The sequence below is a fragment of the Meles meles genome, chromosome 8 (assembly GCF_922984935.1).
Source record: "Meles meles chromosome 8, mMelMel3.1 paternal haplotype, whole genome shotgun sequence".
NCBI lineage: Eukaryota > Metazoa > Chordata > Mammalia > Carnivora > Mustelidae > Meles > Meles meles.
Window position 1 is genome coordinate 47,739,318 of NC_060073.1, and position 515,953 is coordinate 48,255,270.

Below are 515,953 nucleotides of genomic sequence, written 5' to 3' on the forward strand. Positions count from 1 at the left end.
TAAATAATCAGATATATAATCATAAATTTATATATTTATATATGAAATATATATAAATTATATATATGAAAGAGAGAAATAGGGGGATAAAATGTTCACAGTAGTGGAATTTGGGTAAAGGTGGTGTAAGGGTGTACTTTATACTTTACACATGGAAGTAATTTCCAAATGAAAAAGTGAGAGAAGGACAAACAATTTACTACTTTATTTTGCTCATAATTTTGTGGATCAGGAAAGGGTGTTCTGGGGTCTCTCATGCAGGTCTCTCAGAGGCCAGGAGCGACTGCCTTCAGGGGAAGGTTCGGCAGTGTTGGGTATCCAAGATGTCTCCCGAGGCTGGCCGTTGATGCTGGAGGTCTACTGGAGCTCAGCGGGACCTTTGACTTGTGTGCTTACATGTGGCCTTGTTAGCATGGGAGTCTTGGGGTAGCCAAACTTTCTACTTTGTTACTCGCCGAGTGAGAATCCTAAGAGAACAGGTGGAAGCTGCATGGCCTCTTCCCACCTAGCCTTGGAAGTTATATAGCATCTTTTCTGCTGTATTCTATCGGTTCCAAGGAAGTCACTAGGTAGTGTCCAAGAACTTGCCCTCATGTTCCAAAACTGCCATAGAAGCTTACTGCATGCCAGGCACTGTGTCTTATATGTGCCTTATAGGTATTAACTCATTTGATTTTTGTTGAAAAACAACAACAACAACAGCAACAAGACAACCTTTACGGTAAATAGCCTTACTGTCCTTAGGAAAGACAAAACTTGGGGTACAGAGTTTCAGTTCCCAACATTAGTGGAAGAGCTAGAATTTGAATCCAGATAGTTTGGCCCCAGAGTCTATGGCCTTATCTACTACCTGATACTACCTCTACATAGAGCTGTGATTCCTGCTACATTTGGTTAAACTGCCATACACAAATACACATAATCACTTAAAAAAAAGATTTCTTTATTTGAGAGAGAGAGAACTAGTGGGAGGGTTGGAGCAAAGAGAATAGAGAATGGCAAGCTGACTCCCCACTAAGCAGGGAGCCCAAGGTGGGGCTCGATCCCATGACCCTGAGATCAGGGCCTGAGCAGAAACCAAGAGTTGGAGGCTTAACCAATTACACCACACAGATGCCCTTTTATCCCTTTTGGCTCACAATCACTGGCATGCAAACTTCCCTAATACATTCCAAATCACGTGACATAATTCTTATCTTCTAAGCTCTGACTTTTGCACACGCACTTTCCTTTCTCTGGAATACCTTTCTTCTAATTATTCACCTGTCTGTATTATTTATTCTTCAGATCTTTTAGGAAGCCTTCCTTGACCACTCAACTCTCTGGGGAATGCTTCTGCTATGGGCACACGTGCTGCATGATGCTTAATAGTTACAGTGTTTATCATTATGCCTGATAATTTTGTCGTTGTCCTGGCTGTCTCCCCCACTGGACTGCAAGTTCTCTGAGGGCAGGGATGAGGCTTTGTTCAGGAGAGGATCTCTAGCACTGGATAAGTGACTGGTATGTACTGTGACCATAATTACAAACTAACCTCTCACTTACACTCCTCTAGACAATGACCACATATTTCTCACACATAATGCAGCCACTAGGATGCTCTCCTGACACATATGAAACCTGTCCCATTTACTCTCGTCCATGCACCCTCAATCACTGTGACATTCCCCATGCTCACTCAGTCACTGTCACGTTCCTCCCCTACCCTCCCCGCTGCAATCCATCACACACAAAACTACTGTGACACAGTTCTGATCCTCAATCACTGTCACACACTATTTTCACACAATCACGGTCACTATCTGTATTCTTAAAACAGGATATTTACTCTCCTACAAAAACTGAGTTAAGATGACAATAGCTCTATTTTCACAACGCCTTCACATACTGTATTTTTTCATCCACGGAATCCCTGACATTGCACAGTTATGGTCACACTCCGTCTACTGTCTTCCTCCCGCTTCCACTTGACACCCACTCCTCCTACACGCGCACGCGCGCGCGTACACGCGCGAACACACACACACACACACACTCACTCACTCACTCACTCACTGTCAAGGGATCGGAGGGGTCCGGTCGCGGGGGTCTGAGTCTCCCTCTGTCAGCGCCTGAATCTCACTCCCACACCTTACATCCTCACAGTCAGTCACGCGCTCCCTCAACTCACTCTCACTGTCGAGGGACCCCAGGGGCGGGTCCGCGGGGGTCTGAGCCGCCAGAGGTCAGCGCCGGAGCCTCAGCCCAGGCCAGCGCGGCCCCGCCCCGCCCCGCCCCCTCATGCATATGCAGCACATCAGCCTCGCAGCCCGGCCCCCAGACGGCCATTTGTAGCGGCGCTGGAGGCAGCGTTCGGTACGCGCTGCGGAGACGTGTGGAGGAGCGCGCGCCCCCCGGCCGCTGCCGCCCCTGGCCCCTGCGGTCCTCCCGCTCCTCCGCGCCTCGGGCGGGACCCGGCCAGCCCGGGCGCCGCGTTGCCGCCCGGAGCGGCCCTCCCGGCAGCTCCCGGCGCCCGGGACCCCCGCCCGCCGCTCGCCCGCAGCCCGCCGGCCGCACACGTCTCCGGAGCCGGGCCTAGGGCGGGCGGCGGCTCGGCGTGGCCGGGCGGGCTTGGCGGCGTCCCCATGGCCGCGGCCGGCTGGCGGGACGGCTCCGGCCAGGAGAAGTACCGGCTTGTGGTGGTCGGCGGAGGCGGCGTGGGCAAGTCGGCGCTCACCATCCAGTTCATCCAGGTGCCTGGAGCGGGCCTGCCGGGGGCGCCGGGGCGGCGGCGGGCGGGGGCTCGCGCTACCTGTGGCGGGGCGGCTGCCGCGACCCCGCCCCAGAGGCGCCGCGCGGGCTGGGGGCGAGTGGGGGGGGGCGGTGGTGCGGGCCGGGCTCTGCTCTCCTGCCCTGAGGCCGTGGCGCCGCGCTCCTGCCTGCCCGGCGCCCTGTTCGGCGTCCTGGGAGTCGGTCTTCTCAGGAATGTGTCCGGGAGGGCGGAGCTGGCAGGGTGGGAAGCGCAGATCCACCTTATCGCTCCGGTCGGGGCCGAGCCTCCCGGGAGGCTGCGCCGCCGCGCCGGGCTTCCTGCCCCGCGGCTGGGTCTCGGAGCGTCGGGTGCGGGGCTGCAGCCCCTCGCGCTGGGCTTTCAGCCGCCGCGGCCGCCTCCTACACCGTCGGTGCGATCGCGGTGGCAACTTGGCCGTGGCTCCGCGTGGTCTGCGGGTTTCTCCGCGCACGCTGAGCCCGGAGCTGCCCGCTTCGAGCTGTGTGTTTCTCTTTGTGTGTGTTTGTGCTTTTCTTTTAAGTAATCTCTTAGGTAATGTGTCCGGGTGGGAGTGTGTGATAATGCCCGAGGGAAATGGTGGCTTCGAGGAAGTTAAGAATGTTCTCCGATAGGGGTGAGACCATTTCCTAGGAATTCCTGGTGCCTTCCTGCTTCTCGCTTTGCCAAGGTGAAGTTTGGGATGGGCCAGGCTAGGAGATGACCGACCCGGGCGTGCCTTCCGTATCTGTTACAACTACCCACTCCTCCACTCCCAGCTTTCTCTGGTTGCTGGACGCGAAAGTCAGAGCTTGTGGTAAAGAAGAGGGCGGTGGAATCCTTCATTCTTAGGATTTGCTCTTTAAGAGGTTCGAGTGATCTTTTCGGGGATTTTGAAAATGAGAAACCCAGATGTCTCTCTGCTTTTGTCAACCTAAAAGGTGTGGTATATGCTGGGAGAGAACGAAGGTACCCCTTTATAACAGTAACAAAGATATTCTTACTATATCAAGAATACTGTTAAGATGCCTCGGTGAAGAATTGATTTCTGGTTTCCGTTTCATCCATCTGTTATCAGCTGGGATACCTGAATGGCTTGTTTCGTTTCACTTAACGTTTAGAGTGACATTAAAATACAGAGTACTGTTAACATAAATGTGATTGTTACCTTTCACGTTGACTAAATGAGCAATAATTGCTGTTAAAATATTTCAAGGGGTTAAAAACTACTGCTAAAACCTTTGTGTCCAGGAAGAGATGTTTATGTAATGAGCATTTACAGTATGCTCATTAAGTGGGTTTAAAAAAAAAAAAATCACACCGAGTAAGAGGTGAGATTGGTTTAAGTTTAGCAGGCTGCAGAATCAGGGATATTGTCTTGTTGCTATTTCGCTAGGGCCAAGAGAGATTTTACCTGATGGCAAAACAAAACAGTTTATAGCTTAACCTTCCTTTGGGGACTGTACTTGGGTGGCTGGCAGTGGTGGTGAGGAGTGAGAAAAGAATCCTGGGTTCCAGTATTAGTGAAGTGTCACCTGAAAGGTTAAACTACACATACTTAGGTCCTTTGTGGGGGAGGGACTGTCTGAATGTATTTAAATCTGTAAGGTATTTAATTAAGGTGTTGGAACCTTTTGTTTTTGGGAAATAGTTTTAGAAACTGTTAAGATAACAGTAATTGCTGTTTTAAAAAATGATTCTCTAGAATTCATTTGTTAAAGAAACACCTCCTTTATGAATAGTACTGCCCTAGATGGTATGAAAGAAGTAAATGAGCCGTGTATGGATGAGAAACACACGCATATGTATACATGGAGAAAAAGTGAGCTTTGAGTCAACGTAAGTGTTTATCTTGCTCTGTCATTTATTGGTTGTGAGAACACTGCCAGAATATTCAGCTTCCCTGAGTCCCCATTTAATCATCAGCAAAAGGGATGGGATCACACATTGTTTATTATCTTTTGAATTATGGGAATGTCCTTAGCACTGTTGTGTGTCACATAGTGTGTGCTCAGTTAATGATGGCTATTAGTGTAAGTGTCTATATATATAATTCTGTATCACATTTAAATGGAAAGGGAATTCAGAATTGGGGAAAAGTCAGTTTGGGAAGAATTGATAACAGTACTGTATAGGCTTGGTGGTAGGGAGAGAGTATGTGAGTATGGGGGAAGTTAAATGCTAGTTGGGAGAGAGAGAAGGCAGGCAAGGAGGGGAGTGGGAGAGGCAGATGAGCTGGAGCTAGTAAAAGGGAGCAGTAGTAGGCTTTGACTCTGAGGGGACTTTTGCACAGGTAGAAGCCAGTCCACCTGGATGGAGTCTCAACTCTGCCACTTGCTGCATGTATAATCTTAGATAAATTAGTTAATCTCTCAGTATCTCAATTTTCCCCATCTGTAATCTGGGGACATACACAGTACCACATACTCTTGTGGTGAAAATTAAATGAGTTGATCTATGTCAAGGGCTTAAAACAATGCCTACTGTATTAAAAGTCTACAGACATTATTGTTGTTATATTAATCTTATACTATGGAGCTAAAGTGACTATTTATCATCTACACTTAATAGAACCACTATTTATTGTCTGACTCTTGGGAAATTAAAATTCATTCTGCTGTGATTGTCTAGCAGTGAATTGGAGAGGAGATGGCAGGAGGATAATAATCTTAACAAGTGGAAGTCAGTTATTGTTGTAGGAGATCAGGATGACACAAATTGGTTTTATTTACTTTTTAAGTCTTTCGGAATGAGACTTTTTAGTGTTCAGTATATATTTTTCTCTTATATAATCTTGAGCAGAAAAAATATAGTAAATTGGGGAGTGGAGAATTTAAAAACGACTTTGTCTTTAGTCTTGACTTTCTTTACCCTTAGATGTACTGGGAGCTATGCATATGAAGAGCTGCAAAATAGGAAATTAAGGCAATAATTGCTTAATTGAGGTGCCTTTTCCTCTTTAAAAACGAATTTAGCAAATCATAAAGTGTCTGTATAAAAATGTAAAATATGTGGAGTTAATGTTTCTATTGTTCATAGTTTTTTGAAAAATATTTAAGTTTGGTTGGTAAATAGAATACCTAAATGATGAGTAAATTGTAGTTAGGAAATGATCTTAACATTGTACCAGGTGAAATGGAGAGTGTTTTGCATATCTGGATTCTAGGTCTCTCTACTCACCTGATGCTGGGGAATCTCTTAATCTCTCAGTCTTTTCAAGGCTTTAGTTTTATTTTTCTCCATAAAATGTTGAGTTTGGGTGGACAAATCTCTGTGCTTTTGAAATTCTAGGTTCTTATTTAGTTAACTAGCTATGTGTCTTTAGTCAAGTTTGTTGGGTTCTCTGAGTCTCCTCTGAAAAGGGAGACTAATAATAGTATCTTTACGGTTTGGAATAAATACAATAACATGGCAAATCATTCAGCACAGTACCATCTACAGAGTAAGTTAATAATAATTGTTACCTGGTTTTATTTGCTGGTATTATTATCTTGTTCTTCCAAAACAAAATTTGTAATTTCTTCATTTTTGCTTGACACATAATCTGGTCTCTTAAGGCTTTAGCACTCCCTACCCCCCATCCCAACCTCAGATTCCCCTCTTCACATTGTGTGGTCTTTAGGTGATAAATGTTGATCCCGTTTTGAGTTGGGGAAACTTCTTTTTATCAGTTGCAAGTTGATTTTTGGGAAATTTGGAGTAATTATTGGGGTTTTGGGTTAATGCTTTACCTGCTAACTCTCAGAAGAGAACACACGTGTTTTACAGAATTAGAGGAATTTCCCAGCTTCTAGGCTTTGTTTAGCATCCCGACTTTATTGAGCAGTGTGTCAGATTTTGAGGTGTGTAGGGGGTAGTTGATTGCTCACGTGTTGAGTTTTAGTCAGTCTCACAACCTGTTAGTCTGGACCTGACTCAGACCTTGCTTTTTACTCAGAGTTTGTCTTTCGCTGAATGCTTTTTCATTGACTTTTCCTGGGACAGAGATCCTAGAAGAGATTTCAGGACTCATGTATTATGTTATAGTTAACTGATCCACGCGTGAAGGGCATGAGTTTAGGTTCTGGAATTGGTGCTCTACTGCAGCATCTTGAAGACACTTTCTGCAGTTATAAGTCACTTAAAATAACTCCTGTCTGTGAATCTGAAACCATAGGCTTATCTTTTTGTGTGTATCTGTTGCTTTACATTTTCAGAGTAATTTACAAATCATTCTTAGTGTTGAAAAATAAGGCACCTCTCCTGATGGTGGTATTTATGGGAGATTATTTTAGTAACACCAGAGGTGGATCTGCTGATAGCTCCTGCGTAGAAGTGGTAGGCACACAAGGAAGAGGATGGCCACTTTTGTTAGAGGGGCAGCAGAGAAATTCTAACCTGAGGTCTCTTAAAACTCCTTATTCGTTCTAACATGTGTGCGTCTCTCTTTAATGGGATGGGGAAAGTTGCAGCGGTGTAGTGGGGACATTTCTGTTGAATAGGTCAAGAATCCTGTTTTAATGATATAATACCATTAGAAGGCAAAGTGATGATGACAGGCAGCTGCCTACTAGGATGAGATTTTTAATTCACTTGTGAGGCTGAAATGTGGGTCTTTGCAAACTTTGAAGTGAAAGTAGTTGTTAATTTAGTTAGGAATTAAACTGGTAACTTTAAAACGGGAGACTGGGTGGAAAGAGAGACTTTTTTTTCCCCCAAAGATTTTGTTTATTTATTTGATAGAGAGCACAAGCAGGGACAGTGGCAGAGGAAGAGGGAGAAGCAGGCTCCCCACTGAGCAAGGGAGCCCCGAATCGGGCTCCCTCCCAGGACCTCAGGATCATGACCTGAGGTGAAGGCAGAACTCAATCAACTGAGCCACACTGGTGCCGTGAAAGGAGATTTTTAAAAGTTTCTTTTAATTTTTACTTTTTTTTTTTTGGCAGGGGAAGGTCTAATTGAGGGAGAGAGAGAGAATCTCAAGCAGACCCTTCCTGAGCCTAGAGCCCATCACAGGGCTTGATCTCACAACCTTGAGATCATGCCCTAAGCCAAAATTAGGAATTGGGCACTTAACCGACTGAGCCACCTAGGAGCCCCTGAAGGTTCCATTTTCAAAGTAATTGATCATAAAATTGAAACAGATTTTCTGATGCTGTACAAAGATTTCTTCCTTCTTTTCTTTCCCTCCCTTCCTTCCTTCCTCCTTCCTTCAGAGGAAAGATAGAAGTGTCTTTAGAGTATTAGTTCTGTATGCCCTCCTTACTGAAAAGCTGTAGTGAATAAAACACTTTCACACTGTCAGTAGACATTGTGGAGTTAATAGTGAATCTTCTGGCAAGGCCTTGATCTTGAATTACTTTGGGCAGAGTTGCTGAGTCTGTGTTTGGGATTGAAACTTAGTTTAAAATAATGTCCTTGGTAGACCTTAGATTTATTTTTACTTTGTAAAGAGAAACAGCTCTCAGGCTTTTATGAAAAAGACAAAGATTTATATACTCACTTATTTTATATGTGGCTCTGAAAGAAAGAAATATAAGTTGTCTAAAATTAGGCTACTGGAGACATAGAACGAGTTCCTTGTCACCTTATAAATTATATTTTGTTTTTAGTGTTTTATAAAAGCAATGTGATTGTTCATTGGCTACATAGCATTAAATTATAGTTTAATTAAAAATATTACAGTCACAGAAATTGTTGTTTGTATATATTAGTAGTTTAATATTGCCCGCCAACTTATCTCATCGCCTCATATGATGATTTTTTTTTTTTTTTAGGAGAAAGAGCTTTGTATACAAGTAAGTACATGTTCAGTAGTTGAAGTATGGATATAAAAATCAAAGTAACATCCAATGTTGCTTAAAAAAAAAACAAAACTTTACTCAGATTTTCCAGATGCTAACATTTTACCACATTTGTTTTATATCTTCCCAATCTATGCTGTTTTTTAAAAAAATCATTTGAGTGTAAATTGAAGACAATGACCCCTTATTTTTAAGTCTCTCCATGTATATTTCCTAAATACAAGGTCATTTGCTTACATAAACATAGTGTATAACCAAAATCAGATATTAATATTTATATATTACTAAGCTAACATGCAGAGCTTTTTCAGATTTTGCCTCTTGTCCCAATAATGCCCTTTATAGCATAAGAAAATCTCTGATTATGCACAGCATTCTGTTTCCATGTCTTTAATTTGGAACAGTTTTTTAGTCTTTGTGTTTTAGGACATTGACATTTTTGAAGAGCGTAAAATTTGACTTATGCATTTTTGGGGGGCAGGAATAACACAGAAATAATGAGTTGTTCTTAGTGCACTGTATCAGGAGACATATAAGAGATGTAGATTTGACTGTATATGTGTTTACCTTTTGATTTAGTAATCCCAGATCTAGGAATTTACCCTGAAAATACACTTCCACGAGTATGAAAATACACATGTATGAGCTTACAGCGTTGTTTGAAATTTTAAAAATAAACAATTTACAGACTAGGAGAGGAATTGAATAAAATGTGGTACATTTACCCAGTGGAGCATTATGTACCTATTAAAAAAATAAGAAAGTTCTCTATGAACTGATAGGAAGTGCTTTCCAGGATAAATTGTTCAGTGAAAAAAAGTGCAAAAGTATCTACAGTATAATGTGCAGTGTAAGAAAGAAGGGGAAATAAGAAAGTAGGTATTTTCAGCACTGAGTGGATAAAGCAGAGATTAATGAGATTGGTTAGCCATAGGGAGTGGGTAGGAATGAGAGGGAAGGGGTAGAGAGAATGGGGTTGGTGACCTTTCTGAGGATACTTTGTGACTTTTGGAACCATGTTTAATGTTTCACATACTCAGTCCATGAACAGCAGACACCAGTACAATCAAGTGATGAAGAAAAAGGCCACCCTAAGGTGGAATACAAACAACTAAATGAACTGAACCTAATTTCAGATGAGTAACATAACCACACCAAAGGGGGAAAAAAACCCTAACTTTTGAACTTGGTGTTTGGACTATGTCCTCAGGATAAAGGCAGACAGTACTTAAAACAAACATTGAACTCTAGTTAATAGGCTGTGTGTGTGTGTGTCGCAGAGGTATGGGTTTTCAGTTCTGAAACTATTTTTTTTTTTAAGATTTTATTTATTTATTTGACAGAGAGAAAGATCACAAGTAGGCAGAGAGGCAGGGGCGGGGTGGGGGGGTGGGGGTGGTGGCGGGGAAGCAGGCTCCCTGCTGAGCAGAGAGCCTGATGCAGGGCTGGATCCCAGAACCCTGAGATCATGACCTGAGCCGAAGGCAGAGGCTTAAACCACTGAGCTACCCAGGTGCCCTGAAATGATTTTCTATACTAAGATTAAGCAAACAAGTAAATACATTTTCGAAAATGGGAGCCAACTTTCTCACTGTTTGTTCTCACTGTGGAAAGGTTAGCATCAACTCTGATGCTTGTTTGGAATTGAAGATACTGGCATAAATTCATGGTTTAAAAATTATAGATGCAGAACTAGATGCATATGAATACACATACATTATCATCTGTGCATCTTTTTTCCAGCTCTCTCTGCTAAGAGTGCCTAGAAACAGTGACTGGGGCACCTGGGTGGCTCAGTGGGTTAAGCCTCTGCCTTCAGCTGGTGTCATGATCTCGAGCACCGCATTGGACTCCCTGCTCGGTGGGGAGTCTGCTTCTCCTCTCTCTGCCTGTCTCTCTGCTTTCTTGTGATCTCTCTGTCAAATAAATAAAATCTAAAAAAAAGAAACAGTGACTCCCCATTAGCAGTGAAAATACTTAGTGCCACATCTTGGTTTCTCAATACCATTCTTTACTAACAGGAACCTTAGAGAAATGACTGATTCCAGAGCTAGGCCAGGGAAAAATAGAATATGAGCTCGGAGTATCATGTAGAGTCAGAAAGTAGGGAAGTGCTCAAAAAACAAAATGGTGGTGACATGTTAAAGAGACAGCCAACCCAGAAGACCCCCATTGGCTAATTCGGGGACAGTATAACAAAATAATTATAGTAATTGGTTACTGTCCATAAAGTAGGAGTCTGTGAATCCTTAGGGATAAATAAAAAAATGAAGGAGGAAAGGAAGTTCTTCCTTAAGAAATCTAATAAGCTCAAAGGTGATGGTGAATTAGGAAATCACTATTTGGCCATCATAACAATTGATTTGAGTCAGAATCATAAATAGATGTTAGAGCTAGTAGATTTTAGAGTAGCTGGATATTAATATAGTTTTAAAGTACCTGTCCATGAGATATTAGTATCAAGAGAAAATAGTAACCACAGTGGGGAAACCTGGCTTACATCACCTTGACCAAGTGATTGAAACCAACGCTTCTGATGTTGCTTTAGGTAATGATATTAAGCAGTTTGTTTATTCAGTTATGTTAACAAAATCTGGTTTTCATTATCAGTATAGCTAGGTGCTGAATGAAATTAAACCCAAAGAAACCAAGTTGAGACAAAAAGGGGACCAACTTTGTTTCTGTTTAAGGAGAAAGTTTCTGCCTAATTTTCTAGCCAGGTATCTTTTGAGAGAAAGGTTGACAAATTTATGTTGGGTGACTACTGATTTTGGCCATGATCTTTAGCATAATGACCTCTCTTTGCAGTAATCTTGTATTCATAGAATTTTTCCCCCTGTGCTCTGTGGTAGATTTAAATGGTAGTTCTCTTACTCGCTCGCTCTCTTTTTTATTACTCAGATTTACCTTAAAATCATTCATAATCTTGGGACACCTGGGTGGCTCAGTTGGTTAAGTGTCTGCCTTTGGTTCGGGTCATGATCTCAGGGTCCTGGGATGGAGTTCTGCATTGGGCTCCTTGCTCAGCAGGGAACCTGCTTTTCCCTTTGCCTGCTGATCCCCTTCCTTGTGCGCTCTGTCTGACAAATAAAAATCTTTAAAAAATTATTCATAATCTTAAACATTTAATTAAAAAAAACAGAATGATAGTGTTTTATTCCCAGTTATGGGAAATGAGGAATTTAGCATTGTTTGCACCCATCCCTTTCCCAAATTTCGTGTCCTTATTATTTAAAGATACCAATAGTGTGTGTTGCAGTGTTTTTAAAAGATTTTTTTTTTGCATTCTAATTTGCTATTATAATAGTAAATAATAATGGTATTAATCCCTTTCTTATGAAGGGTTATTGCTTTTATTTGCCTTTTGTATCATTCTGTTTTCAGTGTTTATAATAGACTTTATCAACAGTTTTTTTTTTTCAAGACTTTATTTTTTTGACAGAGAGAGATCACAAGTAGGCAGAGAGGCAGGCAGGGAGAGAGGGGGAAGCAGGCTCCTACTGAGCAGAGAGCCAGATGGGGGGCTGGATCCCAGAACCCTGAGATCATGACCTGAGCCAAAGGCAGAGGCTTTAACCCACTGAGCCATTCAGGTGCCCCATCAACAGTTAGTTTTTGTTTTGAATTGGGATTTAGAGAATACTTTCGAGTGCTTTTTACTGAAACAATACCTAAGATATTTACTTTTGCATGATAAGTGATGATTTGGCTGGATGTAAAATTATTGGGCCCCAACATTTTGTATTAAAATAATAGAGGCATATCTTTGTTTTCCATTTCTTTACCTTTATTTGGCTGACTGACCTCAAGTTTCCATTCTGCAGGAATAACTTATTTTTTACTTGCATACTTGTAACCTTCGTTCATCATTCGAAATGATTATGATTATTATGAGAAGAACTTTTTCTCTGTTCACTAGTTTTCCCTGGAAAATGATGAAACACTCTCAGGTCTGGGAAGGTTTTCTTTGCCATTTTTATTCATTTTCTCAGTCATCTTATGAAATACTATTTTTGCATTGATTCTCTGAAATCATACCATATTGTGTTAAGCTAATCAGCAAAAAGAATAAGATAGTCTCCATCTAGGAGAATTTGTTAAATTTGCCTTCTGTATCACTGATGAAATTTTCTGGATGTGAAATGTAATTACTGTCTCAAACCAATTTAATGCCCTTGATATCTCAGTCTGATATTAACCAATGGTAATATTCTCTCTCTCTCTTTTTTTTTTTTCCCTTAAGGCCACAAAACTATTTTCTAAAGTTTGTTACTGTTTAAGGAAACAACTTTTTCCAGGGGAAGAGTTTGTCCTTGTGTGGTAGAATATGCTTTTAAAAATGTAGCTGTTCTGGTGTTGGTGGTGAAAAACTGGCTGTTTTTCAGAATTGCCTTGGGAGACTTTGATTCCCAATCTTTTTTGATGCTGAAAGGCAGGCAGGTTGATATCAGGGAGTGATAATTTTTGGAGTATCAGCAGGATTTCAACTGATGTGAAATTCTGTTAAGCCCACTAAGGCATGCAGTTAATTTTGGGGTTTTCCTGAGAGGTATAATTTTGGAGAATTAGAGATGGTTAAAAGGGATAGTTTTCAAATTTATTTACCCTTCAAGGCTAAGCTTTCTGCTTTGAGCCACTGAAGAGGCTGGGGAGAGTCTGAGTGTGTGTGTGCGTACTGTAAAATGAAGATCAAGGCAGAGGTTTTTCTTGCTGTAGGTATAGAAATTGAAATGGCTTAGAAGAAAAAGAATCCTTTCTTTAACGTTAGCGTGTGCTTGTGTGTGTGTGTCTAGTCTGAAATATGCTTATTTTGTATTGTATTGTTTATAGATGTCTTTTTATGATTTCATACCTAAACTTTTTGTTTTTGCTTTTTAAATTAAAAAATTTTTCTCTTATTTTTAAAATTTAAATTCAATTAATATATAATGTATTATTAGTTTTAGAGATAGAGGTCAGTGATTTCTCAGTCTTATATAATACCCAGTGCTCATTATGTCATGTGCCCTCCTTAATGTCCAGCACTCAGCTACCCCATCCCCCCCCAGCAACTCTCAGTATTGTGCTTTTTAAAAAAAAATGAGATTGATTGCCATCTGTTTTTCACAATAGTGCTTTAGATAATTTATATGTTATAATGTATATTTTTGATAGTAATTGTAAAGAATTTTAGTGAGAGATTTTCCAAAATATTTGCAGTATCCTTAATGACTTGTGGAAAGGCAGTACAGGACTGATTTTGCATGCTTTCCTTTGATATGAAATCTTACACTTTTCATTTTTAGATACTTTTAATTTCAGTTTGGATATCTCCTTAATTTTTAAAGTAAATATTTGACGAAGGGTTGAGTAGATCCTTTTGTGGATTTCTAGCTTTTTTGGACTGTGGTCAAAGAATATGACCTGTAAATTCTGTTTTGGAATATTAAGGATTTTTAATGGCCAAACATACCATTAATTTTTGTAAATATTCCAAGAACATGAGAGAACAGTATTCATTTGTAGCTTGTAAAGTTTTATTCAAATCTATTAAAATGGAATTTATTATATTATTCAAATCTTCTCTCTCTTCCCTTTTTTCTTATCTAATCTGTGAAACTTTGAAATACATTTATTATAATATAATATCCCATAAAGACTGCATTTTATTTTTTTCTCATATTTCTTACCTTGCTTTATTTTGATGCTATGTCATTTGTATATAAAATGTTATTACTGAATCTTTCTTTTAAAATTAAATATTAAGGGGCGCCTGGGTGACTCAGTGGGTTAAAGCCTCATGCTTTGGACTCAGGTCATGATCCCAGGGTCCTGGGATCCAGCCTGCATCAGGCTCCCTGCCCAACAGGGAGCCTGCTTCCCTCTCTCTCTCTCTGCCTGTCTCTCTGCCTACTTGTGATCTCTGTCTGTCAAATAAATAAAATCTTTTAAAAAATTAAATATTAGAAATATTGAATTTAATATTTTTAAATATTAAAATTCAGTAGTATCTTGTGTGGAGTTTAACCTTGATTTTGATTCTGTGAAATTATGTTGCCATTTCTGCTTTTCTGTTTGTATGCATTTATTTCATTTATATTTTACATTTGTTTTTTGATCGTTTTCTGGTAAGCTTTTGAGAACAGTACTTAATGTGATCTTTAAAAGTCAGATTTGAGAGTCTTTGTCTTTTAGTAGGGAATTCAGCCCATTTACATTTATTGTATAATTTGATTATGTATTTATGAAATAATCTAGATAAATTTGTTTTTATACTTTTTATATTTTCTTAAAACTTTTTATGTAGGCTTAATTAAATTTGTTTTTATTCTTTTATTTCCCCTGCATTGAGAGTATAAATGTAGAGATTATTTTAAAACTAAAGGTTATTTCTGTGAAACTTACTCCTTTTGGTTGTTTTTGTCATAGTCGTATGCGGTCTATGAAATTAAACACCACAGCTGCCATGTTTTTGTTTTTTAAAAGGATTTCCTAGACCTGCAAAAATTCATGCTGCTTATTTGAGAAAAGACAGCTTGAGGTAGTGCAGAGAATCCTTTTTGTGAGTCAAGATTTATTTAGATCTTGGTTTAGCCACTATATGACTATGGTTTTGGTAGGGGATTTTATTTATTTATTTATTTTTAATTTAAAGATTTTATTTTATTTATTTATTTTTTTTTTATTAAAAGATTTTATTTATTTATTTGACAGAGAGAGAGATCACAAGTAGGCAGAGAGGCAGGCAGAGAGAGAGGAGGAAGCAGGCTCCCTGCAGAGCAGAGAGCCCGATGCGGGGCTCGATCCCAGGACCCTGAGATCATGACCTGAGCCAAAGGCAGCGGCTTAATCCACTGAGCCACCCAGGCGCCCCTAAAGATTTTATTTTTTTTGAGAGAGAGACTAAGCGAGTGAGCGAGAGAGAGAGAGAGAGCGCACGAGCGTGAGAGCACACACAAGCTTGGAGAGAAGCAGAGGGAGAAGCAGAGTCCCTGCTGACCAGGGAGCCTGACTCAGGGCTCAATCCCAGGGCCCAGAGATCATGACCTGAGCCGAAAGCAGATGCATAATGACTGAGCACACACCCCAGTAGAATATTATATAGATTTGGAATATTTTGCCTGAATGTTTGCCACTTAGTTGTATTTGTTTTGTACATTTTATATTTTATATTTTGAAAGTCATAGACCAGGAATACTTTTTACATAGAAATAATCATATAGCAAAATATTAATTAATATTTATTGTTAGTATTAGGTCTTAAACAAGATATAGTAAATAGTTGGGGGAAAAAAGGGGTTTTAAGAAAGATGAGTTGTATCTATTATGGTTACATAGTTGCTAATTACTGAAGAGGACAAAGTACCGAACTATTTTTCATTTTGGATTTCAGAGTTTCTGTGTAATTAAAAGATTATATATAGTCTGTGTACATTTTAATTGAATCTTGAGTTTTAGACATTTTAGTAGTTGATCCATAGCATTCAGTTTTATTGAAAATAGTCTTTGGAGAAGATAGTCCTATTTTAATTTCTTTGCGGAAATTCTGACTCAGGAAATGTAAAACAGCCTGAGGGTAAGGTCTTAAGATTTATTACTTTTGTCTTATTTCCTGGTGGGTTTTCTTTTAATGCCTTGTTTTTGATTAAATGATGACATGTGGTTGAGATTACAACAGTCAGCAATTTGTTAGCTAAAAGGAAAAGAATAGTAAGCAAGTAGTTGAGTCAAACTGCAAAAGAAGTTTTATGATAGCTACAACATTTTAGAAATCTTGCAGAAACGATACATAACCAGAAAATTTGTAATTTTTGTCCCTTTTGTCTCTGAAATTAAGGTGTGTCAGTAATGTAGGGAAATTGTCTTTATGTGTGTGTATGCATGTGTGCAAGCATATACAGGTGTGTATCTTACTCACTGCGAAAAGAATGAGTTTAAGTTTAGAGAAGGGTTCCTGGGTTTTTGGAATGAAAAAATAGAGATGAAATATAGAACAATGGACTAGGTCTGTGATAATATAATGACTTACAGATGCTTAAATGAATGGTTATAGTAGCTTAATCGAGTACTGCGTGAATTTATTGGCATAGAATATACTACGTGAATATACTGGCATAGAATTTCCTTGCCATACTTGTTTTGAATTAGCTGCTTTTAATTATCAAATAACTTAATCTTAACAGTTTTTATAATTGCTGCAGTGTTATATGGTCAAACACATCATTTGGTTGAAACTTAAGAATGGAGTAGAAATTGGTGAGATTACATATCAGTAATACAGATTTCATCAAATGTTGGGTCTTGGGATTATTTTCTTAACCATTGTAAAGTCTGATAGGTTCTGAGATCATAATTTTAGCAGGTGTTAAAATAGTATGGAAAATTTTGTTATAATGTTAGATTGTGAGTCTGAGTTTTAATTTTACATTTAAACACACTGATGTTTTGTATATTTTTTCTCGTTCCTTAGTTGCAAATTATGTATTTACTTAGATTTTTGTGTAGCAGTTTCAGGAAGGAGCCATTGGCTGAGCTGATTAGTCAAATGAAGTTGTCTGACATGGGTTACTTTAGTTTGTGGTTTAAGATGAACAGTACATGGTGCACAGCTGTCACTCCAACAGCTTTGTTCCAGCTGTCTCACTGGCCTGTCACAAAATACCCCACATTCCTTTTTTTTTTTTTTAATGGAACCCCTTGTAATATTCTATACTTTATTGCTTAAAATGGATCCTACTAATTACTTTAAGGACTTGCTCACTTTTATGCCTATCCATAGCTGTTTATTTAGAATGGTGCTAAAATGGATTATGAATAATAGATTTAAGCCTTGTCATATTTATAATTTTTTGTTAAAGTTGCAGTTGTGAAATATTTTTACAAGTAGTTAACATTGAAAAAAGCACCAAACTTAAATAATGTCCTCAAATACATAGTGGGTATTTAAATAATGAAATTGCTCTCATTTCTTATTTTAACCTTGAGTTTATATTAATAAGTTTCAGCAGAATTGTAAGGTGAAAAACCATAATATGGTTTATAAAACTTGTACTTACATAGGTAGAATTTAGTTTGTGGTTTTTTTTTTTTTTAACAATTTTATTTTTACCTAATCTCTACATCAACATGGGGTTCAAACTTAAAACCCTGAGAACAACAGTTGCATGCTCTTCCGACTGAGCCAGCCAGGTGCCCCTAGTTTGTGTTTTTGATAAAGTGGTTGGACTTGATTCAATTCATTTTACTGTCTTATACTATAACCAAATTATAATATGGTTTCAAGTTTTGTTTTGTTTTTAATAAGGAACAGGGACCTATGCAGAATATTTTGTATCGATAATGTCTGATGTATACTGAATATATTCTGTGTGTTAGATGTCATGCTGTAAACTTTACCAACATTGCCTCATTTAATGTTTATAGCTTATTGTTTCTTTTTTTCAATAGCTATGGAAACTGAGGCTCAGAAGTTAAATATGTTGCTCAGGATCCCACAATATGGCAAAGATGTGACTTGAAGCTATATTTTTGAGTGCAAAGCACCTATGGGTCCTAAGGGCTACACTATACTACCTTGTCCAAATAAAATACTTTTATTTGATTATTTACCTTAATAAGTCTTTGAGGTTTCCGCCCCCCCATTTTTAAAAAAAGGTTAGGTTCCTGAAGCACTCTCCATTTAATTGAAATTAGAAGAGCTGGGATTGAATAGGGAGTAAAATTTGGTTTAAAGTATCGCCTTGCTGCCCTTTCTGCTCCCCTGCCTCCTTGTGATCCATGTCCCATCACTTCTGTGCGTGCTGCCTTGACTGCTGCTCTCTCCAGACCTGGCAACCCCCAGGCACCTGTGCATACTTATTTGAAATTTCTGCTCTTACACAGCATATTATGTCTGGAGAAACACAGTCTCATCACACTTAGTCACAATCTGTGTGAAGTGCCACATCTTCGGAACCTCTGTCCTTTACCAAGTATGCCCTTTTATCTGACTCATTCTTAGTCATCTTTCTAGATGTGATTCAGGGTTCATCTCCAGCAAGCCTTTCCCTAGGGAATATCCAGAGTGGAGTAGGTGCCCCTCCCGTAGTATCCTGTATATTTTACTTCTGAGAGTAAGTTGTGGAAGTAATGTCCCTTTAGTGTTTTTCCTGAAGAACAAAAAAGAGTTTTTACAGCCTTACAGCCTTAGTACAGTTACCAAAATCAGGAACTTGTAGTACTATTATCTAACATATATTATTTAAGCTTAGTTCTTCCAGTAATATCCTTCCAACAAAAGAAAAATTTTTTTTTGGTCTAGGATCCAATCCAGGATTGCGCATTACACTTACTTTTCATGTTTTTTTAGTCTTAAAGTTATTTGTAAAATATTCCACAATTTGGGTTGTCTGATATTTTCTTATCATTAGAATCAAATTGTGTAGCTTTGGCAGAGATATAAAGGAAAAGTCTTCCTCTGGTACCTCATATTGGGGGGCATGTGTTGTCTGTTTTGCCCAATACTAGTGTGGAATCTGATTGCTTAGTTAATCACTGAAAAGTGATGGCTGTTCCCGTTGTGATTAATATATATCTTATTGGTAGAGATAGCAAGGCCAGGTTAATAACTAGTTATTTTTGAGCCTTTTTGAGGTTGTGTCTCTTTGTCATTGTTCACCTCTTGTCCTTTCTTCCTTCATCATTTCCTAACTTTCTTCTTCGTCTTTCTTCTTATACTTGCTGTCTCCATTTTATATTTTGTGACAAGAATGTTTTTTTAATCCCCTTTAAAAATGCTTGATTTATAATCACATTTGCTTTAGGGGCAGAAGCCCCCAGTTAAACTACATTTTATTTATTCAGTGAAAGGATCTATATTATATTTTGTTGGCCTTGGTTTCTTCATCTGTGAAGTGGAGATTCTGAAATAGATTAGATTATATCTAGGGTCCTTTGAGATTCTACAGGCCTTTGACACATGACTTTATAAGTTTTTAAAAAAATTTATTTAGGTGGTTTTATCTTGTTCCCTAAGATTTTTAAGAAGTTGTCTTCATACTTTTTTTTTTTTTTTTTTAGATTTTATTTATTTATTTGTCAGCCGGGAGACAGAACGGGTGCATAAGCAGGGGGAGTGGCAGGCAGAAGGAGAAGCGGGCTCCCCGCTGAGCAAGGGGCCTGATGGGGACTTGATCCCAGTAACCTGGGATCATGACCTGAGCGGAAAACAGACACTTAACTGATTGAGCCACCCAAGGTGTCCCCATACGTCTTTCTATACAGTATATAAATGTCTCATTGCTTTGGTTATAATAGAACTGCCCTTACTTTGATGGGTAAGCCCTTACTTTCATGATATTCTTCATACCTGCATTGATAATGGCTCTTCCCAAGCTGGAAGACAAGAATGTGATACTCTTTTTTCATGGGGTAGGGAACTCATTCCCACAATAGTTAATAAATAAATCCTGTCATTCTATGGAGTTTTCTAAATTGCTTAAAAAATAAGAAAAAACCTGTTTGGACTAATACTGTTCATTACATTTAAAAACATGATTTATGTGTAATTTTTTGGGAGGGTTTTATAGAGTTTCTAATTATTATATCATAATTTCTAAGGAAGTGAGAATCTTGATTCATTGTGGAATTTAGAACAAATTATTTAGTTGTAGAGGTTAATTTCATTATAAATATAAATTTCTATTATAAATAGACTGAGGGAGTTGTGTTATTTCAGCATTGTTAATACTTAAGTTCTGTAGTAAAAGCATTTAATGAATTATAAAGAATTACTTGGCCACATTTTAACTTTTTAAAATCATTCTCAAGAGTGTTTATAGTGCCTAGTAATATTTATGTTTTATGATGTTTTGCATTTGTGTAATACTTTCGTTTTCAGAGACTTTTTGTGTAAATGGTTTTCTTTCCTTTTTTTAAAAGATTTTATTTATTTATTTGACAGAGATCACAAGCAGGCAGAGAGGCAGGAGGAGAGAGGGCAGGAAGCAGGCTCCCTGCTTAGCAGAGAGCCCGATGTGGGACTCGATCCCAGGTCTCTGGGATCATGACCTGAGCCGAAGGCAGAGGCCTTAACCCTCCGAGCCACCCAGGCACCCCCATGGTTTTCTTTTAATACCAGCAACGACCCTTTATGATGGCAAGGTGGTGATCATGGTCATTGTTATTTCCATCCTATAGAAGAGGAGATGGAGGTTTGGGAGGGAGCAGTTTACCCAAGGTTCTCTAACCAAGTAAGCAGTGAAGCTGAGATTGGTTTTCCCAACTCCTAAAACACACCAGTCTTCTTACTACAGACTATGAATTGGAGCAAGAATCCCAACACCTATTAGAGGGGAACTGAAAGAAGTGATACATTCTCATTTCATAGATGAAATTCTCTTGCCTGACTGTTACCAGTATGAATGAGGGGGGGCACTGAATTTAGGGAGGAGGGAGAGGGAAAGAGTAAATGAGGTTTCATCAGACGCACACTTGATGACTTGATGGGTTTCTACTAAAACTTGATGAAGATCCTGTTGAAAGCTGGTGTGGGGACGGAGATTTGTAGTGCATCCTCGCTATGAACGTAGCTTCGGAAGGTCACGGTGTTTATTTCCTTTATGGATATATCACTGTTGAAATGCATGAGAATGACAAACCACAGATTTAGGTTCTGTATTGATTATCTCTTGGGGTAGGGGCGGGGAGGAGGGGGGAATATGATTGTCAAGGGACAGATAAAGTTCTAGAATTGTTGCTAATATTTTATTTCCTAACTTGGGAGGTAGGTATTCATATTCTTAATATTTTTTTCTTCATAAAACATTTTCTGAGTTATTTTATAGTTAATGAAGGACAATAATGTACTCTGAATTGACTTAAATATGTAGTCAAATGGAAACTTAGCTTTTCATTTGATGTTCAAGTTATCATGACTTGGTTGACAAGACACAGTGTGTTCTTTAGGGGTTTTCCTTCAGGGTGGGAAACCATTTTTTTTCCCCCTGGCCATTCAAACAGCAAATAAAAGTTGAGTACAGTTCTTATTACAATAAAATGTTCATATTTGAATTTGTGAACAAAACTGTTTTGTGTGGATGTGTTTGTATAAATGTGTTGTGATTTGCTTCTAAAAGTATTCTACACCATTTTTGAACATTTTCCAAAGCACTGCCTCTCATTGCATATTGGTTACAGGAACTGGTGATTAATTTTGCCTTACATTTCTTGTATGAAGAAGTGATACTTTAACTTTTCCCGTCAGAAATTCTTAATACTATTTGTAGATACACAGAATGATGGCTCACATAATGTGGTTTTAGGTAGGTGTGATTTAGGATTAAAAGATGATCTAGAGTATATATATACTAGACCTGTATTCTGTGCTATACTGATGACGTTTTTGGCTCATTCATAAAATGGATAACTTTTGGTCTGAGAACATGTTTCTTCAGGAGTTGATAATTTTAGGGGGGGTAGGATTATTTATTTTAAAAAATGTTTTACCCTTTTGGTGGCCTTGTGAATGAAAGGAATTTTATTTCTAAGTTTGGATGATCATGGGATTAGAAAAAATGCTCTTGGTGGTTATTCATCTAAAAAGCTTTGCCTTTATTTGGGTACTTGTGCTTTTTGGAGAGGTAAAATGGGAATGAGAAAAGACACTGTGTTTTCCAATGTGAAAGTATGTATTCTGAGATGTTGCTAATTCTCATAAGGAAATTGATTGAAAACATCATTTAACGGCACCTTTAAATTTATAGATTATAATGTGTGCTTAAGAGGAAGTGGGTGGGATGGGGTGGATAAGAGGTGGGAGGCTGGGGAAGGTGGAATTAATGTTCTTTTTTCTGAGTTTAGAGGTTTGAGTTATCCTTTTCTTTTTTTGGAGATTACCTACAAATGAATTCATGGTGTATGTTGGGGGTTTCATGGTGTTTTGTTGTTGTTGTTGTTGTTTTTGTTTTTATTTTTGGTAGATTCTGAGTGTCATCTAAGGACTAGACTCTTGAATGGTATTGATTTTTGAGAACTTGACAGTGTTTTTTCTTTTTCTTTTCTTTCTTTCTTTTCTTTTCTTTTTTTAAAGATTTTATGTATTTATATATTTGAGAGAGAGAGAGGGAGCACAAGCAGGGGGAGCAGCAGAGAACCCAGTGTGGGGCTCAATCCCAGAACCCTGGGATCATGACCTGAGACAAAGGCAGATGCTTAATGACTAAGCCACTCAGGCACCCCTGAGAAAGTGTTTTTCTTTTGGCATAGTTTAATTTTATAGGTTTTCTTTCTCTGGCGTCTCCTCAAAAACAGAGCCATTCTTCCATTCCAGTGGCAAGTGGAAGCTGTGGTCCATTAGGACTTTTGAAGTAAAATTTGGAAAATTTTCTACATGCAGGGTTTCCTTAAACTTTTTTGTACAAAGGACTCTTTTTGGCAGTCTGGTAAAATGTATGGACTCCTCAGAATACAGTTTTTAAAATATATAAAGTGTGTAGGTTTATAAAGGAAAGTGATTACATTTAAATCCAGTTATTGAAATACTAAAAACGAAAGTCTTCCTTTTAAACTCATGTTGAGTGTAAATGCTATTCTGATTTATCTGTTATATGAGATACCTGTGATTTCTGTTGGTGACAGCCACAGGTACTGCTATGGTGGTTGATTGAAGGAAATGTTGTATTTCAGTTAGAGGTTAGTACAAAAAATTTTTTTTCCCTCCATTCATGTTCTTGAATGAAGATTTAATCCCTGGAACCCTTTTTTAATGTAGTGAAAAAGTGTCAGGACTTAGAGCCAGATAATTATGAAATTGAATCTCATATTCACTACTTAGCTACTGTGTATTACTTTCTCAACTTTGAGCTTTAATTTCCTCATCAGTATAATGGAGATGATAATAGTACTTGTGGGATTTTAGCCTGCTGTACTTAGAACACCCACAAAAAACCTAAAAGCCCACAAGTACTATTACTATCTCCATCTACTATCATAGTGAATCGCTGTTGTCATTTTACCAGTTTGAGCGAAGTATTAAAACCTTTCTTCCCTTTATGTGTCTTTACTCTCCCTACCTTATAATTATTTTTGGTGCTTTATCTACGTACATATAGAACCACATTGAGTAGTATTATAATTTTGCTTCAACCGCCAAGCATACTTTAGAAAATTAAAGAGAAGGAAAGTCTGTCATACTTGTCCATATTTTTGCTGTGTCCATCCTTCCTTCCTTCCTAAGGTTCCTTCTTTTATTGTTTCCTTCCTGTTTAGAGAACCTCTTTGGCCATTCTTTTAGAGTAAGCCTTCTGGTAATAGAGTCTCTGTATTTGTTTTATCTTTATTCCTGAAGGCTATTTTTTTTTCCCCTGGATATAGGATTCTGAGTTGATAATTCTTTTTGCTTAGCACCCCAAAATTGCATCACATCTGGTTTCTATGGTTTCTGATGAGAAATCTGTAGTCATTCTAATTGTTTTTTCCTTATATGTAATATATTTTTATGTCATTGGCTCCCCCGCCCCCCGTCATTGTCTTTTTAAGACTTTCTTTTTAGTTTTTAGAAGTTTAATTATGTTGTATCTAGGTGTAGATTTCTTTGGGTTTTTTCCTTTTTAGGATTTGCTTAGCTGCTTGACTGCAGGTTTTTGTGTTGCCAAATTTGGGAAGTTTTCAGCTACTATTTCTTCAAGTATTTTCTCAGTTGCTCTCTCTTGGTATTCTGATAATGTAAATTTTAAATCTTTTGTTATAGTCCCTCTGGGCCTTAAGGTCCTATTCATTTTCTTGTATTCCAGTTTATTTCACTCAGTTTTTCAGATTGGGTAGTTTCTGCTGTTTTATCTCTCACTGCATTGAATATTTCTTCTTTCCTTCCATTTTGCTATTAGGCCATCCTTTGGACTTTTTATTTTGGTTATTCTATTTTCCAGCTTAAGTTCCCATTTTGTTCTTTAAAACATGTTTGTTTGCTGAGACTTTGATTTCTTTTCTGAGACTTTTTTTTTCATTTATTTCAAACATGTTTGAATATTCTAATCAATTTAATGTCTTTGTTGGATGATTCTAACATCTCTCATTGTGATATTGGTATCTTTTGATTATTTTTGTCTTTCTGTTTGAGATCTTCCTGGTTTTGGATTTTCTAATTGAAACCTTGAACATTTGCATACTTTGTTCTGAGGCTTTGGATCGTATTCAAACCATTTATTCTAGCTGACTTTTTTTATACTGCTGTGGCAGGAGAAGGAAGGTAGAGGTGCTGCCTCATTACTGCCAGGTAGAGATAGATGTCTACATTCTCCACGGAACCTCCACTGAAACCTGATGCTGGGGGACACTGTTTATTACTCCTGGCTGGGGTGGAAGTGCAGGCTTCCCCACATAATCTTCCTTCGATACTATTAGGGAAGAGTTCACGACATTGTTAAGCAAGAGTTCATTACTGGCTGCATGGGTGAAACCCCTGGCCCCCTGCTTGGCCTTCTCTGACACCATCCCACTGGGGTGTTTATAGCCTTGAGAATATAGTTCTGGATTCCCCACACGGATTTTGCAGGTGGGAGTGTGAGTGGGACTCCATTGGCTTTTTTTTTGTTTGTTTAAGAGAAAGAGCACGCATATGCGGAGGGCAGGGAGGGGGAGAGGAGAGATAAGCAGGCTCCATGTATGGAGCCTGACATGGGGCTCAATGTGGTGTTTGATCTAGGGTGGTGAGCCAAAATGACCTGAGCCAAAATCAAGAATCTGACGATTAATGGACTGAGCCGCCCAGGTGCCCCACACAGTGGTTTTTTTGTTTGTTTGTTTTTTTTTTGTTGTGGTGTTTGACTGGTTATTATCTAAAAGTTTTCCATCTTTCTGGGTTGCCCCTTTCATAGTCCCTTGGTCAGGAAAAACATGCATTTGTTGGGATTCTTTTTGTTTGCTCCTGTTGGCATTTCCAGGTTGGAGGCTTTTTCAAGTCAATTTCTGGCATTTTCAAGGTTAAAGAAAAAAAAAACCCACAAGGGACTCACCACAGTTTTGTTCCTTGATTTGCAAAGGATTAGCACCGCCTCCTCTTTAACTTTGAGTCTTCTTCCGTTTGTTTTTTTTTGTGTATAATGTCAAGTTTTACTTTTGCTTATCAGGAGGAATGGAGAAAGTTTGTGTACTCCATCTTCCCAGAAGGAAAAGTCCTCTTAAGTTTTTTTTTTTTGTTATGTTAAATAATGCTGTAATTAATATTTTCCTCCTGTGTTTTTATTCTGTTTTAAAAATTTCTCTTGACTTTATCAGCTTAACAATGGATTTATATTGTATTTATGCCTCTTGATTCACATTGCAAGTCATTATGCCATTCAGCTTGATTTTGTAATGAGTTCAGCTCTGTACCTGTTGTGTTTGAGATGCTTCAGGGGAGGCTGTGTGAAGGCATGTATTATCCATATTTATGACTGGAGGAGTAGTTTAGTAAAGAGATCTAGACAGAGAGAGATTTGGGAATATAAAGTAATAGACGATTGTTGAGGGTAACTTCTGTAGATGAGGCTTACCCATGTGGAGGAGAGGTCATCAGAGCTCAAGATGGAACTCTGGAAAAGAGGACAGGAGGAGGAATTGGAACAGAATGACTGAGGAGAATGCACTGGAGAACTAGAGACAAAAACCATGTTAGGTATTGCAGAAAGAGAGCTTCAAGAAATGTTTTTTGAGTGCTGAGTAGGGTCACGTCTTAGATAGGTTAAGTAATCTAAGCATGAAAATTCTAAGATTGGCAATGAATAGATCACAGAGGGCAATATTAGTGGAATGATAGGAATAGAAGCCAGACTACAGCGAATGGGAGGTTAAGAAAAATGTTGACGGAGGAGAAAGAAGGAAGGTAAAACGGGCGCCTGGGTGGCTCAGGCGTTAAGTGTCTGCCTTTGGCTCAGTCATGATCCCAGGGTCCTGGGACTGAGCCCTGCGTCAGGCTACCTGCTCAGTGCAGGCCTGCTTCTTACTCTCCCTCTCCTACTATCCCCGCTTGTGTTCCCTCTCTCGGTGTCACATAAATAAATCTTTTTTTTTTTTTTTTTTTTTTAAAGAAGGAAGGTAAAAACCTGGGGTGCATGTGTTTTAAAATTAAAAAAAAAAAAATTCTTATTTATATGCCAAAGAGGAAGAGCTAGTATCATAAGAAAATACACCAGAGAAAGGGCTGTTGATGGCAAGGACCTTTGAGAAAGTGGAAGATTGACTCTAGAGCACATACTGAAGCATCAGAAGTTGAGGAGGATAGTGTTACTTTTTTTCCTCCTAGAAGGGTGGAAAAGAGATATATTTATTTTATACGTAGTGTGATTTTGGATGCAGGAGACATTTTAGAAACAAGGGAAAGCTTGATGGGAGTCTCAGCTAGAAATAGGCAAAATAATCTAAATAATAATCTAGATACATAAAATGCTTTGCAGAAAATTTTTACCCAAATTGGTAATTTCATAGGTTACATTACAGGCATATCAGAATTGAATGTATTTTTTAAAATTTGCTGATACAGCAGTTCTGATATCTTAAAAATATCAATAGGTTGAGCAGTTAAAAAACAAAATACTGTGAATGATGTGCTCGCTTCGGCAGCACATATACAAAATACTGTGAATGTTTTAAATTACCTCTCACTGAGTAGCAAAAAGGTCTAAATAAAATAAGCCATTTTTAAATGATCAAATGACAAAGGTCAATAAAAGGTTACCTATTATAGGTAAAGGTATGGGGATGCAGATACTCTCTTACACTGTTCCTGAAGTTACAAATCCAAAAGCTGAATTAAGCATTCAATATCATAAACTTTGACCTAGTAGTTATTTTTCAAGGAATTTTTCCTGCTATAATAATTCCTGATATAAAACCACTATATGGTACAAAGATATATATATACAAAACTTAGGACAATGTGACTTAATGCTAAAGTTTTAGAAATGGTTTATGTGATCAGTAGTCAAGGTGGATTAACTAATGGCCCATGTTATTAAAATGAATTTTGAGACACTTTGGTAAGGAAGAAATGCTCATTAAATAGGGGAGGAGAGTAGATGATAAAAGCATATACAGTGCAACACACAAGTTTAATTATGTATGTGTATGGAAAGAAGGACTCAAGAGTAAACATTCCTGGATGATTTTAATTATTTTTGGTGTTTTTCTTTTCTGTGTCTGGGTTTTCTTCACTGCACTTAAAATATATCCTATAATGGGGAAAAACAACTTAAAACTTCAGTGCTGCTGAATGCACTCTTAAGGGAGTATAGTTGGTCTAGCCTTCTGGAGTAGAGTTTGTACTTTATCGATAGCCTAGCCTTCTTCTTTGGCTTGATAAGTATACCTCCAGGGATTTTTACTAAGGAAATGAGTAAGAACCATAAAGATCATTTTACAAAGATTTATTATGACATGATTTATAATAGTGACATGCTATAATTGTCCTAAATAGGCCAATGGTTAAAATGTAGTTCATTCTCTAGTGGATGTAAAGCAGATCAATGCAGCCTATGAAAAATGATTTTAAAAATCTATATGATGAAACAGGAAGTTGCTTATATTATAATTTACACAAAGAAAAAATATAAAGTGGTATGTCTTGTCCTGATTTTTCATCTTTAATAGAAAAAACAATGGGGAAAAAAAGAAAAATGGGAATAAAGACCCAAATCATGAGTTATTTTCTTCTTTATACGGTTCTAAGTTTTCTGTAGTGGTCATTTTATAATTAGAAAGTTGTAAATACATTTGCTGATTGTTAGAAAAAACCTCTGTATGTCTTTTACTTTAGTTAGTTTCTCTGTTACATGGTAAACACAGAATAGACTAAAATCAGGGTTTTTTTTTTTATCACTTAAAAGCTTAGAAAAACATCTCTCAACGTGGTACACTTCTTTTTCTATGATCAGATTTTCTTGTATTGTTACATCTTTTATAAGGGGATCTATGTCTTGGTTTCTGTTTTGCTCCAGTGATAATGTATGTGTGATTTTTTTTAAATTAAAAAACTAAGTGAAATATTCGTGAAAATTTCATTAAAAATACGATTTTTTTACCTTATTGTATGCAAAGATGTAAGTAATAAAAGGTATGTAAAACAAAAAGTAAAAGCTTCCTGCTACACCCATTCATTCCACTCCTGCTTGCCTTCTCATTCTCTGCTTGTAACCATACTGTATGATAAAATGCAACCATATTCAGTATATTAGGTGAGTTTTGACAAATCTGTATGTCAAAACTATGTAACCATTACCACAAGCAAGATATAGAATATCTTGTCACCCCAAGAAAGTCCCTTGTGTCCTTTCCTAATTAATAATCTCCAGAGGTAACCTCCGTATTGACTTGATCACTATGGTTTAATTTCACCTGTTTTGGACTTTATATCATGGAATTATACAGCATGCACTCTTTTGTACCTTGGGACTTTTTGGAGTTCATCCATGATATTGCTTGTTTTGGTAGTTCCTATTTGTTGCTTTGTAGTGTTCTATATTATGATATACTGCATTTTATTTGCCTGTTTCCTTGTTGATGGAACATTTGGGTTGTTACCAGTTTTTAGGAACTATGAATAAAGCTGCACTGAACATTCATATATATATTGGCATATGGATTCATATTTTCATTTCTCTTGGATTATAAACCATGTTGTGGATTATTAGGTCATATGTTTAACTTTGGAAAACAGTTTGGCAGTTTCTTATGAAATGGTTGGACCATTTTTTATTCCCACCAAAGATGTGTGGAGGTTCCAGTTATTTTGAGTCCTTGGTATTTTAGCCAGCACTTGGTATTTTAGCCAATCTGATGGATGTATAGTGGTATCTCACTGTGGTTTTAATTTGCTTTTCTCTGAGTGATGACATTGTACATCTTTTTAGGTGCACGTTGGCTATGTGACTGTTCATATCCTTTGTCTTTTTAAAAAATTGGGTTGCTTGTGTTACTGAGTTGCAGACTTACTACATTTGGAATACAAGTCCTTTGTCAGCTGTGTGTATTATAAATATTTTTTCCTTGTGTTTTTGTTTCTTCCTATTTATTATTTACTTTTGTTGAGATATAATTGAGATATAACTTTATGTTAGTTTCAAGGGTATAGTATAATGATACAGTATTTGCATATGCTGTGAAATAATCACTGTAGAAAGTCCAGTTAACATCTGTCTCCAGAAGATTTCTTCTCTTTTAATATTTACATCCTGTTTCTCTAGTTGTACTACTTGGGCCAGAATTTTTAAACTTTTAAAATAACAAAATAGTTAAGATCAAAATGAATGCAGTAGACGTCCTTGTTTGCTACTGCCTTTTTTCCCGCTGACCTCGTATGAAGTATAAATTTTTCGTTATGTTAAGTATTCTTACTTAACATATCCTATTAGTGTTTTTATTGAATGTTATTATTAGCAATATAATTTTATCAGATGCTTCTTTTGCATCTGTAGAAAAGGATCCTATTTGTTTTTGCTAAACCATTATTAGTGATATCCCTTGATGTTGAAGTGGTAAGAAATACCTAGGATATGCATTGCTTCAGTAGAGTGTATTAGTACACTGAGGAATTTTATATACTGTCGTTTCACTTGGTAAGCTTCTGGTTTATTTTATTAAATTGTATGGGTGTTGTTTTATTTCCATTTTCTGGATACATAAAACCTGTGGTCAAGATCATATTTGTCTTGTAGGATGAATGGGATGGTGTGTTCATCTTCACATTCTTTGGGAGTTTTAAATTTTGCATTTAAAAAAATCTGAATTTACCACTGTTGTCATTATTCCAGATACTCATTTTGTTCATAGTTTTTACTTAGACAGTGTTGTCCATTTTATCTTCTGTTAATTTAGTTTTTTATTTCTTGAAATAACATCTTTGTGTGTAATTATGTGTTTTTCTTTTTTTTAAATTTTGTGTAAAAATATTACCATAGTGAAGCTTCTCAGTTTTATTACATGGCTGTACATAGAGTATCTTATTTTTGGTACAGCCTCTTTCCCTTGAATATATATATTATCTGAACTTTTTTTTGAGGGCTACCACATGCCAATATACTGCCTCTTTTTCAGGGAATCTAAGATGTTGAAGCCATTCCTGCCCAGTGCTACTCATTTTAAATTTTCTAGAATGGTCCCCACCCTTGTCCCAAAGTGCCAGCTCTTAAACTGTCAGTGCTATCAATTGATAGATCTTTGTATTTATCCTTAATTTTTATGTTCTGTTTTCTTTTGGGTTTAATAGTTTTCTAAAATCTTCTATTTTATTACTTTGTTTTTCTCTTTTGATGAACACATTCAGAATTTTGATTTCACCTCTGAATACTGCATTAGTCATTTAGTATTTGTAGAAATCCCATTTTAATTTTGTGAATTAAAATTTTTTCTCATTTGAATTGTTTAGTATATTGTTGAAATTTAAGTTTTGGTTGATTTCTGCCTTTTTTGTTCTGTTTTTAGCATTGTGGCTAGGGATCTGGAATTTCTGGACATTGGAGAAGGTATATTTCTTGTCTTTGGTGCAGGTAGAGATCCAAGTGTTGAGGGGCCCAAAGCTTGTGTAGTTTTGGTGTCCCTCTTTAAGAGGGAATACAGAATTGTGTACACAGATGACTATTTGTTTAGAATGAGAAAAGAAGTCATTTGTATAACTGAAGGGCCTGGGGGGGGGGCAATCTTCATTCATTTTGTGGCAAATCTGCCTGTGCTTTAAAGTATAAAATTTGGTTTAGGTCCATTGAATCTTCATTATTCTTATGTGCTTTGTGTCCTACACTTTTGACTACATGCTGTAGATAATATTTTTTTTCAACTTTCGGTGCTTCAAATAGTTTTTGTGTTGATACTTTTTGTTGCCTAAGTAATACCGTTTACATTGTTGCGTATTGGCATTTAAAAATCTCTCTATACCTGTTGTCCAATAAATTTTACCATGTTTGATATTGATGTTTTCATACTTGTCTTCCTCTGTTGACTAAATTTGATGCATTTTTTCTCACTCTTTTGTTGTTTTATAACCACTGCATTGTTACATTTTATTTAAAAAGAAATCCTATTGAGTTTCTTTCGTAATAAAGCCACTTAATGTGATCATGATTAATAGTTGGGCTTCTTTGTATTTTTCCTTACTTGCTTTCTCATGTTTGACTTGTGTTTTAGTCCCTTCATTTTATGGTGACTTTTAAGGAGTGGCATTTATTTTCATTACCTGTAGTGTGGGTGGGGAGTAAGTCAAGCTTTCACCTTGAGGGTTTTTTTTTTTTTTCCCCTTCATTTCATGAGTTGTGGTTGTGGGCAAGAAGTATGTATGAAATCTATGAAGAGCTAGTTGGAAGACATTGAAAGTATGTAATGCACATTTTCTTTTTCCGTAAAGCATTTAGAGATTTGTTTAAGTAGGGGAGAATTTATGTCGTCTAGGTTTTATTGTATTGTCACAGTTCTAGTAGCAGTTTCACTGATGACTTCAGAATGAAATCAACTGAGAATTGATAATCAGTATTTTCCCGGAGTAAAATTTTAATCCTCGCAGCCTTCTGGGTTCTTTTAGACTGTGTGTGTATGTGTGTGCATGTGTGTGCATGTGCGCGCTACTGCAGACTTAGTTTCCTTCGTTTGTTAGTGCAAATTAAAAGGCAATTTTGGTAGTATTGATAAAAATGCTTCTGATGTGAATGTAATACTGCTTGCCTCTTGTAATGTTAGTAATGGCAAGTTGTATTTATTTTTTAAGCAGATAGGAAGGGCATGAAACTGGTTTTCCTCCGTGAGACTTTCTTCCCTGGTGGAATGAAAGTTAGAAAGTTGTAATGTTAGTAATGGCAAGTTGTATTTATTTTTTAAGCACATAGGAAGGGCATGAAACTGGTTTTCCTCCGTGGGACTTTCTTCCCTGGTGGAATGAAAGTTCTTAAACTCTGAAGAAGACAACTTCCTCTATTTTGCATTTTTGGGTGGTGGTTATAGCACTTGTTTTGAGGTTTGACCACCCTTTGTTCAGATATTTTTATTTTTACATACCACTTTGCGTACACTTAGTGGTGTTTTAACTATTATAACAGCTTGTATAATGAAATTCATACATGCATATTATATCTTAAAACTACTGTTGTTTTGACTTAATCTGTATTGACTGGTTTATTCTGTTTATGCTTCATCTGAGTTTTTTTCTTAAGCCAAGTGAATGCCTAGTTTTCCACACCTGAACAAAAAAGCCAAATCATACTCTTAATAGATTTGCAATGTGTGTTTTCTCTGCTCAACATGTAAATTATTTAAGATATGACATGAGTTTTAACTGCTTGATTGCTCTGTGTCCCTACCCTCCCTCCCCCAAACATGCCAGTTAGAGGGGTGGTCTTTTTTCTTTCTCTTTTCTTTCTTTCTTTTTTTTTAAATATTTTATTTTATTTATTTGTCAGAGAGAAGGAGAGAGAGAGAGAGCACACAGGCAGGCAGAGAGGCAGGCAGAGGTGGAGAGAGAAGCAGGCTCCCTGCCGAGCAAGGAGGCCATGCGGGACTCGATCCCAGGATCCTGGGATCGTGACCTGAGCTGAAGGCAGCGGCTTAACCCACTGAGCCACCCAGGCATCCCTCTTTCTCTTTTCTTAAAATGAAATTTGTATTTGCAGTTTGCATTCATTGCTCCACTGCTAGACACTAAAAATAAGTCTGGATGGTGCATGTTCAATGTCCATTCAAATGCTCAGGATCCCATAATAGTGTAATATTTAGTCTCTGTAGGTGGATAGGACTGATTGTTGGCCAAGAGCATCATCCATTGAGCACTGTTGTGCCAAGGACTGTGAAGAGAACGAACGGGAAAGACTGATGGAGAGCGCCCCACATTCAAGAGCAATAATGACTGCCTACTTTTTATGGAGCAACATGACAGAAGTTTGAAGTCACATACTAATAATGTAAGGGTTTGATTGCTCAGAGGATCTCAAACTGAAATTCAGGGCTCAGTTGGAATATGAAGTTCAGGTGAGGGCAGCAGTGGAAAGTAAGAAACAAGGTACAGAAGGGGCAGTTTTGGGGGGGGCAGCCAGTGTGCTGTAAACACAGGAGAGAACAGACATTTTGCCCTTGCTGGAAACTATATCCTAAATTGAACTGGAGCTCCCGATTTTGTTACGTGAGTGGGAGTAAAGGCTTAGGAGAACTTTTACCATTTCTTTCTCTCTGTCTGTCTGTCTATTTATTTATTTATTTATTACCACTGTTTAGCTTTCAGAAGTCTAAATTGCTAAACAAATTTCAGGATCAGTGAAACTTGATAATTAAAAATTAAAAATTAAGCAGCATGTAAAATAGTTAACAACTACATATTTCCTGGCACAGAAATTCAACGTACAAAATGCTAGAAATTATGTAATAACAGCAACATTTTATTTTATTTGTTTTTAGAAAAAGATTTTATTTATTTATTTGACAGAGAGAGAGACACAGTGACACAGAGAGAGCGCATGTGCATAGAAGCAGGGCGAGTGGCAGAGGGAGAAGCAGGCTCCCTGCTGAGCAGAGAGCCAGATGCCGATGCCGGGCTTGATCCCAGGACCCTGGGATCAATGGGACTCAATGACTGCGCCAGCCAGGTGCCCCTAACAGGAACATTTTGGAAACTATATAACCTAGTAGTTACTTGCAGATTTAAGCTGTTGCTCTTTCTTGTTTTGTGAGAAATAAAGCATCAGGCATATACACTGAGATTTTTGAGATTTGTACATATTCTCTCAAAGCCTTCGCTACTATTTTTGGGTTGTATGCCATGAGGTAATAAGGTCTTTTTTAGTGCTATTTAAGGAGGGAAAACCAAATTATGTTGGAGAGGATCTTGTATGTTAATGTTTCTCTGGATGCTTTTCTTTAATATTCCCAGACAGAAAGTCTTAAATTTGAGGAAATAGACTGAGAGAAGCCTGATGAGATTCTAAATTCCATCCTCCCTCAAAATGGGATCAGTTGCTGTTCTTTCTCCAACCCCTACTCCATTCCATATTGCACAGTAGTATTTCATGCAAAAAATTATTTTACAAATCTAATAGAAGATACAATGGAAGAAGAGACCATTGTACATATGGTCTCTTGTATGACAGCAAACAAAGTTTTTTTATACACTAAAAACATAGAAATTATCAGAAAACCTAAAAATGCTTTTGTGGTTCATATAGAAGACTTAAAGGAATAGAAAAGAACACTGTATGCTTGGATTTGAAATTGCAAGCTCTTAACTATGTCAATTCTAAAAGTTCATCTATAAACTTAATGGGCGTTCTAAAATTAAAAAAAAAAGCTAAAAGGACTAAAAAATACTCCAGTGGTTACCCTGTTGTCAAGTATTAGTATAAGTCATTTTGTAGATGAGTTAGATGAAGCTGAGAGAAATCAATAACCTCTCTAAGGTCACAGAGCTAGGAAGTGATGGAAGCAAGGCTTCACGACAAGGTGAGTTTGAGGGCTCAGACCTAAGAATAATATTTAGTAAGCACTTATATCATTAAGCATTACTATTCCAAGCAAAGCACTGTTTTTTCAATTAGGATAACGTCTTAATGTGTTTAGAAAATAAGACCGTGAGACTTTTCTAGAGAGGTTTTAGAGATAGTGCATGCTGTGTTTATAGATTTATAGGTCCTTTATAATTCCCTCCGCCCATTTTCATTTTTCTTGTCTACATAAGCAGTTGTTCCAGCACCTTTTATTGATTAGTCCATCTTTCCCCCATGATCTGCTCTTTTTTATACGTTGGATTTCATATACTTGGATTTTTTTTGGCCATCTATTCAGTTCTGTTAGTCTTTTTGCCTCTTCCTGTGTCAGTTCCATTCTGTCTTCATTTTGTAAATGGTTAGGATAAGCCTCACTGCTGTGTTCATTCAATAAAAATATCATTGAACAAATATTTGTGGCCAGGACTATGTACTAGGAACTGTGTAAGTTCTGGCAGAACAGCACTGAACAAAACAATTCTTAGGAGCTTACTCTTGTAAAGAATTTCTTGGGTATTTTTCCTTTTCATAAATTTTACAACCATCAGGTTTTTCTGGTTCTGTTGAGTTCAGTGACAATTCCAAAAGCTTTTCAATTTTATTTTTATTTATTTTAGAGATAGAGAGTGGGGGAAGGAGAGGAATAAGCAGACTCTGCGCTGAGTGCGGAGCCCAGTATGGGGCTGGATCCTAGGACCCTGAGATCACAAACCAAGAGTCAGATGCTCAGCCGACTAAGGCACCCAGGCACCCCAACTTTTTTATTTTAAATTGTATCATAATAAGGAAATTGACCTTTTTGACAATTCTGTCCATGAACATATGTATGTCAGGTCATATGTATCCACCCGTCTTAAGCCTTTATTTAAAGCTTTATAGTTTCTTTCCATAAAGGTCTAGAATATATTTGATTTACTCCTAGTTATCATATAATTGCTGTTGCTACTGTAAATGGTATCGTCTGTTTGACTTAAGTTTTATAATGGCTTATATGCAGAAATGGCCTTTTTGGGGAGGGAAGTCTAGGAGTTCTATAGATTTTGGTATCCAAACACCTTGTAGAACTCTCTTTCCAGAATATTATGTATATTTTGTAGGATTTTCTGTATTAATAAATATATCATCAAATAATTTTTCAACTCTTTTACTTACTGTGTTGGTTAGGACTTCCAAATTTAATGTTGTATAAACGTGGTAATGGTGGACATTCTTTTTTGTTCTTGATTTTAGAGTTTCACTGTTAAAAAAATTATTGCTGCAGGTTTTTAGTTCCCTTCTAGTCCCACTTGCTATGAATTTTTAAGATGTGACATTTTCTCCTGCTTTTCCTGTTATCTCTTATGATCATGTTATTTTCCCTTTAATCTGCTCATATGGTGAATTATAATTTCAAAAAAAAAGTCTATGTATCCTTGTATTCCTGGATTCCTGAAATACATTGGTCATAATGTATATTTTTGTTTATATACTCTTGGATTCTGTTTGCTAATATTTTATTTATGGACTTTTGGTTTTTTTGCATCTATATTTTAGTGAAGTTGGCCTGTAATTTTCATTTTTTCTAATGTCCTTGTCTGATTTTGATACCTTGGTTATACTGGCCTCATGAGTTGGGGAGTGTTTCCTCCTTTCCTGTTCTCTGAAAGAATCTGTGTAATACTGGAATTACCTGCTCCCTGAAAGCTTGGCAGAACTGGCTCTTACCACTTCTGGGCCTGATAGTATATGTGTAGCAAGGTTCTTTGTTTCCTAGTTTTTTCTTTCATATTGGTCCTGAGGCTATTCAGGCATTCTAGTTATGCTGTCCCCAAACATGGGTGAACTTAAATAGGAGTAGGGAGGAGTTATTGATAAGAAAACACAGGAAAGGCAGAACTTGAGGAATGAGTCTGTTTCAATTGGAGACTACACTTTGGGCCAGAAACAAGTTGGGGGTGGGTGGATGGGGAAGAATTTAAATCTGAGATTTTTGCTCATTAAGAAGAATCCCTTCAACCAGGCTGATGTGGGCATAGGTGAGCTAACGTGGTCTTAGGAAGTTGACAGCACCCCCCACTCTCCCTACTCCCACTTATGCCTGAGTGATGGAGCAAATGTGCACTAACAGAACACAAGACATGGCAGAAGTAAGAAACAGAATTAGGTTCCATCCCTGCCCCGTGTGGGGACTTGACGGATTTTGGCACTTTTTGATCATTCTTCAGAATGTAAGTGTGAAGAATAAGGGACTTCAGTGCCATCCTTGTAGAATTTCCTACCCCATTCCACCACCTTTCCATGAAGGAAAGTGTAGTGAGACAGTATGGAATTTGCTTCCAGTTAATCATACTAGCAGTAGAGGAAGTGAGATGGTATGCACATTACCCAGAGGTTTAAAAGTAGTGACCTGCCTTTAGTTCTTTTCAGTTTCTCTCTTATCGTTCTGTTACTATGAAGATTAACTTGTATTTTCACCATTTTCTCATATTTTATATCCTGTTTTTTTTTTCATAATTGCTTATAGGGTCTTGAAAAATAGATTTTGAAGTAAGATTTAAATTATTTTTTTTACTTTTGTCAATCCATGTTATTTTATATAAACACATTATATTTAGTGCCTTTCAGAAAAATTCCTTTTCTCTGCTTTTTATCTTCAACTATTCTTAGCTAATGTTTTTTCATGAGTTTTTCTGAAAGCAATAAAAAATTGATTAAGGCAAATCTCTGGGCCAACCTGAAGTTTAACTTTGGAGAGTAAGTATTAATGAGTTTTTACAGAAAAAAATTTTTCTTTGCCTTTGTTTATAGATTGAAATTAGTGACATGAGTAAGTCAGTGAGAGTTGCTAGATGAAGTCCACTTAAAATTTTTGACTTAATTTCCAGTCTTAGTGTCCTGTGACCTGACTTTAAGTAGACAGCTTGTGACTCTAGACAAGCATGCAGTCATTCTAGGTATATTGCTGCTTAAGAAAACGACTTTACAATATGTGTTAGAACATGGGAAAAAAAGATCTTGCTCTCTTGTGGTTTTACAGGGTGCCAGAGGTTTGGTTGCTTCTATGTTTCACTCAATTGCTTTCTGTTCAATGAGTAGGATCACCACCATGCCTCACAACTTTGCAGACTCACTGTAGAGGAAATAGCAAGAGGTAAAATGACCTCAAATGAATGTGGCTTTTTTGTGGGATGGAGTGAGTAGACAGTGCTACAACTAAATAAACAAATTATACAGGAAGACCTTAACTCATCTTTATGTTCGTTTTACACTGTGACTCCCTGCCCCCATCATTCATTGTTCTTTAAACATTTGTACAGTGTGTTTGTTGTAAATATATAACGTGATTACAGTTGAGTTGTTTAGTATTTTTACAGTCATTTCCCTAGTAAGCTCTTTCTTTTCCTCATTTGCGTGGACATTAATTGTGAGTGCCTTAAGGTAATAGATCTTAGACTCAGTGTTGGTTCATCTTGTCATGTTGGATTCTCTTTATCCTGCAAGTTCCTGTTGTTTTCATTACACAATCATTTTGTATTTGGAAAAATAAAACTGGTATTTGTATCTCTCTACCATAAGTCTTGGGTAGCATCATGACCTTTTATCAGTTCAGTATTGGGTGTGAGAGATTTTGGTAAGTTTAAAGGGGAAGGAGAAATCATTATGTATGGGTAAACTTGGAGTTATCTGTGCTCTTAGAAGGCAGAAGGGAATCTGGGTAGTTTTGTATCTGTGTTTATTGCAACGCCCATCATACATCCCCAGGAAACGCTCCTTTGCCTATTGGCCAGCTTATTATCAGTGTCAGGATTGACTGAGATGTATGGGGATGGTTTGAGGTCTGGACCTTTAACTCCATAAATACAGAGAAAATAGAAGCGATACATTTATTTTGTTTTCTGAAGGTAGCTCTCAGTGTAGTGTAGTGGTTTTGGGCACAGAATCGAGCCAGACTGCTTGGAATCAGTCTCTACCGCTTATTGCCTGTGGTTTTGGGCAAGTTACTTAATCTCTTCTGTCTCCTTTTCTTCACCTGTAAGATAGAGATAATAACAAGAGTGCTTACCTCCTTCATGGACTTGTTGTGAGGTTTCAGTAACTAATGTGTGTAAAGTATTTAGTCCCTGGCACATGGTAAATATAAATTCTGTAGAGGTATTGTTGCCAAGTCAAATACATGTGACTCAACATGTACCTGATGTACGTGTCCCTGAGGAGTTCAGTGTGTAAAACTCAGTTTTCCTGCAAGTTTGATTTATAGTTAAATTTGAATAGCCTCAGAAGTGGGGACTGAAAGAATCAGTAAGGTATCTGTATTTGGGTTACCTTTACTGTACACTGTCTGCCGTCCTCAGGAACTGTTTCTTTTGTCTTATCTGTTCCATGGCCGGGCTCTTTTGCAGTGACCACAGCAGGGAAACTTGTCTTGGGAGACTGGGTGAGGGGCACACATCCCCCGCCCCGGGTCCCCGCTAGGTACATGGGTCCTGCTGTGAAACAAGCATTTTTCTTCTCTTTTAAGAGCACCTAACGGAACAGATGCCATCTCATCCCTGAGCACTCTAATGTTCTAAGAAGTGAACGTCCAAAATGGGATTTATTAGGGTAGTGATTCATTCATTCAAGAAGTCTATCTCTAGGCCAGACTTCCTGCACAAAGCCTCTGCTTTAGAAGCATCTTCTTCTGAGTTACTATTTTTTTGTTATTTTATTGGTTTAAAATTGTCTGTCTTATTTGTAAATAGCTCTGTGATTATGAGACTGTGGGTTTTCACACCCTTCACAATAAATCAGATGTTTGTTTGAAAGGTAGAGTTGGCCTAGATGCCCTTTATCTTGCCCTAAAGTACTTGAATTATCAGTCTTGCAAAATCTAGATGGAATCTTAGTGTTAGAAGAAACTCTGGTTGTTTTCCATAAGTTAAGTAAGCTTTTACATGTGGGTGATTAGAAAAGTCTTATCTGGGACCATAATTAGTATTTTTCTGGAAATGACTGCCATGTACATTTAAAAAAATTTTTTTAAAAGATTTTATTTATGTATTTGACAGACAGAGATCACAAGTAGGCAGAGAGGCAGGCAGAGAGAGAGGAGGAAGCAGGGTCCGCTGAGCAGAGAGCCGGATGCGGGGCTCTATCCCAAGACCCTGGGATCGTGACCTGAGCCGAAGGCAGAGGCTTTTTTTTTTTTTTTTTAAGCTTTTTATTTGTTTATTTGACAGACAGATCACAAGTAGGCAGAGAGGCAGGCAGAGAGAGAGGAGGAGGAGGAGGCAGGCTCCTTGTTGGGATCATGACCTGAGCCAAAGGCAGAGGCTTTAACCACTGAGCCACCTGGTGCCCTGCCATGTACATTTTTAAAATAGACTTTACTTAAGAAAAGTTTTAAATTTATGGAAAAATTGAGAAGATAAAAACAAAGTCCCATGGGGTACCTGGGGTGGCTCAGTTGGTTAAGCACCTGCCTTCAGCTCAGGTCATGATCCCAGGATCCTGAGACTGAGATTTGCTTCTCCCTCTGCCTCTCCCCTCTGGCTTTTGCTTGCACTGGTGTGTCCTCTCTCTCAAAAATAAATAAAAAAAAATAAAACAAAGTTTCCATATGCCCAGCATCGAGTTTCCCTGTTACTAACCTCTGATATTTTATGGTACACTTGTTATAATTAATGAACCAATATTGACATTTTATTATTAGCTAAAATTCATACTTTATTCAGGTTTCTGTGGTACCTAGTACCTGTTTTCTGTTCTGGGATTCCATCTGGATACCACATTACATTTAGTTGTCACGTTTCCTTAGGCTCCTCTTTGCTGACTTTCTTTGTTTTTGGTGGCCCTGACCCTTTTGAGGAAAATTTATGAAGCATTTTGTAGAATGTCCCTCTATCAGAATTTGATGCTTTTCTTATGACTAGACTGGAGGTAAAGGTTTTTGGGAGGAAGAAAGAGAGGTAAAGTGCCATGCTCATCGCATCACATCACATCGCATCACATCACATCAAGGGTGTACATTGTCAGCATGATTCTTACTGTTGATGTTGAGCATGGTCACCTGGCTGAGGTGGTGTGTGTGGTTTCTCTACTAAAAAGCTCCTACCCTCTTTTCCTGCCATGTTCCATACTGTATTCTTTGGAAGGAAGTTACTATCTGCAGCCCACATGGAAAGAGTGGGGATGCTGTGTAATTTTGAGTAAACATATCTAAATGGTGGAACCATTTAAAAATGTCCCTAGAGGTAGTGAAATTTTTGTTTTCAACAAAAACACTGCTTAACCTGCATTTGGGAGATTTGGTTTGGCAAAAAATTTTCATTATCATTGTTTCAATCTTCACTGTTGTGTGGCAGCTATTGGATGTTCCTCTTTGCCTGCTTTTTGTGCCATTGCTATTTGATTACTTATTTTTGAAAAATAAAATGAAATGGAGATTATTCAAAAACTCTTGAATAAAATTTGTTAGTATTTTGATCTTTATCTATTGCTTTTTCTTCCTTAAAAATATTATTTCTAAAATTGAGGGCTTGCTTGATATGTAAATTATGATTAGAGACCAGAACAGTTTAGGACCCAAAATGATCAAGGGAAAGCACCTTGTCGGAAACCCCCATGACAATAGCCTCTCCTTGTAGTTCCCATTTGTGTGTTTCAATTATAAGGCTTATGTTAAAATTAGATCAGAATTTCCATTGTAAACTCTCAATTTCATAGTTGTGTAACTGCCATACAAACTTGATTGTAAACAAAGGCCTGTAATCATGGGCCTTATTTGAGCAATTAAGGTGAGAAATTGTGAGGACTAAATTTGATTCTAAAGGTGAGTATAAAATCTTTTTTCTTAAGATTTCGCAAAATTTCTACAATGGGGACATAGTTATTTTATAATTAAAAAACTAAAAATAATACAACTAATTTGATATTGAGAGTTTATTATTATATGAATTTATATGTATTTCTTTTTGGTAATTTTGATAATTTCTTTTTGATTACTTTCCTCAAACTTTAGAAACTTCGAACCATTAAAATCCATTTACCTTCTGTGACTCTCTGTGTGTGTGTGTTTTGACTAACAGCGGAAACTGTTACTTCGTGATCTATGTATATCTCTTTGTAATAAATTGTAATGCTGATACTGTGAAGGCAGCTCAATTTTTGAGTTCTAATAGTTTGTGAATAGAAAAAGATCTGTTTTATCCTCCATTTTTCTTGGGCTTATAAACTACATACAGAAAATTATTTGCAAGAAGGGAGAGTTCCAATTTTATAGGTGAATGTATTAGATTCCTAGGTCTTCTATAAAAATTACCACAAATGTTGTAGCTTTAAACAACAGAAATGTATTCTCTCACAGTTCAGGGGGCCAAAATCTTAAAGTCAGGTTAGTGATAGAGTTGATTTCTTTTGGAGGCTCTGAGGGAGAATCCCCTTCCATGCCTCTCTCCCAGCTTCTGGTGATTATTGGTAGCCCTTGGTCTTCCTTGGCTTGTGGACCCATCGCTCTGATCGGTCTTTGCCTTCATGTGGTCTTGCTCTCTGGGTCTTGTCTGTGTTTGTGTGTCTCAAATCATCTATCATCTACTCTTTTTTCTTATGAAGATAGAACCATTTGACTTAAGTCCAGGATGATCTATCTGGAGATCCTTAACTTAATTGTATCTGCAGAGACCCTATTTCCAAATAAGGTCACATCACAACTACCAGGGTGTTAGGAGTTAGGCATCTTTCTGGGTGCCACAGTTCCACCCACGGCAGTGAGTAAAACCTTTTCTTGAATTTGCTAATGAGCGCTGTAAAAGTATCTTACTGAAGGGAAGAATAGTATCTGACCTATGTACATAGAGATGTGATTCAAAATTTAGTTACATGTTTGTTTTCTCTTCGTGTGGTTTGCAATTGATGTGGCATTCTTGTACTGTGAAATTAGGCTGTGCGCATATAGACAAGCTATAATTTGGGACTTTGAATGGTGTGAGCAAAGTCTTAAATTCTATCAACACATGCCTTTTAACTCTTGACTTTTAAAATCTACATATTTGGGTATTTTTGTAAGATGGTTGTTTATATGCTTTTGATCTGAACCATGTTTATCTCCACTTAAAGGAGTTTAAGTTTATCCACCGATCTAGTCTGATTTGAAGGAGGGATTTCATAGAAAGAATTGCTGGGTGGATAAATGAGGTTAAACAATCAGAAGAAGAATAGTCTTTGGTGTGAGTAGACAGAGCCACTTTCTGAAAAGTGCTGGCCCATCCTTCTGGCATGTAGTTTGGAGAGAGCCTCTGGTGAGAGCATTCTCCTCCCACCTTGAGATGAAAGCTGTGAGAAATTTAGTTCTTTTATTAGGATAAGAGGTTCAGTTAGGCTCCCCCCTTCCCCCCTCCCCGCAAGTTCAGTCATGCTGTAGGTGCATGGCTACAGTATTTGGTAATGTAATTTTAAAAAACAAGCCCCTTCTTTTATCCATTCACTATCCACATGAGTCTGTTTTTTTTTTTTCCATTTTATTTATTTTTTCAGTGTAACAGTATTCATTCTTTTTGCACAACACCCAGTGCTCCATGCAAAACGTGCCCTCCCCATTACCCACCCCCTGTTCCCCCAACCTCCCACCCCTGACCCTTCAAAACCCTCAGGTTGTTTTTCAGAGTCCATAGTCTCTTATGGTTCGCCTCCCCTCCCCAATGTCCATAGCCCGCTCCCCCTCTCCCAATCCCACCTCCCCCCAGCAACCCCCAGTTTGTTTTGTGAGATTAAGAGTCATTTATGGTTTGTCTCCCTCCCAATCCCATCTTGTTTCATTTATTCTTCTCCTATCCCCCTACCCCCCCATGTTGCTTCTCCATGTCCTCATATCAGGGAGATCATATGATAGTTGTCTTTCTCCGATTGACTTATTTCACTAAGCATGATACGCTCTAGTTCCATCCACGTCGTCGCAAATGGCAAGATTTCATTTCTTTTGATGGCTGCATAGTATTCCATTGTGTATATATACCACATCTTCTTGATCCATTCATCTGTTGATGGACATCTAGGTTCTTTCCACATGAGTCTGTTTTGTTTTGTAGTACTTATTTCAAAAATTGTCATCTTGGGGCCTCCCGGGTAGCTCAGTCGGTTGAGCATCCAACTCTTGATTTCAGGTCATGATCTCAGGATTGTGAGTTCAAGCCTGCTTGGGATTCTCTCTCTCCCTCTGCCTCTCACCTCCCTCTCTCTCTCTCAAAAAATAAACTGTCATCTTTATTCTGCTTGCTACTAAGTTGTAAGCTCCACAAGCTCCAGGAGCATATCAGTTTTATTCTCACTTAGGACTGTACCAGCTCTATGCAGTAAATACTCAACACATTTGTTGAATGAATGAACTTAATAGACCATGGGTACTCTTCAGATCCATATTACAGTGTTAATAATCTTCATTTATATCTCTCTGTGAAATGATAAAGCACATTAAAAAATATATTGCTGAAATAACTTTCAAGTATAATTGACCTACATTTTCCTAAATATGTTTGAAGTGCTTTTACTTTTTTTTCCTCCTTGAATCAATAGAAATCTTTTGCCACAACATCTCAAAAGGGGTTGTAAGCAAAGTGTACATACACCCTGCTTTGATTGCCACTGTGGGGTGGTTCTTGGCTAATCCCAGTGAAAGGAAGTATCAGAAAGAAGACGTCTGTCCCTTGCATAGCAAGACTGGGAAAGGAAGGCAACTACCAGTATAGAATAAGATCAGAGCATCAAACTCTGCCATGCTTTTTATTTTATTTAGAATAAAATCCAAGTCCTTGACAAACCATAAGTGACTCTTAATCGCACAAAACAAACTGGGGGCTGCTGGGGGGAGGTGGAGTTGGGAGAGGGGGAGGGGGGTTATGGACATTGGGGAGGGTATGTGCTATGGTGAGTGCTGTGAAATGTGTAAACCTGGCGATTCACAGACCTGTACCCCTGGGGATAAAAATACATTATATGTTTATTAAAAAAAAAAAAAAAATCCAAGTCCTTAACCATGGCCTACAAGGCTTTGAATGCCTCTGTTAACTTTCTGAACTTATGTGTTGTTTTCCTTGTCATTCATTCTGTTGTAGGCACACTCGCCTCCTTGCTATTCCTCAGACATGTCACCCACTCTCTCAGCTTACTACCTTTAACATAGTTCTCTCTGCCTGCGGTGATCTTCCCCCATGTAACAGCATGGCTGACTCCTTCCACCGATCTGGGATTTTATTCTGAAATGTCACATTGCCAGTGAAGCCCTTTGCGGCTCTCTTTTGCAATATCACATTCTCCTTGCTGGTTCCTGCTGCTGTCAGCCCCCTTTATTTTCCTTTAGAGTTTCACATACCCTTTCCTATATCTGTTTTGCTTATTTATATGTTGATGGTCAACCTTCACAAACTGCCAGCCTGGTGAGAGCTGAGATCACATCCTCTGCTCTTGACACATCATAGTTGCTTGGTTAGCATTTGTACATTGAGTGGGTCAGTGAATGACCCTAAGCAAGGTTCATGTGGATTTTTTTTTTTTTTTTTGAGATTTTATTTGTCTATTTGGCAGAGAGAGGAAGAGAGAGAGCGAGAGCAGGCACAAACAGAAGGAGTGGCAGGGAGAGGGAGAGGCAGGCTTCTAGCCGAGCCGGGAGCCAGACACGGGGCTTGATTCTAGGACCCTGGGATCATGAACTGAGCCACTTAGGCAACCATCATGTGGAATTGTTTAAAAGTTTAATAAAACATGGACTGTGAAAATTACCAACCCCCTTTACTTCCAGTTTTGCTCCAACAGACCATTTATTCTCCATTCTGTGAGATAAGAAATGAAGACAAGTTTTAGGATATTTGTAGGTGGCAGTGGATAGAAGGAAAAGGAAATGAAAAGGGAAGTAACCAGCCAGGCCCTGGGGAGCAAAAGTTACAGCTGGAAGGAAGCAAGTTGGTCAGCTACCTGCTTTATGGGGCAGCCTTTGTTTCTAAGTTTGGAAAGGAAGAAAAACAGGTCTTATTTGATTGATTGATTGATTAAAAAATATTTTCTTTATTTGAGAGCAAGTGAGAAGGAGAGAGCACAAGCAGGGGGATCGGCAGAGGGAGAGGGAGAAGCTGACTCCTCCCTGAGCAGGGAGCCGGATCCGAGACTCGATCCCCGGACTCTGGGAGAATGACCTGCGCTGAAGGCAGATGCTTAACTGACTGAGCTACCTAGGTGCCCCAAGAGAACCAAAAATTTTTTTAAGAGAACCAAATTTTAAATGTCTGTTTTGGGCTAAGCTGTGTACTGGGTACTTGACAGTGTCATTTAATCTTTTTTTTTTTTTTTTTTAACAAGAAAGACAAATAGATTTTATTATAAGAGTGTACAGAAAGGCCACTGATACAGTTTCAGAGTCTCATTTTACCTAATCTTAAGAAACTCCTACTTAGCCAGTGTAAGTGTATCAAAGAAGAATATCCACAAATATCTGAACAGGTTATTAAAGTCCTCTCCCTTTTCCAGCTTCTTATCTGTGCTCACCAGAATGTCTACACATACTTCAACGATAATCTTTTTTTTTTAAAGTGTCATTTAATCTCCACAATATGAGATTATTTCTGTCAAATGAGAATCACTGTGGCCATCTGATAGGTCAGGAAACTGAGATTAAAGATTTATTTAAGAGAGTTAGGTAACCTTCCCAAGATTACATATCAGTTAAGTGAGATATCCAGGCCTGACAGACTCTAAAACCCGTGTTCTTTCTTATACTTCGTTTATAATACGTGAAGGGGGATTCATTCTCTCTCTACACACACGCATACACACGCATACACACACACACATATTTTACATTTCACGTAGTGGTGTAAAAACCTCAGAAAATATTTGACTCCTTGTAACAGACTTGTGAAGATAGCTAGAACCTCAGCTTCCCAGGTAATAGTACTTAGTGATGTGATTTGCTGCAAATTCTATAGCTAGAAACTAGTGGTAGCTAGAGCTGTAAGGAAACCTTCCTGGTTTTAAACCGTGATATTCTTTCTATTATACCACACACAAAGGAATTCTTGATAGCACCTACAAATCCTGTTTGACACAGTGTAGGAGCTAAATATGTCCTAATGAAATTAGAAAGCTGGAGTCTTAAAAGATCAGACAGAGCAAATTCCTCATTTACCCTAGGAGCCAAAAAGGAGGTTGACTCCTCCAGGGGCACTTACCTGGTTGTTGCAGAGCTGGGACTAGACTCCAGGCTTCTTCACACTCCTATGTGCTCAGCTTTTATTACTAAAGAGTTTGTGTTTAATCCATCTAGGTATTTCCCCTTGATTCACATGTTTCAGATTTCAAAACCAACAAAAAATTTCCCTCCCACTCCTGTCTCACAACTTCCAGGTCAGATTCTTCCCATAGGTAATGATACCTTCCAGAGATACTTTATGCGCAATAAAGCAAATAGGTAAACTGTGTTTATTTAACAACATATCTTGCAGATTCCTCTATATTATTAGTACATGAAGTTATTCTTTTCTTTAATAGCAGCATTCATATTGAATGAGTGCTTCATAATTTAAGCAGTCATTTACTGAAGGACATTTAAGTTGTTTCCAGTCTTTTAGATTAAAAAAATTCAATAATAAATGACCTTGTACATGTCATTTCTTATATGTACAGATGTATTGGTAGGATACATTTCTAGAAGTGAAATTGCTAGATCAAAGAGTATATGTTTCTTATATTACCATCCTTAGACCTTTATTCTTTTATATATGTGTATATAAAATGTGTATATATGTGTATATATGTTTTTTTAGGCCTTTATTCTTTTTTTTTTTTTTTTTTTTAGGCCTTTATTCTTAATGTAGAAATGGAGTGTTTTCATTTTGAATGAAAGACCTTTTAATTGCTTTTTCTATTTGGCAATAGCAGTTTATAATTTTGAAAATAAGTTACTTTAAGAGTGACAGAATTTATTTTTTAAACTGGTGCATGTTGTATGCTTTGATGTTAATATGACAGATTATAGAAGGTGTAATGGGAGCAGTATTGCTTTGGAGTCAGACCTGAATTTGGATCTGTGTTCTACCAGTCTACTGACTTGGTGACATTTGGCAGGTCATGTAACCGCTAAGCTTCAGTGATCAGTGATCTCATCTAGAGCAACAATACCAGCCTTACAGAATTGTTGTCTAGAGCTACTGTATTTCATTAATTCTAAGAAAAAATTTTCCTCTACATTCTAGTATCTTTGACATTGAGAGGTTCATAATCAAAGACATGCTGTAGTTGTTTTGGTGATCTTTTTTTTTTTTTTTTCTCTCCTTCCTTTCTTGGCACATGAATTAATGTTGGTCTTAAAATCAATGGCATCTTGGGGCGCCTGGGTGGCTCAGTGGGTTAAGCCTCTGCCTTCCGCTCAGGTCATGGTCTCAGGGTCCTGGGATTGAGCCCCGCGTCGGGCTCTCTGCTCAGCAGGGAGCCTGCTTCCTCCTCTCTCTCTCTCTCTGCCTGCCTCTCTGTGTACTTGTGATCTCTGTCTGTTAAATAAATAAAATCTTTTAAAAAAAAATCAATGGCATCTTACTGGATTTGATGAAGTAGGGTGATGCCACAAACTGGCACTGGGGAACTGTGCTAGGGCATGGTACAGGCAGAGGAAGTTCAGTGTGATGAGCAAAGCTTAGGCTTGTGGTGGGCTGGTTGGGTGTTAGTGGAGTGGGCATAATGTAAGTTTTGTTCTAGGCAGCAGTCAGCACAGCATAACCATCACAAAGTAAAAGGATAGTGTAGTTGGTGATAAAGCGCAAGGGCAGATATTACCTGCAAATCTGGGTATATAGAAATTGGAATTAAGGCAGATTGTTGGTGGGTAACAGGACTTAGGCCCAGGGTAGAGGTTAAGGAACTATGTGCTAATTCATAGCAGGAAGACTTTGAAGTAGTGGGGCTATGGGAAAAAATGTTGCAAATGATGCATGTACATCATACATATATATACATATATATCTAATATATATAAGAAAAGATTATATTGTCAGAAAGAGAGAGAGAGAGCGTGCACATGCATGCATGAGCAGGGGAAGCAGCAGGCAGAGGGAGAGGCAGGCTCCCCGCTGAGCAAGGAGCCCTATGCAGAATACGATCCCAGAACCCTGGGATCATGACCAGAGTTGAAGGCAGATGCTTAACTGACTGAGCCACCCAGGTGTCCCTGTATCTAGACTCTTAAACTGAACAGTAAAAAGACAGTGCAGTTTAAAAGGGGGCAAAGATTTGAACAGACATTTCTCCCAAGAAGGTCCACAAATGGCCAGTAAGTATGTGAAAAGATACTTAACATCCCATTACGGAAATATTAGTCAGAACTGCAAGGAGGGGCACCTGGGTGGCTCATTTGATAGAGCATATGAATCCTGATCTCAGGGTTATAAATTTGAGCCCCACATTGGGTGTAGAGGTTACAAAAAAATTATTAAAAGAATATAAGGAGATATTACTGTATATCCACTAGGATGACTAGAATCAAAAAGACACTTGTTCTGTGACAAGTATTGGTGAAGATACTAAGAAGTTAGAACCCTCAAACACTGCTGATGGGAATGTAAAATGGCACACCTACTTCGGAAGAGAGTTTGGCAGTTCTTCAAGTTAACAGTATGACCCAGCAATTCCAGAACTAGAAATGTACCCGAGAAAAGTGAAAACATATGTTCACCCAAAAGATTGTACATGAATGTTCATGGCAGCATCATTTATAATAGCCAAAATGTAAAAACAACTCCAATGTCCATTATCCAACGGACGGGTAAATATGGTATGATCTATCCATATGGCGACGCGCCACAGCAAAGGAATGAGAAGTGAAGTACTGATGTGTGCTGTGACGTGGGTGGATGTTGAAAACATATGCTAATAAGTAAAAGAGGCCACACACAAAAAGATTGGATTTATATGAAATGTCCTGAGCAGGCAGATAGGCAGAAAGTAGATTGTTGGTTTAGTGGCCCTAGAGTTGGGAGAGGATGGAGGGAAGGGAAATGCCTGCTGAAGGATGTGGGATTCCTTTTGGGGTTGATGAAAATGTTCTGGAATTAGAGCTTGATGACCGTTTCACGACCTTGTGAATTACTAAAAACTGTTGACCAGTGTACTTTAAATGGGTGAATTTTCTGGTATGTGAATTATATTCCAGTAATGCTCTTAAAAACAAAAAGTGGCCCTAGTTCTAGGAATGGCCTGGATTACGTATGTAGCAAATTATCTGTATAAGAAAAGAGTTAAGGGTAGAAGCAGCCCAATATAAGAGCTGGAATGCATGATGATTGGGAAAGTCCTGAGAAGAGGGAGGAGAGATGGTGATGTCTGGGTTGGGAATAAAACAGTAGCGGTTATCAGCTACTGTTACTGTCCTGCCAAGGTCAGATGAGTAAGAACTAACAATGCTGAAACTCTGACTGTGGATCTTGTAATGTTTGAAAATGCTTCCTGCCTAAATCCGTATTGGCCCCGAGGTCTTTGTGGTGGGGACCCCCATCACAGGGAGGATCCTGATATAGAGAGGAAAGGATACAGAAATAGGACCCAGGGGAGGCCTGAACAGTTGCGTGCCCCAGAGGTCAAGGACTGTCATCTTCATCGGAAATGTCCCACAGAGGCCAGTGTTAACATTGTTTAGGCAGGTTTGGTCCACATAAGGGTGGAGGTAAGGAAGGCTAACCTAACTAAGTTAATAGCTGTCAGGATGGAGAGGATAGGGTGGTTCTGGAAATTCCCTAGGAGACAGGTCTAGTCAAGGCAAGAACCCAAAGACACAATCAAGACCTGGTGTATTAAAAGGAATGTCATGGGATTTATTCAGATTTCCCATGGGGATAGTATGCGCTATTAATGTGTGCATACCATTCACAGGCTTATATGGCCTTCTGTGTATTACTTCTGTCTGTGTTTATTACTTCTGTCTGTGCCAATTGTCACTGTGCTTTAAGAAAATTAAGTCTTATCCTTAAAACTTCATTTAGACTTTGTACATTATCTTTCAAAATAAGATTGCAGTTACTGGAGGATGAGAGCAAATGAATACTAAGTTCAAGAAAGGAAAATAAGCTCTTTATGCTGCATGATAGAGGCCACTGGCTTACTATGGCTAGCTGGTTTCTAAATACTATGGCAGCTCTGAGGGAGGAGTGTGTAGTTGTGTAAGCAGTACCCGAGTTAGGCTTGTACCTACCGATGGTCTGTATATATATGAACAGTGGCTGTCGCCATGGCAGGGCCCTCAGTTCCCTTTATCAAAAATCACCTCACTAGTACTGTGAACTAAACATTTTTGTCCACCCAATAGGTTAGTTTTACAAGTTGTGATAGGGTTGGTGGAGGGAAGTGAAAGAAGAAAGAGGAAAACCTTTCTCTTCCCTTCTTTCCTTTTGAGCCTTGGGTTTGGAAGGATAAAAGCTTTGAACAGTAAGCTGACACTCCCTTAGGGGAGCTGACATCATGAAATGGTGGTTTACCTCCCTGAATAATTTTCCTTTCACAGAGTTTGAAGCTTTTCTTTTTCTTTTTGACCTGTGCTGAAAATGTTACTAAAGATTCATTTTGGTTTAGAATTTTGCTTTTTAAAGAGCAACCATCACTGGAAGGGTTGGAGTGAGCTCCTACTGCAGCGCGCTTAATTTGGACTGATCATTTTCCACCTCGTGTCTCTGGGTGAGCTCTAGCTCTCCTGAGGGGACTGTTAGGGTTAATTTGGAAGGAAGGTTAAAGGAAGGTTAAAGTGGAAAGTGGAAGGAACAGTGGGCAGATAGGTAAGTGGTTTTGTACCTAGAATGTTATCAGAGAGAAGCAAATGCTAGGATAAGAATGAGGTAGTGGAGAGTTAGGGCAGGATGGCGTAGCTAGGGTATCTAAGGGATGCCCCAAAGACAGGCTTTCCCTTCTTCTTGGTGTCGCTTCGGCCTGGCTCTCTACATTGGGAAAGGAAAGGAAATTCCCTCTCTGTCTCTTGGGCCAAATACCTCTGCTGTAGAGATTAGAATAGAACTCAGGTTAATATGGCTCAGGACTTATTTCAATGGTGGTCTGGCCTTACAGACCTAAACACAGATGAGACTAGTTTTTTCCCTGGGGAAATGAGCACCAACTAACTGACTTAGAAACAAACTTTTGAAATAGAAGCAGTTGATAAGTTGAGTTTGTACTGTACTTTTTCTTGTTGCATACCAGGCCCACTGATTTGCAACCAGGTACTTCACAGGAGGTGTGCACCCCTGAGACTGCACAGAAGTCACGTGAAAGGCACACGGTGGCTTTGGATAATCTGAGACAATTAGCCACATTGACTGAAGGCGAAGTTTTGTTAAAAAGAGACTAAAAGGATTACTGGACTTAGGGTACCTTTTATTCTGTTAGAGTCCTGGAGGATCCATTATGGGGATCTCCATAACTATAGTTGTTAGATGAAATGAAATACTAATTTCAGTCAGGAAGAACTGTCCTTGCCTGAAGGAATATCAGGCATGTTGGAAACGTTTGACATAACAATAATGGAGGGTGTTGCAGGGAACAAAGGTTCTCTGTGACTTGACAGCTGCTGTTAAAAAGTGACACCAGGAAGAGCCTGACTCTGGCCTCAGCTGCCTGAAGTTGCTACAGCCTTCTCTAGTGTTACCAGAGGAATTTGCACTGCTCTTGTGTTAGCAGATAGAGGCTACTGATGGATGGCCAGCCAGGTCCTCATTGTGCTCTGGGAAATCAATTTCTGACCTCTCACTACAATCTTCTGAATGACTGGCTTTCCTAATGGCCAGTATTTTGAGGTTCTAACTATGTACAGGGTACCTTGCTTAACTCAAAGAAGTTCTAAGAAGCATGAACTACGCTATGGATATATCAGATCTAGTTGGAAGTATGTAATAGGGCTTTAACTGGAACTCTAACCTATTTTATTTTCTCTTGAAGCTCAGAGGCTGAGAATAAAGCAGTGGTTACCAAGTTATCCTCCTATTTCAAGGACTTGCATGGAGGGTGGCCTTAAATTGGTTTTGCACATTTCACCCATACGTTATCTCCAGAAAGTAAAAGTGTGGAGACTTAAAGGGTTCTAAGACAAGGATGTTTTTGGAGAGAACTGTTAGTATGTGGTGTGTTCTGTGTCTTTCCCCACCTCCACACACAGCTTCTGGAGAGGAGGATACTTCTCTTAAGTCCCTTTCAGTGAAGCCAAATGATAGGGGAGGCTTTAGTAGAGTCATTCTGAAAACTTGATATGTATCCCCTGGTGTTTGGCAGAGCATAAGCAATAGTATGTGAATTTGTGAGTCCCTAGCAGAGCAGAAAAGAACAGGGCTACACAGTTAGGAATCTGCATTTCAGAAGACAGTAGTGTTTCCTTGAGCTTCTGGATGGAACCAGGTTAAAACCTTCTAAAGAGGGACACTGTGCATGACTGCCTGGAAGATGAGATGCTCTAATTTGCCACAGGTAGTAAAAGTAGAGCGCTGTACTCTGGTCTGACTTTCATCTCAGGCTCTTTCCACTCCACCGCACTGCCTCCCCAGAGGCCCTGCACGCTAGGACACCGTGGTGGGATGAAGCTGCATGAGCTCAGCAGACATTCCTAACCTGCTGAGAATCTGGCATCCACGGTGCTCACTGGCGACCCCAGCTCTTCCGTCCCTCTGGTCTGCTTTCTCGTGTCACCCCCCCCCCCCCAACTTCTCTCTGGAAGTTTTCTTTTTTCCCATGATCCTCCAGAATCCCATCTAAAGTGGGCACTGGGACATGCCCTCCTTAAATTACCCCTGCACTTATCCTTTCTGTTGAGAAATGGGCTTTAGAGATGTTAAATCAGTTGCCCCAAGGACTCAAAACAGCTAGAAAGTGGAAATGGCATCTGGGTTTGAATTTCAGGTTTCTCAGACTCTGGTGCCCATACACATCTTCTTTTCCTTGTGCTGCCTTCAGCAAAGGCTTTATAAGAAAATGAGCCCTTATGAAACCTCCTGTTTTGGTTTATTTTATCATGATTTTAAAAACATTATGCAAGTTTTGTGGATAGAATTAAGATTAGGAAAATAACTGACTTGAAATGGAAGGGAGCAAAGAACCACAGAATTCTGTATCTAGACTATTTCATGATGTGGATTCTGTATATAGTGTGCAGGAAGAAGGTTGAGCTGAACTAGATGTTAATAAAAGAAAGTCTGTCTTTCCTTTCTGTACCCCATGTTTTAAGAAGACTCCTGAGACTCTCCTGAGAATGGCACTATGCTTAGAAATGCCCTTTCATTTGTTTACAACTCCCCAGTGGCACCTTCGATCTAGCCTCCCGTCCTTTTTATATGCAAGGGCAGTAAACTTAACCAGTGTGCTGGATTTACAGAGTTTTCACAGATCTCCTGTAAATTACCCATCCCATTGTGTAGACCAGGCACCGCTCTGTGGCAGTGCTTGGGAACTACACTTTCACCGGTAGCAGGGGGTCAGGAGAAAGTGGGCTTTCACTCCTGCCCCCTAAATGCAGAAGTGGCCTCAGCTCATTCTCTTTCCTGTCCTTCCTCCTTCTTTTCTTCCTTAAGGCAGCTTCTTTGAATGGGAAGATAGTGAGCTGGCAGTTCTCTTAGGCTGAGCAGAATTCCTCTTGTGCAATCTAGTGGCGTATAATCAGGAATACTATTCCTGCCATCACAGCATAATGCTCTTGACATTATTAAGGGCTTCTGACAACCTTACCCAGACCAGATTTTATCAAGGGGAAATTGAGTCCTGTCTGAATGGAGGTAGCTTCCCTGATCCTAAACTTTTCTTCATAAATCTTAACAACCTTAAGGAGACTTATGTCCATTTGCCCTTCGTACTACCTGGAAGGCATCCTGCCCTTTGAAAGCAGGCATTCCCTTTGTTTTTGGCCAGGGTCCTCCTCCATGCATCCTTTCCTGTGATACCAAGAAAGGAAAGTACTTTCTCTCTGCTCTTCTTCCCCTTTCAGTGTGTTCTTTACTGCCTCCTGTTATGCGATACTGTGCCTACTATGTTTTTTTTTCTTGCTTTCTGCTATAGAATATCCTTTCTGGACTGTGGTTGGCAACTTCTTCAGTCTCAGGATGGAGACTGTTTTCTGGCAAATTGCTGGACTGTGTTTACTAGTGAATGTGTATATAGTTCCTGTACATGACTGCAGTCTTGAAGCCACCTAAATTTTGTTGCCTTCTGAACTAGCATGATATTGGCATTTCTTGCTGTTGTGGTTTCTTGGCCAGTGTAGTTCTACTCCCTGCTCTCCAAACCCCTAATCACAGCACTGGATGTAGTGTCACAAGCAGTGGGGCTCTGTGAACGTTGGGCCTTGTCCCCATGATGCTCTGTAAATACTTGTCAACCAAACTAATGAAACCAGGAGAGCAAGAGCAATTGGCTGAGGATTTCAAGTGGTGAAAAATAAGGCTTCTTATGGTGAACAGTATGGATCAAACTAGAGGCTTTGCATGCTGTGTAAAGAAAGCACTGAATCCTGTAAATAGCAGGGAACCATTAAATTTATGTATCTTATTGGGGTCTAATTTGTATGTATTACAGAAAATGTACACATCTTGTGTACAGCTTGACGAATTCTTACTTATGTGATTATCTGTGTAATACTGCTCAGATTCCAGGAAAAATCTCTAAAACCCCAGATAAGGAGATTTTATCTTGATTCACATTTTGGATGCCAAGTGCCATGGTTGGTCTGTAGTATAACGGGGATTGGAATTATTACAGCTGTTCCCAGGATTGAGAAGTCTTTATACTTGAATGAAAACACTAACTCATACCATCTAATTGTGTGACAAAAATAATACAGCGTGGTTAACGTTTTTTAATCATCAGCATGTCTCGGCCCTTTATAGACACTACTTGAAATTATCTGGCCCAGGAGGGTTTATTACTGTTCTGTTTTACAGATGTTAAAGGTTAGAAAGGTAAAGTAACTTGTCTCAGGTTCTACAGCTAGAAAGTAGCAGAGTTCGTATCAAATCTAGGACTGTCCATCACCAGAGACTGATTTCTTGTTGGTAATTTGCTGCCTTAAATATCTGGTACCTAGGTTTAAGTAACAGAAATGTTATGTCTTTGCAGTGGGAGCCGATGATTATATTTGCTAACTGCAATGAAGAATGCTCTTTTTTAGGCACATTCTAATCTGTGGCTTACAGGCATTATGAGAGAAGGGGGGTCTTGGATTCTGTGTCAGTCAGGCCCTGGAACATTGTTATTTGGATGGATTTTGATGAGGGAGAAAGATGCTTTCTGGCTTCCTAAAATTAATATATAGCAACAAAATGATGGTCCCTACAGACACATTTTGAAAGCAGGACACAATGAAGATGAAATATGGACCTAAATATCCAGAAACTCCAGCAATTAATTTGTCTTAAAAATGTCGGTGGAATAAGTTTGTGCCCGTATCAGTTAGCAAAGTGGCAAAATTCTTACAACATTAAGATTATGTTGGGGTGGGAGGGCACCTGGGTGGCTCAGTGGGTTAAGCCTCTGCTTTCAGCTCAGGTCATGATCTCAGGGTCCTGGGATTGAGCCCCACATCAGACTCTCTGCTCAGCAGGGAGCCTGTTTCCTCCTCTCTCTCTGCCTGCCTCTCTGCCTATTTGTGATCTCTCTCTCTGTCAAATAAATAAATAAAATCTAAAAAAAAAAAAAAGATTATGTTGGGGTACCTGGGTGCCTCAGCTGTTAAGTGTCTGCCTTTGGCTCGGGTCATGATCCTGTGGTCCTGGGATCGAGCCCCACATCAGGCTCCCTACTAGTGGGGAATCTCTTTCTCTCTCTGCCTGTTCCCCCTACTTGCGCTCTCTCTCTCACTGTCAAATAAATAAATAAAATCTTAAAAAAAAAAAAAAAAAGAGGCCAACTCGATTTCAGCTCAGGTCATGACCTAAGGGTCGTGAGCTCGAGCCCCCATGTCTTTGTATGGCTCTGTGCTGGATGTGGAGCCTGCTTGAGATTCTCTACCTCCCCATCTCTTTCCCTCTCTTAAAAAAAAAAGAGGGGGGTGGCGCCTGGGTGGCTCAGTGGGTCAAAGCCTTTGCCTTCAGCTCAGGTCATGATCTCAGGGTTCTGGGATCGAGTCCCGCATCGGGCTCTCTGCTCAACAGGGAGCCTGCTTCCTTCCTCTCTGCCTGTCTGCCTGCTTGTGATCTCTTTTCTCTCTGTGTCAAATAAATAAATAAAATCTTTAAAAAAAAAAAGATCATGTTTCAAGAGCTAATAGGGACAAAGAAAATGTGAAACTTCCATAGCCTCTAAAAGGAAAAATAATTTATTTTAATGGCCTCAAATTTGCTTAAACCCAGTAATCGTCTATATATGTTAATGTCTTAGTTCTGTCTCACAGTACAAAAAAAAAGTCACATCGAACGAATTTGTTATCATGCATAACTACAATATATTTAATATTTGTTCATTTTTTTCAGATAAAGTGAGAGGGGCAATGCAGGACATTTTAAATGCACATTTAGGCATAAACTGGGAGTATTCAATGAATTTCAGGTTTTACAAGATGAAAGCATGCCAGGACGTATCCGATTTCTGCCGAGAAACACGTTTCAGGAAACTAATCTTAAAAAGATATAAACAATATGGTTATCCGACTTGCTTGGGGGAAAGAGTTTTAAGTTGTTTTAAGTTGTTTAGAATAGTGTGTACAAAGATATTATTGCCAGTTGTATCACTTTTTGAAGAGATGTGGGTGCCAAAAAAGAAGTTCAGTATTGCTTTGGTATCTGTTAATTTTTAAGGATGGGGTGGTGATGGAGATGGTTTTCTACTCAAAGCTGCTCCTGTTGGTAAATGTTTCTTTTACACACTTTGTTTGAAAAATCATGCATTTCAGTGAAACCATCCAAAAGGGAATAGGATTATGGATACTGAATTCTGTGATTAAAGTCAATCCTAAAATATAAATAAAATGTGCAAAGTGTCCTTCAAACATAAAATTTATCAAGTCATAGTAGCAAGGAGATCAGTATCCTCTTCCCAGTTCCCCAACCAGGGGTTTCTTTACTGTCTTGTTCAGAGTGCCTACTTCTGAGTAGCTTTATGGTGTTTGTGATACATGCGGGGGGAGGGGGAAGGGTTGTCACTTAAGAATGCTGTGTCCCTGGAGCCAGCAGGTCCAGTTGCTAGGAAGCCTTGCCTGAAGAATGGCTGAATCCTTTTGGCTCTGGTTCTCAGCATCAAGCTGCCTTCCTCTAAGTCATTCCCTTGCGTTTGGTAATGAGCCAGTGGGAAAGTAGGCTTTGAGGAAGTCAGTGAAGAGGCGAGAGCATAGGAGATGCTCAGAACAAAAGAAGGATGATGTCAGTGTCCCAGTTAGTGCCCTTCTGTCAGAAGCGGGAATAAGTTCTCTCTCAGATTCTTATTTTTGCCATTGTTTTCTTTTTAAAACCTTTAAAGAAATTATGAAGTGTAATACACAAACTTTTAAACTGGCTCACTGAGATTCTTCCCTTCTTACACTGCTGCCTTAACTGTCCTTTCCTCTGGTGATGATTGGAGAAGATAACAGTTTGGAGGCTTTGCTAACCAAAGAAGGCAGAAATAGAAGTTGAGATGAAAAAAACCCACAAAAATATCAGTGAAAGAATAAGTTTGAGATCCCTACCAAAAAAAATTTCTGAAATCCCATTTCCTTATAATATACAAGGCAGCTGAATGGGGAGAAAGACAAGATGTGAGGAAAAAGCGGAGAAATGAACATGAGGCATGGAATCTTCCAGATCCCTATTTGTTGTTTCCCTTTATTTCAGACTGCTTTGTTCTCAGGACTGATGCTTACAACTGGGTTGCAAATAGACCTGGGTTATAACTGACTATTTTTTTAGTTTTGGAAGAACATGAGATCTAGATATATATTATCTTGGGTATATATAATTATGAAAAAATTATTGTATATAATTATGAAAAAACTAGTAGGTCTTTGGCAGTCTTCTTGCATATATGAGATAGGAAAATTCAGAGATATTTAGTACCTTTTCTCTACTTGGAAGCTGCTCTGAATAGATTTCATTGGGTGGGAAGCCAACATAGTGGGATAAACCTTAATACAATGCAGATATCATTGTTAACTCTGGATAAGCGGGATTTGATAAAGTTACACTGGTACTTGGGTAGGCAAGTAAACATAAATTTAAAACAAAGATTATTTTTCTTACAGTCGTATTTTGTAACGGATTATGACCCAACCATTGAAGATTCCTACACAAAGCAGTGTGTGATAGACGACAGAGCAGCCCGGCTAGATAGTAAGTGATCTGCCTTTATTTGATAGTTCGATAGCCTGTTTTTAAAAAGGAAGCTTGGGCATTTTGCTAGTTGCACACTACAATGGAAATATCATAGGTGGTGTTGAACACAAGCCCACCTCCTTCATTAGTTTTGATTGATGCATCAGCATTTTAGGATATTTAAATATTTCTCAGTAAATGTAATATAAAACAGTAATTGTGTTGGCCTTGTGCTGGTGAAATTAATCTTGTCATTGTAGCTTGTTGACGTATTTTGGGGAACATTCGGGAAAAAAAGTTTCAGCTCTTCTTGCTTTCCTGCAAATGTTAAAATGGGGGAAGTAAATATAGAAAAGATTGAATATTTGTTAACTTGCGCAGAATTTTTAGCACAGAGGCGGCAGCAGATAGGGTTTTGTGCTTGGTCATTCCTCCAGCTCTGCAGAAAAGATAGTCCTGTTCTTTTAGTTGACACGATTCTTTCATTTCCAGAGATCAAGAGGTACATTAGCACCTGCACTTTAAGTGTGGTGTTTGTGGGGAGTAGACCAAAATTTCTTTCGTGGATTTACAGGTATCTTTTTCAGTTCTTTTCATGGAGGAGATAAAACATTCAAGTGACTTCAGAGGTGATCTGACTCCATCTGCCTAGATGTATTTGGTATTTTTAACCTTGTAATTGGTATGCTAATGTATTCTAACTACAAAATCAACCCGTACTGATGAAGATGACTCAAGCTGTCTGCTGTGAGATATGTTGTTTCTAGTGTCAGGAATAGAGCACTGTGAGAATGCCATGTCTTTATTACACTACGTATGATGTGCTCTGAAGGACCCACATTAATTGGGCCTGCCCTTGTGGGGAAGCCATGTATGAGATGAAAACATGAACATGTTTTCATGTTTTACATGTGTTGTTTTCTCTTCTGCAGTTCTGGATACTGCAGGACAAGAAGAGTTCGGAGCTATGAGAGAACAGTATATGAGAACTGGCGAGGGTTTCCTGTTGGTCTTTTCAGTCACAGATCGAGGCAGGTTTGTACCAGTATTTAAATACAGATCTTCTGTTCATGCCTAGATCACTATTTTATTGAATTTGGACTTCTTGTTTTTAGAGAAAAAGATAAAGTAATGAGATACTAAATGGGGTGTGAGACTAGCCACCTTCTGATATTTGAGCAAATTGATTTGTCTGTTTCTGTTTTAGTTTCGAAGAAATCTATAAGTTTCAAAGACAGATTCTCAGAGTGAAGGATCGTGATGAGTTTCCAATGATTTTAATTGGTAATAAAGCAGATCTGGATCATCAAAGACAGGTGAGAAGGAATGTTGCTGCTGGGAATCCCATTGTTGATAATCATGAAAAGATGATGAATTGGTGAATAGATGTGTTTCATGAAACTACTGAAAGTGCCATGATCAGAAAACCGTGTGACCGAGGCACACTGGATCTGGGGAAATCAAATTCTTACATATATTTACACAGAACTTCGGTGGCCCCTGTAAACCTGTGAGTATTTGTACCAACTCCATTCACATGTTATAATTTCTTGGATAATCTCCAAAACTCTAATTCAGTTAGCTCATCTTAAAGTTACCCTTACTACAGTCCAAGTTTTTTCAGTGTTAATGCTAAATTACTTCAATTTAGAGAATAGTTTTGACCTGAATGACAATATTTGGGTTTTCCCTGAGTTCCATCAGTGACGGAATATTCTGTTCATTCTTTGCACTGGCAGGATCTAACACCAGTCACCTCTAAGGGAAGAAGATTTTTAGTATTTAGTTGTAGGCTAGATTATACTCACTTGTTTCTTTACCCACTTATTTCACATTTAATTTTTAAAATTTGGAGTATATATTGTCCACTCATATTTCTGTGGGCGAGCAGAACAAGGTCAGATGTAAATTAGTGCAGGCTCTCCTGTCACTTGGGGTTTCTTTTTGTGTCTTTATTTCATTTCAGGGTTTAGCCTCTAAATAATTACATCTGGAAATGTAATTGTTTAACTTGTTTCTTAATTTTTGCTGGTATTTAAATTGTCTTCTGTTTTTATATAGCTTTGTGTTACTTTTTAAGATTTTATTTGAAAAGTACAAACATCAGGAAAAATGAGTTGAGAACACCTCTGAGGACAGCCTTCCATTTTGTAGTTAACTGTAATTTAATACAAATCTTTGTGTGCTCTATTTGTAAAATTTTGTTGAAGGTATACCAGGTTTAAAATGTGGGCTTAAGAGAATATTATTGTTCCAATGCTAAGATTTAGAAATGTTTACTGGTGATATTTGATGTAGAATAAATTTTACTGGTAGGTCTTTTTAAAATCAGAATTATTATAAAGTTAAGGTGAAAAAAAATTTTTTTAAAGATTTAATTTATTTATTTGACAGACAGAGATCATGAGTAGACAGAGAGGCAGGCAGAGAGAGAGAGAGGAGGGGAATTAGGTTCCCCACTGAGCAGAGAGCCTGACGCGGGGCCCGATCCCAGGACTCTGGGATCATGACCTGAGCGGAAGGCAGAGGCCTTAACCCACTGAGCCACCCAGGTACCCCTAAGGTGAAAAAATTTGATCTTCACTTCAAACCAGTATAAACTTTTTGAAATAATTTAGAATATGGCATTGTTCACATCTTAAACCTTAAGAGTAGATTGTCTATTTTAGAATTTTTTTATTTTTAGGGTCATTTCCTTCAGGATTTCTGAACCTAACTATATTTATTAAAAGTTGCCAGTAGAATCTGTCTGCTGACAAGAGGCTCCCCTTCCTACCTCTTCTACCCCACTGCTGAGTGCTTTCTGCCCTGATGATGGGAAAGGTTTTTCTCACACCTTTCCATGGTTGTACGTAGCTCCAGTATTAGAATAGGTGGGAGGACTGGGGTGAGTTGGAGGTCTCCTGTAGGGTAGGTGGTGGTAGGTCAGGAAGTGTGGGGAAACCTATGTTCCCCAGACCAAACAGGGCCTGCCGTGATGGTCCTAGGGCAGAGGGTCCGTAGGAGCTACTTCTAAGTCATCTCTGTACTGAAGATGGCATGTTTGTGGCACAGTGTCCCATGTCTGCAGATCATCAACATATTATGGCACTTCGACTTTGTTTCACACTGTGGGCTTATAAAATTTTTTATCTAAGGTTTTTTCCTTTTTATAAGAAGAGTAAAGATTCTCAGAGTAAAATAAAAAACAAAGGTGATGAGAAGGAACAATGTAGGGAATGGTAAGTTTCATGTTTCCATCACCCTGAAGATAGCAGTTGGCCTGGAATAAGTTCTTCTATATTCATTTCTCTGCTTTAAACTGTATACACGATAAATTATGTATACCCTGAAAGCTCAAACGTGTGTATCCAAGGGAGAAGAGCAAGTAGCCGAGATCTGACTGCTTAATTTTCACTCATTCCTGTAGATTCTGCTCTCTGAAGGATAGGCACTGAGAAAAACTGGATTCCTGGCTTCTGCTTCATCTCCTCTTCACCCTTGCACTCAGGCACAGCTCCTGCACTTATGGGAGCCTTGTGTGCTGGCTGGCTGCAAATCTTACCACCCTTCCCTCATCCCATTCATTTCCCACTTGTTTGCATGATTCTTACTCACTTTCTTATTCTTAAACTGACAGTACTTTCTTCCCCTTCCTCACTCTCAGCTGATGATGAGTAATATTTTCCTATTTCACTGAGACATTTCTGCACATTTCCACCTCCACATGTACTAACCTAAGTGCACCTGTACCCCATCAATTCTGCCTTCCCCCATTTAGGTGGATAAACTGTTCACCTGTCTGTGCCTATCCTCTTTAGTAGGCACTGGGTCCCCTTCCAGTTTTTCCCATTTCTTTGCCGCATGATTGTTCCCACCAGCGTGGCTGTCCTCTTTTTTTGTTTTTGTTTTTGTTTTTAAAGATTTTATTTATTTATTTGGCAGAGAGAGATCACAAGTAGGCAGAGAGGCAGGCAGAGAGAGAGAGAGAGAGAGAGAGAGAGGGAAGCAGGCTCCCTGCTGAGCAGAGAGCCCGATGCGGGACTCGATCCCAGGACCCTGAGACCATGACCTGAGCCGAAGGCAGCGGCTTAACCCACTGAGCCACCCAGGCGCCCCAAAAGCTTGTTCTTAATCTCACGTTCTTCTCTGTGTACCTTTCTTTTGCTTCTTGTCACACAGAACTTGAGAGTGTTATCTACACTTGCTCTCTCTCCTCTCTTTCCTGCCATTCTTGCTTGCCCTGACCTCAGGCATGCAGTGCCTGAGTCAAGGTCACAATTTACGTAGATGTCAGTAACATTTGACACAGTTACTCACGCTCTCATTTTTGAAACACTGTGTTTATTTAGCTCTGGGACAGTGGAACCTTTGCCTTTCCCTTCTCCCTTTGCTGATCTTCCCTTCTCTCTCTCAGGTGTCTTAGGGCTCAAGTACACCCTCTTCTAAGTCTCTGGGTATATAAAGACCATAATGCTTCACTTCCCAGCCTTTGAGGGCCGTGCACAGCGCCTTTGAAATTGAGGTGCTATGCTAAAGGTTTTTTACCTTTGTAAAGTCTCTTCAGAAGTAAAGGTGTTATCCAGAATGTCTTGGCACCTTGCCTTGCTTTACCAACAGCCTGGACGGGCCACAGGGATCCCATAAAGATTTCTTTCCCCTGTTCAGAAATGCTTACTTTTTTGGTCATCGCCCCTAAAAAGTTCTTACTCAGTAACCAGTCTGACTTGCTAAGTTATTGACCCAGTTCATTGTTTTCTGCCTTTGTCTTAGACACAATCGTTTGTGGACTTTTTCTGGTTTCTAGCTAGATAACAAATGCCAGTTCTCCATGTTTTTGGAATCTGTGGGTCAGCCCTGGGCATTCATCCTACTGGTTCCTGAGATTCTGAACCCATCTGGGAAGGGAGATCAGTCAGAAGAGATTTTGGTTACTTTCTTCTGGCTTCTGTATCTCTAGATTTGGCTTCTTCCTTCCTTCCATCCATCCATCCATCCATCCATCCATCCAATATTTACTGAACCCTTTTTCTAGACACTAATGACAGAGCAACAGAAAGAACAAAGTCACTCAAGTTTACATTAAATAAAAAGAATTTGGTTAACGTTACCACGCACCTAGCCCCTTAGAGATACTTTGATCATTGTGTTTATCCTTTCAGAGATATAGGAAGAAAACATAAGTAAATGACTTGTTTGTGCTTACTAAAATGTTAAAGTAGGCAGATATGATAGCACACTGAATCTGAAATTTAATACAGCAGTATGTGGGCTTGGATTGTTGACTTGGTGATATCTCTAGTTTCAGGTTCCTTGTCCTTGACTCAGCCCTGTGTAGAAACAGACTGTTTTGCTTTTTTGTTGTTGTTGTTGTTTTTTTTTTTGTTGTTTTGTTTTTACTTTGTCTTCTCCCCCAGCTTACCTTAGCTTCCCCATCTCCTTTCCCCCTTGTTAGGTGCTAGTGGCTTACTATTAATGTGAGAAGGGAACCCATCATACTTATAATAATACCTAAGTGTACTAACCCCCACTCCGTTTGTTAGTACCTTGACCATAGTATGCCCCTGTAAGCCTCCTAGGAAAAAGACATCGATGGAACCCCCAGTGGTATTAAGGGTCTCTTCATGCCTTATCTGTTTGTACCTTGTCTGCGTCTAATAAAAGATTTGTAAATCATTGAGTGTAAGCAGCCTGAGGGCTTCTCAGTTTTCACCATTTAGTTTTGTTCATGCTTTGTCCTTAGTACATACAACAAAGGTAAGTACTCAGTAGATATTTGCTGAATGAATGATTCAAGGCATCAGTGAATCAAACCATGTATTAATTTGATGATTCTTTCTATACAATCAGTATTTTTGAAAATAAAACAAAAGCACATTTTGCTTCTTCAGACTTAGGTTATTTATTAACTAGACACATCTTTGTGAGCATTGCAAATGTTTTGGTCTATTCCTACTAAACTCAGTTTAATAAAATTGTTCCCATCATTCTTATCTTGCTGTTCTCTATTTGGAAATACATAGTACTAGATAAACTCATTATGGTGGATGTCTTCTAATACTTATTTGTGCCTTTGAAGTGAAACCACTGGAGGTCCCCAAATGCAGATCTGTGGTTTTTTCTATCAGATTCACCTTTTTTGTTTAAAACAAAACATTTTTGGGTAGTGCTGACCTACCAAGTTAAAATATCCAGGAGATAAACTTTAGTATTTGGTACCTTTATAAAATTCTCTGGGTTGGGGAACCTCTAGGAAATCCTTATTTGTGTGGCTTTCTATCTACACACGCAGTATTCTTTGTTCCCTGCAATATTCTTTTTGTGCATTTTTGTTTGCTTTGGTGGTAGCAATGTTATTTCTGTTTCTTAGTTAATATAATGCTACACCAGTGAGCTCAAGAGCAGCTTTGTATGTGGTTAGAGATTCCTTGACCAGAAATGTGTGTACAAACTCTGCTGACCTCGATTCCTAGGAGACAGTGATGGGAGACCATGCTTTAAAAATGAATGAAGCACGTAAATAATCTTAGCAGTGGAATTATTTTATCATCTCTGTCATTAATTACTTTTTCTTATTATGTATAGATAGGTCATTTGCCATTCTCTGTAGCTGATTTACATTATAAAGGAGGGATGGGGCAAGGTACCTTTTGGAAGAATAAATGAGCAGAAAGACAAATAGCAGAATTCTTAAGGACATGTATTTCCCTTTCCCAATCAAAGTCATATTAATAAAGTAATTCTTGATTGACTTGTCTCAAATACTAATTTTTATTTTTTTTTCCTATATGTTTTCATTTACTTACTTGATTGGTTGTACTCTTATCTACCTAACATATGTCTTTTTATTAGTTAATGACTATGTACTCTTTTGGGCTCTGAGCGTACAGAGACAAATAATGCCTTACTCCCTAGCTACAAGGGATGTGATGTAGGGATAGTGGGAGAGCGAACCTGAGAATTGGAGTGTAGTTATGTTTAGGGGTTTTGTCACTGGTCACTGTAGGGTATGATGGGAACTCCAGGGCATTGTTCATGGACACTAAGGGGGAAGTTAATGATTGCTTAAGTCTTGAAGTGTTATTAAGGAACAAACTAAGAGTATAGAGTTTGGAGTGAAGGGGTAGCATCCCAGGAAGAAGGAAGAGAATTTGTGACAACACAGAGGTATTTTTGTGGGAAGCATTTCCCATGTCAATTTAAAAAAGGAATTTGCTTTTTAAATTGGCTTCTGTAAAGCTTTCTTTTCTTACTTGGCTTCCTTACTTGTTAATTGCTTGCTTGATTTGATTGATTTATATTTCAAAACCATAGGCCTAATGGTATATAAGCTATTTTGAAGAGAGGCAGGAAAGTGTAAAATTTAGAAAAACTCAGGTATACCAGTGCTGTGCAGAACCTGCTGCCCTTTTGGAGCACAACAAGTTTGTCCACTATTATGAAGTAATTATTAGGTGTACGTGTTAATATAATAAACTAATGATACTGCATTGAGGTTGCCGAATTTTGGAAATAGAATGTTACACTGGAAGAACAAACTACCTTAAAAGACTAAAGGGAACAATACCTTGAGCTCAAATAGGGCTAGGAATAATTCCTATTCTAGTTAGCCAGAGTGAGAAACCTTGTAGTTCTTGGGTTATTGGGTAGTGTACTCAGATGGATTTTGTTGCAATAGTAGGGCAGAATTAGCCCTGGATGAAATCTATGTATGTAACAAAAAAGATCACACTTTCCAAATAAGTGCATCCCAGAAGAAATCTCCAGAACATTTATGGGAATATAAACTTTCTAGAACCCAATAGATAAAAGTTAAGTACCCAAACATCCACTTAAAAATAACCAAGAAAGAAGCAGGAAAATATGACTCACAGTAAGGAGGAAAAGCAAAGAATAGAAACAGACCCAGAAATGACACAGATGGTAGAATTAGTGTACAGACACCTTAAACATTTCTTAAGACTATGTTCCATATGTTCAAGAAGCTAGAGAAAACACTGAAAATTGAATATGGTAGGTAGAGACATGGAAGATGGAGAAAGATCAAAATTGGACTTACAGAAATTAAAACTACAATGTCTGAGATGAAAAATACCCTGGCTGGGATTAAAAGCCAGAAGTAATAGCTGAAAAATTTCCAAACTTGAAGAAAACTGTGAAACACATGAATCTAAGAAGCTCAGCAAACCCTGAGCATAAGAAATACGAGGAAAATTACAACAGGACACACACGTTTTAATGACATTGTTTAAAACCACTGATACAGAGAAAATCTGAAAGATAACCAGAGGAAAAGAAAACTATTAACACAGGAACAAAGCTAAAGATGGCAACAGTCATCATGGTTTCTCATGGGCAGTGATACAAGGGAGAGGAAGGTAGTGGCACAACATCTTTCAAGTATTGAAAGAAAAAAATCATCTAGAATTAAATGGCCACTAAAAATGTTTTTAAAAAATGAAGGTGAAATAAAGACTTTGCCCAGATCTACAAAAGGGAGAGGATTCATTACCAGCAGACCTGCATTACAAGAAATGAAAAGAAGGAAAATTATACCAAACGGCAATCTGAATCTATACAAAAAAAAATGAAGAGCACCAGAAATGATAGTCGTGTGGGCAAATATAAATTACTTTTATTGTTATTTAAATCTCTTTAAAATATAATTGGATATTTAAAGCAAAAATAGTAACTGCCTATTATGAGGTAAAAGGTAATAAAATGCAGAAGGAAGAAACGTACTATTGTAATAAGATTGTTACATGATACTTGGATTGGTGTAAAGCATTTGAATTAGACCGTGATGAGTGAAAAATGTGTATCATAAACTCTAAAGCAGTCCTTAAAACCATTTAATCCATAGTTCATTAGCTAACAAAGGAGAGAAAATGGAATCCTAAGAGCAATACAGTTAACCCAGAAAAAGGGTTAGCTCAAAGAACAAATAGGGTGAATAGGAAAGAAAATTCAAGATGACTCCATGGTATCCGTAATCATATTAGCAGTAAACAATATGAGAACCTAAATTTAAAAGGCAGACATCATCAAATTGGATGAAAAAATGAGACACTACAAGAAATCTACTTTTAGTGTAAAGGTGCGAATAGGTTAGAAGTGAAGGGTGGGATAAGATATAGCATGCTGATCCTAATGGAAAGCATGTTGAAATGCAACATAAGTATCAGCCTAAGGCCATTTCAGAGCAAAGAAGATGACCAGGAGTAACGAGAATTGTTTCATAATGAAGAAGATCTTAATTCATTAAGAGAACATGACAATCCTAAACATTCATATACTGAATAATTCTTCAACTTCAAAATTCTTGTTTTTTTTTTTTTTTAAAGATTTATTTATTTATTTATTTATTTATTTGACAGCGAGAGACAGGAGATCACAAGTAGGCAGAGAGGCAGGCAGAGAGAGAGAGAGGGAAGCAGGCTCCCCGCGGAGCAGAGAGCCCGATGCGGGACTCGATCCCAGGACCCCGAGACCATGCCCCGAGCCGAAGGCAGCGGCTCTGAGAAAGTGAGAGAGTGCCTACAAGCAAGGGGAGCACCAGGCGGATGGAGAGGGAGAGGCAGGCTCCTCACTGAGCAGGGAGCAGGATGCAGGCCTTGATCCTGAGCCCCAGGACCCTGGGATCATGACCTGAGCCGAAGGCAGAAACTTAACAACCGACTGAGCCACCCAGGTGCCCTACAACTTCAAAATTCCTAAAGCAAACATTAAAAGAACTGCAACAAGTAATTGACATACTCATAGTCAGAATTTTTAACACTGCTCTAAGTAGTTAAGTAGAAAATCAGTAAGGATTTTGGCGACTTGAATAACATTATCAAATAAATTACTCTGACATTTAGTGAATGCTCCACCCAACTACAGTGGAATACACATTATTTTGAAATGAGAACAAGTCTCAGTAAGTTTAAAAGGACTCTAGTCAGACCAGGTATGTTCCTTGACCCTGGTGGAATTACCTTGGAAATCAGCAGAAACCTATCTAGGAAACCTCTAAATATGGAGAAAACAACAAACTTAACTCACCCTTGGTACAAAGACGTGATCAAAAGGAAAATTATTTAATAAAGTATTATGAACCAAATTATAATTAAAACAACGTATCAAAATTTGGGATGCTACCAAAGAAGAAAATAGAAATTTATAGTATTAAGTGGTTATTATTAGAAAAGAAAAAGGCTCCATTCAAAGCCAAATTTCTACCTTAAACTAGAAGAAAAAAGCAAATTAAAACCATAGTAATTAAGGAAGGGAAATATAAAAGAATGGAAATCAATGAAATTGAAGATAAAAAATCCATAGAAAGATAAATCTGGTTTTTAGAAGTTTAGTCAAAGTGACAAATCTAGCCAGAATGACCAGGTAAAAAAGGAGCAAAGCACAGATTACCAATGTTAGTAATGGAAGAGATTCCATCACTTCAGATCTTACAGATACTGAAAATAAAATAAATACTATATAAAGAAACACTGTGCTATAAAGAAATACCATACTATAAAGAAACTTTATATCAATAAATTCAGCAAGTTAGATGATATAGTCATATTTCTTAAAATACAACCAAAATTCAAGAAAAAAAACTATCAAAATTCAAGAAAAAAAAATAGATAACCCAAATAGTGCTGTATCTATAAAATAAATTCAACTGGTTATAAAAACCTTCCCTCAGAGAAAATCCCAGGCCCAGGTGGATTTGCTGGTGAATTACGCCAAACTGGTTTTGCTGAAAGTGTTCCAGAAATTGATGATGAGAGGATTCTTTCCAACTCCTCATACGAAGCCAACAGTACGCTGATACCAAAGCCAGACCAAGATGTAAGAGTACTATAGTCCAATAATCCTTGTGAACGCAGATGTAAGAAATTCTTAAAATTCTAGCAAATAGAATCTAACAGTACGTATAGAAGAGGACAGTGCACCATTACTTAAGTGGGGTTTATTCCAGAAATGCAGTGTTAACTTAGCAGGCAAAAATGAATCAACACAGTTCACCATGTTAATAGACTAATGTGGAAAAATCATGATCTCAGTAGGTGAAGAAAAAAAAAATTGAGAAATGTAACATCCTGTTGAAAACTCTTTACAGATGGAATAGCAGGAACTTTGTTCACATGATAAAGGGCATGTGCAGTGAAGCCCTACACCATTCAGTGTGCTTCATGGGGAAGGACTGAATGCTGTTGGCATGGCTCTGAATGTGCTAGGCTGGGAGGTCTGGCCAGAAAAAGAAACGAAAGGCATCCACAATAGAGAAGAGGCAATAAAACCGACCTTTGTCGCAAACGACATGATCCTGTAGAAAAGCCTATGGAATTTATTTATTTATTTATTTATTTATTTATTTATTTATTTATTTATTTTTTCCTATGGAATTTATGAAAGAGCACCCAGATAATTGAGTTTAACATAGTTCCAGGGTATAACATAAATACACAAGTCATGATCCTATTTTTGTAGAGATGAAGGTACCTCACTGAAAAAAGACCAGAAGGGGTGCCTGGGTGGCTCAGTGGGTTAAGCCTCTGCCTTCGGCTCAGGTCACGATCTCAGGGTCCTGGGATCGAGCCCCGCATCAGGCTCTCTGCTCAGCAGGGAGCCTGCTTCCTCCTCTCTACCTGCCTCTCTGCCTGCCTGTGATCTCTGTCTGTCAAATAAATAAAATAAAAAAAAAAAAAAAAACAAACCAGAAAAATGTGGTTCTCTGTGGGAGATAGGTTCTTGAGTCCACCCTCTTCCCCAGTCTGCAGTTTCTAACGTCTCTGCGAGTGTTTACTTCTGTGGTAATGACAACAATAAAAGTCACTGTTTTGGAAAAATAGTTTTCAGCCACACTATATAAATGTGATGCAGTTTAGCAGTTTTTGGTAAATGTCATGACTTTCAGCCTTTTACGCTGAAAACATACAGGGCATTACAGTCATTTTATGTTTCTTATTCTGCCCTACCATTTTAGGATGTTCGTTCTGCCACCCTTCACATCCTAGTGTAAGGAAGACATTGTGATCATAATCATTGCTCATTTTTTTCATGTATTTACTAAGCATATCCTGTGTACCGGCTACTGGGGAATGCAGAGATGAGGAAGACCCACGGCCTCTCAAGGCTTCCGTCCTCTCCGTCCTCACCTCTTTATTATTTTCTCTCTTGGCTTCTCGTATAAGCTTTTCTAGACTTCTTGTAGTGCCCGGAACTTGGAAAGTGCAGCCCCCCTGGCTCTTACACCTGCCCTTTTTTTTGTCAGGGATACTTTCTTACCCCACCCCACTTCTCTCCCTACTCTTGATTTAGTTCTTACTTTAAATGTCATTCCTCAGGGAATCGTTCCCTGATCTGCCCAGCAGGGTTGTAGAGTCTGCCAGCACCTTGTACTTTTCCTTCCCAGAACTTATCACCATTGTATTTAATACTTGCCGAGTGACCACCAGACTGAGATCTTGTTGTCTGGTAATATTTTCATCAGTGAGTTGTTTTTCAGAGATCGGCTCCGGTACATATTGAACTTGTGAGTCTCTGTTTATCTTACGAAAAAGCAGCTCGGCTTGTTGGCTGGATTAGCAGCGCAATGCATGGCCAAGGATTAGATGGAGCAGATCTGATTTTTAATTCTGGACCTCAAATGCAACTCTTGGGATTTCAGGTAACACAGGAGGAAGGACAGCAGTTGGCACGACAGCTGAAGGTAACGTACATGGAGGCATCAGCCAAGATGAGGATGAACGTAGATCAAGCTTTCCACGAACTTGTCCGGGTTATAAGGTACGCGAGACACATCTTGGAAGTTTGTTTTAATTTATGGGATTTAACAGCTAATCACACTGTGCTTTTGAAAACCATAAGCTGAGAAAGAAATTGCCGCTCAGTGTTTAAGAAGGGAAGCTATATGTAGAAGTGCTTCTGTGCTGGGCGTTGACACCCATGGCGTGTTACAGATTTTCATTAAGAACATACTGTATACTAGATACTTCCTACATATAAAACCAAATTTAATTATATTGAAGGAGAGAGTACACGTAGAGATTTGGGGAAGAATCTGTGCCGCTTCCAGAGATATCCGTAGCGTGAAGATAGGGAGGACAATAGCTGACATTTGAGTGGAAATCTCTGCCGGACACTGTGCCTCATACTTCATGGGTATCACTACACTGAATGTTCACCACAACCCAGTAAGCTAAATACTTTGATCTGTCCTCGCTTTTGGATGGGAAAGCAGGTACATCAAGGTGAGTTAACTTGCTCAGAGTTTTGGCGTTAAACGGCAGGGCTGGGACGCAAATCCGTATCTCTCATTCCAGAGCCTGTGCTGTCTTCAGCTTTGCTCCGTCCCCACATCTTCCCAGGCAGACAGTGAGCCACGTGCTGGAGAGCCAGGCCTCCCATTCGTGGGGTGAAGTGTGACATCTCAGATAATCAAGGGGCTTTCTGTCTGCTGGCCTAAAAGGCCCCTGTGGTTCAGAAAGTGTTAATGGTTCCAGGAAGCTTGAGGTAATGGGTGAGGTCACCTGGAGTTGGTTTCTGTGTGAGAAAGATTGAGTTGCTTTATAGTGGGAGGGGTTTAATTTGATTATTTTTAGCCTTGGTGGCTTGCCCTCTACTTCACCCTGGGCTCTCTAAGTCTGCTAGTCTCTGTCTGACAGGTATGTGGAGTGAGCTGGGGTTAATTGTGAGTCTGAGGGGAATCAGTATCTGCGCTATGGGCTTCCTGGGCTTTTTTTAGCCCTTTGCATGGGCATTCTCTTTGTAGGGAAAAAGAAGTAAGGTTTATAGTTTTTTATTTCTTAGTAGTTTGTTAAAAGTACGAGTTCCATTTTTAAATGAGTACAGTGTTTGTTTTGTTAAGAAGAGTTCTGGAGGTGGATGGTGGTGATGGTTGTACCACATTGTGAATATATTTAATATTGTTGAACCGAATGCTTAAACATGGGTAAGATGTTAAATTTTGTTATGTGTATTTTAACATGGTTTTGTGTGCACACAAATCAGTGCCTTCTTAATGTCACTTTTACTGCCTTTTGAAATATTTGGCCCTGGGTTTTGATCCTTAGAATCTATATCCATATCCATCGTCAGTCTGGAGTGAGGAGTGGGTAGAGGAAGCTTTTTAAAAAAATGTTTAATTTTATTTTTACTTTTAGTAGGCTCCCTGGCCAGCGTGGGGCTTGAACTACGACCCCGAGATCAAGAGTCTCTACCTACTGAGCCAACCATGTGCCCCTAGAGGAGCCTTTTTTATGCTAGGCACTGATAGGCCTTTAACATAACAGGAGCTTCTTAGATCCTCATAGCAACTGTGGAAAGTAGAGTTTATTATTGCCTTCTAAAAAACGGAGGCTCCATAGACATTAGCTGATTTGTCTAATGCTGACTTGTGGCTAGTAAGTGGCAGAACAGGCATAGGAACTGCGTACCTCGTACTTTATATTCTTTTGTTTTCCCCCGTACTTTATATTCTACGCTAGCAGTGGATGCTTATTCTTTCTTTATTTTTAAAAATATTCTATTTGAGAGAGAGAGAGTGAGCAGGACAGAGGGAGAGAGAATCTGAAGCTGGCTTCATGCTACACTCAGAGCCAGACTTGGGGCTTGACCCATGACCTAGAGATCACGAGCTGAGATGAAACCAAGAGTCGGATGCTTAACTGACTAAGCCACCCAGGTGTTCTTAAGTATACCTTATAGTCATGAAATTTCAAATTGGGAAGGGAACTTAGAGGTCACTGAGTTCAGTGTATCAGTCTGATTCAGGACTCACCTATCAGTGAAACTCAGCTCTGCTTATGCTGGTATTGAAATATTTGTGCTCTTTTTCCCCCTCAAAGATTTGCTTTGATTCCCTAGTTGAAATTCAGCATTGAGAAGCATAAGCACATAAGCTAGCCTTGTCCAAAAATAATATATTTGTAGTATTACCAGCAAGACAATTATATGTAGATTTTTCTGTCTTACAGGAAATTTCAAGAGCAGGAATGTCCTCCTTCACCAGAACCAACACGGAAAGAAAAAGACAAGAAAGGCTGCCATTGTGTCATTTTCTAAGAATCCCTTGAATTGTAGCTACCAACTGCCAGGAAAAGCCCTCATCTTTCTCCTTTTCTCTTTATGGTTTACATCACATCATGTTGGTACCTTTCTAGCCTTAGGCAAATGATCACCGTGGTAGCCTTAGACCAAGAAGCTGGCTAATCCTTTCTTGTGAAGCTAATCCTATGGTCATTTCAAGACAGAGTTAAAGGAAACACTAAGGCTGCTTCAAAGATTATCTGATTCCTTAAAAATACTGATCTATATACACAGACACATTCTTTTTTAAGGGCTTACATTTTAATAGGGATGAATCAGTTTTGGAACCTATGCTGTTTGCCAAGCTGAAGTCATAGGTTGTGAAATAACTTTTAACTTCTGAAATCATATTTCCTATTATTACTCTAAATAAAAAAGTGAGGAGTTTTTTTAAAATGTGAATTTTTGCCTATCTCTAAAACTTTTAATGTCAACTTTAGTTAACCTTAAATACACTGAATTGAATCCACAAAAGTGAGACATCTCAGACCTTTACTGATGCTACAGCCTTTGTTTTCCCGTGGCCAAAATACCAAAATGCCTATGTATTGTATTTATACATTAGAAACTGCGTATGAAGCCTTTTTAAGTGCTCCGCTCCTAAAGATGGTAATAATGTTCTATGTGGCCAAATATTTGGACTTATTCTGAACTTAGGCATTTCAATGTTCTTGGTTTTTTAAGTTAACTCTTTTCACAGCCATGTCAAGAGTAAAAATAAATCATTTCTGTCTGTCTTCCTTTTCAAGTATTTGTGGATAAGGGATTCAAAAAAACTAAAACTGTTTTTGTTTGTAATATAAAATATGGAATTGATCTTTCCAAGGTCAGAGATGATTAATGTTTTTGCTATATACTTTTATACATTATTTTCTTATCAAACTAGTTAACAAGTATTTTTATATGTTTGTAAGCAAATATGCTTTCACAGCATACCTTGTGTATATGTAAAGATAAGTATTTAATTCTCACTGTTCACTTTTAACTGACAAAGAAAAAAGAGAAAACTACGGAAACTGTGGTAGAACTTTACTTGCCCTTCTGGTCCTGGTCCTGGTGGCGCCCACCTCTGGCCAGTCACGTATCTGCTCGAGAAAACTTCTCCATAGATGACAACAGGATGAGACTCAAGTCACTTTTGAGACACCGTACTAGGTATTGGCTGTTGTATCAAGTAGTAAGTGTAAAACTTTTAATTGACAATTAGTATAACTGTGGATGGCTTCTGATTTTGTTTTTAATTCTGTGGATTGTGTTTAAACAATTCAAAAGTATGTTCCTGATTGTGAGATACTAAGTGGTATTGCACAGTTGTCACTTTATTAAATGTGAACAACAGTCCCATGAAGTTGATAAAGCATACCCTTGTATAGCTTCAGGTGCTAGAATTAAAATTGATCTGTTATCACAAGATAAGGTTTGATGACTTGTTATTTGGGTGGTTTCTTGGAGGAATGAGAGTATCGGAAGAAACACTTTAGTAGCTAGTTCTGTGCCTTTTTCCAACAGTGCCTTAGGGTTTGCGTCTAAAAATCAGGATTGGTTATTTAGTAGGTGAATTTGAAGTGAAATGGCTTGGTGTTCTTAGGGATTTCCTGAATATTTTCTGGAGTTGGCATTTCTTAAACTTTTTCTGTGAAGTGCCCCTGACAGAAACCCCATCTCTGAAGGAGAGGAGGGTGAATACATACACATATACTCCTCTGAAGAAGCCTAGAACAGTGGAAGCACAGTGCACACATTTATTTGAATGCTCGTTAAAATCACTGCCCAGGAAGGTACTGGAGTTACCCTGTGGGTTTTGACACTCTAGTGCTATCACACATCCTTGTTAGGACTTCAGTTGGGAACGTTTTTTGTTTATCATAGGTAACTTCAAAGAAAAAGAGATTGTCCATGTAATAGGTAGATTGAATGGGAAACCTTTAATTTTATTCTGAATAGATGATTTATAGCAAAGCAGTTTGAACGTTAAATTTTATCAGTTTACTTTTCTTTTCTCTTTGGGCTTCATTTTGGATACTTTTTATTGCTACATCTTCAATTTCCCTAACCTTTTCTTCTTCCGTTGTTTCATCTGCTGTTAATCACATTTAATGAATTTTTCATTTGAGACTTCGTGTTCTTTTTTCTTCCGTAGAAGTTCTGTTTTGGTTTTTTTTGTTTTTGTTTTTTATATCTTCCATCTCTCTCACTGTGCTCAGGTGTTTCTCTTACCCAGTCCCTTCCAGCGGAGTACCCAGGGAATTGAGTCTAATAATGTCTTATCTGTCTGTGGTGTGCAGTGAATTAACTTCTCTTCAGCGTATCTGGGTTGGTTCTAGCTGTGTACCATCCTTGGGAGAATTGAGAAAGGCTGCTTTGAATATTTGAACATGGTTATAATGGCCGTTTTAAAGTCCTTATCTTTATAATTTTTGGATCTATTTCTGTTGACTGGTTTTTCTCTAGTTATGGGTCACATGCTTCTGGGTTTTTTGTTGTTGTTTTGTTTTTTTTGTTTTTGCGTGTCTAGTAAGTTTTAATTGGATGCTGGACGTTGTATGTTATTTGTTACTGGTTGCCTAGATTTTGTTGTCTTCATCTAAAGTTGTTGTGTCCCGTTCCCCCCCACTCCCTCCACCCCCCCACCCCCCCCCCCACCCCCCGTAGTTCATTTACTTGTAGTTCAGTTTCTTTCAAGGCTTGCTTTTAAACTTCACACAGTCTCAAGTATCTTCCCTCACCGCAGGATGGTTTAGCTTTCCTACTAAGGTGTGGCCTTCTTAGTGTCTCTGCTGAATGCCCTTTCTAATCAGTGAGGACTCTCCAGTTTGGCTAATGGGAACCAAACAATTCCCAGTCCATGTGAGCTCTGGGGGACCATTCTATCCATAGCTCCTGGATCATCCTTTGCCCAGCCTCTGGAGTTCATCCTATATATGGATATCTTAATATCTAGGAAAGATTGTGACCCTAGGCATATTTTTGGAGTTCTTTTTTCTGTGTAGCTCTCTCCCCTCCACAACTTTGCCCTGCAACTTTCTGCTGCCTCAAACTCCCAATGTCTGGGACAGATCTCCAGTATGTCTTTTCGGCTTAGGGAAACATTTATGCTCTGCTTGGAATCCCTTATCCACTCTGCAGTCAGGGCAATCTTAAGGCTTACCTTTTTGTTTCTCTCCCATCAGAGGTGGTAGTCCTGTGCTGTCTGGTGTATATAATGGTGAAAATAGGTGTTTCACATACTAATTCCAGTTTTCTGGTTGTCTACCGTAGGAAGGTAAATCTGCTTCCTGCTACTTCTCTCTTGGAAGCTGAAGTCTCTCCCATTTGAAATGTCATACAATCAGAGGTGCCTTGTAGCCCTCTTATTTTATGATTTGAAATCTTATTTGTTTGTTTTTAACAAAGAATGGCCAGTCTTGGGGCATGAATAATCCTTGTCTGTATGACCCATTTTTTTTCTCTATAGCTGCGGGACTTGGGGAAAAAAATTTTTTTTAAAGGACCGTATGGCAAATTAAATTTCATCTTGGGTTTTTTGGGTTATATGGTCTACGTCCCAGCTCCCCAGCTCTGCCATTGTATCACCAAAGCCACCATAAACAGTGTATAAATGAATGAATGTGTCTGTGTTCCAATAAAACTTTATGTGGGGACACTGAAATTTGATTTCATACCGTTTTCATGTCATAAAATGTTAATCTCCTTTTGAATTTTAAAAAAATTCATTTAAAATTGTAAAAACTGTTCTGTACAAAAACAGATGGCAGATTGGATTTGATCTGTGGGCCATGGTTTGCCAGTCTTGCTCTAGAGCACATTTGAGATCACAGTCCCAACTTTAGAATCTCTTCTCTTTATAGATGTGAAAATTCTTTCACACAGTATTTCCTGAATTGAGAGTCATGAATTTCTGTCCTAGGAATTTCATCTCTATGTTATTTGTTTAGGGATTTACAGTATTTCAGGGTTGGACGTTATGCCTTATATCTTACACTGATGAGTACTCTAAATTTGGGGCTTCAAAATTTTAACATATAAATTGGTCCCTTTATCATTTGACTTTCAGAATTTGCTGTAATAAGGTTCTATATACATCAGATCTCCGTTGTTCCTCTTCTGACTTTTCATCGCTACCAGTTTTAATTTATTTCTTTTCCCTTTCCTGTACGTAAATGACCTCATTCAATAGCCAGCTGGCAGATAAATAGGATAGGTGATAATAAAGTGGTTATTTTCAGTATCACTTGACCACTTAAGAGTATTTAACCAGTAACTGCATATAAAGCATCAAGGAGCTTTTTAGAAAAAAGTCATTTTAACTTGAATGGATGTCTTTGTGCAGGACTTCATTAGGTGTTCTGGGAAATGGATAAACGTGGAACGTTTCCTTCCTACAAACTTTGGTATCTAGTGGAGGACGACTGCAAATGAGAAGATGAGTGCCAGGGCAATAGTTAAAGGAGAGTGAGAAGCATGCACAAGGCTGCTGGTCCTGCAGATGGTACTGTCCCTTCTAGAAAAGCTGAGGGAGCATCTTAGAAGCGGTGCTTTAGCCAGAGCATTATGGATTGGTGGGGTCTCAGATGGGGAGAAGAGAAGAGAGGGGATGGGAAGGAAGGCTGGGGAAAAGCCTGGGGAAAAGACATAGAGTTGTCAGAATGCAGGGAGTATTCTGGGCTTGGAACCTTAATCTAAAATGATTCTAAGTGCAATGAGAAAAAATAATGATAAAGTAGACCAGGCTTGGGTTGTGGAGAGCCTTAAATAGGATGGCCCTTCTGTACGTAATGGGGAACTGCCAAGGATTCTGAACAGGGAGTGCCTGGATCTAATCTAGCAGTATGGATGACAGACAGCATGGCTCTGAGGAAGGGTGGTCAGGTAGGAGGTTGTTAGAGTCATGGACTGTCTCTTTCCAGTTTGTTCTGCCACCCACATTATTGCAATGGTCTTTGAAGTAGTCTTTTTATTTGCATTTTACCCCCACAAAGCTGTTCTGTAAATACAGCTAAAGGGATCTTTTTTAAGGCCATAAATTAAATGTTACGGTACTGCTTAAAAATCTGTCATCACCTCATTGCACTTGGACTAATACCCAGATTCCTTCCCATAGTGTACAAAGCAAGCTTCTTGCAGGATCTGTCCTTTCCTTGCTTCTCACACTCAGGCTGATGTGCTCTCTTAAACCCTGTTGCATGCCAGAGTTTCCCAGACCATTGATTGACTTGACTGTTCCAGTTAGGTGTTTTATCCTTTCGCTTTTAATTTAGACCAGCCCCCTGTAACACCACATTGCCCTGTATTTACTTAGGGGCACATCACAGATGAGGAGTTTATCTGTCTTGTCTGATCTGTACTTGAGTGTCATAGTCTCTGTGAGGGCAGGAGTACATCTGTGTTTACTGCTTTACCCACATTGCCTGGCATGTGCAGAAAAACCATTTGATGAATGGTTAAGGCACACAGGCAGCTCTCTAGTGGCAGAAATACATGGTGATTGTGGCAGGTACATGCAGGGTGAGTCCAGGAGGCATTCGGGAATGTGGATTGGAGCTCCAAAGAAGAGGCTAGGACTGCAAGTGCAGGTTGGGAATTTATCTATTTTGATCTGGTGATTAAAGAGGTGGGAGTTGGGGGGCGCCTGGGTGGCTCAGTGGGTTAAAGCCTCTGCCTTTCGCTCAGGTCATGATCCCAGGGTCCTGGGATCGAACCCCGCATCGGGCTCTCTGCTTGGCAGGGAGTCTGCTTCCTCCTCTCTCTCTCTCTCTCTGCCTGCCTCTCTCCCTAGTTGTGATCTCTATCTGTCAAATAAATAAAATAAAATCTTGAAAAAAAAAAAAAAAAAGAGGTGGGAGTTGCTTGAAGTAGAGTTTATTTGAGGGAAGATTCAAGGGTAAAACTTTTGGGGAAGACGAACATTTGGGAATAAAACAGTAAAAGTCTGCACAAAGCCAAGAGAAGCAGCTGGAAACTAGAGAGACCCAGGAGATTAGTGTCAAAGAAGCCAAGGGGGTGGTCAGAAGGTGTGAGTACTGTACGGACATTGGGGTGGGGTGTGGTGGGGAGTAAGAGGCAGCAGAGATTGTGTAGATGTTGCTGAGGACTTTGAAAGTTTTATGTCATCTGGTTGTGGGAACCAGATTATAGTGGGTTGTGGTGTGATTGGAGGACAAGGAAGTGGAGGAAATGTGGGCTACCGTTCTGAGAAATTCTGTGGCAAAATCAGAGGGCGATGGGGCAATTATCCTGCTTGCATACGGTTGGATGTTAGAGGAGTAAGAAGAGCCAGGGCCTGGTCTTTAATCCTAGATAAGTAGCTTTAAGGTCTGCAAGTAGGTATTGCTGGTAGACACGGATGCTCTGGAGACATCCAGAGGCTGACAGTTTGTGGGGCGGGGTCGGGTGGGGGGATCCCTTTCTGCCTGGGGAGTGTGAGCGTCGTGCAGTTCCGCACTCCTGAGACTGTCTCGGGAACAGCCAGTTTGAAAACTTGTTCCTTCCCACTGCGGGGGAATGATACTTTTGCTAAATGTTAACTTAAAAAATCCAACTCTTGGGCGCCTGGGTGGCTCAGTGGGTTAAGCCTCTGCCTTCAGCTCAGGTCATGATCTCAGGGTCCTGGGATCGAGTCCCGCATCGGGCTCTCTGCTCGGCAGGGAGCCTGCTTCCTCCTCTCTCTCTCTCTCTCTCTCTCTCTCTCTGCCTGCCTCTCTGCCTACTTGTGATCTCTCTCTGTCAAATAAATAAATAAAAATCTTTAAAAAAAAAAAAATCCAACTCTTAGAAAAAATAATCATACTCTTGGATATTGTGGCAATGTCAAATGAATGACTATAAAAGTTTCTGAACACTCGTTTTCAATTTTTGTATCTCATTGTAGGCTGGTGACGGTTGGTGGAGGGTCGCAGGCTGCACGTCTCTGCGTAGCACCAATGTAGTGAGTAAGGGAGCAGGAGATTGAGGTATTTTTCACAAGTGCTCCTTCTGACTTCCTTAGGCTCGTGAATTCCAGGGGAAGATCACAGTAGGAAATGCTTGCCTCCTAAAAACACAGACTCAACTTTTTTTTAAACAGGAAAAATCCAAATTTTACTTTTATAAAGGTCTTATAAAGGAGCCAGTAGTCTTGAATAAGATGTTTGCCCTCTTCCCTTCTGCTAATACTTGGAATCATTGGAAGTAAAAGAAAACTGTTCGAAGACATAATAGTTAAAATATGAGAACCGTTAACTGACATATGAGAAATCCTTGAATATGAGAACCATTACCAGTCAGTTCTGAGGGCAGGAAGTGGTTAAGAACATGTTCTGAATTTCATGAGAATTTAGAGCAATATGAGAAAATGTTAATGAATGCTATCTTATGTTCAACATTGTAAATGTTAAATGAAAAATCTGAAATTGCATTTTGGTCTGATGAGAGCTGGGTTGAAAGTATTGCATGAATACTTTGTCAGGACATTTCCAGTTAGAAGTGACAGATGCAAGTCAGGCCAGCTTCAACACAAAGTGGGCATTTACTGGTTTCTGAAGAAGTGAGGGGCTGGTGAGGTGAGACTGGCATCCAGGGACTCCTCCATCGGCGTGCCGTCACGACTCGTTCTTAGGATGAGAACTGGCTAAACCGGGGAGATGGGGTGGAGAAGTTCTCTAGTGTGAGCCCGCCTGTGTCAGAGCCGGAGCCAGAAAATGGGAAGTACCTGGCTTCCGCTCTCATGGCTCCTCAGGACCACAGCAGTGGTTTGAACGTGGGTTCCCTGTGCTCAGCCACGGCAGGACTTCTGCCTCTCTTCCCCACTGAGTGTATAAAACTTTCCAAACCCACAGGGATCTAAAGCAGGGATGCTGTTATTTAAATCTGACATTTTGGTACAGATCTTTTGCTCACAGATTTCAGAGGATTCAGATTGAAGAATTATCTTCATGCTCATTAGCATTCAGTTGCTATTTATAGTTTTACAGCATCTCCTTTTCAAAAGAGACTAATTTATTTCACTCATTCTCCCTACTTTGGGCGATATGAAGAATGACATCAATCACTGTATTGTTAAAATTAATAGCACCAAATAACCAAAGAGTGGGATGAATGTGTCTTCCTTGATTCTCTGTTGTAATTAGGATTAAACATGTATGTTTACTCTTACTTGGACAGTAGTGTCCATTTCTTAAGGGTGTATTTAACTCTGGGGGGAAAAAGGGACATACAGTCCTGGTACACTGTAATATTTAGCTCCTTTAATCTCTTGCCTGAAACATGTGGGCTGTTAGGTCACAGAGATTATTTGATATAATTATTGTGTATTGACATTTTAGCCACAGATTTGACCTGGACTAAGTTTCTGGAGAATTATAGTCTTGTGAGCATGTGTAAGAAGTATACAGACTCCTGAGTATGCCTAAGACATGTTTAATACACAAAGTTTAAATTGTAAGCACAGCACGATATCTTTAATTTTTTTTTTTTCAGTTCTGGGTCTGAAGAAGCCCAGGGTTTATTCTCTTTTATTACAATAGATTTCCTTCAATTAATGCAGTGGCAAGGAAGGTGGCAGGTGAGTGACCCCCATTGTCTGCCTGCGGATTAGATCTCTAAGCTTACTGTCCTTTTAAAATGTGAATGTAAATTGGGTTGCAACTGGTTTGCCATTGATGATATATACAACAATTGTAGCTCCCCTTTATGTGGCGGTTCTTACTGGGTGTCTTATGAGCAGTTTATTATCTCAAGTGGAATTTGAAACATTTCATTATTGTAGTAAAAAAAAGTCTTTATTTCCAAAAGGATTGGTTAGCCAGGAAAACTATAAACTACCTAACCCAAGACTTTGGTAAGAAAGAAATTTGATGCTTCTTATAAATTCCCCCTTGCAAAAGAAATAACACTTATGTAACAAGAAACAGGTTACCCATTCTCAGCCATTAACCAGTTACCTGGTTTTAAGTCTCCACAATTAGGACTTAAGATGTATCCTATAGAGACCTGATAAGAACACGAGACACTAGGGTGGCTTGTCCTTAGACTTATATGGGAATCACTGATGTGTGGAACTTTGATTTTCATGGGTTAAAAATAAGTATGCCGGGCATAATGTTGTACAAGTGGGCAGATTCTGTATTGAGACTTTCTGTCCAAATTAAACCTCTTATTTCTTTATATTATGCTCCTTTGTGGGGCAAGATAATTCATTTAAAGATTACAAAGATAATATTGGAAACAACTCAAAGTTCCAGAAGACTCCGGGATGTGGTAATAATGGTCCCTCTCCAGCGAGGGAGCAGAAATTGTTCTTTTGCTGAATATGAATCAGTGGGCTAACTGAAAAAGGCCCAACCTTCTGAACACTTAATAGTTTGAAAACACGGAAGACAGACCCAAATGAATTTTTTATTGAAGATTCAGGGCTATATCATATATATGTGGTGTTTGGAAATATCCTGATGTGTTTAATGCAAATTCTTAAAGTAGTGTACTCAAGACACTGAATGCATCTCATCCATGGTACATATTTGGACTAAGCGTAATGATAAACCTGCAACAGAAATGAAAGTTTTAACAATAAACGAGTGAGTAAAAACGGCTGCTGTACTCAGCTCAGTAAAAATGTCTTCTTACATGAATTGTTGATAGTGAGAATCCCTGAATTTGATGCTTAGGTGTGCTCAGAAGGGGAAAACCATGGCGTTGGAGGACCAGAGCCCTGGTGTGGAAAGCCCAGGTAAAGTTTGGCTTTCCCCCGATTCTCCTACCCAGCCCAATTCTGTACTATTCCTTTCTCCCTCGATTTCTGCCTTGTTTCGTCTCTGAAGTACTTTTTCTTTCTACATCTAAAACTTTAGGCTTAAAACAAACTCTTCAAAGTATAGACAGTATTTTTGTTCAAACAGTGGCTTGGTGGGATGGGGGCAGACACTGTTACCTAAAAAAAAAGGCTAGGTGTGTGTCCGAAGACATTAAAAGCTCAGGCTGGGGACTGCTAGAGAGGCCACTTTTTCTGCCTTGTTTCTAGTAAGGATGAGGTCAGAAGGTTTAGAAGGCTGGCTTCCCGGGAGAATTGTGACACAGAGAAGAAGAAAGCTAGGGAAAAATACCTTCTAGACTTAGTACCTTTTACCTCAGGTATAATAACTGGCGACCTTACATTCCAGTAAAGCAGCCATCATTTCCTTTCTCTGGGATATCAGGAACCAACATTAGAAGGGGAGATAAATGTATTCAGAACTTCAGAATTTCTGGAAGAAAAGCCACCCTCTATCAGTGCTCTTCATGTCTACCAGCTGTTTTCCCCACGAGGAGACTCAACAAAGGACCTAAAGTTCCACTAAATGAAAGGACATGGGCAGACAAGAGGTTCCTACATGAGCAAGCAGGCTGAAGGCAAGAAGGAGAGGCATCTGTGCTCTCTGTCTGAGCAGGACAGCTTCCTCCCTGCTGTACCCCGAGACCGAGATCTGGGAGTCCCTTCCAGCCCCAGCTGCCTCCCTATGGAGGAGGCCAGGCTTCTGTGTGCCCCCCAGGTGGGACACATTTCTGTCTAGGACAGGGGGGCTGGCACTTCTCACTTCTGTGCTGGAGGAGGGCCAGCTGGGGAGGAGGGCGCCCCAGGCAGCCTGTGCCTACCAAGCTGTGGACAGAAAGGATGGCCCCGGACTCCGCAAGACTACTGGGCGAACCGGACTGCAGAAATGAACACTAGCATATACAATTTAAATTGCCTTAAACAACAAGCAGACACTCCAGCCATTGGCAACTGTACGAATCTAGGGTGCAGCCCTGGACCACTAATACCCGGGCTAACAAGGGTGCACATTGCACGCTCTGATCTCCTTCTTGTCTTTGCAGCTGCTAAACTGAGAGCTTTTGAATCTCTTCTTGACGGTCATGTAGCGTTCCTGGATGCCGCCGCCACACAGTTTAGTGCATTCCGACCAGGCTGTCCACGGGCGCATCCTGCAGCCTGGAAGCACGGGAAAGCCCAGTTAGGGCAGCAGACATTGGGAGACCCCACCGAATGCTGAACTCCAGTACACAGCTGTCAGGCTGAAGGGTCTAGGCTTCCCTGCTCTTGAATGAAATGATAGGTTGAGTTTAACAATGGCTTGAATGCTTATTAGAGAATTTCTGCCCCTCTGACAGCCAGCCAGAAATGACCGATTCTGCTTTGTAGCATTTCATCAAGGGCAGGAGTCCACATCTCCACCTCCAGAATCTAGGCTGGGCTGTAGGATTTGTTTTGGCCAATGGGACAGGAGCAAACAGGGCTTGGACAAAAGCTGCTGGGAACACTTCCGCCACCATGTAAGCAAGCTGGCTAAACTACTGGAGAGGCCATGTGGAGAGGCTCCAGCCAGCCCTGTGGTGGCCCCAGAAGTGTAGGTGAGGCTGGTCTACACCTTCCAGCTCCATTGAACCTCCAGCTGACTGGCGCTTCATGGGTCTCACCAAGACCTCAAAAGACTGTCTGGCTGAGCCACGCCAAGTCCCTGCCCAAGAATCACAGTAGTGATTATTTTGGGGCAGTTTATGGCTGCAGTTAACCACTTCCTCCTAACGCTTTGCTCCCCATGTACTCGGCCTCCTATAAACTCAGGTATAATTTCTTACTGCCTCTACACAGGTAAATATGGCTGCCTTAAAGAAAACTTCCCTGGGGCACCTGGTCAGTTAAGTGTCCGACTCTTCATTTCGGCCTAGGTCATGATCTCAGGGTCATGAGATGGAGTCCTGTGTCGGGGCTCTAGGCTCATGGGGCTTCGGCTTGAGCTGCTTTCTGTACTGCACCCCTGCCTTCCCGCTTGCTGGTGTTTGTGCTCTTTCTCTCTAAAACAAAAACCCCCCTCTCTGACTCCCAGAGGTTAGGTTAGATCTTTTGGAAAAAATGTTCCCGTGGCCCTCTGTGTTACTCTTGTATAATCAAGCACGGTTATGATTATCCGTCCAATACTATGCTAAGTTTCATGAAGACTATGGCACAGCGCCTGCTTGGCACATGGTTGGGCTTAATGAACGTCTGTTGAGTGACTGACTGACTATACTGTCCAACAGACACCACTCAGATACGTGCACAGCTCCTTAAGAGAAAGGTGGGGAACTATTGGTGAGCATTTCATGACCTGCATTTTTCTCTTTGTCCTAGCTAGAGGTGAAATGTCTTAAGAGAAAAAGGGTTAACTTGAGCTGTGCCTTTTGAAATAGAAACTCCATACCCATTAACCTTTAACTTTACATGGTACCTTCCTCACCCACTCCAGGGAATCTAAACACCATCGATTGTCCGTACCCAGGAATAAACCATGAGTCTTTCCAACTCAGTATCTCATCTGATTGCTAATGATACTGCAGTCCTTGCCTGTGGACCAGCTTATTCAACAGTGAAGCCCCAGGCTGGCTTTTATCTTTTTCTGTTTTTCAAATGCTGGGGTAGGGGACACATTTTCTTGGGCTACAAATAGAACTAGCCTTTGTTCCTGTGCTTGCCACCTCCAGACCACTCAACACAGGTCTGTTAAAGTCCCTCTTGCATAAAACAGCCTGCAGAATCAAGTCTTAAATCCTCAGCAGGCCACTGGACTTTTTATGGTCTGGTCTCCCCCCTTCGCTACCCCCACCCCAGCCTGTTTTTCTGCCTCTTCCCTTGGGCTCTGCTCCACTGCCTCTGTTTCATCGACTGTCTCGTGCTCTTTGGCACTTCTGTGCCTTTGCAAGTACTGTTCCTGCTGCTTGGGAGGCAAGCTCCTGTCAGTTTTTTGAGACCCACCCGCATTTCCCCTGCTTTGACAGGGCCCTGAATTCCAGCCTCCCGTTCAGGAGCAGTACCTGGGAACGGCTCGCCATCGGACTCCTCCCGCAGCTGCTCGCTCCTCCGGCTCTCTCGGGCCTCCCTCCAGCGCAGCTTCTGGATGGATGGATTTTTCAGGCATTTCCGGACACGGCACTTTTTTCGCTGTACAGTCTCTGGGCAGGGTGCACCTCCAAACTGAGGCTCCATTTGGATCACCCGGGTTCGAATCATGTGGCCTTTCCCACAGGACTTGTTACATTCTGACCATTGGGACCACTCGGTGAGCTCACAGTCGATGGCTGGCAAGACACAGAGGGGCATGAGTGTAGCTCACTCCCGTCTGAAACATAAGGCCACTTAACACCTTACTTTGAACATCTCAATCCAAGCCTGTGAGAAATGCAAAGGTGCTGATAAAAAAGACTCCTAGAGGTGGACTGACTTCCTCCAGCCTGTGTGGTTGGTAAGCAGCAGAGGCAGGCTTGGTGCTCAGGCCTTAATCAACATGCTGTGCCGACAGGACAAAATGTTTTGGATGGAACTTGGGAGATATGTTCAGAGCCTCTTGCCCTGCCCTGTATCTGGAATATTGTCAAATCAGCCTCTAGTGGCATAGAATGGCCTCTCACAGTCCCAGGGACTTGGATTTTCACAGGGAAGGCACAGCTCACTGGTGTGGTCTTGCACAGCTAGACCCCAAAGGACCAGAAACCAAGGCTACAGTGACTTTTGCTCTAGGACCCTATAGCTTGTCTTGTTAGACATCATCTGTGCAAAAACCATAGGAGCCAGAATTGGGGAATTCAGTAGAGAAGGGGAGTGAGAACAAGTGGTGTCTTATGTTTTACCAGGGTTACAGGCTCTAGCAAATTTACTAAGTCAGGATCTCACAGATGTAGAGGGAGAAAACCCAACAGTTGGATTCTCAGGCCTCCTCTCTAAGGAGGCCAAGAATTTTGGACTCCTCACAGGCTTTGCAGAGGACAGATCCAGGCTGGATCTAGGAAGAACTCATTTTGGTCAGTAGTTTTGGGCCTTTATCCCTGGGAGCTCAGGCAGCTTTCTTATTTGTGAAATGTGGATAATGATATTTTTGCCATTAGGTTGTGAGGATTAGGTGAAATAATACTTCCAGCCCGGTTTCTGGTGCACAGTAAATGTTCATCTTTCTTCTCCATTCAGTGAACCCTGTGACTATATGGTTACAGGGGTAGCTATCTCGGTCAGGAGTTTGGGAGCCCTAGCTCTGGTGAGCTGGGTTGAACACAGGGTCAGTCTTAGTTGTTAAAAGCCACAGGCTCAGTTAGTTTAATGGTCTGGGTGTTCTCCACCCATGACCGCATCTGGCCAGAACAGCGCAGGAACTGTAATGTGGAACACTGAGGCCTATGCTTGTCAGGTCTAGTGCTTGACACGTTCTGCCAGTTATGTGGTTTAATTCACAGAGCAACCTAGGAAGTGTGTCCCGCGGTTTTACAGACAAGGAACAGGGATGCTGAGTCATCCACTGAAGGTTGCGCAGCCTGTAAAGGGACAAGGCTGGGACATGAACCCCGGCAGGCAGCCTGAGTAGTAACAAGGAAGACAGAGCAAGAAAAACCAAGTGTGTTTCAGAGGAAGCCAGAAAACAGATCCTAGTGTGTTTGACTTTCTACCTCCTAAAAGAGAAATGGGCGCTCTCTCCTTGGAGGTTAGTACCTGCGAAATACAGCTCATCACAAGGGTGGGGGTTGGGGGGAGTTGGGGTCAGGCATCGAGTCTTTCATGATTTGTCTTGGCAACTGCAAATGTATAGGAGTCACTGATTTAATATCCACCCTCTGGTCATGGGTAAATGGTCCCAGGGAGAAGGAAGAGAAGTAAAAAACATGGAAAACTCATGGATCAGACAGTTCTGAGGGTTTGGGGGGGGGGGGCGGCGGCGGCGCAGACAGGAAGACAGGCCCTATGTGATAAGGCATCTTGAGCCTATGCTAAGTGTTCAGCATGTAGTTTGGGTGTTTTGTAGCCGGTAGTGGGATCCCCTCTTGCTGCTGAGGAGACTGAGAGTTCACCAGCTTTGCTAACACAGAGACCCAAAGCCCATGCTCTTTCTCCCCAGCAGACAGCTGTACTATAGGACCTGGCAGGAGGACCCCCCACCCAGCGCTGGGTAACAGGAAAACGGGGTGGGGTGGGGGGCACCAGGAGCCCCAGGACTTACGGCATTCGGGCAGCATGCACTTTTCCACCTGCTCCAGCTCCTCATTGCAGTCCCCAAGTTCGGCCAGAGACTTGAGCATCCGCTGGCGGGTCCGCATGCCCTTCCCACAGGTCACGCTGCAGTCACTCCACTCAGACCATGGGGACAACAAGCAGGGGATGGTATCTAGGCCAAGATCCAGGTTTGCCTCTGAGAACAGGCTCCTTTTACCTTCTCTGCTCTCCTTGTCCCCCCATCCCCTATCCCCCACTCCGGCCCCTGGAGTCTAGTGAAAGGGACCGAGGGCTTCAGATGCCCCAAGGGACCCCACACAGCAGGAAGTGGCTCAGCAGACTACGGCTGTTGTCACTCCTGCATCTCCCCTGGGGGTCAGGACAGCAGAAGTAACTCTAATATGAATACCGAAGTCCCCGCCTGAAACAGAACCCACTCCCTAAGAACCATGCAATACAGTTTTGAACACTTACTAAAATCTTCGAATGTCTGGACGCTTGTGTACATATGTATGCTTGTGTACGGATGTGTGGGCCTGTGCATATTTTTGCATAAAGCTGGGGTTGTAATGGTTCATGAGGCCAGGCAAGGCCAATGCAGAACAAGAGTGGGGACCTATGACCTGGGGACTCGATGTCTGATCCCTCGCCTGCACCCAAGGTACTCTGGCGTCCTGTACAACACAGCTGCAGGTGGATGCTTTCCGGAGGCCACCAATTTGCCATCTCAGCGTTGCTCACAGTGTTCCTCAAGGGAGGCCCCTCTCTTTGGGTCTGCTTGATGGACAGAGGACCCTGTTTTCTCCCAGCACCCACCCAGCCTCCGGTCTTACTGCTGGAGAGGTAGTAAGGGTGCTGGGATCCTCCACATCAGTCCCAGCCCCACACCCACTCACGACACTCGGGCATCATGCACTTCTCCGCCTGGGATGTCTCGGCCTTGCACATGGAGCCGTCCGCCGGGCTCATCTTGACCATGCGGTGCCGCTTCTTCATGCCCATCCCGCAGGTGGCGCTGCACTCATCCCACTCGCCCCACTCGGTCATCAGGCAGCTGCTGGGAGCTGGGAGGCCAGCCCTGTTGGGGTGGTGTCTGCGGCCTCAGCCACCGCCCTCGCCCTCCCCGCACTCGCTGGGCGCCCCTACTCACAGCATTCCTCGTTGACTGTGCACTTCTCTGTCTCCTCGGTGGGCAGCGTGCACACAGAGCCGTCCTCAGGGAACTGCTTCACATACCTCTCCCGGGACCGCATGCCCATGCCGCAGGAGATGCTGCAGGGTGACCAGGTGATCCACTCGGACATGGTGCAGGTGGAGCCGTCTGCAACACAGGAGCAGATGCTGCGGGCCTGTGCACCCAGCTCCCTGGGACAGGGAGCGGGAAGCAACTGGCCAGCTTTCCCATCACCTGTTCTTGCCTCTTCTGTCCAAGACTAATTCACCATACAATCATGGGTTTGTTTTTGGGGTTTCTGTCCTGTTCCGCTAATCTATAGGTCTATTTTTGCGCTAGTACATGGTCTTGAAGGGGAAATACAGTCTCTTCAATAAATGGCGTTGGGAAAGTTGGACAGCTACATGCAAAACAAGGGAACTGAACCCTTATCTTACACCATGACAAACTCAAAATGCATAAGAGACCTAAATGTGAGACCTGAGAGCACAAAATCCTAAAAAGGAGCACAGGCAGTAGTTTCTGATAATTGCTATAGCAACATTTTTCTTGAGAGGTCTCCTGAGGCAAGAATTAAAAGCAAAAGTAAACGATTGGGATTACATCAACTTCTGCACAGCAAAGGAAACAACAAAATAAAAAGGCAGTTTATAGAATTGGGAGAAAATATTTGCAAATGACCTGTTAAAAGGTTACTATCCAAAATATAGAAGTAACTTAAAAAACTCAACACCCCCAAAATAATCCAGTTAGCAAATGGGCAGAAGACACGAACAGACATGTCTCCAAAGGTGACCAACAGATAGCCAACAGACACATGAAAAGATGCCTGACATCACTCATCAGGGAAAAGCAAATCACGACTACAGTGAGCTATTAACCTCACACCTGTCAGAATGGCTAAAGTAAAAAACAGAAGGAGCAAGTGCTGACAAGGATTTGGAGGAACAGGGATGCCCCATGGACTGTTGGGATTGCAAACTGATGTAGCCACTGTGGAAGACAGTATAGGGGCTCCTGAAAAAGAACGATCGTATGATCCAGTAATCATACTACTGGGTATTTACCCAAATTAGAAAAAAAAAAAAACTAATTTGAAAGGATATGTGCACTCCTCTATGAATTGTAGTGTTTACAATAGCCAAATTCGGGAAGCAACCCAAGTGCCCATCACTTGGTGAATGGATGAAGAAGATATGTGTTTCATGGAATATTTTTCAGCCATAAGAATGAAACCTTGCCAGTTGCAGCAACAGGGATGGAATGGGGAGTAGAATGCCAAACAAAATAAATCAGACAAATCCCAGAGGATTTCCCTTAATGTGGAATTTCAGAAACAAAAATAAAGGAAAGGGGCGCCTGGGTGGCTCAGTGGATTAAGCCACTGCCTTCGGCTCAGGTCATGATCTCAGAGTCCTGGGATCGAGCCCCGCATCGGGCTCTCTGCTCCGCAGGGAGCCTGCTTCCTCCTCTTTCTCTGCCTGCTTCTCTGCCTACTTGTGATCTCTCTCTCTGTCAAATAAATAAAATCTTTAAAAAAAAATAAAGGAAAAAAGAAGTCTTACTTGGTTTGTTTCTTAACTATGGAGAAATGGACAGTCACCAGAGGGGAAGGGGGCGGGGACAGGTGAAATAGGTGAAGGGGACTAAGAGTACAGTTATCACAATGAACACTGTGTAACGTACAGAATTACTGAATCACTGTCTTGTACAACTGAAACTAATATAACACTGTGTGTTAAATATTTTGGAATTAAACCTAAAAAGAAAAAGAAACAGGATAGCTACTCAAGGGGAGTCAGGCAGTTGATGGACAGGAACTGAAAAGGTACACATCTTGAAACCAGGAGTTCTCTAAGAAGGCATGCCGTCCAGGTACATAGGGGCACTTAGGATTCGAGCAAATTTGAAAGCTGCTTGGATAGGTAAAGGAATGTTTTGTTGTACATAAAGTAAAATTTAAGATAAGTCATAATCTAAAGTTACATGGCTGCATGGTCTAGGATTATCCTACATCTAAGACCATTAAATAAAATGAAAAATTCACTTCCTCTGTCACAAACTACATTTTAAATACACAGTAGCCATGTGTGATGAGTGGCCACTATTCTGGCCAGTACAGATACACAACTTGCCCATCACAGAAACTTCTACTGGACAGTGCTAGAAAGATATTAATATATATTCTGAGATACAGGGTAATAAGCTTTTTTGCTCTGAGGAACCAGAGATTTTTTTTTTTTTTTTAGTTGTCTAAAGCTGCCAGTTCCCAGTCTAGAAAAATTAATGAGAATTTGGTTACTGAGGGTGAAGATTGTGACTGGCCTTTGGACACAGGGACCTGAGGATGGACACAGGATGGATTTATACCCAAACAGTTGATTATGCTTAGTGACCCGAGACCGCTCACTGCCTCTATGGAGGCTGGTTATAATGGGGGAATAAATGGTGGGGGACGAGGGCATGTCTGTGTGAGCTAGAGAAGGGGATATAACCAGCCTGCTGTGTTCATATCTTGGAGACGTGTATATGGCTTTGCTCCCATCACTACGTGTTAGCAAAGGCCATGATCGTATGGTAGACACTCTGGAGGTTGGTGGAAAAGATCATCAAAGCTCTCAGCATGGCTTGGTAGTCCTGTTTCCAAGTAGTGGTAGGGTGCCACTCCTGGTGGAAACACAGAGGTGAGCAGGTAGGTGTGCATGTGTGCCTGCCTGCTTAGTTCTTTTTTTTTTTTTTTTTTTTTTTAAGATTTTTTTTATTTGTCAGAGAGAGAGTGAGCACAGGCAGACAGAGTGGCAGGCTGCCTGCTTAGTTCTTAAAAAAAAAAAAAAAGGCAATGAAGTCTTCCATTTGTCCATTTATTCCTATCAATAAAGATTTACTGAATGCTCTGAATGCTTCATGGTATGCTCTTAAGTTAAAAAGATGTGTAAGGGGGGGCGCCTGGGTGGCTCAGTGGGTTAAGTTGCTGCCTTTGGCTCAGGTCATGGTCTCAGGGTCCTGGGATCGAGTCCCGCATCGGGCTCTCTGCTCAGCAGAGAGCCTGCTTCTCTCTCTCTCTCTGCCTGCCTCTCTGTCTACTTGTGATCTCTGTCAAATAAATAAATAAAATCTTAAAAAAAAAAAAAAAAGATGTGTAAGGGGCGCCTGGGTGGCTCAGTGGATTGAGCTGCTGCCTTCGGCTCAGGTCATGATCTCAGGGTCCTGGGATCGAGCCCCGCATCGGGCTCTCTGCTCTGCAGGGAGCCTGCTTCCTCCTCTCTCTCTGCCTGCCTCTCTGCCTACTTGTGACCTCTCTCTCTGTCAAATAAATAAATAAAATCTTTAAAAAAAAAAAAAAGATGTGTAAGAGCTGGATTATGTTCCATTTTAGAAAGAGATGGGCACAATAATTCCAGGTATGGAAAGCAGGACAACAAAGGTAAGTCCAGGGAATTGAGTAGAGAGGGGGAAAAATGCACTCCTGCACTCCTTCTTGGAGTATGGGAGATTTCACACAAAAGGACACATCTGAGTATACTTTTGTTGGGTAACGGGTATCTGCACTTAAGGTGATGGGGAAGCTTATGCAAACACCTCTGTATAGAGAGTGCATGTACATGGTAGTAGGAGGTGAAGCCAGAAAGGACTGAGTGTGAGTCCAGCCTGCCCATGTCCGTGACTGTCACTTGCACATGGGTGATGCCTAGGCATGCTTATTTAACCTACGGATAGTGCTGGTGGTCTGTGTAGTTAAGAAATCCCCATTGGAACCACACGTTAGACCCAGAGACAAGGATAACGAAAGGCAGCACGCACTACCCAATGAGAACATTATGTTCCAGTGTAATAATGGTTATGGGAACAGGGCTTGACTAGCCACAGCCCAGGCTTTCCAGAACCTGGTAAGAAAGACGTTACCCCGGGAAGGCAGAATATGGTCCCCACCCACCTGAGTACATACTCACAGGTAGACCTTGCTCTGAAGAAGCTCCACTCCTCCTGATTTCAAAACTTAACTACAAAGCTACAGGAAGCAAAACTCAGTGGTGCTGGTGTTAAGAACAGACATACAGGCCAATGGACTAGAATAGAGAGTGAGGCTAGAAACAAAGTCTCATGTCAATGGGCAAATGATTTGACAAGGGTGCCAAGACCATTCAGTAGAGAAAGGACAGTCTCTTCAACAGATGGTACTGGGAAATTTGGATCTCTACCTATTAAAGAATGAGATTAGACTCTTACCTAAAATCATAGTCAAAAATTACCTTGAAATGGACCAAAGACCTAAACAGAACTAGTACCATAAAGCTCTTAGGAGAAAACACAGGGCAAAACCGTCATGACATTAAGTTTAGCAACAGTTTCTTGGTACAGGACACCCAAGGTACAGGCAACCAAAGAAAGAGCCAAACCAGATTTCAGGAAAATTCAAAACTTGTACAAAAGGACAGTCAAGAGGGAACAGGTAACCTAAAGAAGGAGAGAACATATTTCCAAATCCTGAAACTGCTAAGGGATTAATACCCAGAATACATGGAGATAGAAAGGTTCGCTCCCCTCCGAAGGGCCTTACCAAAGGCAGGAACGGCAATAGACCACTGTGGGAGTATTTAAGACCATCCCCGGGAAGGGCCAGAGGGTGAATGACCTGCGGTGGGAGAAGCTTCCTTCAATTATCCTCGGCTTGGAAGTGGTTTTCTTCCTGCCATAAACCAGCCCCAATTCTGCCTCCCTTCCTGTTGCCTTATGGCACCTCTGAGACAGTTAAGATCAAAGTCCCGAGAGAGTCTAGATCTGTCCAGGTGGGGAGTGGGGCCATGCCCTGGGAAGCAGGCGGCTGACCTCAGCACGGCAGGCAGCTCGGTGCCGTTCTAAAGCTTGAGCCATCACCACTGCAGTGGTGCGAGCTCCCAACTCAAGTCTGATTTTTGAGCAGTAGCAGACAGAAAATTCTTGCAATTAGCCCAGCGGTCCTGAGAAAAGAAGTAGGTGCTCTCACTCAGGTGGAAGGGAGACACGAAGGTCCTTGAATGACACAGAATCAGGGCGATGGGTTCAATGGTGGCCAACTTGTTCCCGGTTCCTTCAGAAGACGCTGGAGTGAAGGGGAAGCAGGCGCGCTTTATAGTTCCAGATTTGTCATACGATGTTTGCTAGCTCTTTAGTGACTGGTAGGTCACTGATTCCATGCTGGGAGGGAGTTGGGTGGATGATATCAAGAATTCTTCTGATGTTCTAAGACATACAGGTTTTTAGAGCCCCTGAGACATTGTTGGAGCTGGGGGGGGTCTTCCCTAGTGGTCCCCACTGGCCATGACAGGCAGGTTCCTGGTGCCCTCCTAGAGACACTGATCAGGTCCAAGGGGCCAGCAGAGGCAGGTAGCCCCAACCTTCCTCGGGCTCTGTCGCCACTGGCGCCCCCGGGGCTGCACGCTTACCTTCATCACTGCAGCCTGGGCCCATGCAGGGCTGGAAGTCCTGGGTGTCCGGGCAGGGGACACTGAGGTCCAGCTGTGCCTTCAGCATGCGCTGCCGCATCCTCTTGCCTTTGTCGCAGGTGGAGGAGCTGCAGGCGGACCATGGGGACCAGTTGGAGTAGATGCAGGTTTCGGGGGTGTCATCTGGAATGAATACATGACAGGTTTTCCCCTGGGAGCCCATGGACACTGGGGCTGGCCCTCTCCCCCACACAAGCTCATGTGGGGGTAAGGAGATCCCTGCCACATAACTGGCCTTAGCAAACCTGGGTACTCACTGTTGGGGTAGAAGCTGCTACTCTCTTGCCTTGAAGAATTCTAATTTGATCATTGCAATAATATCTAAACAACAGGAATACGTGAAGGGCTTTTCATTTCTAGTCCCTTCTTCCCAAGGACCCTGTAATGGGTCACCTCAGGGCAGCCCGCATTCCCTGAACACTTACGACACGCCAACAGCATTCTAGAACCTTCCATGTTTCAGCCCATTGGATTCTTACAACTTTCAACAAGGCAGGTTTGGTGATCATCCCCATTTTACAGGGAGGACAATGTGGTGGGATGGGAGCTTCTTGCTCAAGGCCCCAGAAAGAGCCCTAGTTTTGTGACTCTAGATCCCATGAGGAAACAGGCTCCACCCTCAACTCTGCCCCTCCCCCAAGGGTAGGATCCCTTTCTTCACTAGGAAGTGGATGCATCCACGCCAGGCACACAGGCTGGTGTGCAAAGCCGAGCACGCTGGGGATACCATGACACCCCTCCAAAGGCCCGATACCTGGACACATATTCTATCCCACTTACACCAACTCCCTTCTACTCTGTGCCCAGTCCTGGCCTTATTTTGGATGATCTTCCATGCAGAAGTCCTCAAAGAAAAGACCACTACATACCTTCATCTTTCTCTTCTGGAGCCAAATCTGCTACAATATCATCGACATTATCAGGCACAATGTTGCATTGTTCCCCCTGCGAAAGAAGGGCTCACATTAAAGAATGGCATGTGTGGGGGAAGGAGGGAGTCATAAAATTGGATTCTCACCCCATGTACAAATCCCAGGCCACGGTGGAGTTCTGAGCCAACTTTTACCATTGGACTGAAAGAGAAATGGCAAGAACGCCACAGCTTCCCCCTTCCTGACCCGTGGCAGGTATTAGTAATTAACTGTGGAACTCACAATAAAACCTAATTGTCTGGATCGAATCATTCAGTTGAGAACGACCTTACCCTTAGGTTTATTTTGCTCATTTACACCTTGTGAATAATTCACATGTTTAGAAACCTTGGGGGAGGGCGCCTGGGTGGCTCAGTGGGTTAAAGCTACTGCCTTCGGCTCGGGTCATGATCCCAGGGTCCTGGGATTGAGCCCCACATCGGGCTCTCTGCTCAGCAGGGAGCCTGCTTCCTCCTCCCTCTGTCTCTGCCTGCCTCTCTGCCTACTTGTGATCTCTATCTGTTAAATAAATAAATAAAATCTTTAAAAAAAACAAACAAAAAAACCTTAGGAGGTCCAGGAGTTCTAGATTCTGGAATATGCCAGGGACCCCACGATTCTTGAGCAGAAAGGGGTATAGTCTGCTTACACTCCTGGTGGGAAGGGTCTGTACCAGGGTGCGTTCTACGCCATTACCTTCCGGGCGATTCTCTCGATGACAACTCTGGCCACTTGAGTGATGGACCCGCCCTCTGGATCGTAAAAAGGACTCTGAGGATGGTCCAGACTGGTCAGGGGCCGGATTTTCTCCTGGGGAATTGTGGGCTTGTTGGGTGACTGTGGGGGAATGGGGGTAGAACACAGAAACAGAGTATGGGAAACAAAGGAGTTAAAAACCACAAAAGCAATTGGATTGTAACAGGATCAGAACAAAAGCGGTGATGGAGATTTCACAACAGGTGTAACCACTATGGCTGTTGATGCAGTTCCATCCCTGCTATGCACCGTGCAAGGAAATCGGTGACCTGTGCTCTCAGATCTCCCAGGTACACAAGATTCCATCCTGATGAAGACAAGGTTTCAGAGAGGTCATCCCAGCCAGGAGACAGCTGACCCAGGCTGGCCTGAATCCCAAAGCTCTTTCTACTAGACCAGGCATTGGCAAACGAGTCCATAGAGCATCAGACGGTAAACATTTCAAGACTCGGTGGGCCCTCCTGGGTCGGCTACCACGACTCCACTCAGCTGTTATAGTGAGAAAGCAGCCCCCGACAACATGTAATTAGGGTGGCTAGGTTTGAATTTATGACTCAGGCGGTAGTCCTGATTTGACCCACAAATCATAGCTCTTCAGTGTCCCTTCTAGATGGTCCTGCCACTGGTTTTCTCAGAGCTTCACATTTCCATGCAGTTGGCGTGCTGCCCACAGCTGAAGAATTTTAACATTCAGGACAGAATCCAAACTCCTTAACCTGGCTGGCTGTCTGGAAACTTCCAGAATCTGGCCTAGTCTAATGTATGGACATCAACTTTGGTTCCCCATTTTCACCTCTTCTCTTGCCCTGTGCTTACCTCGGAACTGCTCTCTGACCCCTCCCGTGGCCTCATGGCCAGCTGTGGGTCACACTGTATGTGATACGTGAGGGTGAGCCGATGCTGGCCTGCCTGACCGCCCTGTGTGTCATCTACATCCTTTACTCGAGACCCCCACAGCGCAGGGCCAGGCGAAGAGGAAGCACCGGGAAGGGTCACCCGTCACCACCGCAGAGCTCACCCACCTCATAGGTCACCCCGCTGTCAGTGCCTGCGTCCCAGGGGATCAGGTCCTGCACCACCTTCTGGACCCAGCCACACTCCTTGGTGCACAGATCCTCCGCAGACAGGCCCACGTTCCAGTCGGGGCTGGGGCCCATCATGGTCAGGAAGGACATCAGGTGGCGTGTCCTGTCCACAGAAAACTCGGCCGAGGGTGCAGCTCTCCTGGAAACCAAACACATTACATCAGGGGCTCTGGGGGCGCACACCCTGAGGGACGTCCGGCCAGGCCACGGCTAAGGGAGGAGAGGATGGAAAGAAGATGGATTCTCAGTCTTCCACAGATCTCTGCCTTTGACCACGACTGGCTGACACCCTTTACTGTCCTGAGCCCCTCCGCTGGCCACAGGTGGAGACAATCACCTGCTCTCCCCCCATCTGGTTCCAGTGCGTTCGGAGCACTTGCTGTTCTCTAGATGCTGCTTGTTCAGCTGTTTGCTGTCTGCTCTCACCGGATGGGAGCCCTGGGAAAGCACGGCTCTTGTCGGACTTACTCGGGGCTTGGTTTCCAGTGCCTACAGCGGTGCCTGGTGCAGAGCAGGTGCTGAGTCCAAGTGTCTGAATAAATGGCTGAGCAACGATCTTGGGTTACGGTAACTGAACTCGAGCTCATCCGCCTGATGCCCAGCAAAGACAATCACACAGACACGAGGTAGGCAGCCAGGAGAAGGTTCAAGAGGCCTCCAGATGGGGAGATGGGAGGGCAAGCCTCAAATCCACCTCCCTGAGGAGGAAATTCAGGGAACTCTGAAGGCAAATGAGAAATGTCTGGGTTCAAAAGTTGCAGCTGAGTTTCCTAATCTGCAGCTGCGATCAGTCCCCTTACCCCTTTGGTTACAGGTTCCAGTCCCCACTGTCCTTTGATCATTCCTCAGCCTTGAGGGAATGGGGATGACCCTCCGATTAACTCTCCAGTTACTTGCTGCTGAGATGGGGTGAGGACCAGAGTTAGAAGGATGGGAACTTTCTGCCCGCCTTAGAAAGATTCTTCAGTCCCAGGTAGAAACCTGGCATTCTGCAGGACTGAGATTTGTGTACTTTGGTTATGAGCGCTCAGACTCTGTTCTCCCAAGAGCCTCTGGGGAGATTGGTTGGAACCAGGCTGCTTGCACACCGCTGTTTCCTCAGACTGGCTCTCCTGACCCAGACAATCAGTCTTCCCAGGGGTGGCTGTGCCACAGGGTGCTCCATGCCGGGTCCCCCTTGTAGACAGGCTGCAGGGAACCTGTGGGTTCCCCTAACTCGAGCATGAGGAACACATGGTTCCTTCCCTCCAGGCTCACTGCAGAATGGATGGTCAGGAGCATTCCACAAGGTCCTGGGCAAGGGGGCTGGAGCTGGCCCTCCACGTGCTCACTCTGCAGGTCCTAGGGGACCCCAAGTCTCTGGAATTCCTGGGGCATAAGGGCACATCTCTGGGGGCACATCCGCCTGCTGACAGTGAACCTGCCCACTCAGTGTGCCTGATCATATCCAACTGCCTAATGGGAGCCCCGCCCACAACTCTTAAGTCATGAGTAACTGTAACATAGAGGCTTAAATCACGCCCACTCAGGGGCGGGGGGCGGGCACTCCTACCGAGAACAGAGAAGCCAACACACCTTTTTCCCAAGTGAGTTTCCTAGCGTATCTTTGCCACAGTCCTTTTCTGTCTTTCCAGCCTGTTGGGGGCTCCAGGAAGCATGTGTTGCCATCAACTGCCCAAGGTGTCGGGCACACCTGTGTGACTTTGACCACATACGCTGCTCCGTGGTCATCTCATGGTCGTCGGAATTGTTAGAAGCAATCCAAACCTTGGAAGGATTTTGCTTGGAAGGGTTTTGACAACTTCTGAGGCCTTCTGGGAAGGGCGAGGGAAAGCTTCAGCCCAACTGGTAAAGGTCTCTGTAAATATTGGCAAGTCTTGAAAATTACCTGTTGTTTTTGGCCTCACGGTAAACTACCTGCCAGTCTTCTCCAGGCTCAGAGCCTTAAACTTTATAAGACGTTTGACAAAGTCTTAAGGTGTTGGTTTCCTCCCCGTTTTGGACAAATTTTGCAATGGAGAGAAGATGAACTTATCTGACTTTCCATAAACACAGGCAGAAGTTTTGTATTTAATGCTTTTAATTCTAAACACAAGTCCATTTTAATTAAACTAGTAACCTTAAGTTAGTTTTAATACTGTAGTTTAATACAGTATTTTAATACTGAATATTTTCCAAGATCATGTGAAAAAACGCTTGGGTTAGTTTCTGTCTTTGAGTTTTAGAATGTCCAATTCTAAGAAGCACTTACTTTTTTTTTTTTTTAAAAGATTTTATTTATTCATTTGACAGAGAGAGAGATCACAAGTAGGCAGAGAGGCAGGCAGAGAGAGAGGAAGGGAAGCAGGCTCCCTGCGGAGCAGAGAGCCCGATGCGGGGCTCGATCCCAGGACCCTGAGATCATGACCTGAGCCGAAGGCAGCGGCTTAATCCACTGAGCCACCCAGGCGCCCCAGAAGCACTTACTTTTTAATGGGCTAAATAGAACTCTCATACAGATTAATCTTAGCAACACCATGCAGACTTAGAGAAACTAGCTCCACTTAGGACACGTATGAACACGCACAAATAAACACACATAAACAAAATGCAAACAGGATGTTAAAGGCCCAATTCCCAGATCTTTTTACAACACAAATCTAACTGCAAGGTGGTGCAATGTGTACCATTGTACATTGTACATTGTGTCCATTGGTTGGTCATTTTTCTTGAGACTCTAGCGAATACTGTGGCCAAGCAGTGTTGAAAAAAAAAAAAAAAGATTGCCCCATTTTGGAGAATAGAGCTGCATATGGGGCTCAAACAGTCACTTCCCCATTTTTCACTTAGAACGCAGCCGGTGTTATTCAAAGATCCCAAAGCTGCCCCAACAAACAAACCAAATGAGGCCTACAGTATGGCCTCCAAGTCTTTTCCTCCACAAAATTCTAGGCTTCACCGATTGAATCAGATGGCTTCCTACCTTCTAGCACCTTCCTAAAAGAGCTTCAAAGGCCGAACCCAAGCGTTCACTAGTCACCCTTGTCTTAAGAAAAAGAAGCAAAATCCTCTAATTGGAGGCAGCTGAGAGAAGAAAGTCAAGAAAGCCAAACCAACAGGGAGGAAGAAGTAAGCTTCTGTACCACCGCACAGGACATACCAAAGCCCTTTGTCCAAACCAGACCCCAAGCTGCCGAAGGTCGGTGGGGCCCTGAGGATAGGCCCCAGGACAAAGAGCGGAGGCAACCGCCCTGACGGTCAGCAGGCTCCCATCACCAGTGTGGGGGGTCAACAAACCAGGGACACAAATCTCCTGCCAGCTTGCCACGATTGTATGCAAACCCAAGGTCATCCGCCCAATGCTCAGCAAGGACCACTGGTCCAGACACAGGTAAGGATTTATGCGACAGGCAGCCAAGCGAGGAGACCGGAGGCCAGACCTCAGATCCACTTCCTCCAAGAAGCAGAGTCAGGGAAATTTAAAGGCAACGGAAAAAGGTCTGGGTAAAAAGAGCTGCTGCTGGAGCTTCCTGGTCTGCCGCCGAGGGCGGTCCCATTAACCCCCGGCCAGCGGCACGGTGTGCCCAGTTCTGTTGCATGTGAGGCGAACTTTACAAATAACGGCTGACCAGTGCCCCAAGCCCCTTCTCAGGCCTTCTCACTGAATCCTCAGAACAGACCCGAGAGAAAATGATTGACACCAGCTGATGGATGAGGAAACCCAGGCTCAGGGGGTTGTTTCTGTAATGGGCCCAACGTCACAAAGTTAAATGGCAGATGGAGACTGTGACCCAAGACAATATTAGCTCAAGAGAGTAGCTTTTCATTATTCATTTCAAATTCCTTCTCCCTGCCCCCTTTTCACTCTGTTGTGCCTCGGAGGAGGCGTCTCCGAGGCCTGCTGCCTCCACGGTCCTCACGGGGCTGCCCCCAGCAAGGCCCTGCCCTGGTCCCAGAGCTCCCCCAGGGCCTCCCATGCTTCCCGGGCCCCATCCTCCAGGTGGTAAGCAGGGACGCAGCAAGAGCAGCACAGACCTTTGCCTGACGCCCCCCAAGCCACAAGAGGGGATCGTCTTCAACCTCTACCTCCAGCTGCTAAGAAGAGCTCTTGCTTGTGGCCGGGGCTGGGTGAGATCGGAGGTGGTGGCCCCCCAGGGGGCTGGGGGAGAAAGTGTTTACTCACTCAGCATACGCTTGGTGCTGGGCCCTAGTTATTCTGTGCCCCTCCCCCTGGCCATGACACTCCCGTGGGGTTAGAATTATGATCCCGTTTTGCAGAGAAGAAAGCAAGCATATAAAGGTTAATGGACCTAGAGACCAGCTGGTAGGGGCTGTGTAGAGGCAGCCCCACCTGACTCCACACCCCCAGGCTGCTAATCGTGGGGAATCCTTGGCTGGAGCCCAGCTCATCTGTTCCGTCCAGCTGGCAGCCGGTGCACCTCGGCTGCTCGGGAGTCCCTGTGTGCCTCTCTGGAGACCAGCTGCTTCTGGCTGCCCTCACCTGTTCCCCAAAGCAATGACACCACACCTGCTTAGGCCTCCCAAGAACTGGACCCCTTGGGCTCTGGCAGGCCAGAGGGGGTCAAACAACGATCAGAGAGGGACGAAGCCTGGGTGTGAGTCCTGGCACGCTACCTCTTACAGCTGTGTATCCTTGGACAAATGACCAAAGCATTCTGTGCCTCAGTGTCCCAGTCTGTGAAATGGGGACCTGCCTATGGCTATGCCAAAGGCTTAGTGTGTGTCAAGAGAGAACTTGCATGCAGAACTTAGCCCAGTGACTGGCCCTTGAGCTATAAGAACTCTATTGAGGGGAGCAGTGTAGGGTCATACAGGGCTCAGGAAAAAGAGGGAAGGAGAGGGAGGCCTTCCTGAAACGAATTTACCTCGTAGCCCACTACCAGGCTGGGTTCTGGCACATGAGCGCCGGAAGAGCCTGAGCCCCGGCTTTGGGGTCTGCAGCTCAGCAAGGCTCAGTGTCGTCTTCGTCTCCAGCCTCTTGCCTCCCCCTGCGCCCGGTGCCCTGGCCAGGCCAGCCACGGTGTGGGTCCCACAAGCACTTGCTCTGCTGGGGTCGCCTGTCTTCAGGGGCGCACACGGAGTGGTCCCCGGGCAAATTACCACGCCCTGCCCCAGGTTTACTGCATCAGAGACTCTGGGGGTGGGACCTAGCCTTCCAGATCAACAACCCCTCCAGCTGATCCGAAGGCATCTCAGACTTGAGAACCGTCGCTCTGCTCATTGTGCAAGCCTTGGATCGTGAGCCACCTCATCCTGGAGCCCCTCTGATGCCCCTGACCGGGGCCAGCTGTGCCCGGGGTCCGTGTTTCCACCACTCTGAAAGTCTCTGCAGCCACACCCCAATGATTGCCATCGTTCTGTCACCATGTGGTCATCCCCGTGCAGATGGAGAGCTCCCCGAGGACAGGAACCCCTAGTCCCCCCGTCCCCCGAGGGCCGGCTGGACAGGGCAGTGTGTGAGGACCCGAGTTCCAGGACCACCGCCGGCTCTAGGTCTTGGCAGGAGGTCGCTCACTGGCTTCAGGTCTGACCCCACCTGCAGGGATGCTGTGGGGCTCCAAGGGGATGCTTTTTCCTGGGGCTAATGTCCCACACCTACATCGTCTGCTGTGTAGACAGTCACGAATTGGGGGCTTTCATCTTCTCTTCCAAGGTGTGTGTTTACTGGCTCCTCGTGAGTGGTTTTCACAGCTTCTTTAAGGACCTGGCTTTTACGAGAAGGGCGGTCTGGGTCGCTGCGGGGTTGCTCACCCAGCAGCTAACATGTGGGTAAGGGCCCATCTTCTTGTCCATGCAAAGCAAAGAGCGTGGACGTCTCCACGGGCTGTTGAAGGCCCCAGCCCTTCTCGGCTTGGCCCCCTGGGGGTCCGGCAGTGCCGTGGCTGTGGCTGTGGCCAGTGGACTTCCTCTTCCCCTGCCATAGACACCAACCTCTCCACCCGTTACCTTCCCCTCTCCCTGGGCAGGTGGCTTTGAGTCAGGTTAGTCCCTTGTATCCTGTAAACCGTGAGTGACCCTACTCACCACAACAACCTAAGAAGCAAAGACATCCACTGGTGGGGAAACAGAAGCAAGCCAGACCCCACACGCCATCCTGATACTCTGCTCAGCTGGTAGAAGTGACCATCCGAGAACCTCCTGGGTTCACAAGGGACCATGCAAACTGTTCTCTGCAGGTGCATCTGGGCCAACTCTAAGGTCTCCAGACCTTGATGAGTTTTAAAGGAGAGGAAACTTGGGGCAACCAACCCCTGCACAAAATGCCTGACCTGAGGCTGGGCAATAGGGCAAATCTGAATCTGTCGGGACGTGGGAGCAGCGTCAGCAGTTTCCTTGCATCTCCAGGTGTGCTCTGCGCCTTTTTCTTCCCCTTGACTGGGAAGTTTGTCCCCTGACCCCCAGCTCACATAATACGTCCTGGAGGAAGCATTTCCTGACCTCTCCTCAAATCCTTTAGGACCCCTGGTGCGCTTTCCCAGAGCGTGCGGAGCTCACTCTTTGCTTGGAGTTTCTTGTTGAATTTCCGTCTTGCCCATTAGGTTCCAATAGAGTAGAGATGATTTTTGTCTTGCGTATTACAGCTATATCCCAGAGCTGGCTCAGAACTTGGCATGCAGTGGGATCTCCTCAAATATTTGTTTTCAGTAAATTACTTCATTTAGGAGATGAATATGGAACTCTTGTACTTCCTTTGACCTTCAAATTTAATTTAAAAATCACCTCAAAGTATTCATTACTTCTACAATAAAAATGCTATTTAAAATGATGAAATGGATAAAAATATATGTGAGTTTTCTTTGGGAAACGTGAGGTATGACTGGAGTTCTTTAATTTGTCCAAACTATAATAAAAATTCACATTCCTGCTTGCTTATATGCAATGTTTCCCCCTATATGACATTTTGTTAATTTAGTTTTATTTTCCTATTCTGTGACTTAAATTTTTTTTAAAAAAGATTTTAATTATTTGAGAGAGTGAGTGTGAGAGAAAGAGAGCACAAGCAGGGGGAGGGTAAGGGAGAAACAGATTTCCCACTGCACAGAGAGCCTGATGTGGGGCTCAATCCCAGGACCCCAGGACCATGACCTGAGTCCAAGGTAGACGCTTAACCAACTGAGCCACCCAGGCACGCCTGGGATTTAAATTTTTATCGATTTTCTAGCACAGAGAGTTTATCTGGGCATACCATATAACAGTGTATTATAAATCATGATAAGTGATGTCATATTCAGGACAAGAAAGAAATAGAAATGAGTGGCAGAGATTGGAGATCCCAGAAACTTTAGATAAGGTGTTACACAAAACAGACTTCTCACAGTAGGGGGAAAAGGAAAGACAGTGCAACAGAGGGGTTGGGCTTACTTAACTGCAGTTTAAAAATACAGGATTCCCATCTAGTCTCATACACCAAAATAAATAAATAAATAAATAAATAAATAAATAAATAAATAATCCAGAGCTAAGTAGAAAGCAATCAGATTATAGGAAAAAAGTCAAGTTTACCGATCTGTTGGAGAAATGTTAATTTTTTTCAGCTTTGAAACAATAAAGCAATCACAAAAGTAACTAATTGAATTGTATACACCAACTAAAGACATCTGCGTAATGAAACAACAGTGCTGAATTAGAAAGAAAAATAGCACATTGGCCAAAACGTCTCCACGCGGTGTGACTGACAAATGTGACCATCTGTAGTAGACAAAGAGGGAATCCACAACTGCAAGAAAAATGCCACGGTCTCAGCAGATAAGGGAAAGCTACAAACAGACAGTCCGCACCACAAAAACGGGAAAGGAAGAGCAAATAAAGACATGAGGAAGTGTCTCGACTTCTCACATTCAGAGAGCAGCGTGGGGTGCAGGGAAGACCAGAGGGTATTGGAAGAGGCCGCTGGATCTGAATCTGGGTTCAGCCCCTTGCTATCTGTGGGCCGCGGGCTTTTAACCCCAGCATGCTTTGCAGTTATTAGGGCTGCAAAACGGGAGCCTCGTCACACCCATCCGATGGCTCTGCATGAGCAAACTGCTTCTCATCGTGACCCGCACAGCACAGGACTTGGCAAATGTTGATTTTCTACTCGTTCAGCTTTTCCAAACAAAACTTTTGAAAAACACCATAAAAGAAAAAGAGGCAGCAAAGGATTGTTATGCTCCTTTAAGGAATTATTATCTCCTTTGAAATTTCAGAGCCAAACTGGGGTGAGTCGGGTCACTGGTGAGACTCAAGTCGCTGGTAATTCAGGTCACTCATAGGCTGAGTTGTGTGTCCTCTGTATTTCAAATAATCCCCAAGAAAGAGCTTTTGAAGTTGCAGAAACTCCGCGAAACCACTAGAGGACGCCAGAGCCACGCGTGAGGCTGAAGCACTCCTCCCCCCCCCCCCCTTTCCCCCGCTGGTGGGTGGAGGCAGGTTTGAGTGAGGTTTCCTGCCTCCGAAAGCTGCTGGTGGTAACCTGGAGGCATGTAGGACTCCGGTCCTTCTGGCCCGTTCTATCTGCTGCCTGCTCCTCCAGTCAGCCACCTGCCTTCTCTGAAATCCTGAGGGCATCCACAGACCTGCGCAAGGGCTCCAGGAGGCAGGGAGGACCCTGCAACTTTCAGCCCCGATGCGAGAGAGAGAGAGATAGAGAGAGAGAGAGAGAGAGAGAGAGAGAGATGGCTCTGTCCTTGCGGGGAGAGCCCTGGCTTTGGGGGATTTGCGGGACACAGACCCTCCAGAGGCAGGATTTCTGGAGAGGCTGACGTGTCTCTGGTCCACCCTCCCCTCCGCTGTTGGGAACCCATGGACGGTTGTCTTATCAAATATTAATTAAACAGAGTGGCTGGGAATCACGAAGGGCCCTGCCGTCCCTTACAAGATTCATTACGAGAATAAAAAATTATTTTTAAAAAAGTTCCAGTAATTCCTAGGATCCAGATGAAGCCGGAGGAACTGGGTGGTGGGAATTCAGAATCGATTTGCGGGAAACCTGGCCATTTTCTGCTCAGGCGCCAGAGGAACTAGTGAAGGATGTGCGTTTTGCTCAGCATCTGTCTTTTCTGTCTCTACCTGCGCTCGGGGCTGACAAGCCACAGCTTGATTTATTGAGCTAAACAAGTCAGCAGCTAATTTGTTCGTTCATGGCTGTTCTTTGAGAAATGGTCCTGGGGAAAAAGATGAAGATCATTGAAAAGCAAGTCAGTTTCCCAGGGCAGGACCTCACAAAGTAGGTCACCCCGGCTTTCCACTGGCCCAAGGGAGGCTAGAATCCCATTAACCTCGATCCTGTGGGCTCAGCGAGGGGGCGTGGGGCAGAGCTGTTACTGCAAAACAAAACTTGGCTGCTGCGGAGGCTTCCTAATTTGATTTCCTAATGCGATTTGGAAGAGGGAAGGGGAGACTGGGGTATGGGTAAAGCAAAGGAAAATTCCTTTCTCTTAACAAGCTGGTAGCACTAGGCAGAGGGGGTTTGGGTGTTTGGGAGGTCTGATGTTTGCCATTGATTAATTCTGTTCCACGGGGGTCTCAGGAAGTCTGGGGGAATGGGGAAGGGTGGGAAGGTGTCCCCAAGTATTTTGTGTCTCCCCCCCCCCAACTTTTCAGAAAGTCTCTCTCATCTTGAAAAAGAAGGCAAAAACAAATCAACTGCATGGACCCTTTCGTCTCCTGAGAGCTGCCGCTCGCTCAGTGTCTCTCCATTCCCAGCCAACTGCACGGAAGCCTCGTCTGTACACACGGACTCCGTAAACTCCCTTTCTGTTCACAGTCCACCCTGCTCGGGGCCGCCCGTCGTCGCTCAGCCGGAAGGATTCTCAATAAGTCACTGCTTTTCTTCATGTGGATCCAGCCAGCCAGCAATTTGCAGCCCCCGTCCTACTTGACCTCTCGGCCGCACTGGGCACAGCTTTCTTCCCTTGGCTCCCCTGATACCGAGCTGCCTTCCCCCATCGGTTTGCTACTGATTTTCTGTTTCCTTCCTTCGCAGGCAGGTCCTCCTCAGCGTTAAATGCTGTTGTTCCTTGGGACTTAGCCTTAAACCTTGGACTTATTCTCTCCCATCCGTGACCTTGGCGTTGATTGTCTTCTACTCCTTGATGGCTCCCGATTTTATGTGTCAGTGCAGGGTGTCCCTGAGCTTCAGAGCTTTGTAGTTAACCGTCAGCACCTCCGATGGGATCACGTGAAGGCATCTCTAACACAGCACACCCAGAACTGAGCTCAGGGTCCTTCCCACCGAACTTCATGTACTCTTCTAAACCTTGTAAGAGGCCCTGCCAACTTACTGACCTAGATCTCTCTGCCTCTTTCACCCTCCTTAGGAAACCTATCACTGCAGCCTGTGGGGCTCGACTCCTATGCATCTCTGAGATCTCTGTACCCCTCCCAACTCCCCTCCCCTGCACCATCCTTGTCAAGGTCCCTGAATTAGCAAATTCTCCTCACTGGTCTTGCTTCCTCCTTCCTTAACCTTTCCATGTTGGAGCCAGAGTGTTGTTACTGTTCTGATTTTTTTTTTCTTTTTTGAAATGCACATCTGATCGTGTTGCCATCCTCCTTAAAACCCTTCAATGATTTCCCATTACTCTTCATGTGAAAATAAAAATCCCTACTGTTGGATATGGCTTGGCACCCCACCAAGTTCACCTGTGATCTCTGGACCTAGTTACACCACAGCAATTTAGTACCTCAAGTATGCCGATCCCTCCTCAGGGTCGTGACACATGATGGTCTCTCCAGACTTTCTAGAATGTTCTCCTCTAGCTTTGCTTCTTTACCTAGTCAACTCCCATTGATTCCTTACCTCTTAGGTCAATTGCCGTGCCTTAAGGAAGCTTTCTCTGGCCTTCAGGCTGGGTCCGGGTCCCCTTCACACACCCTCATGGCACTCTGTTATCCTTACTTTGCACACACATCACGTTTGTCATCATCTGGTTAAGGTCTCTCCCTCACCAGACTGCGAGTGCAGGAGAAACTCTGCTGTATTCCTAAGCACCTTTGAAGTACTTCCCTTTAGAGGCCCACCATGAGTGCTTGTTGAGGCCATAAAATGTTTTGGTCAGCCCCGACGAAGGACGCGAGGTAAGTGAAAGTCAAGAGTCTGTTTTGTTTTGGGGCAGGAGTCAGAGTGTTTGGTTGTGGTCACCATGTTCATCTCATTCTGGCCCGAAGTGTGACGGACACATACACCGTATGTCTCGATTGACTGAAAAATGGACGCTGAGTGAGCTGTCACTTAATTGGAGGGACTCTGTTAGAAGTGAAGGCCACAGGTGGCAGAGGCAGCTGGAGATGGTTGGGAGGCCAGCTCCTCTGCTGGTGGAGATGCACACAGAGGCTGCACCTGCCTCGGAGCCTCGGTCTTGTCTGCGAAGTGAGGCTCAAAATCCCTACCTCATGGGGTACGTATGAGGACGAAGTGGGACAAGGAACAGAAGTGCCCAGCAGGGTTCCTGGCACATAGTAGGTGCTCAAGACAAAAAGGTCAGCTCTCGGCTTTCTTCTTTTTCTCTCTTCCCTTCCTCTCTCTTTCTGGAAGCACCTTGTTTTGTCATTGATGCCTTCCTAAACCCAGGCTCCTTAAGGGAAAACTGGACTCAGAGTCCCTTAGTGATGTCAACATCGCCATCTACAAACTCTGGCCCAGATGGCCCCAAGCCCTCCCTGGCTTCGAGCCCCTGCCTGCTTTGAGGGCTAGAGGGGAGGACTCCCTCACATACAGCTTATGGGGGCTGGGAGCAGCTGGGGAGAGCCTGAGCAAACAGGATTCATGGTTGGACTTTTCTTTCTGCTTGATGATAGTTACGTGGAGGCTCAGGGCCTCTGTGAAGTCACAGCCGTGTTTTTTGGTGGGACAGGCCAGGGACAGACAGATGCCCACCTACCATGGGAGAGCTAGGGTGGCAGGGCCTGTCTTTGTGGCTTCTCCTTTCAGGGAGAGGCACTTCCAGGGCTTGGCAGGTTTTCAGCCACTCTGGGCCCAGTTTCCTCTGAGGAGATCGCAGCAAGCTAGACCAGGACTCCATGCAGCCAGCCCTAGGTCAGCTGTCCAAGTGTGGGCCTCAGAACTGCCCAGATCTGGGCCTCTCCAGGGCGAGAAGCATCCTTCCAGACTCTGCCCTGTGACGCCTCCTGAACAAGGCCTTTGTGACCTCTTCCCAAGCCTCGGCTGGCTTGCGCCCCATCTCTGGTGTCCTGGAACCACTGATAGCTTCATCATAACATTTATCCTCTTGGATCGTCCACGGCTACCATGATGAGGTCATAGTCTACCTAGTCCGTATATGTGGTCCCACCTGAACGTGTGCAAAGGGCAGCTCTGGAATGGGGGCACTCTGCTTTTTGTTCATCTCCCCCCGCCCCATGCCCCCGCTGGGCATGCCACAGGGCGGGGCTGGTACAGGGCTGGCACATTGTGGGGAGCGAACTGCTGATTGGCCGAATGGTTAAAGAGGTGACCACCGGGCGCCTGGCACGGCACGATTCCTGCTCCCAGCGGGTCCCACCACTCCTGCTACCTCACCCCATGCTTCCCTTCCTATCACGCCGAGTTTGCCGCCGAGCAGAATCTCAGCATTGCCCGTGTTGTCGCTGTCTCCGTCAATACCACCATTAACGGATACAGACTACTCCAGAGACTGGCTGGCCGAGCCTTGCTTCGCAAACCATTTTACGGGGCTGGCGGGAACTCAGCTCCCAATCTAGCATCCTCAGGGGATGGGCGAAACCAGAGCCCGCTCAAGGAACTGGATGGGACTCAGCGAGCCTGAGCGAGGTGTGGAGTAGGGAGGAGCGAGACCTGAGCCCTGAGGAAAAAGAGGCAAGGGCTGGGGTGTTTGGCCCCCCATGGCCTCACAAAGGGATCCTGGGGACTAAGAGAGGTCATGGCGGGATTCTGAGGAGAGCAGGACACAATCAGATTTGGATTCTTAGAAGATCACTCCAGGACAGCGTAATGGAAGAGGGAAGGGTTGAAGCAGTCCAGGTGAGAAAACATGGTGGTCGGAACTCAGAGTGGGAGAAGGGTCAGAGGAGACTGATGTGTGTGGATACGAAGAAGGCAGGATCCATGGGACTTCGTGATGGGGTCCATTTTGGATTTGATGAGTTTGAGGTCCATGTACGCCCTCTACAGAGAGGTGTCCAAGAAACCGGTGGATGGTTGATCTGTCTACTTACCTATGTACATGTCTGCCTAGTTACCTACAAAGCTACTTTGGGGAGTAGTCCTTGGGAGGGCCATGAGCACAGCCTTGCTCACCAAAATGCAAGGGAGGATGCAATCCTCAAGAGACAGAGTAGACAGAACAGAGATGGGGACTGAGAAGGGAACTTGGGGTAAATCTGGCTTTCCGTGAGGGGGCCTGGCCTCAAGTAAGTACCCTGTGTGCAAAGGCCTGAGCCGAGAGCATGAGTGGACACAGAACGGTTAATCGTCGTGTCTGGTTCTGTGGTAGTAGAGCCATGGGGGGAAAACGGAGACCAAGCCTGTTTTCCTGATGGACAGGGGCAGGTCTGGGATCTCACACACGGGCAGTGAACTGCACACGCTCGTGTGCCTGAGAGGTGGTGCTGACCTCGCCGGCAGGCGGCGGCCAGGGGCTGGCGGCTCTGAGTGCGAGGCTAGGCCAGGGCTGGCCGTGGCCGGGGTCTGCTTGCTACTTACACGTTGAGAGGCTGCCAGGCCGGCCACTGCGCTTTGGCTTTGATGACAGTGAGGACCTCATCACTCTGCAAAAAAAAGGACCAGAGATACTCAGTGAGGAGAGCCAGGCACCTGGGCCAAGAGAGGTTTGACTTGGAGACGCTGTCCGCTCCCTTACCTGCTGCCGAGGCTTCCCCATCCCCGGAAGCCACCCCTCCCCCACCCAGGAAAGCCCCGCAGCCTCGGCCATCCCAGGGGATGGGGGTGGTGCACACGCATGGGTCCCCTGAGCCCCACTTTGGTTTCCAGCTCCGTCTGCCCCCCGCCACGGTAGCCAGAGCTCTGACCTGGACTTGGCTCCAGATGGCCAGATTTCTACAGTGGCCAGCCTGGAGCGCAGGTCCCGTGCTCTGCAGTCAGGCACTGGCTACACGAGGAGCTGCAGTGTGGCCAACACCCGCTCCGGAGGCCTGTCCTTCCCGGGGCCTCTCCTGCTGCTGAGACCTGCACGCGTGACCAGACTCCCTTGGACAAGGAAGTCAGAACAGAGTCTGGGGCCAACCCTCCTTCCCCCCTCATGCCCCTCATATTATTCTGCTCTGTTTTGTTCTGGACAGCGTATGGCATGGGCATTTAAAATGATTTTTTTTTTTTAAGGAAGAATTTTATAATTAGCATTTTTGAAGGAAAGCATTAAGGCATCACTGAGGGGCAAAAATCAGAACTTTGTTGATCTTGCTTAACTTTGCAGTTTGGGTTTTTATTTTCAATTACACATCGGGGCACAGGAATAGCATAAACCTTTTCCAGGCTGAAGACTTCCACAGGCCCAGATGTGGCTTTGGCTAGGGACCTTCCCTGGAGGGGATTCAGCTGGTCCTGGATCTCCCCTTCCCCTGGTGGGGCCCAGCAGTGCTCAGACACACCACTGTCCGCTGTGTCCAGAAAAACCTGAAACGTCACCAGCTGAGGAAGCAAGAACTTTGTTGCCGACCGAACAGGTCCCTGAGTTCCAGGCTGTGGGCGGGGGGCAGGAGCTTGCTTGGCTGGCTCAGAGCTCTGCCCTTGTCCTTACAGCCATGCCTGGCATAAGTGCCTAGAACATACTTAGGGTGAACTGGTGAACTTCTCATTGGTGGGGACCATGCCCAGAAAATCCCACAGCCCCGAGGAAACTGGAAGGAGGTCAGAGGTGTCCCCAGGCTCAGGCGCAAAGATTATGAAAAGGCTTCTGGGCCCGGAGCCCCTCACCTGCAGCCCATGGTGGCGGGTGCGGGGAGGCCTTTAAGAGGACGGGAGCTCAGCCAGATCCAGCTTGGCTTGGACACCCACAGAGGGTTTTGGGGACAAGCTGGCAGAGGCAGCAGCCTCTTCTTGAGCTCAGGCTTCCCGGACCGTTCCCTCTTTTGGTGAGGGGAAGAATCTTTGGATGCAAAGACACCCCCACAATCACGGGGCTGCAAGGACAGCATTTCTCTGTCCCAACTGAGTGGTTTACACGGCTCGCGAGACTGGTTCATTGGTTGGGAACACATCCCTCACTCATTTCTTTTGTTTGTTTGTTTATTTAAAGATTTTATTTATTTATTTGACACAGAGAGAGAGAGCGTGACCCCAAGTAGGCAGAGAGACAGGCAGAGGGGGAGTGGGGGAAGAAGGCTCCCTGCTGAGCAGAGAGCCCGATGCGGGGCTCGATCCCAGGATCCTGAGATCATGACCTGAGCCGATGGCAGAGGCTTAACCGACTGAGCCACCCAGGTGCCCCTCCCTCACTCATTTCTAATAAATATCTGGGGAAGGGTGGAGAGAGGCTGTCCGGCATGACATCATGTGTGAGACACAAGGCAGGCGAGAGGTCTCCCGTAACCCAGTTCCCTGTATCATCTCATCTGTCCCGTGGCCCACGCTGAGCCCTGCCTTTGACCCTAGAAGCCTGCTCCTCCTCCAGCATGCCTCCATTTCCCCATCTCCCATCCCTCCCAGAGTTCAGGCTCCAAGCCCAAGCCCAAGCTCATGGTCTGCAAAGTCCTGTGAGCCCTTCCACAGCCTCCACACTTTCTTCCTTCCCCCCAAGTACACCCTCCACACCGCTGCAAATCCCACCGTCTCCATTCCCTGCCTCGGCCCTTCAGCGGCTGCCCACCACTTCCATGATAACATCTTGATTCCGAGTCTCGGACACAGCTTTCATCATCCAGCTCTGGCGTACTTTGTTTTCCTTCGATTTTACAGATACGGAATATTGCATAAGCAGAAGTGTACACGCTTACTGTAGACAAATTTAGCACCACAGAAGCACACAGTGTGAACGTGGACCACATTCCACCCGAACAGCTCCCCTGCCTTCTGCCTCCTTCTCCAGAATGTTGCAGTTTGGTGTGTATCGTTCCAGACCTTTTACTATGCGTGTGCAACTGTGTGAGTGTGTGTGTGTGCACGCGCGCATCAGAACTCTCCCCACAAAAACGCATCATACTGAATATCTTATTCTGCACCATGATTTAAAATTTTTTCCTTAATATATCATGGGAAACTTCCCATGGCAGTAGACACTGCATCACAGCAATCTTTGGGCTGCTTTTCCGTGTTTCAGATCTTCTAGTTACGGTAAACCAAGTCAAGATGCAGCAAAGAGACATCCAAGCTGGGAGATCCAAGTCATGAGATATTGTCTGATGACCATCCCTCCCTTTGCCCTTGAAGAAATAACTTTATTAAGAAGTAAAACCAATGTGGGTGGAGGTCAGATGGCCACCGAGTCAGCTAGCCCTGCAGGTTTCCCTTGCATTGCATTGAAATCTCGGTTTTCAAGCCCCAACTAAGGACATATTGATTCTACTTTTGCAGTATATAATGCAACAAAAGTTGGTCGGGCGCTCCGTTAGTGTTTATTTACAGCGATGAAATTCTACCTATAATTTTGAGAGCGATGGAGGCTCCAAGGGTGGTGCATGCACGTGGGTGGGCCTTAGGACAGCTTCTCGCTGTGAACTGTTCTGTCCAGCAGTGGCATGCCAACTGCACGGGCAACAGCTTTGTCGTCACGAGTCTGGGATCATCTGCATTATTCACTCAACTAAGAAAGCAGGAGCATTATGGAAAATGTACTTAAACTAAAAATTTGTGAAGCCTCCGAGTTCTCTGGCAGAACCCAAGTTCTGCAGGGTTGGAGAGTGCCTGGCTTGCCTGTTCGTGGCCGTTTCCCATGCGACGGATACTCAGCAAATTGTTGAAAAAGCGAAGCGTTCGATGTATAGTGGAATTCCATAGCGCGGACGTTCTGTAATTTACTTCGCCAGCCTTACTGGTGGATGTTTGTTTCCACACACCATACTATGGTGAACACTCGCATATGTATTTATTTACAGACCCAAGGCTTCCTGTGTTACGGATTGCCAGGAACCGTTAAAAGAGGAAGCAAATGTATCATTTTGGTAGCACCTACCAAATTGTGCTCCAAAAATCTGTACCAATTTACAGCCCCCGCAAGAATGTATAGGTGCCCATGTTGCCACAACTTTGGGCACCCTGAGTACTATCAAACATTTTAGTATTTACTCAGCCAGCCCGTGGGAGACGAGTGCGTTTGAGAGCATAAGCCCTAGAATCACGCCTGAGTTCAAATAGAGACTGCGCTGTTAGCTAGCGCTGTGTCCTCTGGTGAGTCCCTTGACTTCTCTTAGCTTTCTCACCTGTGAAATGGGATTTAAAAAGAGTCTCAGTCCTGGGGCTCCCAGGCGACTTGGTCGGTGAAGCAGCCGGCTCTTGGTTTTGGCTCAGGTTGCCACCTCAGGGTGGTGAGATGGAGCCCCGTGTCAGGCTCTGCGTTCAGTGGGGGCTCTGCTGAGATTCCAGCTTTCCCTCTCCCTCTGCCCCTGCTCCCTCCCTAAAATAAATACATCTTAAAAACAAAAATAAAAAGAATCTCTACTACATGAGGTTGTTGTGGGACTAAATGACATAATTCACAGCATGTGCTAATACAGTGCCCGAATAAGCATATATTAGCTACTCTTCTTACTCTCATTTACATTCTCAAGCTGGTGGGAGAATCAGCTTGCGATGCTTGAGTACAGATTGTGAAACACACAGTTGCATCTCCAGACCCACCAAGCCTCGGGAGAACACTCCCTCACTTAAAGCCAGGCTCTGAGTCTCAGGGAGCATATGATAGAGGTTTATGTAGCTGGGGCCGCTGGGGGGCTGGGGGGGTGGGGCTGGGCATTTTCCATTCTGAAGAATGAAGGACTTAAAGTCAGAGTAAGCAAGCCACACTTTCGACTTAAATGAAAAGCTGTTTTAACAAGCCTCTGAGGCACAGAAAGGATCTTTCAAGAATCCTTAGAGCCCTTCTACATCTCCCCTAGGACTCTTTTCAAACCAAGTATTTCAGGGTATTCACAGTTCATGCCTCTTCTGGATGACATTAGCACTTTTCCAGAGATATGCCAATTAAAATTAAAAGCCCCAAAGAAACCACAGGTCACTCGTGTCCATCTTCACGGGGATGAGTTCTTTTGTCCTGCTTTTGGTAAAAATACTGTGAAGATGTTATAGCCGTACTCAGACTTCAGAGCCCCTGACACCAACTGGGAATCACACAGCTCCCAAGGGGCCACAGGCTGAGGTCAGATCTGGAGGAAGGAGGGTCATGTTGCAGGGGGAAAGCACGCCGGGGACAGGTTGGAGGTGGAAATCATATTGGTATTAGGAAGACAGCAAATCTGAGCAGAGCTGAGAGTAAGAATGTGGATCTGAAGGACTGGGTAGAGGCTGGTGTCAGAACCAATCCTGCCCAACATTGACCCTCCCATGGAGGGTGATGCTGGAGGGCTCTGGGCACCTCAGTCATACCCACAGTGAAGGGCCAGGGTCCGTCACCTCCTCCCCGCCTTGTTCCTCACCTCCTCTCTGCCCTGTGTGCCTACGCCTGCCTGAACCTTCACCTCCCCGTCCTGAACCACAACCTCTTTCCTCATCCTAATGTCCCTTTTGCTGCCGGTGGCAACGAGCACGTCCTGCCCTAGCCCTATGGTCTGGGGGTCAGCCCGGACAACCTGCCTCCTCCCCACAGGAAGAGAAACGGGGTGCAGTCCATAATCACGGAGGGCAACTGATCAAAGCAAGTAGAAAAGACAACAGTAACGACACTGATCTATTGTGTGGATGTGCTGGGCATCTTGCCGATTACCCTCATAGAGCATTTTATTGAATCCTTACAACGCATTTGCAAGGTAGGCAGGGTGATACTTTTGATCCTCAGAAACACACCTATTTGGCCAAATTACAGAGCTAGAGTTCAACCTCGGTCTGACTCTGGAGACCACACTGGTCACCCTGTGAAGCCAGGCAGAGCGGAGCTGGGAGGCTGAGCTGAGATGCAGAAAGGCCAGGCTCTCGCGGAAGGTCGGGCACCCTGTCCACCGGCGTCTCTGCTGGCCCCGGGGCATGTCCTAGCTCACTCTGAGTTCTGAACGTTACAGCCACACTCGGACGGTGTTCACGACACCGGCAGTGTTAATGCTGCCCTGAGAACTGGTTCTGATGCAGAGCAGGGGAGGGCCCGGGTTCCTGGGCTGGAGAGCAGCTGCTCCCGAAGGGGGGAAATCCAACGGTATGAAAGACACACACAGTGATCCGCGTGCTCGCACAGACAGCCCCACCCCCCAAGCTTGCCTTTCCTTGCACTCATCAGCTTGTTTCTTAGGGAAATCTTTGGGAATAGCTATCATCTCATTTTGTAGACCAAGAAACGGAGATTCAGAGAAGTCACGTGACTTGGTGAAGCCCACCCAGGAACCACAGTTCCAATACAGATGCGTCTGACTCCAAAATTCCTGCTTTTTTCACTTTGCCTGTTCTTTCTCTCCATCTTGTGCTCGTCCCTCTCCCATTTTGTTCATTTTTCAGCAAGAGCATTGCTGCCCCTGACAGACAGTTTTCCCCAGACAACTGGTGCTTTGAGCATAGGGTCACCCAGATCCCTCTGTGAGGGCAGCGCCAGGGATCTTAGGTAAAGTATCTCTGGTGAACGGTGCTCGGGTCTACCGTTTGCTTCTATCCTTTCCCAGGATTCCCACTTACCACCCACAAAAAACATCAACCCTGATGGCTTCCATGTCTGAAGGGAACTCTTCGTCTCTTGGTGGGTGTCTTGGTGATGAGCAGCAGGAAATGAGCCATTTTATGAGGTGATAAAGCAGCTATAAGCATCTTTAAAATCAATTGTGCCCAACGTCATAGTTTCCTATCGTTTCAACAGGCTCTGGGTTTATTGGGTTATAAATAAAAACAGATAGTTCCTACTGGTGGTGCTCTCTGGCTTGCCTGTGGTCTCCTGAGGTCCGCACAGCAGAACTCTGAGGTAGGCAGGCAAAGGGTTCCCATTTTTCAGATGAAGTGACTGAGATGTCTCCTTCCTCTCATACTGCTCTGGTCAAGGTCACTGATGACCTCACCGCTGCCCAGGGTCAGTGACGAGCTCTTAGCTTCCATGACCTCCTCAGCAGCAGTGGACACAGCTGGTCCCTCCCCCTGCTTTGAAGCTCTTTGTACCTGGCTCTGGCACCTCTGTCTCTTCTCACCTCACCGCCCGTTCCTTCTCAGTCTGCTCTGCTGACCCCTCTCCAACCACCAGGGTTCAAGCCCCTGACCCTCTTCCATGTTGCCTAACCGTTTCAGCTTGTCTTATGCCTCCAAACACCATTACATCTACACTGACGATGCCTGAAGTTTAATCGTCTACCGTGTATGTCACCTGTTTAACGTCTTCATCTGGATGTCAAATCGGTGTGTCAAATCGGTGTGTGAACATCTCTGAAACCAAACTTGTGACCTTCCTCTCCCCAGCCTGGCCGGCCCCGTCCTCCCCAGCCCATTCAGTGGCAATACCGCCCCTTGTTACCTCACTAACTCTATCTCTTAGGACTCTGTCCCTCGCTCTGTTTGGTTTGGTCGTTCGGGACATCTCATGTGTCCTCGGACAATCCGGCCACACTTAGCAATTGCTGTTCCCTGGGTCGGGAACGCCGTCCTCCAGGTATCATAGCATCGTTTCCTTGCTTCCTCCAGGTGTTTGCTCAAATGCCACCTTCTCCTGGGGTCTTCCCGGACACCACTATTAAAACTAGAAATACTGGGGGGCGCCGGGGTGACTCAGTTGGTAAGCGACCCACAGTTGGTTTTGGCTCAGGTCGTGATCTCAGGGTCATGAGATCGAGGCCAGTGTCAGTCTCTGCACTGGGCATGGAGTCTGCTTGGTGTTCTCCCTGTCCCTCTGCTCCACTCCCCCTTCTCCCACTTATGTGAGTTTGGTCTTTCTCTTTCTTTTTTTAAGGAATTAAAAAAAAAATAGCAGTCCCCTGCTGGCTCCTCAACCAGGCATATACCCATCATTTTATCTGATTGTGTTTGCTTCATCACATTGGTCACTGTCCAATATATTGTGGACTTTGTTTATTCACTTTTTAAAAGAGATTTATTTATTTATTATTAAAGATTTTATTTATTTGACAGACAGAGATCACAAGCAGGCAGAGAGGCAGGCAGAGAGAGAGAGAGGAGGAGCCAAGCAGAAAGCCCGATGGGGGGGCTCGATCCCAGGACCCTGGGATCATGACCCGAGCCAAAGGCACAGGCTTTAGCCCACTGAGCCACCCAGGCGCTCCGATTTATTTATTTTTTGAGAGAGAAGAGGGAGGGGCAGAGGAAGAGAATCCTATAAGCAGACTCCCGCGGAGCACAGAGCCCAATATGGGGCTCCAACTCATGACTCTGAGATCATGACCTGAGCTGAAACTGAGAGTTGGAGGCTTAACTGACTGAACCACCTGGGCACTCCCTCCCTTTTTTTTTTTTTTTGAAAGAGAGCATGTGCACAAGCAGGGAGCAGGGGGTGGAGCAGAGAGAGAGGGAGAGAGTCTCAAGCAGGCACCACACTCAGTGAGGAGTTGGACGTGGGGCTTAATCTCACGACCCTGAGACCATGACCTGAGCGGAGACGAAGATCTGTCGCTTACCCGACTGAGCACCCCCAGGCGCCCCTGCTTATTTACTTTTTATGGTCTACCGCTCCCTGCTAGAATAGGGGTGCCCCTGCGGGCAAGAGCTTTCCTCTGTTTTGCTCCCTGCTGTACCATTAGTACTTAGGACCATGCTTGGAATGTGCTCAAACAGTATTGTTGAATGGATGAGAGGCTGTGAATAGAAGGGCCGGTGTTCTCCGAGGCTCTGTCCACCAGCAGTCTGTCGGCCCAGCCCTGGGACGGGAGGCTCAGGGATCTCAGCATGGGGCTGGTGGGCACGGGCACGGGCACAGGAACGGGCAGGGCAGGGGAGAGTGCCAGCCAGATGGCTCTTGCTGGAACTGCCTGAACTCAAGGGAGAGGGAAGGGCCAGGATAGGGAGCCGCATTAGGAACGGTGGTCAGAGCTCACAAACCCTAGTCGGCCACCGGTGGTCACCCAGCTACCCGGGCTGGCCATGACTAAGGGCCCGTAGGGAGCCTCACCCCCGGGCAGCTGCTGCCATCACAAGGCACTGTCTGAGCCGCTATTTCAAAGCCAGAGAAGGTATGTGAAGCCCATTTAGAGATCCCCAAGAAGATGATGTGGTTGCACAGAAGCATTTCAAATTCAATTTCTTTTGAGTTCTTTTCAAACGCAGCCTGTAATTCCGATGGGAAAATTGCATAATGGCCGTAGATAACAATTTTCCCGTGAGACGGTTTTGTGAAAGCAGCTGGGCATTTCTGAAGCCAGAGGGGAAAGGCCCATCAGAGGCGCCCCTGGGTCCACCCCACTGCCCCTCCTCGCTCGCTCACCTGACTCGGGCAGGTGGAGCATGCTGGGGAAGGGCATCACCCCGTGACCTGAGAGAGAGTGCCTTCCTTCTGTGTGCTTCTATTAGCCGCAAGCATCGATTTAGCTTGTTCTTTGGTGACCGAAGTGTCAATCGCGGGTTTAACCTCATTTTCCGGACTTTTTCATTTTGTCCTTTGTAATGCTCATGAAAGTCTGCCCCAGAGAGCAGAGGGAGCTGGGGAGGTCGCTGGGGCATGTCTGTCTGTCCATCCCACTGGCCCCTCTCTCCACCTGCTCTTCCCACGCCCTCTATCCCACCTTCGACCCAGTCCCCAGCCATCCGAAAAAACTAAGTGCCAGGGCCAGAGCAGAGAAGCTGAAAAGGGGCCAGGCCAGGCGAGACTGACGTCACACGCGAGAGGGGACATTCAGCAGAAGCTGTCTGCTTTTCAACAGGCAGGGGCCCCTAGGAAGCCAGGTCAGGTCGGGCTGAAGGTGCCTGTGACACGACCTGGAAAAGCAGCACCCCAGCCCTCCACAGCACAGCGCTGGACGCCCCTTGCCCCTCTTCCTGCCTTCCCCACCCTCCTACTCTGCCTTCCTCTGAGGACAGCTCAGTCCAGGTCTGGTCCCAGAAGCCAGTGGGAGAGCAGGGCTGGGGACTGTGTCCTCCCTGTGCCCCCAGCATCTGCTTGGGTTGGAGGAGGTGTGCAGGGGACGATTAAGGGATGAATAAGGGGTGAGTTAATTAAAAGATTAATTACTGACAAGCTAGAGGAAGCCTCTGGCCCATGCAGCCCTCCCAGGGGTCCTAGGGCACTTCTTAGGAGTGCTGCCAGACTGGGATGTCGCCGAAGGGTCTGCAAACAGGAGAGTATGACTTGATCAATAGGCTCAGAGGGCTCTGCTGATGGCTGCGGGAGAGTAAATGCTGGTGGGGCACAGGGAGGGGTGGCAGGGGGCAGCAGGGGGCAGGCAGGGGGCAGGCAGGGGCATCAGGCCAGGAGAGAGCGATAGGAGCGGAGGACAGAGTGGAAGCAAGGCATTATTTTAAAGGGAGACACAGAAGGACTTGCTGATGGATGGGGGTTGTAAAACAAAGAGGGGTCAAGGATGACTCCAAGGGGAGGTGTCTTGTCAGCAGTTGGATATATGAGGCTGGAGTTCAAGGGACAAGTCCAGGCTTTAGATATAAATTTGAAAGGCATCAGCATATAGGTGGTAGTTAAAGGTACACGACAGAGAACCTGGGAAGTAGGCAGGGAGAGAGAAGAGGGTGGGATGGCAAAGGCCTAACTCGGGACCGCCAGTGAGGCGGGAGGACACTAGGTTCTGCCCCAGGGCCTCTTCAAAGCTCTTCTGTTGTCCCCACTGTCCCCTTGCTGTCCCAACTGCCCTCTCTGCCCCAGGGAGGCAGGCCCAGCTACCTGCTCACTGCTGCCACCCCTGCCTCGCTGGTCACTGCTGAAATTGCAATTGAAGCGTGTTTAGGAAAGACAAGCGGGCAAGACCACACAGCCAGAGCGGGCCCAGGCAGCTCTTTGCAGGAGTCTGCTGTGCGGGGTGGCGAGAAAACTGGTGGTAGCAGTAAGGACATGTGATTATTCTTTAAAAGATGAGTGACATTACGACTCGTTTGTATGTGGAAGTGTATAATCTAATACAGAAAGAGAAAGGGCTGTTGTAGGAGAGAGGGGGGTGCACCTGCACGAGTGGGGTCCTTGATAAGATGAGAAGAAGCCAGATCCAGACCCGAGATGGAGGGGTGGCCTTCCAGCCAGAGCAAGAGGAGGGAAGAGCAAGACGCGGTGGCGTAGCTACTGATGGCGGAGGTTATGGGCATTGCAATGAGGGGATAGGCAGCAGATCCTGGGGGAGCCCGCACCCTCTGCCAGGCTCCACTGCGGGGCCTGGAGACGAGCGACACCAATCCCTGCCTCAGTGAGTTTGCCTTCCCTGCACGGTGAGCAGTCACAGGACGCCACATTTTGATGGACTCTCAAAATAGCAAAGCAGGGGAGGGTGTGTGAGGGAGGGCCAGGCTTGCAGAGGTGGGGATGTGAGGACGGCTTCACTGACAAAGCCACTCAAGTATTTTTTTTTTAAAGATTTTATTTATTTATTTGAGAGAGAGAGAGAGAGAGCAAGAGAGAGCATGAGTAGAGGTGAGGTGAGACAGAGGGACAGGAAGGAGCAGAGTCCGCTGAGCAGGGAGCCCGATGTGGGGCTCCATCCCAGGACCCCGGGATTATGATCTGAGCTGAAGGCAGATGCTTAACGACTGAGCCACTCAGGCGCCCCAACCGTACCATTTATTTGCACAATAGTGGCTAGATTATTATACAAATAGATGAGTACACAAACTGCACCCTGTTTTTTATAATTTAATATACTTCAGAGATGATCTCGTTTGTGATATAGCTCCTTTAGTGATGACTCCGAAGACCACAGAGCAGGAGTGGCCGGGTGGTGCATTGATTTCAGGGTCATGAGATCGAGCCCCGCATCGGCCCCGTGCTCAGAAAGTCTGTGTAAGTCTCTCTCTCCTCCCTCTCCACCTGCCCACATGCTCTGCTCTCTCTCTTTTTCTCTAAAATAAATAAATATAATTTGAAAAAAAAAAAGACCATAGAACAAAGTGAAAAAAAGAAAAAGCAAAAGCATATATGTGTGTGTTTTTACATTGGTCTGCGGTCTTTGGGTTCATTATCAAAAGAGCTGTATCACTAATGAGATGATCTCTAAAATATCCTACACTGAATGAGAAAGCAAGGTAGAAACTTCAGGTACTGTCCTGTGAGCCTGTTTTGCTGGGTCCTTAAACATAATAACATTTCACTTCATCAGCTCCCTTCATCCACGGATTTCCATAAAAAGCTTTCAAATTATTAAGTAATGAAGCTCCAAATGACCTGGTCGGCAGGAGAAAGAGGCGTGCCTTAAGGTCCTGAGAACGTTAGCATCAAATAAGATTCCAGAAAGGCTGCTTTCTTCAATAGTGCTATTTAAATGCAAAGGAACAGCTTCAGTAAGCTATAAAAGCTTAACCCTTCTCATACCTGAGACCCAACCCCCATCATGTCCTCACAGAGGTTGGGGACAGACTGCAGAGGTAACAGGAGACATTGTGCCCTGCGGGGACACTCAAGGGGTGTCCTTCCGGGAAGGTAAGAGGCTGACCTCTGCCAGGCTTTCCCTGGTAATGGACGTTTCCCTGGCCATGAAAACCAGCTTCTAGTTCTGACTGTGGCACCGGGGACCAGGAATTAAAGACCAGAGTGGTGGGATAAGTCAGACCCACGTTCCAATCTTGGCTCAGCCACTGACATGTTGTGTAAATTTGGGAAAGTCGCTCATCTTCTCTGAGAGGATCCCTCATGCATAAAACACGGGTTGTTGAGCTCTTTTTATGGGTCAGACTGTGCTGGGCACGGGGCACAGGGCAGTGGACAAGACAACAAAGTCCCCGCTCTTGCAGGCATGTCCTCTAGTAGATTAATCATAGTATGTGAGGGTTGAGGGAGATGGTGTAAGTAAAGGGCCAGGAGAATGGTAATATTACTTGGTTCCTCAGTGCACATGTCTCCAAGCCCCTTCCTTCTGTGTGATGGTCCACTTGTGGGCACTTATCCCTATCCTCTCAAGCAACTCCTCCTTTGAAAGGCCTAATATTTTGAGTAGAAATGTGTGTATTTAAGGTGTACAACACCATGGTTTGCTATGGAGATACAGGCCTGCCTTGGAGAAAGCGTGGGTTCAGTTCCAGCCCACCCCCAAAAAGCCAGTATCACAATAAGGGGAGTCAAATGAGTTTGTGCCTTCCCAGTGCCTATAAAAGTTATGTTTTTCATAACTCTGAAGTCTGGTAAGGGTGCAAGAGAATTATGTCTAAAAAAACAACGTGCGTCATCAAAAAATACTTTATTGCCAAAAAATGCTAGCCGGCATCTGGGCTTTTGGAGAGTCACAACCACTGATCAACGCAACAAATATAATTGCAGTGAAAAAGTTTGATGAGAATTACTAAAAAGTTACTGGGGAAAACAATGACCCCAAAATTGGCAGAAATGACCAAGATGAGACACAGAGACACAAAGTGAGCAAATGTCGTTGGAAAAGTGATGCCAAAGATTTGTTCAATGCAGGGTTGCTGCAAACCTTCCATTGGGGGTGGGGGCGGGCAGGGAAGCAGTATCTGGGAAGGACAGTAAAGTCAAGGGCAATAAAATGAGGTGTACAGCTCATAGAAACATGGTCGCTCAGGCTCATCAACATATTCATTTCTTCACATAGTTGCCTTTTTGTTTTTTGTGGTGAGAGTGCTAGAAATCTACTTTCTTAGCAAATTTCCAGTATACAATAGTTTATTTCTTTTTATTTTTTAAAGATTTATTTATTTGAGAGAGAGAGAGAGGCCAGTGTGGGGAGGAGCAGAGGCAGAGGGAGAGAGAGAATCTCAAGCAGAATTCCTGCTGAGGGCGGTGCCTGATGTGGGGCTTGATCCCATGACCCTGAGATCATGACCTGAGCTAAAATCAAGAGTCAGATGCTTAACCCACTGAGTCACCCAGCACCCCCAATACAGTATTTTAGACTGTAGTCATGGTGCTGTACATTAGATCTCTAGACTTATTCACCCTATGTAACTATAACTTTGTACCTTGTGCCCAACATCTTCCATTCCTCCATCTCTCTGCCCTGGTGATGCCTTCTTGTTACCCCCGGATCCCCTCTCTCCATTACCTCTACCATGTTGCATTATTATTATTTGCATGAGTATTTGCTCACTTATGTGTCTTTCCCACCAGAAGGTATCCAGCAAAGCTCCCATCACACAATAGGTGCGTAATCAAATATACTGAATGTCCAGTAAATGAAAGTTTTTATTCTCCCCCAATATTCTCTTTATTCGAGGGTTCTTTAGTCTAGCAGTGCCAGGCAATTCCAGCAGCCAGGATGTGTTTGTGTTTATACCCTACTGCTGCTCTGTACAACTTGACTGGGGACCGTGATGCTCTCTGCCTAGAGCCCCCTTCTCCAGCAGCTGGGAAAACTGCAAACACGTGGCCCTCAGTTGTCAGGTCTTTTGCCAGACTGCATTGGCCAGATAAAACTGGCTCGTGTGATGTTGGCAGAGGCCCTCTTTGGGCATGCAGTGCAGCTCAGCCTCTCCTCCTGCCCATTCCTGCCTGCCTCCCTTCCCCCATCCCCTCACCATCCAGGTGTGGTTCCCAGGCGCGGTCCCTAACTTCACGCATGCCAATCTGGACTCCATGGGCTGCCCAGAGAGCCCGGCTGCTACAGTTAGTGGAAAAGGAGAAGCAGAGTCAGCACATCAGTGAATAGCACATCAATTACACTCTCTACCGGTAAAGACAGGTAAAGCCCAAATGATGGGTGTGCCATAGGTGGTCGGGGCGGGGGAGTTTGGCCGAGGGACCCCGATATACAGACACAGTCAACTCCGAAGGACCCTGTCAGGGCAGCCAGCCTCCAATCTGGATCGTGAGACATTCATTTCAACAAAACAGCATCACCCACCACGTTCAAGCAATGTTCCTAATTAGCATTTTAAAAGGTTTGTGGTTCATATTAATATGATTATCCTTATTTTGCTTTTATGGTCATAGGAGAGCTATAAGCATAAAGAGTTAATATCCAGTTATCTTTGCACACATTTAAATAATATGATAATGAAAATAATTACAACTCAACCCTAGGGGTTTGTGAGCTTACATATGCCCCTTAAAAAAGGTCCGTACATTACTTGGGTTTTGGAATATTCTAATTTTGCAAAAGCACGGTATGAAGTACTTTGGTCTTAGAGGCTCTGTGGTTTAACTCTGCAACCTTGGATACATTACTTAATTCTTTGAGCCTCAAATTTCTCATGCCGTACGTAGAGTGGTCTAATGAGAAGAACTACCTTCCAGGCTTGCAGCAAGATCTAAATAAGATAGAAAGGAATGCAGAATGCTTGCACAGTTCCTGACACATAGTAGGTGCTCAGTAAACGGCAGCAGGCAGGAGAGGCCCAAGAGGAGAGAATCTACCTTTCTCTAGGCCCTTGTCAAACCCAGCCTGGAGAAGTCCTGCTGTCTGCAACCATCCTGGAAAGATGGCAGGAGGATGGAGTTTTAGGTAGATTATTTCCGGCGGGGAGTCAGAGTTCCTTTTGCTTCAAAGTACAAACAAGCAAGCAAGCCAACATGACAGCCCCAAGGCACTCGAAAGCGAAAGGTTAAAAATAGAAAACTCAAAAGAGCTAAGACCTAAATTCAATTTCAGAGAATTTTACACTTAAGGACCATTCGGTAAATATTCCCAAGGTAGGCTGAACAATGAACAATGTTCCCCACCCCCAAGATATCCATGCTCTAATCCCTTGAACCTGTAAGTGTTACCTTATAACCAGAAGGACTTCAAAGATGTGATTAAATTAAGGATCTTGAGATGGGGGGCTATCCTGGATTATTCATGGGGCCTGCAATAGAAGTGTCCTTGTAAGAAGGAGGTACAGGTTTGACGACAGAAGACAAGAAGGCAATGTGAGGATGGAAGCAGAGATTGGAGCAATGTGGCCACAGGTCACGGAATGCCAGCAGCCGCTGACATTCTGGAAGAGGTAGAGAGCCTTCTGGAGCCTCCCGAAGGAATCAGCCTGGCTCTCACCGTGATATCAGCCCTGTAAGGCTCATTCTGGAGTTCTGATCTGCCCAAGTATAAGAGATTAAACTTACCTTATCTTAAGATACTTAATCTGTGGTAATTTGTTGTAACAGCAAGAGGAACTAATACGATCCCTATGGGCCCTCCTTGCCCTTTGAATGAGTGGGTCTATGAGGTAACCAAGACCAGTCGTCAGAAGGGAGGAGTGGAGGAAACAGCACCGAGTCTGAAGGCCCGATCAGAGGCCGGATTCTCTGTCCTCTGTCCTCTAAGCCAATCGATTAGCTTCTTGGAGCCTCCTTGTCTCCATCTCTACAATGAGACTTGCGTTAACTTGTAAGCTTCTTGTGAGGATCACAAGCCAAGACACTTGACGGACCACAAAACTATGTGAACTCTTTTCATTATTATTATTGTTACTTAAAAAAATGAAACAAAAAACTCAAGTTGAAGATAATAGTCAAGAAGCTACCTCTTAGAAGACAGCCTAATGGTACATAAAATGTCTATCTGAGGCGACTCCATAAACATGGGACCTAGGCATGACCATTCAATGTTTTGGAGCATGGAGCTGAAAAATTTCAGTTCTTAGATCTCTGTCTGCAGTTCTCACTGAATTTCACTAAACTTCACCCAGGATCCACTTGTAATTCCTTATTTTTATAACCCACACTGAGATCTTATTGTCACTTGGACTTCTCTTTGAGCAGATGTTTGTTTTCTTTAAAAAGAGAACACCAACAAGCCCATCACCTCTAACAGTTTTCCTGTCCTTGAAACTTCCTGAAGTAAGAATCATGGAAAGAAGCTGTGCTTGAAGCGATCACAATAAAAACGACTATTATTTTGCAAACTCAAGACTGTCCACAGGTCTCTGGTGTCTTCATTGGCACAGTCTTTCAAAGCAAAAGGAAGAAAATAAACACCTTTAGAGTTTGAGTTGGATCCTCTCATCAGTTGCTTCCCCCATTTGTAATTCAATTGAGCATTTCCCTACTCAGGTAGTAAGGAAAGAATTGCTCTTTTGATTGAAGCTACGTGTAGTTTTGTTTCTTTAGAAAACATTTTTATGATGGATTTTTCTCTTATTACAAAAATATGTTTATTGTAGAACATTCAGAAAATTGGGAAAGGCAGAAAGAGTGATATAGAGACAACCTGTAATCCCACCACCCGCAGCTCACCGCTGTTACTGTTTCCATTTTAGACCGAAAAAGCATACTTTAGTGTGCCTGAGTGGGACATTTGTGGAAGCACCAAAGCAGCGAATTCCAAGGCTATCAGGAGCCTGGATTCTCTCTTCCTCTACGTGGTCAGGACCTCACCTACGTGAGGGAGCAGAGCTGCCCGGAAGTCTGGGAAATCACAGGCCACGGCTTCCGTTGGTGGCTCTCAGAGGTCACCCCACTGCGCTGCCCTCGTCCTGTGAGTACCTGGGCCTCCTAATTCCTTCCTGCCTCCAGGGCTCCTCTCCTGCTCCCACTCCAGTCCCTCACGGGGACCTTTCTAGGGCATACATTGGACCAGCTCCCTCCGCTTCTTGACTTTCTTCCTTTGGCTCTAGGGATACCGTTGCCATTTTTTAGCACGGAATGCAGAGTTCATGCTTTGGCTCTGCCTGCTCTTCCAGCTTCGTATCCCCTCCCCCACAAGCACCCTCAATCCCCGTCACTGTCCTCTTCATCCTCCTCACCCAATTGGCCACCCAGGATTGGCTGTGGTCTATGTGTTCAGTACGACCTTAGCTCATGTCTACACCGACAGTCCCATAAGGTGAGGTTTATGGATGAGGCTCAAAAGAAACCCAACGATTCACTCCCCTGCATGTGGCTAATAAGCAAAGGAGCCCAGAGCCTAAGTTCAGTGTCCTCTGATGTCAAAGCATCCGCATTCAAGTACCTGCTTCCCTACTGAACTACTTGAAGTTTCTTGAACCAGAAATGCTTTTTTCAAGCTATTATATCTTTGCATCTCCCCAAGGTGACTCTTAGCCCTTTCTCATCCACCTAATGCCTCCTGGTCCTTTAGAATGCTGCTCAAGCTTTGGCTTAGTGTAGCTGCCCCTCTTCTGTGCACCCAAGGTGTTGACCTTGGTCATGGGACCCACCTCGGAACTGCAGTTATCCTTTTACAGGCACGCATCCATGTACTACCCCACAGCTGTGAGTCCCTCAAAGGGAGAACTGTGTCTCATTCACCTCTATTTCCTGCTTTCCCACTGTCTAGCACAGGATTTGGGAGATAATAAATACATGTTTGTTTAATAAACAAGTGAATGGGCAGCAGCTCCTAGAGATTTTGACCGATCCAAACTTGATTTGCTTATAATGTTCCTGCCAGAAGTAGCTCAGAGAAGTAAGGAAAATGAAACCCAGAATTCTTCACCACCAGATCCCTTGCCAGGCTGCAGCCCCGTGAAAGAGCCCATCATTTGTAACTAACGCCGATCCGCAGTGGTGCAGAGGGAGCTGGGCGCCCTGACCTTTCCTTGTTGTGTTTAACTCTTGTCACTCAGTCATTTTGTCATCAGGATAAGGTCCAGGGGCAGGTGAAGGGTGAGAGACTGTGCCACCCCAGAATACGCCTCTTTGGCACAAAGATTATTTTGAGAAACTGCAGACACAGGAGAAGCACTGAAAATAGAATAAAAGTTACCCTTTTGCAAAGGAAAATTACATTTAGAGAGGGGCCCTGGACCAGCAAGAGAGCTATTACTAGAGATCGCATTTTCATCTGAGAGACTTATCTGCATTGTGGGGCAAATTTTATCATATATTTCCTCTTCTCGCCTTCCCATGATTGCCTTCCTTAGCTTTGAAGCCCCAGACCCTTATCCCTTCCCCTAGCTCAGGATGGTATATAAGCCTCGATTGCCTGACTGCCTTTTGAGGGATTCCCGTATGTATGTAATTAATTTTTCCCTCTTGTTAATCTTTCTTTTATTACAGGGGTGGGTGGGGAATGTCTTAATCAAGAACCTAAATGGGTAAGGGAAAATTATTTTCCTCCCCTACACAGGCTACCTGGCTTTGGAAATTCCTGAGAGGCAAAGAATAGAGGCAGGAGGGAAAAATCTATTTCCAGTGAACTACATCTGGGGAGTGGGGAGACAGGGGGCTTGGGGGTCAGGGATGAGGGCGGGAGGTGCAAGAGGGGAGAGAGGACTGGGGGGTCTTCCGGCCAGCTTCACGCTCAGAAAAGCCTCAAATGAGAATATGGCGTGATTCCAGAGGTCACAGAGATACACCAAACAGGACTGAATGAAGAAAGGCTTCTGAACAACCCTGAACATGTCCTGCTCCTGACCAACCCCATCGCCGATGAAGTATAAATGAATATTTTTATAATTCTTGTAAATGATCTTGAGATTAGCACAATCTTATTGCCTTAGATTTTCTGTTTACAGCATTACCCTGATTTTGTCAATCCTGTTACAGCCTTCCCCCCACTGGTTAATAGGTTGAAGACCTTAAAAAAAAAAATGGGGATAACTTGACTTCTGAGGAGCCCTGGCTGTGTTGTGGGATCTGAGATCCCTGCTCCTTGAGCCGAAGCTGGTCAGTTCTCTGGAAATAATGGAGGGGTAGGTGGGACAGCGGCGTGGTGGGGCTGACCGATTGGCTCATGAGAGCTGGTTAGACACACCTCTGTCCAGCTCTGTTCAGGGATATCATGTTAGTAGCTTGCAACTGGCTATCTATGCCATAGGCAGACCCTACCTATCAGGGATTTTCTTATTTCTTTTCCTCTTTTTTTTTTTTTTTTGAGGCTGATGGTTAAACATTTACTAGCCGATCACGTGGGCAGTGGGAGAGGGGATGGCATTTAAGCTGGAGGCCGATGGTATTTTTTGTCCTCACGATGGTGAACATGAGGGAGGGGGACTTACTACGGTCACCTGATGTCAAGATGTAGGGAACACCCAGGTTCATGGGGGTGGGGAGCCCTGAGTGCCCAGGGCTCCCCAAACGGGCTGTGCTTCAGAGCCAGATGAAGACCTGTGAAGTCCACTGACATTCCGGTCACACCTTGGAGCTACTGAATTAGAATCTCTGGGTGGGACGCAGGAACCTGTCATTTAAAAAATGTTTGGAAAACGGTTCAGGTCAATGGAACCTTTGTCATGTGACTCCAGGTATTAAGATGCCTGGAGAAGAAGATGAGGAGGTGGGGCCTAGGAGGTCACAGATTTCCCAAACAGGCCCCCTGCCTCTTCACAGGAGGCCTCTGTCACCTGTCGTGGCTTGACAGGATCTGGGTTACGACGGAGGCAGTGGTACAAGACCTAAATGAGAAACAGGCTTTAAAACGTGACATTGGGGGCGCCTGGGTGGCTCAGTGGTTTAAGCCTCTGCCTTCGGCTCAGGTCATGATCTCAGGGTCCTGGGATCGAGGCCCGCATCGGGCTCTCTGCTCCGCAGGGAGCCTGCTTCCTCCTCTCTCTCTCTGCCTGCCTCTCTGCCTACTTGTGATCTCTCTCTCTGTCAAATAAATAAATAAAATCTTTAAAAAAAAATAAAAAAATAAAAAAATAAAATGTGACATTGGGAAAAGGTGTGGCTTGAAAACATGTTTTTGGATTTAGGTAAAGCTTTATCAGACATACTTCTCTGATTTGGACTTATTAGCCTACTGCATCCCCTGCCTCTGAGTTCCCGACTCCACAGGACAAGGAAATATCTTCTGGGGCCCACATGACTCCAGCACCCTAACAGCAGGACGTGGTCCCAGTAAAAACTGGGCCCAGTAAAAACTGCTTGGTTTGGAGAAGACAGTGAACTCAGGGCCAAAATCTTCAGCGAAGCCTGGGAGTTACCAGAAGGCTGGAAGGTGGCAGCGACCAGGAGGACAGAGGCTGGGTGGGTGGGTGTGAGGAGCCTCAAGGGAGCACGGTTCTTCCTGTGAGACGAGGGGAGAGGAAGTCATGGAGATGAAGTAGAACCTCACCGTTCCTTTTGCTTTGAGTTGTATAGTATATGGGAGAACAAAAGCCCTTTGTTTGGGAGGATGGGAAGGGGATGCGGAAACCAGGTTTTTTGAGAAGAGGTGGGAAGAGAGCTGTGTGATGGGGCAGGGAGGTATGGGAGCTTTGCATGATACATTAGGCCACCCAGACATTTCCCAACGCCCAGAAGTGCAACGAGTCCACCTAGAGTGGGGATCTGGCTATCACCACCACGGTTGTCTGGCTCCATGTGACTTATGTGCCCTTTGCATAATTTATCACACTGCATTATAATATTTTAAAGATATCTTTATATACTAAGTCCAAATTCCAAGTGTAAGGAGAACAACTTAGACCTTAAAATAAGACAGGCCTTGGTCTGAATTCAGATTCTTTCGTTTTCTAGTTGTGAGGCCTTGGGCAAGTCATTTTACCAGTCTGACCCTCAGTTTCTTCAGGTATAAAATGGGTAGAGTAACTCTACCCACCTCGTGGGTTTTAGTGAAGAATAAATTAGATGTTGTTTGGAAACACCCCCTATGTTATCAGAGATATAATATGTTCTCCATAAGCCTTGACCCTCCCTCCTTGACCAAATCTTAATGATCTGTCACCACTCATGGTTCTGTGAAGATAAACAAAATATATTGGTTGAATGAATGAATGAATGAATGAGCTGGTTAAAGAAATCAATGTGTAAGCAAATTCACGAATTAATGAATGAATGCTAATTTTCAGAAATATACGGTTGAGGAAACTCATGGCACTCTGCCTTGGCTGAAAGGACTTCTCAAACATGTAGCCCAGGCCAGGTCCTCTGTCCTATTTCAAGGTCAGAGCTATTCCTTTGTTCTGACCTTGGCATAATGAGCCATGAAAAGCTTGGGCTTTTTTTCTATTTTAATCCTTCCGTCTATTTAATGGGCTATATTTCCTCTGGAAACTGTGGGGTGAACATCACCAAGATAATGGGTAATAACATTAACATTATCACCACTGGCATGATCCAGATATTATTCAATTAAAGTAATAACTCCTAATGCAGGATGAATTGTTTTTATCTTAAGAATCCAATTCAGCCATCAGCTCACCATCATATTCAAATGACAGAAATTACCTTTCAGTCCTAGATCTGTAATGTGATGTTGAAATGATTTCTAGTTATATTTTAGGATGCTATATTACAGACATTTTTAAGGTCAGAGTGTACAGAGCTTGTCGTGTTTTCACTTTCTATCACCAGGCAATTTGAAATCCTTTTCAAATGAATAATGAACAGAAATTAGAAGTTTCAGGAGCAAAATCACTTCAAAGGAGTGCTTAAACAACCTAAAAATCCTCCATACTGAGACCAGAAAAGAAGAGACTCGGGTTGTTATTTAACTTTAACACTGGCCCTCTATAGACAGAGATAGGGAAGAAACACCCCCTTCCCACAGTCGAATTCAAGAGCTTTGTCACCTGGGACGTTGGCTGATCCATGTCCAGAGTAGAGTCATCTCCTTTTTTGACCAGGACCTTGACCTTGGTGGTGTGTGTCAGGAGGGTCAGTCAGAGGGCTAGCTCATGCTACCCAGACTCTCAAGATAGAGAAGAGCTGATCAGTGGTGAGAAATATGAAAGGGACATGGCACAGCCTCCTTGGGTAGCAAAGCCTTCTGAGAAGCAATCGTCTTAACTGAATGCTGCCTGGGAAGCACAGAGTTCAAGAGAGGGGGCAGAGCTGAATGGCTTTGGTGGACAGAGTCACAGAAGCTATCTTAGTCAATGCATTTACCTCCATTATGGGGACAGATCCACCTCATAGTTCAAAACCATCATGTCTGTGGGACATGGTATCTACTCCTAGACCTTAACCACCTCTTTCTCTTTGACCACCATCTTTCCAGAGGCCATGCAGGCCACTCCTTTCTATCTGCGCCTTCCTTCAGACAGGCTACAACACACTACAAATAGGTGGCAGTTTTACCACACAAATGTGACTGTAGGACACCCCCTCGTCGCGATGGCGGGACTCTGGCCATCTCCCACTCATCGCCAGATCTCAGGACCATCTCTATGTGTGGTTTAACTCAGACCCTTCAATACCAAATCTTCCTCCTCCAACTCCTAGAGGGTGCCTGCTCTCCTCTTTATGGGGGCCCCCTCCCCATAGCCCAATACCTGTCTACACTCTCACTTAGAGAGAGGGAGTCTCACTTAGGATAGCTAGCTCCTGAACTTAACTGTCAACGTTTTCTAGCAGAGGATGAATTCCCTGCTGCTTTTCAATAAAGTTGAATGTGACCGCAGCAGGTAGGCGCACTGCAGTGAGAATGAAATAGGAGAAGTCCCATAAATTAACGTGTGGAAGAAGAAATTTATATTTATTCTGGTTCTTCCGAGTGAGCTAGCCGAATGGCTTCTGGCTTAGGTGGCAGTGGGAGGGGGACAGGCTGGGGAGCAGCACGGCTTTCTGTACCCACCCACCATGAAAAGACCCGGAAGGCAGCGATAATCCACGGAAAGCCCCAGAACAGGGCCAAATCTTCTTCAGTTAAGGCTGCGCTCAGCTCCCATCTATCCCACTGAGTGCTTTGTTCCTTTTCCACGGCCCAGAGCAGAATTCAGTCCTCCACTGTTCAGGATTCACCAAAAAGAAAAGTGATTCCACCCAAACCGTCAACAGACAGAGTTGATTTCAACTTCGCCTGCCACTGGGAAAACAATTATGGCAGAGCAAAGAAATGGATACTTGCGGTTTCCTTTTTCTAGGCGGTTCCTAATGTGGTTCTGATCTGCCCTGAGAGCCTGTCACACAGCCTTCCTCGTGGCACTGAACTGAGCCGAAGGCTGGAGGTGGCATGGCTCCAGCAACATTTCCCAGGTCCTTGGGCGATCCCAGGGCCTATCTGTCACCAGGCCAGAGATACACTGGCTGCAAACACCCACCCGCCACCTGAGAGCTCCTGGAACAGATGCCCCTGTGATATCCGGAACTGACACCTCACGCATTCACCACCCATTTATTCGGTGTCCTCCATGTGGACCAGGCGCCGGGAACACAGAGATGATTAAGACATGGTTCTTGCCCTCAAGGAGCTCCTATTTCATCAAGGGGACAGGCGGAACACACAGTGACAAATCAGGGAGATATGGGTGTTAGGGCTGCTCTGAGAAGGAGCTCTTCACTCTTTCTGGAGCGGCTGAGTCTCTGAACGTATTTTTTTTTTTTTTTTAAGATTTTATTTATTTCACAGATCACAAGTGGGCAGAGAGGCAGGCAGAGAGAGAGAGGAGGAAGCAGGCTCCCCGCCGAGCAGAGAGCCCGATGCGGGGCTCGATCCCAGGATTCTGGGATCATGACCTGAGCCAAAAGCAGAGGCCAACCCCTGAGCCACCCAGGTGCCCTCTCTGAACGCATTTTACAAACTGCCTGACACACAGGAGGCAGACCTTCTGGGAAAGGAAGAGAGGACCTGGGAGGGAGGAGGGCAGAAGGTCTCTGGCTTTCCCTTTCATCTCCTTGTAAGGAATCGTTCTGAGAGCCACGCGTGGCATGAGTCAGTAAGACTCTGGGGCCATCAGCAGACAGGACAGAAGAGGGCATGTCTGCATTTGTTTCTGCGCAAACTATTAGCTGTCGTGTCAGGTGGATGTGAACATCACAGGCCCTATTTCTTGGACACTTTGGCTGGGGGTCTGCGAACTTGCATGCGCGTCAGAATCACCAGGCAGGCTTGTGAAAGCAGAGTATTGGGACCCCACCCCCCCACCCATCGGCCCCAGGTTCTGATTCAGTGGAGTGGGGGTGGGGCCTGAGGAGAATGTTCGTTTCTAACAAGTTCCCACTGACCTAGACACTGTCTGCCACATAGTAAGGGTTCAATACATGATGGTATTTATGGTATTGGGCACTGTGCTTTTTAAAAAAAAAATTAAATTAGCCAACATATAGTACATCATTAATTTCAGATGTAGTGTTCAATAATTTAATCAGTTGCATTTAACACGCAGGGCTCATCACATCACATGTCCTCCTTAATGCCCATCACCCAATTACCCCATCCCCTGCTTCGCTCCCCTCCAGCAAACCTCGGTTTGTTTCCTATAGTTAAGAGTCTCTCATGGTTTTTCTCTCTCTCTGATGACTTCCCATTCAGTTTCCCCTTCCTTCCCCTATGATCCCCTGAGCTGTTTCTGATGAGTAATATTCCATTGTATATATAAACCACATCTTTATCCATTCATCTGTCAATGGGCATCTAGGCTCTTTCCACGGTTTGGCTATACTAGACATTGCTGCTATGGACATGGGGGTACACATGCCCCTTCACATCATTACATTTTTATCTTTAGGGTAAATACCAAGTAGTGCAATTGCTGGGTCATAGGGTAGCTCTATTTTTAACTTCTTAAGGTACCTCCATACTGTTTTCCTGAGTGGGTGCACCAGCTTGCATAAACCAGCTAACTTAACACTCATAACAGCATGATATGGTGGGGAGTCTTACTATTGCCCTTATTTTATTTTTTTATGAGTTTTTTTTTTTAAGATTTTATTTATTTAACACAAAGAGATACAGTGAGAGAAGGAACAGAAGCAGGGGGAGTGGGAGAGGGAGAAGCAGGCTTCCTGCTGAGCAGGTAGCCTGATGCAGGGCTCCATCCCGGGAACCCAGGATCATGACCTGAGCGGAAGGCAGATGCTTAACAACTGAATCACTCAGGTGCCCCATTACTGCCCTTATTTTAGACATAAGCAGATGTAAATAGAGAGATCCCGGTATTTTGCCCAGGGTCACAGAGCTTGTAAGTGGCAGAAATGATATTTTAAACAAGTCTTTTGAGTAGAAAAAAATTCATGTTTTTTCTGTCACTCCATTCTGCCTTTCAGGAAAGAAGTATTTTTTTCTTTCTTCTTTTAAATACAGAAGCTAAAGAGATTCAACCATAAACAAGTGAAGTCTAGAATCATAATACTCTCACTCCATTTCAAGTATGTCCTTAAATATATTATTACAATTATCCCTCCAGAGCCAGTGGAAAGACCATTTATTTCTTGAAAACAGTTGTGAAAATATATGAGAGCATAAGCTGGCTGTGCCCTGAGCCCAAAGAGCCTCCTAAGCCAATAGCCATCAATCCTTTTTTTTTCTTAAGTAATAGAACACATTTTGTTAAGCAGAAGTATACTCAGAACCCTGATATATAAAGCAGACAGGAATAGGGCTGCTTTTAGACTTCTAAAACAAATGCTGGTGCTGGAAGGACTGGATGGTGAGCATTTCCGGGTGGAGAGGGAGAGCTGTCCCCATAGAAGCACCAGCTCTGATTTTTTTTTTTTAAGATTTTATTTATTCGACCGAGAGATCACAAGTAGGCAGAGAGGCAGGCAGGGGTGCGGGGGGGAGCAGGCTCCCCGCTGAGCAGAGAGCCCGATGCGGGGCTCAATCCCAGGACCCCGAGATCATGACCTGAGCTGAAGGCAGAGGCTCAACCTGCTGAGCCACTCAGGTACGCCACCAGCTCTGATCCAAGCAAGACCCAGTCGACCAGCTCTGGTGGGACGCAAAAGTAGCTCAGTGAGTTTCTCAGGACCAGGAAGAAGGCTGAAGAAATCCCAGAGAACACCCATGACACCTGCCACCTTCTCCTAGGAAGTGAGGTGAGGTTGCTTGCTTGTCAGGCCTTCTTTATTTTTAACACTAGTTAGATCTGCTGTACACTGTATACCCATTCAGCGAACTACCGAGCGCTCGAGCATTCCTTTTCAACGAATTCTTTTTGGTCTTTGTGAAGTCTGGAGTGAGATGCTGCATTGGATATGTCTAAGGAGAAGGACCCCACCAAGTGAACCCAACTGATAATTATCCTTAGTACTTAGTGAGGGGTTCAAGCAAGGAACCACTCCTAATAGGGGGTGACCTGCACATTGCTTCTGCGTGGGTGAGTGGCCCCACTCTTAGAGGTATATTCAGAGTACTTGTGATTCACTACCCGGCCCTGGATGTGAAGAGATTATGTGATTCATAAACCACCCCTAGATACCAGCTTCACTCTTTAAAGCCGAAACTCATCCGCTGCTGTCTATTTTTCAGCTGTCAAGAGAGACCAAGAAGTAGTTGTCTCTTGGTCCCCCTCTTCCCATCTTCCATTTGGTAATAACCTGTAGTCAGGTGTGACCATGGGACCAAAATTTAGCCAATGTGATACACACAGAAGAAATGTGTGTAACTTTTGGATCACCTTATTTAAGAAAGCTGTCCGCTGTCTGTTTTCATGACCCCTTCCTGCTGCTTGGAAAGGAGCCATGTGCGGAGCCTGGCAGAAACAGACCACCGGCACTGTGTTGCTCCCCTCTGCACTGTTGTGTGTGAGGGAAATAAACTTCAATAGGATTTAAAAACCGTATTTCTGGTTTCTTTATTACAACAGCTTAGTTTACAACCTATGTATGGGTCAACGATGACCATAAATTTTATCACTACTCCCATGAAGAGGTGGGGGTCTATGTTCCTTCCCCTTGAATGTGGGAAGCTTTGTGACTGCTTTGGTCAAATTCTCATCCCAGGCTTTGAGAAAGGGGCAGCTTCCACTTTCTGTCCTTTGGAATGTTTTCTTTGAGAGCTCTGAGTTATCATGTAGGAAGTCTAACTCCCTGAGACCACTGTGCTGACAAAGCCACGTAAGGGCATTCCAGTAGGCAGTCCCAGCCTTCCAGACACCCCTCCAAGTTTCCAGACATATGAATGATGCCATCTAAGATCCCTTAGACCGGTCCATTAATCAGCTGAATACCATGAGTAACCTGTTTAACAGCACTCTGAACAGAAGAAATCACCCAGGTTGTCACATGAGGAGGCCACGTGTGGAACTGCCGCACTGATCTCGTGGCCACGAATGGAGCCATGGCTGATCCTTTAAATACGACAGAGAGGAAAGATGGAAGTAGCTTAGTCCCTGATGACGTCTGCGAGCCACTGTCCTAACCTTGGAACCAGCTATCTCCAAACTTCTCATTCAGTGAGATAGTCCGTGTTGTTTCAGCCACTCTTGGCTAAGTTTTCTGTTCCTTGTGGCTGACAGCATTCTAGACATATTCCTCCCCTCACTGCCACCATCTTGCCTCTCAGGAGGAGTTTGATACAGGAGCAGGAGTGTTTAGCTGGGCTTGCAACCAGACTCCTACTTCTTCAATAAATTTACCGGTTGGGAATGGCTGATTTCTCTTGAGGTTCTCCTGGAAATTGACACACAACCTCCAGGCATTCTAGCCTGATCGGTAATGCTGCAGGGGGAATTCCACTGCACATCATCTCACCTGCCTTCCCTTCACCCCCCTTCACCTTCCCTAGGGTGGGGACGTGGAGGAGAGCCTGAAAACCCCCATGACTCCTAGAAGGAGAATGAATGGAATTCTTCCAACAGTTACCTTGATAAAAGGCTTTTCTGGCTAGGGCTGAGGGCTTTATGGGCAGAGGACTGAAACTGAGAGTTTCTTTCCCAAGATGACACAGAGGAAGGGGCTAAAACTCAAGGAAAGGAGCAGAACCAAAAAGTATATGGGGAAAAAAAACAAACTAGATCTAAGAAGCCCAACTTTGGAGGTTGTCAAGCTGAGGAGGGCCAGAGGCCACCTGGGAATGAGGATTTGAGGCCGGACAAATGCAGAGAGGGAGAGGGAAGCAAACACATGTGAATTGGGAATGTGTTTGCGTGCATGTGTGAACACATGGAGCTGGTGGAATAGCCCAGAACAGCTGCTTGTGTCTGTTGGTATCTGGGGCATAGTGCACGGGTGGGTGCACGGGTCAGCTCCTCCAGAAGGATCAGAAGGAACACACCCCTATAGGAAGCCTATATATGTTCCAAGATGCAATATAATTGTACCTTGCTTGTGAAAGTCCTTTCGATCCATTCCATTGATCTGCTCCTTACAACTTGAATCATAGCATTTATTTCAACTTCTCTTGTATTAAAGCCAGTCTATTACTTAGCCATTTCCCCAACTGGATTGAAGGACTTTTGAGGGTAGGGACTATTTCTTAATTCTTCCCTCATAGCATATACTACAGTGGCTTGTACATAGAAAGTGATCAGTGAATACCTTTTGATTAATTACTGCTGTCAACCTTTTGGCTTATTTTTCTGTTGACATTTACAAACAGATCAAGAACATTTCTAACAGTGCATTTTTTTCTTAAGTGACATAGTAAACACAGAAATCCATCACCAATGAGGTGAAATAAATCTTAAGCAGAAGAGTTAAACATACGTCAGAAAAAAAGGGGGATAGAGACATAAGACAAGGATTTGGAGGCTGAAAATTTCTCCATCAGACCAGCTCCAGGCAAATGAATGCCCTCTGAAAACTTCATCAGCCTTTTCTACACAAAGTGCTTCTGAACATTTCTCTCCAGTGTCTCTCCTATTTGGACACAAAGTTTCATTTATTAATCAAACATAATTGGGCCCCACTTCAAAAGGATGAACAAAGCCTGTTTTGTTGTCCCATTCAAAAGCTGGGTTAGTCTGGGTCATGTGTTTGTCAGCGTCTGTTTCTAGGCCCCAAAGGGTTGGATGCTGGAACAGAACAATTGGGGGCCAGTTGGTCAATTTCCCACTCCCTGGAGCCCTTGAAAGGGCCTCTCCTGAGTTCTGGAGCCTGTGTTCACGGACTATGAATGTAAAGCCTACACCTCCACCTCCCACTTGGCAAGAAAGTTCTAGTTGGCCCCTTGTCAACTGTGTCATTCCTCACAGCATAGGTCCATCTTCGGATGATCTGTGCACAAACCCAGCTCGGACACTCAATTATCAGAGCTGGTGTTCTTTCTTCAAAATTCTTCAGTAAACACCCCCCTCCACTGCTTATATGTTCCTGTTGAAAATATTGAAAAGACTATGAAAAATAGAAAGTCCACGCAAATATAATTCAGAACAGAAGAGAAGGAGACCCACAGCATTAAAAAAGAGAACCTGTGATATTTTCCATTGACTGAGGACAGGCACGGTGCTAAGAACTTTTACATGCATTATCTGTAATAAAGTAACCATGGGATGGAAGTAACATGACCCCTATTTATAGAGAAAATGATGTCAGAAGTCAAATTACTTGGTCAAAGTTGCAATGATAAATTAGTGGTAGAAGCGAGAGGACAATTCAGGTTCCATCCCATATATGAAATATAAAAAGGGGATAAACTGATATGTGATAACTATACCTAATTCCATCCTCTTTTTTTTTTTTTTTTTAAGATTTCATCCATTTATTTGACAGAGATCACAAGTAGGCCGAGAGGCAGGCAGAGAGAGAGGAGGAAGCAGGCTCCCCGCGGAGTAGAGAGCCCGATGCGGGGCTCGATCCCAGGACCCTGAGATCATGACCTGAGCCAAAAGCAGCTGCTTAACCCACTGAGCCACCCAGGTGCCCCAATTCCATCCTCTTTGACTAAAAGCTTCAACACATGGATAGTATTTTGTAATAAAAATATTAAATACCCCAAATGAAACAGTGAGGTAGAAAACCTTATTAAACCAGTAGTAGAGAAAGAAATTTTAAAAATTTTCCGAAAACTCAAAAGAGCAAGGCACACAGACCTCATGGATTTCTTCAAACTCACAAGGAACAGTTAATTTCCAAGCTAGGCTACTTGATCAAAACACAGGGTAGGATGGACTCCATTCAACGTATTCCCTGTGACACGTCTGATCTTAATGAAGGTTCCCCCAGGAATGTGGAAAACAAATCAATAAAAGAAAATCTATTAACATTAGATGATGAAAACTATTTCAACATATTTCAAAAGAGGAATTGATAAAACCTTTTCTTTTGAGTAAAATAATTAGGACCTTAAAAAAATAATTAGGACCTCAACTTGATAAACACACTATTTAAAATCATGAAGCAATAATGGAATAAGGCTAAAAGCTTTTCTTTCAAATATAGGCCCAAAAGAAAAACGTTACTACCATTATGATTTAATATTGCTTTAGGCACATTGCAAAAGACATAGAGAACAACTGTTGGAAAAGAAGTGAAAAATATTTACAAAGACTTTGCTAAACACTTGGAACTAAATCAACAAGCTCAGAAAGAAGGCCGATTCGGGATTCAAGTTAAAAATCAGTAGCATTACTATACACAGTATACTACAGTATACTATACACAGCACTGTACATAAGCAGTAAAGAGCTAGAATCGTATAAATGTGATGATATAAGAATATAAGTCACCTACGATACATGCAATGATTTATGAAGTTAAGTATAATGACTTCATGCTTTCTAAATCAAAATCACCACTTTTTCTTAGAATTTGACAACGTTTCTAACATTTATTAGGCAGTGTCAAGAACATGAAAGGATAGTTTTGTTTTTTTTTAAGATTTTATTTATTTGAGAGGGAGAACAAAAGAATGAGAAAGAGTGAGCGTGAGAGGGGGAAGGTCAGAGGGAGAAGCAGACCACCTGCTCAGCAGGGGGCCCAATGCGGGACTTGATCCCAAGATTCCAGGATCATGACCTGAGCCAAAGGCAGTTGCTCAACCAACTTAGTCACCCAGGCGCCCTGAAAGGAAATTTTGAAAAAGAAGTCTTCCTATCAGGCAAGACTGGAACTATAAATTCTATATGCATTACAAAGCAAGGGTAACTAAAACAGTGCACTACTCATATAAAACCAGACATAAAGAATAGTAAAGGAGAATCAGAAGTGCTAAAATAAACCCATTTGTATATAATAACTTGATATATGAAGAATATGATAAACAAGGAGTCAAGGAGAAGTTATTTAATAGATGATATCAATTTTTTAAAGATTTATTTATTTATTTATTTGAGAGAGAGAGAGTGAGAGCATGTGCATGGGGAAGGGCAGAGGGAGAGAGAGGGAGAATCTGAGGCAGAGTCTGCACTGCGCTCAAGCCTGACCTGGGGCTCGATCCCACCACCCTGAGATCAGAACCTGAGTCGAAACCAAGAATGGGTTGCTCAACCAACTATGCCGCCCAGGTGCCCCAATATGGGTTAAAATATCAGTTATATCAAAACATGCATTGGATATGCTCAAATACATTTAAGTGTTAAATACATTTTTTTAAATCCACAGAACAACCAGAATCAAAGAGAACCAAGATTGCATCAGAGCTGGGGAACTATGAGTAATGAACCAGGAAGAATTTTCCAAGGCTTGAAGCAATAGAAGAAATAACAGTGGAAAAGGTCCAAAGATTCCAGTGGATAATACTTGATGTATTTTAGTCATAAAAAATATAAGATATGAAAAGAGAAAGCACACTCTGAGAAAATACTTGCATCCAAAAAGGAAAATCCGTAACATATAAGCAACCTGTTAAAATCAATAAGAACACATTTATTTCTAGAAAAATTGTCATAGGTATGAGGATATTCAACACAGCATAAAATAGAGCATAAAATAAAAAACATAAAATAAAAAGTTGTTTTAACTGTGATGGGAGACTTGAATAAATTCAAGCCAACCAACCTAAACATTTGTCATTTAAAAAGGTAACCACAAAAGATGTGTCTCACGTAATGGAATAATGTTTACGGTATGGTGTTAAGTGAAAAAAGAAAATACAAAATGATGTGTGCAACATGACAGCAAGTCTATAGAAACAAGGAAGTGCGTGCTCCGGGCCTGGAAGGGAGGTCAGAGAAATGACAAGCACTCTTCCAAGGCTGGGCTTGCCGCAGACTCAAACGATAGCCGGGATCAGGAAGGTGAGGATGGGTAGAAACAAAATAGCAAGTGTGGGTCCCAGCTCCGCCAAACACAATAAAAAACAAAAGTGAAAACCCAGACATTTAAACATTTGGATTTTGTGGAATCTTTTTTCTTTTTTGGAAGATTTTTAAAGTTTTATTATTACTATTTTTTTTTTCTTTTAAGAGAAAGAGAGCACAGCAGAGGGAGAAGCAGGCTCCGCATTGAGCAGGGAGCTCAACGTGGACTCTATCTCAGGACCCTGGGGTCTTGAACCCAGCTGAAGGCAAATGCTCAACTGACTAAGCTCCCCAGGTAGAGAGAGAGAGAGAGAAAGCGAGGGCACATGCATGTGCACGAGTTGGAGGAGGAACAGAGGGAGAGAAAATCTCAAGCAGACTGCCTGCTGAGAGTGGAGCCTGACCAGGGGTTCGATCCCAGGACCCGGATCATGATCTGAGCCAAATCAAGAGTCAGAGGCTTAACCAACTTTGCCACTCAGATGCCCTGAAACCTCTTTGATGGTAGCAAAGGGTGAGTGGCCCAGAGCCACAGCCCTCCCTGTCAGATCTCCACGGAGACCTTACCCACAGAGGTCCTTGGGGACAAGGACCCCCAGAAACCCCACAGAGGAACGCGAAAGCCATAGGCCACAGGGAGCTGCATGGATTTTAAGTGAAATGACCTTGGATCAGCGGGGTCAAATCATGCCAATTTAAGAGACTTGTTATCGTCTGTGGGTTTTCAATGTGTGACCTCTGTACAGTATTTCTTTTAAAGTTTTAACAGTTATTTTTCAAAAATCAAATTCGGATCGCAACAGAAGTACTTAAAGGAAGTTGGGTTCTACGTTAACACAGAGCCACTCAAGTTGGGTATGAGAGTGGCTCTGTGTCTTTGAATTCCTTCTGAATAAAGCTGTTTGGGGAAATGCCAGCTTGCTATCTCGTGGTGAATTAAACAGCTCCACATCTATCCATCAAATATTTATTGAGTGCCCACCGCATGCCAAGCCCTGAAGGAAGACGGAGGAGGAAAGAAATAAGACATGTACTCTATCTTCTGTGAGTGTGCAGATGGGTCCAAGATTCAGACACGTAATAACTGCACATGCATCAACACACACACACAAATGCTAGGGGCGTGTGGCTCATTTCTGTGAATGCAGGAAGAGTAGCCCTGGAAAGGCAAGATCTGAACCCAGTCTCCAAGCAAGAATAGCAATCCACCTGGCGAGAGGAAGGACTTTCCAGGCAGAGGGAACAGAACAGAGACATTCCCCAGCAAGGGACAGGAAGGTCCTTGCGCATGCCTAAAGGGGACTGGGCAGGGGGTCTGTCTGAGAAACAGCTATGACGGAGAACAGGCAGGGCTCCTCCAGATTTCATCCTGTCGGCCAGTCCTTTTGGAACTTTGTTTCTAAATCACAAAACTCTTTATTGAAAAGCCTACTTGGAAGCCCGACTTGTAGAAGAGATGAAAGGAGAACTTGACTGAGCAGAGGAGTGGAGGCTGAAGACACACCTGGGCACCCCCCACGCCCGGGTAACTGGACCCTGAGGGTCCATGGAGCACTTAGAATGCACAGCCGTAGGCAAGAGGAGCCACACGAGGACTGTAGACGCAAGCGTCTCAGTCAGATTTGCTGGGGTCAATCTATGCGAAATTTAAAAAGTCGCTGTTATATCGAAGAGAGGCCCTTGGCTGGGTAACAGCAAAACACCCCAGATTTCTGATTTCATTTTCTTTGTGTCAGAGCTGCTAAGCCTTATGGATTTTGGACTTTCCTGCTCCCATAGCTGGAATGATTGTTCCAGTTTTTTGAAGAGTGGGAAGGAAAAGTCCTCTGTGGTCACGTGTCCCCTGATGCTGGGGACCTACACTCACGTGGAGAGTGACACTGCGTACTCAATCCTTTCTTCTAACCCGTGCACACAAATCTCGGGGGGGAGGCAGTATGTTCTGTGGTGTGCTCATTTGGAGACCTGGGGCCACAAGGACCTGAAGGTTGCCTTCTCTCCCAGTCCTCTTTGCTGTGTGGAGCTCCTCTCTAAGCCAATGGGTACCACTCAGATGGCCTGGCTAGGTATTGGTCAGAAATAGGCAGGCACTTAGAGTTTATAGATTTGTTTTCTCTAAAAGCTCAAATTCTCCATCTGCTGCCTCCATTCTCGGGGACTGTATGTGGCTGGGCGTCCGGTATGATGCCCTCTGGAAGGGACATCTTGATGTCCAATCACCTCTTGATGTCCAGTCATCTCTTAAGGACATTTACATCGCACACTTCTCTTTCAGAGGGTAACATACGAAGATGTCTTTCAATAAAGCAGGTGCCGCTGCTTCTTGCCAAATCCCATCTTGCGTCTTCAAAGCAGCCCACCTAACGTAACAACAAGACCTGGTACGTGCCAGCAGCGATGTCTGTGTGGGGGGCTGACGGAGCCAAAGAAAATATCTTGCTGGAGCGGTGATTGTGTGATTTTAAACGTCAAGATCTCAATGAATTACTCTTAGAGGTTCCATAATAGAGAAACATGGTCTAGTTTCCACTGCTGCTGTGTCAAACAAAAACATTTTTTGTCTGCTCCTTTGCAGAGAAATGTTAACTATTGGCTTTTGATCTGGGAGTACATCCTAAGGAGGAATCAGAGGAGAGATCGACCTCCTAAATCAGGAGCTCTTGGGCCCTGGCGGGGCGGGGGAGGGGATTTTCAGGGCCCCAAGCGCTGCCTTCAGTGTGTTCCTGCCGTCTGGTGTTTTCCTCTTGGCGTGGTGAAGGGTGGATGGAGGTTGATCACAGACAGACACGATTAGCACGAACACAGCAGAGATTAACAGCATCACAGCTTCCAGATGACTCTGTGAGGAGCAGAGCCAACACCTCTGCTCAACTCTGCTCTGTGTCACCAGTGATATCTGGGAGCGCACAGTGAGATGGCCTTGAAACTTGAATGAAAGAGAAGATTACCCTCGGAGCGTTGAATGAGTCAAATAATCGATGGTATTAGCCACCCGCAGAAATGCTCAAAGATGGGATGTTTCCCTAAGGGTTAAACAGGAAGAACAGGATTCGGCATGACTGAAAGTGAACGAAACTGAAGGCTCCTCAGTGAGTTGGGCTCAAAAGGAAGAAGAGGTCAGCCGGGGTGGGCGAGGGTGGGCACAGGGCTGACTGACGTGGAAAACAGAGCTCAGACGAACCAGACTCAGACCGCAGTGGAGTGGGACCCAGTCCGGACTAGCGAGCATGGGCTCTGGGGCCGTGAGAATGCCAGCCACGAGGGGTGCCGTCCCCCTCCCTGCCCTGTTCTCTTTCTTTGTTTTCATTCAACACACATTCACTGGGCACGGCTCTGGACCACACGCTTTCCTAGGCATGGAGGGGGCAGAGGCAAGGAACAAGACAGAAGGGTGTGCACGCACGGAAGGTGCATGGAAGATTCCTGACCCCAAAACATAAATCAAGGTACAAGATCATTTCAGAAAGTGACGGGTGCTGTGGAGGAAATACAGGGGACGGCTGGGGAATGGGGAGTAGGGTGTTCTGCAGAAGGGACACGAGGTACATAGCTTCCCAAGTCTCCCCCTCATCTGGAGGAATGAGCCTGGAGAGCTCCTCCCCCCTTTGCTGGGATCTGCGCTGATGACAGGCTGCAGGTGCTCAGGGTCTAAGGAAAAGGATGCTCCGGGCAGGCGAGCAAGCAGAAGGGAGCGTTCTGCTCTCCAGCCAGTGCCTTCCCTCACTGTAAGTGGAAAGTCAGCCTCTGGTGTCGGCGTGAGGCTTCAGCAAGGCTGGGTAGCCTGCCTTGGGCTACCTGACACCCGGCGAGCGTTCTGTCAATGTCAGTTATGATTACTCTTGTGCTCGACGCCGTGAGATCCCGCCGACGCCCTGATGGATGTCTCCTCAGAGACGGGTATTTAGAAAGGGACAACGTCTTTGACTCATGTTTCGCTCCTCCAGTGGTCCATTAGAGCTCTCTCTTCAGGATATTAATCCGTATTAGAATCTAATCTTGCTAGGAAATCATATTAAAGGGAAATTCATTCCACTTAAACTAGGCTATCTTTTCAAACAAGTGAATACAATGACGAATTTATCCATTTTGTAGGTGAAAGAACAATCTTGTAGCTTAATTATAAGAAAATGAGCTAAACATATTAGAATAAAAATGGTTTCCCCATCACGTCATTATCTCTCCGTCCCCAGTGAATGTTCTGTTTCTCCTTTATTAGAATCTGCTAGTTTATAGTCACCTACTAAAGATGCCATAACTTAAGATGGGATATATTAGATTTTCCATAATAATCATTTTTTGAATAGCTATATGTGTATATACTTGGTTGTATTTTCTCACTTAAATTTTAAGCAAGTTATTAGGAAGTTGTTAGTTTCATTATCCCCATCTTGCAGATGGTAAAACTGAGGTTTAGGGAGGAGAGGCAAGTTGCCGAAACTGCACAGATGGCAAGTGGCCAAGAGGGACTCAAAGGGGGGCTTCCCTTCAGAGTCTACCCTTTCAGCCACCATCCTACGGAAGACCATCTTCTGGAATCTAGGAGGACAATGGGTTCCTATGAAACCTTTGCCTAACTTTAAAACAAGTCACCAAAAGTGAGAATAAGGAAATAAGCCAAAAGGTCTTTTACATAAAGACTAAAAATGCACGATGTCAGCAATAAAATCTTATAGAAACTAATTACATGGATGTTAAACATATTTTCTTCTCTATGGCTTTAATGGAAAGGAACTGAAGACAGCTCTGATTTTCCACCTTTTCTTTCTTCCTCTCTTCCTTCCACAAAAACCAAACATTAGCAAATACCTAGGATACAAAGCCCTATGCAAAGCCCTGAGGTCTTATAAACTACTCATTCAAATTCTGAGAGTCTCAAGTAGCTTATACTTTAGTTCATGGGACAAGCTAGTTATTAGAGATAAGCACAGAGCCAGAGATGAGCTTCGGGGCAGGAGAGAGGGATGTGGCTAGAAGGTTTTCTGGAGGTGGGGGTTATTCAACGATGTCTTGAGGCATGGGAAGTTGCTAACATGGTGGAGGAGAGGTGGAAGAAAGTGTTCAAGGAGAGAGAACTCAAGGTCATACCCGTAAAGTTCCACATTCTGTGCTTAATCAGTGATTTCAGAGACTTTAAGGACAATTGTGATCAGGTGTGATTTTTCACATTATGCACTGATTGGTAGAGCCGGGCCTTCATTCCAGAGGGGAGCGCCTGTCATCATTCTAATTATCTGCATGGTGGCAAGGAGAGCTAGCTAATGAAGCAACTGTTTCAACTCTATTTTTAAGAAAAACTGGAAAGGGGGCGCCTGGGTGGCTCAGTGGGTTAAACCTCTGCCTTTGGCTCAGGTCATGATCTCAGGGTCCTGGGATCGAGCTCCACATAAGGCTCTCTGCTCAAAAGGGAGCCTGCTTCCCCCTCTCTCTCTGCCTGCCTCTCTGCCTACTTGTGATCTCTCTCTCTCTGTCAAATAAAAATAAATTAAAAATCTTAAAAAAAAAAAAAAAAGAACTGGGAAGGCTAGGAGGCTAAGAATGGTAAACGCTTCTCATATTGGACGTTTTAAACACAAAACCAAAATCAGATGCGATTAAAAGGAGCAGGGAAATGAACATGGCCAGAGGCAGACTTACCAGGGGACTAAGGGAGCTTAATGTTGAGGGTCTTCCTTGTGTAAGCTTCCGAGGCTCTGCATTTATTTATTTATTATTTTTTTTAAAGTAAATATTGTTTTATGACTTCAGTTGCATATACTAATGTCTCTTTTTTTTATTAAGATTTTATTTATTTGACAGATCACAAGCAGGCAGAGAGGCAGGCAGAGAAAGGAGGAAGCAGGCTCCCTGCTGAGCAGAGATGCGAGGCTTGATCCCAGGATGCTGGGATCATGACCTGAGCCGAAGACAGAGGCTTTAACCCACCGAGCCACCCAGGCATCCCAGAGGATCGGCATTTAATTTGCCCTCATAATTGTGTTTTCTTCCTTCCCTCCCCCCAAAAAAGACCGTCTCCCAAACTGAATAAGCTTCAAGCCCTACCGATTCAGGATTGGCCTTGTAGCCGCAGTCGCTACTCCTGAGACCTAAATTTAGCTATGCGTTTCCAGAAACGCGGGGCAAAATGGGACCTGTGACCGCTCAGCATGAGCAGGGAAACTCGAGGAGGGAAGCCGGCGTGGCCAAAATGCCAAACTGTGCAACCGCCGACCTAATTTACAGAGTCTGAGCTGACAGCTGCAGAAAATTAGGCATCAATGTTAGGAAATAATACTATGTCACTGCCTTATTAGTTAATATTAGATTTACTTACAGTTCACTAGGAATTCAGGAACACAGACATTTATCAAGTTCCTACTTTGTGGCCAGCCCTGAGCTAGATTCTCCAGGAAATATAAAAGCATAAAGATTAGATCCTTTTTCCACGTTTTACTCCTAAATTCTGAGAAAAGGCAGATCGCTGAAAACAGGGAAACACCAACAGAGGGAACACAAAGCCATCGCTAAGACCCACGACAGACATGCGCACAGAGAAAAGGAGAAGAGCCTTTCGCTGGAACTCAGGGAATGGGGATATTTGATCTCCTGCCTTCCTTTCAGTAAACATTTTTTTTTTTTTTATGTTTACTGAACACCTATTTTTTTAATTGCAGCTTTACTGACATACATTTTACGGACTATACAACTTACCTATTTAAAGTGAGCAGCTCAGGGGCGCCTGGGTGGCTCAGTGGGTTAACCTCTGCCTTCGGCTCAGGTCATGATCTCAGGGTCCTGGGATCGAGTCCTCACATCGGGCTCTCTGCTCAGCAGGGACCCTTCTTCCTCCTCTCTCTCTGCCTGCCTCTCTGCCTACTTGTGATCTCTGTCTGTCAAGTAAATAAATAAAATCTTTAAGGTAAAGTGAGCAGCTCAAAGATTTCTAGTCTCTTCACAGGGTTGTGCGCCCGCCACCACATCAATGTAACATTTTCTATTTTCTGTTTCTATAGATTTACCTGTGCTGGACATTCCCGGGCACCTGTCACACATCAGCCCTAAGGCCAGGCTCGGGTGACTATAGATGGCAGTATCCCTCCCTTCTGCCCCCAAGCTCTACTGTCAGCTCTGAGGACACATCACCTGTGCTCCCTGGGTTTTCCTTCCCCGCCTCTAAAAAAATTGCCTGACATCGAAATCCCACACAGGAAGCCCCAGTTAAGAATCCTTATTCTAGACCCCATTCTCTCACGTTGTCCACACTCACCCCAGCTTTTCCACAGCCCTCTCTCTGCCATTGACTTTGGCCTCACTGCCGGCTAAGATCCGCAAATTCTTATTCTGCCCAGTACTGTTCTCTGATCTTGTAATTGTGCTGTTGTTTCGGGCCCGATTCTACCCTCCCCCAGAAAGCAGGATGCTCCTGGGATTGGAGCTGACCTGCATTATTCTGACTGTGGGATTTTCCTGTATTATCTTTAACGATGCCAGCTTTTATCCTTAGACTCTTTTTTTTTTTCAGTTATTGTTGTCTTACCATTAATATCCACACTCTTTCAGGTCATAAATAACTTTCATCATGTCAGGGAGTGAAAAGCCAGACACTTTGATCACGAGGCGTCTCTACCTTGCTGTGATGGAATGGAAACGCCTTCATTAAGGGCTTTGCCAAACCGAACCATCAGAGGAAGCCCCTTTTTGCCACAGTCAGGCATCTAACGGAAGGGGACTGTAGAACTTGAGTATGAATCTCTGTATTTTCATAATTCTAAAGAGGGTGGAGTACACACTTAAAACCAAAAAAAGATTTTATTTATTTATTTTAGAGAGTGGGGGCAGGGAGAGTGGGAGGGAAAGGAAGAGGGAAAGAATTCCAAGCAGACTCTGTGTTGAGCACAGAGCGGGACCTCACCTCGCCTGACATCATGACCTGAGCTGAAACCAAGAGTTGGATGCTTACCTGACTGAGCCCCCCGGGCACCCCTGAATACACATTTTTGAAAAGGCACTACTTTTCCCTATGCTGTTGGCAGCACGTGGTGACGCAGCTATGTCCAATGATGACAGCAAGCCCCCTAACTTCCACCCCTGAAGACATTTCCGTGTCTCGGAGACATGCAAACATTCCACAGAGCCAGCCCCCTCTAGCGCTTCCAAGGATCCAATCACACTTTCCTTTTTTGGGGGGGTCCATTTATTAAGAAGAGAGTAAGTATTTCTTTCAGGTGTACCCTTAAATTTAGGATTTCCTCTTGGCGTAATAAATACATTCGTAAGAGAAATCAACAAGATATTTCTCCGTCTAGAATAATCGTGTGAGCCAGTGTTTTATCGTAACTAATTTTCAAAAGAGTGTCTTGGCTTTCACATTGATAACAACCAATTTATTCTGTAGCTAATTGAATGACTTTGCAATTAGCTTACCAGAGCAGGAGAGAAGACAAAATAAATATCTTTGCGATTGGTCCTTTGTAATGAGCTGGGTGAGTAAGTAAACACACAGGTCAACCGTGTCCGCCAAGGCAGGCCCTACGTGGGGCGGCAGGCCTGGCTCCTCTTCTGTTCTGTCCCTTCCCCTCTTAGCATTCTCCCCCTTGAGCTTCTGCTGAGGGCATTTTCCTGTTGAAATCTGTCCCAAAGCTTTACGCTGACCCTGTAGCTGACATTTGCCATTCAAGTTAGAGTCACTAAGGAAGTTTAATTTGCATTTATTGCCAAAGTTGCTGAAGGGGACTTAGGCCTGTCAGGTGACTCAGGGACATGCCCACAGGTATATACTTCCGTACGACCCATGTGAAGACGAATCTAGAGCCTGCCCCGGAGACTAAATCTTACACGTGGATGGAAAGGTTTAATAGGTATATTCTGCCTCACTGATTGGGGGTCGGAGGCAGGAAAACAAAAACCTGGGGGAGGTGAAAATCATCCTTAACCCAAAGGGCTGGAACCCTTGGCCTGAGCTGACAGCTACCAGGTCAGGCTAATTTCCTATAGTTGGTCTCAGTGAGCCTGAAGAAGTTTCTAGAAAAAGATGTTCCTGGGGCAAGCTGCACAGCAGCTGGGCTCACTAGGGGGTCTTTTTGTAAACTGCTGCCTTTTATTTAAAAAAAAAAATTTTTTTTTTTTCAGAGAGAGAACACGTGCGGGGGATTGAAGGGGATGGCGAGAGGGAGAGAATCCCAAGCAGACTCCCCCCCTGAGTGTGGAGCCCAACGTGGGGGTGGGGCTCAATCCCAAAACCCTGAGATCATGACCTGAGCCAAAACCAAGAGTCGACCATTCAACTGTGTGAGCCACACAAGTGCCCCGAAACTCCCGTCTTTTAGAAACACTGCTGGGGTCTTGTAGCCACTGAAGAGCTAGCAGGCCAGCAGGAAACCCCTTGAGCCACCGATGCCCACTGCTGTGGAGGACTTTGTGCGAGTCCTCTGCAAGCCTCCTGTGACAGGCGAGGCCTCAGAGTGGGGCCGCCGTGCTCAGGCGTCCCTGGCTATCGGAGGGGAGAGTACAGACTGACTGTGTCTTTCAGTATGTCCTCCCAGGCAGGAGAGAGGAACAGCAGGACGCAGGTGACCTTGGAGACCCAGGTAGGGCCAAGGCTCAGGACAGATCTTGAATTAGGACGCAGCTTCGAGTTTCCCACAGAAGGCCTTGCCGGAGAGGCAGTGAGACTCTGAACACGCGTCCCTCCTATTCACTTCCTTCCATGGACACCAACCAAACCCCCACCTCATAGTGCTTTCCTTTTCTAAGTTTGGGGTAACACGAGGCTTATCTTATGAGAAAATTTGTATTCTGAGAGCAGAGTAGTGGGATTAACTGGTGGGAATCCCTAGCCAGCACCCCCTGGGTCTTGTAGGCAACCCCTGTGCTTTGGAGACAGAGTCCCCAGCTCCATTTGTCTGGGAAGAACAGGTAGAGGAAGGCGAAGAATGAAAACCTCCCTCCCCCAGCATCTCGCAGAGCAACCTTTTAAAGGCAAGACACAATGAATGCAAATTTATTCAAAATAAACCTTAAGGGCACTTAGGGTGAAGTGAATTACCACCCCCTTTACCTTTGGGTCAAGCAGGGCTCATCATCCCCAGAAGTCCTGGAGCAGGATGATAAGTACGCACTTATTTTTCTCACAATGCCTTCTGGGTCTTGCCCATGTTCACAGGCTCTCACTGAGGAAGTCCAGGGGTATGACGCCTTCGAGACTGGGGTGGTGTGGCAAGGGAGCTGAGGCCCTGTCCTCCCTTCCAAGGAGGCTCTGTCCTTGCAGAGCCATCCTGATCCCTCCTAGGCTCTTCCTGCCTGCTCATAGGTTCTGATCTTGGAATCTCGGGCTGATCTTGCTCTGACCTTGATCTTGGGCTCACCTGTTACAGACACTGCTTTGCCTCTGGGCTCGTGGCTTTGGTACCCAAAAAATATTTCTCCAGTGGCTGACCTCAACTGTATCCAACCTGTGGCTTCATTATTTACTTTTGGAGCTAATATTATTATTATTACTATTAATTTGGAGTATTAGCTCCAAAGACTTGCTCTGGGGCAGCGGTGTAGACTTTCTTTTTTCATGTTGTCTCTGATAAGACCTTTCAGACAGTAGCAATGTGCACTCTGCTCGTTTCTTCAATGCACACCGAAAGTTGGTGGGAAACACCACTCTGGACACCTCCACTCTACTTTGAGAATTCCTCCAGACTTGTCTCTCTGAATACTCCTCACTCCTTAGCATGTCTGATTTGATTCTTTGCCTTGGCTATGAATTTTCATCTTACCCCTTGGCTTGGATTATTGGCCTTAATCTCTCTCTCTCTCTCTCTTATTGAGGTGTAAGTGACATATAACCTTAGTTTCAGGTGTACAACTTAATGACTCGATATTTATGTACATTGTGAAATGATCACCACAATAAGTCTAGTTAATAATCTAGTCTCCATACATAGATACAAGGAAGTTTTTTCTTGTGCTAAGAACTTTTAAGATCTATTCTCTTAGCAACTTCCAGATATGCAATACATTATTAACTATAGTCACCAAACTGTGTGTCATATCTCCATGACTTATTTATTTTATAACTGTAAATTTGTACCTTTTTACTCTCTTCATCCATTCCCTCTTGACCTCCCTTTCCCCAACCTCTGGCAATCACCCATCTGTTCTCTGTATCTATGAGCTTGTTTCTTGTTGTTGCTGTTTTGTTTTCAGATTTAGATTCCACGTATAAGTGAGATCATATAGTATTTGTCTTCCTCTGACTTATTCCACTTAACATAATGTCCTCATTATGCCCTCATCATGACCTTGATCTTGGTGCTGGCTTTCCTTCTGCGCATACCTTCCAGTTCTATCTGTTCTCCAAACATTGCATCATCTGATGAGAGATACCTTACTCTTTGCCCGTGGGACACCTGGCTTGGCCAGGTCTGTAGTTTGTTTGACCTCCGTCAGGTTTGTGTGTGGGACTGGGAGGAGGAGTGTAGTGTGGAGAGTACTTGCACAACAGTCTGACAAAAGGTTTCCATTGTCACCCTCTCTGCTCAAGTGCAGTCTCTGCGCCCATAAGATGCTGGTCCATCGTAAGGCACGGTAAGAGAGCAGGCTGCAATGCATTCTTTCCTGCTTCCTTTCCTATATTTAGGGATGGCATAATGTATCTCTGTTTTTATGCACAATGAAATCCCTAAAACATTAAACCCGACTTATGTTATTCATTTATTCAACAAATAATTTAATCCATCTATTATGTGCAAAGGTGCTGGGACATTATAGTGAATAAGAGAAGGGTCTAGCAGGGTCCCAGGTAAGAGAAGTTTCCATTTTCAGCAAACAAAACCCCCACATATCCAACTCCTTAGTGATATCTTCCCTTTTACCTTCAATTTGCTACCAACATTTTCTCCCCATTGCTACCTGCCAGGGTCCCAAGCAGGAGAAGCCTTCATTTCCAGTAAACTAAAAGAAACATATAGCTCCCCAGTGACACCTTGTCCTTCACCCACAATTTGCTAACAACGTTTTCAACACATGTTGTTGTTTTCCTTTGGAATGGAATGCATGACTGACTGGCTCAAGTCCAATGACTATCTGAGGCTAATGCTCTTCTGTATTCAACACACCTCATAATTTCTTTTCCTTTCTTAAGCATATGATGAGCTTTTAGGACCTCTGCTTCTTCTGACTTGTTCTTTTACTTCACTACTCTTTTTACTAAACCAATAAGGGCAAACTGCAATAAAATCCTCAAATAATCATAAAACCTTGCTGTACAAACTACATGGCTAGCTGGCATTCGACATTCAAAGGCAGTTGAGAGGTCATGCGTGTTCAGTGTGCGACAGTGAAGGTCATCTGAAACTCGAATATACCAAAACCACAGGACCACTTGGATCTCGAATGCCTCTTGTCGGACCATTATGACTTTCGCAATCGGCATCATTTTGGCAAAAAAGCCCATTTCCAGCTGTTTCAAGTCACAGATGTAATGTTTTCTAAATTGTTCTAAAAATATGTACGGGCTGTTTTCTTAAGTTTTAAATCAGAGTCCTCTTGATAGATTTTTGCTTTGATTTGGAATCTTTTGGCTCCAGACTCTCTGTGAGAGTGAACTGGATGCTAGCTTACCCTGGAAGAAAATTTCTGGAGCCAGAATGTCACGCACCCCCTGTTGTTCCTTCCCTTCTTTTTATTATTTCACAATGTGTGCCCAGTCCCAAAAGCTCATGAAGAACACAATGTGCCTGACCATTTTAAGTGTATGGGTAAGGAAGAGACAAATGAGTCTCTCTGCACGAAAGGAGTCCTACTTGAGGAGGTGGGAGTGGGAAGATCTATGGGAGGGGAGGGTTACTTAGGCAGAGGGTTATAAATTAGGAGGAAATCAACACTGTCGATGTACTGTCTATAAACTTAATCTACGAGCTCTTCCTAGCAGAGACTGGTTCTTATTTGTCCAAGTTCCGTGTCCTCAGGGGCCACTTGGTGCAGGAATTGGATTCCCAGCCCAGGGCTACTGTGGACCATTTGAGGCAGATTGGGGCTGAACAGAATCATCATAGAAGAAAGCTAAGCCTCGGAAGCTTAGTAGAGCACATAGGAGGATTGATTTGTGAGAGGTCGCCTGGAAGAGTGGAACTGACAGGAGCTTTGGAGCCAGTAGACCTGTGTTCAAATCCCAGCTGTGCCGCTTGGACTCTGACTCTGGACAAGTGAGTTGCTGACCTACCCTCAGCCTCAGAGGTCTCTCATCTGTGAAATGGAGATGATAAGAGTGCCAAGCTCATCTTGGGGTTTTCAGCTTCACAACGATGCATGTCATAAGTCCAGGGCAGGGCTGGCTGCCTAGCCAACCTTCAAAATCGTGGGACTAATAAGTATGGTGTCATTCTATTTCTCTAAGAAATGTCTGGTGATACAGAGAGATAGAGAGCTTCATTTACATAAACTTAAGGAAAAGTTGGGAAGGGCACACACCAGTCTGTTAAGGACAGTCACCACCTCTGGGGTTTAGGAGGTGGGACAGGAAAGGAAAGAAGCTCTGTATTTTCTTTACAAACTGAGTAGTGGGATTGTAAGTGCTTTTTTCTCTTTGTTTTCCAGCATTATGTAAATAAGAAAGGAATAAAAGGAAGGATGAAAAGAGGAAGGAAAAAGAAAGGAAGGAAGGAGGAAGAACAGAAATGAGGAAGGAAGTTGGGAGGAAAGGAAGAAGGTGGGCCAGAAGGGGCCAGCCAGAGCTCCCTGCCTATCTGCGGAGCTCACCACGAGACTTCCGGCATGCAGTAGGTGCTGAGTAAATGTGGAGCTGAAATACTGACTGATTATTATTCAACCAGTAAAACAACATTACGAAAAGATGATCACTCTCTTTGCTTTTACAAACGTGCCCATAACCTGTGCAACAATTGTATGAGGCTCATGCCCTCGGCTTCTGGGAGTGAGGGAAGAATGCAGCCCTGGGTAGCTTGTTCTGTGCTCTGCTGAGGAGGGTCACAGAAGGTTCCACCACATGGTGGGCTCAGGCCGCTCTAGGTCCAGATGCAGGAGCTGTCTGGAAAAGCCTAGCAGTGAACTGCCCTTAGAGTTGATGGCACTGAAGCCAAATGCTATCCAGTGTGTGCCAAAGTTAAGAAATTGCAAAATGTGCATAATTACACAAACTCAGGAGAAATTATATGTTCATCCCCCTAGATGGGATCAGAAGAAGCTCCAGCTTACAAGATAATGGTAGACCAAGTGATTTTCCTGAACTTTCTTTTCTACCAGTGAAATGCCCGTGTTTTTAACTTCATGGATGCCAGCTTTGATGATGTGGTTGAATAACATCTCAATCCTGTCTTGAGGGATTTCACCAAGTATTCAAAGCCTTAAGACTCAGAGTCTGAGTGTAAACAGGCTTCTGAGTAACCTTTAACATTGAAGTTAATCTTTTCCCCCTTTTATTAAGTGTATTTGGATGAATAAATTTTGGGCACCCAAGAAAATACATTCTCTTAGAAGGACACATCAGCTATGTTGGAAGCAATGGAAAAGAGGTTGTGAGTGGAAAAGAGGTTGTGAGTGGGCAGAGAGCAGGGACGTGAGATGGAGAAGGTCCAGGGCCAAGGAAGTCACATTAGCAAGGCATCCCTGGGACACAGAGAGAGCTGAGCCAGAGGACCCTGGTTGGTGGGTTGTGGAGAGATGCTCTGTGTCTTCAGGAGAAGGAACTGAGGTTGGAAGCCACAGAGGGGCAGAGGCAGCTGGGTAAGGTGTCTACGCTGTGCATGAAGGCCCTGGGGCAGTGCCCAGATGGCAGGACTTTAGTGGAAAAGGGGCTAGACTTGCTGGTCTGTGGATTATGCTGGAAAGCCCTGCAGAATGGAGGATTTGGTCCACAAACTGAAGAAAAGATGGTGCTTGATCCTTGATTGACCTTCCCCAGCCTAAATCATGGTTATGAGTTCTGTATTTAATACTGATTCAAAGCATCTTTAGACCACCAGCCTAATACAGACATGTCTGTCCCTGGACGCTCAGGCTGCTTCGAATTTTTCACTGTCACAAGCCGTTTGTGCAGTGAAACTCTATGCATCACGTTCTTCCTGGATCCAGGACAATTTCCTAGAATAGATTCCGAGAAGTGGAACAACTGGGTCAAAGGATAGGAACGTTTTATGTGTCTTCATACACAGTGGAAAGCATTTGGAAAGCCAAATTGCTTTCCAAAGGGTTGGTTGAACCCAATCACTTTTATTTCAAACAAGATTTTATGGGTGATTATGCAGGGCTTTTAATGAGATGTTTGGCTAAGAAATGATAGTATAAAAACTGACGTTTATTCTGGGCTAATCATAGCCTTCCTATCCACTGTCTTATTTAATCCTCGCAACAACCCTGTGAGGCAGACAGTAGTATCCCCATTTGACAGATGAGGACACAAGCTCAGAAAGATTAAATATTTTCCCAAGGCCATGTGGTTAGTTGAGCGGATGAGCCACTCTGAACCCACGCCTGTCTGGGCCCTGCCCATAAGCTTGGTTGCTGAAGTTTCCCTCCCGATTAGATGGCCTCTAATGGTTTCAAAAATAATCCAAGACACACTGATACACCTGAGATAAATTCTGAGTCCCAAAGAGCTATGAAGCCAGAAGCTGATTCTTTACAGGTAACCCACACTGGTGGTGAGAATGTTTATTTCAGGAGAAATACACTTTATTTCCCAGTGAAATGGGTTGATTTTTTATCAGTGAAATGGGTTTGATTTTTATCACCGTATTTTATTTTCACCACCATCACCTTAATTCAGACCCTTATCAGCTTGTGTTGGCCCACAGGATAGGCTGTAAATTGTGGCCTCTTCCTGCAACCTCCCCATAGCCCAGAATGGGACAGGCAGGACAGTCCTGAACTGGGTCCTAGGATTCATGTTCTGAAAAAATGGGTTTTGACTATTTTATTTCCTTATCATGATCCTGAAACCTTCACTGGCTGAGAGTTGTCATTAGGATCAAATATAAATGTTGGTGTTGAGAGTCTCCAAGGCCCTAAACCAGCCATTCCATGGAGAACTCCTATCTGTGCCATGTCCTTGGTACTCAGGGATTTGCAGCAGGAATGCAGCACGAGGTGGGCTCTAGGCTTCCAAAGACTGACTAGAGTAAGACTTCCTATCAAGGGTGACCAAAGAGGAAAGAACCAATGGGGTGCATTTAGGCAATAAAAGGGTGCAAGCTGCTAGTGATTGGGAGTCATGTCAAGTGGTCAAATGTTAGAATTGGGTTTTCAGGGCTGGAGCAGGGAAATGGAGGCAAGGTTAAGGGTCTAGCTGATCCAGAACAGCAAAGGGTAGGTAGGGAACAAGAAGGACAGGATGTTGGGTAAAAGGCATGGTCCGGCATAGAGAGTGTAGAGCTAAGTTTTCACTTGGTTAGAGCACGTGGCATAGGTGTGTTGGGCTTGTTTTCAGGTGTAGTCAGAGCAAACATCATTCACGATTTCCCACTATATATATATCCATGCTCTCTACTCTTCCTGCTGTCAAACCCGAAGGCCCCCTGCAACTTTCCCCCTGAACATCCCATTGCTTCTCTGTCCACCCATTTCCATATAACTTTTTTAAAAAGACTTTATTTATTTATTTGACAGACAGAGATCACAAGTAGGCAGAGAGGCAGGCAGAGAGAGGGGGAAGCAGGCTCCCTGCTGAGCAGAGAGCCCGATGCGGGGCTCCATCCCAGGACCCTGAGATCATGACCTGAGCCGAAGGCAGAGGCTTAACCCACTGAGCCACCCAGACGCCCCCCATCTCCATATAACTTATCTTACTCACCTGGAATGCCTTCCTCACCGTTAACCCAAATCCCACCTGTCCTACAAGACCCAGAACAGATCTCTATTACTCTATCCGGGCTCTCTGCAGCCTCCTTCTACCCCTCCCCCACCAACTAGAGCTAAGCCTTCTCTTGTTCATATTCTTCTGGCAATTATTCTTCTCACAATTCACTTGGCAATTAATCACATACTGTCTTGTGATGCATTTACTGTTGTTGGCTTAAACAGATAAAAATATCTTCTATGCCTGTTTAACTTGTCACCTGTGTCTGGCTTGCCTTTCTTGTCCAAAGGACAAGCCAGCAATCACTATCAGGGGAGAGCTCCTTTTAGAAAAAAAAAAATAATGACAACAAGGCCCATATGCTTTTCAAACTCATTTTGCATGTATTATTTCATTCGATCCTCGTACAACCTGGGGAGATGCACATTATTATTCAGATTTAAGCCCCAGCTCAATAATCTTTATTGACTATAAGATCAGATGCAAAATCTGGCCTGGAAAGGCCCCCCAAGTCATGTCAGATCAGTTGGACTAATGGAAAGAATAAGAACTTGGGGCACCTGGGTGGCTCAGTGGGTTAAAGCCTCTGCCTTTGGCTCAGGTCATGATCCCAGGGTCTTGGGATCGAGCCCCGCATCGGGCTCTCTACTTAGCAGGAAGCCTGCTTCCTCCACTCTCTCTCTGCCTGCCTCTCTGCCTACTTGGGATCTCTGTCTGTCAAATAAATAAATAAAATCTTAAAAAAAAAAAGTAAGAACTCATTGCAGTGCGAACGTGGGCTCTGACATAAGGAAGTGGTCAGTCTGATACGAACGCGGGCTGATCAGCTGGCCGCCAGTTGTGGTTCATCAGAAACCGCAGAACCATCCCAAAGACACAGGTGGACTGAGGAGGTGCAGGAGGGATTTACTCAGCTGGCCTAAGCCGAGGGCTTGCCCCACACCCTGTTTGGAGAGATACAGGTTTAATCCACTTCCACTCCGTAGGGCTGTCTGTAGGCTATCCTGGGGGCTGTGTATACATTCACAGCTCTTTGGGAAACAGCATATAATTCATCCTGCCATGGAGGTTCAGGTTTCGCCTGCTGCCGCTACCCTTTGTATTGTAAGGAATCTCTCTGGAGATAAAGAAGCGTCAACCCCTTCACGGGTTGGCCAGCATCCTGCTGTCTGGTGCAGGCAGGCACAGAACACATTTTACCGATGAATCTGTACAGAGCATTCTCCTGTTTATGGGGCCCAGCGAGGAAACACACGCACACACTTCCATAGATGCTGTTCTAGGAAGCAGCAGCTTGACTGCCTTGCCACCATCATCTCCAGTGACAACACAAGCAAGGAAGGCTGAATGGAGTTCCTAAAACTCAAAGCTCTAAATGCTGTTACGCAGAGTTCAATGAAAGGCAGTACAATGCTAGGTTCCTATCCTGAGCTGAACTCAGAACCAAGCCCCTGGTCTGTTCCCACGATTCTTTCAGGAAAATGGTTACAAGATTCCATAGATGACTTAGAAGCCCAGCCAAGTCTCACTGGGAAAGGCTGTGTAGGAAAAAGGGGTGGGAAGCTCAGTGAACAAGTCAGGGCTGGTGTTAAAGGGAGGAAACTAGTTCCTACAGATCTTGGAGAGTGAAAGAGGGGGTATATGTCATGGGCAAAAGTGCCAACTGAACTCTGCCGCCAGGAACATTGCCTATACTGTTTAAGAGAAAATGACAGGGGGCGCCTGGGTGGCTCAGTGGGTTAGGCCTCTGCCTTCGGCTCGGGTCATGCTCTCAGGGTCCTGGGATCAAGCCCCACATCGGGCTCTCTGCTCAGCAGGGAGCCTGCTTCCCTTCCTCTCTCTCCGCCTGCCTCTCTGCCTACTTGTGATTTCTGTCAAATAAATAAATAAAATATTAAAAAAAAAAAAAAGAGAAAATGACAGGCTTTGCTGACGGAGGGGGAATTACAGATAGACCCTGTGATAAGGAGAACGCGCAATGCCCTGTTTGCTGGATGGGAGTAATTCAGGGAAAGCATTGCTTTGCACATCCTCACTCCCGAGTCAACGTGGAAATGCCTCAGGGCTGAGAGAACTGCCTGAGAGATTTGTGTGACTCGAGGATTCCCTTGGTCATCTGTGAGAGCTGGTTGTGATGGGGGGCAGGCCAGAGGGGGCTGATGGAAGGCTCTGGGCTTGCTGGGGCTTGCTGCTGACTTGAGCGTAGGCAGTGCTTGTCTTCCATGGGTTCCGGGTGCTGGAGGACGAGGGCCCTCTCAAAGCTGGGGTGACAAGACCGCAGCTCCACGCTGCACTGACCAGACCTTGCAGGGACCAGAGGCTGGCCGGACAAGCAGTCCCACTGTCCTCTTACTTTGCCCGACTGGCTCTCAGAAACTTCTGGGTGGAGAAGGGTCTTGGGGGTAAGGGAAGGGCTGACGGTGCTGGGCTGCAGGTGTGTAGCAGTGGAGTTATGGGGAATCCCCAGGCAAAATCGGGGAGCACAGGGGAGTGGGCCAGCGTCGCCATGGTTTGTGCCATGCCTGCCTTCACATGCTTGAACAGTCCTCCCTCTTATCTGCCATTTCAGTGACCGGGGTCAGCTGGGGGCCAGAAGCTGGGGACCTTCTGCTGTATCCCCAGAAGGTCAGCGGTAGCCTGATACTAAGTCACGGTGCTGACGTCATTCACCTCACCGCATCTCATCACGCAGGCATTTTACCATTTCATGTCATGGCACGAAGAAGAGGAAGGATGGGTGTAGGACAATAAGATATTTTGAGACAAAGACCACATCCCCAGAACTATTATTACAGTATTTTGTTAGAATTGTTCTACTTTATTATTAGCTACTGTGAGTCTCCTATTGTGCCTATTAAACTCTATCACAGGTATGTATGTAGAGGGAAAACCATGGTACATATAGCATTTGGGATTATCCACATTCAGGCACCACTGGGGGTCTTGGAATGTGTCCCCCAGCAGATAAAGGGGACTGCTGCACTTCCAAGGTGACGTTCACTTTCCCTACCTGGCGAGTGACAGCTCTCACCTTTCGTAGGAGAAGAAGAAGCATTCTTTTAGCCTCGTTCTCAACTGCCGTGACCATTTGATGCTTCAAAGGTAATAGCAATTAATGATGATTGTAACAGTTATGAGCCATTAATCCATCAATTAATAAATTAATCTCTCGCCTCATTCCACAAGGGATCTGAGGCAGGAGTTATTAGGAACATTTATCATGGTAACCGGGAGGAAATGATGATGGCCTTGCAAGGAGCCCAGACCAACAGTAATTGCCATCATGGCTGTAATAGCTGTAAGTTACTAGATCGATGCCAAGTACAATGACTATTTGGAGAAAGAATTTATGTTAATACATCAGTGAGGAAAGAGACTTGGAAGAGGGAATCTGCAAGCGAGCGGGGATCACAGAGGGGGAAGATTGCCAGGGACTAAGGCTGGCTGAAATAATTGTGAAATGAAATGATTTTGTTGAGTGTTTCAATTTTGGGTAATGTGCTAGATGCTTTCTATGACACCATGTTGTTTGATTCACAGATCAGCCTGCACACCTCCTGTTTACGGAGGGGGAAACTGAGTCACCAAGGGATTTGCAGGTCCATTCAATTACCTTTGGAACCATGAACAACTCAATTTCTCACGGCGTCGTCCTCTTTCCCTTTGGATCTCATTTACCTTGAGTCCCAAGGACAAGGTTTAACTTGTGCTCTCTCTGGCCTCCTTGTGGCGTTGAATACCTGGTTTCAACTTTGTAGAAGGAAGGCAGATGTTGCCCAAGACCTCAGGAGACATTACCCATCACTTTCAGATCACACTTCATCTCAAGGGCCATTTACACATATTACTACCTTCCATCCATACAACGGTGAGGGGATGAGTATTATTATCATCCCCGTTTTGTAGATGAGGACCCTGATGATCAAGAGTGTTGAAGTGACTTTCCAAGTTCCCAGAACCAGTGAGTGGCAAAGAGAGGCTGACAATTTAAATCCCAACTCCACCATTTGCCAGCTGTGTGACCTTGGGCACTTTAAATACCCTCTCTGAGCCAAAGTTTTCCCATCTGTAAGTGGAGATAATAAGGCAAGCTCATAGGGCTGTTACAGGCATTAAGCATCCTACCCAGAACTTAGCAGATGGTGCCTAATAAAAGTTCCTTCCTTCCCTCTACCCTTCTTTCAATTCTAATGTTAGAGGCTGAGACAGAACAAACACTAACTATGATATTCAGAAGAAAAGGAGAGAAAACTTAGAGGCTCTAATTAGATCTTAAAAACATTTCAACAATGGTGTCATATTAACCAGACGTTGTGTCTGCTAGCAATACTTAATGGTTCAAGTGGGATTTTGTGCAGTACAGGGTCTATACCTCTAATTGCATAGAAAGTTGTGTTCCATGAACATCGCTAAGCAAAAGAGGGGGAAAAATAGCTCTTCTTTGGTTTCTTTTGCGAGGAGCACTGAGACAATCTAATTAGCATGCCCGGTGTCTCCAAAATTGAATTCAACCTAAGAGTATGCTATTAAAGGCTCCCACATTAGACAGGAAAGTAATTTGAAATGACTGAGCTATCTGCACAAACACCTTAATGTTACTCTAATGGGCCCAGAAAAAGGATGACATCAAATACAGTTAAAAGGAATTTAAGTTTAATTGCTGCCTAATAAAATTATTAGTACATTTTCCTAACCATAAAGCCATTTTACAGTCATGGATAAGATTTTGCAGTTTGATGAATGATCAGGCATAGCTTGCTGCCATAGGTCCTTGTTTATTCGTATATTCTCCCCTTGCAGCAACATTAGCTTGGACGCTGACTAATCACTGGTCCCTCCACATCTGGACTCATGTGGGGACCCGGCTCTTGCCAAGAGGATCCAAAGGACACAAAGTTTTGCCGCTTGGCATCTGGAATGACAACTTCACGATGGAAACTGGAGTCCCTTCTACTCTTTGGTGGTCAGTAACCCTTCTAAGAGTGTGTTAACTTGCAAGGGTCACTAGTCTACATGATGCCTTTGTGGAAGGTAGAAAAAGGAGCCCCTTGGAGATGGTCAGATTAGAAAAAGGATTCCTTCAAACTGGGGCACACAGCTTGACAAACAGAAAGGAGACAGGATTCCAACTCCTCTTTGGGTCCTTCAGCTGGGGGCAAAGTGCGCAACCACATATGGTAGTTCAGAAATGGGAGGTCCCTGTCATTGGAGGTCTGGTAGGGTGACTACGGGCTAGGAATGTGATGGAGTGGTTTCCAGTGTTGCATGAGAACTTGGGCCAGGTGATGGATGTTTAGAGATTTTACCTAACGGCTGGTAAACATGGACGTTGATCCTGTGCCTGGATGAAGAAACCAGGATTCGAACCTGGCCTTCTGGTTCTAAAAGTCTGTCTCATTTAGTCTTGCTGGGTTGTCTTCTACAGCTCCCTATGGGAAGATTTTTGCTTGAAAGTAAGTTTCCTTCACACATACCTATTCAAATTTGGTTTTAAAAGATGAGTGAACTTGGGAGGTGAATGAGTAACTCTCAGAAACAATAAGATATGGAATTAAGGGGTCTAAGGGACAAACGGCAAGAGGTATATAAGAGAGTTGAAGGTGTTAGAGACCCCTCTCTATTTCTCCATTTCTAAGACTTAGGAGGACAAGTATGGGAGTCAAAGTAGAATACAGGTATTTCTAGACCTTCCCAGAGACTCACAGACACTTTTTTTTTTTTTCAAATAAACCACTGGTTTTTTGCTTTCATGGTTTGCTCCTGGATAAACACCACATTTCCCAGACACCCTGGATAGTTCTATTTAGATCCTGTTCTTCCTATTCAAAAGCAAGTAAGTTTTAAAAATGCATAAATCTAAATTTGGTTCCACTTAAAATAAGCTTTATGGGAGTTATCATTATCAAGAAATCTATAAATGAGGGGGGAAAATCCTTCGCCAGACAAGAAGCATCATTTTAGCAAATAAGACAGGAGTCAGGAGAGGGGAGAAAGCTAACATGTCCAGGACATACCTTGTGCCAAGTAGGTTTTGTAAATCTCCTCACTGTAGAGTTAGAAAACCAAGGCCCAGTTAAGTGGGGTCACACAGCTTCTGCAGGGAAGAGCTAGGTTTTGATCCCAGATCTGTGTGACCACAAGGCCCTTGGATCTTTTTCCATTGCACACTTATTTCCAGAAACAATCACTCATGTTCCAATCTGCTCTCATTTTCTCCATCCTGCCAAACCCCTTGAGGTCTTAATCCCTGCTAGGTTTTCTACTCAACTTGCCATAAAACTTTTATAGGGGAGAAAGTTACAGCTTACTGGCTGGAAAGGTGGGTGGAGGAAATGGACAGACCCTGCCTGCTGCCTGACTTCCTGCCATCAGGCAGTGGAATCCACATTGTCAAAAAGGGCTCCCAGCTGTTTAATGCTGAGCTCTAAAAAGACTCAACCACTCTGGAAGTGGAAATGACCCATATTTCATCTCTTTGTAGTGGGAAACCCATCTGGTATAGCTTTCTTCTCCATGTGCTAGTGGCCTTTATACTCAACTGTGTAGGGAACATAGTTGAGAATTTTCTTCTATCTAAAATCAGCCTTTGGACAGAAATCATTTTTCTTCTGGAGTTTGTGTCTATAGGAGGGAGGCATAACCCCAGTAATTTTTAGCTGATAGCTTCCTAGGGATAGCATGGGGCCATGTTTTGTTCTAACAACTGGTCCCTTGTCCAGGGGCCCATGGCTAGGGCAGGGGACAAACTGAAGGGAAGTTTATTTCACCATGAAAGTTCATCATCTGGCTCCTATATGAAGAGAAGATGTTTTCATTCATTCATTCATTCATTCATTCATTCCATCCGTTCATTCGTTCATCTACTCATTCATTCAAAATATCAGTTGAGCCCTGCTGTGTACCGGTACTGGAGGAGAGAACCAAGAAACCAAAGAAAATCAAGGTGGTGTCCTTTCTGCTTTTGAGAGGGTCATGTAGTTGTGGGAGCGGGGAACAAATATGTATTCCTCATGCGTTCATTCTTTCAACAGTGAGCGCTGACTTGTGTCAGTTCCTAGAGTTACAAAGATATAGAAGACACAGCACCTGTCCCCAGGGACCTCTCCGTCTATTTGGGGAGACAGACCAGAATTACAGAAGAGGGCAGTAGATGTCAGGTCAGAGGCAAAACCAGGTGCTACGGGCACATAGTGGAGGAGCACTGAGAGCAGGAGCAAGAGAAGATTTCTTGGAAGAGGCGAGAAGTCAGGATCTGAAGGAGTGAGCCAGGTGAAATGAGTAGCGGAGCGGGCATGGCAAGTAGAAGGAATGTCAAGGGCAAGGACAAAAACGGGGCCAGGAAAGAGCATGAAATTTCTGTGGAAGTCCCATATCACCTAAGAAATTTTGTGTGTGTGTGTGTGTGTGTGTTTGTGTGTGTGTGTGTGTGTGTGTGTGTAGCAACTAGGGTGGGCGTGGTGAAGATGAAGGTCAAGAGGAAGGCAGGGCCCGATGACAAAGGGATTTGTTTTGTGTGCGACAGTGACTAATGTTAGTTCATCTTGCAGAGCTCGGGAGCTGGCGAGAGATTTTAAGTAGGGGATGAAGGGTGACCAACTCTTTCTGCTTTGACCAGCACTGCCCTGATTTTAAAACTCAAAGTTCCACATCCTGGGAACCCCTTCAGTCCTGGGCAAACTGGGATGGCTGATCACCCTGCAGGGGAGGGACGGGAGAGGTCACTGTGGAAGCCTCACCGACATGCCGAGGGGGTAAGATGAGAGGCATACAGGTCTAAAGAGGCCGCTGCATGAGTGAAGAAAGCATGCGTGAATCAAGGTTGTTAACAGTGACCTCCAAGAGGAAGCAATGGACTTGAAACAAGAGACAACTGAATTTAATCACCTTTTCCTTGGGTAGGGGTAGGAGGAAAGGACTGAGTCAAATCTGAATCCCTGTTTTCTGACTTGCTGATTGATTAACATCATAAAGGAGATTTTTTTTTTTAAAGATTTTATTTTATTCATTCGACAGACAGAGATCACAAGTAGGCAGAGAGGCAGGCAGAGAGAGAGGAGGAAGCAGGCTCCCTGCTGAGCAGAGAGCCCGATGTGGGGCTCGATCCCAGGACCCTGAGATCATGACCTGAGCCGAAGGCAGTGGCACCCCATAAAGGAGATTTTAAAGTGCTACTGTTAGAGGTATGGAAGAGGAAAGTCAATGATGATAACTTTCCTTCCCCTTCTGTGACCAGACATTATCCTGAGGGTTTCCTTTATAAAGTATCTCATCTAATATGCATAACAACTAAGAACTAGGAGAGTGCTCATTCTCCAGTGTACAGATGAGGAAACTGGGGCTCAGAGAGCCTAAGTAACCTGCCCAAGATCACCCAGCCCTGGCATTCCCAGTCAGATGTCTCTTGTCTAAAGTCTTCTGCGTTTCCTATTCCCACCTGGACACCGTCCCCAGGGAATGACAGAGGAAGTGGCAGTAGAGTGTGCCGTGCTGAAAAATGCTGTTTATCCAAAAGGAAAAGGAGAGAAAAGGGAACAGCCTGTGCCAGGACCCAAGGGCATGAATGAGTATGGAGTGTTCTGGAAAACCCAAGAATGTCTCTGGCTCTGTCTCAGCGAAACAATAAATAAATACATATGCATGCCAGGGTTAATTATTCTTGACCCTTTTATGCAGAACATCTGCAATGATGGGGAGATGCTGTCTCATATCTTGACCCACTCACTGCATTTTAATTGCCCAAGTAAAATAAACAAAAATAAACTGAATGCTGCTTTCTTCATGGCTTCCAATCTGCTTGCAAATCTCAACGGCTTGCCAGTATTTCCCAATACAAAGCTGGCTGAGTTGTGGCGCAATGAGAAAGGAGATCTATGTCAGTAGAGACCACTGCACCCTGGATTTTATTTTCCCTTCAGAAAGTCTTTTGTTTCAGGACACTAGGCAGGGGTGAAAGTGGTACACTCTTGTAGATGTAATTAGAATGGAAGCGCTTCCCTCTTCCTCTGTGACTCAAGTCATTAAAATTAATCATCACTGGGCCAGTCTACAGGCTGCCACGGTCTCTATAGGAAATGCATCTTGAGGTGTCTGGTGCAGTGGCTGCAATTAAAGTCTATTGAGCAATGGGATAAAACACCAGACGCTTGCCACAATAGCAAAGGCACTGTGTAATTGAGGGACATGTAATTAACAGATAACTTGAAATGGGGCCGAGGGCTTCACATAGATGGACACGTTAGTGCTTTTTTACAGGAACCATCTGATGGTAAGAAATTACTTTACTAACTCTAGCAATGATTTATTTAGGCATTTATTGTATTTATCACCGATTTCATGTGTATGATGGTTAAGTCGTGGAAATATCTATTTTTTTTTAAAGATTTTATTTATTTATTTGACAGAGATTTGATAGAGATCACAAGTAGGCAGAGAGGCAGGCAGAGAGAGAGAGGAAGGGAAGCAGGCTCCCTGCCAAGCATAGAGCCCCATGCAGGGCTCGGTCCCAGGACCCCGGGATCATGACCTGAGCCAAAGGCAGAGGCTTTAACCCACCGAGCCACCCAGGCGCCCCGGAAATATCTATTCTTATTTCCTTGCAAGGTATGCAACAATTGAGTACAGGAACGAAAGAGTGGTGGTGGGAATTGGTCATGAGACCATGTTTGCATAAGATTCTGTGTTGTTTCTGACTTTTAAACCTTCATTTAATTGAAGAATTTTGTGGAGAATGCGGTTACCAATGAGAACAAATGGCTCTTTGCTAGTCACTTAAGACCAAAGTGTATATGTGTGTTTAGGACAGTGTAGCGAAAGAAAAGCAAGTTAGAGAATCCTTGATCTAAATATACTTCACAGAACAATTGCCTTGAAAGGGAATGAGAAACTATTATCTCAATCTCAGAAATATTTTTGGAATTCTAACCTATGTTGATAAGGAATAGATTTGACTGTGTATAACTCAGAAACTCAAATATGATGACTTAAAACAAGAATAAAAATTTGTCTCTTATGTAAAAGTTCTGTAGGTGGACAATCCAGGGGACAAAGATGGGCATGTACATTCCTTTTATGTACCCTACCAGGAAGTGGCACACATTATTTTTCTTACATCTCATTGGTCAGAAACTTAGTGTCATGGCCAGGCTAACTCAAAGGAAGCTGGGAAATGTAGTCTTTATTCCGGGTGGCCATGTATCCAATTAACAATTGGTATTCTGAGACTAAACGGTTTCAGGGAGTAGACACTGAGCTACGCATTAGGTTACTTGACAATGACAGCTTAAACTAGGAGTGTGGGCTTTCTCTGAGTTCCTGCCATTCTGGTGAGTGACAATATTTGGAGGAAGAAATCTGTTTCCAGAGCTAATGGTTAGGGGCGGCTGATGTTGGGGCTCTCCTCCCTACCCATTCAACCTGGTAAGTGCCAGGTAAAATATGGGCATTTTATGAGCTTTTCCAGAAATCATGATATTTAGTGACTAAACAGTGAGCATTAGGTAATGCTTAGAGAAATCATTACTACTATTGCATGTGTTGGGCAGAATTCCTAGAAAATTGGTAGCCTCCAGACTGAAGTGCTTTAGAGTACAAGCCCCCCTGTCAACAAGGGGTCATCTGTGCTGGGATAAAGAGCCTTCCCGGGTGTGAAGGTAACAAGGGCTATTGCCAAAGGGAGGCCAGGAATTGGCAAGCCCCTTTTTCAGGACTAAATATGGAGGACAACAACCCAAGGGTGCATTTGATTCCCATTACCTCATGAGCTCAGGAACCAGAAACTTCCAGTTTCTGGAAACTCATTTTTTTGCATCTGTTTTTGTCTTACTCTGTGTCTCCATAGTGATGACAGTAAAGTCCTTAAATCACAAAGAGCTCACGAATATGCCTTCAGAATCAATGAAGAAAAAGGGAGCTACAGACGCTGGAACTCTGCACTTTGCCAGTTTTGGGAGAGGAGGATGAGAGCGCGGGAGGTTATCAACTCCTGAAGGGAAGGAAAATGAGTTGAGTTTACAGGTGCCGACTGGAGCCAAAAAGGGGGAAATGGCAGCACGGGGAGCTGGCCCCAGCCTGAGAAGCAGCAGTGGGCTACCACAGGCAGGACCGACCCATCACCAACTCCCGAGTTCTGCAACAAGGCATGCAGGTTAGTGTGGGGTAAAAATGTGGGTTCTGGACTCTGATGGCCTGGATTTGAATTCTGCATTTACCATTAACAGCTAAGCCTTGGGCAAATCATTTCAGTCCTCTGAGTCTCAATTTTCCTCAGGTAGAAAATGAGGATCATAATAGAACAGCCTAAAAAGGGGACAAAGATTGAGATGTGCATGATTTGTGTGTTTGCTGACGGGGCCAGACTGCACATTCACTGTTGTTACTACCAAATTTAGGCAATATTATGAATTGGTGAAGGAGCTAATTCCAGTCATTCTGAAATCACGCCAGTGAATGAATATGAGGAACGGGGTGCAGGGGGCAAGAAGGGTGACTTCAAATTGACAAGATTCAACCCAAGTGAGCAAAATGAACTGTACCCGTTACCAGGATGGTAGAGGCTTTCTTGACTAACCACCACTTCACCTCCTCGCAGAACTAACCAACGCTTATCATTCTCTCTGTGGTAAATCCTGACAGAGTCCACAGTTAGCAGAAGGCGTCAGCTGTGTGCCATCCTTTGCGACAGCAGCATGCTTACGCTCCCACAGCAGACCTGCGTGTTTACCAAGTTGTGTATGTCCCCCGACCTCCTTCTGCTAGGTATTCCTAGACTGAATTTACATCATTTAGTTATTTTTTTTTTTAAATTGATGAGAAACGAGTGAGAAAAAGGAAGCTGTCCTTTTGTGACTGCTTTGGAAGGACTCGACTCAGGCACGTTACTAAAAATATTGTATGATTAGGTGAGAACGAGATAACTGTCAAAGACTGAGAGAAGGAAACATTGAGGGTTGTACACTCAGATTAGTTTACAAGTATCTCTAAGTACTAGGTCTGCTTTCAAGAAGCCTAAACAGGAAATCAGGAATGGTGAATTTTTTGAGTGATTTCTATTTGTGACTGAAAGTATACTTATTAAGTTAAAATATCTGACATGCTCATGTATTAGTTTTTATAATTCCCTGATTTAGCACATTCTTTTTTAGATTACGTAATTTTTTTTAAATTTTTTTTTCTGCTTTTTTTTTTCCCATTTTATTTATTTTTTTCAGCATAACAGTATTCATTGTTTTTGCACAACACCCAGTGCTCCATGCAAAACGTGCCCTCCCTATTACCCACCACCTGTTCCCCCAACCTCCCACCCCTGACCCTTCAAAACCCTCAGGTTGTTTTTCAGAGTCCATAGTCTCTTATGGTTCGCCTCCCCTCCCCAATGTCCATAGCCCCCTCCCCCTCTCCCAATCCCACCTCCCCCCAGCAGTAATTAACTACTGCTTGCAACTGACCTGGATTGGAAGTCATCTACCAAACTAGACATTCCTATGTATGCATTATTGGTGCTCAATATATAGCCAACACAGCCTATTTTATATTTTTCAAAAAATCTGTGTTATTTTAATATATTTCCTTTTCAAAGATACCAAGAAAGTCTTTGATAATGCCTAATTCACTTCTAATGACTCAACGATTGAGAAAACATGCCATTAATTTTATAACATTTTAAAAGAATCAGGGTCCTACTAGTTGACTACTGTAAAATATTATTTATTTTAAGTCCACAGAAGTTTAAAAAAGTTTTTTTGATTAACAGTCTGAATATCCGGAAAGGTCAAAATCCAATTTTCTTAGCACTTATGATGAAATATTTAGCAAGTCTGTCACTCATATGCAATGGAAATCAGTAAGACAGAAAGCAAAGATCCAAGACAGGTAATTTCAAATTCAGGGGCAGGTGGTTCCTTCACACTGGGGTTATGTGAATGGGAGGTGGACACAGAAAAATAATGTTTTGACCAGCAGGAGAGAGATTTCAATGCAGAGGAAAGCCTATGGATCAAAGTACTGGAACATCGTAAGTCCTTTCCCCACTGCAGAATTTTGCCAAATCACTCACATTGAAAGAAATCCTACCTGGTGTAATACTGTACTTTCCACTATCAATTAGGAATGAAAACAAATAGCAAATATAACTTAGAGAGCAAATGTGCCTGAAGGGGGAGCTTTGAAGAGTTATAGTCAGAAAGCCCTAGAGCTCTCCACACTTAGCACATCCGTACTAAAACCAGAAAGTGGGATGGGATGGAAGACAAAGGATCAGAATGATGTCAGAGACCCAGCTGTATGTTGGAGAGACAGAATTCACATGCCTTAAAGAAGAGATTCTATCTTTCTGAATTAGCATCTTTGTTTTCTTTAGGTAAATACCCAGAGATGGAATTGTTAGGTCATATTGTAATTCTATGTTTAATTTTTTCAGGAACCTCCATACTGTTTCCTATAGTGGCTTCACCAATTACCTGAAGAAAACAAAGACACTCATTCAAAAAGATACATGGGCCGTCTTATTCATTGCAGCATTATTTGCAATAGTTAAGATACGGAAACAACCTAAATGCCCATCATAGATGAATGGATAAAGAAACTGTGGCATATATATACACCATTGAATATTATTCAACCATAAAAAATGAGAAAAATCCTACCATTTGTGGCAACATGGACGGATCTAGAGAGTATACATTAAGCGGAGTAAGTCAGAGAAAAACAAATATCATATGATCTCTTCTATATGTAAAATAATCTAAAAACAAACAAACAAAAACGCTAAGCTCATAGATACAGAGGACACACTGGTGGTTGCTAGAAGTGGGGCATAGAGACTGGGGAAAATGGAGGAACTGTTTTTTGGGTTGTTTTGTTTTTAGTTTGAACACACTGAATAATAATAATAATAAACCAGAAAGGGACACCTGGGTGGCTCAGTCAGTTGAGCAGGTGACTCTTGGTTTTGGCTCAGGTCACAATCTCAGGGTCCTGGGATCAAGCCCCACATCAGGCTCCACGCTCATTGACAAGCGTGCTTGAGGATTCTTTCTCTCCCTCTGCCCCTCCCCCCACTTCCTCTCTCTCTCTAAAATAAATAAGTAAATCTTAAAAGAATAATAATAAACCAGAAAAAAAAGAGTTTCTAGTTTTACCTCCCATGATGGTGAACTAGCTTATATCAGACTAACAACCCACCCAAAGCTAGAAAATATGGATGAAACAAAGCGAAACAACTTGTTTTAAAGCACTGGAGAGCTCTCAACACAGCCAGGACTTGAAGGCCAAGCTCCTGGAGAGAAGGGGGATGCATAGAAGTGAGTCAGATGTTCTGAGCTGCGTTTCCCCTTTAGGCACCAGCTTTTCCATCAGCCATATGAGGCTAAGAGGCTGAGAAGCTGAGCATAACTTTTGGCAGGACTGGGGAGAGAAAATGACCTGAGCCAAGATCCTGAAGAGAAGGGAAGGACAGAGAAGCCAGCCCAACATTTGGCACTGCTTTTCCTTCTGAGGCAGTTGTTGATTTGTAAGTCACAGGAGAGAAGTTTTGCAAATCTGAGTAGAAATTAGTAGCTAAGAGACTGAACAAAGATTTCATTGGCCTCATGTTTCAAGAAGATTAAAATTGTAAGTCAGAACCCAGAGGGAAGAGAGACACCGGTAAGCACCCCAGGCTTTCCATTAGGACCCCTTGGAGTAAGGGTGAACCCTACGTATAACAGCTCTCGCAAAGATTGAAATTCAGCTTCAAAACAGCCCAATCCAAGACTTGATAAAAGTGATCTACCCGGGGCACCTGGGTGGCTCAGTGGGTTAAAGCCTCTGCCTTCCGCTCAGGTTATGGTCTCGGGGTCCTGGGATTGAGCCCCGGGTCGGGCTCTCTGCTCGACGGGGAACCTGGTTCCTCCTCTCTCTCTGCCTGCCTCTCTGACTACTTGTGATCTCTGTCTATCAAATAAATAAATAAATAATGTTAAAAAAAAAAAAGTGATCTACCCTACACTAACTGCCTGCTAGAAGTGGAAGTAGATTTTCTGTGAAGGAAGAAAATGGCATCCAGAGCCTCTATCGTTTTTCACGTATAATGTGTGGCTTTCAGTAAAAAATCATTAGACATACCAGGATACTGGACCAAGGGAAAAAGACAATGGAAAGAGACCCATGGATGATCCAGATATTATAGTTATCAAACCTGGATTTAAACAAAAATTATGATTAACATGTCCAAAGAGACAGAAATCAAAATGGAAGATTTTAGCAACATTGGAATTTGTAAAAAAAAGAAGCTAAACGGAAATTCTAGAACTGATAAATATGAGAACTGGAACTAAGAACTCACAAGTTTAATAGTAGTTTAGACCAGAAGAAGAGGGGTTTAGGAAATATCCAGACTAAAGTATAGAGGGCAAAAATGATGGAGACTATTTTAAAAAAACCTATAGGAAACATATGGGAAATGATAACAAAATTTAACACAGGTGTCACTGGAGTTCCAGAAGGAGAGAGAAAATAGGAGTAGAACAAATCTTTGAAGAAACAATAGCCAGAATTTCCCCCAAACTGACAAAAGATAGGAAGCCAGGGAATGGAGAAGTACTACAACCACTCACCAAAGGATCAATAAATTCAAACAAAACCACACCTAAGCATAGAGTAAAACTTCTGAAAACCACAGACAAAGACAAAAGCTTAAAAGCAGCTAGAGAAAAGTACATGCTGTCTTCAAAAGACAACAGTCAGACTGACAGGTGATTTCACAACGAAATGATGGAAGCCAAAGGCAGAGGAATCATGTCTTTAAAGTATATGCCAACTACTTATTAAAAAATAACCTTCAAAATGAAGGCAGAATATATTTTCAGACAGACAGGAAACAAGTTTGCCTTCAAATTCTCACTAAAGACAAGGCTACCCACATGTGTTCTTCAGGTAGAAGGAAACAAAAAAGGGTAAGTATAGAGGTAATACCAAATGAATATGGACGGTAAGAAATAATAAGAATAATGTCTCATAGGACCAAATATATATAAAATTTCATTATTGGGCATTATTAAGGTGGCGGTGGGGCAGGGACTTAAAATGTCCTAAGGTCCTTGCATTGTCCCAGAAAAAGCAAAGTATATTCCATGCTAATATATTAGACTCCAGTGAGTCAACAATGCATCTTGTAAAAGAATGCATTTGTTCAGGTTGGAATAATAAAATAAAGCCCTAAGCCAGACCACATACTTGCAACAAACACTGTCTTGGGCTCCAATTTGGGGGGCTTTGGAGTTCATCTCAGATCCACTTCTTTGTGGTTAGTTTTGTACATTATGTGTATTTGATACTTATATTTGCTTAGGTTTGGAATCACTACTCTGCATGTAGATCATTCAAAGGGGTGAGTTTTAAATAATTAGCAGGTCCATTTGAAAAAGATAACCCTTTGGGCATTGGCATAGAGGAAATCCTCATCCAGGAAGACCCAACCGTATTTGCAGTATTTCCAGATCATTAGCCAGGAGAGCATACTCTCTAGGTCTGGATTGATTGATATTCTTGAATATATTCTTCAGGGAATTCGTTATGCTTTAAAGAATAAGTTAATTTTGCTCCAGGAGACAGAGAGATTATATAATTTGTCTGTCTATACATATATATATATATATATATATATATATATATATATATATATATATATCTGTCGGTGCTTGTTGGTTAAATACATGCATCTATGAAATCCTATCATGTGCTTAGTCTCTCCACCATATTACTGACAAGCCGATACTCTCCCCTTTCCTACAACCCCCAAAAATCCCAATAAGAATCCAAATATGTGCCTATGCATTAAAAGCTGAAAATATCCCAGTCCGCCCCAACACTGCCCCAGAGAGCTGCTCTCAGGAGCTGCAGTTGCCAATGAACAGGATGCCCATAAAATACATCAATCAATGCCCTTTGGAACAGCATTGGCTTACCAGTTAATAGACTTGATTTTTCTATACCCACTGATTAATGAAGCAGTAATTCTCCTTCCTAATAGGAAGACAAATTAAGAATTACTGTAACTGGAGCCTACTGGGAGCTAGGGTATTGTTGGGAGAATGGTGGTAACTATGGAGACAAAGTTGGTCAAATGGCTGCCTTTGCTGAAGCAGTCTTCCTGGCCGTGAACCCAGGGCTGAAGGGTTCACTTCATTCCACAGACACTCACAAATGCGTTAGGAGCCAGCCGTATGGAAAGCCCTGCTGGGAGAGGAACGGGTGGATCTGGGGCATAGCCCTTCTCAGACCGACCCCTACGTTATGTTCTTTCTTCCAGAGGCAGACACAGACGCCCACAATATGAGGCAGGAAATGGGCCAGATTAGGATTCAGGCTACTCTGAAAGACCCAAGGAGGTGAAAGCCACGTGAATTGGAACCAGCCAGGAGAGGCACCATGACAGGGTGGCATAAGGGAGGCTGAGTGGAACTCTATCCACATGGGGAATGGAAGCCCTTCTGGGGAAGGAGAAGCAGCATGAGCAAAGGTAAGGAGCCAGCCAGTAGGAAAGAACTCAGACGCAGGTGATTATTAGCTGTGTGACCTGGGGTTAGAAAAGTTACCCAACTTTCTGGGGCTTTGGTTTCCTCATCTGGAAAATGAAATGACTAATAACTACCTTCCGGCTTGCTGTGAAGATTCCTTTGGGTAGTCTGTACGGAGTCTACCACAGTGCCTGGTCTGGTGTAGATGCTGTAAATGGCACACTACCAGCCCCTTCCTTGACTAGGAAGACTTGGAGAGAATCGTTGGCCTACCTTCCTTTTGCCTTCCTGCTTTTTGGGTTTTCCGCCTATCTGAACTCCAAGCACTTGAGCTCTCTCTAGGTAAGATCTGTGTCTGTGCCCTTGGGACTGCCTTCCCGCTTCCCTGAGGGCAGGCCCTGCAGTAGGGGCACCTTTGTGGAAAGAAGAAGTGAATCAATGTGTCCTGCCTTTTTGGTCTCCTACTGCTCTCCCACCACTTAGGTGTTCATGAAGTCACACGACCTGGTGTGCCCTCCCCTTTCATCTACCAGCAAACTCTCTCCATCCTTCAAAATTCAGCTCATGGTTTCGTGAGGTCCTTCATTCAAGACAGAATTGGACAGGACCGACACTTTCTCCTAAGTGCCCCCACGTAACCTTCCACAAAACTCTACCATAACTAACACCGACTCAACAGCTTATGATTGCTTGCTTTTCCCTTTGCCCCTCAGCCCTCCAAGCCAGGTCCTACAAGCCTCTTTGGCTACGTGGTGTCAATGAGACGTGTTCTTATGGGAGGTCAGAACCTGAGGATGCGGCAGAACATCTTTCCACGAGATGGGGCTCCTGTGCCCTCTTTCATTTGTTTGCTTACGGTTCTATCCTAAGGAAAAATGGCTGTTTACATAGTTACAGAACAATTGGAAGTCTGATGTATGGCTTTATAATTTCTGTAGCTAATTCCATATAGTAGGAAGTTTCTCAGACAATTTAATTTCTTTCCTTCCCTGAGACAAGGATTTTAAATTGTTGCATGAGGTAAAGAGTGCATTATAACCCAGGGGGATGGTGTGATGTGTCTCCCACACGAGGTCTTACTCATCTCTGTGCTTTTAGGTCCTCGCACGGGGACTCACTCAGTGCTTTGCACATGAGATGTCGATAATTACACTGAAGGGATGAATGCCCTGTTCTGTTACTTCCTTTCCCAGGAAACCTCAATGGCTGCCCTGTTCCACCTAGGTCCATCTAATCTCCATGGCTGGTATTCAAGTTCATTCCTGAGATGATTCCAACCTCTAACCTCAGGTAAAGCCATTTACCCCGGTATGCCAGGCATCCCTCACCGCGGGCAAGCAGGACTACTGAGTGGATGGCTCTTGGTTCTATGGGCTGGACGAATTCGTTTGCTGGGGGAATGCTAGTCTTAGCTTCAGGAGAGCTACAGGATGAGATAGCCAAAGAACCGCACGGCCAGAAGGGGCCTTTGCAGACACTCTGATCAGAGGTGGGAAACGAACACTGCATTCTGGAGCAGACCTGAAGATCAGAGGCGGTGGCGGCTAGGGATACAGCCCTTGGGAAGACTACCCCATTCAGCCAAAGGGCATGGACTGACTGCGTTCCTAACACGCTCAGTTCATGAACTCATCCTCACCCAGAGAAGGCGACAACAAAAACCGCTATCCTGATGGTCCAGGACGAACAAGATAAGACCAAAGCTAATATTTCTTTGAGCATCAAACTATTGAACTTAAGGCTGCTCATGGCACCACCATTACCCAAAGCAGGGAAGGTCTTGCCCTGTGCTCCCTGTTTGCCCTCTACCGACCTCCCGTGCCCAAGTCACATTGTGTTGTTTTCACTGATTTCCATGTCAGTCTTTCTCAAGAAAACACAAGCCTCTTAAGGACATGTGATTTTGCAAATACGGTGTCTTGACACATGAATGAATGAATGAATGAGTGAATGAAGTCTATGCAAAGTGCATACACCTTTTTTACCACCAGATGGCAAAGATTCTTTGGAAAGTCTAGCTGTAAACTGTCTCAGATAGAGCCTGGTGAAAACTAAGTTTTTCAGGAAACTGGATGAATACCTCCAACAGCGTGAGATTTTCAGGGATGTCTATGCTTCCCATCTCTTAGCAGAGAGAGGAGAAAGCACCAGAGCGGAAGTCAGGAGTTCTGGCATATGGATCTATGCTGTCATTAGCATTTGGGTGAGTCACATATTATTTTCCAGGCCTCGGTTTTCTCATTTCAAAAAATCTTGGGGCTTGTGGTCAACATGTGTGAGCATCTACGCTATCCCAGACCCTGACTCAGGCACTGGGGGTAAAGCAATGGCTTAAGGAGAGCTTCTAGAACAATGCTTCTCAACTCTGTAGTGAAAGACCAGCTTATTGCTATTGTTTTTAAACTATGTAATCTGTTGCAGACTGTATTTTGGTAAAATTAAAATGTAAATGTAATAGTAAGAGAAGTAAATAAAAGCATATAAAATCCAAGTTCTGATTTTTTATTATTAGATTCATGAGACATTGTTGAAGTGCTATTTCTAAATGTTTCTTAGTTTCTGGACTTAGCGAATCATGGGCTGGTAGCAAATGGCCTGCAGACAGGTGCCCCTCCACAGACCACACTTTACATGATGCTAACTTAGCTCATACTCTTTTGAGAGAGGCTGGCACAGGCCCCAGCAAGGCCCCTGAATGTGGGACACTCCACTGACAAGCTTCTGCATCTACAGAGTAGTAAACACTCAAGCACATAGACCTACGGCCTGGTGGTTACAAAGCTGAAAAGGGATAGTTGTGATCACTTCTGGAGCCTTGAGAAAGGTCTAGCTGATCCCCTCTGACCCTTTAGGCTGTCCTAAGCCATATGGCTGCAAACACACCAGGTGAGGCTTTGGGCACATTCCAGGCCTTTCCATGGACTTCCTGTTGGTGGCCTCACCCCTCAGGCCTAACGCCAGGCACCGACTTGGACCTTTCTTCCTTGGCTATGATTTGTACTCTTTCTCTGAGTAAACTGCTTCTGGCCACCTGGATTATAAATCCATACCTCTGACCAGTCCAGTCCCCGGGAAACTAGTACGGGGTTTCAGGGCACACAGGCACCATACTGGCGAGTCTAGACAAGCCTGTTGATTACCAGGATAGGACAATCTACCAAGACCACACAATATGCTTCCTTATATGGTATCTTTTAAAGATTCCTAAGCTGGGGGGCATCTGGGTGGTTCAGTCAGTTGAGCACCTGCCTTCGGCTCAGGTCATGATCCCAGGGTCCTGGGATCAAGCTCCGCATCACGCTCCCTGCTCAGTGGAGAGTCTGCTTCTCCTTCTCCCTCTACCAGGCGCTCTACTTGTGCTCTCTATCAGATAAATAAAATCTTTTAAAAAAAGAATAATCACTTTTTCAAATAGATACTGTAAAAACATGGTACAATATTCAAAAGGCACCTTGGGAATATGATGGGAATCCCCCCTCCTATTCCTATCCCATAATCTCTCAGTTCCCACCACAAGGGAACCACTATTCATGTTCTCATACACCCTTCAGGAGATGTAGGCATAAGTCTTTAAAAAGACATTGCAAACGGAGCATGCTATAAACTTTGCGGTACTTTCTTTTTTAACTAAACGATTTGTCTTGGCAATGTTTAATTTCAAATTTTCATTTTTATTTAGCTGGTCCCCTATTAATGGATATTTAAATTTTTTTCACATTTTTTTGTTACAGTGTTCAGTAAATAGCACCTTCCTATGTGTGAGTCTTTCTGAATATATAGATTCCTGGATATTAACTACTGAGTCAGAGAAATGTACCCTCCCCAAAGTTGTACCAGTTGGTACAGCTGCTGTCAGCGGGGAAAGTGTCTGCTTCCCTATGGTCAGCGTATGGTTATCAAAAGCCTAGTAGGTCAAAAGTTGAAGCTCTGGGGAATGAATTTGGATTTCATAATGGTGAGTGAGGTTGAGTATCTTTTAAAATATCTAAAAGCCATCTAACTGCCATGTGTTTTGAGATTTTTTTTCTATTGCTGTATTGATCTTTCAGAAAGCAACCCTTAAGAACTCTTTATGTATTAAAGAAATTAGTCCTCTTTTTATTGTATGGCCTACAAATATTTCCCCCACTTTGTCCTTTAAGATTTTCAAATATTTTCTGTAATTAAAAAGTTGCTTTTGGCTTACTAAATCAGTCTTTTTTTTTTTTCAATGACCTCTGTGTTTTGTGATATGCTTAGAAAGGACTTTGCTCTGGATTCTAACAATGATTCATGTTTTCTTCTGGTGTTTTTATATCTTCATTTTTTATTTTTATTTTACTTGGTTACTTATTTATGTTTAAAGACTTTATTTTATTTTTTAAAAAGATTTTTTTATTTATTCATCTGAGAGAGGGAGTGCATGAGTCGGGGGAGGGGCAGAGGACAGGGATAAGCAGACTCCTCGCTGAGCAGGGAACCCGATGCGGGGCCCCATCCCAGGACCCCAGGATCATGACCTGAGCCTAAGGCAGACATTTAATGACTGAGCCACCCAGGGGCCCCTTAAAGATTTAAGCAATCTCTGCACCAGTGAGGGGCTCAAACTCAACCCCGAGATCAAGAGTCACATGCTCTTCTGACTGAAGCCAGTCAGGTGTCCCATGTCTTCATTTGTTAATACTTACATCTTTGATGTATCTGGAGTTTATTCTGTTTTGAGGACTGAATTATGGAGCCAATTACTTTTTCCCCATGGCATCCAGTTGTGCCATTACCATTTGTTAAATAATCCATCTTTGGGGCGCCTGGGTGGCTCAGTGGGTTAAAGCCTCTGCCTTCGGCTCAGGTCATGATCCCAGGGTCCTGGGATCGAGCCCCGCATCGGGCTCTCTGCTCAGCAGGGAGCCTGCTTCCTCCTCTCTCTCTGCCTGCCTCTCTGCCTACTTGTGATCTCTGTCTGTCAAATAAATAAAATCTTAAAAAAAAAAAATCCATCTTTCCTCAACTGATAGAAACTATACTTTTTTCATATGCTTACTTTCAAATGAATTTTTATTTCTGCACTTCCTGTCAAATTCTATCGATCTGTTCATTCATGCTCTAGTTTCACAGTTTTATTTAATGTGGTTTGATAATGTAGTTTCATTTTTATCTATTTATTTTTATTTGAGTATCGTGGTACACAATGTGGCATTACTTTCAGGTGTAAAACACAGTGATTCAACAAGTCTATACACTATGCTGTGCTCACCACGAATGTAGCCACCATCCGTCACCAGACAATGTTATTACAGTATCACTGACTATAGTCCTTATGCCCTTTTATTCCTGTGGCTTATTCATTCCATAACTGGAAGCCTGTACCTCCCGTCCCCCCTTCACCCATTTTGTCCATTCCTCCTACCCCCTGCCCTCTGGAAACCATCCGTTTGTTTTCTGTATTTATAGGTCTGAGTTTGCTTTTTGTTTGTTTATTCATTTGTTGTTTTTTTTTTAGGGTCCACATGTAAGCAAAATTGTATGGTTATTGTCTTTCTCTGTCTGACTTATTTCACTTAGCATAATATCCTCTAGTTCTATCCATGTTGTCAGGAATGGCATAATCTCATCCTTTTTTATGGCTGAGTAATATACCATTGTATGTGTGTGTACATGCGTGTGTGTGTGTGTGTATCTCTGTATCTATGTATATATAGAGAAGGAAAGAGAGATATATATCATATCTTCTTTATCCATTCATCTATCAACGGACACTTGGGTTGCCTCCATATCTTGACTATTGCAAATAATGTTGCCAATAATGTTGCAATAAACTTAGAGCTGCTTACATCTTTTTTAATTAGTATTTTGTTTTCCTTAGGTAAATACCCAGTAGTGAAACTATTGGATCATATGGTATTTCTATTTTTGATTTTTTGAGGAATTTCCATATTGTTTTCCACAGTGACTGTACCCATTTACATTTCCACCAATACTGTACAAGGGTTGTTTTTTTCCCACATCCTCAGCAACATTTGTTATTTCTTATACTTTTGATTCCAGCCACTCTGACTGGTGGTTGTATCTCATGTTGGTTTTGATTTCCATTTCCCTGATGATGAGTGATGTTGAACATCTTTTCATGTGTCTGCAGCCCTCTGTATGTCTTCTTTGGAATAAATGTTTATTCAGGTCCTCTGCCCATTTTTAAAGCCAGATTTTTGGGGGGGGGTGCTGAGTTGTATAAATTCTTTGCATATTTTGGATGTTGGATAATAACCCTTTATTGGATATATCATTTACAAATATTTAATTTGGCTAGTCTTCTCTCTCCACTCCCCTCTAATCATTATTATCTTTCCAATATTTTCTGGCTATTCTTGACTAATTCATTTTCATTTCCATAGAATCAGCCTGTATAAGTTAAAAAGTTATTTGATTTTTGGGGGGAGGATATTAAATTTATGGGTTAATTTGGAGTATTGGTCTTTTTTACAATATTCAGTTTCATATCAAAGTATTCTTTATTTATTTAAATAACATTCATTTAAAAAGGTAACATGTTTATGTTTAAACAGTACAAAGGAGTATATGATAAAATGTAAACAACCTTTCAGCTCTGCCCCAGATACTCTCTGTTTGCTTTAGAGACAATGAGTTTCTGGTATATGTTCATAGAGATACTCTATGCACATAAAATGCTATATGTGCGTATAAGCACTTGACTCTGACCCAGCTGCCTTTTTTTCCCAGATGGCAACAAGTCAGAGACACTGTCCTGCTTTCCCCTACCCAACAATACATACCAGGGAACATTTTATATCAGTACATATACACCTGCCTTATTCTTTTTAGTAGCTGCATGGTATTGAACTATAACAAAGCAACCTGAATTTTCAGTGTGTTCCCTATTGATAAAAGATTGCTTCTTTCGCTTATTTTTATAAGCAATGTTGTAATGAATGTCCTTCCTCATATACCTTTGTGTGAGAATATTGTTTAAAGACTAACTCCTAGATACAGATATCCTAAGAGTTATAAAGAAAATATACACCCAGCAATGTGAATATAGTCAACACACTGAATGGAACACTTAAAAATTGTTAGGGTGGGGGCGCCTGGGTGGCTCAGTTGGTTGAGCCGCTGCCTTCGGCTCAGGTCATGATCCCAGGGTCCTGGGATCAAGTCCCGCATCGGGCTCCTTGCTCGGCAGGGAGCTTGCTTCTGCCTGCCTCTCTGCCTGCTTGTGTGTACTCTCTTTCTTTCTCTGGCAAATAAATAAAATCTTAAAAAAAAAATTTTAGGGTGGCAAACAGTATGTTATGTGTTTTTTGCCACAGGAAGAAAAATGAAAATGTTCAATTTTGACAGATATTGCCAAATTACCCTTTAAATGTTAAGGCAACTTACTAATTATAGCCCATTTAGCTTTACCTTCTGTTTGCCATGTTTTGGGTCAGTTCTAAAAATTAATTTTTTTTTTTAGTGAGTTAAATAATCTATATGTTTTGAGTTAAATTGTCCCCCATTTCTCTCACAGAGAGATTTTTCTGGAAAAATTCCAGAGATCAGTGATGCTCTGAGGGAAAACTGCAGAGGTTGGGAATTGCTGCTAATAGGCAGGTTCTGCTTCCTTCCAGCAAAGGCGCCCGTGCCAGTTTTATTAAAGAACAGGCATTGCTCAGTCACTCCGGCTGCCCGTCCTACTGTGATCTGGATTTGTTTGAAGACTCAACTGAAAGCAAACAAGAGGGTTCGTATGACCGAAACCACACCTTTCAAAGGATGTTCTAATTTCCATATCAAGTGTGTGTGACTGAGAATCTTTATTTAACTTCGTTCCGGGTCCCCACCCTTACAATCACCTTAGTCCTCTCCACCGCATGCCCACTTGGGCACAATCCATGGAGTTAAGCCTTGAATGATTCGGGAAGGACAAAGGAGGTATGGGTAGTGATATTAACGTGAACCAAATAAAATTGGGGTCCCGCTGGGGGCCTTGGACAGATGGGTGATGTACCTCAAAGGATCTACCCAACCTGACTCCAAGAAGCTTGAAACGCACCACAGGTCTTTACTGAATGTTACTTGAGGGGGCAACAGAGAGTAAATGACCTCACACAACGTTTTGCAAAGTGGACCGCTAAATATTACCTTCTGATGGCTCTTCCTAGAAATTCAACAAAAAGTCTTCTTTGGGCCTTTCCTTCTTCTTCCCAACTTCCACTCCAAATGGCAGCTGCTCAAATATGTCTCTGCACATTCTGTAAAATTCTAATACTGTCTCAACTTCTCGGCCTTCCTTCTTCCCTCACTTCTCTTTCCTGTTTCTTCACTCTCTGGAAGCTTCTGTGGAGCGCATTGTACCTCTTCCAGGTGCATTCCCTCCCAATAAAACCAAAGCATCTTAGAAGGTGGGAGGAAAAGAGGATGATAAATCCTTCAAACTTAATTTTTTGTCCCAACAATAAGAGTAATAATGGGCTTACACTTTGACAGTCACTATATGTATATGGTTCCACATATTAATTCATAACCAACATATGTAGTTCGTATGCTCATTATCGCCATTTTGCAAATGAAGATCCTAAGGCTCAGTGAAGGTTAGGTAACTTATTCAAGTTCAAAGACTTAGGAAGCCACGTTAAAGTATAAGGTAGCAGGTGGCAGGGGCAACTTGTGGTCCCGACGGTGCTCTCTATGCCCATATCCTCTCTCCTCTCTTTTTCAAATCCTCATGCTTGGGTCTAGTGATGCTCCCCTCGTCCCATTTCAATGGCTGAGCCAATCTAGACTTAGCGTTTTCTTGTCTAATCAGCTTAGCTCTGCATCCGGGGGTTCTGTTAACCTCTCCTCTCCTTCATGTTGTCTCTGTTTTCTTTAGTGCTCTCCTCTCCTGTAAGACTGACATGATGCCCTGACTTCAGGTCCTTTGGCTACGGTTCGGTGATCTGTTCTAATTCTTGCCAATCCACTGCTGCCTTGAAATGTCAATCAATTTACCTTCTAATTTTTATTCCCTTTTCAGTATAAACTGCCCTATCCACAGTTCCTATATGGAGTAGCAAGTGCAGTTGTTCTTTACATGGAGATAATCACTGATTAGACTACGGGTCTGATACAGGGGTGCCTGTGCACAGACTGTCCAATGATCAATCTGTTTTCCTAATGTTTTAGCTAAGAGCCGCCAAAACAGCTCATCTGGCTATGAGAAGCCAAGGTAGAAAGTTCTACAGCCAACATTTGGGGCCCATGTACAACATAAGCAAGCAGGGCCAGCGGGTCTACTGAGAAAGTGTGGGGGAAGAGATTCACACAGGAGAACACAGAAAAGGCTATGTGACTCTGGTGGGTGGTGGGGTTAGGAGAGGGGGAAGAGCAATAATTTGTCTTAGCCTGACGCCTTCCAGTTACGGCTCTCATGAGGCTTTTTGCACTCAGTATTAAATTGTGTTCTCTTAAATTCTATTTCGTCCCTACAATAAAGTCTCCTTTGTTCTTGAGTTAGTTTGAGTAGGTTCCTGTTACTCATCATCAAGAAGCTTTATTAGACCATCTCCTTCCTTAGTTTGGGAGCCTTGTCTGCATTTCTAGCCACTGGCTGTGTCCCATTGCATATGGGAAGATCTCCTGGTTTTAGTTGCTGCTAGACCTTGCTCTGGAGGTGGCATTGAACTAGCTCCTGCGGACATCCAGATAAAGCTGTTCCAAGGAAGGGGAGGAGTCTGATGACAAGAATAGGGTTGGGATGCGTATGGAGTTTTGTTATGGCTCCTTTATGATATGAGAGTGTAGTTACTGTCCTCAAATAGTTTAGGGTTAACTTTGGGACAGAAAGTTAGGGCATATGGGGAGACGGCATTGTTCAGCAGGGAAAGGAGGGGCAGGCAGGGGCAGAGCCTGGGGGATGCACTCTGTGGGTGTTCTCAGGCTGAAGAATGACATGATGAACTTAAACAATTAGAGTCACTAGCTTTCCTAGTGCCTGCAGGGGCTTTTCCATCCGAGGACAACCCCTGATTTTACTGATGAGGAAATGAAGGCCCAAGAATGAAACCATGGCAATGATAAGTAGCATTCAGTGAGCACTTTCTACAGGGAGGGCTCTGCTCCAAGCACTTTACACATATCAGTACACTTAGTCCCCATGGTAACCCTCCGGAGTGGGCACGATTGCCGCCCTCATCTCATAGAAGAGGAAACTGAGGCACAGAGGGGTTAAGTGATGGAGCCAGGATCGAAAACAGGAAATATCAATTCAGAGCCAATGCTTTTAGGTATATATAGTCCTACTCCTCACAAGTACTGAAGATTATGGGAGCCTTATTATTCTAAACAAAAGCTGGTCATGAGCGAGTGGGTGGCTTTCTCACACAAATGAGGCAGCATGTCACAATCCATGGAAAACATGAGAAATAAGGTGAGGGTTTTAATTAGAGTGATCAAATTTTAGAAACTAAAAAATCAGGAGAAACAAATGTTCGGTAGCCATAGTGCTTTGTTTTAAAGGAGATGAGAAGAGAAAATTCTCAAACCCTTCCTGTGAGTTCCCAGAGCCCTATACACTATTTTAACTTTAAAGAAAAAGAACACCCGCTTGTTCATTGATTTTTATGCCACAGGTGGTGTGACAGTCCTGCCGGCTAGCTTAAGCAATCTGCCAAAGCGAGGCCTCCCGAAATGAAATGATCAATGCCTATTTTAGGACCCACCATTACCTGACCTCTTATGGTCAGGGAAGTCTCGAATCTTGACTTATATGTTATGTAAGTTATGTAAGTTATGTAAGCAACCTTCATATATAACTTACATGTTATATACAACCTTATATATAACTTACATGTTCAGACTGATACGTTACATAAAAGCCAGAGTGTTTTTTCTCTCGGGCATTTTCCATGAGCAAGTGGCCAAGCAACCCTCATGGTTTTATGCAAAAAACATTCATGGCTCGCTTGTCAATGAATCAGGCCAGATATGCGCTGAGCACCTGGTATGCAAGAGACACCGTGTTAGGTGCTGGAGATATTAGGTGGACATTCAGAAACATGAGACACTGTCAATGTCACTGAGCTGATGCAAAAGCCCAGCTTTCTCCTTCCTGCTTCAGACACAAACATGTTGGGCAAAATGTAATGGGCAAATTTTTAAAAATATATAACTGAAAACTTAGACACATTTAGAAAAAATCTCCTGGATGCCGGCACAGGGGGAGAAAAGTCTAACCCAGAGCAGCAAGCAGGCTGGCACCCAGTGGCCTGTGGGGCCCACGGACTAGGATGTGAGCCCCAGGGGCAGGGCGGAGGTTTCAAACCCACACACCGGTGGCATCAAGCTAGACATTTTGAAGGGCTGCCCTGTTTGCGAACTGGGGATAGGGCAACCTTTTACCAGTCACCTTCAGGAAGACCGCCCGGAAGCTTGTGCTCTGTCTAAACCCCTGAGTGAAAATTCTCCTTCAGGGATTGGAAGCCTCAGGCTTTCTGGTGTGTAAGAGCAGAGTCCGTATTTACACTGGGGGTTCAGGGGGGATCTCCAAGATGAGAAAGGACATAATGGGAGTTGACATGATGAAAATATGCTGTCCCCTCCCAAGCAAACACCACAATTTGAGCACATAGGTTGCCCACTGGAAAAAAAGAAAAGCATCTGCTGGACGTGAGTGAACAACCCAAAAGCAAAGGAGAAAACTAGTGACGGGGAGAGACATTAGGTTCAATTCAAAGGAAGACTGGTCCCTAAGACCCCGCCATAACAGAGTAATCTGAACGAGACAATTAGACATGTTTAACATTGAAGAGATAAAAGAAACCATAACAAAGTGACAGAGTGGGCATGAACAGAAGCAGAGGTGGGTTTGAAAAGGAGACTCCAGCAGTGAAAAACCAACAAGCACTTGCCTTCAAGGGACACACTTTCTACCTGGGAGACAGAGAAGGAAAGAGTGGGGACATTCCAGTCTAGGAGAGGGTCTGCACAGGGAGCTAAGGATGCCCAGGGAAGGGGCTCCAGACTCAGCTTCCCCATGTGCTATGGAAACTAGCATGTGTCTCTCTGGCCATGAGGGACAGGGGCCATGAAAGCCCGGGGTGGTTCAGAAAATGGCACATCAAGGACTGCCACAGTCCAATGCCTGCACTCCTCCAGCTGACGCAGAGATTCCCCTGAAGTCCGAGCACCTTATATGGGAATAGGTGTTCATGGACCTGCCTCCTTCCCCCCACCTGTGAATTTCTCCAGCGTGGAGATAAAAGGCCCTCCATTCAACTCATCTCATGCTGGGCCACACTTGCTCTCCTTCCCTCTCCTGTCACACCGGTCTTCTCTGGGTTCTTACGGCACAAGCTCTTTTCCACCCCAGGGCCTTTGCACATGTCATCACCATTCAGAATGACCATCTCCTTATGTTTTCATCTTTGGGGCCTCAGCATGATGGTCACTTCTCAGGGAGATATTTCCTGGGCACCCTAATTCTAAGGTCTCTCCCTAACACTGCTTTTTGTGTCCCCTCTTGTTGGTTTCTTCTTACTTACTCTAATTTTTAATTATTTAACTAATTTCATTCTTGTCTCCCTGCTAGAACATAGACTCCATGCAGGCAGGGAATCATCTGCTCACTACTGTATCTGTAATGCCTGCCATTTAGTTGGTGTTCAGTGAAGTTGAGTGGATCAATGAAGACAGTCAAGAAACATTCATGAAGCAGCAAGCACTGCCCAGCTCAGAGGACAGGATGATGGAAGCACAGATTGGAGCTGTGCAGTTTAGTGAAGGAGACACATCTGACAAGGACTTAGAGTAAATGCAATGGTGGTGACGAAGGGGAGGTACTGGGTGCTATGTGAGCTCCTGGCAAGGACACCCGTTTTGTACAGAATTAGAGAAGGCTTCCAGGAAGGAACAACATTTAAGCTGAGCCTGGAAGGATACTTAGGAGTTCACCAGGAGCTGGAAGATGTTCCAGGCTGGGGGAAGACCCAGATGCAAGGGTGGTATGGCTCTTTGGGGAGACTGAACATGGTTCTGGATGGGCAAAGCTTACAGCTGCAGCAAGAAACAAGACAGGATAGGCGAGACAAGGCTGGATCATGCTGGGGTTTCTAGCTACAATAAGGAGTTTGAACTTGGTCCTAGGGTCCGTGAGGACATCTTAGTCAGAGGGAGTGGCCTAATCTGATTTATGTTTTATTGAAATGGCCCTGGAGCAGTGTGGATAAGAGGAAGAGGACTGGAGGCAGGGAGATCAGGAAACTAGTGCAGGAGATGAGGATGGCTTAGATAGGGCAGTGGGGATGAGGAAGTGAACTGGATGAATTTAGGACAGAAGGCAAGAGTTGGGGCAGGGGAGAGAATCAAGGATGATGTGTATGTTTCCAGCATGACTAATGTGGTGAACAGGATGCCATCTTGGGGCCACGCCTGCAGAGAACCAGACACCTAGTACACACGCCATAAGTGTGTGCTTGATAACATGCAATGGACTCAGTACAACATCTTCATAACAGTGAGTACACACCTTCTCACTGTTAGTGCCTGGGGCTACCTACACATATGAACTGCCATTCCCTACTGCCTCACCTGCCTTGGGTTGTCAATTTGCGACTCATCAGTCTGGTCTGAGCTCAGTAGTTCTAATCCACACTCCCTGCTCCCCACCAGGACACCATCTCTCTGCTAAGACGTGTGCCTTGCGTCCTTCCCCCACCCTCTCTGACCACCAGTGTTTTGGCAATAACGTTACTGTGATTTTTCATTAATTTTCTTGGTTGTTTTGTAGTTATAGTAACAGTAAAATTTATACTCAATAATATTATTACAATTTTCCCCTACTAATGGGATTATTACTTTTGTTCATTTGTGTTTGAAAGCCATTAGCATAAGATTTACCTCCGACAATATCTACTGTGATTTTTAAATGCCCTTGAAACTTGCCAGTGAGCGATAAGTCTATAATAAGAGAAAGTGAGTAAGCATATAAATGTCTTTCTTGGGAAAAGAGGGTTGTTTTTTTTTTTTCTTTTTTCATCCTGTTGGACTCAAGTTCTTTGATAGAGAGATTGGTAGGATATAAGGCATTAAAGGCTGAGAACACTGTGTTAGTTTGTAGATGTGTTCAAACAAGTTCCCCGTTATTCAGAGGACACTTTTATATTCTAGGAGGATTCATATTCTTGCTGCTTTTTATGTTGTTCCTTACCTGACTTACAGAAAAATATAATAAATTCTGTGTTTGCAGGGAACAATATTGAGGACTCTGAAATGTCTGGAAGTGAAGGGATTTGGAAGTCACTCTATCCGGCTGACTTTCCAAGGGGCTGGGGGGCTTGATGCACTTCTGGTGGAGCTCTGGAAATAGGGATTATCTCAGAAGCGGCTGAGAGGAGTTTCTGTGGGGCAGCTGTGGGGGCCAGGGAAGTGGATGGGCGGTGCTGGCTTCAAGGGCTGTGCCCAGCAGCCTCCCAGGGTCCCATGCTGTGAAATTCACAGTACCACCACCTTAGAATTCTTAAATCTTGAACAAGTGACCCCACTTTGCATGAGGCCCTGCAATTTATGTATGTGGGACCGTGTATAAGAGCGAGGCAGATTTGGGTTCAAGTTCTAGTATTCTCTAGCTACTGACTGTGCCTCACTTTCCTTATCTGTAAAATGGGGATAACACTATTGTCTTCTCAGACCAGACATGAGAGCTAAAAGTAGATATCCAGCAAACGGGGACCTGAAAGGCAGCGACACACCCTAAGATACGCTCCGTGGAATTTTAAATCCCATGCGCAGTCCTCACCATTAGGTTTATAATTGTGATTTAATAGCAGGAATACTAGTCAGCTGGGAGAGGCAGACTATGTGGAACAGAAGCTAATTCCATGGTTAGGAACACACCAAGCAAAGAATATTTCCCAAAGGGGGACAATCTAAGGCTGGGGGTCCTATCCATCAGCTTCTGACCTTTGTGCTGCTATGACACATGATAAATAGTGGTTTTTGGCACAACTGGTCCCAGCTTCTCATGACTTATACATGATTCTCTTCTCGCCAGAAATCTCTCAAGAAAGACAACGAAGGAGACTGGCATTATTATGAAGATGACCTTAATCTTGACCTAATTTATTTGCAAACTTTAGTATTTCAACAATTTGTAACATTTTTTTTTCTTTACCATACCACACAATGAGACTCAATAAGCCAGTGTACCACCAGCCTATGCTCAAGACCCAGGAACATGGACCCTCAAGGGTCCCAAGAACAAAGGACCCTCCCCCATGACAGGCTGCACAGACCAGCACCAAGCTCGAGCCCTCCATGGCTTCACAGATGTCTGTTCTGTGCTGTCGCCTGAATGAGTGATGCCAGTCACAAGGCACTCTCAGCCGGAGTCAGAGAAACACTAACTAGTTGGTTGGATACACTTGTGACGAATAGCGTGCAATCTTAAAACATCTGGTTAAATATTTTTCCCCCAAGAATGTAGAAAAGGTTTTAAATCGTATTAAGAAGAAACATAAGCTAATTCTGGGGCATTTCTGGACTCGGGTCCAAAAGGATTCCTCAGGGGATTATAGAAGGAGTCAGGGTGACCTCTGCTGCCTTCAGTTTAAGGCTTGTGGGCAGCCTGGAGTCCCCATGGGCGACTTCAAAGGGAAGCACTGGGGGGCCTTGGCTGCGCTTGCCCTCCTGTGCCGCTCAGGCTTGTGGGCACGTACACGTTGTGACACCTGGGCCCATGTCTCCAGGGCCTCCTGCAGTCTCGGATGTGGGACAGCCTGGCAGTGACCTGTGCTGTGAAATGACACAGCCCAAGCGTGGTTTTCTCCTTGCTAATTCCCTCCTGAACAAGCCTGCAGGCAGCATGCCCTGGCTGCCCACAGAGCTCTCTCAGGCCTGAAGGATTTCCGTGGGCGGCCACGGCTGAAGCTGGCCCATCACCGCTCCACAGTACGGCCGTGAATGGCTACAGAAAACTGCAGCTCTTCTTTCCAGATCCCTCCTTGGCCTCTTTCTAGTGCTTTCCATGGGGGACGAAATAGCACCGTCAGTCACACAAATCAGAACGAACGATGGGCACTTCCTCCCTCATCTCTCCACTGGGAGGTGTGGGGACCTAGATGATGGCTCGGTTCCTGGGCCCATGTAAGGTGGTACACAGACGATGCTCCTGTGCCGTCTGTAACTATTGTGACTAAGGATGGACGAATTTGTCAAACACCTCAAGGCACGGTTCCAAAATGCATGTGCTGATAAGCAGTTTGTTTTCATGGTGATTTTGAATGGCGATTTTGGTTTAGACAACTTCGGTGTCACTCCCCTGACCCCGGCAAGGATCATAGCAAGAAAACTGAAAGCCAGCTACTCGACTCTCAGGAGACCAGAGATGTCGCATGCCACCCGCGCAGCCCCAGCAGCGGCTGTTAGCACAAATTAGGGAAAACACAAATCCGGTCAGGGAAAATCTGAGACAACAAGAGGGACCTGTGTGTCTCCGTCCTCAACTCGACTTAATCCGCCCCCCACTCCACCCCAAACTCAGCAAACAGATTTTGCTTCCTAGGGTGCTGATCTCCCCACACACCATACTATACACTTCTAGCCCCCAGAAATCTAACAGATGCTTTGACTCCATGCCTGGTTTTTGGTCATTCTGTGATTGTTTTTCTTACCTGTTGCCGAATTTCTTCTTCCATTTTCACGGGTGAGCCCAATTCCGCAACCTGTTTGACACCTTCGCTGGCATAGCCTCCGTACTCCCACAGCACGTAGTTCTTGGAGTGGGATCCACCAATGATTGCAGACCAGTGATTGGCCCGACCTGCGAAAACCAATCAGGGGGCAGGGATCAGTGTGGCTGTGGCGAACACACAAGCCCCTTTAATGCTGGGAAGAAAGTGCAATTCGACCATCATTCCAACCACGCTGGCTAAGCACCCACTTTTGCTAGGTCCTCTGCCTCTCAGAGAGGAGTGAGACCATCTGTGGAAGCAAGAAGGTCTTGGAAATCTGCAGACAGGACAGCAGATGCCTGAGTGAGACACGGAGGCAGCCCAGAACGATGACTTCTGTCTGGGAGGGTTTCAGAGAAGGCCTTTGAAAGGCTGATCAGATTTGTAAGACAGGATGGAGAGGACAGGCTATTTCTGGCAGACTCAGAAGCATTAAATAACACTGTGTGTTTGGGGAGCCATAAGCAATGTAGCATTGCTGTATCACCCACTGTCAGGGGAGAGGTAGGAAGCCATGCCAGGGTGGTAGGAAGGAGCCTGCTCACCGACGGCTCTGCTCTAAATGCTTCAGGAGTTCGGATGTCATTTGAAAGGGTCTGAAACCACTGAAGGGTCCTGAGCAGGAGAATGGCACGATCGTATCTGAATTTTAGATAAGCCATCCAGGCAGCAGTGTGAAGAATGCATTAGAGGGAGCAAAACAGGAGTGTAGGGCTATGGCAGGAGAGCACGGAGCCAAGGGTAGAGGGAGTGGGTGGGGAGTAGGCCTGGGCAATTCTCGGAAATGAGCATGGTTGACTTCCAGCTGGCTTTTCTGTGCCTTCCAGGATGAGGGGCAGGTGAGCTGGCCGTGTGAGAGGACGGGGGCAGGCAGTCTGGATATGTGGAAGGGACTGGTCCACGGTGGTCTGCTAAGGATCACCGGGGAGGAGGCCCGTCGGGGGTGTAGGAGGGAACCAGAGGGTGCCGCAGGGGAGAACAGAACAAGATCTGGACAGGACTAAGACAAAACTAATGGAGGGGTTTCCGAAGTGCCAGGGGGAGGAAAGAGGGAAACGGAAAGTCAGCGTCAGCACTGCGCTGAGTTTGTTTCTGCATGTGATGAGTGTTGATACACGCACACACACGTGCACATATACACATACATATAATATGTATACACACATATAATATATACATATAATATACATACATAGTACACACACACACACACACACACACACACATATATGTATTAATTACTGGCTAAGTAACATACAATTCATCATAAGACCAGTTCAGCTCTCAGCCATTCTTGGTTGGCAATAAAGGTGTGAGTTAAAGAATGTTTTCAGGCATAGTAAAGAGGAAAACTGGAACTGGGTGGACAAAAGGGACACGTGCAGCTTACCACCCGGTGGCCTGCAGTGACAGAACTCTCTGGTCCACCCATCACGGAAGAAGGCCATTCTGAATGGGACCTGATCCCCATTTACACCGGCTCCCTGCTACCCCAGAGCCCTCTGCTGCAGGGGCACTTCGAGAACTTGGGTACCAAGCCCCGCTCCCAGCCTGCTGAGGGCAGCCAAGTCCTTCCCCACCCCCCACCCCCCCACCGGCAGGCAGATGACATCACTAGGTCAGCCAGCCCAATCGCTTGCTCATTATTTCCCACACATCAGGGAAATGCAAACACTGGGTCCATCCATCAGTTCTCTAGAGAAGACAGACGCTGTGCGGCCAGCTCTTCCTGCAGCCACTCCTGAGTAGGCTGTCCTAGCTGTCGTCTAACCCAGGAGCACTGCTGGTGTAGGGGCAAGGGCTGGGAGCCACTCATGACCTTCGGTTCATGCTGTGAACACAGGGAGACCAGGTTCAGCATCTCTTGCTCCCTCTGCCTCGTTCTGCCGAAATGCCCCCTTTTCCCAGACCCATCCTACCTGTCATTCTGTACCTCCCGGGCTTAGCACATGCTCTTCCCTGTGGCTCTCTTCCTGCTTGGCTTGGCCAACTCTCATTCCTCCTTCATGAGCTACTCAGAAGTCCCCAGGGTCCCCCCAGACTGACTTAAGTCTTGTCTCCTGTCTCCCCATAGCACAGATAACATGTATGGTCCCTGCTGCAGGTCTGTCTCCCCACCCGACTGTCCCTGAGGACGCCTGTCTTCAGGGCCCTGTCTCCAGCACCCAGCACTGTGTCTGATGCACTGGGAGGGCTCAGTGCATGTTTTCAAAAAATTTTCATCCAAACAATCAAAGGGAAAGGTAGGCAGTGTATGTGCTCGAAACATTTGGGAGCAGGCTTGCGCAGATGTGATTCAATGTGATTAAATTCAAGTCTCAGCTCAGCAGAGTTCCTGACACCTACTGGGCTAACACACTCCGCTCACCTGTGTGCTGTTAAAAACAAACACTACCAACCAACAAAGAACGGCTCTGGCCTTACAGCCGGCAGACAGGGATTCACAGGCCAGAGCTGCCACTTTCTAGCTAGGTCAACTTGGTCAAATTCCAATTATTTTGCTCCCCTGAGTCTCAGCTCCCTCCTCTGTAATTCAAGGCTGATAATGCCGATCTTACCGACCTATTGTAAGAATTCAATTCAATTTCTAAACGCTGAGATAATATATGCGAAATCACTACTGGCACATAATAGACGCTCAGTAATTACCGTTCCCTCCTTTCCTCCTTGTTTGGGAGGCTGCAAAAACAAGTAAAACCTGAAACCTGCCTTCTACTCAGTACAGAAGACAAGAAATCTACATACTGTGGGATAAGACAAGAGACTAGGAATGAGCACAATCCTAGGGAGAGGAGGGGATGGACCCAGATGGGTCTTTCGGATTTATTCCCTCAGCTTCCATTTACTGTGTGCCAAGCACAGTGGCAGGTCCCGGACACTGACAGAAATTGGACAGGGGCTTATCCCCACAGTCTGGGGGCGGGGAAACAGATGGTTCAGCGGATTACTTACAATCCAGCATGGGCAGGGATATTATAGAAACAAGAACACAGAGCAGCGGGGATGGAACAGCTCACTCCCAAATCCCCGAATCCAAAAAGTCCAAGTCCAAAGGCATGAATACAGAGAAGCAGGTACCTCAAGAGTAGGTTCCGTCTTTGCCATTTCTTACACTTGAATAATATGTCATTGTACCAGTCCGCCTTTCTGATCAATTTAGTTGTTGATTTCCTACACCGGTCTTGCAAATTGCCACATTAATTCAAATTCCAACCCACTGAATGACAGCAACCACATAATAGATATCTGACCGGCACTAGGTTAGGGGGAGGGACCAGACTCTATCCTTCCTGGGAGGACAAGGCAGGAACCCATGGAAAACAATCTGCAACGTTAGGAAGGGTGATGACTTCAGGTGTGTGGCTATGAAAACTTTAAAGAAATGTACAATGCAAAGTTCTCCATATTATTATGGATGGAAAGCATAATGGGAAGCCACAAGAGGAATCCAACTAAGAAGGAGGAGCAAGGAAACTTTCCCAGTGAAAGGAGACTCCCATGGGAAGCCTGTCAGGACAGGAGAAGCAGGACTTCCAGTGATAACACAGATAAGAGGATTGAACACCAATTAGGTGTCAGGTGTAATGCTTTCCTGGGGTAACCCTCACTACACCCTCATTTCATTTTTTAACTAAGAAAACTGAGACCCAGACATGTTGACGAAGCTGCCAAAGCTCCCAGAGCTAGCAAGGGTCAAACTGGGGTTCAAACCCAGTCCGCCTGACCCTAGAGCTCGAGCTCTTGTCCCTGTATCGCACTGGGAGGTCAAGAAGGAGAGGACACCGCTTGGGGAACTGGAGGGATTGAAGGCAAAAAGAGAAGATAAAAGAGAAAGTCAGGACTAGGTTGAGGAGAGCCCTGAGTGCCCACGGTGAGAGGGGAAAACATGATGGAAGTTTCTTTCAGGGGAAGAATCATACGGCAATAGTTCACATGCACTGAGCTTTTAGTAAGTGCTAGGCACTGTGCCAAGGACTGACTTACAATATTTCCTTAAACACTGAGAAAAAGAGCTTCCTCTGACACAGAGGCTATCAGGCTTCCTATATTTCACACGGGGAAACCCAGACTCAGAGTCATTAAGTGAGTTAACCCAAGATCACAGAGTCATTGAGTGAGGGCACTGGGACTCAAGGTCAAATCTGCTTGGGGCCAGAGCTATGCTCTCCATCACACCACATCCAGGCCATGCCCAGTGGTGGGAAGGTAGAGGCCCAGGGTAAGGAGACCCATCAACACTCCCTGCGTGAGTGGTGTAGGGTTGGACTTAGGGCAGTGGGGAGGGAATGCAGACACGGGATCAGAGGTATGAGCCAGTAAGAAGGAAGTTTGGACAGACTGTGGGAGGCAGTTTGGGGAAGCTGTTAGAGCTCTGGTGTTCGAATCAGACCATCGTATATTCTAGGCTCAGTTCTGAAGCTCAGTTCCAGATTGGACAAGTCAGTAATCACTCTCAAACTCAGTTTCTTCACCTGGATATTGACACGAACCAGTCTCCTGGTGTTATTCTGAAGCTAAAGTCCATGAAGTCATGAGTAGTGGCTGGAACACAAGGTGGGCTTAATAAATCTCAGCCAAAGTCAATATGAAGAGGATGGGCAGGGAAAATCCAGAGAAGTTTCTGGAAGACACGGGAAGCAAAAAAGATCTGAGCAGGTGATCGGACGGCAATTTGGCTTAGAATTAGTAGAGGCGACAGAATGTCAGATGCAAGGACCTGACGCTGAAAGAAAAACCAGGAGGGAGTCCTCTAACTGGGACTCAGCGGCCTGGGGCCTGAGAATGAGGCGGCTCATCAGACCCAGTTAGCTGGGACATGGAGAAGTGCAACACTGGGCCCCAGCATCCTCCAGGAAGTAAGGAAGGAAGGAGAGGGAGAAACCACAGGTACTGGGAGGCCTGGAGAGAAAGAAACAATGTACATGCCTTGGTTTTCTTAAATGGATGCTCGGGGCGGGGTGGGGGGGGTATGGCTGAGGTCCTTGGTGAAACACTAGGGCTTCAGCCTGGGGAGCAGGGGCAGAGAAACAAGACTACTGCCAATCTCTTTGGCTTAGCATGCCTCTCTCTGGTTTCAGCAGTGTTCTAGAGGCCTACACATACCTGGGCCTAGATGTTTTTCCCCAATAGTGTAGATGAGGCAAAAATGGGACAGAGGCAGGTGGGAAGCTGGGAGGAAGAAATGATTAGACGTATAAGTTTGAGATACTGATGGGCAACCAGGTCTGAAAAGCCCTCCCAGGGAGACATCCTGAATGTGTGTAGTAATCTCACTTCTGACACCTTTTCTGCTGTCATTGCTGGTGTTACATTACCAGTGATGCCTAAATTTACAAGGATGCCCAAAAGGCCAATGCTGATGAAGGAGACATGCGGCATGTAGACAGATTCTCTGAAGTTTTCTACCTATGGCAGGCATTTGGTGACAGCCCAGTTTTGCTGGCCTGCTTTGCCAGTGGCTGCATTCCCCTGCCAACCTCAGTCCTGCAGAAAGTCACCCACACATTTCCTTGACATAACATTCATGGCACTTCCCTGGAGAACGTCCTACAGCCTTGGTGTCTAGACTGAGACAACCTCCCATTATCCAACCTCAGCCTCACCCACTGTATCTCAGCAAATCTTGGTTTTTGCCTCTGGTTGGGTCTTTATGGATCTGCTATGGTTGCTGCACTGAAGCTTCTCCAGTCCCTAAGTCCTGCTGGCTGTCCTCCTTTTATGTCTAAGTGGATAACCTTGTCACTTAACTCTCCCGAGAAGATGCAGGTCAACCTATCCAGACTTATTCAGGCACCATGTGGCTAGTGACCAGCAGCAAAATGCCGTGGGCCTGCCAGCTCTATTCATAAAAGTTGTCTTGGATCTCACTTCGCTCTTGCCTTTGCTGTTCTCACCCTAGGCTCACTTCCAGGATCTGCCTGGGTTTTGACACTTTGGATTTGGCTGCAGGACTTGGCTCTTCTGGGTTTGCCCCTGGGTGCTACCCAGGACACAGCTTGTACTTGCCCTCTGGCTCTTCCTGCCCTTGGCTGCTTCAGGAGCTCACTCTGATCAAGCTATTCAGGGTTTCAAGATCCTGTCCCAGGATGGCCTCCTGGAAAAAACCCTGCATGGGGAGATCTGTCAGGTTGGCCAGAAATTCTTCTACTTTCTATCTTTCTGCCTTCTTTACTCAGCTAGCCTTTCTTCCTTCCTTTAGGTCTTAAGAAAAGTGCCACTTTTCCATTCCAGGGAAAGCCCTTGCACTTAAAGAATTGATTGTATTCTTCTGCATTTCCTCTGAGGCTTCTAATAATAATATGCTATTCTTTTAATTCATTCACTAAATAAATGTTTACTAGGCATACTATATGCTAGGTTAGAAATCAACAAGCCATAGCCCACATTTTTTTTTTCCCCAATAAAGTTGTATGTTTCACATGTTATTTATGTATTATTTATGGCTTCTTTCCTGCTACAATGGCAGAGTTGAGTAGTTGTAAGAGAGACTGCCTGGCTTGAAAACCCTGAAATATTTACTTTCTGGTCCTTTTAGAGAAATTTTGATAAAATCTGTGCTAGTCCATGGAGATTCTGAGCTAAATCAGACTTGGTCCTGGTCCTTGAGATGTTCACTCCAGAAGGTGGGCAGAAGCGTATGGAGGAAAGGTCATAACAGGTAATTACAATGGAGTGTACATGATACAGCTTTCATAAAGGCAACACAGAGTGACATAAAAACACAAATGGGGGATATTCAACCCAGACTATACCAGAGAGAGCTTCCTGGAGGAGATGACAGCTGACCTACCTTCTGAAGGCTAAGTAGGACATAACAAGACAATTAGGGGGAAGGAGGAAGGTATTTGTTGTAGTAGGACCAGGATAGGCAAAAGCAGAGAATAAGAGAAAACCAGAGGTACATGGAAAACTATAAGGCAGGTCAAGGAAGAAAGAAAGAGAGAGTGTTTGTAAAGAAGGAATGATCAATGATGAAGCCAGTCAGCCAGGCAGATCAGAAAGGATATGAATTTCTTAATTAAAAGTTCTTATTTTACCTAGGAAAATATGATTATTTTGTCTACAGCTTCCAAATTTATATATGCTCTCAGAGCTTCTGCTTCTCACACTAATGGACTACATGGTACCGGACTAGCCCTCTCAACATAAGGGATGGTAAAATTGGGTAAAATGTATGAAGCACCAATTTTCAGAAGTTAGAAAATAGATAGCAAAACACTATGACCCCTGAAAGAAGGGTAAGAGAAGAGGTGAGCACCATGTTTGTCCCGGACATTTTCTGGTGTGTGGTATAGGAAGGTGGAACACAACAGAGCATGACAATCTGGCTGAGCTGAGGAGGTAAAGACAGGACTTTAAGGGTGCCGAGGTAGACAAGATTTCCTGGTAAGAATGTGAGAGAGGGAGATTCTGCACAGAGAAGGAACTTCAGAAACATGCATAGGAGTCCAAGTCTTTGACCAAACACCAAGGTGCACATGGGTAGGACAAAACTCCACAGGCTTGGGAAATACAGCTACTGGGGAGCTATTAGCTGAATGGAGAGTGCCTAAGTCACACAATGCTGAAGATGTTGGCATTCCAACCACCCATACTCGGGAGACCTTGCTGCCCATCCTGAGCATTCAACTGAGACCCTGGAAAAGGCACAATTTAGGAGAAAAACACTTTTGCACTAGAGTAAGGGCTAGTCTAGACTTAGCCTGACAAAGCTTTGGAAACAAGCCTTGAAAGGAAAGCAAGCAGATATATCAGTAAATTAACCATCTGCCAGATGAAAACCCCATACTCTGTAAAAAAAAGATAATAAATTCAGTTACTCATCAATGTCCATCATATAATCAAAAATTATTAACAAATGCAGAAGCAGGAAAATATGATCTATAACCATGAGAGAAAAAAAGTGAAAAGAATGAGTTCCTTAAATGATGGGTAGGTTGGTATTACCATATAAGGACCTTTAAACACTCCTATCAAGGGGCGTCTGGGTGGCTCAGTGGGTTAAAGCCTCTGCCTTCGGCTCAGGTCATGATCCCAGGGTCCTGGGATCGAGCCCCGCATCGGGCTCTCTGCTCAGCAGGGAGCCTGCTTCCCTTCCTCTCTCTGCCTGCCTCTCTGCCTACTTGTGATCTCTGTCTGTCAAATAAATAAATAAAATCTTTAAAAAAACAAAAACAAAAACAAAAAAACACTCCTATCAAGTTCAAGGACTTAAAGGAAGAGATGGACATAATGGGTGAACAGATGAAGACTCTCATCAGAGAAAAAAAAATTTTTTTTTTTTGAGAGTGAGAGAGAGAGAGAGAGAGAAAGTGAGTTGATGGGGGAGGGGAAGAGGGAGAGGCAGAATCTTAAGCAGGTCCACACCCAGTGTGGAGCCTGATGTATTTTTAAAAACCCAATGAAAAATCTAGAACTCAAAAATAAAATATCTGTAATAGGATATGGCAAAGAAACTGGCCTATAAACTGAAAGACAGGGTAATAGAAATTTAAAATTTAAAATTTAAAAATGAAGTACAGAGAAAAAAGATTTAAAAAATGAACAGGATTCTCAGTGAACTTTGGAACAACAGTAAGTTGTTTAATGTAAGATTTATGGAATCCTGGAAGGAGAGGATCAAGAGATTGAGTTATAAAAATATTTAAAGAAGTTGGGGCGCTTGGGTGGCTCAGTGGGTTAAGCCGCTGCCTTCGGCTCAGGTCATGATCTCAGGGTCCTGGGATCGAGTCCCGCATCGGGCTCTCTGCTCAGCAGGGAGCCTGCTTCCCTCTCTCTCTCTCTGCCTGCCTCTCTATCTACTTGTGATCTCTCTCTGTCAAATAAATAAATAAAATCTTTAAAAAAAATATTTAAAGAAGTAACACATGAAATTGCCCAAAACTTGATGAAAAACATCAACCTAAGGATCTATGAAGCCCAATAAACTGCAGACAGGATAAAAACAAAGAAAATTATACCTATGCACATCAAAAGCAATTAATGATGACTAGAGAAAAAGAAAATGTCTTAGAAGCAGCCAGAGCCCAAAAGACACAAGACAATCAGAAAAACAAAAATAAGAATGATTGCTGACTTCAAAACCAAGATAAACCAGAAGACAGGGAAGGGACACTCCTGAAGCTCTAAAAGAAATAAAAAACTGTCAACCTTGAATTCTATATCCTGCAAAAATATCCTTCAAAAATGAGGGTGAACTAAAACAGTTTTTTGATAAAGGCAAGCTGAGTGACTTTATTACCAGCATATCTGCTGTATATGAATTTTTTTTTTTTTGCTGTATATGAAATATTAAAGGACTTCTGGCTGAAGGGAAATGAAAACAGACATAAACTCAGATCTCCATAAAGGAAAAAAGAGTGCTAGAGATAGTAAATACATGCATACGCTCCACCTTTCATCTCTTTTTCACTAAGGAGCTTCTCCCTTGCAGTAAAGAGGTTCAAATTTCCTCGTGGTGAATGAAAAAATTTTCCTGTCAATGCTCTCTTCCCACAAAGACTGTTTTTTTTTTTCTTTCCTACATCTCTAGGCTTTTTGGGGAGGTTAAGCTCACTGTTTCCACTTCTTCTCCTCAAATCCTTTTCTTAGATCCTTGCAACCTGATTCTGAGCTCCCACCTAAACTGCCACCCAGTCTTTGAAACTTTAACTTTTCCTCCCCTCTATTTGCACAGTTGGACAATTGTGGGGGTCAATCAAGAGAACATTACTGTCTGCTTTATTTCCTTTTTAAAAATAAAAGCATATTTTAAATTCAATAAACATCATCCTTTCAGACGTATCTTTCAGTGAGTTTTGACAAATGCCTGCAATCATATCACAATCAAGATATAAAACAGTTTTACTACCTAAAAAAAATTGCTTTGTGCCTCTCGTAGTCAATCCCATTCCTCCATCCCCAGTCCTTGACAGCCTCTGGTCTGTTTTTGGTCCCTATAGTTTTGGCTTTTCAAGAATATAGTATCAATAACTCATACAGTAGGTAGCCCTTTGAGTCTGGCTTCATTAACTTAATATAATACATTTGACATTCATCCATGCTGTTATATTTATCGGTTTATCCTTGCCTCAAGTGTCTCGAGAAAAAGGAGATCTTCTACTGGTTTAATCTTCTACTTCTACTAATACTGTTTCCACCATTTACTAAGCTGTGTGACCTTGTGTGACCTTGAATAAGCAACCTAAGTTTTTTAAGACTCTGTTTTCTTTTCTGCGAAGCAGTAACAACAACGGTACCTACCGTCTAGGGTTGTAATGGGTGTCACCGAAGGACATCCATATAAAAATAGTACAGTTCCTGATACATAATAAACATTCAACAAATGTTTACTTTTAATATTGATATTCCATTTTCTCCAGGGAAGGTAGAGATTGGGAGCAAACTGGAGCATGCTCGGAGTCTATCCATTAGGATAGGGCATTAGGGTAAGGCAAGGTCTTAGAGGATAGCTGGATTTTCTAAGTAGTCTGGTTAGCTGCAGTGGTCCCAGGGGCAGCCAGCATTGGGAGGGGGTGGGTGTAGAAGCCCACTGGGTGAGTGGAACAAGTGGCGGGAGAATAGCAGCAGAAGGAGTCAGGTGAACAGACAGAAGTTTCCAAAAGCAAGCAGCAGAGCCTCTGACACAAGCTTATAGTCAGCATTCAGGTTCTATTTTCTGGAGTCGGGTCTGTTCTCTGGAGGCTGACAAGGAAGCAGTGGCAGGTGTGAGAACACAACTCCTACTGTCAGTGAGTGTCCACCTCAAGTGCACTGTGCTTCTTTCCATTTACGGCCTCGAGGCCTTCTCTGAAGCTTTGAAAGCCCTTGGCCAGCAAGCAAGCACCTGGAGTATAGGGAAGTAAGTGTTCCTGGAGACAATCTTAGCCTATGGAGGGGTGGGTGCTAGTGGACAATTCTGGAAGACATTCTGTACACTTTTCAGAGGTATACTGATGCCAATGACCTCAAAATACACTCAAGTTGCTTCTTCCTTTTTCCTTGTCATTCTGCCCCAGTTCCTTCACTCCTGTTTCCTGGACCACCTTCTACATAAACCACCTACACCAAAGTCCTTTCCTGAGGCTCTGCTTTTGGGGAAATTCAACATGGCTCATTCAACCAAGATCATGCATATGGGCCCAGAAATCCATAAAATCACAGTCTGGAGATTAAGCAAGAGCCAGCTGGGGCTACTCTTCCTGTTTCTGGAAGCAGAGTAATCTTACAGAATACAAATGATCCTTCAGCAACCCTCCACCCGAAGCTGTGGGTGTTGATTCTGTTGTTATTGTCATCATAATTGTTGCCATTGTTATCACTACAGATATCATTATTACTACAATCATTACCACTTATTGAGCACATACCCTGCAACAGGCACTTCATAGGCATTAGGTAACACCCTTCCATTCTCACAGTGGTCCTGCTAGGTGTGTCAGTTACCATCCTCATGTTACAGAGGAGGTAACTGAGCTGCAAGTAAGTGGCAGAGATGAAATTCTCATCAGGTCTGTCAAACTTAAGGCCATGTCCCTTCTACTCCAATGGAGTAGAAAGCCTAAGTCAAGTCCAGATTTAGGTAGGAGGTCATTCTGATGTCACCAGAATATCATGGCTATCACCAGAATCAGCTCTTGGTGTGGGGATGCCAGGGGATAAGTAGGGTGGTCCCTGTCCAATGTTCCAGACAACAAAGAAAGTAGTGGCTCTTGATATTTATGAATTTCTGCCTTTTTTGAACTCAGTCTTCCCAGCCCAATTTTTCTGAACTTCTGACTCCTGGTTTATTTGGCTATCTCTAAAACCCAGCCAGTTATCTGATTCTCACCTCAGAGGCAAAAAACATTATCTGAGAGTACCTCCAAACTCCCATCCCTGTTGCTACTCTAGAGGCTGGTTATAGGTTTATTGTGTACTGACAAATAGCACCACAGTTATATTTTTAGAAAGAGGAACTTTATTTAAAAGTGTCCTTCCAAGCTGACTTTTGTACATAAATACTGTTCTATATGGGAGAGAGGCCATATTTCTGGACAACTTCTAAATGTTTAATACACCATTAATACCCAAGTTTGAAGCCTTAAGGAAGGAACCATAGTACTTTGGATGATAAATTTCAGCAATGTCTATCTAATTTTAAAAAATCTAGGAGCTCGTATTTAAAAACTTAGCAGGAACAGTAAATAACGGCTTTGTGTTTTAGAGTTCAACAAAAAGAATGGACTTCTCTCCTCCCCATTAGTTCATTTGCAGGTTTGAATCTTAACTGTTAGCTAAACTCCATAAATAAGCCAGCCAATGCTGTTATGTATTTGAAAGTTTTTACGCAGTAGATAGAAGAGGTAGTGAGAAATAGGAACTCCTGAGTATGCACTGGTACCAGGTGCTTTTGTATGTTATTATCCAATCTACTTTTCAATCCCAGTTCATTGATGAGGAAACAGGCTCCAAGAAGATCTGTAACTTGTAAGTGAACACATTGTCAGTGAGTGGTTGAACCAGCATTTGGCTTGTGATTGCTTTGTCTCTGGAGAGGTTTTTTTTTTGCTCTGCCAGTGAGAGAGCAGATAGAGGACGTAGGGGAAAGTTTGTTAAGCTAATAATAGAAGCAAAGCCTATTGAAACACGTCTATATATAGGATAAAAGGGGAATCAGGCTGGGGTAAAAAATTCTACCTCAGAATCGAAGGGGAAGTGAAGACAGAAACCCAGTATCTTTTGTGACCGTAGATATAGAAATCTCAAACAAAATATTAACAAACCCTCTATCCGATTAAGCCATATCACAACCATGCAGAGTTTATTCCAAGAATACAAGGGTGGTCTAACAACCAAAATTCAATCAAAATGATTCATCACATTAACAGAAAAAAAGAAAAATTATATGTATATCTTCATAGATACAGAATAAGTATTTGATTGTATTCAATACCCATTCATGATTTAAAAAAAATACTTAGCAAACTAAGAATACAATGGAACTTTCATTACATGATTAAAAAAAATCTATAAAAAACCATAGAAAAATCATACTTAAAATGAGATATTAAAAGCTTTCCCCATAAGATTGGGAAGAAGGCAAGAATGCCCACTATTACTAGCTTATAGCCAGTGAAACAAGGCAATAAAGAGAAATAGAAGGCATAAGGATTGGAAGGGTATTGTTGGCAGAAGATATAATGATGCATGTAAAAATTCCCAAATAATATATATATATAGGGGCACCCGGGTGGCTCAGTCAGTTAAGTATCTGCCTTCTGCTTGGGGCATGATCCTGCAGTCCCAGGATCAAGATCCACATCAGGCTCCCTGCTTAGTGGGGAGCTTCCTTATCCCTCTGCCCTTTATCCTGCTGGTGCTTCCTCTCTCTTGCCCTTTCTCTCTCAAAGACATAAATTAAATCTGTAAAGACAAAAACCAAAATAATTTATAAATAAACTAATAGAATTAATAAGTCCATTTAACAAGGTCTCTGAATACTAAGTCAATATGCAAGAATCAATATCATTTCTACATCCCAGTGACGAAAAATGAAATTTTAAAAAGCTATTACTTGCTAAGTATGAAATATATAGTATCTAAGAATAAATCCAGTGAAAAATGAATAAGACTTCTTCTCCACAGAAATCCATAAAACAATACTGAGTGAAGTGAGAGTACACTTAAATAAATGGAGTGATAGAACATACTTGCTAATTAGAAGAGTCAATAATGTAAAGTTGTCAAATCTCCCCTACTTTGTTCGTAAGTTCAACATAATCTCAGTAAAAATACTAGTGAGTTTTTTAAAAATGAAAATTGAGATCATGATATTAAAATTTATGCAGAAATGTAAAGGACTAAGAATGGTCAAAATAATCTTAAAGAAGAATAGAGAACTAATGTTCCCGGATGTAAAGAATAGATAAATAGACTAATGAAACAGATGACAGAATACAGAGTCCAGAAATAGACCACAGACATATAATCACTTAATACACAACAAAGGCAACACAAATGTAGAAGGGAAAGGATAGGCATCCCAATAAATGATTCTAGCAAACAAAAACAAAAACGAACCTATCTTGACCCCTATCTCACACCATACACGATTTCAATTACAGATCAAGTCAGCACCTAGATATGGAGGGTAGCAGCAATAAAACTTTAAGAAGCGAATATAGAACAAAGTCTTTATAACTGTGGGGGAAGCACAGATTTCTTAAAAGAGATACAAAAAGTGCTAACCATGAAGAAAAAAGATCATTTGGATTATGTTCAAATTAAAACCTTCTCTTCATCAGAAGAGTGATAGGGCAAACCACAGAACAGGAGAAGATATTTGGAATACATGTAGTTGACTAAAGACTCATATTTAGAATATAAAAAGAACTGCTACAAGGAAAAGACGGACAACTCCATAGAAACAATGGTCAAAGGACTGATAGGCACTTTAGATTTATCCAAATGACCAATTACAACATGGTAGTCAAAACCAAAGAAATTCAAATTACAATCACTATGTGATACAACGGCACACATACCAGGTAGCTAAAATGAAAAGACCAACAATGTCAAGTGTTGGCAAGATGTAGATGGCCAGATTTCTCTAGCTGTGGAAACTGTTTAACAATCTCTGCTACAGCTGAGCTACATAGCTTATGACCCAGCAATTCCGCTCCTAGTAGATGAAGAACAGAAACTGTACATATATTTAGCAGAACGCATGCACATGAATGTTTGGACAGCACTATTCAAAATAACTCCATGTTGGAAACAACCCAAATGTTCATCCATTATAGGATGGAAGAAATAAATGTGGTATATTCATGTGGTGAAATATACAGTTATGAGAAAGAACAAGCCAAAATTATGCATTGTCACATGGATGAATTTCACAAACCATAAAGCTGAATAGAAGAAGCCAAACACAAAAGACTACATGCTATGAAATTCCAGTTATAAAAAGTTTAAAAACAGCAAACTGGACCTATGATAGAAGTCAAGATGGTGGCTGCCCTTTATGGGGGAGCACTCACTGGAAGGGACAAAAGGAGGCTTCTGGAGTTGCTAACATGAATGTGTTCAAATGAATGGGAAACTGTGGGCTGTACACTTAGGATGTACCCACTTTTCTGTATGTATGTATGCATGTATGTATGTATGTATGTATGTACATATGTATTCTTCTATTAAAAGTTCACTTTTAAAAAGGAGAATGTGAAGGTAGAAGCAGTGTTAGCTTTCTTTCCTGGTCTCTCAAGGCTCCCTCTGGTCTACGCTAGGCTTGAGCCGCATTGTATTGGAATGAAAAATTTAATCTCATGTAATAGGAATGGTGACAGGGACGAGCTGTGAGCTTGTAAGAGGTAGAGGTGGGAACTCAAAGCTTATCTCAGAACATTTTAAGAATCAGGGGTCAGGTGTTCTGGGCAGGAGCTCAGCCTGCATGGAGCCATTAGCCAAGAATTGCAAAGCTGGTATCTTTATTTTGGGATTTGACCTGTCAGGGAGGCAGCTTGGTAGAAAGGGAGCTTTGTTCCTCTTAATTCAATAAATACTCACTGGTCATGTGTTACGCTCTGAATCCTGGGTCCTGGGGATTCTGAGCCAAACCAGACTAGAGCCCTGCCCTGTCTTAGGATATTAGGGGGATCAAACATGTGAACAGGCGATTGCAACGCAGCATGGAAGGTGACACGATAGGATAACCACAAGGCTAGAGCAGGAAAGAGGTGGCTGCTAATCCAGTCTGGGGAATTGGAAAAGTCTATCCAAGGCAGTGGGGTTTAAGCTGAGAGCAAAAGAAGAAGGTATGGGCTGGATGAAATGTTGCAAACACATAAAATGGCCAGTGCAAAGGCCCAGAGGTCACAGTAAGCAGTGTGCAGTCTGAGAAGATAAGATGGGTGTGGAGCCAAAAAAAACCAGTTACAGAGGAGCAAGAGATTAGGCTGGTTAAGTCTCAGTAAATTTAACGCTGCTGAAGAATTAGTCTTTTTTTTTTTTTTTAAAGATTTTATTTATTTATTTGACAGAAAGAGACACAGTGGGAGAGGGAACACAAGCAGGGGGAGTGAGAGAGGGAGAAGCAGGTTTCCTGCTAAGCCGGGAACCCGACGTGGTGCTTGATCCCAGAACCCTGGGAACATGACCTAAGCTAAAGGCAGACACTTAATCACTGAGCCACCTAGGCACCCCAAAGAATTACCCTTTTAACTCAGGCTTATGTAACGAAATCCTGGATCACTCTCTCTTGGGTTATGTGACCTTGGTCAAGTCTCTTCTGCTTTGATAGTATTAGAACTTTCTTAGTTTTGCCTTGAGTATTAGCTTCCCTTCCAATGCTTTTAAAAATATATAAAAAGGTGACTTATTTTTTTAAAGCCCTGCACATAGTAGGTAAAGTAGGAGAGTTGGTTGAAAGATGGGTGTCCACAGTTGGCAGCTTGCTGGGTGTCCAGGGTTCTATAGCAAAGGAGGACAGCATCTCAGCCTTATTATTTAGGAACACAAAAGTTGGCTTATACCAACGCCCACCACCATGTGCTGGCAGCTGAGAACACTGCAAAGGCAATAATCAGGATGGAAAATTCCCTTTCCAAGTTCCCAAAACCTGCAGCCCAAGGTGGCAGCTGGTGGCCTATTATTCCCTGGAGCTCTGGTGAAAGGGAAGAGTTCTGCTTGTGCAGAAGAGTTCTAAGCAGGAAAAGTCTGTTTTCTCTTGATGAAGAGGGATCATTTATGATTGGAGGGCTATTTCCTTGGTTTTTTTTTTTTTTCAACTTTTTAGAGATTAAATTATTGCAGTAAACGGGTAGCAGGAATTCCTTTGACTTGATAAGGTCTGGCTTCCTAGTTCTTCCTTGGAGGGGACTAAAGGGTTGAATAATTTATTCATTGCCTGAACAAATTTCAAGGGTGCTGTAAGAATCAAGACCAGACCAGGCAGTGACCTTAGAGATGAGAAAGAGAGACTGTGGAGATGAGTAGGTAAGCTGGGGAGCCCCAATATTAAAAGAGATCAGGGACACTGGGCATCAATCAGGCCAGTCTGGCTGCTCTAAGAGGTAGAATTCCAGGAGCAAGGGAAGGACCTCATCTTTGGGGGGGCAAAGAGGGCTCCTACATGGGTCTCACCGGGGAACAAGGCAACCTTAAGGGCAAGGTCAGCCAGATGGTAGGCAGTTCCTAAATATCTATGGCATCAATGAATGGCATAAAGATTGAGATCCATTTATGAGAAATGGAGTTCAAGGCAAGAGGTGGATCACACAGAATGAATTCAAATAGTGGCTAACAATTATACAACACTTCATATATGCCAGGCTCTTCTAACATCTTTACGAGTCCTGTGAAGGTAGTATTATCATCATTCCCACTTTATGGATAAGAAAACTGAGGCACAGAGAGGTTAACGAAGGGGCGTGCCTAACATCTCACGGACAGTAAGTGGTGGAGGCAGGATTTAGTCTGGTTCCAGAGACCACACTCTACTATTACATGTGACGGATTTGTTAGAATTGGGCCAATGATGGATTGCTTAACTCCTGCAAAATTCTTCCAAATGAGGAGAATCCCTGGTGCCGGAATGCTGGGGGGCTGGGCTGAATCTGAAAACAGGGCTGAGGGTCTTCAACAGGCTCACTTTCAAGGAGTGCTTTTGCCTGCAAGTGCTTGTTGTTGGTTGTTGTGAGTTATTCTTCAAGCATATGCCCCCTAGTTGCTTTGATTAGCAAATCTAAGACTTTAGTCTGCCAGTTTCTGGCTTTTGTCCTCCCCATCCCCTCCCCCCCGCTCCCTGCAAGTTTTGGTGCATTGGCTCCCAGGATGGGGAACTGGTTTCTTGCTTTGGCTGATGGAAGTCTCTGACTGACAACCTCTCAGTTGGTGCCTCTGGCATGGAAGCAGCAAGAGCTACTTTCCAAGTGTTGTGTGTTCACAACCCAAATCGACATCACAATTCTATTAACTTGTTTCCATGCTCTTCCGTTGAAAACCCATGTCACTTTGTCAACCTAAATAAACATTTCCAAGAGTTAGGAGGCTGCTCTGCTCAGGGTGGCCTAAGTACGTACTAATGAAGAATGAGACCCATGTCAGTTGGGTTGACGAGGCATTTTACTGCTTTATTTCCATCGTGAAACCCCAAGAATCCTTGCAAATTGGGAGGATGTTTGGCAGGAATGCAGTGGCTGGCAGAAAACACACAGCCATTTCAGTCATGACCATGAATACTCAGCCTTATTTGGCATAAACAATTCTTCAGGGTATATTTTCAACTCATTGTTTGGAAAACTTTAAGCACATAAATGCTGTTAGCTTCAGTAGAGTTCTGTGCATATGATCAGAGTAAACTTATTAAGATTTTTAGAACATATATATTCTCCCTTCCTAGGATTGTATTAAGTAGTTAAATATATATACATATTTTTTAATTTTTTATTTATTTATTTGACAGACAGAGATCACAGGTAGGCAGAGAGGCAGCCAGAGAGAGAGGAAGGGAAGCAGGGTCCCCGCTGAGCAGAGAGCCCCATGCGGGGCTCGATCCCAGGACCCTGAGATCATGACCTGAGCTGAAGGCAGAGCCTTTAACCCACTGAGCCACCCAGGCGCCCCAGTTAAATATATTTTTTTAATGAAGAAGATTTTTGCAGTAAGCCCATGGAATCACATGCATTGCGCACTAATTCTAGGTCAGATGCTGTGTTGAAACTGGAGATACGGTGATGGTCCCAACCAGCTCCTCCAAGGATTGAGCATAAAGCCATTGCAGAAGGTGGGGAAAAGGCAAAGAGGACACAGGAGAGATAAGGTAAGGAAAAGGATCATATAGAAAGTTTGCCCAATGTTCTCTCTGATATACATAGTACCATGAAGATGTTAATTATAATTGCCTGCCCCCACATTGAGGAGGAACGAGACTTTTCCAGGTCTCCTGAATTAAAGGAAGTGGGATGAACTTAACTAAGGTAGATTTTTAGAGAGGGTCTAGATTCCATCTGATGTGACATTTCCTTGACTTCATGACAGGGGATGGTGCAGACCCCAGGAGCCTTTGTGCTCAACAGCTAAGTGGTTTCCTTATCTTATCCTAGCTTTGCTTGTTCTCTAATTAGGTGTTGTTCAGGACCCTGTATACTTAGAGGCAAATTCCACCCAAGAATTTTTTATATGCTTATAGGGGGAGGTGGGGAGAGGAGAGAGAAACCAAGTAAAACCAATCTTCATCAACAGAAATCACAGAACACATAAATCTCAAACTCTGTTTACTTCCCTTAGCTTATTTACAAAAATACAAGTCAGTAAATACTAACTTGTAATCCAGATTAGCTGACTAGTTCCATGTGTTTGCCTGGCTGATTATGAAATGTATGTTGTATTTGTTATTAAATTCCTTTCTGAGTGGGGACAACTGTCACAGATGCAAATTCTATCTATTTCCTCACTGCTACTTGGGCTATCTACCGTAGGAGATCTTTTGTAAGGTATCTTTGCATTTTAAATTTGGGGCTATTCATCGTCTTCGTATTCAGTATTCATAAGGTTAGGGACAATAAAATGTACCTGGAACTCAGCCCTGTCTCCCCTGGGACATGGAGGAAATTTAGGAGCCAGGTGGAAACTTCGGGAAAATTCTCACCCGGTGATGGAAGCCAATCAGATGAGAGGGTTTGCCCAAGATTTCAACATGAGATCAGAGCTAACAAATCCTTATGTAAAGGTTGAGAATGTGGGTGGGAATAATGACAGGTTAGAAATAAGCACATTATAGCCACAGTTAACACAGAACTTGCTGTGTATCTGGTTCTGCCAAACAGCAAAACAAAACAAAACAAAAACACAAAAAAACACAAAACAATAACAACAAAAAACAACAATAGCAAAAAACCCACTTAGGAATCATCTCATTTAAAACTGACAAGGACTAACACTTTGTGAGCTTCCACTATACACCAAGCCTGTTTTAAGAGTTGTAAGAATATTAATAATCCAGTGATGTCGATTTTGGCTTTACTACATAAAATCAGAGCCCAAAAGGTCAGCTCGTATCTCTTCCAAGGTCCTACAGCCAGTGAAGAGAGGAGCTTAGATTTGAGCCCTGGCCCATTTTCGAAATAGTTTCATGGGGTAGGTGCTCTGATTCTCCCTGCTTTACAAACGAGCAAACGTAGGCACAGAGAGGTTAAGCAACTTTCATAAGGCTCTGTAAGTGAGTGTCAGATGCAAGAACTTCAAGTGGGATCTGATTTCCAGGTCCACGATGGTTTAGACTCTACATGGAGTACACAGCTTTTTAGGACAGCACTCACCACTGGCCAATCTTTGGGGCAAGAGAAACCTGGCTCAGGGTTTCTCTCACCACAGAAATGCGGTTTCAGCTCTCACATCGTTCTTATATTTGGGGCTGAGCTTCACTATTCCAGCAAGAAACTGCTCTCTCCCCCCTCCTGCTTTAGCTTATTTTTCTGGCTTTTAGCCTTCACATGAAAAGCTAGCCCTCTTTCACTTTCTTTTCTGATGAGCTCGCCTTCAGAATACAGATCAAAGTTTAAGAGGGAGGCAGAATTAGCCCAGGAGCTGGGGAAACACTTAGGTCTGCAGGCAAGAAATGTTTACCTAAAAATCCAGTCAATGGACCCAAGATGGAACCAGAGACTTGAAAAGCAAAGTCAAATGAATCCATGTCCACTGCAGGAGCGACAGCCGGACAGATGGACAGCTCTCTTCAAAGGTTGCTTAGGGACCCAATAAACCTGAAAAGACTGTGCTCTGAATGTCAATGTGGGTGGGTGGATAAAGGAACATTATTCCTCTTCTTCCTCTGGCTTTTCCCAGGGTGGGCACCACAAAGCAAATGCAATTTGCATTCAATGACAGAAAGCCACTCACATCTGTAAACACTAACCATCCCAGTCAGCAAATGCCTCCAGAAAGCCTCTTAGCCCCATTTCAAGGAGCCAGATGTGGAGAGAAAGCCTTCTGCTTTTCATTGTTCTTTCCACTCGAGCTGCAGGACCCTGGGACACTCCATGTGCAAGGAAAACACGGCTCACGTTGCTCTTAAATTGAACCAAGCTGATTAGGTTAGAGAGTTTAATTAAACTCTTGCTGGTGGTTGTGAAAAGGGTTCGCTTGCTCCCAAGCCTTTCTTCACGGGTTCCCTACAGGTAGCACACACTTTTCCCTTCCAACCGAAGGTCATTAGGATCACATGAATACGCAGAGATTGAAAGGTTCCAAGATGTTCTGGGGGGCATTTGACTCATAACTTTTAATTTAATCAATCAACTCAGCGGTCTAGTAAAGAGATTACAACCATCCTACTCCCTGATCCCTAGCAATCCGCTTTGCTGCAGGGCGGCCCTTACTAATCCTTTTTACTAAAAATAAGGCAGGGCTGCTTGTGCTGTGATTTCCTATATCCTTTGTCCCGTTTCGTGTTTGTTCTTTGCTCTGAAATTTAACTGAGGCTGGGCAAAAGCTGCAAGTATTTCTTTGTCCTCATGCTTCACTTCCAGCCCCAAACAGCAGAGTTCTTGCAAATTGGGAGGGACGGTTGCCAGCACTGTAGTGCCTGGCACAGACCTTTGCAGAAACTCCACTCGTGATTATCAATAGTCGTCCCTTTCTCAGCATAAACAATTCTTGAGGGTAGGTTTTTCAACTTGCTGTTTGGAAAACTAAGTACATAAATGCCATTCGCTACAGCCAACTTTTGTGTGCAAATTCGTGGGTAACCGTACTCAATGCTCTGGTTTAATGGGCTTTGTATATTCCCTCTCCTTCAGTTTCATAAAGCTTTTCAGAGTTCCGGGTATTTTCATGCAAAGGGAAAATCAAGTCTTTATGATTGAAGTAGGCGTTTCCTGGAGTCCCCGCACAGGTACTGGCAAACAAGTCTGAAGGAAATACTGCATGAAAGATGCATGGGCTGGTGTCATACTTAAATGTTAATCACATCCATTTTGCCAGGGGAACTGGTGGCATTGGAACTTACGTAATAACTGATCCATGACTTGCCAATGAATCCAATCTTTCTTCCTCCTCAAATCAGTTCCAAACAGGTGGCCCTTGAAGCTGCATGAATGAGAGGCAGGAACCACGTGCTCTCTGAATTGCCCACCGGCGGGAGTGAATGGCAAGTAAGTCATCAATAAATTAATTTACCCCTACTGGCGGTAATGAGACTGTAACCTGACAGATACAAGGAGAGTAATACTTTTTATATTATACTAAATGGTCAGTCCAAAAAGGGCATCTCTTATTTAAGAAAGGGTATGCTCGAGAAATAGTTCGTGGACCTTGAGGAGGGAGGCAGCCCGAGAGGCTAGAACCTTCCAATTTCAAGTCCCATTTAAATGCCAATAAAATAGTCTACCACAAAGGTTTCAGGAATAGCAGTCATAATCATCACTCGAGGAAAAAAAATGAGTAAAAGGGGGAGAAATGATTTTGAACTATTACAAATGTTTGGCAGTATGAGAGAGGAACTATGAATTAAGAAGCTGGGTACAGGGGCGCCTGGGTGGCTCAGTGGTTAACTGTCTGCCTTCGGCTCAGGTCATGATGCCAGGGTCCTGGGATCGAGTCCTACATGGGGGGGGGGGGTCACTGCTCAGCAGGGAGCCTGCTTCCTTCTCTCTCTGTCTGCCTCTTTGTCTAGTTGTAATCTCTCTATCTAATAAATAAAATCTTAAAAAAAAAAAAAAGCTGGGTACAGGATGGGGGTGAGGGAGAGAAGCAGTAAACCATGGAACAAAACGAGAACAAGAACAGAAGTTAGAGAAGCGCTGCAATCTATTTTTTAAATATACCTATTTCAGGAGAGCTCATTATGGGAGGAAGGAGTGGGCAGGCGCCAGCCATGATAACACAGGTCCAGGGATGGAGGGGATGCTACAGGAAACTAACCAGAGAAAGAGAAATGAACCAGGGGAAAAAATGCAGAGCACACAGTTCCTGAGGAAACAAAGAGAATGAGCTGACGTGCTGCCTGCACCCAGGAGATGCTCTGAATAGATCTGTGGAATGACTGGACAAACAATAAACAACAACAAATCAAAGATTAGAAATAAAAAACAGATGACCTCAAAGAATAATGTCACCACGAATAAAATAGCTGAAGCTACACATAAAGCCCTTTTAAAGATCTCGTTTAGAATAGCGGGCATCATCAAATATTTTAACTGCAGGAGAGGAAGAAAGCACTGTGTACGGAGCTAGGTTATAGATTTCATGTAAAGGATTACAAACCATAAGCGAATAAGGACTAGGTTTTTTTCCCACTAAAATGGAAAGCCATGGATAAACCATAGTCAGAGTAAAAAACTGTATAATTTGGGCTTTTACCCAGTTGAGTTGTTCGCCAAATGCAAGACTCACACAGAATTTCAGTCTTAAGAAGTTCAATCACCCACTAATGGGCAAGTGTTGGATTCCAAGTTTATTTCAAAAAGAAATCTAATCTTAAAAGACCTGAGAAAAAAACAATGCTGTTAAAAATAGTAAAAAACTCTGAATCAGTATATCTTTATTGAAGAGGTAAGTACAATAGCAGAGAAGCACTGATGGGAGTTGGGAATGAGGAGAATTGTTAAAATTAAAGTGGATAAAAAGAAATGAACTGAGTGGTAAGTGGGGAACAGAAGAAAGAAAAGAGTTGAGAAAAACCACAAAGCCAGCAAAGGTCTTTCACCAGAGTGAATCAAAAAATGCTATCCTGATAAGACAGGGGTCTATTGATAATGTAGAAGTAATATCTTTGTCGTATGTTTTAAATTGACAGAGTTGACTTAAAAGAAGATTTATGCCAAATGAAATAAAAATAAGCAAAATCAAAGCCAGATACGTGCTTGTTGTCTATGTAATACCAAAGAAAATCTAGAAACAAGCAAACAAATTAACAATAACAGTAGAGATAAAAAAGTAGACTGGCAGAACATAAACTACCTAGGACTGAGCTTAAAATAAGTGTAAGTCTAAATAATCATGTTGAGAAACAAAACAGAACAAATAAAAAAAAAACTGAAACCAAAAAAGAAAGAAAACAAAACAAAACAAAAACCCACAAAAGCTCTTCCAATGGGATGAACGCAATAATTTACTGGAAAATCATTAAAAGGCATAGAGAACCTAACAATAAGAAAAAATAAATTTAAAAAACACTGAAAAGGGAAATTAATTAAAGGGAAGAAAAAGCAGGTGAGGTTTCAGACACGACAGTATTTAAGGCAAAAGTTATTAAAGCTAGCTAATTATGTTAATTATGCAATGTTGAAAGTCAGAGTTAATCATGAGGATATAATGCTTTGATGCTATAGGTTCCAAAGACATAGTGACAAATGGAAAACAATCTGTTAACATCAAGGAGAAATGATAAGTACACGGTTTTAGATCAAGGCGTTAATACCCCATTATCAGAACATGAAAAATCAAGAAGAAATGATCAAGTAATAGAGCCTGAATAAACATAATTGAACTTATCATCATACAGCAGTAAGTATAGATACTGCCAAGAATTAAATGGATTGAACACTGTACACAAAAAATCTTGGTAGCAACCACACCTCACTCCTCTGAGTTCAACCCTGGGGAACTTCAGAAACACAGACCCATGGAACTACCAGAGACACTGAAATACAGGAGATCAAAGACTCACTTCAAAAATAACCAACATGAGTGTGTATTTGGGTCGAGGGGTGGTGGACAATGAAGGAATCTGAGAATACACTAACATTCTTGTTTTGTTCAGAGGAAGACAAATATTGAAATGTTTATGAAATCAATACAGATAAATCAACCCAAGTATGTGTTTTAAATTAGAGGCAACCACCACAAGAACAACAACATAGATCAAATATTGCCTAAACCAGCATAAGAAAACTTAATGCAGGCAACGGAAAGAAAAGAAGTATTAAAAAAAAAAAAAAGAGGAAGAAACAAAAAGAAATTATAATCAGCAAATATAAAACAAGATGGCGGAAAGATTTGAATATGACAGTCGTCCAATGTGGGGTACATGGAATATTACGAGAAGCAAATAAAGCCAGAGGGGCACTGAATGGACCAAGAGTGCTCGTGTGCTGTGAAGTAAGTACACATCCCTCAGCACCTGTGTGGAATGAGAGAAAAGGCTAAACATATATGAGGTCGTGAAAAAAACAAATTCTGTAAACGCACAAAAAGGCAGAAACGTTCTATTTACATACTCTCGCACCAAAACAAAAGAAAGAAACTTCAGTGAAAAAGCGATCTACGAAGAAACCCAGTTAGCACATGGGGAAACACCAGAGCTGCTCCGTCTCAGCCTGGTCTCCAGGCTGAGCAAAAAGGGTCCCCCCCTCAGAATTTATAACCAGGAGTTTGAAATTTGACACTGCTCCGTTGTGTGGTAGCTTTGGTGTGGTTCTGAAGAGGTCTGAGTCTTTGTTGCCTGTTTCTCTGGATGCTTTTTGGGTTGTCCCGATCCTCATTATTCTAAAATTTCAGGACGGGAGGCTTTTCTCATCCTCTGTGCTGAACACCTGGGTCCTGAGCCTATTCCTGGGGTTGGTGCAAATGGTTGGCTTGGCTCTTACCACCCTCCCCGCAGCTAGGGAGGATTCTGCATTCTTTGCTCTGCTAAGAGTTCCCACCTCTCCAGCTCCCCAGATACGGGCAATCTCTTTGAAAGGGCGGGGCCTTCTTTCCTTTTTCCTTGTCTTTGTGAATTTATTTTTTATTCTTCTAGTGCCATCTTTATGGGATTGGAGGAAAGATCAGCAATTCATGCTTGTGTTCAGCCTGGCATGTTTAAGGGGAGGACCAGGTGAACTGACTCTCCTTCCCCACTCCCGGTGCATAACACAGTGAGTTGTTGCCGCAAGGCTTCCCAGAGGGATGGAGAGAAGAGAGGAGAAAAGGGGGAAAGAAGCTATTTAATCCTTTCTCTTTTGCTCTGCCAGACACTGACACTGTGTATGGTGAGGCATGTACTCCGGACCAAACTCTGAATTCCCAGTCACAGCTCTATTCATACGCAGCCTGGCGGTGGCACCACTGGGGGGCGCTGTTGGGCACAATTACTCAGCTTGGAGCGGGATTTCCCTGTGATGGTGGGAAGGAGTGGGATTATTGTTTGCTGAATGTTTCATTTTGTTTCTGAAGTTAGATGGGGAGAAGAGGCCTTTGGTCCATCTGTGACTCATCACCGTTCTAGGCGCTGGGCTGCGGAAACCCACACGTTATTTTACCATAAATGGGAAGAAACCCAGCAAGCTCAGTACTATAAATTTAGTTAACAGTTCTTCCAAAAGTAATTGAGGGATTTAGTGCAATCCCATTTAAAATTCTGACAGGATCCTTTACAGAATTTGATAAAATGATTTCATGATCACTTGCAAAAACAGAGAGACAATAATATTGAGGAATATTTTAAGAAGCAAGAGTACTTGTCGGCTCTGATGCTTTTTTCTCTGTCACTCCCCCGCATCTAATGAGTGACAGAATCTACCTCTGAAAGCTATCTCCAGTCCGTCCATCCACTCCATCACACATCCACCGCCTTAGTCCGAGCTAGCACCATCACTCTCATGACCTCCTCCCCTACCTTCCCAATTATTGCCAGAACCACCCAATCTGCTCCCCACTTAGCAGCCCTATAAGGTCCTCTCCTCCTGCCCCAATCTCTTCAGTGGCTTCACTCATCTCCCTCCACCCTCTTCCTTGCTCATTTTGTAACTGCTTCTCATTCATTCATTCATTAGAGACTTTCAAAGTATCAGACAATGAGCTGATCCCCGAGGAGATACTGAGCAAAAGCAGGCTTGATGCCTGTCAGTGCCGTAGGGGTTTTAAAGGCAAATGCAATAAGCTCGAGGAAAGATTCAAATGTGTATGTCATTAAACCAATGCCAATTTAAAATAATGAGATTAATTTTTTATAACCATTAATTGCCAAAACCCAAACAGAAAACATTAAGTTAAATGCTGAGGAGGCTGGGGGACAGAGATCTATTTATTCATTATTGGTACCTTGGTGAATTGATAGAAATATTTTGGAGAAGAATCTGGCAAAATGTCTTAAGAGCCCATAAAAAGTACATATTTTTTGATTGGGCTGTCTGGCTCTTAGGAAATTATTTCAAGGAAATGATTTAAAGGAAGGACAAAGGGAGGAAGAAGACTTCACTGCAGGGTTTTTTTGGGGGGGGGGCGCCTGGGTGGCTCAGTCAGTTAAGTGACCAGCTCTTGATTTTGGCTCAGGTCATGATCTCAGGGTTATGGGATCAAGCCCTGTGTGGGGCTCCACGCTCAGCGGGGAATCTGCTGGAGGATTCTCTTCCTCCTTCCCCTTCCTCTCTTTCTCTCTCTCAAATAAATAAATCTTTTTTAAAAAAGCTTTTTGTTGTAGTGCTCTCCATGTTAGCAAAAGACCTGACATCACTTTGATGTTCAATAAGAGAACAGTTAGATAAGTGGTTTAGAGCAAGCTGGTGTAACAAATTATGACTATGGAAACAAAACCAAATGCACGAAGCAGGATGCAATGTTTCCAAATGTGCAACTGTGTATGTGGATAACGTATGAAGAAATGAGAGCTGCTGCTGAGCGTCAGAGTGGTGGTTTTTTATGTGATTAGATTTAATAACTAGTAACTTTCAAATAACATGGCCCAGTGGAAAAGATGGCCAAGTTTCACTATAAAAGCAACTTTGATACTGTAGGGTGTATTTCCCAGTGGCCATGTTTATATTTTAGGCGATGTGTCCTCAAATGAAACAAAAATAATTGGCTTCCAGAAAAAGTTCCTGTCACCAATATGTATTTGTTAAACAGTGTTAAAACTGATGCCATATCAAAAATGGGGAGCGTTGTGCAGTTTACTTCGTCAAGGTACATTACAGAGTCTCTACAGCGTGGAGGCTTTTGTCAAAAAACCTAGGAGTTTGGGACACCTGGGTGCCTCAGATGGTTAAGCATCTGCCTTCGGCTCAGGTCATGATCTCCAGGTCCTGGGATCGAATGCCGCATGGGGCTCCCTGCTCAGCAGGGAGTGTGCTTCTCCCTCTCCCGATGCCCACTACCCCACTCATGCTCTCTCTCTCTCAAATTAATAAATAAAAATTAAAAAAAAAAACAAAAACAATGGTAAACAAATCTAGGAGCCGTGTTCAGAGGGGGTGAGCAAAATGACTCAGCATCTGTTAGGCAAGTCCCAGTCCCCTGGCAAAGACAGAGTCTGTCTCCAGACCCTGGGATGTCCCTCTGAGCTGACCCTGCGTGGTCACCATGTTCCTATAAAAAACGCCTGCTCTTGGACCACTGCTGGGTACTAAAGACTGCTGAGGACAGACAGTGGGGGAGCTTGCTGGCACTTCTAACACTCCAGGGCTCTGGAAGTCTGTTCAGGCTCAGTGAATCCAGACCTTCCCTTTCTGACTTCTTAGTCAGGATCTGTAGAGGAGGTCTTTGTACAGTGGGGCAAAGCTGTATGGAATTTAGTATCGGCTGAGTCCACATTGGTACAGCAGATGCTGAAAAGATGCTTTGTGTAGAAGACATTTAATTTCACTGCAGAGCAGAGAAGACAGCCTTGTGACAGCCCCCAGAAGAAGGCAAAAGGGAATCAAGAGAGCTGAGCTTTGATTTTGTTTCTGAAACTCTCTGGTTATGTGATCTGAGTCCTTCGCATTTCACATTTTTTTCACTTATAAAATTAGGAGGTAGAACGTGCATGATCCAGCCTCAAAACGGATTCCTAGAAACAACCCAGTTGGGGGTCTTTTAAAAGGATTTCATGATTTCCAGATGGCCAGCAGAGGTTGATGGCATTACAATGGAGAGGGGATGTCAGCCTGGGCCCTCCCCTGGCCTTCCTGATTTCACCACACCTAGCCTCTCCCAGGGATGGGGGCTGTGGTGGATGCAGAGTCCCCTGATCTCTAAGAAAGGGAACCCCAGAAATAGCATTCGGAGCCAACCATCGTGGATCGCAGTGTGGCCCCCACAAGCAAGGATTGAAGAACAAGAGTGTTACCAGATCTTCTTGAAGAGCCCAAGGTGATTCTCCAGGGCAAGTCACCCAAAGCGAACGGAAGGACAGACACCTTGGGCTGCTATCCTATGCTACGGCAGAGGTCCTCCAAGTGCGGTCTACAGACCTCTGGGGACCCTGAGGCCCTTGCAGGGAGTCTGTGAGGAGAAAACTATTTTCACAATAATACCAAGACATTTGCCACACGTTGGCATTCACCCTGGTGGTGTCAAAGTGGTACGGTGTGAACCACTGTCACTTAGCGCCCATCCAAGCAGTGGCCTCGAACGGCGCCCACAGTCACTGCCAGGAACGGCCGTGAACAATGTAAGAGTCAGCTTCATTTTGGAATGTTTTTGATGAAACAATAAGAATTATTAATGTTATCTATTAGTCTCTGTACATCCGAGTACACAGTTTTCTCCCATTCTGTGTGACTAACTGGGGAATATCCACGAAACACTTCCCTGTATACTGGGATGCGATGATGGTCTTGAGTAAATGCTCTTGTAAGCTGGACTGGACACTTTTATTTTCATAAACATCATTTTTACTTGAAAGAACCAATGACAAATTATGGCTATTTAGACTGGAGAACGTGGTAGACATTTTCTCAAAAATGAAGTGAGCTTGTCATTTCAAGGAAAACAACGGACAGGATGTGTTGCCAAGGAGAAAATTCAAACTTTCAAGCAAAACTTAGAATTTTGGAAAACTTGCAGTGCCTGGGTGGCTCGTTCATTAAGCGTCTGCCTTCTGTTCAATTCATGATCCCGGGGTCCTGGGATCCTGAATCAGGCTCCCTGCTCAGTGGGAAGCCTGCTTCCCCCTCTCCCACTCCTCCCCGCTTGTGTTCCCACTCTGGCTGTCTCTCTTTCTGTCAAAAAAGTAAATAAAATCCTAAAAAGAAAAGAATTTTGGAAAACTATATCTGTCATTATGAATCTGGTAGTTTTCCAATACTTAAACACATTTTTTTAAAAGATTTTATTTATTTGACAGACAGAGATCACAAGTAGACAGAGAGGCAGGCAGAGAGGGGAGAAGCAGGCTCCCTGCCGAGCAGAGAGCCTGATGCGGGGCTCAATCCCAGGACCCTGAGATCATGACCTGAGCCAAAGGCAGAGGCTTAACCCACTGAGCCACTCGGGTGCCCCTCTTAAACACACTTCTAATGAGAATGGAAGTGATATTAATTAATGTGATTTCTGACACTGTATAATGAAATGTCTCAACATCTGGACCACCTGTGTAGCTTGGTAGACCAGTGTTTTCCAAATGACCAATATATGATGTCACAAAATCATTTATCTATAAAAGATTCATTCCAAGTACAAAGTAAAGCAATGCATTTTAATGTAACAGAGTATAAGTTCACTGATATGGTTTCATGTTCTACACTGTAATTATCCTTTAAGAAACTACCCTTTGTAGGGATGCTTGGGTGGCTCAGTGGGTTAAGCATCTGCCTTCAGTTCAGGTTATGATCCCAGGGTCCTGGGATCCTGGGATGGAGCTCCAAATCATCTCCCTGCCCTGTGGGGAGCCCGCTTCTCCCTCTCCCTTTGCCTGCTTGTGCCCTCTGCTCTCTCTCTCTCCTTCTCAAATAAATAAAATCTTAATAAAAAACAAAAAAGAAAGAAACTACCCTTTGTAAGGTTTTGGTATAGTTTCAAAGAAGATTATCTGTGATTAATGAAGAAGTTATTAAAATATTCTTCCTTTTCCAATTACATATCTGAGATAGAATTTCTTTACATACTTCAACCAAAAAAAAATACCACAACAGGTTGAGTGCAGAGGCAAATATCAAAATCTCGGTGTCTTCTAATTAAGTCAGATATTAAAGAGATTTGCAAAAATGTAAAACAATGAGGCTCCTTCCCTAAATTTCTTTTGTTTTAGACAAACATAGTTATTTTCATAAAATATGTTAGCAGGTAATGAGTTTATCATTGCTAATTCATTATATGCTACTTTTTAAATGAAGTAATAAGTAATATTTTAAAACATCTGTAATTTTTGATACGTTGAATTTGGATAGACACAACCCATATAAACAAAAGGATGTTTGAGTTCTCGATAAATTTTCAGTACGCAAAAAGCATCTTGAAATTACAAAGCTTGAGAGTTGCTGGTCTGAGATCCTTGTGGACAAAGTGGTGTTTGGGATGAGTAATAATAAAGGGGAGGGGAACATGACATCTATCAGTTTGCACCATGGTTGGGAAGCATCATGGCTTAATTGGGCTTCATGTCAAGGGTTGGTTATCAAGACAAGATCATGCCTGGAGCACCAAAGGGAAAGTCATCTATTACTTAAGATTAGTAGAAATCACTTCCACCAGCATTGAATTTTCAAAGTCCTTATTAAACCCTCTCTGTGCCTTTCCATTTGGCTCCAGTCCTGAGCACCTTTCCCTCTAAGGAGGGTCTGGTCTATAATCACTCAGCAGTATTGGCCATGGTGACTAGACGGGAGCTAGAAATCTGCCTCCTAGGTCTCAGTGACTGCTACTCTGGGTTCGACAATCAGTATATAATACTTGGAAAGGCACCAGGCACTTCCAAGGAACTAAGAATGAAAGATGAGCATGTCACGGCTTTTGTCCTGGAGGACTCCTCTGCCTGATGGAGAAGAAAGATTCCTTAAGAAATAATTACAGTCCAATGTGATAAACACTCCTTTGTACACAGTGACCAAATTTTTCCAACCCCAAATTAAGACACACTGACATTTGACAATGGAACAATCCTGGGGGGATCTAGAGCTCATGTTTCCTTTATTAAGAAACTCCCAACAACTCCACAGAAATTCTGTATAGATTTGTACTTGATTTGGCCCAAAGACCCAGAAACAGTGGTCAGTATTTTTTTTTTTTTTTTCCAAATTCTGGGGAATAACAATGTCAGAACAGAACAGCACAAGAAGCTCCTTAGGATTATGGAAGATGAGTAATGGGCCCTTAACATCTTATTTCCTCTGGGTTAGTGGACTGGAGGCACTAGAGGACATTTTTTTTTCCATCATCCTTGTTCCAAGTGGTTTCCTCCCCGCCAGGCAAAGAGTCCAACTTTGTTCATGCAGGTCTCCCACACCAGCTGAAGCAAATCAAGCTGAATCCCAGAGTGAGAAGAATGAACTAGTAAGATGCTTCTAAGATCCCAAGTCTTGATTACAATGCGGGTAAAATTAAACAATAGAGCTCTTGATCTGCCAAGTCCCTGCTGGGTGGGCTGCCTGGGAACCATGGAGGCTCTGGTCTAGACCAGGTCTTCGTAAGTCCCAACCACATACCCTTTGCTCCCCCTTTTTTGGGGGGCTGACCCAAATCCCTCTTTTTAATCTCCTCCCCGTTCTGCTCATCTTTCCCAGCTGTGGCAACTCCACAGTGAAATGAACAAGAATAAAACAGACAATGAACAGAAAAATCATATCCAGTGCCGCACACCAACATCCCACCACCCACAGTTAGAGAGAATGAGCATTACTGGGTCTTGAAGGCAGCCAACTGAAAGGCAGGACAAGGAACCAGACAAATCCCTTTTCAAATCTTGGATCCACTACTCACATCTGACTAGGGGCAAATCATGACATGTCTCTGATATTCAGTGAGCTCATCCACAAACACAGGTTATTTTGAGGATTAAATGACATAACATAAGTAAAAATGTGTGGCACACAGTAGGTCCACTACTCATTGTTAGAATTTTCACATTTTTGTGTGTGAAGATTTGATAAATGCCAGTCTCCCCACCAGTCTCTGAGTTGTATGAGAATGTGGGATGTGTCTTTTTTTGCTCACCATTATATCACTAGAGCTTAGCATGGTGCCTGGCATATGCTAGGCATTTTTTGAGACTATGGTATGACAAAAGGGAATTTCTAGGGTCCTGATTAAGGATCTACTCTAAAATAGCAAGTTTGGGGCTTCCTAACAACTCCAATGGATTGGTATTGGCTATCTGGAGCATGATGTCATGAAGGATTCTAAGGTGGTATCTGGAATTTGTAGGGAAAGGGTGTGCAGGTAGATTACCAACATTATGGTTGAGGGCGTTGAATGTTTGTTGACCTTGATCTGTGGAGTCAAGAGCAGCCCCCTCTTGTCACCTGTTTCCAGCACAGATAGATCTACTGTGTGATTCACAGATAGAGCCTCTTTGGGGGACCGAGGTCACCAAACGCTTGACCTGAAGAGAAGCAGCATGACCTTAGGAGTATTTTTTAAAATCGCAGATTAGAACAACGCTACGTAAGGAAAGCTCAAAGCATACCAGTATTGTATCTGCTTATCTTGATGACTTTCACTTCCTGGGCACGTGTATTTCATGAGTCAGCTGTTAAAAGCAAACAGACCCGACACACATCGGCTGGTGTACCCCACAACCAGACAGACCTTCACCGCGCACCTTCCCCCAATCCATGAAGTGGCTATTTTACTCACGAGGGTAATCCTTTGGGTGCGTCTTCTCGGACCAGTTCCCATAAAATGTGAGTCTGTACTTGGCAGTTCCACAGGCACAGCAGTCTAAGATGGGTTTGTCAGTTACCCCGTCAAACATGGAATCTGAAACAGGGAAATCACTAAGTTAGGAAACCAATGTGGGCCACTTACAAGGCAGCACTCTCTTGGTCCTGTCCTGTCCTCAATGCTTGGGAAAAGAAGATGAGGTGCGATTTCCAGTGACAACACCCAGAACCAGGTCAGTACTTGGGCTGTAAAGGATTTTTATATACCTCTAAGTATGGTAATTATATTCTGCCAATAAAAAAGACTCAGAACTTTTGCTCTAACAATGTGAGGAAACCTGTGGGACCAATAAGGCTGAATAGTTGGGAAACCAGGGATAAAATTGACTCAGTTATCCTTTTTTCCCCACAATAGGATTTTCCCACTAGATTTTAAGAGGAATATGCATGTGTGTGTTTTCTCTAAGAAATGTTCTCTGGGGCCAAATTGCCAGGACCAGAAGGAGCAGCTTTGCAGAGAAGCAGTGAGAACATAAAGGACAGACATAAGGACTGCTGAATATTATTATGAAAAATGCAACTATAGTCACATCCCTTCTTATCAAGCTTTCAGAGACTTGGGAGGGGTGGGGGTTTAGGGCTATGCTGGTAAGTTCAGGTTTACTTCTGAGTACAGGAGCCGCCAGGAAAAACTCAACAAGATTCCCTCTCTGCCCCCATTTTTATCTGTGAATAGCTGATAAGTGGGGAAAGAGAGATTACATGAATAAATTCAGTTATTTCCGATTGTCAACCCACATCCCTAACTGTGCTTTGTTGCTTTCAGTCTGTTCTGCTTCCTGCAAGACCAAAACAATGGCTTACAGATGCAATGTGTTTCAGCTGCTTTCTCTTTGGTTTCTCCCGTGGTATTAACATAAATGTTCTTTTTTTTTTTTCCTACAAGTTGGACATTTATTCTTAAATATTATATAAAGACCAGTGACAGTATAAAAATCTTTTCAAGTGTCAGGGAGAGCATTTTACAAGTCTTCCTTGTGGAATTCACTGGGTTCCATTGGTTTGAACAAGCAAAATCAGCGATGGGTAGAAGAAGAGAATTCCGTGCTCCAGGATGGAGATAAAAGCATGAAATAGGTAATAATAACTACATTGTATAGAGCCCTTGTAGGTGCTGCTCTCTTTCCAGGTACTGTCTCATTTAATCCTAGCAATCCCAGGAGGTAAGTACTTTAGATAATTCCATGTTGCAGGTTAGTACACTGAGGCAATCAGGTAACCAGTGCAAGGTCATGGGGTTAGTAGGTGTTACGGGCAGAACTGGATGGCGCTCTGTATAAACACCAATGAGAGTAATTTTTGTGTGTATGTGTTTCTCTTTATGCTTTTTCAAGTGAAGGCTGGTGCATTTAAAAAAATGACCTCCCTATAGAGTTCCAGGATTTCTAAATGGCGGCACCAAAGAAGAGGTCTGAAAGCACCCAAAATAGAAATCCTAGTCTGGCTCTTTCTTTTGTACACTTGGAAGAAGCCCGCACATTGTCTGTGCTTGGGGACAGGCTCTCTGTTGCTTAACGCACACAAAATCCAGGTACCACTCCTGCCTCAGCTACTTTGATAGGGACAAGCCCTATTGAATATATTGCAGGAAAGGCAGCGTAAATTAGGAACTCTTAAGGATTTTTTCCTTTTCCTCTTCCATTATTGTTATTATGACCAACTGTTTTGCAAAAGAACTAAATTGGCTTTGGAAAAGGGATTCCAAGCTAAGAGATATGCATTGGGCTTTCAACTGTAGCTTCCCCGTGCTATTTGATGAGGGAGCAATCTCTCAAAAAACGAAAAATAAGGCAAATCGGTGGCTTTACCTTCTCAATCTTTTCTGAAAATATCTTTTCAGATGCAGGTAGTAAGCTTAAAGATATATTCAGAAGTTCAGGGGAATACACTTACAACAAATCTTGTGGAATTCCAAAGGAAAATTAGCTTCCATTTAAAAAATTAGGCCCAAGTTTGAAACTAAAAACAGGCATATTGTTCCCTATGAGAAAAAACCTACTGAAAAGGAACCAGATTTTCTGGGGCACCTGGGTGGCTCAATCGGTTAAGCGTCTGCCTTGGGCTCAGGCCATGATCCCAAGGTCTTGAGATTGAGTCCCGCACTGGGCTCCTTCTCTGCAGGGAGCCTGCTTCTCCCTCTGCCTGCTGCTTCCCCTGCATGCGTGCACTCTCTCTCCCTCCCCTGACAAATAAATAAGAACATCTTATCACCCCTCCTCCGCTAACCGCAGCAGGGTCTGCCCAACAATGGGGGACTTCTGGCCCTGCGGATCTCCCCAGCTGCCCTTCTCTTATTCTACACTCCATCCACCAGCTTCTTCCTTTTTCAGCTCTCCCCTTAGTCTTCATTTTCTCCTTATCCCTCTCTCTGACATTTTCCTCCCTTCCCTGCGTTCCCTCTGTCTTTCTCTCTTCATCATTAGTGACGTATTAAAGTAAGCATGGGCCTGCATGTGTTTACTATAGGTCACCTTTTTGAATATTTTATGTCTCCCCATCCCTAATTGTGAATAACTTAATGTTTTATGTTTCTTTTAAAGAATAATGATTGTCATTGCCTTTTGTGTTTGCAGTTGTTACTTTTCCCCCTATGGATGCCCAGCTGCAACTAAGGAAAAACACTCGATACTGGTTTCTTTCTCCCCTTGCTTGATAGATTTAACTTGACTCGCCAAGGAAGTGGAGAACATAAAGACCTTAATGAAAGAGCTAGAGATAATTAAGTAGGTATACACATTTAAGAGAAATCCCTTTGCTCTCTGCTTATAAAATTAAAGACTTTCTTAATAGGATTTGCTTTGCTAATTGTGGGGTTTCCTCATGGGTCTGCTCTCTCCGGGGACGATCTACAACTTCATGTTATGATCCTTCAGCTCAGGGCCTGTAGGACCTTTTTATGGTCCACAAAGTTGCTGTTGGAAAATGGTCTTTTTCTATATAGGCATGTTTAGTCATTTTGAAAGGATCTCCGCTTCAGAAGGGATAACCCATAAAGACTTGCGCCATTCAATGGACACGGCATCTGCATAATTTGCATATTTGTATGGCTTCACACAACATCAGGGCTGAGGCTCTGGGAAATGCGCTTTAGTTAATGATTACTCTCCGCAGGCACGGGTGACAGCGAGGTGTTTCCTAAGAATCCTCAAATCTGGGAAACAAGACTGTCCTCTGCATGACAAACTAACAAAACCAGACTGCAGGGGCTGTGCTTAGTCATCTGTGGGTGTAGACCTAGAGGCGGTTTATATAAATGTGTGACCCAGAGCGCTCTGACTCCAACCCAAGGGACCTGGACGTCATCTCATGGGGACAGGGGGACAGGGCAGGAAGTAGACCGTACTTTGGGAACAAAGAGCCTCAGCAGTCAAGATGTTCTGTACTTGCAAAAAGGCTACGCGAACTAGTGAACAATTAATGACGAAAAGGAAAACCCCCAAAGCCATGTGTAGTCATGTCCACCTGGAAGCTGACCGGACCTGGCGCCCAGATTCTAGCTCTCTGGCCTTTCTGACAGGGATAACCTTAATGGAGGGCATCTCATTCTCTCCCTCTGCTCTTTTCATGTTTTCCAAGTCATCTTCCACATTGGACCTCGTTTCTGCTCTCACTCATCCAGAGGGAGCTATGCTTTGGTACAATGTCTTGAAATGTAGTCCCTTTGACAGGAAGGCAGTGGTTAAGAGTGCTGGCTCCTAGGTCCAAACCCTGCCCCTGACCACTAGCTGTATGATGCTAAGTGAGCTTTTAAAACTTTCTGTTTTACAGACGTCTTGTCTATAAAATAGGGACGATCTAACAGTCTTCACCCTATAGAGCTGCTGTGCAGAGCATGTGAACAAGGCACATAAGTGCTTAGAATACTAGTGCCTGGCATATAGCAGCCTGCGGAAAATATTAGCTATTATTATTATTTTTCCCAGAAGACCTCTATAAACCTTTCTTTTTCTTAGTAGCTTATGATTTGCTAGGATTGGAGAAGATTATTTCTCTCAAATTGCTAACTGCTCTAAATGCAAATAAAAATTCTGCAAAAATGAAAAATTAGACAGTTAAGATATATAATTGTAGAACATTTTCTATTTTTATTTAGTTCTCTAATGACTTATAAACACATTCAGATGTTTAAGGTCTGAATTTTTTATGATAGATTAATAAATAAGCTTTCGGGTACAGATAACAATAGCTAACACGCGCACACACACACACACACACACACACACACACACATTTACTATGTGCCAAGGAGATGCTGTACTATTTTATATATATATTAAGTCACATGGCTGGGAAGGGCAGAGGGAGGATTCAAACCCAGGCTGGATCTGAATCTCAGCCTCTTCTTTGACCCGCCAGTCTAGTTGATCTCCATGAGTTTTGTTAGAATGCCTATAGCTCCAGGAGAGGGCATCAATAAACTTGCAAATCTAAGGGCCATGTCCTTGAACGTGGAAAATTCATAAGGTCAGTGACCCCTTGGCAGTCCCACCTCCCACCTGTCTTTCTTGGAGAAAATCCCCCCATGTGGCCCAGCTGCCACACAAGTCTGCCTGCGATTATTCTGGAAAACCATTACAGACATCTTAAAGGTACACGATGGTGCACTTCTTAATTAAGTCCTGTGAATTATTCCAAGGAACCTCTCTAGAATCATCACTGTTTCACAAAAATAAGAAGACGATACCAGTATAAGGTACATTATCTCCTACCCAGGGAATCAAGCTGAGTAATTAAGAGCTTACGGTGGATCCAATTATCCACCGCACAGCCAGATTAAAAATCAGCGCTACGGGAGGAAGCAGAACCTGGAGAAGTTCAGAAAGCCCGTCACTTAAGTCCTGGCTCTGGATGGTGGGGCTGAATGAGCCCCCTTCTGTTTCTGTGGCCCCTCCCCCACCTGTAGTCCTTACCTTGTTCACAAAGCTTCTTGGTCAGAGAGCCCTCATCTTGGAAATAAATGATGCGTTTCTGTACGATGCTGGCCCTGTTGGGAAAGAAGACACGAGTGCCGTGGTGAAGAGAGCAGGTTCGAGGGACGTCGGATCCTGGCCTGGCCACCTAGGGCAAGGTGACTTCGGGCAAGTCACCCCCACTCTCTGTTCCTCAGTTTGATCATTGGAAAGCTGGCATTCATAATAATGCATAGCTCATGGGATTGCTCTGAGAACTAAATAAAAAAAAAAAAGTATGTCAAGAGCATAGCACGTACTTAGAAACCACTCAATTAATATTAGTTGTTGTGCTGCTGGTGGTGGGGCTAATAGTACTGTTAAGGTAAGAAAGGGAAGAAAATGGCATTTTCAGTAACTTTTCTCAATGGCTCATTTTGTTCTAGTTTTGTATCATATGACTGAAGCCATTTATAGACCCACCAAATTCAAATCAGAAAAGCATGTCAAGTCCTCTTCCGGAAGGGGAAAAAGAGAATTTAAAAATCTATTTTGATTTGTTCTCAAAATGTCATTCTTTATCTTTCTTGAAAGTCTAGACGAAACTGTCTCCTACATTCTGAACAAAGACAATTTCAGCTGTTGTATCTCTCTCTTAAACATGTCAAACACAGGATCTTAGAATCTGGAAAGAATATTTGGAGGTTGAAAATTACTTCTGGCCAGCACATATTTTCTCCTTAATCTCAGACGGCACAGACAGACTCCTTCTCCTTTGACCCACTCTGCTGTGTATTTTCAGCTGGCTTCGCAGATGGTGAACCCTGAAACCCAGCATTCCTGCGTGTGAAGTCTACAACACTTAACAATGAAACAGCACCAGTGGATTTCGAGTCCTTTCTATTGATTATCTTCAGCAACGTTACTCAATCAAAAGGTAATTTTTACTTTGATGGGCCCTATTTCAAAGAGAAAGGGATCCCTTGGCTCCATTACAGCTAAGCACACTAAAGAAGGATTAGGATCACATGATCTGCCCTGTGTCACATGACTGCAGATCCAGGCAGGGGCCCATGTGTGCGCGGCTCTACAGAATATAGATGTGGCTTTCTTGATGGTGTGGGCCTAGGCCAAGATTACTTTCCAAAGAAACATCTACTCTAAACCCAGTCTTGCACAAAAGAATAAAATTCAGACCACCCTACAGATGTCTTTTATAGTCTCTTCTTACCCAAGAGAGATGAGATGTTGAAATAAACGAATGAAATATGCTTCTTGTTTCCGCAAAGCTACTTTGATCATGGATCCATTCTGTTGACCATCAAGCAGAAAGTTTCCTCAGGCCAAGAAAACCGTCTTTAGAACACTCATCCCAAAGCCAAATTACAAAGCCTTTTGTTAGTCAGAGCATCCCACTTTCTACCACTTCCTGAGTGTAGCCCACCAGGAAGTGTCTGAGGGACCCCTGCGGAAGGTGAGGAGAAGGACTTGTGGGAAGTAGCCCAGGCTTGGCATTCTCGTTTCAACTAAAGGCTTCACCCTCTCACCTACCAAAGTGGTCTCCTCCCCCATTTGTTTTCTTGTTGTATTTATTGGTATATTTTCAACCAACAGCTGTTGGAGGCCTGCTTGGTGGCCACACACTGGCCAGGGACACCATTATGAACGAGTCAGATGGGGTCGCTTCCCATTCTCAAAATCAACAGCATACTGGGCAGAAAGCACCAAACAGCTAAATCCACAGCTAATCATATAACATGACTGTGATTAAGTGCTCAACAGAGACATTCCCAGGGTGTGGGAGAGTATACCACACGGGGTCCTGATCAAGCCAGCGAAGACTCCCCACAGACAAGAAGGCTCCGACTGGAAAGAGTAGGCACTTACGAGGGCAAGTAGGGCAAGTAGGAGGGAGAAACAAAGGAGAGGACCTCCTTTAAAGATCCTCGGGGTGGGAGGCTCATGGCTCACTGTAGAACTGACCCATGGTTAGGTCAGTAAGGGGGTGTGAGATGAGTAGGGGAGGTGCGCAGGGCTAAATAACCCTGACTCTGCAGGGAGGTGGTATTTTATACCAAGTTTGATAAGACCTCTTTGACAAATGCATCAGAAGATGTGAGATAATCAGATTTGCTCCTTTACAGAGAGAACCTAGGGGGTACCTGGGTGGCTCAGTCACTTAAGTGTCTGCCTTCAGCTCAGGTCCTGATCCCAGGGTCTTGGGATTGAGCCCCACATCAGAGTCTCTGCTCAGCAGAGTGTCTGCTTCTCCTTCTCCCTCTGATCATTCGCCTGGCTTGTGCTCTCTCTTTTTCAAATAAATACATAAAATCTTGGGAAAAAAAATAAAAAGAGCCCTTGGGGGGGGTGCCTTGGTGGCTTAGTCTGTTAAGTATCCACCTCTTAATTGTGGTTCAGGTCATGATCTCTGGATTGTGAGATCAGGCTCTATGATGGGTGTGAAGTTCGCTTAAAATTCTCTTTCTCCCTCTCCCTCTGCCCTTCCCCACCTCTTCCCGTCTCTTGAAAAAAAAAAAAAAAGTAAATAAAAATAAAAAGAGCACTTGGGTCATAGAGTAAAAATAAATTGGTGGGTGGGTGCAGTGTAGAGTTCCCAGGCAAATTAAATTCTACGTCAACAAAATTCATTTGGGACGCCTGGCTGGCTCAGTCTGCAGGGTGTTGGACTCTTGATCTCAGCTCAGGTCTTGATCTCAGGGTCTTGAGTTCAAACCTTTCATTGGGCCCAGCATGGAGCCAGTTAAAACAGAGCAAAATGACATTCTCTTGCTAAAATGGTTTGAAAATCCCTGATCTATAGGATAAAATACAAAATTACCATTGTATTCAAGGGTTTTCATAAAATTTCCCCCTAATGCCCCTCTGACTTCATCTGTCCTCATTTTGTGCCACGCTCCCTGGCATGAATCTAGAGTTTGAGTTCATTCCCCTTATCTGAGCACCGCTTCCACTCACTGGGCCCTTACTGGTGCTATTTCCTCTCCCAAAATCTCCCCACATCTGCCTTCGTTAGCATCTGTAAATACTCTGAATTTTCTTCCTCTTGCTTTGAACAAGAGAACACTGGCAAAGCCTATGATCATGCTTAGAAAAATTAAATCACCCCAAATTTTCAAAAGGATAATTATAAAAATGTGGGGAGCCAGAGAGAAATATTTCTTCTAAGATGTATTTCCTCTAAGATGTTTTCGTTTCCCTCATGTCTTGTTTTATGAAGTCTATGATGATTTACTCTCTCTTTTTGATAATAGTTCTAATTTCTGGGCCCTTCCTGTGCGCCAGCCACCGTGTCAGGGAGGTCCTTTATACATAAATATTATGTATAATATATTTGTAACATGTATAATTGTATATGCGTATTGTAATATGTATCATATGTATAAATATCATAGATACATATATATTACCTTATATATCTTATGTTTTACATATACCACAGCTTCTTAAATTCCTTCTTCATCCCAAACTCTTGGGTTAGATGCATTTTCTGAATTCGGAGTTTTTCACGTATTAGAAAGTTAAGATGATAATATACTATTCACATCTCCATAATCAAACCCATCCATATTCCATAGCAAAATGTAAGAATATTCATTAAAAGCCAGTAAATGAAAACTTTAAAAAGCTTCCTGTCAGTTTAGGTCAACTTCAGCAAACCTGTTAAAATGCTCTTCTTTTTAGAAGGATTAAGATGAAGGTTTGCAGCTTATTTTCCCCTTTACCGGTGATGATGACCAAGAGGCAGGGGGGCAAGGAGCACGGTCAAGGTTTTACGGTTTCCCCTGTCTACCTCCAAAGCTCATGACCTGCCTCGCATGATTATAAGGGATTAAAGATCACATATAAAAAGTATAACTGGCATGTGAGGTAAGTGCTATTATGAAACGTAACCTCAAATTGATTTCCCTTGGATGCATTTAGCATCTCATGGAACACACCGAGAAGAACTGAGGCTTTGGTGGGTCTCCCTGGAGCCTGGGTTGTGACCCCTGGAGCTCTTCATGAAGACTGAGCATATATTTCCATGCCCATGCTCGGCCAAACCTCTGGTCATGCCCTTTGGATTCCAAACTGTGCAGATCAAATGCGGGATAGGAGTCTTTTTCTGACCTGACTTATCTTTATCTAATCCCTCCTGAGCATTCTGTCCAAGCCATACCCTCTATTTTCCTTCACAATCTCTGCCCCCGGGCCTCTGTCCATGGGACTCCTGTCCTTTTCTGTGACTCCTCAACACACATATGAGCATAACACACACACACACACACACACACACACACACACACACACATGCACACAGTTCAGTTACCCAGAACTCGTACCCACTAGGTTGGTTTCTTGGCTGTTTGCTCTTCCTATGAGCCACGGACTCTTGGGTTTATCCCACATGGCACTTAATAATCTGCACTACAGCTGCCTATTTTTCTATCTCCTGGGCTAGTTTCTAAGCTTCTCAAGAGCAGGAACTGTATCTTCCTTATTTCTGTTGATGTTAGTATTGTTGTAGTATAGGGATTCAAGAAGGGACAGAGTTTGGGGAAAGGAGAGGATTTAAGGTTGAGTGGTCTGTCGGGCATGATGGTGGCCAATCTAGTCGACCTTAGACATAGGGACCTGTAACGTCAGGAGGGATGTGAGGGGTGGGAGGCAGAGGCATATGGGTCACCGGGGCAGAAGTAAGAGGTGAAGCTTCCGAAGCAGCTGATGTCACCAGGGGCAAGTGCGCAGAGTGAGAAGAGAGGCTGAACCCAGAACTCTGGAGAAGACCAACATTCACCTATGGATATGCTGGTAGAGACCAAGATTTGGTACGCTTGGTTGCAAAGAGGTTTCTTTTTATTCCTCATCTGGTCAACTCCTGAAAAAATTTATATTCTGAGAAAATGCATTTCATTTGGAGTCTGTTCCCATCAAAAGTATAAAACTCAGCTGAGATTTATAAATCATATTATAGTTCAGAAAAATAATAGCTTTACAAGATGAGAAAGCTGTTAGTAAGAATTCCCTTAGCATTTCAAAATGACAAATTTCTCCCATTCTGTGTTGCAATTTGGCAGTCCTGTTGCATAGCATTTATACGCTGAGACGGTGAATGCTCTCTTATCATGAGAGAGCGTGTTAAGGAAATCTAAATTAAATTTCTCAGTATGTTAGCTTCTCAAACTTTGGAATATTGAGGTTCTAAATAACTTACTAATCATTTCCGTAAGTTTCTTTTAAACCTCAAGTGGTGGAACATTTCTAGAAGCACCCATCCTGGATTTCTTAGATGTTTGACCCTTTTCTGTCTGCAGGTTTATTCACTTAATGTTATTTTTCCTTGGGGGAATTTTCCTGTTGGGATATAGTCAGAGCTTGCTAAGTTGTGGGTATGCTGTCTCAGGCTAGGCCTTGGACCCCTGCTCTCACCAAAAAGGGACAGGGAGAAATCAGAAACTGAAGGACTTGGGAGAAATCAGGCCAGGAAATGACCTCAAAATTCACACGGATCCTCAGTGGCTGGGTCACTGGTGTATAGAGACAATTCATGTAATGTCCTTAATACATGGGTGTCTCATGAAGTAAATAGACACTATGTGGTAACCTTACTTTTGTTAAATCATCGTCTCCTAGCAAGTGCCTGGCAGTATTTAGTAAACGGTAGCTATTATTATACATTGGGTCTGTCTCCTTGGCTTGTGGAGAGAGGAATGAGGGTGCTATCTCGGTCAGTTGCTTCAGGCAGAGATAATGAAGGGCCAAAATGAAGCTCAGGTTTGTGGCCTCCAGACTAAGGTTGCCAACCCTCTTCCCAAGTCCAGTAACATCCTTGCTACTGAACATTTCTTGGGGCGCTTTAAAAACTTTGTCTATGATCTCGGACGTTTTCTCCTGGAAGCAGTCTAGTTTATAACCAGTGACATCACTTCCTTCTACCAGTGAAAGAACACCTCTGTGGGAGCACCCAGAAATAAAATATTAGGGTCATAGTAGCGGTAATACCATCAGGGGCTAAGGCTCTCTGCCTTATTTAACTTCATGAGGATGTCAAGTACTAACCTGACCGTGGTCTCATGTCAAACAACAAATATTTAGAGAGATTAGGTGCATTTTGTGACCCAAACTCCTCCCAATTATTTATATGGCTTTAGGTGGAGGTCGGGACATGAAGCGATGTCCAGGAGTTAACAGGCACCCTGGCATGCCCCCATAATGTGCCCATGGGAGAAGAAAAGTGAAAGCTTATCTGCCGGGCCCTATCTAAAACCCCCATGTGAACTCCTGGCTACACAACAGTAAAGTCATAATCTGTGTTTGGGGTCACAAAGCTATAGACTCAGAGCTATAGATGGTAGTCATCTACCATTATTGCGAAAAAGCAACGTTGGTAAACCACCATGAGGTTATTCCTGCTTAGTTCTCAATAAAACATTTACTGAGGACTTACTTGGTGTCAGACACTTTGCGAGGAGCTGAAAATTCAAAGATGAATAAAAGACAGTGCTTTCTAGGAAGGAGATCCTAGTGCAGTGGGAGAAGAGAGAGACAAATGAAGGGAACAGGAAATCGGTGTTGAGAGAGATGATGGAGGAGCCGTGGGAGGCAGAAGAGCAGCGACTAACTTGGCCTTGGCAAAGTTCTGACAGGAGGCGGTGATGGCGGCCCTGAAGGTCTGAATGAAGATCAGGGCAGTGGAAATAGGAGATGTGAGGCACATAGTGTAAGAAAATTTATCAGGACTGGGTAACTTACAGGACCTGGGGCAGAAAGAGGAGGTTGAGTCCAAGAGAGTTTGTTTTTCATTTCTTTAACAAGGAAACACCCAAGTCCTTCACAAATATTAACTCACTTAATCCAACCAACAACCCCATGAAGTAGGCGCTACCATTATCCCTGTCTTAATGATGAGACAGTAGTCAATGGGCGGCACGTGAAGTGACGGCCCATATACAAACCCCAGTAACCACAGGGTGCGGTGGTAATGCTAACCACTGAAATAAAAGACAGAAGAGGCAAAGAGGAATTTTTTTTTTCTTAATTTTTGGAATTCATGTTGAGATAACTGCAGTTCCACATGCATTTTTAAGAAATAATACAGAGAAACCATATACTTTGTCCAATTTTCTCCAAATGCTAACATTTTGTAAAAGTTCAGTCTGTACAATACTATAGTGAGGATATTGATATTGGTACCATCCACCAGGCTGGAATTTAGTAACAAAATGGTATAATAGGGTTAGGTGAGGCCAGGTGATGTCATCCTAAAGATGTCATGCACCTATGACAACCTGCCACACTCCAAGAAAGAACATTCTCGAATGACTCTCAGAACACATGGTATGTTAGGACCCCAACCGGAGAATCATCTACAAGTGTCACGGTGACACAGGGGTAGCAGGCCGTCTCTGGCTGGGATGAGGTGGAGGTAGGGGCAGAGAAGGAGGAATTATTGGTAGGAATGAGGTCCATCAGAATAACTTCTTGGAAAGATGCCACAGAAGCTGAGTCTGTGACCAGGGATGGGCACTTTGCTGCAGTCAGAGCTGCACACCAGAAAGACTCTCTTGGCAGGTCCCCCATCCATGCTCCTTTTGTCCTTTTTTTAAAAAAAAAAAGATTTTATTTATTTATTTGAGAGAGAGAGAGAATGAGCAGTGGGGAGGGGCAGAGGGAGAAGGAGAGAGAAGTAGACTCCCTACTGAGCAGGAAGCCTGACACAGGGCTCCATTCCAGGACCCTGGGATCATGACCTGAGCCAAAGGCAGACGCTCAACAAACTGAGCCACCTGGGCGCCCCATCCATGGTCTTTCTATACCTAAACCAGCTACCGGCTCCATACAGTGCTGCGTGTTCACACAAAGCTTATGTTATGACCAGAATCTGGCTGAGAGGTCCATTCAATTCTTAACAAGACTACAGTCCATTCCCAACCCTCTACGATGATCACGGGATTTCTCAAGCTCTTGATTCACATCACTGAACGTAGTTACTTCTACAAAGCCTCGGTTTCAATTTGAACAAAATCTGGGGAAGTAGCATTTTTAAACACAGTTTATTTCTTCTCAGAATGACCCCTGTGACCCTGGGGATAACGAGCTTTTCATGGTTCCATTTTTCTCTTATTATTGTCCCAATTTCTAACCTAACCTTTATCACATAGCTCGTCAATGCTATTACTCCCAGCACTTTGCATTTTACCTGCCCCAGATCCAATGGGAAATTAACAATGAGGAATTTATTTGCATAAGGGAGGGGGAAAAGAAAAGAATAAAACTGGATTGTCTTAAAAGAGCTAATTTAGGGGTGCCTGGGTGGCTCAGTGGGTTAAGCCTCTGCCTTCGGCTCAGGTCATGATCTCAGGGTCCTGGGATGGAGCCCCGCATCGGGCTCTCTGCTCAGCATGAAGTCTGCTTCCTCCTCTCTCTCTCTGATGGCCTCTCTGCCTACTTGGGATCTCTCTCTCTCTCTGTCAAATAAATAAATAAAATAAAAATAAAAAAAGAGCTAATTTAGATAGGAGAGGCATTCAAACCAGACAGGCCTTCATTTACTTGTGTTTTGATTATCAGAGTAGGTGCCAGAGAGCTGTGTGAGGAAGTAGAGGTACAAAGACAAATAAAGCCTAGTGTGACATCAAATAGTCAACAGCCTGTGAGAGAGAGAGATGCGTCATCTGCCTAATCAGAATCCAGCATAACAAGCACCGGCGTCTACGCGGTACCCAATGGTTCCGTCTTCCATGAGTTCCTAACCCTGATCTTTGGTACTGGGTCAGTCAGTCATGACAGTCCTGTCCTCACTGTCCCAACCCTCCTTGCAGCTGAGGAATGGGGGCATGCGCCCCACACATGGCCTCAGTATCAGAAGGGGAGGTTTGCAGGATGGAGGGGAGACCGTCTGAGAAAGTTTTGCTTTGCAGATGAAAAAAAAAAATTAATGACCTACCTACCTTGCCTGTCCTGTTTTTCTCTAGCCTTGACTACCAACACAATGTGTGAAACAAAGCAGCCATTCTGTGATCATGAGGAAAAGGCCAAGGAGAAAAGCAGAGACACTGGCCCTGACATTGTTTAGCTACAGAAACCATCCGAGCAGTCATCTAAGGTCTGGCCTTTATGTTATAACAGAAACCAAGCAAAAAACCCATCTCTTTGTTGACGTTGTCATTAGTCAAGTTTCCTTGAGCACTGCTCTCAAAATCACGCCTAACTGATAGAAAGAGCTTTGTGTGAACAAACCGCTGTGGGAGCACAGGAGATGGGGGTTCAAAAGGGAGAGGGAGGGAGACCCCGTTGTGCTGACCCTAGGCACCGGGCCAGGAGATGACACTGGGGAGCCACTGGAGGATGCTGGTGGGAGTGGGGGCGGAGATGCTTTGATCCCAAGAGTCTTGGAGAGAGATGCTTTGGATTTGGTGAGTGGGAAGTCATTCTGTCCCTTGCTGGGACTTTCGACGGGTCACCAGGGACAGGGCGTGTTCACATTGACTCGGAAGAGAGCAGGCAGGCCTGCAGGTACGAGCCAGTGTGAAGAGCGACGTGCTGGAAGGGAAGCAGGGTGGGTGGGAGTTTGACAGGAGTTTGACGCAGGAGAGTGAAATACGCTTTTTTGTCTCCGAAGGAGGCTTTTACATGCCTGTGAGCTGTGGCTGAGGAAACAGCGGGATCCCTTAGGGGAATCTGTTAGATCACTGCCTGGAAATTTGTCATCTGTTGGAAAAATCTTAAATAAACGCACATGGACAAAATAAATAGACGGCAGGATGCATTTCCCAGTTGCTAGAGATCTGACAGGCAGGCAGTTATGGGTAGCGAACAGGACCGTTTCTTATTTTCTAGAATTGTTTTAAACCGAACAATCAATATTTTTTCAGCATCTTTTGACCCTTCATGGATCCCTCCCCCTGGCTTGACCGATCTGTGGCATTTCTTTACCTTGCAAAGAGATATACATCTAATTGTTGAGCTTGGGGTGAAGGCACTATGTCATGATACATCTTTAGGCCCAAAATCTCTTAAGATTACAAGGGCCTGGGGTTTGATGTCCCTGCAAATTCCTTTTTTTCCTTTTTCCCAAGTCAGCTTTAGCAAGCTACTCAAATTTTTTTTTTAAATATTTTATTTATTTATTCAACAGAGAGACAGTATAAGTAGGCAGAGCGGCAGGCAGAGGGAGAGGAGAGGGAGAAGCAGGCTCCATGACCTGAGCTGAAGGCAGCTGCTCAACTGACTGAGCCACCCAGGTGCCGCTACTTGGATTTTCATAACATGATTACTGGGACTTGGGGTGCGACCAGTGGGGACAACCGCCAGTTGGGTTCGCTGCTTCTCTGATACTGCTGAACCCCTGATTCTGCTGGAGAATATCTCATCCAGCCATGCTGCTGGTCAGCGCCTATCTCACTTTCCCTCCATCATCTTTTCATCTACAAACCCTCTGTGGACTGTGAGCTCCTCCAGCCCTGGAACGTCTGTCTTCTTCATTGCTGCCTGCCTAGAAACTAGCAGCCGATCTGGCGGAGGCTCTTTGAACCCGGGGTTCTTAATCTGAGGGTCTGCAGACAGATCTCAGGATGATGAAATTTAGTGTGATGTGCACAAGTGCATAGGTCTGGGGAAGAGTTCATGGTCTTCCTCTGCTTCTCAAAGGGCTTCCTGGCCTTGAAAAGCTTCAGAACCACTATTAGGTCTAAAACGAAGGGTAGCAGATATGTGAAATCACACGACTGTCATTGCATTTAATAAAATCTCCAACTAAGATATAGGATTTTCTTTTTCTAAAGATAAAGGTTAAGTTTTTATTCCAAGCACCCAAGGCTTCAACTGCTCCCTCCCTCTCTCTCTCTCTCTCTCCAGACTATGCTCTGATTCCAAATAGAACCTGTCAGCCGGATAGCAAGAGACAGAAGAGCAGCATCGCTCCTGGGGCTTCCGGTGTGCCTTGCAGGCCTTGCTGCTCTGGACAGGGCATGGCTGTCCCCAGCCTCTCCACTCCAGGAATTGCTGCCACACGCAAAGGTGCCCCCGGCTGGCACATACAAGTCATCACCTTCCCCGCACTGATCTCGCAAACGTAAGGAAGCCGTTCAGGCGACAGAGCAAGGTCCTCACGCACAGGCCACCTGCCATCCTTTCCGTTCCTCCCAGAGTCTCCCTGTCATGCAGGGCTTTGGGCCGTGGGGACTGGACAGCAGCAGATCTGAGTGTTGGGAGAGTCTCCTTCCTCTAGGCTGGGCTGGGGACCGCGGTGGTGGGGCTGGGGTGGTACGATGGTTCTTAGCTAGGATTCATGCGCATGAATGGGTTTCAGAAGATTCCTGAGTCCCTGAAAAAAACTGCAAAACTGTTTTGGGGAGAAATTCTATAAGCAGCACTGCTCTGAAGTTCAGAGTCATGGTTTTCATGCCAGTTAGTCCCCACAGAAGGCCCATCTCCCTCCCCATCCGAGGAAAGACATTCCCAGAGGAGTCCAGGAAGGGCTCCCCGGACAACGACCTCCTAAGGCATCGTCTCTCCTTGCCGACCCATCCAATTCACCTATACTCTGCCAGGGGATGAACCGTCACCTCCAGCACACGACCACTTCCTCTCGCCGTCTCTAAGGCAGAGTGGCACCATGGTCCCACGATGTCATCTCCCACCTCGGCCCTGCCCCACTCCACCGTAGCACGGGGGCTGGCACACAGCAGGCCTTTCTACACAAAGGTACCTCTCTCCCTTACAGATCATGGTCCAAACTCTGGGATAAATGTCCACACTCCTGAACGCCAGGATGCTAGCCGCCTTCCAGGTCTGAGCCACGCACGCCTTCACCCCCACTGAGCCCGATTCTTCCCAACTACCTGAACTCAGCCCTGCCTTGTCACTGGGTGCAGAACGTGTGACACACAACCCCTCCTGCCTCCTGCCCCCGCTACTTGATAAGCCAAGAATGCGCTCCCCCACCCCCATCTGTCACCATCTCACCGCTGCCCCAGAGTCTCATTGACAGCAGTGACCTCCTCTGGGTTTCTAGAACAGCATGGATCTTTCTCGTTCATTTGGCATTCAGACACCGGACACTCGATGTCTGCTGCGACTTTAATGTCTCGTCCTACCATTTAACTTATTGTGTGTTTATGTTTTGTACTTCTGGTGGAATTCTGAGGTTTTTCAGGGAAGGGACGTTTTGTACACACTGGCCCCTCTTGCCCAGGACATAGTGCCTTCTGAGTAAAAAGCACCGAAGGCATGTCGATGTGATATGTTTTCACATTACTGACTATACCCATAAGTCAACTCTTTTATATGCAACACAACGTGTTGCACGTCTACCATATGTCCACGATCTGGCAAGAAGCGTAAGGTCCTTTGTGTTAGCAGTGCCGCCCAGAGTGTTGGGTGAACGGCAAACAGTGACTGGCCTGAGTCACGAAACATTTCCCAGTGCATAAAGCCTAGTTAAGTCTGCTTCGCTTTGTTCAAGCCAGGCTGTTTGGCCGATGACAGCCATTGTTCACCAAAGGAACCATTCGGGTTGAATTCTCAAAATCCCTTCCCAATGTTGGACGTCGGCAGAATGATGATACGTCTGCCAGGAGGAAGTTGAACCCGGGACTGGGCTTTCCTTATGGAAAAACCATTGCTGATTGCACTATGCATGCCACTTTGCTCATCCTTTGAGTTGACTCTTTGAAAAAAGACACCCAGAGGCCTTACATTTTTGACTCACTCCAGATTTGTCCCAGGTTTCTTCTTTTCAACACCTACAGCCCTCTCGTAGCATCTGGCCTCATTCTTATGTCCTATGAGCTCATTAGCCTTATGCCATGCTGGCTGGACCCCCCCTCCCCCCCCGGAGCTCCAGAGCAAAGACATGAGAACACATTAGGCCACAAAATCTGGGCATGATCTGTCCTGTTTTCTACCCCTTCTCATAGAGAATACTTTCAGAGATAAGTTAAGAAAGGAAGGGAAAGAAGGAGGGAGGGAAGGAGGAAAGAGAGCAAGAAAGAGAAAGCAAGTGAGCCAAGAGCTCTATTTTTCTGAAAAATAATGTGGAAGAGAAGTAATGAGACCTCATTTTAATGCAGAGAAGAATGCGACACATTCTCTTTGAAAAATATATGGTAAATTAAAAAAACTTTCACTAACTCCTGACATAGGGTAGTTAAGAGTGAGCCTCTTATCCACGTTAAACAAGATACTGCAAATCTTTTTCTCCTCAACTAGGTACGGAATAAGTTAAAACCCAACAAATCAATGAAAATATCTCTGGCAGGAGTGAACGTGTAACCACATTTACATGTTGTGCATCTTGGAGAGATAAGGATGTTTAGCTCAAGAGCACGTGTCCCTGGGAAATGCTTAGAACCTTCACAGAGTACACAGAGAAGTCACAGCGAAGATGGAGAGGAAGAGAGGGAGAGAGGGGAAGGCTTCAGTTTCCCCAGCTCTATAAGGGAACAAGAGTAAAACCAGAGGGTGGCCACCTCCAGGGGGCAGCACAACACATGTCCTGGAAGCTGGACCCTCACATCGCGGTGAACCCACAGATGGAACTCTTTCCAGGGTCTCTGCCCCGGGCACGACTTTGTTTTGTGTTTGCAAGTGGTTGAGTTCATGCCATCTGGATTGGAATGCACATTTCCCTATTTTTCTGAATGGCTCCATGTCAGTGTTTCTGATACAAAGTAAGATACATTTCAAGAAAACAAATGAGTGGAATCCTTGTCCTTGAAGGATATTTGGTAATGACCTTGCAGTGAAGGACACTTTGTACTCTGTTTAATCCCACAGCATCCAAATGCATGGACATGCATAGTGTTCCTTTGGACTGACGTCATTGGTCCTGAAAATCTGGAATTCAACTTCCTGCTGACTTGGATTTTTATCTGTCTGAGCTGTCCCAGAGAGGACTGGCCGTCCCCACAGCCAGAGGTCTCAATGCCAGTGACTGGCCCGGTTTGGGAAGATATTGTGCTGCAGTGTCAGTAGAAAGAGCTAATAGATCCTGGCTTTCCATGTGTCTGGTACCCTCCTTAGGAAGGCCAAGCCAGTTCTTTGACGAATACATTGTTCTGATTCGTGTAACATATTTTGGGAAAACCAACTGACTGTAACTGACTGGGGATCAATACACAGATCAAAGGTGGCCACAGAGAAGCTGGCAACTTCTGAGCTATTTTCCTGCTAACTCTGCCCAGTCGGAGTTCTGCATACTGAATGGTGCAAACTGGCCTCCTTGAATTGTCCTTTGGGGGTAAAACAAAACAAAAAAAGTCAGACAAATCAAAAGAAGATGGGTCACTGACAAAGGCAATGGACAAGCGTCCAGAGCACTCTTCTGCTCCTTTCTGGAGCCTGTGGCATCATCCCGTCATGACCCAGTACAGCTGTAGCCGATGTGCTGACGGGACTTGCCATGCTGTCCCATACACCCGTCCACAGAGTGTGAGAAGTTCCCAGCCCTGAAGGTCAGCTGTGCCTGACAAATCCTACCTACAAACCAGCAGCCAGCAGCATTTCCATGTGGATCCCATTGGGCTCTTTCGGTTGTTGTTGTCAGGGCTTATCAGCATAAAAATGAAGTTGTTTTGACTTACCACTGTCTGCTATCAGAAAACTGTTATTAGGAAAATCGCATTAATTAGCAGCAGCTGAGGGGAGGACCGGCTCTTCTGAGCTGCAGCTGCAAGTCTCTTGCAGCCTGACTGTTGCCTAAATTTTAACAATTAACAGAATAAATAGTCTCTGAATGTACTGAATCATGTTAATTTTGTTTTCCTCTATTTGTATTACTGTTTAGGAGGGGTAGTTAATCTGCACTAAATACTCTGATGCCATTAGCATCTTTGAAGCATATCCTCAGCCATGCTATTCCTCTCTGGTTTCCTGGGAGTGACGTTTAATGATAATTTTTTTAACTTCATTTAAACTTCACTTAAGATAGACCCCTAATATGCCCCAAAGTTTGGCATATTAGCTAAAATATTGGAGAGAGAGAGAGGGAAGCAGGCTCCCCGCTGAGCAGAGAGCCCGATGCGGGACTCGATCCCAGGACCCCGAGATCATGACCCGAGCCGAAGGCAGCGGCTTAACCCACTGAGCCACCCAGGGGAAAGACAAAGATTTTTAAGGGCAGGACAAGGAAGTAAAAACAAAACAAAACAAAACAAAACAGAAAAAAGGATTGTTTCAGGTGCGGTCAACTTCCTTTGGGGATAAAGGGGGTTTCGTAGTTGAATTACTTTATCTTCCTTTGGGGGATAAAAAGGGCCCATGGAACTGATTACCTTATTGTGCTGACCAGAAAATTCCTGAGAGACTCATTAAAAGTTATATTCTTTGGGGGCAGCTGGGTGGTCAGTTGGTTGTCTGAGTGTCCGACTCTTGATTTCAGCTCAGATCATGACCTCAGGGTAATGGGGTTGAGCCCCAGGTCAAGCTCCGGGCTGGGTGTGGAGCCTGCTTAAGAATCTCTGTCTTCCTCTCCCTCTGCCCCTACCCCCCCTAAAAAAATAAAAATAAAATAAAATAGTTATATTCTGTGAGGGGTGTAACTGCAGTTAGGTTAGGTATTAAATCTTGGTTTACTGACTTGAAGTCTTAACCTAAGTGACACCATTTTGGGCCTGAGGTTTTCTTGTTAACGTCAGCCCTGGTTACTCATTAAAATCATTTGGAGGAGTTTCTAAAAAGTGTCGACACCCTGATTCCACCCTAGACCAAGGAGATCAGAATTTCCAGAGGTGGGGCCAGAACACTAGTGAGTTTAGAAGCTGCTCTGGTGGTTCTAATGTGCATCCCAAGTTGAGAAATCACTGGCATAGATGGTCCTGTTTAATTCTCCCGTCAATGAGGTAAGCACGATCATAACCGATGAAAAAAAGCCTAGGCACAGAGGGACCAAGCATCTTGACCAAGTTCACGTTACTCTTAATCAGTGAAGCAGGATTAGAAACCCAGTGAGGCTGGCTCCACAAACCACAGCTTTCTTCATGGGGCTCTCCCGACTCCCAGGCAATAAGGAAATCCCGAGCTAAAACTCCTGGCAAAGAGGGTCTATGTAGGTATCCCCAACATTCTACAGTGACTTTGATCATCATGAAAGAAAAGGAGCAAAAGCACAGCAAATCCTTTCTGTTTTATTTTTTATTTATTTATTTTTTTAAAAAAGATTTTATTTATTTATTTGACACAGAGAGAGAGATCACAAGTAGGCAGAGAGGCAGGCAGAGAGAGAGGAAGGGAAGCAGGCTCCCTGCCAAGCAGAGAGCCCAATACGGGGCTCGATCCCAGGACCCTGAGATCATGACCTGAGCCAAAAGCAAAGGCTTAACCCACTGAGCCACCGAGGTGCCCTCCTTTCTGTTTTAAAAGTAGTCCCTCTCACAGTACCTCTCTGAGCCTTACTTCCCCATGGTGACTATGCAGTCAAGTTTGCAGGAGTACTGGGCAGGTGGTCTGTAGACTGTAGACTGTAGACCCACTTAAAGAACGCAAAGGGGTACTTCCCATGCCTTGGCTCCTCATCACCATCTTAGAGGGAGGAAAACCAGCTCAGACTGAGTAGAGCCAACACTCGACCCTTGACCTGACTGACCCAGACCCCAACTGCGAGGGGCAAACTCCCTAACATGACATTGCCATCAGTCAAGAACCGTCTTGCAAAATGGGATTAGCAATGGAATCTGTGGTGATGGCTGGAGAAATTAGGCTCTCTGTAAAAAGCAATGTGTTAGAAATGGATGTAATAGTGGCTACTGGGGGTTGGGGGAGCTTGCTCTGCTTTCCCACATTCCCCTTGCCCCCAGGCGATCTCTGTCTCATCCTGGCTTTGTTCCAGGGGCTAAAGTGAAAATGGAAATGCAGGCTTGTTGGTTCTCAGATCAATATTCGTGTGCCAGTCCCTCAGCCTTGTTCCGTCTGCATCCCTCCCCATACCTAGCACAAGCCCAGCACACAGTAAATGCTCACTAAATGTTTGTCAGGATGAATAACTGAGTCCTGTGGAGGAGGGCTAGGGCGTGGAGAAAGACACAGCGCCCTCCCTTCCCGCTGAGGCCAAGGGCCACCTACAGTACCACACGCCAAGGGGCCTTGAAAACCTTTGCCTTATTTACAATTTCCATCTAAACTGCTCGCCTTGATCCAGCCTGGTGCCCTGTTTCTCCCCTTGTGACCGCCTTTCCCACCGAGGGCCCTTTGGACCTGACCCTCAGGCTTTCTTCTGGGATTTGACCCTTCCGTTTCCTTCCACCACCATGAGCTGTGTCAGCTCTGGAACCGCCCAGGGTCCAGCCATCGCCAGGTCCAGCCCAGGCTCTGGGCTTGCCTGGGGCCACAGTAGGTCTCACATGACTGCTGACTGTGAGACTGTGGGCAGGAGAGGCCAGGAGCAGGTGAGAGGGGAGTGACTCCAGTGGATAAGATGTACTGACCACCACAGTTCCCAAGCATCTCCCACATTTACCCCTACCATTCAAGAACTACCTATAAAAGACAATCCTTTTTTTTAAATTTTTTACATTATACATTATACCTATAATGTATTATTAGCCCCAGGGGTACAGGTCTGTGAATCGCCAGGTTTACACTTCATAGCACTCACCATAGCACATACCTTCCCCAATGTCCATAACCCAACCACCCAACAATCCTTTTTATAGAAGACCAGTAATCCTCATGGGAACTCAGCCTCATCAACAATCTACTCATACACTGTGGTCGAACAAAACCTTGGGCTGTAGAGTTGGGCTATCTGGGGTTCAAATCCCAGCTCTACTGCTTACGATGTTGGACTTGATGTGCCTCAGTTTCCTCTCCACTAAATGGGACAGTACTCCCTTTGTCATAAGAAGGTGTGTCGGCACATATTTTATTATTTCTGTTATTAAAAATTTAAAGCATGAGCATACACTTCTCCAAAGAAGACATACAAATGGCTAACAGACACATGAAAAAATGTTCATCATCATTAGCCCTCAGGGAAATTTAAATCAAAACCTCATTGAAATACCACCTTACACCAGTTAGAATGGCCAGAATTAGCAAGACAGGAAACAACAAGTGTTGGAGAGGATGTGGAGAAAGGGGAACCCTCTTACACTGTTGGTGGGAATGCAAGTTGGTGCAGCCACTTTGGAGAACACTGTGGAGATTCCTTAAGAAATTAAAAATAGAGCTACCCTATGACCCTGCAATGGCACTACTGGATATTTTCCTCAAAGATACTGATGTAGTGAAAAGAAGGGCCATCTGTACCCCAATATTCATAGAGGCAATGGTCACAATCACCAAACTGTGGAAAGAGCCAAGATGCCCTTCAGATGAATGGATGAAGATACACTATGGAGTATTATGCCTCCATCAGAAAGGATGAATACCCAACTTTTGTATCAACATGGACGGGATTGAAGATTATGCTGAGTGAAATAAGTCAAGCAGAGAAAGTCAAATATCATGTGGCTTCACTTACTTGTGGAGCATAAGGAATAACATGGAGGACATTAGGAGAAGGAAAGGAAAAGTGAGTGAATCGCCAGGTTTACACTTCATAGCACTCACCATAGCACATACCTATGGGAAATTGGAGAAGGAGACGAACCACGAGAGACTGTGGACTCTTGAGAAACAAACTGAGGGTTTTAGAGGGGAAGCGGGTGGGGAGTTGGGTGAGCCTGGTGGTGGGTATTAAGGGGGGCACGTACTGCATGGAGCACTGTGTGTGGTGCATAAACAATGAATCTTGGAACACTGAAAAAATGATGTTTGGTAAAATAAAAATGAAAATAAAAATTTAGAGCAATACCCAGCTGAATGTTCGAAGAAAGGATGGATTGGTGAAGGAAAGAGAGGGAAGGGAACAAAGTCAATTGAGCACCACCTCTGCACCCTCTCCCCCCTCAACCTGGCCCTCTTTCTTGTTCCACCAGTTGGATCCACACGAGGGTTCTCAAACATTCCTTGCTTTCTCTGGGCTAGCAACAATCCCACACTCTGTCTCCTCCCTCTCTCTCCCCTCTTGCCTTGTTGTCTGTCAGGTTACCAGCTGTGCTCCCTGGACCTTCTGTACCACCCCAGACTCGGCTGGGTACCCACCCACCCCAGTCCTGCACTCTTCCCCGTGTGGCTCCTTCTACACCGTATAGCCCCATTCCTGCCACTGTTCCTGAGGCTGCGCCCTCATATGGGGCATGGTGGCTGGTACAGACCTCTGGTGCCACGGGAAGGAATCAAGGAACGGATGAACTTAGCCTGGAGGTCAGGCCTGGCGAGTCCTTGCCTATATTCTTGATTGATCCCCAGCATGTTCTCATCCACATCTCAGCCCAACTTTCTGAGAGGCGGAAACCAGGAAGAAAAGGTTAAAATCTAGAAGGAAAGATACAAATTGCAGCTCTTCCCTTTTCCCTTTCTATCCCACCACCCCCTGCCTTTGCACTGGGCCTGTTTAATTCAAAACCACTTTGACCTTAAAGAAAACTTACAAGAATAGCACAAAGAACTTGTTTTCCCCTGAAGCATCTGCGAGCAGGTGGTTGAACGATGTCCAATCGCCTTAACTACTTTCTTGTGTATTTCCTGCAAACAAAGGTCTTCTCCTGTGTAACCACACACAGCCACCAGACACAGGAAATTAATATCAATACACCCAACCCTCAAACCCTATTCCAGTTTTGACTTAAATTGTCCCTTTATTGCCAAAAGATCTAGTTTAGAATCACAGCATGTACTTAGATTTTATGACTAGGACGGTTCCTCGGTCTTTCCTTGACTTTTACGACTTTGAAACTTTCTGAAGATTACATGTCAGGTAATTCTATGAAATGATTGAGCTTGTCTGACGCTTCCTCAGGATTAGATTCAGGTTACGTGTCTTCTGCGGGAATATCATAGACGTGACGTTGTGTTCCTCTCATTGCATCCTATCAGGGGGCTTGCGATTTAAATTTAGATTTGTCCCATCACTGGTGTCTACCAGACGTTCCTGTTCATCATTATCCATTTTGGGGGCAGAGACTTGGGGATGATATGAACATCTTGTTCCTTATCAACCTTTCCAAATTTCTTTGTTGGTTTGTTTACTCATTCATTCATTGAAGTGGTGCGTGTGCTGACCCGTGTCAGATAGCCCTGGCTCTCCATTTTATTGAATGGGCTGCAACCCATGACGTTACTCTTACCACTCTGTGGGAACGGACAGCCCTTGTCTATTTGTACTTGGTCTTCCTCTTGATGTTAAGATTTTAAAGTTTTTCTTTTCCCCTCGTCTTGAGGTTTGAAATTTAACATGATTATTTTGTTTTATGTGGTTTTTAATAGCACTTCATATTCCGTATGGGAATTGGCAAGGAGCGGACAAGCAAACGGAAAGCAGACCCAGTGAGACTGAAACCTAATAGGGCTTCAAGCTTTACACCGGGTTTCAGAATGTACCGGTTTTGTCCTAAGGGCCCCGAAACCGGAATTCACTGCCAAGGATGAACCGCTACTTTTGTCTGAGAAGCATGTATGTGAGTTCTTCATTTTATTGCAAATGTAAAGCAATAATCACAATAATAATCATGTGGCCATTTATAGAACTTCTAGACCAGATGTTGTTCTTAAACACTTTCATCTTCATGTGAATCCAAGAGGCAGATACTATTATTATCCCCACTTTACAGGGGAGGCATCTGAGGCACTGGGAATTTTTTTAAATTTTTTTAATTTTTAAAATTTTTTATTATGTTCAGTTAGCCACCATATAGTACATCATGAGTTTTTGACGTAGTGTTCCATAATTCATCAGTTGTGTGTAACACCCAGTGCTCACCACTGCATGTGAGGCCCTGGGAATTTAAAATGACTTGCCTAATGTCATTAGTTAGGTGTCGGAACCAGAAGTCAGTCTCAGGTCACCTGCCCTGTGACTCCACCTTTGTATCTGTAATGCTGAACGAACTAGTCCAGAGGGGAGTCAGGTCTGGAATTTGAGGAAATAGGCATTTGTGCAAAGGCATTCTTTTGGGGGTTGGGAAACTGGCCACTCAGGGTAGGCAGAGTGCCGGACGCTCACCAAACATGAGGGGCAGGGAATTCCTCCTCCTTCCTCCCCACCTTCCACCTTTAAGGATGAGGTTGGGTTTCTGGGCCCTAGCAGCAGCCAACATCTAGAAGTCAATTACAGTTTCTCTGTGCTACAATTCCCTGCTGACATTCCCTAAGCTTTCAACAATGTCTTACTAATCTTCGTGGTTTGGCCTTACGTGTGACGTGGAGTACCAAGTGACAGGGCTGCAAGTAGGGAGCAAAGTTGGGGGAAAATTGCCTGAGGAATGGACCCATAGTCTAGCCCTAGGTAGATGGCTATGGTGGCAAGCAATAGCCAGGAGGTTTTGATGTACGTAATCATTCCCTAAAGATTCCCCATAATTCTTGGGTGGTCACCATGGCAGAAGCCTTGTGCATCTATAGTTCAGAAAGAATTAGCTCTTAATTAATAATCTTCAAAACCACTCTCTATTTAAAAAGATGTAGGGCCCCCTCTTTGAGGAGTCAGGCCCCAGGAGCCCACCTTGGGCTTGTCATTCCCAGTGCTAGTGGGATAAAGCTGTAGATCATTTCTTCCTTCAAACCATGACTTCGGAGCTGGGATCTAGGACGTCTGCGAAATTCTTCCTTGGGATGGATTCGTCTTTAGCATAGCACCTGCCACAGTTGTTGACCAAGGAAGAAGGAAAGGTGTCTTCCATCCCAGTGTCCAAAGAGATGGGTACAGAGATTCACAGGAAGTGCGTTATTGCCTCCAGTGTCCCCGCTACGGAGGCATTGTCAAAGAGGTCCATGGATGGAACACGCGATAGGTACAAAGTAGGAGCCAAGTGAGACCACTGAAAGCCACACACAAAAAAGCAAAGGTAGAGACATCCGATCCGGGAAGTCGGTTTACCTAGCAACACAGCTGGTGTGAAAGAAGAGTCCTCCAAGCAACGTGGAACAGCGGGGCCTGTTTGAGCACATTCTGACTCATCAGATTTCTATGCGGAGCCACAGATGTGTTTAATTTTATATATTGAGAACGATTTGCACACTGTGAGCATGCACAAACCCAGCTGCCTGAGCCACAGAAGCATGGGAGATAGGAAGAGGGTGAGTGGGAGACCTGGCTGCCATCCCGAGGGCTCTGTCTGGTCTCCTGATTCCAGAGCCGCAAGACGAGACTCAGCCCTGTAGCTTTCATCTGGGGCTGTGGCCCAGTCACCCACCGCTCACCACTCCCCCATTTTTTTCTGCACTCTGGAAGGCTTTTCTGGGTAGCTGGGACTTTGTTCAGAGTCTGGGTGTAATTATCACAAAACAGCCTCTGACTTCAGGAAAAAAAAAAAAAAAAAGGAAGGATGGACCTTGGACCATGTAGGAGGTGGTAGTTAACCACTCCTGTACCCAAAACTGCAATTAGACAAAGTCTGAGGTCATCGTTCATCACGCCGATTTAGGTTTTGAAAGGAAACCAAATGATGAATATAATGATTATTTCTGTTTCTGCTTCCCCCTCTTTTTCTCCTAAAAAAATCGGCAATAGCACTAAAGTCAAATTAAACATCTGTTTGAAAAACAAGCCGGAGTGCCGATGACAGCTGCCTTGGACTTACGAAAGCACCACAGCTGTCAAACTCTGAATTAACAAGATTTTCACTTATGAATAGAGGAGAAGTAAGACAGAAGGGAGCTTCTGCTCCTATTTTCCTGGCTTCCAGGGCCTGTGTGATGCGAAATCTTCGGGAAATGCCCAGGGGAAAATGGAACTGCCATTGGCCTGTACTAATCAATCATGGAAGGAGTGGGGAACGTTCTTTCTTTTTACACCATCTCATTTCTCCGCCGGCTTTAGGTTGAGGGTTGTCTCTGGCAAGCAGGCTTCCAGGGAGGCTCATGGTTCAGGGGTAGGTCTCTGCTTAGTAGCTGAAAATGAATGATGGTGGAGCTGTGGGTCTCTTCGGAAGAATGTCTTCTACGGCACTGAGGACCCTTGGCTTGTTGTCAGCATCATCCACTTCTCTGGAGGGCTTCAGCCCCCACCCCTTCCAGCTGCGGTAACGAATGTCCAAGTCTGTAAGACGTGGTTATACTACCATTCCGTCTGGTTGCGAATGATCTCATCAAGCCATTTTGCTGATGGGGTAGAAGATGCTAACTTGTTTCATACTTCATGACCCTGAAAGCCAAAGTAGATGTGGAACCAATTCTTTGTCCTTTTCTACCCTTGTCCCCGAGTTATCTTTGTCCTTCTCAGGGATGGGGTGTGGCTCAGGAGTGGAGCAACACATCTCTCGTGTCTACCGCCCAGTTTAAAAAAATAGACTAAGTATAGGTAGGTGTGATACCACGGGGAATTTTCTCACCGTTGCCCAAACGTTTCTAGTTTGATCCTTTGATTATTCTGTGTCAAAAGTGCCCACGGGGATAAATAAATTGTGGTATAGACAGATAATGGAATACCACTCAGATATATGAAGGAAGGAGTACCAATACTTGGCTACAATATGGATCAAGCTCAAAAACACTAAGCTCCGTGAAAAAAGCCAGATGCAGGAGGTGCCTATTGTATGATTCCATTTATCTGATCGATAGGTGAATCCATAGACAAATGCAGATTGGTGGTTGCCAGGGGCCATAGGCAGGAAAATGGGGAGAGAGTGCTTAATGGGGAGGGGGGTTTATTCCAGAGCGATGGAAATGTTTTGGAACTAGATGGAGGGCATGGCTGTACAACAGTGTGAATGTACTAGATGCCACGGAACGGATGCCTTCAAAATGGTTAATTTCACGTTACCTGAACTGAATTTTAGCTTTTAAAAAAAAAGTCCACATTTTTGCGGTGGACAAATGTGAAATTTAAATTTCACATTTAAAAAAAATGTGAAAACCTCATGCATTGACCCCACCCTGGCAGGGTCAAGGAAGGTATCACAGCTCCTGCTCCATCAGTGGGGGAGGACTGGAAGCTGTCTTGCTGTGGGAGACGTGGGGCCCTGGTGCGCCACGGGGACGGGCTGTGTACACCCCCATCCCCTCGCAATGTTGGCGCCATCCGTAGAGCAGGGCTTCAGGGTTCCATCTGAATGTCAGTCTACTGCTGTGCCTGGAGTTTCTCTGTAGCCTACTCTTCCTGTTTAATGCTTGCCAGTTCCCCCCAGGCGGCTGGATCCTGCACCTGGCACTCCAGCTGCTGAATCTGACTGCTGCCATTGGACCGCTCTCCTGGAACCGCACCACTGCTGGCCTCCCAGGAAATCCTGGCATCTGGATTCTACCCGATAGATGGTAGGTCTTTGGGCATCGAAGTCTTCCTAAGCCGAGCACATGTTGCCCTTTTAGTCATCGCCTCTGTCTTTCCGAGTGCTGTTCCAGGACCAGCCACTTCAATAGGCTCGGGGGTTCCCAGCTCCGTTCTGGCCACTCCTGGCTTCCTCCCCTGTTGGTCCTACTGATGCCCCGGCTGGCCTGTGGGAGAGCCCCCCGACTTATAACAAAGATGTGGCAGTTCTTCTCAATACCTCACACCAGAAAAATTGTGGGGGAAGCTGCACCCCAGGTCCTCCTAATGCTGCCAGCTTCCTCTAAATCATACAGTCATCTCATGTGGGCTTCCTCTGTTATTTCCTTCTAAGATAAAAAGGTTTGGTGAGCTCTATGAAGTTACAAAGTATTATGAGTGCTCCCTAATTCCTCCTTAATACCCAGCCTCTCTTCCCACGAATAAGCCTTTCCCTTGCCAGGTGCAGAGTTTGTTTCCATTTGCCAAATGGCAATTAGTTTCCTCCCTCCAGAAACAACATTTCCCCCCCACAACCCCCGCCTCCAACCCCCCAACAGAGAGTCCCCTACCTCCTGGTTTACAGAAGGGGCTCTGAACTCACAGACCTCACAGCCCAGCTGAGGCGAGAGGCGGAGGGTAGGTGGGGGTTGGTTGAGCTCAGTCAGGGTAGTTCAGTGGTGTTTCGTTAACAAGAAAGGTTTTGGCATCAGGTGGAAGTGGGTTTAAGTCCCAGCTGCTTTATTACCCTGAATACGAACTCTCTAAACCTTAATTTTTCTCAGCAACAAAATCAGAAAACCCTACAGAGAAAAGAGAGAAGACCCCAGAGACTTTTGCAGGAATTAAGTGAGAGAAGGCACACAGTGTACGTAGCCCAGTGCTTGGTGGGGAATATGAGCTACTCGTGCCGTCAGGCACACTACTGATGCATCGGGCACCTCTGAACACCCACCTCCTCTCAACCTCCCATCCCAGCTCTGACCCCAGTCACCGGGGTAGCCCTGACCAGCTCTGCCCTACCGCAACTGCAGGATGCACACTTCGTCCACATGGGGCGCTTTTGCTTCCTGTCCCTGGGCTTTGCTGATGCTACAGCCTGAGTTCAGAATATGTCGGACACTCACATGCGCTGCAACCCAGAAGACCCGAGTTCATGTTTGTGGGGTCAATCTTGATCAATGGAGGATGGAAGCCAATGGATAATGGCCTCCCCCTCTATTCCTGGGCACACTGTTCTGAGACATGTGTCATAAGGGTTCTCAAAAGGTTCCAGTGGGATCAAGCACCAGTTGCCTACAGTGATGGGCAAGTTAATAACACTTTACTCAATCCTGCCCTCCCTACCACCCCCTTCCCCTGCTCCTTGGGATTACCTCCCAAATAAACTACCTGAATACAAGCCTTTGTCTCTGAAAAAAACAAAACAAAAAACCCAGCTTTTTTTCAGAGAACCTGGAAAAGGATTTAGCACTGGGGTACGCATTAGAGCATTTTCTAGAACGTGCCAGAGAAAAACCATTTTACAGTGGCAACATCTCAATTCTGTTGCTATAGCATGAAAGCAGCCCTAAACAATACATAAATGAATGAATGTGGCTGTATTCCAATAAATCTTTATTCACGAAAACAGGCAGTGGGCTGGATTTGCCAACCCTTGCACCAGAGCCACAAAGAAGAGTAAAATTGATTCCCCTCTTGAGACTCAGTCTCAGCACCTAGACATGAGGCTTTCCAGGTGACTAAAACAAGTCACGAAGGGCCTTGGACACCACGCTAACTGTATTTTTTGGCAACGGGCAACACTGAATAAGTTCTCAGATCTTGTAGCAGCTGCAGCTGGGAACAGGTGATGGAATTGGGCAAGAAATGTGTTGCTTCTTTTAAACATTTATGTACAACCCAGTCCTGCCCACAGGGCTACCTCCTTTGTACCCTTGGGAGTGATACTTGTTATTACCAAACTTCCCATCTGGGACTGTATCCACAGGGCAAATCTTCCTTACCTGATACCCCCAAGGCCAGGTGCATTTAAGAATTCAGAATATTTTGGGGGCGCCTGGATGGCTCAGTGGGTTAAGCCACTGCCTTCGGCTCAGGTCATGATCTCAGGGTCCTGGAATCGAGTCCCACATCGGACTCTCTGCTCTCTGCTCGGCAGGGAGCCTGCTTACCTCTCTCTTTCTCTCTGCCTGCCTCTCTGCCTACTTGTGATCTCTCTCTCTCTCTGTGTCAAATAAATAAATAAATAAAATCTTAAAAAAAAAAGAATTCAGAATATTTTTGGATTTCAGAAAGACAATGCAATGCAAATTCCATATATTTTGTAATATTTCCTATCAGGGTCTGGGGCAGCCTCCGCACATGATTACTTACACTAAAAGACCATGAACAACTTCAAGTCAGTTCAGAGCAGGTCGGGGTCCTTAATGAGTTAAAAAAAAATCGTTTGGATGTTAGAGTCTCTTGGATTTCCAAATTGCAGATGAAAGACCATGCACCTGATCTGTTTTGTGTGTGACAACCTCAGCCAGCCTCTGAGCCCTCAGTGCCTACACCCAGGAGGCACTCACTAAATGTTACCAAGAGAACGAGCAGATGGGCCTGGCTGGAGCACAGCGTTCATGGAGGGATTCAGGGCAAGAAGACGCTGGTCAGGGACTCTGGTAAAGGACATGGGGAGACTTAAATGCTCTGATTAAAATTTTAGACTTTATCTTGAAGGTGACGGGGAGCCCTGTTCAGCTTTGAGAGGTTGGGTGTGCCTCAGCTGCGCATGGGGACAGGAAGTCTTCCCCCAGTGGCAGGAGCAGAGGGCAAGGAACCAGAGTGAGCAAAGAGGTGGTTCTTGTAATACTGGGGCAAGAAGTGTCTGTGGATGAGGCCATGAATAGGAAGCAAGTGTGAGCCCAGAAGAGACAGATCTGGCAACTAACAGTGTAGGGAGAGAGAGTGAAGTCAGAGTTGAACCTGACCCAGGAGCACAGATCTGCGATGGTAGAATGCAGATCGTATTGGAAATCAGATCTGGATATCTGATCAGATCTGTTTAAATCCCAGCTCTGTCACGTACCCTGTGACCTTGGGCAAATCACTTCCTCTCTCCTATGCACCTCAGTGTCCTCTCTAGTATCTGCTTCAGAGGGTGGCTGTGAGGATCACCTAAGTATTTGTAATGCCCCTAGAACAGGGCTAGGCTCTTGGTACTCCCTGGACCCCGTACCAGCCCCTGTTTCATAAGGTGGAATTTCCCAATCGGTTCACCAAGTGACTACCTTCTCAGGAACTAGAGGACCCACATCTCAGACCCTCCCAGAAAGTTAAGAATGGGGGCGCCTGGGTGGCTCAGTGGTTTAAGCCGCTGCCTTCGGCTCAGGTCATGATCTCAGGGTCCTGGGATCCAGTCCCACGTCAGGCTCTCTGCTCTGAAGGGAGCCTGCTTCCCTCTCACTCTCTCTGCCTGCCTCTCTGCCTACTTGTGATCTCTCTCTGATAAATAAATAAAAAAAAATCTTAAAAAAAAAAAAAAAGAAAGTTAAGAATGGGTGTAAGAAACCTAGTAATAAATGTAGGTAATAAAGGTAATAAATATAAGAAAAGAGAGGATCACTTCAGGGGACAAAACGTTCATCAGATTTAAGGAGACGAGATTTCCCCCCGTGGGGTCTGTACACAGCCATTCTATCCACAGGGGCCCTTTCTGTCCCTCGGTTGCGACTTTGCCATCCTGTTTACAGCATTCTGGCAGCCATGTAACATGCTGGGGCAACGTTAAGTGCTGCGTCATTCATTTATAGGGAGAAGGCTATAAGGAAGTCTGCCTGGAAAGCCTGTAATTTAGAAATGTTCAAATCTTTGCATCCAAACAGAAAATGGAAATGGTGTCAGGTTTTCGCCAAAAGGAAAGTCGTAATTGCTATGTGCTTCCCCGCCTGCCCTCCTGGGCAAAGGAACACAACTAACCAAGCAGCCTTCACAGCTGTCACCCACAGACATTCAGCAGACTCCGCACCTTATTCAACCAGGAATAGTACCCAAACACCGCAACACAAATGCTCCTTTTTGCAAGTGAGGGTTCTGCAAGAATGCCGGCATCTCCCCTTTCATCTGCCCTGAGCCTGGCTGCCAGATTTAAGTGTCCTTCCTACCTTTTTAATGAACTTTCCTCCCAGCATGTCAGTCCACTGTTTAATAACCACTAATGGTTCCCTGGTTCCTCTTGAATCAAATTCAATCTCTTCATCTTGACACCAGAAGACCTCCAGGACTTAGCAACGGATTTCAGCCCCCAAAGACCTTCTAATCTCACAGAGTCTGTCTCCCCGGGGCTGCCATGCTTCTTCTCACCTCAGTTCCCCTAGATCGACCCCTGTCACCTGGAATAACCTCGTCCTTCTGTGCATTTATCCAAACCCTACGACAGCCTTCATGATACACTAACTTTCCGAGAAACTCTGGTGCTCCCATTTTTCCATTCCTCACTCATCTGGTTTCTGACTAACCACATTTAATTTGTCCCTAGGCCATGCTTGTCTTGGGCTTGCTAACCTTTGCGTGCATATTTTTATTTTTACCGCAACCAGATCGAAAATACCTTGGAAGTCAGGATCATTGTTTATCTTGTGTCTTTCCCAAGCTCTGGGCACATGGCAGGTACATGGGGAATACTGGTTGGCCAGTTCCCCAGATGCTGCCTTCTATGTGAAAAGAAGGAAACTTTCTCAGCTAGATCAAGAGTCTTTCTTGGGGCACTTGGGTGGCTCAGTCAAGTAAGTGTCCAATTCTTGATTTCGGCTCAGGTCATGATCTCAGGATTCCCATGTCCCGTGTCCATTCTGGACATGGAATCTGCTTAACAATCTCTGTCTCCCTCTCCCACATCCCACTCTCTTAAAATCCCACATCTCCCGCTTCTCTTAAAAAAAAAAAAAAAAAAAAAAAAAAGAGTCCTTCTTTTTTTTTTTTTTAAAGATTTATTTATTTGACAGATAGAGATTACAAGTAGGCAGAGAGGCAGGCAGAGAGAGAGAGAGGAGGAAGCAGGCTCCCAGCCAAGCAGAGAGCCCGATGCGGGGCTCGATCCCAGGACCCTGGGATCATGACCTGAGCCGAAGGCAGAGGCTTTAACCCGCTGAGCCACCCAGGCGCCCCAAAAGAGTCCTTCTTAACTGGATTAAAGCATCAGTTTGAAACCTGTACTTCATGTTATACTTAGAAAGTAAAATATCATAGAATCTCCATTAAAATCAAGAATGAGCAGGAACACCACCATTTAATGGTCTACTAGAGGTGACAGATAATAAACTAAAACATGAAAAGGAAACACAAGGGATACTTATTCATAATTTCCCAAAAGAATGAATGAACAAGCCATTAGAACTATCAAGTGAGTTCAACAGTGTCCAAATTCAAACTCAGAAAATAAGAATCAATGGCTTTCCTAAACACAAGCAATCAATAATTAGAATGTATAACAGGAACAAAACAGGAGCCCATTCCCCAAAGCACTAAAACTATAAAACACCCTAAGAGGGAAAAGCCAGACAAGAATGTGCAATCTCAATGAAGAAAAATCACAGTACTTTACTGAAGGAATAAAAGACCTGAATAAATAGGGGATATTCCATATTTCTGACTGGGGAAAAATATTGTAGGGATGCTGACATTTCCCACACTAAACTATTAATTCAATGCAACCCCATTCAAAATCCCAATATACGTTTTATTAAACTACAACAAACTTATTCTATGATTCGTCTGGAACTATGAATCTGCCTGAATGGTCATGAACATTTTGAACCAGAAGATTAATGGGCGATGACTTGCTATCAAAATACAAAATAAAATTGTGCTATAAAATGGTGTGGGTTTTGTGCAGGAATAGATAAAAAGACCTGCAGAACAGATGAAGTAGCATTTCAAGCAACTGGGGAAAGGAGAAACATTCAATAAACGGATGTGGGATAACCAACTAGCCATTCTGAGAAACAGAAGTAGGTTTTCATTTCCCATCTGTGCTGGATATCTTTGTCCCCCCACCATACCTTCTCAAAAAACATAACAAAATGAAACAAAAACAAATGGGAAAAACACAACAAAAGAAAAGAAGAACACAGGACTTTGGAGTTAAACGGATATGTGACTCAAGAAATTAGCCTAATTTCCCCAGGATATCCTCTGTAAAATAGAAGTAGTTAGGATGATTAAGTCTGTTAAAACCTGCTAGATGTTGGGGCGCCTGGGTGGCTCAGTGGGTTAAGCCTCTGCCTTCGGCTCAGGTCATGATCTCAGGGTCTTGGGATGGAGTCCTGCATCGAGCCCCGCATCAAGCTCTCTGCTCAGCAGGGAGCCTGCTTCCCCTCTCTCTCTGCCTGCCTCTCTGCCTACTGTGCTCTCTGTCAAATAAATAAATAAAATCTTAAAAAAAAACCACAACAAACAAAACCCTGCTAGATGTGCCTGCCGAGTTCCCGGTACAGAGAAAGTACTGGCTGACTTTTTCTCTCTCTTCCATTTGGCCGTTGGAACCTCGAGGGCCAAGAATACATGTGGGTTGTCTATATATCCTGCATGTCTGTGCACAAAGAAGCTCAGTTACATTTGCTGAAAGAACAAGCGACTGAACAAGCCACACTTGTCCATTGTTAATGGATAAACATATGTTCACATATGTTCATTGTTAACGGGTAAACAAGAGATGCCTTTCTGGCTTCTGCCAGGAAGATCAAACACTTCTGGTTTGTGAGAACAGTAAGTCAAAGAAAACCAGAGCTCTGGGCCAGCCGGATCAGGATTTTCAGAGCAGGAAGACTCACCACATAAATCTAACATTTTCCAACTTTCTTCTTCAGAGCCCCAGGCTCTGCGGAGTGAGTCTGCCGAGTGACCGGGCAGCCTGGGGCCAGAGTGTGGGTACCAGAAAGTCACGCTGGGAACCTGGTCTCTAGGCTGAGACACCGGAAACACCAATGGACAAAAGGCAGGCCACATGTGACCACAACAATAGAACTCTGACCCCCAAATCTGGCAGCAATCAGCCTGGAAACGATGCACCCCTATAATGTCAGCCCAGAACATTAAGGACTTGTCAATGACCACCAGCTCCTTGAATTTTTTGCCCCCACTGCCTCCTCTATTTCCAACTCAGGACTAACAATGGAAAGCCAAACATACTCTCCAAACCAATCACATAAGACGTTCCACTTTTAGTTATCCTGCTTCCCGCCTCCCCAAGCTAATACCCTACCCTCCAATCAGAACATACCTGCAGTCGGCCCTTTTCTCCCCTATAAAGCTTTCCCACTCTTCTCTGGTCTTGGGAGTCCCTGCCAGATGCTAGTGGTGGCAGCTGACTCCCTAGCTATACAGTCAGCACTCGATAAATAGCCCCCGTGTATTCTCATTTTGGGGGCCTTTATTTCCAGGGGCCTTCTCCTGTATTTTAACTAAATGCTAGATACATGTTATGTACTGGGTTTATACAGAAGGTTTCATTTTTGAAAGTTCTACTGCTAATTCTTTTTTTTTTTTTTAATTCACTGATACAGACTGATGCCAAGAGACAATCTTCCCAAGGAATCTGAGTAAGCCCGTTCAGCTTGCATCGAACCAAGAAATGAGGGATATATGGACAGATGGCAACAAAGGGAGGCTAGACAAAGACAGGGCTGGGCCTGGATAATAGACAGAGGCTTCCAGAGACCTCTATGGGCTTTTTTTTTTTTTTTTTTTTCTTTTTCCCATAAGCCAGGCACAGCTGCGTCCAGAAGCTGCAGGGACTAGACTGCCTTGTTGGAATGCTTCCTTACTAGCCCCTCCCCAGAGCCGGGCTGGAGTTAGTCACAGTTCTAAGACTGTAGAAATGTCCACCTGCTGGAGGTGCAAATATATAAAATAAGGTCCCAGGGGACTCAAATAAGAGAAAGATGATTGGGAAGGTCCCAGCCCCTTATCTTCATGGGAAAATGGCTTCTTGGATGCTGAGATGGAGCCTGAGATGGATGCTGAGATGGAGCCTTGTCCATCTACCTATGACGATTTGCCTGTCTGAAATCTTAAAATTCCCAATATCCCTCTATGGGGTCTTTAAATCTATTTAAAATAGGTTATGGCTACATTTCCCAAACTGGTGAATGTTAATACGTCTCAGGAGAAAAAGGGGTCAAATAATTTGGGAAATGCTGGTGAAACCAATTTAAACACATTTCATTTGAGCAGGACTTCATAAAACCTTGAATCAGCTAATAAGTTGTGACTCTGCAAGAAGGGGATAGAGTTTACAGCGTTTTCCAAACTTATTTAACTGCAGAAATTGGTTTCCTGCCCACCTATTTACATCTCCCCAAACATCATCCTATGGCATGCCATTTTGGAGGCACAGGTCTGAGATAATGCTACCTTACACAGGAAAACTATGAGCGGGTTAACACCTCTTTAAAAAAATTTTTTTTATTAGAGAGATAGAGAATGTGTACACACAAGTGGGTGGAGGGGCAGACAGAGAGAGAAACAGAGAATTTCAAGCAGTCTCTGAGCTGAGAGCAGAGCAATGTGGGACTTGATCTCAGGACCCCAAGATCATGACGTGAGCCCAAACCAAGAGTCGGACACTTAAGCGATTAAACCACCCATGTGCCCCAAGTTAATATCTCTTTCATGTATTGTAACTTAACAAAGGGAGTTTGAGGACAGGAGGAAGAAAATAAGACCATAAAGCAGGGCCAGAGACTAAGGAGGTTACACTTGGGTCCCCGGTCAGCCTAGCACAATTTAAGGATAGTGGTGTTAAATTCCAGATGGAGGAAGTCAGAGAGCATCCTTACCCGATTTGTAATTTTTCTTAGCCAGCCCTAGTATCAATATCTCTAGAAGCTGGAGCATGGCCAAGAGAATCACTGAATTTGAGAATCACTGAAATCTCTAAAAATAGAGATTTGGGCAAATGATTCTTTTTACAGCATTGCATTAGTGATGGACTTTGACCCCATTTCAGAGTTAACATAACTCTGGGGAGAGAGATGATGCCACTCATCTGATGCCCCAACAAAGCCACTTTTCCTTCTGCAACCCCACCATGAAGTCTGCGACAGACCACAGGGAGGGAGAGTGAAGTGTTCCACGGACCCCTGGTTCACTTACTTGAGAATCACACAGCCTGTTCCTGCTGGGGGCGCTATCCAGAACACCTGAATCCGTGTCCTCCTCCGTGGGGTGCTTTCCGTGACCGCCACGGGGCAGTTACTCATAAACTGTGTTTCTTCTTCATCTATGATCTGTGGAAAGTAAACACATTAAAATGCAACGTCACTCTGGGAAGGCTCTTAAGTTTCCAAGTTGACACTTCCTCAATTTTATTTTTAAACCTGTTGTTTTGTGTTAGCAGCCCTATATCCCCTGACACCAGAATAGTCCTGGCATAGAGTTCCACTCAACGCTTGTTGAATTAACATGAGGGCAACGATTTGGCACCTGTGCTCTGCTCTCTGAGACCAGGATCTGGTGTCAGCACTTTGAGGAACAGGTCACTAGGTGATGGTCTTGCTTATTCCACTATCATAATGGCGCCTAGCTTCAGGGGAGGAGGAAGAGGTGAAGGAAGAGGAGGGGGAGGGGATAATCCAAAGCCAACACTCTCTAAATAGCTAAAATTTGCAATTCAGCTACAGTTTTATAACTTGAAATCGAAATGCTGAAAGAAAACACCCCTTTGGAGGAAGTCCACCAAAGTACATAAACTCTATCCCAGCTTCACGGCACTATTTCCTTGGCAGTCTCTATCTCCCGAGTTTGTGCACTGTGTCAGAGTTCTCCCAAGTTAACCATCAAGCTTTCTGCGGACACTGCGAAAAATCTGGTAGCCATTCCAGTCCCCAAGACTGGTTCAGCATTTCCCCTGAAATGCTGCCAGAACTTGCCTATCCTTCTAGTATTATCACAGACTATTAGACCTGGAAGGATCTCTTGGGGGGAATCATCTAAATCCAAGTGCCAACTTCAATTGATTGGTATTTGCTGTGTCGTGAGTAGTGCTAATAACAATAACATAACATTTATTGAGTGTTTAGTATGTGCTAGGCATTAAGCTAAGTGATTTATCTGACTCACTCATTTAATCTTCAAATACAATTTAATAAGATGATGATATCCATATTGTATTTATTTTACTTTTAAAAATTCATATTTCTTTTAGGATAGCAGGTTAAAAAAAAAAACAAAAAAACGATGAAGTCACTCAAACTCCTTAGTTCATCATATATTTATATCCCGGGACGAAGCAAAAGCAATCTTCTTTATATAGTTTGTATCTCAATATTCTTTAGCCTACTTCCACTTGTATATGCCCTTCTGAGTGTGTGTGTATATACATAAACATACAAATGTTTATATAATACATAATATATATACAAAATATGTATATGTATTACATATTATGTGTGCGTATATATATACATATACATATATATGTAACTTACTTGAAGTTACATAGAATTGTTTTGTATTTTTTTTAAGATTTTATTTTTATTTATTTGACAGATGGAGATCACAAGTAGGCAGAGAAGAAGGCTGAGAGAGAGGAGGAAGCAGGCTCCCTGCTAAGCAGAGAGGGTCTTGAACCCAGGACCGTGGGATCAAGACCTGAGCTGAAGGCAGAGGCTTTAACCCACTGAGTCACCCAGGTGCCCCTGTTTTGTATTTTAATGTTTCTTTCACTTAATCCTACGTTTTTAAGATACAGGTTTCCCCCACTATCTGAAAGTACAGCATACCTATGAAATCTTTTGTAAGCTGGAATGGTATCAACTGAAGAAGCAATTACCATTAATTTATATGGAAAATTTTTTTAAGTGTTCCCAGACCCCAAAAATAACCTCTCTCAGGCTTTTCTCATACCTTAGGACACATCTTGCTAACAGATGCACAAAATAAATCAAGATAAAACACAGATGCTCCCAGACACAGTTCAAGGCTATACGGGGCTTGATGCATTGTAGTTTCTGGGGAAGGAGCTTGGCCGTATCTCCCTTGCTGTTTGGCTCACTGTAAAACAAAAGCTGAGTGCTATTTGCATTTTTTGCCTTTTTCATAGAAGTGAAAATCCTCCTTGGATTTCTTTCAGGTGGTGAAAACAGGTACTAGTATATGTCTTCCATACAAGCAAAGTGGCATAACATGAACTTTCAAGAAGTGGGGGTACCTGTATGTCGAAGTTACTATATGTGAATGTAATTCATTGCTTCTGACTGTGGCCTACCGTTCTACTGCACCAGTCCATTCCCCCAGTGACGTGCAGTCAGCTGACTTCCAGATCTTTACCTCCACAAACATTGCTGCAATGAAGCTCTTCATGCTGCTCTACTTGCGAACCCACATGAGAGCTTCTCAGTAATATAAACCATGTAGTGGGAGGTTCCCCCAGAGGTTCATCTTACTTTTGGAATTCTTCACTGAACAGAAATAACTTTCATCTAGTCAGATTCACCAATTTCTCTCCTATGACTTGCACTTTTTTGGTCTTGCCTAGAAACCAGACCGCAAAGATATTTTCCGGTTTTTGGTTTTGTTTTTTGTTTTTTTAACCATTAGCTTTGTAATTTTACCTTCCACATATAAGTCTTCAACCCATTTAGAGTTTATTTTTCAATACAGTGGAGTAGGGTTCCAATTCCATTTTCTCCACACTGTGAGCTGCTTTAAAAAAAAATAACTAAACTTAATTTTTTAAGAGCAGTTTAGGTTTACACCAAAATTGAGCAGAAAATGTGGAGTTTCCATAGATTCCCTGTCCCCACACATGAACAACTTTCCCTATTATCAATGTCCAGCACCTGACTGGTACATTACAACTGATGAACCCACACTGACCCATCCCCAGCACCCAAAGTCCAGAGTATACATGAGGGTTCACTCCTGGTGCTGTTTATTCATGGGTTTTGACAAATGATTAATAACGTGCATTCACCACTGAGATTTTATGGTATTATATCGAATAGTTTCACTGCCTTAAGGGGCACCTAGGTGGCTCAGTGGGTTAAAGCCTCTGCCTTCGGCTCAGGTCGTGATCTCAGGGTCCTGGGATGGAGCCCCACATCGGGCTCTCTGCTCAGCAGGGAGCCTGCTTCCTCCTCTCTCTCTCTCTGCCTGCCTCCCTGCCTACTTGTAATCTCTGTCAAATAAATAAATAAAATCTAAAAAAAAAAAAAATCCTTGGTGCTCTACCTGTTCATCCTTCCCTCCCACCAACCCCTGACAACCAGTAATCTTTTATTATAATTGCTTTTTAGTTCCAGGAGGTTTTTTATTGATTCTTTCAGATTTTCCTATGTAGACAATCATGTCATCTGAGAAAAGAGTTTTATTTCTTCCTTCCCAATCTGTATACCTTTGATTTCCTTTTCTTGTCTTATTGCATTATCTAGAATTTCCAGTACAATGCTGAAAGTAGTGGTGAGAGGGGATATCCTTGCCTTGTTCTTGATCTTACAGAGAAAGCTTCAAGTTTCTTACCAGGAAGTATGCTATTAGGGACAGGTTTTCTTTGTAGATGCTCTTTATCAAGTTAAGATGTTCCTCTCTATTCCTAGTTTGTTGAGGGTTTTTATCATGAATGGGTGCTGGGTTTTGCCAAATGCTTTTTCCACATCTATTGATAATGATCACATTTTTCTTCTTTAGTCTGTTGAAATGATGGATTATGTTAATTGATATTCAAATTTTGAACCAGCCTTGCATTACCTGGGATAAATTCCACTTGGTTAGTGTATCTATTCTTCCTGTACACTGTTGGATTTGATTTGCTGACATGTTGTTGAGGAAATTAGGATCTGTATTCATGAGAAATAGGAGTCGGCAGTTTTCCTTTTGTGCAGTCTTTGGTTTTGGTGTTAGGGTGACACAGGCAAAATAGACTGAGTGAGAAAGTAGAGTGTTGGCATGATTTCTTCATTAAACGTTTGGTAGAATTCATCAGTGAACCCATCTGGGTCTGGTACTTTCTGTTTTGGGAGAGCACTAATCATTGATTCAATTCTTTAATAGGTATAGGCCTATTCAGAGTCAGATACAGTCTATTCTTATTTAAGTCTTGACAGATTGTGTCTCTCAAGGAATTGGTCCGTTTCATGTAGGTTATCAAATATGTGGGCACAGAATTGTTCATAATAGACCTCTATTATTCCTTTAGTGTCCACTGGATCCATAATAATGTTCCTTCTTCCATTTATGATATTAGCAGTTTTTGTTTTCTCTCTCTTTTTTAGTTAGCTCGGCTGGGTGCTTATCAATTTTTTTGATCTTTTCAAAGAGCCGATCTTTTGGTTTTGTTGGTTCATTGATTTCTTCTCTCATTTTCATTACTTCTTTTTCTCTGTTTACTTTGGATGTAATTTTCTTTTCTTTTTCTAGGGAGGAAGCTGAGATCATTGCTTTTATATCTTTTTCTTTTCTAATATATACATTCAATGCTATAAATTTCCCTTAAGCATTGCTTTTGTTGCATTCCACAAATTTTAAAGTTATATTTTCATTTTCATTTAGTTTAAAATATTTTTAAAGTTCTTTTGAAATTTCTTCCTTGACCCATGTGTTGGTTAGAAATGTGTTGTTAATGGGGATTTTCCAGCTATCTTTCTGTTATTAATTTCTAGTTTAATTTCACTGGAGTCTGAGAGCAAACATTATATGATTTCTGTTCTTTTAAATTTGTTAAGGTGTGTTTTATGGCCCAGAAGGTGGTATATCTTGGTGAATGTTTCATGTGAGCTTAAGAAGAATGTGTAATCTGCTATTATTAGATGAAGTAGTCTGTAGATGTCAATTATAACCACTTTATAGATAGTACTGTTGAGTCCAACTATGGCCTTACTGATTTTCTGACTGGTGGGTCTGTCCGTATGTAATAAGAGAGGTGCTGACGTCTCCAACCATGACAGTGGGTTCATCTGTTTCTCCTTGTAGTTCTATCAGTTTCTACTTCACATATTTTTGATGCTCTGCTGTTAGGTGCTTAGAATTAAGGATTATTATGTCTTCTTAGAACACTGACCCCTTTATCATTATGTAATGCTCCTCTTGTTCTTGATAAAATTCCTTGCTCTGAAGTCTGCTTTGTCTGATATTAATATAGCTACACTTGCTTTCTTACAATTTGTGTTTGCATTGTGTACCTTTCATTCTGCTTTTAATTACATGTGCCTTTATATTTTTTTAAAGATTTTATTTATTTATTTGATGGACAGAGACCACAAGTAGGCAGAGAGGCAGGCAGAGAGAGAGAGGGGGGAAGCAGGCTCCCTGCTGAGCAGAGAGCCCAATGCAGGGCTCAATCCCAGAACTCTGAGATCATGACCTGAGCCGAAGGCAGAGGCTTTAACCCACTGAGCCACCCAGACCTCCACATGTGCCTTTATATTTAAAGTGGGTTTCTTGTAGTCAACATATCAGGGTCTTGTTTTTGATTCACTCTGATAATCTTTTAGTTGTCATATTTAGACTATTAATATTTAAGGTGATTACTGATATAGCTGGATTAATATGCCATACTTGTTTTCTATTTGTTTACCTTTTCATTTTTGTCTTTGCCCATTTTTATATGAGTTTATTTTCTCTGCAAATCAATTATATTTCCTTTTTTATTTTCCTTTCTGTGGTTACCCTAGAGTTCACAGTATATGTTTACAACTAGCTCAAGCCTATTTTCAAATAACATTATACTGCTTTACAGATAGTTCAGTCACCTTATAATACCCAAATATTCCTAGCTCCTTCCTCCATTCCTTTGTATTTTTGTTGTCATTCATTTTACTTATTCATAAGTATGTATGTAGGCATAAACATATATAATTGAATGAATTGTTGCTGTTATTATTTAGAAAAACTATTACCTATTAGATCAATTAATAAGAAAAATAAAATTTTTTATTATTCCTTCACTTATTCTTTCTTTGATGTTCTTCTTTTCTTTATGGGGATCCAAGTTTCTGACTTATATTATTTTTCTTTTCTATAAAGAACTTTAAAAACATTTCTTGCAAGACAGATCTACTGACAACAAATTCCCTCAATTTTGATTTGTTTGAAAAAGTCTTTATTTCTCCTTCACATTTGAAGAATAACTTTACAGGGTACAGAATTCTCAGTGTTTTGTTTCTCTCAACACATTAAATATTTCACTCTACTTTCTTCTTATTTGTATGGTTTCTGAGGATAAGTTAATATAATTCTTATCTTTATTCCTATGTAGGTAAGAATTTCCCCCCCCGCTCTGGCTTCTTTCAGGATTTTTTTCTTTACCTTTGATTTTCTTTAGCTTAGAAATGATATGCTTAGATGCAGTTTTTTTTGGATATTTATCCTTCTTGGCATTCTCTGAGCTTCCTGAATTTGTGGTTTGGTGTTTGATATTAATTTGGGGACATTCTCAGTCCCCATTGTTTCAAATATTTCTTCTGTTCCTTTCTCTCTTCTCCTGGTATTCACACTATGCATATATTACATCTTTTATAGCTGTCCCACAGTCCATGGATATTCTGTTCTGGTTTTTTTTTCAGTCTTTGTCCTCTTTGCTTTTCAGTTTTAGAGGTTTTTGTTGATAGTTCCTTAAGCTCAGAGATCCTCAGCTGTGTCCAGTCTACTAATAAGTTCATCAAAGATAATCTTCATTTTTTAAAAAGATTTTATTTATTTAGTTGATAGATAAGAGATCACAAGTAGGCAGAGAGAGATAGGAGAAAGCAGCCTCCCTACTGAGCAGAAAACCCAATGTGGGGCTCGATCCCAAGACCCTGGGATCATGACCCGAGCTGAAGGCAGAGGCTTTAACCCACTGAGCCACCCAGGCACCCCGACAATCTTCATTTTTGACAAGGTTTCTGATCTCTAGCATTTGTTTGGTTTTTTCTTTTCCCCCTTAGGGTGTCTGTCTCTCTTCTTACATTGCCCATCTGTTCTTGCATGCTGTCTACTTTATCTATTAGCTCCTTTAGCATAGTAATCACTTTGCTTTAAATCCCCAATCTTAATTCCAACATCTCTGCCATGCCTGCTTCTTATGCTTTCTCTCTTTCCAAATTCTGTTTCTTGCCTCTTAGTATGCCTTTTAATTTTTTGCTGAAAGGTGGACATGATGTACTGGCTAAAAGGAATTAAAATAAATCGTCCTTTAGTAATGTGGTGGAAAGTTCTTGGGGAGGGGATGTGTTCTCTAGTGCTATGATCAGATCTCAGTCTGTTGGTTGGTGACTTGTGCCCCTGGACTGTGAACCTCATTTAGGCTTCTCAGCCATCCCCATGACCACCCTCCTTCGCCTTAGATGGTACTGGATGGCTGAAATGTCTGCAGTTGTGTATTTTCCTTCCACCACATGGAAAGCAAGAGCAACTGGTGTTGAGTATTTCTCTTCCCCCCAATAGATTAGGCTCTGATAAAACCTCAGCAGGTTAGGCTCTGGTAAAATAGTTTCTCCTGAGGGCAAGTCCTTTTAAGAAAAGAATGCTTTGGTGTATTCATAGATGGTTTCTTTTCTCCTCCCGCTGCCAGGAGCACAACATAGTTTTTCTCTGATACTCACTTTGAGAATCTAATCGAATTCCTGGAGGTAAAGCTCAAAAATTTTGTCCCCCATCTGCAACCCAATGATTGGGTGCCTCTGGAGTTTTTATCACAGAATTGTCCACACTGAGTCTCTAATATTAATCTAGCAATTATAGTTGAGGTTTTCCTATGTTGGCATGTGGAGATTTCTGCTTTGGTGAGTTGTGATCCTCTGTGTCCTCCTGTCTCCCCAATATTGGGGGCAGTGGTTTGCCCTGTGGACTTACTTCTCTGATGGATCTAGGAGCTATTGAATTTTCAGTTTGCTTAGCTTTTTACTTGCCATTAGAATGCAGTGTTGACTTCCACTTCTTACACGTGGGCTAGGACACCAGAAGTTCACACTGTGAGTTATTTTTACGCTACTTAATTCATCTTTCCCCCACTTTTTTGTGATGCCACCTCTGTCATATATAGAATTACAACATAATTTATTGTCTAAACAAGGATAAAAAGGCTGTCATTAATCACTGTTCGGGGATAACAGGCAAAACTGAGACTTTCCCAGGCAAATGGGGCATATATTCAACCTAGTCATTTATCAGGTTCCCAAACACTCACGTTTAGTCCCGGACTTTCTATTCTAGTCTCCTACCCATCCCCTGCCCATGGCACTGTATTTTAATCTCTAGAAGGGCAAGTTCCCTTTCCTTGCTCTTCTTATCACCATGGTATTATCTATTTATAGGTCTTTATTTTTACATATATAGTATATAAACTCTAAAAACTCCCTTACCTCTGTCATTTTATCTTCCTGATATGATGAAATCCCAACTTAGATAAAGTACTCACTCCATGATAAGGCCAGTTGTCTTCTATGTTAACTGGCTTCTAGTCTTGAGTCTGCCCTGCTACACTGTTGTGTGTATCTGATTAAGATCTCAGCAGGTTAGATTCTGGCCAAATACTTCCTATTTGTTATTTTACTTTCCCTTTCTTGACAATGATGACTTCAGATCTTCTAGACTCTCCCCAAACCTCCAACTTTTATCTCTCCTTTTCACTTATTGTTTTATCTTGTGTCTTTACAGAAGAAATCGAAGTCATTAGATGTATAGTACCTCAATCTCTCATTTGCATCTGCTCTGTCCTCCTCTTTGCTGTTATAATAAAGGAACCTCATTTTTCTTACACTTCTGATTTGTTCTCATTACTTCTTCCTGACTCTAAGGATGACTTTCTCCCTGCCAGATTCAACTTTTGTCCCAGTGGAATCATTCCCATTAGCCTGTTAAGCATAATTGTTAAGCATATTTGGGTCTCTCCAGTTTAAAAATTAAGTGACCCTGAGTTATCCCTCCAACCCTCCCCAAGAAGAGATGTTCTCTCTCCTGTTCATCACAATCAAATGACTTGAAGGAGCTGGCCATGCTTACTGTCTTCATTTCAGCTCCCACTCCTTCTCAACTTAATCCCAGGGGTTTTGGGAACATCATGGTACCTAGACAGCTCTAGCTAAGACCATCGGTGCCTTCTGCAATGCTTAATCCAGTAAATCCTCTGCAGCCTTTCTTCTCAAAACACTCTCTCCCTGCTTGACTTTAGTGCCATGGCTCCTTCCTGCCCTCCTCTTTGCGTCCACTTTCTTATCTACTCTTTCTCCACTTTCTTTCTTTGACTGCTCATCCTCTTCTACTGGCCTTTGAATCTGTAATTGCTCAAGATTAGTCCTAAACCCTCTCTAATTCTTACTTTAGTCTCTCTCTTCAGGTGATCTTATTCAACTGGCTTTAATTACTACTTATGTGTGGATGGTTCACAAATTTGTATTTCCAGTCTTGGTCATTTCTCTGATTCAGTCTCCAGACATATATCTCTGACCTTCTATCTTCTATCTGCATTTCCTCTTGGATCAAAACCACCTCAAACTACCTCATCAGCAACTGACTTAACTATGTTCCCCCTAGCCTTGCCCTACTTCAGTTGTACAAGTCAGAAATACTAGGTGTCCTCTTTGGCTCTTCCTACCCTCTATCCTTCATATCCAAATGCTACCCATTTTACCTTCCAAGTATCTCTTGAATTCCTACTACCATCCCTACTACTATCCAGACTGAGCTACATCATTTTTAATCTGAACTAAAATAAAGTTATTCCAACTAGCCTTTGTACATTCTCTCTTGCCTTTCTCCAGCTTGTTCTCTATATGGCCAGCCAAAGTGATCTTTTATTTTTTTTTTTAGATTTTGTTTATTTATTTGACAGAGAGAGATCACAAGTAGGCAGAGAGGCAGGCAGAGTGAGAGGGAAGCAGACTCCCTGCTGAGCAGAGAGCCCGATGCGGGACTCGATCCCAGGACCCTGAGATCATGACCTGAGCCGAAGGCAGTGGCTTAAACCACTGAGCCACCCAGGCGCCCCCAAAGTGATCTTTTAAAAACACAAATTTAATTGTAATATCTCCCTCCTTAGAATAATTTACATATTTTCACTCCTAGAATCAAGACTGAAATCCTTAATAGAGTTGAATCTACCTTCCTACTTCTCTAACCTCATACTGTGCCTCTTTGTTTTTTGTACTTGGCTACTTTGGACTTGTGTTTTCTCTTGCCAAAGACTGACTAATTCCTATTTCCTTTTTCCCTCCCATCTTTTCCCTTCCTCCGTCTTCCCTGTTCCTTTCATGCCTCCTTCTCCCCTCTCCTCCTTCCCCTCCTTCCTTTATTTCACCTCAGCTCACTCATCGTTTTCATTGAAAAGCCTTCCCTGTTTTCTTTCACTATGGCAATTTCTTCCTTATATGTTCTCATACGACCCACCTCTCTCCTTTCAGACACTTTATTTTTTAATTTTACATATATTTGTTTGATTCCTTGATGAATGTCTGTTTCTCTAATAACGTGTAACCACATGAGGGCAGGCACCATGTCTCTTAGTTTTTTTCTCATTGTTTCCCCAGTACTTAGCACAGAGCCTGTTCCATAATAGTTGCATGCTGAAGAACTTGGTGTACTTGCCTCCTCCCTTTGGTTGTGAGATTCCCAGCTCTGTGTCTGGGCTGTAATATCTGCCTTAGCTCTCTTAGACAACTCCCTGGACTTCCTTCTGACTTTGGACCTTGTTTTACTAGATGGTAATTAATAGCCTTAATTATAATAACAATAGCTACCATTTTTGAGAATATATTGGCCAAGGACTTTACATATACTGTTTCCACTTCCCCCCAAAACTTATAAGCCTATCCTTCAAGAAACAACTGTGACATCGATGGGTTAAATAAACTGTCCAAGTCTGACAGGGGCATAGCCAGGGTTTGAGTCGTACCTGGCTCTAATCTCTGTGTTCTTTTCCTATGCCACAGGCTGTCCTAATAGTGTCATTCCCTCATGTTAGGTAAGAAGTTTCTCTCTAGTCAAGCTTAGTCCCACAGAACCACATACGTTGGACCAGCCCACAACTAAATATCCCATTCCAACATGCAAATAAGTACTTGGTAAATGTAAATAGTACTTTGCTTGAGATTTTCTTAGAGGGCACTTAGTTTCCCTTATGCAGCTTTATTGTTGTGAGCGTGGATTTCCAAACAATTGTGATTTTCTTAGACCTGTGCACTTGGCTTCCAGTGAGAACCCCCTTTACTGGGACTCACAGAGAACTTTTGGAACTTTCTTTTTAAAAGATTTATTTATGTCAAAGAGAGAGAGAGAGAGAGAGAGAGTGCACAAGCATGGGGAGCATCAGGCAGAGGGAAAAGCAGGCTCCCTGCTGAGCAAGAAGCCCAATGTGGGACTCGATCCCACCACCTTGGGATCATGACCTGAGCTGAAGGCAGACACTTAACCGACTGAGCCACCCAGGCATCCCAACTTTTGGAACTTTCAACCCTAAACATTTACAATCTTTGGGAGGTCCTAGATGACTATATCAGTAAAGCCAAAAGTAATTAATGTTGAATTAACATTTTCTATGTGTCAGTTACTTAGCATGGTCACATCATTGAATCCTTCATGGGAGTAATTATCTCCATTTTATAGGTGAGGAAATGAAGCTCGGGGTGATCCATTATGACCTAGCACGGTCTGAAGCCAAAACCTGTGCTCCTTCTAGTTGCCTCTGATGAAGATCCCAGGCTGGGGTAACACCAAGACCCTTGGCCCAGTACTGAAACAAAGAATGTTTTCCAAGACATTGAAGCCACCTCAGGTAAATATGATTGTTTATCCACAACCTCAGTTGCCAGATGGTAATTAGACATTGAACAGAAGGAGTTGTTTCCTCCAATTCAGAGAATGCTCCCAAAGTCGTTTGCTTTTCAGAAAACATTAGCTTCTTCCAAGAAGCTTTGATTCTATCAAAACCTGCTCTTGTACCTTGCCCCATCTCCCAAAACCTCCACCCTTCTTGTGGTCTGAGTAGAGCCACCATGTTAGCCATCAACTAATCTGACTAAATAAAGTGTTCACCACTCATTGCAATCTGTGATTTCTTTTCTGAGCATCCCAGACCAGAAAATTAAGACATATTACAACAGGCGTTTGGGTCTGGTAGTAGTATTATGGGTGATTTTTATTTCCTTTCTATGTTTTTGTTTTTTCTAAATTTTCTACAGTGATGATGTATTATTTTATTTTTTTTATTATTATTTATTTGACAGACAGAGATCACAAGTAGGCAGAGAAGCAGGCAGAGAGAGAGAGGGGCTCTCTGCTCAGCAGGGAGCCTGCTTCCTCCTTTCTCTGCCTACCTCTCTGCCTGCTTCTGATCTCTGTCTGTCAAATAAATACAATCTTTAAAAAAAAAAAAAAAGAGTTGGAATCTTAACCAATTCAGCCACCCAGAAACCCCAGTTGTTTTACTTTAAAAATATATATATATATATTTATATTATAATATATATATAATATATATATTATAATATATAATATATATAAAATATATATATATAGGCTAAAATAAACTATTTGAGGCTAAGTTTAAGTTTAAAGTCACTTGGGAGAGATTTGCTGCTAAAGTGGGCTGCTTGACTCCCTTCTAGAGAGAGCTCAAGGGACCTGTGGCCAGTCCCCATCCAGCCAAGTGTGATAGGCATGTAAGACAAATCCAGGTTCAAACAGGGGGACAAGGTTTAATTTCCAGAATGCTTGGCAACCTGTAGTTAAGAGAACTGGTTGGGCATCTGGTCATGAATAGACCTTTTCAATACTAGGGGTTTTCTAGACTACCTCATCAGGATGCCTGTGAGAGGTTCTAAAACTTTTCATTGCTCACACTCGTAGTCCTGAATCACATGCCATACCATTTTGAAAGCTGCTTCGGGACCCATCTTTACCATTCGGGTATCTACTCCTGTCTCATCATATTTGTGGCCTTGCTTTCTTTTCAGACTCAAATACACAATACTTCTTTCTTAAATCTAATCTTGATCCTTCTCCTCAGCTCTGATCTGGGTCCTGTCCTGGTATGTTGTCTTACTCTTTCTGGTCTGACAGAAAGAAGCCTCAAGAGATTAACCTCAACAGTGTCAAGGCCCCAGATGGAGTCTCAGGCATTCTAAGAAGTGGGTGGACCATGGCAGTTGGAGATCTGGGAGAATTACTATCCAGAAATTCAGGTAGGTGGCATCTTGGACATTTGCCTTCAAGAAGCAGAGCCTCAGGCATAGAGGTGAGGGCTGGTGGTCAGGGTTGAAGCTCCAGTTCCCACATGAGAACCAAGGATAAGTCAGATAATTGGAACGAGAACTTGGAATGGCACCCACAACAGGAAACTGGCCCCATGAACATGGTTTTAGAGCAGAGCTGGCAGGAAAGGGTAGGTTTGGAAACCTGAACCTTAGTTTAAGAAGGGACTTCTCCTAGGGGGATGTGAGATGGGAGTAGGAGAACAACTCAGGAGCCCAATAGTCAACGCAGGGCACCACAACTAAGGATGCCTCTCAGGGATAGTGATGTGATAACCCTCAATTGGGAAGAGTGGCTGCTTAAGCATGCGGTCCTCAAGTCCTTATTGATCTTGGTAGTGGGTGAGCGGAGTCTGAGGGAGAGGGTAGTAGAATATCTAAATAGGGATTACTGCATCCGAGAGTGCAGGCAACAATAACGCATGGGCTGGGTTAGGCTGAATGAAGGAAAATATGTCCTTTGGCATCATCTCATAAATATGTTTTCATGGATATTTGTGCAAAGTAGTATGGTAGATGGAAAGTGCATGAACGTTTCAGTCAAGTAGATTTGGATTACATCTTGACTCTGCCAATTTCCAGTTGGATGACTTTGGCTAAGTCACTTGACCTCTACAAGTCTGTTTTCCCATCTGAAAAATGCGGATAATAAAACCCATCTTGCTTGACTGCCATAAAGAATAAATGAGGTTGTATTTACAAAGCATTCAATACCCATAACAAGCACTCAGTATTTTGTAGCTGGAGGGAAATGCTCCCCCAACAGCTTATGCTGCCTAATCATATTAACACAGGAGGAGGACATCCTGAAGAGGTAAAGCAGATCTAAACTTTTTATTATGACTACATAAGAGATATTTGTTCAGTGTAGGAAAATCAGAACACATAGAGAAGTAAACATTATGAAACAAGTACTACGTGTAATTCTACTACCCCCAACAGAGTTATTATTAACCTTTTGATGTGTATCTTTTCAGGTTATACATATATATACACACATATATGGGATTTTAGAAAATACGATAGTTACTGTCTTGTGACCTGCTTTTTCACTCAATAGCACATCATGAACAACTTTCTTTTCTACTCAGTATATCTCTCAATAAAATTTTCTATGACTACATAGCAGCCTATGGTATGGACTCTCCATATTTTACTTAAAAAACCTCAGAGCACTGAACATTTTGTTGCTTAACATTTTTAGGCTATTATGATCATCCCTTATGGCTAAATTTCATATTTTCAATTTTTCTGGGAGTGAAATTAATGTCAGTTTTTATTAATGGGTCTTTCCAGGAAGGGATTTTGAACTACTTAAGTAAAACTTGAGTGAGAATCCAAAGAAAATAATCCCGGTCATTAAATCACCACTTTCTAGTTTCCCACGTGTATTATTATTATTATTATTTTTATTTTTATTATTTTTAGTGCAAAAGTCATGGAAGGAAAGAGAGCTGCTTTGTCATGTATGAAAGAGCTTTCAGTACAGATTTTTAAAAACTAAAGAAGGATTTTGCCTGTATTGCTCTAAGGCGTAAATACATTTTAGAAAAGTTTACAAAGACAGAAAAGTAAAGGCGAGGAAAGTCCTGCTGTTTCAGCTATTTTGGTCTGTTTGTTTCCTTCTAGACTTTTCTCTCTTGCTGTTTTGAAATCTGCAGATAGGTGTGTTTGAATTGTGTGTATAATGCTGTGTCTTGTTTTTTCCATTTGTCCTAGAAGCTCCCACGTTTGCAGGTTTTTGTAGACACATCAGAAACGGCATCTGAATGTCTGGATTAGCTGCACTGTGCAGGGAAGCTTCAGATGGTCCCTCCTCGGGGCTGTGACGATTTAGGTCCAAATCTTGCCCTCTGTCCCTACCAAGACCCTCATCTCTCCGTGCCTAGCTATATCCTCTCACCAGTTACTATCATCCTTTTCCGCACTAGCATCTCTTCCAACAGATTCTTGTTTTCATTTTATTCATCTCCTTTACCCTTTCTGCTCTATCTTCTCTTTGCTGGGGTGTGCACACCACTTCTCAGACCTGAGGACGTGTGAGGACCTGGGGGAGGAGCAAGGCAGAGATGACCATGAGCATTGCAGGTGGCCCCTCTGTCACCTTGTCCTGGGCACATGGCCCCTGATCCACGGAAGCTGAGTATTGAGAACTGATGTATGGTGTTCCCCACGGAAGAGCAGATTAACCCTCCCTATTATGTGGGCTGTTTCACATTTTGAGAGCAAACACAGCAGGCCAGGCTTGGGTGCTGGGCTGGACCAGGACACGTGGATGTCCTGAGCAGACTAATAATCTGGCCTCCTTTCAAAAGGATATTCTCTAAATATTTGCCCAACATTCCTTGGGAGGAGACGATGAGTGTTGTGTAGGAGGAGGCAGGAAGACTGCTGGCTCAGCAGACGTTCCCTCTTTATTGCTCTGAGCAGTTCAGCTCCTGGCCCTGAACTTGCAAACGTCACCTGGCTACTTGGAAGCCTGGAAGGCAGCCTAGACACCATCTCTGGTCACTTAAACACTCTTGGGAGTTTGCCTCCTACGCCGGAGGCAATGGTGAAGGGCGTGGGAAAGAGCCCAACAGCCTGTTTATTAGTGGTGTGACTCTGGCAAATTCCTTAACCTTTCCAGAAGGAGTCTTCCTATCTGTAAAGTGGGAGATAACAATAGTCCTGACCTCAATAGGCTGGAAGGGTTTAAATGAATTAATATATGTAAAATAGTTAGAGATATTCCTGGCAGGAAGCTATCCCTGTGTATATGATCACTATGGTGTACTGTGTATAATAATAAATATCATTACTATCATTCTCATCGCATGCTTACTCTCTATAATTCTGGGAAAGCCCATTTTCTCACATCTCATTACATTTCCAGTGATGTTTTAGGGATTCTTATAGACTGTTACCCTGGCACCAATGCAGCTGGCCTGTACCTCTATCCAGCTTGGCTTGGGAACTTCAAGTACAGTGGACAAGCTTCAGTGGCGCTGGTGTGTGTGTGTGTGTGTGTGTGTGCGCGCGCGCACGTCTGTTTTGGGGTCATTGCCTGATCACTCTATCTACAGTACAGCCCTTGGTTTAAAAAAAAAAAAAAGAACTTGGGAGATGCTAAGACAGGCAGCAATGGACTTGGGGAGAACTAGTAATTTACTAGGGGTAGGTAATGTCCAGTAAGAGACGAGGCATCTCCTTTAGGAGAACCGGGAAGAGAAGGAAGATTCCTCCTTCAAACCAAGTGAAATATGCCTCCCAGAGTCCTGAGACACAGCATGGGATGGCAGAGAGAGTATGAGGTTTGGGCTTGCCAACCAGGAAGACCTGGGTCTGATTTGTCTTAGTAACTGAATGACCTTGAAAAAACTGATCTCCGGGTCTCGGTGTCCTGATCTGTGTCACTAGCAGTGTAGTGCTGATAAGGGAAGATCTCCAAGGTGCCTGGGAGGGCTAGGTGCCCAATAACTGGAGACATCAGAGAATGGGCTCTGGCAGACCCTTAGTGCCCAGAGCCTAGCAGGTGATTGACACACGTGTGAATAAGCAGGAAATCCAGGGTTACCCACAGTGTACAGCCATAGCAATAACATCTACATTTACTGAGTCCATCCTCTACGTTGTTGCTAACATTTCATAGCCACTACTTCACATCATCATCCCAGTAAGCCTGTGAATTCAGAAGCTGGGCCTAGGAAGTGGGGAGCCTGGGCTCACATCCCCCAGGACCCCAAGGCTAGTGCTTGTATCCACTGGCTCTAACTCATTGTCCCCTCATCTTCCACTCAGGGAGCCTGTGCCAGTTTTGACTCAATGCTAGAAAATCACTCTGATAAATAGGTTTAAACAAACAGAACCATCTAATTGGGGGACATTATACTAGGTAGTCTAGTGCCTAGGAAATAAATCAGCCTTTTAAGTTTTCTATGGCAATCCAGTTGAAATGTTTAATAATTATTGCCAGAGAATGGTATAATGCAGTACTAAAAATGAGTAATTGAAAAGCCCATCAAGGCAGATGAGGCATCTTCTCACTGAATTGCTCTTGAATACATAATTATTTCATTCAGATTTATGATCAGCTCAGCAAAGCGCACATCTCTCTAGCCGGCTCTGCCTGTGGCTGTTCAGGAAGTCTTTTTCTATTGTGCTGGCGCCTTCTGGGATGGACAAATGGATGGCTATCGTACACGGAGAGGACTTTCGATGGTGTGACTTCATTTAGCAAAGGACAAAGTTAGGAGTGAAGTTTCAGGTTGCTGAGGACCCTCTGTGTCCCAGGCACTGTGCTGGAGTTTACGTGCATTACTGGTGTTGGCTCCTCTAAAGCCCACAACAGTCCTGGGAGGGGACTCTGCCATCCCACAGAAGAAACTGAAGCTCAGAGCAATGGGGTCACTGAATCAGATTCCCCAGGCTTACAGGGGACTCATACCTGGCGGTCCGGCCCTGAACCCCTGGCTCTTCCACTACATACATCACCAGCCTCCAGAAACACCCTGTGTGCTCAGAGAAGACTTAGATTTTGGGAAAGAGGATTCTGGGAAGGTCAGATGCAGAAAAAAATGAATCCCTGCCAGATTTTATTTGACGCTCTGGCTCTTTCAATATTTGAGTTGACCCCCGCCCCAGCCTCACTTCCATCATTCTTACAGTGTCAGGACCTCCAGACAGAAACTGGCTCTGTGGGCGCCCCAGTTCCCCCACAGGTTCAGCCTCCCCACCCTGTCCAGATCATCCAAAGCCGTGGGCTTTATCGGAGACACAAGCTTATCAGACTGCCTCTCCCAAGAGCCTGTGGAGTGGGCGTTCTTGGCAAATTTAGTTCACTGGCAAGTGTGGACAGATGGCTGCTGGGATGAGCCAGCAACCTTTGTTTCTGGTCTCACCCATATGTCAACATGACCCAAAATGAGGAAAAGTAGGGAGGGGGGAGGTGGAAAAGGATAGGGCCACCTTACAGGCAGAAAAAAGAATATAATTCTTTTTTTTTATTCCATTGCATTTTGAAGATTATAAATAGAAAAGTGAGACTCTGACTCTCCCCTACCCTAGCATCGGACAATGACACTTTCAGCAGAAAACTGATTTTTCTCCCCAATGCCCCAGTCTCCTCCTTACCTCTGATGCTTGGTTGTACTCTGCTTAAGTCAGCAGATATGATCACAGGATCAAAACTCTGCTCCCTTCGCACCTAGCCCCTTACCTTGTGGAAGAAGTAAGGGACTGCTGAGGGTTATTGCACAAGGGGCTTAAACAGGTCACGGGATGCCTTCATTCTCCAGGACACAAAAGCATGTCAGGTTTCCATCTCAGTATTTTTTGGTTTTGTTTGTTTGTTTGTTTGTTTGTTTTAGCATGAAAACAGCAGACATCGTGTATGGACTTATTATATCTTACTGGATAAGGTACGTATCTGTGAACTTCTCCACCCCTGGGGGAATGCCAAACTTCAGTCTAGCTAGATTTTAACAGTAAGGTAGGGTCTCTCTTAAGGGAGTAGATTTATGCTTACTCTCAGTGGTTATTTGTCAAACACATCCAAGGTGGTTAGCAGTCTGTGAGGGCTGAGCACTTGCAAAACAAATCAAATATCTGGGGAGAATGCATTTGGTCTCTGTGTGCCGAAAGGTAGAGCCTTGGGGTGAAAACACTGATCCAATCATGCAGACAAGAGAGTGAGATGTTCCCCTCTGCTACAGTGAGGCACCCTGAGCTGGGGGCTATGGGCAGGGAGCCCACAGGGAGAGCAGTTCACCAGCTCATGGAGGACATGAGGAAGTTCTCCAAGATCATTACTAGAAGCTGGAGAATCAGCCATTGTCTGGCCAACACAGTGATTTATAGGAGAAAGAACGTTAATGGGAAGGGTGTAGGGCCAGGAAGAACAAAGGGAGTGTGTGAGAAACAGGCAAAGGAGCAATAGATGCAGTGCTCTTCTCTGACCTCGGACTGTGTTAAATGTGTCTATCTGTGATCCCTCCGACCCTCACGGCAATTCCCAGAGGGCCTGCAGCAAGCCCAGACCCTGTTTCTTCTCCTTGCCAGACTGGCTTCTACACGTGATCTCACTCTACATGCCGCTTCCTCCGGGAAGCCTTCCAGGCCTGAGCCAGCTGTGCTGCACTCTCCCCGCTCCACCCGCATCACCTGGATCCTCGCGTCTCCAGTGCTCCTTCATAGTCTGAATCCAAACCTGAGCCACCTGGGGTCTCTGTGAAATACCGAAGCCTGAGTCCCACCCCAGACCCACTGAATCAGAAGCTCTGGGAGTGGAACTGGGGTAGCAGTGCTTTTTTCAAAGGCCCTACGTGATTTTGATGGATGCTTGGGATGAAAACCGTCTTGAGTCTAGTCCATCATATCCAAAAGCCGGGAAATCACTTCCTTTGTGTCACTGGCCCCCAGCCCTGTGCCAGGCACATCCCCTACACTTAATCCATCTCTGCAGAACGAATAAATGAATTAATTAAAATTAGACAAGTATTACCACTCCTTTTTCAGAGAGGAGGAAACTGAATCATGGAGGCAAAAATCACTGGTGTGTGGTGGCAGAGTTGCCATAAAAGGGGGGTGAGCTCCCTGTCTGTTTGACTGCACTGTCTGCTCCCAGTGCCTACAGCCCGGTCTCAGACAGAACAGGAGCTCAGTACAGGTTTCCTGCATGGATGATGTCCCTGATCTCTCTTCTTTTACAAATCAATCTTTTCCCACTATATCTTGCTATCAACCCTGTCTCTGCCATTATCTACGTGGCCTTTTTTTTTTTTTTAAGATTTTATTTATTCATTTGAGAGGGAGAGAGACAGAAACAGAGAAGAGCACAAACAGTCAGAAAAGCAGAGGGAGAGGGAGAAGCAGACTCCCTGCTGAGCCAGGAGTCCGATGTGACGTGGGACTCGATCCCAGGACCTGGAGATCATGACCTGAGCTGAAGGCAGATGCCTAACCGACTCAGCCACCCAGGTGCCCCTGTGGCTTTTCACAAATCCCTTCTCTCTGGAGCTGTTTCCTAAAATGAGGACATTGGGTGAGATGGCCTGGGGGATTCCTTCCAGTTCAAATGACAGCCGACTGCCACATCATACCTATACCGTCACTTTGAAGGATGAGAGCCCGGCTCTGATGCCAGCACCTTCCACACTCAGCACCTTCCCATGGGTCAGGAGGCACCTGGATTGCTCCTTCCAGGCTTTTTACATACTGCCCCCCCATCCCTTTCCCTGCTTCCTGCCTCTCTTTACTTTCCCCTTCCCTTGGCAAGCTCTCCCAGGAGGCAGGCTGTGGTCAGTGGGAGCCTGCCTTCGTCTCCCGGTCAGCCCTCGCTCCAGAGCGTAAAGCCAGAGCCCAGAAAATTTAGTTATTAATGTATCATCCCCTGAAATCCAGTTAAAGAGAAAAGCACTGCTCCGCAGACACAGTTGTAGCACCAGCCAGGGAAGACGGGAACTCACGTTTGTGAAATGTGTACTACATGCTCGTGTCTTCGCAACGTTGTCTTATTCAAGCTTCGCCTTGACTGCCTGCCAGCGGTGCCTCCACAGAATCTCTTTCCGGCACCCACAGAGCACCCACACTCCGCAAACACAGTGGCCACCTCCTCATTTCTCTCTCGGCTTCCATCCTGAACCCCCACAATCCAATCTTCCTGCAGAAGCCAGAGGGCACACTGAACACTGAAATCAAATCACGTCACTTCCCTGTGTGACAACTCCCAGTGGCTTTCCACTGCACTGACAGTCCAAACTCAGGGACGACATTCCCCCCTTGAGCCGGCCCCGGCCAACTTCCCGCACATCACCTTCTGCCACTCTCGATTGGCCCACCATGCTCGCCTCTTAAATATGCTCTACTCCAGAGCCTTTGGGGGTTCCCTGGCCTTGTCTCCATCCTACATGATCCTACCCAGAGATCTTCAAGAATTAGGAAGGGAAAGAGTGAGGAACAAATTCAGATATACTCCAGACTTGGGTGGCAGCTAGTTTTCCAGGTGAACCGACATGAACCTGCTTTTAGCTTTGCTCCTCCCCTCTGCTTCTGCGTGTTCTGCTGCGGGAAGGGCAAGGACACAACTTGATTTCTGCAGATAAAGTCCAATGCCTACGTGAAGTGTGGTAAAGAGCCAAGTACGCTGCCTGCTCTGCCCCTACTGAAAGACTGCGGGAATTTATAACTCGATATTTTTAGATGGTAAGGGAACAGAAGTTTAGGGGAAAGAAGCTAGGATTTACTGAGCCATGCGCCAGGGCTTTTAAGCGTGATTTTGTTGGATCAGCAGCTCACCCCTCTGAGATAGGTAGTACCTTTGCTACCGAGGAGGAAAGTGGGGTCCCGGGGAGTTAGTGATTTCCTGAGGAACGCACAGCTTTCCTAATGGATGGAGCCACCATTCTATCCAGCTGTGGCTGATGGCAAATCTCTGGCTCCCTCTCAGCTGCCGGTCTTCCCTGACTCAGCACATCCTCCCTGACACCCCCAACCCCCACCCGTGCCCCCAGGTGGGGAGGAACACCTCAGAGTAAACAACAATGTATGGGTAAGTCACGATTAAGATATAAAAGTGAGAAAAGGCTGTTTTCCAAGAGCACATCTGAAGCCTCCATTTACCCGTACTAATTGTAATATCTTAGCAGTAAGTTGTTTTTAAATATTCATTACATCGGATCCCTTAAGGGCCTCTACCTGAGAGCTCAGCTGGCTGATATTGTGAACTCCTAACTGTACTTGAAAATAAACCACTGTCTTTTCTCCCAAAGCATTCTCTAGTTTAGCTTGGTAACCAATTCAAAACGACCCTCTGGCTCTATTAGTGCTTTTCTGCCTTTTTCTTTTATGCTGGAACCTAAAGGTCAAACTGCATCAGTATCACCTGCTGAGCCCACCGCCAAGTTCTCTTTCTGGATGCCTGTTGCCAAGAGAACAATCCCGCTTTCAACCATGAAACAACAATCAGTGCTTGCACAAAAGACTGAAGGACAATGGAAAATGTGGGTGAGTTAATTTTGCGCCTAGTCCCTTTGTTCCTTACAAATAAAGGGCATGGGTGATCAGTGAACTTGAGTAACGCAAGTCACACTACATACGAGAAATAGGTTCTTGGGGATCCAGTAAGTGTCTTCTCACAACAACTTTATTTAGATCAGAAATACCCACATTGGTAGGTCCCTGGAGGAAAGAGCCAGCACCGAACAGGAATTGGGAGGCATACATTTTGGGGCAGTCAGGGAACTCCCCTAACCTTTCTGGGCTTTGATGTATTCCTGTGAGAAAAGGCTCTGTAGCAAAGAAATCCCCTGCGGTCAGGCAGTATAGGGTTCTGCTGTCAGATTCAGCCTGTTTGGGAAGGGAACAGAGCCAAAGACTGGATCCCGGGGCTCTGGGGCCTGATTTCTCCTCATGTAGTCCCCGTCCTGGGAGACAGCAGCATCCACGCTGGTGACAAGTGTCCTCAGCCCAGGGCTCTGCTCCACTTACCACCTCCTCCCTGAAGACGCCCTGGCTCTCGTTGGTATAGAACGGCCGCATCTTTGCAATCTTGGTCTATGCAGCTCACTCCGAAACACAAGCTCTTATTTCTCATTCATTCGTTCATTCATTTGGCGAATGTCGATCACCTATTAGCAATGTGTCAGATACTGGGATACACAGGAACAAAACGAAAAATGGCCCCTGTCCCTCCTGTGTTATAGTCAGCCCGGTGAATCGGACATTAAACACCTGTGTTGTAAAGGTAAGAAATACAGAAAGTATTTTTCTGTATTTCTGTTTTCAGAGCAGAAAGTGAACTGTGTCCATGTTTCCACTTCCCAGAAAGAAAAAGCACTGTTTAACTGCTGGATCGTATTATCTTGCAGTTCCGTGACTTCAGGTTTTTTCTCTTAATATCGCACAATTCAGGTTTTTTCTCTTAATATCGCACAAATAGCTACTTCTATACATCTATGTCTACCATGTATTTCTAAATGCTTGCATAATAATATGTGCCAGACATATACTCTGTATTTCATTTGTATCAGGTTCCTTAATCCTCAGCATAGCTTTGTGAGGTAGTATTATAATTATCCCACTTTACAGCTATGGAAATGGAGAGTCCCAGGAAGTTTCCCGGAGACCCGAGGTCATGCGGCTGGCCAATGGTAGAGCCAGGATTCAAACCCTGGCAGCCAGATTCTGGAACACCGGCTCTCAGCCACTGTGCGCAGCGTTTTGTTGCCAAAATGTACCATCGTTTGTTTTCATTAATCCTATATGATGGACTTTTAGATCAATTACCTCTCTCTCTTTGGTTATAAAGAAGGCTGCAGTCAACATTCTTCTACTTGTATCCACCTGTACTCATCTCATTCTGCCTGCTGGGTTCATTCGTAGAAGCGGAATTTTAGAGTTAAAGGGTATAAACATTCTACGTTTGATACACGTTGCCAAACCAACAGAAATGTTGAATTGATTTGCACTACGACCAACTGCACGCGATAGAGATTGCCATTCCCTTCTCAACCCTTGACGCCACGGAATCTCTCTGGCAATGACCACTACAGCCTCCTCACTGCCAAATCTGACAGCTCTTTCCAGCCTCTTCCTGTGCAAAGCTCTGCCTCATGGACCCCCGCAGACGCGCCCTCTTGGAAATTCTCCCCGGGCTTCTGTAGGGGCTCTTCTTTGCCTCTCCTCTCCTCCCTCGAGCATCCCCTACAACTCCAAAAGGGAAATGCTGAAGTGCTACTATTACCCCTGTTTTACTGATGAGGACACTGAGGACTAAGGGACTTGCCCGTGGCCATAAATCTCCAAAGCAGCAGAGCTGGGACTCAAACCAGGGCTGTCCAGTTTCAGAATCCATATGCCCGAATACAATGTCAGACCGCCTCTCAGCTACCTGGATAATAAAGGGCCTGGGATTTAATGTGCCCCCAGTGGCGTTCAGTATCCTCCTCCCTCATAAACGGGCTCTTCCTCCACACTATCCTTCCAGAGCAAGGCAGAAACTTGGGAATCTCCCTGGACTTTTGCCTCTCTCCTCGCCCACCGCCAATCAGTGACCTTCTGAACATATTCTGAGCTATTCTTTGGTGCCTGCTTTATAGTAAATGCTTAATAAATGCTGGCTGCTGTTACCAGACTCTTCATGGCTTAGACAGCCCCTATTGTCTTGTCCTTCGCCAAAAACCCCCCACCCACTGAACTCACCAGATCTACTGGCCATTCTCCTACGCCGGGTCTCTGAATGCTATCTTGTCTCCTCTGCTGGGAGGGCTCTGTACTACACCCTCCCTAATTAATTCTTCTACAACATGGCCCAAGTGTCACATCCCCAAGGAGGCCTTCCCACCACCACCCCCACTCCTGAACTGACCTCCCAGCATGCTCTGCAGATCTCCCTGCTGCCCTTATCATAGTGTAGTTTAATCGTCGGTTTGCTTACGTTTCCCTCCCCCGTCAACCCTGCTTTCCCAGACCAGGTTATAAACTCCTCAGGAGCAGAACAGAGAATCTCAAACTCAGTCCCTTCCCTTCCCCCCTGCCCTCCCTCTGTTCTCTATCTCTATTATGGGCATGATTGGACCAGGAATTTCCGACTCCTCTTTTAAACATCACACCAAACTCCAACCTCTAGTATGTTTGAATCCCTTCTTTCTCCTGCATTCCCAAGCGACTACCTGGGTGCTTTACTATCTCATCTTTGAGGGGCACCTGTGTGGCTCAGTCAATCTGATGCTAAACATCAGACTCTTGATTTTGACTCAGGTCATGATCTCGGGGTCACGAGCTCAAGCCCAGCTTCCGGCTTGGCTCTGGGTGGGGGAACCTTCTCTCTCTCTCTTCCTTTCCCCCTGCCCTCCCACTTGGACTCATTCTCTCTCTCTCTCTCTAAAAAAATAAAAAATAAAACCTGTTCAAAAAAAAAAAAAGATCTCAGGCTTGATAACTTCGGCAAAGGAGATTTTTATTTGGGACCTAGTAAGGACTTTCTGAAGGGCTAAGAGGCGGAGCTGGTTGTTTCAAAGGTTCTTCAAATTCCCACGGAGGCCCAATGCCTCTTTGTCAATCGACTATATCCCTTCATTGTAACCCGTTCCACCTCTTTCAAATTAACAACAAGATCCAATGACTCTGAACGGTACCTTGCCCCAGGTTATTTCACAGGAGAACGGAGGTAAAGAATTGCACAGTAGCTCTGGCAAAGACTTCTTAAAACCAAGTAAAGTGTAAGCTAATGAATCAGGCAGACGATCAATAAAATATAACACCAAACACAGCATTCAATAATAGTGAGCTCTCATTCTAAGTAGCTCATGACTCATGAGTTTGGTCGATAACGTTACAAAGACGTAACAAGTATGAAAACACAATGAGCCTAAAAATAGTGGATGTGATGCATCCGTTATCAGAATGTACGTATTTTTCAAGACGCCTAGCTAGTCCTCGTGAACCCAGTAATTAACTATTGCAATGGGCTGAAGAGCAGCAGAGTTGTGGTGGAGACCTTCTATCTGAGGGTCTAATTCTGTAAATATTTACAAGGGCAGCATGGCCCCATGAAATCTGGTTGACCCTGCCACTTTCTGGCTTGGTCACCTCCAGCAAGTCGCTCCACCTCTGATTCTTCACCTGTAAAATGTGGTTTAAATAAAAACCCTGTCCTGTCTCCACCACAGGGCTACCGTGGGGCTCAACGAAAGGATGGATGGGAACACGATGTCAGCACTGCTGAGCTTTTTAGAAATGTAAGACGCGTTTTGCAAACGGGTCAGTCCCTATTTGAGCCAGACCAAAAAAAAAAAAAAAAAGAGAGAAGTTTTGTTTACACCTTATTAAACAATAATGATAAACTAATTTTAAGATCCTTCAGTGAATGCTTAGTCTAGAAACAGGGATCTTAATAAAAAAAACAAAACACTGATACTGATTTTTAAAATCAGTTTGTTTCATTTAATTATTTCACTTTCCCTGTTAACTAAAGGGGTGGGAAATTTTTAAAACAATTTTTTAAACAACTGTGGTTATTTATAACTTCCCCGGCTTTCATCTCAATGAAAATGCTTTAAAGAGACAATGTCGTGATTTCAGGGCCCTGAATTCAGTTATACTTGGCCCCGTGTTCAGTCTCAACTTGGAAAGTGGTTTGTAATATTTTCCTTAATAATGAGTACTGCTGGAGAGCAAAATTAAATTTCTCATGGGAACGTAGGAAAACGCAACTCTCTGCCAGGAGGGCCACTGCCAGTTCAAAGGGGCCCGGCAGCAGCACTAGACCGAACAAAGGTCCCCCTGGGGACCAGCAGGCCACAGACACCTGCAAAGCGGGGCTAAAGGCCCCCCGCAGAGTTGCAGCGCCTCACGTCCTGGAAGCAGTCTGCAGCCGCCTGGCGCACAGTGTCGCACGCAGGTCTCTGGCCAAACGTGGTGCCTGGCTTACTAAGCGATCACCAGGGGGTGCCTGGATTGGAGCGAAGCAACCGCACATTCCCTTCTGCAGAGATCGAAGTCATTGTGTGAGTCAACACCAAGCTTCCTGACTTTCCCAAGTCCAGTCCCCATAGCGCTCCGAAAATGATCACTTTAAAATTCTACTTTGAACGTGTTAATTTTAGATTAAACCAGATAGGAGCGATCGTACATTCCTTTTGAACAAGGTTGGGTTTACATTTCTTTTTTCACGTGAGTATAAAAATATAGCAGGAAAAAAACCTTACTCTGAAAAAAAAAAAAAACAAAAAACCTTACTCTGAGAACTTGTTTTAAGGCACCCATTAGCAATAAGTGAACAGTATGTTCAGCTGACTTTACTAATGAAGTTTAGGAAAAAAATATAACCAATGCTCTAGCTCTGTGGGCCCTTTTCCAAATCAATGCATGAATACGTTGGCTGTTATTTTGGTATAAATGTCCACCTGGATGCCTATGGTTTTGCCTTCTTGCTGAACGCGGAGACAGCACCAAGGACTCGTTCTGGCCCATCCGTTCGCTGCAGTTAAACCCTTCCACAGGTCAGTGCAGTGGAAAGCTCACAGCTGGCAGACCCACCTTCCTAGTTTCCTAAACCACTGAGCTTCTCAGTGGTTCAGTCAAATGAATCGTAGTAAAAGAGATAGGCTATGAAAAGTGCTCTAAACCGGGGCGCCTGGGTGGCTCAGTGGGTTAAGCCTCTGCCTTCGGCTCAGGTCATGATCTCAGGGTCCTGGGATCGAGCCCCACATTGGGCTCTCTGCTCTGCGGGGAGCCTGCTTCCTCCTCTCTCTCTGCCTGCCTCTCTGCCTAGTTGTGATTTCTGTCAAATAAATAAAATATTTAAAAAAAAAAAAAAAGTGCTCTAAACCTAAGTGAGCCCTTGAAGGGCAGACACTAGCATTTCACCCGCAGAGAAAATTAAGTTCCTGAGGCATCACCAGCAGGGTATCCAGGAGCAATAGTGCCTGCCATGAGAGTCTCTCCCCTTTTCGGCCTTCCCCTTCCCTGCCAAGGAATAGAAAAAGAATTCGTCCCAAGATTAGGTGACCCTGGGGCCTAAGTCTTCAGCTCCCCAGGCCTCTGTGGTCACCCACATTTGACCCATAAGAGGGAAAGGCAGTGGTTTGGCACTCCAGAGTTCCCTCCTACAGTCCTGGCAGTGGGGGCATTTCCCCAGCCTGCCATGAGCAATTCCGCGGGTAGGTAAAGCCAGAGGTGACCCAGAGCCCACATATTATTCCCTGTGGGTGTTCCTAAGACCCCGAGTCCCTGACACACGACTCAGGGACAGCACGGACATGCTCTAACTCCCAGCCAGAGCTGCTGCCAAACTGCCAACATGGTGAGCACTGAGATATTTCCAGTATCTTCTCGTGCTGTTTTTGGTGGGAACACAAAGTCTTTATTCCGAGCTTGGATTTATCCATAGTTCCAAGTGTCAATCAACTAAGTCTTTGGAACATCAATTCACAAATTATCAAAAACTTAGTCATGTTAATAGCTCTTAATAGACTAATTTCATTTCTGGGAAACCATTTTCATGAGTTAATCTAAAACACAAGAAAAGCTTTATTGGTCAAAGATTCCCCCCCCCCCAAGTATTTATATAAGTAAAAAAACAGAAAACAATCCCCAAGCTACAGCTCAATGAGGAAATGTTAAGTGGACTATTTGGGGCCTATTAAAAATGATGTTTACCCAGAAATCTGCTTCTAAAATTTATACATACACCGGTGTGTACATGAGTGTGCACATGTACACTCAGGAACATGCATATTGGTTTGCAATAGAAAAAGATGTAAAAATAATCTCTGCAACAAAAGATCCATTAATAGTCATATAGTCAAAGTCTATACAATGAAATTTTTAAATTTCATACTTCTATATCTTTGTTCTACAAGAATGTACTTTTTTAAAGAATGTATTTTTTTTTTAATTTTATTTATTTTTCAGAGAGAGAGAGGGTGCACAAGCAGGCAGAGAGGCAGGCAGAGAGAGAGAGAAGGGGAAGCAGGCTCCCTGCTGAGCAAGGAGCCCAATGCGGGGGCTCGATCCCAGGACGCTGGGATCATGACCTGGACTGAAAGCAGGGGCTTAACCGACTGGGCCACCCAGGCGTCCCAAGAATGTACTATTTTTATAATTAAACTACTACTTCAAAGGTATGAAATCTATTTCAAAGGACCAGGTCACAAATCTGCCTAAGAAGAGGCCAACTTGTGTGACCTGGTCCCTGGGAAATGTCTCCCGTGCATTATGTCCTTCAGTTTACAATGAAAGGCACGGCAGGTGTTCATTCCTCCGTGTACTTCCAAAGACAGGGCACAAAGGTGCAAATGCCTGGCATCCGGGGTTCCACACCATCTCCTGTGCGCACAGACACCCCAGATTATCATTCTTCCCCAGAACATGGCACCGGGTCCTGAACTCAACATGGTCTCCACCAACTGATCAGAACTGACGCACGGGACAAAACCTGCCTTGGTTCCTCAAATCTAAGATGCCACGGAGGGTAGGAGGCATCAGTGATACCGTAAGGGTTTATCTGGGGAGAAGGACTCCTCCATGTCACGTGCTTATCAACTGTAAGATGAATTCTGATTTCCCACTACCATGTTTTAAAAATGGGCCTTTCAGAATGGGTGGAAGTTGCCATAGCCCTCCCTGTTCTGTGATGGCCCCTCCTTTCTAGCCCTCCCCATGGCATTCTGTGCTTGCTACCAGAACTGCTTACTGTTAAGAAGCCGTAGTTCGGACAGAAGGCAGTGCGCAGGGCTAGAAGAGGGAGAAGGGCCAGGATCTGAAAGTGGCTGGCAGATTCAAGTAGACCACAGGCAGCTTGGGCTGGGAGAGGGGCAGGACAGGGTCTCTCACACAGCCTTTCCCCCAACATAAGCTTCCAATTTAACTACAGACAAAGCTTCAAAAGAATCAGCCTTTTCACTTTACTATGCTTAATGCTCCCCTTTCTCTTAAGACCACAGCAACTGCAAAGAGGCTTTAACTTTCTTTCTCCTGTCTACAAAAATCCCAAGGGAAAAAAACAGCCCAAAGTTTGGGAATCCTTGCTGTGTGGGCTTGAGCCAGTGAATAATCAATCCCTCAGAGTCTGTTTCCTCGTTTCTACAATATTTATAACACGTTCTTATAGCCAGCTTGTAAAGATTAGAGGTAAAGGAGATACGGGCACCCAGTGCATAGTTTGGTATGCAGTAGGCACTCAATCAATGCTGGCCATTACGAAGAGTTGGATGGGGATAAAGGCAGTTAAACTATTAACACATTCTCTTGGGTGTGTGCTTGACCCCAACGGAGCCTAAATCTATAAACGTGAATAATTTTTTAAGTTGCTGACATGTCCAGATATGTCGGAACTGTCTCTTAGAGTCTACCTTCCTCGAGAACAAGTGCTCTGGGATGCACTTAGAAATTTAATAAGGTGAGCTAGATTTCCCCCAGCTGGGCAAACTGGGTGTTTAAGAGGCAGTGTATACAGTGAACAGAATTCAGGCAGCTTCCAACACTGCATTTGAATTGCACAGACCCCGGGAAGATCCTACCAAATATCCAGGCAACACAAGGCAAGTTGCAACATAGGGCAAGTGCAGCCACAAAACCACTGGTGGGCCAGAGAATCTGAGGAAAACAATTGTCACAAAGCCCCTTAATTCCCCTTTCTTCTTTTTTTTAAACATAATAGCCAAATTGGATTAATTTGCAAGTCTTACTCAGAGTGTAGCTCTAAAATGACTAATTATCACTCCTTTACTAATAGAGTCAGATTTTTTTAAATCCCCAAATCCCAAACTAGGATAAAAGCTACCCTGCCCAAAGGGAAGCAGAGTGGGCTTGGTTTTCTCGGTCTCTGGGCACCACCCCCATGCCCTTACCAATGAAGCAGACAAGGCTACCCAGAGTGTGTCCAAAGACCAAGAAGCACAAGGACTAGCTATTCAATAACCTGCATAATCAGCCCAAGAATTAGCAGGAGTTGGGAGCATGGGCCTCTGGGACTGTCTGGATCCATATTCTCAGCCTGCAAGTTATTCCGAAGGACAGGCAAGAACCTAGGTTCAGGCTGGAACAAACTGATTTAGTAACATGTGTGAAATTATGTTTGGAGGATGGGGTTGCTGTTAGAAACAGACCCACAGGGAAAAGATGTGAGAAAGAGCACAGTCACTGGGGACCATTTTGTGCGGAGACAGGCAGCACCTCTCCAATGAGGCAGGATATATAAACAGACATATATAATATTTGATAACTAAGAAACACAACATAAAATAGAGCTACCTTTTTGTTCAACAAGCTGTTATTAATTAATTAACTACCAAGAACTAATTTCTGTGGCGTTGGACTCTGGAGTTCCCAAGATGATTTCAAACATGCTTTACCTTCAAGGGACTTGCACTCTAGGAGAATGAAGACAAGAGGCACAAATTAAAGGGAAATTCACCCAAACCAAGGACAGTAGAAGCCTACAGTGGCTGGGGAGGGGCTGGTCTGGCAGAGGAGGAAGAGGAGTAGCTCCACAGAGGAAGTCAGGTTTAGTGGAAAAAACGTAGGCATAAGCTATGACTCCAACTTACTGTACCATACAGACAGCAAAGATCATCACAGCTGGCTTACCTGCCTCAGTGAGTTTGGGGAGCTATGATCTATTGAGAAACAGGATCGCATTGAGAACAGCATAATCACGTTTCCAGACATACACGCTCACTTGTAGGGAACACACACATGCGCCCGCATAGGTTACCTGTTTCATCTATGGCAGCAGGAACTTTCTTCCTTTGAGCAAACGTGAAGCTTCCACATTCTCTGCAAGCTCCCCTCTTCCCCAAGCCCCTCCACCTTCACTGGCCTCACCTTCTGCCTCGTGTTCCCTCCAACTCTGCTTTCCCTTCCCCCTTCCATACTTCTCTCCACCACATCCATCTTTCATATCGAGCTCCCTGTCTGCTCCTAATCCCACCCTGCTCTCATCTCCAGATGCTAATTCTTTTGTATCACTAATCTTTCTTGTCTACCATGGTTTCACCAACAGCCTAAATCCAAATAACCAGCCTGAAGCCTGTCTTGAGCTCCCAATTCCAATGTCCAACCAACAATGAACCTCTCCATCTGAATTATCTGCTGGACCTTTTAACAGGGGCAAGACGGAGTTGTGACTTTTCCACCAATCTCTTTCCTCTTCCTGTATCTGATCTCCCCCCCACCATTGCTCCATTATCCATTCATTTCTTCCTGGAATATGTATTTTTGGGGCATCGACGTGTGTCAGACAACATGATAAGTGCTAGGAATATAATGGCTACAGTCGTCAACTGATGGGGAAAATGGACATTAAACACATAGTCCTTAATGACAAACACGATTAATAGCTGTGCATTGTCTACAAAGGAAGGATATATGTGCAATGAGAGCATATAAGGGTGCTAAGGAAAACTTCCCAAGGAAGCTGTTGCAACATACACGCTGTGATCTGAAGACTGGGTAGACATTAGGTAGGAAAAGATGGGTTGAGTGTTCCAAATAACAACAAGCACATTTATCTACAAAGGTCCTGGGGCAGGAGGGAAACCAGAGTATTCGAAGATGAGTGTATCTATAGCCCAGGGAGCAAGGGGGAGATGAAGCGGCAAGAGAAATCAGTAGGGACCAGACCTGGCCAGGCCTTATAGGCTGGTATGAAATTTTGTCTCCTTACAATTTTAGTAATCAATTGACTACCTTCAACAAATCATTATTGAGCACCTACTTTCTACTGGGCACTTTTCGAGATGCTGGGGACCCAGGGAATATCGCAGAAGATGAAAGAGAGTCCTGACCTCATGGAGCTGACATATGGGTCCTACAGGCACTGAAGGGTGCTCAGCAGAACCACGGTGAGGAGGCAACAGTGAGACAGGGAGGTCACTGTGCTCACCCAGGGGTATGTGACGATATCCTGGACTAAGACTGAGCTGAGAAGAAAGGAGGCTGGTGAGCGAGAAGGACACTGGGGAGGCACCATCAATAGGACTTAGTGGTAGATTGGTCAGAGAATGGTCAGTTTTTGTTTATTGTGAGATTTTTGGTTGTTATTTTAAAAAGGGAGAGTCATGAAGGAAGAGACGTAAACCCTGAGCTGAAGGAAAGGGTTTAATCGGGAAGAAAAGACTGGCTCTACCAAAGGGAGAAGGGGCCACCGTCCACTGAATGGTCTCAAGAAGGTTAGAGAGGGAGGTTCTCAGAGCCCAAGTAGAGAACACGGCCTTGGGAGGAGGAAGAATGTGCTCCGTCACCTTAGTGGGAGGATGGTGAAGAAAGATGCAGGTAGGTCGATTAACTTGATACCAACAAGTTAAGGAGTTTTGGTCCAGGAATTTCCCTTTTGGTTTTTTTGTGTTGTTGTTGTTATTATTATTTTTCCTATAGAAAAAAAGACCAGACCATTTGATGAGAGTAATGTAGAAAGAGGTAGAGAAAGGGGAGAAATTAGAGGAAATCAACAGTAGGGAAATGGGGAAATAGAACCTTCCAGAATAATTTAGTCAGATTGCCAGCCAGGTTGAGGGCGCTCTAAGGTCAGATACTCCTCTAGATCCCCCAGAGGGAATGTGGCCCATTTGACACTTTGATTTTGGCCCAGTGAAACTGATTTTGGACTTCTGGACCCTGGAACTAAGAGAGAATACATTTCTACTGTTTAAGTCCCCATATTTGTGGTATTCTATTACAGGAACCCCAGGAAACTCAGACCATGTCCATCCACCTACCTGTACTTCACTGAGACTTTCTGCAGGGCCCAGATGCAAGCACACAGAGAAACAGAAGACTTATCCATTCAGCACTGGTGCCTGGCCAGGTAGGTGTGAAGACAGGGGTAAGGAGGTTCTGAGTTCTAGCAGCAGAATTAGTGGGACATTGAGTTTAGATGAGCAGGGACAAGAAGAGAGGAGGGGGCAGTCCGATGGAGAGACAGCAGAAGGCTCCGTGGACAGGCCGCCCTCCACCCAGGGTCCAAGCAAGAAGCCTCCTAGTCCTACTGAGCCCTTCATCTGTTTCCTCAACTGATCAGGAACCCCGGCCATGCAGGCTCTTTAATGTCGGAGAATATACCTCTCTTGATGGGCGGGGTCTCGTCATCGCTCCTGTGGCTCTTGCCATCACCTCCTAACCAGCCAGCTTGCCTTTGGTCTCATATTTTCCAAATTCTTCTAGACTGATAAGAGTTTTCTTCCCCAAATGCGGATTTACTTACAATTAACTATAATGTCATTCCCTAGTCTAAAACTCTTCCTCTTGTCAACAAACATATTTCCCTCCACAGTTGGTAAAAGGATAAAGTCCATCACCCTAAATTGGCATGGAAGGGGATTTAGATTCTGGCTTTCATCAGTTTCCTCTCATGTCCCAAGCTAGGCACTGGCAATTTGGAATTCCTTGCCATTCCCAGATCCTAACACTGCTTTCCAGGCCTCCAATCCTTTGGCCTTGTTCTTCCTTCTGCCAATGCCTCCCTCTCCTCAAGCTTTGAAATTCAGCCAAAGATTGGCTTCTCCCATGCTCCCCTAATGAAAAGTGCTAATGCTTATTAGGTACTAATGTATTAGACATCATGGGAAATCCTTTTCCTGGAGTTACCTCCTTTGATTCACCCAGTGAAGTAGGTACTGTTATTACCATTCCCCTTTTACAGGGAGGAAGAACTGGGCTTAGAGAGGCCTGGAATGGAGTCGCAGAATCAGGATTTGAACTCAAGTCTCTCCGGCTCGAGAGGTGAACTGTCAACACTGTATTACTGGACCCACTGGGGATGACCACACCTCTTTTGTGCTTCAGTAGCCCTTCATGCTTACCCTTAAGGAGCTGTGTTCATGATTATGAAAGTTATGACAACTAATATTGAACCACTTATTATGGGCCCAGGATTCTGATAGTTATTTATAGGTTTAATCTCTTCGTTATTTCTATTTTTTAGACAAATGAATGGAAACTAGGAGGACTCAAGTCACACAGTAAGAATAGAACAGGGATTTAAATCCACGCTATCTAATTCAAAAGCCCAGTCTTAACTTATTCTCCCTCTCAGCCCAAAGTCTAGAACATGGCAGTGAGCAACAGATATTTAAGTGAAGCATGAATGGGATCATTAGTATGTAGATGGTGCTTACAGCCATAGGAACAGATGAGCTTACCTTAGACTGTAGAGAAAGAATGGAAAGGGATGCAAGATCGAGTCTGAGGGAATGCAACATTTAGAGCAGTGGGGCTCCGTGAGGGCAATTTTGTTTCCAGGGACATTTGACAGTGTCTAGAAACTTCTTGGTTTATCACAACCGTGTGTGTGTGGGGGGGGAGTGCTAGGGTCTTCAGTGAGTAGAGGTCAGGGATGACGTTCAATGCCCTTCAATGCACAGGGTAGCTGCCCACAACAAAGAATGATCTGATGCCAAATGTCAATAGTGCCGAGTCTGAGGCACAGATTTAGAGGTCAGGTAGAGAGGAGAAGCAAATAAAGCCCAGCCATAGCCAGAAAGAAAAATAAATAATACAGGGAAGACATGAGAGGAGAGTGTTTTAGGAAACAGAAAGTGGTTAGTCCTCTCTGACGCTGAAGGATATGTAAGGAGATGATGGAGAAGTGTCTACTGAGAATATGGAAACCACTGAAGAAACTGGAAGAACCAGTTCAGTGGAGTCACAGGACTAAATCCAGGCTGATGGGGTTAAGACATGAATGGATGATGAAGATGTAAGAAAAACAATGTGTGGGCATAACTCTCTTGAGATACTTGTCTCTGGAGGGGCAGCAGAGAAATGAGACAGTGGTGGGAGGAGATGCGCAGTCCTAGGACATTTCGGGTTTTTTAAGGATAGGAGATACGGGCGGCACTGCCTCTTACCCAGCCTGCACCCCTGACCAGCCTTCTCCATGGTGCCTTGGTTTCCACTTCTCTTGGCTAGATGCCTGTGCCTTCTCGTCTTCCGTTGTACCCCTGGGTTTGTCAGTCCTGTAAAATTCATGCCACCTGTTCCCTTGGCCCCTGCAAGCAGGCTCTTGAGGGCTGATGGAGAAAATTCCAAATCTAGTCTGAAGGTTCCTGCTAGAAATGAGTGCTCTAAACTAGGTCTCTCTTGACATTAGGTGGTCTTTACATTCACCTTACAGACTTCATACTTAGTCCTGCCCTTGTTTCCAGCCTCTTCCAGTTCCTCAGTCCTCAGCCCTGTCCTCGCTCCTCTACAGATGAGCTTGCCTCTACCTGCTTGAAAAACACTTGTTGAGCACGTTTCTGGCCAAGCTGTCCTCAATGTTTACATATTTCTTGAAGTGTGGTCTATGGGACACCTGTAGATTTACCTGGGGCGTTTCTCTGCCCCAAGTCTTCACCCTTGTACACGCATAGGATCCAGTTCTCTGGGTTGGGGCTCAGAGAGGTGCATTATGAACAAGAACCCAGGAGATGCTGATGCTCACTACAATTTGAAAAACAGTGGTATACATTAATTGATCTTCTCAATAATCTTGTGAGGGAGGCATTACTATTAAAGTCCGTATTATGTGGAGAGCATCCTACGTGAATTCTATCACCTTCATTTCTTGTTCATTAAATTGTTGTATAGTTTCACCAGTTTTCTTTGCCTTCCTCCCACCCTCAAATAAAGAAACATTCCCTCCCACCCTGGTCAAGAGTTAAGTTCTCTTTCAAAGATTGCCTTTGACCCAAACCCTCCCTTTATAATTGTCCCACAATTTAGGGCATTCTGATCTTCTGCCCCCCCCCACTTTTTTTTCCCCCACTCCTTTTTCTCTCTGCATTTCAGTTTGGAAAACCTCTACTGACAGATCTTCAAGCTCACTGATACCTTTCCTTGGCCATGTCCAATCTACGGGTGAGGCCAACAAAGGTATTCTTCCTATCTGTTACAGTGCTTTTGGCTTCTAACATTTTCTTCTGACTCCTTCATAGCATTTCAAATTCTTTGCTTACATTACCATCTGTTCTTGCATGTTGTCTTCTTTTTTCATTACAGTCCTTAGCCTATCAGTCACAATTATCTTAAATTTCCAGTCTGATCATTGGAAAATCTCTGCTCTAAGTCTGGTTCTGATGCTTGCGTTGTCTCCTCAGATGGTGTTTTTCTTGCCTTTTAGCATGCCTTGTAATTGTGTTGAAAGCCAGACACGATCTACAGGGTGACAGGAACCGAGATGAGTAAAACTTCAGTGTGAGGTTTACCATTTATCTGGTTGGAAGTTAGGCTGTGTTTGATGTTTGCCGTGGCTGTAAGTGTCAGGGGCTTCAATTCCCTCCAGTATCCTTTTTTTCTGAGTTCTCTATTATCATTGGTTTTCTCTAGAAAACTCCTTAAATAGAGTTTGTGTCTTGAATCTCTCTTGGTTATAGTCCACTATCAAACTAGAGTCCTGTTGATGGGACAATAAGGTATAGGGAGGGAGAAACAGTATTTAACCTTATGATTAAATTTCAGTTCTTTACTGAGTCTGAATCTGGACTATGACTTTCAGAAGAATTTCTTAGCCTTTTTTTCCCCTCCCTCATGTGAGATAGGAAGGCTAGAGGAGACTAGAGTTGGCTCATTGCCCTTCCCAAAGCCCAGATAAGGCTCTGGTAGTTTCACTTGAGGGCAGATCTTATTATGGAGATTATTCTGGATATATTTCAAAATGGTCCCCCCCCCACCCGCCTGAAGCAGGAAGGGAATTTTTCTCTGATCTTCACCAGGTGAGAATATGGTGGGGCTTTCGGAGGTAAAATTCACAGAGTATGGCGATCCCCCAGTACTGGGCTCTGAGGAGTTTAACTCTCAGGCTAGTCTATACTCAGCCTCTAGCTCTCTGTCAGTGACCATGTCAGCTACTGTCTCCAGCAGCTTCCACTCCTGAGAAGCTGTGATTCTCAACAGCCCCTGTCTCTCCAGTTTTGGGGTAAGGAGGAGCAGTTCGTCTTGTGTCCTCAATTCACTGATGGATATAATTAGAGTTATTGATTTTCAGTTTTCCAGCTTTTCTCTTGTAAGGATAGGAGTAGACTTCCAAGCTCTTTATATGTCAAGGCAGAAACTGGAAATCCTTATCTCATCATTATAACTCTCTGAGTATTTTTCCAAACTGACAGGCAAGGAAACTGAAGCTTAGCAAGGTTAAATTAAGTGGCTCAAGCTTATGCAGTCAGTGAGGGGTACAGCGGCTATGTTGCCATGAAAATGATACAATTAAATTGGGAGGCAGGCCGAGTCCTATACTAGGATCCAGAAAGGCAGCTGCACAAAGACAGGCTGCTTTGGAAAGAGGCCAGGAGGTGTGGGTAAGCGTGTGTGTCCTCACATGGATACACATGAAGGAACTCCAGGATGTCAGCGGAGTTTGAGAAGGAAAGGGTTTGAAAGTAGGCACCAGAATCCTTGTTTTTACCAAAAAGTCGGTGTCCTTCTATTGTCAAAAAGAACAATTCAGCCAATTGATGGCTGAATTTTGAAAGGCACACGAGGGGCGCCACCTGGGTGGCTCAGTAGGTTGAGCGTCTGACTCTTGATTTCCACTCAGGTCACAATCTCGGTTATGAGATAGAGCCCCATGTTGGACTCCAGGCTGAGCGTGGAGCCTGCTTAAGATTGTCTCTCTTTCTCTCTCGCTCTGCTCCTCCCCATCTCTGTGCGTGTGCTCTCGCTCTTTCTCGCTCTCTCCGGAAATCAATAAGTAAGTAAAAAGCCACACCTAAGAAACTGACAGCTATTTATTAAATGCCTAGTATGTGGCAGACACTGGGATAGTGCAGAACAAATCAGTGCCCCTACTTTCATGGAGTAGGCACTGCAGTGAGGAGAAATCGCTAATAAGCCCTCAAGGTAGAACATGCCAGGTGGTGACAAGTGAAAAGAAGAGAACCAAAGCAGGGTGGATGGGATTGAGTATTGTTTTTATAAGATATTGTCAGAAATGGACTCTTTGACAAAAATGACCTATAAGCAGGATCTTGAAAGAAGTGAGGGAGAGAGCCTTTTGGATATCTGGGGGAAGAGCATCCTGGTTAGGGGGAAGAGGAAATAAAGAGTCCCTGAAGCCTGCGTCAGTGGCGTAGCTGAAAATAAAGGCTCATTCAGTCTGCGGATGATGGAAAGCTTGTGAGGGCAGTGATGAACTTTGTTGGATAAAAGATGCCAGATCTAGTAGAATGCAGAGGGGAGCCTGGGTGGCTCAGTGGGTTAAAGCCTCTGCCTTCAGCTCAGGTCATGATCCCAGGGTCCTGGGATCAAGCCCTGCATCGGGGCCCTCTGCTTAGCAGGGAGCCTGCTTCCTCCTCTCTCTCTGCCTGCTTCTCTGCTTGCCTGTGATCTCTGTCAAATAAATAAATAAAATCTTAAAAAAAAAAAAAGAAAGAAATGCGGCAGAGATGAGCCACGTTGAACAAGCAATGTATCATGGCAAAAATCTAAGGTCTTGAACTTTATTTCAAGAAGTTAATTGCACAAGAATGGGCTTTGCAAGTTGTGGTTTACTAATCACGCAGTATATGGATGGGAACTCCTTCTAGCCAATACTCTGGCCTCCCCAAAACAAAGAACAATGGAACATCAGGTATCAGTAGGGGGCAACTGAAGGGGTAGCTTTTCATCCAAGGGAGCTCACCAAGACAAAGTAACTTGGCAAAAGTTATTTATACATTCTCTCTGAAAGTAAGATCTGAATCAGGCTCCTACTCAAATTCCTACTTGGGCAGATGGGACAGAAAGTGATATAATAATACACATCAAGGCTTAAAAACTGATACAGAAACTCGGGGTTCTATCCCATGGAAATGATCTCAAATATAGAAAAGTCATGTCCACAGGGCAGGGATTTTTGTCTGTTTGATCATAACTATATTCTCACAGCCTACAACATGCTTCATACATACTAGTCTTAATAAATATTTGTGAAATGAATGAATGAAAAAGGATTTCTTTACAAAAATTTTTTTCTAATGTTTTAAAAATATACCAAAATTTCCTACAACAGGCTACTGTTTAAGTAAACTATCATCCATTCACTCTTTGGATTTAACTCTATTTTAAAAAGCAAGCAGATGGTTTAAATGTTTGTAACACCAGAATTAAGATCTGTCCCATAAAATAATTAGATCTGGAATGGAGGCTCATTATTCTCATTTTAAAGATGAGGGGACTGCAAGGCCACCTGTTGACTTATGGGCATTTTTAAGCTACTTAATACATATGCGATAAAAATTCTTTTGAAGAGGACACAAACAAAGGACAAGATATTCCATGCTCATGGATTGGAAGAATTTATATTGTGAAAATGTCCGTACTATCCAAAGCAATCCTCAAATTCAATGCTATCCTTATCAAAATACCAACAGCATTTTTCACAGAAACTAGAATAAATAATACTAAAACGTGTATGGAACTACAAAAGAACAGCCAAAGCAATCCTGAGAAAGAAGAACAAAACGGGAGGTGTCACTATCCTAGATTTTAAGATGTGCTACAAAGCTGTAGTAATCAAAACAGTATGGCATTGGCACAAAAATAGATATGTAGGTCAATGCAACAAAACAGAGAGCCCAGAATAAGCCCATGCTTACGTGGTCAATTAATCTTTTACAAAGGAGGCAAGAATATACAATGGAGAAAGACGGTTTCTTTCTCCATTTCTCCATTTCTTGAGTGGTGTTGGGAAAACTGGACAGATACATGCAAAAGAATGAAACTGGACCACTTTCTAACACCAGACATAAAACTAAACTCAAAACGGATTAAAGACCTAAACGGGAGACACGAAACTATAAAACTCCTAGAAGAAACCAGAGGGGAGCATTTCTTTGACATTGGCCTTAGTAACATCTTTCTAGATATTTCCTGAGGCAAGAGAAACAAAAGCAAAAGTAAACTATTGGGACTACATCAAAATAAAAAGCTTCTGCACAGCAAAGGAAACCATCAGCAAAATGAAAAGGCAACCTACTGAGTGAGAGAAGATTCTTGTAAATGATATATCAGATTAAAGGTTAAAATCCAAACTATATAAAGAACTTACACAACTTTACATCAAAAAACAAATAGTCTGATTAAAAATGGGCAGTGGACCTGAAGAGACACTTTTCCAGAGAAGACATACAGATGGAAAGATATTCAACATCATTCATCATCAGAAAAGAAATGCAAAGCCACATGGCCATGGGATGTCACCTCACACCCGTCAGAATGGCTAGAGTCAAAAAGATAAGAAATAACAAGTGTTGGCGACGATGTGAAGAAAGAGGTTCCCTACTCCCCTAGTGTGCCGTTGACAGGAATGCAAATTGGTGCAGACTCTGTCGAAAACAGTATAGAGGGCGCCTGGGTGGCTCAGTGGGTTAAGCGACTGCCTTGGGCTCAGGTCATGATCTTGGAGTCCCGGGATCAAGTCCTGCATCGGGCCCCCTGCTCAGCAGGGAGTCTGCTTCTCCTGCTGACCTCTCTCCTCTCATGCTTTCTCTCTCAAATAAATAATAAAATCTTAAAAAAAGAAAACAGTATAGAGGTTCCTCAAAAACTTAAAAATAGAATTCCACTACTGGGTATTTACCCAAAGAAAACAAAACCCACTAATTTGAAAAGATACATGCACCCTTATATTTATTTCAGGATTATTTACAAGAGCCAAGATATGGAAGTAACCCAAGAGTCCATCCATAGAGGAATGGATGAAGATGAGGCCTCTCTCTATATAATGGAATACTGCTCAGCCTGAGGATATGATCTTGCCATTTGGGATAACATGCATAGACCTAGTGGATGTTATGCTAAGTCAGACAGAGAAAGACAAATACTGCATGATTTCACTTGTATGTGGACTCTAAAAATGAAACAAATGAGTAAACAAAAAGCAGAAATAGACTGGTAAGTACAGAAAACAAACTGATGGTTGCCAGAGGGGAGGCATTGGGGGGGATGGACAAAATGGGTGAAGTAGAGTGGGAAATACAAGCTTCCAATTACGGAATGAAGAACTCACAGGGATGAAAGGGGCAGCCTATGGAACAGAGTCAATGGTATTGTAATAGTGCTGCTTGGGGACAGACGTTAACACAGCATAACATAGACAGCTATCAAACGCCTACGCTGTACACCTGAAACCGATGTAACGTCGTGTGTCAGCTACACTTCAGTTAAAATAATAAAAAATAGGGGCACCTGGTGGCTCAGTCATTAAGTGTCTGCCTTCGGCTCAGGTCATGATCCCAGGGTGCTGGGACTGAGACCTGCAGCAGGCTCTCTGTTCCGTGGGAAGCCTGCTTCTCCTTCTCCCGCTCCCCCTGCTTATGTTCCCTCTCTTGCTGTGTCTCTGTCAAATAAATAAATAAAATCTTTAAAAAAATAAAAAAAAAATTTAAAAGTGAAAATAGGGGCACCTAATCAGAAGAGCATGTGACTCTTGATCTGGAGATTGTGAGTTCAAGCCACACCTTGGCTGTAGAGATTACTTAAAGATAAAATCTTTTAAAATAACAATAACAAAAGTGAACAATAAAAACGAGAGGATTGCAAGGCTGCACAGTGCTTATGGGCATTTTTGAGCTACTTAATACATACCTGATAAAAGTTCATTGGGGGCAGTAACAGGTATCTATTGTCTGCTACACCATTCTACAAGGTATTTGAGAATGATTTCCAGACCTTTAGAAAGATAGATGGAAACAATACTAGTTCCCAGGCAAGAAAGCATGAGACCAACTCATGCCCACAAACAAGTTGGAAGGGCCAGAAATTCCAGCAGCAAGTCATCCATCAATTTGGAAACGGCCCAGAGTTCTGCTGCTCTGTAGACTCGTGGAGGGGAGCAGGGCTTTCACACATCAGGGCCACAGGGTGTGAAGAACTGGGATAAAGGCGCCAAGCATGTGAGAGCTCAGAGATGGGGAAGGGGTCCAGACTCCAAATGGAATGGAAGCAGGACGTGGGGTCAGGGGCGATGGCACAGGAAGGACCTGTAGGGTGATAAAACCTGTGTGCTTCTGGAATGACCCTGAAAGGATTTTAGGGGACAAGCAGTCAACTTCTGTGTGTCCCTCCCACACTTCTCCTCCCGCAGCTACAGGAGATGCTGAAAGGATGAAATAGCAGAGTCTGTCCTCACGTGTCTCCATCCCTATCCACGACCATCTGTGGCCCTGTGCCCTTTGTCACATCTCTGTTTCACTCTAGCGTTACCTGGCCTGAGTGACACGAATGACAACAGTGCCTACCTCATGGGAAGGTCAGAAATGGACAGGAAATCAGTACATTTCGTTATTTATGTGACAGGTGTGTGCTGAGTGCCTGTTGGGTGTGCTGTCGTGAGCGAAATGTCCTATTCTCATGGAACTTAACAGCGAAGAGAGAGAGAATTAAACCAACAGACTAGTTCAGACCGGGAGGTGACAGGTGTGGTTTCCTCTGTCTGTTCATTCCCCCCACGTCCGCCCCCCATGCACAGCCTTTGTCAATGTATCACTTGAACCAGTTTTCAGTGAGGCTGCTGTCTGGTCACAAAGCCAGTAATGGAGCCCAACCAACCACCCAGCACCCTCACTGACCAGAGTTCTGCATTTATTTACTGGGCATCCTGGATCCAGCGACCCTGAAGTTTTTCCATTTTACTCTAGAGCTTTCTCAGTCCTATGACGATGAAGATAGAAAGAGTGAGACAAGTCTGTCTCTCTCCTTACTGGTGGCGTCAGACAGACAGCGGCTTGGTTTTACCTCAGAAGGGTGTCTACTCACGTGTCCGGAGGGACAGGGTTGGTGATTCACTGGCCACGGGGACGTGGAAAGGGCACTGAGCTGCTGGCTTAGGACGAAGAAACATTGATTGAGGGTCCAGTGTGTTGGGAATTCTACATAAATTATCTCCTCTGATTCTCAAAATAGCCTTTATCATCCCTGTTTTATAGATGAAGGAACTAAGATTTCAAAGACATTAAGCGATTTTTTTACCTAGCTGGTAGAGACAGAATTTGAGCCCAGGTCTGCTGTATTGGAAATAGAAAATTTAAGCTAGAATTGGAGGAATGATGGAATGCATGGTCCTTTTTGAGGAAGAAAATCAGCCTAGAAATAGGACTGCTTTCTTCTGTCAGAATAATCCATAATAAGCCAGCAGCATAATAACACTGTAAACATAGACACGTGTGTGTGTGTGTGTGTGTGTGTATGCAGAGAGAAAGAGAGGCTCTGAACCCTGTAATTTATTCTTGAAATTAATAATAAGGAAATGCTCGCAGATACTAACAAAGATTTATGTGTTGTATTTCTTGCAGTGGTTTTTTTTAGGAGTAAAGAGAAAAAAATAAAGAGGAAAACTAGAACTACCTATGTTGCCCAACAATAGAGGGACAATTGAATAAATTATAATTCAGTGGAATCGTGGAGTATTATAAAGCCATTAAAATTCATGCTGTGGAATAATGTTTAATTGCATTGAAATATACTCATATGTTCATGAAAAATAAAAAAGGATATAAGACCCTATATATAGTTTTGTTCCAGTATTTGTTGAATAACTCTATATATGCATCTATATTTAAGATCTGGGAGGAAATGTACCCAAATGTTAGTAAAGATTATCTGTAAGATGACGTTTTTTATTTCTTTTTTATCTTTCTCTGTATTTATCCTTTTCTGTATTCTTCAACACAAAACAAGGGTATGCTCTGTGCTCCAGTCCCCACAGAGCATCTGGTTCTCAGACTTAGTTACTTGCTTGCTTGGAAGTGCCTTTCATCCTTCCTGGTAGCAGACACCAGAGACTGGGGCTGTGGAGGCCTGAGGACCCAATATCTACCCCAGGCACTCACAAGGCAAGCTGCTTTTCACTCTTCTTACAATTGATTTTAGACCATAATTCTAAAAAAGAAAGCTAAGCATTGAACAAGAGGTATTGCTTTCAAAATGTGTTCTTCTGATGGTTCTCTTAGGTCCCATCTCTACAGAGACATTTTACACTAAGTGAGTTCCTGAAGGGAAAGGGATGGCATGAAAGACCTCTTTCATCCCCTGGTTCATTCGTCCATTCATTCATTTACGTAAGAAAACTTACTGTGGGGGCACCTGGGTGGCTCAGTGGGTTAAAACTTCTGCCTTCAGCTCAGGTCATGATCCCAGGGTCCTGGGATCGAGCCCCGCACTTGGCTCTCTGCTCAGCAGGAAGCCTGCTTCCCCCCCCTCTCTGCCTGCCTCTCTGCCTACTTGTGATCTCTCTGTCAAATAAATAAATAAAGTCTTAAAAAAAAAAAAAAAAAAGAAAACTTACTGTGTCCTCGCTGGGCTCTCTGCACTCATCAAAGACGATATATTGAAACATTAAATAGGGAAAGTTTTAAAATAGAGGTGTGAGGAAAGAGCAGAGTGGTCTTCACACATCCCTTTTATCTTCGTCCCTTGTCTGCCTGTAAGCTTTAACCAGCCAAAGAGACAACTCAAAGTAATCACCTCTCTGTCCTTTCTCTCCTCCCAAATCAGCACTCACACCTCACTTCCTGAAGATGCCTGTTTTCTTATCTGCACACATGCAGCAATTCTAGCACCTAGCATAGTGCAGTATGGTTCTTTCTATATAGTTCTCAGCTGCTCGCTCAACGTGCTTCCACAAAGCCAAGTCTCTCTTCTTGTACATGTGCAATTGGGTTGCTCTGTGTCACAGGTACAAAATGATAGAACTTCCCTAGGGTAAACAAAGACCACTGCAATATATAAAGAAATAAGTATCTAGGTGTTCCTATACCCCACTTGGGATCCTCCAGTATACCCAGCATACCAGGGTTGGGAAGTTCTGCTGTAGATCTCGACTTCCTGATACTAGGGGCCAGGCCTTAATTATTCATCTCGGTATGCTCAGAGCCTAGTGTGTTGCCTTTCACATCGCTGGTAATTAGTGCTTTCACTAATGCATCTCGGCCAGCATTTACTGAGTGTCCACCAGTATGGTGCTGATTGTTAGAAATAAACTAGTGAATAAAATGGATACGGTTTTGCCCTACAGTCTGGTAGGGGTTGAGCAATGTTAAACAATCCAACAAAGAAACATGTAACTATAAGTTGTAAGAACCATGCTGAAGGAAAAGTACAGAGAGCTATGAATGCTAAGAAACTATCTGAATAAATGAATGAATGAAATACAGATTTTACACTGTAATATTCATTCACTAGGAAAGTATACTCTCTAAATAGAGAGAATATTGTGAGCTTTCTCGGGATGGATTAAGAATCCATAAAAGACTCTTGATCTCGAGAAACAAACTGAGGGTTGCTGGAGCGGAGGGGTGGGACATAGGGATAGGGAGGCTGGGTGATGGACATCAGGGAGGGTATGTACTATGGTGGGTGTTGTGAAATGTGTAAGACTGACAATTCACAGACCTGTATCTCTGAAACAAATAATATATTGTATGTTTTTTAAAAAAGAATCCCATAAGATAATCTAACTCCTGTGTTAATGCTCCTATGATCTAAGACCTCAGTAGCTTTTCATGGTGCTATCCTATAGGTGACTCATTCTGAACTTACAGGTAACTAAAAATCCTAAGGTATTTTGTTGTTGTTTGTTTAATGTGTTGCCATAAATTCAACTGTCTCTTCTTGTACGCATGCCATTCGTTATTTGGATCTAAGTAGGTGACTTTCTGTGTTCCTCCATTAGCTTTCATCTTGCTAGATCTGGTCTATCAACTTGACCTATGCCAAACCTATGATTGAGGACTGCCCAAATCCTAGTCCTGACATGGGAATATATTGTCCCCTTCACATCAGTGGGTGTGGTTACCACGATGAAAGGCCCATATTGGGTTGTTGAAAGGAGTGCTGCATGGAATTTTATAATCACCTGTACAATACATATCAAAAACATTAAAATGTCTGTATCCTTTGCATCTGTGATTATAGTTCTGGGAATATATTTTAGTAAAATATTACCAAACAAGGAAAAACACATGCAGAGGATGTTTTTACTCCATTATTTATAATAGTGAATCGCAGATTGAAAAATCCTAGTATCTTTTAAGGGGCATGATTAGCTTGGGTGGCTATACGAAGAGAAAATTTTCCTATAAACTAAGAAAATTCTTAAGAATAGGCTTGCGATGGAATCTGATTTTTAGAAAAGTGTGTCCAAACCTCTTTGAGCTCCTCACATGGCTCAAGACCCATTAGATGCTAACACAGATTATTAATGAAGAGAAAATGAAAACGGGTTAGAAACAGGTGATAAAGAGTATGGGATATTTCGTTATTAAAAAGATACTTGTTTGGGGCGCCGGGGAGGCTCAGTGGTTAAATCTTCTGCCTTCGGCTCAGGTCATGATCCCAGGTCCTGGGATCGAGCCCCACATCGGGCTCTCAGCTCGGCAGGGAACCTACTTCTACCTCTCTCTCTGCCTGTCTCTCTGCCTACTTGTGATCTCTGTCTGTCAAATAAATAAATAAAATCTTTAAAAAAAAAAAAGATACTTGTTTGTATGGTATTGAAAAGGGATCTTCTCAGGCAGACAACACTTTATAAATGAGGCTTTCTTCCTCTACCGGCAGACTATTACCTAAGCTGGTTGATGCATACGGGCCTTAAGAATAAAATAAAGGGATGGCATTATAAATTAGCAGCTTAATATATGGTCAATAAATATTTGAGTGCCCACTCCATGTGGGGCACAGTTGTAGGTATTGGGATACGGGAGCAAACAAGACAAATAAAAATCCCTTTCTCCTGGGGCTTATAATGGAAATGGAAGGGGGCAGAGAACATTCAAGTCGACAAGTCAAATGGCCCATCAGGTGCCAATAAAGGCAACAAGACAAAAATTAAGTGGGGAAGAAGGAGGCTCAGAAGTCCAGCCTAGGAGCTGAAGGAGGAGGGGGAGGGAAGTTTCAAACAGGGTGATCCAGACGGCCTCCCCGAGAAAGGGACATCTGAGCAGAGACCTGAAAGGAATGGGAGAATGAGCTGGACAGTTGGCTGGGTTGTGAGCATTCCAGGGAGCAACTGGGTTTTAGAAAACAATTTTAAGGATTAGCGGGTTACTTCTGAGCAGGCCATCCATCCCTGCATTCCTTGTCAGTTCCAATTAACCGTAAGTACACCAGCTTGCTCATCAAAGAGAGATTCCCATGTCTCTCCCTTCTGGCAGCCAGGGACAGATGCCCTAGTTGGTGCAGGCTGCCATGTAGGACCCGCTGTCGGGAGCAGAGGGGCAACCCACCCCCTTCTCCTTGGGCCTTCTGCCGCCCAAGTACCTGTACAAGTGACCCTGTACCCAGCTACCCTGTTCCCTCCCCCGCCGAGTCTAAAGGGGCGTTAAAATTCACATTTGTTTGTACCTGCTGAGTCTATATGCCCTGCATAAGGGCTCCCTCGTGTAGAAGCAAAATCCCCCACTCTCAGAGCCACTGTTTAGAACTCAGAATATCATCTTTGACCAGATTTAAAGAGGATGAGAATTTCGCTTCTGTTGTGAAAGTCCTCGAAATTGTTGTCTTTGGAGTGAGGGTGTGAACAAAGAAGTAGACGGAAATATGTGTTCATCGCTACGTGTTATGTTGTTAAAATCAAGAGGCACTTGTAGGTTTTGGTCACCTGCTTGGTTCCCACTGACGACTCGCTGCCAGTTGGTCACAGAGGTAAAGGTAAGGGTCCAGTTCCAAGGAGGCCCCCGTCAGCTACAGGCGGGCCAGGCTGCCTCTGCTCTTCTCACCTCTGTTACCCCCAGTGCCTACCTCAGTGCCTGGCATGCAGGAGATGCTCTATAAATGCTCCCGAATAAATGAGTGACCCCCAAGATGATAGCTTTGGTAGACAGAAAAGACAAGCAGGCTAGAGTGGGAGGGACGAGGATAGAGACAGCGGTGTCTGCAGCAGGAGAGGGAACGCGGAGACATGGGCTGTGATTCCTCCCCCTCCAACCTCTGAGGTGAGAGGAACAGAAGTGGAGTGTGCATTTAGCGCACAAGGGCAGGGGCGGAGGGGAGGGGACAGGAAGTGTGAGAACATCACCCGCACAAGGTCTGGCCCCTCTCCCCCACGGAGGAGTTGGATTACTTTGATCAGTTTACTTAGTACCCTGGAGACTCCGTTCTATCTTCTGGAAAATGGAGGTCACAACACTGACCTCACAGGGCTGCTGTGAGAACTAAGGAGGACAATGCACGTAAAGCCCTTGGCACAGAGACTACCCCCACAAAAATCCCAGCTTTATCACTCAGAGCTGAGTGGTCTTAACAAAGTTACTTAATTGCTCTGTGCCACAATTCCCTCCTCTGCGAAAAACAGGACAACACTCCTAACCAGAGTGTTGCTCTGAGGATTAAATCAGTTAATAAATGTAAACCACTTAGAACAGTATCTGGCACACAAGCATTATTACTGTCTGCTCAGCATGTTTTGTGTTTGTTTCCCACTTTGATTCCTCCAGGGCTGGCAGGAGGAGTGAGGCTATGTGGGAGCAGACGGATCTGTGGTACAAGGCGGATGGGCTGGATACAGGTCTTATTTCAACATGGTTCTCAAACTCCAGCAGATGCTAGATTCACCCGGAGGCTTGGGAAAGCAGAGGTCAGGGAGACCCCCACCCTCAGAATTTCTCAGTCAGTAGGTCTGGGTGTGCCTTGAGATTTTGTCTTTCTAACAAGTGGCCAGGTGGTCCAGGGACCACACTCTGGTGGTGAACCATCGTGAGATAACAAGAAATTATGTCCAAAGCTCCAAAAGAAGGAAAAAGGGAGGATGCTTAAAGAGATAGGAGTTCTGGAAAATTCCAAATAGGACTGAACAATGGACACTAGTGGAAAGAGTAACATGTTCTTTGATTCATTCAACTAACATCTATTCATTGTCCACTGTGAGTTGGGTCCTGTATTCGCTCATCAGTTGAAGGGACCAAGATTTAGTGGAGTAGGAATGACAGTGAGTTGGAGAGGACTATCAATGCATCAAATTAAAACAGAAGAGCCTTTAAAGAAAGAAGCCATGTAACTCCTCACACCTAACTCCACATCATGTCCCCATTAGGCCTAACTCAGGCATCGTTTCTGTGTGTGTGCGGGGGCGGGGGGAGGTAGAATATATATAGAATTGGCCATCCTAACCATTTTAAGTGCACAGTTCAGTGACATCAAGTACATTTACATTTTCATACAGTCATCACCCCTGTCCCCCCTCCAGAATGTTTTTTCATCTTCCAAACCCAAACTGTGTACCTTTTCATCAATAATTCCCTATACACTCCTCCTGGACATCCTCTGGCAGCTACCGCTGGACTTCCTGTTTCTCTGGATTTGACTACTCTCGGTCTGTCACATGAGTGGAATCAAAAGTATGTGTCCTTTTATCCATACTGTCCATATAGTATGTGACTGGCTTATTTCACTTCACATGGTGTCTTCAAGGTCACCTATGTGGTAGCGTGCACCAGAATTCCCCTCCTTTTTAAGAATTCATATTGCATGGTGTGCATACACCATGTCTGTTCATCCGTTCTTGCTTCGGTGGGTGCTTGCATTGTTTAGCCTTTTGGCTACTGTGAACACTGCTACTATGAACACGGGTGTACAAATCTCTGTTTGAACCATTCCGATCAAAATTCCACCGGTATTTTTCAAAGAGCTGGAGCAAATAATCCTAAAATTTGTATGGAATCAGAAGAGACCCCGAATTGCTAAGGAAATGTTGAAAAACAAAAACCAAACTGGTGGCATCACATTACCCGATTTCAAGCTTTACTACAAAGCTGTGATCACCAAGACAGCGTGGTGCTGGCATAAAAACAGACACATTGACCAGTGGAACAGAGTGGAGAGTCCAGATATGGACCCTCAACTCTATGGTCAAATAATCTTTGACAAAACAGGAAAAAATATACAATGGAAAAAAGACAGTCTCTTCGATAAATGGTGCTAGGAAAACTGGACAGCGATATGTAGAAGAATGAAACTCGACCATTCTCTTACACCGTACACAAAGATAAACTCGAAATGGATAAAAGACCTCAACGTGAGACAGGAATCCATCAGAATCCTAGAGGAGAACATAGGCAAAGTAACCTCTTCAATATCAGCCACAGCAACTTCTTTCAAGATATGTCTCCAAAGGCCAAGGAAACAAAAGCGAAAATGAACTTTTGGGACTTCATCAAGATCAAAAGCTTCTGCACAGCAAAGGAAACAGTCAACAAAACAAAAAGGCAACCCACGGAATGGGAGAAGATATTTGCAAATGACAGTACAGACAAAAGGTTGATATCCAGGATCTATAAAGAACTTCTCAAACTCAACACACACAAAACAGATAATCATATCAAAAAATGGGCAGAAGATATGAACAGACACTTCTCCAACGAAGACATACAAATGGCTATCAGACACATGAAAAAATGTTCATCATCACTAGCCATCAGGGAGATTCAAATTAAAACAACACTGAGATGCCACCTGACACCAGTTAGAATGGCCAAAATTAGCAAGACAGGAAACAACGTGTGTTGGAGAGGATGTGGAGAAAGGGGAACGAACCCTCTTACACTGTTGGTGGGAATGCAAGTTAGTGCAGCCACTTTGGAGAACAGTGTGGAGACTCCTGAAGAAATTAAGAATAGAGCTTCCCTATGACCCTACAATTGCACTGCTGGGTATTTACCCCAAAGATACAGATGTAGTGAAAAGAAGGGCCATCTGTACCCCAATGTTTATTGCAGCAATGGCTACGGTCGCCAAACTGTGGAAAGAACCAAGATGCCCTTCAACGGATGAATGGATAAGGAAGATGTGGTACATATACACAATGGAGTATTATGCCTCCATCAGAAAGGATGAATACCCAACTTTTGTAGCAACATGGACGGGACTGGAAGAGATTATGCTGAGTGAACCCTGATTTCAACTCTTTTGAGCATATCTCTCTAAGCATCCTTTTAGAGCAGATACATTTCGTCTGGGTGAAAATTAAGGTCACACGCCCCCACCCACCCACCCCTTCTACCTCTTCCCTTCGTAGAACTTTACCCCTCCTGACACTCAGGCACCCAGATCTCTCAGCTGCCAGAGAATGAAACACCATTCACACCTCCAGGTAAATTAGCACAACAAGGACGGGGGACTACACCTCAGCACAGTGTGGGGTGAGCACGTGCCTGAATTTCCCTCTCCCAATGATGATGACCTCACCCACATGCTGTGCAAACACATTTGTGCCCGGAGCTTATTCAGTACTATTCAGAGCTTAAACAGTTCAGTCTCTGGAATCAGACACCTGGAGGAGGAACCTGGCCTTACTCCTCACTAGCTGATTAAACAAATGATGTAACCTGGCTAGTTTCAATTTCCTGATCCATAAAATAGGAATACGAGTTCCTATCTACTTGGTTGTTTGCGAGATGAGGTGTACTAATTAGATTGAGGAGATAAACCAAAATAAGGTAAAGAACTTAACCTAATGCCTGGCATATGGTCAGAACCCAACAAATATTGGTTAGTATTATAATTGGGTAACATCTTCGGATATACACCAAGAAAGTTCCTGCTCGTACCTAAGTACACACAAGGACATTACGATGAGCATGGAATTAACAGTCCCACTAGGCCGGAGGCCCAGAAGCCGAAGCAGTGGACATTTTTTAAAACAGGGGTTTCAAAATTACAACCTGGCTACAAAAAGATTAAAAGATATTTTTGGACGGGGAAGATATTTTGGGGCAGGGCCCTCTATGGCACCCTCAATTGCACCAGAGGCCCCAGCAGTCAACTACGGGTGTAAATATTTCTGAGGTTTCATTTTGTTCTGAGTTTGCAAATGCCAGATAAAAAATGGATTCTAGAACAATGGAAATTTAAGATGAGGAACGGTTCCAGCCAATTTGGCCAGGCCTCCTCCTAGGATGGCCCCAATCCTTCTGGGACACGTTCTGACGACTGGATGGCCTTTTTTCTAAACCTCTGAAAGAGGGTGATGTTCCCGCCACTTCCCTTGGAAGAATATTCCACGGTGAAATATGACTCACTGTCAGGGCCCTCGCCTTTGCGATTCTCTTTCTTCTCTTGACCCACTTTCGTCTTGCCGTGCCCTTTTGTACAAAGTCAAACGCAGCCTCCCCTGGAGGAGGCCGCTCTGTGAGGACTGACATTTAAAGACCATTACCACCTCTCACACTCAGCCCTGTTCATTTAGCCAAGCAAAGCATGTTTAATTCTTTTAATCTCCTCTCATAAATCAATCTCTTCATCCCTTTAATAGTCCTTCTCCTATGCTTCGTATTCCTTCCAGTCGGGCCATCCTAAGCTCTTGTTCCGTGGACGCTTGAGAATTGCCAGTCAGTCACAAAAGGGCTCTCAGGAATAACAGCCGGGCCCCACCAGTCTGAGTGTCCCACAGAGCTGGGATGTCTGGGAGCCCAGAGAAGAGCCCTGCCTGCTGGCCAGGCCCAAAGGCCTTCAGGCATTTGCTGCCTACTCCTTTATGCATATTTCCAACGGACCTGACCCGCCATGCCTGTGATCAAGGAAAGTGCCCTCAGCAAGTGGCACCTCAGCCCCCTCAGGCTCCTGGGTCTCTGCTGTTACTTGAGCTCCTCAGTCTGCCCGCCTCTCATCTGGCTTCCACCCACGAGGGCACAGGGGCCACGGAGGAGCCCAAAGGGGTCTTACCTGGAAGGTCCCAGCGTGGTCTTCTTCCTTATCACCCTCTCTGTTCTCTTTGAGGGCAATTAGTGTGAATCCTCTGAAGTAGGAGGGAGGGGCAGCTGAAAGCGTTACTGTGGAGAGAGAAGAAAGCAAATGAAGAGCACAGGAATCAGCTGGCTTCCATCTGACAAATGGATGTTCACGAGTTCTCCATCAGTATGCCAGACCTGTGGGTTGGATGGGCCGTGGACAGTGGAAAAGCCTCACCCCTCTGAGTCATGAACTATGGCCCTCCACCCTGCTCCCCCCTACATTTCAGAACTTGTGAAATGCCTCAACTGTGATCTCAGTGGAGGCCCCCCTGAACCAACAAAGGCTTCAGTGAGCTCTCTCCAAGTATCCACAATTTGATAAAGAGAGTCCCCTGCTCAGTAGTCCCGTCTTGACATGACAGTGTCATGTTAGACTTCACCATCAGACTGGTCCGAGAGAAACCTAGCTGCTCACAGCAGAGACTCCCTTACAAAGTCCTTTGTGGGGGCAGAGATGGCTGTATGTTTTCCAAATCATACTTCCTTTTTCTTGTCGGATCTCAGCCAGGCCACATTCCCAGCCTCCCCTGAAGTTAGGTGTGTTTGCACCCTCATTCTGTCAAGGGAAAGCATAGACAGACATGATGAATCCCACTTCCAGCCTGGCCCACACAAACTTTCGGCTCTTGCTTTCCCACCTATGGCTGCAGAATGCGGGGGATCCAGCAGGAGACTCTGGTGTCATGGGAGAAGGTGGTGGAGCCACAAGAGGGAAGGAACCTGGGCTTCCGAATAACTACACAGACAATCACTCATGGACCAGAAATATCCATGTTGTACTTTGCACGAACTGGAAATAAACTACAGTTATAAAATATAACTCTGTTTTCATGAAAATCTAGCTCAAGGGTCTACGCAGCAATGACGGTCACCCCTTAGTTTGTATCTTCAATCTCCCGAGATGGAAATCCTTTCTTGCAATTTTTGCAAGGTGGAGTTGGGGCACCCTCCTTGCCCGAGTCCAGTACCTTCCACAGCTTCCACAGACGGTGGCCACCAGGTGCTGAGATCTGTCTTCTCACCAGAGCCCACCCCAGCCAGACTCTGCCTGCCAGGGCCATGCCCACGGCAGCCATGTGGCAGGCCACGCAGGACTGGTGGCAGCCTCCTGTGAGGCCATGAATGGTGCGGGCTTTCACCAGAACCCAGAACCCGCAGCCGCCCTGCCTCATCACTTTTTACCAGCCTTCTCCACTGGACTGTGAGTTATGCTGGAGAGGAATTCATTTTAATTCTCTTTGTATCTCTATCCCCTAGCACAGAGCCTGACATCCAAAAAAAAAAAAAAAAAAAAATCTCAATTCCAGTTTCTTGAAATTTATGTAAGTTGAGATTTAAATTACTGTGTGGATTAAAGTGCTAAGATTCTGGCCTTTACACATGGAATTATAGACTCTTAGAGCCTCAAGCCTCTCCCAAGAATCCTCCATTCCAGCCTTCTAATTTCACAGACAGGAAACAAAGACACAGAGAGGTCAACAGACACCCCACGGTGGTAAGATGACCCAGAGGCAGACTTAGGGCCAGACTCCCTCCCCAGCTTAACATTCTGCCCAGAATTATACATAGTGAGTATATTAGTCATAGCATGGGTATTCCACTGGGTTAAGTTTGAAATTTTAAAAATCAATTCATTTAACATATAACATTTACATGATTCTGATAAGCAACCCCCTGTCAGAGAAGGATATTCTAGTCTTCTAGTTTTAGTCCTAAAATTAAAGGACCCCCAAACCCTAAAATCTAAAACAACCGTCTTAGATAAGGCACCAGTGGTCACAATGACATCTCAGGGAAGGACTTTGAGATGCAAAGATTGCAAATCTCATGCTATAATCGGTCAGTTCATCCCATAAAAACAGTAGAGCATTCTAATTGGCTACTGATATCTAGAAAAGGTCAAATAGACATTCCTAGTAAGGAAGAACGGGTGAGAGGAAAAGCACAGTAAAATAGAGTCAGGAAAGTATAGTGCTCAAGAGCGGCCAACAGAGAATGATGACTATGACGTCAGAAGAAAGAGCTGAGATCCCTGAGGGACAGACTGCCAGCCTTAAAGCAGTCTGAGGCTATCTAGAGTGGGGTGACAAATGAACAAATAAGAAAACAGAAACAGACTCATGGTAACAGAGAAAAATCCGGTGGTTGTCAGAGGGGAGTGGAGTGGGAGGGATGGGTAAAATAGGGGAAGAGGATTAAAAGGTACAAATTTCCAGTTATAAAATAAATAAGACAAGGGGATGCAACGTACAGCATAGGGAATACAGTTAATCATATCGTAAAACCTTTATGTGGCCACAGGTAGTAGCTAGATTTATCATGGACTGCTTTGCAATGCACGGAAATATTGAATTGTTATGTTGTACACCTGAAACTAATATAATATGGTCTGTCGACTGCACTGCAATTAAAAAACCTACAGGTGGGCATGATAACAGCACTTACGTCCAAGTATCAGTGGGAAGGGTAAATGAATTAATACATGTAAAGTTCTTAAAATCCTGCCTGGAATATAATAGACACTTAATAAATATTAGCTCTTATTATCAGTGATGAGATGATCACATTGCATTTTGTGGATAAGTGTTTGTTTACCTACTCGTTCAAGTCCTTTAAAAGCGAGAACCACATCCAGGCTTGGCACAGTGATTAGCAGAGTTGATGTGCGGTTAAGTTTACTGAATTGTCAAAAAAAAAAAAAAATTTACTGAATTGTCTTCATGGACAAGTAAATTCACTGTTATAAAGATGTCAGTTCTTCTCAAATTGATTTATAGATTCAGTGCAATCTAAATTAAATTGTCATCATGTTTTTTGGGGGGAAATGACAGGTTGATTGCAAAATGTATATGCAAATGCAAAGATCAAGAATATCCAAGGCAGTCTAGAGAGCTGAAAAGTTGGGGGGCTTGGGCTACCACAAGTCAAGACTAATGCAGCTACAGAACTTCGGCCAGTGTGTTCTAGCAAGGAAGGGGAAAAAGGCCAATTGTATAGTTTGGGGTCTAGCGAAAGTTCATCGAGTACCTGGAAACTTGATGTATGATTAAGGATGGGCTGCAGGGCAGCTGGGGGAAAAGACAATTATCTTCAACGGAGCCGCTGGGGCAACTAGAAAACCAGGTAAAAACAGGCGATTCTTGGTCTTATAGACCACACACAAAATAAACGTCACACAGACGGTAGAGTAAATGTGAAGAACAAAACAAAGATTTTAGAAGTTGGCCAAGGATAAAATATGAATGACCTTGGAGTCAGAAAGACTTTTTAAGCAGGACATACAAAACAACAACAACAACAACAAAACATTGACAATAAAGGAGAAGATATATAAATGAGATGTTATAAAAATTTTGCTCAAGAAAAGACACCATTAGGAACAAGTAGGGCAGAGTGTGAAAGAAGGTATTTGCAACGCATTTAACTACAATTGATTTTAATCCAAAGCATATAAAACCTCTTTCTGATCAATAAGAAAAAGATAGACAATGCAATAGAGAAAAATAGGCAAAACACATGAATTAAACTTCATAAAAGAAGGTCTCCAAATGGCCAAAAAGCATATGAAGACACTCGACCTCGTTAGCCAACAGGGAGATAAAAATTACTGCATTTCCACCAGGATGACTAAACATAAAAGGACTAACAATATCAAACATTAACTGGAATTTTCACACACCGATGAGCCAAAAATAAGCAATTTTCACTGGAAAACTCTTCGGCAGTAATTACTGAGGCTGAACACATACACGTCCTATGATCCAGTCATGCCACCCTAAATCAACAGGAATGCACACAGATGGGGACCACACAACACCCATCAGAAGATTCATGGTAACATTGTATGGAAACGCTCAATGTCCATCATCGGTAAGATGGATATGTAAGTCATGGCGTATTCGTATACTTGAATGCACTGTAGTCATGCAAAGGAAGGAATTGCTACCACATACAACAGGGATGAATCTCATAAACATAACTGAGTGAAAGAAGACACTCAAAATAATACAAGAGCTGTGTCTTCTTTCACTTGAGATGATTACAACATTCAAAAACAGACCACGTAATCTATGATGCAGAGGTTAGGACAGCAGTTCCCATGAGGGAAAGTGGAGTGAGAATTGATCTGGGGCTGGGGGGCACAGGAGATGCCTCTGGAGCACAGATCATGTTCTGTTTCTCCATCTGAAGACCGGTTGCCCCAGTGTACTCAACGTGTGCTAATTCACTGAGCTGTGTGACTTGTGAACTTTTCCCCAGGTTAGTTATATTTTGATAAAAATATTATAAAGTAATGTTTCTGAATGATAAATATTCACCTTTTTGTACATCTGGGTAGTGCCCTCAGCTTCCCAGAGTGCTGCATTCCTGCTGCTTCAAAAACACTGCGGGGTACTCCCCCTCACTGAGTACAACCAACAAGATGGCGGCTGTGGCGGCTCAGTGTGGGGCTTCCATCCCTAATTACCACTGGTGACGGTGGTGGTACACAGCATAATCTGAAGGAAGACAGGAGATCCCAGCCCTCCAGAGAACCCCATTATATGACTCTCCTGAAAGAAACAAATGTGCCCTGTGTTCTGAGTCCCAGTAATGGCTGAAGATGACAGCTCGGCCATAAATAATAGAATCTTCTCTCTAATGACTCCTCCCAAGCGCCTCCCGAGAGAGGCCATTAAGAGACCCAAGAAATTCAAGAAAAAATGTTTATGAAGGACTTGAAAAAAACAAAAAAGGTCCACCCAGAGCCATCCTGTGAGCACATCCGGGGAACTGGTTAAGCACAAAGATTTCGGGTGAGTACCCTAGAGCTATCATTTATTAATTACATGACCTCTGGCAAGTTATTTCGCTTCCCTGTTCCCTCATTTTTGAAAAGAAGTTAATGATATTGCCTTCCTTGTGGGAATGCGGAGAGGATTAAATACACATTTATCCCAGAGCCTGGCATAAAAGGATTCGAGACCTGTAACGGATGCTGGCAGTGGTGCTGGTGATGTTGGGGCTGAAGAAGACGATGACGAAGGTGACGATTATGATGACAAAGATCGTGAGGCCCAACAGGCTGATGAACCAACAATGGGTTTCAAAAAGATGGTCCTCAGGGACAATCACCCCCAGAAAAACTCTAGGAGTTGCCAATGGAGGACCCCTGAGAGGACCGCAGCGGGGATCATCCTCACAGGATTTGGGGACGATCCTCACAGGCCAGGTTCTGGGGAGATCTGGGTAAGCACTTATAATGAATAGTCTTCCTGTAGCTCATCACACCCAGTATAGGGTTTGCTGTGAAGTCCCCTCAGCCCCACACGCTATATAACCTTCCAACACTCATTCCCTTTTCCAGAATTCCTCTCACCCAGTTTTAAGTATATACTTACTTGTGAATTTTATGTTAAATGTTGGTCTCCTCTAAAAACCCGTAAACTCTATGAGAGCAGAGATCAAGTCTGTCTTAAGCTGCACTGTATTTTTAGCCTTTAGTGTGCTTTTTATCACACAGTAAATGCTCAATAAAGACTCATTGAATGAATGAGAAGGTGTTCGTTTGTCTTCAGTGCATAGTGGGCTCCCTCCTGCTCTGGTCCCTCCTCCAAAGACCCCTGGGTTACTATGTGGAGTGTGTTAGCCTCCCTCATCCTTTCGTTACTGAGCATTTGATTCTGCCAGCCCAGGACTCTGCCTCTGGAAACACAGAGAAAAAACAGGGCCTCTCCCTCTAGGATCATATAATCTAAAAGCTGGGAAGAAAAGACACATCTGGGGGCACCTGAGTGGCTTAGTCAGCTAAGAGTCTGCCTTTGGTTTGGGTTATGATCCCAGGACCCTGGGATCGAGCCTCACATCAGGCTCCCTGCTCAGCAGGGGGTCTGCTTCTCCATCTGACCCTCCTCCATCTCGTGCTTTCTCACTCACTCTCTCAAATAAATAAATAAAAATCTTAAAAAAAAAAAAAGACAAGACACATCTGCAGATATTTTTTTACAGCATATGATGGGTGTTATGGAGGTAGGAATAAAGTGCTCTGGGATCCCAGAGGAGGGAGCATCTGGGTCTACTGTGGGAGCCAGAGGAGGCTTCCAGGAGGATGTAGCATTTGAGCGCCAAGTTGAATGAGGAACAGGAGTTTGTTCAGTGGACAAGAGGACTAACAGCGCTCCAGGTAGAGGAAAAGGCATGATAAACCTGTCTCGGCTTTGGAAACCGGAAGCAATTCTGTATTTCATAAAATGCAAGCTGGGAGGAGGAGTATGTATGCTAGACGTCAGGGGAAGAAGGCAAACAAGGGGTAGAAACTTAAAAGCCCTCAAAGCCTTGGGATACCACTCTGGAGGTGATGAGGGAGTCCTGGGTTGGGGGGAATGGGGGTTTAGTTAGGGAATGTCATATTCAAATTTATGTTTTAGGAAGATGAGGCTGGAAGTTGTATGGTTACTAAATAATAGCCCTTCCCTAAAAACCAGTGCCAAGGGCCTCTCTGGCCTGCCTTGCTTGTATGAGGACGGGTGTTTCACCCTGGAGACTGGTCTTAAATCTCTGCACAAGGTTGAGTTCTCCCCAGCCATGGGTACACTGGCCATATGCAAACCCCAATTCCCAAATACTTTTCTGGGCCCTTCAAAGGTTGGTGCATCGTAATACACACTCTAAAGAGCTGTTACCCAGTTCATCCGTTGTGCCCATCACCCCCACTGCAGCTCACCCACCACCATCATGTTCCCCACTCTGCCTGTGGGCTTCAGACTCCCCGGGTCCAACAGCAGTGAAAATACCCCGACCCAGACCCCCCCAGCTCCTTCCCAGGGCCAGCATCCGCCATCCACCTGCTAAATGTAACTGAGCTGCCCCAGCCTTCATGTCCCACACATGTCAACTACAGGGAATTTAACTTCTGCCTTAACTTGCAACAGGGGGGTTCCAAGGACTGCTGGAGCAGCCCACAAGCCACCGTGGTCCCCTCCCTGCTCTGTGTGACATTCAGAGCACCAGGAAGCTGCAACTCAGACGCTTCACTCAGAAATTGGCCCAGTTGAGCCCACCCAGGCAGGATCAGACAGGAGATGCTAGTGATGGGTTGACAGATGGGAAGATAAGGCTGAAAGTCCAAAGGTGAGCAAGTGTGTACGGTGGGGCTGGCTTACCCTCCTCCCCTGGATGGTCTTTTAGCCAGTGATCCAGCATCCCCAGCCAGAGATGAAACATCTCCCATTCCAAATGAAATAGCACACATATCTAAAAATCAAAAACTGTTTTTCTACAATGGATGTAGCTAATAAGTCTGGGTTTGAGCCCCCCTCCCCGTTTCCTATGTGCAACCTTGGGCAAGTGACTTCACCTCTCATGGCCGCAGTTTCTAATCTCCTATAAAATGGCAGTAATAGTATTTATCTCATATTATTATAATGACAATGAATTAATATTTGTAATAGTGAGTATACATAAATGTTAAAGTGATAAGCTGTCTTAAAAATAAATCATTCTCTTCCATAAAATAGGGATCATCATTATTATCTAATGGGTTTGTTGTAAGGATGAAAAGAGGGAATGTGTATGAAGCACATTGCGACAGTTCAAGAGAAGCTCATTCGGGGTGCCTGGGTGGCTCAGTGGGTTAAAGCCTCTGCCTTCGGCTCAGGTCATGATCTCAGGGTCCTGGGATCGAGCCCCACATCGGGCTCTCTGCTCAGCGGGGAGCCTTCTTCCTCCTCTCTCTCTCTCTCTCTCTGCCTGCCTCTCTGCCTACTTGTGATCTCTGTCAAATAAATAAAATAAAATCTTAAAAAAAAAAAAAAGAGAGAAGCTCATTCTTTCCCCTATGTGCTCCCTCTTCATGGGATGCTGGGAGCCAGATGAATGAGTTCTGAACTGACCATTGCATGGACAGGACGCAGGATGTGTGGGAAGGAAGCTCCTGGGGACCTGGAAATGTGTCAGCCAAGAGAGTGTAGCTGGGAACATGGGTGAAGGCAGGTAGCACCAAGGCCTGCACGCTGCCCAGGAGCCTCACTTCTTCCCCTATTTGGATGATTTTTGGGGCTGGATGATCTCCCTCCCAAAACATAACATCACAGAAATGACTGTGACCCAAATTTAGTCTCTCTCCACATCCCAGTCACCTGGGTCTATGACCCAAGATGGACCAATCAGAATCCTTCCCTGAGATTTTCCAGTTTACAGTTAAAGGGACAAGGGCCTTTCTTTTAGTTATAGAACTAACTGAAAGGCTTTTCATTCAAGGTTCTTGGCAGCTCTCCTCCTTGTTATTTGGAGAAAGTTTATCTGTAGTAAGAAGAATGAGGACAACTCAAAGAAACACAGCCAAGAGATACAGGATGGGAGAAGTGAGACAGACAAGGTAGAATGAAGGTGTGGAAAGCAGAGAGGGGGGAGAGAACCTTTTTGGGTTCCTAGATCCATTTATACCTGAAGCCAGATCCACCCCTAGACTTTCCAAATATGAGACTCAATAATTCTCTTTGTGCTTTACTTAGGTAAACTTTGTTCCTGTCACGTTGCATGGAAAGAGCCTGCACTAATTTTGAAACAAAGAAAGAAAGTGATTCTGCCTGTATGATTCCTTAGCAGTCTGGGGGAACAGTATTTGTGGCTAAACCGAGGTGGCTGACCAGGAAGGTGGCAGTTGGTACTTAAAGGTCACTGAAATGACAGCAAATCAGCTGACGTCAAAACTATTACCTATGTCAACTTTAGGGAAAAACTCAAGGAAAGTCAAAGGAGGCCTGACCTGCGCCACTCTTCTTATCAGCTTCGATAGAGATTTCTAAGACTGCTTATCAAAATTGTGGATAATCCAAAATTAGATTATGTGGCTCTATCCCTCAGTGACAGAATCCAGATTCGTGAGTGGTTGACAGCTACAGGGAGGGGCCCAAACATGCTGGATTAAGTCTGAGGAAGGCTAAGACCAAGTCAGGAGGAATCGTGTCAAATCTTAGGTTCAAGAACCAGTCACACCAGTACCGGGAGAAGAGGGATACAAGCCTTCCCAGGAGTTCACAGGAATGTTTGCTGGCACGAAGCTCAGCACAATCCCAGAGCACAGCACAGCTGCCAAAGCAGCAAACGCCAGACCCCGCTTAACACAAACAGTGTTAGGGACCAGGAAGATAATCCTTCCTCATGTTCCATCCCTATCAGAGCACATCTGGAGTACAAAGTGCAAGGGGACGAGAAACAGCACCCTAGAAAGACTGGCTGAAGAAAGGGGCCATTGGAGTCAGAAAAGACGTTGGAGTTGGTATTTCTCCACAAACACCTCAAGGGCTGACATGTGGCCAAGGGGGAGACCTTATTTGCTCATCTCTGAACAACCAAACTTGGACCCATGAGCGGAAGTTACATGGAAGGGAAATGTTGGCAAGAGGAAAGTACAACCAGCCCAGCTGTGCCTCAGGCTCTGCCAGTTTGGGAATGTCGTCACCTAAAAGAAGCTCTCGATTCTTCTCTCCCCACCATTCCATGGCCAAGGCGGGGAAAGGCTGCTAGCATGTTAGCTTCGAGGACATTCTACTGGTCACTCACTGTAGCAGGAAAGGGTGGTGATGTGAGCAGTATTAACCTACATAGAGCACGGAAGGCTGTGGTGGGGCTGGGAGAGGCTGTGGTGGGGAAGCATGCTCATAGAAAAGTGACCCCCTTTTGGTCACCCTCTCTTTGTCTCTCCCCATCTTGTTTTAAAATTTAAAAAAAGGTTGGGGGGAGCATGCCTGGGTGGCTCAGTCGGGTAAGCATCTGACTCTCGATTTCAGCTCAGGTCATGGTCTCAGGGTCCTTAGATCGAGCCCCACATCGGGCTCTGTGCTGGGCGTGGAGCCTGCTTAGGATTCTCTTTCTCCCTCTCCCTCTGTCTCCGCTTCTCTCTCCCTCTCCAATACAAAAAAAAAAAAAAAAAAGGCAGATAATTGATTTCTGGAATCCAGCCCTTTGTCTGGGGTGGGTCCAGCGAAGCTATGGTTTGTTTACTTTTCCAAGTGATTCTGATGCCTAGCTAGGTTTGGACACCATAAAAATAATCCCACCAAGTGGTAATTCCAGGGAAAGTCACTTGATAACTGGTGTCTAGGTCTGATGGATCAAGAATCCTCTCTGCCCTCTTTTTCATTCAATCGGAGCCAGTGTCTGAAGCTGGAGCCCCTTCCCTTTGCTCTTTTGCTTGCTGTCCTTCTGCTCTTCACCTCTGAACCATCCCTAACCTGGCTTTCCAGCATGCCGATCACCTTCCTCCCAACTGTCTTCACCTGGGACCCAGCCATCTGCGTGCCCTCACACCCCCCCACCTGCCCAGCCAATGCCCCCAGGGCACCGGGCATCCTTTCTCTCTGCTGCCACCACCTGGAGCTTCCTCCTTGCTGTTGGTTCCCATCCTTGGTCTCACTTCTCTGGCTGAAAGAGAAACCCTTTCCCTTTCTCATATCTAAGTCTCTTAGAGGGAGATCTCACACCAGGATTCTTCATTGTTGTGTTTTGTTTTTTTTTTTCCCAGAATGATGATTTAGTGCCTGCTATGTCCACAGACTGTTCTGGGTGCTAGAAATAAACGGCAAGTAAGAAAGACACAGTCCTTGTTCTCATAAAGCTCCTATTCTAGCGTGAGGAGGTAGATGATACACAAGATAATTTCAGACAGTGATTAAGAGCTATCATGAAAACACAATCAGGCAAATGTAATGAGGAACCATAAATGGTCAGAGAAGCCTCATTAAAGGGGATAAAATCTGAGTCGAACTTAAAAGACGAGGGGTGAGCCACACGAAGATGTGGGCATGACCATTTTCGTCATGGGGAAGAGTATGTACAAAGGCCCTGGGGTGAGAATGAGCTTGGTGTGTTTGGAAAATTCAAAGGGTAGTCTTGCAGCTGTGGGGAGAAAGAAAAGGAAAGAAAGAAAATGAAGAAGGATGAAGAGAGGGAGAAAGAGAAAAGGAGGAGGAGAGGACAGGAGGAGGATCATAAGAGCTTCCTATAGCACCAAGAATCACCATCCAGGTTTTATGACCTACTCTGAGTCTGCCCATCCACACTCCTACCCCCCACACATGGTGGCTTGTGCTTGGAGCCCTTCCCTGCCCTCCTGAAGTGCAGGGATGCATATCTGCAAATACCTGAGCCACAACTGTAGATAGGGTTCAAGTTATTTCCCATGGGTCTTCCGGGCCTTAGCTAATCCCATAGATGTGTTTGACTTTTCCAGAACTTTTCATGGAAGTTTTGAATATTCTGTGAAAGTTAGAAGCCTTGACCAAGTCTAGCTCCCAAGGACATCTGGTGATGTCACCTAACTCCTTACCCTTCCCACCCTAGCCCCAACTCCAGCCCAGCCAAGACACCCTATAAAAGTGGGAAATGTAGGGCACCTGGGTGGCTCAGTGGGTTAAAGCCTCTGCCTTCGGCCCAGGTCATGATCCCAGGGTCCTGGGATCGAGCCCCACATCGGGCTTTCTGCCCAGCGGCAAGCCTGCTTCCTCCTCTCTCTCTGCCTGTCTCTCTGCCTACTTGTGATCTCTCTCTGTCAAATAAATAAATAAATAAATAAATAAAATCTAAAAAAAAAAAAAATAAATAAAAGTGGGAAATGTATACCAGCAAGAGCTGGCCAGCCATGTGGAAAGCGTTCTATGACGTGATGAGCTCCCTGATACTGTAGACGTCTATGACGTCATCACACACACACAACTGTATGCTGTCAGAGGAAGACAGAAGAAAGAACACCTTTGATAATTTGGGCCACTTGCCACTCCATTCAATGCACACACGTGCTTGAGTGTGCATGAGAGAGACTCTCATCCTCTCACCCCATCACAGTGAGTATTTTGTACCTGTCACGTCAGTGGTTGAGGACAAGCAAACCGCTTGTTTCACCTGTTACTCAGTTGGGGGAGCATTGGTCCCTTCCAGTGCTAGAAGGACAATCAGAAGTGCTGGACCTCTGCGAAATGTCGGTTTGCTTCCATTCCCCACTAACAGAACTGCCTGGAAGGGGACACAAATAAGGCTACCTTGAGTCTAGTACCCGTGTAGTTTATGTACAATTTGGAAGGATTTTTAAGGAATAATTTTGACTTATGGGATCTTTGCTTTCCATAGTGGCTCTTGAACCTAACCCTGGGTCTCCTGTCTCCTCAAATTGTCTTTCATTTTCATTCTGAATATATACCCCAGGGAGCTTTTGTTTCTTCTCTTTTAGTTTATTTTCCCTTCTCCTCATCTTCCTCCCTTTCTTCTTTTTCCTCCTCCTCTTCTTTCTCCTCTCCTCCTCCTCCTCTCTCTCATTGTCTTGTTTTATCCACTTCCGCCTTCATTCCCTTCTTTCCTTATAGCTTCCTCCTTTACTGAGGGAGAAGGTGAGACAGATCAGGCCAGTCTGACATACCTTTTTCTTCTCATTATGAACTTATCAATACCACACACACACACACACACACACACACACACACACACACACAGGAACACTCCTTTCCTATGGACTCATTTAGCAAGTATATCAACCTCACATGCTGTTGAGAAGACCATCTAGATACCTTTCACTGAATGAGAGGACTCAAAATACGGTTTTTATACAACTGTGCATTAAAACATGCAGCAGAGGGGCGCCTGAGTGGCTCAGTGGGTTAAAGCCTCTGCCTTCGGCTCAGGTCATGATCCCAGGGTCCTGGGATCCACATCGGGCTCTCTAGGGAGCCTGCTTCCCTCTCTCTCTCTGCCTGCCCTCTGCCTACTTGTGATCTCTATCTGTCAAATAAATAAATAAATAAAATCTTAAAAAAAAAAAAACATGCAGCAGAGATAGCTAATTGTGGCTTTAAATCCATTTTCACCTTCATCCTTTTGGAAAACAACAACGAGCCCTTTCCCCATGTTTTGGCTGGGCATTGGCTGCCCAGTTAAAAGTTCTATTTCCCAGGCTCCCTTGCAGCTAGATGTGGTGAAGTCACTAAATTCTTACCAGTGGAGTGTATTTGGAAGTGCTGGGCACCATTCTGGGTCACGTGATGCAAAAGAAAGCTGCCACCTAACCAGAACCCAGATGTGTTGGTAGTGACACGGCTGTAACCATTCTGATGAATGATGTAAGAATGGTTACAGCCCTCCCACCGTGCTGTCCAGTAGCAATAAGCTCAAGGCAGGTGAAATTCATTGTATTTGTTAACAAGTGTCTGGTAGATGTAAGTGTAAAACAAGTAAAATTAATTTTAGCCCCATGTTTTATTTAACCTAATATATATAATTATCACTTCAATATGTAATCAACAGAAAAAGTTATTGGAGAAGTTTTCTTTCGTCCTAATTTTTCAACAACCAGTATGTACTTGACACAGCACATCTCGATGTGGACTAGCTACATTTCAGGTGCTGTCACTCGTGGCCACCTACGGGACAGCAGAGTGCTAGGGGTTTGGCCGAGTGACACAACAGAAGGAATCTGGGCTCCTGGCTGACCCTGTGGAGCAAAGCTGTCCATCATCTGAGACTTCCCATATACCTCTTATTTAAAACACTGTATTTTGGGGTCTCTTTGGAACACGCGCTTAACCTGTATCTCAACTAATATAACATGGTAAGAGGTTTTCCTCCCCCACAAAAATTAATATTGACCTACATCTGACACTCTGTGTAACAAGCAAATGGAGAGGAATGGTGAAAAGTTCTGGCTATGTCAGCCCATGTTGGTGGACATATCGGCAGTTATACCCTATTGTTCCAGCTGAGTCAGTCGGCTGCAATGGAATGACAACTTCACCATGCATGGGGAAGTACCAAGTTCTAACCTTCACAAATGTCTATTTGATACACTTTCGTTTTTGGTTAAGTTTTAATTTTTTTTTTTTTTGCATTTCATGAAACTCTTAATTTTTATCAATCTGAACTAAATAGTTATTAAGGGGGGGAGTTTAAAAAATTAAGTAACGTGATTAAAAAAGAGGGGCATGGTAGCAGAGGAGGAGAGGTGGGAGGGGCAACTTACAGGAATTACAACTTCATCAGCAGTACTTAATTTTTTAAAACCCCACGAGAGCAGAAAGTTTACTTAAAAGACCTTATCCAGTTTAAATTTTTCAGATTCTCCGTATGTACTTTCCAAATACATCATTTGGTAGGCATGGTGGTATACATCTGCATGTAAAAATAAACCAACCATCAAATTAGGGTTTTTTTTCCCTATCCAATTTGTTTCTGGTCCCCCACAAACAAAAGGATTTGGCTATACATTGACAAGGTTGTTCATGTTCCTAAATTAATTCTCTGGTTTATGAGGAAATGCAATCCTGAAGTCTATAATAAAAAGAAAAAAAGCAAACGTAAATAAGGAGCCATCATTTTATACTTTGTATCCCAAGATACGTCAGTTATTATCTTGAAATGTTGCTCCTTCCCTTCAATGAAGACTCACCATCCAGAAGGCCGAGGGTAGCTAGAGTGAATTCATTTTATTTCCCCTTCATTTTCATGTGTCAATATAGAAGGCTGGTTAAGAACACATGTTTAGGAGTCAAACATCCCTTAGTTTGTATCCTGACTCTACTGATTATTAGCTGTGTGATCATGGGCAAGTTACTAAACCTCTCTGAGAGTTGGTCATCACATCTGTAAAATAAGAATAACAATAAATTACCTCAAAGTACTGGAAAGAATAAGTGAGATGAGTAGGAAGTACTTAACACAATGTCTCATCCAGTGTCTCTGCCAAGTATTTTTCTATTTCCAAAATAATCGTCTTATTATATATATATATATATTTTTGAGCACTTACTCTATGACAGCTTCCCCCCACCCAAAAGATTATTTCTGACTCTCGCAACAATGCTGTAAGGAGTGGGGGAGCTCTCTCATTTTAAAGCTGGAGAAATTATGGCTCAGAGAGGTGAAGTGGCCTGCCTGAGGTCACACAGTGAATATACTACCGAGCAGAAGTTGAAACAGACCCAGTCAACATCAAAACCTACGCTCTTTCTACCAGACTGAGATGGGGCTCTCCAGGACACCCACTCCTATGGCATTGTGTGCCCCAGGGTGGGATAAAGAAAGAGAAAGCCAAGCAGCTTTGGAGGTCTCCAAACCTCCCTGTTTAGAATAAATCCCCCAATTGTGCTTGAAGTTGGACAAGCTTTTGAAACCTCAACTGGACATTCTTTTCCCATCAAGTTCCTTGAAATTTCCCTTTAAAGAGCATCTAGGAAAAGCCACTCTCATTAGCCAGGGTCTGGCTTTATTTTCCTAATAAACAGACCTTCCGTTAGACAAAAGAGCCTCTTTTATTTTCAATCAGTTCTTGAACATTTCAGCTGATTTTCTTCTATTTGGCTTGAAATTGTGATCTGGGAATGGCTGGTCCTGCAAATTGTCCTCCTATATGGGAAGCCCCTTGAGGATCCTCAACTTGTTATTTTTAATCACTGTAATCTCCTTGTCAAAGGAGGCCATGGTCAGAAACAGAGCAGGCCTTTCAGAGCTTTCTAAAGCACAGTTATTGCCAAGGGAGGGGGGACAGGGGGAAGAGGGAGGGAGAGTAGAGAGAAGTGGTGGGAGAGAGAAGGAAGTCAATATAGTACTAACAACTTGGAAAAGCCTGAATAATAATCTCCATTGGATCCTGGCTGTTGAGAAGAAATCTCATCTCTCTCTCTCTCTCTCTCTATATATATATATATAAACACAGTGCCCATTTTAATCTAGTGTATAATACCTAAAGGAGATCCTGGGTGGGGGGCATGGAGAGCAGAAGCTATTCAGGGATGAACAGGAATTCTGGAGACAAAGATTTCAGGCAGGAAAACAAGCCATTGATTCCAAGGCTTGTGAGGGGCTCTAACTCAAGAAAAAGTAAAAAAGCAACCAGAACACCAGAGGAATGTTAACTCCCACGGCCCTGAGTCAATACCCTGAACAGAATGCATTCGATTTACTTTTAACATAATTATTCTAAGAAAGTATAAGCCAACAGAAAATGTCACAAACTAACTAGGCGAGCACCCTTTTCCTCCTAACTTTGAGTGGCGCAATCAGGTTTGCTAATCTCAGGGTATTTACTCAAGGCCCCAGCATGGTTCCTTCAACATCTTCCTTTCAAGATCTCAGGCACCAGAGAAGAAAAGGAGACGGCAGGCCAATAGCCTGAGTGAGGAGTCACAGTCCAAAAGGCTAATGTTTAGGCTGGAAAAACCTGTCGGTGGAAGTCTGGTGCCCCCCACCCCCAGCCCGGGTTCTCACCTCCAGGTCATGGACACTCTGCCAATCATGAGAATACCAGCCGCCTCTTACTTCCCAGGGTTAGGGCACCTGCCACCCAGGCTCAGCCCAACAGGGAGGATTTGTGTGGGAAGAAATGCCTAGTAGGACAGGGGGCATGGGCCCCTCGACTTGCCTAAATCACCTAAAAATATCCTCTTGGGCTTATACTAAGAACAATCTCGGGCTAGTACGAAAAAATCATTCATTCATTCATTCCATTAATTCATGAGGACCCAGATAGCCACCATTCACTTGTAGATCGGACTAAGGAGTGCTGAGAACACCAACTTTTAATTACATACACACACATCAAAATCAAATCTGATTAGGCACATCCCTCTGTTATTAAACCAAAAAGGGCCTCATATCCAACTCAAGCAAACAGGTACTGGGCACCTCAGGCGACTCATCTTTGTCATCTCATTTACTCCCTACAACCACCTGAGTGGTTGGGTAAATAGCTACTTCCACTGCTGGGAAATCAGTTCAGAGAAATTAAAGGACTTGCACAAGGTCACACAGCTACTAAAGCCAGTGTGTCTGACTCCAAAGCTGCCTCTTTCCCTGCCACGTGGAGCTTGGGCGGGTTCCCCAGGGAAACCAGGTCCTCAGTTTTTGGTGAGGCCTCAAGAGGCCAAGGGGAGTACTCTCGCCTCCCTCTGGTCCACGGAGAGGACAGGCTGTCTCCCAGCTCCTCGGAAAAGCTGAGGCCGCACCCGCAAGTCCCGCTACCCATGTGGGCTCCCTTCCCGGGTTGGGCCGGGGGTTCCTTCTGCGCGCAGTACCGAGGGTCCCGCTGGCCTGTGCGCAGGGGTCAGAGGGGCTCGCCAGGCGCTGAGCGCTGCTGCGTGAGGGGGCGCCCGGACGCCGCTCTGGGAAGCTCCAGGTGGACAAAGTCTGGGACACGATCCCGGGGACACGATCGGGGGAACCGGGAGGAGCGTTCGAAGGGTAGCGGCTGCTTACGGTGGCCTGTGCGGCGGGTGCGCCCGCTGACAGTGGCCCAAACTTTCTCCAGTGCTCTCCACCGCTTCCTGCCGCAGCGCTCTGGGAACCCGGAAGGCGGGGATGCAAGGGCGGCGGCCTGGAGCCCACCAGCTGCCCCCAAGACCCGCTCTTACCCTCGAGGCGCCAGGGCTGCCTTACGAAGAGGCGGGGAAGGGGGGACACGCAGCCCGTCACTCCCCGCCCGCGGAGCCCCAGGTGAAACCAGGCAGGCTTCCTTCCCTGCCCCCGGTCCTGTCACCCAACTGGAGAACCGCGACTGCTGCGCGGGGAAAAGATGTCTAGGGGAGATACTGGGCTGCGGAGAGAGGTGGTGAGCGGTAGGGATGGAGTCAGGGGGCTTTAGGTCTGCGCGGGTCGAATGGCTCTCCTGCCTGGACATCCCCTCCCCGCGACCCTGAAAGCCCGCGCTCGGCGGAGGAGTGTAGGCGCGACATTCTCCCCCGCAGCAGAACCTCGGGGTGGCTGGAGCCAGGATCCTCCCGCCTCCAGGGAGCAGGTCTCGGGAATTTGGGCTTCCCTTTCCGTCTTCACGGGATTTCCCTTCCCATTCCGAACCCTCACGGCGCTCCTTGGAGGCCCATTCCATTGGGAGCCTGTCCTAGAAATCCAGACTCTTCTCCCTCACCTGGGACCATCGGAAAATAATTTGGAGTTCTTTCCGAGAGCCCTTTCCCAAAGCTTCAGGCTCTTCCTCCTCTCCTCCCCGTGCCCCGGGACCAGTCAAGGGAGAAGCCTATGTCCCTTTTCCTGAAGGTGTCTGTCCCAGGAAGCCGGAGTGACCGTACCGGGGGCTGGTCTCAGAGAAGCTGGTATCCTCCCCTTCAGGGATGGGAGAGGGGGAAGTCTGTCCCCCATTTGGTCTGGGACCCGACAGAGAGAAACCAGGGTTCCCTCCACTCCAGAGGCGGACCTGGAGGAAGACGGGTTTCCACTGCTCTCCCGGAACGGGCTAGGGGGAGGGAGGGGGGGAAGCCAGGTTGCCTCCCAGCCAGGCCGGCGTGGCGCGTAGCTCGGCTGCAGCCCACGCCCGGGGACGGCGCTTCCGAACTGGGGCTGCACCGCCTGGCTGCGGCCCCCGCGACGGCCCCGGACGCTGGCTCGGGAGCCATGCAGGGTTCTCGGCGACAGGGCTTAGGGCAGCCAGGACAGAGGGCCCCTGCCGGGCTCCGCCGGTACCGTGCGCCCTCCTCCGGCACCGCGCGGTCGGCGCCCTTCCGGGGGCCGGGGTCTGCGCCCCTCGCGCCACGCCGGGCCACTTACCCCGGTAGCTGGTTCCCGGCTTGTAGAAGTCGGGGTCGCCCTCCACGCGGAGGCTGAACTCGGTGTAGCCCTCGCGCCTCGTGCCCTGGGCACGCAGGATGCGGCTGCAGTAGCCCTCCGACTTGGGCACTTTGTCCAAGGTCTCGTCGGAGAAGGCCAGCGCCGCGGCCAGGGGCAGCGCCAGGGCCAGCAGCGCTGGACTCAGACTTAGCCTCAGGGGCGCTGGGGCCAGCCTCATCCTCGCGGGCGCTCAAGTTTGTGCGGCTGCCGCCGGCCCTCGCCACGCGACGCCTGCCCTAGGGTACCGGTAGAAGCGAGACCCGGCGGAGCCCGGGCGAGGAGCGGGAGCTCGGAGCCGGCGCTGGCAATCGGGAGACCGTGCCGGTCTCGCCTTGGCGGCTGCGGAGCTACACCGCGCTGCGCTGAGCTGAGCTGAGCTCCCGAGCCGCGCGAGGAAGGGAGGGCGGCGGCGTAGGGGGAGGAGGGCGGGCTGATCTTGCCCAGATCCCGGAGCGCCGCGCTGTTTTGTTTCCGAGCGGGCGATTAGCGGCGCGGCCGTGTTTGTTTTGCGTCGCCGCATTCCCAGGGTCTGGCGAGGAAATCATAAGGCACGGGGACGCGAAGGGTTGTGTCCCACCACCAAGGAGGCTGAGGTCCCCAGCCAGCTACACCTTTGCACCCTGCGCGGTAGAGTGCTCCAGGGAGGGAAAGACTGAAAACTAACTTTCGTTGCACACCTACTTTGCGCCTACCAGTATGCTGGGTGGTTGGCGAAGGGTTTCTGCGCCACTCTCCACTCTCCCTGCGCACAGCAAACAGGACCGCACTTTCACTTATTTTACAGATGAGCAGACTGAGGCCTGCTGCTATGAACAGTTAAGTGAGGGTCGGATGCCATGACTGTTTGACGCTATTGCTCTTTTGGAGCAGGTCAGACTGGAGGATGAGAAAGGAGCAGAATGACTCACCCAGCTGCGCCCAGTAGGCACAGCGCCTACGGCCTGAAATATTTTTGGAGACTCCTGAAAATATTTTCTTTAAAATCAGAAGAAGAAAAAACCATTTAGGTCTAATAAAATGTTATCCTATATAATGTTAATGTATTTCTACTTACACCTATACAGTCATAAAATAGAATGTTTACTATTGTTTTATGAAGGAAAGAGACCCCCAAGTCCCCAAAGACAAAAGTGCCCGAGGCCCGGGTAAGTCCTCATGTAGCCCTAGAAAGGAGTTTCGAAAGTTTCAAAGCAAAGTCTGTGTTTTCTTGGCTTAGAGTTTGGTTCAGGTTCTCCGTCCCCAGTAACCGATGTTTAGAGAGGAATGGAGCCTGAGGCATCAATCCGAAAGCCAGACGGGAAAAGGCCCAGGTGAAGAAATGCTCCCAACGTTTCCCTGGGGCAAACTTGAAGCAAACCTTAGTTCCGCCCCTCACCTACTGTGAGGCCTTGGCGATTTATTTGGTTTGGAGGGACCCGTGTGCACCTCCAGGCTAATACGCCCTTCCTCTAGGCGGTGCTACAATTCCAGGAAATGACCCAGATAAAACACCAGGGCTAGCCTCCAGGGCTCCCCCCTCCATCCCCATGGGTAGGTCTGGGCTGGTTCTGGGTAGCACAGCAGAGAAGACCAGGCCCACCTGGGAGATGCCTTAAGGCCCGTGCCTCCTCTCAGTGTGCACAAGCAACCCTCTCCAGGTGCTTTCATGAGTTTTAGTGACCCCCTCATCCTCCCCCTGGGTCATCAACACATCTTTTTTTTTTTTTTTTAAGATTTTATTTATTTGACAGAGAGAGATCACAAGTAGGCAGAGAGGCAGATGGAGACAGAGGAGGAAGCAGGCTGCCTGCTGAGCAGAGAGCCCGATGTGGGACTCGATCCCAGCACCCTGGGATCATGACCTGAGCTGAAGGCAGAGGCTTTAACCCACTGAGCCACCCACGCGCCCTCATCAACACATCTTAAGGGCCTACATTTAAAAAGCAATCTCCTTTGCTTTCCTGGTCAGGTTTTTCCTTTTGACTTCACTAACAAATAGCTCAGAAGAGCGGTCTGCATTGGAGGTCTCCATTTGTCCACACCCACTCACTTAACTTTTCAATCTGTGTCCCGGGACTCCCGCTGAGACTGTTAACTGGGCGCCTTCTTGGAAGTCACCCACAAGTGTTCCCTTACTGAAGCCAGTTCTGCTCTTTTCTCAGTCCTGACCTTCCTTGACCTTCAGCAGCTGCTGATCCACCTGACCAGTCCTCCTTTATAGAGGTGACACTCGGATTCACGTCTGTGTCCCAAGTGAATTATCTCCCATCTCCCGTGTCACTGGCTGGGGCTGATGCTAAATTCTGTAGTGCACAGTCCCAGTCATCCAGACACTTCTGTTGAGTGCAGATTTGGGGCCCAGTCTGTGCTGAGCAGTGGGCACCACAGGGAAAAAAATTCATTCATTCATTCATTCATTCGATCGTTCGTTCATTCATTCATGTTGAGGGCTCTCCATGTGCTCAGCGCCAGGACTCAAGACAGACTTATTACTTGTCTTCATGGATCTTACAATTCAGTGAGAAAAGGAAACATTAAATACATAGTTACCAAATCTTTTCAAGTTATACTTGTGATATATGCTACAAACTAAAATAAGTACTGTGTGAGATTTTACCTCAGAGGACAGCAGTGAGTATACAGGGATGCATAAAATGTGGCTTCTGTCTTTACAGATCTTACTCTATGTCCAAGAACCCAAATATGTGCTCTTTTCACCTAAATCAATATATTCAAATCTAACATGGATCTGGGCATGTATGGAGCGGGCAGGGATGTAAGAGTTAATTTTTTATTAAACATTGACAGGAAAACCATGTCAAGAAGGAGGTCCATTTCCCCTCCTGCCTCGTTTCCCAAATTAGGAACCTATAAAGTCTCTTGTCTAGGTGCCACAGCTGGGAAGGGGAAAAGATGCAAGATTCAAAATAGGTCTCACCGAGCACCAGAATGGGGTCCTTCCCAGTACGCAGTGCTGACCTCGTCATCTGGGCTATGACAGCAGGCTCTAAGTGGCCCAAGTGCCACTCTCCAAGCTAGATTTCCCAACCCAGCTCTGCTGCACGTCAGACCTCTGTTCTCTCTCCACACATCCAATCCATCACCAAGTTTCACCTACTAACTACCTGTTGAACCTGTCCATTTCTCTCCCTTTCCTCTGCCACCACACCAGTCAGGTGTCACCATCTCTCAGTCTCCTAATTGGGCTGCCCATGTCCGCTCTTGTTTCCTTTCAATATGCCTTCTGCACAGAAGCACAAATGATCCTTTTTTTAAAATGCAGATATGAATGTTAATCCCAAGGTTAAAATCCATTTCAGTGGCTTTCTGGGGCTCTCAGAAGAAAGAAAGAACCTTCAGCATGGCTTCCAATGCCCTCCGGAATCCTCTTGGGCCATGCACCCCTTCTGTTGAGGCTCTAGTCACCAGGGCTCCCAGGTGCTCTGAGTGTGCGCCTGTGCTGTTCTCTCCGCCTGGCGCCCCACGCTCGAGTCTCTCCCACCTGCCACCATCCCCAGCCAACTCCTGAGCCTCTCAGATCTCCATGCAAAACTGTTTCTTCAGAGCAGTCCTTCCTGATTGCCTATTTATATGCTCCTCTTTATATGCTCTCCTGGAATCAGATATATTTTCTCTTAATATTCTCAAGATTTATAATTCCATATTCATTTTTATGTTTGATTTTTACATTGTGCACTTATTCCACATCTGTCTCCATCACTAGATTCTAAGCTCGGTAAGGGTAGGGACTGCCTCTGTGGTTCAACACCCTATTCTCCACACACATCATGTTCTAGGAATAAAAAGTCTTTCACAGCCCAAGTTCTTCAAGTGACCTTCAAGGCCCTCCATGATTTGGTTATAGATCCCAGACTAAGCTCTCAGAGTTGCCAGCTGGGTTCCCTGTGTCCCCTGCTTTCAGTCCTACCTTGACATCTTTGCCAGTAGCTTCCCATCACCTAGAATACCTTCCCCTCCTACGGCCCATTCATATTCTCTCCTCCGTGGAATGAGACCCTGCATTCTCTCCTCTGGACTTCGTAGAACTTACAAGGAGAAAGTTTTGTATTTTGACTGTTGCGTTCTCGTGGATCGTCATCGAGAACTGTTTCGTGTGTGTCTGAGTCTCACCTCTTAGCTATGAATCCAGTTTACTTTCTATGTAATTTCCTGTTCAAATGTTTTGTTCTGCTGTAGAATACACTGGACTTCAAGAAATCTCTTTCCAGTTTTGTAGCCTAAGGCAGAGCTGATGTTAGTTGCTAGGGTGTTGCTAGGGAAAGTCATTTAGCCTGGGCAGATAATTAACTTTATCAGTGTGTGTGGGTAAGTCACAGAAAAGAAGAGCTGGGGGCCCTACTTATCCAAGACCCCCCCCCCAAAAAGAAAAAAAATGCCTTTGATTGGTTAAGAGGTGAGATCAGCTTTTTTTTTTCCTTTAAGAGAGAAGGGAAAGGAGTTTCCAGACAGTGTTTTTCAGAGCATGTCCACTGAGGCACCAGCAGTAGACGCTTACCTCAAAAGCAGACTCCAAAATCCCACCCCAGACCTACTGAATCTGTACTTCGAACAAATTCAAGCCAGTTAGGAAACCACTGTCTCAGACTTGAAATGCAAGGGTTCTAGTCTGGCTTTCCCACATTCAGCGATGCGAAGTTGAGTGCTCTTGGCATCACAGGACCAGTTTAAACTATTTTCCAATGTACAAAACTGAAAACAGTAACACCCATTTTGCCTTCATCCTGGGTTTTGTTTTTTTTTAAAGATTTTATTTATTTATTTGACAGACAGAGATCACAAGCAGGCAGAGAGACAGGCAGAGAGAGCGGAAGGGAAGCAGGCTCCCTGCTGAGCAGAGAGCCCATATGGGGCTCGATTCCAGGACCCTGGGATCATGACCTGAGCCGAAGGCAGAGGCTTTAACCCACTGAGCCACTCAGGCGCCCCTCATCCTGGGGTTTTGAGAAATAAACGGGTAACTGTGGTAGTAATTTGTAAACCTCAAAATGACTTAATGCAAAAATTAGTATTGTTACTCTCGTTAATTTAGAACAAGAATCGGGAAATACCTATGTTTCTCTAACTCCTAGAGTTATACTCAGAGGCTTCCATGGAAAGGGGTTTCTAGAAAAAGAAAGTAGATAGATAATAATGGAAGCTGAATCACTGTGAAAAATCTATTTGTAACCTTTCATGCGGAAAAGCTGTCTACCGGTGAGCCAATATGTTTCGGGACTAAGTTATGGAAGAGGAATACAAGAAGTAAAATTTTTAGGGGTGTCTGGGGGGTTTAGTTGGTTAAGAGGCCAACTCGATTTTGGCTCAGGTCTTGATCTCACAGTGGTGAGATCAAGTGAGTGTTGGGCTCTCAGCTCAGCAGGGAGTCTGCTTCTCTCCCTCTCTTTCTCTTCCTCTCCCTTTGCCCCTCCCTCCACTTGTGTGCCGACTCTCTCTTGTTCTCTCTCCTAAATAAATAAATCAATCTTTAAAAAAGAAGGAAAATTTTAAAAAATTATAAAAGAAAAATCAAATGGGGCACCTGGGCAACTCAGTCAATAGAGCGTGTAACTCAATCTCAGGGTTGTAAGTTCAAGCCCCATGTTGGGGGCAGAACTTACTTAAAAAAAAAAAAAATCAATTAACTGAGGAGATATTTACCCAGCACCTGCCATGTTCCAGGCATCAGCCATATCCCATGTAACGACCCTACCTTTGGAATTCTGAAGCTGATTGGGTCCATATCACAATTCCACCCAAGTTGTGAGGTCTCTGTTCACCTGGTCACTCTAGTCCTTTGACCTCCACTCAGTTTTGCCCTTCCTTGAGCATTTCTCTACCTATTTCCCACTGCTGCATCCAAATTCTAAATGTCCTTCAAAAGTCCCTCTAACTTTAAAGCATCCAGGCTATACTTCTTCATCCTCCCCCTCGTCCTACCTCCATCATCTATAGCCTCCAGGTCATTCTCCTGCAGCCACAGGAAATTCTGCCGCTGGCCAGCAGCTTCCTGCCCACCCTAACACTTGCTATAGATTTGGGAGACTAAAAAGTCTGAGCGCTATACAGCCATCTGTCTATCCTCTTCTACTCTGACGAGCGTGGCTCCCTCCATGTCAGCAGCTGTCAGTGACAGAAACCTCCCTTTGGAGATCTGGATTCCCAGCAGCCCTCTGTCATTCCACTTGTAGCTTTCCCACATCCTTACCCCCTGGACCCTTCCGTGTCATTGAGACCTACTATTGCCTACTCACTTCTGACTTTCCCAGCCTATCTTGTTGTCAACTCCTTTCCCACCCCGTCTGGACACCATGCTTAACCGTTTTAACCGCATCCCCACCAAGGCTCTTCATGACGTCATCTCTTTTACTTCTCTGGTGAACTTCTCTGACTAACCCCCAACCCTAGATCAACTAAGCAGAACCATGGCGCTATCTCAGACTTCTGAGTTCTGCTGCATTAAGCCTGATAACCCCACCAATTGCCTTTCTACAAACCCCTGAATTCTGTTCTTAACCACAGTTTTTAAATTTATTCCTAGCCAGTTTCCTCTCCCATTCTTCCCAATACCTTACATCTCTCTTCTACTCCTTACCACCTTCTCAGGCCTGCTCAATCACCCTTGATATTCTCACTCTTTGGTAGGAAGGAGGGGATAACCTAGTCTTTTATTCTAACCCCCAAACAGAAGACAAAACTTCCTTAGATCTCTGTCTGCTCTATCATCAGCACCAAATCGGCAAAACCCAAGTTCATCTCTTGCCTCAAAGGCAGAGGGGTTTGATTCTTCGACTCTTCCGAGGCTGATTCCCCTACCTGTGGTCTTGTCCTCAATTCCCTCCTGCCTTCTGCACAACGCCAATCTGGTTGTGAACCTCTCTGCCTCTTGGACTTCAGTTTCCTTTCCTGTTCATGTTTATAGCCTGCAGGCATGCGTGAGTGGGTGAGTCTCTCCCCATCCTGGGATGGGATCAGGAATGAGGAGGGAGGCAGCACTAGGCATCACTGGACATCTCACCCATCTTCTCTCCCTCTCCAGCTGTTGTCTTACTGTGCTTCAGAGCCAGGATTGTTGAAAGAGATACAGCCTCTCCCCCACCACCGCCTCCAGCCCGCTATACTGCTGTTCCCTTTTTATTCATTTTCACATGTGCTGCCGTTTGGGATCAGCTCATATCTCTTTACTGACCTCCAACTTGCTGTAGTCATCGCCTGAGTTCAGCTAGACACAAGTCATCAGATAGACCCCTGTCATTGCACAGCTGAATGGGAACTCACCACTAAAAGAAGTTAAAGGGAATTGCACAGTGGGAATAGGTCTAAGGCGAAGACCTAAGGTGTAGACCTGGTCCCAACCTGGAGACCTCTCAGCCTCCCTGCTATGGATTTATGGGTAAGAGAGAGCATCGCGTCTGAATGCAATACAACATGCGAGGTGCAGCTGCGGGCAGCACCCAAGAACATGCCCTTGCAAATCCAGCCATGGGACCCAGACTCAGCCCACACTCCCTCTGTGGCTTTCTTGCTCCGAATCCAGCCACTGCCACCAGGCAAAGCCACCTCCTTGAAGTTTCCGAACTTCCTAGTTTAGACCACATGACCACGGCACACTACTGCCACCTGCTGATACGGAACAGAACATGCAGCGATATTAAATAAGGAACACTCAAGGAGCTCCTAAGGTCACCTCCATGGGCTTATTTTAGATGGTTTGTTTTTTGTAATAGAGTCATTGGGTTTTCCACTGTGTTTAGAATAATGGGTCTGCATGAAGTAGACATTTAGCGAATTTTTGGTGAAATTTAATCCTTTCATTCAACAAACATTTATTGATCAACCAGGAGGAAGGTAGCATAAACATAGAACATAATTCCTGCCTTCAAGAAGCTGCGGAGACAGACAAAGCAGATATTTGTCAAACAAAGAATCGTATATACTATTAGTGAGCCCCCAGAGAAGGGAGTGACTGATTCTGATTGGGGTGAGGGCCCAGGAAAAGTGACATTTGAAAAGGCACTCGACGCCCACTTGCAAGACCGACGAAAAGTTACTGATTGCACAAGAGATGAGGTTTCTAGGCAAAGGGAATGGCTAGTGCAAAGCAGAGGTGTGTGAAAAGGCAGGATGTGTCCTTGGGATAATAGAGCGACCTTTTCAGTGGCACCGTATGACGATGGGTTTTCAGTGAGCGTGTGGGGCATGGACATATGCTCAGAGGCTTCAACAATTGTCCATAGGAGGGCCAGAGGCTGAGGCTGGAGAAAGGATGACGTGAAGGGTTCTTTAGGGTGAAGAGGACATAGTGCATGGTGATGTGTAGGAGGAGAGAAGGGAGCTGGAGAGCTCTGTGAGTTCTCCCCTGATCCATGGAGTGGGGGGCTGTCATGGTGGTAGAATGACCTGAGATAATGGATTCAAGAAGAGAAACCACAGTGTGTGTGGGAATGGGGGATAGTAGAAGATTATATGTACGCACCTGTGGTTATGTCCCATTTTAGGGGTCTTTCAAAGGTCTGTCTTTGACAGTGGGCTGTCCAAGGTTATAGGTCTCCAGCTCCGAAGCTAGGTGGGACTTGGGGCCAGAGACCCAGAAGCTGGTAAGATCTTGCACCCCAACCCTCCCTTTAAGATAGCTCAAAGCTTAGGTGTCCCCTGTTGCTTCCTCTCTGCTTTGTGCTCTGATTTCCAAACAAAGAGACCGATTTGATAAATGTGCCATTGCTAGAATGCTAATGGAAAAAAGAATAATCTTCTGTGTCCCCTACCCGGCTCACCAGGTGACATGTATGGCGGTCACAGCTGTGTCCCAGAGTGAGCCCAAGAGGTAGGATGTTAGACGGCGTCGTCGCCTGCAAGGTGTTTATCTGTGGCCTTGGGGAACTGCCAGAGCTTGATTGCTGTTAGCTCTTCTGCTCACACCCAGGGCTGGAAGGAAGCACTGAGAGAGGAAAATGGACCCACATCCTTTCAGTCTGATGCCATGAAGAAACAGAGGGAGGGAAGGAGACACAATAAAAAGAGGAGGAGGTCAAGGGAGAACATAGAAATGGCCAGAATGTGTATTTAGTACGAAAAGGCATACACAGGAGAAACGAAGAAAGGGCAGAGGAAAAGATGCTTCTCTCTTCCTATTACCATAATGAAGCGTCTATGTGCTGCAAACAAACAAAAGCCTACTTTGCCTTCCAATTAACTGTGGCCCAAGTTTTGCACCTCTCCCAATCTGGAGCATACCACTGCTGAGGTGTCAAGTTTATGGATTGGATCGTGGCTTAACTAAGCTGCCTCCCACTGTTACCTCAAATACATACCAAAAGGGCGAGAACCTGGGGGAAAAAAGTCCCCAGAACACTGTTCAGCCCCAAACTCATTTCTCTTGGAAAACTGAAACCAAATTTATGGGTCTGAGGGTTAAGAGAGAGAGTAAGTATAAAGCACATTTTATTCATTCGTTAAATAGTGATGACATTGACAATGATGGGCCCTTTACTGTGTCTCGGAAGGATGGCAGCGCCTGCCTCCTGCCTACAAAGGGCTTGCTATAATCAGAGGGCATGGCCCCAGGCAGGCCTACTTCCCATACATGGACTCATCTAATCCCCACGACAACCTACTTTTATTACCCCCATTTTGCAGATGAGCAGAGTGAGGCACGAGGAGGTTAGTTGACTGGCTTGCCCAAGGTCATAGTCTATTTGAGAGCCCACGCAGATCTGTAGGAGACGTTTCAATGGCAGCTAAAGACCAAGACAAACAGTCTCTGTGTTTCCTGCGAAGTCCCCAGAGGGAGAAATCCCCATAGGTTGGTTGGTCCAAAGATTTCTTGGGAGCAGCGGGGCCTGCTAGAGGGGTAGGATTTGGAGAGTTGAGGGGGGAGAGGAACCCTGAGTAGCACGGACTACAGGGGCAAGTGGCAGAGGGGTGAGGGGCCTCTTGGTCTGGAGCAGAAGGCCCAGTGGCAGGGAATCACGAGGGAAGCTGTCGCGACAGAGACTGTTGTGATGAGCCTGCGGCACTGGGAGTTCCTCTTGCGAAGATTTAAATGTGAAATGAGCTTTAGTTCTCGGCCCAGTGCACTTTAATGCTGTGATACAGAAGCCAGAATTCAGAGAGCATTCATTCATCAGGCTCCATTAACTCATTAAAGTTACATTTCACTTTTGTCTCTGTTCCTTTGCTCTCCTTAATACATCCTGGCATCTCTGATGCTGACCTTTTAGAAAGATTCTTATGCAGATTACCAGTCCCCTTCCTTATCCTTGAAAAACACAGCTTAAATGGCACCCCCATGAAGCCTTCACTGATGCCCTGGGCAGAGCTGTCACTTGGGTGTGCACCGGGCTCCTTGTGCAAGACCCCTATAGTACTTACCACCTGGGATCACCATCCATGTAGACCCCTTGGTATCTCTCAGAAGACCCCGGGGTCCTTCATCGTGGAACTGTTTCCTTGGTATCCCTAATGCCTTGCACAGTGCCTGGCATATAGTAGATGCTTAGTTAAGTGTCTGCTGAATGAATGAAGAATTAGATGAAGGAATGAACGAGTCACCATCATTATACTGGAAGGAATCTAGGAGATTATCTGGCTCCTTAATCTCTTTTATAAACTCTATAAAACCAAAGTAGTTCCCTAGAACTTTAGCGTTGCCTATTTATTTATCGCCCTCATAACACTCATCACAACCTGAAATTATTTGACTTGCTTGTTCCCTCTCTGGGGACAGAGCAACGCCCATATGGGTGCAGGTGCCACACCTGTCTTACTCACTGTTGCACCTCCATCTCCTTGCACAGTGCATGGCATGTAGCAAATGTTCCCCAGATAGTGACTGAATAAAAGGAAGAATAGCACATCTCCAGTTAACTATTCAGATTCCTTTTGGATTTCTTGAGTGAAGGGAGGAGGGTAGTATAAACATAAAGCATAATTTCTGCCTTCCAGAAGCTGCAAAGACAGACAAAGCAGATATTTGTAAAAGAAAGAATCATATATATTAACTACTAATGAGAGCACAGAGAAAGGCGTAACTAAAGGGGGTGTTTTCCCTTTAGGTGCCTCTAATTATTAGGCAAACATTCTTCCTATTGAAATAAAAACTACCTTGCTAGGATCCTTACAGAATAGGCCTAACTCTCTGCCAAGAAGTAGACTGTGCTTTTAAAAAAATAGGTCCCCAGTGGGGCGCCTGGGTGGCTCAGTCGTTAAGCGTCTGCCTTCAGTTCAGGTCAGAATCCCAGGGCCTGGGATCGAGCCCCGCATTGGACTCCCTGCTCAATGAGAAGCCTGCTTCTCCTTCTCCCACTCCCCCTGCTTGTGTTCTCTCTCTCGCTGTGTCTCTGTCAAATAAATAAATTAAAAAAAAAAAAAAGGTCCCCAGATTCTTTGAGACTCCTTCCTTCCAAAGGTAGAGCTTAATCTTCCTCCCCATGAGTGTGAGCTGGAGCCAGTGACTTACTTCTAATGACTAAAATAGTACAGAAGTTACCGTAACTGGTTTCAGAGACAAAATCATGAAAGGCACACTGACTTCTTCGTTGCTGTCTTTGAGAGCTCTCTCTGGGGGATGTTATCTGCCGTGTCGTGAGGACATTCATGCTACTATATGGAGATACCCATGGAACGGGAACTGAATACTCCTGCTCCGTGAGTATGTGGTCTTGGAAATGGGTCCTCCAGCCCTAGTTAAGCCTTTGGAGGACTGAAGCCCGTATGGACATTTTGCCTGCAAAATGGGGGCCCCAAGCTAGAGCCACACAGATAAGCTACTTCTGAATATCTGACCCACAGCAATGATAAGATAATATTATTTTAAGCAACTAAGTTGTGATGTAATTTGTTACACAGCAACAGATGACTCATACATAATTCCTTAAGTGTTTGCTGAAAATTACCACGTGGTGTTATTTTCTTCTCTTTTCCAGGTTAGACATGGTTTCTGGTTCCCTCACCATCCTCTTCTCTCTCCCAAGCACATGCTGCGTCTTGTCACTGACCCTGAGAAAGGTTGGTGCCAAGAACTGAATGTAGAATTTAAGGTATGACTGTGTTATCCCAGAAGAGAGCGGCTATTATCTTCCCCATCTAAACATGGTCACATCATGCCATCAATTGACATTGACTTTTGGCTTCATTTTACTGTGAAGTTTTCAAACATATGTAAAAGTTGAAGAAATTGTATGATTACTACCCATATATCCACCACCTAGATTCCATAACAATTGTGCTGTATCATCAATCCATCTCTCTATCCCTCTATCATTTCTTTTGTCCTTGTTAGCTGCATTTCAAACAAGTTGAAGCCATCCACATTGACCTTGCAGCCAACCCAAACCTCCAAATCCTTTACTTACCTGCTACCTTCTCTTACCTATTTGTTCTCCATCCCCTGCGTGGTCCTGAAATATAGGACTTGTTTACATCTATTAGCATAAAAAGCAGAACGGCGTAGGGGCATAGAATAGGTTTTGAAGGTGGATAGACCTGGGAAGGAATCTCGTTCTTTTATGTCCAATTATGTGATGTTGAGCAAATAACTCAAACTCTTGGAGTCTTGGGTTTTTTTGCATCTATAAAATGAGGATGATAGACCTACACTTCAGGAATATTTAGAGGACAAGAGATTACACATGAAAAGCGTTTAGCATCATGTCTGGCATGTAGGAGGTGTTTAGTGAATGATGGCTAATATTATTTGGTCCACCATTCCTGCCCATCTAGTTAATTTTGGATTCTGAATCTGTCATTCCAGATTTACATCACCTTCAAGTCTATAAGTTCTGCTAGATATTCATGCTAGAAATTGACATAAACGTGACTGGGACAAGTCCTGAATCTCTGCCAGTTATGTATATCATTATTGTTCTAAAGCCTGATATTAATTAAAATAATACAATGTGGCACTAATAGTTATTGCTTATAAACAAAGCTGACATTGACTATGTAGCAGCAGTGCTCTGAGTCTTTTAACCAGTTATAAATCTTTTAACCAGTTATAAATCTTTTAACCAGTTATAAAACCTTACTCTGCTGTCACTCATCTATATTTCTCCATCTTATCTCTAAGAACATTACAAGTAACTTTGTTAAGTGCCTTGCTGATGATGAATGCACTGACTATATGTACCATATTTCCTCCTCTACCAGCCTAGGATCATTTTCACTGAAGAAAAGTCAGTTAATTCTTTTGGCAGTTCCTTTGCAAACTCATGGCATTTCCCAATGATCAAGTCTTTCTCCCTTTCCTTCCTTCTTCTCTTCTCTTTCTTTTCCTTCCTTCCTTCCTTCCTCCCTCTCTCTCCCTTTCTCTCTCTCTTTCTCCTTAATGTACTTATTAAACCTGTTTCTCAGAAAATCTGTGGTTGGAAAGACTGCTAGATGTATAATCAGCACCAACAATCACCTTTTTTACTAACAAGTCCCTGGTCTTGTTGTCAAGGGGAACAATATGCCCAAGTAAAAACAAGTATATCCTCCAATTGTTTCAGATATTGTGGACCATCTGGCACATTCCAACCAATGGGATATAGGTGGAAGTTGCTGGATAGAGCTCTGGGGGAAAGCTTCTTCTTCTTTTTTTTTTAATTTTATTTATTTATTTGACAGACAGAGATCACAGGTAGGCAGAGAGGCAGCCAGAGAGAGAGGAAGGGAAGCAGGCTCCCTGCTGAGCAGAGAGCCAGATGCGGGCTCAATCTCAGGACCCTGGGATCATGACCTGAGCCGAAAGCAGAGGCTTTAACCCACTGAGCCACCCAGGTGCCCCTGGGGGAAAGCTTCTTAAGGAGTAGGTGGGAAGGGAGGGGCAGAGTCAACTTGCTCTTGTCCTTCCCCTTTCCTCTGCTCAGCACACAGAAACTTGTGCTGGTGATGGAGAAGCCATCTTGGTACCATGGGATGACAATGAAGGAAAGGCCAAGAGAATCTCAAGAACTGAATCCTGACATCCTTGAGCTGCTAAACCAATGCCTGCCTTAGGGCTGTTCACAGAATGAGAAAACTAAGTCTCTAATTGGTTAAGTTACTCTTTAGGGATTTCAACTACTAACAGACACAAGGGATTCCAAAGGGATACACCTGTCCTAGAATCCTGACCAGGATCAACACCACCACCACCATAGTCTGAAGACTCCATCTTCTTCTGTGTTAGAGAATAAAGATGATGTTTCACTGTTTTCTGATTTCTCCCACAATTCCACCATCTACATGCCTGTGATTGTTGACAATTTACCTTCTTGTGAGGTGGGTAATTTGTTTAGTTCAGGAGATTTGGCCTCATTTTGAGAGGCTCATTTTCCTTTTTTCTTTTTTGTTTCCTGTTTTGGTTAACACATTTTAGGGTTTTTTTCTTGTTTTATTAACATATAATGTATTATTTGCCCCAGGGGTACAGGTCTGTGAATCATCAGGCTTATACATTTCACAGCACTCACCATAGCACATACCCTCCCCAATGTCCATAACCAAGCCACCCTATCCCTTCCCCGCACCCCCCAACAAACCTGTTTGTTTCATGAGATTAAGAGTCCCTTGTTGTTTGTCTCCCTCCCAATCCCATCTTGTTTCATTTTTTCCTTCCCTACCCTCCATAATGCCCCGCCCTGCTTCTCAAATTCCTCACATCAGAGAGATCATATGATAACTGTCTTTCTCTGATTGACTTATTTCTCTCAGCATAATACCCTCTAGTTCCATCCATGTTTTTGCAAATGGCAAGATTTCATTTCTTTTGATGGCTGCATAGTATTCGATTGTATGTATATATTTATATACCACATCTTCTTTATTCATTCATATGTTGATGGACATCTAGGTTCTTTCCATAGTTTGGCTATTGTGGACATTGGGGCTATAAAGACTCAGGTGCATGTGCTCCTTCGGATCACTACATTTGTAACTTTAGGGTAAATACCCAGTAGTGTGATTGCTGGGTCAAGGGGTAGCTTATTTTCAACTTTTTGAGGAACCTCCATACTGTTTTCCAGAGTGGCTGCACCAGCTTGCATTCCCACCAACAGTGTAGGAAGGTTCCCCTTTCTCCACATCCTCACCAACATCTGTTGTTTCCTGACTCGTTAATTTTAGCCTTTTTGATTGGTGTGAGGTAGCATCTCACTGTGGTTTTGAATTGTATTTCCCTGATCCCGAGTGACGTTGAGCACTTTTTCATGAGTGGCTCATTTTTCTAATAATTTTTCTTGGACTTCAGGTCTCTCATGCCAGTATCAGTTTCACTCTTTCCAGTCCAACAAGCACTCTCATTGGCAAAGATGGAAGCCAAGTAGAAGAGATGTTCTGTTTTCCCTCTGTCATCCTCTACTTTTACAGCCCCTCCCTCAGGCACAAATGCTGGGGCCTGTGCTTATTATTCTTCCAGACAGAAGAAAAAAGTTTATTTTTTTTATCTTGACATTTCTTGCATGTCTCTGCTCAGTTGGTTTCCAGCATTCCTTGCACAATTCCCAATATATGTATGTATCTAAGATATGAAAAATCTAATGAATTCAGCCAACCATAGAAATACAACAAGGAATGCTCAGTTGCTCAGAGAGTGCAGGCATGGCTTGGGGTTTTGTTTCTGCTGCATGGACAGTATGGGCTGACTGCCCTACTTGACTGTATTTATGTAGGAACCCTCACCAATCAAAAATGCCAGGAGTCTTAGCAGAACACACTTGGGAACAACTGACAAAAGAAGGAAGTGCCTGAATTAATTATTTTTGGGGCCAGCCATATCTCTGCCAGGCTAAATCCACGTTCCTTCTCTGCTTTTGCCTTCTAACTGGATTTTTTTAGGAGCAGAAGATGATTCCATGAAACCCAATCAAAAGTATGCTAAATGATCTAGTTAATATTCTCTATTTTAAAGATCCTTATAACCTCTAATTTCAGAGAGTACATCTATTAAGCAGGGACCTTTTTCGTTGTGTGAAACAGAGGAGGGATTGGGAAACTTTAAGATAGTAAATGTTTTAGGCTTTATAAGTCATTCGATCTTAGTAGCAACTACTCAACTCTTGTCATTGTAATGTAAAAGCAGCCATAGACAATACATTAGCAAATGAGAGTGGCTGTGTTCCAATAAAACTTTATCGATGGACACTGAAATGTGAATTTTGTATAATTTTATGGTTCATGAAATATTCTTCTTATGATTTTTTTTAACCCCTTAGAAATGCAAAAACCATTCTTAACTTCTAAGACAGAGGCTAAATTTGGTCCACAAGTCATAGTTTGTTGATCCCTCGAATGGAGCTACCCTTAGGGCTGTTTCAAAAGGAGGATTCCTCTTTATAAAGGTATCATAAGAACTTACGGAAACTGGAAAAGGAAAATAGAAAGTTCTCTGGACCTCAGTCTACTATGGAGTAGACATGGTCTTTTCTGTGGCTTCTCTGTATCATTCAGCATTTCAGCACACTCTGTACGTCCATCCAGCTACTCCTTCCCACTTGGAACCTATGAAGATAAATCAATAGACAATTCAATATGATGGAACAAATGCAATGGAATTGGTATGCACAAGATGCTATGGGGAACTCTAAGAAGTTAGTAGCTCAAAAATAAGGGCCACGTTGGAGAAGGACAATGGTAGTCAGGAGTTTGAGGAAAGCACAGAGGTTTGGAACAGTCAGTGTGGAGAATGAGATAGGAATCAAACAGAAGAAACGAAGAAATCTCCTAGGTATTATTTTTTTTTAATCAATTTTCTTTTTTTTTAAAATTTTATTTATTTATTTGACAGACAGAGATCACAAGTAGGCAGAGAGGCAGGCAGAGAGAGAGGAGGAAGCAGGCTCCCCGCTGAGCAGAGAGCTCGATGCGGGGCTTGATCCCAGGACCCTGGGATCATGACCTGAGCCGAAGGCAGAGGCTTTAACCCACTGAGCCACCCAGGTGCCCCTCCTAGGTATTATTGAAGGCCCAAGAGATGCTTAGAGTTTTTGCATTTGGTAGGTGTATTAGTTTGGTTGTCTGTGACAAGTAATAGAAAATCTTTTCAAAGTTGTCTAGGCACTAAATTCACTAGAATACAGGGGTCATAAATGCAGGAATCTTCCCATCATGTTTACTGATCAGCTCCATTTTCTACAAAAGTAGCTTGTGCATGGTAGGCATCTAGGAAATATGTATTGAGTGAAGACGTGAATGATCTCATATAAGAGTAAGTGAGTTCCAGGCTTGGTAAACTCTGGCTCATTAGTATATTAAGGATTCAGGTTCAGTCTATCTTTTGGCGAGTGGGCTCTGACTTTAGGCTAGTTTTTCATGGTTATAAGATGGCTGCATGTTCTGATCCTTATGACCAGACACCAAAATGTCCAGTGGAAGGAAAAGCAGTTATCTACTCTGTGACTCTCTTTTAAAGAGTGAGAAGACCTTTTTCAAAAACATTAGCAAACTTCCCTTCAGTTATGTTGGCCAGAAATACATCACATACCAACGTCTAAATTAATCAATGGCGGGGATAGTGAGGCCACTATGATCAGCTTAGACTGCTGATTCTCACTGGGGTGATTTGTCACCCCCAACCCACCCACCAGGCAATGTCTTGAGACCTAGTTGATTGTCATGATTGGGGAAGGGAGTGTTAACAGCACTCTTGTTGGTAGAAACCAACAATACTGAAAAACCATCTTTGATGCATAGGACAGCCTCTACCAGAAGAAAGAAGTATCTCATTCAAAATATCAGTAGTGCTGAGGTTGAGAAACCCTGACTTAGATCAAGCCAAATCTTTCCCTGGAGCTGGGACAGGGGCTAATTTCCTTGAAGCACATGTCCAGGGAGAAGCATGAATATCTGTATGAAATCAGCTAAAACACAGGAGGAAAGGATAAGGAGGTAGCAGTGGGGGAGAACTAGATGCTGGGGAGGCAATCAACGGAGTGGACACCAGAGGGGTTGACTGGGTTTTCCAATTTAGCAGAGGACCGAAGGAGCCTTTGGAAAGATTTTTTTTTTTAAGAAATAAGAAATGAAGATTTCCTGTCTTCTGTAAACACAATAAAGAGTTCCTGCCTTTTCGACCAAAATAAAAATTATAACCTGCTGGCCATTCCACCACTCCAATAAATGCATATGTGGAACTGATGTTCATAGATGGCCTGCAATGAGTTCAGTGCCAGGAGGTAGCCAAGATGTGCAGAACCCAAGAACCCATTAACACATACCATCCCATGTCATCCTCACACTACACAGCAAAGCATGCATTATTATCTGTGTTTTACAGCTGCGGAAGCTCAGAGCCAAAGTGATCCCCTGTGAGTCAGGGAGCTAGGATTCTCTGCCACATTCTGCATATAAAACCCCTTCTCTTAGTTGAGGGTAAAGTAGAGGGTGCAGCATTTCTGGGAGCATAGCTGGAGAGGATACCATGTGCTGACTCATGGTGTCTGGATGCCTCAGAGGCTACAGCATCTTCCAAGGGCACACAGGCTGGGTCAGAGCTGCTCTGGAGAAAGGGCCTCTGGACAGAGAGATGCTTCTTTTTTTATGGCTTACAAGGCTCAGGAGAATCTCCCAATCTAAAACTCTGTGAATTCAATGATTTCTTTTGAGATCTCCTCCCCTCCCTCTTCAGCACATTCTCTGCTTTTATACCACTCAGCTCTCTGAGTTTGATGAGAAAAAAAGTCAGAGGAGTGATAGAAAAGAGAGCCCGAAGTTTTAAGTATTCTTGTAAGACCGCATTGGGTCACTGGAGAGTCTTCACCTATTTGCTGTAGAAAATCTTCCCTGAGAAGCCCCCTTACGCTTGACATTAGGATTCAGCCTGGGTCTCCTGGCATGCATGCTGGGGCGAGAAGGGGCCCAGTCTCAGCTGTCCAAACAGAGGAGAATTGATGCCTTTGTCTTGTATGAGACCACCGAGCTCCATGGTGATTTTCAACTCTCACCCAGGGCTCTCTCCCTCCCTCTTTCTTTCCTCTAACTTCTGTTTGTCCGGGTTGGGGGAGAAAGGGCTTATGGTAGATAGGCTGCAGGTTTGGGGGCTGGGTCTCCAAAAGAACAAGAAAGGGAAAAAGCCCTAGCTATTATGCCTAATGGGTCCCACCCCAGTGCGTGGTTCCACCTTCTAATATGTGTACAATGCTGTAAGAGTCCCAGGCACGTTGTTAGAACACAGATTGAATTCCGTGGGAAACCAGGGGCTTTCACGCAACTCTTTTGGTCTGAGTTGTCTCGCCTATAATAAATCTCACTTCGCAGGGCCGGTGTGGGAAATCAGATGGAATATAGGCTCCTGGTTCAAAATGTATACAGTTAAGTTGGTTCATCGGTTCATTCATTTGCATTGAGCTATCCTAACTGGAACCCAGTTTCATGGGTCTTACTGGGATAGTTGCCCTGCATGCCCTTATATTGGTGATCTTTTGTTGCATAACAAACCACCACACAATACAGCAATTGACATCAACCACCATTTTGATTACTCATGATTCTGTGGGTCAGCAGGTTAGTTAACGACTGAGTACAGCTGAAGTCATCTGGTGGCAACAATGTGTGGCTGGATGATCTGAAAAGGCTTCTCTCATGCATTGGTGCTCTCTGTTGGCTGTGCAGGGTATCTCCAGGCTAGTTTGGACTCTTCCTCTGGTAGATGGCTTCCCAAAGCTGTAAGACATAGGGCACGGACCCGTGTACAAGCTCAAGCCTCAGTTTCCCTCACGGTCGTTAATGTTCCATCAGTGTAAGCAGGTCACAGGAGGCAATGGGAGAGGGGGTAAAATGAGATGGGATAAGCAAGCATAATTCCCTGGGGCCATTTCTGTCAGGATCTTGGAAAGCTATCCTTTGCTTCTCACTGGGTCTCCCCAGTAGACCAGTTGTTCAATGCACATAAATCTGTTGCAAAACTCAGTTTGGTTAAACTCAGTATAAATTTTATTGAAAGCCCCTCCCCTATCCCCCACACACCCCTTCTGGCTGGATGGTAAAAATTTAAATTTTGTTCTTAGTTGCTTCCTCTCTTCTACTTCCTGGCAGTCCCATCCAAGTTCCAGGGCTGGGGAGACATTTTCTGCTATGGGTTGTCAGTCTATTCATAATGACATCTGTGGAATGTTCTGGTTCTTCGATCAAGGGTCCATGCAGGTCTCCTGAAGTTTGGCCACCTCTCAGCTACTATTCTGCCGCTCTGTGGTGCTCTCAGTTATTGTACCCCAGTGCCTCCACTAGGCTGTGAGAATCTTTATGGGGCTGCTGAAGGACCTGTCCATACACTATGCAGTTCTTTTTTTCCTGAAGTCTTGCTAACTTTTGAGTTCCACACAGGAAATAAGACAAGAGTCTTTCATCTCAACTTTTCTGGAGCATCTGTCCTGAACTCAGCCTGATTAAAAGATAAATGAGTACCTTCTTCAGAGATTCACAATGTTGATGCATTTATGCCTTCCTTGGTGGTTCCCCCACGGACTCTTTCTAGTTGGAAGTAAGTAGAGCCTGGCCCTTACTCACTTGATTGTTTCCTAATCTACTATTCAGGCCCAGAGTCCTCCTGTTGCCCCCGAGGACTGGCGTTCTGAAAACTGAGAGCAGAAAAGCTTCTGATTTCTCTCCCTTTCTGGGGCTCATTTCACTCCTGAGACTAGGAACTCAGAAATTTTAATTTGAGCAAGGGAATGTCCACTCTTGGGAATGGAGGGAGAGGACATGTTCATATTTCAAAATATTACCCCAGTACACTTGCTTCCTGTTTCCCATGTGAAAGGATTTCAATCTAAAACGGAACTGGAAGATAAGAATTGGAGCATCTCATGCATGGTCCCTCAGAAGAATGGAACTTAGGAACTGAGAGACTGATTTATTTTTATTAAATGCCTGATTTACAGAAGACTGAGATTTATCTCCTGACCAATGAACATCTGCCCAGAATCCCTCTCCATCCTCAAGCCAGTGAAATTACTGCTTGAACTCTGGGTGGACTTTCCTCCCTTTGCATGTCTGGTCCATAAATACAGCCTTCCCCAAAACTTCAGTGGGCTTCCCTGGCCCTTACTCACTTGATTGCTTCCTAATCTACTATTCAAGCCCAGAGTCCTCCTGTTGTCTGTTCTGACAGCATGCATTTCCCAAATTGCATTTCCTCTGCTGTTCCTGAATAAGCTCAATTTTTGGTCATTTGACCGGGCCTCATTTTGCCTCTGTATTTAGGTTGATCTCAACTCCAAGGGTCCAGAATCAAGCCTGCGCTTCCCCCACCTAGTATTGCTCCTTGGAAATGTTCGCTCCTAGGATGCACTTTGTTGGGTTGCAAGGGGTATTTACTCAAAAGAAGGTATTGGAATTGAAGGGACGGAGTTTTATTTTGTTGGGGAGCAGTCATTTTCTAGAAAAATGATCTTAGTATCTTGATCTATATGGTCCTTCGTCTGGACAATGGTCTCATCTGAATTTTTTTTTCATGACTACTGGTAATTTTTAAAAATGTCTACAGTTTTGTGTTAGTTTTCTATTGCTGCATAACACATTGCCACAAATGGTACCACTCATAGTGTTGCTTATCTCAGAGTTTCCATGGGTTAGGAGTCTGAGCACAGCTTAGCTGGGTCCTCTGCTCAGGGTATTGCATGCTGCAATCAAGGGCTTTGGTCTTATCTGAGACTCAGGGTTCTTGTCCAAGTTCATGTGGTTGTTGGCAGAATTCATTTTCCAGCAGCTGTAGACCTCATAATGTCTCATTCCTTCAAAGCCAGCAGGAGATGTTTTCTTTTACTTGAGGCAGACCCATCCAGGATAATGTCTTTTATGATTAACTTGAAATAAATGAATTTGGGACCTTAATTATATCTGTAAAATCCCTTTACTTTTGCCATATACCTTACTAGATGGAAATCCATCACTATTCACAAGTCCCCCACTGCAACCTGCCACACTCCAGGGGAGGGAATTATAGGGGACATGCATACCAGGGAATCTCAGGGGCCATCCTAGAATTCTGCCTACCACACGCTTACTGATGCTTGGGCCAGGCACCATGCTAAGCACTTTTATATACACTGCATTTTTGTGAAAATGAGCAACTAAATGATATCACTTGTCTGAGGTCATTATTAATGTCAGTTTCCTGCTTTAACTGATGTGGTATACTGCCTTACACTCTGGTATAAGAATGCTTTTTTAGCCATTAGAGGAGCTGTGTTAAACCAGGCAAACACATGGGGCACCTCGGTGGCTCAGTTGCTGGGTGTCTGCCTTTGGCTCCAGTCGTGATCCCAGGATCCTGTGATTGGACCCCACATCGGGCTCCCTGCTCAGTGGGGTTGGGGGGCGGCTGCTTCTCCCTCTCCCACTCCCCCTGCTTGTGTTCCCTCTCTCACTGTGCATGTGTGTGTCTCTCTCTGTCAAATAAATAAATAAAATCTTAAAAAAAAAAACAAACAAACCAGGAAGACACCAAGTCCTAGAACATCCATAACACCCTGTCAAAACATAAAAGGCCATGCAGAGATTGTGTTAAAGGCTCTGGCCAATGATTGAAAAGGAGTCAACAGAAGCATTAAGTGAGCACATATGTGCAAAACATTGGACTAGATTTTTTAAAAGAGTTTTTTTATTTATTTGAGAGAGGGAGGGGGAGAGAGAGAGAGAGAGAGAGTGAGTTGGGGGAAGAGAGAGAATCCTCAAGCAGACTTCCTGCTGAGCTTGGAGCCCAATGGCGATCTCTACCCACAACTCTGAGATCATGACCTAGCCAAAACCAAAAGTCGGACACTTAATCAACTGAGCCACCCAAGTGCCCCTAGACTAGGTTTTTTAAAATAGGATTCAACTTTCAGGTATCCAATAGCCCCGCAAGTAGGTATCAGCATCAGTGTTTTGAAAGGCATGGAAACTGAGGCTCCTGTGTACCTTGGCCGAGATCACAGAGCCTGTAAACGGCTGAGACGAATCGTGATCTGAGAGTGTCATAGCAAACATCCTGACATTAATGCAGGTGGACAGTGGTGCTTCTCACGATGCACCGATTCTCTGTGTTATAAATACCTCCTGTCCCGGAGCCTTCTCTCTTTTCCGGCCTGGGGCTGCAACCCAAGGAGGGACAGAGACTTTGAATTACATTGATTTGTGGGACTCCCTGCTGTTTAAATGCTCAGCCTCATCTTGGGGAACTGAAGCGGTACAGCAACTCTCCTGTGAGCTGTGCTTCCTCCCTGGGGGAGAGGATTAGCCTGCGATGCTCCCCTCAGCTCTAGAAACGTCAGCAGGCACACCCCCGACCGTGCGGCTGTCTCTCCGGACCCACCTCCACTTGCAGCCCATGACAGTGCCAGCGGCTCCCGCTGAGCCACTCTGTCCCTCTTTGTTTAAGACACACTAACAACATTTCCATTTAGCACATCTTTCTTCTAGAAAATGTCCTGACAGCTTTACTACTTTGGCTCCTTTATAGGGCAGTGGAAGAGTGAGGGCGGGAGAAAATCAATAGCCGGCAATAGCGGATGCCGGAGAATGCTCAGCACCTGTGCTCCCTGACACCTGCATGGCCCTCCACCCTCTTCCGTGGCCCGGCCCTGGCCCCAGGCAGAGCTAACCCCGCTTAGCTTTAAAAGTGTGCTGCCCAGACCTGGAGGGCATCCCAGTGGAGCTGACTGGATCCAGGGAGCTCCAGGGAAAGGTCATGACCATGGATTCATTTGCTCAGGACCTCCAGGCTGCTGGGAAGAGGTGGGATTCAGCTGGGGGCATGAAAGACTCTTTGTATCTAAATGGTTGGCACAGTGTTGCGGTCCCTCCCTCCAGTGGGGACACTCAGAATGGAGTAAGGTTGTTAAGGGGAAACCAGTATTTCCCAGGCAGGCGTGGTGGCGCTGGCGGCAGGTCAGCAAGAAGCAATGACGGGATGTAAATCATTGTGACAAAGTCAGCCTCTTCTACCTGGGAGAGCTCTGCAGTCCTTTACGGAAGAAGCCAGTGGCAATCATTTTGCAATAGCTGAGTGTATCGAATCAACGTATTGTACACCTTGAACTCACACAATGTTATATGTCAATTACACCTCCATAAAGTTGAAAACAAATAATTTTTTAAAATGATAGCTCAGTTAAAAAAAATAGAGGAGCTCGAGTTTCCATCTGCTGCCTGCCCCCATCAGGAAGGGAATACCTTTCACTTACTGGGGGCTGGGGGTAATGATCATAACCCTGAAGCTGGCCTCTCCCAGCCAGCCCCAGCGGAGTCCCCCAAATGACAGATGGTTGGGAAAAGAGTAAATAGTAACATTCAACCCCTTCTTAAGTGGAACTCCTATGAGAAGAAAGTAATTTCCTTCATGGTGTTATAGTAAATTCCCAAGCGGCTGTATTGCTGTATGGTAAGTGAGTAAATGACTGTTAAAAGAAATTGTCCTCTTGTGGCTTTGACTATCTAATGCAAATTCCCACCAGAAGGGCTCTACCAACTTACATTGTCACAGGAAATGGGACCTGCTTCCCCATGGACTCGGGTTTCTGCGTTCAAAATTTTCTGACTGCCTTCACGCCATTTTAATTTTTAATTTGCACTTCTTTGCTTATCAGTAAGGGTAAATGCTATTTTTTTTCAGATTTGTGCTCCCTTTTGGAGGTTTGGGTAATTCCTGAACCTGATGATAGATGGGTGAGAGGTGCTCTTGAGACACCAGTGGGAAGAAAGAAAAAGGATGAGAAATAGGAAAAAGGAAAAATCAGAGAAAGAGATAGAAAAATTTCTGCACTGAAGTGAAGCAAGTCCCACAAGTATAAAGTGAGTGAAATCTGGAGTCAAGCCCCACCCATTGTGCCCGCGTCTCCCCTCCCCCATTCACAACACAGCTCTACTATTTAACAGACATGTAATCTTTTTTTTATTATTTAAGATTTTATTTATTCATTTGACAGAGAGCACGCACAAGCAAGGGGAGCAGGAGGCAGAGGGAAAGGGAGAAGCAGGCTCCTTGTGGAGCAGGGAGCCCAGTGGGGGCTCGATCCTAGGACTCTGGGATCATGAGCTGAGCTGAAGGCAGATGCTTAACTGACTGAGCCAACCAGGTGCCCCTAGATATGTAACCTTGGGCAAGTCACTTTATGCCACCTGGATATATGAATAGTTCCTGATTCATGGGATTATTATAAAGATTAAATGAGCTAATGTATGAAAAGTACCTCCCTTACAGACTAAGCATTATAAAAATAATTATTACAAATACATAATAATTGTTCTAAATATAATAATTAAAAATACATGTTTGCTATGATTATAAATGTTTACTAATATACGAAATAAGAGTATATTTATAATTTTTATTATTACGATTATTATCCAAGCATTACCCTAGGCAGTTTCCATAGGTATGTATGAATATATTTATAATAATAAAGCAGCAGGATAGTGAACGGAGTAGTGTGTCTAACACTGGACATGCCTGGGATGAGTCCTTGATCTATTATATACTACCTATGTTAGTTAAATACTTTGAGATTTGATGCTCTTATGTATTAAGTCAGAACAAAAATAACTGGCTTACAGAATGTATCTAAAAATGAAATAGCATAGGGGTGTCTGGATATCTCAGTTGGTTGGGTGCCCAACGTTGGTTTCGCCTCAGGTCATGGTATCAGGGTCGTGAGATCAAGCCCTGTGTTGGACTCCCTGCTCTGCGTGGAGTCAGCTTGAGGTTCTCTCTTTCCCTCTGCCCCACCCGCCCCCACTCACACACTCTTTCTTGCAAATAAATAAATAAATAAAATCTTTTAAAAAACTTAAATAGCATAGACAAAACCCTTGGCCCAGTGCTTGGTGAGTGGGAGTTGTAGTAGCACTAGCTGTAACAACTAATACTCAGTGAGTATTGCTACACCAGGCCGTGTCTAAGCACTTTACACGTATCTTATTTAATCCTTAAAAAGCCTTGTGAGGTAGGTGTTCTACTCATTTTACAGATGAGGCAACATGAGGCATTGTACCCATTTTACAGAAGCTTAAATCGGGCTCATGTAACTTACATTAGATCACAAACCTTGTGACAGAGTTAGAATTTGAACCCAAATCTCTTCAACTATTGGCACATAATAGCTTTTAGTAACCTTCTTCATCTGTAATTTTAAAATCATAGTACTTTATTCCATCTTTATTTTTCCCACTTGTCACCTAAAATTACTGTTGGCTTCCTCTCTGTACTGTGAAATCCTGGAGCTTGCTCTTGCCTCAATTCCCACAGTGCTTCCCCCTATTCCCTAGCTTGCCTCTCCCCTTTCCCCAGGCCCACCTCCAAGCACATGGTACACCTTGTAGAACTTGTGGGCCTCCTAGCTCACCCTCCCCACTCCGTACCAGTCCTCCTCTGCACAGCCTGGGACACAGGCTCCCCTCTGGGGTATGCTCTGTTCCTGCTTTGCACTTACAACCAATTCCATATGCAGAAGTCCTTGGCCCAGTGGCAGCCCTGTGTTTGGGGGCTGGTCATCCGCCTCCTAGTGCTGGTCCTTGGACTCTAAGGCACCCCCCAGGCTCTGGTAACAAAGCCTCCAAACCTATCTTCAGCCCACCTCTCTGGTGATTTCTCTGCACCCCTAGCCTGCTTCCAGGATGGAGGGGAAGACATAGTCTTAATGCTGTGAACTTGTCTTCCGCTCCTCCGGTCCTTAGGTACTCCCTTCCATGCCTATGGTCAGAGTTGCAACGTTAACCTCGAGAACATTCCGGTTAAGAAGATGCTTTCGTGGCTTTCATTTCAAGCCCAGAGAGATGAACACCCTGGAAATCCTGCAGACAAGACCTGATGCAGAAGTGGGGAGGCTAGCAAGGAGGGGTACATTCACTTTGAGGCTGACCCTACTGATGGACATTTTGTATTTCAGACCCAATAGTTACACAGTCTTCACACTGAAAATGGAATCCATCTCCGCAGCAATTAATGCTACCAGCTTTGTGCCCAGCTTGTGCAGGGCCCTGGGACCACAGTGACTAGAAAGACCCAGTCCTTTTTTTCAGGGAGCTCTCGTCCATCTGGTCCACATTCAAATTGGTTCAAGTTCATGGTGGTGCTAATCTTCCTCTTATATGTAATTATATTCTATGTATAGGTTTTATTAAAAAAAAATTCACTAGAGAGCCATGCCACCTGCGTGGATTATCTCTTATAGCACTTAGCTCGGTGCCATGGGTCTGAAGGCAATTAATGTAAGCTCTTTGATGATATTGAATTTCCTGGAAGCTACGGCATTTTCTTTCAGTCATCCTAGTTAGTGTCTTAATGTGATAATAGGTTGATTGATTTTTATGTGAGTCTTAATCACCCATCAGATGCTCAACTTGAAATTCAATTCCAGCTCCACCAATCATATGACCTTGGGCAGGTTGCTTAACCTTTCTCAACATCAGTTTCCTCGTCTGGTAAAATAGGAACAATAAAACCGCCCACACGGGCTTGATGGGATAATTTAATTAAATAGAATTCCAGCCAAAAGGTTATATACAACCTTAACATGCTATTTAGTTCAAATTTCTTTTCTCTTTTTTCTTTTCCTTTCTTTTCTTTCCTTTTCCTTCCTCCTCTCCTCTCCCTCTTCTCTCTCTCTCTCTCTCTCTTTTTTTTGGGGGGGCATATACCATGGTCCACATACATTGCTAGATCTTGGGAATACTAAGAGAAGAACACACAGTCCCTGTTCCCCACAAAATCCACAGTCTGGTGGGCAGAGACAGTTGTAAGCAAGCAGTGATGATACATATAGATCTCTAAGAGAGGTTCTTTAGAGACAGCGAGGTAAGAGGGAGTAAATATTTATCAGGCATCAACTATGTGAGTGTGAGGGCCCTGAGGAGAGTCAGTGTGATGTGTGTTTGTATGTGTGTGTCCCTACATGCACACACCTTCTGGACTTCACCTTCTTTATGGCTGGATTCCCCAGATGTCTGACTTTCCTGTAACAAGCATCAGGAAGCCAAACTTGATTCTTTTTTCCTCCGGAGCAGCCTTGTCCGCAAGAACAGCAGGGAATGCTGATGACCGCTTAACACATTCTGAAGCCATCGGCCAAATCTGGGGCCGGATAAATATGCAAAGAAGGGCTCCCTGTTGACCATTCCCCTGAATGCTTTTCCCAGCCCTGCTGTCTCCTGCTGCTCAGTAACCCGTTGCCGTGGGAGACAAGTGTACTTAGTGTGACAAGTCACACCACACCCCAAGCTTCCCCAATCCCATGTCAGCCCGATCCCAGTGCAACAGCAACTCCGCTAAGTTATGGAAGACAGAATGCATTTCTGTTTAAATGCATCACACACTTCTATGAGATCTTCCTTTGCATAATGGTTTGGCCTCTTCCCTCCTGGCAAGAGCCTGCAGAGGAATGGATCTTGCCTGGCTGACACCTTCATAGATGCCTGGGTTGATTCCTTTGCGGCTACCCCCATCTCCTGGGTGTCTGGTTCCAAATGCACCCAAAAATAAGCCTGGATGGGCCCCTTTCTTGATGAGACAGGAGATACTTACAGAATACAAATAGCTACCCTGCTTTAGGCTCCCCAGGAGCGCAGAGATGGAAGCAGAAGAGACAGACTGAAACCAGCTTTTAAGACGCCAGTCGTTACTTTCGATGGATAGGGATGGGGTACAAGGAGGCAAACAAGCTTAGCTACTCTAAAGCTTAGCCTGACTTTTTTCCTTTATTGCAGAGACAAATTGCAATATTTGGCAGCCCTTGTATTTCACATGCCCTTGTAATGTTTTGCTTATAGAGTTTATTATGAATAAGAACAGCTAATATTTATTGAATGATAATTACATGTCAAGCACCTGGTATATGTTTATCTCCCTTACAGTAACTCTACGAAGTAGGTCACTGGATTAGTTTCTCTTTACAGAGTAAGCATTTGAGGCTTAAAAAGTGCAATTCTTTTGCCCCAAATCACGTCCAAAGTGGGGGAGGCAGCGTTCAAACCCAGGGTGTCTAACTTCGGATGACTGAGACTTAACTCCTGCATGATACTGTTGCTAGAGAAGCAGCCTGGGAGACTGACAAGTTAATAAAGACCACCCTGCTTTGCTATTTAGCACCTGCATGACCTTGGACAGGTTACTGAAGTTCTAGTACCAGTAGCAGTAGTATTCAGGGATTTAATACAGATAAAACATTTAGGATCATGCCTGGCACAAAGTAAGGACCCAGCATACATGAATTATTTTTATAAACAATACGTCCTTCTAAAGTTACGGACCTTGTCTTAGTCCCCTTTGAATCTTTATCACCAATACACAGCACGGCGCAAAGCATGTACTAGAAACCAATTCAACATTATTGGGATAAATGAGTGGATTCAATATTCTAGAAGGCAGATATAATTAAAATTTATAAGTGCTTCATTATTTACAAAATGATGTCATTTCGTTTCATCTGGTGTAAGGTTTGTTTGAGTTAAAATCGCAAGAAAATTGGACCCAACAAATTTGATTCCTAGGTAGAGACTCAAGAGAAAGGAACACATACGTCCACACAAAAACTCATCCACGATTATTCGCAGCAGCGCTATTCATAAGTCAAAAGGTGGAAACAGCCCAACTGTCCATATCAACAGATGAATGGATAAGCAAAATGTGGTATAGCCACAAGATGGACTATTATTCAGTCATCAAAAAAGAACAAAGTACTGATAAATGAATGACCCTTGAAAACATCATGCTAGGTGAAAGAACCAGTCACAAAAGACCACATACTATAAAATTCCATATATATGAAATATACAGAAAAGGCAAATCTGTAGAGACAGAAAGTAAGGATAAGAGGAGGAAGGTATTGGGGTTTCTTTGGGGGTAATAAAATTCATTGTGGTGATGGTCGCGCAACTCTGTAAAGAGACAAAACCATTGAATTGTACACTTCAAAGGGTGAAATACAGAGTATATGAATTCTATCTCAATAAATAAAGCTGTTACCAAAAAAAAAAAAAGGTCAATAAAGTGATGGAACTCGAACTCAGAAGCTAGACAGCAGTGAGCTCACAATCTTAGCAGAGATTCCCTATTCTGCCGCCATGCTGACTGAGGCAGCCTTGGCCACCTGCATGGGGGGTGGGGGATTAAAAGACCCCATTTGTCATTGTTCAAGATGAAGTGGGAAAAAATTAACTAATGATTATTCTTCTGTTCTAGACCAGTTGCCCTAAAAATGCTTCTTTTTAATTTTGCCTCCTGTCTAGCTCTGCCGGGCCAAATGAAAGGCCAGTAGGCTGGTCAATCCAATGCAGAAATGCAAGGTGTGAAATGAAGCCGTAGCAACAGGCTGGTCTTTCTCAAAATTAAATGCAAGCTCCAAGGCTGGAAATCAAGGCTGGAAAGGCTAAATACCAAGTCTATTAATCACTTGCAAGTCATTTCCTTCTCACGATCATGTCTCAGAAACAAATAAAAGCTTGATGTTCGGGCATACTCACTGCATCCTTTGTCTTAATGATGTTTTTCAAAACTCAAGCAAATTGCTGATGGAAGGGAGCAAAGGCAGGATTCTAATTAAGCTGCCCCAGTTTGAAAAGTTGCAGAAGATTGCCAACAGGATTTCAAAACCTGCAGGTATTTAAAAGTAAAAACAGATGAGAAATGAGGCTTGCAATTCATGAGAGTAGCTACGAAGGTGTGTAATTATGACTGAGACCGAAATATAATCCTATCACTTGGAAATTTTGTTCTTTGCTCTACTTTTCACCGATCGATGCTATATATAGACATACTCACCAGGGAAATTCCTTCGGCAGAGGTAAAAAAGAAAAATTACACTTTCCCTTTTCTTGAAAACTGTTAGTACTGTTAATTGAAACTCAAATAAATATTTATTTAGGTGGTGAAATTGAGAAGACTTTCAAACGATGTGTTGGTTTCATTAAATGATGAGTGCTGATCTTTATTGCCTCTAAGATCCTCTCACGTTTTATCTCATTTAAGTACTGTAGCTACCCTCTAAGGTAGGTACCGTTATTATTATTATTACTATCATCATCATCATCATCATCACCACCACCACCATCATCATTATCCTATTTTGCAGATGGAGAAAGTAAGGCACAGAGAGGTTAAGTAGTTTGCCTAGGTTGCACAGCTACTATAAATAACAGAACTGAGGTTTAATCCTGTCTGACTACGGAGCCACATTCTGCCTCACCAGTAAATTGACAGTTCTTAATTTTACTCTTTTTTAAAAGATTTATTTATTTATTTGCCATAGAAAGAGAGACAGACAGAGAGAGACAGAGCACAAAACAGGGGGAGCAGCAGGCAGAGGGGGAAGCAGGCTCCCTGCTGAGCAAGGAGCCCGATGTGGGACTCAATCCCAGGACCCTGAGATCATGGCCTGAGCTGAAGGCAGAGGCTTAACCAACTGCACCACCCAGGCGTCCCTTAATTTTACTCTTGATGCTTCCACTTTGAAGAGTTGAACATGTTAGAACATTGGAAAGAATTAATGCACACAATACTATTGTTTCATTTACTATACGCTGCCATTTTCTTTACATAATATATGTGTGTTGAGTACCATCGATGTGGAAGTGGTGACTGTTGCCCACCGTGTGGTAGTATGTGCTTAAGAAACTTTGCATATGCTATTCCCTTCCCTGGTACGCTCTGCCCTCCCTCTCCTCTGCATTACGTAGCTAACGTCTACCAATCTTCAGAAGTCAACTTAAAATATCACTTCCCATTGAATCAGTATTGTTGTAACATTTGGGTAAATACCTAGCAGTACAATTCCTGGGTCATAAGATAGTTCTATTTTTAACTTTTTGAAGAACCTCTATACTTTTTTTCCAGACTTTATAGCAGCATTATCAACAATAGCCAAACTACGTCCATTGATAGATAAACAGATAAAGAAGCTGTGGTATATACATACAATGGAATATTACTCAGCCATCAAAAAGGATGAAATCTTGCCATCTGCAACCATGTGGCTGGAGCTACACTATATTATGTTAAGGAAAATAAGTCAGAGAAGGACAAACGACACGATTTCACTCATATGGGGAAGTTAAGAAACAAAACAGATGAGCATAAGGGGGGAAAGAGAGAGAGAGAGAGAGAGAGAGGTAAACCATAAGAGAGACTCTTCATTATGGAGAACAAGCTGAGTTTGTTGGAGGGGAGATGGTTGGGGGGATGGGTGAAATAGGTGATGGGGATTAAGGAGAACTCGTTGCAATCAGCACCAGGTGTTGTATGTAAGTGATGAACCACTAAATTCTACTCCTGAAATTAAGTCTAACTAACTAGCTAGCTAGCTAACTAACTATATATATGTATAAAACATCCCAGGCAAGATTTCCTTGACCTCCCCTTCACTCACTCCTCTGTTCACCTACCCTCCTATACTTTGCCTTTGTAGCACTTTCTAAGTTTCTAATCAAATGTAGAACTAGTCATTCAATGGCTAGCTCTCTCCCCTTCTAGAACACAGGTTCCATGAGGACAGTGCCAGGGCCTGTCTTGTTTGCTACTCTCTTCTGCTGCTCAGAGAACCGGCTACCTTTTGCTGATGTGTAAAACAGGAAATGCATAAAGGAATGCACGAGACATCATTTGGGGCCTTGTGTGGCTTACATCTCAGTCGTGTTATATAGAAGCACACGCCTAAAGGGGGAAATGAGTTTAGAAGGAGAAGGAGCTCCTCGGAGGAGGGGCTTGTCAAAGCTACAACATTTGAGCTGGTCCTGAGACAATGAGCCAACATTCCAGATGGACAACATCCAAGAGCCAAGCATGAAGCTAGGCAAGCACAGCCGGCTAAGTAAACTGCTGTGGTGTGTTCATACTTATTTAGAAAATAAGGTGAGAAAAGAGTAGAACAGCAAATGTTGTTTTTCTGTCACTTGAGAGCATTTAGGAATAGGCTGCCTTTTGGGGCCTAAAGACAAATGGAGTTGCCTGGTCTGAAGACAGCTGTCTTCATGTATTGATGATAATTATAAAAGCCAAGATACAAAATGTAACTTGCGCCATGAACCCATGCCCCGTCCCTCATGGAAAAGAAAAGGAAAAGAGCCCTGGATTTCTGAGAATAGATGTGGAAGGCATCTCCTTCTCTCTTCGGCCTCATACGGTTTTCCTATTCCCTGGGAGGATGATGAGGTTGCAGAATGTCTCAGCCAAGTCAGGAAGAGTCTCTTAAAAATCAGTTCATCATTTTTAAGCTCAAAATCAATAGAAGAAATCACACAGAGATCAATAGATTTAACTCCATAAAAATTAAAAACTGCTCTATGTCAAAAACTCACACAACCTAAATGAAAGACAAACAATACACCAAGAAAAATATTCCCTATGGTTATGATGATAATATTATTCCCCACGGCTATGATGATACCGAGAATCGGAAACCGCCAAGCTTGGGACAAATGAATGCAAAATCCAGTTCAGGCCAGTTCAGTTCCACACCTTTCCATGGTGCATTCCTGAGGAACTAGAACTGGGGGATCTGGGGCGTTCGGAGCTCAGTAAGATGGTTTCTGTTCTCATGGGGTTCTGCTGAAAGGACAGGATATATAGACGGACCGTTCCATGGCCATGTGGGAAAGGCACAGGAACTCTGACAAAAGAGAATGATGGACACCCAGTGTGACCCGAAGTTCAAGGAAGGCTTCCCCCAAGGAAGCCTCTGACCCATTAAAGCTGAGGAGAATTTATCCAACGCAACAAGGGGAAGAGGAGGAGGGGACTTAAAACAGTGAGGACAGTGACCAAAGGCATGGAGACATGAAACATCTTGGTCTGTATGTGTGCACTGGGGGTGGCGACAACTTCTTCAGGGTTCTGGAACAAAGGGGAGTGTTGGGAGTGAGGGAGACGAGGCTGGACAGGTAAACTGGGATGCAGATGGGGAGCCACTCTAGCCCAGAACAAGGGCCTGGCCAGGGATCTAAGGCAAACCTTTGTGAGACAAGGAAGGAGGTAGGACTGGGTAAGGTTTATGGCGTGGTAGCTATAGTCTGGTGTGTACAGCGAGGTTAGGACTCTGAAGAGAGTTTTCACGAGCACGCCCTTAGTTTTCATAACTGTGTAGCTGATTCACAGCCTCAATTTGCAAGAGGTAGTGTTTCCTCTGAGGGTGACTAAGCCAGGCTTGCTAGATCTGAACTCAGCTTACACAGGAACCGGCAAGTATAACTGATCCCAGAGGTGTTTAATGAGGGGACAGGAAATTGGGCTGGTTTTAACACAAGCACCTTACCTAAGACAGACTTCAACACCCTACCCCCAAGCCAACCCCATCCCTGCATGATGGTTTGGGTGAAAAAATCATATTTTTAAAAAATGCATTTGGGAAATGGGATTTTAGTGACCCCGGGATTGCCTGACTGGGAGGAACAAGTGGATTCTAGAATATGACCAACATCTATGTGTGGAGGGAGAGATTCCCCACCCTCTAGGAGAGGGGTGTGCTTTCACATGTAGGGAGCTGAAGAAGAGGGGTCCTGACGGAGGGTCAGAGAGGAGTGCTGACATCAAGACAAAAGTTGTAAACTGGTGCCTTCGGGAGATACAGTGACATCCTCTGGGAACATTCCTCTGGGAAGGGTTTATCATTTTTAGTTGTTCTTTTCCATAGACCATCTGAATCATTTTTGGTGTACTATTCAACATTTTCTTCTCCTTTACTGAGATAACTTTGAACATCCCAGCAGGGAGCTTTGAATGTGAGGTGTTGGGAGTTAGAGATTTGAGTAGGAAAGGGAAACAAGGTCTTTATGATGTGATCCTGTCGCTAGGGCCAGTGTGGGCTGGCGGCACCCCAAGAGAAAGGGAGGGCACCCAGAGCTCCAGCAGAGACGGGAGAGGCAGGAGGTGGGCACCAGGCCCCAACAGCTGCCACATGGATGCCAAGAACAAACTCTTCCCTTTGCCCCAAATCTGTTAGAGGAAGGCCCTTGAAGAGGACAAGCTGACGCTCGGGTCGTCTTTGTATCACTAGAAAAAAAGAAACAACTGGAAAACCAGAAAGAGACCTGAAAAAAAATAGACTTACTTTCATTTTCCATATATTTTATGCAGGGAGGCAGAAAGAACTAGATTAAAATGAGCAAGAAGAGCCTACAAGATCCTTAATTGATAAGGGACGAAGAACTCATTTAATTGGAGGCTGTCCTGAATAATATGCATTGGAAAGTGTATAATCTAAAGTAGCACACAGAATAAGAAAAATAACCATGGAAATAAGGAAGTAGTCAAGAAAAGTTCCATAAATTAAGTCAGAGTTTGAAAGGATAAAGTCATGTTAACATTCATTACCATATTTTAATTTCATGGTGATTAAAATGATAATGTAGCATGTATTACCACTTAATTGATCTGCCAACATCAAGTATTTGCAAGTTTCTTTTTGTTCTCCAAAGTCATAAACTATCTATTCTTTGCTGCATAATTTTGGAGGTAATTTCAAACCATAAATATTTCTCTTTATTAAAATTCTCAGGAAATTAGAACCTCGATAGCTACTTATTTATATCTGTTTTGGCAAGAGGCCAAGAAATTCATTCTCTTATATTTTGAATTCTACAAAATTAAAGTGCTAAAGAATATTATCTATTAATCTTCATGCTTCCCTTTATGACAGCTTCACAGTTTAATAGCAATATTCACAGATCCGAGTGTGGCTACCTCAGCTACGTCCCTTTAAAACTGGGTATTTTTCTTTTTATAGAAAGCTGTCCCTGGTTGAGGACATAGACCCATCTCACTGCCAAGCCTTGAACCTTTTAGCAAATTCCAGCCAGCCTGTCCCAGACAGAATTGCACCCCCACCCCCACCCCGCCGCCGTACCGGGTGGTGCAAATAGCTAGACACCTGGCAATTTTCCAGACCTCCACCTTGCTCGGGTACCCCTGCCTCTCACGGCCTCCAACCTTGGATGAGGTGATGTCTTGGTGCCAACCCTTTGCTGTAATCAGGCCTGACCCCTGAGAAGGCAGCTGCCTCCAGTCCGATTTATCTCATCCCTCATCGATGTATGTGTGCTAGACCACCCTGGTTCTGATGGAGTAAACAGAGGACACATAGGCCACTGTGCAGCCTCAGGAGTCTCTTTGGATAAAAATAAATTTAGAAAATTGCAAAACCTTTCAGAGACAATACTTTCCTAATGATTCCTGACTCCTCTGACACCCCATCACACTGATTAATGGTCATTCAAATTGACCACCTGGCATAGCTCATCGTCAAAATCAAAAAGGACAGATTTTCAAGAGTCAGGTACTACTTTTTGTGCTGTCAAATCCTGCTATGCACCTGCGTGTGTTGGGGGGCGGGGCATGCACGTGCATAGGCAGCCTTAGGATGATTCTGAACAGATGCGGTATCTGAATCCTGAAATTTACTGGTGGTCCCGACTCCACATGTGTGTTCTCCAGCACCATTCTCCTTAGCACTTATAAAATTAGCCATTACAAAAAAAAAAAAAAATTGGCCATTACAACAAGTTCTCTTACGTAGCAATATGGTTAGGCTGAGGCTGGTCAAATATTTGAAGGCTATGAGAAGTGGAGAAAAATTCTGTAGAGATCTCTGTTATGAACTCTCTGGAGGTTTAAAAAACAAAAACAAAAACAAAACAAACCAGGGGGCAACGGAAACAGCCTATTTTACATCATTGCAAGCTACGAACAAAGAAATACCCTACAGTGCTGAGTCTCAGCACCGATTGGATCACACCCCCGAACATTTTGTAAAAAATCTGACTCTGACGGGGTTTACAACTGAGCACACATAAAATTCATACCCAAGAACACTGCCCATGGTTGTAGAGCAGAGTCAGGGAATATCTGATGGTAGGAAATAAAAACCCATTCAAAATGACACAAACCCCAGGAGAGAACATACTGGAAGCAGACAGGGGATATCTCTTGGGTCCCAAGGACAGAGAGTGTAGCCAGAGGGCCGGTATAAATGAAAGGCAGGATCTAAGGGTAGGGACAGCATTGTCCCTCAGCTGTTCCCTGTGTGGTACAGCTCATTTCAGTTCAAGCACGAGAGAGAAAGAGAATTGAGTGGGTCACTGGCCAGTCACTCGACTGGACCCTCCTGGCCCACGTGGCTCAGAACTCGGGGTGGGGCAGTTTTGGGTAGAGTGGCCTCTTAGCAACAGTGACTTGATGTCACTGTAACAAACAAGATCTCCGGTCAAGAGGAGCTTTGTGGCGTCCCACTTTTTTGGCCCTTACTTGGTGGGGAGAGAGTACCAGAGGCTGTGTAAAGAGGTTCAGATATTTCACAAAGGGCCAGTAGGAGATGTATTTCATGGAAAGGACTGGGACAGTGTGTGTTTAGTCTGGGGTTAGAAAATCTAAAGACTGTAGGGAGCAATTCTAGCCTTGGGGTGAGGGTAAGGACAGAACACAAGGGTCGATGTGAACCTCTGAAAAATGGGAAGTGACCAGAGTAAGGTCAGGAAGATGGATATTGGGAAAGGAGTAAGGAATCAATCAGAGGGTTAACTCATCATCTCTTTCCAGTCCTGCCACTCCCCAAGGGTAGAATCTTGGGCTAGTGATCTTTCTGGTCATGCCTGAATTCCTCGCCTGCAGAACCCCAGCAAAGGATTAACTCCAGCTCATCTGCCCACTCTGGGGTTAAACAGGATTGGGAGAGGAAGGGAAAAGAGGTCAAAGAAAGCAGACTAACCTTCGCTGAGTGATCTGTTAGGAACCAAAGCCTACGCAGATATTTTTACATCTTGGCAAATTCCCAAATCTTCAGATAAACTAGGAGATCTTAGCTGTGTCTCTCTAGCTCTGTCCCCCTCCCCCAGCTCTTCTAATCACCCCCATTGATTATTCTGCAGCTCACATGGCTACTGTCCTCGTGGAGATGATCATGCCTCTGCTTTAGTAGGTTTGTGGGTCCTCATGACCTACATCACATTCTCGTAAGGCACAGAGAGTCCTTCCCAGATGACCCCTGCTGTTTTCCCAATCACACTTCCTGCTCCCCATCTCTTCCTGCCGCCCCAAACTGCCTTTCTCGGTGACATCGTTCTACTGTCTGTGTGCTTTTCACATACATTTCCTTTGCCTGAACCATTTTTTCTCTCTCTCTTTCTCTCTCTCTCTCTCACTTCCAGTGAAAGTTCATCAGTTATTCAGAATCTAGGTAAAATATCCGCGGATTCCTTGGGCTGTTAGTGGCTCCCTCCTTCCTAATGCTCCGGCTGTGCCTCCGCTACAGTTCCTGGGATACTACCCAGGTGCATCTGTCTGTCCTCCCTGGACATTTTTTGCCTGGCCATCTAGCTCACCAGTCTCTGACGATCCAGAGGGCAGGCTTTGGGGCTTCTCCGACCCCACATCTCCAGGATCTCACACACTTCCTAGGGTGGGTCGTAACTGCTGCTTGTTGAACGCATAGGACCACTGGAGATTTCACACTCATAGTCGGTCTCCCCTGGTTATTTTGTAAGGATTTGATTCCACTTCCTGTGGTTGATGCTTAATCGTGTTTAGAGACAGAAGAAGACAACATGGAATACTGTTGCTGTGGAAACAAACTTGGAAAATGGCTTTCCTTTCTACTGTGTATAAAAGCAGGAGCCATATCGCACGGGTAAGCTGAATGTGAGTACTTACACTACGGCACTCAAAGCCCGGAGTTTGCTCCCAAGGTGCTCTGCGGCGGCCAGCTGTGCGGGACCCTGGACACGCTCCAGGTACCTTTCTAGCATCTAATCATGCTCCCTTTGATAGGCAGTCACTGCGTTAAATATTATTTTCTGGGAATCCTACAATGAAATTATTGCATTTTAGTGGATTTCTGTTTGGGGATTTAAGATGTTTTAAAATCACACCGTGTAACAATTTTTTGAGAGAGAGGGGAAAAAAACCCACACTTACCCATTATTTTTAAAGGTTCCTTTCAAAAGCCTCTATTCTGTCTTATGTGTTTGGGGTCAGCCCACCTGGAAAGTCTTTCTTGAGAGTCTATAGAAATATTTTCCCTTTCCTGCCATGAACTCCTACAAGAAGGGAACTTAAAAATAATAACAAAATACTTTGCATTTTGTGGTATTTCCCCTTGTGGGGTGATTCTTTGTGTAACCAACATGTCTCTTGACTGATTACCACTGGTTCTGAAGGAACATGAAGAAATTTTCTTACTGTTTTCACCTTAATTGACCAAAAGCCCATTTTCATGTACCAAAACCTCCATGTCCTCTCTGATCTCTGGGGTTCTCTAACTTAACTTTTACCACAGTGATAAATTTCCTAGCTCTCCATCTCAATTGTAGTATCTGACCAATACCCTTGCCTCAAAAATTGTTTAAAAAAATGGGGAATTTTTCATTTTCACCTATATAGGATACTACATAATTCTAGCATTAAACAAAGACTGTATGACAGTATTCTAACTTTCTCTAAAGGCTTTCATGCAGTGGGTGCCCCTCATGTCATAGATGTATAATTCATATGTAAGCGGATTTGACAAAGAAAAGATAAAACTGAACTCATTGGGTTGTTCAGAAGATATCATTAGAGAGAGACTATGGATAATGTAGGGTTCAATGGGGTTCCATCCTCTTCCCTTAGCATGCTCTGTACTAGCCCTCGGTGACCCCCATCCTTTCTGGGGTGTATCCCCCCAAATACGTGTACTTCAGATTTTGCCCCCAGGTTACCAGTCTACACACTCAGTTTACCTGGATTTCCCAGTCACCTCTAACACAATATTTGAAACACTAAAATTACCTTTGGACTTTCCAAATTGGTTTCCTTTCCTGAATCTCCACATTGGTGAGTGCACTGCCCCCCATCCTCTCCTCGCTCTTGACCAGCCTTTATTTCCAATCCATCACCATGCCCTGTCCTTCTATGGCCAACCCTGAGTGGACCCTCACTCATTTCCATCCTGTGCCTCCACCTTGCCTAAGGCTGTCGATTTCTCTAATCTGGGCTCCTGCAGCAGGTTCTGGGGGACCCCTGCCTCCAGTCTCTCCCTTCACTGGAGCCAGTGCCCTCACCTTCCCTCTTTTCTCCCTTTCACAGCTCTCTTCTCCTCACAGCAAAGCCAGGTTCTTCATGATCTTCAATCCTTTCTATGGTCACCTGTCCACCTCTTCCGATTTTTCTAACATCCCACTCTCCAATGGCATCAAGTGCTTTTAGTTCTTCCAATACCCTGTGTTTCTCTTACCTCCAGGTCTTTGCACTCACTCAGACTTGCCTGACTGGGAGTTATTAAACTACAAATAGAAAAAAATCCTAGGATTTCTCCTCTGACTCTTTTTCATAGGGAAGTGTCTTCACTCACCTCTCCCTTGAACTCCAGACCATATTTCCAAGTGTTCTCCAGCCCATCCTCCCCTTGGATGTTTAACAGACACCTCAGAATCAACTATGCCCTAACCCATCTTCTCTGTTCGTTGACGCCACCGCTCTCGTAACACACATCAACCCTCACACACGAGCCCCTCTACTTGTTCATTCTGTTCACCATGTGTCTCCTCATGGAAGGTAAACTCCAACTGAGGGGACAATTTTTCTCTTTTGCTCAATAATGAATTCCCAGGGCCTAGTATGATTCTCAACTACTGTGGACTGAAGGTCTGTGTGCCCCCACTCCAAGTTCACATGTTGAAGCTCTATCCCCCACCCCCATTGCTATGATGTTATTAGGAGGTGAGGCCTTTGGGAGCATTAGATGAGGTCATGAGGGTAGAGTTCCCCCAAGATGGGATCAGTGCCCTTGTAAGAGCCACAAGGGAGCTGGTTTCCTCTGCTCAGTTCTTTGCTAGGTGAGGATACCTTGAGAACTTGGCAGTCTGCTACCCGGACAGGTGGCCTCGCCAGAACCCAACAGTGCCCACACCATGATCTCGAACTTCTAGCCTCCAGAACTGTGAGAAATAAATTTCTGTTGTGTATAAGCCATTAAGTGTGTGGTATTTTGTTATAGCGGGCAGGACAGATGAAGATATTGACATAGAGGGGACACTTGATAAATATTTGTTGAATGAATAAATGGCCCTAGAGCAACAGAATGAAGGCAGATTGAAACTTACCCAGAATTCCTCAGATCTGGATAGCCACGGTGCAGCAGAAAGATCATAGATTCTGTCAGCAGATCAGTCTGGTTGTATGACCTAGGGGAACTCATTTAATCTGAGACACTTTTCTCAGTTGGCAAAATGAAAGTAAGATGGCTCACAAGATGGTTGTGGGCTAATTGACATAATTGGTTTTCACCGTACTGTGCTTGGTCCTAAATAAATATATTCTATTCCCAAATTCTGGTCTGACAAAGACTACCGGAAGCCTTAAAAACTTGGCAAGGTTAGCAAGCCTTTTCCAAAGCAGACCTCTGATGAGGCACCTCGAGAATTAATCAAACTGTGTCCTATAAGGAGTTCATTTTATTAAAAGTGTGATAGGTCTTCTTGGGTGGAACGGGGTTTTGTGTGAGGGTCAATTGAAAAGTCTATTCTTATAAACCGTTGCTCAAGGCATGGTCTCCTTGAGAGGAATTGGGGGCATGAACTCCCCTCTCCAACTATTTCTCCCAACTCACTAAAAGTGTTTATCTGAGACATTGTTTATTGAGCTTGGTGGACTGTGCTCTGCCCTCCTGCTTTATGCCTAATAGCTGTGCGATTATTTATAAAGTTCGTTTGCTGTGGTGTAGCCACCCGTCTTCCAAGTGGCTGAGATGAGAAGGGAGTTGGCACTGAAGAGCTGGGCCATGCTAGGGAGAAGTCCCAAGGTTCTGGAGAAATGAAGTGGAAAATGCACTTTCACCTGGTGCTTACGATGGTCAGGGCAGAAGAGAACAGTCCCCTTCTGGGGTGAACTCATTAAGGTGCAATTGTGGGGTGATGTTTATAGACACACTGATGTTTGTTGACATTGCAGTGACCCACAGGAACCAAGCAAATTAGACATGGAGGGAACTGACACATCCCATCAGAATCACAGACTAACACACCTCAAGTGAAACAGTAGGGGTCTTTTGTTTCGAAGACCAGAGAAATGAAGCACAGAGAGACGAAGTGACTGGGCAAGGGTCACGCTGTTGATAGGGAGCAGAAAGACAACTCAAACCCTGGTCTGTGGCATCTCGGGCCTGTGCCCTTCCTACCACAGGGTGCTTAGAGCAGGGGAAGAGAGGGCTATAGCTAAGTGACTGGAGTTTTCAACGAAATTTTTAAGGTTTTCTTCACAGTTGGATTACAATGACCTAAATAAGCTTAGCAGCCAATAAATGAGATAAAGCATACAGAAGTACCTTGTCCATTGTAGAATATTGCCTAACTATTGGGTTGAACAGCTGATTAAATCTGTGGGATGAATAAAGGAAATAGTCTGACCAGATGGATATACCCATGTAGGGTTACACATCATTGTTCAATGGCAACCAAACACAGCAGTGATTTTTCCCTGCTTTGTCAGCTGTTTTGCGGACTCTGCGTTGCTGACTCCAGAGGAGGTAATATTCTGATCCCAAATCTGTACAAGGAAAATGTGCAGGAAAGTTAATTTGTACCTGGTGTTTTTTACTAAGATTTTTTTCAATTAGAAAAAGAATGCAGAAATGTTGTGGTTAGTGCACCAGGGAAATACAGCAAAATAGAAAAGAAACTGAAAATTACCAGCATTTGGAAACAGATACTATTTAAATTTTAATAAAAAGATATTTGCGAAAGACTTCTACTACCCTGTAAGTACATCGTGTGTGCGGGTCAAAACCCCTATCTTTAAACAGCAGTGTTCAATGACTATTTTTTCCATTAATCTTTAAGAATACTGCAATTGATTCTATATTATTCCTTTATATGAACTATCAGAACTTCTTTATCCACCTGCCTACTGTGGACCATTTATCATGTTACCACAGTTTCCATATTATAAATATTTCTGAAATGAAAATAATGCTTCCTGGGCAACATTTCAGATATTCATCCTTCCCAGAATAGATTCTAGAAGCTGGATTATGAGATCAAAGCTATGACTTTTGTTTTGTTTTGTTTTGTTTTGTTTTAATCAGAGACAGAGTGAGCACAAGCAGGGGGAGAAGCAGGGAGTCCGACATGGGACTTGATCCCAGGACCTTGAGATCATGACCTGAGCCGAAGGCAGCTGCTTAACCGACTGAGCCACCCAGGTGTCCAGACATGTTTTAATGCTCCTTCTAAGGATACTCAAGTGCTCTTCAGAGAATGTGAACTATTTATCCTCACACCAGCCCTGTGTACACATACACATCTCACCACAGCCTTGTGAGCATTGTCATGGAAAGTAGTTGACAATGAGTGAAAGTTTAATGAGAAAGAGGATATTTATGTGGTCTCAAAATCAATTCCCACAAGGTGCTTAGTAACTACAAAGGGAAAAATAATAACTTCACAGAAGAGAAACCTTACAGACACCACATTAACAGAGATCAAAGTTAGGATAATTAATAATGGGACAAGCTGACATCATGTTCCTCATAACACGAAGCACAAGGAGGGACGCAACATCACTTCTGAGATCTTCCTGCCAAAAATACATAACCTGAATCTAATTATGGGGAAACATCAGACAAGCCCAAATTAAGAGACATTCAACAAAATCAATGATCTGTATTTTTCAAAAATGCCAATGTCGTGGGGCACTTAATGTTTTCTAGTTTCTATTAGGATTGACTTCTGCTCCTCATTATATTATCCAAGTGGTATTGCTGGCACAGAAGAAACCTACTAGATTTTGCACATTTTTCTTGTGAGCCACCATTTGACTTACTCTGAATTAATGTTAAGAGCTTCCTGCTGATCTTCTTGCAGTTTTTTTAAAGATATATCATCATGTTGTCTGCAAATAACAGTAATTTTGACTCTTCCTTTCCAATAATTTTACTTTTTATTTCTGCCTGATGTCTCATTGCATCAGACAGAATTTCTAGAACAGTGTTCTCTAACAATACAGACATGCAGCATCTCTGCCTCTCCCTGGTTTTAATGGAAATGTTTCTGGTCAACATTAGGAATGGGACAGGCTGTCAATACTTGATGTTGTATGTTCAAGGGAGTTTCTTTCTTTCTTCCTTCCTTTCTTTCTTCTTTAAAGATTTTTATTTATTTATTTATTTATTTGAGAGAGAAAGCGAGGACAAGAGTAAGGAGGGTCAGAGGGAGAAGCAGATTTCCTGCTTAGCAGGACTTGATCCTGGGACCCCAGAATCATGACCTGAGCCAAAGGCAGTCGCTTAACCAACTGAGCCACCCAGATGCCCAGACAATTTCTTCTTTTTCCTAGATTTCTATGGGCTTTTTAAAAAATTGGACAGAGATGTTGAATTTTATCTGAGCATCATTTTGTCACCTAATGAGATTATTATTTGGCTTTTCTCATTGAGATTGTTGAATTGCTCTTAATATATCAATAGATTTTTCTAATGTGAAGCTATCCTTGCTTCCCCAGAGCATACCTGATTTAGCTGGGGTAGACAGTTCTGTTAGTACTTCATTTCGCTGTTCTCATATTTTTGCCCTTTTGCAACTTTGTGGTGGATTTATATTGTATCGACTTAGTGTAGCTGGTGCTGTTTTCCCATTTCCCTTCCCTGCATAGTTCTGGGTTAGCTGGGACCCTGGAGATACCCCTGTGGGACTGGAAAGGCAGAAGTGAAGCCGGAGCCATGTTCTCATTATGCTCACAGGTCAGCATGGGCACGAGGCATCAATGCCACTAGGAGTTTGTCACTGCTCCTCTGGCTCACTTGATTGGGATGGGACAGCAGCATGGCACATGGCAACTCCAGCTCCTGGCAGACCAACTGACCCTTGGTCTGGATACAATTCAGCTCCACTGGAAGGGACCAGTGGCTCCTGCAGATCCCCCAGTCACTAAAATTGGAGACTTGGGGGCCATGAGAGACTGATGCAGATTCCAGTCCATCTTTGCCGGCTGCAGTTCTTGCTGCCCCTACTTAACATCCATCTTTCTTTCCTCCCTGCCTGCTTTGCTGACCTCAGGCTCCAGCCTGAGACACAAACGCAACAGCCATAGAGAAATTGTTTAACGAACTCCCACGATTGCATAAGGTCCAATCCATATGATATACCCCTTGTGTCCTGTATTCCCTAGTGGTCATCCGTCTCTGACCTGATCCAAATACTGTTCAAATGTAAGCTCAGTCCAAACAGGTTCTGATCACTCTTTGTTGACACCATAAGTTTCCTCCTCTGACCAGCTCAGCCCTGCTCTGTGCCCTGTGGCTAAGATTTACAGACTGGGGCTCGCATGCCCTGGCTTCCATTGGGCTTGGTCAGCATCTGTACTGGTAGAAGTTTAAAGGGCAGAAGGAGGGTGAACAGAGGGCTTTCTTTGGCCTCTCCCCTGAGCCTTGGCCCAGGGGCTGTGACAAAGGTCTACGTATCCTCTATGGGTGTAGTTATTGCTCAGGAATCCCTCTGCCACCATGCAAATCTTCTCTGGGAACGTTTTCCTCCATACATAGTTCTCTATTGCAGTATAACAAATTGCCCCCAAATTTCACAACAAACTCTATTATGTCACATAGTGTGTGATGGTCGAGAGTCTGGGGGGTAGCTCAGTTGGGTGGTTCTGGCTCAGAGTCTCACTTGAGGTTGCAGCCAAGATGCTGGCTGGTTGCACTCATCTGAAGGTTTAACTGGGGATGGAGGATCTGATTCCAAGTCCTCACATGCAGTTGTTGGCAGAAGCCTCAGGTCCTTACCCTGTGGGCCTCTCCAAAGGGTTGCTTGAACGTCTTACAAAATGGCAGCTGGCGTCCCCCCGAACAGGTGATCCAGAGAGAGAACAAGGAGGAAGACACATTCCTTTTAGTCTTGGAAGATATATAACCTCACTTCTCTCACATTCTGTTCATTTGAAGGGGGTCTCTAAGACCAGCCCACACTCTAGTGGAGGGGAACTAAGTGCTATTTCTTCAAAGAAGAAGTAGCAATAACTGTGCAGATGTCCTTAAAAACCTGCACACTCCCTTCATCCCTTTCAGGACTGGGATGGTAATGGCTTCCCATCATTGCTAGTCTGGAATACCTCTATATATGTGAACTCCCTAAATGCTCGATCACACTTCCATAAACAACCTCTTCATTAAATTATCTGTAGAGAAACCTGTTTGAATGTAATTCTGCTTCTAGAATTTTAATTCAATATACTTGGGGGGAGGGGTGCACAGTTATATGGCATGGGAATTTCATGGGCATATACATGTATGTATTTATTTATATATTATATATAATTATTCCATGTATTACATAATTATTCTATAAGTATATAAAATATATAATTATTATACATATACACATATAAGTATTTAAAATATATAATTACTGTACACAGAGACAGAAGGGGAGGGAGTGAATATGAGCTTTTTGTGTTTTCCTAAATAAGATATTAATAATAAAGTAAATAAATGTGCCAGAATGGCTGCTGGTACTCATACCATTCTCCTCCTCCCCTTTCTATGTACTCTGCATTATAGGGGGGTAGAAACCTAAGAACTACATTTCCCCAAATCCTTTGCAGGCAGAGTTCTGACTCACAGTTCATTAATGAGAGGCACTCGCTCTGAGATTTAAAAGGCAGAAAGAAACATATGCTGCTATTTCTCCTCCTGTAGTAGACTCAGGGCCTTTCCCACCAGTGACACCCACTTGGTTGGTTTCCTGCAGGTACAGAATGGGGAGATGGTAACATCTGACTGATGCTCTGAAAGCCAGCAAGGACCTATACACTATCAGCCATCTTCCCTGGTCTTTGTTTCTCGCCTCTTCCAATGGTTTTATGTGTTTCTGTTTTTCCAATAGTTTTTTAAGCATATGGTTTCCTGTCCTAAATCACGTTTTCCTCAAAACACTCAGAGCGCTTCATTTTCCTGACCAACTCTTGACCAATATAATAATTAGAAGGGAATAAAAACCCTGAATATACAATGATTTTTTTCATTTCTCCTTTCTATAGCAAAAGATCAATTTTGAGATTGCCAATTTCACTAGCCTGATGTCCTCTTAAAATTGTAGAATTCTCTCTCTCATTATCATACACTGGTATAAATCTTAATTTTATTTATTTTCTTGTCACTCTTTTTAAAAAACTTAGATTTGCCAGAAGTTTTATTTTTATTTTCACAACCAGCTCTTTGGGGGTGCCTGGGTGGCTCAGTCATTAAGCGGCTGCCTTCAGCTCAGGTCATGATGCCAGCGTCCTGGGATCAAGCCCTGAGTTAGGCTTCCTGTTCAGAGGGAAGCCTATTTCTCCCTCTCCCACTCCTCCTGCTTGTGTTCTCTCACTCTCTCTCTGTCAATTAATTAATTCATTAAAAGGATCAGTTCTTTGATTTGTATACAAGTTAGAAGTGTATTTGGCTGCATGTATCACAAAATGAAATAGTGGTTTTAAATAAACATTTATTTTTCTAATATATTCATGAGCTCAGAGATGGGTGGTTGCTGGCATTGTTCAGCTACTCACCAGTGTTATCCGGGATCCAGTCTCATTCTGTTCTTCAGATTCACTATTCCCAACCCTCTGGCTTTTCTCCTCAGGATGGTGGCTTCCTGATCACAAGATGGTTATGACCTCAGATATCAGAATACTGTCAAGATAGAAAATGTGGTCGGGGAAAGGGGAAGCAATAAATCATCTCTGCCTATACCCCTTTGACCATTAAAGCAAGAGTGGGTCCCAGAAGCCCTGTCAATCATCCTCTACTGATATCTCAGGGATATGAGTGTTTCCACATGGCCACTTCAAACTACAAGGGACTCCAGGAAGTTAGTTATTTTACTTTTCAGCTTCTACAGAAGAAAAGACAGAAGATGAGGCTAGGACTAGAACAGGAAGAAAACCATTCTACAGTCTCTACATCTATCGGCTGCCCAGTGTTTGCTCTGCCTTGTGTTTATTTACCTTGCTGCTTATTTTCCAAGTTATTGAGTTCAAGAAGAAAGTTTTTTTTTATTTTGTTGTGAAATAATGAGGTCACTTTATGCTATGAATTTTCCTATGAGAATAGCTTTGACAACATCCCATGAGTTTTGATGTACTGTATTCTTACTGCAATTTTCTAAATAATCTTCAATTGTGCCACTGATTTCCTCTATTAATGATACTTTAGGAGAGCATTTTTCATTTCCATGAGATTGAGGGCCTTACCCTTGAACTTTCTTGATTTCTAGATTTAAACTTTATTTTAGGCAGAGATGGTACTCTCCTTTTTTGAAATTTATTGAGCTTTCTTTTGTGGTGTAGTATAAGGTCTGGGTTTTTTTCCTTTTTTATTTAAATTCAATTAATTAAGATATAATGTATTATTTGTTTCAAGGGTACATGTTTGTGATTCATCAGTCTTATATAATGCCCAGTGCTCATTTACAACACATAACCTCCCCAGTGTCCATCACCCAGTTACCCCACCAACACACCCCCTTCACTCTAGCAACCCTCAGGTTGTCTTCTATGATTAAGAATGTCTTATGGTGGGGCACCTGGGTGGTTCAGTTGTTAACCATCTGCCTTCGGCTCAGATCATAATCCCAGGGTCCTGGGATCGAGTTCCACATCAGGCTCCCTGCTCTGTGGGAAGCCTGCTTCTCTCTTTCCCACTCTCCCTGCTTGTGTTCCCCTCTGGCTGTGTCTCTCTCTGTCAAGTCAATAATAAAATCTTAAAAAAAAAAAAAAAAAGAGTGTCTTGTGATTTGTACCCCTCTCTGGTTTCATCTTGTTTCATTTTATTCCTCTCTTCCCCTCTGATTCTCTGTTTTGTTTCTTAAATTCCACGTATCAGTGAGATCATATGATAATTGTCTTTCTCTGATTGTAAGGTCGGTTTTTGTAAATACTTGTCAGGAATTTTAACAAAAGGGATAATCTGGCTTACAATATTATATAATATGTAGGTATTGTTCAAATTCTCTATAAACCCAGTTTCGTGGGGTTTTACTTTTTGTTCCTAATTTTTCTAAAGAAATCACCCAAATAATTGTATAAAACTATCAGTTTCTTCTTACGTTTGTAATCATTTTATCTGGTTTGATGCTTTGCAATTGGCACTTACATTTCATGACAATACACTTTGTTGCCACTGGACATTGTGGAGTTAGGCTGCCTGGACTTCTGATAGAAAGACCTTGTCTTGGGGCACCTGGGTGGCTCAGTGGGTTAAAGCCTCTGCCTTTGGTTCAGGTCATGATCTCAGGGTCCTGGGATTGAGCCCTGCATCGGGCTCTCTGCTCAGTGGGAAGCCTGCTTCCCTTCCTCTCTCTCTGACTGCCTGTCTGCCTACTTGTGATCTCTGTCAAATAAATAAATAAATAAATAAATAAATAAATAAATAAATAAATCTTAAAAAGAAAGAAAGAAAGAAAGAAAGACCTTGTCTTTCTGAACTGGACACACAATGAAAGAGGGACTAGCTAAAGCATGTGGATTTTAAGCTTGACTCAATTACTAATAGCTTTGTGGTCCCAAACAAGACACAGCCTCATTGTGCCTTAGTTTCCTCATCTGTAAAATGGGAAAAATAATAGTCTTTACTTGATAGGGTTGTTGAAAGAGTTGGGTGACGTAATTCATGCAAAATGCTTAGAGCACTACTTCACACATAGCATTCAAGCATTCAGTGTTGTTGAAGACTCAAACAAGGTGGCCATTGGACTGAGGTGGCTCTGGGACTATGGGTAGCCTAGTGAGCAATCCAAAACCCAAGCCAGAACCAATTCCTGTAAATGCTTCAAGGGTAAGAAGAACAACCTCTCACAATCAGCCAACTAGACTCCCCTAAATAATGCAACTGCTTAAGCTATAGCCAATCAAATAATTTCCTTGGTTTGTTTCTGTATCATCTCTGAGAAGTCCTGCCCGGAGCTCCTGACCATGGAGTGCTCCAAACCTATTCCACTTTGGCACTTCCTGATTCAAACTGACTTTAGCTAAAATAAATTTTAAATAATTTTTTTAATGATTTTATTTATTTGACAGAAAGAGAGGTCACAAGTAGGGAGACAGAGACAGAGAGGGGAAACAGGTTCCCTGCTGAGCAGAGAGCCTGAGGCGGGCCTTGATCCCAGGATCCTGAGATCACGATCTGAGCTGAAGGCAGAGGCTTAACCCACTGAGCCACCCAGGCACCCAATTTTAAAGAATTTTAACATGGTTGTTCACCTTTTAACAGTGTAAATACTATTATTACACCTACTGTTGTTTTCAGTCAAGCTGGCCTTCTTTTTTTTTAAATATCAGAGCAAGGATAGGACAGAAGGTGCATTTTCAAGCCAATCCCATTAGCGTTCAAGTTGGTGTTAATTGGTACCAGATTCTAGCAGTCTGTCAGTTGAGTCTGCAGGTTTTTAATGCATTTTTGACATTTTCTCTTTCTTCGTAGACTTTTATTAGGAGGTTGGAAGAGGTTGGGTCAAGGGTTACTAGCCAGCCACCTTTTAAACCAGAACACTTGTATCTAATTTTTAAAATAACCTCTTTCAGTGTGATTCAAGCTAGGTGGAGATTGATGCTATAATTCAATTGCCATAAAGAAATAACCATTAATGCACTTTTCAGTCCTGGATGGGCACTTTCTTAATAGCCTCAAAAGACTGTGAAATATTTCAGAGAATCTTTTTGTTCTTATCAGGAGTTCATTTGAGAATTTAGGCCCCATTTTTTCACATGTCATGAATTTCAACACTATCTTTCTGAATCATATCTGATCTACTCTCTAAAACCAATCACAGAGTCATCGCTAAAACAGCATCTCTGCTCCAATGAGAGCTCTCCTTTAAAAATAATAAGTCTGACAAGCACCACGCATTTTAAATTGAACATAGACTGCAAAGCAGCCTTCATCCATTCGTCCAACTGACCTTTGAATAACCCAGATCGGAAAAGAATAGGCCATAAATCGGAAAAGACTCTAATCCTGGTTGGGACTTGGTGATCCTATCACCCCAGGAATGGAAACAGCGATCATGCATGACGTGCAAATTGTTCTCCCAGAAAAATCAGCCTCCTGTGATGGAAAGAGCACTTGAGTAGGAGTCAGAAAATAAAGGTTGCAGTGCTCAACTAATTTCAGAACATAAGATTATGTTAATTGACTTAGAGTCTCAATTCTTGTATTTCTAAAATGAGGATAATGTCTTAGGCCATGCATTCTCTCAAAGACACTGTCTTTTCCTGCCCTCAAGGGGTTCATGTTTAGTGGAGGGGCCGTGGGGCAGAGTAGTAGAGTGGGTGAACTCTGGAGAGTTGGGATCTGCATACCAGCTCCACCCACTTATTAACTGTATGACTTGGATCAAATCATTTGTGTTCTTGGGTGCCTCAGTTTCCTCATCTTTAAAATGGGGCATGATAATAGTACCTACATCATAGGGTGTTTTGAGGACAAGGTGAAATAATGTACATCAAGCCCTTGGCCCAGTTCCTGGTACAAGCAGGTGTACAATAAATGGTATAGTCCCTAATGTGACTGGCTCAATCGTAGATATTTACAGAAGGAACAAACATATGATCAATATGTTTATTAATAGAGAGCAGAATGAACTAGTGTCTAACAAAAATAGTGGCAGTGTGCTGTGGGGTTTTGACTGAGAGGATGTGGGAAATTCTCATGGAGAAGATCGGATTTGACCTTGAAAGCGAACTAGGGTTTTAATAGGCAGGGACTAGAGACAAGAACATTTCCAATCAAGGGAGCTAGGTAGTAGCACAAATACCAAAGAGCAGATGTTCGTTTGGTGTAGGGAAGTCATCTGAACAGTCTGCGTTCTGGAGGTCCGGTGCCTGAGCTCCAGAGGTGTCAACCTTCAAGGAGGCCAGAAAGGGCACAGTCAGGAAGAGACTCAAACACCCTATTTAGGAGTCTGATTTACAGGCAGTGGGGGAAATCCTCTCAGTGACTGGCTTGCTCGGGTGTGTCCTTTAAAAAGATGACTCTGCTGAGGATGGATTAGGGGGTGGGCAGAGCGACGATCTTGTCTGCAGTGGCACCTCGGAAACCAACAGATTTGGGAATACTTGTCGTATGAAACAGGGTTGTGTCTTCCCTATTCTTCTCAAGTACTTTAAATACAAGGTCATGGAGAAGAAGTTAATTAACACAGAAAATATATCTTAGATATTAAATCTCCTAATCAAGGCTAACAAGACCTCTCTAATTGGGGCAGGGTGGGGTGAGTGTTTTCATAAATCCAGTGTTTGATCAAAGGAAAGGGAAGAGGGAAGCACTTTTCAGATCCTGGGAACCTCTCCATTGCTCTTGGCAGAGGGGCCACTTGTTTCTAGCAGGTGCTGGTACCATTAATTCATCAACAGTCTCTAATACATCCCTAGAACACAAAGGATTCCCAGCAATAAAGCACCTCTGTCACGTTATGGTGCCAACCTCTCCTTCAGGAGAGAGGTTGTGTCTGCTCATAGCTACGCCTTTGTTTTCCTCCGTAGAGGAAACTGTAGATCGGTTGGTCATTGATCTACACAAATTTAAATTTAAATCTCTGATTAATTCTGGTGCCATAAAATCACCATGGAATTCCTCTTCCCTTCTCCACTGCAATTTTAGAAATCATTCCGTGCCCGTTTGAATGTATGTTACAAGTAGGCACCAAGAGTGGAAGATAGGAGAGGATCGATATTCAGGCCCAAGATAGCAATAGTGACTACAGCAATTCGACATTGGTTTAGGTATGGTGATAACAGCTCAGGAAATAGTCCAAGGGGATTTACATTTTCTATCTTGGCTACTAGAAGGATGGTGATGGTATTTGTTAGAAATAGTACTGGGGGGGCGCCTGGGTGGCTCAGTGTGTTAAAGCCTCTGCCTTCGGCTCAGGTCATGATCCCAGGGTCCTGGGATCAAGCCCCGCACTGGGCTCTCTGCTTAGCAGGGAGCCTGCTTCTTCCTCTCTCTCTGCCTGCTTCTCTGCCTACTTGTGATCTCTGTCTGTCAAATAAATAAAATCTTAAAAAAAAAAAAAAAGAAATAGTACTGGGACGGGCGTCTGGGTGGCTCCGTCAATTAAGCATCTGACTCTTGATTTCACCTCAGGTCATGATCTCAGGGTTGTGGTATCAAGCCCCGAGTTGGGCTCTGCACTCAACGGAGAGTCTGTTCCTCCTTCTTTCTCTCTCCCTCTGACCTCCCCCTGCCCTCTCTCTCTCTCTCAAAAATAAATAAATCTTAAAAAAAATAGTATCGGGATTTGAGGTGCAATTATTTAGTATTAAGTCAGAAAACAAGGGTCTAGCATAATTCCTTCCCAAACCATAGTCACCCACCATGTGACATAAAACCCTGTGGGGTACCAGAGAGCTCTGATTATCCCCGAGAAGGGCCCCCCTTCTGATGTACATCATGATGTCAGCCAGCTCGGGTCATGTGTATTCAGTGGCAAAAGCAGCCCAGGGAGAGTCAGGCCCAGGAAAAAGCTGAGATGCTGCTGACATCTTTACATCATGCTTCTTTCGTTGGGAACCTACCATTCCATTCATAACTTTGGGAAGATAATTACCCCATGCTAGTGAGAGACAATTTGATGAATAACTGTTTATTTTCAGAGGAGGCATATTTGGTACACTGGCTGCATAATGGGGTCAGGAACACAGCAAGCTGTCAGCGTGTTCTCTATGTCATTTAACTGCCTGGCAGGGTTCTACAGGGGAAATGGAAAATCTCCTTATGATAGATAATATCATACCCTTGGCCTTGCTCAGAAGCCTACTCTGGAAGCAAGGTTTGTAAGTATGGTACCATCACTTGTCAAACAGTACCCATCAACCTTGCCTTGTTTCTGTCCCACCCCAGGTTCCAGCACAGCCAAACCCTCCATCTAATGAGGCTTGAAAGAGGTAGTTAGTAGGGTTATAACTGTTGGGTGCCTGGGGCGAGCCCCATGTTGTTTTCACTGAAGACCAGATCTTGGACCTATAATCAACCCTTTCAGGGCTCAGAGGTTTAGAAGAAACAGAGAACATTTTATACAATAAAAGCATTTAAGTAATGAATTTTACCTTTGGGCCAAAAAATATAGGAACTAGCATGTTAACAGCTAACATTCACCAAATGCTTACTGTGTGTCTGCTCCTCACCTAAACACTTGACACAAAGTATTCACTGACTCCTTGCAAAAAAAAATTATGGTGTAAATCATATTATCTATTTTGTAGATGAGGAAATTATGGAACCCATCAAAAAAAATCATTCAGGCAAGAGATGGCTGGAGCAGAATTCAAACTCAAGAGAGTGTGGATCCAGATTTAAGCACTTTACTGGGAGGTCTATTCCTCCCCAGGGTGGATGCTGGGACGTGCTGCCCAGATCTCACCCACCCAGGACGGACACACTCCTTTCCCCAGCTGGGGGGAGTGTCACACCTCCCCGGAGTGACAGCACCCATCCAGTGACCAGAGGTTGAGCGTCTTGCCCCAGTTCAAGACAACTTGGAAGGGCCACCCAGGATTCAGAGCTCTCCAACAATCGGCAGAAATTTTTCATTGTGGTTACACTGCAGTTCACCTTCTGGCTCTGGCCAGTTCTGCTTCTTTCCTACCCCACAGGTCTTACTGCCAAGAATGTGTCCTGGTGTCCTTCCTGCGTACAGACCTTGGAGTCTGGTTCCCCAAACAACCTCCTCCCTTTGAGGTGGTCAGGGAAAACCACACACCAGGACACAGAAAGGGCATCTATGACAGTCTCTCTCTCTCTCTCTCACACACACACACACACACACACACACACAGAAAGACTCATACAAACACTAGGGACTTGGAAGTGAGTGAGTCTTTGGGGGTTAAAATTCAGATTCCCATACAATTGATCAGAGCCATCATCAGCTTAAACAGCCAGTATGACCGCCCCCCCCCCCCGGCCCCAGACAAGAACTGAAAGTGTACCTGAGCCAAAGGATTGGTCCGATGCAGAAGCATAGAGAGAAGTGCGGTGCAAAGCATGCCCAGGGGAGGGAGTGTCCAGCCAGGTCAGGGAAGCACCAAGCCACCAGCCAGGCCTGTCTTTACTGGGGGAATGGGAGCCTCAGCTTTTCAGGGTGGGAGGCCCTTCAATTTTCATATTCTGGAACTCCCTTATTCTGCTTCAGCATTCACCAAGCACCTGATAATCTTGTCAGGCCCATACAGTGACAGATTCACTTGTCAGGTATATTGCTCATTATAAATTAAGGAGTCAGTATTCTGATTTTACTTCCACTTCTTAGAGATTTTGTGAGCATTCCGTAGTGTGATCCTCTCTGGAAAGCTGATAAGTATAGGCTCTTCACGCTGCAAGTTGGAGGGGCTGATCCCACGCTGTGGCGAACCCATGGGACACTACATAACAGAGGAACCCCACAAACCCAGCCAGGAGTTTTTTTTTTTCTTTTGTGAAACTGAAATAATACATTTTCAGGAGGTGTCACCTTTATCAAGGGAGGAGGGAGGCACATTGAGTTGTGTACAAACAGAAAATGGTTTTGATTTCTCACTTTTCCTTAGACTTCTCTAGACCGACATTATCTTTCAACCAGAACACAGAGCAGTAGAGCAATTTGCGATGATTCATTTCTGACCATGTATCAGGGGATGCTGAGGCGACAGTTCCCCAAGGAGGCAGCATGGGGTAAGAGGTGCTGGGAATAGAGCAGGGGAACGGAGAGGGACATTGCCCAAGACCTTTGGGGGCCATGCAGTGCACAGGGAGAACAAAGACATTATGGCTAGAAGTTCCAAGGTCAGAGTGTGTAGCAGATTGGAGTGGCAAGGCAAAAAACCAGGAGGAATTAAAAAATTGGAGGCCAGGGAGTTTGGGAATGAGGTGAGATCCAAAAAGTGACTTTGGGGCAGCTCACATAGCTAGCTCAGTGTTAGCTCAGTGTTACAGTCTCCCACTGCAGCTCCACTTTTATAAAAATATGAAGGCCAATGTAGTGTGGTACCCTGGATGGGATCCTAGAACAGTAAAAGGACATTTGTGAAAAACCTGCTGAAATTCACATGACGTCTTGTGGCTTAGTCAACGGTCATTGTAGCAATGCTAATTTCTGAGTTTTGACAGATGTACATGTTTACAGAAGGTGTTGACATTAAAGGAAGCTGGGTAAAAGGGACACAGGAATGCTGTGCTTGCAACTTTTCTATAAAGCTATAATTATTCAAAATAAAAAGGTTATTTGAAAAAATAGAAGGGTAGATTTGTTTTGGATTGGGCCTTAGAACGTGCGAGAGGAGGTCTAATTAGGTGAGGTAATGGCCTCGTGGGTTCCATTCCTAAAAAAGAAAAATTAAAAAACCTTATCTGTTAGAGATACATACAAAAATGTGTCAGTGTGGAAGCAAAATCAATTTAAAAATGTAAAGGCCTATCTGTTCTTCAGCTCAGGAAAGTTTTCTTCAATGTGCCTTTGATTCTTGTTTCTGTTCTAATTGCTTAGATTAGATTAGATTAGATTCTTAGACCAGATCTTTTTTTTTTTCTCTGTTTTTAATCTCTGTTCCTCCTCTCCAAATTCTGAGAGACTGGCTACTCTTCATCCTTCCCCTCTCAGATGGGACTTTCTACAATGCCGCTCCTGCTTATACATCCTCTAGTACAGACATTTAGCTACTGCTCTTTTAGTTTCTTTGGAATTCATTTTTACATGGGCCCTGGCTATATATATATTTTTTAAGATTTTTAACATTTATTTATTTCAGAGAAAGAGTACAAGTTAGGGGGGCAGGGCAGAGGCAGAGGGAGAAGCAGGCTTCCCACTGAGCAGGGAGCCAAATGTGGGACTCAATTCCAGGACCGGGAGATCATGACCTGAGCTGAAGGCAGACGCTTAGCTGACTGAGCCACCCTTGTGCCCCCCCCCCCCCCGCCCTTGGCTATACTTTAATCACAGACTACCTTCCACTGTCACTTGATGCAATTGTTTCACAGGAGCCAGGGCTCTGATCCCGCAGACATCCATCTAAGGGGACTTGGGGAGACATAAGCAGGTAGTGCACTTTCCTGTTCCCCTTTATGACTGGTCCTTTGCTCAGAGCTCCTGGAGCATGAGAAAACACACTCCAAGTGTCAGTGAATATAGGACTCAGACCGTCTCTGGAGCCGTCTGTGACAGTTCCTTGTAGTGACTGCATTCCTGAGAGTTAGGAATTCTTGATCAAAACCCCAGAAAACTTGGATCTTCTGAATAAGGTATCAGTTACTAACAAAGGACAATCCCCCAGCTACCTAGCTAAATGTTAACACCCTGATGTTGTAATAGAAAACCCATCAGTGGGTTTTCTATTAATACCTTATTATTAGGAGGCACTTTATAGGAAATGAGAGTATGATTACATACCACCAAGTATTGAGCCAGGAAAAATCTCTGCTTTGCTCGTGATGCTTCTGCTTAGAAAATGGTATTTCTGTGACTCCGTGTCTAATGAAAAGATTACTGTTTGGTGTTTGAGATATTATTCCATAGCAACCTAAATGGACAAAGCTTACCTTTGTAGGTAGAAAACAGGATGGTCACCTGAGGAGTAAGTTTCTTTTGTGTGTGTTTGTGTGTGTGTGCATGTGTGTGTGTGTGTGTGTGTGTGTGTGTATCGACCACCAGAAGTCTGCTCATCAGCTGGGGAGACAGCAAGGCCATGCCCCTCAAACCAGAGACTCCACTAAAGGGAACACCGCAGGGGAAGAGGTCATCTTCCCTGAAGGGTCAAGGACATCTAGGAGACAGGTTTGGGTACGGTGGAGAGAGTCTCGGGGGTGCAAAGGACAGGAGACTTGCAGGACGTGTGACACGAGACAGCACTTTGGGACCAGAAGCCAGTTGCGATAGAATAAAAGAAACAAATGTAAAAGATCATTTTGACAGTCTAACTGTATGCTACTTGTACTTTCTATCATTTTTCCTTTTTATGTTCTCATTATTTAGTAGAATTTCTTTAGGAAGTTAAACCGTCTTAAAAGATATTTCCATTTCTGTAAGAGCAGTTTTCAAAGATGGTGAGTGGCTTCCCCAAGAGACTAGACAATGGTGACAGCTGGAGCCAAGAGGGAGCCGCTCTAAAGGAGAGAGAATTTAGAAGTGATGAGAGATGCACTCACTCACCGGAGACCCTCCCTGCCCTACCCTGGAGGAAGCCGTGGGATCAGTCCTGAGTTGGTTCTTAGGCAGAGCTGTCATTCCCTACCATACTGCAGGCTTGTTCCCAACTACTGTCTCTGCTCTTTCCAGGACCCCAGACAAACCCACGTGCCCTCCAGGAAGTGGTCCTCGTGCTCCCAGAGCCACCAATGCTGGCAATCACTGAGACCACCTGAAGAACATGGACCTTCCTGTCTTTTTTTGGATAAAGAATTTGCTCAATTAAGGAAAGAGTTCAATAAGTTCTAGAACTTGCTTTGCATTCTTCAAGCACTTAACCTACCACATGAGCTCTGTTTTTGCAAACTGAGTCTTAATCTTTTATTTTATACAAATGGATATAACAGGGCATTATGTTCTCAGAGTAAGATTTCAGCCATAGATTGAGAAATTGTCTTCACTCAGCCACAACTTCTAGGCTCCTATATTTTTCTCCAACAAAGCTGAATTGCTGAAATTCAGGCTCAGGATTTGGTGTCCACGGCCATCCTCACAGGAAAATCCCAGGGTGGTGGTGGTGGGGATTGCTAAATATTTATAAAGTATTTGCTATTTGCCAGACACCATTTTGGGTACAACAATAAAGAGGGCATTATAATGAAGAGAACGACAGGAGCTAAACTTTAGAGTAAATAAAACTGGCTCAGATCTCCCCTGTGCCACTTACACTACCTCTGTAATTTTGGTTTGATTTCTTACCCATTTTATGTCTCAGTTTCCTTATCTGTAAAAGGGAACTAATAGTAATATGTACTCTCCAGAGTGTTTTGTGAAGGGTAAGAGACACAGCACATGGAAAGAATGCCTGGCACACAACCAGGGTCCGACTCCTTCATTCCTTCCTGATGGAAGCATAAGCGTAGCAGAATGTGTACCATTTGACCCACAACACTACAAAATGCAATGCTTAGTTTTCTACCTCCCAATAAATGGTCTCATTAATTTTTTGGCAAGGAGAGGAGAGAAGGGCGGCAGCTTACCAGGGCTAATGGAGTCTTCTTTGTAGGACTCCGTGGCTTATTGTTGATGAATGAAACTCTCACCCACCATTACTCTGCAGGGCAATGCAATCCAAATAGGATGCAATTATGAGATTTCAACACCCAAGGGTGTGGGAGAGGTGTTGATCCCAGAACAGTGGTCCTCAAACTAGGCTGTGTATTATAAGCCCCTGGGGATTTTTAAAATGATCAGACGCTCAGGCTAGAGTGAGGTCCAGGCATCTGTATTTTTTTTTTTTTACAGTGATACTAGCAATCAGATACGAGCCCTCTGAGGTCAGAGGTCTGGTTCTATAGATTCTGCCTCCAGATGTGAAAGTGGGCTGCTGTCGGAGCAGCCTTCACACTCTGTTGTTGCTGCTGTGTCTGCCACCGCTGACCATGTCCCCTTGCTGCTCCATCCTCCCTGCTTCCCTGTGACCAGAGATGGGTCACATCTACCACCACCATTTCTCCAGACCTCCCTCGGTGTCTGGGGCTCAGCTGCACCTGGCTGGTGCCCCAGCAGGAGGGAAAGCAGATGTTCCTCCCTCTACTAGACCAAAGACCTGCCTCATGAACATTTTCAAGATGATTGCTTATGGGGATATGTACTGTCCCCAGAAAACTCCCAACCCACCCACCAGATTGCAGGCTGCTTCTATGACCCCCTTACACAATACACACAGGGTGTCACTTTGATCCCACACTCTGAAATGAGAATCATATGCAGTTTACTCTGTATCTGCTCATCTCCAAGGATCCACAGCCTCCAGTCCGTGTTCACTGAGGAGCTCATATTTACATACCCAGTGTGACTAAGGGAATAATTCTGGTCTAACTGGGGTCATCTTCTGTGGGTTCGCTGCTCTCCTGCCTGCTGGGACGTTAGGCTCCCTTTAAACTGTAGGTTCTGGTTATGCACTTGCTTAAAACTAAGTCTTCAGAATTGCTTTTGTACAGCAGGCTTATCTTTCCTTAGGGTATTGCCATTTTATCATTTCATGCATCATGCAGTCTATTTTAGAAAACGATTTTCAAATGTTTTCACTCTAAGATAATATAAGTTCTATAAAATATTCAAGCAAGACAAAGCAAACACAGTGCTTCTCCTCCCCTTAAAAATACCACTCCCTGGTATCAACTGACTTGAATTTGGTGTATGCATTTCTAGATATTTCCTAAGGGCTATATTTCAATACTCATAATTAAGGAGTACACACACTTTATTGCATAAAATATTGCATAAGAATTTTCCTGTCTCTGGGGCGCCTGGGTGGATCAGTGGGTTAAGCCTCTGCCTCCGGCTCAGGTCATGATCCCAGGGTCCTGGGATCGAGCCCCGCATCGGGCTCTCTGCTCAGCGGTGAGCCTGTTTCCCTCTCTCTCTCTCTGCCTGCCTCTCTGCCTACTTGTGATCTCTCTCTGTCAAATAAATAAATAAAATCTTAAAAAAAAAGAATTTTCCAGTCTCCCTGACTGTTTTAGACATCTGAACAATATTCTAAAAAATGGAAGTACTGGGGCGCCTGGGTGGCTCAGTGGGTTAAGCCGCTGCCTTCGGCCCAGGTCATGATCTCAGGGTCCTGGGATCGAGCCCCGCATCGGGCTCTCTGCTCAGCGGTGAGCCTGTTTCCCTCTCTCTCTCTCTGCCTGCCTCTCTGTCTACTTGTGATCTCTCTTTCTGGCAAATTAAAAAAAAATTAAAAAAAAATCAAAAAAAAAAATGGAAGTACTATCATTAGCCATTACCAGTGTCAGTGAAGTGGTCATTTAAAATTTTTCATGATTATAAATAATGCTGTGATAAACATCTTCTTGCATATTTTTTCATTTAAGATCATTTACTTTGGTTTAATTCCCATAAATGAAATTACTTAGTTCAAGAGTATGAACAAGCTAAAGGAGCAATTTATAATTTAATGATAGGAAAATAAGAAAGATATATAGCCAGGCAATGTCTTTGGTTAAATGAATGATCGTTTGTCTCAGAATTGAATACTATGAAGCCATTAAAAATTATGTTGCAGAAGAACATTTAATACCATGGAGAGATTTCCACTAGATCTTAAGTAACTTATAAAACAAATTACAAAACTTTCTGTGTAATTTGTATTATAACATGTGTTTATAATCACAACATATCTGAATGGAATTTATGTGGAAATACCAAGGCCGAAGAATAGTCAAGACAATCTTGGAGAAGAACAGGATTGGACGGTTTACTTTACCAAAAGTCTGAAAAGGGCAAGATACTAAATACTTCAGCCTTTGTAAGTCACGTGGTCTGTCACTATGACTTAATTTTGAAAGCATCCATAGATAGTATGCGAATGAATGAGCATGGCTGTGCCAAGACAACTTCATTGGTAAAAGCAGGCAGCTAGCCTTAGTTTGCCTATCCCTGGGACAGAGAATTCAGAAAGAGAACCCCGTGTGTGTGTGTGTGTGTGTGTGTGTGTGTGAGAGAGAGAGAGAGAGAGAGAGAGAGAGAGAGAAGCAGGGAGAACTGTGGCAAAAGTGGTGCTTAAACAGAATGAGAAAGGATTTTTTTTAAAATAAAGGACACAATCCAATTGGCTCCAATATTTTAAAAAAATGAGATTTGATTCCTACCTCACATCTTACATAAAAATAAAATTCCAGTTCAATTATAGCCATAAACATGAAAAGTCAAACGATAGAGCTTCTAGATGATAATACAGGCGATATATATATATTCATGACATTCTGGTAGAGAAAGATTTCTTAGGTAAGACACAAACTGTACTAACTGTGAAGGAAAAGACTGGAACATTGAGCTATATTAAAATTTTGAACTTGTTCTTTAGCAAACGATATTGGCAAGTTACAGTCCGAGAGAAGAGATCAGCAACATGTTAGTGAAAGAGGGTGCAAATCCAAAAATATTTAAAATGACTACAAGTCAGTTTTTTTAGAAAAGAGACAGAAAATCCAGTAGTCAAATGGGTAAGAGACTCAAACACTTCACAAACAGAGAATATCCAAATAGTCAACAGATACCAGAAAGACGTTAAACTTCATTAGTTATCAGGGAAATGCAAATCTAAAACCTAGTGGTACAATGGTTACAATATCATGAGCTGATGAAGATACAGAGCTCCACCCATACTCCCACACACTGCTGGGTGTATTACACATACAGGGACACAATCCCTTTTCAGAGGTGGAGTAAGGCCGAACACATCTGTTCCTGTGACCAGCCACTCCACCTCAGGCTCACACCCAACAGAAATGCACACATGCACATCAAAAGACATGTACAAAAGTGCTCCCAGCTACATTACTGAAAACAGCCTCACCCTGGAACCAGCTAAAATGTCTCCAGATAGTAGAATGGATCAGTAAACCGTAGTATCATCCTGTGATTCCAACTACCCAGCCATTCTGTTCCCACGAACGACTTCTTCACATGACTGGGATGAACCCCACCATTCATAATTGCACGAAAGAAGCCAGATACTAAAGATTGCCAACAGGCAAAACCCACTCATTCCTCCTGAGAAATTGGTAGCTGGGGCAAGCAAGAGAGGTAACTTGAGTTCCTCAGAATATTCTGCTTATCACTCGGTGGGACAGTTACATGAATTATTCCCTTCATGCCAAATTGTTAAGATTTATGTGTATAACAGATATGCTTTCCGTATGTCTGTATATTTTGGTTTTTCCAGAAGCTTACAAAAATGGGTCTGAATAGAAACAGAATGAAGGCAACTGATACCGTCTAAAATTGATACATGAAGAAAGAAAAGTAAAATCATATTTTTGCCTAGAGCAGCACTGGTTACTACAAGTTTCTGGAATGATAGAAATGTTCTTTATCTGTTCTATCCAGGGAAGCAGCTTCTAGACACGTGTGGCTACTGAGCACTTGAACGGAGCCAGTGAGACTGAGAAACTGAATTTTCATTTGTGCTTCATTTTAATTAGTTTTAACTTAAAGAGCTCCACGTGACCAGGGGCACGTGTACTAAACCATGCGGATCCTGAGCTTTGAGGGCAACCGCCATGGGAACCGGAATGCACTAAAATGTGTTCTCTCTAGGAAGGAAACAGAAATGGAGCCCAGCTGCTTTTTATCAGAAGTTTCTCTGTACCATTTAATGTGTAACTTTCCCTGTGTCTGTTAATAGATACTAAAATGTAATTAAAAAAAAAAGTTTGAAGCCTATACTCAAAGCTGTGTACATTGGTTTATCTTTGGGTGTTGGGATTTATGGTGATTCTATTTTTCTTCCTTTTTTAAAAAAAATTATCTCTTTTTAAAAATGTTTATCATAAGCACACTTGGAAAAAGAGCAAATTAATAAATCAAAAGCAAAAACTAAATATTGATGACAACTCAGAAAATTCTTTAGAGGCATATCTTTACTTGCACTATTAAGGGAATAATGCGTTTAATGAGAATTTATGGCAGGTCATATTTTTCTTCTCAGCATTTAATATCTAACATGCTGGCTAAGCAGAGATCTCACATAAAGCATGCCATATTTATGCTGCTCTCTACTTTCTCATAATGCACCCAGATGGTTGGATTTGGGCTGAATCAATGATGTAGAATTTGGGGAAACCTACCTTTAGGATAGTTTGAACAGGTGTCTTTGGAGGAACAGTTTCATCTTCTTGTTGCGCTGTCTTACAGCTCAGTACCAAGGTCTTCCAAGGGCTAGATCTTCAGTGAAACTTGTAGTAAATTTGTGGTGAAGACTGTTAGGGGTTCCAAGCTGTGTATCCAACCATGATTGTACTTCTAATATGTATCCATCCAAGCAGCCAAGATAGTAACCTGGAAATCTACATTCATCTATACCCCACTGCCTTCCCAACAAGGACCTGGTACTCTGGGCTGTCCAGATCTTGCACGATTCCCTGCTCATTCCTATTTTGCTCACCTTGGCATTTGCACATGCTACTCTTTGCCTAGAATGTCTTTCTTCCCTTTTTTCCCCCCTCCTGGTGAATACTATCCTGTCCTATCAAATTTCATCCCTCTTAGGTCTTTTTTCTGTTAGACATAGTAATCACAGTGCCGAAAGTCCACAATCCTAAGTAAAACATCTCAGCCCAGTACCTGTTTAAAGACCCTATCCCTATGGAAAGAACCTAGATGTCCATCAATAGAGGAATGGGTAAAGAAGATGTGGTATATATACACAATGGAATACTATGCAGCCATCAAAAGAAATGAAATCTTGCCATTTGTGACGACGTGGATGGAACTAGAGGGTATCATGCTTAGTGAAATAAGTCAATCGCAGAAAGACAACTATCATATGATCTCCCTGGTATGAGGACGTGGAGATGCAACATGGGGGGTTAGGGGGATAGGAGAAGAATAATGAAACAAGATGGGATTGGGAGGGAGACAAACCATAAGTGACTCTTAATCTCACAAAACAAACTGAAGGTTGCTGGGGGGAGGGGGGGTTGGGAGAGGGGGAGTGGTGTTATGGACACTGGGGAGGGTGTGTGCTATGGTGAGTGCTGTGAAGTGTGTAAACCTGGCGATTCACAGACCTGTACCCCTGGGGATAAAAATACATTATATGTTTATAAAAAAAAATAAGAAATAAAAAAAAACCCTATCCTCTGGTCATAGTTACCGGGTAAGGGATGGATACACGACATTGGGAGGAACATCCCACCAAGGGCAACTCATTCATAAGTTAGCCTGTAATCTATTGCAAAATTCTAATTAGAAAATGGGAGAATTTTATAGCATGTAAATTATACCTCAATAAAACTGTTTTTAGAAATTAAACCAAACAGGGGCTCCTGGGTGGCTCAGTGGTTAAGTCTCTGCCTTCGGCTCAGGTCATGATCTCAGGTCCTAGGATCGAGCCCCACATCGGGCTCTCTGCCTCCCCCTCTCTCTCTGCCTGCCTCTTTGTCTACTTGTGATCTCTCTCTCCTTGTCAAATAAATAAATAAAATCTTTTTAAAAAAATTAAACCAAACACCTGAAACTAATGAAACATTATGTGTCAGCTATACTTTAATTTCAAAAAAGTTAAACAGAGAATTTTGAGAAGCAGGCTCCCAGTGCGGATCCCTTTTCCACTCTCAAAAATGACCCCCTGGAGGCACCTGGGTGGCTTAGTTGGTTAAGTGTCTGCCTTTGGCTCAGATCATGATCCCAGGGTCCTGGAATGAGCCCCGCACTGGGATCCTTGCTTGGGATCCGCACTGGGAGCCTGCTTCTCCCTCTCCTGCCTGCTGCTCCCCCCTGCTTGTGCTCTCTGCCTCTCTTTCTCTGTCAAAGAAACAAATAAAATCTTTGCTTAAAAAAAAAAAAAGTGGGGCACCTAGGTGGCTCAGTGGGTTAAAGCCTCTGCTTTCGGCTCAGGTCATGATCTCAGGGTCCTGGGATCGAGCCCCGCATCGGGCTCTCTGCTTAGCAGGGAGCCTGCTTCCTCCTCCTCTCTCTGCCTGCTTCTCTCCCTGCTTGTGTTTGCTGTCTATCAAATAAATAAATAAAATCTTTAAAAAAAAAAAGTGACCCAAGTTGGAGGATGAATGCTATGGCTTCTAGGACCTGAGCCGCTGTTCTCTGGGGTGGATGGAGCTAGAGGGAGTTGCTACCTCATGAGGCAACACACCAGGGGTTCTCCCTGTGCTTTTGTCCTCGCTTTCTCTTAGGCTCAACCCTTCCTCATCTCTATTAGCTCTTCGCACCACTGTGCTCCCCTCTTCGATGCCCTTCCTGCTGGCCCTGGACCTGCCATTTACTGGGCATTCACTATCTGCTGAGATCCAAGAGAAACACGTTAGAGGAATCGCTTCGCTTATCTTCGCAAGACCTTGGAGGAAGCACAATCCTCTCTCCACTTCCCAGGGTCAAGTTCAGACCCAAATCTGAGCTCTTACCCACATTTCTAATGGAGCCTGTGCCCCCGGTGTGGTACCTCGATTTGGGGCAACTATGAATTCCATGAGCCTGACTCTGTGGGTCATGGGCACTTGGAAGGTGTGACAGTTGTGGGAAGGAGGGATCAGAGCAAATGATGGAACTAATCACCCACTCTGTGCTGTGACTAGTTTTCAGAGCCTTCACATGTGACTTCACTTAACTCTCTCAGCCACTCCTGAGAGATAAGCAGCATCATGATGGTCATTTTATGAATGAGGAGACAAGGGCTCAGAGCTGAGACGGAGCCCAGGTGTTTTGCAAATAAAAGCCTATGTGTTTCCTAATGCACTGCATAGGATTCTCCAAATTGTGTTGTTTTTGGAACACACTCCCAGGCAAGGAAGAAATGCCAGGTGAAAATGAAAAGTATCCTGATAGGACATTTAGAAATGCCCCTTCAAGACACCTCTATGCCTGGGAAGCCTCCTGGGAGGGGTACATATTCAGACTCCGAGCTTGCCTCTACCAGGAGGATTTCTCCCCCAACCTAGGACCAGCACGGATTGTCCACTGGTTCACTGGCCCACCAGCCACGTGGTTTTTCCCCAGCTTTGTAAATATTCAGAACAGGTGGACCTAATAAAGACAAATGCCTTTTAATCTGACCCTGAACTCCTGCCTCACAGACCAATGCTTCAGTCAGTCCACAAGGAAACACAATGCTCACAGCCCAGCTCCCACAGGCTCAGGCTTCGGAACAGCAGCCCTAGCACAGCAGTGTAGTGGCAACGAGATGGGAGGTTTGAAAAAAAAATCAATTTTGTTAAAAATAAACAAACTATAATTCCGCCTTCCTCATGAAAGGACATTGCCAAGGCAAATGAATGATGGCATGGCATTTTAGTTCCCAGAAACAATCCCAGAATCACCTTTACAACACATTACTGAAAAACAAATGTGTCTTGGCATGGCATTCGAGGCCCCCTGCGGTCTGCTCCTGCCAACCTTTCCTCCATTACTACCTGCCTCTTTCCAGGCATGAACCTTGGCTCTAAGCACTGTTGAACCATTTCCAGTTCTCTGAACACATACGTTTTCTGGATCATTCCTTCTGGATCATTCTTCAAGACTCGACACAGCCCTCAGCCTATCCATGTGCTCTTCCAGACACTTCAATGCTGTCATGGAATCCTGTGCCTCAGTCCCTCAACATGGCACATACCACGGTCATGAAATGATTTTACTTTTCTATGCCACCTTAGTCCATTTCAGCTGCCAAAACAAAATACCACAGAGTGGATGACTTACAACAACAAGCATCAATTTCTCATAGTTCTGGAGCCTGGGAAGTTCAAGCTTGTGGTGTTGGCGGTTTCCATGTCTGGTGATGGCCTGCTTCTTCATGGGTGGCTGTCTTCACATTACAGCCTCACAGAGCAGAAGGAGCAAGGGAGTTTTCTTGCGTCGCTTTTATAAGGGCACTAATTCCGTTCAAGATGGCTTCCCCCATGACCTAGTTATCTCCCAAGGCCCCACCTCCCAATACCACCGCCTTGGGCCTCAGGCTTCCAACGCAGAATTTTGAGGCGGCACAAGTTCAGACACAGTATCTACAAGCATTTACGGAATTCTCAGGAATGATGGTGAGAGCTTCTGCATGCTTGGTAACCGTCTCGACAATGCTCACATGAAGTAGACATAATTTTTATATTCCCATTTTACAAACTAGGAAACCAAGACACAAAGAAGGGAGGCAAGTTTTTCAAAGCTCCTAAGTAGGGAGCGAGGACTCAAACCCAGACAGTCTGATTCCAGAGCCTCCACACCCAACATCACCCTGTATTTTTCTGTCTCTTTTAGAAAACACTGGGACCCCGGGCCTGATGCATAGTATTTGCTTAAATAAAGTAGAGCAAGTGAATAAATGAACGAAACTTATTTCTTGGCTCTGAGCAGCCCCGGGCTGCCGATGTGGAACAGCTGCTTTTCTAACGGGGCCTCCCGGCTCCCAAGTCCTTGGACCCGAAGCCAGGGACAGAGTCGGCGGCCTCCGGGCCAGGCTGTGCCCACACGCCCTAACACTTGGGCAGTTCCTGGTTGGGCACAGATGCCCCTGATCTTTAAAAGAATGTCCGCTTCCACTGGACCAGGTAAATCCCTTCGGGGAATGACAGGTTACTCCTATCTCTCTGAAGATAGAAACTGTTCCTTCAGCGCAGAGTGAGTTAGTTGGAAAAAACTGATTTCACGCTTTGCTGAGTCTGATTGCCCTTGAACACCAGAGCGCTTTATCTGCCCGCGTGCGCCGGGGCTGAGCCGGAGGGCTGCGTGACTGCGGGGCCGGGGCGCCGCAGGGCCTCTGGGGGAGATCGCGGATCTCCAGGTAGGCAGCCCTTCTGGCGAGAGCACTACTTTCTTGCCCTCCACTCCCCCCGTTTCTACTTTTTCCTGTTTTACTTCAGGGGCTGCAGACCTGCTTTCCCAGCTCCCTACCTTAAGTCCTTTTGCCTTTGGTGGTTCCACAGGCTTCCTAGGTTTACTGCACCTGAAAAGATCTTTTGTCCCCAAATCTGCTTTGCATGTGTTTCCATCAATGTCACCTTCAAGCAGCCACCCCACTAAGCATCAAGTCGCCTAGATTCCACATCTATTATGGATTTCCTGATCCTCCCTCTGTCCCCTTGATACTGATACTCTAATATTAGAAGACAGTTCCCAGGTTCTCGACCTCAACCCACCCTGCATAGGATGGCATGGGGCCTCTCACGGAGAAAACGGTCTCGCTGCCTGGAACCTTCCAAAGAACCATCACTGGCCCCTCCTAGAGAGCAAGTGTGTAACACAGGGCCCAGGCGCAGTGTGGTTTCTAGCGGGTGCTGTGGCTTGTGCGGTTAAGGGCAGGGAGGCAAGAAAAGGAAAGTAAATCCAGACAGCCTACTGGTCAACCCAAGGGTTGAGTGATGTAGAGAAATGCTCCAGAAAGTAAGAAGGAGGAAGCTGGGGAAGCAGATGGAAGAGGAAAAACAAACAAAACCTAGCACCCCTGGGGTCTCTCTGACAGAGGAATGGATTTGGTGGGTTCAAGGGGAAAATGCTATTGCAGAGTTTCCATGGGTGCCTTTGGATGAAGTTGGTGAAAGATGGCAATGCTCGGCAATGAGTTTGAGATACGCAAAGAGAGTTCAGCTTTTGTGGGCAGAGGGTGGAGAGCTCAAGTGTCCTGAGCGTAAAATTAGTCAGAATTTGGTGGTTTGGGTGGAGAGCTCACAGCATGGGAGGGGATGAGAAGTTTCTCGAGACTGGGAGCAGAGAAGATGGAGAGACATGATGGAAAATAGCCAACAAGAGAGGCTTTCCAGGGCATGAAACCTCCATAGTCTTTTAGATGTCAACAAGTAAGACATGACCGTAGGTTGTGCTCTCCAAGGTGGTGTCTTCAAATCTACCTGCTACCCTAAAACCTTCAGGAATGTCTACTCTGGAAGAGGCCATAGTAACCTCTGTAAGTCTTCAAATTGACCTGGGGAGCTATGAAGGTTACCAGGTGATGCACGAAATGGAGCAAGGACAGGACAGAGGAAGTAAGTTACAGAGTAGAGGCCAAGAATCCAGGCAAGGTGGGAGACTGGAAATGGTAATGATACTGTGCCCCTCCTCCCCATCTATGGGACAGGATGGGACTCTTTTGTCTATATCTATTGAAAGATGGAAATGGCCCAGTGGTTGGGAAGACTGGGGATGCCCAGGTGGCTGACATCTAACATGATATTATTGACCAGAAAAGGAAAGTTTGAAGCAACAAGAACTAAAGGGAACTTACATTGGTGGAGTTTTGTTTTTTTTTTAATTGAGATTGGTGGCTAGAGGAGGGAGCAGGTCAGGAGCTGTTACTGGCACTGGGCCGCAAGATAGAGAAGAAAACAGGTTCCCAGAAACCCAGCCAGAGAACTGAGTCAACCCTGTGAGGTTATAGATATGTCCTGGGGATAAATGAAAGAAGACAGATCTGTGTCTGGGCTAAGAAAGTGGGACAAAGAGGGTTTATCCAGGATGAATGAGCCCAAGTGCCTAAGGTGGGAGGGGTGGGGAGAGACGTGGTAGGAACGTACAACCAGCTTCTCTGCATCTGGTGTTGGGGCTAAGGCAGCTCCCGTTTCACTTTGCTCCCATCCAGCTGATGGAGCAAACGCTATGTTCTATAGCATCTAGCTGTGTTCTATAGCCCCAGAGCCCCCCAGCCCTTCAGCAAAGCCAGGTTCCAGGCAGAACTGCTGCTGGTGGAAACCCAGGTAACAATAGCCCTCACTCCCCACCTTCAGTTAGCTCCTAAATTCTGGAAGCTCATTACTTCTTTTTCCTCCTAATGTTCCTTCCTTTGCTTACTCCTCTGGGCCTGATGTCCCAGGGCCTGATGTGCCATCCTCTCCCTGGGTTAGGTCTCAGCCTTCCCTTCAAGGCTTGGGTACAAGCCAACAGGTGCACCATTAATGCTTATTAAGTGAATAGTTTCCTGGCAGGAGCCAAACCCCTGTACTCCCCACCCCTCACTGCACATACTAATTCCTAGGGTAGATTTTTTCTTTTCAGAAGCACGTGTTCTCCAATTTCATCCTCATATTTAAGTGTACAAGTAAAATATGCCAGCATGGAAGAACCGAGAGATCTTCCAACATGTTGGGGAGGCCTCACAAGTGCTATTAGCCTACTCCAAAGCTTTGCTGGATTTAGGGAGCAGGAAGCCATTCTACTCTACCACAGTGGGTGACATAGCTCTCTTTAAATCCATAGGCTGTCCCTTCTAGGGGCTGCTGAGGATCTGTGCCTCCTTTTATCTTCTCTTCTCTATCATCTTCCTCTCTTCCTGTCCCTCTTCCCCCCACCCCCATCAGTTCATCATTTATTCTTATTTGCTACAATTCCAGGCACCGTAGTAGGTTCTATGAATAACTTAGCTCGGTTAATCCTCACCACCACCCTCTGAGATGGGTACCAATACCCCCATTCTATTTAAGACTTGCTCAAGGCCCCAAGACAAGAGAACAGCAGTTCTCTTTGGTTGCAAAGCCCCTGCTCTTATTATTAAAATTTAAAATAATTTAAATGTATGATAGCCCTTAACAAATTTTACTTTGATTCTGTAAGTGCCTCCACTGGCCCACAATTAGCTAGGAGAACAAGGACCAGGTCTGATTCATCTGTGTAATTTTTGCAATGTTTTATCCAGAGCCTGGGGCACTAGGGACAGTGAGTTAGTGTTTCTGAGTAAATGTTGACAGCAAAGTACAGAGTATGGGACCTACAGTCAAACTGTCCCTGATTCTACTCCATCCCGTCCCAAGAAACTCACCCTTCTGAATTTCAGTTGTCAAAATGATAAGAATAAAAGTACACACTCAGTACTATATGAGAGATGCACATAAGGGGATCAGCCTAATGCCATAGCACAGTAAATTCTGAATAGATGTTGGCCATGATTATTAGTGGTGGTGATGGTGGTGGTAGTGAAGGATCCTTCCTGTCTCTGACCCTTTAAGACCATTCTGCACAGCTACCCAAACCTCCCTGGCCTGTTTGGGCAATTTCTTTGGGCTTTTCCGATTGTTTCCACTATGTTTTCACCCTGACCCCATTCCCCAACCGGAATCTCTGGTCTCTATCGCCAGCCTTCTGAGTCCAATCTTGCCTCACCCCTGGTTCATGGATTTTGTGTTTGGTTTCTAGTGTTTGATGTGTGGAAGTCCCTGCATGGCCTTGGGCTTGGGATGGGTCCTTTTAGTTCTTCCCAGAGCCTGGGGTCCGACCCTGCCCTGGCTCTAACTAGAGGCCACCGAATTTGCCCTAACTCTTCCCATTTCCTATTCACATTCCTCCTACCAAGAAAGAGAAAGAAGGAAGATATAAGGGCATGTGGGATACAAGAAGGAAGAAGGGAGGGAAAGAAGGAAGAAGAAAAGCCTTCAGTTAGGCTCTCCTAACCCTTCTCTGTACTGGTATCACTGCTTCTAACCTTATTTTCATCCAGTTCATCATCCATATGGTGACTAAAATCACAACCACCACCACCACAAAACCCAGCAGGTATTAATTGTGTGTTACGTCCATGAAAAATACAATTCAAAGCACTTCGCGTGCATTAATCCACTTAACCCTTGCTGCCGGTGTGTAACGGAGCCACAAATAGCAGCTTCATTTTAAAGCCGAGAAGCTGACGTGCCCACTTGTCCACCTGCTGCACTGCCAGTAAAATAGCAGAGCCAAGGTTCCCATCAGAACAGTCACTCAAAGGGCACGGGGTGGCTCAGTCAGCTAAGTGTCCGACTCTTGATTTTGGCTCAGGATCTCAGCGTCCGTGAGATCGAGCCCCCTGTTGGACTCCACACTGAGCTTGAAACAGAACCTGCTGAAGATTCTCTCGCCCCCTTCCTCTGCCCCTCTTGCTGCCCACCCCCTGCTCATGTACACTTTCTCCCTCTCTCTCAAAAAAAAAGTCATTCAAGATGAGCCAAGCTGCTGTCTTTGCATGAGATGGTGAGCACATACTCCAAGAGAAGGGTAGGCAGATTTTAAAGCAACAAAATGGGGATTGGTTATTCCCCGGGATGGGATTTGGGATAGGATCGATATTTGTGCAAAGGTGTCCCCTACTCCCTTGCACACATTTTCCCATAAAGGGCAGCCAAAATTTGAGAGGCCCTAAAGGCCCCACTCTCTTCCCCAACCTAATACACACACGTCACAGTGGGTTCCTGCAGATCAGGGACTCTTGTCCCTCTTTATAACTCCCTTACTCCCTTACCTAGCACAGTGGCTCACCCAGTACAGGTTTTGTACCCACGGTACTGCTCATACTGATCCCTCCAGGTTGTACTGAGAATTTCATGAAATAATATTTGCAGAAGCATCTTATCAAATGTTAGGTGTTCTTCAAATAAAAGTTATTATTGTTATTGTTATTGTTATTACTGTCTCTAAAGAATTCCAGCTATCTGGGAGGTTACTGAAAATTTTTAGTGCTATTGGAAAAGCGAAGGAGGCACAGTCATGCAGAATGTCTTTTGAAGGGACTGAGTCATGGTTTGAACACCTCTGTATAGTCTAAATTCTGCTTGTCTTGCAGATTCGTGGAGAGAGAGAAGCCTGGGCAACTCACCTTTGCCCCCCCCCCCCACCTATTGGTGGCAGAGCCACCAAGAGCACCCCCCCCACACACACACATGGGGCGGGTGCTTGTTCCTTGACTTCAGTTGATAAACAAGTCTGGGAGATTGGGTAGCCAGTATGGGTGTTTGTACAGAGCAGTTGAGGAAACATTCCCAGCGCAGAGGACACAGCTGGGGAGGCCGTCAGAACAGTCAGGGCCTCTGGGAAAAGTCAAGGCTTAGTCCTGCAAACATGGCCCCAGCCTGGGCTCGACCTTTGGATGCCACGTGTCACCTTCGGTGGGAAAATAAATAGTCCTCTTGTCTGGAATGTGCACCCTTCTCTTCTGAGACATGGGAAACAGGCAGCCATTGTGTGAGAGGAGCAGCCTGTCTGTGAGCTCTCCTTGGAGCATGTGGACAGGCCTGCCTCCTGCCAGTAGGTCAATACCACCATTGTCTCCCTCTGTGGGCAGTGCTTGTCACTCAGCCTCCCAAGATTCAGGCTCGAGGTTTCAGGGGGCAGGGCGGCTTGTCCGCACAGTTTGTAAGGGGTGGGAAGGGGAGGGCAAAGAGACACACTTCACTATGGTTAGTGGGACCTTGGTACTGGTTGGCTCATATGAAGGCCATGGGCAGGGGGGAAGGCCAGGTCAGGAGGTGCAAGGCTCCCTTTTAAATGGGGGGCGGGGGGGGGGGGCCTGCTGAGACCAGTGAGCCCGGAGCCCTCAGAGGCACAGAGAAAAGACAAAGCGTCAAGGTGGGAGTGAGGAAACTGGCTCAGGTGACATTGAGTTTGCTAAGTGGGCAGTGAGCGAGGACCACAGCTTTCTTACCGTTGATGGCGCTCCTAAACTTCTAGGTCTGCAAGAGGAAGCACATAGCTTTCATCTTCAGAACTAAGTTTAACTAATTGCTAATGACCTCCAGGAGCCATTATATGGCCAAGCGGGCGATGCTGGGTTCCTGCGCAGTGGGAGAGAGTGGCTCGTGGCTTAATAATATGGGCCGGAAGTTCCGAGTGTGAAGGCCTGCAGGTGTCCGGAGGTGCACCCCCACTCTGCCATCCCTGCCTCAACCCCATACATGGCTGTCAGGATCTCTCCTTTCCCCAGAACCTCTCCGGGGCTGACCACTGTCCACCTTTGTCCACCTCTCTCCGCCCCAGTGAAAATATATTCTGTTCCAGTCATAAACCCGGTCTTATCAGGAACTTCTTTTCCATTTCCCTCCAAATATGGGCTTTTCACAAGTCCTTCCAGATCGACTTTCTCAAGATCTTTTCAATCCATCCTCCTTCCTTCCCACACCACGTGGCACGTGTCTAGTTCGTCCCTCACCTCCGTGAGCACAGAGCCCTCCCCTCCCACAGCTCTGTCTGACTTAGACCACTTTCCCATCCAACTCATCATCCACCCATCTCGTCCACCACAAGCGATCCTAGGAAAACTGGCATCAAGAAATACAGGCCACAAGACTTCAACACGGAGAGGGGGAGCTCTTCAAATGGAGAAAGAGCTATCTGAGACTGTGGCAGGCCAGTTGTAAAACCTTGCACTCCCAGTGCCTCAAATTTAAGATAGTTAGTTGTCCTGCTCCCTCCCCTGTTCTCACATCCTCTCTCTCCCAGGCACCATGTTAACTGAGCTCCTGAGTGCCTTCCGGAGCATCCCTATTCAAGTACGTGCATTAATCAGTTCAAAGATCACTCTTCAACCTCTGAAGTCTAGGAAAGCTAAGAATTTTCTCCTATTCTTCCAATGGTCTTCTTATCTGTTCTGGACATTTTGCTCTTGTCTCCAGTGGAGTTATGTGCCTAGAGGAATATTGGAGGCAAAGTATGGATGGCTACTGGCCAGTGAGTGGGAAGCAAGACATGGCATCTCATAGGGTTCAGGAAATTCTTAGAAAGTGAACTCTCAGCAGAGGGTCTGCCCTGATGAGGAGGGAGCCCTTGTAATTTGTTTTAGGCCACTACAAGGAGATGATTGATTTCCCTGGAGCGGTATGACGGGCTTCATAATCATGGAAGAGGAACACAGAATTATGTAATAAACCCAGCAGATGCCCTTGCCCTGGAGGAAGGAAAGCTTAGTGACTCAGATATTAAACCGTCACAGTATGACTGGACAGGTCAAATGAAGATAATGCTTGCACAAGGCCAGGTTCCCAGATTCTGGGGAAGGCTTGAGCCACCTACTGGTGAAGGATAAGTAAGACAGCTTCTGGAGAGCCTTGGAGGGAGAGAGCTGGGAAGCCAGTGTACTGCTTTTTTTTTTTTTTTTAAAGATTTTATTTATTTATTTGACAGAGAGAGATCACAAGTAGGCAGAGAGGCAGGCAGAGAGAGAGGAGGAAGCAGGCTCCCCACGGAGCAGAGAGCCTGATGCGGGGCTCGATCCCAGGACCCTGAGATCATGACCCGAGCCGAAGGCAGCGGCCTAATCCACTGAGCCACCCAGGCGCCCCCAGTGTACTGCTTTTAATACAAACTCTAAGATGTTGGTTTTTATTTTAATTAGCAAATATGAGACATTGTGCCTGTATGTGGCACATGGCAGGCCAGGTAACAACTATTCCGGGTTTCCAAAAGACTTCTCTCTTTTCATTTTGCTGGCATCTCCAGAAGCATCCTAATGCAGGAGGAGAGAGAAAATATAGATAACAGGAAAGAGGCTTAGGAAGGGTGACATGCCAGGAATGGTGTGGGGAAAGACTAGAAGTATTGGGATTTATTGGAAGGCAACTGTCAGTGCTTTTTCTAGGTAAAAGCTGAGTGGATTTTTTAAAATTAAAAATTAACATTTAAACTGCAGAAATAACTCCCCCCCCTTTTAAAAGAGGAAATTCTTTTAGCATTTTCTAGAGAGGCTCTCCCTGTCCCCAGAGATTAGGTTAGCTGGTCCTATCATGCAAACTCATCGCCTCCTGTACTTTCCCTTCCAAGCACTTCTCATAATTTTTAATCACACATCTGTATGTTTCCTCATGTATTTAATATCTATTCTCCCACTAGACTATGAATTCTAGGAGTACAGACCAGATTGTGTTTTTCCCCTGCTCTATCCTCAGCACCTAGCACTTGCCTGGGACATAATCTAAACTCACAGGGACTGTTAATGATGGACTATACGGTAGATAGGGAGGAATACGAGGACATAAGAGAGTAATAAAGAATGAAAAATGGATTGAAAGTTTAAAGAAGGATGGAGAATTTTACAGTGTGATTTCTAGAAGGTTGGGCAGAAGTTCTGGGAGGAACGAAATTGAGATTTTAAGGGGGGTTGTAGCTATTGGTGATGACAAGACCTAGACTAGGGTATCACGTAGGAGTCGGGAACTAATATTGGATGGAGAAATTCATGACAGGTGAGGAGCTGTCCTTACCTCCTCAATGTCTGAGACCAGCTGTTGACTCTGTCTTCACCATAGATGATTCTAGTAACAAAATGATTGTTAATGTCAGGAATGATATGAAGAGCTGAAGCCTACAGTGCATGCTGGGGAGAGAGAGAAGTTAGTGGCTGACGACAGGAAGGAGAGAGAAGTCTGATGGCATAGAGGCATAGTCTGATGGCATGTCTTTCTTCATCCATTTTTCTTTCAAGATTTTATCTATTATTTTGAGACAGAGAGAGCACAAGCAGAGATAAGGGTCAGAGGGAGAGGGAGATGCAGACTCCCCATTGAGTAGAAAGCCTGATGTGGGGCTTGATCCGAGGACCCCGAGGTCATGACCTGAGCCAAAGGTGCCCCTCTATCTATTTCTTTTTTAAACAAATATTTACTAAGTGCCTAATGAAGCCCAATTCATGCTATGAGTGATACAAATAAGAGTGAGATATTGTTTCTCCTTCAAGGAGCTTATAATTTACTGCCTATAAATAAGTAAATAATATTGAAAGATATTTACTGGTTCAAATATTATTGATGATCTTAATGTGTGTCAAACATAATACCAGGCCCTTAAGGATACAAAGACTCAGGATATGCCCTTCAAGAAGATTATTGTATGTATAGGAGATACAAACAGCAACATAGAAAATTATAACCCAAATGGATAAATGCTAATATTGAGATTTACACATAATGTCAGAGGGCATGAGGAAGTTTCTTAATCTAGACAAAGGAAAGGGAGTCAGTGAAAATTTCTAGCAGGAGAATGTGTCTGATTTCAATATTGAAGAAAAAATAAGGGGATGTGGAGAGGCAGACTGGAGACTGTTCTAGAGAGAGGAAATCATGAGTGCAATGCCTGATGGTGAATGAAAGAATGGCACATTCTGAGACCGGCAAGAAGCTCCATGTGACGGGAGCCTAAGGGGAAAGGTGGGCAGTAGCAGAAGATGGAACTGGAAAGGTAAGCAGGTGCTAGATCATAAAGATTTTTAGGACAGGCTAGGAACTTTGAACATCATCCTGAAGACAATTAGAAAACCATGAAGTAGAGTAACGGATGACGTGAGTCTCTCTGGATTATTAGTAAAAAATGAGTAAGGGAAAAGGAAAAAAAAAAAAAACCCTGATTCAAACAAACTTAAGCAAAAACATGGATTTATTACTCAAATAACTAAAAAGCGCAGGTGTAAATGTAGCTTCCATCGAATTCTGACATGGGCTTCCTTCTCCATCTTTTTTTTTTTTTAAGATTTTATTTATTTATTTGACAGACAGAGATCACAAGTAGGGAGAGAGGCAGGCAGAGAGAGGAGGAGGAAGCAGGCTCCCCGCCAAGCAGAGAGCCCGATGCGGGGCTCGATCCCAGGACCCTGGGATCATGACCTGAGTGAAAGGCAGAGGCTTTAACCCACTGAGCCACCCAGGCGCCCCCCTTCTCCATCTTTTGGTTCTGCTCCTGAAAATGTTGGTTTCATTCTCTAGATCTTTGAGGCAGCAGTGCCAAGGGTGTGTCTCTCCAGATTTAAATCTAGCAGAACCAGAGCTATTCTTCCCCGTGGTTCTCTCAAGCAAGACCCAGGACTCTTTCGTCTTAGACAGATTTGGTCACATGCCCTCTCTGAACCAATCACTGTGGCAGGGGCTTGGTGCGCTGATTGGCCAGGCTGCCCTCAGGGTCCACTACTTTGAACCCAAATCAGGGCCCGAGAGGGGCTAAGGGAAGGTGGTTCTTCCACCTACGCATATTGTCCTCTCAGTGAGGGTGCGTGTTTGCTGAGCAGGGAAGAACAACAAGTGTGTGCTCCAGTTTTAAGAAAGATCACTCTTTCTTTTGAAAAGAGTTTGAAAGCCTGGAGGCACGGTGATACAGGTGATGAGGACCTGAACAAGGCAATGGAAATATGAGAAGTTTTTAGGTAAAAGTGATAGAATTTGGAGACTGGCTGCAAGTCAAGGGAAAGGGAGGAGTCAAGGTGACTCCCGGGTTTCTCGTTTAGACAACAAGGTAACACCATTCAACAGAAATAAAAACTGTTTGGATGGCAGGAGAGGTTAATGAGTTCCGTCTTGACATCGTGAGTTTGAAGTCCCTGTGGTACACTCAAGTGGAGGGCTCCGGGACGCAGTTACATTTAAGTCTGGAACCCAAGGCAGAACTCTGAACTGAAGCATGGACTGGAGAGTCCGGTTATAGATGAGGACTGTCTCCACAGAGGGAAGATTAGACAACCCAGGAACAGTGTGTAAAGGAAAGAGTCCAAGCACCCCCAAAACCTAAGGGGCAGGCAGAGGAAAATGAACTTAACAAAGATGACTTGGAAGAAATTACCAGAGAGATATGTTGTAAACCAGAATAGAGCATCATCAAGAAAGACAAGAATGAGGCAGCAGTGGGTGGAAGCAGCTGTGTGGGGGAAAAGGATGCCACTTTCCACTCCATGCCTCAGGAGAGCAAGCTAGTAATGCCCAGGAGGAACACAGCAAAGCAGCACCTTCAGGACTGTCTTGTCTTACAGTTAAGACAAAAAGGTTAAGGGGATAAATAATGAGGATGGAATGTTTATTCTGGCATGGGGGTTTCTAGGAGACAGCATAAAAACATTTTAAGGATACGGGGTGGGATATTGGGGCATAAAGCCCCAGGAAAGGATCAGGGACTACAGGGGTTTGAACTTAGGGGCTCAACCAAGGTTGATAGGGATGTAGGTGTGGTCAGGAGAGGGGATCTCAAGGTTCTAAACAAAATGCTGCAAGAAGTTGCTTCAAGGGCTGGTGTAGACGGGTATATAAATCAGATAATATCACTCCCCAGAGGCAGCCAGCCAATGGCTTCGAATGTCCCCAGAATAAAATGCAATACCTTCCCCAGCCTTCAAGAACCCCCCTGGTTTGGTCCCTGACCACCTCTCTAACTCCCCACCCAGGCACTCCCCACTTTGTCCCACCTACACGCACGCTAACATTCCTTCTGTACCTGGAAAGTTCCACACTTGCGCCCATCTCAGGGCTCTTTCTTGCACCTGCTGCTGCTTCTGTCTATAATCTTCTCACCTTACTCAAATCTAGTTAGTTCAGTTCATTCAGGTTTCAGTTCAAGCATCACCTCCTCAGAGAGACCTCTCTTCTCCTGCCTCCACACGCCACCTTCTTTCTGTTCATTTGTTTTATTTCCTTCAGAGAATTTATGACTCTCTGAGATGCTTTCCCTTATTTAACTTCTGTTCCTTTCCACCAAAGTGTAAGATCCTCGAGGTCAGAGACCTTTTCTGTCTTTGTTCACCCGTTCTCCCAGCATCATGAACAGAGTAGAGTCTGGCCCAAAGGAGGTGCTCCATAACTATTTGCTGACTAACTAACTGGCTGAATAAATGAATATTTAAAGTTGCAGTCTCCTCTGTAGGCTCTGGGTAGAGCTGTGGCCAGATTCCTTTGAGCTTTTAGGAACAGACAGGCAGACATATTTTGAAACGAGAAGCCACTCAAGGTTCTTCAAACAAGACATTTTTCTGTGATGTAAATTATTCTGAATATCATATAGCATTTCCAAAAGGGCAAAGTCTGCTGGTGAGAGAAAGAAACAAAAATCTACTTCAATAAAATATGACAAAAATGTCCATGTTTGGTCCATGGCAAAACGGTCCAAGTATAAATAGTTTTTCATAAGGCGCTATTGCACAAAACCAAAAGCCACCTACTCTTACCTGAAATATTTTTGGAGTTTTAATTTTAAATGGAGATTTCAGAGTGCCACATTCTCCAGCACTGTCAAGGCTTAATGAGATGACTGCACTTGGCAGAGACTGTCAGAGTCCATATCCTGACTATATTTTTGTTGAGAAACTGTATTTCCTAAAATAGAACCTGTTTAGGGGAGGACAGTGCACTGAGATCTCCAGAGTAAGACTGCCCAAAAAATCGAGAATGTGAGAAGGGCCAGAGCCATGAACCAGAAGAGGACATTAACATCTTCTAAATGTGTCCCAGAGAAGGCTAATTCCCTTAACTAGAACAAGAGCAATGAAAGCTGGGTGGGTGTGGGTCAGGGTGGTGGTGTGTTAAAGTAAATCTGGTCATGTAGGTATTGAAACTAATTTAAACAGGCTTCTTTCCTGCTGACTTGCGAGCATTTGGAGATATTCCTAAGCTTCTAGGTGACCTATCATATCCATTCCTTGACCTTATCACTTCCCTAGAAATAGCTACTAACATGGGTCATGGTATCAATGGTAGTTGTGTGATTTTTTTTGATGATAAACTTGACTTTGACATATTGGAGCATCAGGACTGACCAGTGGCTTGTGGAAGTGATAAAAGATGGGTCAGTATACAGAGAAAAAGGATAGTAAACAGCAAAGGCATAGCTTTGATGTTCTGTCACCTTGAAGGGCACAGACTGAAATGCTTGAGGTAGAAATGTGGGAAGGGTTGGGATTTTAAGAAGATTTCATGCTAGCTAAGCCAACCCACCTGACAGAAGCTTTCAAGCCTTCCTCTGCTCCCTTTAATTCATTTGGCTAGAAGCCATCTCTAACACAAGCATTTCCTTATCTAAGGTCTGGAGTCTTTTTTTTTTTTTTTTTTTTTTTTGCTTTCTATTTTGGTTTGAGGCTTAATACTGCTTCTCTTTTGATTAGTGTAAATTTAGCTAGAAAAGATCATTTTCCTTTCCCTTCATGTAATTCTAGAACCAAGATGTTCAGAGAGGCAGTGTAAAGTGCCAGCTTGGTGTCACAAAATATAAGTTACACATAGAAATTACATTTTATCTGTGGAATATATCTTGTATTGTTTTTTGTTACACAGAAGGATTTCCTAAACATTCTTTTGAATGGCCCATAGTTCTGGGTATTAACTGGGGAAGTGTCAGCTGGAAGTACACCACTTAACAAGCCATAGCAGCTCTGGAAGGAAGTGTTATGAGCAGAATACACATCCAGTCCCTCATGTGACTTGAATGTTGTGTCTAGGAAGAAAGACCAGTCATGCCGCTGGTACTGCTGACCCTCTTTGAAGGGTCTACAAAGCCATGTGCACTGGTCTCATGGCCAAATTATGGGAAGAAAATAAGACAATTCTATAATGCAAGCTAGAATATAAATGCCATAAGAGTAGATCAAAAATGTATTTGGTTATAAAGAAGGAAAAACAAATGATTGGGGGAGGGTGTAGTCAGGAAAGCCCTCAAGGACCTTCACGGTTAGAAAATCCATCCCTAAGGCCAAAGAAAAGTAGAGGGACAAGACATTGGGCCAGATGGTTCCCATGTCAGGGCTGGGGTGGGGTGGAGTGATCAAGACACATTAGGGTAAAGAAGGCAAGATAGAATGGTTGTCAATGGCATGGTTCTGACTTGGAGAGTTCCCAGGACCCATTCTTCATTTGACCGCAAAGGGAGAAAACCACAACTGAAGACTTCTTTGACCTCATGGACTTCAGAATCAGTCAAATCCATGTTTAAACTCTTACGATCTATGTATAGACTTCAAAGAAATTGTATAACTGCTTGACCCTCCATCTCTCCAACTGCAGAAAGAAAATAATGATATCTTTCAGCAGCACTGTAAAGAATAAATGAAATCGGTGGTTAGAGCGGATCCGCCCAACGTCTGGCACAGAGTAGAGGCAAAACAGTTTCCTTCTGCTTTAGAAGGAAGAAGGCAGTAGAGTGGCTCATAAAATCAGATGTCCGGTTGTGCTGTGTCTTGAATAACAAATGCGTATTTCAGCACCTCTTAGTGGTATCCACATGCACGTTCAGAGAGGGGTTTTTGCTTACTGCTTAGTCATGAGGGAGCTTATTTAAGCTGTACATCTTGGGTGCAAGAAAGAGCCTTTTGGTACACCTGGCTTAAGTCTCTCTACTCAACAGTACCAGCTTAATTTTGGTAATTCAGTGGGGTGGGGGTGGGGGACTATGGTAGCCAAATAAGAAATGCAGATGGAGTTTTCTTTTTTTATATATGATTCAAGATTATAGTGCCAATCCTGAAGGTAAAAATGTTGCCAAAGAAGTCAAAGCACAATTTGTGGAAAATCAATATATCATGTGATGGAAGCATAGCTGCTATTGGCCAAAAGTTTAAAACAAATCAAAAAATTTAAACTCGATGTTTGAAGACAGCTTAGAGTCAAGATCTGATTATTTTACTGAAAAAGGAAAGTAGTACATAATTATACAGATAAAGACGAACAGAAATCTAAAAATGTGTATCCTTGAATGTAGTGTTTGTTTTCCCTGAACTGTTTGTAAATTGGTGGTATTTTATAACTGAAGATCTCTTAGAATCTGAGATACTTTCTGGTGTGGGCCCAGAACCCCCTTTGTCACTCCTGCCTCTGTCCTGTTCACTGGCCCCATGCTCATCCTACACACTTTCAAGGACACTAGCCACACCTTGGTACCACAGTCTGTCCACTACTTTCTGGCTCACTTTCTGCAGTTGCTTGAAGTTCTGTCTTCAAAGAATTACAGTTGCCACCAACTGCAGATTAATTCTAGAGTTGAGGTACCTCTTGGCTAGTTTACTTATGTGTAGATCATGTAAATAGCCAGTATAAAAACTCCTACTATAAAATAACTTTTACCCGGGAGTACTGTGGCTATTGGCTTCAGTATTGGATTGAGAAGGAAAAACAATAATTTCTGTTAATTAGAACTAGCGTGACTTTTTCTCCAACACTTAGAAGCCCTTTTTTGTTTTTATTTACTTTCTATGTCCTGCTTTCACATGTCTTTCTAGAATGTGGGGTTAAAAATTCTTCATGTTTATCCCATGTTTACAAAAATATGGTTCACTTCAGGTATTTTCTCAGAAGTTCTGTGTATATCTAATGAGTTTCCTGCTTTAATTAGAAAAAATGCAAAAGTTTGTTTTTAAGCTTTGGATATTCATCTATGTCCACATGATTTTGTGTTTATAATGCAACAATTTTGATTATATACATATATATGTATATAGAAATATACATTATATGTGAATCTATAATTACCTGATTTATAAACTAAACACTTACTTAAAAAGAGCTGTATCTTATTCATTCTGTGTACCTAGCACCTAGTAGAATCCTTGCCTATATAATGAGGCACTCAGTAAATATTTGCTTATTATGGGTGAAAAAAATAAATCCACTTCCAACTCTGTATTTAAGGTTTTGGGTTAAAAGGCTGTACTCAGCATTAAGTCTGGATTTGTAACAGGAGGCTTTTTTAAAGATGCCAATTTAGGAGCTCAAGTTGTTCCTGAGAAGTACTATTCTTACATTGGTTCAAGGCACATTTAGAACATCTGAAATTCCTTTTGCAAGAAAACATGCCTCACTCTGCTTCAGGAGTCAAGGGGATAATCATTTCCATTTATACAAGGAGTTTGAGAGATTAGAAGTCAGAGGGATCCTCCCACTTCCAGAATCGTCCCCACTCAAAGTGATAGTTTAATTTTTCATTCCTGCCATTTAAGAAAAACAACCCAGGAAAGTGTAGAAAGGGGAACTCACACATTCCACTGAAAAGGTTTGACAGCACCTGCTGAATAGTTAAGTCAGTTTCAAGAAGAAGAGAAAAAAAAGACCGTCACAGTTTTGATACAATGAGGTCAGAAGCCTTGATAACTGTGGTAAAAGAACATACTTAGTGTGTGTACAAGGGTTCATTTTGTTGTTGTTAAAGGCTGTCACAGTACAAGTAACACAGAAAGAATGTGTTGTTCACATCACTTACTTCCCTATGTCAATAAAACTTCTGTTTCTATAAAGTAAGTAGAAAATTATGTTGGTGATCAAAGTATGAGATTAAGCACAGGCCTTGTAGTTCAAGTCCACGGAGCCTGCCACCAGCCAGAGGTCAAAGATCTAACTTGGCGGCAGAAGTTCTTAAGGCAGAGGAAGGTAGAGGAAGAGCAAAGCAGAGCCTTTGAAATACTCAGTTTGCTAACTTCAACTGCAAAGTCACAGAAGCATCAGAATACCCGTGAACAGGGAGCCTGCGTGGCTCAGTGGGTTCAGCCGCTGCCTTCAGCTCAGGTCATGATCTCAGGGTCCTGGGATCGAGTCCCGCGTCGGGCTCTCTGCTCAGCGGGGAGCCTGCTTCTCCCTCTCTCTCTGCCTGCCTCTCTGCCTACTTGTGATCTCTCTCTGTCAAATAAATAAATAAAATCTTAAAAAAAAAAAATACCAGTGAACATATTTCCAGGGACATTTGCCAATGTCCTGTAAGTTACTTCATTTTAATTGAACAAAAGTAATTAATTAATTAATTAACATTAATGGAACAAAATTAAGTTCATAGTATCCTTCCATCCTTCGTATTGACTTGCTCTTACTCCTTGCCTGGCCTCCACTCCCTTGATGCTGTGATGCCTTCTTCTTCCACTAAACCCTGCACCTCTTTGAAGGCCAGTGCAAGTGGCCCGCCTCTGTGTCTCCACAGCACCTTGCACGCACTCTGTAATGGTACTTACTGTGTGGGCACCTGGGTGGTGACGTGGGTTAAGCGTCTCGGCTTAGGTCATTGTCCTAGAGTCCTGGTTGTTGGGCTCCCTGCTCAGCGAGGAGTCGACTTCTCCTTCTCTCTCTGCCCTTCCCCCTCCCCGCCTGCCTCCTGCTCTCTCTCTCATGTGCTCTCTCTCTCTCTCCCCCACATGTACTCTCTCTCGAATAAATAAAATATTAAAAAAAAATACTTACCATGCATCTCCTCTTAGAAGATAAGCTCCTCGAGGGTAGACACTGTTTCTCCTGGTCCCTGTGCTCTTAGAGCTCAGTCTGAGGCTTGGCGCAGCATGGTTGCTTGAAAAACATTTGCTGACTTGAGGTCTGGGAAGACAGGGGAGGAATGAAATATGGAAGGGAAGAGAAGCTCCTCAAAATCACATCTCCAGAGCTACATGACAGTAAGGAGAAATATGAATTCACACTTGCTTTCCGTAAATATTTATTGAGTGCCTCCTAATGGGAACAACTATGTTCCAGCAATACATCAGTGAGCAAAACAAACAAAAATCTTCACATCGGAAGAGCTTCCTTTCTTGTTGTGTGAGACACAATAAATAATAAGTAAATTGTGTGGTATTTGGACAGTGGTACTTGACTTGGACAAAAGAAAATAAGCACTGAGAAGCTAGCCAGGTGCACCTGTAGAACTTTTGCATAGAGAGGTCAGAAGATGACATTGAGCAAAGGCTGGAGGGAGGTGGAGAATCCGCCATGTGGAGGTCAGAGGGAAGAGTGTTCACAGCAGAAGGAACAGCCATGCAGACACCTCACAGGAGTCCCTCATGCCTCCAAGGAACACAGAATCCCTAGTGGCTGGAATAGGAGAAAGGAGGAGAGAGTGGGAGGAGATGCTGCCAGAGTCTAGGGGCGCAGATCTCATAGGGGATTTTAGGCTAGTGTGACAGCCACGCCGGGGTTACTGCCCTGTCCTTCAGAAGCAGAGAGGGTCTGGCGGCATGAAGCCCCGGGGAGTACGGAGAGCTTATGGCCATACTCTGTGTGCCTCCCATAAATCTGGCCCTTTCCTCCTCTGACCTCACCCCTTCCCGGAGCCCTAGCTATGCCCATCTGTGACCGCTTTGTGTCTGTTTCTCCCGTTTCTCCATCTAAATTTTGCCTTGACGTGATTTTATACAGGCCATAGACATCATATAACCTAAACCTACCCATATTTTGTTGGCTTGTCCAATGTTTTAAACTGGGATGCTTAAGTCAAAATCAAGATTGTGTGCTTTTCTTTAAAAACGGAGAGATCTGGTCACACTGGCCCGCTGCCTTCATGGCCACAAGTCACTGGATCTGAGGATCCCTCAGACAGCAGCACTTGGCTTCTAGTGTGACACAGTCGCGTTCGACACACCCACCACTCCCTATTACCTTCTACTCTCTCATTGCAATTACTGGCTGGACCCTTCCAGGCATTTCAGTGCCTGGTCTTATTCTATAAGCCCACTAATGTCTCCCTCTTTCCCAGTCTCTGACAGCTCCCTGACTTCCATTCTTTCCTTGGATAGTTTATTTCTGCCATTGGTCTTGGCACGCCTGGCTTTCTCAAACTGAGCCAGCTCCTGGACCAGCTCCTGGCTTCCAATTATCCTAGGCTTTGCCCTCAGACTCAATCTTGCTGGCTTAGTCCTGCTGAGAATTTCTGTATTCACATACCTGGGCTAGAAGGTCCCCAGGAAGTCTGCCAGCTGGGGGAACCCTACATCTCCTGTTTGAACACAAAACACAAATGTGGAGAAAACAAGTGTTCAGCTTTTCTCTACTAAATGCACTTTCCCCCCTTGTCTTTTAAATCTACATAAGGATGAAAGGCTGCTATGCTATTCTCATTTAACTCCCAGAATTCTACCTGGGGCTTCACTGGTTCCAGAAAGAAACGTTGCAGAAAAGACAGTTTTTCTATTTTCTTTATAATTAGAGTGTCCTTTTGCCAATAGTAAATCTACGGGAACTGAATGACTAATCAAAGCAAGACTGTATCTGCAGTGGGGTGGGAGGCCATCACTTGCTTCCCTGTTTCAATAAGATTTCTGTTACTTTAAAATAAATGGAAAATGATGTTGGTAATCAAAGTATGTGATAAAGCTCCCGCCTTGTGGTTCAAGTCCAAGGATCCTGCCACCAGCCAGGGGTCAGAGGTCTAACTCGCAGGAAAAGATCTTAAGGCAGAGGAGGAGGAGGAGGAGGAGGAAGAGCAAGGAACAATCTTTGAAATGTTTAATTTGTAAACTCTAGTAGCAAAGTCATAGAAAGCATCAAAAGTCATTTATTTTACTCTCACCTAACTAGACTTTTAAAAGTAAGTATAAAGAAAGAAAGGAAAAAGGAAAGGAGGATAAAAGAGGAGAGCGCAGAAGGTCAGCACTCTTCCTCCCTCTGCCCAGCCCGCCTTGCCCTACTCAGTCTCTGTGACCCCCCCTTCACCCCACCCCAGGGGTGTCATAGACAAACCTCAGGTACAGGAGTGAGACGGTAATAGTATCCCCATTCCACCCCATTCCTCACCCTTTATGGTGCATTCTCAATGGGAAACTGGAGTCTAGGATACCCAGGGCACAGGAGGTCCCTTTGGCTCTGGAGACCTGATGGAGGTCCAGCACGGCCCAAGGAGGAGGGGCAAGAGCCGGTTTCTTGGATTTAAAGGTGCCTGAGGCCTCAGCAGGGATATGAGGAAGGCCATGCACTTCAGAGGGCAGAAAGACGGGGCAACAATGCAAGGGTATATTTAGGGCTGACTCCAAGTCAAGAATAAAAAGTAAGAATTTGGGGTGCCTGGGTGGCTCAGTGGGTTAAAGTCTCTGCCTTCACCTTGGGTCATGATCTCGGGGTCCTGGGATCAAGTCCCGCATCGGGCTCTCTGCTCAGTTGGGAGCCTGCTTTCCTCCTCTCTCTCTGCTTGCCTCTCTGCCTACATGTGCTCTCTGTCTCTCTGATAAATAAATAAAATCTTAAAAAAAAAAAAGTAAGAATTTGTTTCTGTGCCCAGTGTTGGGCTTCCAGGATGCCTGAGGGAGTGAAAAGGTGACTCGAGGGAGGACATCCTAACATTAGGATATCCTACTGATTCCCAGTTCTAGGCTGCGTGTTGAGTGAAGAAAGGGCTCGTTCTCCAGTGGCCCATTCAAGAGCTGAAAGACACCCCAGGAAGCTTTATCTGTGATGTTCTTTTAAAAATTGTTTTAATCACGAGCCATTAGAAAGCCCATAATGTTCACTGGGTATCCCTGACTGAAGTGAATTGTCCTTCTTTAAAGAACCAGAGACAAAGCAAAAAAACCTATTCTCTTTTGATTTGTGAGCCCCTGTGTCATTCGAATGCTTCTCTTCAAAGATTATTTTTCCCATTTCATGCCTGTCGTTTTATTTTTTGAGACCTGCTTAGGAGTAACCTTGTCTTTCTGGTACTGAGTTATACCACATAAATCCTTCTGCCATTGCTGAGAAAAGCCCAGAACTCTGCTCCAGCAGCCTTCCCCGGGAGCTGGGCGAAGCCGCATAGCCCCGCACTGCCACCTAGGCTGGCTTGGCTTCGTGTGACAACATTTAATGGGCTTCCTCCTGCTGAGGACTCGGACGGAATTTGTAAAATTGAATTTAATTGGGACTGAATAAACTCCACTTTAAAATTCCTCACACATCGGACTCTGCTCATGGGTGACAACAGTCTGCATTTGCTCTGATCTGTAACAGAGTCTGGGTCCCGCAGCCCCGCTCCCCGGGACAGAGGAGGCAGCGATGGGAAACCCGCACCGCCTTTCGGGGCTGTCAGTCATCTGGCTGCTCAGCTCCTGGCTGCCCTGGGAGATGATCCTCACCCTGTGTCCTCTCTCTCTCTGTCTCTCTCTCCTAACAAAGGGAACCGGAACTGCTGGGGAACCCTGATGGAACTTTGGGGCAGAACGATAGTCTTTCATTTAATGGAGAGCCATTCTCATTGGTGGCCGTGTCAGTGCCCACGGACTGCGTGCTGTGCCTGTCCACAACTTTAGAAAATGGGCAATCCCATTTGACACTGACGGAGGAAGCAAAATTAGACCCTTGACTAGTGGAAGTCTCAGAGAGCTTAGCAGGAAACCTGTGTCCAACGCAGAGCTTTGCCATTGCCTGGGGCCGCTGAGAAAGCCACAGACGCTATTGTTCTCACAGCGGTGTGGGTCTGTCTTTTGGGGTAAGAATAGGGAAATCGGGGCGGGGTGGGACGTATGAGTAACCCAAGGGTTGTTTGGATAGAGATCCCTGGAGCAAGGAACGGAATGCAGCAGGTTGGATGAAATGGGGTTGCCTGGATGACAGAATCTTTCTCCACTTATGGAAATGGTGGGTGAGCCTAGAATCAGGATGGCAAAGAGATTTCATCCAGTGCATCAGGAACTGCCTAAAAGACTGTATTGAGAAGAATGTCAGTTCTCTGTCTGGGCTTCTGGGAGGAAAAGGTATTGTGACTGATTAGTAGTCAAGTCATATAGCGTAATTCCTTTTGGAGAAGAAGCTTTACCTCCATCCAGTGGATGGTGAGTTAGGAAACTGGGGGCTGATATCCCATGAGTTTGTTGCCTTCAGAGACAGCAGAAGAACTTAACGTGATACCGAAAATTCTTCATGCTATGGGCCTAGTAGCTTCTCCAGCATTGTGTCCCACCTCGCCCCCAACTCTCACTTCATAAACCCGTCATGGTTCTCTGAACAGTCTTCAGCAGTCGGAACACCCATGCCAGAGAGCACTGGAACTCTAGCCCTTCAGAGACCAGACAGAGCAGAGGTAGGTCCCCGTGCCACATGGTAGATGCTGGGAGCCCAGGTGTTTGGAGGTGGGGGGGGGAGGGGAAGGACAGCAGCAGGGGTGAGCTATGTTCAGCCAAGCCCCAGCAAAGCTTTCAGACCAGAAGAACCTCGGGAGAGAAGGGTTACCAGACAACGAGGAGGCCCACACTGTCATTTGAGAAAAGCCACCAGCTAGAGACGGGGCTTAACTGGGTCTCCTTGGTGAAGGAAAAGTAAGAAAGCAGGTATTTCCCCAAGTAGTGCCCCTCTTAGAGGGAGGGATACGGGGCCCATAGACTTGTGATATAGAACAGGGAGGACATGGAGGCTTGGCCCCCAGTCCCACCCATCACGGGATTTAACCAAAAGACAAAGCGAGGGTGAGGCTCTGCAGTCCCCATCTTAGCTGCGTGACCCACAAACACAGGCTTTAAACTCTGAGCTTCAGTCTCCTCATCTATAAAATGGGAACAGGAAGACCAATGCCACTGGCCAATGTCCACTTGCTAATCCATTCGTTGCACATTCATATGCGCCCAGCAAGTGCCAAGCACTGAGGTAGTTTGTAGATGAACAAAACATAGTCCCTGAGCTTGAGCCAGGAATTTAGACACAAACACAGAGAGTCATAAAGCAAAGAGGAAATGCTTGGCTGCTTTTCCCCTTTCACGTATATATTCTCTAATACCCAGTTACACATAGTGACCATAGCGGGGACTGACGCCCAGCCTGGAATACAGCAGGTATTATGAGAAACACTAGCATTGGGGAAAGGCATGGAGAAGACATGACCACGTTGACCCATGCACTGGACCCCGGCCACTGGAGTCTCCCCACCCCCTGCCTGTCCTTGGAAACTGCATTCTGCTGGCCTTCCCCACTCCCAGAGGCAGCCCTAGGGACACAGCTCAGAGACAGTGATGCAGTGCTGAGACGATCTGGATGGTATATGGGACTGAAGCCACCTAAAGCCTCCATATAAATTTTCAAGGTTTGGCAGAAGGTGTGGAATCCACGTGTTTTGCTGCCTCTTGAGACAAGCCCTGTATACAAGTTCCCCTCCCTGTTTAACCTGCTGCCCGGCAGTCTGGGGCGGCCCACTTCTTTCTTTGGTCTCCTTGGGTCCTCTGGTTACAGAAGGTGGGGTGGGGGGGTCCCAGATTACATTTGGGAAGCTCCCCAGGATCCTGAGGGAGGGATGGAAATTAGTGGGGAGGGGAAGAAAGGAAGGGAGGCCTTGCCCACGTGGCCTTAGGAGAAAGGCCTGGGAGCCCTGTGTTTATCTCTGAGCCCCAGCTACACTGACGTTAGCTTGTGAGCTGTCTCCCCCTCCCCAGCGGTCTTCCCAGGCCCCCAGCTGTCTCTGGGGCCATCCCCCTGGTTCACCCACAGAAGGAACAGCTTGAGGCTGGCCCACAACCCCCAAATTTGCCTATCTGTATCCATTTTGCTCTCCCCTCTCCTTTGACAATATTCTCCAGGTAGAGTCCCGCCACGTGTATGCTAAAGGTGTGATGGTGCCGAGGCTGAGCTGAAGCTACAAAGGGTAAATCCCTCTTCAAACCACTACTCTGCTCATTGCCATTATCCACCCAAGATGCAAAATAACCAAATGACCTGGAAAGAGCAGGGAAAGCATTCAAATAAACACCCCAGACAAGACGGATAATGTCACTTTTTCACTAGCAGAAAATACTTAGGGTCTCTAACACCTCCTGAATGCGTAGGAAACAACTCTGACAATGGGTGGATAATCAGATTGTTCCGAATAATCCAATCTAGTGTTTTCCGGCTTCCTCTTCATGCTAATTTATTCTGACATGGCTTTTCAATAATGAAAATCTGTTCTTGTAGAATCCACTTCATCGAGATTTTCCATATTAAAAGGGAAATGGAAATGTCGTGGAGAATTAGATTACTTGCCCTCCTTCCAGTGCCTGGAATTCCTGGGGAGGGGGTTTGTCTCACAGTGGATAACCAGATGGCATTAATCGGAGAGGAGAGTGTCCCCTCCGCGGCAGGCCAGGCAATTATTTTTAAAGTGCTCTTTCCATCCAGTCGAAGCCTCTTGCCTGCAGAGGCTACATGGGTTCTTTTCCTCATGAAATGTGTTGATTTTCGGAGCATTTTCAGCCCAGATCATTACCACTGGGGTAAGAAACTAGTTTAAATAAAACCTCAGGGACTAGAATACGTGCTGGTGTCTCACGCTGGAGAGACACTCTTGCGGCAAACCAGATCCTCAACCTTGAAAACAAGAAGGCAGGTTGATCAACAAAGGCAGATCTGGGGAGCACCTTCTGGGCGTAGGACCTGTGTGGGGGCTGGGGGGCGGAGGTAAAGGGGGGAACAAGGTATGGTTCCCACCTGCCAGAAGTCAAAGTCCTTGTGTGGACTTCTCCAGCTTCAGGACATGTAAGAATCACCTGGGCAGTGTGTTAGAAATGTGGCTTTCTGGGAATCCACTCTCAAAGATTCTGAATCAGTTGGCGGTCAATAGTTGTCTGCTGCCCAAGGCAGAGCATATGTAGGACATTTTTCATAAATTTCCTCTGGTAGTTTACTGCATGCAAGAGTGCTGGGCTGTCATCAGCCCCTTTTCTTGAACATTCCTTGGAGGATCTTCAATACAGGACAGGCACTCTTTCCAAAGAGCTACATGAACAATATTTAATTCGTGTCCAATACTATTAATTTGGTTATTGCTGGAAAGACGAGACCCCTCCCTGGCTCCAAAGTTCTCGTCTTACTCATTTTCTCTACGTAGCATTAGTTTTCACTGGTCCTTCCCCAGTTTCTAAATTCTCCTGCAGGATTAGGCTAACTGAGCTCTTCTCAAATATGTTTCTAAATAATAAGAATAACAACAATGACAATAGTAAATATTGACTGGGGACTTACGAGATAGCAGTAGGCATCGGCATGCTCCATCTGACTGACTTCTCACAGCCACCCTAAATGACATATGCTCTTGTTCTCCCTCATCTCACAGAGGACCTGTGCGTCGCTGTAGGCCTCCCTAGCTGCCTGTGGGCATGGGGGCGGGGATTAGCTGTGCCATCTGGGTTTTCTGGACATCTCCTACATGGGAGGGCAAACCAGGATGGTCTGTTCAGGACTGCAGGGTTTTCTGAGAATCAAGACTTTCCATTTTAAAACTGGGAGAGCTGGGGTGAATTAGCCACCCTCCTCCTATATGAGGTTTTTGTCGGGGACCCCAAAACCCAAAGAAAGAATAGTTTCAAGTTCTGAGTGGAAAGGCGAGGCCTATGACCCAAAGAGGGAGGCCAAATTGTTCATCTAAATGACAAGAAGCCACCAAAAGCTGTAGCACAGGGGTCAGGAAAATGACTGTGAGAATGTCAGATTTGAATACTTTGTTGCGGGTCTGGGACAATGAGAAATTGGCCTCCATTTGCCAGCTACAGATTGATACATGGAGTATTGAAAGGGCCAGAAGTGAAGGACATAGCTCTGCTCTTCTCTCTCTTCTTCGCTTGGGTAGGTGGTCCTGAGGCTTCTCCGTACATGCCCATGGTGCATTGTGTTCTAGAACCCTCTGGTGCCATCCCGAGTCCCACCGCTTAAACTCAATTCTCAGTAACTCTTAGGAAAAGCATTGGCAAGACCAGAGGCTTAATTCCTGTTGCCTGGGAGCACATGGAGAGCAGCCTCATTCTCATCTTTCCAGTGGAATGGAGGAAGTTGTCAGGCTGCTCCTATGAGATTCAGAGTCATTCATGCAGTGTTTCTAAGCTCCTGGGGAGCTTCCCGAGTATAATCTGAACACCAACTCCACTCCCACCTTCAGAGCAGAGGACCCAAAGAGACCAGACACACATGCAAGCCACCCCAGACTGGTGGACAGCACAATAAACACATGAGAAACTTACATAGGGAGCTTCTCCATATGCTCTGATTAGCAAGACATGTGGATTTCACACCTGTCACCAAATCTTAAGAGTTTAAAGGAGGCTTTAAGGGGGTTCCGTTGCATATACCATCCAGATGGTTTCCACACCACATCACTATCTCGAGGCTGTATCCCTGGGACACCCTTGTTGTTCTAGTACTTTTAAAGCCATACTTATATCGCATACACTAATGTCTCTTTGACCAAATCAAGTCATGTGGCTAAACTCAGGGGAGGAGAGGAGCTACAAAGTGTTTGTGCCCATTTTCTGCCACTTGCCGCACCTACTATGTACCAGGCACTATTCTAGGCACTAAAGAGATCACCGTGGGGCACATGGGTGGCTCAGTGGGTTAAAGCCTCTGCCTTCGGCTCGGGTCATGATCCCAGGGTCCTGGGATCGAGCTCCACATTCAGCTCTCTGTTCAGCAGGGAGCCTGCTTCCTCCTCTCTCTCTCTCTTTCTACCTGCCTGTCTGCCTAGTTGTGATCTCTATCTGTCAAATAAATAAATAAAATCTTTAAAAAAAAAAAAAAAAGAGATCACCGTATAGAAAACAGGCACAAGTCTCTGCCTTTTCTTTCCTTTACAAAGTTACAGAAACACAGTAACTGTAGATAGTCTTGCTAATAACATAGGAAGTATAGATGGAGTAAATGTGGGGAAAGAAATATATGGTGGGCTTTCGGTTTATTCTATGTTGTAATGTTACCCTTTTCTGGATTTTTTTCCTTTGGAATCTTTTTTTAAAACTACTTTATTGAGACATAATCCACATACCATACAATTTGCCCATTTAAGGCATACAATTCACTGCTTTTTAGTCAATCCACAGACTTGTGCAATCATCACCACAATCTAATTTTAGAACATTTGCTTCTCCTCTAAAAACTGCTGCAAATATTAGCAGTCCCTCCCCATCAGCCTATCCCTAGCTCTCCCCCAGCCCCACTCCTGCCAACTCTTGATCGGAGGTTAAAGAGGAAGAGATCTGTCAAAAATCACTGGAGAACAAAGAGTGCTAGAATTAAAAACTAAGTGGAAAGATACACAAAAAGGAACTTCCTCTCAGGTCTATTCTTTCTGCCTCCCCTTAACTGCCATCAGTGAACTTGCCAATCCGGACTTGAAGAGGACCAGCGGGTTGTAATCATTCATCTATTCAAGAAGTGATCATTGGGTCCATCCCGGGGAATATAGACGAAGGTATGGACCATGCTCTGAAGCAGCTCAGGTAGAGACCAGAGGTTGGGGGATGGGGGAGCAGTAAGAGTCCGGTGGACAGCGTAGCCTAGAGATGTAGAGGCGGCCACCAGGTAGAGACAATTTGCCTGATGAGAAAACAAACATGGATGAGAAGGGGAGGAAAACCTAGACAGAGGAGGAGGGCCACCTGTTAATGTCGTTGCTGGAGCTCCATATGCAAACATCCCACAAATGTGCCCCAGGTGCTCGACACACAATTTCCTTTCTCTGTCTGAAGGTGGGTATCTGTAACTAGCAAACAAAATCAATATGTTCAAACTAATACGCAACTTGGCCCCCTCCTGCCTTCTTTGCCAAGTATCAAAAGAGACTAGGAAAATTGGGGGATCTTTTTATCTCACTGTCTGCCAAGATCAACTCGAATGTTGCCTTCTCCCAAGGAGCTTTCACGGACACTAATGGTTCATAAGTTCCCTGAGTTCTGAGAAAATTTGAAGACAGAAAAGCAGAAGGTGGAAGGGCAGGTGGGAAGTCAGATAGCAAAAAGCACAGAAAAGTCCTTGAGATTTAGGTGAACCTGGACAGCTTACTTTTTTGTACCTGAGAAGTGGAAAGAAAGGTATCTACCTTCAGACTTGAGTGACATTAAATGAGATAATAGATGGGGGCTGGGCTGGTCACAGGGCTTAAAAAAAATCAGTTAGTGTGCAATTTAACTTTGTCTCCCTGCCTTCTCCTTGATTAGGATTCTCAGGAGAGAGAACTTGGTTTGTGGGGATCCAGGTTTAACTGTTTTTTTTCAAAGATTTATTTATTTATTTGAAGGAAAAAGAGCGAGAGAGAGAAAGGCACGAGCAGGAGGAACAGAGGAAGAGGGAGAGAGAGAGTCCCAAGTAGACTCTGCTGAATGTGGAGCTGGAAACGGGGCTCTGTCTGATGACCCTGAGATTCTGACCTGAGGAAAATCCAAGAATCAGCCGCTTAACAGACTGCACCAGGTTCCCCAAGTTAAACATTTTCCTGTTTGCTTATTTACATCATTTATTCAACATATTATTACCACAAATGTAAATAAATCCCAGCCCTACCTTCCAGGAGCTCTGGATCATTCATTTGGAAGCCTGCTGCAAGAGACAGAGTTAGGAGGCACCTGGGTGGCTCAGTCGGTTGGGTATCTGCCTGCAGCTGAGGTCATGATCCTGGGATCCTGGGATCCAGTCCCATGGCGGGCTCCCTGCTCTGTGGGGAGCTTGCATCTCCCTCTGCCTCTCTGTCTCTTTCATGAATGGAAGATAAAATCTTTAAAAAGGAAAAAAAAGAACTGGAGTTAGGGAGAGAGGATAGGAATGATCACCGAACCCAGAGCCAGTGGAAAAGCATCAGGCTGGTCTCAGGGGGGCAGGACTGTGATAGGGAATCAGTCAGAGAGGGCTGAGGTGCTGCTAAGTGTTGTTCGAGATGCCTGGTCTATGGGACCATTTGGTGTGATGGTGTGCTTCTTCTCTAGCAAGGCTGAACTGCTGATGGGCAGAGACAGGGAAGCTGATTGGCAAGTTGGGGCAGCAGACACACCAGGGGCTGGAACTAGGGGATGTTAGGGAATCTATGGAGCAGGCACCGAGCCCAACAAGGGATGCTGGGCTGTGTCATTCACAATAGGACACCTCCTACAAAAGTTGTCCTAGGACATCACATGATGGGGACCTGCTGCTCTGTGGGGGCAGTGGGTGACCAGACATCTGAGACCCTCTGTAATAGGCCAGGAACACAGTTACCATTTTGGATGTCTGCAAAGAGTACATCGTGACCATGGAGAAGGTTCGAGACTGTTCTCTGCCGTGAAACATAGACACCAACTGAGGCTGCTGTGTAAACATCCTTCATCTTGGGACATCTGCGGAGAAGAACTGCCCTCTGCTTTCTTCCCATGAGCACCAGTCCTTGCCTAGGGACCAAGCAGAGAGCCGCCAAAAGGTGGCCGTGCCATATGGACACTTGTCAGCCGGGGAGACTACAAGGTGACTTTCTTCAAAAGGTTGAGAGAGTGGGCTTCTGCTTGAAAGACCTTTATTCTGACTCTGAGGACTCTCTGGAGGATGGGGAGGAGGTGCCGAGGGCCTGACACCCAGGGAATAGCAATGTCATCCAGGAAGGAATGTGGTGCTTCAGAACGAGGTGAGATGAGAGCTTCCTGTATCTCATGAGGGCTCTGCGGGGACACACGGCCCGAGTCACTTGTGGCACCTCCCACGCACAAACCCGACGATCACACAGAGCGTGAACAGTTTGCCAGGACTTCTGGGCCACCTGAGAGTGGAGTGGAGGAGCTGTCTTTAGGAACTGGCAGTAGACAGAGCTCTCCATTCTCCACCCAGGAGACACTCGAAAGACTCCAGTTGCTCGAGGCATCATTTTCTTGCTTCCTTTGATTGCTTTTTGAGAGGTGTCATGGAGGAACCCAAGACGTGTCTGGAGTCAGACTGAGCTGGAATCACAACTGGCACACACCCACTGGCCGTGCCAGCTTGCCAGGGTTTCACGGGCTCTCCGAGGTTTATTTTCCTCCACCAGAAAGTGAGGATCACAAATCTCTCTTGGAACTGTTGGGATTGTTAAGCATGGACCCCAGTAGGCTGGCGATAAGTGCTGATTCCCTCCCTCTCTTCTGGGCTTTGTGGGTGACTACCCCTTTAAGGGAGAAAGAGCGCTCCTTCTCACACCCCAGGCACAGAGAGAACAGTGTTAATCAACACAGTAAACAGAAGGAGGGGATTGATTTGTTCCCTTTCTCACACAAAGCTGAGCACGAGACAGGTTATGGTTTTGAATATTAATGCATTTGAAGTGAGAAGAACCACTTATAACAGAAACTGTCTTGCTAGCAAAGATTTATTCCCCATGTAGTTTTCCATGGCTCATAAAAGGTGATGGATGAACGTAATTTTTAGTTTAATTTCTTGCCGTGCAGTTCAGTAATTTTTGAGATAAACTCAAATTACTAAGGTTCTGGAACTGTTCAGAGCAGTGGGAAGCCATGCACATCTGGTTGTACATAGGACACAGCATGTTTAATTTTTCAATCCAGCCACGGAAGGGGTGATTAGGAATCCCAGCACACATGTACACCGTGTTATCTTTAAAGTTCACTTCTGCTGTCTCCAAAGGCAAAACAAACCTCCCTTTAAGAAAATTTCTGTCGGCTCCTTGGGGAAAGGAGGCAGGGACATGGATAGACAGGTCAGGCATACAGCTTTTTTTCTTCATTAGATATTTCCTGTCTTTTATCAAAATATATACATGAATGTTTACAAAATGGAAAAATAGCACTTAGATGAATCTCTTTGGATTTTAAAATTGATTTTATTTTCTCCTATACATTTTTAATGTTCATCAGGCAAGATGAGCCTGGATCCTTTAAAAAATTAGCAGTGTGGTAGAGTAGGGGAAAATCTGAGTTTCAGGGTTCATCTGGGCTAAGCATGCACGAGGACAAGTGACGGGGATGCAAACTGACAGGTGCAGTGACAGCCCCTATTGTTAGAGGCTACAGTGGGTCAAAGGGCAAATCTCTACAGACTGGTTTCCTCTGCAAGTAGTAAATAAATAAACAAGCAATGAAATAAATGGAAGAGTGTAGCTAGTTGTGACTGAAGGCAACTAACATTGTGACAAAGATGAATAATTTTTTAGCAAGGATTTATGTTTACATTAAAAAAAAAAAACCCAAATCTTGTTCTATGTTGTAACTTGCCTTAAATGTGTTCCTATTTGTTAAACAGTGTTAGGTTAAATAAATATGTTACTCTCCCAATGAAGATCTTTTCGTCCTTATAATCTTCCCGTGAGCAAAGGAGAAAAAGATAAATGTTGAAACAAATGTGTGTTTTGCCCTCTGTCACTGACAATGGCCAAAGAAGAATTTTTTTTGTATCAGCAATTGAATGGTGGGGACACTGTTCACACCCAGAATTACATGTTCGGTCTGGATGGTGAGATATTTGCAGCATGCTAGGCACAGCCCAAGTGCTGAAAATAGAAAGGCAAAAAAGGAAAAAAAAAAAGAAAGAAAGATGGAAGGAAGGAAGGAAGGAAGGAAGGAAAGAAAGAAAGAAAGAAAGAAAAAAGAGAAAGAAAGAAAGAAAGAAAGAAAGAAAGAAAGAAAGAAAGAAAGAAAGAAAGAAAGAAAGGGAGAGGGAGGGAGGGAGGAAGGAAGGAAGGAAGGATATCTCAATACCGTGGTGATTCTGGTTCTATGGCTGCAACTGAAATTAAAAAGATAAAAGGTAATGATTTGATAAAAAACTGTATGACTGCTTAAAGGATCTGTGGATCCAAGTACTATCATCACTGGGCATGCTAGATGCTCTCTGTAACTTCTATGGGCAGGAAAAAAGCCACAGCCTAGAAACTGGCCACGGGGTAGGACCTAATCAAGAGGATAGGACCGAAAATAAAACAAAATGAGCTCCAGTCTCACCAATCCCCTTTTATTTATTTATCACTTGTATCCCACTGGTTTAGGAAAAGAATTCAAAGTGGTTTTTAATGAGAGATTCAAAACTGTTGTCATCCTAAAATAAAATAACAAACCCCAAAGTCCTGTAACAAAGGAAAAGGTACCCGATCCCTCCTGGGTACTTTCTCATCTTTCAGATTTGCCCTCACATGGAGCAGCAGAATCACCTAAAAACAGGTCTTCCACACCGCCAGGTCTCTGCGGGGGAGCCCCTGCCCCGACCCATCGTCTAGACTTCCCACCTCTCTATCAGTCCTGCTCCCGCTACCTTCTCGTCCACCTCACCTCGGGCCCTTCTGTGCAGCACCACTGCTTTGGTCTGACCTTCAGCTCCTCTCTCAGATTATCTGTCTGGTTTATTATGCAGGAAGAAATTGATCCAAGATCAAGGAGAGGGATTTAATACAAATTGCTACTGACGTGGTATATCAATTTCAGCATTTACTGACTCTAACAAACTGTTCAGCCATGCCAGTGCACACTCATTTAAACCTCTTGTCTGCATGCTGGGGAAACCCCGGTTCACTCAGTGGGGCCACTGATGTTAGCGTTCTGAGGAGCTCTTTCCTCAATAATGTCCGCTTTTTGCCCGTCTCTTGCTATTACCCACTTTGGGTTTTCCAGTGTTGTGCTGGTCTGCCCCGTTCTCAGAGAATAAATTTAGGCTCCCCATAGGCTCTAGACCAGAGGCCTCAAATTGCTTTGACCCATACCCACAGTAAGAAATACAGTGTTGATCACAACTGGAAACACACACACACATATACACACACAGAAACAAAAGTTTCATTTAAAAACAAAGAAAAACAAAACCTTACATTTAAGACATGGGATGCATGCTGATTTTTCTATTTCATTTTATCTTATTTTTTAAAAACTTGAGTCAAGATGCTCTAAATCAATTTCACAATCTCCTAAAGGCATGCAACTTGTGGTTTCGAAAACTCTCATCTTGTACAGTAGACAGTTCTGGTCTTATCTGCTGGGAAGCAGGGTCTAACCAACATTGTTTTCTACTTTTGGACTGTTTACAGTTGAATGATTCGCAAGAAACTGCTAGGTTTTACCAGTCATGGGACCACTGCTTTAAGGACCATGCTCAGTAAAGTCGGTGCACATGCACGCTCATGTGTGTCCACGCACACACGCACACGCACACACAGACACACACACACACACACCCCCTTCCTCTATTCTGTTACTTCCACATAATTTCTGATGGGTCTTTTCCAGTTATGGACTATGTCAAGTTGTCTTGGCCACAGTCAGTAACAGAGCCCTTTCAGCATTCACCATCCTGAGTTGTCCAGGTCCTCCAGATCTTCCAACACAACCCCAAGCCTGAGTCTCCTCCACTCCCCAAGCTAGCTCCTGAGAGCAGAGGGCGGTGCCAAACCATCAATGTGAAGGATAACCTTTCAAACCCGTGGAAGTAAAGGTAAGAAGAGAGCAGGAACACAGGATCTGTAGGGATGCTGACGTAATTCTTGCTAGCTAATAATAGGAAATGCATTTCATCCAGAAAAACAGATTTTTTCCTAGAAATAAACAGGAATTTATTGTGTGATATTCTTATATCTTCAGTGAGCTGAGATGCATAAAAACTGCTGGAACCTTAATCTATATATAAAAGATTCCACAGCGTATGCTTTGGTTTTTGTCATTATTTACGCAGTTCATATTTTAAAAGTGTTCTAGAATTGTTCCTAGATTTCCCCAAAGCACACTTATTTAACTAACTGGCAGAACTGGGTTCTGACAGCCCCTGAGCAACCTGGAGAGGAATTCCACACTTGCTACTGGCACCTCCCTACTACACACCCACTCATTAACCCCCTGAGCTGTATTGTGTTTACTCTTTACCTTCTGTGAGCTCAGACTTCAGAATTTCTCAAATGAAGCTTTTTTCTAGGTATCAGTCAGTATAGGATAGGTTATGCTATAGAGACAAACAATCCTAAAACCTTAGTGGCTTAAAACAATCCAGTTTCTATCTCACCTAAGCCACATGTGTCCATAAGGGGGCTCTGCCATATGTTGTCATCACTCAAGGTTTATAGCGTCGCCATATCCAGAATGGCACCAGTCACTGCGATAGGGAAAAGGAGACATGGGAAATTGAAGAGCGACCCTTAAAGTCTTCTATCTCGTGGTGTCACATGTCACTTCTGCTCTCCTTTTACTCACCAGAACAAGTCACAAGGCCATGGGAACATCAAAAGAATGCAAGAAGTACCATCTTACCTTGTACACAGGAAAGATACATATGATGTTTCACAGCCTTTCTCTTCATCAACACAAAGGATGTTTCTCCTCTGTGTCTCAGCAGCACTTAACTCTGTTGACCACTTGTCTTTCTTTAAATTCTCTTCTCCTTTGGCCCTGATCACTTCTCTCTGACTCCTCCTATTACTGTTCTTTTCTCCCTCAAAATAAAGTGTGGCCCCATCTTCTGAACTAAGATTCCATCCAGAATGGACTAGAATGGGGTCTAGAAGATGCCAAATTTAAACTTTAGTCTTTATTCCTACAAAGAATGGTCATCTCAGGAAACTAGGGCAAAAGTAAATAATGCATGAGTTTACAAAAAAACGTGTTTTTCTTCAAGTTCTTTCTTTTTAAATAGACAATAGAACCAACTGTCTAGAAATTCCACTTTGGAAAATCTACCTAACAGAAATAAAAGCCCCAATATATAAGGACACATCTACCAAGAGATTTATTGTTTCATGGTTTATAGAAAAACCTGGAAATATTTTTCTAGAGAAAACCCGGGATTTTTTTTTTTTTATAGAAAACCTGGGAAGAACCTAAATGCCCAGGAAGAAGGAATGTCTTTGATTCAACTGTAACGTATTCATAGCACAAATTATTATGCAGCTCTTTACAAGATTGAAATCAATCCATCTCTAATTGCCCATGGTGTATTGTTAAGTACAAAAAGCAGTTTGCAGAGTTACGTTTGGAGTACAATTCCATTTTTATGAAAACAAACATCAACACCAACCCAAAAAGTCCTAAATATGTGCTTCTGTTTGAGCATAAAGGAAATTGTGGAAAAATACATAACAGTTTGTTAATATTGATCATCTTAGGAGGATTAGAATGGAGGGCAGTGGGAAGAGATTTTTAACCTTCTAAAAATGTTATCTTGGGGGACGCATGGGTGGCTCGGTTGGTTAAGCGGCTGCCTTCGGCTCAGGTCATGATCCCAGCATCCTGGAATCGAGTCCCACATCGAGCTCTTTGCTCAGCAGGGAGTCTGCTTCTCCCTCTGCCTCTGCCTGTGCTCACTCTCTCTGACAAATAAATAAATAAAATCTTTAAAAAAATGTTATCTTGGGATGGTCTCATAGATTACAACCACTGATACTATAATTTTCTATTTAACATATGAAAAGGTAGGGGCGCCTGGGTGGCTCAGTTGGTTAAAGCCTCTGCCTTTCACTCGGGTCATGATCCCAGGGTCCTGGGATCGAGCCCTGCATCGGGCTCTCTGCTTGGCAGGGAGCCTGCTTCCTCCTCTCTCTCTCTGCCTGCCTCGCTCCCTACTTGTGATCTCTGTCTGCCAAATATATAAATAAAATCTTAAAAAAAAAAAAACATATGAAAAGGTAATACAAAAGAAAAAAACCAAGGGGAGTTTTCATTAAGAAAAACAATAACGAAAATAAATTCTGTAATTTCAACACTGCTACCCTGCCACATGGCCCTCCACCTGCCCAGCCTTATTCCATAGCTTCAATCCCAATGCACTTATCAGCTTTTCACTTAACTTCATATCTTGAACGCTTGTTCTCATCACCCCTCGGTCGTTACAAAGATCATTCCCTTTATCTCACCACCTTCTAAGGGACCAATAAACTGTAATTTATCAAACCACTATTTCAAAGTAGACAGCATGATGACCATCAAAATACCAGGCCTGTCATTCTAGCTTATGCTTTTAAACATTATTTTAACTTGAGATCCCTTTTATATTATGAATTTTTGATATATGGGCAATATTAGTTTTTTTTATTCTAGTATGATTTCGAAGGTAAACACTGTTTTTGCATTACTCATCATTAACTTCAAACCTTCCCTAAATATTCCATGTACCATCACCATCAATTTATGTGTATCTATTCCAGCATAACTGTAGACTTTATTTTATGGTAGATAAGGAATTACATCCTTTCTGGATTTTCTTACTTCTGTCCTGTTTTCTCACTGATAATTAGTTTAATTTGAGAGCTAATATACTTCCTTTTGTGTCTTCTGTGCCCTGCTTTCATTCCAAGAAAATTAAAATGATTATCTTCACTCCATCTCCTTCTACCTGTTTGTAAAAAGAGGAAATAAGAATATATATTTGTCTCCCTGTTGGTGCATAAGAAATTTCTTCTGGTGTTTTATTAGCTAGATATTTTAATAGTCACTTCTTGTGGTAAGGTAGGGGTGAGAATCAGGTGGATGGGACATAGGATTCAGGGGACATAGCTTTTATAATATTGATCTAACATCTCTCAGCTATGCATTTATCTCTCCAAGTCTTCCCATAGGAAAAAAAAAATCCCAATGGGTCCCAATTAGAGTAATTTCATATTCCTCTATTACAACTTATAGTAGCATCAAAAGACAATGAATAATTCTATTTTCAGAATTTCTAAAGAAAAAGAGAGTGATACGAGATGGCCATGTCTATTCAACCTATTATTTCCTCTTGGAAGATATTCTAAGACTTGAAAATGTTTAGGAACTATATAACTCAAATAGTTATTCTGTTAACTAGAATAACGGGTGCTAAAAGGGGACATTTTGGCTAGAGATATACATAAATAATGAGCAGCAAAACCAATTATTGCCTATAAACTGTAACTATTATCTCAACCACCTATTTTGAAGATATGTAGAAATAATGTAAATGGAAAAGGGTAGTTTCTAAGAGAACCAAGAATAAGTAATAGAGAAGTGGAAGGGTGTGACTGAATATTATTGGTGTTTATCTCCTGTTTATGTAAAGTCCATCAAGTGATGGTGGGGGAGTAGGAAGCATTCTTGACATCTCTCTGGGCACTTTGCTTTCAGGTACTATGTATGGTTGCATTATATCCACCTTGTGTTTCACCATTATGATCTTCTATAGTACCCATTTTACTTTTTTTTTTTTTACAGTTTTCTATGATGCTAATCATTGTAGAGCAATTTTTTAAAGATTTCATTTACTTATTTGAGAGAGAAAGTAAAAGAGAGAGAGAGAACACAAGCAGGGAGGGGCAGAGGCAGAGGGAGAAGCAGACACCTCACTGAGCAGGGAGTCTGATGAGGGGCTCGATCCTGGGGCTCCAGGATCATGACCTGATCCAAAGACAGATGCTTACTTAACCAACTGAGCCACCTAGGTGCCCCTAAGGAGCAGAATTTTAAGCTGGTCTGTTTGTATTCATAACTACCAATTCCTTGAGATTGACCTGCAGATTTTGTTTTGTTTTAATTTCCATGCAGGTCATGGGATACAAAGAGAAGCAGGCAAATGTTCTCAGAAAAGAAAATCATCTCTGTCATCAATGAAGAACTCACAATATAAAGAAAGAGACAGGCGTAGAAATAAATGATTGCACCTACATAAAAACAGCACTAGAAAGAAACGTGTCAAATTATGTGCGAACAAAAAAAAAGGGTAATTAGAAAGCTAACATTTGACCTTGGCTGAAGATGACCTTACCCTCACAAGTACATGGATGGGAACCATTCTAAGCAGAGGGAACAGTACCTGCAAAGATATGGTGGCTTGACTAGTGAGGGCCTGATAGGAACTGGGCAAGAATAATATGTATGAGGAAAAAGACTGGGTTTTCCCACAACTCAACTTGAAATGATCTCTAGTTGACTCTTCAGTCCCTCCAGGAATATGTCATTTTGTAAGTAAGTCAATTCAAAGTGTGCTTTATATTCTAAAAAGACTCTGAAAATCCTTAGTTCTCTGAGGGTAGCTCCAGGATGTTCCCAGAACACACCAATATAACGTCAACATTCAGTGCGAGAAGAGGCAGAAGATGAGTTTTTTTGTTTGTTTGTTTGTTTGTTTATTTACAGCATAACAGTGTTCATTGTTCTGGCATCACACCCAGTGCTCCATGCAGTACGTGCCCTCCCTATCACCCACCACCTGGTTCCTCAACCTCCCCCCCCCCCCCCGCCCCTTCAGAAGATGAGTTTGATGAGTTTTTAACTGTCAGAATTGTGGTGCGCCTGTCAAAGTACATGAAATTAGCTACATAAATATCACAGGCCTACCCACCTGGTGACAGCACAAACCTCAACCTTTTTATCAAGTTAAGAAATAAAAATAAAGGAGGGCTCTCTATGTGTCTTCTCACAGAAAGTCCAGCTACTTCCACATCCAGATTTTCTATACTTCCTTTCCCCAGACTTTTTTTTTTCATGCCAAATGTATGTCTTCTTTTACAAAACAATTTCTCTCCTCTGGGTCTGCACTTAGTGCTAGAGTTTTGCTTTTTCAGAAACACTGAGGATGTGAAAGAACAAAGAATATATTTTGAGCTGGAGTTGCATCGAAAGGCCAGTGTTCCTGCCAGAGCTTCTGTGAGAGAGAATCCCAAGAACTTCAGTTGTGTGATTGGCAATGCACAGCGAAGCTCGCAGGGGCCAGGACAGGCTGATGGGGAGAGAGAGCACATCTTCTGAAATGTAAATGTGTCCAGCCTCCTCCTTGGCCGCAGGACCAGGAGACCAGAGCCCTGAAGGCGACTTTGGCATGAATAATGCATGAGATCCTGGGCTGGTGGTGGCTCTTAAGACTGATATTTGTCAGGATAAAAATGGGATCAGGTTGTTTTGGACATTTACATTAAATTCAACAAATGTTTATTAAATACTTTGAACACGGCTGCCAATCACTGTGCCGGTTTCGTTGCACTTCGGCAGAAGCTCCCAAGAAAATAAGTTTCAGGCTTTGTCCTCAAGACAAAGGGAGATGGAACAGGTGCACAGGCAATCCTAACAAAGTGTAGAAAATGCAATGCCATAGAGAACTCCCAGTCATGTCTGTGGGTGTTGAGGGGAAATAAGGTCACGGTCGTGGAGAGGAGCCAGAAGGAGACGGCAACTAAAATGGTTTGGGGAGCAGGGCAGCAACAATGTTGAGCACCCAACGATGTGCCAGGAATGAGCACGAGATATCATACTTAATCGTCCCAGCAGCCTTACCAAACAGGTATTGCCATCCCCATTCCACTTACGAGTAAAGTGAGGCTCTGGGAAGTAGGGCAGTATTGGCCAAAACTACAGCTATTAGAGGATCAAACCAAAACTGAAGCCCAGATGTGTCTTTTCATGCAGCACTGAGCTGACTTTTCCAGGAGTAAAAATGGGGACTGTCTTCAGGAGTAAAGAAACAGCCAAATCAAAGGCACAAATGCAGCAAAGGACAACATATACTATGGAAACAGAGTGATCTGGTTAAACTAGGGAGAGAGTGGAGACTGATGGGGCTTTAAAGGCCAGGGTGGATATTTCTCCTTTTGCTGGCAACACAGAGCCATGGGAAATTTAGCAAAAATGCCATGATTCTGTCATTGCTTTAGCAAGTGGACCTAGATAAATTATATAGGTGGGATGAGAGTGGGAAGAAGTTGAAGTTGTTTTACTAGTTCATAGTTGAGGAGGTATCAAACTTTGGTGCAGGAAGAATCTATTTGGCTTTCTTCTTCACATCACACACACCCATTCCATAGTTGGAACCACGTGGCGCCTGTCTGCAACTTAGAGTCCCATCTTGGTCTTATGAGAGTCAGTGACTCAGGTGACCACTTCTTGTGACAAGGCTGCTATTCTACTTGAGTGGCCACCACCATCTTTCCATTTAATTCTCTTCTTTTTCCCTGTGTAGGTAAGTGTGAGCACACATATATTCGTACACCCACAGAGACACATATGCTCTAGTTTGGGCCCCAAGCTTCAAGTCCGTCATGCACTTGCCTCCCCTGCAATATCTCATTGATCCCAACACCTGTCAGCATCCCCACCTATTTCCTCCTGTCCAGTGGTACAGCAGTGCACGGTCACATTCCCTGCCTGGAGCATGAGTTTCAGGCATTAGACTCCATCTTCTCACTTGGTGCCTCACACTTTGTTTTGCTTGAGGTGGGGCTTATCACCGGTTGCTGCTCACTCTGGTAGGCATATCTATTCACCATGGTCTGGCCCATTTCATTATCTTTGGCACCCTCTTTACACAGAAGCAGCAGGCATGGACAAGAGGAGGTGAGTATCAGTTATGAAAAAGGAAGAACCTACTAGGACTTAGAGATAGGCTGAAAAATGAAATGAAGGATAATAGGCCAAAGTTTGTTCATTCACTCATTCAACAAACACTACGTCCTTCTCTGATTACCACGTTTAAGGTTAGGTCCTGGTTATGTAGTGACAAAAAACAACATACATGCCTTTGTTGACATTATGGACTAGTTGAAGAGATGGGCATATAAGTAAATAAACAAATAAAAATTAGGACTATCCCAGATCTTTAAGGAATTTAGAGAAGATAGTGTCCAGATTTTAATTAGGGGACAGAGCGCTCAAGGGTTGGAGAGGTGGCAATAGGCAGATGAAGTGAATCACTAGCAGAAACCAGACAAGGACCTGGTACAAACCATCACAGGGGGCAGTGCAATGAATATCTAAATCACAATCAAACGTAGCTGGTCTTGTCCCTGATCCTTCAGGCCCCTTGGTTCTCTTGTCCTGATATCCTGCCTTTACCACAAATCACCCCTGGTGTAGAAATCAGCATCTCTTCTTAACTCCTCACACCTCATGTTCCCCCATGGCATCGGTGAGGAAGGTGCACTTGAATGGAGATCCCAAAAGGAGGAGGTGGCTCTCACATCCCACATGTCCATTGTCCATTCTGGCCATCAGTTTGGTCTTTTGTTTCTTTTGTTTAGTTTATTTGCTTCTTTTTTTCCCTTCTCTCTCCCTTTTCCGCCAGTACTCAATTCTTGCAACCTTTTCATCTTTGATTTCCCCGGGAGGATCTCAATTTTCTATCTCTTCTACTACATAGAGGTGCTCCATTCTTACTCTCCAGCTAACATGTTGACTCTACTATCCTATCCTGGAAGCCAAGAGTCCTCAGGTTAACAGCCTCCACCTCCTTAGAACACACTACAGCGGGGGACCTGGCTCAGTTGGTTAAACATCTGCCTTCCCTTTGGCTCTGATCATGAAACTGGAGTCCCAGGATGGAGTCCTGCACTGGGCTTCCCACTCAGTGGGGAGTCTGCCCCTCCCTTTGCCCCTCCCCCATGCCCCCATTCTCTCTTCCGCTTTCTTTCAAATAAATAAATAAATAAAATCTTAAGAAACAAAAAATGAAAACAAAACAAAAAAGAAGACACTATAGTGACTTTTTTTTGGTTACTTGATATGTCTTATGAATCTTACTTCCCTATCCAACCCCAACTTGCCTTCTGTGTCCCCCACACTCTCAGGCCTCCTCCCTCTTTACTGCCTTATTTCTTCCAAACAAATATAACTCTCTTCCCATAAAGAATTCCAGCAACAAAAATGTCTCCATGATATTACAAGTTATTTATACATGTCCTCAGAACAAACCACTATTTTAAAGTTTAAATACCAAAAGGTATTCCCTGTTTCTCAAGCAGTAAAAGAGAACTCATCTGTGACAGGCATGTTAATGCTCCACCATCCTCTAGCCCCAGCAAAGATGTCCACAAGCTAGTCCCCAGAACCAGGGCGTATGTGACCTTACATGGCCAAAGCAACTCAGCAGATGGGCTAAAAAAAATCTTGAGATAGGAGAGCTTCTCAAGATAGTTTGGGTGGGGCCCATGTAATTACAAGTGATTTTACAAGGAAAGAAGAGACATGTCAGAAAAGGAAGTCAGTGTCAGAGGTGGGGAAAGACCCAACTGGCCATTGTTGGCTTTGAGGATGGAAGGAGACATCAAGTCAAGGAAAGAATGCTGGAGGCATTCTGTTTACATGGGGTGATCACCACTGAGGCCTGCAACAGTGGGCAGCAGGAAGCCAAGGAGAGGGCTGACCTCTGTTTGGGAGCCATGTCTTTTGGTGGCTTAGGGGCTGAGATGCCCAGAACGTTGTTTGAGATTTGTTTTCTGTATGTTGATGTTGTTTCCATCAAACTGTTAAGTTTTGTTGAAATGTATGACTTGAGCTTAGCTGTGTCCTAGAGAAGGAGCGGGGAGAAGCTGGAGAAAGGTTATAAGGTGGGAAAGGGTGACCCAGAGGCCAGAGGTGACAAGCAATGGTCAGAATTTAGTTCTGGGTCACACAAACATTCTTGAAGAAAACTCAAAAATAACTTGGGGGTGGGGGGTGGGGGTGGGATCTTCTTGAGAAAAACCCCATGGAAGGCCAGAATGCCTGCAGTTACCAAGGAAGGAAATTTGACCAACTTTGGTTTGACATTTAAAGGGTGATTCTGTAAGGCAGAGAGTTTGGGGGGCGGGGGGGAACCTGGGAGACATAGATCTACATAGTGTTGTATAGTTTTTTAAAACAAGCATGGGTAAGAGGAATTTTCATTTGGATAACTCCATATCCTAGTTAAAAGCACTAAGATAAGTCCTAGGCCAGACATGCATTTATTTCTCATTCTTTCAACACATTTACTTAATATTATAAAAGAATTACAACAGACATGACAGGGGCTCCCAAGTTTCCTGGCTTCAGCCTTAGCTCCTACCTACTTTCCTCTTGCTCCTTTCCACTTTCCTCTTTTTTTTTTTTTTTTCTTTTCCTGCTATCACTTCCCCACCTGAACCTTGACTAGCAGACAAGGTGCAAAGTTTAAACAACAGTGCTTGAAAGAACTGTCCCAGGGTTGCACCAAGGATCCCGAACCAGAGGCACAGCTCCAAGCATAGGCTTCCTAGCACTTAGTGATGAAAGGGACTACCTGCACCAAGTCACAAGGCCACACACCCCTCTCTTCTCTTCACCCTGCAAAACCTCTGGAGAGTCAACTGGCTGTTGGGTGCTCCCTGATGTCCATCAGCTGAATGAAGCCATTAGCCTCTACTGGGTCACTTAAACTGTTTTTCTCAACCATATCTTGTGTAAGTTAGGCACTTCGTTACGTGCTTTATATCTACTGTCTCATTTAACCTTCACAAATAACCCTGAAATAAAAATGTTATTCCCATTTCTACAGATTTCAGTACTGAGCCTGGGGTAGATGGTATAACCTGCCCAAAGTCAAACAGCTGGTACATGGTACAGTCATGGTTTAAACCTTGATCTACCTGACTCAACCCACAGGTACAGACAGAGATGTGGCATTCAGGAGACAGGGGATGGTGTCAGCTAAGGAGGGGAGGGAGGAGTGACTGCCCCCTATGTACCAGGTTCTGTGTTACCTGCCTTCAAACAATCCATCTCATTTCATACTTATATGCCAGTGGAGTGGCCACTCTATGTCCAGGTTACAAGTGAAGGCCTGGAGTCCCCAGAGGTTAAGTGACTTGTCTGAGATCACCCAGCCTGGTGGTGGCCTTGGCTCCTTCCCCACCCACGTCCTGTGAATGATACGCCACCAGTTGTCCTTACCACACATACTTCTTCTGTCTCCTTCTCAACCTGTGGACAGCTTCCTCTCTACCCTCAAAGTCATGAATTCTCAGAGGACTTTCTCTCTAAACCTTTCTTCCCCTCCCACCAAGGTACTTCCTTATACCCATTCTAGAAAAAAATACATTTACACTTACCACTTCCACTTTCTTACTTCAACTCATTTCAGCCTGGATTCTGCACCCACCCTTCTTCTGAAACTGACCTAAGGCCATGCATCAGTCAAGGTTCTCCAGGGCAATAGAATCAATAGGACATATAAAGAGAGGAAGAAAGAGAATTATTAAGAAGGGATTGGCTTATGTGGTTTTGGAGGCTGAAAAGTCCCATAACTCGGCATCTGCACAATGGTGGCCCAAGAAAGCTGGCAGCGTAGTTCTAGTCCAAGCCCAAAGGCCTGACAACTAGAGAACATAATGGTGAAAGTCCCAGCACAATGGCGAGAGAAGACTGATGTCCTGACCTAATAATCAGGCAGAGACCAAACTCTTCCTTCCTGCTGCTTTTTGTTCTGTTCAGGTCCTCTGTGTACTGGGTGGTGTCCGCCCATATTGAGAAGGGCAGCATGCATTACTTCGTCTACCCATTCAAGTGCTTATCTCATTCTGAAACACCCTCACGGCTAGATCCAGAATAATATTTAATGGAATATCTGGGCACCCTCTGACCCAGTCAAGGCGGCAAGTCAAATTAACCATTGCACAGAGATGCCCTGGTCAAATGATCAAATCCTTCATTGCTTCTGAGCCTCCATCCTCCCTGGGCCTGTTCCAGAATTGACAGTGTTCCTGTAGAGTTGACATGGAAGACAGATGGAAGTGGAGCTATGTTGTACCTGCTATTGTGCCAGGGGTGGGTCTTGGCCCAGCCTCTCAGCCTCCCTTCTTCCTCCCTCCTCCCTGCAGCACTCTTCAAAGAACCTCAGGGGGACCCTAGAATTCTAAGGGGCAGAGACCGAGAGACACTCCACAGAGAAAAGAGCTCAGGATTTGACAGTGGAGTGACATGGGTTAGATATCTGATGCCTCCACACCCACTCCTATAGCCGTGAGGAGTAACAGGAGCCTGTGGTAGATTTGCTCCAAACCTGGAAAGGAAGGGGGCTAGTTCAAGGGAACTGACTGATGGACAAAGGAAAAAGAGCACTGAGGAGCCAACACCACCGTGCACTTGGTCCTAGCAACATGGTTAAGGAAAACCTTTAGGCAGAATGGACAAAGAGCATTAGGATTTACTCTCAACCTTGAACCCTTAAAAGAAAACCAACATGTCCCAAAGTAACTTGCATCTCCTATAGACAGTGAGCTCTTTGAGGGCATGGACCACGTCATAGACTTTTCTGCCTCTCCACCAAGCCCAGCCCTGATGTGGAATCTCAGAGGAAGCTCTGCTAACATGTGGTGGGTGGCATAAAATTGAAATCCACCCCCACACCACACGTACTTTTTTTTGTCCTTAGAAATCCCCCTCATAATTTGAGAGGTAAAGTGAAGGGTTTGGGGAGGGGTAGGGAAGGAAAAAATGAAACAAGATGGGATTGGGAAGGGGACAAACCATAAGAGACTCTTAATCTCACAAAACAAACTGAGGGTCGCAGTGGAGGGAGGGGGGTATGGAGATGGTGGTGGTTGAGTTATGAACATTAGGGAGGGTTTGTGTGATGGTGAGCGCTGTGAAGTGTGTAAGCCTGACCATTCACAGACCTGTATCCCTGGGGCTAATAATACATTTATGTTAACAATAATAATAAAAAAAAGAAATCCCCCTCATCTCTGAGCCCATGGCTCTCCATGGGTCCCAGGAGCAATTGGTGCTATATTCCTATATTTATCTTAACCATTTCCAGCCAGTTGCCACGGGTATCTAGAAGGTAAGCAAGGTACCAAAGTGGAGTGAAATTCAACTTTGAAAAAATCTTACACAACCACAGGAAAGTTTGCTTGTTTGTCAGATAGTTGTTAAAACGTTACAGTTTTTCACAGCAGAGACTCTGTTTTTCTGTCAGAGGAAGGAATAAATGCAGGGAGCCTGTACTCAGCCTGGAAATTCAGAAGAGATGGCTGTGTGGTTTTTGCTTTTTTTTCTCTTCCAGATCAGCACCTGTCAACTTAACTCACACAAACACAGAGTGAGACACTTTCTCTCCATTTTACAAACTTTATGACAGTGCTATCTATTTCCTGTCAAATTAGCGCAATTCTTACTTTTTACTAGCCTTTGTTTTGTAGATCTATAGATAATTTTAATTCTATTGTCCTTGTCTTTATTAAACCGATACCCTCTACTGCATTAAATTGGGTCGTAAAAATTGTATCACGTTATTTTATGTAGCATAAATATAATGTCATGTGCTCACTGTACTGTCAAGTGTTGGTGGTAATGAATAACTGACTTTCATTGCCCGCTGAGACTGCTGACTTTCCCTCCCACTCCACAGCTGTGGCTGATACTAGACTATTCTCCAGCCACACCATCTCTGCTTTCCCCTAAGAATCACTTGGTGAGACACCTATTCTATTCCAACCTAATTGTATCATCTCTCCACTGAAAATAAAGAAAGAAAAAGGAAAATAAATCCACAGGAGTCCCCGTCTTTATTCATGACTCAGACTCCCTTGTGAGATTTTTCTTAGGCAGGAAGAAATTGAATGCTTTAAATTTTGAGAGAATATATAGTCTCTTGATGACCTGGCTGGATGGGACCAGCTTCTTCAAACTTTGGCGTCCTGTGATGCCTTTTATCTAAATTTACCAGCGGCCACTGACCATTCACTTCATCAGGGTTCTCACGGTCTCAAAGGACTGGGCCCAAGTGACAGAGACAGCGCCCCCAGAGGACAAGTTGGGAATGGCAGAGCCAGAAGACTCCAGAGAGGCAAACTGCCCAGGAGATCTCCAGTGGCTATCCAGGCTGCAGTCTTCTGGCTGGAGAGAAGCTTCCTAAGGGACAGAAATGTTTTCATCCCTAAGCTGGGAGACAGTGGGAAGAGTGGGGAGCTAGTGGGCTCCACTCTCTGAAATAAAAATGGATGTTTGATAATCACCAAGCCTTCCATATCTATCTCACAAAATGGTCACGTACTCTATTACCTGAGGCAGGTGTGTGAAGTGTCTGTAGAGTTCTTATTTCTGTCACCCTGTCTCTGTGTCCTTGTAGAGACCTTCAGGGAAACCTTTAAAGCACAAAAGCCTTGGAGAGCAGGAAGGAAGCAGGGAATTGGCAAAACCACAGGCCATGGTGCATCTGAGATTGGGAGCAGAAAACCAGGGGAGAGTGATGGAAGCTCTAGAAGAAAGAAAAGCAGACCAAGTCACTGGGTTTATATCAGGAAAAGAAAAAGCAAGGGATAGGTTTCTGGGCAGGCCTGAGGGAACACCTTGGGCAGAGCAGCAGGCAGGCCCTGCCTAGAGCTTATACTAGCTCACCCATGGCTGGTGTGCTCCTAATCGGGGAGCAGAGGCCATCCCAGGCTAAAGAGTCCTGAATTCAAATCTCTGCCACAGTTGGCAGTGTAATCACAGACCAGTGTCTTCATCTCCCCATGCTTTGTAAAATGTGCATGAGAGCAATTTCCAACTCTTAAAGTTCATATGATTCTTTTTTCCATTTTTCTCCCAGCCTTGCTATCAAAATCTCTCAGAAATATTTAGTTCTCAAACATGTTTGGGGAAAAAGACAAAAACAAATAACATTTGGACTCTCTAGATAAGGAAAGTCGACTTGGTCCTGTCAGTGACATCCTGCCCAGCTTGGACCTTGACAGGGAGAGGTCCTTTGGGGCTCATAGTTCATGGTGTTCATCTCCAGTTTAACCCCTGTTTCATTAAGGAAAACAAACCATGTCATCCCATTTGTCTTTAGATGGGTTTACAGTGGCATCTGGATTCTGAAGTTGCCACATGTTCCCAGACACAGCCCAATCCAACATAGGAGGGACTATTTCAGATGGTGAAGCTCCCAGGCAAAGGATCACTCCCAGGAAGAGCCGTCAGTGCCCTGAAGAAGTGCAAGGATCCAGAAGAAGGGTAAAACAAGCAATTGTGCAAACGGAGCAGAACTCTGAGTGACTTTGTCCCAGGATCAGGGAGTCCAAGTGTGTGCATGTGAGATGGAGGGTAGGCCTAGACAGAGATGCCTGGCCATCCCTCACCAATGCACTGCCTTTGTTCAGACCCTCCATCTCCACTTAGACTTTAGCAATGGTCTCCTGTAAAGAAATGAAAGCAAAATGCAGAGCCTCCCAGTTTGGGAAGAAGAGGTAGCTCTGGCAAAGAGTGGTGGCTGGAGGTGGCTGGCCAGAGATCCCTCACCAAACTCTCTTATCTCCCATTTGGGGCACTCCCCCTGATTTGTCTGCCACTACCACCCACAGACCCTGAAAGTCAGGTGGAGAGGGGGACCACCACTTCTTCTTTATTTGGTTCTGACCCAAGTATGGGCTTAAATCTCTACCTTTAGGTCCATTTAGAACAACTGAGAAAGAAATTGCAAGAAAATTTCACTAAATCCAGAGAGACAACAGTAAATAAATAATTTCCCAGAATGCACATTGCATAGACACAACATGATTTCCAGAGTTTTGAGTCTCCAGAAATGAATTTCTGGCCCTATAGGAACAGAGATAGTTAGGTTTCCAGAGTCCATGTTTCCATGTTCCTGTCTAAGGGATACATCTCTTCTTTAAGTTATTGATAACTTGGTATTGACTAGGGTGTGTTACAAGGTGTAAAAAGAAATGCCAGGAATGTAGAAAGACAAATCAAGGGTCAGCAAAATCAAAAGAAGGTCCCAATACAGACAAGAGACCCTTTATCATATCTCAACTAGCTCCTCTCCATGTATTACTCTTACGCCAGACATGAACCACACTTGGTTCTCTGAGCAATGGGATAAGGAGTTGGTAAAAGCAATAAAAGTGAGATAGGGACAAGAAGTCCTTATCCACAGAATCCAAAAGAATAAGGAGTTTATGCTTAGACAATTTTTCCTTGGCCAATTTAATCACTTTTTTTATGATGCTTTCCCTGACCTTTTTCCTTAGTAATTTCCAAAGATGGCTACCACAGATGTCTTCCCACCATGTACATGCATGGATTCCACTCTTCAAGAAGTGATATCTATGTTTCCTCCTCTTGAATCTGGTCTGGACCCATGACTTGTTTTGACAATACAATATAGTGAAAGTGACATTCTAGGACTTCCATGCTCAGGCCTGAAGAGAACTAGCTGTTTCTATACCCCCCTCTTAGAAGCTATCTGCCAAAAGAAGGCCAACTATGCTGCTATGAGGAAGTCCAAACAAGCCAGGTGGAGATGCCACTTGGAAGGTGAGAGATGCCTGGCCAGCAGCCAGCTGTTCCAGTCCTCTCAGCTGAATAACTAGACATGTAAGTAAGGGAGCCCTCACGGACTTTCTGCTCCAGCAGACAACATATAAAGCAGGACAGTTTCCCAGTCAAGCTGACCTGAGATTACAGAATCATGAGAAATCATAAATTGTTGTTTCAATTTTGGTGTGGCTTGTTACACAGTAATAAAAAACTGAAACACCCTATGCCATAGTAAGTCATCATCACCTCTGTGTTATTTAACATTTTTTTGTACACCCTTTTGTCATTGTTGGATTTCTAATTGGTAAGACAAGGACAGTGTCCTAAGCTCCTCTGATCCCCTAAAATAGTAGGCGCTCATTAATTAGCTGTTAGGTAGATGACTGGCTAGATGGATGGGTGCATGGGAGGTGATAAATACAGGGGCCCTTTTTCTTCAAGGAGCCAACAGGAGGAATCTAGCTTAAGAGAAGAGTACTTTCCCACAGCCCCTTCCTCTGATATTTGAAGGAAAATGAGAGAATTTAACACAGAAATAGAGAATTTAGAACCTGAGGAGGAATGAGGGAACTCCTTCATATCAGTCAGCTTCTATGAGTTAATAGAAAATATATATTGGTCTCTGCCCCCAGTTCCTTTCACAGAGCTCCTGATATCCTTGTAATTTCCTAAGTGATAAGAACACTAGGGGCTTCTTTTGTTCTATTGAAACAGCCTTGGGCGGGCTCCTGGATGGCTTCTGGATGGGAGCTGGTCACCAGAAAGACCAAGCCATGATTAGAAGCTTAGAATCTTTAGCTCTACCTGTCTTGTTCTCTAGAGAGGGGAGAGGGACTCGAATGGATTTAATAACTGATCATGCCTATGTGAAGAAACTTCCATAAAATCCCAGTAGAGTGAGGTTCCGGGAGCTTCCAGGCTGGCAAACACATCCATAGCAGGAAGGTAACATACCCCAGCTCTACGGGGACAGAAGCTCCCGTGCTCAAAACCCTCTCAGACCTCACCTTATGTATTTCTTCTTCTGGATGTTCATCTGTAGACTTTATTATATCCTTTAATAAATGGGGAAATGTAAGAAAATATTTCTTTGAGTTTTATGAGCCACTCTAAGAAGCAAATTAATTGAACCTGAGAAGGGGGTCTGGGAACCTTCAGTTTGTGGCCAAGTCAGACAGAAGTTGTGAGTAACCTGGAGATCTATCAGTTGTGATGGGCATCTGAAGTGGAAACATCTGGCAGGGCTGAGTCCTTCACCTGTGAGATCTGACACCATCTCCAGGCAGACACTTTCAGAATTGAGTTAAATCGCAGAACACCCCACTGGTGTGATGTCTGGAGAATTACTTGGTATAGGGATAAATCTCCACACATTTGGTGATCAGAAGTGTCAAAAGGGAAGTGTTCCCTGTGAAAGTAAAGAAACACAGGGGGAAAAAATAGGGAAGAATGGGTTTTTTCACTACACAAAGAAGAGGAAAAACTGGTCTTCCCTTTACAGCTTCCATCTCATCAGTGATGAAGGACATATAGTCATATATTGAGGACAGAGAAAGGGCTGGGACAGACAATGCAAAGAAAAAAAAAGGCGTTAGAATGACTACAAGGAGAAAACATTACTGGGAATGTCAGTCTTAGGCAAAGGCTGTTGACAGAAGCTTCTTAGAAGGAGAATCACCGTTTTATCCAGGAAAATGTAAAAAGATACAAGTTTTAAAATGAAAGCTTTTTACCTACTAGAGATGTTTGAGATTTGAATTCTAGAGAAATTCCATAGGTTGCCAGAAAGGCCAAATTGAAATGACCATGAAGTAAATTCATGATTAAATTTATGAAAATAATTGTGCTTTTTTTTCAGTTAATAAGACTCAATGTACTCAGCAACTTTTGTAGATGAGGTGAGGCATACGCCATCTGTGTAACAAAGATTGTCACCAAGTGTTTTCACACATCCCAATGTTTAAATGTGTCGTAAGGTCAAAGGGGGGAGATGGTAGCGGCTAGAAATTTTTAAAAATAGATCTTTGTAAGAAGTTACTTTGGAAATTAAAATCAACATATGAATAGTAATAACTGCTTCTGAGCATTATCACAGAAGCCAAAAACCAAAACTTATCAACAACCAAAACTTAAATGTAGCAGGTCTTCATTTACAATCACCATGCTCAGGTTAAGCAGCTTTATGTTATCGATTTTTCTTGGCATTTTAAAAATTACATTAAATTTGACTCTACCCAGCCTCTGACTGGCCAGTCCCTGTTCCCCATTTTCCCCTAGAATCTTACATAGTCCAGAATATTCAGAAAGGAGCACTACTGGTCAGAGCTGATAAACCCCTTGTCTATACCCATATGTATATGGGTAGAAAGTTTTTGTATTGTGTGCCTGATTTAAAATATAGTGTATTAGTAGAAAAGTTGAAGCCAACAGATCAAGAGATGATTACCAGTGAATAGATACTTCATAACTCACAGTTCCCAAAAGAGGAGGTGAGGCCATGCCATGCAGGGGCCACACAGAGAAGCACCAGGGTTGGTTAAGAGCCACAGGGATGGGGCAGAGGTAGGTACAAGTCTTCATTGTGTTTTCTTCAGAAAGGAACAGACAAGGCATGATAGGCAGGTTTGGGGTAGGCTAGTTTGAATTATTTCAGTGGAGTCTCACGCATAGGGGTTGTCCCTGATTGGGACCTGGCCCTAGGGCGATTAGTGCAGGTGAATAGTGGTTTAGTGGACTAGTCAGATAAAGAAGCTAGTTGGGATGTGAGCTCTGGAGTGGTTAGTTTGCATGTGAAAAATACTTTCAAAGGTAAGCTATTTACTATCTCCCGAAATTGGCTAACCATGGGAGGAGCAGTCGCTCCAGAAAGAGCAGGGCCCCAGATGTGAAAGCATCAGAACACAGGAAAAAAAGACATGGGTAACGCAGAAAAACCAAGCCATGATTAGAAGCTTGAAATGTTCAATCCCACAGCCCACTCTCCAGAGAAGGGAGAGGGGCTGGAGATAGAGGTAATGATGGATCACGCTTACATGATGCAGTCTCCGTACAAATCCTAGAAGTATGCGGTTTGCAGAGCTTCCAAGTGGGCAAACACGTGGAGATGCAGGGAGAGAGGCACGCCTGCAGAGGGTGCGGAAGCTCCTTGCCCCTTCCCACACACCTTGTCTTACCCATCTCTTCCATCTTGATGTTTGTTTATCTGTATCCTTTATTATATCCTTCTATAGTAAATAGTAAGTCAACTGCTCTCCTGAGTTCAGTGAACCACTCTAGCAAATTAATGGAACCTGAAGAGGGGGTAACGGGAACCTCCAATTTATAGCTGATCAATCAGAAGCACAGGTGACAACCTAGGCTTAGGATTAGCATCTGACTGCATGGGGGGACAGCCTTATAGGCCTGAACACTTAACCTGTGGGATACGATGCTACGTCCAGGTACACAGTAGCAGAATTGGGTTCAGTTGTAGGACACCCAGCTGGAGGTGCAGAGAATTGCTTGTTGTGAGAGAACCCACCCATTTCCAGTGTCAGAAGTGTTTTGAGTATGGCAATGCTGAAGAATAAGGGAAAAACACAGGAGAAGGGCTGAGTCTTTCTAAACACTCCCAAATCTATTTCTCTATCCCAGAACTCCTTCTCAAACTCCAGAGTCATACCCAACTGCCTCTTGACATGTCTATGTTGATGCCTAGTAGACATCTCCATTAAACATACCCAAACTGAGATCCAGACTCACCTCCACAAACATCCTCATGATCCATACCCAAACCATCAGAAATCATCTGGCTCTCCTCCAGAATTTATCTTCAATCCCATCACTTCTCACTACTTTCCATTGCCCCTGGGTCATGGTCATCTCTCACCTCCATTACTGCCTCCTAGCCAATTTCCCTTGTTTCCTGGATATTTATTTTCAACACAGTGGCCAGGAAATCCTTGTAGGCTCAAAACAAATGTTCAAAATCTTGTAGTGGTTCTCCATTTTGTTCAGAGTAAAATCTTATATCCTTTTAACAACCTACAAGGTGTTGTGCAATCCTGTGACACCCAGACCCTTCACCTGGTTCCCCCCTTTTTGTTTAAACTCTGTTTTAGTTATACTGGCCTCCTTCACCCTCAAACATGTCAAGAAACTTCCTACGCTGGGGCCTTTGCACTGGCTATTTCTTCTGCCTGTGAGGACCTTCTCCTGGCCACCCACTTAGGTAATTCCTTTACCCTCTCCAGGTCTCAGCTTACACCGACTTTCTCAGCAAGACCCAACTGCACCACTCTATCTAACCATGGGAACTGTGCAGTCTCATCCCACCCTCCCGAGCTCACATTGCCCGATCATATTTTCATTTTTTCCAGAAATTTTCATCTATATAATTTATTTGTGAATTATACTCATTGTCTACCATCATCCCCTGTGTCGCATACATTCTGCAAGAGCAGGGTTCCTTGCACATCTTTTTCACAGCTGTATCCCAGTCCTGAGGATTTGGAACTTCAGAGCAGGTGCTCGGTAAATACCTGTCAAGTGAATGAATGGTTGGCTCACACCAATCCCATGACGTGGGGACTCTTTTCACGTACATTTGTGGATGGTTCAGGAAGGTGTTGGACATCACAGGACAAAAGGGAGAGGCGCTGGGATTAAAATGTGGCCCATATTCCTCCCAACCAGAAATCTCTGTATTAGACCCATCTCCTCCCCTCTGCCATAACTTGGAACATAATTATAAAGATCTTGTTTTTTAATCAGAGCAGATTTCATTAAGTTGAAGAAAATGTAAAAATTATGAAGATAGCCTGAGGCTAGGAATGCTATCAGTGAAATGAGGCTCTTAACTTGTGTGATTTGACATCTGGGAAATATATTTAGTGATCACTTTTGTCTTCAGATATGTAACAGTGTCTTAATAAAATGTCTTCCTCCCAACTGTTTCCATCTTCACCTAGGCACACTGGATCTGTGTGTGTGCACATACATGTGCCCACACAATTAGGAAACTTATGAATCCTTGTATATGTATATATTTTTTTGAATTATTTTTCCTTAATGCTTCTGATATTACTTCATTGAATAATCAACAGACAAAATGTGCTCCTGTTGTACCATCAGAGGCCCAGGAACTTGTGTCGTTCTGAGAATCTTGCCCATTAGAGAAAGACCCATAAGTCTGGAATTTGAGAGCCATAAAAGGCACCCAGGGCCAAGACCCAACTCCCCACTCTTCCACCCCTGCTAGCCATTTACCCATCCATGACTGCTTAACCCCAGGTTTGCTCTATCCATAGGCTTCACCACTGGGGATGGTCTGCCTATGAATGCTTGATGAAACATGGGACATACACAGATTTATCCAAGGTGAGTGGAGTCTACATTCCGGGCTAGCATGTACTTTAAAAAACCAGCCACTTGATTTCTGGTATTATAATTCAAATTAGATTAGGTGGCCCAGCGTGAACTCCAGCATATTCTAATAACTCCCATAATATAGCACTTAGCTCAGTTTTGAATTAAAGCCTTTCCCTTGGCTCTATATCTCTATAGCCAATAAAGTCTTGGAGAGTGTAAACCTTATCTGACTCACTTAGGCATGTGGCCATTACCGCTGTGCCTGACACACAGTAGGCATTCTGTAATTAATGTAATGCTTGCTAGATGCATAAAAGGACTAATTAATAATGTAATCAGGGGATGACATCAGAAGAACATTGATAAATAATGCATACAGAAAAGGAAATTGATTAGTAAGACCGCATTAGAGTTGACTCCTCTGTTTCCATAACAGAGACTGAATTCTGGTCACCAGAAAAACATCCTATGGCACATAATCCTATGGCCAATGATCTTATTAAACTGATTACAAAATCTTGGCAGGAATACCGCTAAAGAAGCTACAGGGATTTCAGTTCAATGAGCCTGAACATTCTATTTATTGAAAAGGACCAAAATGGAATGGGCTGCCTCTGGGGTGGTAAGTGCTGTGTCACTCTGAAGTTGAATGCCATTTTCTGAAGAGCCTCTGCAATCAGGTAAGGAATTAGACTAAAAACACCTAAAGGTCCCTTTAATCTGTTACTTTCCGAGTGTGGCCTTGAGGGGTCTATAACTGGGGAGCAGAATGTGAATTCTTCTAGAAGCTGCTGCCGAGAAGGCACCCGAGAAAGCCTAGAACCAGAAGCCAAGAGGCGCTCTGATGGCTTTCCCAGGGTCATGACCCATGTCCCAGGAAATGACTCGTGATGGCCAGTGCAAGGAGAGAACTAGGAAATGCTAGGTGATCCTGTAATGCAGCTAATGAAGAAAAGTGAAATAACTAATTTTCTTTTATTTTTAGTATTTGGATGCCAGTAATCCTGACTTCACCCCAGGATCCTATGACTTAGAGGAAATATCTATTACACTTGCCCCTGTCCCCAGTGCTGGCTCCTACTTCAAATTGATGTTCAAAACTCATCATATTCTAGTGCTCGCTTCGGCAGCACATATACAAAACTCATCATATTCTTTCTTTGACCACCCCCAACACCACCAATAACGTTTCCCTCCTCTTTTCCTTTCCCTTATTCTGTAATCACCTGTACTTTGTCCTGGGTAATCTGGATCTTTAAATGATTAGATCTAGAAAACCATAATTTTAGGAGTGAGAATTTTCTTTATTCTAGGGCTGGAATTTTCTCTTAGGGCAGGCAGACTTTATTCTTTGTTCTGTTTTTCTTTTAATTGTGTAGAGGTCTGGTAGGTATCTACCCAAGAAGTGATTCTAATGCAAATGCTTCAGGCTGTGCACGTTAAATATTCCAGTTACTAAAGGAAATTCATTCATTCATTCATTCATTCATTCAACAAATATCTCAGTGTCTGTATATCTGGCTCATTTTGAGGTCTTGGCAGGACTTTTGAGGCAGCTGAGGCAGTCTTTACAATACCATCTTTCTGCCCACATAGAAACCTTTGCCACTTGTAAGACTCCCTTTCACACATTCCACACCTCCATCCTTGGGGTCTAAACAGAGCTCCACATGCTCAGAGGACAACTGATCTTCCTTAGGTCTCCAGACCCCCAGAAGTAGTCTAGAAGCACCACCAAAGCTCAGAATTCTCCTTGAGAAGATCCCCAACCATCCTTTCCCTCTCAACACCCACCCACAACTTCACCATCCATATGTATGTCCTTTGTCTCCATTTTTGTTAGTCACTGCAGGAAGCCCACATCCCCCAGACCATCCCTCATCTTCAAGATCTCTAAAATGTTCTGTATGTTCTGACCCCATCTCATAACCCTCTTTAATTTTTAAAACTGTCAACTATCTGAAATTCGTGGTCATAATAAGCAAGGTTCCCTAAACACTCAAGCCTTCTCTATAGGTCACCTTCATCTTCTAACTGAAATGTGACTCTTCCCTGATGGCACTGCTTCTGCTGCAGTAGCTCTAACATCCATCCTTTCACTAGCACTGAGAGGGAGGGAGTCATTCCCATTCCTCATTGTTGCTTCCCTACCATTATCACCTCTTAACCTCTGTAAGAGTCATAGCTCTGACTCCCATGTCATCAGACTTTGTCACCCCCCATCCTTTATTGTTGTCATCATCTGTGAACCCTCGGTGAATCCCACTCTTTCTTTAATATTTGGGGTCCTCTCTCACATGACCAATGTCCATCAGTGTCTGTCCCTTCAACCCTCTTCCTGTCATAAAGCTAGATGAATTTAACCTCCACATACTTGATCCTTCTACTATCCTGACCTCTCCCCTCCAATGGTCTTGTCCTTGTGGAAATGAACCAAAGCTTGAACTCACTATAGAACAGTGAGTCACAGGCAGGCAGGGGAGCAAGAAATCTTTACAGTGAAAAGAAAGGAAGGCTTCAGGTACACCCTGACTGAAGTCATTGGTATGGGGAATTTTGAGGCAGGCTAACTAAAAGCAGGCCATCATGTGTGATTGATCTGGAGAGGATATGCAAAATTGGTTACATTAAAAGAAAATTTTCCACAGACAATTTATTGTTGTAGTGGGCTCTTTCCCCCCAGCCATTTATGAATCAGACAGCACCAATCCAGCAGCTAGAAAAGATCTCAAAAAATCTGTGCAAGGCAAGAGATTTTTATGGAACAAAGTAAGCCAGCATAACAAAGTTATAGTTGTATTTGTTGGTTACTTTCCTTATTTGGAGCCAGGTCAGGTAACTTGTGCTGAGCAGGCAACTATTGATTGGTTGACCTGGACCTTCTTTTTCTGGGAGAGCTGGCATAGAAATTTAGTAGCATTTTGGTTTGCAGATATGGGGTTTAACATGATGACTCCGTCTTGGGCCTAATCTGGTTACTTTAACAATTATGCAATACTTTTCAGGGCCCATGAAAATATTTTAATTTACTTTAAAATTAGAAGAAAAAGTAAATATGATAATATATTCAGCCTAGATGTTAGTCATCTAATATATGCTACTACTGTATAGTTATATATATAACATATAATCATAATGAAACCTCTTAAAAGCATAAAGATGAACAAAAATAAAAATAGTGCACTAATGGTCCAGAGAAGTTTTATTTTAAAATAACCTTTATCTCTCTTCCGGAAGCCTCCCCTCCTCCCTTCCTAGATTTTTGTTTTGGGAACCTGGTACCACCCTAAAGACAAGAAAAAGGAGGCTGGCAGCAAGTATGTAATTCCTGTCAAACCAGCTAGAACTTGGATTTCCCTATAAACCCCCCAGCCCAAGGGGGGAGTAAGATGGCTGAGGAGTAGGAGACCTAAATATCATCAGGTCCCAGGAGTTCAGCTAGTTATCAAACCATTCTGAACACCTACAAACTCAACAGGAGAGAGAAGAGAAGATGAGCAGCAATTCTAGAAACAGAAAGTCACTGACTTTATGGAAGGCAGGAATGCAGAGAAATAAATCCGAGGCGACAAATGGGAAGATCGACCATGGTGGGGCGGGGGTCGCCAGCTCCTGACAAGTGAAAGAGCAGTAGAGCAGAAAATCAGAACATTTAGAACTCTGCTCCACTAGGAGAGGTTACTCCAGAGTCTAAGTGGGGGGTGGAGCCCTTGCAGGGACAGTGTGGTCCCAGGACCCATGGGGTCACAGAAAGACTAGGCGTGTCTGAGGGTGGCAGAGCCCCCAGGTATCAGAGCAGGGAAGCTAGCTGCAGAGATAGAGGTGAGGAAGGAGCTCTTAGCTCGGGGTTACTTTAAACTGTGATCTGAGGCACAGTCGGGCCGCTGCTCTTTGGGCAGGGACCCCACAAGTGGCAGATCTGGAGAGACCCCCTCCTTCCTCCTCTGGGAGGAGTGGCATGGGAACATGTGGCAGGAATCTGCTGGGTTTAGAGACTTCAAATGGGGCTGTGTTCCTGTGCTCCTGTGATAGAAACACTCAGTCACAGCTTGGGTGAGCTTGGAACAGAGCTGGAGACCAGGGAGATGGAGTGATTGACTACTTTTCTCTGAGGGTGCACTGAAGAGTGGGGCCCCGAGCTCTCTGCTCCTCCAGGCTAGAGATTGGGAGGCCACCATTTTCATTCCCATCCTCCAAAGCTCTACAGAAAGCATTCAGGGAACAAAAGCTCCCGGGAACAAACCCGAGCAGATTACTTAGCCTGGCCCCTGGCAAGGGCAGAGCAATTCCACTTCAGGCAAAGACATTTGAGAATCACTGCAACAGGCCCCTTCCCCCCTGAAGATTAGCAAGAATATCCCAGCAAGACCAAGTTCACTAATCAATGAGAACTGTGGAACTCTTGAGCTAGGGGAAAGCAATGCATAGAATTCATGCAGGGTAACTTTATCAATAGTTACCCTGAGTGTAAATGGGCTAAATGCCCCAATCAAAAGACTCAGGGTATCAGAATGGAAAAAAAAATCCAACTTTTCCCCCCATGATTCTTTAGTCTTTCAAAGTTAAATTTTTAAAATTTTATTTTTCTCTTATTCTATTTTTAAAATTTTCCTCTTTCTTATTTTAATGTTTTTAACTATTTTATCTTATCAATATTTTTTAATCTTTTAATTTTAATTGTTATAGTCATATTTTATCCCTTCATTGTATTTAACCTTGTTTTTTTTAAACATATAGGTTTTTTTTCTTTAAAATTTTGGGATGCAATTTATTTTAATAGATCAAAATATACCCTAAATCTAGTGCATGGCTTTGTTCTAGTCTCTAGGCTGATTGCATTCTTTCCTCCTTTTTTTTCTTTTCTTTTTTCAACCAACTTCTTATCAATTCCTTTTTTTAGAATCTTTTTAAATTTTCATCTTTACAGTCATATTCCATCGCTTCATCATGTTTACCTTTATTTTTGTATATATATAACTTTTCTTTCTTTAAAATTTTGGGAGGTAGTTTCTTCTAGCAGACCACCCAAAATCAAATGTATGGCTCTGTTCTATTTACCAGTCTAATCATATATATATATATTTTTCTTTTTTCCCTCCCTCTCTTCTCCCCCTGGTTTCAGGTCTCTTCTGATTTGGTTAGTGTGTATTTTTCTGGGGTCGTTGCTACCCTTTCAGTATTTTGTTCTCTCATTCATATATTCTATCTAGATAAAATGAAAAGGCAGGGCACCTGGGTGGCTCAGTGGGTTAAAGCCTCTGCCTTCGGCTCAGGTCATGATCCTAGGGTCCTGGGATCGAGCCCCACATCGGGCTCTCTGCTCCACAGGGAGTCTGCTTCCTCCTCTCTCTCTGCCTGCCTCTCTGCCTAGTTGTGATTTCTCTCTGTCAAATAAATAAAATATTTTAAAAAAAATGAAAAGGCAAAAAACTCACCACAAAAAAAAAAAAAAAAAAAGAAAAAAAAAGAACAAGAGGTAGTACTGATGGCTAGGGACCTAATCAATATAGACATTAGTAAGATGTCAGAACTAAACTTCAGAATGATGATTACCAAGTGGCTAACTGGGCTCAGAAAAGCATGGAAGATACTAGAGAATCCCTTTCTGGAGAAATAAAAGCCCTTTCTGGAGAAATAAAAGAACTAAAATCTAATGAAGTTGAAATAAAAAAAGCTATTAATGAGGTCCAATAAAAAATGGAGGCTCTTACTGCTAGGATAAATGAGGCAGAAGAGAGAATTAGTGATATAGAAGACCAAATGGTGGAGCATAAAGAAGCTGAGCAAAAGAGAGACAAACTACTGGACCACGAGGGGAGAATTTGGGAGATAAGTGATACCATAAGATGAAAGAATATTAGAATAATTGGGATCCCAGAAGAAGAAGAAAGAGAGAAGGGGACACAAGGTATAGCAGAGCAAATGATAGCAGAGAATTTCCCTAATTTGGTGATGTGAACAAGCATCAAAATCCAGGAGGCATAGAGAATCCCCCTCAAAAATCAATAAAAATAGGTCCATACCCCATCATCTAATAGTGTAAACTTACAAGTCTCAGCAACAAAGAGAAAATCCTGAAAGCAACTCAGGACAAGACGTCTGTAACATACAATGGTAGAAATATTAGATTGGCAGCAAACCTATCCACAGAGACCTGGCAGGCCAGAAAGGACTGATATGATATATTCAGAGCACCTAATGAGAAAAATATGCAGCCAAGAATACTATATCCAGCCAGGCTGTCATTGAAAATAGAAGGAGAGATAAGAAACTTCCAGGACAAACAAAAACTAAGAGAATTTGCAAGCACCAAACCAGCCCTACAGGAAATATGGAAAGGGGTCCTCTAAGCAAAGTCACCTTACAGGTAATATAATGGCAGTAAATTCATATCTTTCAATAGTTACCCTGAGTGTAAATGGGCTAAACGTTCCAATCAAAAGACACAGGGTATCAGAATGGATTAAAAAAAATCAATATGCTGTCCTCAAGAAACTCATTTTAGACCCAAAGACACCTCCAGATTTAAAATGAGGGGGTGGAAAATAATTTACCTGCTAATGGACATCAGAAGAAAGCTGGGGTGGCAATCCTTATATCAAATAAATTAGATTTTAAACCAAAGACTATAATAAGAGATAAAGAAGGACACTATATCATACTTAAAGGGTCTGTCCAACAAGAAGATCTAAAAATTTTAAATATCTATGCCCCTAACATAGGAGCAGCCAACTATATAAACCACTTAACAACAAAATCAAAGAAACACATCAACAATAATACAATAAGAGTAGGGGACTTCAACACCCCCCTCACTGAAATGAATCGATCATCTAAGCAAATCCATGCTCATGGATTGGAAGAACAAATATTGTGAAAATGTCTATGCTACCTAAAGCAATCTATACATTTAATGCAATCCCTATCAAAATACCACCCATTTTTTTCAAAGAAATGGAACAAATAATCCTAAAATTTATATGGAACCAGAAAAGACCCTGAATAGCCAGAGGAATGTTGAAAAAGAAAACCAAAGTTGGTGGCATCCCAATTCTGGACTTCAAGTTCTATTACAAAGCTGTAATCATCAAGACAGTATGGTACTGGCACAAAAACAGACACATAGATCAATGGAACAGAATAGAGAGCCCAGAAATAGACCCTCAACTCTATGGTCAACTAATCTTTGACAAAGCAGGAAAAAAATGTCCAGTGGAAAAAAGACAATCTCTTCAACAAATGGTGTTGGGAAAATTGGACAGCCACATGAAGAAGAATGGAACTGGACCATTTCCTTACACCACACACAAAATAGATTCAAAATGGATGAAGGACCTCAATGTGAGACAGAAATCCATCAAAATCCTTGAGAAGAACACAGGAAGCAACCTCTTTGACCTCAGCCACAGCAACTTCTTCCTAGAAACATCACCAAAGGCAAGGGAAGAAGTGCAAAAATGAACTATTGGGACTTCATCAAGATCAACAGCTTTTGCACAGCAAAGGAAACAGTCAGCAAAATGGAAAGACAACTGAATGGGAGAAAATATTTGCAAACAACATATCAGATAAAGGGCTAATATCTAAAATCTATAAAGAACTTATTAAACTCAACCCCCAAAGAACAAATAATCTAATCAAGAAATGGGCAGAAGACATGAACAGACATTTCTGCAAAGAAGACATCTAAATGGCCAACAGACACATGAAAAAGTGTTCAACATCACTCAGCATCAGGGAAATACATATCAAAACCACAGTGAGATACCACCTCACACCAGTCAGAATGGCTAAAATTAACAAGTCAGGAAACGACAGATATTGGCAAGGATGTGGAGAAAGGGGAACCCTCCTACACTGTTGGTGGGAATGCAAGCTGGTGCAGCCATTCTGGAAAACAGGATGAAGGTTCCTCAAAAAGTTGAAAATAGAGCTACCCTATGACTCAGCAATTGCACTACTGGGTATTTACCCTAAAGATACAGATTAGGGACCCGAAGGGGCATGTACACCCGAATATTTATAGCAGCAATGTCCACAATAGCCAAACTATGGAAAGAACCTAGATGTCCATCAACAAATGAGTGGATAAAGAAGATGTGGTATATATATATATATATACACATACACACACAGTGGAATACTATGCAGCCATCAAAAACCATGAAATCTTGCCATTTGCAACAATGTGGATGAAACTAGAGTGTATTATGCTGAGTGAAATAAGTTGAGAGAAAGACAATTATCATATGATCTCTCTGATATGAGGAATTTGAGAGGCAGGATGGGGGCTGTGGGAGGTAGGGAGAGAAAAAATGAAACAAGATGGGAACATAAGAGACTCAATCTCACAAAACAAACTGAGGGTTGTTGGGGGTGAGGGGTAGGGATAGGGTGGCTGGGTAATGGACATTGGGGAGTGTATGTGCTATAGTGAGTTCTGTGAAATGTGTAAGCCTTATGATTCACAGACCTATACCCCTGGGATAAATAATACATTATATGTTAATTTAAAAAAAAAAGAAAAGCCCCTACCTCTCGGCAGACTTGCAATTTTTGGAAGGCCATAACCCACTGCAGCCTCCTTTGCCCAGCAAAGCAATAAAGCTATTGTTTTTTTAAATCCCAAACTCTGTGTTTGTGTTATAGTTTGGCTCCAAAGTACAGAGATCAGATTTTGACAACAATAATATATAAATATACAATAATGTAATTATTTATTATTTTGTTAATATGTTAATTAGCACATTATATATCGATTATATTAATTGTATTGACTCATATTAATCATTAATAATTATATAATTTTATATGATTTTATATACATATATATATATATTTTAATGGTGGAAGAAGCTCACAAAGGCAAAATTGCCTAGAGCCTACAAAAGTTATAACATGGCCCTGAGTCTTAAGTTTAAATACCATTTGGATATGTGTGGTATTGTGATTTTATAATAAGAAATATGTACGGGTCTACCTTAGATATATTTCAGGTTGGGTTCCAGACCACTGCAATAAAGCAAGTATCAGAATAAAGCAAGTCAAATAAATATTTTGGCTTCTACTGCCTATAAAAGTTCTGTTTCCACTTTACCATAGTCTATTGTGTGGTAATATTATGCCTAAAAAAAAAATGTACATTCTTAATTTAAAAAATACTAACCATCATCTGAGATTTTACTGAGTTTTAATCACTGATTACAGATCACCACAACAAATACAATAATAATGAAAAAAGTTAAAATTTTGTAAGAACTACCCAAATGTGACACAGACATGAAGTGAGCAAATGTTGTTGGAAAATGGGACTGATAGGCTTGCTTGAAGCAAGGTTGCCTCAAGCCTTCAATTTGTTTAAAAAAAAAAAAAAAGGCAACATCTATGAATCACAGTAAAACCAAGTACAAATAAAATGAGGTTTGCCTGTATTTGGTCTTTGTTCTCTATCTGGCAGGACCCTTGAAATTTCCTAAGTAACAAGAGCAGCAGAGATATCTCTGTTATGTTAATGAGACTGGTTGCCTCGTAATTATTAAGGGACGACCTAATTATTAGCGGGAACTTTCAGTCCCACCATTCTAACTCCAGGGTAGGGAGAGGGACTAGAGTTGAATCAAGGGCCAATGACTTGATCGGTCATGTCTAAGTTATGAAGTCTCCAACATGGTTCACCATGTTGGTGAACCAGAACGCATCCATACTCCAGGTGCCAAATTCCAATGGACAGAAGCTCCTGTGTTTGGGACCTCTCCCTATGTAGCTCTTCATTGGGCTCTTCATTTTTATCCTTTAATATCTTTTACAATAAACCAGTAATCTTGTAAGTAAGTGAGATTCCTGAGTTTTGTGAGTCACTCTAGCAAATCAATGGAACCCAAGGAGACTATTTTGGGAACCTCTGATTCAAGCAAGGTAGTCAGAAGCCCAGGCAACCACCTGGATTTGAGCTTGGCATCTGAAGTGAAAAGGGGGACAGTCTTATGGGACTGAGCCATTAACCTGTGGAATCTGACACTACTTCCAGGTAGTATCACAAATGAATTAAATTTGTGGGACATCTAGTCAGCATCTATAGAGAATCAGAGCCACACCCTGGAATATGGACAGCGTTCCATTCACAGATGTACTTCTCCAACTTGACCCTCTACCCTGAACTCCAAATGTGTGTATCTGTCTCTCTATCTTTGTGGATATCTAGCTTTTTTTTTTTTTTTTTTTTTTTGTAATCTTAAAATACACAAACCAACCTATTGGTCACAGTGAATCCAGATTTTGGGAGCCTGAAGCTTCTATTACCTGGGGGTCCCTCTTTCAAAAAATGCATTAAAAATTTAGGCAGAAAATAAGTATTTACCTAAAATGTTAAAGGTAAATGAGGCATATTAAAAATTTTTAGAGTTTACTCTTAAACTCTTTCTTAAATTGAGCAAAAATCAATTGAATTGGGCGATGCCAAACCAGAAGAGGTTAGAGGCATCCCACTGACAGGAGGTGGAAGAAAGACATATGCGAAGTGGTAAAAGCATAGAAAGGAAATTATCTGATTGGCTATAGCTTAAAGCTTAGCTGGCCATTTTTGATCGATTGTCCTTAGGTTTTGATTTCATAACCTTGAGGCATTTTATATACACAGGCTTAGATTTTGGGTTGCTATGTAGGCTGCCACCTCATGAGAGCTCCTTCAGTCTAATGGCTTTCTTGTTTAATTAATTTAACAAGAGTGAGGAAAAAAATCACAACTAGATCCAAATTTTAAAAAGTCAACGAAAACCTATGAATCCAGAAGCAATATCCAAAAGCATTATCTTGATTAATTAACTACCTGACACACTTTATCATATTTATCATACTTTCTCCTACCATTTTGGGGGTGTATACTCTTTGATCAACACTCCATTTTCTATACCAAGAGTAAAAAGACAATTAGGTCTTTTCTCTAATATGGTTGATGAAATTAGATTTTTAATACTGATATTTTAGAAAGCTTCTTTCAGCTTTTACAACTTGCTATTATTGTTAATGTCATATGAGTTTTTAGGGTTGTTTTCAAATTTGGGAAAATCTCCATCCGGTTTCCTTTAAAAATGAGCTATAAGATTTCAGAGCATTTCAAGCTTTTCTTTCCAATACTTTTTTGAATAGACAATGCTCTTTAACTAGTTTTCATTGTTATCTTATTGTGTTGGCATATTTTGACTTTTCTGTTATCTTCATTAATGTCGCTGGTTTTGGTTTTTGCCAAATTAGCAATGTGCTTATTTAACCACTTCTCCTTAACTGGATTTTTAAATTTATGGGATGGTCAAATTTATAACTTCTATTTTTTTAAGATTTTATTTGTTTATTTATTTATTTATTTGAGAGAGAGGGAGAGAACACAAGAGTGAGCACATGGGCAGGGAGAGGAGCAGAAGGGGAGGAAGAGAATCCCAAGCAGACTCCCCATTGATCGAGGAGCCCCACATGGGCTCAATCCCACAACCCTGAGATTATGACCTGAGCCAAACCCAAGAGTTAGATGCTCAATCCACTGAGCCACCAAGGTACCCCTATAACTTCCATTTTAAATTGATCTTGTCCTCTTAATGAATTGCAGCTTCCAGTATAATCTGAAAATTTTATTACAATTCATTTCTCAGTATTAAAATAACTTCTATTGACTTCACTGTTCATCTTTATTGCTTTTGCTTCATATTCCATTAATTTTGATCTAAATCTCCTGTCAATTCTTTTTTTTTTTTTTATTTAAAAGATTTTATTTATTTATTTGACAGAGAGAGAGATCACAAGTAGGCAGAGAGGCAGGCAGAGAGAGAGGAGGAAGCAGGCTCCCTGCGGAGCAGAGAGCCTGATGCGGGGCTCGATCCCAGGACCCTGAGATCATGACCTGAGCCGAAGGCAGAGGCTTAATCCACTGAGCCACCCAGGCGCCCCCTGTCAATTCTTTTTAAAAAGTGCCTTTAAAGATGCCAAATGGTACTCTTCAAAAACATTCAAAACAGTAGTCTACAATTTCTCACTCATTTTGTTTAAACCTTCCAAAACTCCTTTCCAAATGGCAGTGACAGTAGCATATTCATGCCTTACCAAATACAAATTTTCAACAAAAAAGAAGAAAACATCTATTGTGTCATTATAGTATCCTCTCTATCATCAAATGTATTCCTGAAAGGAGAGACCTATTTTTGACTTGGTCTTGGCAAAAAACAAATTCTCCACTTACAGTTGTGTCTATCTGAGGTTAGAATTTTCCATAGACTCGCTCTGACTCTGTGTGTTTCTGCTCTTGATCTTTATGTCTTTTTCCAATAAAACCACCAAAGTGAGTTTGTTAAAAAGCAAGACAGGCCATGTCAGTCCCCTGCTCAAGATCATCCAATGGATTCTATCTCGCTGTTAGTAAAAACTAATAGCTTATACAACCCTACAGAGTCTGGACCAGGGACCTCTCTGACCTCACCTCCCATTGTTCTCCCCTTCTGCTTTGCTCAAGCTACACAGCTTCTTGTTTTCCCTTGAATTCTCCCAGGATTCTCTGCCTCAGGGCCATGGTACATGCTATTTTCTTTGCCTAAAATGCTGTTTTGTGAGCTATACCCTTAGCTCTCACCTCCTGCCCTTCTTCTTTCCTCTTGCTTCACCTCTTACTCCCTCACTCCTTCAGATCTTACTCAAACATCAACTCAGTGAGATCTTCCTTGATGACTCTATTTTAAAATTGGCCCCCAGTACTTCCTACCACTTAAAAAATTTCTGTCTCCTATCATCAAAGTAACTATGTACTCCTAAGTCCTACATAAGCATGCAATAAAAATTAGTTGATTGAATGCATGAAAGTCCAAAAGTCAGGCTCTTTTTGGTGGGCTAGGGGGAGTCAAATACAATGTAAACAGAACCATTCTGGAATATCACTGCTCAGTTTAGGGAAACATGAGTTTTGTCAAGTACTTGCTCATTTGTTTTCTCAATCAGTCAATCAGTCAGTCAATAAGTATTTGGTGTTTACTGCATGCCTAATACTGTACATATATTGAGTACACATTGCTAAGAGAACACAACATGGTCTCTACCCTCCTGAAGCTCCTAGCTTCTGGAAAGAGAAAAAGGCTATGAAGACAAGCTGATTGCAGTCTTGGCACATCACTACCTGAACATGGGTTACTTAAGACTGGGTAAGCCAGGCTCCTGGAAATTCATTTTTGGCATATTCTACAGGTCCATTAGTCTTAAACACACGATTAAGCAAGATGTGGCAACATCATATGCAATGAATTTCAAGCCAGGGATGGAAGATACTAAAAATTTAAGAAATAATAAATGTCTTCTTAAATTTCTTTTCAATCTCATGTGCTGTGTTAATAGCTGTCATTATTGAGATTTGATGACATCCGTATTCCTAAAGGAGGAGCCAGTGGGGCTGGCACTTCTGAGTTTTGGATCGCTTTCAAGCAATGAGATTTAGAATCTTTACCTAACTTAAATATTCAGAGAACAAGCACATCAACTCCCCAACTCAGGCTGCCACAGATTTGCAACAGACTTTCTCACCCTGATCTCAGATGGCCATGATATTTTTTGAATATGTGCATCCTGTCTGCTTTAATACATAGTATTTCGCAAGTTTTAGTCATTGCAACTAGAGCGTGGGCAAAGGTGGGGGTGGTGTGAGGGAAGAGATTCTCACCGTGAAGAAATCTGAGACTAGCAGCTATTCAAACCAAAATTGTCCATATTTCCTTAGAACTCCATAAAATTCAACTCAGAGGAAAAACACATCGGTGTCCAGCACACTGTGGGTTCTCAAAAACATATTATTGCATAAATTAACATTTGCAACGATTTCAATGAACAATTTCATATTCAGGAGATATTGCAAGCAGGGCCATACTCATCCAGGTTAGTAAGCAGAATTGAGGACAATATGTTGTTTCTAATAAACTTAATTATACTTCTTTGGTTTGGCTCATTTGATTGCAAATGTAACCCAGATGGCCTCAAATTCACTAAACTTCTGGATTTGCTTCTTTCTTTTCTTTTCTTTCACTCTCTCTCTCTTTCTCTCTTTCTTGCTCTCTCACTCTTTCTCTTTCTTTCTCTTTATAAATGTGTGTGTGTGGGGGGGTACAAATGAGAAATAAAACACACATATTGAAAAGTAAATGAAATAAAGCGTATATAACCAAATGATTTATCACAAAGTCAACCCTTTGTAACTAGCATCCTGGTCAAGAAATAGAACACTGCCAACACCCAGGAACCTTCCTCATGCCCCTTCCCCATTGAAACCCCTTCCTTACCTCCAAAGGTAACCACTATCCCAACTTTTATGGTGATCAGTTTCTTGAATTTCTTTTTGGTTCAACCATCTCACATATATCCCCTAAATAGTAGTTATGGCTGTTTTTAGCTTTCAGTGAATGGATTCCATATAGTATGTATTCTCAACATCTAGCTTCTTTTTTTTTTAAGATTTTATTTATTTATTTGACAGAGAGAAATACAGTGAGACAGGGAACACAAGCAGGGGGAGTGGGAGAGGAAGAAGCAGGCTCCTCACAGAGCAGGGAGTCCAATGCAGAGCTTGATCCCAGGACCCCAGGATCATGACCTGAGCCAAAGTGAGCCACTTAACAATTGAGCCACCCAGGCACCCCAACATCTAGCTTCTTTAACTTAATGTTATGTTTTTGAGATACACCTTGTTGTATGTAGTTTTAATTTATCCATTTTAATTATCATATAGCATTAAGGGGTGCCTGGGTGGCTCAGTCAGTTAAGTGGCTATCTTCTGGCTCAGGTCCATGACCCCAGAATCCTGGGATCAGCCCCATGGCAGGCTCCCTGCTCAGCAGGGAGTCTGATTCTCCCTCTCTCTCTGCCCCCACAACCCCTCCGGCTTGTGCCTGCTCTCTAATAAATATTTTTTAAAAACTATCATATAATATTTTATTATATTACTATATCACTACGACTTATTGATGACATAACACTACAGTTTGAGGTTCTGACAAATGCTACTCTTATACATATTCTTACACATCTCAAAGTACACAATGTTCATGTGTTTCTGTAGGGTATAATTGTGGGTTGAACTGTGTTCCCCATAAACACGTGTTGAATCCTAAGCCCTGGTACTTGTGAATATGACCTCAATCCTTTCTTGTTTTCTATACCCTTATGTTTTATGAACATCTCAACTAAAGCATGAAATTGAGTTTTTAATCAACTCTAGTAATATTTGATTTTTAATCAGAGGGCTTAGTCCATTTGTTTTCTTATTACCGATAAGGGGGTGTTTTAATTTACCATTTTATTATTTCTCTTTGTCCCACATATTCTCCTTCTCTTTATTCTCCTTTCCTACTCTCTCTTGAAATATTTTTAATTGCCCAATTTTCTTTTCTACTAGCTAGGAAGCCAAATGCTGTTTTATAATTCTTTTAGTGGCTGCCTTAGAGATTACATCATGGTTTATGAATTTATCCAATCCAATATTAATTGGTACTTTTACCTTCTTGGACAATGTAAAACATTTCAACTCTCATTTATGTGTTCTTCATCTTTTAATTTATTTATAAATTTAATTTAAACACTTAAATGGTAAATATTTTAAATGGTTTTATACAGTAGATATTATTTATATTATCTACTTTTATTATTCTTTATTCCTTCCCTGTATGACCAACTGGTATCATTTCCTTCTGCCCTTTAGGACTCCCTGTAGTTCAGTCTACTGCTTATGAATTTTCTCCATTTAGATTAATCTGAAATAGTCTTTGTTTCCTACTTGTTCTTGAGTGTGTTTTTGATGGATATAAAATTCTAAGACTGACAGTTTTCTTTCAGTTCTTACTCAACTGTCCAATGGCTTCCGTTCTTTCTGTTGATGTCTTAGTTGTTAATCTTATTATTGTGACTTTGAAGATAAAATGACTTTGTTCTGTTGCTGATTTTAAGATTACTTCCTTGTCTTTGATTTCCACATTTAAACACATCATAGTAAAGATCTTGAAATTCTTTTTATTTGTCCTGCAAGACATTTGAAGGGAGTCTTACAAGACTAGACTCACACTGCTCATCCGTTTTGAAAATTCTTAGCCACTATCTCTTCAAGTATGGCTTCTCCATTCCTTCTATCTCTCCCTCACTCTCTCTCCTGTTCATCTCTCCCTCTTTTCCTCCCTTCATCACTCTCTCCCTTCTCTCCTACCCCCCCTTCCCTGTCCTCTGCTTACTGGAATGTTAACAATACAAAAATTAAATCAATCTAGGATATTCCTATACCTTTTTGTCTCTTCTACTCTTCTGCTCTGTGTTTTTCCTACCTCTGCCTTTCTGTGTTTCAATCTGGGTGCCTTCTTTCACTGTCTTCCAATGTATTAATTCTCTCATTAACTGCTAAACCCATTAATTGCATCCTCAATTTTGGTTTTGATATCTAGGATGTTCATTTGACTCTTTTTAAAAAATAGCTTTCAATTCTCTCTTGAAATTCTAGCATGGCTAACAGACACATGAAAAAGTGTTCATCATCAGCAATCATGGAAATTCAAATCAATACTACATTGAGATACCACCTTACACCAGTTAGAACAGCAAAAATTGACATGGCAAGAAACAACAAATGCTGGAGTTCTGGAGAAAGGGAAACCCTCTTACGCTGTTGGTGTGAATGCAAATTGGTGCTGCCACTTTGGAAAACAGTGTGGAAGTCCCTCAAAAAATTAAAAATAGAGCTACTCTATGATCCAGCAATTGCACTATGGGTATTTACCCTAAAGATACAAATGTAGTAAAAAGAAGGGCCATATGCACTCCAATGTTCATAGCAGCAATGTCCACAATAGCCAAACTATGGAAAGAGCAGAGATCTCCAACAGACGAGTGGATAAAGTAGATGTGGTCCATATACAAAATGGAATATTACTCAGCCATTAGAAAGGATGAATACCCAACTTTTGCATCAACATGGATGGAACTGGAGATTATGCTAAGTGAAATAAGTCAAGCAGAGAGAGCCAATTATCATATGGTTTCCTTATTTGTGGGATATAAGGAATAGCATGGAGGACATTAGGAGACTGAAGGGGGAAATGAAGGGGGAGAAAATGGAGTGGGAAATGAACCATGAGAGACTATGGACTCCGGGAAACAAACTGAGGGTTTTATTGTTATTTATTTTTTTAAAAAGATTTTATTTATTTATTTGACAGACAGCGAACACAAATAGGCAGAGAAGCAGGCAAGAGAGAGAGAGGAGGAAGCAGGCTCACTGCTGAGCAGAGAACCTGATGCAGTGCTAGATCCCAGGACCCTGGGATCATGACCTGAGCTGAGGGCAGAGGCTTTAACCCACTGAGCCACCCAGGCGCCCCAAACTGAGGGTTTTAGAAGGGAGGGGAGTGGGGAGATGGGTGAGCCTGGTAATGGGTATTAAGGAGGGCACAGATTACATGGAGCACTGGGTGTTATACACAAACAACGAATCATGGAACCCTACATCAAAAACTAATGATGTACTGTATGGTAACTAACGTAACACAATAAAAATTTTTTTAAAAAAATTCCCGACATTGTATTTTGTCCTCTAGAATACTGTAATCCCCATTACTTTAAAGTCTGTATCTGATTATTCCAACATATGAAGGCCTATTGGTTCTGTCTCTGCTGGTTTTCATTCTTATTACGTTGTCTTCTTGTGTTTCTAGCTAGTTTTTATCCAGTCCCGACGCTGTCTTTACAAAATCTTTTGTGGAAATAACCTGTGACCTACCTGATCATATCTTCTTTCTGATAGGATTGACATTTGCCGCTTCCTGGTGTTTGGTACTGTGGGTTCTTCATAATTGTTAAGGATTGGGATAAAACAAAGCTGAGTTACAGTCACTGTGATAAGTCTTCAAATTCCATTTCATACTTACTCCTAGGATCCAAAATTCAAGGACCTAAAGCTAAAGCAAGTAGGGCTCCCCACGTTTCCCCCATGCCCTGCAAATGAGCTGCTGGTTATTAACTATTTCTACTCAGCTTCAAACCCATGCTTCTATACTCTGCTTTGTGATGCTTGGGCTGGAATGCTGTGAAGAACCACACTGCAAATGGAATAAAACTGTTATTCTCTGATGTTGAGCTAATTACTTTTCTATGCTAAAGTATCCTAAATCTGGTTGTAATCACTGTACTAATAACAAATGGTTGTATATGCATATTTAATATCCTTCCGTAACAAATAAAATTGAGTATCCTTCTGTTTGTCACCATTGGCTTTTCTTTTTCACTAAAAGTGTTTCTTTTCTAACTAAAAGTCTTGGATCACAAATGCAGTAGACACTGTGGCTCTGGATTTCTGTTGAGTATTTGGCAAACTCTTCATGATGTGCTCATGGCCAAAATGAAGACAGGAGTTGGACACAGAGCCTGCAGAGGCCAGGTGTCCTGATGGCAGTGTTTTATAACATGTCACCCTGACAACCAAGCCTCACACATTCTATGCTGCTTGTCATAACTCCTCGTGGGGCTCTTTTCCCTCCACCTCATGTCCTGTCCTCCTTCAGAGCCTTGGCTGCACTACCTATTCACCACCCTGCACCTGCTCTTTCCTTGGGATTTGCATTTGAAAATTTGAACACAAATGAGCCAAGCATTCACTTTTGAAGATGAGAACAAAACGAAGTAAGAGAAATACGGGGGAGTTAATAAAGATAAAATGCTGAAAATAATGAATCACGAAACAATGGCTAGCAGAAATAATGGATAAAGCCAATACTCCAGGCAGTTTGACTCAGAAAAAGTACAAGACAAATAAATACATCAGGAATGAGAAAGAAGATAAAACCATAGTTGCAAAAAATAGTAAAAATCATTATAAAATATCATATAAAGGGTTGTCAATAAATTTTCAGATTGAGATGAAATGGATGATTTTTTTCAGCACAATAGAAATGACCAAAAATTGATTCAAGAAAAAGTAGACTATCAGAACATAATAACAACCACACAATACACTAGCAAGTTTTCTCATAAATCCACCACTTTAATAAGTAAAAATAAATAAGAACATTAGGCCCTGCGTGTTTTACAGGTAAGATCTAACTAACTAACCGTCAAGGAACATAGACTCCTACCTAAATGACTGAAACTATTTCAGAATATTTAAGTGGAAAGTTTAAGTCCAGCATAAGCTTAATACCAAAACTTAATAAATAACATACCGAAAAAAGTCAACCTTGCTTAAAAATAAATATGTAAAAATTCTATGGAAAATATTTGTAGCTGGTATTTTAAAGTGATAATACACATGTTCAATGAGGATTGATACCTCAGTGAAGCACTGTAAGCATTCTAGTATTATTACAATGTATATTTATTGTCCTCTATTAGCTATGCTTTTCTCCACCAGCTGCAATGTTTGTAGGGCCAAGAAGACATCTCTTCTTGTCCCCACTCCTTATAGATGACAATCTGGATGTCTCAGACTCTGGGACTCCCTGCCAAAATGACCCTAAAGCCACTTATCTGGCCTGCACAGGCCTCGTCCCCTGCCCATTCTCCCAAGGGTGGTCTGTGCTGTTAAAATGTCCATGCCTATGCCCAAAGCGCAGCCAAGGGGTGACTTTTTGCAGAGGAGTAAATGATGTTTGAGTGCATGAATTAGTGTGTATCCCAGTCTGGGGTAGAAAGGTAGGGGAACAGGTCCCGGGTTAGGGAATAGCTTTTTCCATACCACTACTTCTGATATAGAACTCTGAAGGATACAAGAGTTCTAAATTTGAACCTGATCTTCCTAGGTTCTTATGAAGAAGTCATTGTCAAGGTAGGAGGATAGGACATATTCTGTTTAGTGAAGTATTAGCTAGGTTTATAGCTTTTAAATATTCAGACATATGATAAGTAAGCCTTTCTTTTACTCTTGCCTCAGGTCCTACAAAGACTGAGCCAGCATACCTCTTCCAGACTTAGCACAGGTGAAAAACAATAGCAGACTAATAAATAAATCATGAATAAATATTAGTGGAATATATATATGTATATGTATGTATATATACCTGTTGTATGCATACTTGTGTACATGTATATATACCTCTATCAGACAAAAAGAATGTAAACCTGTAGGTACACAGACACAAATATCTGTATTTGCACACACAAATACAGACACACTAGCAGAAACAGGAAAAGTTGGAGCTTCCAGTTTGGGGCAAGATGGAAAACTAACAGGCACTGCTGGCCCCCTTTCTCCCTACCAAACTGGAGGTGCCAGAATAAATACAGGGAAACAGACCAAATGCAGAGCCAGGCCCAGACACCTAATCCTTACCAGATTCAAGGTCATCAAGTTTTAACACAGGAAGGGAAGGACATCCTGAAGTTAGCGTAAACCAAAAGCATATGAGTGAAGGTTGGGAGCAAATATAAAAGGTGCTGCAGACCAGTATAGGTTTTTGAACGGTGCTCTCTATTCCACATTCCCCCGGCTAGTGGAGAAAACAGACCAGTCAGCTTCTGTCCCAGCACCCTGGTCACACTACCCCTCAGCCCCGATGCACTCCCAGGATGCCTGGGCTCTTTCAGTAGGGATTGGGTCAGGACAACTTCATCAGCAAACTCGTCAGGCTGATGACCTCATTGATGTTCACTGTCATTGTTCCAAGGGAAGAATACGACCAGTGGCAGCAGCGAGAAGGAATGGAACATAGGCCTGTTAGCACTTTAGCCCAAGTGTGCAGGGAAGCCTATTGGAAGGGATACAGACCAGCTGGCTAGGCCTTGAGCATCCATTTACTCCTCTGTCATGGAGAATGGCTCTACCAGTTAGCTCTTATATAACAAATCATTCAAAACTCTCAGTGGCTTAAAACGACAATTATTTATTTTTGATCATAGATCTGGAGGTTGACTTCTTAGGCTGATTAAGGCCAGGCTTTACTCCCTGTGTCTCTCATCCTCCTCCTGAGCCAGCAGGAAAGAGCCCTGGCAGGTTCTTTCCTTGGAGATGGCAGAACTTCCCAAAGGCAATGGGAAATACACAGACCTCTTGTGCCTAGGCTTGGAACTAGCATACCATTACTTCCACCTCATTACATTGTCTGAAGCAAGTCACATCGTCAACTTGAAAGTCAAAGGGTGGAAAAGTATCTTCTACCCCTTTTGTAGAAGAAACGGCAAGATCACGTGGCAAGAACATAAAATAACCTGGAATAAATTTTAAGAGATTGGAGTCTTACAGAGTATGGGTTCTGGCCACAATAGACAATAAAACTAAGTAGAAATCATTAACAATAAAATATCTAGAAAATCCCCCTAAATATTTAGAAATTAAACAACAGATTTTTAAATTTGTAAATAATCCATTGGTCAAAGAAGAAATCACAAGAGAAACTGGGAAATTGTTTCAAATGAATAATAATGGAAATACAATGTATTAAAATGTGAAGGATGCAGCAAAACCAGTGCTGAGAGTGAAATTATAGCTTTCATGGTTAACACAGAAAAAAGACGGCTTAACGTTTTTTAAAAATTAAGAATTTTTACTTAAAGAAGATAGAGAAAAAAATAAACCCAAAGGAAGAAGAGAAGAAATAATAAAAAGTGGAAATAAATGAAATAGAGAACAAACAGGAAAAATTAACAAAGCTGAAAGCTGATTCTTTGAGATTTTATCAAAACTGATCAATCTCTGGTAAGAAACAAAGAGAAAGAGAGAAAACTCCAATTGCCAATATAGGAGGTAGGGATATCAGTAGAAGGCTTACCAACATTCAAGATATAATGAAGAAACATTATGAACATATTTATGCCAATAAATTTGATAGCTTAGATGAAATGGACAAATTACTTATAAAACACAACAGATTAAAACTGACTCAAAAAGGAAAAAAATGAATGATTATATATCTATTAATGAAACAGAGTCTGTAATTAAAAGAATTCTAGGGGCATCTGGGTGGCTCAGTGGGTTAAGCCTCTGCCTTCAGCTCGGGTCGTGATCCCAGGGTCCTGGGATCGAGCCCCGCATCGGGCTCTCTACTCCACAGAGCGCCTGCTTCCTCCTCTCTCTCTGCCTGCCTGCCTCTCTGCCTACTTGTGATCTGTCTGTCAAATAAATAAATAAAATCTTTAAGAAAGAAAAAAAAAAAGACTTCTAACATGGATAATCCTAAGCTCAGAGCCTTCACTCATTCGTGACTCCTATCGAGTTTCAGGAAGATGTGATATCAACCTCACACAAACTCTTCCAGAAAATAGGAGAGAACATTTTTCAACTTATTTTATGTGGACAGCTCTGCTCTGAAACAAAACCAACAAAGATACTGTAAGAAAAATAAGACAATATAACTCATAGGCACAGACACAAAATCTTCAACTAAATATCAGCAACTTCTATCCAGAAACACAGAAAAAAGAGAATACATTATGACTAGTGGAGTTTGTCCCTGGAATTGAAGGTTGATTCAACATTTGAAACTTGATTAATGTAAGCCATCACGTTAACAAAATATATGGGGAAAATTAGGAGGATCTCAAAAGATGCAGAAAACATGTGGGAAAAAAATTGACCACATGTTGGTAGTATGTACATTTGATATGATCTGATGAGACAGCACTTCGTCTCTATGTCTCTAGGATCTTCCTCTCCCAAACCCCTACCCTGGTCTAATTCCAAGACAAATATCAGACATGTCCTAATTGAGATACATTTCACAAAATGTCTGACCTGTACTCCTCAAAACTGTCCAAGTCCTAAAGAACAAGGTTAGGTCTCAGAAACTGTTCCAGCCAGGAGGAGCATGATGACTTCATGGACATGGTATCCTGGATGGGATGCTGAACAGTAAGAGGACTCTAGTCACAAATGAAGGAAATCCAAATAAAGGATGGACTTGGGTTGATAATGATATGTCAGTATCGATTCATTAAATGTGATGAGTACATGATGCTAATATAAGTAGTTAATAATGGTGAAACTGGATATTGATATATAGGAATGCTCTGTATTAGCTGTGCAACTTTTCTGCAAACCTAAAACAACTCTAAAAGGAAAAGTATATTTTAAAAAGAGCTGTATGCAAATATTCCTATCAGTTTTATTCATATTAACAACAAGTGGAAATAACCCAAAGGTCCATCAGCAAGTGAACAGGAAAACATATTATGGCATACTCGTACCATAACATGTTATTTAACAGTAGAAATCACTTTTTTAAAAAAAAACTGAACTACTGACACAAAACACAGAAAATAGAAGGTGATATTTGAAAAGATACAGAAGCAAAATGAGTCAATTAGAGAAAGACGATTATCACAGGATCTCACTGATAGGTGGAATTTGAGAAAGAAGGCAGAGGATCATAGGGGACATGAGAAAAAATAAAACAAGAGGAAATCAGAGAGGAAGACAAATCATAAGAGACTCTTAATCATAGGAAACTGAGGGCTGCTGGAGGGGAGGGAGTGTGGGGGTATGGGGTAACTGGGTGATGGGCAATCAGGAGCGCATGTGATGTGATGAGCATGGGTGTTATATAAGACTGAGGCATCACAGACCGGAACCTCTGAAACCAATAATACATTATATGTTAATTAACTAAATTTAAATAAAAAATATTTTTTTAAAAATAAGTTAATAAAAATAAATATATGCAGAAAAAAAAGAAAAGTGGGATGCCTGGGTGACTCAGTCAGTTAAGCCGCTGCTTTCAGCTCGGGTCATGATCCCAGGGTCCTGGGATGGAGTCCCACATCGGGCTCCTTACTCAGTGGGAAGCCTGCTTCTCTCTCTGCCTCTGCCTGCCATTCTGCCTGCTTGTGCTCTCGCTCTCTCACAAATGAATAAATAAAATCTTAAAAAAAAAAAAAAGAAAAGAAAAGATATCAAAGTCCACAGTAACCTCTCAGAGGAAGAAACACACTGAATGCCAAGCAGGACCATTATCTTACTATTATTTCCCTGTCCTATCCTAGGATGTCAGTCCATGGATGAGGAACAAAACAAGGCTCCTTCTCAGACACCCCCACCAGGAATTAACCATCTCCTTCCTGATTGCTTCCTCAGTGCTCCAGCTCACACATTCCTAGCTTAACTCCCTGGTGTGAAGAGGAAGCAAACTTACATATTTTTGCTACAGTCCAGACTCAGCTTTAAATCTCCAAAGGCAAAACCATATATATGTCTATATATGTATTTATATATTTTTCATTATCATTCCTTTGGCTACAACCCAACACTAATTGCTGAAAATGTTGAGGTTTGACTTCAAATATGTTAGGAAATGTGGAACTGCAAGAGGAAAACATGTCCATTATTTTTAAATATTAACCCACCTCGCATACCTCTTGGAATAGAAGTGTTTGTTTTTTTAAAACCAGAGTTTATGATACAAATATTCTATGTTAGAGAGGGGAAATGAATCTTCTTGAAGGCTTTCTATTTTCTGGGCAGAAAACATTTAGTGGGAGATCTCTGGCTAGCCTTCTGTAGGCCCCTTTACAAAGTTGTCAGCACTTTTCCTAAGCTACATTTGCTTCTCCATCCCTAAAGAAATGCTAAGGCTCTGAAAACATTCTCAATGCTCAAGGAGCAGATCTCAGGATACTAGAAGGAGACAACAATGAGCTGTTGTGAATCGCTTCCTGTAAGGATCCCGCTGACCCCCAATATGGCAGACTTCTGAGGTTTCCTGAGCTTTAAGCCCCTGATGGGGAAAAGGGTGATGATGTTTCAAACATCCCTCATTAAAACTATAGAAATTATTCTAGAACCAAAACAATCTAACACCTGAAACTAATTTTCTTGACACATTCATGGACTTTAATGACAGCTTCATTAATTGAATGGAATCACATGGGGGCAAAAATCATGTTTTCCTTAATGACCTGCCAGATGATGGATTTGTTTGGTTACTTACTTTACTGTGAAAAATTTCAGAGGAAGGAAAAAGAAAGAAGGACAAGATGTGTGTGCCGTATCACAACGGAGCTTGACCAAGAGGCCTCCTGTGGTCTTGGTGGCAGGCCAACACTGAAGACAGTGAGATGGTTTTGGCAGGATAGGGAAGCAGTATGATGTCATTGCTAGGAGACTTGCTAATCGATTAAGATGAATTTCATGAACCAGTAGCATCAACATCACTGCAAAGTTTATTAGAAATGCAGCATTTCAGGCCCCACTCAGGAGCCACTGACTAGGAATCTACATTTAACATGACCCCCCCCCCCCCCCACCGCCCAGTGATTCTCAGGCACTTTAGAGTCTAATGAGCACTGGTTGGGAGCCCAAAATTTGGAGTCCAGTGGGCTTGGGCATTCCAGCTCCACTTACTGCAGGCTGTGAATAGGGCATATTATTTAGCCTGTCAGCCTCAGTTTTTCTATCTGTGAAATAGGCCTAATAGCATCTACCTCATGAAATTATGAGGATTAAACAAAATAAGCACTGAGCATGTTTTCAGGTATGTACTCTATGTTGAAAAAATGGCAGTTAATAATACCATGAGGCTTCTTCTGTCCATCCCATTTCAGAGAGAAGTGTCTTGGGAATCAGTACTGAGTTCAAATCCAGATTTTACAATTTAATAGCTATGTGATCTTGGTTATGTTACCAAGCCTTTCTCGGCCTCCAATTCTCTGCCTATAAAATGGGGATAACTTAAATGTCAATTAGAGCCTCCCAGGTCTTAAGATACTGACGGATTACACAGCCTAGTGAAGTCATAAACCCTCCCAAGATGTCTGCTGCCAGTAAGATTTCTGCTAAGTCCTGTGCTGTATCTGCAGACGATGTCTTTCTTGCAGGGCAAAGTTTACTGTTTCCATAAGAAACCCACTTACTCCAAATGTTTCATGAGTTGGGCAGAAATTTCTAGAGATGTAGAGCATCGGTCGCAGGGAAGAATCCTAGGACATGTGGTACAGCCTTATGCCATGCCCCTGGCTCCTTCCTTTCTTTCCTCCCATCTCCCCCACCCCCAAGAAAGCTTCCCTTCAGCAGAGGCAGCAAATTGAGCAGAGAACCCCAATGAGGAGGATGTGTTCTCATGCTACTGTCGCTATTACCTCCTCTGTCCGGGGCTCCATACCCTCATGCACGTGCGGGCAGGAAGTCCCCGGAAACTGGAGTGCCACAAGAACTAAAGGAGGACTTGGGCCAACACTACTTACAGAGCCCGGTCCTGGCAGCTCGCTGGTGATGGAACCACTGGTCTCAGCCCGTTCTTCCTCTCCTCTGCAGTCTGCTTTTCATGCTGGGGCCAAGCCTCTGTGAAGGAGGTTCTCCTTTTCCAGCTAGCTCCTGGTTAAGCTCAGCCTGGCGGGGATGCCACAGGGAGTATGAGGGCTGGAGGGAGATGGAGGCTTTCTCCTTTGTTTGCTTCCCGTTTCTATCAGCGTTGCCCCAGCAACATTTCTTCACTACACCGCAGCGGCTGCCAGTCCCAGCAGCACAGGTGACTCTAGTTTGTGGTGGTTCCACACCCAGAACCAACCTCATTGAGCCTCCTCTGAAATCCAGCGCCCGCCATGGTTCTACCTCCTATGGGATCAGAATCCCAGCTCCAAGGAGCCTCTCCTGCAGACTCCAAGCTCCAAGCACTGAGTTCCATTTTGAGCCTTCCTCCTCCAGAGGGCTGCGTCCCAGTTCTGCAGGCTCCTTCTAGAAATTTCTCAGCTTTAGTAATCCCAACATTTCCCCTCTGTTCCCCCATCTCTAAGGGAGAGAGCTGCTTCCTACAACTACCACCTTTGTGATATACCAGTGTCCCCTTTTTGCCTGCCCAGCTCTCTTCTTTCTGGGAAAGAGTTTCTTTATATTTTTATCTCTCTGCTGAAATAATGGTGTGGTTTTTGGCTTCTGACGGGATCCGTCCGATATGGAAAGTTATGTAAAAGATACTTGTTTCCTTCCAAAACAAATTTTAAAAATCTACCTTCTAAATACCAAGGTTTCCCACTAATAAGGATATTCAAAAGAACATGCCAATGGCTTTGAGAACAATTTCCAAAGAAAATTTTCCAAACTATTTTGGGCTCTAACAGCACTGCTGGAATAGAACAGTAATCCTGAGCATTTGGAACAAAGAGTCAAAACATGTTTCTAGAGAAAGAAATGCAGTTAGACATAACTCAGGTGGCAGAACAGATGCATAATTTAGAGGGATGCCAACCTGCGTAGACAGCAGTGTAGGCCAGGATGGGAAGAAGGTGAAGGGGAATAGGGAAGGGCACCCATGAAGCAGGTGTAGGAAGTCACATTTCCAGATGTCAATGAAGTCTTGAGCCAAAGTTGAAGTGAATAGGATTTAGCAGGTTAGTTGGTGGTACTTAGAAAGTCTGCATGGACCATGCCTTACTAAGAAGTTGTATTTTAAGGTGCTGGCCATGGCTTAAATGGAAATTGGAATGGAAATGAAAGTAATATTTTATACTTACTCAATTAGTAAAGATAAATTGAAAATCATAGCCCTCAGTGTGGGTGATCTTGCTCGAAAGTAGACACCTTCACGAAGTTGTCACAGTGTGTATAAAGTGAGAGAATAACAGCTTGAAAGGGTCATAGTGATATTTATCCCGTTTAACCCAGTCATTCCATTACTGAAAATTAACCCTAAGGAAGTAAATTGAAAGAATTTTTTAAATGTGTATTTCTGAAGACATCCATCAAAGTGTTACCTACAAGAGTGAAAAATAACATTATTATAATTATATTAAATACATTTATAATAATTATACATAGATTATATACAGATTAGATAAATTATATGTAATTTATATATAATCTATATATTATATATAATATAAATATGATTTAAATTACATATAATATAATTAAGCATATTATATAATTATATATAACATTATTATAATATAATTAGTAAATAAAACGAGAATAATTTAAAATGTATTTATATGCACTTGGTGAAATACTAAATTGTAACAGTTGCAACTGTCATGTAAAACAAACATGAAAAATGTGGTGTGATAGTAAGAGGAATAAAATCAGCATGTAAAATGTAGAGATGAGTGTAGAAAAGAGAACAAGAAAAAAGGTTCAGCAATCTTACTCTTTGTTACCACAGGGATGTGCCTATGGAGAATTCTGAGAGTCTTATAAAGGCATCATGCCAAAGAAAAATGATCGGGGTGAGTTAGACAGGATTGAGAAGCCATGCATGAACCTTCGCCCCCTATGGACTCTGTAAAGGCTGAAATAGATCTCTTGATCCTAAAATGAGGAGCCATCCTAATCATCTTCAGGATTATATGTGTGTTTGACTAAAGACAGTTTTGTTACTATAATTCTCCCCTTCCAGAATAAGCAGCAGAGTTTTAAGGACACCCTGAGTCTTTTCTCTCCTTGGGTTGGCACTGAAGGAGCTTGTGCTCCAGGAGAAGGGGAAGGAGAGAGAACGAAGGGTAGAAATCTGAGACAGCGAAGTTTTCTGTGGAAGATTCCATATATCTCAAGTAGGGAAGGAAGTGATAGACCACTGAGTTAAACAGCTGGTCAGTGAAAAAAAGCCCAAACAGTTAGCCAACCAATTAGTTCAAGAGACAATTGGCTGCAGGTGGTAAGTCAAGAGCCAAGTCTGGACTCCAACTGAAGGGATTTTGCCAGGGCTCAGTGTTTGACCTTCTAGGTGCCTTGGCTTGCTGTAGGAAAGCTTAGAGAACTGATTTCTTATGAGCCTCAGAGACCCCCAGAGTTCTAGCAGTGACAGGAGTTGGGCTGCCATATTACGCATAGAAGGAATTTTTCCAGATAGAGGAGGGTATGAAGTGCTGGTTACTGAGAGTTAAGAGAAATCCCATTTTTTCTGGTGATATTTTCTATTTCTGCAGAAAATCCATAAGGGTCAATGTGTTCCTTGGGATTGTCCATCAGAGAACAGCCAAGGCTTCAGGTCCACATGAGAACAAGCTGGCTTTCTTGGCTGCTGGGGAAATGATGAAAATGAAGAGACCCACTTGGGTGAGGGACCTGCCACCAGAAATATTTGTTTGCTCTGCAAGTACTTGCTGAACCCTGTTCTACATAAGGCCCACATTCCATTGGGGGGATCAAAATGGAGATGATTTCCATAGAAGATAACTGCTTCTTATAACCAAATTATCATACTTCAGGAAAAAAACCACGGCCAGGTTTCTTTAGGAAAGAGTTCTGGGGAAGATTCCTAGAAGAGATGCTCCGTGAGCTGGGTTTTGAAATAAGAATAGACATTTTCTCGAACAGTGTGTTGGAGAGAACAAAAGGAAGTTCTGTGTAGCTAGAATATTCAATTTGAGGAGAGCTGTGGCAGATGATGTCAGAGCTGTCGTTCTGGCCAAGGTCAAGATGGCTCTTAAATGCAGAGTTAAGGAATTAGACTTTATCTAGACATGGAGAAACACTGAATTTTTTTTTAAGATTTTATTTTTAAGTAATCTATACCCAGTGGTGGGGTTCAAACTCACAGCCCTGAGATCAAGAGTCACATGCTCTACCAATCTGAGTCAGCCAGGTGCCCCAGCACTGACAGTTTTAAGCACAGCAAGGAGGTGCATTTTAGGAAAAGGACTCTTGTCTATTTGGGGGTGGGGGTGGAATAGAGTGGGCCAAGGCTGGAGGCAGAAAAGGTAAGCAGGGGACTCTTCCAATAGTCAAGGCAAGAGATAAGGAACACCTGAATGATGCGCAATGACCACAGAGAGGGAAACCTTGCCTTTCTGCCTGTGATTCCTGTCCCTGATGCCAAGGTTGCAGGCCTTCCTCCCACCTCTAGCACTCATCAGCGTCAGCAGCTGCCTATTTGCACAGTGCTTGCTGCCGTGGTCTGACTCAGGGCACAGGTTCTAGCATGTGGAGGGATCATGTGATGGTGCCAGGAGACAGGCTTGGGAGTCAGAGGAGAGGAATCCTACCCCAATGCCACCATGTTATGCAGTCAAATGCTCTACCACTGAGCTATACCCTCTGCCACCATGTTATGGACCAAATTGTGTCCCCCACCTACCCCACCAAATTATGTGTTGACACCTAATGTCCAGTGTGACTCTATTTGGAGAAAGGACCTTTAATGAGGTAATTAAGCTTACAAGAGGTCATGAGGATGGGACTCTAATTGAGAGGTTGTTGAGCTTATAAGGAGAGGAGGAGACACGAGAGATGTTTTTCTCTCCCTTCACACGCATAAAAGAAAGTCCCAGTGAGGACCCAGCAAGAAGGCGGCCATCTGTAAACCAGGTCAAGAGACCTTACCAGACACCAACCCTCCTAGCACCTTGCTCCTTGACTTATGGCCTCTAGAACTGAGAAAATAAATTCCTGTTGTTTAAGCTACTAGAGGGGGACAGAATGTGCCATCCCAAAATATGCCACTTAGGCATAGGATTGTTTTGAGCTGAAGGCAATTGAGAAGAAATAGATACAAGAAAAGCTTTCTTTGCCTAAAAAGGAGATATAAATCTCCTTCCCCTCCTACCAGTAAAAACAAAAGTCAATCGCTGGAGACAATTTTCCACCTTTATCTGCCCGACAATGGAGAGGAATCACTTAACGAACTTCACTAACCAGCCTTTATCTACCACTAGTTTGCTGCCCCTGAAGACTCAAGGTCCTTTTCCTTGGTCTTGACACACTAATAATGTATTGTTCTCCCACTAAAATGCTACATAAGCCCAAATTCTAATGAACACTTTGAGTCACTCATCTCTGAGTGCTCCCATGTGTAAGTGTGAGGCACTTGCTAATAAATCTGTTTTTCTCTTGTGGATCTGCCTTTTGTCAGCCCAATTTACAAGGCTCCAACCAAAGAACTTAATAGGGTGGTAGGAAAAAGAATCCTTTCTCCCTATACCACCCAGCTTTCATTGCCCTTGTATGGTAGCACGTTGGCCTTAGGATTCAGGATGAGTCCCTGAGTCCCTGGGATTTTATTATGGCGGCCTGAGTTGGCTCGTACACATCATCGGCAGTTAAATCTCTTGAAGAAATTATTGAAGCGGACTGGGCTTCGGTTTCTTTATCTCTAAAACAAAATGATAAAATAATAATCCCTGCTTCACAAGGCTCTTGGGAGTGTCAGGTAAGGTATACAACCAGGAAATGGAGTTTAGGTGAAAATTTTGTAAATTGTACATATGAAATTAAATAATAAATATTCCTTCCATGAGTGCCCTGGACTGATGAGAGATTAAAATATGTCAAATCATAATATTAGTTTAATTATTATACTTAACTGTAATATCTGTCTCTTGGATATATTTTAAGTGCATTTATTTAGCCAATAATCAAAAGCTAATTGATCGCAGATGTCTAAAGGGCTTTCGGCCCAAATTCTGTGATGGTAACCTGTGCCAATAAAACCATTTGGGGAATTTCTATGTTTTCACGAAAAAAGGACACAGAGTTCCAAATATAGGAAATATCCCAAATATAGCAGAGCCTACATAAGAGGCTTCCTCGAAATGTTTGTAGACACATTCTATAGACACATCTGTAGACACATTCTGAAACTGTCTTTACCAGAGTCTTCAACATTTGTTTTGTTTTACTAATGTTTGTTACCATGGACAGAAAGATAATCACATAGAAAGTATATTTGTAATTGATATAAATATTCCTTTTAGCTTTAGAACTCCTATCTTAGCGTCTTAAGAGCATTTCTCTACCTTTTTTCCCTATTGCCCCCAAGTTGCCTTATTGGCATTTTCCCCTTAATACTCTCCAGTGAAATGTTATTGCCGCATACATGCTGTATATCTGTTTATGGGTACGTCTGTGCTTTCTACGTAACAAAGAACCAATTTTTACCTGATATTGCCCGTGTTGGGAATGCATGGCCTCAAGATGATTCACACAATAAGTAAGTAAAGATGATTCCTACAGTAAAATCAAGTCAATATCCACAATAAAGTTGAAAAATGCACTCCATGTGAGACATGAACCCATTTCTCAGAGGGCATACCCAGACAAAGAGACAAACATCACCAGAAGAGCCTGGCTTGAAGCCAACCTATGGTGAGTCTAGGAGCTCTAGAGGTGAAACCTAGGAGCTAGGTACAACTGGGTCTGTCTACTGAGAACCTATTTGCATGAGAAGCCCAGGAATCTTCTGAGAAGGAATTCACCCTCGAGGGAAAGTTGGAGTCAGATACAGTGAACGTGGCAGAAAAGGGAGCAGACATGGAAGCCCAGCAGGGGTCTGTTCCCTGGATGGTCCCTCGTCTCAGGGACTCATCCTGAATCCTAAGGCCAACGTGCTACCATACAAAGGCAATGAAAGCTGAAATGTCCCTCCTGCCCTCCTGCCCATTGTTCCCACAGCACACTGAGGAGCAAGGGGGCCAGCCCTGACAGTCGGACAAACTGCTAGGGTACTCCCTGGGCCCCTGCACGCAGGTAAACTTGACTTGCAGCTGTTGTCCTCACCTCAATCAACTCCCTGAGCTGTGCCTCCGGGGAACCGTGGATCACACCCGTAGGACAATGGAGGTTGGTACGCCTGCCCGCCAGCGTCCAAACATCTTAGCGCCATGTTCAAGGCTCTTCATGGGGGAGGCTGAGCCTGGTTTTTTGAGGTCTGGCATCGAAGTCCAGTTGACCCAGCTATGGTCCCTGTTTCTCCCATCATCTAGCACTGTGGTTGCAGGCACATCACTTATCCCTTCTAAGCTTCCCACTTCCACCTCTGTAAAATGGAACAACAACAGCACCAAGGAAATCCAACTAGACAACGCATGCAAAGTGCCCTTTGCATAATCCTAGCCCAAGTTAAGGGCTCAATAAATGTTAGCTGTTTCCAGCCCTCCACTGTGATCTTTCCACTCAGTATTCCAGCCACACGAAATTGAGGGACATTTCCTACATATGCTTCTGTCCCTTTGTAAATGTTTCCTGTCTGGAGCAGTTTTGTTGTTGTTATTTTTTGTTTGTTTTTTCTTAAAGATTTTATGTATTTGAGACAGAGAGCACAAGGAAGGGCAGAAAGAGAAGCAGACTCCCTGTTGAGCAGGGAGCCAGATGCGGGGCTCCATCCCAGGACCCCAAGATCATAACCTGAGCAGAAGGCAGACACTCAACCGGCTGAGCCACCCAGGAGCCCATGGATTGTTTTTTAATGACACTTATCTGTCTGGAAAATACACAGCCACCCAACTCGCATGCCATGTCTGAGAAGGAGATTCCAGAAGAATCAATGAAGCTCTCTGCTACTCTTTGCTAATGGCCTGTTAGAGCTCTAATCTCGCTACAGGTTGATGCTCCCTTTTCCTCCCCTCCCGCATTGGACTGTGGGCCCTTTGACAGAGAAAGCTGACTTCACTCACTTCCACATCTCCCGGGGCCTTAACACGAGGTCTGGACCAAGAAATGACCCACTGGTGTGTGGCCTATTAATTATATTTCGAGAACAATACCCGACTCCAGGCATCCCTGCCTTGCAGAGCCCACCTTTGGCTTCTCTCGGAAGCTTCATAAAGCCTAAGTCCCCACACCTTCTACTCACTAGAGGTCCTTCAGTCCAGCCCAGTTCGATATGCAGATGAACGCAGTAAGGATATGCTGTGAATGTTAGTGCCTGCGATAAACAGCTTGTACGCAGTTGCATTTGATATCTCCCACACTTACTAAGTGCCTACTCTATGCCAAACACCGTCCTTTCAGGACCTAGTTCAGAGCTCTGAGGCTCAGAGGGGTCAAGTCGCTTCCTCGAAATCACTCTGCGGCAGAGCTGGGATTCACACCCACGCCTTCTGACTCCTAGCCCCTTGTTCCTCTGTGATATCACGTTGTCTGTCTCTGACACGGAAGCCGACTTGAGAGTGGAGGAATGGGTGACTGTGGGAGGCAGGCCTGTGAGGGAAGGATGGAGACGTGTGGTGTGGATTGCTGCAGGGAGTGCCCTCCTACACACCTGGAAGGCTGAACACTAGCCACAGGTGAGGGGCCTTGAGCCTCCTCCAACCTCTGCTCACCTCTATGCTCGTCCTTGCCGAGTCCAGTGCCACACACACACACACACACACACACACGCCACAGTTCAGGTAAAATTAAAAGAAAAGAGTATACTTTCGAGCAAACATGGCTGCCAACTCAACGTAAACTGAACCGTCAGCACGGGTCTGAAGGGACCTGCTCCAAGGAAGAGATCAGGTTTGTGGTGAACAAGGAACCCCTGTATGTCAGGGGTGTCCTGAGAAAGAGGGAGGCTGCTTGGAAACATTTGGCTTTCTGAAGTAGATCAAAGATCTTGCCTTGTCTCTCTCAATGCATTTTGTCAATCCAGGCAGGGAAACTGTCCCCACCCGAGGGTCCCCTTCAGGTAGCCTAGCTCTGCTACATGCCTCTTGGAACTTGCACTTTGTGGGCTTCAAGTGGGCCTTTGAGGAGACATGGAACGGAGAATAAGCCGGCTGGGGCCCAAACCCTGACTCTGCTACCCACTAGCTGTGTGACTTGGGACAAGTTACTTCACCTCTCTGAGTCAGTTTTCTTGTCTCTAGAAGGAGGATCTTAATTGTAGCAACGGCTTATAGTTAGTATGAGGATGACAGGAGATTCTGTCAGTGAAACTGCATGGCACTGAGCATGGGATCCAGCGAGTGCTATTGCATAACCTTAAAACCAGCACAGTGACATCGCGGACACCCCCCAGGCCTCTCAGACTTTCTCCAGGGCCTTGCCTGTTGCTGAAGAAGGCTGCAGGCCCTCCGGCCTCGTGTGACTTTCCCCACACTAGCACTGGAGGTCACCACTTCACACTTCCTCTGTAAGCTTACACAAGCAGCTGGTTTCTCCTGGGCTCCCCTGAGCCCCACTCTCTGGCCTGTGGGATCAACACCACACTTCACCGAAATGGGGAGAACTGAAGAGGAAGAATGGGCCCTTGAGCCACCATTGTAAGGGGGGCGGGGAAGCTAGCTTTCCCTCAGAGGCAGGAAGAGCAGCAGCACCACGGGACGTGGGGACAGGCTCAGCAGGAGCTCATGGCAACCTGTTGCCACATCCAAAGCAATCGTTCTCTACCAGGATGAATCTGCCCCCCCCCCGGGGGACATTTGGCAATGTCTGGAGTTCTGGAGACGTGTCTGACTGCAGCCACTCAGCGAGGTGGAGTGCTCCTGGCATTGTGACAGTGCACAAGACAGCCTCCAAAACAACAAAGATCTGGTCCAAAATGTCAGTAGTGCCCGGAAGTTCCGAAGCCCTGGTGTAAAGCATGTACACATTGATGGGTAGGGAATGGTCTGCCATAGATAAGCTTAGAGAAAGGGAATTACAGAAGCCGCCTTCAGTAGAGACCATCTGCTATGGTTGAATTGTGTCCGCCCCCCGCAAGAAGATAGGTTGAGATCTGAACCCGCAATAGCTCAGAATAGGATCTTATGTGGGAATAGAGTGGTTGCAGATGTAATGAGTTCAGACGAAGTCACACTGGAGTTAGGACGGGCCCCCACCCAACATGGCTGGCATCCTTATAAAAAGAACACCGTTGGAAGAGGCATGCACCAAAAACCCACTGCTCTGTGAAGATGAAGGCAGCTCCCAGGGAAGCCTCTACAAACCAAGGTACACCACAGAAAGCCCCAGGAGCTAGAGAAGAGGCCTGGAAGAAGATCTCTCTCACACCCTCAGAAAGAACCAATGCCGGCAACACCATGATTAGACGTCTAGCTTCTAGAACTGTGAGAGAACACATTTCTCATGTCTAAGTCACCCAACCTGTGGTCCTCTGTTGTGGCAGCAAATGGATACACTATCCAAGCTCTCGTTAGGGGAGACAATACCATGGCAAAGGGGCTTTGCACATCCTGGACACCTCCCTCCCTCCCCCCACAACCATGAGCATCATTCAATCCCTGTATTTGCCTCGGTTCTGTTTCCAGCCTCACCAAGTTAGAGATAATTCCAATACTCATTCCCCCTCCCCAGCGCAGGGAAAGGGCGGGCTGAGAAAGGGTGGGCTGACTGTCCAGCCAGACCTAGTACCTCTGAGGGCCTGAGCTCTCTCGAACACAAACGGGAGAGAAATTCTGAGTCCCTGGCTGGCCTCGCTTTAGGATGGTGGTTTCCTGAGCGTATAGGGGGTGCGCACAACAAGGGATAAACGCGAGCTTCCATCGGACTATGGGAAGGAACTATGAGACATTACTTAGAATTTCTTTAAAATTAGAAATAAAGGCCCAATAATAGTTAATGCATATATTGGCAAGAAAATCTGCAAGTGACTTATGAATAAATATTCATGGAGCCTGAGCATGTACTTCAAAACAGTGGTCACTGCTTTAGACATGGCCTTGGATAATATCACTGCCATTTCTCTAACCTGCTCTCACTTGACTGTGATTTATGAAAGACCATGAGTGCAGGCTAGAGGATCCAGCATCCGTCTTGTGCCCCATGAAAGCTCTTACTTAGTCTGAAGTAGAAAAGAGTCTGTAGAAGTTGGGGGGTCGGGTGTTAACAGCACAGTAATGAGTGTGGACTCTGGAACCAGCTGAATAATTTCCTAGTTGTAATCCTTGCTATCTGTTTAAACTTGGGCAAGTTATTTAGCTCATGTAAGCCCCTGTTTCCTCATCTGTAAGGGAGGATAATAAAAGTCACCACCTCTTGGGGCGCCTGGGTGGCTCAGCTGGTTAAGGGGCTGCCTCTGGCTCAGGTCATGATGTCAGGGTCCTGAGATCGAGCCCCGCATCGGGCTCCCTGCTTGACAGAGTCTGCTCCTCTCTCTGCCTCTGCTGCTCCCCCTGCTTGTGCACTCTGTCAAATAAATAAATGAACTCAAAAAAAAGAAAAAGTCACCACCTCTTGATGTTGTAAGAATTAAAAGAGATACTGCCTTCAGAGCCCCTCAGAGATGGCACCCTGTACCTGGCAAGCCACATTATGATTCTCTTTTAGGAGGGTACTCTTGAACCCACATCTCAATGTTAGATTCAGTTGGACCTCCAGCTGCCACATTCTAGAACTTGCTCTTCAGATATAGATGGAAGCTGGGGTACCTGGGTGGTTCAGTCAGTTAAGCATCTGACTCCTGTTTTTGGCTCAGGTCATGAGATCGAGCCTGGTGTCTGGCTCCGTGCTCACTGTGGAGTCTGCTTGAGGATTTTCTCCCTCTACCCCGTCCCTCCCTCGTGTTCACGCTTGCTTTCTCTCTCTCTTTTAAATAAATAAAATCTTTATTATATATATATATATGTATATATATAGAATATATATAGAATATATATAGAAGCATATATATATGCTGCATAAAAAGCAATGTTTGAAGATACATAAATTCTTTGTCTTGGAAACCTCCTGTTTTACTCAGCCGTGGGAATAATAGCTTTGAAGGCCTCTAGTAACATGCAAAGGCAGGTCTGGAAGGTATAAGCATTCTATGTGGCATTTGTGTACAAGATATGAAAGCCAGGTCTACCGCACCCTGGTGTACCAAGCTGTCTTAGTTCTCATGTGGGAAGTCAAATACTAGTCCTTCCTCAAGGGCCTTATTTTTTCCTACAAAGTATTATCACTTCCTGGTTTAACATCACAGCACTGGGGCTACACCTGCCCCCCCCATTAATCAGCATTAATTTAATTTTTTTAGATCCACATGAAAACGGGCCAGCTGGTGTTATTGTGCTCTTAGCCACTCAGGCATTCCTCTCCCCAGCGGAAAATACAAGTCATTTTCTCAGTTTAAGAAGGAAGTGTTTGCAGGTGCTGAGTTGGTCTTGTAGCACTAACGCAGGGGGATCCTCTGCCAAATTACATTCAAGAGCGCCATCTCCTGGCCAAAGTTTAAAACAGAAGGAAAATGAAAGAAGAAGCAGGTGCCTAAATGGTCTGTGCCTTTAATCAGCAACTTAACTACTTAACCATGAAAATGAGCTTCCCGGGGCTAATGAGAGTTGCCCAATTTGCAGAAAGTGGGTGTTTATTTTTGTAGCACAATTTTCCAGCTGCCTGCATCTCACGTCCTTTACAGCGTGTAGCATCTGCTTTTGCTGTGTTGCTGGTGCACATGGTTTTGCTTAAAGGCCCTTCCTGGATGCTGAGGGGCACAGAGAGGACTTCCAGGTTTGAAAATTAAATTTGGGGACCCAGAAGACCTTCCAGGCTCATGCTGTTAGGACCCGAGATTCAGGTGTAAGCCTTTTCATAGTTCAATACTAAACAAACAAAATGATCAAAAGACAGGTTGAACTTTGATAATACCATACAAAAGCAAGCAAATGAAGGAGAACTGAAACAACATGGTCCAAGGTCAGCACACCTATGGCTATGTATCATTCTGCCCTTTTATTTTAAAAAGTGCAGGTGGTTCTGCAATAATGAGATCTGTGTACCTGAGGGAGGTAGGAAATATTTTCTGTAAAATTGCACACTAAAAATAATAAGACTTATGGGAAAATAGGATTGAGGCAGACAATTCAACATATTCACAAGTTTGCAACCAGAGCACTAACCAAAGCAATAACAATCTTGATAAATAAAAAAAAAATACCAGCAGAGCCTAAAAAAGAAAGCTCAGTTCTTTTTTTTTTTTTTTAAAGATTTTATTTATTTATTTGACAGAGATCACATGTAGGGAGAGAGGCAGGCATAGAGAGAGAGAGAGAGAGGAGGAAGCAGGCTCCCTGCCAAGCAGAGAGCCCGATGCGGGCCTCGATCCCAGGACCCCGAGACCATGACCTGAGCCGAAGGCAGAGGCTTTAACCCACTGAGCCACCCAGGCGCCCCGAAAGCTCAGTTCTTAATACATTTAAAAAAAAAATCTGCAGAAAACAAAGAACTACGACTTGACAAGGAGAAAAAGGAGGAATGGGTCATTTGATGGAAGGCAATGTAAGAGAAGCTATAGTCTTCTGAGTCATGAAGATGAGGAAATATGCCCAGGGTCGGGGAAGATGGAGATTATGTCTCAACTAAGGTGACAGGAGGCAAGGGAGGACCTTGCTGTCATTAGCTGTGTTCCTACACTTGGGCTTCAGCTCTCACCAGGCTGGGAGCACCCCACGGGAATCAGAGCAGCTTCCGCATGCCCCTGACATCATCCTCCCATTTATCAACCCCATTTCAGCTAATTTATGTTGAAATCACTCACAGCATACAAGTGTGATAGCAAACCAGCCTGAACATGGACTGCTTCCCTAATACACATTTGACACTAACCCCTGCAGGAAGGGTGGATCTGTCAACCCTGTTTCTTCTTCTGGCCTTCTCCCTACACACTCGATGCTGGATTCACAGATATCCCCATCTTCCAGCCACAGGTTCTCCACTGAGTCTCTGGGCTCCCAGGATTCAGTTATATTCGAGGTGCTATCAGGTAGTCATTAACACACGATATATTTGACAAGCTTATTTTGGTGACTAGTGAGAGAATGCAAACCAAAACTATGTTAAGGAGAAAATTTTGCTAACCTCCTCAAAGTCCAGATGTAGATATGGCTTCAGGTACGGCTGGAACCAGGAGCTCACATTTGGTCCCTGTCTATCTTTCTTTCCCATCTTTGCCCTCTCCATGTACTGCTTTCCTTGGTGATAGTGTAGTTCTCTTCCAAGCCTCTCCCACTGATGGCACAGGAACCCTCCAGATCCATAATCCTGTAGCTAGCTGGCAATGTCAGGAGAAATAGAGCTTCTCTTTCCCAATAGTTTTTGGAAAAGAAATCCAGGAATCGCCTTATTTCCCTAGTCCACTATGGTAAGAGGATGAGGACCCCTGGGTAGGGCCTGTGGGCTGACCTTCACATTCAGGGCCTGAGTCAGCCTCACCCAAACCACATGTAATCGAGGGTGAGAAATCCCCAAAGGAGAGGCAGGCCCAGTACCTGGAAAGGGAGAACAGGTCAACCCCGACATCCATCTCCCATGGCAGTCAAAGCCAGGCACCCATCTGGTAGCTTGTGACGTTTGGAGAATCTGGTTTCTGACGAACTATCTGGGAGACAATATTTATCTTGGATCTAAACAAAGGAACAGAAGAAGATGCATCTTGCCAGCTTGTGTATTTTGTTTGGCTGGACAGTCCTGTTTGCCTTTTTAAAATGTAATTAGCTGCAAACATTTAGAACTTGCAAAATTTAGGGCTTCCCTTAAACTCGAGCCACACTGTTCCTGTCTCCCCACATGGTGAGGCTAAGCCGAGTATCCGTGGCCTGTTTATTGCACCATCTTCTCCTGTTCCAGAGGGTCCCCTCTGCTGCCTGTGTGGCTCCATCCTTCCCAGGTCACAGTTTTGTTACACTCCTGGTCCTGGGATGCATCGAATTTGCAATCAGCTGTGTGAGTGTAGGTCTGGCCATGAGCCTCTCCAATGACAGTTGGTCAGCAAGCCCTGGGTCAGATGCTTCCTGGCTTGCTCTGCAGTCTTCTTCTTTTGGTATTTCAAACCTGCCTGAAAGTCAGTCAGTGGTTAGGTGTTCTATTACTAGGACTTTGCTGCCTTAGTATTACAGCTTAAAAGTCAACGAGCAGATAATTTATTGAGAAATCTAGTTTTTCCCCCACCTACAGGCAAATGAAAAGCTAAATCCCCTCCCCATTTCTAGAAAACCAGCCAAGCATTTGTGTCCAAGAGATCTAAGTACCCCTTGCCTCATGGGAGAACTAACAGGCTTTTTTCTGTTCATTTTCAAAGGCCTAGTTATAAATAGAAACTCAAGTTGCATTGTTCCAGAGTGGAATGTCTTCCGAGGGCTGAAAATGGGGAAAACACCAAAACCACAAAGGAATGATATTCTTGGAGACTTGGAGGATAGAGGGGAGATGCTGGATTCATAAACATCCATGACCTTTGCCCCACTTAAATTTCCCAGGAGGAGAAGGACTCAGTATCTCTTAGGATACCTTCTATTGCAAATGATGGGAAACAGAGGCAAACCAGGCTTAAGTGGGGAGAAAGATAAAGAAGCTGGGTGATTTATGGGTTGGTTACTAAATAGTACATGGGTAACTAACTTCAGGTATGGCTTGATCCAGGAATTGGAAATATATCATGAGGACTGTTTCTTTTTTTTTTAATTTCTCATTTTATTTTATTTTTTAATTAATTTTTAATATTTTTATAAACATATAATGTATTTTTAGCCCCAGGGATATAGGTCTGTGAACCGCCAAGTTTACATACTTCACAGCACTCACCACAGCACACCCCCCTGCAATGTCCATAACCCCACCACCCTCTCCCAACCCCCCTCCCCCCAGCAACCCTCAGTTTGTTCTGCGAGACTGAGAGTATGAGGACTGTTTCTATCCATCTCTCAGTATTGCATTTCCCGCTCTCTGTTGCCTTCATTGGCAGGATCTACATTATGTTCCCCAGCAGCTGTCTCAAAAAAACATTATATTGGCTTTTCAATAGAATATATGCCAATTACTGAGCCAATCCCTAAATCCATGACACGTAGCACTCTAACTGGCCAGTCACATGCTTCCTCCCTGGAACTTAGAAAATTGGGTACTGTAACTAGTGGAAGCAGGGGATAGATGCTGAGTAGTAAAAAACTACTAGAGACTCCAGGCAGAAATGGCTAAGAACACTGGCCACCAAGCACCAGGGTTTAGGAATCTTAGCAAAGATCTCTGTGTTGCAAGGGGGTCACTGGTTCTGAATGGATCCAACAGGGCACGGGCAAGGAAAACCAAGAGCTGCATCAACCTGCAAAAAGGCTTCGTTGGGGGTTACCCATAAGCCCCCGGGGCTCTTGCACAATTACTAGGCAGGAAAGGTGTGCATTAGGCATGCACACGCATGGACATGCACACACACACACACACACACACACACACCTGGAGGCACATACAATGATAAACTTTGCCTTTCCTATTAATTCTGGCAGATAAAGGACTAAGTAAGTCAAATTTGTTTGTTTTGGACTATGAGGTTTCTAACACGCAAGTAAGCACAGAAGATTCATATTTATCATAAAACTTTTTGTCTCCCATCTATCTCTTTCCTGCAGTTTCTGAGTGACCACAACTATATTCCCCCCTACTCTCCTCTTCCTTCTTTTGTCTGCTCTAAGTCAACCTTGTCCTGAGCCCCTTCGTCAACCAGGCGTCACATCTCACTGGCCACAGCCAGCATTAAAGCTGTGTACCACGCAGCTCTGGTTAATTACAATCTAACCCTAATCTGCACAAAGGAAATACTTACATCCCTTCAAAAAGTGTCTTCATTTATGTTAGTAAGAATTGGCCCCCTAGCCAATACTATCTATCTCCAGTCAAAAATTTTAAAACAACAAGAAAAATACATATGACAAGTCCTTCACTGTGGCACATGCTGGTTTCTTTGCTTTAAAACGGGAATTTTCTAGCATTTTTAACCTCTGTCCTCTTTTGCTAAATGCAAAAATCCCATAGCTTCTTATTCTAAGGTACTTTGAAATTATAAACGAAATACTTTGATGAAAAATCAAATCGAATCAATGATACTTTTAGATCATACACACTTCCCCAAAAGGTTTTGAACCAGAGGGTTGTGGGGCAGGGAGGACATATGCTTCTCCCAACCCTGGAAAAACATTGCTTTGAAGCATCTCCCAGCCAGGGAGCAGCTCAGTGGCCATTACAAATTGGTTCCATCCAGCTCTCCCGTGGACAGGGAAAGGGTTCCCTCCTTGCCTCCCGCATCTCTCCAGGCACCAACACCCCCCCACCTTCCATTCTAGGCATTATTGAGGGTATTGAGCCATAGAAAGAGGGCATGCCCACAGGGGATGACAGGTTTCTTCATCTGTTCCTGCCCCTCATCGTCTCCCCAGGAAGAAAACAAACATTCACCCTGCAAGTTTGCACTGGAATATTCAGTCTTCTGCTTAGAAAAGCAACATTTTCTTCTTTGCTTATGGTTAAATATCTGCAGCTTTCATCCCCAGTGCCACAGTCGGGGACTTCTATCTGCCTTTCAGGGAAAGTCAAGGAAGTCAGTGAGCACAAGACGGAGTGGGGTGAAACAGGCACGTAAGTATTTCTGAAATGTGACCAACAAACAGGAGGGAGGCTAGCATGGTATAGTAGACCCAATGATGAGGGATCTGTTTTCTGGAGAATTGAGTGGAATTGTTTTATGGAGAAGGAAGTGGGCTAAGCCCGGAAGCAATGGGACCAGGTAGGAGAACTTTGACGGGTCGACCAGGAGAGGGATAACAATGATTTGGATCAGGGTGAGGACAGTGGTAATGTGGTGACAGGATGGGTCTGAGCTCCATGTTGTAGGGGTAGGTAGGACTTCTGGGCAGGATGGAACGTGAGCAGGCTGGAGAGGGTGTAAGGCCATTTACTAAGACAAAGATTGCAAGGAGAGGGACAGATTTGGGGAAAGGAGGAGAACTAAAGAGTTTTGACTTGGAACAGATAATTCCTGTATTTCATTTTTATCTCAGGGTCTTAGTGTATCCTTTAGGGGAAAGTGAGTGCAAAGGTGGGTTAGGATTTAAAACCTGGCTTCACCACCCATACTTATTTGACCATGACAAGGACCAAGGTGAGGGGAAAGAAATGCTGACAGATCCCTGGCCCAGTTTGAAGGACAAATTTTGAGCCATCCCCCACCAGAGGTGGAGACTGGAGGACAGGAAATGGTAGGGGTGGGGAAGGGGGAAATAGAGTCAGCTTAGGGTGGTGAAGAGGATGAAGGTGGAGAGGGAAGAAGACAGGGTCGGAAGCTGAGGACACTGCTCTTGAAGGACCTGTGTGCTATTTCAGAAGCCAGATGATCCAGTGTGACTCCGAGTTGGAGGGGGTGGTCACACCACCTCTGACTCCCCACTGAAGGCTTAGGGTACCACCAACAGAGGACAGCTGTGCCTGACAGAGCTGTGTCATGAACAAATCAAGGGCACCATTAGCAGAGACAGAAAGGTTTGCGGGCACCAATCTGCATCAAGGCGTGGGAAAGCATGAATGGACTCGGCCTGCGTCCAGGCAAGCAGAAATGCCTACAGGTGACTTTGGGACCACCTGGAGCTCTTTTGCAAGCAGATGGGACTCATAGCAATCAAGATATGAGATTCAATGTTAATTCAACCATATCTTACTCTCTCAGGTTGGCAAAGCCAGGGAGATTTGAGATTATAGGGCTGAGGTGGCTAGCAAATAGTGGATATGGCCTGTCTCCACCCACGCCTTTGTCCTCTTAGAGTAAAAGGCTGTCTAGCCCAGATTCTACTAAAGTGGGAAGGATTCTGCTAAAGTAGGAAGCCACAGTATTTTACCTTATTGGCATTGTGCATAGCTCAGTTCCTCCATGTTACACTATGCTTAAAGGGAACATATGTTCTCTGTTGCCCAGCAACATGAGAAAAAGCTGATACAGGAGGCTAGTTGAATATGTGGAGATGATACTCATTCGCTCCACAAAAATTAGCCTAATATGTGCCATGCATCCTGTTGGTTCCCAACCAAATTGTGTACTTACTTTGAAATAAGCCTAATGGCAGAATGGGCACATCTAGAAGATACACTTTCCCTTCTGCATGTTTTTTTGTTTTTGTTTTTGTTTTTTTTTTTTTTACTTTTCATATGAGATTTTACTATTGGAAATACTAGTTTTAATACTAGTTAGTATTAAAACACACACACACACACACCCCCCTTAGAAACCGCTGGTGAAATATCACAACATCTAGCATATCTTTTTGTTTTCAAATGTCATTCACTCTTAAAATCATGGTTGGACAAGTCACCTTTCAGGTGGGTATTACTGAATATGATCTTGGTCCAGAGAGAGGCTAGAAAGAAGCTGTGCAAAAACAACTCTGTCCCAAGACGTTTTATACCCCAGTTGGACAGATAAGACATAGCCCTGAAATCAGGAACCTCCTAGGCAATCAGTAGGACAGCCATTCTGCCCGTTTGGAGGCATATGGAGGTATGGGGCCTTGTGACAAGTTTGGTGTCAGTTTCAGACCAAACATTTAATTGTCCATGCAAGATAATCCAGAACTCTCTCTCCCTCTGGCACAATGACCAACACCATCTGTTGGTGTCATTTTGGGTCCCTGAGTGTTCACTATGAGCAGAGCCCTCTGCCAACTCTTGATGGACACTTAGCAGGAATGAGAAATCAACCTGTTTTTATCTTAAGCCATTCAGTGTTGGAGGTTGTTTGTTACCACAGCATTCTTTTTTTTTTTTTTTTTTTTAGAGATAGAGCACCAGAGGTGCCTGGATGGCTCAGTCAGTAAGTGTCTGCCTTTAGCTCAGGTCATGATCCCAGGGTCCTGGGATCGAGCCCTGCATTGGGCTCCCTGCTCAGCAGGAAGCCTGCTTCTCCCTCTCCCACTCCCCCTGTTTGTGTTCCCTCTATTGCTGTGTCTCTCTGTCCTATGGCGCCTGGGTGGCTCAGTGGGTTAAAGCCTCTGCCTTTGGCTCGGGTCGTGATCCCGGGGTCCTGGGATCGAGCCCCGCGTCGGGCTCTCTTCTCCGCGGGGAGCCTGCTTCCTCCTCTCTCTCTGCCTGCCTCTCTGCCTAGTTGTGATTTCTCTCTGTCAAATAAATAAAAAAAAAATTTAAAAAAAAAAATAAATAAATAAATAAATAAAATCTTAAACAAAAAAATGAGCACCAGAGTATGAGCTGGAGTGGAAGAGCAGATGAAGAGGGAGGGAGAGAAACTTAAGCAGGTTCCACACCCAGTGTGCGGAGCCCGATGTGGGGCTCAATCTCTCAACCCTGAGATCACAACGGAGCCCAAATCAAGAGTCCGATGCTTAACCAACTGAGCCACCCAGGCGCCCCATCATGTGGGTTATTCCGACTGAAAAGCTAAAAGGGTGAAGCAGCCAAATCTTAGAACACCTTCAAGCATAGGGGAGGGTATTAAAGAACTGACACCAGCAAATGCAGTGATATTATTTCAAGAGTGTTTCCAAAACTACAGCCTGCCAGACCTGACATTGACTCCCTACTAGAGTCTAAAAGGAGCAGGTAAAGAGAATGGCCTGTGAATGCTTAGAAAAGAAAGCAAAGACCATATGGAGTCAATGTGGCTTAAAGACAATCACAACCAATAATTTCGTCTACCTTGCAGAGAGGTTTTATGTCAAGGAACAGATAGTGTACTCAAATTACAATGGCTTTAAGAGAGAATTTTATAAAGAAACCGTGTACAAAGACGCACAGGAAGTAGGAAGACTAAAGGAAGAGTGCAGTACCCCAGGCTAGAAGAGTGGGGATGTCGTCACTCCTGACCCCAAAGGTGAGTGGAAACCCGAAGACAGAGCTACTTATTCAGAGCCACACCACCTTGGGTGGAGAGATCTGGGCAGCCGGAAGTAATCTTGCGTTAAGGGAATTTGGAAAATAAATATCCCAACTCATGTTTCTCTTTCCCTCCAATTTCCTGATTCTGTTTGCCAACCTCAACCACAAATCCAGCTAGAGAGCAAAGGAACTGTTGATATAGTCCAGATAAGTCAGCCTCCTGGGAACAGAGCAGGTGGAGTGCAGGGTGGATGAGAAGGTTGGAGAACAGATCTGGAGGGGCAAATAAGAGACAACCGGCCAAGAGTATTAGGAAAATTAAATATACACAATGTATCTGGACTCAAGTGAGGTATTCGACAAAGGTTGTTAAGAATTCCTTAAGGAAAGGGCGCCTGGGTGGCTCAGTGGGTTCAAGTCTCTGCCTTCGGCTCGGGTCATGATCCCAGCGTCCTGGGATCGAGCCCAGCCAGCATCGGGCTCTCTGCTCGGCAGGGAGCCTGCTTCCTCCTCTCTCTCTGCCTGCCTCTCTGCCTACTTCTGATCTCTGTCTGTCAAGTAAATAAATAAAATCATCTTAAAAAAAAAAAAAAAGACTTCCTTGAGGAAGAAATACTGATCACACCCTCTTCTGTGAGCCGACAGTGGTAACTGTGGTTTCATCTTCTTGGCATCCTACTCCATGTCATTTCTGACAATGTTCTCAAAGGAAGTTGCCCCCAATCCTTGTGTTTTGGATATAGTCAATTGCCATACCTTATCTTTTCCTAATCCCCAACTCCGAAGGATGGACACCTGAGTTAGTCAGACCAGGGTCCTACTAACATGACTGCCAAAACTAGTGAGAAAAATGTTCTCTTGCCTTTGGTTATACTGCTGGAAAGACACAAGTTTGTATCCCTGGACAGCCATCTTCCCAAGTTTGGCAGAAGAAGCTATTTCTAGCAAGAGAGTTTATGATTTCTCACAAAGAAAAGCGGGGGGGGGGGGGGGGGGTGAGATCTAAAAGATGAAAAAATAGTGTCTCAGTTTCTGGATTGAAGAGTTTGTGAGGTCAATAACTTCTAAATTTCTAACTTACATGATCCACTCCACTATTTTTTCATTTTTGCTGCTTTGAGCTGGATTTATTTTACACATCCCAGAGATCTCCGATTACCTGTATTATAGGGCCTTCAACATTAACCTCATAGTTAACCACAGTTGGTAGTGTTACCACTAGTTATTTATTAGAATAATTGTTAATCCAAATAACAAAGTCTAGCATACTGATAATAGCAATTACTATTTTTTTTAAAGATTTTTGGGGGCCTTTTTTGAGAGAGAGAGAGAGAGAAAGAGAGCATGAGCACAGAAGGGAGGAGGCAGAGGGAGAAGCAGAGCCCCCACTGAGTAGGGAGGCCAACATGGGACTTGAACCCAGGACCCTGGGATCATGACCTGAGTGGAAGGAAGATGCTTAACCCACTGAGCCACCCAAGTGCTCTTAGCAACTACCATTGTTGAGTGTGTAATAAATATTCAAGCATGAATGATTGTCACTGAAGTAAGTAAAAGCCTTGTCAAAAAGCAGGGCATGAGGGCCCAGCTGAGGCCACCCAGTCTTGTGTCCTCTAGGAATTTCAGTTCCTGCCTGCCATAACCCCCATAGCATCTGAACTACTGGAGAAGCCACAGAAGGAAAAGAAGCTCATGGTCAGTTTCTTGCCTCTTCTTTACTCCATTGCTTTCCACTATATGAAACTGCCATTTGGGGGCATCTCCCAGATCATATGCAGGGATGAGGAGGAGATTTGAGGAAAAGGGCAAGAGCTTCCATAGATAATGTTGTAATGTAGCCTCAGGAACCCCTGGGTGGCAGGTACCGGTTACGGGCTCTTTCTCTCATGGAGTACTTCTATTACATTTCTTGTTGCACCACGCTGAAACTGTGAGTGCTGCAAGCATCTCTGTACCGGCATGAGTACCCTGCAGTGGCTCCCTTAAGCTGACAAATGTCCCATGGAGAGCATGCCCTTTGTCTTGCCATACACACAACCCACCTTATTCACTCTGCAGCTCTCACTCCTTGCCCTGACTTTCAGGATCAATGCCAGGGAGGCTCACTCTTCGGCTTCAGCTTGTGTGCTGTACAGAAACTTCCATGACGTGGCTCAGACTGGAGGAAGGAGTCCAACTGTCTCTCCTCCAAGGCTACAGGAAGGGAGTCACAGAGCATGCCAACAATTCTTCTCAAAGAAAGTCCCATTCCCCAGTTCTACCTACCCTCTAATCCCCTACCTCCTCTTACAAACAGTCCAGACATTGATGGTAGGCTAAGGATTACAAGGATCACAAGCTGGTTAGAGACTTCCAATCAGCAAAGGCTTTCCTAGATAGCCAAATTCTTTTCTTTCGAACCACAGTATCCAATATGGCAGCCACTGGCCACATACAGCAACTGAGCACTTGAAGTATGGCTGGTCCAAACTGGAAATATAACCCACACCCAAGCTTTTAAGGACTCAGTATGAATAAAGGAATATCAAATATCTCATTATGGGGGCGCCTGGGTGGCTCAGTGGGTTAAGCCTCTGCCTTCTGCTCAGGTCATGATCTCAGGGTTCTGGGATGGAGCCCTGCATCAGGCTCTCTGCTCAGCAGGAAGCCTGCTTCCCTCTCTCTTTCTGCCTGCCTCTCTGCCTACTTGTGATCTATCAAAATAAACAAATAAAATCTTTAAAAAAAAATCTCATTATCAGAAAGGATGAATACCCAACTTTTGTAGCTGTAAGGACCTATTTAGAAACTGTCCCTGCTTCCCTTCCCCCAGGGGATTTACTTGGAGACAATTCCCAGAAACCAGCTCCCGTTAACAGCCCAGATACAAGGGTGGGTCAGGCCAGGTGGAGACATCCGATCAGTGGGGGGTTGCATACTGTCTCCCTGGTTACCAAGGAGTAGGGACCCCGCTCTCTCGGAGCCTTTTTGGCGCCAATCCTAATCAAGGCGTAATAGGCTGGTTCTAATGTCTACTAGGGTAAATTGTAATTCAATTGGTCACCTAGCATCACTGTGGAGTTTCCTGTGTGTGCTACAATTTCATTGGTCACCTGTGCGTGGCCAGGCCCGACCGCATGGCCTTTGCCCTTAAAAGCTAGTCAGTGAAACAGAAGGGTCGCCCTCTCTTGTAAGAGGTGCGGCCCCGAACGTTCGGTTATATTCTTGATGCTTGGTGCAAAATAAAGCTTTGCTTGACCTTCGCTTTGTATCAGTCTCGCTCCTTTAATCACAGACGCATTATTGGGGCATAACAGTAGCAACATGGACAGGACTGGAAGAGATTATGCTGAGCGAAATAAGTCAAGCAGAGAGAGTCAAGTATCATATGGTTTCACTTATTTGTGGAGCATAACAAAGAACAGGGAGGACATGGGGAGATGGAGAGGAGAAGGGAGTTGAGGGAAATTGGAAGGGGAGATGAACCATGAGAGACTATGGACTCTGAAAAACAACCCGAGGGTTTTGAAGGGGCGGGGGTGGGGGGGGTGGGAGGTTGGGGAACCAGGTGGTGGGTAATAGGGAGGGCACGTACTGCATGGAGCACTGGGTGTGGTGCAAAAACAATGAATACTGTTACGCTGAAAAAAAAAAATCTCATGTTTTCTATAGCAGTTAGACGTTGGAATAATATTTTTGATATATTGGGTGAGTGAAATATCCCATTAAAATTTATTTCACTTCTTTTCCTTTTCATTTTTTTTAATGTGGCTACTAGAAAATTTAAATTACATATGTAGCCCACATTACATTTCTATTGAACAGCGCTGCTTTGAAATGGGCGTGCCCATGGCTTTAGGGCCTTGCCTGCACTCTGAGACAGGAAAAGCCCCATTCGGAGTCTGTGACACAACGCTGGTAAATCCCTCAGGCCGCTTCCTGGCACCTGTGAGCTACTCAGTCTTTAGGCTTAGGAAAAGACAGGCGGTGGGAGAAGGGATGTTATTTTTGTAGTAGCAGCTAATGTTGTTACTGATATTATTCACCTTCCTTTGTCCATCCGTAAAATACGACCAAGACCTTTTGCTCCACCGACTTCACAAGGTTGCTATGTGGTTTGGGTGAGACAGTATGTGTGAAATGCAAGCTCCTTAAACTGTAAATAGCTGTTAAACAGTGGTTGTCACAGTGATGGTGATCATGACGGCTGCTGTGCGGCCCAGGCTCCTGCCGGGAGCACTGTCTGGAGCCGGCCTCAGGAGCTCAGGGCTCTGGCTGCCCGCCCAGTGGTTCTTTCCATAGCTCTGAGGCGGCCGCTAGATCTGCCACAGGGTGGCAGGGGAAGCCAAGCTAAAACTCCGTCCCCACCCGGCCCCCTGCTGAAGAAGATGCAGGCTTTCTCTGAGGACCCCAACGTGAAGCCCCTTTTGCATCTCAAGCAGGATGCTAGGGACTGGGAGAAGCACACAAAAGCTTCTACGATGTGGTCCAGCCGTTCAGGAGCTGCAGTGTAAGGAAGGAAATCGACCTCGAAATCACTGCTGGCTCACAGGGAGGGGACCACAGCTGTGACTGGGCCTCTGGGGAATTAGGAGGAGCTTCCAGAGATATGACCTTTGAGGTGGCTGTTCCTGAGGGGATTGGTGGAGAGGTGGTGGTGAGGAAGGATGTTACAGGCAGAAGAACAAGCCAGTACAAAGAGTGCCTAGTGTACTTGGGAAAGGGGGGAGGCATTTGACAATGAATGGTAGGGGGTGTGGGCCACAGGCATTCGGTGAGGGGAAGCCAGTGAGGTCGTGCTGCCTGAGATGGGACAGCAGCTCCGTTGAGAAATTGATCCTCGATCGTGGGGACTGGGAAAGGGAAGCTTGAGTAAGGGAGGTAGGTGGAAAGAGAGTAGGGCCAAGCTGAGAAGGGTCTCATGGCTAGACTTTGGTTTTGGGGCCTGCTTGCAGGTGACACAGAGTCACTGAATGCCTTCCCATCTACAGGGATAGGCCTCCCTGCAGAGCTCTGGGAGGGAGAAGCTGTGGTGGGTGTGCTCAGACTGTGCCTAGCTGTGCTCCTGATGCTTCCACCCACCCCAGCTCCCACCATGGCCTCTTAGTCAGATTCCCAGGGGACCTGTCCCGGCCCCAGAATGATGCCATCCCCCCTTTCAAACTCCAGACTAAATATTGACACCAACTGGCACTTCAAATCATTTGCCCAGTTGCATTCATGTCCCAGACCCGGTGTAGCAGCTCGGGAGAGAAAAATCTGCGTTCTGTGTGGCTCGTGTATATTTGGGTTGAGTAAAGGTGGCACCAGGGCGTTGTCAGAAACTCTGTTCTGAGCCCGCAGGAAGGTCTGCACCCCAGGTGCAGGAGCAAACCAGAGCTTGTGCTCCCAGGCTTGCCCGTTACAGATTCTAAGAGCTAGCTTGCACTTATTAAGCAAGTTAACTTTGAGTCAGGCATGGTCCTGGCTACATTACATACCCGATCACATTTCATCTTCACAGTGACTTATTTTACAGGGGAGAAGAAAGACTCAGAGAAGTAAATGAGCTGCCTAAGGGGCTCAAGTGACAGAGTCAGACCTTGAACCTAGATCTCTCTGACTCTAAAAGCCTTTGTTCTTTCCCCAGTATATCCTTTTCCTCTGTCCTGAGAAAATGGAAAGGGACCCAAGGCCAGGAGGTTCGCAGGCAATGAATACAGGCATCTTTCAGCAACCTGGCAGGACTCGGTCTGCAGAAGGTCGCAGGGACGGGATGAGGTTTCTAAGCCCACAACTCTCTTGGTCCTCACTCAATTCAGAATGGGGCTCAGGAGAGCTACAGGATGGAAGTAGGAAGGGGAACAGAACTTGGGCAGGGAGCAAAAAAGGAACAAGAATAATTCAGCCCTCAGATTTTGGGGTCCAGTGTGGGGAAACTGAAAATACTAACTCAATGCTCCTCATCCTTAGTAGCTTGTGAATATAAATGGGGGCCCATGAATTTAACTCACTCAGAGACTTTAATTCCCTGCAGTGTCCCTCAAATATTTCTTGAAATTCCCAGAGTGTTTGACATATAATCCTGAACCAATCCATCAGTTTCACCAACACTTACTCACCCAGGTTCTTCCTTGTCAACATCCTCTATCCTTACAGCTGCAAAAGGGAGCTTCCTCACACCAATAAATGACAAGCCCATAGCTATTCCGATATGGTTGCCACAAGACCACAAAGCCTTCTACACAAAATAGAGGAAGCTCCGCCTGGCTTTGGGGGGACTTGAGCCCTACTCCCAGCCCTTTATTCCGGATGCCCATGTGCAAGTCACAAACCGTGCAACTCATACATGGTAAGGCTGGATGCCAAAGATGCCTCCTAAACCTCCAGGCCTCCGCGTGCCAGAGTGATACTGGATTCCATGTCAAGGAGGAGAGAATGGCCTCACTTCACATTTGAATTGGACTTTGTCACCAGAAGACCCCGAATTTGCATTGTATGAGCCCAGTGTGTGTGATTCCCCTCTCCACCAAGACTTACCATCATTTCAAGGGGTTTGGCAGAGAATAAACGCCTCTTGTAAACAGCCCCACCGTGTTCCTATCTCCCACCTTTCTGTTTTCCAATTTCACACTCGGTGCTTCCCCCCCAAACTACCCTCATGCTTATCAGCTCATGTGAATAGAATCCAAAAAGGTGCCCAGTCCACCAATTCTGACTGCCATTCTAGCCTCAGCTAGAACACTCTTTTTGCATAAGTAACTACAATGCAATTGTGCCAAAAGCTATCTGAGTAGGGGCAGGCAGATCAGACAAGTCTATCTTTAAGAAGAACACCCGGATTGAGCCTTAAACAATGAGTAGGCAAAGTTAAAGTTAGGGATGACATTCTAGATGGAAGCAGCAGCACGAGCAAAGCAGCAGAGGCTGCAGCTTGTTGTTACTGGAGTATAAAACGTAAGGCAGGGAGAGAGAAGGCAGAGGAGCCAACAGGAGCCAGCTTTTATAGACTATATTGGAAAGATCATACTTTAAGGCAGTGGGAAGACATCAAAGTGTCTAGTGGATGAGAGAACTGATCAGTTGTGTGCTTTAGAAAGATTGTTCTGGTTACCCACATGAATCTAAGGAGTGCGAGAGAGGAGGAAGTGGATTTACTAGGGCGTGGGAGCACTGAAGTCATTGGGGTAAGAGGTGGTGAGGACCAGAGCTGAGTAGAGTTAGAGGAGGAGGAAAAGCAGGAAGGGAAAATGAGAAATGACTGCAGCCTAAGAAAGATCTGGGGCATCTCCCTGCACTGGGCGGAGAGGGAGAGAAAGCCGGGTAGTCATTGTTCTGTGTCTTCCTGCTGGCCCAAGCCCTCAGGGAAGAGTCCTGGCCCCCAAGTGAGAGGCTCCTGGCAGGTGCCCATTTCAAGGCTAATCTCTCTTTCTTTCATTCTCATTCACTGTGAGTTTCTCTCTTCGGAGATGCTAATAGGCAGGCTTCCCAGGCAGCCCCTTATTAACCCAGCCTCCAAGGTCAGCCCTGGGTCAGTGGGAAGACAAGAGAGCATAAGGGACAGAGTAAGGAATCACCAAGTAAGCACATCTGAGAAAGAACATTGAGCAACAGTACCCTCCCACCCCCGAGGAAGTGGACCTTTTCTCTGCACTTCAATCTGCCACTCCTGCTGGTCACAGACACCACTGGTGCTTCTCCCCACTCCACACGTACATTAGCCCAGCCTGTTTACTCATGTTTTCAAATCTAGATTCACTGCACTTTCACTGGTCCCTCAAAGCTCAGCTGCATCCTATGCCCACATACCTCTGGGTCGTTCCCCACCCCCCCCTCCCCGCCCCATGCATCCCATACCCAGGCCTGACTCTTCCTTTGGCAGCTACTGCCAGCCCAGCCCTGCCCATGGCTTCATGCTGGTACTTCTCCCCCTGGGCTGACTTCGCAATGCATCCCAACTGCTTGACACTGCTTTCTGGGCCCAGCAGCAGTGTGAACGACTGACTAGCTGAGGCCCTCTTGCCATAGGTCTTAGTCATTTGCTTGGGTCACAAGGAGGGCTGCTATGCTCTCTGTGATGCCACCCCCACTGTCTCTGAGTTCCCTGAGGACAGAGGAGTTAGTTGTAGCCACAGGTACCTTCCCAACACCTGACCAAGAGCCTAACACCGGGAACATTTGTTGGCGGACATATGGAGAGATGGACAGAAGAATGGATGTATGGATCAAGGCATATTGGAGACTGCCACGTGGCCCCACCCTAACTGTACCCTAGTGAGGCTCCATGATAGTCTAGTCCTCACTACTTCCTGGTATTTCAAAAGATGAGTCTAGCTGGCTCCAGAATTTCTAACTAGATGGAGTTTAGGAATGACAATCAGGTTAGGAAGATCAGTGAGGGTATTTGTCTTAAATTTGCATGTCTATTGCAAGAACCTTTTTTTTTTTCTTTTTTGTGGTGGACATGGAGATGTACCACTACACTCCCCTACAAGGGAGGATGTGCTGCTCAAATGCAGTGTAGTCAGCAGACAGCCTCTGATGTCAGCTCCTGAGGGTCTGCTTTGGCTCAGGAGTTGCCATGTCCAAAGTTTTGCCCTAACTGGGGCAGCACGTATCTGGTGACTGAATGAGGGGGGTGGGGTGTCTAGGCTCAGTCACACTGGCTTATTGCACCTAACAGGTAGCAGTGACTCCCAAGCTCCCAACTAGACATCTGAAGCCTTATCAGGCCTCCAACAGTTTAATTTCCTCCTCTGCCAGTCCTGCTGCCACTCCCTCCTTTGCATGGGTCTTGATCCCTAGCAAACAGCCTGATCCTGAAACCCTAACCCAAAGCCCATTCCCAAGAACCCAAGTGACCATATTAGTGTTTTAAATTTATAAAGATGGCACTATTTTTAAGCATTCTTATATTCAAGCTTCTCACACACTTGAGAAAAATTAATCCCTATCAAAGAATACCAAAGCAATGGCTAGGGAGTGTTAGTGGAGATGATAGAGGAACTAAGGCTCCTCCAATCCCACCCTTTCCGCTGACACCTCTGGTGGAGTTCTCTTGTTTGGAAGAGACAAGTATGGAGGTAGTCTTAGCAAGGGGTATGTTCGGGACAGGGAGCTGGTTGCCTCAGCTGGGTCTAAAGGAACAAAGGGACCTGCAGGTTTCTTCCTGTTTATCAGTTACCTCCCTAGTCACACAGCCAGAAACAGTACCAAGATCACCT

At 43.8% G+C, this 515,953-nt stretch overlaps 2 protein-coding genes across 5 annotated transcripts; one reads left to right on the forward strand and one right to left on the reverse strand.

Moving 5' to 3' along the window:
- Positions 1-2,332: 2,332 nt before the first annotated feature.
- RRAS2 (RAS related 2) lies at positions 2,333-74,647 on the forward strand. Of its 2 annotated transcripts, XM_046017413.1 has the most exons (7): positions 2,333-2,732; positions 8,503-8,523; positions 59,128-59,215; positions 60,130-60,232; positions 60,405-60,513; positions 71,832-71,950; positions 74,140-74,647. In XM_046017413.1, exons 1-7 carry the CDS (start codon positions 2,625-2,627, stop codon positions 74,225-74,227), a joined length of 636 nt encoding a protein of 211 aa, XP_045873369.1. In that variant the 5' UTR covers positions 2,333-2,624; the 3' UTR covers positions 74,228-74,647. The 2 variants fall into 2 exon arrangements, with proteins under 2 accessions (XP_045873369.1, XP_045873370.1); XM_046017414.1 differs by lacking the exon at positions 8,503-8,523.
- An 8,338-nt stretch (positions 74,648-82,985) lies between these two features.
- On the reverse strand, positions 82,986-339,382 carry SPON1 (spondin 1). Of its 3 annotated transcripts, none has more exons than XM_046015735.1 (16): positions 338,908-339,382; positions 320,324-320,430; positions 267,165-267,298; positions 233,765-233,838; positions 228,769-228,891; positions 195,280-195,428; positions 112,265-112,329; positions 98,560-98,761; positions 97,478-97,618; positions 96,740-96,815; positions 95,811-95,993; positions 90,364-90,534; positions 90,110-90,277; positions 89,221-89,385; positions 87,068-87,316; positions 82,986-85,193 (listed from the first exon to the last, which is right to left on the reverse strand). In XM_046015735.1, exons 1-16 carry the CDS (start codon positions 339,143-339,145, stop codon positions 85,030-85,032), a joined length of 2,409 nt encoding a protein of 802 aa, XP_045871691.1. In that variant the 5' UTR covers positions 339,146-339,382; the 3' UTR covers positions 82,986-85,029. The 3 variants fall into 3 exon arrangements, with proteins under 3 accessions (XP_045871691.1, XP_045871690.1, XP_045871693.1); XM_046015734.1 differs by having other exon boundaries at positions 87,053-87,316; positions 338,908-339,380; XM_046015737.1 differs by lacking the exons at positions 320,324-320,430; positions 338,908-339,382 and adding an exon at positions 287,680-287,824 and having other exon boundaries at positions 87,053-87,316.
- Positions 339,383-515,953: the final 176,571 nt, after the last annotated feature.

What these genes read in the sequence shown, in the direction of transcription:
- RRAS2 (XM_046017413.1), top strand. Translation starts at nt 2,625, where the DNA reads ATGGCCGCGGCCGGCTGGCGGGACGGCTCCGGCCAGGAGAAGTACCGG. An exon ending in CAGAGCAGCCCGGCTAGATA is followed by an intron (nt 59,216 to 60,129) that starts GTAAGTGATCTG and finishes TCTCTTCTGCAG; the next exon opens with TTCTGGATACTGCAGGACAA. An exon ending in ATCTGGATCATCAAAGACAG is followed by an intron (nt 60,514 to 71,831) that starts GTGAGAAGGAAT and finishes TTGGGATTTCAG; the next exon opens with GTAACACAGGAGGAAGGACA.
- SPON1 (XM_046015734.1), bottom strand. Translation starts at nt 339,145, where the DNA reads ATGAGGCTGGCCCCAGCGCCCCTGAGGCTAAGTCTGAGTCCAGCGCTG. An exon ending in GCCTGGCAGCCTCTCAACGT is followed by an intron (nt 98,762 to 112,264) that starts GTAAGTAGCAAG and finishes TTTGGTTTCCAG; the next exon opens with GAGAGCTGCACCCTCGGCCG. An exon ending in CCCAGGCTGCAGTGATGAAG is followed by an intron (nt 90,535 to 95,810) that starts GTAAGCGTGCAG and finishes CCTGTGTTGCAG; the next exon opens with ACGGCTCCACCTGCACCATG.